Source organism: Phascolarctos cinereus, unplaced genomic scaffold (assembly GCF_003287225.1).
Source record: "Phascolarctos cinereus isolate Bilbo 61053 unplaced genomic scaffold, phaCin_HiC Scaffold_4;HRSCAF=312, whole genome shotgun sequence".
NCBI lineage: Eukaryota > Metazoa > Chordata > Mammalia > Diprotodontia > Phascolarctidae > Phascolarctos > Phascolarctos cinereus.
Window position 1 is genome coordinate 74,102,373 of NW_027555847.1, and position 564,927 is coordinate 74,667,299.

At 38.7% G+C, this 564,927-nt stretch overlaps 3 protein-coding genes across 10 annotated transcripts; all 3 read left to right on the forward strand.

Moving 5' to 3' along the window:
• Positions 1-50,680: 50,680 nt before the first annotated feature.
• GRB10 (growth factor receptor bound protein 10) lies at positions 50,681-334,944 on the forward strand. Of its 6 annotated transcripts, none has more exons than XM_020981302.2 (18): positions 50,681-51,262; positions 110,263-110,408; positions 137,317-137,414; positions 174,435-174,528; positions 223,920-224,139; positions 233,306-233,447; positions 296,669-296,825; positions 306,246-306,361; positions 306,878-306,952; positions 309,852-309,989; positions 310,755-310,865; positions 314,407-314,505; positions 322,101-322,178; positions 324,042-324,158; positions 325,050-325,116; positions 326,687-326,774; positions 328,706-328,799; positions 331,736-334,944. In XM_020981302.2, exons 3-18 carry the CDS (start codon positions 137,364-137,366, stop codon positions 331,880-331,882), a joined length of 1,794 nt encoding a protein of 597 aa, XP_020836961.1. In that variant the 5' UTR covers positions 50,681-51,262; positions 110,263-110,408; positions 137,317-137,363; the 3' UTR covers positions 331,883-334,944. The 6 variants fall into 6 exon arrangements, with proteins under 6 accessions (XP_020836961.1, XP_078008386.1, XP_078008387.1 ...); XM_078152260.1 differs by lacking the exon at positions 137,317-137,414 and adding an exon at positions 157,494-157,647; XM_078152261.1 differs by lacking the exon at positions 137,317-137,414.
• A 21,379-nt stretch (positions 334,945-356,323) lies between these two features.
• DDC (dopa decarboxylase) lies at positions 356,324-469,391 on the forward strand. 2 transcript variants are annotated; one of them, XM_020981309.2, is made up of 15 exons: positions 356,324-356,432; positions 387,498-387,729; positions 395,208-395,321; positions 396,719-396,838; positions 400,501-400,635; positions 407,147-407,290; positions 414,157-414,223; positions 425,287-425,381; positions 429,105-429,172; positions 443,070-443,146; positions 452,456-452,475; positions 454,224-454,322; positions 458,633-458,734; positions 465,424-465,645; positions 468,896-469,391. In XM_020981309.2, exons 2-14 carry the CDS (start codon positions 387,529-387,531, stop codon positions 465,637-465,639), a joined length of 1,458 nt encoding a protein of 485 aa, XP_020836968.1. In that variant the 5' UTR covers positions 356,324-356,432; positions 387,498-387,528; the 3' UTR covers positions 465,640-465,645; positions 468,896-469,391. The 2 variants fall into 2 exon arrangements, with proteins under 2 accessions (XP_020836968.1, XP_020836967.1); XM_020981308.2 differs by lacking the exon at positions 356,324-356,432 and adding an exon at positions 377,596-377,704.
• A 37,342-nt stretch (positions 469,392-506,733) lies between these two features.
• On the forward strand, positions 506,734-514,726 carry FIGNL1 (fidgetin like 1). 2 transcript variants are annotated; one of them, XM_020981311.2, is made up of 2 exons: positions 506,734-506,943; positions 510,388-514,726. In XM_020981311.2, the coding sequence occupies exon 2, from the start codon at positions 510,398-510,400 to the stop codon at positions 512,390-512,392; it is 1,995 nt and encodes a 664-aa protein (XP_020836970.1). In that variant the 5' UTR covers positions 506,734-506,943; positions 510,388-510,397; the 3' UTR covers positions 512,393-514,726. The 2 variants fall into 2 exon arrangements, with proteins under 2 accessions (XP_020836970.1, XP_020836969.1); XM_020981310.2 differs by having other exon boundaries at positions 506,857-506,939.
• The last annotated feature ends 50,201 nt before the right edge of the window (positions 514,727-564,927 follow it).

The window sequence follows — 564,927 nt, forward strand, 5'->3', positions numbered from 1 at the left end:
TCCCAGAAATCTCATCATTGCCCTCTGGTGCAACATAAGGAATTGAAAATGGGTCATTTAGAGGGCAGGCATCAAAGGAAGTAGGTTCTTCCCCAAGTCTGCCTCCCACCTTTCTTCCTCTAATAATATGATCTCTCTTATACGATCATAGGATTTGGAAATAAAAGAGCTTTAATCTATTGCTTTATTTAACCAGGAGGAAACTGAGGCCTCTCTCTCCTGGAGAAAGCCCCAAGCAGATAATCTAGTTTGTGTATTACCCATCCAGACTGTTAATTTTTTTGAGTGCAAATAATTAACTATATTGTTATTCCCATTGATAGGCAGAGAAAGTGCAGCAGAATAGTCAAAATTCCCTAGGCAGGACTACAGAGCATCAAGACTAAAATCAAGGCCTCTTCTGTCTAGGTCATATTGCATTATTCAATGGAACAGCAGATTATCTGTAGTTGTATGAAGTGGCCTAGTAATTGGTGGTTTCTCCTTTATCTTTTTCATTAACATAGTTAAGAGTTTAGCTGCCAGGTTTCCAGAGTGATAGAATTAATGGGAAGAGATAAAGGTTTGTCTTTGAATTAAGGCCTCTCCCAACTCTTAGCATTTTATATGAGTCTATGAAATTTTTCAGTCATGTCCGACTCTTTATGACCCTATCTGGGGTGTTCTTGGCAAAGATACTGGAGTGATTTGCCATTTCCTTCTCCAGCTCATTTTATGGATGAGGAAACTGAGGCAAACAGAGTTAAGTAACTTGCCCAGGGTCACACAGCTTGTAAGTGAGGCCAGATTTGAACTCAGGAAGATGAGTCTTCCAGACTTCAGTCCTGACACTCTATCCACTGTGCCACCTACCTGCCCAAGTCAATGAAATACTTAAATTCAAATTGAATGTAACAGAATTACTATATTCTGTGAGGCAGGGGTACTTACATGAGAGAATGACCACTGTTCTGGGTGCCTAGAATTAATTTACAATGCACAATTTTGGATATAGTTACAGTACAGAAGTTGGACCAAGTATTTGACAATGGCCTTTGTGAATGGTAGCCAGAAGGGAAAATATAGCTTAAAGTGTTGATTAGAGACAACTAGCTTCCACTTTTCAGGTCTGTAGGAAGAATTTTTTAGATAACTGTTTTCCACAGACACTCTCTGTTCCTTGAGGCATTGTGTTCTTTTCTTTTTCCTCATTTAATTTTGGTTTTTGGCTCTTTCCTTTTTCAATGCTAAAATTTCCCTTTGTGTTCAAAAAGTGTGGCAGGCAGAAGCTGAAGAAACTGGGATTTTTATCAAGATGACACCTTAGCCATTTCTCTTATAGAGCAATCTGAGGGCCCTTGCAAAGTACAAAGTTGTTTCCCAAATGCTGGCTTGTTCTCAGTAGATGTAACAGAGTGGAGTACTTTGTCATCACCACCACCATTGGCAACACACCAAAATGGGAAAAACACACACACACACACACACACACACACACACACACACACACACACACACACACGAGTCAGCCTAGCTCACTTCTAGTATTTAACTGCAGCTGCAACCTGGGAATCAGCTGGTTAATGAAAGAACTTCCTTCCTGACTCCCAAACTGAGATAGTTTCTTCCATTAAAAATTCATGCTTCCTTCCTTTACCTTTCCCCTAGGAGGAATATTGCTTCTCTTTCTCCTTCTCCTTCTGTCTATCATTTCTTCTCTTTCTACTTGTTCTTAAATAGATGAAAGGATCTCCTGTTACAAAAACCTTCCTCCATTGATATAGATTGGTAACTTCTCTGTAATTTAGAATCTTGGAGAACAGTCTGGAGCCACTGAGCCCTTAAGTGATTGGCTCATGGTCACCCAGATAGCATAGATAAATCAGGATTTGAACCCAGATCTTCCTGACCTCAAGTCCCACATTATTGTATATATCCAAGACAAAGAGAGCATCCCTCCTGACCAGCAGAGGCTCATCTTGCAGGCAAGAAGCTGGAAAATGGCTGTACTCTGACTATAACATCCAGAAAGAATCTGCCTTCCATCTCTCCCACATCTTCAGGTGGCTGTTAATTGTCGACTCTATCATGAAAGCATAAATTGCCAATGACAGCATCATTTTGCACTTATTAGATCTTTGAAGTCTTAATATTAAGTTTTGAGATTATCAGGTTCAGTAAAAGCTAACCAAATGCTGATAAAGGTTTTTGTTGCATATCGAAATAAATAAATAAGTGAGTTAACACAGGTAAAAAACACTTTGCAAACCATAAAGCACCATATAAATGCTAGTTATTACTACTACTACTACTACTACTACTACTACTACTACTACTACTACTACTAATCATAATAATAAAGATATGAGAACAGATCTCCCTGGTATCAAGACCACTGTCATGATACTATATCTCACGGACTTATGAAAACCTTTAGTGCTTCCTTTACCCTATAAAGTAAGGCCAACCTTTACCCAAGGTTAATTTTAACCAAAGGCCAAAGCTCTAGAAATCCTGCAACATCCCTCACCTTTTCAATCTTCTCCCACCTTCAAGTTGATGTCTTAAATGCCATTAGAACATAATCTAAATGGAGAGAAGACTTAAGAAACTGTTTTGTCATAGAGAAAACTTGAGAATGAATCATTTAAAAATTATGGAAGGGCCTATTACATTTATACATTTGTCCTGATATTTGCAAGAACATATGATAAAAGAGGCCCTTCCTTTACTGTTGGTAGAAACTATTATGTTTTTATTTCATGTGCTATTGCAAAATCGTAAAGAAATTTGTCTGGTCACTTCCCTGTAATGGCGAATAACTCATTAACTTGAAAGAATTATGAAGGATGTGAGGCAGAGAAATCAGAGAGTAGTATAAGAGAAGGCTGGAATGTAGGATGATATCACACTGTGAGGGAGCCTTAAATTCCTGGTTTATAATACACTAAGATATATAATAATAATAATAGCCAACATTCATACAAAGATTTAAGTTTTGCAAAGCACTTTACATACCTTACCTAATCTGAGCTTACTGTCATGCTACCTTTTCTTCTGCCTTGCAACCTCAAACCCTGTTCTTCCTCCTCCCTCTGACCTCCAGTCCCACCATCCAGTGAGGTGTTAGAGCTATGCTGTGCCAGCTATTGTGAGTTGATGGTTAAATGTTCAGGAATGTTGCAAGCTGGTTGTTAAATATAGCCAGTGTGCAGTTCAATCAGCTCCTTCCCCCATAATGTTATTTGTTACTTAAAAGAATTTTTTTCAACTCTAGAAAGTATGTTTTTCAATATATTATTGCCTGCTTTAAAAGACTGTGGCTTTAATAATGAATATTTTAAAATGAACACGATTGCATTTAATTCTGATAGTGGTAATACAATGGTGAGAAGGAAGGCTAGAATAGCTAAGAAGTTAGAAAATTTTCCTAAAATCATTGTCTTGCATTGGCAATCATCAGTTACAATTATCACTTAACAATTTACTACCTGAAATAAAACAATATTTTAAAGTATTTCTAGATAAAATGTATTCTATTTATCACCAACCTAATAAAAATTAAACAAAACTAGAAAATGTAGCTGAAGAATTTGAAACTGAAATTATTAAAATTGGTCAAGTGTTCACACCGAGGTGAAAGGCATGTAATTTATAAGCTGCTAATGCTGCATAGTCCACATATCCTGCACCACATATGCATTTTTCTCCCACTCATTCTGGTTTGGCAAAGAGATTAGCTAACATCAATTTCTTGCTAGATCTTGTTTTAATGATTGACATTCTTAAAAGAATTTTCATTATTTTCAACTGCACTGCAGTCAAGATCAACTACTGGTCAGAAAGCATAAAAATTAAATGTACCATACTTTAAACAGAAATTTTAAACATTGCTACTAAAAATCATGGCTATCAAGATGAAGATTTAAGTCAGATAAGTTTAAAGACATTCCATGTAACAAAGATCAATCAATTTAATCTTCTTTCAAGAAATATATTACAAGAGAATCTAATTCAGCACATGAACTTGTGTCTTTTATCAGACAGAAACAATAAGAACATTTTAAATTATTTTTAATTTATTAAAACAATCTACTGTGCCTTACGAAGAACTAACTTCATGACAGGCATCTTGTATGTGTGTGTGTGTGTGTGTGTGTGTGTGTGTGTGTGTGTAGAGGGGGAATGGTATCATCTGAGTGAAATTTTAAAACATGAAATTGTTTTGAACAACTTTTTGTGATTTTGTAGATTAATAATGTAGAATCACACAATGTCCCAGTCCCTTCAACTATACAAAAAATCAAAAATGTCACTAGCACAATTGTATTCAGTACTGCTGAAGCACAAAGAAAATAGAAATTTAAGAAAGTAAGAAATAGTTTAATAGTAAGTCACAACAGAGATTTAAATGGAAAAAATATAGCAAAAAGAGTTAGTAGATTGGGATGCAACTCCATTTCTCCAATCATGGTTGAATCACAGCCAGAGGATGATTATAGACATGAAAGTTTGATAAAAATCTAGCAAAGCATTCTGTGAGAATCAACTGTCTTTATGGAATTTACAACAAAGAGTATTGAATTTTTTATTACTTGTAAATTATATGCTATAAATCTTTTGTATCGGTAAAATTTATAATAAACCTATGTATGTATATATACTTTTCCCCCTGAAAAGTCCAATTCCTAAACACTTACCAGCACACCCCTACCTCTACCACTCAGTTCTTTTCCAGTCTATCCATCACCTCTGCAGTGACATCTTCCATCCTTCCTCATTTTAACCCTCAGGTGAACAAGTTCAACTCTATACTATCTTCTCTCCAGTCCCTTGCCCCCTTATAATATTGTCAGACTTTCTCTGTTAAGCCTCAGTCTTGGATTATTGCCATCTGCTACTGTGGCTCCTACTCATGTGCTGTTGAGTGAAGCTACAGAAAATCAGGAAACTTTGCTAACTGGATCCATTATAAATGTATGTTACTTATATAATCTCAACTAAGCCATCACTATGGCAAAGCAAGCCTTTTATACCTCCCTAATTGATCTCATTAACCATGGTGGTTTTCCAAACTTTTCATCCCTTCTCAATCCTCCCACAGCTTTTCTTCCCACTGTCTCCACCTCAGCTTAGAACCTTACATTTTACTTAACAGAAAAAGTTGAGGTCATTCTCAGAGAGCTCCTTTTCCTCATCTCACATGACTCAGATGCTTTCTGCCACTTTCTCCTCCACCTTTATATCAGGAGAAGTAGACCTTTTCCTTACCAATCTTCCTCTATCATCCCTACTCTCTCAACTACTTCTCTCCTGCCTACATACATATCTATGACTTTCCCATCCTTAAAAAACCAACCCAAAACTCCTCTCTCCAAAGTTATTAATGATTTCTTAATTGGTAAATCGAATGGCCTTTTCTCAATCCCCATCTTTTTGGCCTCTTTGTTGCAACCCTTAACACTGTGTTGGTGTTGATCACACTCTTACTCTTTTCTCTAGCTTTTTGTGACGCTATTCTCTCCTGGTTCTCTTCCTACCTTTGTAGTTCTCTAGCCCCTCTTTCTCTGTCTCCTTTGCTGGATCTTCATCTAGGTCACCCCACAGCTTGAGGGTATCTTCCAAGTCTCTCTCTCGAGCCTCTTCTCTTTGCCTTCTCCTTTACTTGGTGATCTGCTCAGCTCCTATAGAGATCATTTAATTATCATCTTTAGGCAGATTATTTCCAAATCTACTTTTCTACCATTACCTCTTCTCCTGACCTCCAGCCTCATCTCTCCAACTGCCTATCAGATATTGCAAAATGAACATCTTAAACTCAACATGACCAAAACTGAGTTCATTATCTTTCCCCCTTAGACCTTCCTTGGTTCCTAAGTCCTCTATTACTGTTGAGGGTAGCACCCAGGCTAGCTGCCATCCTCCCTCCCTCATCCTGTCTCAAACCCCACATCCAATCCGTTGTCAAGTATCATTGTTTCTCCTTTCATAATATCTCTCATAGACACCTCCTTCTCTCTTCTAACATTGCAGTCACCCTGGTGCAGGCCCTTGTCCCCTCACCCCTGGATTATTGCTCTAGTCTTCCGGTTGGTCTCTTTGCCTCCAGTCTCTCTCTTCTTCTCCATCTCCATAATGATCTTCACAAAACTCAGGTCTGATGAGATCATCCTTCTATTCAACAGTGGCACAGTGGATGGAATACAAGACCTGGAGTCAAGAAGAGACTCATCTTTCCAAGTTCAAATCTGGCCTCAGACATTTAGTAGCTGTATGACCCTGGGCAAATCCCTCAACCCTGTTTGCCTCAGTTTCCTCATCTGGAAAATGATCTGGAAAAGGAAATGGCAAACCATTCCAATATCTTTGCCAAGAAAATCCCAAAAGGGGTCACATAGAGTCAGACATGACTGAAAAACAACTGAATGACAAAAATTACCTCCAGCATTAAATACAAAATTCTATTTGACTTCACAAGTTGGTTCCTTCCTATCTTCCCATTCTTCTTACACCTAACTCCTCACTCCTCTCCACATATCCTGAAATCCGGTAACATTGGCCTTATTGCTGTTTCTCACACTCAGAACCAATTCCACACCTTTTCACTGGCGGTCCCCCATTCCTGAAATGCTCTCATTTCTCATATCTACCTTTTGCCTTCCTTTGAGTCTCAGCTATAGTTTCCCAGACCCTGCCTTCCCTCAAAGTCTACTCCAAATGTATCCTAAATGTAAATATCTTGTTTGGATGTGGTTGTTTGCCTATTGTCTCCTCTATTAGAAGAGCTCTTTGAGAACCCCTTGGGAGCAAGGACTATTTTTTTGCCTTTCTCTGTATTCCTAGTGCTTAGCACAGTGTCTGGGACAAAGTAGCTGCTTAATAAATGCTGCCTTTTCACAGAAAAGAACTGAGGCTCAGAGAAGTTATGGGATTTGCACAGACACACAGGATTTGAGCTTGTCTTCCTAAATTTAAGCCTACCACTAATCTAAAGCTAGGTGGGAGTGAACAGAATGCTGGACCTGGAGTAAGGAAGACCTCTGACCTCACACATTAGCTGTGTGACCCCAGGCAAGTCACTTAACCTCTATTTGTGTCAGTTTCCTTAACTGGTGATAATAATGGCATCTATCTCCCAATGTTGTTATGGAGATCAAGTAAAACAATATTTGAAAAGCACTTAGCAAAGTATCTGGTGTGTGTAGTAGGTGCTTAATAAATGTTTGTTTTCTTCTTTCCTGCTCTGCTATTTCCTTAGTGTGCATTAAGGATATGGGGGGGAGGGACAGAGAAGGGAAAAGACAAGAAGATGCTGGTCTGTCCCCCTAATGTGGCATCACAGCAGTGGAGAAAGTACATAGCACTCTCTCATTCCGAGTCCAACTTAAACACCACCTTGTCCATGAAGCTACCAACAAGCTTAAGCTTGTGCTTATTTACTTGATTTGTACAAAGCCTAGCATATATTGTCTTAAACAGAAAGATGCTATGCTTTTTGGTGATGCTGATGGTGATGGTGATGGTTATGATACTGGGATGTTTTAGTCATGTCATATATTTACTATTAATCTTGAACTATCTATAACATAAGACAGGCACCAATATAAAAAAACTTAGAATATGATGTTTAAATCACTGAGATCCTTGACCTCATAGGCGCTATGGCATAGGGTAATGACCCAGAAACTGTAGTTGACCAACAAGCTAGCTCCTCTCTTCTGAAGGCATGGTAGTTGAAACCACACAAGGGAGGAATGAGTGTACCAACAATGACACAAACTATGCAAGGACCAGAATAGCAGATAGAGGGGCAGTTACCCCTGGAATCATTCTAGGTACCAGGAGAGATGAAGTCATGGAGGACACAGCACCAAGTGGCCCGATATTTAGCTTTGTATTCCAACAATGGAATTGTGCGGGAAGCATTTCAGTAGGGAGGATGTGCCATCAAAATACCTCATCTACCCTTCAGTCTACAGCCCCAGTCAATGATTCCTGCAACTCTCTGTCTCCCAGTCTGTCTCTCCAGCCCAGGAGAGTTTGTGCCTGTTTCCTGAACCACCATTTAAGAGTTTGTTTGCCTTTCTGTTTAATCTGTCTTTTAAGTATAACAAATGTGGTTAACCATTGCATTGCTAATCTGTGTATATGTTTGCTCAAATGCAGCAGAAAGAGTACCCAAGAGATAGACAGATTTACATGATGGTATTTTGCCAGGGCAAAACTTCTCTGGCTGAGGTCTAGAGCTGTAGAAGTAGAATTATTGATTTATTTTTCAAACTTCTCAGAATAAAGGGAGAAATTTGGCTGAGATCGCTCTAGGCCAATGAGATATTTGCCTAGGGGAGGTAACAGTCAGGATGGCATTTTAAGATGGAGCTTTGGCCACTTCCCTTCCCATTCACTTCCCTTCCCATTATTTCCCATAGCCATTTTGAAAGGAAAACCACTTCTCCAGAGGAAAGGATGTGAGGAAATGGTTAGAAAGAAAGTTACACCTCAGGTGAAGAGATGAGAGAATGGCTGGGATGGAGGAATCTAACCTACGTGAATATGGGGCAAGTAAGAGAGTTTGACTAACCCTGCCACTTCACACTGCCAGAAGAATTCTTCTGGAGATTAAAAAATGTTTTCCCCTCTGTTGTGGGATATCGAATACTATTTTACTTCTTCCTTCTAATTTCTTTTTAAATAATATTTTCAAGAATTACTGTTATAAGCACTTAAGATACTCAAAAAGAACATTTTCTTTTTAAACTTCAATATTTTATGTTAATTCTTTTTTCCTTTGATGCTTTGAGTTTCTAGATAAATGCAATTCTACTTTTCTTGCTACTTGGGGAAAGAACAGTTGATTGGGGATTTCATAGTTTTAATGCAACCTTTTTTTCTAGAAGTATGGCTTTGTTCCTTTTTTCCTCTTCACTGAAATTTTTATCTTCACTCTGTTTTTAAAAAAAAACTTTGCATTTTCATTTTCCTTTTGTTTTTATTTTTTGTTTTTCATTCTTTTAGTCTCCCATGCATATTTCCCTGTTTGACATTCAAGTTGCTGCATTCCTAAGTAAAAAAAATCAATATAAAGGTTTGCTATTCACTGCTGCTCATCATTCCAACATGATTTTTAGTACCTGTGTTTGGTGTACAGGTGAAATATGCTATTACTGTCACATTGGTGCTAATTTGCATATTGACTTTACTGTTATTTGTTATGTTAATTGCTTAGAATGTTGCTTTATTGTATCATTGTGATATGATGTTCATGCCTGAATTACTTCTATATTGAGATTTGTTGGACATTGATTTCATGGATCAATTTATTAACCAGTTTGAGTATGTTACTCAAAAAGTTTTGATTTTTTTTTAACTTAGAAAATCATAAGGGTATTCTGATTTTAGAAAATAAAAATGAAGACTGGAAAAAAAAGGTCAAGGAATTGGTTAAGAAATTGGTAGATTCGAAGGTCAGAGCTGGGGAAACCACTCAGTCAGTACTCTGTGAACCAGACCCTTTGGAGCATTCAAAAATACTGGCTACACTGACAGTAAATACAAGGTAGTTGTGTAATGAGGAACTGGCCAAGAAGTTCAATTCTTTGGAGTCTGCTCAGGGTGCATTAGTATACTTGGCTGATGCAGTTCCCCATGTGTAAGAGGCTGGGGAGTCTGTTTCAAGGAGACTGTTGTTGATGTGTAATGGAGGTGCCTTGGAAAGACTTTGGAGCATGGGTAGACTTTCTGTAACTGGTTTTGGCAGGCTAAACGGGTGGTGAATGGAAGCCTTTTTGATTGGCTGAAATCATGGACCCAGAACTAAAAGCAGCTTCAAATGTCTTTCTTTAGCTTCTCTCCTGGTTGGACCTCTTCTTTTCTTGGTTTGACTCCTTTACTGATGTCTGAGAAGAAACAATGCTATATGAGAAGATATCTTGGGCCCTCTCCCATGAGGCTGATGTGAAGATGGGTGTCATATTTTGTTCTTTCCTTTTAGGTGAAGAGATGGGAGTCTACAACCTTGTGAATTTTGAAAGGTTAGGGGAGTAAGCTGCTAAGATCCAGGAGTCTGAGATATAAGTCTGTGGTGGGTTCTACATACAGCCTAGCACTGATGACTCAGTGATTGAGGAGAAGCCTTCAGGACCTAGTTTAGCAATAGCAGAGGCTAGGACTCATTCTGCTGGTATTCTACATTTAGACTTGAACTTGGCGGAACCAGTACTATGTAAAAACTGTGCTAAGGTTGAGGCTATTCTCCCCAGAGACAGAGATAGGATAGAGGAAAGTATGCCCCATGAGAAGTTTGGAGGAAATATTTGTTCTTTTGTTATTGCTATACGTCTAAAGCAAATATCCTTTTGCAAAAGCCAATTGATGTTAAGGGGTGAAGTGGAAATGGGATCCTATCCAGTGGTGGTTAATAGAGGATCACCCCTAGAATGGAAACTTTAGCTAATGGCATTAGACAAAGATACCTCAATCCCTCAGGTACTCCTAGAATCTCTGAGGTGGAGATATAGCAGCTTGACTCTGGGATAGTAAGCCCAGAGAGTACTTGTTACACCTGGAAATTTATTTATACAACTTTCTGAGGAAGAAGAGTTGGTCAAGACAACAAAGATCTTAATGAGCAGAGGGGCCCAGGAGCAAAGGAACTGAAGGAAGTATTTGGGTCAGAAAGGGACAGCTCACTTGTCAGAAAGTCCAAAGAAAGTCCACTAAAGCAGAAAGACACAGCCTGCTTGTGGGTATTATGGAAGCTAGGTTTACACCAAATAGAAAAAATGACATTTAAGGGCAAGATTAAAGTGACATATCTCATAGCAGAGGAATATTGCTAGTTTCATTTAGGAATTTACATTGGAGAGGAGCCATGTCCTCCAGGAGAACAACCATGGGAGACTTAGATTATTTCTATGTGAGAAACATTATGGAATTAATAGGTATGTGACCTAAAAATGATTAATAGAAAGTCTCAGAGGGTAGACTTTTGGATTTGTCAGAGGCCTGAAAGTCTATAAAACCTGGCATCACATGGCATACTTGTTTACAGCCAGAGAGGTATTTTGGTAGAGGTGAAACATCAGGCCAAGTGTATGCTGCATTCATTAACTATATTTCAGCCTCTAAACTTTGTAATTTGTGTGAACTCCATATTATAGAGAGGATAATGACAGAGAGGGGATGAACTAAATATGAGGAATGGTCACTTTCTTTACCTCAGCACTTTGGCAACTGCTCCCATGTGCTAGAGCAGGGGGTCAGTTAGGTGAGCTGAATGTAGGACTCTAGGAGTATGCTTGCCTTTTCTGCTGTGTTTCCTTCCCTGAACATAGATGACTCCATAGTGCTTGTAAGATGGACATGTCCAACCTTGGAGGCAACCTTGTGCATTTTTGAGGTCAGAGTTACTGGGTCCATCAGTGATTCACATCTACACTACAGGTGGCCTCTGTATTCTTTGCAGAGGTTCTTATTGGAGAAGGTGACCCACAAGAGATTGAGCCCAAGCCCCAGCATGGCTTTCCAGAGGACGTGAACTTAGAAGGAATTGTTTGGACAGTACAGAACCAAGATGAAATGCAAAATGCCTATTCAGAAGTCTCACAAACTGCATCATGTCGTGATGTTTTAAGTATGAACTTCTCAGGTGAGTATAACATTAGTTATGTTACTGCTGCTATTTGTGTCGTCAATTTGGGGGAGGGATTTTTTGGTCAATACAAGCTTTTGGAGTGTGTGTGTGTGTGTGTGTGTGTGTGTAGAGGAAATTTACCTGATTTATATTGCACATTTAGTTCCTTTATAATCTCCCTTTTGAGGACAGAAATCGAAACCTAACCTCAAATAATTTTCCCCTTGACTCCAGGGTAGGAATATGTAGAGCCAAAAAGTGGGAGGGGGAAAAAACATAGCTCCTGGTAAATAGTAAGCACTTAATAGATGCTTGTTGACTTGCCTTGACTTGATTCTTATATTGCCAGGCTCCCCCAGGACTAAACCTGGTCAGTGTGCATAGGTCCAGAGCCGAGAAGAGCCCCTTATTGTTGGGTCAAGGGTGTAGTGCCCCAATACCCCTGAGCCCAGCATCATGTCTTTTTGTTACATAAGAAAGATTTTGGTAAAAAAAAAAATTCAGGAACACACTGACCCTGTATGAAAATCGATGCACAATTCAACACCCATAGTCTACCACTTCTTTCTACTAATTTGCATTACCCTACAAAATGGAGAGAGGGCCATAAGCCTCTAAATTTCCATGGAGTACAAGCTTCAACTTGGTGAGAGGAAAGAAAAGGGCACCAGCTTTTAGAGAAAGGAGAAGAAGCTGGGTTTAGAAGTTGAAGGGATTGTCAGGATCTGGGCCCTCCCTAGAGGAAGATATTGATCATTAAGGTGAGGTCTAGATAACAAATTGAGTAAGAATGAAATGTAAGCCCTCAAAATTTATTGTCTTGGGGCAGCTAGGTGGCACAGTGGATAGAGCACTGGCCCTGAAGTCAGGAGGACCTGAGTTCAAGTCTAGCCTCAGACCAAACACTTGACACTTACTATCTGTGTGACCCTGGGCAAGACACTTAACCCCAATTGCCTTAAAAAAAAATTGTATTATCTTCTACAGCTTGAGTTGAGGATATGTTAAAATAAGATTTCCATGCTCTGTAGATTACCACTTTTACACTCTCTAAATTTCTTTTCTCTTACCTTTTTCCTCTAGTTGATAGGAATTCTTGCTATCAATGTGGGATCCACAGAAATCATGATGGTGTCAATGAGTATCTAGGTCCTATACTCCAAATGCAGTAACTGCAACTCTCCCGGACCCATTAATTATGTAGTAACCACAAACACTTGGGGAAGTGTCTGCCTTGGCATATGCAGAGCATCTTTCAACAGCCATAATCTCAAATGTGTGATGAATATAATTAACACTGTGCCAAGACAGACAGGCCTGTCCTAATAGATTAGACCATCAATCCTTCGTGTCTGAGATCTTGCCTTTGACCACAGACAAGTCTTTTTAGCCTAGGAGGGTTTCTTTCAGTACAAGAAAAGAAAGGAACATTTAGATGATTATAAAAAAAAATGATAAAATAGCACGTTAGTGGAAACATTCTGAATGTCAACAGTGATAAACATGGAATTTGATGACCTTTCTTCCAGGGATCTGGGGCAAGCAGAGTTTGAAGGTTCTTTATTTAGAAATCATTGATTCTATCCATCATCTCTAGTGGAGTGCTGCAGGGATCTTTGCTTGGCCTTGTGGTGTTTAACATTTTTATCAATGACTTGGATGAAGGCATAGATGTCACGCTTGTCAAGTTTTCAGAAGACACAAAGCTAGGAGGGATGGCTGACACACAGGATGATAGTGTCAAGATGAAAAAGGATTTCGACAGGCCGGAATGTTAGGCTGAGTCAAATAAGATGGAATTTAATAAAAATAAATACAAAGTTTTGAGGTTCTAAGAATTGACTTCACAAGTATAGAATGAGGGAAGTGGGACTGGACTGAAATTTATCTGAAAAAAGGTTTGGGGGTTTACTGGAATAAATACTCAGTATGAATTACAGCATGTGATAGCTGCCAAGAGAGCCAAAGCATCTTTATAGGAGGTGATAGTACCTGGGTTGCCTGTATGCTGACCACATCTGGAATACTCTATTCTGCTCTGGGTACTTTGTAAGAAGGACATTGATAAAACAGACAATCTTTGGATAAAATCTAGGAGAAACTAGGATGATAAAGGGCCTTCAGTTTATGCCATATGAAGACTGAATGAAGGAAATGGGGATGTCTAGCCTGGAGAAGAGAAGACCAGAGAAGATATGTCAGCTCTCTTTAAATATGTGAGGACCTGTCGTGTGGAAGAAGGAATAAATCTATTTGGCCCAAGCAGGAAGAGGAAAGCCAACAGATGGAGATTGTAAACAGGAAAGATTAGGTTTAGCATAAAGAAAAATTTCCCTAACAATTAGATCCTTTCCAAAGTGGGCTGTCTCTGGAAGTAGTGGGATCCCCCTCACTTGGAGGTCTTCAAACAAAGATTAAATGACCATTTGTCATATACATTGTAATCACTGACTCCCTCCTAATTTTGAAATTCTATTATTTTGTTGTGATGGGAAGCCCCGGTCTTCTCTCTCAGAGGCAGGCTGCTAAATCTGCCCCTTTGAGTTACAAGACGTAACCCTAAGAAAGTGGAGTATCTCTTTTCTCTATCATCATTGATTTAAGCCCTTTTACCAGCTAGTAACTAGTACTAGCAACTAGTCTTCCCCACTGTCAGGAGCCAGTAACTAATGCCCCAGACCCTTTTAACCACTTAACATCATTAGCTTTTACAAAGGGATATTTACTTCAAAGACATAGCAGGAACAAAGGACAAAGAGTTTTTGCCCCCTAACATCCACTCCTCTGGTGGCATACTGTCCCCTCCAACCCTCCTGGTGTCTAAGAGAGTAGGCTCAAAATTTAGTTCAGTTCCTACTTATCATTTATCCCATTAAGTTCATGTCAAGTTATAGCAAGCTTGCGATGATACCAGGGTCCCAAAGGTCACTCCCAAAGATGCCTTTTGTTTCTTGAGGCATCGATGCTGCCCTGCCTGAGGAACCTGTAGACAAAACATTTTCCTGATAATCTTTTAAACTCATTAAGTTGTGAGGCTTCACCTAGAACTGAAAAGAACAACAAAAAGAAGGTCAAGGGCTAAGGTCAGTTTTGGGGGGGCCACGTGGCTTCAGAGGGGAGAAGGCCCTAAAAGTTTTACAGCATTGTGTTTCACCAGACACAGTGGGCAAAGGAATCAACAAATAAAAAGCCAAGAGACACAGCTAAAGCTGACTTGGGCCTTTTTGAAGACACCAGCAGTTCTGCCCATATAACCAACCAAAAAAGTCTCCTCCTAACCTTGTAGTTAACCAACTGGAACTAGTTACAGAATGCCCATACATGTTCCATAGACTCCAAGGCACCTCCCTTACATGTCATCATGATTCTCCCAGATACAAGCTCCCCAGCATCCTGCACATGGAGAGGTCACCTTAACCAAGCTGATGGATTATACTCATGATCCATACCCCATTACACTGTGGTCTGTCAAAATGAAAAGCATGACCAAGATAGGTGTTCCAACCTATGTCCATATCTAATGCAGTGAATCACTCAAAGCCTAAGGATTCCAAAAAATAATTCTTTTACTAAAAACACCCAGCAATCTTACAGGTAAAAGGCAATATACATGGCAACTAAAAAGTAGACCAGGATAGGAAGAACAAGTAAAAGTTGTCAGCAAGGAAATTAAAAGCCATCAAGAAGGAGGTTCCCTGGGGTCTCAGGAGCCCCTCCACCAAAGTTCTAAATCTGTTTTTACATTCTCTTTGTCCAAAATGTCCAGATCTGGGTCCCAAGTCAGTCTACATGAAGTCAAATTTAACTCAAACTGCCCCAAGTCTTCTCCATAGCTTCTTTACTCACAACAATCCCAGTTGATGTTATGGGAGTGCTAGTGTTTAACTTGAGCCTGCGCAGTTCTGCCAGTGTCCTGGGCCACAAAATAGGTGACTGTTGGTACAGGACATGATACTGCTACCCATATGAGATCAGGTCCAAACTGTAGGAACCATTAAGATACAATACACATTATAGATCTTAACATCTATGAGGCCCTCTGAGTGGACATCAAGATTATCCAAGGTGTCTTCTCTCTTCCCATGCTCTGCTTTAGAGCACTTACTAGGGCCATTTGTCATCTGCCCTGCCCCTGCTTCTCCTGTCCCCACCTGCAGACCAGACCTCCAGAAATCATGACTCTTGTCCCAGGGGTCTATTTCTCCTCCTTCATAAGATGAGCAGGACTGATAGGTCAAAGTGGATGGAAACCAATAGGGTAAAGCACTGAGGCATACAATCCAGAGGCAGCCACACCTCTGTGACAAAATAACTAAGAGACAGTTTTCGTTTTGTCTTTTAGTTCTGTCTGCGTACTCCATTTGAAGGCAACTTTCACTCAGAATGAGAGGACTTAGAATTTTACTACCTCTAGGTTCTAAACCTCCTATTATACCATCACCACCATCTACCCACCCACCCCTCTCCCTTCCCATCAAAGCTCTTTCTAGAAAGCTCCTCTTTGAATAAAGTGATAATCTGGCAGAGATTTCCAGGTGAAAACATCTCCACTTCAAGTTAAAAATCAACATTTGCATGGTGAACTACCCAAAAAAACCAAACCCCACACCTTTTTTTTTTTTAGGAATGAAACTTTTTAAAAATGTTTTATTTTCCCTCAATTATATGTAAAAACAATTTTAACTTTTTTTTTTAAGTTTTAAGTTCCAAATTCTATCCCTCCCCTCCTATTTCCCTGAGATGGCAAACAATCTGATGTAAGTTATATGTGTGCAATCATGTAAAACATTTCCATATTAGTTATTTTTATATAAGAAGGAAAGAGAGAGAGAGAGGGGAGAAAAGAAGAAGGAAGAGGAGGAGGAGGAGAAGAGGAAGGAAGGAAGGAAGGAAGGAAGGAAGGAAGGAAGGAAGGAAGGAAGGAAGGAAGGAAGGAAGGAAGGAAGAAGGAAGGAAGGAAGGAAAGAAGGAAGGAAGGAAGGAAAGAAGGAAGGAAGGAAGGAAGGAAGGAAAGAAGGAAGGAAGGAAGGAAGGAAGGAAGGAAGGAAGGAAGGAAGGAAGGAAGGAAGGAAGGAAGGAAGGAAGGAAGGAAGGAAGGAAGAAACAGTCTATATTCAGACAACATCAGTTCTTTCTCTGGAAGTGGAGAACTTTTTTCAACATCAGTCCTTTGAAATTGTCTTGGATCATTGTATTACTGAAAATAGCTAAGTCATTCACAATTCTTCATTGTACAATGTTGCTGTTACTATGTACAGCATTCTCCTGGTTCTGCTCACTTCACTTTGTAGTAATTCATATATGTCTTTCCAGGTTTTTCTGAAATCGTCCTACTTGTCATTTCTTATAGCACAATAATATTCATTTACGATCATATATCACAACATGTTCAGCCATTACCCAATTGACAAGCATCCCCTTGATTTCCAATTCTTAGCCACCACAAAAAGAGCTTCTGTAAATATTTTTGTACAAATAGGTTCTTTTCCTTTAAAAAAAACAGTTTTGGGATGCAGACCTAGCAATGGTATTGCTGAATCAAGGGGTAGGCATAGTTTTATAGCCTTTCGGGTATAGTTTCAAATTGTTCTCCACAACAACTCCACCAACAGTGCATTAGTGTCCCAGTTTTCCCACAGGAGTGGCACTATTAGAGGCAGTATGGTATGGGGGTTAAAGTGGGAGGGTCAGGAAGACCTGAGTTCAATCCTGCCTCAGACATTTACTAGCCACGTGACCACAGGGAAGTCATTTAACCTCACTGAGTTTCATCTTCCTTTTGGTAATTGGGGATAATAATAGCATCTATGTCACAGGGTTGTTGTGAGAAATCAAATGAGATAATGTATATAAAGCACAATTGCTAGTAAAGCAATAGCTATTGCTAACTAAATATCATTATTCCTAAAGTTAAATAAAGCTATTGCAAAAACTTTTGGGGGAGCTGGAATTGAGCAGGAGGGATCACCTTTTTTAGTCCGTTGGACTAACATGCCTAAGGACTCTTGTTAACTGGGAAGTTGTCAGTAAGGCACTATGAATTAAAGGACCAGTTCTGAAATTCCTATGGAGAACTGAAAAAATCCATTTTTATCTTTCTGCCCCTCTTTCCCCAACCCTCTTTCTTTCTGCCCAAGCTTCCCACCAAAAAAAGAGCCAATAAATTATCCTGACAGCAAGAGAAACAAACTGAGTATGTATTCTGCCTGTCAACTAGGAAAATGCAGTTGTCCTAACGTTTTCACTTAGCCAATATTTGACTGGTTTATTTTCTCCTTGCTTTCCTAAACAGATGTCAAGTTAAACCTGTGAAAAACAGTTTCCCTTCTTTACTATTAAAAAAGTACCAAAAGAGGAGAGAAGAAAGTTTGTGATCCAGACCATAAACTATAAGATGAAAGCTAATCTATATTTTCCATTAGCCATACAGCCACAAATGAAGACCATCTGGGAAATAAAAATAACTGTGCTTAGTGCCGTCCTCCTCTTTCCACCTCTATTCCTCCCTAGCCAAGGCCATGTGGGAATGAGTTCCCCATCACTGTGTCTCTTCAAATATGGGCTGAACAACCATCTGCCAGGAAATTCTGCATCATATTAGAGCTTGGACTAGATAGTCTTGATTATATACATACACATACAAACATATATAGAGAACCATAGAATCTTACAAATGAAGCATTTATGCACACATGCTATACATGCGTGTGTATTATATATCCGTGTGCACATGTGTATACATGCACACATACATATACATGCATAAATATAACCCATGTAGATTCACAGAATCTTAGAAATGAAAAGTATTTGTGTATACACATGTGTGTCATACATATGTATATATGTGTATATGAATGTATGTGTATATAGATACATATACACTCATATATACACATGAATAAATATGATACATACATATATTTTTATATATTATTTTCATATATATGTGTGTGTGTGTATATATATATATGAACAAAACACTTTTCATTTCTAAGATTCTATAATTTGTTATCCTGAGCAACCAGATTTGGGGAATTTTGTGATGGGACGAATAAGGTTTTCAAAGAACAGTTCCTGTAGCCTGTTAGCGCATGTACTATTGCAAAAGCCTCCTAATTGACATCTCTGCATCCAATCGCTCTCCTCCCCACAGCTGTCACAGAAATGACTTTGTCATTCCCCTATTCAATAAACTCCAATGACTCCCTATTTCCTCTAGAGTCAAATACAAACTCCTCTGTTTGGTATTTCAAGCCCTTCACAACCTGGTCCCTCCAAACCTTACAAATTACTCCCTTCACTCACTCTACAATCGAACCAAACTGAACATGATGCTCTTGCTTTACGTCAAATACAACACTCCCAGATTCTCCATCTCATGGCTCCACTGCTCCCTTCTCACCTCCACCTCCATGCCTCATTTACTTCAAGGCTGAGTTCACATGCCTTCTTCTTTATTGCCTCCAGTTGTTAGGACCTCTTTGAGATGATTTTATATTTATTCTGTATGCATTCTGTATTTACTTATTTGTGAGCATGTTGCATTCTCCTAGTAGAATGCAATCTCCTTGAGAGGGGTTTCACTTCCACATGTGTATCCCCAGTGTCTAGGTATATCAAAGGGGTGGAGACAAGAAAATATGGAATATGACTAGGGGCAGTTAATAATCCAGTTTGGCTTGAGCATAGAGTATAAGAAAGGGATTAGTATGAACTAAGACTGGAAAGGTAGATTGGACCAGATAACAGAAGGAGGAGGAAGGGGAGGAGATGGAGGAGGAGGAGGAAGAAGAGGAAGAGAGGAGGAGGAGGAGGAGAAGAAGAAGATGATGATGATGATGATGATGCTAATGAAGAAAGAGGAGAGGGGTAAGTAGAAGGAGAACAAAGAGGAAGAGGAGAAGTATTATATCACTTTGGGAGTTTATTGTTTCTAGAAGGATTTCTCTCTGTGTCCCTCTGTTCCCCTATAACCCAGTTCTGTGTGTGTGTCCCTAGTGTGTCAGACTGCACTGTGAACTGCCAAAATCAGAGGCACTGAGAACACTGAAGGGTTTGAGTGCTGATTATTTAATGCTACAACCTTGTCCCGAATGAGTCATTCCTTATTTTCTCAGGTACAGCTGATTCACAGATCATGGGATGCTTACAGTCAGAAATCATGGAATCATCACAATAGGACTCTTAAAGCACTTAATTTACCATTATAGCAGAAGGGACTTTGGCTGAGAGGAAGTTCAGTTATAGATAACTGGCAATTCCTACATGCTGAGTATAACATAGTTGCAGAAAGTACAGCTGGCCAAGACCCCATAATGATATAATTATGTAAGGAATAGCAGAGGCAGAAAGCCAGTGTGCAGGCATGGTAACAGCTCAGCTAGCTACTAAGAGTAGCTGTTCCCCATCCCTTCCCAAGATCAGTAATGGAAACCAGGCTTTTACAAGACAACTTCAGAGCCTTGTCTGATGTTAGTGATCTATAGACTGCTCATCTGAATCCTGGAGAATAGGATTGTACCATTTAGAGCTGGAAAGTTCTAAATTTAGACCTAGAATTTGACTAGTCCAACTCCTTTTAAGTGTAAGGAAACCAAAGATTAGAGAGGTTCAACGCCTTACTCAAGGTCATACAGGTAGTAAGTGGAAGATTAAAGCTATTAAAAGTTGGAATGGGTTGCCTCAGGGGTAGTGGGCTTCCCACTAATGGATATATTCAAGTCAAACTGGATAATCATTTGTCAGAGTGTGTGTGTGTGTGTGTGTGTGTGTGTGTGTGTGTGTGTGTGTGTGTGTTTGGAGGGAATTCCTGCTCAAGTAATGGTTGGACTAAATGGCTTCTTGAGCTTCTGTCCAATTGTGAAGTTCTGTGATTCATCTTTATATGTGACTTGACATATTTACCTGGGCTTTCCTTCTGAGGACCCAAGTAGAAGGCCCTGTCCTTGGGCCTTATTTGTCTTTTTGGTTCATGGCCAGTGGGAATAGACCAGAGAAATACTTGGGTATGAAGTCATATATGTATGTATGTATATGTATATATATGCGCTTATATATATATATATATATATATATATACACATAGAGAGAGAGATAGTCTATAGATATAAATCTATATATATTTATACAATCATCCCTTTCATGTTGCGGGGGTTAAGGGCATGGTGACCTTGCAATCTGGTAAATCTACATAAATTTTTTTGGCTCTCTCTTTGTATCAGAGAAGAAATTTGAATTTTTTTCTTTTTCTTTTATGGGGTGTTTACAGTACCTTATTGTAAAATTTGGGTGGAGTATTTGGTCATAGGCTCTGTGTCATTTGCTGGCCTTCACACATCATCTGTGTCTTCGACAAAACTCCCAAAAAATTCCCATTTAATTTTTTATGCTGACCTGCAATATATTGAAACCACCATGGGGAAAGTCACAGCATGGAAGGGATAGCTATACGTACATATATCTCACATTTTAGAGAGAATAGCAAAGGAGGCAATCCTTGACAGCTAGGGAATTGGAAAAAGCTTATTTTAAGGGGACAATAATAAGAGGAGAGGTAGAAAGAGAATCAGGAAAATATGTTGTCACAGAAGCTAAGGAAGTAAGTAGTATTAATGAGGAAGATATGGTCAACAGCATTGAATACTTCAGAGAGGTCAAAGAAAATTCGAATTGGATTTGGTAATTCAGTAGTCCTAGTGACCATAAAGGAAATATTTTCAACAGGGCAGTGGGTGAAGAAGCCAGACTGTAAGGAGTTCAAGAGTGAATAAATGGTGAGGAAGTAGAAGCAATAAATTTTGACTACTCATTATAGTTTAGGGATATAGCAGGGTTAAGTGAAGGTTGTTTTAGGGTCAAGAAAGTTGTTTTAAGATTGGATAAACCTGAGTATGTCAATTTTAAGCAGAAGGTAAGGAGCCAGTAGATAAAAAGAGAATGGTTGCTTCATCAACCCTATTGTAGCTCTGTCCTTAAAAAGGTAGCTCTGCAACTTTCTTGATCCACAGACAATTTTAGCAGAACTACAACCCCTATCCCTATTTGCCACCCCTGATTGAAACCCATCCCATATCAGTATTCTCAGGGGAAGAGGCTAGGACTCTTGTAAAGGTACTATTACAGGGTCAATTAGAATTGGGTTTCAGTCCAGAATCCAGAAGCAATCATTCAACCAGCATTTATTAAGTACCTACTATGTGCCAGGTGCTATGCTAAGCTCTTAGAATAGAAAGACAGAAATTAAACAGTACCTTCCCTCCAGAAGCATACATTCTGTTAGAGGAGACATGTCTTTTGTATATAAGTATTCAAATATATGGCAGCTAGATGGTGCAGTGGATAGAGTGCCAGGCCTGGAGTGAGGAAGACTCATCTTCCCGAATTCAAATATGGCCTCAGCTGTGTGACTTTGGGCAAGTCACTTAACCCTGTTTGTCTATCTGTAAAATGAAGTAGAGAGAGAAATGGCAAACCACTCCAGTAATGTTGCCAAGAAAGCCCCAAATGGGTTAACAAAGCACCAACTGAAAAAAATCACTTAACATTGGAATTTAAAGCTCTTCACAACCTGGCTCCAACTTACCTTTCTAATCTTATTGTATATTGCTCCCCTTCACCTATTCTCTGGTCTAGTGCCTTCTCTCTGAGATCACTTTCCTTGTACATGTATAGTTATTTGCATGTGGTCACTTCCATTAGAATATGACCACCTTGAGGGCAGGCACTATGCCTTTGCCTTTCTTTGTATCCCCATTGCTTAGCATAGTGCCTGGCTCAGAGTAAGCACTTAATAATGTTGTTGAATGACTTGTCCTTCACATATAATACGTTATGTCCTATTTCTGCACCTTTGCATAGGTTGCATACATCATGCCTGGACTTACACCTTCCTTATCTCTGTCTCTTAGAATAGTTTTCTCCCACATAAGAACTTTCCTGATCCCTTTCCTCATTGCTACTTCCTTTCTCTTTCCTCCCAAATTACCTTAAAATTATTTTGGATATGTTACATATAATAAGTGCTTATAGGCAGATATATTTGGATTTGTTGTTGTTTAGTCATTTCAGTTGTGTTTGACTCTTCATGACCCCATTTGGGGTTTTCTGGTACAGATACAGGGATGCTTTGCCATTTCCTTCGATAGTTCATTTTACCAAAGCAAGTAGGGATAAGTGACTTGATCAGGGTCACACAGCTTGTAAGTGTCTGAGGCCTGATTTGAACTCAGGAAGATGAGTCTTCCTGACTCCAGGCCCAGTGCTCTACCCACTGGACGACCTAGCTGCCCCGAAAATCCAAACTGAGTGTATATTTGATCTTAGAAGTAAAAAGGAGTCGTTGGAGTTTATTGAACAAGGGAGCGATCAGGTCAGACCCATGCCTTGTGAAGAACATTTTGGCATCTTTGTGGAGGATGGGTTGGAGAGGGGAAAGATTTGAGGCAGGAAGACCAAGCAGAAAGCCATTGCAATAGTCCGTGAGAGAGGTGATGAGCGCCTGAACTAGGTAAATGTCCACATGAGTGGAGAGAAGGGGACAGATTTGAGATATTGTAGAGTTAGAATGGATAAGACATGGCGAATGATTAGATATAGAGGAAGAAGGAAAGTGAGAAGTTATGGATAGCTGTGAGGTTCTGAACCTGGGTAACTGGAAAGATGGGGGTCCTTGACAAAAAGAAAGAAGAAAAACAAATTGCAGAATCTCAGAGTTAGAAGGGACCTTAGAGGCCAAGTCCAATTTATCTATATCTGAACAGAAATCTTTGACAAGTGGACATCTTTTCTCTGCTTAAAGGGCTCTCTCTAGGAAGGGGAAACTCTCATGGTCTCATATCAGGAGGTTAGAATCCAGCTGGGGTTGCCTTATGCCACTGTTGGGGGCCTGGGTTTGAATCCCAGCTGCAAGACTAACCTGTGCAAACCCTGGGCAGGAGAGAACACTGAGTTTGGAATCAAGGGGCCTAGGTTTCAATCCCAACTCTGTTACTATGGGGCTCGGGGCAAGTCACTTAGCTTCGCTGGCCTTAGTACCAACATCTGTAGAATGAGAGGGTCCGACTAGAAAGCCTCAGAGGTCCTGTCCAGCTCTTGAGCTATAATGCTATGAAGTAACCTAATTCGATAGGTAATAGAGAGCCAGTGAATGGTTTTGAGGAGAAGAATGGCATGATCAGCTCTTATACCCTTTGGGCCCCACCTTCCTCACATATGAAATGAGAGAGGTGGATGAAATCATCTCTAGGTTTCCTCTAAGTCTGATTCTCTTGGTCCCTACAGTAGGAAGGCAAATGCATTGCTTGGAATAGAGTCACTGCTGATTGAGTCTTTTTTCTTCTTTCCTGGGATAAAACATAAAACACGTTATTTAATGTTGACTGTACCCTGTATATTTATTGACTGAAACATTTGAGTTGTTGTCTTTCACATTTGTAATTTTAGAGCACAGATGCCTAGCATGTTTAATCACATACCAAAGCTCACATTTAATGAGAAAAGTGTCAAGTATATTGTTATCCACCATAAAAACTGTGAAAAATATCTTTGCCATCTGCAATGTGCCTTCTGCTGAGGCCTCAAAGATTCTTACTAGCAGCAATATGAAATTAACATTGGGGCCAACATTTAAAAATGGAAAGCACTGGTGAAGTTCCTGCTTGCTCCAAGTAGGGGTGGGAGGGTGGTGGGGGGGGCAGAAAGGATGCAGAGTTTGTCTGCGCTAATCAAATCATCTCTACCCAAGGAGTCAGAAGGTCTGAGGATTCTGTCACTGGATCATGATCTTTAGCATTCCCAGGATGAAGCCCACAAGCCAGGTTTCGATTGAAATCCCTTGCCTTTTTCTTACTCAAGGTATCCCCTCCCCCTCAAAAAGAAAAAAAATATATGTATTTACATGCATATATGTACCTATATGCATATGTGTATATATGAAAAACAACTGTTTTAGAAAGCAATTGACAATGATTAAAATTCCCCTTATAGACAATGAGTTCACTTGTTCTTAAGTCATTCCTTACCACAAAATGCAGGTTCCTTATTCCATGAGGAAGATGTGGTATCTCCCCGAGTTTATAATTTAACTCTCCTGATGACTAAGGTCTGGCTCCCTGCTTATTTGAAGTGTGGTTTGGGTTGGAGAAGATGACAAAACATGGTTTCATCTTACCCATGGTAGCTGCCCCAAAGGAATCTTTGAATGATGCCTACTCACCTTCCCCGGGAGGGAGGCTAGTGCCTTTTTAGGCTGTGTCCACTTAGGTGGTGGGGGAGAACAATTCTTTTGAGAACTTCATTTCAAATTCTGAGCAGGTGAAAACTGTACCTAAAATCTTCCTTCTTAATCTCCCTCTCACCACCTGTCCTATACACATTGCGCTCTACTCCTTTCCCCCCTCTTTTATACTCTTCCTTTTTTCCATTCTCCTTCTCCTTTTACAATTATCTCAGAGCTAGGGACCAGGTAAAGTTCTAAGGGCTAATGCTAAGGGTTGATTTCTTTTAATCTATTCATATGGAAACTCCCCCCACTGATGCAAATGGACAACCTGACTGTAATTTTTTAAAAATTTATTTTATTTTCAATTCACAGAGCAAAACGAGCACTTCCATAATACAGTACAATAAAAAAGATGATTGCACATGAAACTGCGAATCCACCATGTACAACTTGCTCTTCCCTCCAAATATACAACAAAGGTATCATGTACATTTCTTCCCCCACTTTTTTTCTTCTCTCCCCACCCCCCCAGATGGCTACAAGTTTTACACACACACACACACACACACACACATATATATATATATATATATATATAACATATATATATAACATATATATACATGTACATATGTATACACGCACATATATGTATATATATATAAAATTATACTACACATACTTCCACTTATCATACTTCTATTTAAACTCTTAGAGAATTGCCCAGGGCACTGAATTATTAAGTGCTTGTCTGGTGGTTACCCTTGCTAGTATGTGTCTGAAGGCAAACTTGAACTCAGGTCTTGCTGACTCTAAGACAAAGAGATAACGACCATTTCCTTTTCTTCTCAACCCCAAGTGCTATCCATCTTTGACACGGAAAGAGCCAATGCAGTTTTCTGATCTTTAATGATCACTGAAGGGGAAGAACTGCCACCAGCTAGACTTTGATCTAGCCCTACCTTTTGACTGATTGAACTAGTTTCTCTCTCCTCTCACACAGGAGAAGTGGTTCAAGGAAACCTTCATCTCTACTGCATGAGAATTTGGCAATACTATGCCTTCTGTTTGTTTACAAGAGACCCTATGTGTGTTAGGAGTGAGGAAGATTGGCTAGAGGAGATCATGTGCTCCTCTTATGTCAGGCTTAGACAGATAAAGGTCTCAGGTTCAAATCTTGAGAGAGCATTTCCCCCTGTCTGATCCCTTTCTCATTTTCTTCCTTGAGTTGTAACGAGTGTGTAACCATTATCATAGGCTTCCTTTTCTGCTAAAGCTATCAACTGAAAAATCCCAACATACAACATCCTACCCTTTTGCCTCCAATGAGCTACCCTGACAGCCACAAATTATCTGAATAGTGGAAGCCAAACAAGAATCTTTCAGGCCAGGATATATGCTTTGCACTCATATATATTTTATTTTGAAATAGAGCAATGGATTTTAAAAATAACATTAGAAGGAATCTCCTATCATAAATTGGGTCCATGATCCATCTTTGATAAAGCAGGGAACCAGAGAGTTCTAAAAAGCTCTCAGGTGACTTTGACTCTATCACTGGGTCCTTGTATCAATCAAACCATCGATCAACAGATATTTATTAAGCACTTACTATGTCCCAGGCAAATAAAAATAGTCCTTGCTATTAGTCAATGAAGTTATATTGCACTGGGGGAAACATTCATGCATGTAAGTAAATATAAAAGATACATAAGAAATTCAGGGAGGTACCATCTGTTGAAAATAAAGGAGGGAGGATGGAGGGAAAGTTGGAAGCTTGAGGAGAAAGTCTTCAATGGCTGTTGGGTGAATGTGATAGGACAGGTTCATCTCGGTATTATAGAATCTCTACTCGAATGTCCCACCCAACCCTCAAAAGCAACATGCTTAAAATTGAAACCATCATCTTTCCCTTAAAACCTGTCCATTTTCTCAATTTTCCTATTTCTCTTGATAGCATGCCCCCAATCACTCAGACTAGAGATTTCAGAACCATCTTTGACTTTTCCCTTCTCTCACTCCCTGACATCCAATCAGTTGCCAAATCCTGTCCATTGGACCTCCACGGCATTTCTTCTATCACTTACTCTCCTTGTCAACAGCTACCACTCTGGGTCAGGCCCTTAGCAACTCTCAGTGCAACTCCTGTAATAGTTTCCCACCGGCTGTCCCTGTATATAATACATAAGATGTGTTTGTACATATATGTACACTTATGTATGTATATATACACTTATGTGTACATACCTAGGTATGCCCATAGATGCACACATATACACATATATGTATATGTATGTGGGGGGGAGAGAGAAAGAGGAGAGATCTATACCTATATATATCTATAGATAAAGATATAGGTAGATATGTGCCAAAATAATCTTATTGTATAGGTCTGATCTGTCATTCCCTGACTCAAAAACTTTCAGTGACTCCTATGTTACCTGTCATATAAAGCCATTTACAACCTGGTTCTAACTTACATTCTCATTCCTCAGACTTGGAAGGTACTCCCTTCTCACCTCTACTAGTTGAAATACTTTACACAGAATCTTAGACATTTTTTCTCTAAGGCTCAGCTTAGGTTCCACCCCCTCCATGAAGCCTTTCCTGATCCCCTTTAGTGTTTGCCCCTTCCTCAAATTTTCCTGAAGCAGTTTGCCTCAATCTGTCCTTTCCTCATCCCAACCTACCTCACATCATACTTCACTTACATACATGACATATACCTCCTGGTGGATTATAGGCTACATGAGTACAGGGATTGTATTTTTCATCCTTATATTTTCATGCCTACCATAGTGTCTTGAACCTTTATAACATCTCTTATATCCTCAACAGTAAGAGGGAAGTTAGGAAGGTGGGAAGGTCTGAAGGAAAAGATAAAAGAGTTCGCTTTTTCACATGCTGATTTTAAGATATCTATAGGATATCTGGTGTGAGATGTGCAAGGAACAGTGATTTGACTATAAGCAAGCTATTCCTCTAAAGGAAATTTAAGCTACTTATGGTAAAATAAGCTGTTATGTCCCATCCAGCAGTGTACCTGAAGCATCTTTCCTTCTACCCTACTGCTGACCCACTTTTGCTCAGCTAGAATAGAACCATCTGGACCAGGTCAGATCTACAGAAAGTATGCCCCTAGTCAGGGGAGGGGAGAGGAATTAATCCACTTATTTTGGGGATTCCCTCCCTGGAGCTGGGCTGTATTGATGAGTAGGCGAATACAAACTCCCTAACCCATTATAACCTGCCTCAGAACTGGGAATGTATGGACCGCTCTTGTTCCTCTCCTCTATCTCTCCACCTCCGCAATCATTACACATTTTGTTTGGGGCATTGTAATCAAATTAATAGTACTCTTGTTTCAGAAAAGGGCATGACAACTGACTGCTCTGTGGTTCAATTCAGTATCCCAATGACAAAACATTACTTCCCAGCTCCCTTCCTTCCCCTTCATATCTTTTATCTTCTCCCATTAGAATGTAAGTTCTTTCAGGGCAAGTAATTAGCAGGTGTCTCTGGGATTTAATTAGTGCCTTTTCACTCATTCATTTTCTTCCCTTGCATCCTTACCTTATACCCAGGATATTATCTGGCTTTTCGAAATGGTTCTTCCCCTCATGTTGAAGAGAAAGCAATCGTAATTTTCATTTAAAAAGTAAACTTGTATTTTTCTAATGTTTATGGGCCACATCTGTCATGTTACTTGTCCCTACCTTCACCTGAGACAAGGGAGAGAGTAAATCAGAAGACACTTTCAAGAATGCGATTTTAAAAAAAAATCTAGAGACACAGACTCATCCCAGCCCATTTCCTTTAGGTGTATCCTGCTCTAAGAGCATTAGCTGCTTGACTATCAGGCATGTGAACACGCAAGACATAAATGGAAAAATGGGTGCACTCATATAAATGTGGTATACTCCTCCAGAAAGCTTTCCCCAAAGAACAATTATCTAGGGATGGCCTAGCACAGACACAAAAGGGAAAGCATCTAAGGAATTCCTGACTGCTGGGGCCCTGCAGTCTTGCTGAGTTGGACTCCCATTTTAGTCCTACGCAATCTCTCTTTCTCCAATAGCAGCAGGATTATGAAGGCTTGTTTCAAGATCAAAAGATCAACCCCAGCAATGTGGATTGTTCCTTGAAGCTTAAATATGCTGAATAACTACAAAGGCAGAAATAAAGCGGTAAAATTGTATCCGTGCCTTTCTACACTAGGATTTTAGCTGCACTGCTCTTCCTGTTGTGCTAACAACATTCAGGTAATGAAAAGGTGATTTAGGATCCTTGAGCTTACAAACATGGCAGCATAGTCCAGTGGAAAGGGGACTAAACTTAGAGTCAGGTGAGATCTCAGTTTGAATCCTATCTTCAACATAAACTATGTGACAAAGAGGAAGCCAGCTAACCTTTCTGTGCCTCAGTTTCCTCATTTGCAAAATGTGTATAATAAAACCTATAATGCCTACCTCACAGAATTATTAGCATCAAATGAAAATTACTTCATGTGCTTTCATTTAAAGTGCTTTATAAACTTGCAAGTGCTATATGAATGTCAGATATTTTTTAATAGCCTGGATGGTAGAACCTTTTTCCAGCCAGCTCAGTTATATCTAAATTCATGAGAATAAGCAGAAGTAGGGCTCCAACCCCAGTTTCAAGGTGGGCTGCATGGTTACCTGGTACACACTGAATATTCATCTTCCTCGGGGTTCTGAGATACAGAAGCAAATCTCTGGAGGACAGGGTCATGTCCTATAATTCTTCAACTTATCTTTCTGTACTGATTTCATATTGCTTCCTATCATGTATTCTGCATAATAATAATGATAACTGACATTTATATAGTGCTTACTATGTGTGCCAGGTACTGTACTAAACATTTTACAATCTTTTTTTTCATTTGATCCTCATACCAACTCTGGGAGGTAGGTGTCCCCATTTTACAGATGAGAAAACTAAAGCAGAGGTGAAGTGACTTGCTCAAGGTAACACAGCTAGGCTGTGGCTAATTTGAACTCAGGTCTTTCTGAGTGCAGGCCTAGCACTCTATCTACTGGGCCACTCAACTGCCAAGCCAGTCGACTTGTTGCTTTCCATATATATGACCTTCCATCTTCTGCCTCTGTACAGGATCTTCATACAGGATGTCTACCACACCCAGGATACCATTCTTCTTTTCCCCTACCTTGTAGAATCCCTAGATGTCTTCAAAGCATAACTAAGGGGCCTGGAGGCCTTTTCTGATCTCCCCAGTTATCACCCCCCCAATTAGTTTGCTCTGTGTATATTTCGTATTTGTGTGTAAGTGTCCGTGTTGTTTTGTTGTTTTCCTCCAACAGAATGTGAGCTCCTTGTGAAACTGAAGCAAACTAGTTTCTTCTGTATCCTTTTTCTATGTGTAGTATCCTCTTGTTTCTTCCTCATCTCCCTCCTTCGAACTCCCTCCCCTCACCCCCCATCCTCAACAGACATTCTAAGTAAGAGTATGGAAGCTTAAGGTAAGTTTGTTTTGGGGCATGCTTAATGGAGGGGACTTCTCCCCAATTTAGGAGTATATACAATATTCTCTGCCTGGTTTTCATCCAACATATGGAGGTTCAATGAGCCTTCTTCTAGCCATGAGTGAATTAGGGGCTGGTACTGAGGAGTGATGATGAATTTTCTGATTGACTGGTCATTTGAGCAGATTAAAAATTCAGGAGATGCTGAGCTAGAATTAAGTGTTCATACCAAAGGTTTGAGCAGATCGTCTCTTGTACTCTTCCCTGGTTGATTTTGAGTGAGGAAAATGGCTCTGAACTGCTGGAAGGGGGGGATAAGGCAAAAAGTTCTATCTCTCACCCAGCCCAATGCAGAGTGAATATATGTGAATATATGGTGCCTCTCTTGTTTTCATTTCTTTTGTGTTTATTTTTTCCTGACCTTAAGTGAATGAGTATCCTGAGTCAGAATTGAACAGATTATGACCTTGTGAGCTTCAAAAAGGCTGAGATTCCATCATCAACCAGATTCAGTAGCAGAGACCACTAGGCAGTAGTGGCAAAAGCCCAGTCTAAAGAGTAGCCAGCACCAGTCAAGTGACCTGTTTGACTCGGCCCAATGATAGACTGACCCATCAATTAAGATATCATGTTCTGGGAAAAGTCAGTCCACCTGAGCAAAGGAGTGACTAGTCCACCATAATACCATACCCAGAAGCAAAATGGATGGGGACCCCACGACAGGAGGAAAGGACTCCCAGGTCCAAAAGTTGTAAGGGCCTTCATGTTTGTGAATAATGTGCCTCATTTAAGTTCACGCCTGTTCTTCCTTACAAAGACTGTGTGTATGTGTATGTGTGCATGTGAGCGTGTGTCTGTGTATAGAGTGACCCACCTAGTTTGGATTGATTGTAACTTCTGTCCTTGCTACTATCACTTTGTGAAAGCTAACTGACATCCACTGGTTGATCAATATTGAGGAACATACCAGATAGGAACTTATGAAAAATAGTATTAGAAGATACAACCTCCGAAGGGTTACTCCTAGAATCTTGAGGGGAGGAATGGTCAACTGCATTTTGAGGCACCAGCTGGCCAGTTGAGGTAAAGAGAGTGAGCACAGAGAGTATGCTACATCTGAATAGCGTTGTATACTTACTGTAACAGGAGCTCAGTGAATGCTTCTTGGTTGATTGGTTAGTTTGTTGGTTGCAATCTCCCGAAAAAGGCCAAGGTCTCCCACTGCATCCTGGCCCATCACCAGTTGTCCTGACCTACATCCTGCCACTGGACTCAGATGACTCTGGAGGAGAGAGTAAGGCCAATGACTCTGCACAGTCTTGCCTCACTTAAATGCAATTCACTTGTAAAGCAAGACATCGCCCTCCTGATGTCATTGGTCCTCTTGAAGAATGAAGGACTAACAACAACGATGTAATCTCCTATAGCTCTTCAGCAAGAGGCAGAGGCCAAGAACAACTGAACTCTGGCCTGGGGAACAAAGTCCATTAGAGCTCAGGCCAAGAATCCAAGTAGACCCTATTTTCTCAACGTGATTGGAAGACATCTCTTCTGTGAAAGGAATCTGTAATTGTTTATAAATCATAGCATTGTCAAGAATATATACTTTTATCTTAGTTGTTGATTATAATGAGATGAGTCAGGCTATTTCTATTACTTATAGTTCCAGAGATCAATAATGCAGCAAATTCATGAAACAATCCCATCACCTGTGTCTCTAATGAGCTAATCAGAGATCATAGACAGATGTAAATTACTGCTACCTAATTAACTCATCAAAAATTGAATGGTAGTTTTTTCCTTCAAAAAACCCTTAAAAAGCATCCTTTCCAAATGTTAATTTTTAAAAAGCTGTTCTCGTGGCTAGGATAGAGAGATTTATAGATATCTCAATAAAACTTTTTGGAATGTATGTAACAAAGTATATATTGACTTTGTGTCACAGAGAATACCAAGATTTATTGTTCCTTAAGATAAGTAATAACCTTGACTTTGACTTGGTCAATATTTATCTCACAAGTCAATAAATCCCTGCAATAAATTTCAGCAAAAGTCAACACCTCCTGATGTTAGGCTCCATTTTGTAGGAGACCCTAAAAAACTCAGTATTAGATCTTTCCTGAGACTCCTAGTTGCTAGCACCCTAATTTCTTCTCCCCTTGTGTATATATTTTGTACTTAACTTATTTATCTATTATTGTTTCCTTCTGTAGAATGTAAAATCCTTGAATGATAAGACCTTTTCATTTTTAAGTGCAGCCCCAGTATCTAGCACAGTTCTTCAAACATGTTAAGTGCTTAATTAAAAAAAAAAATTGAATTGAACTAATTACATTGTTCCATTAACCTGTGGGAATATTCTGAGGGGCACTTTATTTCGGAGTGGATGGTTTGGTCCAGGATGGTAACATTTAACTCAAATAACTCTACGTGGGCAAGAAATTACATACCCCATACATACCTACTTATTTTTCAGTGGTTACAATCCAAGACCCTTCTCTTCCTGTCCAGTTTGTGTGTGTGTGTGTGTGTGTGTGTGTGTGTGTGTGTGTGGATGCAAACTGACTGCCACATGTGTCAAATACCTGCCTGGTACAGGTTTGAGGATAAATCTGTCTGCAAATAAAGAAGATATCTGACACCAGTCATTTGTGCACCAATGACTGATGGCATTTTCTTAGCTGCTTTGTTAAACCCAGTGCATTATGTCATCCTAACCACTCATAAAATCCTTTTTTTGGTTGTTGTTGGGCAAATAGTTTATCACCTTTTGAAAATAGCAATGTGTTGTGTGAACCAAAGGGACACTTTCTAACCAACTGGAAGTGAGGTGCTGTTTTCCTACCATCCAACAGCCCTGAAATACACTGCTTTTAGAACATTGATGGCATATAGGACAAATATTTGACTCGTATCATTTACTCTAAATTTCTCTAGCTAGTGATTACAGACAAAGTCACCTATATATACAATGTTGTTAATTTTTTACACTACCTGTTTACCTTATCTTATCCCTGAGCCCTGCAGCAATGAATAGATGAGTGCTTACAGGTCAACTTTGATGACCAATTAAGTTCTGGGAAAGGAGGAGCTGATGGTACAATCTCCTATTTTAGAGAGAATGGTTGGCCAGCTTGAGCAATACCTAAACTAGATAATCATTTATCACGAAAATGTTTTTCTTGCATAAATATCCATTTGAGGCCAAAGGGAATTACACACTGGGACAAATACCAGGATTACAGCAGAAACTCTACACCTGAATAAGTATTCTTATAAAATAAAATATTGTATTTAGGTTTTATAAGATGCCCAAACATCAGTTCAGTCAACATTTGTGTAGACAAAATTATTTATTTGTGAACTAAATTGTTCACTTTTCTACCTGTGTGGTTTTTTTTAATACTCTTAAAAAGAATTGTGGACATAGTATCTCTGTTATTCATAGGGCTTATTACTTAGCTGTCCTTGCATAGTGAATGGAGTTCTGGGTTTGGAGTTAGGAAAATCTGGGTTCAAATCCCATCTCTCACATTTACTAATCGTGTGACTTAGGCTAGTCACTTAAACTTTGTGAACTTCATTCTTCTCATTTGTAAATCAGGGATAATCATACTTGTAGAACCAACCTTGCATAGTTCTAATGATGCTTAAATGAGATAATACGTGTAAAATGCTTTGTAATCTTTAAAGTGTCATATAAATGTCAGTAGGCGCAGGTCAGTGGCAAAACAGAGAAAGTGCTGGGCCTAGAGTCAAGAAGACTAATATTCCTGAGTTCAAATCCAACTTCACTGACTAACTATATGACTCTGGGCCAGCCATTAACTCTGTTTGCCTCAGTTTCTCATCTGTAAAATGATCTGGAGAAGGAAATGGCAAACCACTCCAGTATTTTTGCCAAGAAAACTCCCAATGGGGTCACAAAGAGTTGGAGAGGACTGAAACAGCTGAACGACAACATAAATGTCAGTTGTTGTACTACAGACCTAGATCTGGAAGGGACCTCAGAGACCATCTGATTCAACTCCCTCATTATACAGATGAGAAAACTGAGGCCCAGGTAGATTAAATGACTTGCTCAGGGTATTTACACAGGTAGTAACTGTCAGAAGTGGAATTTGAACCTAAGTCTTCTGACTCCAGACCCACATACCAGGTTATCTAAAAGAAATCTAGTCATGTCTTCTAGTGCGAATGGTTTTCTGGAGTAACAATTTTTAAAGAATCAATCAATCAATCAAATCAATTTTAAAAATCAAGCTGGTCTGCTTTTGTTACTTTCTTGCTGCAAATAATTCGAATTTCATACAACATATGTATTATTTATAACAACTATGGGCATTTCAGAGTAGACTCTGTTGGACAAGCATCTCCTGAAATTGTTCTTCATCCTTCGTTCTTGAAGAAGACCAATGACAATCAGGAGTGTGATGTCTTGACTTGTAAGTGAATTGGATGTAAGTGAGGCAGAGTTGTGCAAAGTCATTAGCCCCACTCTCTCCTCCAGAGTCATCGGAGTCCAGTGGCAAGACGTAGGTCAGGACAGCTGGCGATGGCCCAGCTTCTGAAGTGAGTTACTTAGACAAAGTCCTAAACATCCAGAAATTCCATTTAGGTTGGCATTCCAAAAGTCATTTCAAATAAAACATTGCTTGGATACCTCTGGATGAAGCTGAAAATGTTAGGTAAATTATCCTTATTTTAATAAGGCTTAAAGTCGGGGGGGGGGGAATATTGTTGTAATATGCAATGATCAACAAAATATCTTAAAGGAGAGTAGTTGTAGTCTAATGATTATTATTCAAGCTTGTTTTCTCCCCTCTTAATTAGCAACAAGTGATTTTGAACCTCTATATTAATTGGGCTATAGGAACACAAAAGATAATATTCTCTTCCTACTCAAGTTCATCCTACAAAGTACTGCTAAAATGATTTTCCTTAGGTCCAGATGTGACCATGTCAGTCCCTCACTCAATCAACCCCAGCCCCTTATTGCTTCCAGGATAAGACAGAAACTCATCTGTTTCATTTTTAAACCCCTTCACAATCTGGTCCCAGCTCAGCTTTCTAGCCTCCCTCTGGTGTACCCTGTAATATGACCAAGCTGGCTTTCTCTCCGTCCCTCACAAGACACTCCATCCCCCAACTCCATGACTTTGTACTGGCTGTTCCTCAAGGCTGGAAGGTCACGCTCCTCTCTCACCTTTGCCACTTGGAATCCCTAGTTTCCTTCAAAGCTTATCTCAAGTCCCACCTTTGACATGAAATCTTTTCTGATGCCCCCAACGGCTAGTGTCTTCCTTTCCAGATTTCCTTTATTGAAATTCTCTCTATTTGCTTTCTTTACATTTATTCTGTAAAGAAAATAAATGCATACATTTGTTCTTTATATTTATTCTGTAGAGTTGTATGGGATGTTCAGGGAAGGCTACTACCTCTAGTGTGGGGGCCTGTCCAGCCCTTTTCAGGGACTGCTCATCCACCTTTGCTGTCCACCCAACTCTCACCTGTGGCTCCTAGAAGCTGTAGCATGCACAGCAGCCATACCCTGGTAAAACCTTCTTGGCAGATGGGCTAAACCAGGTTGAGGATAACCAAGAGGCCGCAAACCTGTTGGGCAAGTTAGGGGGGATGTCTTCCTTCCCAAGCATGTGAATACTACTACTGGTGGAATGAGTGGATGAGAACAATTTGTTCCAACAGCCATGCTGGCTCTGTGGAGCGCTTAGAGCTCGGCCAGACATCAAAGGTGCCAAGGTCATCCACTATATCCTAGCCAACAAAGTCATTCTGACTTTTGTCTTGCCACTGCACTTTGATGACTCTGAAAGACAGTGAGGTTGATGACTTTGCGCAACTCTGCCTCACCTACATCCAATTCTTGCTTAACAAGACATGAAGACATGAAGGAGGAACACCACTTATTCTGTATGTACTCATAGATGTACTTCCAAGCTCTCTGCAAGTAGAGATGAAGCTTCATTCTTTGTATTTGTATCCCACCACCTAACAAAGTGTCTGGCAAATAGTAGGGACTTCATAAGTGCTTGTTGATTGATTAGTTGATAGCCTTCTTCACCATCTGCCCTGGGGAGGTATGTTTATAAATACCCAAAGACTGACTTTACTGGATGATTTCTTTGGCTATCTGAGGACCAGCTACTGCACCCATTCTCAGGTATTCAAACAGACTTATCTGAAGCATAGCACTTCTAAACAGAGCTCTGTGTGCCTGGCAAGGTTTCTATCTGGGGCAAGTGCCACAAATTATGTTCCAGCAAGTAATACAAAATGCTCCCTCAGTTGATGGCACCAGTTGAGAGAGAGAGAGAGTCCTTGGAACTAACAAGAGGTTCCTGAAGGGGTGGAGGGGTATAGGGGTGTAGGGGGCTGCCCTAAATAGGGAAGTAATGGGAAAGGAAATAGGGTAGGATATGGGAGAAGCTCACATCACACTGGTGCCACTGGATGGTTTCTTATTTTAACTAATTATTCTTGCTAAGTGGCTGCTAAGCTCTGCTACTTCTAGCATCTGGAGAACTCCAAGCACTGTCAGGAGCTTCTGAATTTGGTGCCCTGAGGCAAAACTTTGATTGCCCCACCCTAGTTATGGCTCTGATTTCAAGTATCAGAGTACCTCATAAACTTCCCAGCTGTGTTCTTCATTTGACCTTGTTTTGTATTAAATGTAACTCTAGTCCTCATCTTTTCCACATTAACAATTCCTTGCAGCAGCCATGGGGGATAAATCCATAGTCATTTCTGTTATGTGACAATACATTCTGCACTGAACATCTGAAGTCTAGTTTTTGTTGTTGTCTCCAGTATTAGCTGATTTACAAATATTTATTGAGCTCCTACCATGTGCCAGGCACCTATGCTGTTAACAATTATAATATGTAAAATAAAATTTTAGTCGTTTTTTTTTGCAGCTCTCAAGATAGTAAAGTGAAGTATTTCACAATTTTCAAGATTCTTTTGCTTTTTTTTTTCTTTAAATGTTTAGAGTGACCATCTCCCTTTAGGAGTCTTCATGGAGAAGTGCATAGAGAGTTGGCTTAAGAGCTAGGAAGACCTGTGTTCGAGTCTTGCTTTTGATATACACTGACTGTGTGACCCTAGGCAAATCACTTAACCTCTTGTGCTCTAGGTATCTCTCCAAGACTAGAAGTTGCAGAGAAGATACTGACTTGCCATAAACAGAGGGCATTTCCTCATTTGGGCTCTGTATGGCAGTTCTACTTCGTATTCCTTTGAGAATCAGAAAAGCTCAACTGAGGTATCCCCTCCATTAAGTAAAGCCTTTCCTAACCGTGATACCGCCATCAACTCTTGGTTCTTAGCACTCTTTCCCTTCTCCAGTTATCTTCAGTTTATTCACCTGTCTATAAATTCAATGGATCAACAAGCATTTATTAAGTACCTGCTGTATACCAGTTACTTTGCTAAGTGCCAGGAATACAAAAGGGCAGCTAGGTGGCACAGTGGATAGAACACCAGGACTAGAGTCAAGAAGACCTGAGTTCGAATCAAACTTCAGACACTTACTAGCTGTGGGACCCTGGGCAAGTCATTTAATCCTGCTTGCCTCAGTTTCCTCATCTGTAAAATGAGCTGGAGAAGGAAATGGCAAATCACTCCAGTATCTTTGCCAAGAAAATTCCAAACAGGGTCATGTACAGTCAGATACAACTGAAAAATTTAACATGTGCTAGGTACATTTCTAAGTTCTGGGGATACACTTTACTAGAGTAAGAGACAAGATACCTCAGGTCTAGTGCTGGCTTTGCCACTGGCTAGCTGTGTGAGGTTGGGCAAGTCATTAGTTCTATGGACTCATTTCCTTATCTGTAAGATGAAAGAGTTGGATTAGAATTAGGGGAACTTATAGCCCTGAGACCACATGTGGCCCTCTACATGCTCAAGTCACGCCTTTTGACTGAATCCAAACTTCACAGAACAAATTCCCTTAGTAAAAGGATTTGCTCTGTAAAACTTGGACTCAGTCAAAAGATTGTACCCAAGGACCTAGATGGCCACATGTGACCTTGAAGCCACATGTTCTCCATCCCTAGACTGGATGATTTCTAAGGTCCCTTCCAGCTCTAAATCCCAGTTTCCTACGAATTGAATTTACCCTATGATTGTGAATTTGGGTCAAGAAGCAATTGAACTGGAACAACTGATTGGTTTAAGATTGGAAAAGAAGTATGACAAGGCTGTATATTGTCAACCTATTTATTTAACTTATATGCAAAGTACATCATGCAAAATGCCAGGCTGGATGAATCAAAAGTTGGAATTAAGGTGTCAGGAGAAATATCAACAATCTCAGATATGCAGACATACCACTCACATGGCAGAAAGTGTGGAGCAATTAAGAATAAGAAGCCTCTTGATGAGAGTGAAAGAGGAGCGTGTAAAAGCTGGCTTGAAGCTTAACATTAAAAAAAAACCCAAAACCTAAGATCTTGGCAACTGGTCCCACCCCTTCCTGGCAAATAGAAGGAGAAGAAATGGAAGCAGTGTCTGATTTTATATTCTTGGACTCAAATATCACTGCACATAGCAACTGCAGCCATGAAATTAAAAGACACTTGCTCCTTGGAAGGAGAGCTATGGCAAATACAGAAAGCATACTAAAAATCAGAGACATCACCTTGCTAACAAAGGTCTGTACAGTCAAAGTTATGTTTTTTTCAGTAGTAAAGTATGACTGTGAGAGTTGAACTATAAAGGAAAGCTGAGCACCACAGAATTGAGACTATTGAATTGTGGTCCTGAAGACTTTTGAAAGTCCCTTGGGTAGCTAGGAGCTCAAATCAGTCAATACTTAAATTAATTCAGGCTATTCGCTTGAAGGTCAAATACTGAAGCCAAAACTTAAATACTTTTGCCATATAATGAGAAGACAGGATCATTGGAAAAGACCCTGATGTTGGGAAAGACTGAAGGCAAAAGAAGGGGACAACAGAGAATGAGATAGATAGATAGTGTCAAGGAAACAACCAACATAAATTTGAACAGACTTTGGGAGATAACGGAGGACAGAAGGACCTGGCATGAACAACAACACTACATGCTATGTGCTGCTCTAAGTACTTTATAAATATTATTCTATTTGACCTTCACAGCAAACCTGCAAGATAGGTGCTTTTATTATTCTATTTTTTATAGCTAAATAAACCAAGGCAGGGGCAGCTAGGTGGCACAGTGAATAGAGCACTGAGCTCTGAAGTCAGGAGGACCTGAGTTCAAATGTGGCCTCAGACACTTAAAAGTTGTATAACCCTGGGTTAAGTCACTTTACCATGTTTGCCTCAGTTCCTCATCTGTACAATGAGCTGGAGAAAGAAGTGGCAAACCACTCCAGTATCTTTACCAAGAGGACTCCAAATGGAATGAGGGATAGTTGGACACCACTGAAAGGATTCAACAATAACAAACCAGAGCAGGCAGAGGTTAAGTAACTTGCCTAGGGTCACATAGCTAGGAAGGATCTGACTCAGGATTTGAACTCAGGTCTTCCAGAATCCAGACCTAAATGTTCTATCCACTGTGCCACCTAACTACCTCTAGGTGGGTTCTGATTAATCAATCAATCAATCAATCAATCAATCAATCTTCATTAAGTGCTTACAATGTGTCAGGCACTGTACTGAATCCCAAAACTGCAGTCTCAGGAGCTAATTCATCAGCAGGGCACATCAGCCTCTTCCTGTTTCCTACACCTCTTTATCCTGCCAAAAATTAAGCTAGTACCCCTCATTTGGACTAACACTTTCTCACTGACTCTTGAATCCAGAGTCACTTCTGGGCCTGCACATGCAAACCTACCCTTATTTGTTTACACATTAACTTACTAATTTTTTAAAGTAAATGTTTCATAGTTGATTTTTGTTTTTACATAATTATTTCCAAAAATATCCTTCTCATCCCCACCATAAGACTCTCCTTTGTAAGAAATAAAAAGTTAAGTGAAAAATCATCAATATAGTAACTTCCTATGTCAGTGTATACTATATTCTGCCCCTCTGTTCCCTCAGCTCTCTGTTGGAAGGACAGAAGTATATTCTAATACGTGCTCTCCAGGATCAAGATTGACTCAGTCGTTGCTAGATCTAACCTGCTACTCTCCCTCTTCCTCTCATTCACAGGATATTCAGCACCTACTCAATATTCTACTCTACAAATTCTAACACAAACACCCAAGAGCCAGGTCTTCTAGTGATACGCATACCCTCAATCATAGGTATCAAATGATACTGCAGGATGATCTTTGTAATCAGAATTAACTCCATATTTAAACACCACTTAACTGCTTTTGGACAACCTTTAAGAAATGTTTCCCTGGACTTCATCATCTACTCAGAGACCAGAATCAGGGCAGTATAGTTGGCTTTACTCACACAGCCGTTCACTTGGTCTTACCGAGTAACAGGCAGATGAGCCCCATAAGTGTGTGTGAGTCTGTGTGTACGTGTGTGTGTGTGTGTGTACAATTCAGTTTCTGATGATTTGCTTTTATGACGCCCAGCTAATCACACCCATTTATGACTTTTGCAGCACTACGTACGACATGCAATCTCCAGCTGTGCAAACTTACTACTTCAGCCGATCTACTTCCATACAAGTTCTAGATAAGGATTCCCAGGATCTCCCAGTCTCCATATGACCCCACTGTCTCAGTTCCAGGTCAGAATTAGCACGGTTCTATTGTGAGGGTGAGTAGCAGAAGAAGGATATAGAGAAGTGGAGCAAAAGCAGGGAAGGAGAAAGAAAAAGGTGGGAAAGGGAAAGTGTCTTGTGCTTATGAAGTAATGAGACTGATTTTCTTGTGTGGCTTACGAACTAGCTCTAAGGGACATCAGGGCAACATGAATAAAGTGATGAGCTTGGAATGAGACTGGCTTGGGTTTGTGTCCTGTCTCCAACACTTTTTAGCTATATGACTATGGGCTGGTAATTTAAACTCTCTGAGCCTCAGTTTCCTTATCCGTAAAATTAAGGAATTGGACTACATGATCTCTAAGATCCCTTCCTCTTCTAGAATTATCCATCTGGCACAAGGAGATATCTTAAAAGCCATCTAGTCTTACCCCTTCATTTTGCAGAAAAAGAAACTGAGATCTTGGGAGATGAAATCATTTGTCCAATGTCATACTAGTGGTACTCACCAGAGGTGGGATTTGAACCCAGCTCCTGGGCCTCTCTGTACCCAGAGCTCATTTCATCTGCTATGCTGCTTTAAATCCTCTGAGGTTCTAAGTTTGGATATGTTTATAAAAAGAGGAAAAAAAGCCAAATCAATGGCATCATCTTATAATCATTTTTCATATTTGGTCCATAAAAATAAACTCTTTCAAAAGTTCTGATAAGAGGAAAATGCAGGCTCCGGAGCTAGATAACCTATTATCATAAGGCAGCACAACAACTCGTAGGACCTGGGCTGAACGAGTTAGACTTTGGATTTTGTGGCCTTTGACTTTTTTCCACCACTCAGCCCAAGGCTTTGTGACTTTTGGATATTGAAAAGTAAACCATTAGAAATGGTTAAAAATAAAAATAAACTTAAAAAGCTTTGCTACCTAGAGGAACAACCACCAATTAATTGGAAAATTCATTATGTGGAGTTAGAAGTGGAAAGAGGGCTGGAAGTTCACCTTCAGCATGACCTTTGACAAATCACTTAACCCCTCAGAGTATGTTTGCTCATATGTGAAAGGGAGATAACAATAGCTGTGGTGCTTACCTCACCAAAGAAGATAATGTATGTAAAGTGCTTTGCAAGCCTTAAAGTGCTGAATAAATGCCAGTTATTATTATGGAGAACAGCTTGTTCTCTGACACTGGATAAATGAGATGTTACTGCATGCATGTGTCTATTTGTCCACTGAGGACATCTTGCCATCTGTCCTGCCTCTCTCCACCTGGAACTGTAACCTCCCAGGGTCATATCTCCAGAAACTATGCCTGGAAGAGTTAATCCACTTAGCTTTGGAACTTTGCTATGAGGCTGAGCCGTCTGTCCCACTTACTGATAAAGGAGTGAGTACCAACTCACCCAACCCACCCCAGATCATCCATCTCCCTTGGATATCTTGCCAGCATCCATAACATAGTGTGCAAACCTTTCAAATGTGTCGTGCCCTGCTACCTCTTGCTTCCGGATAGGTAATCAAAGTAATATCTCCATTCCTTCCAAAATGGAGGTGAGAATGGACTGCCTCATGGCTTTATTGGTTATTCCTATGTCTCACAGACCAAAATTCTTTTCTCTGGGGACACCACTGATTTCCCCATTAGAATAATAATCTCCTTGAGAGCAGGAATGTTCTCATCTTTGTATTTCTAGTTCTAGAACCTACACAACACTTGGAACATAGTAGGAGCTTAAGAAATGCTCATTCATTCATCTGCATACACACTTGATCCCTGTGTGCACACAACACATACATGTATGTATCTACACATGTATACATATATATGTATGTATGTATGTATATACACACACATCAGGGGAAAAGCAAGTAAAGCATGATAACACAGCAAACACTTCTTTTCAATGTATCTTTACTTATAAAAAGGAACAGGCCATTGTCCTTGCACATTTATGATGAATAAATTCACCACCAAGCAATTAAAAATATCCATACTTGGCCAGCGGAAGCATTGTTTGATATAATGAGCACAAACATTTGCTCAACTGCTCTCCAAACGGACTTTGTTTTTCATTGTCCTGAGTAGTATTTGAGGCATCCATCAGCAGATTTGGCTCTAGGGTGGGTTGTATTTTCTGCAAAATGTCACTCTGAACACAGGCAGAGTCACTCTCCCAGGCTTTGTATGCTGCCCAACTAAAGAATATACCGGTGTAACAACTTAAAAACAAACTTTTAAGCAGATTCTTTGGAGCAACAATTAGCAAAGTGACAATTGGCATGAAGGCTAGCTCAAGCAAGGCTCTCCTTGCAATGATGCTGAAGTAAAATCTTTGCTAGCTCAATAAATGCCTCTAAATAATTGCAACTGTGATATTGAATCACCTTAGCTACTCATTTTGGATTCTTCTACTACTTCTATATCTTTAGTTTTAAAGGCTGTGAAATATGGAAATAAGATAGTTATTGGACATGTGATATCATTGGTCTAAGGGACTCTTGAGTGAAGAAACACCTGCTACTGATCCAGGTCTATGTTTTCTCTAAAATTTTCACTCTTAGAGTTGCCTAGAACTTGAGAGGTTAAAGTGACTTTTGAGGTTCACAAAGCTAGTATGTGTTAGAGGCAGGACTTGACTTGAGGTCTTCCTGGCATACAAGCCATACTCCATCTGTCTCTTTTGTTGGAAATAGACCCACAAATAAAATTTATTAGGTGCTAGTGCCATGCTGTTGTTTGAAAATTTTAGTCTGAGCATGGGATTTTATTGAGATAGAGAATAATCAGTATGGAAACTCTCATCACTGATGCAGATGAATGATAACTGATTTACAATTTGGAGTCTCCCTAATGAATGTAAGCTCCCTGAGGGCAGAGGATAGTTCATTTTTGCTTTTGTATCCTCTGCTCCAGTCCAGTGCTAGCATATAATAGACACTTAATAAATATGTTTATTGAGTGATTATTTAGAGAGTTTCCTTGGCCATGCAGAATCGGATTTGTTCACATAGTTAATATGAGTCAGAAGCAGGTCTCCAAGGAACCCAGGCTTAACTGACCCCAAGGCAGGCCCTCTATCCAAAGCACAAAGCTGCCTCTAAGTTAACAGAATAGAAAGTTAAAAAAAAAAGTTAAAAATGGCTGACAGGTGCTTTGATTATTTTAGAAACAGAACTATCCAATGTCAGGGCCAGACAGAGTGAAAGAGTTAACAGGTCAATTCCAGGATCATAGTTCCAAAGCCATATTCTGTTTGTAAGCTATTTTTTGCAACAAGAGGGTTTTTCTCCCTTCTCACTAACATATAGGCCCAAGAGTTTTTACAGAAAGAAGGCTAGGTTTTCTCTCATTTCTCTTCCATTGTCTCCCATCTGGGAAAAAAAGTAGTGGCTTTGCAGGGTAAGAAGGGCACTCTTTGGGCTACAGTCTTCTGATATGATTCAGTAATAGTTCACAGGAAAGAGTGCTGGACTTAGAGTCAAAGGACCTGGATTCAAATCCTAACTCTCACTATGTGACCTTCAAGTCTCTTCCCTTCTCTGAGCCTCATTTTCTTCATCTGTAAAACGAATGTTGGATTAGATAACCTCAACTGTCCCTTCCAGTTTCAAATCTATTATCCTAGGAGACTGAAGTGTCTTAGAAACCTTGAGATAGGCTCAGAAGTATCTGTAGTTCTTTCCCCTTCCACTAGGTGGCTGTCTGGAGATACACTGGACCCAAAGGTAGGGTGGAGTAGTAGACTGGGGATGGGGAGTAGGGGAGAGGTGTGTAGCTCTCTGCTGTCCCTCCTTAGGAGCTTTTCATAAAGGAAGCCTTTTGGAAGACAGCTAGTAGGGCAAAAATACAGCAGATCTAGTTTTATGCCACAGTGTTAAGACAGTGCAGCTTCTTGAAGTACGGCAGCCTAAGCTGGGAGATACTTGATTTCCACCATCCAGACAGAGAAAGAAAGAGGTTCAGAGCTACTGCCATGTCTTCATGTTAGGATTTATGCAACCAGGCTTGGGCATTAGCAGATCCATGAAATGCCTTGCATTTGGACTGTATATTTTACTTCTAGACACGTATTACTGACTTTGGAGCTTTTCTCTGTCTCCAACTCATTTTCTTTTCTTCAATTAGCAAGCATTTATTTTTCCTTCCTCTAGAAAGAAGAAAAGAAAAACAAAGCCCTGGTAAAAAGCATATACAGTCACGCAAAGAAACTTCCTTCACTGGCCACATCTGAAATGTGGATTTAATTCTACATACTGAGTCCATCACTGTTAGGAGGTGGGTAGCATTCATCACTGGTCCTCTAGGCTCATGCTGACCCTCTCATTTTGTGGATGAGGAAAATGAGCAGCAAGGACGCTAAGTGACTTGTCCAAGGCTACCCAGAAGTAAATAGCACAGTTTGAATTGAAGCTCATACACTCTGACTTCAAATTCAGCATCTCACTGGTGTCTGTCATACACGCTATGTTATAATGCCCATCAGCATCCATCTCCAAAGCCTCATCAAGGCTGGAAAGTGACCAGTGTGATGTAGTAGATCTACTTCTAAGGCTTTCTATATGAATCTAGGCTGGATTCATCTCCTCTCTGAGTCTCAGTTAGATAGGGCTAAGAATTTCTGCAGTTATCAATCTCATGGGGTTGTCTGTTGGAACAACTGAGATTATAGATTTAAAGTACTTTGTGCAACCTGAAAGCACTATATAAATGTGAACCTTTCCTATTAAAGATTGTGCCAGTAGAGGGCAACATGTGAAGCTAGCTAAATTAGGAGGGGTTCACCACTAGGTTGGGTTTAGGGTGAATTTTTTTTTTAAGTCATTCAGTAGGACCATCTCCTAAGGTACATGGAGTGAGGGTGGGGGTGGGAGTGGTGGTGGAGGAGTTGCAATCTGTATTGTGGAAGAACTAAATTACAAGTCCTTTAAGTTCTGATTAATCAATGAACAAATATTTATAAAGAACCAACTATGTGCCAGGTACTTCTAGGAACAAAGAGAAAAGCGAGACAGTCAACAAAATTTATTACGCCCCTAACACATGCCAGGCACTGTGCTAAGTGTTGGAGATAACAACGAGAGGCAAAAAATAGGCCCTGTTCTTCAAGGAGTGCATCTGTCTTCAAGGTCCCTATATTCTACTAACACATAGCTGGGAGAGAACTCTGGTCTGGGCAGGAATCATGAGTAGAAGCTTATGGCAACAAATTGTCAAGTAATTCCCAGTAGCAACAGTAATACTGTTCTCTGCAGCAAGCAAAAGAGGGCTGGCAGCAAGGCAGATGGCAAAATATCCATACTGGCTAGATCCTTGGAGATGGTTGAATCAGGGGACAGTCTTCTCATTTTATACTAACCACAAACTTTAGCAATTGGTAGGGAAATTGTATCCCCATTCTTCAGATAAGGAAACCAAAGTACATTGCCTTTAACTGCCTTGTTCAAGGCTGTATACTTAGCTAACGGAAGAGCGAAGACTAGAACCTGGTTCTTACAATTTTTGAGCAGGAAGGGGCCTTAGGAATCATACCATCTAACCTCTTCATTTTTATAAAAGACATAAATGAGAGTTGTCCAAGTTTCCATAGCTGTTAAGCAGCACAGCAGGGCCTAAAACCCAATTCTTGAGTATACTGTGAAAACACTTGAAAACCACAATTTGAATCCTTTCTTGACCATAAGCAACCTTTCAAACCGAGACTTTTCAGGCCTCTCTATAGTGTGGTTCTTGCTATCCCATAGAACATAGCTTGGACATGTTCGCTTGCTGGTTGGAAACTTTAGCATTGCTCTAGAACTGAAGGATGGAGAGCTAGGGACCTAATATCAAACCTGAAGTGATTGCAAAGCTTCTTGTCCTCCTATAGGCTTTAAATTCATAGTCAACAATGCTGGAAGGGGTCTTAGAAGTCATCTAGTACAGTGGTGTCAAACTCAAATAGAAACAGTGGACTGCATTACTGACTTAGCAAATCACAAATTATGTAACTCATGAGACCTTTGTCAGTATTAAGATAGTTGGAGGGAAAAAATTATATGGATAGATAGATAAACAGATTGTTAGACAAATAGAAGGCACAGGGTTAGTTGAAGATGAAGGGGTGATATCTGGAGAATAAAATTAAGGGGTAAGAGAGGATTATACTGGGAGAAGGAGAAAGAAGTAGAATGTGGTAAGTTATCTCAATGAAACAGACAAGAAAAGGCTTTTACAGTGGAGGGAAAGTGGGGGAAAGTGAGACAAACCAGTGAATCTTATTCTCATAGTATTTGGCTTAAGGAGGGAAAAACATACATACTCAATTGGGTATGGAAATTTATCTTACCCTACAGGAAAATAGATGGGAAGGGGATAAAGGGGGGGATGATAGAAGGGAGGGCAGATTAGGGGAGGGGGTAATCAGAAGCAAACCACTTCTGAGAAGGGACTGGGTTAAAAGAGAGAATAGAATTAAATAGGGGGCAGGATAGGATGAAGGGAAATATAGTCAGTTTTTCACAACATGACTACTATAGAACTGTTTTGCATGACTGCACATGTATAACCTGTATCTAGTTGCTTGCCTTCTCAATGAGAGTGGGTGGGGAGAAAGGAAGGGAGAAAATTTGGAACCCAAAGTTTTAAAAACAAATGTTAAAAATTGTTTGCACATGCAACTGATAAATAAGATATACAGGCAATGGTGTATAGAATCCTGCCCTACAAGAAAATAGGAGAAGGGGATAAGAGAAGAGAGAGGAGATAGAAGGGCAGATTAAGGGAAGGGGTATTCAGAATGCATGCCACCTTGGGGTGGGGGAGGGACAAGATGGGGAGAAAATTTGGAACTCAAAATCTTGTGGAAGTGAATGTTGAAAACTAAAAATAAATTAATAATAAAAAAATAATTAGAAAACCACGAATTAACATTATCTACGTCCTATCATATTTTTATTTATTTTGTTAAATATTTCCCAATTACATTTTAATCTGGTTCTAGCCACACTCCCCTGAGTTTTGCAGCACCTGCCTCTAGGTCTCCAGTGTTACATCTTTAATCTTGTCCATTTGCCCCCTACCTAGTTCTCACCCCCACCCCTCCATTCTACAGATGAGAAAAAGGATGTTCAAAGAAGTAATCTGGCTCTTCTACTCATATCGTTAGTGCCAAAGTTAGCACTTCAACTCAATCTCTGGTTTAGTGTTTCTGCCTAGTTTTATCTTTGTCTTCAAGCTATAGACTTCCGTGTTGCTATGAGGAAAGGGCTTTGTAGACCTGAGAGCCCTCTGTACATCTACATAGCTATTATCCAAAGATCTCTTCCCATCCCTCCCAAGGCTTGCAACAGAGTGCCTTCAGGGATGCACTGCACAGGACATGGAATCCTTAAGTCAGAAGGGTTCAGGGATCTGGTTGCAAGGCTCTAGCTTCCCATCCGAGGGCATTTCTATTCATGTCAGAGCCATGTGTGAGTGTAGAAAGGAAGTTTGTTTTACCATCTGCCAGTGTTAAGGGAGTGTTAGTCTAGCTAACTTCCAACAGCAGTGAGAGGAAACCAAAGGCAGTCTAAGTATATGCAAGCCAACAAATGTACAAGTTAGCTTTACAGCCTGTCCCCAACTTGTGAACACTTAACTTAAAAGGCCGATTCATTTACAGCCAGTACCAGAGTCAAGTCAATAGAGTCCAAGAATCCAAGTGGGTCTCTCCCTTTCTTTCCCCACCAATCTAAAAGCCTTGGTGCATTGTTGACATAGAGAGGTACCTTCTCTTGTAGAGGTATAAACTCATAATATTATTGTAAGGGTGTGGTTGAAATCACTCTATTTTGGCTGTGGTGCTTTGACTAGGTCAGAACACTTTCTGATCGGTAGGAATGGAACTGAGTGTGAACAGAGCCTGTACAATGCCTTTGTGTGAAAGGTTGGGCCACACTCTAGGCACTTTATATAAAAGAAACTGTCTCAACCCTGGGGAAGGGATTCTGAGCATTTGGATTCAAGAGGCTGAATCTCAGTATATCTTTGAATAGGGAAGAGAGGAGTGAGCCGTGGCAGAGAACATGGAGGACAGTCATTAGTGAGAGAAATGCCTAGAAAAGGCAATCTGTCTATTCATAGACACTACGGTATAATCTGCTGTTTCATTGCCCAAATGTCCCCAAACTGAATTTTGACTCCACCACAAAGAAGCCTGAAGTTAACTAGAGATAGATATAAACGTAAGGTCGGGCAGAGATCCCAACTTCCCGACTAGGTGTCGAGGAATTTTCCTAATGGGGGACTCAGAACAACTTTGACTTAACTCAGAACTTTGTTTAAAAAAAAATTAAAACAAACTTTGTAAAGTGGAAGAGAAAGGAACCAATTAGGTTCTTAAATCTAGGACCTTAGGGTCTTAGGTTTAAAAAGAGTTAATTATTGTAATAGAGGTGTTAAAAATATTTTAAAACCGTAATGGTCCAAACGTCCCTTTTTACAAGTTATCATGGGGCAAATGCTCTGGTGATGGGGCTACAAAGAAAAAAAATGAGAAGTCCCTAACCTTAAGTAATTTATGTTCAACTGGAAAGTGAGACCTAGAATGAGTAAGTGGTGGCATAGTGAGCTTAGAGGAGTGGTAGATTTGAAATCAGAAGACCACGATTAATTAGATCTGTAGCAAAGGCCCCTTTTGCCAGGCTGGTGAAATCCCTTCTCCGAATGTTGTTGCTGTTTTTAAATTCATAATTGAAGGAAATACTACATTTCAGGTAGAGATTAAGAAAAATAAAGATGTAATTTTTTTTCCCATTCTGGTTCACAGTCCTCTTGAAATCTATCCCAGGTTAAGAACCCCTGATATCTAGAGTTCTTCCATCTTTAAAAGCTGTGTCTGTATGATCCGAAGGGACTTGCCCAAGGTCAGATGGAACTGTGAACTTTTTCCAGGCTTTTCTCATACCAGACATCGCCTCCACTTTGGGTGCAGCTTAACTAACTAGAGCTATTAGTCCCTCACTGAGGTACAGTCTGAATTAAACAGGCTTTTTATAGATTCACCTGGGATCCTAACCAGTGTGTACAATCTTGCTTTTATGGAAGGACAGTTCCAATTAATCGATTTACAAAGTTTTGGAAAACAAAGTTTGTTAACTGAGGATGCCCCATTTTTTTACCTCTGTGCTCACATGCTCAGGCCCTGCCTCTCTCAGGCTTGCAAGCAAAGGAGCTGCTTCTCTCTCCAAATTTGGGTTCTTGGGAGAAAAGAGTTCGTAGAAAAATCTGGTTATCTTTTAACCTTTCAACCGACGTCTCTTTCTGTGCCTGATCTATGGCTCTTGCACATGCTACAGAGGCTAGCTTCCTAGTCATGAAAAAAGTACCCAAACAAAAAGCCACCGGTGGAGAGGTGAAAAGGACCAGACTTCCCCTCCGTCTTTTGGTCCCTCCTCATCTCCATCCAGACAGATCCCCGGGGCTCCAGACTGCAGCCGAGGCTGCCGGGAGCCCACTACGCTCCCCGGGAGTCTGGTCGCCGTAGCAGCAGCAGCAACAGCGGCGGCGGCGGCAGCAAGCAAGCAAGCAAGCAGCAGCGGGAGGAGGAGGTGGCGAAGGAGTTGGAAGAGGAGGAGGGGAAGGAGGGAAGGGGAGGAGGGGGCGGAGGAGAAGAAGGCGGGGCCGGCCGGGTTTAAAGCCCATTAAAGGGGGTGGGGGAAGTGAGGGAGCCCGGGAAGGGGGTGATAGATCTTGGGCTGGAGAGTCAGCTGAGCTTCTCGCTGCGAGAGCTCCACAGCTCGGTCCTCGGAGGAGAAGGAGAAGGAGGAGGAGAAATCGCAGGAGGCGGCGGCGGCAGCGGCAGCAGCAGCGGCGGCGGTAGCCGCCCTATCCCCAGGAGCTCCAGCGGCGGGAGGAGGAGAAAAGAGAAAGAGGGAGAAGGAGAGAGAGAAGAGACTGGGAGATTACGGGGGCGGCGATTGCGAAGGCGAAGCCACAGAAGTTTTCTTGAAAATCCTTTTGCGGCCGACTACGTGCACGGGCGTGCGAATCTTCTGCGGACCGACTGCGCAACTACGGGAGTACCCAGTCCTGCCTTCCCGCTCCGAAAGTGCCAGCCTCGCCCCCTCCCCCCTTTTTTCCCTTCTTTCTCCTGCCTCGAATCGGTGCAGCTTGCTACCTGACCCTCGAGCAAAGGCGCCGACCGGGACCCCCGGAGACAGTTGTTAGCGGGGAGGGGGCCCAGGGGCGACCCCCGAGGAGGAAGAGGAGGGAGGCAGCAGCAAACAGCACCACCAACAGCAGGTAGGCATGCAAGCATGCATGTATGCATGCACGCCCAGAGAGCGAGCCAGAGTTCCTAGCGGCTCCCGGCCCGTCAGGATAGACCCGCCTTCCTTGACCTCACCCCACTCACCCAGCTTGCAGAAGTTTTTTTGAGGGGGGTAAGGAGGAAGGTGGAGAAACCACGGAAGGCAGACTGCCTGGGGAGGAGATTGCCAAGCGCCCCGGGGGGGGCCCCTGGGACCCGCCGGTTCTTCTTGCAGGGCTGGGGTGCTGGTGGTGTCTCTGTGCGGAGGGGCGAATGCAAGAAAAGTTGTTTTCTGCATCCTTTAACATCCCGGCCTGGCCCGGCCCGGCCCGGAGCTGGCAGAAGTCGCCGGGGGAAGGCAAGCAGCCCTTTGCGCCTCCCGCTTGTACTCGGAGCCGGCGCGGGCGCGGAGGGCGGGGAGAGGAGTGCGGAGCCAGCCCCCCCACCCGACCTCTGCAAAGCAAGGGGCAGAGGGTGCAGCCGGGGTTGGGGACTGCCCCCCCCCAGCCGCGGTAGCCCGTGGGGTGGGGTGCCCGCCGCACCTCTGCTCCCCGGGGCCAAGATCGGGGCTAACCTGGTCCGCCGCCCCGCCTGGCCCGGTTGGGCAGCGAGGCGGCCGAGGCATGGCCCACTCGCCTGCTAGCCTCCTGGCCGACTTTCCTTGCTGCGCGGCTCTCTACTCCTCTCTTGACCCCTTGGGGGAAGTGTTGAGCCTGCTCGCATTCTTCTACGGGCTTGTCACAAGTGAGGCACCCCTCTTTTCACGCAAGAGGAGGGGAGAAAGGAAGAAAAAAGCAGATGCTGGGGGGGATGGGGCGGGAGGTTCGATTTGCTGGGCTGGGAGGCGCTGGGAGCTATTGAGAAAGGAAGAGTGAGGGCGGGTGCCAGTGGGGGGGTGTAATTGTCCTTTTCCCTCCCCTTAGCTTCAGTACCCTGGAACTGGGATTCCGGTCCTTGGTGAACACTCCATTGGAAAGGGGAGGGGCTAAGGGGGGAGATTTTTGTATCTGCATTTATTGTCTTGACTGCTGTCTATTTCGTACCGTGTGCTAATGTGTATTACATATTTGTGTGTCTGTCTGTATGCATAGGGGAGGGGGAAGGGAAGGAGGTGACATTCTTGCATCTGTATTTATTTTCTTGACCGCCGTGTATTCGAAACCGTGTGCGTGTGTTACACGCATATATATGGGGCGGGATGGATTGTGTGTGCTTGTGTGTGTGTGTGTGTGTGTGTGTGTGTATGCGCGCGCGCGTTAGTATTTGAGTTCTTGGAAGGAAGCTCAAAAAGTTGAGAACCCTCACCTCCCCTCTTCCCCTTCCCGTCCCCTTCCCCTCCCCATTCCCTCCCCATCCCCCTACGTCTTCCCAGGACAGCTTTTCAAGAAGTTTAATTGCACTTTAGAGTTGGAGCAGGTAGGACACAAAGATGTAGCTTGGTTACTCTTTTAACTGCCAACAGTGGGGGCAGGATTAGAGTGTGACAGTTTTCGAGAAGGAAATTTCTGATGCAATTCACTGCCTTCGGTAATTGCGTCTCCAAATCCCCTGCTTCTCTCTCTCTGCTAGGTCTGCTGACGGCTGCTGGAGCTCGCCGGCGAGTATGCAAACGGCGACTAGATTTTGAGAGGGAGGAGAGTGGCTGACCAAACTTTTTTTTTTTTAACTTAAACTTTAAGGAGCCACAAGTGACTTTCCACCATCGAGATTTGTTAGAAATCTAAGAATGCTAAAATTTAGCAATAAACAATGAGTACTTCCCCCTACAGTGTATTTTTAAAGTCTTATTTTTATTACAAACCCAGTTCCAAATCTTATGTAAGAGGTACCAAACAATCCACTCCCCCCCGCAAAAAAAAAAAAACTTTGGCAAAAGTATGCTTGCAAATAAACGTGCGTTATAGCCCCCCACCTTCTCTTTATTGCTGTTTTAAAACTGCCTGAAACTTCGGGACTAAAATGCTGATTCAGCAGTTGGGAGCTCCACTTTTATGTCTGCAGTGGTACTGTTTAAAATGTGATTTGTTGTACTAGGAACATATGTTGTTAGTATGGCAACAAAACTCTGAGCCTGACATTGCCATGTAAGGGCTTTTTTTTTTTTCCCATCCTTCATTTGAGTAAAGTCACCCGCACACCTTCCAAATGAGAAAAATGAGGGAGTTTTGCATCTAGTAAGAAGTACTGGAAATTGGGGCCAGTGAAAATGTTTTTTAAAAAATCCCTCTTAAAGGGAAGTGCCTTTTTTTTTTAGTGGTTGTTAAGAGTAAGCCTCTAAAAGCAGATTTAAATCTTTCCAGCAGTGATTCTAGAGGGCTAGGGTTCCCCGTTAAAAAAATAATAAGAAAAAACTGGGGGCTTATTGGACTTGATGTCCCAGTTGTACTTTGAGTACTTGAAAGAGAAGGTAACCGGGCTAATCCCAGGATTAAAGGGGGTGAATTATAAGGACAGGTTGAGAAAGAGGAGAAAAAAGCCCCCAGCAAACTAAACATAGGAAGATGAGTAATACTGAATAGGAAAACAAAATCTCTCTGAAACACTAAATTACAGAGAGTTAGAATGTAGTGTGAGCCATGATGATATAACTAAATCTTTTGGAAGTTGGAAGGGGGGAGACCACACAATTTTTAAAAAATGAAGACCAAGTAGGAGCCTTCATACTGATGCTTAAGCAAGCCCTGAATATTTACAACCTATAGAAACCATATCCTGACTTGAACAAAGAAGTCTATTGTACTTTCTCCTTCATCTTAGACCTGTAAAATTCTTAGTTTGCATAACTGATAAAGTGTATTTGCTGATTTCAAAGTTGGCATAATTAAAGAACAACCCACTTCCTGTATATTCTGTCCAACTTTAGCTGCAGGGGGAAAAAAGAGAGTGCTTGGGAGAATACATTTTAGTTTATTTTGGAGGCTAAGTTGCCAGTTTGCTAGGAACCCTCCATCTGTCTGCAGAAAACTTGGGCTCTGTTTGCCGTGCCCCCTTAGAATGAAGTTTGCATACTTGCACCCTCGTCGGGGTACTCTGCATATTTACTGTATAATCCAGATAGATCTGTTTTGCAGCCTGTTAGAGCAACATGCGATCTCATCTTCTTATGAGAAGTAAATATTTGCATCGTTCCTTCAAGTAATCAGCATTAAGTTCAGATGTTTATTTAAATCAACTTCCCTGACAAGTATACTGAGATTACTTTTTTAAAATTTCTTACAACTCCACTGTTGGCCTTTCCCAGATCACAGAGTGGCATGTAAGAAACTCATATGGTAAACACTGTTTCTTTTTTATAACTGGAGCTAAAAAATTAACCTCTGAGAGGCTTAATGGACAAAGGAACTGTGCAGTGAGACCCTTTTGACAAGATTTTTGCATAATTTATTGACTGGTGGTGCAATATTTAACACTTGGTACTTTGAGCCTAACCCTGCATGTTAATAGGCTTATACCAGAAGGGAGTGAACTACTCTTGATTCGCTGAAGCATTTACTTATTTGTCTTTAAGTTGAAAGCCTTGGTTAGTATCCAGTCTGATTTAAACCTAATAGCTGATTTTACTTGCTCAACATTTCTGAACTAAACACATAAGAGAGCCCAAATCATTGGATTTTCCTCAGCTTTATTTTTTGAGCACATTGCATATTTCAGTCACTGTGACATGCCTGGGTAGAAGGCCCACCATTAAATCTACTGGTGGGGAGGAGGGGAGCCAAACTTCCCCTCCCTTATTATTGGGAGAAGTTATAAGCATAGCTGGTTTGAAAATGGCACTTTTCTCTCTGTCTCTTTGTCTCTCTGTCTCTCCTCCATCTCTTTCTCCCCCCCTTCCCATCCCCCCCTTTCCTCTTTCTCTTCTCTCCCATCTCTGTCCATCTCTGTGTCTCCCTCTTGGTGTTTAGTCACACATTGAAAGAGGGAAGAAGTATGTAGTTCACGAGGACTTTCACTTATATGCACCATATAAGGCTGCTTTCCCCTTTTTTCTGCTTCCCTGGAGTGTATTAAGAGTTTAAACTTCATATGCCCCTATAAATCAGTTCAGTGCTGTTCACGGACGGGAGGAAAATGGAGATGGAAACTCTCTCCTTGTCCCCAAATGGCAATCTTGAGCCCCTCTTGTTTAAGGAAAATTGTATTAGTTTGTTGAAACAGAAGACAGACTGCCACAATTTTAAAACTGTTTACATTTGTATAGGGAGGGGGAAAATGGACCATAATTAAAATCTAGCCATCTTCTTTTTACAGCAGCAACCTTTTGGGGGATGGGATGGGTACTTTGACTTCTTAACCTATGAGATAGAGCTGAAATTAGTTATTTTGTTATTGGGCCACTTTGACACCAAAGGATGTCAAAAGTTGGTAATTGAAAATTTGACAGATGCAGGCCTCTTTATTTTTCTGATGGAAGGTAACTGAGTGACCTGACTTAAGTGCAGTGTGGGAGAAAAAAAAATCCCTTACATGGCTGTGTCAGACCCAGAGTTTTGTTGCTATTCTAACAACATAGTATGCTAAAACACATTTGTAGTAAGGTTTATTTCTTGTACAAAAATGACTTGTCTAATGCACTGAGAGCGAACTGTGCCCTGGAACACAATTGTACACAGTAATAGCCTTTGGGGTGTATCCATTAATCCATTATCATGCCTCCCACCAACATTGTGACATATGAGGGTACTTCCACTGGGCACCTTTCACTATTATTATAGCCCTCAGGGTGGAGGAAAGGGTGTAGACAACTGGCTGGAATGTGAATGTGCAATATTAGAATTAGCCTGTGAACATAAATACAATATACGTTCAGAAAAGGCTGTTGTATCTCATTTGAAGAATTTTCTCTGCCGTTGTTCTTTTGCTGTGGTCCAGGACCCTGTGTAGTTAGTCGAGTCTTCTGCATGCAAGTAGTGTGTTTTTTAAACAAACAAATTTGAGCAAAACCTATTTCTTACACAAGAGTGTGTCCAGTTTAATCTGCTCTGAAAAGTCTATCTTAAACTATGTGCAATTTTTTTAATTCACCAAAAACTATCTCAACCAAAGCTTTGTTACTTTTAAAATTCTCTGCTCTGCTAATGGAATCCTGTTGTTAGTAAGTTTCTGTGTTGGGCTTCAGTTTTGGTGTTACCCTGGAATAACTATTGTCCCATAACGTTGCGAGCCAATGAGATGTAACTGCCCCCCCCACCCCCCCCCACCTGGGCACCACCCGTATGGTCATGATAGATGTGTTTGACTTAGCTCATTATTCGCCATACCTCCTTCTTTTCCTGCAACAGCAAACATTCCTAGCTAAAGCATAGATGGCAACTAGAATCAGAGACCCTAGAACTAGAAGGGCTGGCCGAAGCCATATAGTACAGATCTGTCATTTAGTTGATGAGGAAACCAAGGCCCTTGGGGATTAGGTGACTCGCCCCAGTGAGTAGTAAGCATCAGAGACAGAATTTGAACTCAGATCTTCTGACTCCTGAGCTGGTGTTGGGTCTTCTGTACCAAACTAAACATCCCCCACAACCAACATGCCTAACATTTTACAGAATGCCCCAGGGGCAGGATGCTTTTTGGTTTTAGCTGCCTCACAATATCTTTTTTTTTTCATAATTCGATCGATTAAGTTTGTGGATTTTTAGTGCCCCTTAAGATTTGATCAGACGAAATTACCTGGAAGGCTCTCTGCCATCTTTAAAGTACTATATACAGGCTAACTTATTATTTATCTAATCTGAGTAGTTAAACAAAAATATGAGAATAATCTTTATTTTTGACTGATGATATTACACACTCTAAAGTGTCTTCTTTGAGCCACCTTTTTGGAAAGACTTTAGAGGTTCTGTTCTTTTCTTATCTTCCCCAAGCATAGGTCATAGTCTCCGATTTGTTGATACCACAGAAATACTTTTGATTGGCTTGCATTTTCTCTTGTGACATGTAAACTGGAAATAAACAGCTACATGCACTTTTTCCAGGTGCACCCCCGCCTTTTTTTTACATGCATTTCCAACAACAACACTCCTTTGGATCTATAAAATATAAATTCTGCCGTATATAGCCTCAGATCCAGGAAGACCTTGTTTTATTTTTTTATTTTTTTATTAATTTATTTTGGTTTATCAACAATCACTTCCATATGCTTTTGAGTTTAAAATTTTTCTCCCCCTTCCTCCCCACCACCCTCTTCAAGATGGCACACAATCTGATATAGGCTATACATATACATTCCTAATATTTTCACATTAGTGATGTTGTAAGTAAGAATTAGAACCAATAGGAGGAACCACCAGAAAGAGGAAACAAAACTCAACAGAAGAAAAAAATAACAAATAGGATGCTTCGATCAGCATTCAAACTCCATAGTTCTTTCTTTGGATGTGGATAGCATTTCCATCACGACCTTTGAGAGTATTAGGTCTTGTATTGCTGAAGGGTTAAGTTTGTCAATATTAGTTATCACACAGCGTGGCTGTTATTGTGTACAATGTTCTCTTGGTTCTGCTCCCTTCACTCAGTATCAGATCATACAAGTCTTTCCAGGTTTTTCTGAAGTCAGCCTGTTCATCATTTCTTATGGCATAATAATATTCCATTACATTCATATACCACAGCTTGCTCAGCCATTCCCCAATTGATGGGCATCCTCTCAATTTCCAATTCTTTGCCACCACAAAAAAGAGCTGCTGTAAATATTTTTGTACATGTGGGTCCTTTTCCCATGAAGATCTTGTTTTTAAATGCCACCTCTTTGACACCTCCTATCTGTATGACCTTGGGTATGTCACTTAAAATATCAATGCTGTCAGCCAACTCTCTTATAGTGGGAGAAAAGGTGCCTACCTACATTAGGGAATTTCTTTATCTGGGAGTTGCCTACAACAATAAAATTACAGACACCTGAATTCCTCTCTTGATATTTGTTAAAACATTAGTTGCATTATTTTGTAGGCAGACCTCATGCTGTATTTCAGTGGTTTAGATTTTAAGATGGGGAGACTTGAAATTGTATCCGTATGGACTAATTGTGTTTTTAATCGAAGCACTTGACAGTTTAAAATGTTGCTTCGATTCTCCTAAAAGTTCAAAGGCATCATGTGTTTCCCTCCTTTTTCACTACTCCTTTTTATTTTTAATGTACTAAGCATCATCAGATGGCTCTTCGATCTCCACCACTGTAGATCCCAACTTCTCCATGGCATAAAATGTAAATTAATACTAGCTAGCTTTTTTATGGCACTCTGAGGTTTGCCCAGAACCCTATACATATGTTCTCTCTTTTAATCCTCACAACAAACCTACAGGGTAGGTACTCATATTATCCCCACTTTACAGATGGGGAAGTTGAGACTGAAAGAACTTAAGTAACCCTTGTCCACAATGACACAATTAGTGTCTTGAGGCAGTATTTGAACTCTGGTAATAAAAATAATATTTGGAGGCAGCTGAGTTCAGATTCAGCCTCACACACTTATTAGTTGTATGATCCTGGCCAAGTCACTTAACCTCTGTTTGCCTTAAACTACTGCAGAAGGAAATGACAAACCCCTCCAGTTTCCTTGCCAAGAAAACCCCATGCACGGTTTTGGTGTGCTATGTTGCGTGGGGTCAGGAAGAGTTGGGAATGATAGCAATAATAACAATTAATAATAAATAACTAACGTTTATATAATGCTTAGTTTGTGCCTGACAGTGTGCTAAGCATTTTACAGTTATCTCATTTGATACTTAGAACATCCCTGGGAGGTGCGCTTATTATCCCCATTTTATAGCTGGGGAAATTGAGGCATACAGAACTTAAGTAACTTGCCCAGGGTCGTGCAACTAGTAAGGATCAGAGGCAGAATTTGAACTCGGGTCTTCCTGACTCCAGGCCTGGTACTTTCCTCATTGTGCACCCCCAGGTTCAGTGCTCTCTCTACTTTGCCACCTAGCTGCTTTTGGGACAATGAACCATTCCATGTGGAAAAACATTCCATGTCTGCATTTCTTCTTTTCTCTTTCCACACTTCTTTCTCTGTGTAAGATAAGGGCACTATCTAGATTGCATCCAGAACCTGGTTTCTACCCAGGGATTGGATTTGTTGTGGCTTCCCTGTTGCTATTGCTCTATGCTTCTAATTGATGATTTGACAATTGAGATAGAATTGTGCTAATACTGTGCTCTACATTGATTAACAAATCTCAGCAGACAAAGCTCCCTTTTTCACCAGGTTGGCCTGGGAGGGGATGGAAGAGAAGCTGTGGAGGAGGAAGAAGTAGGTGAGGAGGAGGAAGCAGCTGGAGCAACAGAGGTGTGGTCTTTGGTACCTCTTGCAGGGGGGCCAGGACTTGGCTTAGGCTGATGGACAGGGTCAGATTCTCGCATAAACGGCATATCGGGTCTTTTGTAAATGGCCGGTTCTCACTTCTATAAAATGAGGGGGCTGATTTAGGTAAACCTCATGATACCGTGACCTAGGACTCTTGGTAGCCTTCATTCTATGTCATTTGCTGTACCTTCATTGTATATCATTTTACATGAAATAGCATTTCAGTTCAGCATTGTCCTAAACAAGAAGGGAATCCTTTCAGGAAGGATTGTCCCTGTGTTTGCTCTTTATTGTCCTTTCGGCAAGTGAAGTCACTTACTCTTGTCTTATGTGACAGATTTTTCATATTCTCCCGTGACTGGGAAAATTTTGCTTTAGGTTCGCTTTGGTGAAACTACCTTTTGGGGACTAGGGGTACAGGTGTGATTCTAGATAAATGCCTGGGTTGAAATCAGGAACAAGTGAACTTTGGGAACCTCTGTGCCCTACAGACAAGTGGCTCTGGGGCACCTCTCTGAAAATGGGTCCTAGGCAGCCCATAGGTCTTGAATCCTATAGAAAACTGGTTAGTGTAACAACCTGTTTCAAAAGCCCTTCCCACAGAGGCTATTGTTACTGTTACTCTGTCTTTAAGAGCCGATTGGAATGTTTAGGATTTAGCTATTGGGGCTGTCAATTTTTGAGAAAACCTGAGAAAAGTTAATATGGAGGATTTGGGAGAAACTGAGGAGATGATAGAAAGAGGATGAGGGAAAACAGCTTTCTTGAGAGAGTGGCTTTAACTATTATTTGATGAAGAAACAGATAATTTTATGAGGAGTGAATCTGGAGAGAAAGAATGTTAAGGGTCATGGTTTGAAAAAAGTGAAAAGCTATTCTTGTCACTTACAGAAAAAAGCTAGAGGAGGCAGAGAGAAAGAAGATGCAGATATCTTTGAAATAATTGTAACTTTACCTTTGCAAGAGACTTCATTTGTTGTCCTGACCTGAGTGAAATAAATATAGTTTGAGACTGTTTTCAGAAGTCATCTGATGTTATACAGTTTTGAAATAAATGGCTATAATTGTTTTCACAGCTAAAATCCTATAAATAATTATCTGTGTATTATTATTGCTTTCATTGTTAGTAAGTTATATATCAGTAACTTTAATATTTAATCTGGGAAATTTAGAGATTTAATATATAGAGAGTAACTACTATGATAAAGGCCATTTTCTCCAGTTTATTAACTAAATAATATATGATGAGCTAGAGGTGGGAGCTCTGAGCTTAGCTGATTACATGTGAAAGTTGGAATTTTATTGTTTGAGAAACATCTAACCACATTTCTGGATTGTTCTACATTCCTAGTTTTGACATTTAACTCTATGACCTTAGACAAATCCTTTAACCCAGTGATGGGGAATCTGTGACCCAGAGGCCACACATATGGCCTTTTGACTTGAGTCCAAGTTTTACAGAACAAATCCTTTTATTAAGGGGGTTTGTTAAATGAAATTTGGATTCAGTCAGAGGGCCGAACTTGAGGGCCTAGTCCACAAGTTCTCCACCCCCTGCTCCAGAACTAAGGATGATGAGATTAAATATAGGAATGAGTCAAGTAACAGGTTGAAGGGTGACCCATGATACAGTGACTGGTTGCTTCTGCCTATATAACTTGTTAGATTAGATTCTCTCTTCTTCCCAGTTTTTTTGGTGATCTTGAAGGCTACTGGATTAGAAAAGAAATGTGGGCCTAGCAAAAGCATTCTGATCATCATCTGCTTTTCTGTTCCTTCAGAACCCATCCATTTTCCTTGAGGTCCTTGACCACAGGACAAGTCCAAATCTGAATCCAGGGGGTGTTCACTAGGAACTGGCTGGCTCTCTCAACTACGAGGTGTTGAAAGCCATTCAGATTCTTGATAGATCCAGACAGTAAATGCTTCTTTTTGTTTATGTTAGCTGTAGGACTGTATTGTGTAACCATTTAAAGCTCTTTGTTTGTTTAATATTATGTAATGACTATAACTTTACCCAGATAAACCGGTGACTAGGACTCTGATAAGTATTAGACTTTATCTGATTGGTGGGCATTGTTGGGAGAGAAGGGGGTTGGGGCAGGGAAGTAAAAATCCTGCCCTGGCATGGGTACCAGGGGAGAAAAATCCTGCATGGCAAGATAATCATTAAACTGCTTTGTGCCAAAATGTTATGTGCCATGAAATGTGCTTCAGTTTTGTGAGGGCTTATTTTAATAAAGAAGGCAATGTGATAGTTATGTAGAGCACCAGACCTACAGTCTGAAGTCCTGGATTCAAAAGCTGGCTGTGGCTTTGGTTACGGTGTAAACGTAGGCAAGTTACTTTTCTTCTGAGCTGCAGATTCCTGAATGGCGAAATTTAAAAAAAAAAAAAAGCGTTGTACTTGGATGACTTTTAAGGCCTCTTCCAGCTTAAAATACAGGGCTTTGCAAAAGTCTTAGTAAAGATTTAAACTTTAATAGCTTGACCTGGACTAGAATTTTTGAAACACCCTATAGGTTATTTTGTTTGCTTCCAGTCCTAGGAGAGAAAATATTTAGTAGAAAATATCTTAAATAATTTTAAAGGTTAATGAAAACATTTAAAATATATTAAAAAGTTAAATAATAATTATCCTTGCTTTAATGGACTTAGTTTCTATATCATTTTAGTCGGCACAAAATGAAGACAACAAATCAGACTAATCATTAATTTTGAAGTTGGTTTCAGGAATTTCTAGTTCAATTCCTTTCTGAGACGGCTCAACACCTTTTTTTGTATACAAACACTGAGGACATCTTTGCCTTCACCCTTCAGAAAAACAAATAATCAAATCACCTGTTTTACAAGTTTATTGTTCCTTTGATCAACTGCCATTTGTCTAGTCAATTGCAGGAATTCCTGCCAGCATTTTGATATAGACTTGTCTGAGACAGCCAGACACACAGGTAGCTATTGTCTGGGAAAACAGTCATCTGCATTACCAGGCACCATCTTAGAAGAGCCGGAATGAATTAAAGGCTTTGTGTGCATTTTTTTCCCCCTTAAACTATTGAAATATAGTGAAATGATGAGGACAATTTTGTACATAATGGAGGTAGCAAAACAAAACAAAACAAAACACACACACACACACACACACACACACACATCCACACACACATCAAAAAAAACCCCTGAGGTTAAGCCTGGAGAGTTAGGTAAGAGGATGTACAATGAATGAATCTCCCGTCTTGAGTCTGCAGTCCCAGTAATTTGCAATTTAGGCCCCCAGGAACATCGGTATTACTTCTTAATCCCTTTCTCCCTACGGGCTCTCACATCCCCCTCACCTGCAGTGTCTTATATCGTGTTTGAGCAGATCTTATGGTTCCTGCTGCTGTCTTATAGAATAGTGTGTTTCTTGCAGGATGAGAAGAGAAAAGATGGGTTGTGGAAAGAGCATTGTATTTGGTGTGGAAGATCTGGGTTCAAATCATGACTGTACTATTTAGCACCTCTGTGGCCTTGGGCAAATCAACTTACTTGAACTTTCTAAGCCTTGGTTTTCTCTGTCACAAAATGAAGGAGTTGGCCTGTACAGTTATAATGACCAAGAAGCTTGGCTCTTGAGAAGAGCTGAGAAAATAGACTCTCCTCCTTTGCAGAGGTGGAATATAGCATATATTGTTAAATTTAATATTTGGTTGGTTTTGTTAAGTTGCTCCCTCCCTCCCCACTTTTTCTAATTTTCCTAGTTGTTAACAAAGAATGGCTTATGGGGTAGAAGAAGGGGGGAGGAATATATTTGGAAATATGATGTAAAAACAAAGCAAAAATTTAAATAAAAGAGTTTGATTATATATGATCGTCCCAAGTTCCTTTCCAGATTGATATCCTATGTTTCCTTGAGTTTTTTTTTCTTTCTTTCCCTTTCGTCTTTGACAGCCTTCCATGCAACCCCACCCACTACTGTTCCTTTGCCAGGTTTCTGAAGCTGTACCATTGTTGCAAATATTTGACTATTTTCCTCTTCGTTAGTAAAAGTGGCAAATAGTTAACTATGCATTTGTTATCTTTCTTTTTTTCTTCCTTCCTTCCTCTTTTTTTTTTTTAAACAAAACGTAACCAATAGACTAGTTTTTCAGCTTTGGAGAAATAGCTGAAAAGAAAGAGAAGGTGACATACTATCATTTGGGAGAGCTCCTGGTAATATTTGTTGAACTTTCTGGGAATATCAGATTTGGTTCTTAAAACACAGGGATATTTCTTTGGCCCCAGAGCATCCTATTATGAAGTAAAATTCAGGAGCCAATCTGAAAATTCTGATGAAAACCACTGGTTTAAATAAGATTAAATATATTCAGATGAAGTAAATGAGTTAGCTGCTTTTCAAATGGATTAAATCACTTGGTATTTATTGACAAATGTGGTTAAACAAAGGCAAGTAGAGAAGCCAGTGTGATAGAATGAGAAGACCTTGACGTGGGAAACTTGATTTCTCCTCGTGGCTAGGTACTAGTTAACCCTGTGATCTGGAGGAAGTCACTTAATGTAACCCTTCTGGGCCTTAGCTTCCTCATAAGAAAAATGAGAAGTTGTACAAAATGATCAGTAAGGTTTCTTCCCTTCCAGTATTCTGTAATTCAGATGCATTGTGTCCCAAAAATCTTAGTGCAGTTTTAAGATTCAGTAATTTCAGGAATATAAATGCTACAAACTTGTAAAAAAAACCCATTATTTGGAAGTTTAATTATTTAAATTTCTTTAATGCTTAGTTTTGTGAATTTTGAATACTAAATTTTTAATTTTAACAAGACAAGTAAGTCACCCTGTCGTGCATTTCATGGGCCACCATTCCTGGATGACTCTCTCTGATCACTGGATTAGTAGAGAAGATCCTCTTGCATGTCCACCTTAGTCACCAGATCTGCCTCTGATAGATTTTTTCTTGGGGCATCATGTCACCAGTTATATATGCATTAAATCTACATCAGAAGGATGATGGTTAAGGCCAGGATTACAAATGCAGTCCTTTTAGTCCCTGAACAGCAGCTGATGAAAGTTTTTATAAAGTTAGAAAAGCTAATAAACCTATCAATATTTTAAAAATCAAATAATTAACCTTTCAATTTTTTAATGTTTGTGGCATTTATATTTCTGAAGTTATTAATGCTTAAGCACCAAGACTTTTGGGGTACTATGTATATTTGAGACTAAAGTAGGGTTTTTTGGGGGGGGGGCTGGGCCATGGGGTTAAGTGACTTGCCCAGGGTCACACAGCTAGTAAGTATCAGGATTTGAACTCAGGTCCTCCTGATTCCACAGCCAGTGCTCTATCCACTGTGCCACCTAGCTGCCCCTAAATTAGGTTTTGAATTGGGTTTGTCAACTATCATTCACATATGTAGCAGGCAGGTTGATATAGATATAAGATATAGATATAGATATATAGATATAGATATATAGATATATTTGTGTTAAGCACAGGAGTTGGAGTTGGAAAACCTGAGTCCAGGCTCTGTTTCTTATTATTTCTGTGACTTGTGGGCAAGTTATTTAACCTCTGAACCTCTAATTCCTCATCTGTAAAGTGAGAATAATAATAATTATTATTATTAATAATAATGTGCGTATCATCTATTTTATCTTAGGCTGAGAAGTGCTTTGGAAAGGTGAACTGTTGTTAATTATTATTGCCTAATAATAATGTGTTGAAGAAGTGGCCATCAAGCCAGAAAGTCCTGGGTTCCAGTCCTGCCTCTGACTTAGTGCTTTGTGCCCCTGGACGAGTCATTCAGTCTTGAAGTGAGGGCTCTAGGCAACCTCCCGATCCTAGCCTTAGTCATCATTCTGAAAATTGCAGAATGTTGATAAAGGGAGCATCTTTACCAGGAGTTCTGTCCCCATACCAAAGGAATCACCCACTTGGTTCAAAACAAAACTGAAACATGTGGAGGTGGAGGAGGATGTTGTAGGAAGAAAATAATGAGACATCACCAGGGGTCCTTCCTGTTCGATAAATTCTAGACGTGCTTGAAAGACTTTCTTTGGTTGGCTCTTGCAGCTGCTTTACACTGAGCCTCTTAATGCTTGTGGCCTCTTCTCTTCATGTGGTCCCCTGGTCCCTTTGCTGGAAGAGAGCTCACCATCGTTTATTGCAACTGATTTGTCTCACAAAACTCCTTTTCTTGTCCCCAAGAGCACAGAGCTAGGCCAGAGTATTTTAATTGGGTACCAAATCACTTGACTCCTTTGATTAGATTATTGTGGGAACAAAGCCAAGGTGGGATTCCTGGGTGGGTGAATTAGATTGGCTCAGTGCGTGGTTGTAGACAATACTAATAAATTTTTAGAGGTGAAGAAGACCTTAGAGATTGCCTTAGAACAACCTTTTAATTTTGCAAATGAGGAAACTGAGGCCTTGAGAACATATAGAAGAGTTGAGATTCCCTAGGTCTGATCATGTCTTTCCTCAGAACCCTCCGCTTAGTAAACTCCAGTAGCCTGGCAGTATCATCAAATACAAAGTTCTCTGTGGAGCAGTTAAACCCCCTCCTACCTTTGTACCTTTCAGGTATGTTACTCCCATTGGCTCTTTCTGATCCATCCAGACTAGATTTCTTGTTGCTTCTTGTACATGACCTTGCATTGCAGTGTCTCTGTGCCAGCCTCTGTGTTATTCAGTGCTTGCAATATTTTCCTTCCCCTTTATATCTTAGTAGCCCTGGCATTCTTCAGGAGCCCCCTAAAATACCACCTTCTGCATGAGGCCTTTCCCAGTCTCCCCAGCTGCTATCTACCTTCTATCTACTCTATGTGTATCTCATGTGTAACTGTTTATGTATATGTTGTTTCCTCCGTTAGAATGTATGCTCATCGAGGGTAGGGCCGAGTTTTGCATTTTTTTTTTTGTATCTCCAGGGTTTAGTATGGTGCCTGGGCCATACATAGTTAGCTCTTTGTGCTTCTTGATGGATCGGAACCAGGGTCTCTAACTCCAAAGACATTAATTACCATGCTGCCTCCATCTTACTTATTATTTGGAAGTTTAATTATTTAAATTTCTTTAATGCTTAGTTTTGTGAATTTTGAATAATAAATTTTTAATTTTAACAAGACAAGTAAGTCACCCTGTCATGCATTTCATGGGCCAGCATTCCTGGATGACACAAGCAGTGTGATTCAGGGTTGGATTTGAAATCCAAGGACCTACTTTTTGAATCATTTTGGGCAGGTCTCTAAACTGGATTTCAGATCCTCATCTGTAAAATAAGGAGATTAGACTTATATGATGACCCCTGGGGTCCCTTCTAGCTCTGAATCTGATCTTAAATCTATCACCACTACTAGGAAAAAAATCAAAGCTAGGCTTTACTTACTGATGAAGTAATTCCTTAATAAATCCTTTTAATAAAGGATTTATTCTGTGAAGGGGGCCCAAAGGGCCAAATGTGGCCTCGAGGCCCTAGGTTCACCACCCCTGTGATTTAAGGTATTCTTTGTGTGGGGGAAAAAAAACAGCCTAAGAATTAATGGGTATTCTTTTTTTACAGAAAGAGAATTATGATAAAAGAAGAGCATTGAGGCCAAAGAAAGTACCTATTGTTTCATAATTAGAATTTGAGTGCTATCACACTGTAAATTAGAATTTATTAAGTAGCCTAACTGGTTGATCATTGGATCAGATCTAATTCAGGGAAGTTCTGTAATTGTACAATGAGAAACTTGCTATTTAGTATCTCATAGGAGTTTCAGTTGCAAGTTGCTGCTGTGGAATTGGACCTCTGTGCTCTGTCTTTGAACACTTTCTTAGTGGACCTGGGGAGGAAGATTTTGGATAATGCTTGTGTCTGAGAAGGCCAGTCTGTTTTTCTGCTCCCTCATTGATCCTCACTTAAATAGGTAGTTATACAGAAACAAAGGGCAATGATGGATTGTTACTTTATGAAATGATAGGCTTCTTTAGTTAGAAGAAAATTACCTAGTGTGGTTCCATACTCAATTTGGGAATCACTTGAAGTGTAGAATCTTAGAAGCCACTGAATATCAGAACAGGAAGGGCCCTACAGATAATTATGCCCAATATCCTTTCCCATTCCCATTTTACAAATGGAGAAACTGAGGCCTTGAAATAGTATAGAGAATAAATAAGAAGCTTGGCTAAGGTCACACAACTAAGGAATAGCAGGGCCAGGACAAGAACTTGGGCCTCTTGGCTTCTATAGGTGAAAGAATATTGGACTTTTACTGTTCCTAGTCCTTGACATGTGGTCCCCTGCTTGGATGCTTCTAGGGATGAGATCACACAAGGCAGTGCATTTCATTTTTGAACAACTATAATTTTTATAAAGTTCTTTAATATGGAGCTTATACTATTGTCTTTATCACTTTTACATTTAGGTCAAAGGGCATAACAGCCCTTCACACTATCAGATGTAACTGTCATCTTTTTCTTGGATCTTTTCTCTGGATTTAAAGTGTCTGGTTCTGTGGACTGCCCTTCCTGGAACTCCTCTGGGTTTTAAAGCCTGGCACAACCTGGCCCCCCTTCCTCCCTTTCTAGTCTCTTTCCACTTACTCCCCTCTCAGCTCACTCTCCAGTTCAGTTACATAGGCCTTCTTACCATTCCTCACACCCCAGATCCTCCCATCTTTTCTTTTTCACTGTCTGCCCGCAGTAACTGGAATGTTCTTCTCCTCCTCTCACCCACCTCCTGGCTTCCCTGGCTTCCTCCAATAGTCTGACTCGAGTCTCGCCTTTTGCTGGAGGCATTTCCGGTCCTTCCCACTGACAGGGCCTTTCCTCTGAGGTGACTTCCCATTTACACCATCTGTATCTTGTATGTTAATAGTTGTTTGCATGTTGTTGCTTCCTATTAGAATGGGAACTCTTTCAGGGCTGGGACAGGGTTTTTGCTTTTCTCTGTATCCCCAACACTTAATACAGTGCTTGCCTGTAGTAAATACTTATTTAATAAAGATACTTGGTCGACTGCCTCAGTTCTAGATGACTTGCCACTCTTTTTTTTTTTTATTTTTGGACCAGTTAATTGGGAAGACAGGATCCTGTATACAAAGGGAACCTATCTAGTTAAAAACAAATATGAAGTTATTTCTCTCTTTAATCTACCCATTGACCCAAAACATTTGGGGATGCGGGAAGGGTCACAGTGACACAGAGGATTGATGACTCAGATTTAGTGCTTCTGAGAGAGAGGTCACTTCAGGAGTTATAGGGGGAGGTAGGCCCTGCTAGAGAGAAGCTACAGTGTTGGGACCCTAGGGCAGGTGGCCTCTGGATGCAGTTATACTACATGGTGTCATAAATTAATTTCAAGTGAGATGCAGGTAGGTGAGATTCAGGGATGGCTTGGTGGCCTTGGGGAGGAAGTACTCCCTTCCATCCCTATTCAGTATATGCTAGTTATAGCTCTGCCACATACATTATGATAAATAGAGCAGGAGACATATAAAGATATGTGTAACAGTGGACCTTCACTTAATCTTATTTAGATGAAGAAGAACCTGGTGATATTTCAAATGGGGATCCTGGCATTTGAAATAATAACTTCTTTACTCATCTCCCCTGACCTGAAAGGGTTGGGGGAGGGAGGAGGGTATTAGATCTATCCTCAGAAGGCATAGGTTCAAATCCAGGCCCTGTGTGACCATGAGCAAGTCATTTAACATTTTAGCTTTTTTTTGAATCTAAAATAAGAGGGTTGAACTAGATTATCCCTAATATTGTTTTCAGTTCTAAACCTGTGACCCTGTTATCTTTTTGTCCAGTTTACCTGTTGGGCTGGTTAGCTGTCAGTCGATGGCACCGTACATTTTGAGCCCTGGGGTCACCATTCCCCATCACTTTTCATATCCAGTGATGTTCTGTGCTTCGAGTGGGCGCTGTGGAAGCATGGTACTAACAGTCTTTTTCGAATACAGTCGGCCTACTTTCTGTTCTTGGTGCACACCTGTCCACCTCCTGCCTTTGCCCAGGCTGCCCTCCATACTTAGAATGTACACTTCCTTCACTTCTGACGTCTTAGGATCCCTAGGTCCTTTGAAACTTCCATGGGGAATTTCTTGATGTCTCCTTTGGCACTTGTGTTTCTCCCCTCACCCGCACCAGCCCCTTCTGGAATTCCCAACTGGGAGCCCATGATGTCCTGATTGGTGAGTGCTTGTTTCACTGACTCACTCTAATTAGCCCACTCCACCCATATCCACCTTTCAAATCATCATCAAATCAATACTGTCATTGATACCTAAAAGGATTTTTGCTCTCCTCTGGTGCCACTTACCGTCTCTGTGACACTCTGTGACTTGGCTACTACATTCTCCCTCTTTAGAAAGTAAGCTCCTGCTGGGCAGGCATTATCTTTCAAATGTGTATACGTGTCACTTAGCACTGTGATTGGTCCCCTGGTAAGCACTTAAAATGTTTCTCAAAAATTCATTTATATCTAAATGTTGTGTGACACATCTCCCCTTTCTCCCTCTCCCCGCCAACCAGCTCTTTAAAACAATCCCTGTTTCATTTTTTATGTCTCAGTGCCTAGCACAGTGCCTGGCCCCTAGTAGTTGCTTAATAAATGCTTTTTGATTGTTCTCAAATATTTAGTTGTACATAGAGTGACTTTTAGATTTAGATTAGTTTCTTTCAGGTCCTTTATGACTAGGTAGGTCAGTGTGAATGATCACAGATAAAATGGGAGAGTTTTAGAGCTAGAAAGATTAGTTAGTACAATCTTATTTTACAAGATGAGGAAATCAAGGCTTCCCATGCCAGAACTGTGTGGGCCCTGGCTGCATCTAGGATATGGGTCTTAGGACTCTTTCTAGCATCTCCTCCAGCTTTCCTTGGGTCAGATGCTTTCAGCAAGAACTTGAAGAATAGCAGGCTTACACATGGAGCTGTAAACACAGGAATTCCTTATAAACACAGGAATGCTTATTTATAGATGCTTCGAAGGGCCAGTCTAGGACTGTGATTTACATATCCCTCTCTTTACATCCATTAGCATTATGAAGAACCCTGTGTTTGGGGCTGGAGGGCTGGGCTTAATTTGACCCTCAATGATGTTTTGAACCTGGAGAGAGAGAGTTAGGATTAATTCCAGGCTGGATGGGGCTTCCTCAGGTCTTCTGTAAAGAGGACCAGATTTCTCCTTTATTTTCCAAGATTCTTTTTACCCTAAAAACAGTGCTTTAGGTGAAAGCTAGTTTTGCAGTTGACTTGCTACATTTCACTTTCTGTCAATTAACTGCTGTCTTATTGAGGGGGTGGGATGTGAGGGGGAAGAAGGATATCCAGGACCTGGTAATTTGAGTTCTGGTGTCAAAAATTGTCACCTTTTGCTGGTGGGGTAGGGTTGGGAGGAGAGGGGAGGGATCAGCTGGGCTTGTTAGGAGTGCCTGCTTGAGTCCTCTGGACTTAGTGAGGTCTGTCAGAATGTGTGAAAACAAACCTTTTGTGAGGGTGTTCATTTCTTTTTCTGTCTTTAAACTGACTTGCAAAAAAAAGTTGCCAAAGTTGTTAGAATGTGTCATTTGACTCACCTCCCCCCAAAGAAATTAATAATTATCCCTGGATGTTGGAATGATTTCTGTTTTGACCCATAAAATTGATTGACCAAATATGGCATACTTAACCCTTCCACTCCTTCTCCTTTTCTGTTTCTCTTCGTGACCCTTCCCCATCTGTATTTCAAAATAAAACAAGAAAAAATTTTCCGCATGTAATTCCTCATGTTTCACCTACCCACTCACACATCCCATCCACTTAGGATTCTCTAATCAGAATGTACTTTTCTTTGACAAGGCAGCTCAAGGGTTAAATTAAAGGAGCAAGAAGGTTTAATTTGCCACCAGCCTCATTTATAGTTCTGGGCAAAAGTCAAGGATCGTTTCTTGTTATTGGCCATTAAAGATGATGATGACTTGGCTGTTACTTGATTCATATTCTCTTGAAGCAAGATGGGAAAACAGATTCATTTTGGATGCTTTAGAAAAAATATCAATAAAACTTGGTAAGACCTCTGGTAATCTGGAACGAAGGTCTGGGAGTGTCTGTTCTGTCACATCCTGGTGTGTTGTGAAAAGAGATCAGGGCTATCTTGGACAGTGATGAGTTGGAAAGTGAACATTTTTGAGCTGTGTGACCCTAGGCCAGTCACTTAACCTCTGTGACTGTCAGTGTGAGGATTAAATGAGTTTTGTATATGTGGAGTTAGCTGGGATAGTAAAAAGAGCTCAGTTTTGAGTTGTGATCCCAGCTCAGCTTATTTTTATCTGTGACATCGGAAGGCACTTCTGGCCGCTGTAAATTGGATGGATCTGGACCTCTTTGTTGCAGCTCTAAATGATTATGCTCAGCTAAGTGGCTAGAGTACATACTGGACCTGAGTTCAAATCCAACCTTAGATACTCATTGGCTGTGTGACCCTGGACAAGGCCCTTAACCTTGTTTGCCTCAGTTTCCTCATCCATAAAATGAGCTGGAGAAGGAAATGGCAGAACACTGCAGTACCCCACATGGGGATAGGAAGGATTTGACTCAACTGAAAACCAACAAAAGATTGTATGCCTCGTGGTGAGGGATTGTTTCTTTTCTCTAATACTTAACATACCTGAGAATTATTTTCTCCAATACTTAACATAACCTGAGAATTATTTAATCTCCTTTATGCATAATGCAATTAAGAAGTAAGCAAGAAAAAGGACTTTTGAGCTTTTTTCTCCTAAAGCTCATGCACTTAAGCGTGTTGGAAGAACTCCTCCAATCTACTGCTCCCTCAGAATCTGGTTGCACTTACTTTAGATACAATTAGAACAAAATCAGCTCTCCATTTTTTTTTTGAGTCTACAGCTGAGAAATGCTAGATGGCCCCATTAAGAAAAATGGAGGAATGTGTCTAGGGATAGATATAGTAACCAGGGAGTAGCCAGAGAAGAGCCGAAAAGTAGACCCTAGAATTAAAAATTGCAGATGAGGACCATGTTAGGAATGAAGGAAAAGGCATCTATTCTAAGTGCCAGATACTGTGCTAATCCCTGGGATACAAATAAAAGCAAGCAGGTGACAGTCCCTGCTCTCATATAGTTTTTATTCTAAAAGGGAAAGACAACACTTAACTGGAGTGGTGGCCAGAAGAAAGGGGTCTTTTGGAAAAGGGTATGAGAGAGATGGGAGCCATAGGGCAATTGATCAACATGTCCTTATTAGGAATAAGGATTGTTTGATTACTGTCCTAAGAGCTAGGAGCTGAGGAGCAGAGAACTTTTTAAAACTTAGTGCACCCTGAGGACACTGAAGCAGTACTTTAGAATGAATATTAATGATAATGAACCTGAGTTAATCCAGAAAAGGATAATTTATGTTCAGCATAATCTATTTGAAAAACCAGTTTTATATGTAATATCTTTCAGGAAGATTTTTCATAAAAAGGAATAATTTAAAATTGAAAGATGATTTTAAAATAATTTTAAATATCAACAGTTGAAATTAAAAATAATTCTTATTTTAAAAAAATTTAACTTAAAAATAATTCTTGATACTTTAGCCATATAGAATACTCACTTATGTGGAATCCTTCATTCCTTTATGAAGCTGGATAAGTGGACAAACAATAATTTGGAGTCAGAGGATTCGAGTTTGAGTTCTGGCTTTGATAACTACAATCTATCTATACAAGCTTGGACAAAGCACAACTTCCCTGGGCCTCAGTTTTCTTCATCTTTGTAATGAGGGGATTGGATGGCCCCTATGGTTTCTTCTAACTCTGACTCTAAGAAATTATGGAAAAAGAGGCCTGTCACATTTGGTGAACTGGTAAAATTGATCCTATGGAGCTGTGGGTTTTCTTTTTATATTTTTATATCCATAGATTTGTATTCATAGCTCTGGTTACTTGGCATATTCTAGATAACTCAAATATTATACAATTTCCAAGGTGAACTGTATATATTAGAGCTTGAATATAGTAAAATAAAATCAAATGAAAACTTATACAGTACATAACTATTAAAAAAAGACGTTTGTTTTATGGTACTTTGTGTAGTAAGGTACCTGTAGCTACAATGGAGTAAATGGTGGAGGGATCCCTATATTTTGTTCTCACTTGAAATAGAGAAGCCAAGCCCTCACATGATGGGGGCTGTGGGAGGCTGTGGTTGCTATTATCTGTGTTAAAGAGGAGAATGAGATGTTGGTCCAGATAATGAAGTAAGTAGAAGAGACAAGCAATGTTTTTTGCTCATGAGCCTTTCGAAATCACTATGCTGCTATGAAAGGAGTGGAAACAGATATCAGAAAGGAAGGGTCAAGGATGAAAAGATATGGAATGTTTTGATTATAGAAAAGGGAAAAAAACCTTTCCATGAGTGAACAGTGGTTCCTCTACCCTGTTCTGTTATATCCCTAAAGACTGTACCATCTTCAAAGGAAGATAAAAGCTGGGTCCTTTTAGTCTACCTTTAGGCCTCATATTTCTCTTTCTCTCTTTCTCTCTCAGGCTTTAGTAAGTGACTATAAATTATTCAGTGGCCCTGATGTCTCCCCAGGATGCACTTAGACAATCTGCCAGGAGGGGCACCAGGCCACTTGGCATTTCCCATAGCCTTGGAACACTTCCAGTTAGGTGCCTGCTGGACTGGGGGCCCATCCCTTCACCATACTTGTATACCCAAAATGGTTCCAGATGCCCTGGGACATGGGTTAGAACCCCCTGGATAGGTAATATTGGGTTCTGAGCTATCAGAGATTCCATACAGATTTTTCTCCCCTTCTTTTTGCCCTCTAGACTCAAGGATTCTTAACTTGGAGTCCAGAAACTTGCTTTTAAAATATTTTGATAATTTCATTTCAGTATCATTGGTTTCCTTTATATTCTGTATATTTTCTTTTATTCATTTAAAGACATTATTCTGAGGAGGAGCCCAGAGGGTTTACCAGATTGCCAAAGAAATTCCTGACACACAAAAAAGTTAAAAACCCCTGCCCTAGGGGAATTAGAACTCCCCAGGGTGGGAGAATCTAAATTAATTTACCTTCTAACAAGAGGACAGCCTGGAGCTTGGAGCAGATCCTTTGGTGTTAGGTGCCCTTTTTCTTTTGCTTAAGAAAAAATAGCCACCTGCTTCTTAAGACAAATAATAGCCCTCAGATATTATCCTTCCTTGTCTTTGAATAAGAAGATTCCTCCAGGGGAGAGAACTGACTTCTCTCTTCTAAACTTTCCTGAGGGGAAAAAGTTTCCATCTGAAGACAGATTAGGAACTTCCTCGGCTGATAAATTTTTGTCTGTGACCCTTTCCAAATGGAAAAATCAAGTCCAGAAGCTAATCCCACCATTCTACCCTCTCTCCCCTCCTTTTTTGGTTAGACGTTGCATGCAATCTTAGTAGCTTTAATCTGAGGGGTGAGGGAAGTCAATAAAACATTGAAAGCCAGCATAAAACAGGAGGCACTGACCAGACAGGTTTACTCACCACTCTTCATCCATCACCATAACCGCCCCCTCCCCAGTCCTTGGGATAGCCTCTCCTTTGAGGCCTTTCTGTTTAACTTGCATCCTGTCGCTATTTGCCATATCGCTTTCTATATATAGTGACCTTAAAATAGCTTCTAGCAGGACTAGCTTTTGGAGACCGAGCAGATTCTATTCCTCCTGGACCTGGCTTGTCTTTGAATCAAAGCAGAGGACAGAAGGAATTTGCTTGATACCTAGTAGACTTAGTAGTTGCATGAATGAACTTGGACTTGTAACCACTATATGGTTTTTTACCTCCTTGATTTTGGACCAGCCTCTATTTTCAGCCCAGACCAAGGGAAAAAAACAAACATTCAAAGCTCTGACCATCACTTAGAGATAACACTTTAGAGCAGATTGTCCCATAGGGTCTTGAGTCACCTGACGTTGAGGTGATGACTTTTTGTATGAAAACTGGAAAAACTGGATAAATGACTTTTCCCCTTCTGATGCATGGCCAGATGTGTCCCTTATTCAAGTGGCAGGAATGCAGCATGTTAAACCACTTAGAGCAGTATGAGACGGCCAGAGCAAACATGGAGGTGAGCCTACAGGGAGCACAACTGAGCTACTTTTCAAGGGTAAAGAGCCTCATGGGGCAATGTAGGGTATAAAAACGAAACAAAACCTTACCTTAGAATAGAATGCTGCTGTTGAAGTCCCAAATGCAGATATGCTAAAAATTAGGCCTGGTGAGCCATTGATGATTTAGCGGATCCAACCTCAACAGTGATTGACATAATACTTTGTTACTGGGCGTTTTGAAGTAAGAATCTTTTTCAGAAAGAAGAGTTGCAATATAGTGTAGTGATATAGAAGACAGGTTCAACCCGTAGCAAGAGCAGAAGAATATTTAGTCCGTTAGACATTCTCCTAGAGCATGGTAAAAGGCAAAACTCTTTTTAGTGATATGTAGAAGGCCCTAGGGAAAATCAGTTAGCCTATCTGAAGCACCGGACATCTAATAATAATAGCTAATATGTAAAATGCTTTAAAGTTGGCATTTGATCCTCACAAGGACCCTATTACAGGCTGTTGTTATCCAGTGAGGGTAACTGAGGCAGAGAAAAGTAAGATGACTTGCCTAAGACAGTCAGTAGCTGGGAATTCCCAAGTCAGATCTTTCTGACTCCCAAGTCCAGAGCTCTAGTTAGTATGCCACCTTGTCGTCACAGCACAGAAGGTGGAAACCTTGTATCGGGATATCACTAAATCATAGATTCATAGTTTAAGAGCTTGGAAGGACCAACTTGTCCAGCTCTCTGAATTTACAAAAGAGACCCAGGCATATTACACAGGTAATATTAGTCAATAACATTTATTAACACTTTCTTTGTGCCTGATGCATGGTAAGCTCTGGTTATACAAACCGAAAGAAAGACTTTCCCTGCCCTTAAGGAGATTGTATTTTAATGGGGAAGGTTATACTCCATAGGGAGATGAAGGGGGAGCTTGATGGTGAAGCCCTGAGAGGAATGGAGGATGTCAAGGTTGAGCCACTCCCCAAAATGAAGCCCCCAGGAGGAAGATAGGACTTGACCATCTAACTCTTTCCATTATGCCATTAGAGATTATACATTATGGAGATAGTCAAGATGTCCTATCAATCACATTCATCACAGTAGTTGTTGTGGACTTTCATCCTCAAGCTTCCAACTCTCCTCTGTCCTGTGTTTACTTTCAGCAGATGATGGGCAGGGGCTCTTTTCTTTTTGTCTATGTATCTCCATTGCCTGACACAAATCAGATGTTTAATGTAGTGCTTATTGAATGACTGATCAAGATCATTCTTTATGATCACCCTCGGCTCCATTTTAGCTTTTGTTTGTCCTCACATTCGCCAGTGGAGTCAGTTGATCAATTAGTAAACGTTATTAAGCACCAACTATAAAAGAGACACTGTGCTAAGGCTGTGGATACAAAAAGAAGCAGAAGACAAGGCCCTGCTCTCAAGGAGCTTATAATTTAATGGAGATTCTAAAGATCTGAAAGGGGGATCTCTGAGGTCACCCAGTCCAACCCACAAATAAACAGGAACTCTTCACAACATACCCAGCCAGTGGTCATTCAGCCTGTATTGAAGACCTCCAGTAGCAGTGAACGGATGGGTTCCATAGAGCCCATTTACCTCCCAGGATAGCACATTCCATTTTTAGATAGTGCTGATTGTTAGGAAGTTTTCTTTTATATCAGCCCTTAATTTGTCACTGTGCAGCTTTCATTCGTTACTCATATATTTTCTGGAGCCAAGCATTACAAGTCTGACTTTCATATGCTTAAAAACAGCTACCATGCTACCAGCTACCATACAGACCATGGTCTGTTCTGTCCTGTAAGCATCACCTCTTACTTTGGTGCTAGCTAACTTCTCCATCCTGTTCTCAGATGTTTCCTCAGTGACATTGCAGTCATTCATTACCCTTATCTAATCCTGAATCTCTCTTCTGGCCGTTTGCCCCTGTGTGCCTATGCTTGAGTTTTGTTCTCCCTTGTTCTGACCAGAAAACATCCTTTGACTCAGCTATCCTCTCAAGCTATCACCTTTTCCTCTCCCAATTTCAGTGCCAAACTTCTAGAAAGGGTAGGCTATACTAACTGCTTCTGCTTCCTTACTACTTGCTCATTTTTTAGCCCCTTAAAAATCTGGATTCTGCTTCCTATTATCAACTAAAACTGTTCTCCACGGTCATATCATAAAATCAAAAGCCTCCTCTCCCACCCCAGCCCTATTGTTTTTCAGCTTTATACTCTATCATGGCTAAAGTTGCTTGTTTCCCCATTGATTCTGCCTCACGGCGGAAGACTTGGAGATGTCTACTCACATTTTTGGAATTGATTCCAGTTTGCCCCATGGTGAAGGGCCTCCTTTTTCCCCAAAACATTCATTAACAGTGATTTAGTTTGGGTTTTGTTTCTCCTTCCTGACACACTTTAGTAGATATTATTGTTTTCCAGTAGGACTAGGAAGGAATTGAATTTCTGCCTTTGAACTTGTGTTCCTGAAGAGTTTAAAGAATCTTTTATTAACAGACTCTTTTAGGCTGCAATTTAGAAAGAAAGAAACCCAACAAATATTTTACTTTGAAGACCAAGTGAGGAAATTTATTTTAAAAAATCAGGTTGATTTCTGGCTGATTCCCCCAGGTTTATTTTGGATGTAGGTGAGAATTTTGAATCAGGGCTCAGTTTTCTTCTAAGTGTAAATGAAGTTTTTACATTTTTCACTAGTAACATTTGGGAGTAAATTTGACTAACGCTTCAGTGACAGAGTTTCTTTGAACTTTGAAGCTAAAGGCAACCTTAATCTTAATTTCCTGGGAATGTTTTTGAGGATTTCCTTTGTTGTTTTTTTGTGCTTGGCATGTAGAATTCTAGACTTTTAGACGTTGGGTTTTTATAATAATAACTCACGTTTGTGTTAGACGTTATTACAGCCAGGTGCTCAGCATAGTTCATCTCATTAAACCTCACAACACTGTGGAGCAGCTGGTGCAGTATTAACTGTAACCATTTGTCAGATGAAGAAACTGAGTCTCAGAGAGGTTCATCCCCTCTGACCCTCAAATCAGGGAGGTTTGAAACTTAAACTGGAGTCTTTTGATTTCAAGCTGGGTTACTTTTTCTGTTACTCTGTTCTGTCTGTCCTATTGAAGAATAACCAGTCACTTTTGCAAAGGAAGGATTTGTGTTAATTTCTTCTATTGCGGGTTTTCCTTTTGGTTATCCTGTTCTTTTTGAAACTGGAGCTTCTCTCTATCCTGTGCTTTGTAATCCCTTTGATTCAAGACCTGGCATTACCAGAAATCTTTTCTTCTTTTCTCCTCCCCTACACCTAAATCTGAGTTTTGTTTATATCCCGGTTCTTCCCTCCTGTATCCAATCAGTTGCCAAATTTTGCTATTTCATCCTTGACAATATCTTTTCATGTCTGACCCCCCTCCCCCACATACACACTTACACAGTTCAGGCCTTCTTCACCTCTTAGTTGATGATTGCAACATTGATCTTCCCTGCCTCAGGTCTTTCCTCACCCCAGGCCATGTTCCACAGACCTGACCAGGTGAGTCAACTCCAATGGCTCTTTTTCTCTCACAAAAGCCTCATACAGCTTCTTTCCAACGGATATTTTCAGCTTCACTGGCCGTATTCTCTTTCTGTACTCCCATAGTCAAACACCATGTATTCTATCCCCCAATTTATCTAATACTTTTTAGCATTTAAGAAATTTTATTTCTGACTTTTGTATTTTATTCTAGCCATTAAGAAAAACTTTCTGAAATGTATTTACCACATTTGTCTTACCTGCTTAGAGTGTGTAAGCTGAAAAAAAAAATTAAGCCTTTTTTGGACTGACTTAGGGGCGTCCACATTAACATTTATTATTGTACTGTGCTATACTCTAGCAGTGCCCTCAGGGCCCTCTGAAGTGTGCATGCTTACAGGATCCTAAAATAAATGACCCTGGTTTTTGTTTTTCAGTTGTGATGTCTGCTTTTTCCAATTTTTTCCAGCTTCTGTCTGACTTTCTTCTCTCTTTATTGGTGCTGTGTGAGAGGGATTGAGAGGTTCTCCTGTAAGTCAAGTTTAGGAGCTTTGGTGAATTCACCAAAGATTTAATTTTGGCTGCTCCAAATTATTTTTCAGGATGAGGGGGTTTACTTCTTACCTATATTATGTACAATCGAGATTAACAAATAAGTTATCTACAAGTAAGTGAGTCGTTGGTATCTAAAAGACAGTCTTTCCCCCAAGATGTCTGCAATCTTCCTGGAAATGATAATACTAGTTAACAATGATATTTACAATGCTTTGAATTTTGACAAAGCATTTTAAATAGAACCAGAGTATTTAGAGGTGGAAAAGCCAGATCTAGACAGCCTTTGTAGTGCCATGGATCTCATGAGGAAACTGAGGTCAGAGTAGAGCAGTTTTTGCCCAAGGTCATATAGTTAATAACTAGCCTGGTGTCTAGATTAGCAACCAGAGCCTAATTTTTGTTCTAGGACTCTACTTCATCAAACAATACTTACTGCCTCATCACTATTTTTCCTAGTTACCTTTGCAGTCAAATCAGAAAAATGAATAAGGTTTTTGTTTCAAAGCTACCTGAAGCAGACTCCTTGGCAGTTGTATAGACTGTTTCAGCAACAGGAGCATAAGAAACTCAAAATGTTACTTTGTATAGCTAGGTCAAGTTTTCAGTTTACTTTTTTTTTTAATTCACATGCTAGAAGGAAAAAATCATATATAAGCTTTGTTATTTTTTGAATTCTCAAACAGTGGATTGATTTGGAGTTAATTAGTTCAAAGTTAGAGAAAAGAATTTCTTCCCTTTTGCTAATGAAAGCTGGCTTTATCACTTCAACAATCCCTTATAAATCCAGGTGCTTAAATGATTTCCAGCATTTCTGTGGAGAGACTTTCTTTTAAAAAAACAAAAAAACAAAAAACCTTATCAGCAAACACTGATTCAGCCCTTAAGTCTTAGAATTTGTTTTAGTTGGCTTTATGGAAGAATTATAGGCTCACAGATTTGGGGCTGGAAGGGGCTTCAGATCATCTAGAAGATGAGAAAATTGAGGCCTACACCAATGAAATAGATAGTCGGTAAAGAATGATATTTGAAACCAGGTTCTAAGTCTTTATCTATCTATAAACTCAACAATTAAAATTACCTTGACGTTGAGATTATTGAAAAGAAACAACAAAGGGCCAGAGATATTCACTGCCTTTGCTTAGGTAATTCGCACTTTGATGGTTTTATTCCTCAATTTTGATTGCATTTTTGGACATCTGTTATTCTCAAGTTATGTTTGGGGGAGCTGATGTTAAATAATCTGTGAATACTTTCACTTGATATATGTGAACTTGAACATGTTTTCAAATTTTGTAACTTTAATTAGTTCTCAGTTTACAGTAGCTGTGTCTTACATTGAAAAGTTAATTCTAACTTACATTTCATTAAAAGAAATGTTTTGTTTATGTTATTGATCATCTCATCATCCCTGCAGTTTTCTCTATTAAAAGTGGCCTCAGACTAATATCACATTTTAAGATTTAAAGAAAACACTGCTAATTAACCATTAGGTTTTATATAATAAATGAATGATAGTGACATAGTTCTGCTAACACTTGTTTTCTATTGATGTCAATATACACACCTAAAAAATTGGGTTCAGGGCAGCTAGGTGGCGCAGTGGATAGAGCCGGCCCTGAAGTCAGGAGTACCTGAGTTCAAAACCGGCCTCAGACCAAACACTTGATGCTTACTAGCTGTGTGACCCTGGGCAAGTCACTTAACCCCAACTGCCTAAAAAAAAAATTGGGTTCATCACCAAAAATATACTTACTTAGATATTGAAAAATTATGTAATCCTTGATTTAAACTGGAAGGGACCTTAGAGATAGTCTAATCTAATTCCTTCATCTTCCAGATGAGAACACTAAAGTGTAGAACTCAGTGATTGCACAAGGTCACATGCTGTACATGGCAGAGCTGATAGGTGCCAAAGAAGATAAAGACAGAAGGGCTCTAAGTACTCCAGAATATTCATAATGGCAGTTATTATGTTGGCAGGAAAAACCAAAAAACTAGATGACTCCATGGATTTGGAGTCAAGATGACCTGATTTTGAGTGCTGCCCCAGATGCTAGCTGTGTTGAGTCGTTTTTCAGTCATATCCAATTCTCGACCCTATTTGGGGTTTTCTTGGCAAAGGTTCTGGAGTGGTTTGCTGTTTCCTCCTCCAGCTCATTTTACAGATGAGGAAACTGAGGCAAACAGGGTTAAGTGACTTGCTCAGGGCCATATAGCTAGGAAGTGTCTGAGGCAAGATTTCAATTCAGGTCTTCCTGACCTTAGTTAGTCCTGGCACTCTGTCCCGCCCTGGAGCCAAACTTAGACGATTCAGGTTAGCCAAAGTCAGATCAATTGCAGTCCAGTTTCAGCCCCTGAGAACAAATGATGAAGCATACTTTTGTCTTGGTTGAGGACATGAGCTACTTCATCAACAATCCTTTGGTCTGTCCTGTTTTGCCTTTTTTTTTTTTTTTAAATACAGAAAGATGACTGTACCTGCTGCCTCAGGTTGAGAATGTACTGGACCAAAACTTGAGAAAGGAACAGACAAGCTTTAGCAGCCCGTTTTCCGTAGCACATCTTATCTTTACAGCCGTCCAACTGACTTAGAGGCCTGGAGAACTTAAGATCCTGTTGTGTCTATTTTTCATTAATTATGAACAAAAACACAGGACAAAAGATAGTTTTTAAGGCTCTATACAAACCATGTATCTTACATTATACATTATAAGTAGATGAGTCTATGATAGCTGTGGCCTCAGAGCCAGGAAGACCCTAGTTTAAGTTCCACTTCTGACACATGAGCCTGGACAAATCACCTAATTCTCCTCTCCTTCCCTCCCCTTCAGTCTTTTTTTTTTTTGGTGCCTTGTCTTCCACATTAGATTGTAAGCTTCTTAGAGGCAGCTAGGTGGTGTGGTGGATTGAGCTCCAGCCTTGGAGTGGGGAGGACCTGAGTTCAAATATGGCCTCAGACACTTGACACTTACTTGATACTTACCCCGGGCAAGTCACTTAACCCCAATTGCCTCATCCCCACCTCCCCCCAATATTGTAAGCTTCTTGAGGGCACTTTCTTTTTCATATTTGTATCCCTAGTGCTTAGCATAGTACCTGGCACATAGGAGGTGTTTAATAAATGTTTAGTGACTTAACTTGTCAGTATTCTTCCCTCTAATACTATAAGTAACAGAGTAAGTGGTTTCCCTGCATTGGTAGAAGGTAGTTCCCTAATCCAGATGTTACGATGTTCATTGTCAGTGTCTTCATAGGTTCAGTCCCTATCCCAATGACAGAAAACAATAATAGCTGGCATTTATACAGCACCTACTGTGTGTCAGACCCTGTACTAAGAGCTTGATAAATATTACCTCATTGATCCTCACAACAACCCTATGAGGTAGACGCTTTTATCATCCCTATTTTACAGATGACGAAACTGCCCAGAAATTAAGTGACTTGCCCAAAGTTACAGAACTGGTCAGTGTCTGAGGCTGGATTGATTCCAGACCCAGTGCTCTATCTGCTGTGCCATGATGCTGCCCAGTACAGCTATGCAGAAAACTGAGGAGTAGCATTAAACAAGATGTAAAACAGGCTTTTCTAAGATGTTCCCCAGTGTTACGAGATGTCCAAACAAAAGGATTCTCTCTTTGATTGCCAGGTTCTCCAGTTATTACATACGACGTTGAACTGATTGCATGAAGCTCTCAAAATGTAATAAATCTACCTCAGTGAAGTCCATAATTTGTGAGATTGGCATAACCATTGACACTGCAAAAACAAAGTGGATGAAAAATATTATTCCAGGCTCTGGCACATAGCTGGTTTGGCAGCTTGTTTAATTGGTGCATACATCTCTGTGATATCCTTTCTTCCTCTCCCTACTGAATATGAAAAATAAGCTGAGCCCACAGTTGAGTACTTGAGAGAGCTAGGCTGTATTGCATTTGGGAAACTGAGAAATGCTTCCAGTGATTCCAGTCTTCTGGTTGTGGCAAAAGACATATTACATAATCATTACTACCAGTGTTGCTATCTAACTTAGAATCATGGAGCCATCACTATCTTACATCATAGTAGTATAGATTTAGAGTAGAAAGGAACTTGAAAAGCCATTAAGTCCAACCCCCTCATTTTACAGATGAGGAAACTGAGGCTGTGACATTAAGTAATTTGCCCAGGGATAAGACGATTTATAAATTATCTGAAGCATTAAAGTGGAATAAGATTATCCAGGAGATTGGACTATATTCCTGGCCTAGATTTATAATGCTTTAAGGCACTTGTGACTACAAAATGCAGTCAGTCAGCTAGCATTTATGCAACTCATAGAAAGGATAAAAAGGATCCAGTTCCTAAGGCTAAAAAAGATAGTAATTCCGATAACACTCTTTCACATTGACCAAGGCAGCCAGCCATGCTGGGTTTTGGGAGTGCTTCCACGAGGTACTGGGAATTCTGCTAAAGCCTCTTTTTATGCCTTTGGCAGCAAAGAAACCAGACCTGTGATGTAAGCCCAGCCTCCATACCCCCCTAAAAGGGAAACCAGGCCAGCCTACCTACTTAAAACAGCTGCCCCTCCCACCACTGAGGGGAGGGCATCAAAGGCGAGTGGAGAGGTTAACTTTGGCACGCAGGAAGACTGCCTCATCCTCTGTTGCCAGAGGAAGGAGGAAGGGACCAGAGGGGCAGAGAGGATGAAGAGAGCTCGCGATGAGTGGCTTTTGGGTGAGTTGGGAGCTTGAGACAGTGAAGGGGAAGGTTTTGGACCCCCCGTTTGGGGAATGCCATAAAGAGGCTTTTCAGTGCAGAAAGAAGAGAGGGCACAGCTGAGGTTAGATGGAACCCATGGCTGAGTGAGTAACTGCTTAACTCTAGTAAGTCCTGGCCTTTGATCCCATTTGGTTTATCTCCGTGCCATTGACCTGTGACTTCACACCTGGACACTGCTGTAGACTGAGCTCTTCTCCGAGGTTGTTTTGCTGCCTCCTGATTGGACTGTGTGTTAGCCTAAGGGAAAAGCCCCTCTTGGGCTCTCTGGGTATTAGTTGACCGACCTCTCTTTGTTTTGACCTCTGGCTCTGTATTGACTTGTACTTCTGTCCTGCTTGGCTCGGCTGATGGAGCTTCCAGTCTCTCCCCTCACACAGAGGCTGCCCCTGTCATGGAGAGCATGATATCTGTCATACCAGGTAGGACGGGATGCTGGATAATCTTAACCAATTCTTTTTTTTTTAATTTTCATTTCAATGAACATGAATTTATTTTCTTTCTTCCCTTTCCCCATACATATTTGTTAGAAAAGTTTTGCTTTTCTTTTTTTTTAACTTAAAAAAACAAGCTTTAAACAAGCTATGTCTTATCACTCTTTTTTAAGTTCCACTGGAGGAGCTCTTCCTTTCTTCAAGATGCATTGGCAAAGGGCTTTTACGGGGAGAGTCAGGGTGACCCAAGAGGTGACGCCCTGTGAAAATTTCACAAAATGTGTTTCATTATTGGGAATATGAGCCTTATAAAATAGCAGTGGCAAGATTTTCATTTTGAAGTGGAAATTTAGAAAGCAGAATTGACTTATTTTATTTTAAGTAGTGATTTGTATAAGCTCTTCTAAAACCAGTTATTAACGGGTAAGACCTCTGTGTAATCCCCACAGTACCTCCTTGCTGGAGCCTTGCCAGATGCAGTCAAGCAAAAATCTCAGCTCCTTTCCCTGACCAGGCAACCAACTCACCTCCACCAGAGGGTTTTTTTAAATTGGATTATAGGTCAGGTGATTCATACCTGCGATTAGGAAATCTGCATGGCAATGTCCAGCCAGATAGATAGGTCTCCTGAAAACAATAAAAATTAGACCAGTAAGCCGCAGTCTGCCAAATTTTTATTACACCGTTTGGTAAAACTTATTTTACTTTAGCTTTCCTTTTTAAAACTTTGTCCTGTCAAACATTTGTCGAAATCCTGCTTTGTGAGTAATAATAATTCATACTTAGTTGGGGCAAAGGTATATAGATTCAGGTATAGATTCCTTCCGGCTCTTGAGATTTGTTGTTGATAAGTTGATTCAGTCGTGTTTGACTCTTCATGACCCCATTTGGGGTTTTCTTGGCAGAGACACTGGAGTGGTTTGCCATTTCCTTCTCCAGCTCATTTTACAGATGAGAAAACTGAGGCGAACAGGATTAAATGACTTGCCCTGGGTCACACATGTATTAAGTGTCTGAGGCCTGATTTGAACTCACAAAAATTAGTCTTCCTGACTTGAGGCCCAACATTCTGTCATCCACTGTGTCACCAAGTTGCCTTATACTGAAATGGTTTGTCATTTCCTTTTCCAGCTCATTTTACAGATGAGGAAACTGAGGCAAACAGGATTAGTGACTTGCCCAGGGTCACATAGCTAGTAAAGTGTCTGAAACTGGACTTGGCCTCATGTCTTTCTTTCCGACTCCAGGCCCTGGCCTCTCTCCACTGTGTCACCTAACTGGCCTCTTGAGATTCAGTGATTACAATGTGTTTTATCTATTCCATACCCTTTGTTTTACAGGTGAGGCTACTGAGTACTATAGAGGTTAGATATCTTGCCAAGAGTCCCATGGCTATCTGGCAATATCTTTTTTCATTTATTTTTTCATCATCAGGGTTTGGATAAAGGCTTTATAGCAAATGGTAGTTAAAATCTGACACCTGACTAGGTTAGGTAGTTGGAGCAAGGTTAGTATTTGGTATAGTGTTATTTTTATTTGCTACATTTGAGTATTCCCAGGTTCTGTGGATATACTTCCTGCCCCATTTAAATTTTCGATTGTTCTTCAGATCTTTGCTCAGACAAAGCTGTGCTGTGTCCAGTTTTTATTTTAGTGCTATCTTCCTTGCCCTTCCGCTCTTCTCTACCCCATGCTAGCTGGTGCCCCAAAATTCATGCTGTTATTGAGGGAAAATATTTTAAGCATATTCTTATAATTAGAATGATAGAATTGTAAGATGAGTGTGTAGAAAGGGGCCTGCACTTGTTTGTGGTTCCTTCCTTTCTTCCTCTCTTCTCCGCCCAACAAATTACTTTGTGTATGTTTCATTTACGTATGTATATATTACTGCCCCCTCCCCTCCCTTCCCCTCCCCTCAGTAGAGTATAAGCCTCTTGAGGGCAGGTAATATTGTCATATTTGTATCTCTAGCAGCTAGTACAGTGCCTGGCACATATATCATAGGTACTTCATAATTGTTGAATTCTTTCTAAACCCTTTCATTTTACAGCTGAGGAAACAAAAGGTTGAGAGAAAGATTGAATGACATGCCCATACGTCACAAAACTAGCCAGGGGCCCTGGGCTGAACAGCATAGCTTACCATTAGAAATTCAGCTTAAAATCTGAGGTTCTTAAATGACAGGTAGAGAAGACTTCTAGTCACAACTGTACCGCTTATCTAGCTGGGTGACTTTGGGCCAATCACTTTTTCTCTGGGCCTTAGTTTTCAGGTAGTCAGTGTGGTAGAATGGAAAGGGCACTGGTTGTGGCATCGGAGGGCCTGGATTCAAATCATTACCTCTTGGTGGAGGTGGTAGAGTATTAGAGTATACCTGTCATCTGAGGGATCAGAAAGAAAGAGTCTGGCCTACCTTTTGAGCTCAGGAATTCTAAGCTGGGCATGCTCAATTTGGCATCAGTATGATGAGCCCATGGTGGGGATGGGCACCAGGTTACCTAAGGAGGGATAAACCTGACCAGGATGAAAACGGAGCAGGTGAAATCTCCCATGTAGATCAGTAGTAAATTGGGCTCTCATGAATAGCCCCTGTGTTTCAGTATAGGTTAGGCAGGGAGACCCAGGCCTTTAAAAAACAAATGAAAACCAAAAGGTTTTTATTACCTGTGAGCTTAAAGAAGGCACTTAAATTTTGTCCTTTGTAAAAAGAGGGTGTTGAACTAAAGAAGGGGGCACTTGAATTCTCTAACTATATATAATGAAGAAGTTGGACCAAACAAGCTCTGAGGTGCCTTCTATATTTAACATATACATGCAATCCTGGATTCCTTTTCCTGCAGAAGAAACTAAGAAATGAGATTATTGCAGCCATGGAGATGTGCAACCAATATGAAGTTGTAGGAGAGAAATATATTGGGAGGGGGAAGGAGATTCAGTCATTGAGGCATAATTCCATGTATTTAAATTGGTAGGATGTGTGAATTCTCCATACTTGACACATCTATGTTCAAGTGGAAACACGTACAAAAGCAAAGCATTCCAAAGCCATTATAAATAACTTTTGGGGATCATTTGCTACTTTGGATTCTCCATGGCACCAGCCCTCTCCCTTAGTACAGATAATTAAAAGTTGACTGTATTTAAAATAAAAAGGCTGCCACCTTAGCCCTGGGGGCGTACATATTATATTAAATGCCTGGTATGTCCATTTGTGTTAGTACTGGAATTTTTGGCATGGTTTGGTGACATACCAGCTTTTGCTAAACAGATATTTTTAGTATGAAGTTAAAGTATGTAAACAACGCCTCGGTTTTGTGAGGGAGAGAATGGACTTCGAATGATGCTTCTAATGTATTTCTGGATGAATAACTAATTCCCAGTAAGCAGTGATGCCTTCTCTCTCTTAGTTGTGACTCCAGGCCTTGGAATCTGTGCTTTTGAAACAACAAACCTCTTCTTCCTTTACCCTCCCTCCTTTCACCAAAAAAGGGAAAGGGGGGGGCCCACAAGAGTGAAACCTTTCAACAATTCTTAGAAACAGTTTTTACAGGGAAGTGTCTATGTTGGATTAAAGATTCACATGATTTGTAGTCAGTCGGTCTACAGCATTTAATAGCCTTATTGTTTCTAAGTATAAGGCAGAAATTTCTCTGGAATTCCTAGAAGGGGAGGGAGAGCCTCATACAAACTTCACAGGAGAGTCAATAAGGCTTCATATTCAGTGAGTGGTTCTGAAGGGGACGGGGGCTGGGGAGGGAGAGGGGAAAGGAGAGGTGTGAACCAAAGGAAGCCTGACTTTATTACCTGTCTTATTTAATACTGTCACGCAGACCTGTTTATTTGGCTTGGGGATGTTCCTGCTACTTTAAATACTATATTTATTGAGCTTTAGGTATACTAGGTACTGAGGGATATAGAGACAAATGAGACCAGGTCCTGACATCCAGAGAGTTTTAATCCGGTGTCCACCAAATTCAATAAACACTTTTTAGAAACCCACTATGTGCAAGGAAGAATACAAAGATAAAGATAGGACATAACCCAGGGGTGGGGAACCTGCCTGAGGCCTCTAGGCCACAGGTGGGCCTTCTAGGTCCTTGGGTGTGGCCTTTTGACTCAGTCCAAGTTTTACAGAACAAATCCTTTTATTAAGGGGATTTGTTCTGTGAAGTTTGGATTCAGTCAGAGGGCTTCACTTGAGGACCTAGAGGACCACATATGGCCTCGAGGCCGCAGCTTCCCCACCCCTGACACAAACCCTACTCTCAGGAATGAAAAAATGGCCAGAAAATAACTGATAGAAAGGAAAGCAAATAAGGTAAGTGATCTCCAAGATAAAAAAAAAAATCTGAGAAATTTTAAGGAGGTAATCACTTTGACCTTGAAATATAGGGGAAGGTTTTGTGGGAGCATTTGTTTCTTGGCTGGGCCTTGAAGAAGGGAGGGTCTCCAACTGATTGGAGATTTTTGAGTGGAGAAGAAGTCTTTCCAGGCAAGAAAGGGACAGATCAGTTGGCAAATAGTTCAGTTAGGGATAGAATAGCCTTGAAGAAGAGCTGTCTGGTTTTGTGGGAATTTAGAATACTTGAATAAAAGTAATGAAGTGGGAAAAATAGGTAGGAAGACAATCCTAGGATAAGTAGATTTAGAGCTGAAAGGACCCTTAGATTCCATCTACTCCAACTTCTGTTTTATGGATGAGAACACTGAGACCCAGATAGGGAATGTGACTTAACCGAAGTTATACAGGTAGTAAGTGGCAGAGCTGGTACTAATTGAGGTTCTCTGACTCTAAATCCTGCTCTTTCCACTGTCCCAGCTGCCTGGAAAGACTATGAGTGGTCTCAGAACATAAAAGGATAAGAGAGGTAGTCTTCTCAAGTGCATGGAAATCAAAGCTGGAAGGCATCTTAAATATCAAGTTCAAGTTCTTCATATTACTAATGCACAAGTAGCAGAATCGGTATGTGAAATTAGAACTTCTAACTCTAAATCCTGTGCTTTTTGTCTCTCTGCCAGAATGTCTTTAAGAAACATTTCTCTTTTAAGTCTCTTATAATCTCCTATCACATCTTTATTTTTTTTAAAGTAAGCTGTATTTCTGGATTCAAATATCTCATCATCTCTTCTTGCCATGTATATAAATATAGTAGTGTTTGGTTTTTCATATTTTGCCATTAAGTTTGACCACGGGATTCTAAAACGTGACAGTTAACTTTTTTCTGTCTCCTCAGTTGTGTTATCAATTGCTTTCTTTAAAAAAAAGTTTTATTCAGACATTTTAGATTTAGTTTCACAGATGCTAATGTGTACACACGTATATGTGTGTATTTTATGCACACACATACACATATTACATATACATGTAGTGCATACATATACATACACACACACAGTTCAGTCGAATTTTCAAAATTTGAGCCTTCTACATGACAGGTACTTAATGTAGAAATGAATTAAAGTCTTTTTGATTCAAGAGGCAGGGGTTTAGTCTTCTTAATGTTATTAATCTCAATACTTTCACATAAATAAGTTGTACTAAAGGAGTAAAGAAATTTTTAGAAAGAAATTAAGAAAGAAATTGGTTTATGAAGAATCTCTTACTGGTGTAATATTTTGAAAGAAAGTGTTATTCATGTGTGCTCCAGTTTAAAGACACAAATTTACATCTTGTCTAACCACAATTAATACTGGCCTCGTTGATAAGAACATGTCGCCCAGGAGTCTCTGTTTATATTTTGTAGAAAGTCTGTTCATTGGGTGCATATCAGCCTTTAAAATATGTGGCCAGTTTCAGCTCTGAGGGTTGGGTCAGAAGGCCACCGAGAAAGAGGCCATTGTAAATATCTTGTTTGGAGCAGATTTTCTCACGTCTGCTTTTCTCAGTGGAACAGCTAGGTGGCGCAGTGAATAGAGCACAAGACCAGGAGACAGGAAAAGTCTTCCTGAGTCCAAAGTTGGCTTCAGACACATATTAGCTGTGTGATCCTGGGCAAGTCACTTAACCCTGTTTGCCTCAGTTTCCTCACCTGTAAAGTGAGCAGAGAAAGAAATGGCAAACTGCTCCAGTATTTTTGCCAAGAAAACTGGAAATGGGGACATGAAGAGTTGGGCATGACTGTAATGACTGAAAAACAATTTTTCTCAGTGCTGAGAATATTAATGGTGGGCAGCTTTCCTGCTGCTACTAGAGCAGAATGATGGTTGTAGTAATCAACTGGTGGAGTAGCTGTATATATAGTCCACTGTCTTTTAGCAATAAAATACTACATTTAAAAAAACGTTGCAAGGGCTTATTTTTGGCTTTGAAATGAAGCAGTAACTCCCTTGTCTTGGGAAAATAAGCAGGGTGGCAATTTCTGTAATAGGGTGAGGCCAGCAGGTGGCTTTGGACTGTGCGCCTTCCTGGGTTATTGAACCTTGGTGGAATCATCACCATCTGGTTCTTAGGTTTGCAGATTCTGATGGAATCTTATCAGCTTTCTCAGAGGTGATCAACCTCTTGGAAGTTGCTTCCAGCAACCCAGAAGCGTGTATGAGAGACAGCTTTCCAAACCACAGTGACAAATAAACTACTTAGGAATATGGGATTACAGTGACTGGGATAGTTATCTCCTGTCCAGAGGGTTTCCTTTGTTGTAGGCGTCGCAGTGGATAGAGTGTTGGGCTTAAAGTCAGGAAGACCTGAGTTCAGATTTGGTCTCAAGAAATGTAAACACTGTGTGACCCTCTGTTTGCCTCAATTTCTTCATCTGTAAAATGGGGATGATAATAGCACCTACCTTCCAGGGTTGTTGTAAGGATCAAATGAGAATGATTTGTCAAGTATTTATCATAGTGTTTGGCACATAGTAAGCTCTATATAAATGTTAGCTATTATTATATCATCGTCATTAGAGCAAGGGGGTTGGATATCCTTAAGGGATATTTCTAATAAGCTGCAGTAGCCTTATGAATTACTCCTACTTGAGAGATATTTCTGTCTGAAGAATGGGGATGGTTCCTTTGGTGTTACTGTATGTACTCTCTCCCTGGTACAGTTTGGAGGAGTACTGACATTCAGCTCAACATGCATTTATTAAGCGACTCTGAGTTTGCACTGGAGGAAACGTACAACATTTAGGTAAGATAAGGGTCCTACTTCTTGTGGACTTATGAACGTTTTCCAGTGTGGGTTGTGACACACAAATAACTATATATAAAATACTCTATGATTAAGATAACATTGAGAGAATAAGAGATAATAATCGTAGTCATACTTTTGGAGCTGAAAGAAACGATATAGTCTGAGCCTTCATTTTTCTGTCTCTCTCACAAGACGAATATAAGCTCTTTGAGGGCAAAGTCTATTTCACTTTTGTCTTTGTATCCATAGCTTATAGTGTATATGATAAGCACTTAACGAATGCTTAATAGATCAAGCTTAATTGATCAATAGTTGGCTAACATCTAAGACTAGAACCTAGGTGTTCTTACTCGTAGCCCAGGGCTCTCATCACTACAGTTCTTTCCGCAGAACTTTCTATTGGGATAGCTGTATTTTTTCAGTACAATTGGGGTTTTTTTGTGTTTTATTTTGTGTTTAAAAACATTCTGAGAATGAGCCCATGAGCTTTATCAGATGCCAAAAGAGATTTGTGATACAAAAAGGGTTAAACCTTCTGTATTAGACTAGATTTCTTTGGACTTTGATAATTTCATTTCATTATACTTTTCATAACCCGTTAAATCAGAAATACAGATTTTTCAATGATTATTTAATTTGGGGTTGTAAGCTTCCCAATGTTCTATAGTAGTGGTTCTCTGTTGGTCTCAGGACCCTCTTACAGTCTTAAACATTATTGAGGATACCAAAGAGCTTCTGTTTATGTGAGTTATATAAACGTCTCATTATTACAAAAATAGTTTTGACCTCACAGACCTCCTATGTTGTATACGTGTGTGTTGTCTTCCCCCAGTAGAATGTAAACTCCTTTGAGGGTAGGGGGTTGCTGCATCCCTTTTGTCTTCCATATTCCCAAATTCTGCATCCTCCCCAAAAGGATCTTCACAAATTAGGAACCTTAGTTTTCATTCTGGTTATGTCACAACCAAGTTGTGTTACTGGGCAAATCATTTAAGCCCCCAGGGCCATAACTTCTTCATCTGAAAAATGAGGGTGTTGGATTTAATCAAAGCTTGGTAACCTTTGTGGAAGAAATAACTCTTTGGGGTAACATTCTTAGAAAATAGCTTTGTGGAGAGTTAAGTTTATGTGTGTGTGTGTGTGTGTGTGTGTGTGTGTGCACGCGCACATGTATATATGTATAGACATGTGTATATATGTACATAGATGTATGCATGTATATATACACTGTATATCAGCATATACACACAAATATATGCACACGTACATAAAGACACATGTACATGTAGTCTATATATACACATATATGTATATATTGTATACATAGAGAGACAGTGTAGTTGTATAGGAGAAGCAATATGTTTAGTTAGCTCAAACAACTCCCTAGGATTTATCTGCTGTTACAGAGCAGTTGTATCAGCATTTGGTAGGTTGAGGTAAACTGAGTTTGCCCCCGAAGAGTTATTCAGGCTGTTGAAATCACAGCTCTTTTGCATATATGTATATACTTATGAAAGGAATAGCCATCCATTAAGCAAAGATTTGTTAAGCCTCGATTTGGGACAGACACTGTGCAGATATGTGCCAAGAATACAAAGACAAACACAAGATAAGTAAATATAGAAATGTGTATATATATATATATGTATGTGTATATATATATATATATATATATATATATACATATACATATACACACACAAGGTAATTTACGGGCAAGGGCCCCAGCAAGTGGGGAACTCACGATAGATAGTCCTTCTGTGTAGGTGATGAGTTTAATGTGACCCTTGAAGGAAGCCAGGGGTTTTAAAAGGCAGAGATGAGGAGGGATGACATTCCAGCAGCCGGGGAAGCCCATATAAAGAAAGCCACCCAAGTGGGAGATGGGATATCATGGATGGAGAACTAAATAGAGAACAGTGTGGCTGGAATGGAAGAGACAAATGTGTAGAAAGCCTGGGAAGGGAATGCCAAATGGAAGTTTCTTTTTGCTCTTGAGGTTAGAGAATTCCATTGGATCTTCTCAAGCATGGGAATGACATGGTTAGACCTGTGCTTTAGGCATGGAGGCCGCTCTATCATAGATTGAGTTCTGGACTTGGAGTCAGGAAGATCTGAGTTCGAATCTTGTAAATAACTATGTGACTCTGGGCAAGTCACTTAACCTCTCTGGGTCTCAGTTTGCTTATCTGTAAAATAAAGGAGTTAGACTCTATGGATTTTAAGGTTCCTTCCAGCACTGAATCTATGCTCTTATCTCTCTAGTTTGCCATGTGCAGTATGGGTTAGAGAGGGGAGAAACTGGAGGCAGAGAGGTCATTTAGACATTTGTTTTCTAGGCAAGAGGTGATCAGTGCCTGAACTAGTTGGGTTGTGGCGACTGCTGTGTGAAGTAAGAGAAGGGTACTGATAGAAGTAAGAAATGTAGTGGTGATAGAATGGATAAAGCTTGGGCAACTCACAGGCTATGAGAAGTGAGGGAAAGTGAATAGTCAGATATGACTTCTAGACAGGCAGGAGGGAAAGGGATGGGAGTGTAGAAGACAGTGGTTGAACGGTTAATAGTAGGGGCATTGGGAAGAGAGCAAAGCGGAGTCAGAGCAGGAGTGTTAGATTGAAGGATGGAGGGACTGGAGGTCACAGTGAAAAGGAATAGATTTAGGAGGAATGAGGGAGTGGGAGAGGTGGAAGTATGAGAGATTATGGTCAAAAGAATTTCCAAGTCCTTTCTCATGGAAATAGAACACTTTTGGGTGATGGTGAGATGAGGGGTAGGATGGTGCCTGTATATAGCTGAGGAATATCATATGGGAGCTGAGTGAGTTGGTGAGCTGCTAGGCTTGGGTCTTTGAGGGAACCTCAGAATGTGTATTGAAGATTCCAAGTAAAAGACCAGGGATTGGGGTGGTAAAGAAGTCGGTGAGCCAAGGGGTGGGTTGTGGTAGAAGCAGAGAGAAGGGGATAGATGCAAGAGATGCTGGAGGTGGAGTCAGTTAGACTTGGCAAGTAATTGGATGTTTTGGATAAGTGAGTTGAGGAGTAAAGGAATCTTTTCAGCTTGTAAACCATCGAAGTAGAAGGATGATGGTGTTCACAACATGAATATGAAAGTTAGGAGCAGGAGTGGGTTTTAAGAGGACAGAGTTAGGTGGGACATCCAGGTGGAGATGCCAGACAGGAAACTCTAGATATGAGACTGTAACTCAGGAGAAATATAGAGGCTGCAGGTGGAGGTTTGGGAGAGAACTATGAAGAAATGATAGTTGAATCCATGGAAACTGGTGAGATCACGAGAAGAGGAGAGGGTCCAGGAGAGAGTCCCCGTGGTACATGCCTGTAGAAGGAGCAGGATGTCGACGGTGATACTGCAAAGGTGACCAGGAAAGATTGGTCCTTACAGGTAAGAAGAAAAACAGGATGGAATATTGTCATCAAAATTAAGGGAGCGTCCAGAAGGGCTATGTCACATGCTGCAGAGTTGAAGAAGGATTAGGATGGAGAAAAGGCAATTTAGAGATCCTTGGTGACCTTTGAGAGAGGAGTTCTATTTGAGTGGTAGGGACGGAAGCCAGCTTCCAGGAGCCAGAGCAGAGTAGGAGGTGAGAAATTGGAGTCAGTGATTAGAGACAGCTTTCCCTAGGAGTTTGATTCAGAAAGGCAGCAGAACTTTAGTAGTACTTTAGGAGAGGATAACTTGAGAATATGGCAGGGTCAAATGAAGGTTGCCTTTTTGGTTTTGTTTTCAGGTGGGTAGAGATCTGGATTAAAAACAGTAGGGAAGGGGCTAGTAGATAAAGTGAGGTTCAAAATTAGGGAGGAAGAAAATATAATCAAAAGAGGTTTTCAGGCAACGGTTAAATCAAGGGTGGCGAACCTGTGGCCTTGAGGCCACATGTGGCCCTCTAGGTCCTCAAGTGCAGCCCTTTGACTGAATCCAAACTTCACAGAACAAATCTTTCAATGAATACCTGTTGCAGATTTAGCAAGCCCTGACTGTTTTTTTAGGCATAGAGTGGCCCAGATTGCCTTTGAGGCCCCTTATAATTCTGAATTTCTAGGATTCTTTGGTCATATGTACCTTCTCATCTCTATTAAGTTTTTAACAATGGTTTTTGTAACAGATTGAGATTACCCAGAAGGGAACAGGAGGGCTTTCATGGGTGATTTTTTTAAAGATTGGATTTCTCCATCTTACCCAAACTGGAGTGTTGGGGTTAGTCATGTACCCCAGCAGTACCCTACTATTGATCAGCATAGGAGCTTTAATCTGTTCCATTATCAATTTGGGCTTGTTTTCCCCGCCTTAGGCAACCTGATGGCCCCCCACTCCTGGGTACTCACCGTATTGAGGCTGAACTTATTGTAGACACCCAGTTGGTTTCTGCTCAGAATTTCTCAGCTCCAGAGATCTGCCAGTCTTATGTTATTGAAGTAGCTAGGATTACAGGTGTACTAGTATACCATAACTCAGGAGTGATTTTTCTTCAGCAGAGAGTAAGGCTATTCCTTATTCTCTTGGCTCCAGGTATTTTCTCTGATGGTCCTCTATGCCTAGAATGCTCAGTGTTTGATTTGTAATCTGAAAGGCCTGAATTCAAATCCAACCTCATACCCTTACTAGCTGTGTGACCCTGGGCAAGTCACTTAACCTCTGCCTCAGTTTCCTTTTTTGTAAAATGAGGTTAATAAAAGCACCCCTCTCCCAGGGTTGCTGTGAGGATCAAATGACGTAACAATTGTAAAGTACTTGGCGTTTGCTTACTATGTAGATGTTTACTACTACTACTACTACTACTATTGCTGCTGCTGCTGCTGCTGCTACCACCTTCCCTGTATTCTTTTAAGTCCCAGCTTCTACAGGAAGCTTTCCCAACCTCTCTTAATTCGAATGCCTTCCCTATGTTGATTATTTCCTATATTTATCCTGTATATAGTTTGAACACATTTGTTTGCTTGTTGTCTCCTCCATTAGATTGTGAGGGCAAAGACTGTCTTTTGCCTCTTTTTTTAACCCACTGCTTAACATCGCGTCTGGCATATAGTAAGCACTTAATAAATGCAAGTTGACTGATTTACTAATAAGGGTTCTGCACAGTGATCCAAGAGAAAGTGGTTTAACAATCCACAGTAGGACGACAGAATGGATTTTTTGTGTTGCCAGGATTATGTCAGAGAAGTGAGATGTGTATCCTTTTGAGTTAGCACAATTGTATACATGTCTTAGATTGGTGCTAGAGATGAAGACAGTGACCTGGACTTTTCCGAAACTGGAGGAGGAGGACAAGGAATTTGGATTGAATCATAATTGGGGAGATCTGTTGTCCTCCCAGTGATTCTGTGCAGTTTGCCACCTCCAAAGCCCATCTTTTAAACACTGGCATTCTCCCAGGGATGCTATATGACTGAAGATGATACAACACCACCATCTCAGAAGAATTAGAGGAGTCTGGAAAACCATGGAATGATATGGTGGATGTACCTTGTAAAGAGGCATAAAAGAAAGAATCCTATGATCGTAAAAGGAGGAGAATTTATCACGTATTGACAGTGAGGGGTACTGATGGATACCAGAGTCAAACGGATTTTAGAATTTAGAGCTGAAAGAGACTTCAGAAATCATCTGGTCTGACCCAGTAATGTTACAGATAAGGATGCTGAGGAATACTGTAGAGTTGAAGTGACTTATCTCTGGTCATATTAGTGAGGAAGTAGCAGGGCTAGATTGTAAATCTCTGCCCTTTGATTACAAATTCATGTTCTTTCCACCAAGAATTATGAAAAGAACCAGAGGAAAGCCGCTAAAGTACTGTGCACATTGTACATGGAGGATTTATGGAAATGCGTACTGCTCAGGGTGAGATGTAAATGGACTTCGGGTACACTGTCTGTGAAATAAAGGGTTCAGTAAAGTAGAAGCGTGCATTTGTGTGTATTTGTGTTTATGCATAATATTAAAAATTATTTGAAATAAATTTGCAATTAGTACACATAAATAATTTCAGTTATGGAGTAAACCTCTAAATCAGGGCTAGTAGTTAACCTTTTGTGTCATGAACCCTTTGGAAATCTGGTGACACTTATGTACCCCTTGTCAAAATAATGTTTTTAAATGTATAAAATAAATTACATAGGATTACAGAAGGGACCAATTATATTGAAATAGGTTATCAAAATATATTTTAAAAAAGTTTTTAGGTAAACATTAAAATATTTACATTTTAATTTATATTACTGATGTATGCATGGATGTATGTAAATATACATTCACAAAATATAGAATTTTAAAAATTGATCTGTTCCTCTACTAATGCATCTTAGTAATTTGTTGGTTTTGGGGAGTTTCTGGGATCAATATGAGACGGTAAGTCACTTGCCCAGGATTGCACGGCTAGTGTGTGTTAAAGGAATGACTTGAAGTAGGTCTTCTTTGTCTCCAGGGCCAAGTCTCTGGTATTCTCAGGCATAATTATTTGTTACCTACCTATATCAAAATATCAGTTGACTTTGCCAACTTAATTTTTCCTAGTTATACATTTTTGTTCTTTTTATTATTTTATTTGATGTGCACAAATTAATACAATAGACTACATTATAACCATTGTTAATTTTCAGAAGGCCCTTGTTTTATATGTTTTATATATATATATATATGTATATATATATATATATATACACACACACACACACACACATATATAATACACACACACATATATACATACGTATTTATACACACATACATATGTAATAGTTAATGAGGGAACAGTTTAACTTTAAAATAAGCTATTATTCTTCCTGTAGTCTTCTTTATTATAATGAGTTTATCAGATTAGCTGATTGCTATTTTTGAAATTAGGGGAGAGCCTGATTGGCCCTTTAGAGCTGAGGTATGGAGAATTGGGGTGGGAGGAGCAGGAAACAGGTCTGTAGTGAGCCCTGGGTGGGGGATGGAGAAGGAATTGCTGAAGGGGTAAGTGATTAAAGAGAGGAGACCCAGTGGGGGCTTTGTTCTCTAAGGGGAAAGGAACTTGAGACTTCTACTTTGGAGCTCTATTGGTTTCCAAGGCTAGGGTATCTTCGATTCTGGCATCTAACCCATTGAGATGCTAATGAGAAGAGTCTACACTATATGGATTCATTCCTTTATTTTAGCTAAAGGTAGCATATGTCCTGATGACTGACATTTATGGAGTACTTTAAAGTTTTCAGAGTGCTTAGACGTTAATTATCTCATTTTGAATCTCACAACAACTCTGTGAGTGGGGTGCTATTTCCATTTCACAAATGAGGAAATGTAGGTTTGACAGGTTCTAAGTGCCTGCTAGTAATTGTCAAGGGCAGAATTTGAACTGAAATCCTCTTGACTCTGAGTTGAGCATTCTGTCTACCATGCCAGGCAACATTGCCATTCTAGAATATAAATGTTCTTAATTCTAGCATGGTATATGTGTGCCAACTCCCCCAACTAGGCAGATAAATCTGATTCCTCTCAACTCTGTTACTACTTAAAAGGATTCTGTAAGATGGCCAATCACATAACAGTAACTTATATTGTATAGTCCTTTAATCCATGGTGTCTAAATCCTTTTCAGTTTCTGTCACAATCCTTGACTGACCTTAGGATCATAGGATTTATGGAAGGATCCTGGGATATTGAGTGTACTTCTTACTCTGGACGTGTGTAGTTCCAGTTTGTCTTTTTCTGGTCCATTGTTTACATAGTATTCAGTGTACTATATTGTAATTCATCAGAGGGCCAAGAATGTGAATGAAGGGAAATTTTTTGACAGTCATTCCATCATTTATTACCCTCCCTCATCCATGACATGTGCTCTAAGGCACAAGTTCTTTTGTAATCCTGTTTATATATTTAAGTGTGCTTTTTGAGAGGAAGGATCTATACTGCCCAAAGGGTCTGCTATACAATAAAGGTTAAGAACTCCTTCTGTAAAGGGTTAGGAGAGGGGTAGGTATTCTGAGGTATTAAGGAATGGGAGCAAGGAGAGTTCAGAATGGGGAGTGTATGAAGTGATAAAACTATTCCATACTCATGTTATGGCTGGGAAATGGATGTGGGTCAGATGGTTTTTGTGTTTGTGTAGAGATAAGTATATGAAGAGGGGATTTGTTTGGTGCAGAAGTATATGGAGCAAAGACCTCTCTAGGATCCTTCTCAGTCAGTGAGTCCTAAGTGACTGGCACGTAGTAGGTAGTTAATAAGTGCGTATTGACTGATGGCTGATTGCAATAGCCCTTGGATAATTGGAGTATTCTTTTTTATTTGAGTATAGTGACCAGAAGGGGATGCCTTATCCTAATGTCTCTGTAGGTGTATGGATCGAGGAAGAAATATGCTTTTCCATACCATCTTCCTTCCTTCTCTGATATGCATCAGAATCCGTAATCTATAAGCACAGGAGCCCTGAGAGAGGCAGCACCCTTCCATGCTTAGACTATAGGTCCTGCTTCTGGCCCAGTCCTCACACTCGTCATATGTGGAAGCAAATCCTGTGGGGAAAGGGCCAGCCATGCCCAGTGAGTGCCAACCAGCTGCCAACTAACTGCCACTCACAGGTCAGGAAAGCCAACCCAGCCGAAAAAATAAGTCAAACCTGTGAGCTATATTCTGGTCAAAGGACGTCCGAGAAACACAGATGTCAGTGTTTGAAATCAGTCAGCAAGCACCCTGAAGTATCAGTGCACCCCGAGGGGGAGGATGAGGTAGCATGTGCCAGCTACATCAGACCACCACCACTACCTCAACCACCCTCTTCCCTCAGACCATGACAGAGACAGCCTAGGACCTGTGAGCCCAAGAGCATAAATAATACTAGGGTCCCCCAACCCACCTGACTTTTCTCCAGCCTAGTCTCTTCAGCCATCTTTGAGGGGAAAAATCATTGTGGATAAGGGGCCCATCTTCTTCTTCATCATCATTATCAACAGGACCAGTTTCCACCAATAGGCAGATGAGCACAGGAGCCTTGGGAGTGACAGACATCTGGTCCTACCTCCAGTGTAGCCCTCATGCCCATCCAGTCTTCCCTGCCTACTTCCACTGCCAGCCTAGTGAAGCAGGAGGTGGCTCCCTTAGAAGGCAGAAGGTGGCATGTGCCAAGCAGATAGACCCACCACCTCTTGATCAGAACCATCTCCACTCAGACTTTGATGAAGAAAACCCAAGACCGCGAGCCCCAAATCCTTTCAAAAAGCAATACTTCTAGCCCCTGTTCTTCAGCCATCATCCTGGGCAGCAATTCCAGAGGACACGTAGCCTGGTAACCATTCCTGCAGTCAGTCAATAAACATTTATTAAGCACCTGTTATGTGTCAGGCAGTGTGCTAAGTGCTACAGAACGAGGCAAAATACAATCCCTGCCCTCAAGGAGCTTATACTCTAATGGTGCTACAGCCGTAGCAACTGATGACTCAGAAGTGAAAGTTCTTGTCACCAGAGTCCTTGGCATTTTCAAATGGTGCAACACCAGAAACAGATAGGATTTTTATTGGTAGAAATGGCATTTAAAAAGAGACACTAACATCTGCTTTGCTGCTGTGCCCTAAGGACCATGAGACCTTTCCAGCTGACTTGCAACTGAAACCCACCATATGTTATCTTTCTCCCATTAGAATATGAGTTCCTTGTCTGTCTTACTTTGTTATCTGTATCTCCAGCACTTTGCAGAGTGCTTTGCGTGTAATAAGCACTTAGTAAATGCTTTATTCATTTATAATTAGAAAGTAGATTAGAAAAGAAATCTCAACATTCTGTGTCCTTGGCCACAGAAAATACAGCTTCTAAGGGGAACTGCAGTCACTTCACTTAAAAAGTAAGTCATATCTATTAGATGAATACCAGTCAGTGAAAATTCAGTAATATTGTATTCTTAAGTATCTGGTCATCAGTATTTGAAATCAGTCTGTCAGCAAGCACATATCAGGTACTTACTACGTGCCAGGCACTATGCTAAGTGCCAGGGATACAAAATAGGGTCAAAAATCTCTCCTGTCCTTAAGGAGAGCATAGTCTAATGGGGGGGACAGCATGCAGAACAATTATGTGCAATAAAACTATAAACAGGATACACTGGAGATAATCAACAGAGAGAAGAAGGCAGTAGAATTGAGGAGGATCAGGAAAAGCCCCCTATACAAGGTGAGATTTCAGTTGGGACTTGAAGGAAGCCAGGGAAAACAGTAGGTAGAGATGAGGAGGGAGAGAATTCCAGACATGGAGGACAGCCAGTGGAATGCATGGAGTCTGGGAATGGTGTGTTCTATGGAACAGCCAAGAGTGCCACTAGATTTCAGAGTGTGTGGAGGAACATAAGGTGTAGCAAGACTGGAAAGGTAGGAAGGGACTGTTACTTTAGGGGATTTAAAAGTGAAGTAAAATCTTAAATTTGATCCTGGAAGTAATAGGGCTCAATAAACTGGAGTAATTGAATCAGGGGTAGAATGGGGTGACATGTATGAGGAGTGACAATATGGGAATGAGATCACATGCTCAGACCTGCCCTTTCAGAAGATCAGTTTGACAGCTGAGGGGAAGATGAACTAGAGTTGGGAGAGACTAAAAATCACTAGGTCCCCTGCTGGTTTTCAGACAAGACGATGCAAGACAAAAATTGCAAAGCAGGTGCCTCCATCCCTTTCTGTACCCTTCCCTCACCCTGTTCCTTCATTCTGCCATCTTCCTGTTAAGTGGCTTTAGCACCTCTCCTAAGCGTTTCCCTGTTCCTTATTTTTCTCCTTTAATTGGTTAATCAGTAAGCATTTGGTAACTGTCTACTATGTGCCAGGCACTCTGCTAGTCTTTGGGAATATGAGGTATGAAGGGTGAATCAATCTCTACCCTCAGGGAACTTACCTTCTGATGGAGATGTGGGGACAGGAAGTACGTGTAGAACAAGTTGTGGTATATGATTGTGATGGAATATGACTGTGCTATAAGAAATGATGAGCTGGGTGATCTTAGAAAAACATAGACAGACATGCATGAATTAATGAAGAGCAAAAGCAGCAGAACCAAGAGAACATTGTATATAGTAACAACACTATTGTTTTAAGAACAGCTTTGAGTAAGTCATTTTGACTGTTTTAAATACCAAATTAACTGCAAAGGACACATGAAGGAAGGTACTGCATCCAGAGAAAGAACTGATAAATAGAAGTATGTATAGAATGGTTTTACACACACACACACACACACACACACACACTTGTGTCTAATGGTAGTCACCTCTAGGGTAAGGGGAGGGAAGAAAAAAAAGGGAAAAAATTGTATGATAACTTTATTACATATTTAAAAGGAATAGTAAGTTGTACAAAATAGATTTGCAGTTTCATGTACAATCATCTTTTTCTATTTTACTATATTTTGGAAATGCTTATTTTATTTCTTAAGTTCAGAATAAAATAAAGTACATATAGAAATAAATATAGCTTAAATAAAAAGTTTTATAAATACATATATATAAAATAAAAATATACATATAGAAATAAATATAGCTTACATAAAAAGTTTTATAAACATATATATGCATGTATCAACACACATACAAACGCACAGAAAGCAGTAGTTTGGAGAGAGTCTAGATTGGAGGGAATCAGGATAGGTTTGTGAAAATGATGGTACTGTGCTCTAGCTTAAGGGAAGTGAGGGACCCAGTGAGGCTAAGGTTAGGAGAGAGTGCGTTTGAGGCATGTGGGATAGCCAGTGCAGAGAGGCACATGAGTATTAGAATATCATGTGTGAAGGACAGAGTAGGCCAATTTAACTGGATCCTGGAGTGTGGGAAAGGGTGTGATGTCCCAATGACACTAGAGAGGTCAGAGTCAGGATGTGAAGGGCTTTAAAAACTAAACAAAGGAGTTTATATTTTATCCTAGAGGCAATAGGAAGCCACTGGCATTGATTAAGTAAGAGGGTGGTATTGTCAGATCTATTAAGGAAAATTACTCTACCAGCAATGTGTAGGATGGACTGGAATGGTGAGAGACTTGGTGACCAACAAGACTGTTGTAATAGCCAAGGTGAGAGGCGATGGGGACTGAACTAAGGTGGTAGCTATGTTGGAATGAGGTGAGTTTTGCTGCTCCCTGGGGATAGGGACTGTAGTTCACTAATAAAAAGGAATTCCTAGAGGAGGAAATTCTCTTTACCAATGCAGAGTCAATAGTTTGTATTTTAGAGTCCCAGAGAGTTAATTTAGATGTTAAGCAACTTATACAGAGGTAGAAAGATGTGAGTTCTAATCTTAACTCTGACACATCCTGTAAGATTAGAACTCACATCTTTCTATCTCTGAGACCAGTTCTTGATCCATTATGACAAAGACAAAAGCAACTGGTTAACCCAAAGAAATGAGAAGCATGTGTTTGGAGAGTATGGGCCTGTATTTTCCCAAAGAGAGGATGGAGGAGTCTGAGGGATTTGGGAGGTGACGAGAAGGGGAAGGGTCCAACTTAGGTCACATTTTCTAAAGGTTTGAGCTATTTCCTTTATGATCTTTGAGGAATGGGGCAGGTGGCCCTATGGGTTATTATTCTTCTCCCTCCACCGTCCGCCCCCTGCATTATTCTCTCCAATCCCCAAGAAACCCAGCTGTTTTCTCATGTAAGTTGCATTCCTATGGAGCTACCAGTCTTACATGAATATCCCTTTGGTTAAAAATGTTCAGATATTGCACTTTATTTATCCCTTGTGGATGCAAACCTTTTGTTTGGACAGATTGGACCAGCAGGCATATCAGGTTGTCGTGTGTGTGTGTGTGTGTGTGTGTGTGTGTGTGTGTGTGTGTGTGCGTGCACACGCCTAAGCACAACTGTAAGGAATATACAAATAGTAATTGACATAAGGTAGAAACAGTAGCAAGTGCCTTAGTCACAAACTCTGCAGATTTAAAAGACAGTTTGTGTACTAGTTAACATGATCTTGCTGAAAGCGCATGCCTGCCTTGCATAATGGATTTGCTTGTCGTCTCGGACTCTGCTGAGTTGGTTGAACATGGCGAGATACAGCTCCACAGAGTCATGTTCCCGTGTCTCACCATGGTGTGCAGTTGACCTTGGGTTCTCATAGGCTATCCCAGTAAGTGCAACTTCGACAGGTTCTATCGTGGACTGATATGGTCCCCGCCCAGATTGTGTCTGCTCCTCAAGGATCAACTTTACTGAGGACACAGACTCATCGCCAGTATGCTGGCTAGTTGGTGATTAATTCTTTGACCTTGGCGATCTGTGATATAAATATAAAGTGATAACTTGGCCGTGAGTAGTCACCTTTTGCTAATGCATAAGTGACTACTCGGTGCATTAGCAAAAGGTGACTGCTCATGGCTGAGTGTGGCAAAATGGTGGAAATGGAGGTATTAAGAATCAAACACTTTTTAAACCTTAACTTGACTATTAGAGGCAGCCGGTGGCTCATCAGATAAAGCCCTGGGCTCTGTCAGCAAGACTTGAGTTCAAATCCAGCCTCAGATACTTCCTCACTGTGTGACCCTGGGCAAAACGGATCCACTGGACCCTCTGGTGAAGGAAATGGCAAACCACTCCATTATCTTTGCAAAGCCAAGCCCAAGAGAGATCATGAAGGGCCAGACAGGACTGAAGTGACAAACTTAGCTATCAGTCCTCAACCCAGGAGGGGCCGTCAGTACTTTGGGTGGACCTCCTGTGGCAAAATTATGAAAAGAAAGGGACATGAGATGGCCAGGCAGGGATGGGTGAGTTGTAGTCTGCATCTTTGGAGGTCAGTGCTCACATCCATGCTACCAAATTCTGTTTTAATATCTGAGTAGAAGAAATGAGCAAAAGATTTATTTTGGCCCTGTGTCATTTAGTAATTCAGTGTTGGCTGATACTGGACACTTAACAAATAGCAATGTCAGCACTAATGAGCCAGATGCAGGTGGTAAACAGCGCTATTAGAACTTCAAAGACATTCTTTAAGTGTTGCCAGGGCATTCATACTTGGTATTGAGGTGAAAAGGTTGGCTTTCCTGGTGTGAAAATAAGGCATCTTGAAATTAGATAAATTAGAACAGATCTGCACTGTATCTGCTGGTATAGAAAATAGAGGTGGAAGGAGGGGAGCCGTCTCGGAAGGCTCGTGTTGCTCTAAAATTACAGGAGTCTGTGATGAGCTGAGAAAATGACCCTGGTCTGATGACCAGGGTATATTTACAGTTAATTTCCTGTTTCTGTAAAAAAATGATGTACTTTGGAGCCTAAAAATTTAGATGACAAATCTAAAATTTTAATAATCTTTATTGCTTCTGTGTTTGGAGTGTATTTTTCTCATAAATTTTGTGTCTGTGAGTGAAATGGACTCAGTTTATTTGGTCAAGCGATGTGAATAGATTAGGAGATTGGAAATAACTATATATATACATATAATACATATATGCATGCAAATGCATACATACATACATACATATATAATTCATACACACACACACACACACACACACACACACACAACTGGGAGAAAGAGGCATGCTGGCCATAACTGATAACTCTGGCATCCAGGAGATCTAGGTACAAGTCCTGTGTCTTATACATACTATCTGTGTGATCCGTGGGCAAATCTGCTTATTCTCTTTTTGTTCTGAGAGGAGAGAGGAAACCTGCAGCCTCCAGGCCACATGTGGCCTTCTAGTTCCTTGGGTACAGCCCCTTGAGTCCAAGATTTATAGAACAAATCCTTTTATTAAGGATAAATAGACTAAGATTATACTTAGACTAAGGTTTTACATTAATGGGAATTGCTGACGGTAGAAGTAGTTTCCAGACTAGAAACCTATCTCTACCCACATATCCATGAAATCACAGGTCTGGACCTGTCTGTCTCTCTTTGTCTCTCTCTCTCTTTGTCTCTCTCTCTCTCTCTCTCTGTAAGTCTCACTATATCATTGTCTGTTGTCTGTATCTCTGGGCAGCTGGGTGGCACAGTGAATAGAGTGCCTGGCCTGGGGAGTCTGAAGAATCACCTTCCTGAGTTCATATCTGGTGTCAGACATTTAATAGCTGTGTGATCCTAGGTGAGTCACTTAACCCTGTTTGCCTCAGTTTCCTCCTCATCATCAATGAGCTGGAGAAGGAAAGGGCAAACCACCCCCATCTCCTTGCCAAGAAAACCCCAAATGGGGTCACAGAGAGTCAGACACTATTGAACAGCAGCAAATCTTTGACTCTCTGTCTGTCTCTCCCCTCATATGTACATACAAATATATATACACATATTTGTATGTATATGTATATATGTGTGTGTCTATTATAATAGTCAAAATTTAGGTTTCAAGATTTATAAAGTCCTGTGTATACTTTATATTGCATGAACCTCACAACATCCATGTAAAAGAAGTGCTATTACCTCAGTTTTACTGATGATGAAATTGAAATGCATAGAGTTAAAATAACTTTCCCATACTTGGTCACACAGTGAGTAAGTATGTGAAGTAGGATTTCCTTTCTTATCTTCCTGTCACCAAATTCAGTGAAAATTAGACAAGCAAGCAATAATATCATGTATTTTAAAAACTTATTAGGCAACTACTCTGTCGAGCAAATGGTAGGCACTTATCTTATTTTCAGGGTTAATATATTTGTGGGAAAACCAGTCAGTCAGCACATTTTATTGAGCTATATTCTTGATAGATATATGAAGTCACAGAGAACTACACACAGTCTCCTTTGCAGTGTTTCCACAAATGCCTAACAAGTGAGATGAAAGTAGACACAAATTTATTGGGCTCTTATTGTGTGCACAGACCTGTGCTGGGTATTCAAAGATGAAAAAAATTATAAAATCCTCACCTTTAAAAAGAATAAAGTTTTCAGAGGGGGTAGTGATGGTGGTTTGCACGAATGAATAGCATAGAAGGTGAAATGATTAAAGAAAAAGGAGAGATCAGGCAATTGTAATGAGAAATTTGAGGGAAAAGATTACTTTCAGATGAAGAAGGAGAGGAATTAAAGAAAGCTATGAGTAGGTTACGCATAGGTTCTTGAAGGAAAATAAAGAACTAGCGGAGATGTGCAAGGGAGTCCATTGATGTCTTGGGAAAAATTTGGAAGGATATAGGAGCAGCCTGGGAAGCTGCGTGCATCGAAGTGAAGCCATGGAGGTGGTTGGGGTTGCCAAAGGAAACAGGACAAAGAAAGAAGAGAGATGTGCCAAGGAGAGAGTCTTGAGTTGCACCAACCCTTTGGAGTAGGGAGAGAAGGCTAAACCAATGAAGAAGCAGTCAGTAGGAAGGAGAATCAGGAGACACCAGTGTTAGAGAACCCATTGTAGGTGAGAGTATCAAAAGTTAAAGGCTGTTCAAAGGATAAGGAGGATGAGGCCTGAGAAAAGGTCACTATATTTGGCAATTAAGAGGCCACTGAAAATACAGAGCACTTTCAGTACAGAGTAATGGGGATGGAAGTCATGTTCCAGGGAGCTGAATACTAAGTGGGGAGCCTCAAGCAGCACTGAGCCTTATGTGCTATTTTTTCTTTGTAGACACAGTTAGGGGGCTCACAATCTTTCATCAACAACAAGCATATTATATGTCTTGACATATCTCTACACCTGCCAGGGATTCTTCATCACAGTCCCTAGTTGCCACAGTTGCATCTCTTAGCCCTGGAAGGGAAAGAAGAGGTGAGAATGAATGAAGAAAAAGAGAGCTTTTTAGGTGTAGAGGAAGGGAGATAAGGAAACTCACATTAGAATTTTGTCTGTAAAGTAAAAAAAGGCATCAGCTAAAAGAAAAGGAGGTGAAAATAGAGTTGTTGGCCTGATTGAGGACGTTTGGAGTAGCTACTTGGAGAGAGTCAATAAGAGATGAATAGAAAGGAAGGAAAGAAGTATTTATTAAGTTATTAAGAAGTGTTTATTAAGTTGCTAGTATGTGCCATGTGGTGTAGCAGTGAGGGTCCATTGGAGGTAGGTTAGCATGAAATTTTGTAGTATACCAAATGACTAATTCTAGCAGGACCTAGCAACCCTGGAGGAGGAGGGGAAGGAGCAGATGATGGGATTGATTCTGGGTTGGAGATTAGCAGGGATGGAAACTGTTAGAGAATGAAACAAGAGATTCATAGTATTATTGCACTGTAGGAATGGCTTTCTGGTCTCAAGGGGAGGGGAAATGAAATCAGAAGACAGTTGATGGATTAAGAGAAGAAGGAGGAGTGTTTTCATGAGGGTAGAGAATGAAAAGTACTGGAGTTAGGCCTGAGAGAGGTGGAAGAATAGACAATGGTGACTGTGGAGGAGGGGAAATCTCAAAGTTTAGGATCTTGGAGTGATAGTGAGGTCAAAGATGTGAATCACCTCTGTGGGCGGCTGAAGTAGAACACCGGTGGAGATCATGGGAGTTGAAGAGGCTGATAAAGGAGAGGCCAGTGTGGGACTATACTATGTGCAAAATATGAGTTGGTAGGTTTTCTTATATTTTAAAAAAGCCCTGTGGAAAACAGCATTTGACAGTATGCAGTGACATAATAGAGACCACTAATTGGCACAGTGGATAGAGCACCAAAGTTGTAGTCAAGAAAGACCCAGAGTTCAAAGCTGCCCTCAGAAGCTTATTTGCTCTGGGCAAGTCCCTTAACTAATGTCTGCCTCAGTTTCTTCATCTGTAAAATGAGGATAGCGGTAGCATCTACCCACCAGGGAGGATAAAGTTTATAAAACACTAAACAAGCCTTAAAGTGCTGTATAAATATTAGCTTTTTTGATAAAGATGATGATAGTGTGAGTAAAGCTCAGTGAACATTGAGAAAAGGGGATAGTATGGCCAGGGAAGACTTTGGGAAGAGAGGGCAGTATGGTGCTGGGGTCCTAGAACATGAGTAGGATTTATATTGTCAGAGGACAACCAGAGAGAGGGTCTATAACATAAGTGGAGTTTTGGAAAATGGAAGCGAGCATGATCCTATGTAGGGTCTGGCAGGGAAATGCTACTCATTCTTTAGGCTTTCTAGACATGGCAGAAGTGCTTTCAGTGAATGGGGGAGGGGGCATGTCTCCCCTTTGGTCGCTTTGGAGTTTGTTCCTGTAATCAGTTGACATGGCAACCAGAACCCTGTTTCTAGTTGATTGTTTTCTCTCTCTCTCTCTCTCTCTCTCTCTCTCTCTCTCTCTCTCTCTCTCTGTTGCTCTGCCTGAAATCTTCTTAAATTAGGCCTTTTACAAATGTCTTTCTTTTTAACTTTACTCTCAGTAGCAGAAAATGAGTTCAGTGAAGACTTGTTTAATTTTTCAGCTTCGGAGTTTCCTGAGATGGTATTTGGGAGTGGACTCAGTGCTCAGAACAGATGTCCCAGTGATTGGCAGTTTTGATGCTTCTCCACTTTCACTCAGTCAAGTGAGGATAGACATCATTAGTCAGACTGGACAAAACCGTGACTGGTAAGATATCTTTATTTTTTAGTCACTGTGTCCTTATAAAGGGGATCTTTCTTTAAGAAATGGAAGGACTGATAAGAACATACAACCAAATATGAAGAGATAAATCTTTAATTCCTCTTCTTTCTCTTTCAGTCTCATTTAGGCTAGATGTGTTAGAAAAGAATTATCTCATCCTTTTCTTTTTCTTTCTTTTTCCACCTTTTTGGATTCTTCTCTGGAGGTTGAGAAGGGGGTAGAATGGGGTAAGGAATCCCTGGGTGGAGTTAGTTTTTGCAATATTACGCTCTCTCCCTACTTAGACCAGCATTCAGTCAGCCAACAAGCACTTATTAAACACCTACTTTGTACAAGGAATTTTGTTAAGAAATAGAGATAAAAAAATAAAGGCAAAACCGATCTCCGCCCTCAAGGAGCTCACATTCTAATGGGAGAGACTACATGTAAGTTACTAGGTATATAGAAAAGTAGATAGATGGCAGGTAATCTGAGAAGGAACAGTAGTGGCATCTGGGAGGACCAGGAGAGCCTCCTGCAGAAGGTCAGATTTGAACTGAGTCCTGAAAAAAGGGCAAAGAAACTAAGAGGTGGAGGTAAGGAGGGGGAGCCCATAGATATGGGATGGAGGAAATGGAGTGTCCTGTGCAAGGAACAAATAGGTGAATGGAGCTGCGTGTGTGGAGGGAGTAAAGTGCAGGCTGAGAAAGGTAGGAAGGGTCATGTTGTAAAGCGAGTTAGAAGCAACATATTTAGAGAAGAGCTCCCTCAGTAAGATGAGGGTTCTCTGTCCTACGTGCACTGGGGCATTCTTGTCTTAGTGCTTCCATTTCAAAAATCCCAAGGTTCTCTCTGTGGGAGAAGGAGATATTAGGCAGATCATCTGAGGTGGTTTTCCATAGAATCAAAGATTTAGAGCTGGAAGTGACTTTAGGTGTCATCTAATCCAACCTCCTCAATTTACAGATGAGGAAACTGAGGTCCTGGTAAAACAGGAGCCAGTTTTGAACCCAAGTCTTCTGTTTTCATTTCAGTCAATAGATCAGTCAGCAAATATTAAGCATCTACTATGTGCCAGGCATTGTGCTAAGCCATGGGGATATGAATAGAGTCAAAAGACAGTCCCTGTCTCAAGGAGGTCACAATTTAATTTAATCATTTCAAATCAAGTAACATTTAGTAAGCTCCTTTTGTGTTGACGGTCTGGGTGTTAGTGGTGGCAGAGTGGGGTGTGTTTTCTGGGGGCAGGGAGAAGGGAGCAGGGAATGATGTGCTAATAAAAATATATATACGTGAAGTGATTCTTGCTCTCAAGAAGTTTATAATCCAGTGGGTTTGGGCAGTCGAGAATTATGAAGGATGAACAGCTCCCTATAACAGGCCAACAGGATGGGTTCAAGAGTGGGGTGTTGACCATACTTTTGATGATGATGGGTCTTATAAGTTCTGAGTAGTCAGCTTCTAGACCATAGAAACTAATTGGGGTGGAAATCAGGGCTTTTAAGTCCAACACAGGGCATATCATCTTCAGTAGCAGATACTAATATTGATTGCTCTGCTATAGTGCTAGGCCAGGAATTAGGGCTGGTTTCCAACAAAAGGTGGCTGAGGAATTGGAATTGAGGCATAGGGATTTAGATCTGGAAGGGAGAAGTTGATTTAGGAAGTAGCAGCTGGTTGGTAAACTCTCATTATTTTGGCTTCTCTCTGTTGCTTTCTGTCTCTCTCCTCTTTCTTCCCTTCTCCCATATCTGGTCATGATGTAGACTCAGAGTGTATTATTGATAGGGAAAATTGTTTTTGTTCCTTTTTTATTTAAAAGAAAAGTTACCCCTTGATCCTTTGTTATTTCTGTCTCAAGACCTCATTAAAGTTATGTAAAAGAGAGAGAGAGGGAGAAAGAAAGAATAGTATGTGTGTGTGTGTGTGTGTGTGTGTCTGTCTGTCTGTCTGTCTGTGTGTATATGTATTCCTCAGTACAAAAATATAATTCTTCATGCATGGAATACTGTCAGGCTGCCTGACAGGTTTAGTCTCTGAACACTCTTGACTAGCTTTCACCAGCAGTGGGGTACATTGGAAAGAGCACTGATTCTGGAGTCATAAGTTCAGATACCACCTCTGTGCTTACTGCCTGTTTACTGCCTGTGTGACCTTGGACAAGATAGTTAAGCTCCTTGGGCCTCAGTTTCCTCATCTGTACAGTGAAGGGCTTGGAGGAAGCAGTCTTTGATTTCTTCTGTCCCCTCTATTTCTCAGAAGACTCAGTGATTGCTTAAGGGAAATGCCATGTCACTTTTGTACTCTGTTGTGGCACATTCCTGAGAATAACCAGATTTTTTAGGTGTCAGAGGTTTACAGCTTGCCCACAGATGGACCAGGGCACAACTCAAGCGCTGACTTTGGAGCTGAGTGCCAGACTAACATTTTTAACCCCTTGATTTCAACGTGTCTAAAACTCGGCTCCTTGCTTCCCCCCAGAGCCTCTGGCAGCATTGTGTAGTGAAGAGCTCTGGGCTTGGAGGCTGGATTAGGTGCTTTCCAATCCCATGTCAGAAACTTAGTAGCTGCCTGGCCCTAGGAAAGCCCCTGTTCCTCTCCGAGCCTCAGTTACCTCATTTGTAAAATGGAGACAAAAGTAGTAGACCTTCTCAGAGTTGTTTTGAGGATCCAGTGAAATATTGGAAGCAGTGTGATACAGTGAAAAGAATGCTTCATTTGGACGTGAGTTCAAATCCTATCTCTGCCACTTAATACCTGTATGACCTTGGACAAGTCGCTTTATCCCTTTGAGGCACAGTTTCCTCATTTGTAAATTGAGAGGTTTGGACTTGATGACCTAAGTTCGTCTGAATCTGTGATTTAGATGGCTCTAAATCTGTGGCTAGAGACAGCTAGGTGGCTCAGTGGAGCCTGGAGACAGGAAGACCTGAGTTTCAAATGTGGTCTCAGATACTCACTAGCTGTGTGACCCTGGGCAAGTCACTTAACCTCGATTTGCCTTAATTCACTGGAGAAGGAAATGGCAAATCATTATAGTAATCTTTGCTAAGAAAACCCCTTACGGGATCAGGAAAAGTTGGACATGACTGAACAATAACAACAACAAATGTGTGATCCACTGATCATTTGTGATATAATGTATATAAAGCACTTTGCGATCTTAAAGCACTACATGAATACGAGTTATTATTAGTAATTAATTTATTTGTTAAAGGCATTTATTACTGTCGTTTTCCCAGACACTCAGGTCCATCTCCTTGGAGTTATCATTGACTTGTCCTTTTCCTTCTCACATATCAAACATCAAATCATGTTTCTTCTCCCTGTTTATTGTACCTTAATAACTTTAACGCTTTCCTAATTCAGGCAGCTCATTAACTGGCACCTGGTCTGTTGCAATGGCTACCTAGCAGGCATCTCTATCCAGACTCATTTGTTTTCATTTCATCCCACACACTGTATTCAGCTAAGTCTGACCAGCATGCAGGTTTAATCCTCTGCCCTCTCCTCTCCTCCCCAGACTGCGCACTGTCTACTGAATAAAGATTAGACTCTTTAATTTCACCTCCAAGGCGCCTTACAACCTGATCGCAAGCTCCCCGTACTGGCATACTGTACCTGGTTGCCCATTAGATACTTACTACTTCAGCCAAACTGTATTACTTAATGTCTTCTGGAAGAATGTAACCCATGGTTTTCTGCCTCTACCCTGTTGCTACCCCTCTACCCCAACTCACCCATCTCTGTCAGTTAATATCTGTGAAACCTTTCTTCATTCTCTTCAATTTTGAAGTAGTTTCTCCATTATCTGATATCTCAGAGTATTTTGGGCACTTAGGTGGCAAGGTGGATAGAATGCAAGGCCTGGAATCAAGAAGACTTATCTTCCCAAGTTCAAACCTGGCCTCAGTACTTACTATCTGTGTGTCCTTGGACAAGTCACTTAACTCTGAGCCCAGATTTGAACTCAGGAAGATGAGTCTTCCTGACTCCAGGCTTGGCATTGTGCCTACAGTGCTTTGTATCTAGTGGGTAGTCAATAAACAGTTGATAAGATGCCTCAGTTTCCTCATGTATAAAATGAACTGGAGAAGGAAATGGCAAATCACTTCATTTCACTGGGGTCGTGAAGAGTCAGACATGACCGAAACAACCAAAGAACAAATAGAGCATTTTATTTTCCTTTCCATAACGTTGTAGATTTAGAGCTAAAAGTGACCTTAGAGATAGGTCATTGAGTCTAACCCTCACATTTTAAAAATGAGAAAACTGAGGCTGAAGAAAGTTGAGTGACTTGCCTACCGCACAACTGATAATTGCCTAAGGTAGGATTTGAACTCAGGTCTTCTGATGCCCAAGCACACTTAATATACAGTGCCAGCTAGCTATTTCTTTTCTTTACTCATCATATTCTAATTATGTTATTATTTTTCAGTGAGGGTTAGGGCTCTCTATTTATCTAGGTATCTCTCCTAATCCCTAGTACAGTGCTTTGCAAAAATAGGCACTTAATAAATGTTTGAATTAGTGCAGGCTGTTCACAGTATTCCTTCTGGCTCTAGTGGCTTCCTTCAAAAAAAGTGGGGGAGGGGATGTTTTGACTGAAAAGTAAGGAAGTAGAGTATCCTAAAGGCTGAGATCTTGGCAATTTCTGGGTTATGCGAAGATGTTTTCTTCCTTAGGCCTCTAACCCACTTGGATATATTTGCTCATTTGTGCTGCCAAAGGTCTTTTTAATCTATAATGAAAAATTTATTGTGAGTGAAGATGAGATTGCTTTAGGTTTCCGACTGTTTTAATTTCTGGCAAGTATTCTTAAAGGGCACGTTTTAAAAAGGCAGAAAAAATTCCCCACCTACCCCCCTTCCCCCTTTTTTTCCTTTAAAGACCTACTTGGCTTATCAGACCTGTCAGATATTTTCTTTCTTTTAAGACCATTTGATGGGAGCATTTCTTCAAAGGGACAGACCTCAGTATCAGCCCAATCAGCAACCTTTTGGCAGAGAAACAGTTGAAACTAAATCTACTTTGCAGTTTATTTTCCTACTTTGGAGTAGAAATCTGATGATTATTAGTAGTAGGAATATCACCAATCCCAGAATATCAGAGTTGGTTGATGGAGGGGCTTAGAGGTCATCTAGTCCAGCATTTTTATTTTATAAATGAGGAAACTGAAGCCCAGGGAAGAAACGTAACTTGATCCGAGGTCATGTAGGTAATAAAGAGCAGATCACGATTTGAACAAAGTTGTCCTAATAAGCCATTTAACATTAAGTACAAGGCTATTTCAGCTAGACCGGGTTTCTTGCCTACCAGAATGAAGAACATAGTTGGTGGAAATATATCCCAGGTATCATTCCAGTTGGTAGAAGTTTGGTAGATACTAGAGGAACATCTCTAATACTTGAACAGATTTATTATCTTACTAATTGTGGGTATTTTCCCCAGTATCTCGTCCATGCTTGTGTAACTTATATGGTAGTTCTCATCATGTTCTCCTATAAGATTATCTAGGTGGGGGAGAGGAGTTACCCAATGTGCTGGAGGCTTTCCTAGAGTTCTTCTGACATTTCATGGATGCCAATAGAGTGCATAGGCTATCTGTCGATTTTCTCAGTCTTGTTATTCTGCTGTCTCATCTTTTTTTCCTGGTCATGCATTTCTCACATGATATATTTTACACTTCTTGTACCACCACCAGTAGACTGTTGGTATTAAATCTATGGGAATTTGTTATAGAGAGAAACCTAGGGTCATAAAAGAACTTCCCAAAGGAATCACCCCCCTTTTTAAAGCCTCCTTGTCTATTTGTATGTCTTTACAAGTTAGGTGTACTGATAGATGCACTCTAAAGCTTGTGCATCTGACTGCAATTCATAACCTAGACAACATTATTCATCCACTTGGTTTTTCCTGGGCATCTAGTTGGCCAAATTCGTTAGTCCTTGTATATATCATTTAGGAAGCCCTGCAGAGTTCTGGAGATTAATGCAATCAACATGATGTTATTTGCAAACAGAAACACCTCTAGGACTGTCCATAGAGAATCCAATCCTTCCTTATCTCAGATGCTGTATTGAACATGATCCATGGGAGTGGGAAGCATGTTTTTGTTTGCTTGATATCAATAATGATGGTTGTTGGACAGAGTTACATCTTACTGACATATATTTTAAGGGATCATATATTATTGACATGCACTGAAAATAACCCTAGTTGTATGTCAGAGAGGTGTCAAGAGCCTTTCATGGGGACGTTTTGCTCTTTTGAGTCAAATGCCTTTTTATGGTCGATAAACTAGGATCTTATATTCTCCACATCCATCGGTTTGTGTGATGGTCAAGATGTGATTTGCTATGGAATATCACTTGTTAAGGACTTGCTTGTTTCCTTCTAAAATCTTCATCCATCAGTCTACATGTAGATTATTCTCACGAAAATTTTATATAGAAGGGAAAGTAGGCATATGGGTCAGTAGTTCTTAATGTTCTCTCAGTTTTTCTTTGGTTGTAATAAGATCTGCCCTGCCCCCCACACCCATTGGCATCTTCCCTTCCTTCAGGCACTTTGAGAATTAATCTCTTAAAGCCTATAAAATTGCCTCCAGCACAGACTTTCTCTTTATATATTTAATTGAGTCTGCTTTTCCCATTTTGTCCTTGTCAGTGCTTCTGTAGAGACATCTGGCACTGTGTTGTTAGAGTCAAAATATGGTAGATCTTCTCTCCTTGATGTTGAAAAGAATTTCTCTTTGCTTAAAATGACAGGAAAGGAAAATGTTGGAGGAACTGTGGGAAAACAGGCACATAAGAGCACTCTTGATGGTGCTATGAGTTGGTCCAACCATTTTGAAAGGCAGTTTGAAACTAGGCTCAAAGAATTGCTGAACTGTGGGTATCCAACTATCCACTACTATAGTTGTAGATAACTATAGTTATATACCACTACTAAGTCTATAGCCCAAGGACATCAAAGAGACAGGAAAGGAACCCAGATGTACATATACAAAAATGTTTATAGTGGTCTTTCTTGTTATAGCAAACAACAGAAACTAAAAAGATGGTCATTAATTGGAGAATTGTAGAACAAGTTATGGTTATATCATTGTAATAGAATATTATTGCCTGTTAAGCTAGACAGATAAAGACTTTATTAAGAGCTTCCATGTGTTAGACACCATGATAAGCAAGCAAGATAGTCCCTGACCTCAAGGAGCTTATAAACTAATGGAGCAATGAAACATGAGGACCTTGAAAGGGGGAGGTCCCTGGTGTGGAGATGGCTAGGAAGTGGTATGAAGGCTTAGATTAGAGCTAATAAGGGGAAAACTCACCTTTTCTTGAAATTAATAAAATAAGGAATTTCAGAGAAACCTAGGAAGACTTGTGTGAATGGATTCAAAATAAAGTAAATAGAACCTGGAGAGCACTTTATACAATAACTACACTGTAAAGAAAGACAGTACAATAACAACATTGTAAAGAAAGACATCTTTGAAAGACACAGAAATGGGATCAGCAATGATTCCAGAGAACCAAAGCTACCAGCCTCCTATCAGAGAGATGATGGACTCACGTGCCGAGTGAGGCATACGTTTTTGGACGTGACTAGTGTGGGGATTTGATTTGCTTGACTGTACATACTTGTTATAAGAGTTTGGTTTTCTTTTCTTTTGTTTTTTTTGGAGGGAGAGTTTGGAAAAAGGTTACATAAGGGTTGCTTCCCTCTTCCCTTGCCACACCCATTGAAAAAGAGTTATTGAAGTATTTGAAGAACTGAAAGAAACACAGTGAAAGTGGGACAGTTTTGAAAGTTAAATTTATTATATAGTTAGGAAGAAGAAAGCTACATGTAAATATATCTGTGATTTCATGGGTAATCTTCCTTTTCTGTTCCTTGTACATGGAAATGTTCATTTTATTTGATATTTGTTAAGTTCACAATAAAAACATTTATTCAAAAGTATATATGTAAAAAATAATTGATCTTTGTTTATCTTTGCTATTCTTTCATTTGCTCTCCAGCCCATGTTATCCTTAAATATCCTTGGGATGACTTTGTTTAGTTGAGTCTCTAAGCTCTCTTTAAACTGTTTTTTTCCTTCCACTCTTTTCTCTTACTTATCAGGATGTATTGCAATAATCTTAACTTGCATCCTCAGCAAAACTTAACAAATCATTTTATATTTCACACAGTTAAAAATTCTGTATGCATTTGTCATGGTCACTGTTGTTGTCTTTTCCTTCATCCATTTCCCATTTTCCAGTATCAGTAATTTGTTTAAATAGATCAGATTAGAATTGTTTCAGTTCTACACCGTCTTTTTTGCTTTTATTTTTGTGGTTTTGTGTTAGTTGTGATTTCTACTCTAACATATATTGGTTAAACATAAATAGCCGATTTAGGAATGATTCTTCTATCAGGAACAGTTATTTTCTGTTGTTAAAACATAATCAGTTTCTTACTTTGTGATCTCGTAGTATTTGGTGCTAGCCTGGTCCAGGAACTTCTGATTGTTATCTCAAAGAAATTACTCATGATTTATATTATGAGGTTTCTTTATAGTATTCTTTATTCTTGGTCATATTTCCAAGATATTTTTCACCATCAGGGCCTATACTCACCTTTACCTTGAAGTCACTGAGTACAAAGTAGGTGATACTTGTAAGTTTTAACTTGGAGGTTTTTAATCAAGTTCTTGGTAGTATTTCCCTCCATCTTTATCCTTTGCAGTAGATGCTGGTGGATAAGCTGCAGTTATTTGCATGGCTGTATTTTTGCAGATACTTCTTGTGAGCAGTGACCAAACATCTGATGAAATGGGGTTTCACATTGTCTTTGGGTACTTCATAGAAGCCCCCTTTATTTACTGCATCCAGGAGAACCTGTGAGCCATCTGCTCGATTAGTTGAAACTTCTCCTTTTTGTCTTCTTATTTTATTAATAATACAAAGTCTGGATTGGTATAATTCTGCTCCTCCAAAAAAGATGGGCGTTTGTTTGGGGGAGAAACTTTAGGGTGATTAAGAGATCGGGGATCAGGAAAGGCTTAATTGGAACTGAATTTTGAAGGAAAGTGGGGATTCTTAGAGGTGAAGATGAGGAAAAGAGCATGTTATAGGTTTGGAGGAAATCCTACATAAAGCCATGGAGACAGAAGATGGAATGTTGTGTGTGAGAAGACCAGTTTGACCAGTTTGAGTGAGAAGGGGAATAATGTACAATAAATCTGGAAATGTTGCATGCTGCCAGATTATGAAGTTTTTAAATACCCCAAAGAGTAGTTTATATTTGATCCCAGAGGTAACTTTACACTCAGGTTTATTTAGCATGGGATCAGTGTGGTCAGATCTGTATTTTAGGCAAATCACTTTGACAGATGTATGGAAAGGACCAAGATCATAATGCTTTGGGATAGGAAGGAATGATATTGGTAAATGGAGTCAAGAAGATACAAATTTTGAAGGCTGACATCATGGGTTCACTGAAGTATTCATTATATAGACAAAAGAATGGAACTGAAGAGGTCTTAAGAAGGACAAGGAAGCACGGGTACTAGTCAGTTTGGCTGGACTGGGAGGGCCTGGCAGGTAGGATAAATCAGGTAGATTAGTTTAAATATGGAGAGGTCAGCTAAGGTAAGGGGAGAAGCAGGAGTACTCTGTAGGTACAGGTAGCAAGTTTAAGTGTTTGGGAGGTCAGATTGTAGGGATCAAGAATAACATTGGAAGACGGGCCAAAGGAGGTTATGAGTTGTGTTTAGGATACGGAGAAGGGATCTGGGTCTTAGGCCTAAGGTGCCGGAAAGAAGACTAGAACCTGACAGGGAACCCGGGACTGCTGTGCAAGGCAAGTCTTCCTTATTTTGGGTTAGAACTGTTCCCAGAACACGGTCTGGCTCAAGTTAGAAAGGTTAGGCAAGTAAGAACACTTGAATGGGTTGGGAAATTGCTGTCTACACACACATGCACACACAAACACATACACAAGCAGATGCATATCCATACCAAAACTTGTAGAAGCAATAATTTTTATCAGTATGTATACACCTTCTGCCAATACAGATGTCACTTCCTTAATTTTGTAGATGGTCTTACAATGTTGCTGTGGCAGAAAAAAAAGGAAATTTTATGTTTAACCAGATGTTGAACTTTTTTGAACTTAGCGTGTTGCGTTGTCCTTGAATAACAGACCTAGAGTCTACCACCATGGTCCATACTTGAAACCTTTCTAGCATTTGTAGAACCTGACACATCTTATTCTTTGGTTGTATAGCCTTTAAAAAATTAATCTTAAAGAAATTTTATTGTTGACTTTTTCTTTTAACATTAGCAGCTTCTCCTTAACCACACCCTCATCTTAGTCCACCCTGCCTTGTAATAAAGAAAAGTATTTAAAATTTTTACTCTTATATTTTGCTTTTCTATCATCTGCATTTCCCAGTATCTCTCTTCTCTTCTTCTCAGATAGCCATCCACTATAATGAAGAACAACAACAAAAAAAAGAAACGAAGCAGTTAAAAAAAGAACAAATTAATCCGCTCATCAGTCTGACATCATATGTAATATTTCACACCCGTAGTCCACACCTCTGCAAATCGGGGAAGGAGGTGCCTTCTCATATTTCTTCTATGGGGTCAGGCGAGGTCATTATAATTTCACAGAACTCATTGCTGTGTTACTGTTTTTTTTCATTTACAATTTTGTAGTTATTTCACTTTGCATCAGTTATATGTCTTTTCATATTCATCATTCCTTTATATCCATATACTGAAATTTCTTTAGCATCTTCCGCAGAGAATGGGTACCTGCTGGGTTTCCATTACTTTACTACTACAAAAAATGCTGCTTCGAATATTTTGAACTATATCACTGGATCACTGCATCTCAGTTGGAAAGGACTTTAGAGGCATCTACTCTGCCCTGTGGCTGACCAAGAATCCCCACTACAAAGTCTTACAGGGAAACTAAGAAAAACACTGAAGCAAAACCGACTTCCATAATGACTTTGGCAGGCAGTCTACACTATATTCCATAACTGTTGTATGCCTGCCTCTCATCACTTTTCTCCAGGACAGAGATTGTTCATTATAATGAATCAGAGTTGGGCTATCTTTTAGTATTGTCATCGCTTACTTACAAGACTCTCAGTTGCAGGGCATCTGTTTAGCAGTGATAGAGTTGCCTCCCTGGTAGTTTCCTGCACTAATGAAATCATAGTTCTGGTTTTAAAAAAAAAAACAAACCAATTTACATGATTGTGGTCCTTGTCTATGTGATTCTCCTGGTGTGGCTTTCTTTGCTCTGTATCATGTCACAGAAATCTTACCAAGTTTCTTTGAATTCTTCATTTTCACTTCTGTAGCAAAATCAGTCTGTGACATTTGTGTGCCTTGATTTGTTGATCTGCTCTTAAATTAATAAGGACTCATTTTATTTATGTGCATTATTCTTGCTGTTGTTGGGATGAGACTTTGGGGGATAAACAGCCTTGGAGAAGTGGGTTTTCTGTTGACAGAATGAGACATCAGAATAACATTACTCCGTGTGTGTGTTTCAAATTATATGGGTTTTTTCTGGGTCTCCATGTAACCAGCCCTTAACGAACCCGAACCCAAGTTTGATTTTATACACACACATACATACACATATATGTGTATGTATGTATATATATATAGCTACATATGTAAATACATCTAAACATGTATGTATATACATCTGTGTGTATGTTTGCATATATATAGTATGTGTTTAACCCCCCCCAACCTCTATACATTATCAAACCTGAATTACATGTAAGTCCCTGCCTGAAAAACACTGTGTAAATTGAAACCATCTATTTGAAGGTTCTCTTGGCTTCCATCAAAGTTAGCTCCAGCACCATTCTTGAGAGAGGCCTAAATCTCCCCCCTGCCACTCACACATAACTTTGTATTGGTTTTTTACATACTTATATGTGTATATATTCTTAGAAGACAGGCTCTTTGTATCTCTAGTACCTAGTGGGCACATAATAAATACTTCTTTGATTAATTGTTTAAAGTCTAAGGAAAATTAGGGACAGGGATTGGATCAAGTTTTGAAAGCCTTGATTTTCATCAACAACATTTATGCACAAACTAGCCTAAGGAAGTTAATAGGCTTATTAAATATTGACTCATAAATTAAAGAAGAATCAGTGGAGGAGACATTTAGAGAAATGAAGTAATACTAATGTCAAATTGAGGCTAATTGTGATTTTGCCTGTAGCCAACCCCATTCCACTTCCTTGCAGAGACCAAATAACAGAGCAAAAGTCTTTCTTCCAGAGAATGGGGTCTTTCCATTTCTTAACTGCGAGGTCCTAGTGAGTCAGGGTGAAGGAGCCCAGCATCTTCTTAGACATTCTTTCTATTAACTAGAGATTGATTTTTGTTAATAAAGCATTTATAAAATATAAAATAGGAAACCTTAATACAACCAGATCTGTGAGGATTTTAATGAAAATTACTTGAGGGGCAGGTAGGTGGTGCAGCAGATAGAGCTCTGGTCTTGGAGTTAGGAGGACCTGAGTTCAAATGCGATCTCAGTCACTTGACACTTACTAGTTGTGTGACCCTGGGCAAGTCACTTAACCCCCGATTGCCTCACCACAAAAAAGAAAAGAAAACAAACAAACAAAAGTAATGTATCAAAAAAAAATTACTTGAGTCAATTTCTGAGGGTCACAGATGTTAGGCAATAGCAGTCTGATTCAAGGACAAGGTGATAATAAGGGAGAAAGAGGTGAGGGGTTATTTTGACCCAGTTTTGGAGTCTAAGAGGTATTGAAGGGGAAGGGGCAGACTCCTATGGAGTGCTGTAATGGGGACTTTGGATTGTGGGGTAGTTGGTATTGTTCCATTTTATAAATAAAAAAATTGAGATTCAGAATTGATTGTGATTTGCCCAAGTTCATATAGCTAATTAATGCTTTAGTGAGAATTCTTCATCAAGTGCCAAAAGTTACTGAGGTGTGTCCAGTTCATGAAATGAATAATGCATCTCTATGGAGTGTTTTGCTGTGCTATAGCTTGGTTAGAATACCATGTTGATGAGGCCAGGGTCATCAGTTCACTTCCCCAGGGGGTCTGTTTCATCTGGTTCCTTAGTCACCAGCTAAGTCACCACCCAAAATCTCCATTGCTCGCAAAGGGGAGTGTAAGTGGATCTGTGCAAATAAGTATTACAAAAATGTCTCCAAACATAGAAACCATTTGTGGTTGTTAAGTATGAGAAGAGAGCAGCACATATTGGTAAAAAATCATTAGCAAAAACAGATACTTGAGGTTGTTTTAAGAGAGACAGCAAGCTTATATACTCTGAACATTTTTCTTAAATAACAAATTATAATTTTTAATACACATTTTAAAAGATTCATTACTTCCATTATAAATGTGAGATATTTTCTGTTTATTTAGGCCAACATGAAAGGCTTAAAATTCATCTTCCAATTTGTTTGTAGACTAGAAAAGAAAGAGATGCTTTTCTTTATTGGTCCTAAATGATTTCACAATGAAGAAAGGCATCACAGGCTAGTGGATAGAGTGGTGGACTTGGAGTCAGGAAGATCTTGATTTGAATCCTACCTGAGAAACTTATTAGCTACTAGGCAATCCATTTCAACTCTGGACCTCAGCTTCCTCATCTGTAAAATGAAGGGAATTGTGCTAGATGACCTCTAAGGTTCCTTGTAACTCTAAATCTTAGGTTCTATGAGTTAACTAAAAGTACAGAAGCACACGTGACCCTGGGCAAGTCACTTAGCCCTGTTTGCCTCAGTTTCCTCACCTGTAAAAATCAACTAAAGAAGAAAATGGCAAACCATTCCAGTATCTTTGCTAAGAAAATCCCAAATGGGGTCATGAAGAGTCAGACGTGACTGAAACAACTGAACAATGACAACAAAAATAGAGGCACGTTCTTTCTATACCTGCAGCAGAAGGCAGTTTCGTAAATGCAAGATTAATCCCCATGGTCTTCCCAGATGCCGAAACATTTTGCTTACAGGACAAGTGTTGATTTCTTATTACCACATGCCAAGGTCTCTATTTAAGCTTTTTCTTTACTCATATGAAGGAGTCCTCCTTTTTGATTCTAATTATTGAGTGGGTACTTAGCATCACAATTCCGTAGGGGAATTGAGGTGGCTTATGACTACCCCTTTCAGTGATGGAACATCTTAGTACAGGGTTGTATTCTTCCTTAAAACAGGTGAATGGGAGTTGAAAAATAAGTTGGCATCGTTGTAGATAGTCGGACTTAAATGCGAGTTTAAGAAGGAAGTCTGATTCTTGTTAGTAAGGATACCTTTTATAAAATGAAATATCTCTGTCTCAATGAGTGTTTAATTTTATTCAGTGAGTGTTTATTAAGTATTTACAGTTTGCTAGGCATAGATGTATGCAAAGGTAGCAGAACAGTGCTTGCCCTCATGGAGCTTACGTTCTCCTAGATGGAAACAACATGCACACAAATAGCATGTAAATATATATACACAAAATAAAGGTGGTTTTTTTTTCGGGGGCACTAAAATGTGGAATAAGGAAAAGCATTCGGTGGGAGGTGGTTCTAAAAGGTGGAGATGAGAAAGGAGTACATCTGTATGTGTGAACGATAGCCTGTTCAAAGCCATGGTGATGGGAGGTGGAATATCATTTATTGAGATCAGCAAGTGGGCCAGTTTGACTGGAATGGTCAGTGTATGAGCGGCAGCTTGGTGGCACAGTGAAGAATATCCTGGACTCAAGATGATCCGAGTTCCAGTCCTACCTCAGGTACTTATCCAGGTGTGATCCTGAATAAGTCAATTAACCTTTCTAAGCCTCAGATTCTCATCTATAAAATAGAGGGTAGAGGAGGATAAAATGGCTGCTAAGGACTCTTCTAGCTCTAAATTGGTAAGTCTAGGTTGAGTCCTAAGTCTGTACTGTATTAAACCATGAGTTTGTTGAGATCAAGATTAAGGTCTTCTTCAGCTTTGTATTCTCCCCCACCATCCCTTGAACCCCACGCAAGCTTTGCCACCTAATAAATAGATCCTCAGGGTGTTTATTGGATGAGTGAATATTTGCTAGACTCATCCTCAGCTCCTTCCTCTTCCTTTCATTGCTGCTTACTCCAGAGGATCCTATAGTAACTAAAAGTCAACATTAATAGTAAGCAGGCATGTTCCAACTTCATGATACACCGTTTTAATCAGTGCGAAACTGAAGTATACCAGGGTTTCTTTTCAGGTTTCTTTCATAATTAAAAAGAATTTGTTTAAAGGGTTCTTCCAAGTCAAATGCAAACCAGAGAGTACTGCATCTAAGGGGCCTAAACCGCATGAGGAATTTAAAAGTCATGATGTTTAATTTTAACTTTGTGTACATATACTTTGTGGTGTTTTGAATCCTAGCACATTGATCATTGGTCTAAAAAGGAACCTGTGACTTTAAAAAAAAATCCTAATTTGAAGTTGAGGAAGTAAAGGATGAGCTATGGACATTGTGCTGCTTACCTGAAACTTTATAGTCATGTGGTTTTTTGAGGGGAAAAGGGAGGAGGTAGATTTCAGCTTTTGAAAGTCTCACTTTGAAAGCTTTTATGTGGTGGGTGAGTTATCACAGTATTCCTGGGGACTAGTCAAATAAATCTTATGCTTTAGTGAAAAGCTGGAAAATAATCCCCATGCTTCATATTACAAGCACGTTGTTTGCTGAATAGATTTTCTTTTTAACTTAAAAGCTTAACCAGATGTGGAAAAATAAAGTCAGTAACGTTTAATGGTTGAAAATCTGTCAGTTTGCTCTTCTTATCTGGTGTAAGTCGGCCTTCTCTTGTCATCGTTCTGCAGATGGTAGAATGCTGGGAACCTCTACAGTTAGTGGTTAGAACATTTTTTTTCTGTTATTTTCACACATTAGAATTTTAAGACAATCTGCATATTGAGGGCCGAGTATCTGGCCAAATGCCCTGTTCCTTGGAGTTACCCCTGAGTTTCATGGCTGTTGGTATGTCTGAAGCAAAGATTTCTTTCAGAGACCTAAAATATCCCATCACTGCTCAAAATGTTAATATACAAGCCAAAGGTAACAGGGAAAATTTATTAGGTACTCAAATGGCACTGACGTCTCATTGATGTGGGTATTCCCTCCGGTGATGTAAGTAGCATCTCCCCCACATCTCCCTATCCTATGTAGCTCTTCTCCATGCCCTTCAGAAGTTTGCCATAGGCTATCCAATCTACCCACTAGGACCCTTCTTTGCCTGACACAGAACCTGACCCAACATTGTTTTTTTCTTCTACTTTTTCTGCAGTGAGATCTCCAGTATTGCTTCTCAGTGTGTAATTCCTTGTTTTTTATGTGTTGCAGCCTTAGGTAATGGGTTTAAATTCCTGCTTATTTCTCCATTACACATGAACAAGGTCAAGATTTTGTTACTTTTGACTAGAAGTTGATTTTAAGATTTAGAGCAAAGAGTGGGTACAATGTAATCTTTAATATGGTATGATAGCTCAAAACAGCAGCAAGCCAGAATGAATTTCTTAGAGTAAAAGCTGGTAGCATCGCAGGGTTGGTTTCTCCTAAGCTGCCATCAGAGCAATGTTTGCTGTGTAGCTGTCAGGGCATGGGGTTATTGGCTTGAGGTATATCTTGTGTAGGCAGTAGCTATGCAATAGGGAGGTATAAGTTGGAACAGGTGGCTGTTGTGCAACACATATACAAACACAACAGACATTTGTTAAGCTTCTGTCTTGACTGGAGTAGCGTTAGTCTCAGGTGAAGATACATAGCTGTTGCCCTCAGGGAACTTACAGTCCGTTGAGATGGACACAGACAAGAAAGGAGTAAAGATAACTATAATGCACACTATTACATAGTAAGTACAATAGGGAGTTACAACACAAAATGCTATTCAAGGCCTGAGGGGGAAAGGTCATTACTGACCAAAGGGAGTCAGGGGAAAGGTGCGGGGGAGTTAGTTAAGGTCAGACTGGCATGGATCAGAGCAGGCAGCTGGTGTCAGGGGTGGATAAAGTCAGGAGGACAAGGTCTCTACAAAAGGGACATACAGTTGAGTATGTCGAGCACAGAGAGGTCTCCAGCCCACTGGGTGAGAGTGCTTCGGACATAGATAACCCAGTGTCATGGATAATCCTTTGAGAGTGAAGTTAGCTTTGATAACTTCTGGATAGCTTTATTTTTTAAATCCTCAGAACCTACTCATTTGGATTAGTAAGAGTTCTTTTTTCCTTTCTCCTAGATTTAAATGTAATTTCTCTCTTTTGTATATACTGACTGGGGGATAGGAACCTTATTGGAGGTTCTCTAGGTATGCTCATATCCCCTCAGAAGGTTATGTATGCAAGCTGAGGGGAAAGGGTTTGCACATAGTAAGTCTTTGGTTGTCTTTGGTTGGTTTGTTATCCTCTTGGGAACCTTTCTCCTGGGTCCTAGGTTGTTTGGCTCTCACGGACATTGCTGGCCTTAGAATCAGAATGAGCTGAATTGCAGTCCAACCTCAGACATGGAGTAGCTGTGTGATCCTGGGCAAAACCTTCAGAGCATTGAGTCTGTAAAATGGGGTTAACATTCCAGCCACCTGCTGGTTCACAGCCTTGCAGTTACTTTTCATTCTTCACTTTCCCTCACTCCTTATGTACATTCAGTTGCCCTGGATGGTTGGTTTTATCTCCACAACATCTCCATCCCCTTCTCTTCAAGGGTTCTAGTTCAGGCCCTTATTCCTTTCTAGAGTAGTGTCAAACTCAATTAGAAACAGATCTCAATGGGTTGTAAAAAGTTCGATGACTTCAGGTTAAGAGCTCTTGTCTAGGCAGAAGAACGAAGTGCTTTGCACATGTTAACTCATTTAAGCCTCAGAACAGCTCTAGTGCTAATAATAGGTGCTATTATTTTCTTCATTTTTCAGATAAGGAACTTAAGGCACAGAGAGACTAAAAAAGTGAATTGCCCAGGGTCACACAGCTAGTAAGGATTCAAGGAAGAGTTTGAACTCAGGTCTTTCAGACTCTAGGTCTTACTGAGCCATCTAGTTTCCTCTGTCTAGGAACAAATACATGTCATTCATAATTTGACTCCAGCCTTCAAAGCTTCCCAGTCTTTGGTACATAGTGCTTCGTTTCAGAATCTAAAGGTCCAACCAAATTCATCTTTTTTTCTGTTCTTCCACACTACATTTGACCTCCCATCTCTGAGCTTTTACCCAGGCTGTTTTCCATGCTTGTAAGACACTCTTCTACACATCTAGTCCTCTGAGAATATCTCCTCTCTGTCCAGGTTCAACTCATGCTCAAGGACTGGTTTTTGGAGGAATCCTTTCCTGATTTCCCCACCTCCTACTGCCTCTGTTCTCCATCGACATTATCTTGTCTTTACTTTGTATATATTTTGAATCTACTTACGTCTGTTTGTTGCTTCTCCTGATAGAATGTAAGCTATTATTTTTTCATTTTTGTATACCTGCATCCTAGTAGGGTCTGGTACATAGTAGGCATTTCATAAATGTTTATTTATTGATGGAATAAGAGGTCACATGGGAGTTTTCCTTGGCTACTGGGCTAGGGCGAGGGCTAAGGGAATCTGGTGCTATTTTCCTTTTCATGGTAGTAATAGGCAAAATTGGGCTTTGAACTCACTTCATGCCTTCAAATGACTCCTGATTTCCTTAGTGTGGCTGCTTCCTGCCCTGGACTTGGATCCTAAGCTCTTTCTCTGCATCTTAGTACCTGAACTTTTTTGCACTGAAGTCGTCATCATCACGTGGCAGCCACCTTTCCGGTGTGATGAGGCTTTCAGAACTTGGCTGGCCCAGTCCTTGTACCTATTTCACTTGTTCATCTGTTGTCAGATTGTAACTCGAGCTTGGTAAATAAGGCCTGCCAGAGATTGTAATCCATTAAGAAAGCTCGCACTTTCCTGGAGTCCACAATCTGATATTGCAATACAACTTTAGTGACAACATTAAGAACATTTGAAGGAAAGGACTGACCATTATAACTTGAACTCTTCTAAAATAGTGTACCTTGTAAAACATTGCACCTTTGTAATATATGTTTCGAGAAACAGAGAAATATCTTGATGTGTTTGTTTTATGTATCCGATTCTTTAAATACAAGAAAAAAGATGAAAGGGGAAATTAGTATTTCAACATTTGCCCTTGGCTTCTTTTTGTAGTTGAATCAATTTTTCTTACTTGTTTTGTGTGTGTGTGTGTGTGTGTGTGTGTGTGTGTGTGTGTGTGTGTGTGTGTGTGTGTATCATATATATGTAATGGGAGTTGGCTTTGATGAGGATGATTTATTTTAAAATGGATTTATTGTTGCTCTTTAATTTTTTATAGCATTTAGCACAGTGGTTGGTACAGAGGTGCTAAATATATGCTTCTTGTCTTGACTAACATTCTGTTTTCCCCCCCAACCCCCATAGTGACTCTGCCTTCCAAATAGAATCCTTCCTTGTAACAAACAGTCAAGCAAAACAGATTAACCCATAAGCCAGGTCTGAGAAAGCCTCATTCTGCACCTGTTGTATTCCTCCACCTCATGGGAGGAGTGGTTTCACTGGGAGACCTCTGAAGTTGACATTAGTCATTGCATTGATCAGAGTTCTTAAGTTTTTCATTGTTGTTTTCCTTCAAATTATTATGGGCATTGTCAAAGGTGCACCTAGAATGTGGGCGAACACAACTGGTCTGTGCTCTGTGAATGCCTATATAGGCATACCTTGTTTTATTGCACTTTGCTTTATTGCAGTTAATAAATATTGCATTTTTAAATTTTTACAAATTGAAGGTTTTTGGCAACCGGGTCAGTAACATAAGTCTCTTGGCACCGTTTTCCCAATAACATGTGCTTACATCATGTCTGTCACATTTCGGTAGTTATTGAAATATTTCAAACTTTCTCCATTGTTGTTATATCTGTTATGGTGATCTGTGATCATCGATCTTTGATGTTACTAATTTAATTATTTTGGGGCTCCGTGAACTTTGCCCACATCAGATGGTGAATTTAATTGTAAGGGTTGTGTGTGTTCTGATTGCTCCACCGACCTGCCCTTTCCCCATCTCTCTCCCTCTCCTTGGGCCTCCCTACAATATTGAAGAATATTACATAAACTTATTTGATAAAGCAGTGGCAGAGTTTGAGAAGATTGACCCCAATTTTGAAAGATGTTCTGCTATGGGTAAAATGCCATCAAATAGCATCGCATACCACAGAGAAATCTTTCATGAAAGGGTCAGTTGAAGTGGCAAACTTCATTGTCTTATTTTAAGAAATTGCCACAGCTACCCCAATCTTCAGCAGCAACCACCACCCTGATCAGTCAGCAGCCATCATCAACATCAAGGCGAGACCCTCTACCAGCAAAAAAGATTATGATTTGCTGAAGGCTTAAATGATGGTTACCATTTTTTTTTAGCAATTAAGTATTTTTAATTAAGGTATGTAGGTATTTTAGATATAATATTATTACACACTTAATAGACTACGCTATAGTGTAAATATAGCTTTTGTATGTATGGGAAACCAAAAAATTGATATGACTCACTTTATGGAGATATTCACTTTATTGTGGTGGTCTGGAACTGAATCCACAATATCTCCAAGGTATACCAGTAGGCGTGTCCTCCTGGTTCTGCTTATTACTTCACTCACAAGTGAAGGTTGTTCATTTTCATATTGACAGCCCAGAGTAAAACATGGAGAAGCTTGTTTAAAAAATTAGAAATACACTAGAACTGTCATTAGAATATTGTTAAATACAAAGCAGAATTCAGAAGGCTTTTTTTTTTTTGGTCTTGAGAGGTATCATGGAGACCAAAGACAGTGATACTATAGTGAGTATAAATTGAATTTGTTCATGTGGCTTATGCATGTGCTATTAGGGTAACTGTTCTTTCTGCCTAACAAGTAGGGGTATATGTGTGTGTGTGTGTGTGTGTGTGTGTGTATGTGTGTGTGTGTGTGTGTGTGTGTGTATCAGTATGTATTTGATTGGGGGGGGAGGGTGTGCTGAAGGAGTGGTGCTGTATTGCTATTCATCCTAAATTGGATGAAAGACAGTACAGAAGACTCATTTTTAATTATATTCTTGAGAACTGAATATATGATAGACAATTTATGTCCAAATACAAACTCAAACTGAACTGATAAATTTAAAAGATACTTTCTTAGCATTTGACGTTTTTTTAAAAAATGAACCTGTGAGGTTAAAAGAGGAAAAGGATGGATAGGGTGGAGACAATGTCCTTTCTTTCAAAGGTGACTGTTTCTTGTATTGGTATGGGTTATTTTAATCTTTTACGTCATAGACAAATGATTTTCTGTCTCTGAAAGTTCAATATATGTGTATGATTGATGGGAATGACTTCATTAAATGCTCATTGCTTTCTCAGTTCCTGCAGATTATTCAGTGAACACTGAGGAATGTTGCTTTTGAAATAAGCAGGTCTTGCAAAATTATGGGACCTTGCCTAGAAAAACTCCTGGTGGTAATTGAGGGGAATTCCACTGATGCAGGAGTAGAAAAAAAAATCAGTGATTTTAAAGTATGTAGGCTTTGAAATTTACTTAAATCTTACCTTTTTGGGAGGTTGTTAATTCTTATTAAAGAAAGAAAAAGAAAGAAAACCAAGACCATATATAAAGATAGCTTTGTTTTAAAGTCCTACAAGTCCAAGATCACTGTGATATGAGATTAAAACTTTTAATCATAAAGTATTTATTTTTTTGATAAATTTTTTATTCATTTCAAACTTGATTACAGAATGAGAAAAGAAAAAAAGTACATTCTCTGTACACAGCAGAACATAAGAGGGCATTCAATATAGAACAATAAGTGAACATTTCAAGAAAACCTAGATAATAAATACTATACATTTGTTTTCAGAGCTACTCTCTTTGTTTCTTTCTAGGTTTTCTTTTGTTCTCTGCCGTGTGCTTTTTACTTTATTTTTTTCTCTCCCCCCACCTCCACCCCAGGAAGGCTACAATTAGACACAGATATATACATACACATATACATATACGTATCTATAAACATATACATATATACAACCACACACATGTATATGTAAGACCACACAACACATATTTCCACTTGTCATCTCTTTCTCTGGAGGTGGAGAGCATCTTCCAATCATAAGGTATTATGGGAGTTTTTTAAGAATTTCATTTCCTTGCCCTGTCATCTCATTTGAGTTGCAGTCCCCGTCTGACTCTCTAGTATGTATCTTTTGGGATGTCCTGCCATCACCACAAAGTCAGAGTCTCCAAACCTAAACTTTTTCTTTGGTTCCAAAGCAGCATCCTGTACCAAACGTGTGTCTCTGTCACCATTGTGCTTTCAGTAACTTAGTCTTAAAAGCTTGGGATCATCTCTGTGGCATCCTCCTTTATCTGCCATATCCAGGCTTTCACCAGCTTCTATCAGTTTTTCTTCCCACTTTGAAACGAATTCTGCTTGTGACTTATTATCAGATCATGTCACTGCCTTGTTCAGAAGCCATCAGTGACTCCTTGATGACTCCTGTATCAAAGCTAGATTCCCCATTTTGATTCTCCATGACCCAACTCCAATCTGCATAATCAAATGAAGGTCTGGGGAATAGTGAAGAGCAGCTGGCTTTGGATTTAGAGAATCTGAGTTTGAATTCCTGGCCACTTCGCCTATAATTACCTACTGTGACTTTAAGAAAGTTAGGTCATATCTCTGGACCTTAACTTTCCCTTTCTGTAAAATGATGGGGTTGGTTAAATCAATGGTGCCAAATTCTAATAGGAATGGATCTCTGTAGACTGCATATCGATTTAGAAAACTACAAATTAGCATTATCTCATACTATATTTTTATTTATTTTGTTAACTATTCACCAATTACATTTTAAACTTGTTCGGGCTACACAGAGGAGTTTTGCAGACTACATCATTTGACACTTGGACTAGATGACCTTTTAAGTCCCTTCTAGGTCCAAATCCTTTCCTTTTCTTTTAAAATACTTTGTTTTGTTTGGCTTTTAACTAAATCTGAGCCTCTACTGTTGTCTTGAATCAATAGATGTTAGAGAGTAATTACATTACCTTGAGGATTATTGGTTCTTTCTCACTCTCCCCTATATTCTATTTAAGTTGCTCATTAGACCTAAGAGGTACAAATGGCAATCAATTACAGAATTAAGGTTCACAGGGTATCATTTAGTGTTGGTTGTATTTTCATGTAGACTTATTTTCTCCCCCATTAGAATGTAAACTACTTGCAAATAAAAATTGTTCATTCTTTGTGTATTCTTAAAACCTAGTGCAGTCCTTGTTATGTAATAGGTGCTTAATAACTACTTGATCAGTTGATTAAAGAATAAATCAGGTTTTATTCCAGTACAGGCAGAGCTGTTAATAAAACTTATTAGAATAAGGAAAAATGCCTTCCTAATATACAATAAAAATTTTTAAATAGAAAAATGAATAAAATAGAAAATATGATATATGGAAAAAAAAGAAGAAAGTAAAAATTGCTTTTTACTTTCCCAAGCCATTTTACTCTTAAGCAAAATTTTAATTGTTCTTTTCTAACAAGGTGATTCAAGTGAGTTCTCTTGAGATGTTGTGAAACATTACATCGGATATCAGAAATTTGCCTCAAGCGTTTATTTTGTTCATGGTGGCATTTTGGAGACATCTCAGAAGCAAAATTCATTAGAAGTTAAAAGACAAATTCAATAGCTATGACAGCCAGAAAAAAAAATTACTTAGTTGAATTCATCTTTTAGAGCAAAGGTGAGGATCAGCTTTTTATGTTAATACTGTCAAGTGCATGATGCCTAAAGAGGCATAGAAGAATAAAGACATTAATCTTTATAGATTAAAAACAGTGGCTTATTCCAGCTGCAAGAGAGCGTTCTGCAAGGCTGGTTAAAAGGCTTGTTGAAAGGGATGGAAAGAATAAAGAAACCTGATAGCCCTGTAGAGAATCAATCTCCCCTTCATCACATTTTACATTCCAGTTACAGCTTTTAACCAAGGATCAGTCAAGTGTATTCTAAATGATAGGGCTTTGTTTTTCCTGTATGAATTCTGATTTTCAAAACAGAACCATAAATAGGAATTCTGGTTGGATTAAGCAGACTGATCTTTCTGTGTTTTAAGCATATCTTTATTTTTTTATTAGATGCATTTTTATTGACATTTTTTGCTTTTTATACATTGCCTAGATTTCTCCTGTTCCCCTCTCCTGCCCCTCCCAGAAAGCCATCCTTTTATTACAAAGACTGGTTTTTTTTTTTTAGGAAAAAGAGGAACAATAGGGAAAAAATCAGCAAAACCAATTAATTCACTGGAAAACTGAAAATATATGTTTTGTTCCACATCCATGGACTTTCCGCACTTGTGCATATCTTTATTTTAGGGAAGTACTATTCAGGATAAATGAATCGATTGTTTCAGGGATTTGACAGGCAGAACACTGAGCTGATCTAAATTCCATTGGTTTTTCCCTTGTGAGTTGACATGAACATATCCATCCCAGGGCCTCAGTTTTGTTATTTCTTAGGAATATTGTGAAGATTGCTGAGATAGTGTTGGTAAAGGTATTTTACATGCTACTGGGGCAAGGCCTGTTAGGCTCTCCCTACATAGCATTTATTGTACTTGATGACCTCTTTGGACGTGTCCCAAGAGTTCTGTCAGATAGAAGAGTCCCTGAAGTTGCTCTGTTTTTCTAATTTGTGATTGGAGTCATTTATTTTAGCTGTTAGTATTTATTAGGAATTGCTTTGAAGAAGGGGCCACGTGGTGTAAATGGTTTACTAAAGCAGGACTTTTCTTTTTCTTAACCTTTCCTTTTTATCCAGAGACTATTTTGAAATAGATTCAAATCTGTGGGAGGCAGATTCAGATCTGAATGAATGCTTGAATTTAGTTTATATTCCAAAATATTTTTGGCAAGATTTTCATGCCACCAGCAAGAAAGCAGAGTTCTCTGTGGGTAGGGAATGCCGTTCTTGGTGTTGGTGTGTTCTTGCCAAATTTGCTTCTCAGGCATGAGTTTGTCACCTTTTAAAAAATTTCCCTTTTGTATGTTTTGTTATTTGGTGCTAAATCTAGGAAATACTTAGAGTTCTAAATCTGTGATCCTATGATCACTCAATATCATAAGATAGGAGATTTAGGACTGGAAGGAACCTTAGAAGGATCACTACTACAACCTCCTCATTTTACAGGAAATTGAAACCCGTGGTGGGTAAATGACAAAACAAGGGCATATATCTATTAAGCTGTAGAGCCAGCATTCAGACATTGTTTAGCTCTCCAAGATCAAGGTTCTCCTCTACCACTTTTCCTCCCCACCCCACCACCCTCCCCTCCCTTTTTCCTCTCCCTTTCCCCTTCCCCCTTCCTTTGACTTTCTTCTCTCCATTTCCCCTCCTGGTGACCCTTCCTTCTCCCTTCCATTTCCCCTTTCCTTTCCCTACCCCTCACCCTCACCCTTCCTTTTCCTTTCCTTTTCTCTTTCCTCCCTCCCTTTCCTCTCCCCTTTCCTTTCTTTTTCTCTTTTCCCTTCCTTTTCTCTCTTCTCTTCCCCTCTCCTCCCTTCTCTTTCTCTTTCCTTTCCCCTTGACCCTCCCCTCTCCCTTCCCTTTCCCCCTCTCCCTTCATATTCCCTCTCCCCTTGGCTTTGCCCTCTCCCTTCCTTTTCTCCTCCTCCATTCCCTTTCATCCCTTGCCTTTCTCTTTCCCCTTCCCCCTCCCCTGTAGTCAAGGAAAGCAGATTCTCCCAGTTGTTATTTTCAAAAACATGTGTCTTTATTCCTATCTTTGAGTCCATTGCCAGGGTTCTTTCTGTGCACCAGGCTGATCTATGGAGTAGTTAATATTTAGATTAAAAAACAACAGCCTTGGAATGATACAGTGCTACATCCGCTTGGAAATGCTTCTGAGTATACTTTAGGAAAACCCTGCTTTCAGTGGATTCAGGTAACACTGAACCAGTTTCTGCTCTCACTGGGGATGACTATTCATGAAATAAGAGCACAGTTCTTTTGGGTGAAGAATAAACTTTTCATTTCTGTGAGTTAATGTTTGCTGTAGTTTCTTGGCAAAATAACTACATATTGCTTCTCTAAAACTAGTTAATTGAGCAGGTTATTTTTCATTGGGATTATTTCAGAAGTAGATGGGCATAAACCATTCAGTAATCAACCCCAACTCTTGGTAGTTATGTTTGTGTTATCCATAACCCATTTCTAATGCTACATTTCTGGATGTGATTAACAAATGAAAACAAATCAGTAGCATAAGCTTAAGGGAAGGCTAAGTGAATTTGCCCATGGTGACATAGCTACTAAATTTTGGAAGTCTGTTTCTCTCCATGCTAGAGACAGTGAGTGACCTTCCAATAGCACCACGTAGCCCCTCCAAATTGTATTGCTCTTCCATTACCAACGTGTGGCCAGCCCAAAAGAATCTGCTCATGACCCAGACCATGCCCTAGTTGAGGGGTTCATTTCTGGTGTCATGGACCCCATTGGCAGTCTAGTGAAGCCTGTGGGCCCCTTCTTAGGAATAATGCTTTTAAATGCCCAAGATAAAATAGATAGGATTAAAAAGGAAGCCAATTATATTGAAGGACAGTTGTTAATACCAAAACAAAACAAGTTAGGGTACCCTCAGGTTAAGAGCCCCTGCTCTAGTATATGATCTGACGCATAATGCTAGAATAAAATCTGTAGTTGCTTTTATGTTAATGAAAGACCTATCAGGTCTACAAATTGAGATGGCCTGGGGGTCATAGAGATTTTATTATCTCTATGCAGAAATTTTGTAGTAGTAACAAGTAGGATAAACTTTTCCTTTGCCTTGGCTTCTCACGATTGGTCTTTGTTGCAGGTGCAGTACCACAGTAAATGTAATTTGAAGAAAGCAAGAAAGAACCAATGGCTTTAGCTGGCTGCCCGGATTCCTTTTTGCATCATCCATATTACCAGGTATGGGTGCTTGTGTGGTCCTGGTAAAATCAGTCAGATGTGAGCTAGAGTGAAAAAAGAAAAAGGAAGAAATTAACCAAGAGTAGATTCTAGTTTTGCACAAAGGAAATTCCTGAGATGGAACTACAGAAAAGTTATTGACGGAAGAAAGTAGCAAGATGCTGCCACAATCCAGCCCTTTTCTTGGCTTTGAAAGAACTCCCTGCATGAGCAGTCATCTTCATTTCCAGATATATCCCCTCCTCTCCCCTCCCATTCTCAGAGAGCCATCCCTTATAACAAAAAATAAAAAAAAAGAAGGGGAAAAGCAGTTCAGGAAAACTAATCAACACATCTGAAAAGTCTGACATCACCTATTGTTTATAGACTCAGAGACTCCTATTTTAGCAAAAAAAGAAGGGAGGTGCCTTCTCATATCTATTCTTTGAGGCCAAGCTTGGTCATTCATAATTTCACAGTATTAATTTTCAATTATGATTGTTGTTTCCATTTTCATTGTTGTAGTCATTTATATATTGTTTTTCTGGATCTGCTTATCATTCCTTTTGTATCTGTTCTTATGTAAGTTTTCTTGTGCTTCCTCATATTCATCATTTAGTAATGGTCTGTTACATTTTTGTTCCACAGTCTGCTTAGCCGTTCACCAATCAGTGGCATCTACTTATTCTTTGCTATTACAAAAAGTCCTGCTATAAATGTTTCTGTGTATGTAGGGCCTTTCTTTTATCATTGCCTTCCTGGGAGCCATGCAATCTCTGTGTCAAAGGTATGGGCATTTTAGTTATTTAATTTGCACAATTCCTAATTGCTTTTCTCAATGGTTGGACCACTTAACAGCTCCACCTATAGTGTATTACTGTGGCCCCCCTCTTACCCGTCATCTTTTCATTGGAGATTTTAATTGCAGAGACTGAAATAAATAACATACTATTCTGAATCAAGTAGATGCTAGGTAATCATCACTCAGGTACCATGATAATAGGCAGGAAAAGTTCTCCAGAAGGCTTCAGCTTAAGTTGTAAGAAAGTCCAAGAGGAAAAGTTGAGTAAGAAGCTGATTTTTGCCCAGAGGTAGCAAAGCTTAATGACTTTGTAGTTTTCCAGTTGTAAATGATTAAAACATTTTAGAGAAATAGGCTTGGGGTAACTGAGTATACAGAACATCAAACTGGACCACACCTCATTAGCTGTTTAGACCAGCCTCTTGCCTCAGATAGTGGCATCAAAGGTGTTTGTTTTATAGGGGACCAAAGTTGGACTTCATGGTAACTTTAATGGATTAGAGAGGTATTTCCTAACCTCTAATTTCTCTCCTTTTTCTTAATAACCTATTATCGAACTATCGTGGCAATTACTGTGAAATCTTCTTAAGCCTATTTGCTGATTTCAATTTTTATCACTCAGTTATCTGTTATACAAGGTTCTTTTTCAAGCTTCAGGGGATGCCTCCTACTTCTGGTATTCTGCGGTTTCTTGAATAACTATACAGTTTAAGGATCATATGAACTTGCATCAAATCTCCCCTTGCCCTTCCTTTTTTCAAATGGCCTAGTCTTAATGTTTGCAACCGTCCTTTCCCCCCCCCCCCTTTCCCCTCTCTGTAGAAGGTAAGCTCCCTGAAGTTAGGTCCTGTTTCACTTTTGGGTTTATATCATCTTGCTTAGTCCAGTGCCTGGCATTTAGCCAGTCCTTAATAATAGCTCATAGGTTGACCCCTTGATCATTTTTGTCACCTTCTCTGAATTGTGTCTGTCTTTTGTTGCAGAATGATGACTACATGAAGTGTTTCAGGTGTAGTTTTTTTTTTTTAAGTTTCTTTAAAAGGGATTCACCCACTTCCTTGAAAAGTCATAGCAGTTTTTTCCAATGGAAAAAAAGATGGGGGATACTTTTCTTAACAGGCATATTTCTCAGATCATTAATTCAGTTATGATGTATCAAATACCTACTGTGTTCAAGTCACTGAGTCAGCCTCCTTGAAGTATAAAATGAGATGGAAGTAGATTCCTTGCCCTCAAGGAGTTAATAGTCTCGTAGGAGAAATAAGGCTTTGTACATAGTTATAAGAGATTAGATATTTCATTTATTTAAATCTTTGATGCTATACCAATATTGGTTAAAAGCCAGGAAGAAGGAGTGGATGTTGATAGCTGCTCTGTGTAAAGCGTGGTTGTGGAATAAGTCTTCTTGGTATACTTTCTTGAGGGTATGTGTTTATGTGGGTAGATGTCTGTGGTTTTAAGGTAGACAGTATCTGATGTCTCATGCTTTTATTAAAAAAATTACTTTTTAATTTTTATTTTTACATATGCTTTCTTTTGTGTATTTTAATATATATTGTATATATACTTCATTTTTATTTTATTTAAAAATTATTTCTCTTTTCTTAAAGCACTGAGTCCTCTTAGCTTCATTAGCTTGGCCACAAATCTTATTCTTAACATTTTCTGACCTTCTCTTAAGCCTAGCCTTGGTGCTATTGGTCATGAGGGTTCTATGTAAGAGGGTGTGGATGGGTCATTGCAAGTCCATTATCACTGCTAGGAAAATACGGTTAGCAGAAGCCTTCCTGAAAACCACCTGAGCCGTGCCAGGCAGCCTGTCTCTTTTGCTTTTGAAAGAGTGAAATATTGGCTTATAAACTGGTTTGTTATGATGCTATGACACTTGTTGATTTGACACTTTTTTGTTCTCTGTCTAACCCTCCAGTGACATGTAAAATGTCCTGTTGGTGCCAGAAGTAGCAGCGAAGTAGGTTAAAGGCTACACAAAATTTAATTGCTTTTTGCTACTATATTTACTGCTTAAATCACCAAAGATTGTTTATCTAAGATTCTCTTTCCCCTATACCAGGGAACTGTTTCAAGCCGTCATTCTCTTGGAAACAGTATTCTTTGTAGGGGGAGGACACGTTGGGAGGAATTCAGCAGCACTTCTTAGTGGCTTTTAAGAGCCCTTTCTGAATTTTCTAGCTCTAGTAAAAATCTAGTCATACAAGTTGGCAGCTTTTGTCATCTGTTCCTGGAAAATCAGATCACAGTTCCAGAAATTCTCAGAAAACGAGATGATTTACATTGAGGTTCCCCACTTGTGCAATCTGTCGTTGTTACAACAATTATAGATATTCTGCAGACTTCTTTATTGAAAAATGACTTCCTCACTCTTAAATACAGAGGTGCTTAAACAGTTCAATTGACTCAGTATTAATTGTGGCGCAGATAAGATGTGTAGCCTAGCTCCTAAAATTGAATATTTCACATTGAGGTTAAGGGAGGGAGGGATTAAAATTGTTTCCATTTAATTGCTCTGATTTATGTGTTGAGATTGACTGTGAACAGAGTAGAGTGGGTGGGTGCATCTGATTAACCGTTAAGGCATCATGTGATCCTTTCCGTTTGTCATGTTCAAGGGAGGAGTATTTGAAGTGTTCAGAAAATAAATTTTGTGAATTACCCTATAAAATGTAGATCTGGTAAGAAATATGGAGAAACATTGTGATATTGGGCACAGTGTGTTGATTCTGGAGTTGGAGAATCTGAGGTAGAATGTGGAAAAACTTAGATTTAACTTCTCTCCCTGACACTTTTGTGATGATTGGTTAATTGTTTAACATCTCTGAATCTCAGTTTCCACATTTGTAAAAAGAAGATAATCTCTATTTGCTTCAGAGTGTTTTTGTGAAGTAAGCACTTTAAGAAACTTACGGTAATATAAAAATATTTAATGTAAAATGCACACCAGTTCATTATCAGGCCACTCATAATCTGAGAATGAATGAAGACAGTGGGGAAAACTGAAATTTATAGGTACATTGCAGCATTCATTTTTCTTTCTGCAAGTAAATACCACCACATCACTTTTGCACTGGACTTCAGTAACATTGGCCATCTAGTATAGGGTATCTCTGTTTTCCCTCCATTATTGGAGTAAATAGGTTTTGAAAATCTGTACCTCCGATGATACCCTTTTACCAAAAACTTGTGCAGTTAGAGAATAATTGTGCTTTAAGATAGTCAGTTATCATCCAGATTGAGTGATCAATTGATGCTGTGTACTGTGCTTGAATTATCAAGGCGAAAGTGAAACATACTTTGCCCTCAAAGGGCTTACATTCTATCCAAAGAGATTTGTACATATGTAAGTATATACAGAATAATTAATGATTATTGTTGTTTCAGGATTATCCCAACAATTATTGGGATTTCGAGGGGAGGTACTGGCAATTGCAGGGGTGGTATCAGGAAAGCCCTCTTGTGGAAGGTGGCATTTGTTCTCAAACTAGAGATTCCAAGAGATGGAAGTGAGAAGAGAGTGCATTCCTGGGATGAGGGTTGCTTGTGCAAAGGCATGTAGGTGGTAGGATTATTAATGTGCAATAAAACATAATCCTGAAGAGGTCTTACATATAAATGTGTTAAGCTGATATACATTCTTCCATTAGAATGGAAGTTTGAATCCTGGCTTCCCTATTTACTATTTGTTTGATTCTAGGCAAGCCACTTACCTTGGCCTCAGTTTCTTTCATTTGTGAAAAGAAAAGGTTTGGACCAGATGGTGCCTGAAGTTCTTTCTAGCTCCAGATGTGTTATCCTGATTCCCTTCCCTTAACTTTTCTTTTATCAGCTCACCTGCAAACTTGTCTTAAAGTCAGAAGCCCTTTGGGGGAGGTGGAATGGGGGCGGGAGGGAGGTATTCTAGCTTCCCTCTTTGTGCTCGATTCAAAGCCCATGGGCAGTTTCTTTTCCATTGTCCGGGTCACAGATGGCCTATTCATTTTGCCTCTGCTTGAGCTAATCACAGGGAAAGCTTTAGTTGGCCTTTTTAACCTTCCTGCCCTCCATCACGGACGAAGAGAACTTGGAAGAAAAGGACTTGGAGGCTTTAAACCCTGTGTGGCTAGATGCTTTCTGAGCCCAATTTCATTGAGTTTGCTTTTGCCGTTTTTGATTTAAAACTGGCTAGTAATTAGACTGCCTACTATGGACCAGAGGTGGGGAACTAGAGGCCACATGGGGTCTCGAGGCCACGGGTTCCCCACCCTGGACCAGGCTATGACAACTTTACAAGGTCCTTGCTTTTGGACAAGATCTACCCATCTCTTCTATCTTCTAGTTAGTGTTGGCAGAAGTAGAGAGACTGATTTTTATTTATTTCTTCAAAATTGCCTTTTGCTACCGGCAGTTACTTGATGACTAGGGTGGAGATTTCTTAAAGAGCCACCCTTATTTCTTAAATAGGACAGAGCATTTCAATCAAAATTTACCTAGTTTTTGTAAATTAAGATTTAAATTGGTTTAGGTACAGATACTCTGAACCACAAATGTATCTCAGGGTGTAACTGGATATACTGGAAAGAAAGTACAGTTGGAGAGAAAGAACGCTGGCTCTGGAGGCAGAAAACCTGAGTTCAGTCTTTGAAACCTGTGTGACACCAAGCATGTTGCAAAATATCCCTGGGCCTCAGTTTCCTCACCAGTGAAATGAAGGGGTTAGAGTAGGTCATCTCTGACATTTCTTCCAATTCTAGATCTTGTGAACCTGTGAGTCTACTTGAGCAAACCAGATTGGGTCTAAATCAGTCAAGTCCTTTGGAAATTGTCACAGAAGAAAAATGAACATGTGAAGTGCTGAACACTCAGCCTCACTTCCATCAGTTAAGGTTCCTATTACACGTTTTTAGCTGTATTTACACTTTGGTAAGGCTGGATGGCTCATGTCCCGTTGGACATTACAGAGGAGACAGGCGTGGTTCAGAGGTGCTGGGCTCCAGAGTCTGTAAAGGCTGCTTCATGCCAAAGCTGAGTACAAGCCCCCTGCCATATTTCTCACCTCTCACCATCACTTACAGGACCAAGTTTCAGCTTCATCTTTGGCATTTGTTGGGTGGCATTCCCAGATCCAAGCATTTCTTTGTTTGTTGATTTCTTTGGCATCTCCCCAGGACTCTAGTTATTATAATTACAGCAGTTCTTGGAGATGAAAGACTCCCAACACCTCACAGGGATGTTAATGTCATATACATCTGTTTTCCTAAAGAAATTCTATAATGTGCCAGGAGTGTTCTGACAGGGCTGCCATCTGTCCTTCCAGAAGGAATGAACACAAGTGGATGTTGCCATGAGAACCTAATTTTCTTGCATGATACATGCTGTTCACATAGCCCTTTAACAGTTGGATTTGTAAAGCTGAAATACTCATTGACTTACGGACTGCTAGCTACAATGGAATTGGATGTTTGTACATCTCTAGCACCTTTAGACCCCACACGTGGAGAATACAAATAGCTATCTGTTTTTCAAGGTAGCTTGCCTTTTTCAGAGTGGTATGGAATAGTTTTCATGATGATGATGATGATGATGATGACGATGGACCCAACAGATGACAGATCTACATGTCACAAATATAGACTTCAAAATATCTTGATGCATCTACTCAGTACTGTCTACTGCAACTTGACTGTTAAAACGCACAGACTAAATTGTTACTCACAATCGGCTGGATATAACACTGATCCACAAAAACTTAAGAATAACACTTTAAAAATACTACATACCAAATATTCACTCTCCATGCTGTATGCAGTTGACAATTTTCAAAATCTAGAGAATTAGCAGAGGAACTCAAAATGATGGGAAGAGGATGAAGTGCATGTCATCACTGTTACTCTGTTTGTGATTGGGGGTTCATCAGTCAATCTGCAAACATTTGTTAAGCGCAGTTGTAGCAGAGGATGCCTATGAAGGATGAACTTCTATCTTTGTATTTTTTATTCAGCTACGAATGCAGTTATTTTATGCATCCATGCAATATGCTGTAGCACATCTACTCTACAAAGATTAGAGAAAGATAACTTGTCCTAGAACTGTTTCTATCTAAACTCCATAGAAAAAGATGTAAGCATAATAATAACAATAATACTAATAACAAATCCCAACTGTACAACAGTAGACAGGACTTAAAGTGTGGAAGAATAACGTCTGGAAAACAATCTGTCCCAGACCATTTCTATCTGAACTCCATTAAGCAAGATGAGAAGAATGATTTGATATTATAATTATTATGTTAATATTAATAATAACTGACATACTGTGCTAGAAGTTTTTGCAAAATACTTTACATACATTTTCTTGTTTAGCTTCAAACTAACTGCAGTGGGGTAGGGACTGCAGATGTAGGTACTGGTCTCCCCATTTTACAGATGAGAGGCCACTCAGCTTTGAAGTCTCAGAGGCAGAATTAAAATCTGCTTCTTCCTGACCACCAGTCCATCATTCTGTCCCAAGCCAAGAGTCTGTAGAATGTTTTGAGCTACTGGGGGGAGACAGCTTCATTCTGAATATGCCATGCCCCATGTAGAACTTATGGCAGATAGACAAGATACACACTATTCCAATTATTGGTATCTAGATGGGTAAATTAATTCATACAATTAATTTGTATATTCATTTGTCCCACTTTTATTTATTGGGTGCCCAGAGTCACAAATGAGTAATCAAGAAAATTGGATTCTAGTCATGGCTTTGTTCCTTTATATCTGTGTGACTTTGGGCAAGTTTCACTAGGAGCCTTTTTTTTTTCTTTAGAAAATGGGGAAATAATCCTTCTGCCTACCACCCTGATTGTTGTGAGGATCAAAGGAGTTAATAGATGTAAAAACAAGTTTAGGAAGCTGGAAAGCACTATGCAATAACTTATTGTTTTTGTTGTGCACAGCTGTTAGATATAACCTCGTCAGTCCCCCCTTCCCCCCCCAAAAATCGACTATATCCCTAGCCTCAAGGAGTTTGTCAGTCCACCAAATAATCCCTGCTTGGGGGGATGGAGAGGTTCTAAAGGAACCAGCTCACCTCTAGCAAGATCCATTTATTTTTCAGTTTTAGTAAAAGCAATGGGACTGGGGGCTGTTTTGCCTCTACCTCCCCCTTTCTTGTCCAAGAGCCAGCCATTTAATTTGGAGGATCATGGGAATCAGTGTTTCACTAAAACCATTTATTTTTAAAAAATCTTCTCATTATTTGCAAGTTGCAAATAATATATGCAAATTCATATATGCAAGTACCCCTTGCAAAAATTATCTTAAGACATTTTAACTGCAAAATTTTATTTTTTTACTTATCTAAGATAGTGAAATTAGTTATAGGAACTGGCTTTAAAGTTAAAAAGGAAGATGTATGTTTGCTTTTTCAGTGTTTGAAACATTAGATACTCTTAAATTAGTCTTTGGGGTCTCAGTTTCTTGGTGTTTCCAAGGTACTTAAATACATTTTTAATGTCTATAAGGAGTGAATGTAGGCTTTCTAACTTGTACAGTTTAAAGGGTGGGGAAAGAAGTCTATGAAAACAACTTAATTAATCCCAAAGGAGTTAACCTTTCCCGAAGTTTGAAATAAAATTTAAAATAATCTAACTTGACTTTTTTTTTAAGGTTAAACACCACCCTGCCCTGCCCCAGTTTAGTAGAAGAAACTTTGGATACTTTAAAAAACACAGAATTATGTATATATTACATATATAAAAACTTTAAGGATGTGTGGGAGATTGTTGAACAGGAAATAAAGACTAAGTAACCAAAGTATTTTAAACTCCAGCTTCATTTATTGCTAGTTGAAAGTGACGATGTCTAGAGAGTAATATACAGTATTAGAAATAGTTTTGAATAAAAAACAGGAACTGAAAATAGGGCAGCTAAGAAATCAAATTAGTGTAACATTAAGTTGTAGATTTGGGACTAGCACTAATTTGTTTGATACTCAGCAACATCTTAACTAGCATTTTTGCACTTATTAATGTAGTCAAATTATGAATATAAGTTAACTCCTATGTGTTCAAAGGCAGCATGGTATGGTAAGTAAGAGTACCTGGGTTCTAGGTCTGTGACCACAGTCAAGTCTTGATTTCCGAGAGAAATGTGGAGATAATATTAATGCCAATATGAAGCAGAAAATGAGGAATAGTGAACTGTATTTTGTCCAACATAAGGGTGGTAGGAATGTAACCAAAACTTTTTAATTTAATGTAATTGAAATCATCCATTTTACGTCTCAAAGAAGGCAAAGAGGCAAGACGGATCAGTATGGGTTACAGTAGTTGGAGAATGTATGGATAGGGTTGAGCTAGATGTCCTGAAGGTGCTCCTTCCAAACAAGGAAGACCTCTCAGAGATGCATATGACCATAGTATATTCAAGAAACTCATTGTAGTCAAGGGTTCTTGTTGAGGAGGGTTATAGAAGAGTCATTTGGAGAGGTAGAATTGGGGGCTTAGAAAACTAGGCAGGCGAGTTTCGATTTGTTGTGGTAGGTAGCAGAGAGCCACAATGGATTCTTGATGCTATATGTGATGTTTTAGAAAGATCAGTTAATTGGCATTGTATGTAATGGAGGGGTGTCAGGGGCAATATACCAGCAGTCTTCAAGTATTTGAAGGGTTATCGTGTAGGGGTGTTTAGAGTTGTTCTGCATAGACCCAGAGAGCAAGAACCAGGAGTGGTGGCTGGAAATGAGAAAGCAGCAAATAAATGAAGGTTAGATATTAGGCGTAACAACTGGAGCTGCCCTAAAGAGGTCTGGACTGCCTTGGGAGGTAGCTGAGTTCCCCTCTCCTTAAAGGTCTTCAAGCAGAGGCTTGACCCACTTGTTGGGCATATTATAATTGGGGATTACTTCTTTGACATTCGTGCACTAGATGACTACTGAAGTCCCTCCCAGCTTTCAGAGTTCTGTGATCCTATGAGATCTGCTTAGAGGCAGAGACCAGATAAGAAACTGTTGGGATGGTCTAGCTATAAAGTGATCAGGGTGGTAGATCAGTGGGATGGAAGAGGAACTGTGAATCTAGACATCTAAAAGGACAAAGTGACCACACTTGAGGACAGAACTGATTTCCAGGGGATGAAAAAGAAGGGAAGAGTTAAGAGTTAGAAAGTGCTTTCCATATAATATCTCTTGACCCTTATAACATATCTGTGGGGTTCATAGTTCAGTGTTTTTCATCCTTCTGTTACAGACAAGAAAACCAAGCCTAAAAGAAGTGACTTGATCAAGGACGTATCTAGTGTTTGATCCACCCAAGTATTCTCTCACTAAACCTTGCTGCCCTTAGGGTTTGTTTGGTTTTTTTGAGGCAGTGGGGATCAAGTGACTTGTCCAGGGTCACACAGCTAGCTAGTAAGTGTCTAAGGCTGGATTTGAACTCAGGTACTCCTGACTCCAGGCCCAGTGCTTTATCCACTGTGCCACCTAGCTGCCCCTTGTCCTTTAGGATTGATTATTTTTTTACTCTGGCTCAGACACCATCTTCTTCATGGAACCTTTCCTGATGTCTCTGTTGGTGTCTTCCCTCCAATATTACCTTGGATTTAGTTATTTTCCTTCTGTATGTGCATTTATTAATTTATTTCTATTTGTGTGGTATATACTTTTATGTTATATTTATATTCATGTAGTATATATTTTTCTATCTGCTTGTCTCCTCTATCAGACTGTAAATTGTGAAAAGAGAAGGTTTCAGTGGTTACACGTGGCCTAACACAGTGCCATAATTAATATTTATTGATTGTTTACTACTGGCAATAATGAATATTTGCCATTCTGTAGATCCTGTAGAACATTTTCAGTCATCCAGGAGAGTTTAAACAAATTAGCTGAGAAGGATGAGGCACAAATGATAGTGTATTACCTCATTTATTAATTAGTAGGGTGCTAGATGTTCCAGTGGGTAGAGTTCTGGACCCTGAAAAAAGGAAGAGCTGGGGTCAAATACAGCCTCAGACACGTAGTAGCTATGTGACCCTGGACAAGTCACTTAATTTCCCCCATCTTCAGTTTCTTCATCTGTGAAATGGGGATAAGAGCACCTTCCATGTAGGGCTTTTGTGAGATTAAGAGGAGATAATTTTTGTAAAGCAGTTTGTAGACACTTAAAGTACCATATAACTGCTAACTATTTATATAATTTTAGTTGTATTTTAAATTTTAATTCTTTGAAAATGAGTCCCCTGTATATTATGTACATGCTAATTTTAGTCGCAGGAAGAGTCAGTTAAACAGAATACTCTATTCCTGAGTTGCTGGATAATGGGCTTACTGTCCTTTCTAGGGTTTGGTGCTATAAAAATTTCAGTTAATTACAGAAGTATGAAACAGTGCAGCAACCACTCTATGCATACATCCGGTTTTCAGAGGAAGAAAAATGATCTGTCTTAGGTAGGAAATAAGTTTTGATCAATGAAGATCAAGGCAATTGCTTTTGGCCAAAAAAACAGCAGCAAAAAAAGCAAAACCTTGTCATTACTTAGAAAAGAAAGAATGTCCCAAAGTCATTTTTCTAAGAAGAGAAAGTTATGGACGCATGAAAGTTCTCTTCTTAATTTCCTAAGTTATAATGGTTTGTCTTTAAAGTATTAAAAGTATTTCAATAATTTTTGGACACTTAACATTTGAGTATTAGGCTTGTTTATGGAAAGACTTTAAATGGAATGTACAGTCCTTTTAACTGGGAAACAATTTGAAAACATTTTTTGAAAGAACATTTTAGGCAAATAATGACTTGTGACTTTCATTTGCTGGCTTTCACTTGAGGATTGCACACTTGCCTCTTTGGGAGCAGATTTTTGGCAAATGGGATGGGGAGCTGTGTGTGTGTGGAAATTGGGGCTCTTGTGCTCTGAGGCCACAGCTTTCGGAAAGCTCTTTGGTGATTAACACAAGTAAATAGTTGTCCATTTATGCTTCATTACTGAATATTAGTCATACAGTAAATAACGTCTCGCTGGCAGTTTCCCCAGAGCACAGTAAATACTTACGTACAGTTTAGGGAGATGTTGAAAAAAAAAGGAAAAAAAGCAATATTAGCACTTTTTGTAAAGGAAAAAAAGAGAAATGGAAAGAGAAAAAGAAAAAAGTACTTGAAATTATAGTAGATGAGGTTGACAGGATGCTGTATCAACTTGTGAGTTTCTCCTAAAATTGATCCTTAAGGAAAAAGGAAATATTCTGAGTACTCCATTATTACTGCTGAAATTGAGTTTTTCCCCCTACTTAATTTTTAGTCACGTTGATGATATTTCCAGTAAAGTCCCACGGCATCTGAGTTCAGAGAATGTCTCTCCTAGCACTGATGTTAGCTGTTCTGTCTCTCAGTCTCTGTTTCTGTGTCTCTCTCTTTCTCATGCTAATGGATTTCATAGATCACAGATTAAGAGCCAGAAGGGGCTATAAAGGTCATCAGCTTCCTCATTTTACAGTTGATGAAACTGGGCCAACAGTGGCAGAATGAATGACTTGCCCAAGGCCACCCAGTTAGTTAGTAAGGCGCAGAGATGGGACCTGGGCCCGGGTCATTTTTTGTTTCAAAACCAGTGTTCTTTTCATTGTACCACAAAGGTCTCTCTACGTAGCTAAAGAACCTATATTTGAAAGAAAAGGACAGCATTGTGAATGATGGAAACATAAGAGTCATGTACCCTGGAAATTGCCATGAAATTTTAATTTTGGGCAAGAAAATGAGATAACTTTCATGTTCTTAGAGGGTATATTCTTATGTAAAGCTTCACTGGTTTTTCTCTCCACCTCTCAAATCATTCCTGGTCAGTTAAGAAGTTCAGTGAGATACTTTATCAATAGTAGTAGTAGTTATAATAATAATGCATTTATAGAGTGCTTTGTGATTTACAGAACAGTATACATTATCTCTTCTGATTCTATAATAGCTATTTAAAGCAGTTATCCATATTACCATTTTATGGATGAGGAAACTGAGGCTCAGAAATAAAGTGGCTTGCTCAGGGTTACATAAGTAGTAAGTATTTGTGGGTGGTATTTGATCTTCAGGTCTTCCTGACTCTTAAGTGTCTCTGTCCCTACTTGTTCATTGCTTCCACTTTCGGATGGTGGTTCCCAACTTATGAGCCCGCCATCCCTTATTGTAAGGGGATGAAGACACCAAGGATCACACATACTGACTGTTGTCATTTTGATTTTTATTTAAAATAGACAGCATGACTCAGTATGGTAAATAAGTAAACCTGCTTTCTGTAAAATGACTAGATACTGTATCATATATGTGTATGTGTACACACACACACATACACACACACACACACACGCACAAGTATATGCATTCTCTCCTTATCCCAAAATTATTAGTGCAGTTATACTAAGACTTTTGGGCTGCTATGTATATGTGCATACTTTGCTTTTTGTCATAAATATGGAAATAGAATTGTGGTTAATAAAATTCAAATTCATTTACAAGTATGTAGTTATAGAAGCTTTTTGTCATCTGGTGTTTGAATACTCCTGATAAAGTTACTCTTGTTGAACTATGCTGAGCATACATCTCTATAGCTACTGCACAATTTATCTAAAAATGACTGCTTTTTACACGTTGGCAACTAGTTCCTTGGCTGTTAGGACTGGAATTGAGAGTGACATTTCAACCTGTCATTGATGGCACCCTTTGATAGGTAAAATTGGCAGTAGGGCAAATGAAGAATTTTTTAGATTCTTTGCTTTTGCTCGAATGAGAACTCCAGGTGGTTGGTGATAGGAGATGAAGTATGATGAATGAGGAAGGAGAGAGAAAGCTACTGCACAATTTATCTAAAAATGACTGCTTTTTACACGTTGGCAACTAGTTCCTTGGCTGTTAGGACTGGAATTGAGAGTGACATTTCAACCTGTCATTGATGGCACCCTTTGATAGGTAAAATTGGCAGTAGGGCAAATGAAGAATTTTTTAGATTCTTTGCTTTTGCTCGAATGAGAACTCCAGGTGGTTGGTGATAGGAGATGAAGTATGATGAATGAGGAAGGAGAGAGAAAGCTAGTTTGTCTTTATTGCAGAGTGTGAGACAGGGAGTAATGTCCAGTGAGGCCATCACGATGGTTTGGAGCCAGGCAGTGAAGGACTTTAAAAGCCAATCAGAAAAGTTTCTATTTTATCTTAGAGACAATGGAAAGCCCCTGGGATTGATTGAGTAGGGGAGACACATGGTCAGATCTGTGCTTAAGGACAATCACTGCCATATGTGGACGATGGATTGGAGTTGGTTGAGACGAGGGCAGGGGACTCGTTAAGAAACTGTTAATGGCCACCTAGGTGAGAGATGATGAGGTTCTTAACTGAGGTGGTAGCTGTGAGTGGAAGAAAGTGCAGTGGGGGGGGGCTGGGGTCTAGTACAAGAGGTGTGAAGATTTGGCAACTGATTGGATACGTTAGCTGAGGGAGAGGATAATATCCAGGTTATAAATGTAAGTAAATGCCAAGGTACAGATGTGAGAGATAGAGTGTTGCCTACAATGAATAGTTAGTAAGCCACTTTGAAATAAGACGGGGTAGACAGGTGGGGGCCAGATTGTAGAGGGCTTTAAATGCCAGCTTGAGTTTTTATTTCACTTCAGGAAGAGGTTTTCCTTTTCATGAATTCTTGTATGTAACTAATAGATTACCTGTCCGAGTACGGAACCTGCCTTGCCCTTTGAAGCATCTTTTGTAATTCAGCCCTTCCAAATGTTCTGTTTTCTGGATATGATAGGAAGGGCTCGGTCTCAGGATAAGAGCAAGTAGCCAAAGGTGAGACCATAGCTGGGGATGAACCTATGAGGCCAGTCTTTCCTCTTTCTGTTTATCCTGTTTACCTGGCACTGTGCCTGTGACACTTGGCCACCTTCCTTCTCCATGCTCAGCAGACCCCAGAAATGAGGAAGAACTCAGCCATAAGAAAATTACATCATCCTAAACCCTAGTAGCTTTTCCTAATCAATAAGTTCATTTATTTCAGCTTGCTATGTGTCAGTTGCTGTGCTAGAGACAGAGAGGGATATTCAAAGATGAGTGCCCTCAAGGAGGTTACAGGCCGGTAAAGGACTACAGAAATGGATAAGAATAAATAGAATGCAAAAGAGAATGGAATGAGTGCCTAAAAGAGAGAGAAACCACTAGGAGATTTCAAAGGAGGGAGTGATCACACCCACATAGGAGGGATCCAGAGAAGCCCTTTAGGAAGAGGTGCCATGAGATGGAGGTCTCTCTCACTCTATAAAGTATGGGTGCTAGAAGGCCTGAAATTCTGTGATTCTATTTATAAATCCAGGAAGTTCAAGGAAGAAATTCAGGCTACTTCTAAGACCTTTTGTCTTCATCAATAAATACTACTTTCAGGGAGGTAGAATTGTGTAAGGGAAAGAACACTGAACTTGATGGTGCCTTGAAGATGGACAGCCTTGACTGTGACACTCCCTTAACTGATGTGAGCCATATCATTTGTAATCCTCTAGTGCAGCAAAAGGTCATGTGATATTTCCGTTTGTGTCTCAGCTCTCTGTTAGACTAACTTCTAAGCCCCATGAGGGCAGAAGTTGCCTCTTTTTAAAATAACATCTCTCCCTAGTACCCAAACTAGGGGTTTGAACACAGTAGATGCTTAATAAATGTGTCCCAAACAAATGAAATAATCTCTGTAGTGGTTATTGCGAGCGAAACACTTCTTAAAAACCTGAAGACCACAAATGAGGTATTATTACTATAATCATTATTAATTTGATTATTATTACTGTGATGGGTTTATGATTACATTGATGACTGGTTCAGATAGCAACTTGTCCATTCCTTCACATCTTATGTCACTCTTGCCTATATCTTCCTATAAATCTTTCGAAGGGGGTCCATATGATGTGCTAGAGGCCTTCTTTTAGGTCAGTGGTGTACAATAGAAACAGAAGGCTAAACTAGCAGGCCACATATCGACTTGGAAACCCCCAAAATAACATTACCATTTTCTATTGTGTTTTTATTTATTCTGGTAAAAATTTCCTAATTACATTTTAATCTGCTTGAGCCCTCTGGGAGTCAGGCATCCTTGGTCCTGTGTTTGACACCTGTTTTGGATCACCTGATACTCTGGATCACTGAATATCAGGGGAGCTTGGTGGTTGTCCACTGGTTGTTTTCCCTTGCTCGTAGTATGTGATTGGTCCAGCTGCTTTCTTAGTCATACATCTCTCTGATGATATCCTTTATCTGACTTATAAAAGCTGCCTGATTATTTTGATAGTTGTGTGACAGATTGGAGAGGGGAGAGAGTAGAGGTAGATGTATATATTAGAACACTAACATCTATGTGAGAAGTGAAGAATGCCTGAACTGAAATGGTGGTGGTAAATAGACAGATAAAAGAGATTTCAACAGTAGGATCAATAGGACATTAGATGTGGGAGGTAAGGGAGAAGGGAAGAATCACTGTTGACTATGGAGGAAGAAGGCTGAGAGACTGGGAAGATGTTAGTGCCATCAAATGAAATAGGAAAATTGAAAGGCAGAGGTTTTGGGGGGATGAATTCACTTTTGGACATGTTGAATATCAAGGCATTTTTATTGCTTCAGAACATCTGGTTAGAGAACCCATGCTTCCTTTAGACAAGCTTCTGTAGCATCTGCAAGACATTACTCATGCTCTGATCAACTCCCTTGTATCCTGCATTCTTTGCAAGTATTCAGTATCCACTGTCTTAGAAATTATGGCAAAACTGTCATCAGGAAATCTAAGAGACTGAAATAATTATTTTAGAATGAATACATTTTCAGTGTGAGCTTTCTGAGATTTTTTTACCCAGACTTCTGTTATTTAGTTAACATATACATCTATCTGTCTGTCTGTCTGTCTATCTATCTATCTATGGCAAGGTGAAGTAATGAGATTAATCAAATCCCACGTCTTGTGATGATACTTAATACATTAAACTAGTAGCACCCTTGAAAACTGGTTTCCTTACTTTAGAGTTATAGTGACCAATTCTGTCCTGTTGGTATGAAGGCTGCCCAGTTTGCTTAGTGGTGATGGGAGGGTTTTCTTAGACAGTAGGACATAAGGGACAGTAAAAAGGAACAGGCAGTCACACGGGTCTTGACATTTCCCATCCTTTCTCCATGAGTATGATGATAGTGAATAGTAAGTAATATCCACTCCTGCCACATTGATGGGTAGGAATCAGGGGCCACAGAAGATGATTGGGGATATGTGTGTGTGTGTGTGTGTGTGTGTGTGTGTGTGTGTGTGTGAGAGAGAGAGAGAGAGAGAAAGAGAGAGAGAGGGAGGGAGAGAGAGGGAGAGGGAGAGAGGGGAGGGGGAGGCGGAGGGGGAGGGAGAGAGAGAGGGAGGGAGAGAGAGAGAGAGGGAGAGAGAGAGAGAGAGGGAGAGAGAAAGAGGGAGAGGGAGAGGGAGGGAGGGGGAGGGGGAGGGGAGGGAGAGAGAGAGGGAGAGAGAGAGAGAGGGAGAGAGAGGAGAGAGAGAGAGAGAGAGAGAGAGAGAGAGAGAGAGAGAATAAGATGGTTTCCAAAAACACTACTCCATTTTTCTCTTTTACATTTATTAAGCTCTTCCTGTGTGCTAGTACTGAACTCAGTGCTAGATATAAATACAAAAAACAAGCTACCTCTGATCCTCAAGGAGATCACATTCCAGTAGGGAAAGAGAGCACACAGATGGGAGTCAAGACCTGGGAAAACTGTTTGATTTGGGAAGTCACAGGGGTGGCAAGCAGAGTCACAAGACATTGATGTGTTTCTAGGACCTGTAATGATTTGACTGATATTTCCAGAGCAAGAGGATGATAGGGAGAGGAGTGCCTGGACTGGAGCCAGACTGCTGAGTCCAACGTAGGGTAAATTATATCAGTATAGTGTAAAGATGGCCAGAGGACATGATTATGGGTCCAATTATTGTTTATTTATTTCAGTCATGTCCAACTCTGTGACCCCATTTGTGGTTTTCTTGGCAAAGATACTGGAGTAGGTTGATATTTTTTTCTCCAGCTCATTTTATAGATGAGGAAACTGAGGCAAACAGGGTCACACAGCTGGTAAGTGGATTTGTAAGGCCGGATTTGAACTCAGGTCCTCCTGCCTCAAGTTCTGGCACTCTATCCACTGTACCACCTAGCTGCACTGATGGGTCCAGTGGCACGTAGATATCGGTGAACTTTACATGAATCAGGAGTTTAGGGCCCCAGGGAAGGAGCTGGAGTGCCGAGTTGGAGGCAGAGATGGAGTGAAGTTAGGCCAAGTGCTGCTATCTTGGCTGTGGAAAAGAAGCAGGAGCCTTAGGAAAGATTGAGAAACAAAGGGCAAAACCATGTTAAAAAAATGACAGCTTATTTTTGTTTTTGAAGAATAGCAACTGCTCTGATTAATCTGTGCTGAAAGACACAGAAACTCATATACTTAATGGGTCTGTGGTGTCATCTGTGTCATACCTCTCCATTCCTTCTCATCCTATATGTTTATTGACCGTTTCTTAGCCTAAACTGGAATCTAAGGCCACATTCTGGTTCTTTTATCTCAGGGTTTATTTACTGTCTTTCATTCTTTAAAAAATATATATTTTTAATTGATGCCCTTAAAAAGGCATTTTCCATTGCCTTTTTCCATTGGCATTTTCTGTTGATCTTCGTCCACCCCTATACAACTCTTTTGTCTTCCATTCTTGATACACAACCAGCTTACCTCCTCTTCCAGTGATAGAGGATGCCCTTGTGGTTTTGAATCACTTCTACAGTACAAATTCTCATTGGTCACAGCTTGTACTAGTCATTCTTCTGTTGCTTTCATGGCTACTTCTAATTAAGTTTCTTTGGGGGAATCTTGTTGTTTCAGGATTCCCAACCACATAGCATAAGCAGGAGACAATAATATTCAAGAGATAGACCTTTGTGATGGGTAACAAGCGGTTTGAGATCATAGAAAACCATTTGTGACTTCCCAAATGTGATCCACCTTGATCTAGTACTCTCCATTCTGGTGTCAATCACTGCATTGGCCATCTCAAGTACTTGGACTAAGTTAATAAGTTAGCATCCTGCTGATGTCATTGCCGGTAGCTAAGCCTGTCTTTTTTTCATCCACATTGTTTTTCAAGAATAGAGGTTAGCTCATTCTTCTCTCATGGCTCTAGATTTCATTTAGGAGGATCCATAGTGTTGTGGGGGCTTAATGCAGCTAGTATAGGGGCATCTTGGAGGAGGAGTATTTGGATAATCCCAGCATCAGTAGGGAAAAACACATATTAGCCAGGGGGGAAAAGTCTCTATAAAAAAAAAAAAAGAAAAACGAGTAGTGATAGGCGAAGATAGTAAATCCTTGGTGCAAGACCATCTTGTTACCTAGCAACTTCATCTTGGTGCCTCATATTTTTGGAATAGTCTTACCAGAAACAACAGAAATGCAGGCAGTCCAGTTGGAGTCCTTATTTTGATACCTGAAGTCTACAACATGGAACATTTCACTCAGATTGACCTACCAGTAGTAACTTTCCCAGAGGTCAAAGGGGTGGTTGGGTCTCTATCACTGGCTCCAGTTCAGACTTAGGAATCAATTCTTTTGGGAATTAGAGGAGGGTAACAGGGATAAGGAATTGTTGAACACAATGTGGCCTTGACGCCCCTCTTGTCCATCTTTCCCTAAATATGGCTGAGGGAGTACCCTGGGCCGTACAATGTAAGTGCTGTTATTATTTATCATTATTAATGAATGAATGAGAAATTTAAAAGTACTTTAAGTATTGGGTAATAGAAAAAAAAGAGACAGTCTCTTTGCTCACATGGTTGAGGAAGGCTGCATTTGAAGAAGAGTTCACCTACAAGGCAGGTAGAACAGACCAGAAATTCTGAGGTCACAACAGAGTGGCAGCAAGGCCCAGAGGTCTTTAGGATGCACCAGCAGGTCAGATGTCCAGGGGTCTGGAAGGTGGGGCCACAATATCTTGACCTAACTGTTGCAGCCTGGTGGTCCTCCATCTCAGTGTAAGGCTTGTAGCTGGTGACTTCCCCCTTATCCAAATAATATAAACAGAGCATTTTAGGGTTAGGGGGAAGGCATAGGGGTGAGATTGGGAGGGGGTCTGGGTGGCCTGGAAGTCACTGGGGAGGGGTCTGAGGTTAGGTATCCAGTAATTCAGTTAACCAAACAGTTTGTTTTGAATGTAGAGCTCATGAAGTACAGTGAAATAAACCAGGAAAGTTAGATGGGAGACAGATTGTAGACAGACTGAAATGCCAGGCTAAGGATTTTGTATTTTATCCTATAGGCCCTGGGGAGCCACTGAAGGTTTTTGAGCAAAGAAGTGACTGGTCAGACCTGTGCCTTAGGAAGATTATTTTGGCAGCTCTGTGAAGGATGGATTGGAGAGGGGAGAGACTGGAAGAAGGGAGACCAATTAGGATGCTATTGCAGTAGTCCAGGTGAGAGGTAATGAGGGGCTGGAACTAGGGTGGTGTCCATGTAAATGGAGAAGATGGGACAGATGGAATGGGGACTGGTATTTAATATATACCTATTGATCGAGAGAGTGAGGAGAAAGAAGCCTTTGAAGGGAGGGAAATGAAGATAAAATCAAATAATAAAAATTTGAAGCCATGAGGGTTCAGCTGAAATTAGGTAACATAATGGAGCCAATTAACATAATAGCTGACTTCTGCAACAACCTTCCAGCAGTCCTCATTTGAGCATTGATGGGGTTAGAGAATCAAGAGTTATTTCACCTCACTGACCACTTTTTTCCTCATCTGTAAAATGGGGGCAGTCATTCCTAAGATCAATTTCACAGGGTTGTTGCGAGAGAAAAATGAAGTAGTATGTGAAGTGCTGTAATATGCCATATTTATCATAAGGAGTTGAAATACTTTGATAAAATTCCTGGAGTTAAAAACCTTCATTTTCATGTCTTCCAGTGAGGAGTTTGGAGGTAATTGATAGCTCAGTGGATAAAGTATGTGGCCTGGAGTCACGAAGACCTGCATTCAAATGCCACCTGAAACACAACTTAGCTGTGTGACCCAGGACAAGTCACTTAATCTCTGATTGCCTGACAAAATAGATTCACTGGAGAAGGAAATGGCAAACCACTCCAGTATCTTTGCCAAGAAAACCCCAAATGGGGTCACAAAGGGCTGGACACAACTGAAAAATGACTGAACAACACCAAAATCGAGGAGTTGAGAAAAGTTTACATTTAGAAGTTTCCAAGCAAGACTCTTAGTATCTTGATCTAATTGTTTCACTGTTGGATCTACAGTGAAAGGGTATTCGTTAGGGTTAGATGACTTTTAGTCTCCTTATGTGTTAGGAGTGAGTTTTTCTCATCTGGTTTTTCTTTCCAAAGCAGATAAATGAGTTAGCCCATGCAAAATTATGGCACATATCCGTTTGTACACTGCTGTCTCCAATTCCTTGGAACTCTGAGCCACTTCGTTTTCCTTATTGTTGGAGGTTCCCTCCTTCTGCTCAACTGGTGAGGGGTTTGGAAGCATCTGTTGTTCCTAATTGAATTCTCTTTAGCAATTGGCTATCTTTAGGAAAAGGAAACCCAAAAAGCTACGACTGTTACCATTTGGGCAGTCATTTAACTGTACACAAGCCTTTGCTTTGTTAAATCATCTTTCAGCAGACACTCTCCTTTCTCCTGTTACTTCTCACATTAAGTATCCGTCCCTGTTGAGGAGAAATAATGTAGACTTAGCTGTAATAGAAGTTTTATCTCATATAACACCTAATCTTTGATATAAAAGTACTTCTGATTTTCTGAGGAGGTTTTTCATGTATTTAAAATGTATTTTCTTGTACCTTGGTGAGTCCATTGATTCCCAGTGAAAAGGAGAACTGATCATTTAAGCATTTAAAGATTGCCTTACTTGAAATGTTAGAGTGAATGTTTGTATCCCCAAAACAATTGGATTATCTAGTCAAAAGTTATCATAAAAAAATTTTTTTTTAGTTGAAGCTAGTGTTTGTTGTGATAACATAACATTTTCGGGGCAGTTAAATAGTGCAGTGGATAGAGCACTGGACCTGGATTCAGGAGGACCTGAGTTCAAATGTGACCTCAGACCCGTAACGCTTATTAGCTGTGTGAGCCTAGGCAAGTCACTTAACCCCACTGCCTAGCCCCTCACACCCCCAAAAAAGCATATTTTTGTTATAATTCAGAGGATAACTTTGGATTTTGAGTTCAGAGAAATATCTCTGTTTAGGGAGGTTGCCATGCTTGTTCTTCTTGCTTCTTATAATTGTTTGGAGAAAACTTCAATACTCTTAAGTGACTTAAAGAGTCCACGTTTTCTAATCAGCAGTTCGTAGGCTTCCTTATTGATTATTTAATTCGTAGATATTGGTGTACAAATAAAAGACCAGTTAGAAATAAATTAGTGACCCTGGTCAAATTACTTTTTGTAAAGCATGTTTTTATAGGGTCGAGATGGAGAAATCGACACACCATTTCAGTTCCAATATTGAGCCATGGTAATAGAGTTAGGGAATACTAGACTCTAAGGGACCTTAGAGATTATCTTCTCCATAACACAGGAGAAAAAGCATGAGGCTCAGGTGGTAAAATGAGGCAGATCTGGTACTAGAACCCAGGTCTTCTGACTCCTTAAGTCCAGGGTTCTTTTTACTGAAATTTTAAAGACTTTTTTCAGATCCTTTTATGTTTTCATTTGTCATTGCAAATTTACCATAGATTTTTACTTAGACTTCATGACTTGCTCTAATTTTTAAGTTTTTGAGTTACTTTTCATTAATTATATTTGAGATTTACTATCTCTTATGGCGGGGTAAATGTTTAACAACCAGCTTTAAAAAAATGTATGAGTGGCACATTTTAAAGTTTAATCTGTATTATTAACATTTTCTCCCCTCACTTTTATAAGTCTAGACTAGTGGTGTCAAATCTAGATAGAAAAGGGGGATGTTAATTGCTATATAAAGATCCTTGCAGACCACATATTAGTTTAGAAAATCACGTTATGACCAATATGGAAATAGGTTTTACATGATTGCATATATATAACTTATATCAAATTGCTTGCTATCTTAGGGAGAGGCGCAAAGGAGGAAGAAAAGGAGAAAATTTGGAACTCAGAAATTTATAAAAAATGAATACTAAAAATTATTTTTACATTTAATTGGGAAAATACTATTAAAAAAGAAAATCACATGTTAACATTATGTTCTGTTGTATTTTTATTTTGTTAATTATTTCCCAACTACATTTTAATCTAGTTTCCTGACTCCCCTGCATGTTTGGTACTTACGATCTAGACCATCCATAAAACAATAAATCAAGCTGAGATCCAAGATATAAATGCTCACAATGAAAATTTAACAATTAGCTCTCTTGTTAGAGATAGCCATAGCATGCCCCTGGGTTGAGGTGGCCTCCTATCTATATGTGTCATCTGACAGGGATAGGGACTAGATCTGAGATTTCTTTGCTTTTAGGAACTCCCAGGTGAGAAAATTCCTTCTACTAGTGTGAATCAGCTTCCTTCCCCCTTTCTCCGAAATTTATAGTCTTAGGGAATTTCCAGCAGCCCTACTAGATAAAGTGACTTGCCCATGCTCACACAACTATTCTGTATCAGAGGTGGGACATGAAACAGGTCTTCCTGGCTTTGAGGTCACCTCTCTATCCACTGGTGCATACAGCTTCTCAGTAAAAAATAAAATTACTATTTAAAAATATGTACAACAGAACAATTTGTGGTACACAAGTGTAATGGAATATTACTATGCTGTAAGCAGCAGCGTGGTGTAGTAAAAATAAAGCCCTTGTAATGTGTGTAATAAAACAAAACAAATTCCCACATTGGCTGTGTCTGAAAATATATATCTTATATTGCCTCTTGAGTCTATTCATTCTCTGTCAAGAACTGGATAACATGATTCATCAACATCTAGTACTCTGGAATCATAACTGGTTATGGTATCGATCAGCGTTAAGTCTTTCGAAGGTGCTGTTTTTTCTTGTTATTGTATAAATTGTTCTCCTGGTTCTGTTCACTATACTCTGCATCAGTTCATGTAGGTCTTTCCTGTTTTTCTGAAACCATCCTTTTTGTTATTTGGCTGAGCCAGAAGTCAAGAAGACCTGAATTCAAATGTGGCCTCAGAAACTTACTAGCTGTATGACCCTGGGCAAGCCACTTAACCTCTGCTTGCCTCAGTTTCCTTATCAGTAAAATGAGGCTAATAATAGCATCTGCCACCTAGGGTGGTTGTGAGTATCAGAGGAGATAATAATTATAAAGCACTTGGCATACTACCTGGCACATAGTAAGTGCTGTATAAATGCTAGCTATCATAATAATTTCCTATGAAATAATACTATTCCATTACATTCACCCGCCATAATTTGTTCAGCTATTTGCCAATAGATAAGTACCTTTCACCTTATAATTTCCAGTTCTTTGCTGCTACAAAAAGAGATGCTATAGATATTTTTGTCCTTATGGATCCTTTTCCTTTTTTCTTTGACCTTTTGGGATTTAGGCCTAGCAATAGTGGTATACCTGGGTCAGAAAGTATAGTAACTTTTGGGACATCATTCCAAACTGTGCTTTAGAATACTTATGCAAATTCACAGCTCTACCAGGATCCTATTAGCATGCCTCTTTTCCTGTAGCCCCTACATCAATTGTTCTTTTCTTTTTATATCGTTGTTGCCAGTCTGATGAGTGTGAGTTTCTTTAATTTTATTTTTTCTAATCAATTAGTGATTTGGGGGCATAATTCCATATGTTCGTTGATAGCTTGGATTTCTTTTGAAAACTATCTGCCTCTTGTTCTTATAAATTTGAATCAATTCCTTATTTGTCTTATATATGAAATCTTCATCAAAGATATTTGCTACAAAGATATTCCTTCACCTGACAGTTTCTCATCTAGTCATAACTGTATTTGTTTTGTTTGTGCAAAATCTTTGAGTTTTTCTGTTATAATATAGTTATATAGACTTGATATAACTGTGTTGTGAGATGAGTAAGAACCAGTATTATTTTTCTAGTAGATAGAGAACCAGCTTTGGAACTAGGAAAGGCCTAAGTTCCCCACTACAAAACATTCAGCAATTAGTCATCCAGGTTTCGTTGAGCTTTTCTTTTGATTTTTTGCCATCTTCCTTTTAGTTCTAAATTTAAGCAGCTGGCTAATTCTAGGTCTGATGTCAAATTATATCATTATTAAGCATTAGCATTGGACCAAGAGTCAGGAAAACCTAAATTCAGATCTGGCCTCAGAGACTTCATACCTGTGTGACTCTGAGCAAATCTTTCAATCTCTGTCTGCCTCAGTGTCCTCAACTGTATAGTAAAGATCATAGTAGCACCTATTTCCCAGAATTGTGAGGATAAAAATGAGATAATATTTTTAAAATACCTAGCACAGTGCCTGGCATGTAGTAGCTGCTGAATAAATGCTTTTTCCCTTACTCTTGCCTCTTTCGTTTATTGTTTTTTATCATCTTCACTTTTATCCTCTCTTTTGCATCTTTTAGGAGACCAAGGAGTTCCATTAGTGGAAGTTGAAATAAAGCATTTCTTACACCCTTTATCTATGAATGTCCTTCTTACACCCTTTATCTATGAAATATAAGTTTCATAAGGGCAAAGGTCATTTTTTATCTAAACTGATTAAACCCCCCATTTTGTAAACAGTGCTCTGTACATAGTAGGTTTTTAATAAATACTTTTTGAGTTAATCTCAATTGAACTTCAACTTGTCTCACACTAGCCTAATCTGTTGATGAAGAAGTTTAGTAATTGGCATCTTTGTTTTCCATAAAACAAGTTAGAGCATAGTTGCATGAACCTAGCAGAGTTAAAGAATTTTTTGTTCTACCTAGCTTCTTTTATTCTTGTCAGAGCCTTTTTTCTATATTAACCTCTATGAAAGAAGAATAAAAAGGAAGGGAACAAGCATTTATTAAGCACCTACTGTGTGCTAAGCACTCTACAAAGATCATTTCATTTGATCTCGTAAGCTGCTATTTCAATCTCCCAGTCATTCAGCAAGCATTTAGTGCTTGGATTACAAAGATGAAAGTGTTACTAATAGCCCGTTGTCCTCTAGGAAAATACAAGAGAGGTAATAGTAATTAAAGCAAAGTATAGTAAAAGGGACGTTGGTTATGGACTCAGGACCTGGTTTTGAATCTTGACTATGTGACCTTGGGCAAGTTTTAATGACCCCTCAAGGCCAGCTATGATCTATGATCCTGTGATCGAGACCATACATAGCACACTTAGATGATTGAGTGATTGTTCAAAACAGTCCCCAGTCCTAATGGAATTCTTTGACTTGCAAGACAGCAGTGGACTTAGTGAATGAGCAAAAGAAGGCAGTGGAAAGTTTTCCCATATTCTTTATCCCCTAGAAGTTCATGACAAACCTCATTTCCCTCACTGTCCCCTCCCTTCTCCTATTCCTCTCCTCTTCTCTCCTCTCCTCTGCTCTCCTCCTCCTCTTCCTTTTCTCTCCCAGGACTGCTAGATCAGGAGCATCCTGTAGGTAGTTTGTCAGTACTTTGATGAAATCTGGGTCAATCCTCTCATGTTATTCTTGTAGAGAAGGTGGAGAGCTATAAGCTTGATGATGTGGTAGATTTAGGTAGATTTGGACCTAGGTGAGCAACCTGATCCAACTGGCTCTGAATCAGCTTGAAGGAAGGTTCATTGATTTCAGTGCCATAGGCATCCGCATCCATGTTTGGTCCTGTGTTGTAGTTTAGCATTTTTTATGAATGCCCAACTCTGCCTTGATTATGGCATAGCAGGTTTATTTTCCAATCTGCCGATGACACAAAGCCAGAAGGAATAGATACACGGTCTAACTTAATGATCTCCACAGACTGGAATGTTGGGTCAAATCCAATAAGATAAATTTAATGGGGATAGATGCCAAATTCTTATACTTGCATTCAGGAAATAAGCTTTACCAGTGCAAGATATGAATCAATAAGTATTTATCATGGGGGAAGTGTGAAGTTTGGTTAATGAGGACTTCATCTGGGAAAGATTTCAGTGGACTGCAAACTCCATATGAATGAACAGTGTGATATGGCAAGCCATAAGAGCCATGTTGACTTAGGTTGCATCAAGAGAAGCTATCAGCTAAAGGAGATGCTAGTCCTGTATTCAGCTCTGGTCAGAACATACCCAGTCCGTTGTGTTTAGTTCTGATCATTACATTTTAGGGGAGACATTGATAATTTGAGATTCCATGCTGCTGTCGAATGCTCTTCTATCTTCCTCTTTCCTTTTCTGCCTCTTCTTCCCTCCTCCAAGATTTATAAGTTAGAATTACCTTCTTTTGCCACTAGATGTCATTCGGGCACAAATTTAAGGCTCTCTTTTTTCAAATTAATTAGGTGGAAAAAAATTATCTTCCTGTTGGGTAAATGTGGTGTATATGTTTTTTGAGACAACACGTTCATGGAACTCTTTGGGCGAAGTTTAAAAAATATTGCTTTAACTTTGATGACCTACCACAATTCTTACCAGGATTTTCAGAAGTGGTACCAACCCAGGTCAGGTCATTTCATAACTTTGAAAGAACAGTGTGACATGACCATTCAGCAGTTTTGCCCTCAAAATACCAAGTGCACTGTGTGGTTCAGGGCTAACGAAATACAATTCAAAGGATACATCTTGTCTGTTGACTCTTTAAAGAAAGTGATTCCATTCAACAGTGGGGAGTCATTTTTAAACAACTTCATTAGCAGAAACCATTAAAACAATAATAGAAGCTTCTTATATTTTGTACATTTTCTTCTTTAGTATTTATCAGGAGCCTCCTATGTATCACGTGACACAATCCTAAGTACTAAGAATACAGGAATGACAAATAACACATTTTCTATTTTGATAGTTTTATGGGCAAGGAAGGCAATTTGGGTAAGTGCACAGATAACTAGGATATAGACACACCCAGCATGAGCTTATCCCAGATGAAGTCATTTTGCATTGGCATCAATTGTACATTATAATTAAATCCCATGATAAAGTTTTGAAACCTTGATTTACCGTTATTTGTTCACTTGTAACATTGTACTCATGGAAGTAAGTGCTCCCTGTAACTTTTTTTCGCTTAGCATCAGGTTTTTGTAGAAGCACTTGTGATCTTTGGCAGGGTATACCTGCACAAGTTCAGCTCTGATAAGGGTTTAAGAAAAGGACAGGAGCAAGCCATGAGAAATTCAGAAAAGGAGAGATTATTTTTAGCTTTACTGATAGATTTTAAGGTGGGGGGCGGGAAGCCCAAAACTTTGTGCAATTAAAAAAGCAGACAACTTTAACATTTTTTTCTGGTCTAGGAAAAAAGAAGAAAAAGTGAAAATTAGCTCTTTGCATGAAAATACTTTGTCTTTTATGTTTACCTGACAAGTATATTAAAAATTTATTCCATTTTTTAAAAATATAGAAAATATTTATAATGAGAAGTTAACCCAACATTCAAAGGCTATATTTACTGTGGATTTATTGTTTAATTTTTTAAAATCCACCATGAATAGTTTTGTTTTAATTAATAATTATTGTTTTCTATATGTATATAATACAAAAAGTAATCCAGTAGGGATTACTTTTTGAGTTAGAAATGGTTTATCTCTTTATTTTCACAAATTGAGTTATTTAACTTTGGTAAATACAGTCAATCATCATTTAGTTTTCTAATGTAGGTGTAAAATGTGCTTAGAAAAAATAAAAAATATAATCACTGCTTAAAAATATGGAATAACCAAACCACTGAGTTAAGCATTTGTTCAGTGCCTACTATATGTGGTACAACATATCAGGTTGTGATTACACCTGCCTGTAAGGAGCTTCTTCTATGAGGAATATCATAGGTAACTTTAAGTAAATAAAGCAAAGTGGATGAGGGAGCAAAACCTAACCCCTAGGAGGGATTAGGAAAGGCTTTACTTAGGGGGGTGTGGTGGGGAGTGGTTCATCTGATCTTACTCTTAATAGGCTGAGGAGGGAGAGGTCATTGGAGGTGGGGGGATGGTAGCTTTCTGCAAAGGCACAGGGTGGGAGAAAGGATGCTGAGTTTCAGAAATAGCTAGGAAGCCTGTTTGGCTTGAATATAGAGTGTATGAAAGGGAGTAGTATCAGATGAGTCTGGAGAAGTAAGCTAGAACCAGATTGTGCAGGGCTTTAAATACTGAGAAGAAAAGTTGGTGTTTTTATCCTGGGGGCATTAGGGAGCCACTGAAGATTTCTGAGCAAGGGAGGCACATGAACAGAGTTGGTCTCTAGGAATAATTTCTCCTAAGCACCATAGAAGTCATCATCAGTTCAGCTCCTTCATTTTATATGTTATGGAAACTGAGGCCCAGAGAGGTTAAGGACCTGAGGCCACACAAGAGGGATGGGTACTGGATTTGAAACAGAGGACCTGGGTCTGATCTGAGCTTTGCTATTTACTGTTTGAGTGACTTGAGGCAAGTCAGTTTGCTTCTTCATCTGTAAAGTGAAGAGTGTTTCTAGAAGTTCTCCAAATGCCTTAGAACGTTTAGAGATGGAAGGAACCCTAGAAGTCATTTAGTTCAACCCCTCTCCTTTTACAGATGAATAAACTGAGGCCTAGAGTGGTCAAATGACCTGGCCATGATGACTCGGGAATAACTGGCAGTGGCAAGAATTGAACCTAGGTTCTCCAGTTCTAAAGTTCTTTTTGTTTATTGTGTCATGCCTGGTGTTAGATCATGGCAAAAGAAATGATGAAGTTATTCTGTGAGGATCCTAGGATTATAGATTTGGAACTGGAAGTGGATAGAACACTGGATCTGGCATTAGGAAGATCAGAGTTCAGATGCAGCCTCAGATATTGGCTGCCTTTGGCTGCCTCAGTTTCCTCATCTGTAAATAGGGGATAATAACGGCACTGACTTTCTAAGATTGTTGTGAGGATAAAAAGAGATAACATTGGAACATTTTGCAAACCTTAAAACTATGATGATATGGGGCAGCTAGTTGGCGAAGTAGATAGAGTGCTGGGCCTGGAGTCAGGAAGACCTGAGTTCAAATCCAGCCCTAGACACTTGCTAACTTGCTCCTCGACAAGTCACTTAACCTCTGGCTGCCTCTCATCTTCCTCATCTGTAATTTGGTGATAATAGAGACAACTACTTCCTAGGGTTGTGGTGAGGATCAAAAGGGATAATATTTGTGAAAGGCTTAGCACAGTGCTGGGCACCTAGTAGACGCTTTATAAATGTTAATTGGAATGATGAAGATAGTGATAATGATGATGATATAGTCAGTGATGATGATGTTGTCAACGGCCAGACTCCTTATTTTGTTCAAGAATAAATTTGAGACCCAGAGCGGTTAGAAAGTGAAAGATCCAGGACATCAGACTGGGTCCTTTGAACTCCAAATGGAATGCTTGTCTCGTTCTATCGTACTTCCTCTTGGGAGCTAACTCAGGAGCTGACAAGGTTCTGCTATCTCCTTTCCTCCTGAAGGAATGGAGTGCTTTATTTCATTTTGGATGGAATCTCTGCTACCCAGTATCATATGGAAGGAAGACACTTCAGAAATCCAAAAGGAAGGAGAAGCCCTGGTTTTTTATTTTCTTCCTAAAAATGGATTTGAAACCAAAGATGATTCTGTCCTGCCTTCTTTGAGAGCCAAAGACTGTCCCTTTAAAAGGATCCCAAGTTATAACAATAACACAACTTTTAACCTTGCCCCAGTGTCCAGTTTTTGATTCTTTGGCACCTGGCGAGGGGCCATCATTTGTCTTGGAACCAAGATCTTATATAAATAATTGTATTTAACCTTCCAGGCATTGTGAGGAATCTTTTCACGGGAGCCACATTTTTGTCCTTCTGGCCCCATACTGCTTTGAAAGACATGTCTTTATGTTACATCAGTCGCACTTTCAAAACAAAACAAAACAATATGATTCTCCTTTCCTGATTTTTCAAGATGATACTTCTGGACCACAGCTCATGGCAGTTGATCAGAAGCCTTTTAGAACGGACCTTTTGGACTTAATAGTTGAAAGACAATACAGACTAGTAGGAGGAAATCATTTAGCCATTTTCCTTCAGGGGAAACCTGGGTTCAGGTCCAGCGTCTGTGGGCAAGGCCCTTAATCTCTCAGGGCTCCCAGCATTGCTCTAAGATGTTCTAAAAGTTAATCAGCAACTGAGAACTTGCTGACCTGTGTCTCTGGAGGGTGTCTCCCTTGCTGATGAAATTATAGGTGTGTTCTAGGAAAAAAAAAAGTTGTGTTTATAGACAAATTTGGAATTTGTCATACCTCTTACATAGAATTCCAGGTTAATTTTCCATGTCAACCTCTTGGCCTTTGACAGTCCCTCAGGGAAGATTGGTAGACTCTTTATGAATTCGTGTGGGCTTGAACATCTTGAGGGAAGTAAAAGTTTCTGGAAAAAATATGAATTATAATCTGGGTCAGAGTGGAGCTAATTTGGCCCTAGCTTGATCTAGCTAGGTTAATATTTCATCTATTTTATGACATGTCATTGAAGCTAATGCACCATAGGTGATCTCCTTAATTTGTAGCTTCTTAAGAGGAAGGGTATTGTAGCTTAGTGGAAAAGATACTTGACCTGGGTTTAGGATGGCCTGAGTTTTCAAATCTTGCCTCCATTATTTGCTGTTTATGGGACACTGGACAAGTTATTGACATTTTCTGGTCTTAGTTTCCTCCTCAGTAAATGCGTATGATGATAGCACCTACCTCACTGAATCGTGTGAAATAGAAATGCGTTAAGTGCTTACTGTTTGTTGAACACTGTGCTAAACTCTTGGGAGTACAAGTAGAAAAATGAGCCAGACCCCGTTCTCAGGGTGTTAGTGTTATCATTAGGAGAGATAACATGTAAAGGAGAGTTCAGCTTCATAGGAGGCAAGTAGAAGGAAAGGCTGGGAGGCCGTGAGGGTCTAGAGGGCAAAGCAGCAGGGAAAATGTAAGGCCCCCTACCACCTCACCAGAGTAGGAGTGTCGTGGGTCTCTTGGCACATCTTAAAGTAGCTGTAATTGTGGTATTGTGATATTTGCTTTATTTCTTTAATTGTTGATAAATCAAAATAAATTAATTTTAAAAAAGATTTACTGTAACAAAAAAAGAATTAATGTATAATACCATTATTAAAGAAATAAAGCAAATAACACGATACCGTAATTACAGCTACTTTAAGATGTGCCAAGAGACCCATGACACTCCTTGGCATTTTCAATTTGGGATCTCTTTCAGGAGGTCATCAATGGGATTGTTTCTATGGCTATTTTACCTTCTGGTTCTAGGACCTCAGGGCAGTTTTCCTTGATGATTTCCTGGAAAATACTGTCCAGGCTCTTTTTTTCATCATGATTTTCATGTAGACCAATAATTTTTAAATGGTCTGTCCTGGATCAGTTTTCCAGGTCAGTTGTTTTACTAATGAGGTATTTTACATTTTCATCTGTTTTTTCATTCTTTTATTTTTGTTTGACTGATTCTTGCTCTCTCATAGAGTCATTAGCTTCTATTTGCCCAATTCTAATTTTTAACAAATTACACATTAATTCTTGCTGCTGTAGTATTTTCCTTCTTCTCTAGCATCTCCAGCTACTTCTGAGTCACTGTAAGCTGGGAAATAAGTTAATTAAATTTATTAGGATTTTATGTAAATTAAGAATAAATAGACTCTGAGTAAGTGATGTTATGAGAACTCCCTATGAGATAAACGCATGAACTTTAGTGCTTGGACTTTATGACACTTGCTTTGGTTGTTCAGAGGCCTTTTTTGCTTACCTTCCTAGTTTTCACTGTGTTCTTGATAATTAAATTCTCCAGATAAGTGAACTCTAGATAAGGAACGTCCTTTTGGGTGTGTACAGAAAGATATTAGTTGTCTAGATATATCTATTCTGGGCATGCGACAGGCCTAGAGGTCAGAAGAAACTTTAGGCAAGCCCAGGAGCTCCTTTGTTCCTACTTTCACATGAATTCTTACTTATTCTAAAATGTCTTCTGGATTGGATTGGAACACAGTAACCTCAGAAGGACTTTATAGGTAAGTGGATTATTTCATGTAGCATTGTGGACCAGGATCTTGGAACTCTTGATACCTCTAATTAATACAGACTCCTCTGTGTCAAATTGAAAGTCCTTCAAAGCTGAGATCCAACTTGTTTTTATATTGTTGTGAGTTACTGCCTTTTACATCCTCTTTAATCCAGATCCTCACATGTCACTTTCCATCCCTCATGTCCACACCTTTGCCCAAGCTTTCCTTCTTGACTGGAACGCACTGTCTCCTTATCATGTATCTCTCCCCAACACTCTCCCTCCACACTCCCCCTCCCTGGTCAAACATTTATTTTTCTTTCTTCCCCACCCCAGGAAAAAAAAATGATTGGAACAAATCAGTAAAGTTTTTGCAGGATTGCGTAGCATCTTGCCCGTGTGAACCTCCTAACAACCCAGTGTGGTATGTGTTGCAAGTATTATGTTTCCCATCTGACACGATAGGCTTTCACTGAGAGAAGTCAAGGAATTTACTTAAGGCCACTCAGCTAGTAAGTAGCAGAACCAAGACTAGGCCTCAGTTTTGCGACTTCTGTTCCGGTGATTCTTGCTTCTGCGTGCTATATCTCCATTCCTCGTGTTCTGCTGCTCTGCAGCTAAGTGGTCACAGACACTAGCTGTGTGACCTTGGACAAGTCACTTAATAAGCTCTCTATGCCTCAGTTTCCTCATCTATAAAATACAAATGATAATAACGCCTACTTTTTGCTGAGTTGTTGTGTGGATCAAAGGAGATAACATGTAAAGCACTCTTCAAATCTTAAAGTTCTGGGGGCATCTAGGTGGTGCAGTGGATAGAGCACTGGCCCTGAAGTCAGGAGGACCTGAGTTCAAATGTGGCCTCGGACCAAACACTTGACACTTACTAGCTGTGTGACCCTGGGCAAGTCACTTAACCCCCATTGCCTAAAAGCAAAAAAAAAAAAATCTTAAAGTTCTACATAAATACTAGATATTATTAATTAGTATTATTACTCTTTTAAAATTTTTGATCAGTGCATATCTCAATAATAATTGAAAAAAAATTCTAAAGCCCCTTAAAATAAGGACATTTTGCCTCCAGTTTTGATCCTCATCCAGAGTGAGGCATTGTATTTATTCACATATTGGTGAGCCAGTTCAGCTCTACATTGTCCTCTTTTTCATCATTTCACCAATTGTGTCTGACCAAGCCTCAGCTTTGGATCCCTCCTAGCATTCACATGTGTGCTGCTGAATGAAGATGGAGAAAATCCTGCAACTGTTTTGACTGGTTCCACTACCAACTGATGTCACACAATCTCAAGTGGGCCCTCAACGGCTGCTAAGCAATCTTATTAGACCTCCCTTATCAACTCACTATCCCACTCTCCACAGTAGCTCTTCTGAACATTTTCCTCTCTTCTCGTACCTCTAATGGCTACCCATCCCCCCACTCTGTGAGAAACTCGTCTCATATTTTACAGAAAAAAAAAGCTGAGTCTATCCCATCAGCTCCCTCTTTTCTCCTCTTCCCCGTTTCTTATCACTCATATTCCTTCTGCTGCCATCTCTCCTTCATGAACCCTGTCTCACAGGATGAGATTGCTTTATGCTTTACCAAGACTAACCTATTCACCTACTCAAGCGATCCCATTTCATCCTGTCTCCTTCGAAAGATTGTCCCCTCAATCATTCACACCCTCATCACTTCTTTTCAAGCTTTCACTGGCTACTGGCTCTCATTCTCTTTTGTCTCCCCTGTCTTGAAAAAACCCTTACTTCTATCCCTGTTAACTATTGTCCTAAATCTCTTTTGCCCTTTGTGGCCGAACTCCTAGAAACGAGCATCTCCTGTAGGGGATTCCACTTTCTCTCCTCTCGTTCTCTTCTTAACCCCTTAGAGTCTGGCTTCCAACTCTGCCATTCCGTCAAAACCGCTGTCTCCAGGGTTACCAGTGATCCCTTTATTGCGTGATCCACGATCTTTTCTCAGTCTTCCTTCTCTCTGCAGTCAGTGACACCTGATCATCCTCTCTTCCGTGACCCTCTCTTTCCTTTAGGTTTTTGGGACACCACTCTTGCCTGGTTCTGCTACCTAGCTGACCACCCCTTTTCTCTCTTCTCTGCTGGAATCTCATCCAGATCATTCGCTCCAGCTGTCAGCCTCCCACAGGGCTCTGTCCTGAGCCCTCTTCTTCTCTGCTCCCTTTGTACTATTTCACTTGGTGATTTCATCAGCTAACATGGATTTAATTACCATCTGTGTGCTGATGATTCTCACATCTACTTGTCCTGCCTCAGCCTCTCTGCTAACCTCCAATCTGGCTTTCAGAGAGCTTGAACTGCATGTCTGGTAGACATCTTAAACTCAATATATGCAAAACAGAACTCATTCATTATCTTTCTCTTTAAACCTTCCCCTCCTCCACCCTTCTGTATACCTGCAACACCATCCTCCCTGTCCCTCAGGCTTGAAACCTGGGTATCATCCCCTACTCCTCACTGTTGCTCATATCCAATTTTGTTTCCCATATATCCTATTTCTTGTATCCAATCTGTTGCCAAGGCCTGCCTTTCAACTTTTCAACATCTACCGAATATGCTTCCTTCTTCCTCTGACACTGTCACTACTGTGGTGCAGACTCTCATCACCTCCCACTTGGACTATTATAATAATGTGATGGTGGGTCTGCCTGCCTCAAGTGTCTCCCCACTCCAGGCCATCCTCCATTCAGTCACTAAAGCACAGGTCCAACCATGTCCTTCCCGTATCCAATAAACTCTAGTGACTCCCTATCACATTTGGGATCAAATACAAAATGTTCTGTTTGGCCTTCAAAGCCCTTCATAACTTAGCCCCTTCTTCCCTTCTAGACTTCTACCTTGCTTCCCAAAACATATCCTTTGATCCAGTGACACAGGCCTCTTTAATCTTCCATCTCCTCACTCTGGGCAAGTTTGACTGTCCCCCCATGCCTGGAGCACTCTCCCCTCTCTGCCCAGACTACAGACCTCTCTGGTTTCCTTAAAGTCCCAACTAAAATCCCACTTTCTACACGAAGCCTTCCCCAGCCCCTCTTAATTCTAGTGCCTTCCCCCAGTTAATTATTTCCTATTTATCCTATATGTAGCTTGTTTGCCTATATTTGTTTGCTTGTTTTTTTTCTCCATTAGATTCTAAGCTCCATGAGGGCAAAGACTGTCTTTTACCCCCTTTTGTATCCCTAGCACTTAGCATATTGCCTGGCATATAGTAGACACTTAATAAATATTGATTGATTGAAAGATTTTGTATATTAAATTTCTGGACTGAAGTATTTTGTCAAAGAAACTCTTTAAGACTACTTTCACTAGACATCTGTCCTAGGTGGAATCAGGACTTACTCTAAAATATCTATAGTCATTATAGAAGTCTCTTGTGCTGTATGAAGTGAGAATGTAGAAATTAGAACGCAAGACAATAGGCAGGCAGACCAGAGCAGCTTCTGAATACCTAATGTTTTAGTACATTGTTTACTTCATCGCCATTGTTGATTTTATGCTTTTCTTTATGCTGTTTCCTATGCCCAGCCTTCTTTGCCTGTTGGATTCAAACACTGCTAGTAATTCTTTTTAAATGTCCATTCAAGAAAAAATCATTTGTGCCAGAAAAATCAGTTCATATTTATTCTAGCACTCCTGAGAAATCGAGCACCTCAGTTCTACCAACGGGGTCTTCTTGGAGTCTGAGGACCCGGGTTCAAATCTGCCTTTGACGATTATTACCTATGTGAGTTTGGGCACGTCGCCTAACCTCTCTGGCCCTAAGTTTCTTCATCTATATAATAAGGAGGTTGGATTAAGCTCTCTTCTAGCTCTAAAATAACCATTTTGTGCCTAATGTCATTTTATACTTAGTTTCCCATCAGAGTATTATGAAGATGACTGATGGGTAGCCCACAATCTTTATGTTGTTTGTAAGAAGATTTCAAGAGAATGAGAGCCAGGTCTCCAGCACATTAGGTAAATTCTTTGTGATGGAGTTAGAGGATATAGGGACAATGAGTCCCTATCTAGATATGATTGAAGTTGCAACATTATGAGACCATAGATCCATATGTTGGAGATCTCACACAGTGTGTAAGAACTTATACTTTCTGGAGAATATGAAATTCGTGTTTTAATTAGGCTTTTCTGCTTTTTTAGGACAAGGTAGATCAGACTTCTGCTCAGGGTCAGAGCAAGCTAGTGGAACCTGGATTCCAAGAACAACCTACCCGAGTCGCCTTAAATCACCAAGGTAAGACTTAGTGAAAAGTGGGCCATGGGAAATGCCTGTAACAGTGCTGGCAGTGTTCTGCCCTCACCTGTAACTTCAAACAAGGACAAACAAAAAAACCCCAACAGTTAATAGTGTTTCTTCTCAAAATTAAAATGGCTGTTTTAAGTACTAATAACAAAATTAAAGTATTGCCTTTGGTCTAATAAATACTGTAAAGAGGAGTTGTTCTTATGAGTAAATCTGAATCTTGCCATATATGTTGGTCAACTGTTGGCTTAGAACAGAAGTACGGAAGGTATACCAAGAATCCATTTTAACATTTAAATTGTAAGTTTGTTGTGGGCAGAGAGCCTGTAGAAGCATCTCCAAATTCCAGACTCTTGCCTTATAAATGATATCTCTATGTACAAACCACTGTCATCACTCCTTACCCTCCCACTCACCTCCTACTATCGGAATCCCCACTGATGAAATTTCATAAAATGACACTATTTTATGCTTGGAAGTGACCTTAAAGATCATCAAAGCCGAACCCTTCAGTTTTTTTTTTCTCAGATGAAGAAATTGAGGCTCTCCAGGCTAAGTGCCTAGTGCAAAAACTGACTCCTAACAGGCTTCCTACCTATACTTGATCCCCTCACTAAACTATATTTTAGCGAGCTGTAAGATTACGTAATCTTCCTTTCGTATAGATTTAGCCTTAGCACACCCTTGCTAAAAGCTCTTCAGTGATTCCTCATTGCTTATCCTATAGTTGACATTCACGGTGATCCATAAGCTAGTGCCACCCTCCTTTCCAGATTCAGCTTATATAACTCCTTATTCACATAACTCTGTGCTACAGTCAAACTAGACCACTTCCTGTCCTTGTATGCTATTTCTTTAATTGCTGTTGTTATTTTTATATTTTTGTTTATGCTGTTCCCCTGTGCCTGGCATGTCCACCCTCTGCCTTCTTTGCCTGTTGTGTACAAACTGATGCATCCTTTAAAATCTACCTTGAATGTTACCTCCTTCAAGAAGCTTTCCTTGATATCTTTTGTTGGTAATTGCCTTTCTCACTTGGCATCTACAAAGCCCTTCATACATCTCTTATCATGTCTTGTTTAGCTATTTATGAATGTATTATCCCTCCATTAGACTATAAAATCTGTGAGGGAAGGGACTAGATCTTAATATAACCTTTATATATATCCTCCCATAATGCTCTTCACATGGAAAATAGGTACTTGATAAATACTTGTTGAATATTTGTTAAATATTTGTTAAATATAAATATTTAAAGTCACTTATCTAGTGAGTTGCTGAGCTGGGACTAAGCACTTGTCTCCTGCTCTCAATTTAGTGTTTCCCTATATCATGGATTAAGTAATCTTTTAATGGCTAGCCTGGGAACCTAAACACCATTTAAGACGCTTTTATGGAGAAGAAGACTTAATACCTCTATATGATGAACATTTTCTTAAAAAAAAGAATTGGCATGTACTAGAGAAATGGTTATAATAATGACTAGTTTGATGATAACAGCTATTAGTACCACCACCAATAATTATTATATTATTGTTTTTATTATAGCTGACACATATAATGCTTTCAGATTTGTACTGTACTTTCTACATATTATCTCATTTGATCCAAATAATATGACAGAGAATGAAATTGACTACCTTTTAACAGACACAAAAAACTAGTTATTGATTTGGGAGTTATCTTTGACTTGGCTATCTGTGCACAGTTAGACAGTCAGCTTGTCTTAGATCAGAATTTATGATAAATAAGAAGAAAAGAATAGTAATGAGAAAAGATATGGTACAATTCAAATGACTTTCTCTGAATTATTTAAGTAAACTACTGAAAAATTAAAAGTGGGAAATATACAAAAAAATTGACATTGATTATAATAATTTCATCCAGAAGTAAAGCTAAAGCAAATTAGTTGCTACAACAGGCAAACCAGAAGCACCCGGAAAGTGCCTTAGTCAGTGAACATTTAATGCCTTATTTGCCAAATGGAGAGAGATGTCAGCCAAAGGCAATACTGGGTTAGAACATAAACTTGTCTGTAAACTCTTAAGAAGGTTGATGGACAATTGTTAGAAGTATCATCTCATAAAGCGAAGAAAAGCAGTGGAGGGTAAAACCAGTGTAAAGAAAGTTTGGCAAGATATTTGGCCTTGCAGAATCATTTTTAAAGGCATTCAAATATGAAAATGAGGAGTACTGCAAAGAGAATTAAAATGGAATTTGCAAAAAAAAAAATTTAAACAAACTGTTGTATTCTTCAAGGACAGTGGAACCACCACATTTAGACCCTAGCATCGCAATCCCTGAGGGGTTTATAGAGGAGAGAGAAATGGTACCAAAGAGAAAAAACAAAAACAGAACAAGCAGCCAGACTGGATCAATTTACATAGATTGGAGCTCCATCTTGGAGCAAATACAATTACAAAGGCATTGAAGGACTGATAGATAAGGAAATCTGAGGGAAGAGAAGATACCAAAGGAATGTAAAAAACCTTGAACCTTATTAATATGAAAAAAGTAATAAAAAGAACAAGATTAACTCCCATCCTATATACTCACTCTTCATCTATATGAAATCTTTATGGAGATCATTTATATATAAATTAAATGCACCTTGGATGAGGGTAGTAGTAGGGAATAAGCAGGCTTTCTTTCGCAAATGATGTATAACACTGTAGCACATTTCACAATTTGACTGAAGGTCCCATAAGATTACTTTATATTGATTACAAAAAAAGCATTTGCTTTGGTAGGTAAAACATTGCCTTATAGGCTCTATTACAACAAAGCATCTCCAGTCATATATCACAGTCAGAAGATGTATTGACAAAACTAAACCCCATTCAGTGACTCTCCTAATTTTAGGTGAGGCCTAAAGCAGGGTGCCAAAAGCATTTCTGTTGTGGTAGAGGAGATCTAATACAGAGTCCAGGTCAAGGAGGGAACCTTTGTGGATTGTGAGATTGTCCAGATGCTTCTATTTGCTGATGACACTGTGTTGATTGCATCAAGTCCCAGGACATTACAGAGCTTCCTGGAAGATTTGTAATCCCTCAGAGGAGTTTGGACTATCTATTAATGTAACATGGACTAAATGGAATAAGAATATCTATTGACCAGATTTCTACTTGCACCCAGTAGGACTTGTAGAATAAGTATATGTATCTGGGACGGATAGCCAATGGGCTAGGGGCCCAGAGTTGAAAAGGAGTATCAGAGAAAACTAAAGCGCTTCTACTGATCCTGACCTTCCCATAAAACCAAAGGCCCAGCTTTTCGATAGAAACTTTTCACTAGCATTGTATGATTATGAGAACTGGAACCACCACTGTCTTCTCTAAAGATCTAAAGCCAAATGTCACACTGAGGCAAAGGAGAATTATAAGGTGGGTGTGAACACGCTACAACCAATGAAGACCCTTTAAAGAGAAAGAGGAGTAAAGGCTCTCGTCAAAGAATGGTACAACAGGAAGAGAACATGGGCTGTGGTGAGAGCAATACATAGCAGATAGTGCTACCTTGGTACGAGTGAGGAAGGCCTCCAGAATCTTGGATGGAACCCCTCTGTACTGATTTTTCAGAATGATGCAGATAAGAATGGCATAGAATAGGCAGACATGGACAGATTTTTGGGCTGCATCGTTGGCGGAAACTTCGGAATGGATTTGATCATAGATTCATTTATGTATTTGAGTATTTCTCTAAGGAAATGTGTTCTGAGTTCCAAATAAACCTTTGAGATATCCATTAGATTTCATTATATACCCTATAACACCCAGTAAAATGTACATAAGTATTCCAAAATATTTGTTACTCTGTATGAATTAATTTATAAGTTAACTAAACCTTAGGGAGGAGAAACAACATTGATGATAATTGAAATGTGCTATTTGCAATGGCTGCTTCTAACAGCAGAAATCAATTCATTAGTTCATTCATAGATTCAGCAAACATCATGTGCCTATGGTGTTCAAGATGGCACATTGTGTTAGTTTCTGGAGATGAAAATTTTTTTAAAAATCAAATGTCCTTTTTTCAGAGAGTTTATATTTTAGTAGAGGATACAACAGATAAAAAAAGGTAGCAAGTTCAATTTAAGGAGACAGAACACATTAACAGCTATGGAGGGATCAGGAAAGTGTTATATATATATAGTAGGTGTCAACTGGTCCGAGTCCAGTACATTTTGGACTATGCCATATTCCCAACATGAAAGAAGGTATAGATATTTTAAGAGGTAAAGTGGGAATATATTCCCACAATGTGAATGTGGATTAGGTTTTCATGCTGTCAAGTCTAGCCAATAAAGTATTGTCTAAGGATTTATGTGGAATTTTCACAATGAAAATAATTTCATTCAGTACTTCTAGCATGAAACCATAGGGAAGCTGACCTTCAAAAGAGAGGATGCATATTCATGCAAAATTAGAAATAGTGGTACAAATTTTAGGGACTTGAGCAGTATATTTTATGGTAAAAATTCAGACCGTGTTTTTTTTGTTCAAAGGGCAAGGGTAGTACTCGGTCTATGTAAGTGTATCTTTTTTTTTTTTTAGTGTGGCAGTCAGGGTTAAGTGACTTACCCAAGGTCACACAGCTAGTGCGGGTCAAGTGTTTGGTCTGAGGCCGGATTTGAACTCAGGTCCTCCTGACTTCAGGGCCGGTGCTCTATGCACTGTGCCACCTAGCTGTCCTATTTAAGTGTATCTTAATGGATGTTTTATGACCTTTTTCATGATTATTTATTTTTTCTCTCTCATTCATACTGGCCACGTGGCCCTGGGCAAGTTCCTTCACATCTCTGTGTTCTTGGAAACTCTGTAAGACTATTATGTTTTAGAGCGGATACAGTTCTGCATTGGCAAAAGGCTTTTCCTCATCTAGGGCTTTCCTCTATCCAAGAAGGTCACAGGTCCAATCCCTAGCTACCAAATCAGAATGTAAGACTGAGGGAAAAGTGAAGTAAAACTGGGAGGTAGCTGTTAACTCTCAATTGTTAGCACACAAGAAGAGTAGCAGACATTTACGTGATCCTGAATGGCTGATGACCCAAAAGTCATTTTTATTTGATTTTGACATGTATCCTCATTCTTGCATATGAGTATTGATACCCATATGTGTTACTCTGAGGTTTCACTTCATTCCCAGTGAACTGGAAAAGCAGACAAAAGAAAGGAACAGTCAGTTTTGGAGAGGTTGTGGAAAGCCAGGCACAGTAAAGTATTATTAGTGAAGCTGCAAAATTGTTGCAACTGTCCTCTTCTATTAAAAAGGAAAGCCTGTTACATTTATGGCCAGGACAGGGAAAATGAGGCCGAAAGATTGGTGGAATTCTCCAGCAAGGGACAGTGCCGTGTGCCTGCCCAAGTCATCCTAAACTCTCCCTGCTAATGAAAGAATATCCAGTTTCCTCTAGTCTGCAGATGTCATTAATTCAGCAGGCAGGTTTATTTTGTTTGGTTTTGTTTTTTAACCCTGTCTCTCTAGGGTGGTGGCTGACAGACAGGTGTGTCTTCTAATTCACCTCAGGGAGAGATCATTTGACCAAGATGCAGCAAAGTTAGTGATTTCTCCTAATTTCTGAGTCATGAAAGAGCACGTTATAAAAACCATTGGGTTCATTGACCCATGTGACCAGTGGCTAGCTGGCCATTTCTTTGCAATGCACCTGTTATTTAGAATGAAAGATTAACTGTGACTTTCCTTGACCTGTTACCTCTCTCTGGCAAAGAGGATTTATTGCTTTCACTTGATTAACTTGTTCCTAAAGTAAGCAGCTTATTCTTGTTTGACAGTTCCTAAAAAAAGCTTTATCCTATTTCTGAGCATTATGCTGAATGAAGAGAAGAAGAATTTCTCTTGGAAACAAGGGAGTTTTGGGTGTTGTGGCTCCTCTTTTCACCATCATTGGAGACTCTATAAGTTGACATGTCAGTGAGTATGGACTTCTACATGTTGATACATTGATGTGGGATCTCGCCTCACTCTGAAACAGGCATTTATTTCCTAATTATATATCACTTCTTTATATAAAAATCCAGTTTGGTTCAGCAGTTTTGCCTACCTGGAATTTTGCTTGAGAAGTTAGGATAGCTTAGCATGGTGCAGAAGAAGGATCCATGATTAAGGGACCTGGGTTTTAATCCTGACTTAACAACACTTACTGTTTGTGTGACTTCGGGGCAAATCACTTAACCTGTTTGGCCCTCAGGATACTCACTAGTATAATTGAGAGGGTTAGATGAGATCACCTCTAGGGTCTCTAAATCTGTGATCTTAAGTCCTTGAGGCTCCCAGGCCTTCCTTCCTCAGAGACTGCACACGCTTATTTTCCGCACTGTCCTAACCAGCTCAGTTTATGTGGGGCTTCAGGTCATGTTAGATTTAGAAGCAGTAAATTAGAAACAAGTAGGTGGGTGGTATAGTGGATAGAGTGCCCGCCCTGGAGTCAGGAGGACCTGAGTTGAAAGACAGCCTCGAACACTTACTAGCTGTGTGACCCTGGGCCAGTCACTTAACCCTGTGTGCCTCAGTTCCTCATCTGTAAAATGATCTGGAGAAGGAAATGGCCAACCACTCCAGTATCTTTGCCAAGAAAACCCCAAATAGGTCAGGAAGAGTCGAACAAGACTAGTTGGCTAAACAACAACAAATTAGAAACATGAATGGGCTTGCTACATGTGGATTCAGTGATAACTGTGGTAATCGAGAATTGTCAAAAAAAAGAAGACATGGGACATTTACCAAAAAGCAGACCTAAAAAAACCCCTCAAAAAACTCAATATTCTTAGGTCATTTAGCGTAAAGGAAAATAGCCCTCTATTCCTCAGCAACTCCAGAGGTATCAGGTAGATAGACCATAAAACAGTCCTTGATATGAAAGAATGCTCAACTTAGCGTCAGCAGCCAAAGCTCCAAATCCTAGTTCTTCCATTTACTACTAGTGTGAAAGCTACTTTTCGCATCAGTGACTGTAAGGGATACATTCTTAACCCCGATGGGTAAAAGCTATTATAAAAGATAAAATAGAAAATGTGATTATGTAAAATTGAAAAGCTTTTATATAAACAAAATCAATGTACTTAAAAGCCATTTGCCAGTAGGGAAGTGGTAAAAAGATATGAACAAGCAGTTCTGAAAAGAACTGCAGACTATTAACAAAGAATGTTCCAGGTAACTAATAGAGAAATGGATATCAAAACAACCCTGGGCTTTCAGCTGGCAACCAGCAAATTGGCAATTGTGGGGGGAAAAAACCCCCAGCAACCCAGAGTTGTAAATTTTGGATGAGTTATAGAAAGATGGTCACACTGATGCATCGTTGGTGAAGCTGCAAACTGGTCTGACTATTCTAGCCAACTTTGGAATCATGTGAAGAAAGTGGTTAAAATGTCCCTGTCCTTTGACTCATATATTCTTTTGCTAGGCATATACTTGACGAAGTTCTTAAAAAAGAAAGGCCCCGTATACACCAAAGACAAGAAAGGAAATAGTCCCCTTTGTACTTGGCACATATTGACCATATATGGAGTATTATGCCTATTTCTGAGTACTCCATTTTAAGAGAGTCACTGAGGGAAATCTGAAGTTGGAGGAAGGTCACTTAGTGCTTGGATGCTTTTACAGCAAGTTGGGGGCTATTGGGAAGATTTCTTTTATCACAACCTGCATCCTCTTTAAGTGACAGTTTGTCCCTTTAAAAATTGTTTTTGCTTTCATTTTGAATTTAAGAAAGACTAAAAAAGTGAGCATATCTATAGAGGATTGTACATGGTGCTGTGATTCTCCCCTGTGTAGAACTTGTTTCTCAAATGTATATTAAATTCAACAAAAGTTGTTCTTCCCAAAAAATAATCAGTTTCTTATTTCTCTTTGAATTTCTTAACGTTTTCTAATTACTGCTCTGTAAATTAGAAGCCTCTTTAGTTATACGAATATAAATACCCTTCTATGCCGTGTAGCATTTAGATCGAAAACCGTGTTAGAATGATAATTTGAATTTAATGAATATAAGAGGCCATTGTAAACCATGGAAGAGAGAAACATTCAGCAAAACAACTGTAATTATTAACCAATAACAGGTTAATCACTTAGTAACTGGGTGTCCTGGTTTCCCCCCATTGAAGTGACCGAGCCCTATTAGCACACACATCACATATGACTGTAAAAATGTTTCATCTAGCCTTTTCTGTTACTCAGCAGGTGCTTTATACAGTTTCTACTTTGCCTTTTACACTTTGTACTTTATTACAAAATATTTTACCTCTCCATCTTGAATATGTTGCAGCTGTGTAAATATTGCTGACATGACCCTACTGTTGATTACATCACCTATCTGCCTTGCCTATAAAAACTTTATGAATAGTAGGCTTATATTCTAGTTAGGAAAATTATCTTTAAGATTTTGCCTTCAATTTTAGACTTCTTTGATCATCCTGTTAGTTGATCATTTCTGTTTATTCCCCATGTGTTTTATAGAAACATCATTTTAAAAATAGAATTTAATTTAATGTGTAACAGATTCTTTGTTTCTTACTAGCCTGGAATAGAGGCTAGATTATTGGAGTTCTTTATAGCACAGCTTTACTGTCTCTTTTCCTATATGTAAATATTTCTTATAAACCCCAGTGGATTATTGACTCCAGGAAATTTACTCCATTCACTTACATGTAATGACCCTATCTAAACATTTGGCTTCTTTCACAGAAGCCCTTCTACTCTTTTATGGCTTAGCAGTCCCATGATAGTCATGGCAGTTATTTCTTGGGTTTTGCTTACATCCTTGGCATTATAAGAATTTCAAAAGTTCATCTGAATTGATTTCGTGTGGAATTTCTATATGCAAAAATGTCTCATTGCAATTTCCCCCCTTACAGATTGTCATAATACAGAACAACACTATAAAACTAAATGGGATCATGGCTACCTTTATTAAGAGCAGGAAAGACAGAACTAAAAGTTTGAGAGGTCAGTCACTAAAGTAGGAAAAGAAAGTCATTTACCAAACAGAATAAACTAGATTTGGTAAATGAATATTTTTTCAGTGGCCATCGTGCATACTTCCAGAAATTAGAGCCATATTGGGGTTTTCCTCCTGATACATTTCAGTATCTCTGAACTACTCTGTCATGCACTGGTTTTGGAGGTTCTCAGAAGGGGGGTGTACTGCACTGCTAATGTTTTGCCACTGTATTCCTTTGTGGGATGAGGCCTGGGAGGGAAACCAAAGTGTTAACCTCAAACCTCTCTTTTCTATGGAACTATTGGTCTTGGTGACCCACTTGTGGACACTATTCTTCCTCTTAAAATCGATCAGTCATTCAACATTTATTAAGCCCCTGCTATGTCAGGCACTGTGCTAAGTGTTAGGGATACAAAAAAGAGGCCTGCCCTCACGTAGTATCCAGAATAGAATGTAAGATTCTAGCAGTGGCCAGAGCATACAGAGTAACAATTATCCCTTGATTTGGACAGTATACATTGATTAATGCAGCCTAAAATGAATTACCTTGACTTCTGGGGGACAGCTAAATCACACTGCTTGAAGTTAACCATGAATCCAAATTTTTTTTTCACAAGGATTGCTATTAAGACTTAGTTCACCCATTATATATCCTTGCATTAAAACAAAAACACAGAACTGACATGATAGGGTTTTACATTTATCTTAATTAAATTAATCTTTTAAAATTTGGCCTATGCTTGCAACTGGTCAGGATCTTTTCATATGCTGATTTTGTTATTAGTTACCCTCCCCAGTTTTGTATTACGAAGATTTGTCAGGCTTGCTGTGTTTTCATAAACTTAAGTTTATAAAAATGTGGAACAGACTTTGTCTTAAGACCAAGAACTCTCTTGTATGTCACTAGAGACTACTCTTCATTCTGTTGTTTTCAACAATCTCAAGAGAGTTATTTCATCCAGTTCACCTAACTGTACTGTCATTCCAATACTTTATGGCCAGAAGGTCCCAATTTTCAAGTTAAAAAGGACCTTGAGGCCATCTTCTTCAACCTTCTCATTTTATAGACAAGGAAACAAGAGTCTAGAGAGTTTATGTAATTTAGTGAAGTGAAGAGCCAATGTTCTTTCCATGATGTCATGCTGCCTCTCCATGGGTAAATTTAATTAGGGATACAACAAATTCTCTCTCAATATCTTTGTAGATGGAGGCAGGATAGCGTGGTGGATAGAGGATTGGCTTCAGAATCATGAGGGACTGACTGATTTCAAAGCCTTTCCTCTGACATAGACTGGAAGCATGGCCCTGGGAAAGTCTCTTAACTTCTCTTACCCCCGGGCAACAAATAGGTTCTCTGATTGCTGAGGTGGGACTCTTTCCAAGTACTGTATTGTCTTATTAACTAGCCTGGCTGAAGAATGAAGTGCATTGTTTGAGGTGGGTTTTCTAGATGACTGAGGTTATTAATTGATTCAGGGAAAGCACATCTGTGCCCATCATGCGATACAGAGATTTGCCTCCTGAAGTCCGTGTTACATTGGTTGTCTTCTTAGTTTTAAGACATAGCGGTTTACCAACCACAAATCTTTAACCTGTTTGGTAGCCAGTCATCAACAGCAGCTCCAAGAAGTTTTTTGTCTTTTTTTAAAGTATAAAATTGACTTTGATCTTTTAAGCAGAATAAACTTAATCAAGAAAAGGAAAGCTCTCTCCCAAACTTCATACAGCTTTAGAAACCCAAGAAAAATGTCTGGTTTTCGTTTGGTTGGTTTGGAGCTGTGATTTAACAGGTATAAGTAACTCCAGGTAGGGATGTTCACTCTGGAAATGAGTTCCCCTTATGAAAACTCCCTGAACTGAGATAGACAGGTACTTTATCTATGACTTAGAGTCTTAGGGACGCCTGCCTGCATTGAGAGGTTAATTGACTTAAGCCCAGGTCTTTGCTAACTCCAAGGCCAGCCCTTTGTCCGCTGTACCATACTGCCAAGGTTGTTCAGTCGTGTCTGACTCTTTGTGAGCACATTTGGGGTTTTCTTGGAGAAGATATGGGAGTGGTTTGCCATTTCCTTCTCTAGCTAATTTTACATGGGTGGAACTGAGGCAAACAGGGCTAAGTAACTTGCCCAGGATCAAGATATAGTCTGCACCGTGGTCACACCTTGGCAGACGGGCTGAACCAGGTTGAGGGTAATCGACAGACCTCATCTCCATTGGTGAGTTAGGGAAATGTCTATTCCAAGTATGTGAAGACCTTCTTAGGTAGATGAGAACAATTTATTCCAAAGACCATGAAGGCAGCTGACATTGAAGACACCAGGGTCATCCACTGTATCCCAAGCCATCTCCAGTTGTCTTGATTTTTGTCTTGCCACTGAACTTCAGTGAATCTGGAAGAGGGAGTGAGTGAGGCTGATGACTTTGTGCAACTCTGCCTCACTTAAATCCATTTCACATAAGATATCACCGTGTAACATCATGGATCCTCTTTGAAAATGAAGGATGAATAGCAACTGCCAGTGTTGGTTATTTAAAAATTAGATTAGAAATTAGAAATACTAATGTGAAACTACCAGATTTCATTTCATTAAATATTGAAGTGGGATAAGTTTTAACACAAACAGATATCAACCAGTGCTTAATTAACACAGAAGACTCATATAGCGTTAGAGCTGGAATGTCAATCCAAGCCCCTCATTTTATGGAGAAAGGTATTGAGTTTTAAGGTAGAGAAATAGTTTGTCTATACTTATACATCAAGTGGTGTCAGAACTGGAACTGGAACCCAAAGAACACCGGATTTGGAGTCAGAGGACCTGGGTTTGAATCCTAGATGTTGCTTTTGTACTAGGGCAGGTCATCATCTCTGGGATATAATTTCTTCATTTGCAAAAGGAAGGGGCTAGACTGCATGGTCTAAGTCTCTGAGTGACTTCTGGTCTGCGTATGACATACCCCTATTAGATTCCCTTCTTGCTATAATAATCATTTATTAAATGAGAAACTACCTTTGTAATTCTTAGCAGCAGAATTGACACCAGTTAGAACCTGAATCTATTTTCCCTCTAAGACCTAAGTCATAGCTTTAATAGATTGAAGGCATCAATTTAAAAAGCAGTAATTTTCAGCTCCAGACTGATTAGACACCAGCACATCTGACTTTACTAGATAAGATCAGCACCTGCCCCCACCTCCTCCACCCCCAAGTTTGTAATTATTGGTCAGATGGAGACAGAGCATTCCCAACTGGATGGAATGGAACAGCTTTAATTGAAGAAAACATGGATGGATAGGATGGTTCATCTGTTGAGTAAGGGTTAGGATATTGCCCGTTTGTTGATTACGTTCAAAAGTGTTCAGAGAAATGCGATATTGACATTTCAATCACTCAATATCTTGTTACTGGTATTTTGGATGTAATTGTCCCTCCCTATACTTATGACTTTGTGCAGCTCTTCCTTCCTATTCTAAAGAAGAGCAGCTTTGTAGATCCCATTAAAACAGATGGGGAAATAAGACTTTGTGACAGAGTCTGTAGCCTGGTGTAGCACTTAACTTCATTGTAGTAAAATGAATCAGTCTGCTGCTAAGTCAGGAGGTTCTAGGAGGATATCTCTAGATGCGAACCAGTCTTTCATGAAGTCATCGACAGGAGGACCAGGACCGTATACTCTGTTATGAGAATTCTTTTTAAAAAAACTGATTTCCTGGGTTATTTTAAACATTTTTTTCTTGCTCACGGGAAATATCTATCCAGAGGTATTAAACGGAATTAGTTTATATATAAATTATAATTAAATTGTTACTTTCTTATAGCGCCTACTCCATTTCATTTTGTTAAAAGATGTCCCAGTGGATGAGCTTAAGCAAAGATAGAACACTGGTGCTTTATACAGTTCCTGGAATGCAGTAAGTGCTTAATGAATGCTCTTTTGATGGCCTGAAACCCAAGTTCTTGGACAGTGATAGTAAATGAGTTACACAAGCATTTGTTCCTTCTCTTCCACTGTGTGACTTTTCTGTCTGTTTTCACTGAATGGCTGTATCCGAGGCCCTGTTTTCCTTTCCTTTAGCCTTGTGACACAGAGGCATCTTGAAACCCAGTTATCCCATGGAAATATACATATAGTCCAAAGTTCCACTTGTCATAGATAATTGCATTTACCCTTCATAAGGCTTAATCAAGATTTGTTGAACTGAATTGTACTTGATCAGACTATATCTGGCCAGGCCAGCATACAACCCACCACAGAAAGCTTTATGGACCTTAATGGCTACAATTTAAAAAATCCAATCCAGCAAACCAGACAGCATTTATTAAGTACTTTATTTGTGGAAGGCACTGAGGATGCAAAAGTTAAAGGGGAAAAGCAAATAGATTTCTTTCCTTTCCACTGCAAACTAATAACATAAAATGCTATTTCTGTGGACTCTATATTTAGGTAAGTTATTTAATACTTTTGAAATCTTATTTCCCAAAGTATTTCTGAGCCTGTTATGGGGCATGGCCTTAGTAGTGTGGTAGGTGAAAGGGGTTGAACGGGACAAAGAGTCTTGGTGCTTGTAGTCAATAAAAATATAACTTGAGATAGTTTGAAGTTGGAGTGAAATGAAAGATGAATGGAAAAGGATCATAGAATCCTCTGATATCAGTTATTTTCTTAGAAATCAATTTTCTATCCAGTATGCTGATGATTAATATTATAGCAGACAGGAGATGCTTCCTAACTCTTTAATGACAAGGGGGTCATATGACTTTTTTTTTTTAACTGGTTCTTTAATTCAATTTAACATGCATTTATTAGGGACCTACTATGTACGAACCATTGTGCTAGTTAGCTAGACAAAAATCATATACATTCTGCTGTCTAAGAGTTTACAGTGTACTTGCTCTGTGTGTGTGTGTGTGTGTGTGTGTGTGTGTGTGTGTGTGTGTGTGTGTGAGAAAGAGAGAGAGAGAGAGAGAGAGAGACCGTTTTTAGGTGGGGATAAGGAATTGAAGGCACCAAGGTAAAAAGCAGTAATTTTCAGCTCCAGACTGATCAGACACTAGCGCACCTGACCATACTAGATTTTGTGGTTAGCATTTATTAGAGTTGTGTTTAGCACTAATGCATTCTCTCCTTAATCAACAGATCTGTCAGCCAACATTTATTAAGTACCTACTATGTGCTAGGCATTATGCTAAGTGCTGGGGATACAAAGAAAGGAAACAGTCCCTGGTCTCAAGAAGCTCATGGTCCTAATGGGTGAGAAAACATGCCAGAAACTATGTACGAAGAAACTGTAGACAGGATAAATTGGAGATAATAAGAGGGAAGGCACTAACATTAAGGGTGATTGGGAAAGGCTTCTTGTAACAGATGAGACTTCAGCTGAGACTTGAAGGAAGCCAGGAGGGGAAAATGAGGAGGAAGAGAGTTCTAGGCATGGGAGACAGTTAATACAACATCAAGTAGGAATAGCGCTCGGTGGGGGGGCCACCCCCTATCCCCCACCCCAGTCAAGGAAGTAAAGAGCCAGAGGCTTGGGAGGAAACTCAAGGGAAGGGAACATACCCTATGATCATTTCCAAGGTCTAATAATAAATAGTCTTTACCCAAGTGAATCTTTAACTAAAATAAATATTTTACATGTAATAAAGTTAACATTTTTACCTAATCTGCTTATTCCTGCTCATTCTCCCTCCCTTCTAGCAACTTAACAAAGCTTTTACTGTACTTGTTATGGGACCAGACTGGTGGGCAAACCTGTGGTTTATGGCTCTAGATGACAGCAGTTTAAAGAAAGCATGATATAAATCTAGCCATATTAATGCAATGAATAATAATAGAAAACTATTTTTTTTAGGGTTTCAATTTGCTTTGATATGTCAGTAATCTAATATCCTGGCCCTTCATTACACACACACACACACACACACACACACACACACACACACACACACACACGTATGTGTATGTATATACACAAATATAAAATTATATATAAATAATATATATAATTTATATGTCTGATATAGATATTTGATATATATATTATATGATTTTATATAATTTCTATATTATATCTATATGTTTGGATATGATTAACAAGGTTGGCAGTCTATGACTTGCCAACACTTGACTAATAAATTGACAAATGATATTAAGGAACTTGTAAAATGGGGATGGGGAGATCTGTCTCTGGAGGAGCGCTCCTTGTACCTTGAGTGCCCCCATCACATCCTTTGAGGGGTGTGCTTGACCTCAAGAACTAGGTAAAATCAAGGAATTCTAGGATTGGAAAGGGATTTTAAAATTAAATTACTTTAATTCCTCCATTTTGTAGATGAGGAAATTGAACATCAAAGAAATTAACTGATTTCCTGAAGGCCGCAGGAATAGTTAGTGTCAGAATTCTCCTGACTCTGAGATCTCCCAATTTCCACATCTTTCTCTGGTAAAAACTAAACTGAAATTTCTGTTGAAGTATTCACCTAGACCACCCCTTTTTTCCCCATGTATTTGTGTATTATATAAATCTATTTTCTATTATGTAAATGGAGATAATTAATATGCCTTATATATATCCAATATATTTTGCATTTCAAAAGGACTTATTAGTTGATCTGAGAACCTAGCTACATTATACTGAGTTTACTCCATGGGGAAGCATGTTCAGAGTTCCAAACATTTGACTGCTAGTTGTAATACGATCTATTTATAGGCTGGATCTTAGTTTTATGTCTCTCAAAGAAGAAAATCAGATTTAGGGGAAGGGGAGAGAAATTAATTCAGCAGGCATTTATTAAGTACCTACTATATGTAAACCGTGCTGCTAAAGGCACTAGAAATAAAGAACAGATGGGAAAAAAAATAGTTCTGCCCTCGAGGAGCTCACATTTCTACTGAGACAGAAGTAACATTTACACAGGAAAGAAAATATGTGATTTGAAATGGGAGAAAGTACTAACAATTTAGAGGGATCAGAAAAGGCCTTGGGCATGAGGTTACACCAGAGCTAGCACTTGAAGGAAGTTAAGGCTGAGGATAATGATGATGACGATGATGATGATGATGATGATGATAACATTTATACAGCATTTAAAGTTTGCAAAAGGCATTATATATCATCTCATTCCTGACAACAATCCTATGAGATAGGTGCTAAGAAGCTAAGGAGAAAAGGCATTCCAGGCATGTAGTACCACCTGGGGAAGGTGTCAAGGTAGGAGATGGAAAGTAAAGTAAACAGCAGCAAAGCCAGTTTGACTAAAATACTGAGCATGTGAAAGGGAGAGTGATACAAAATTAGCTCTGGAAAGGGAGGTTGGAGTTTGGCACTTGGCTTTGAGGGCCTATGAGTACCATGCTAAAGAGTTTGTAGTTTATCTTGGAGGTCAAGAAGACATTAAGATTATTGAGCAGATTTGTGCTTTAGAAAAATTACTGAGGCAGTGTGTGGAGAATGGAGTGGAAAGAAGAGAGACTAGAAGTGGGGAGGCTAGTTAGGGAGGTTTACTTGCATAGTCTAGATGAAAGGTTATGGAAGCCTGAATGAGGCTAGTGTTCGTTACATGGACTATAAGAGGAAAGAGATTGGAGGATAACTTAGATATGAATTTAAAACTGATTTATAAGGGTTATTGAGTAATTCTGATCTTTGAAAGTCATAGCTTGCCTCATTGGAGTAATCTCTCTGTCTCTCTGTGTCTTTCTCTCTCTCTCTCTCTGTCTCTTCTTAAGAGAGGGGAGAAAATAATAACGGATAGAGTATTGGATTCCACATCAGGAATACCTTGGATTAAACGGCCGCCTCAGACAGTTAATAGCTATGTGACATGCCCTGGGGCCATGATACCATTTTGTGCCTTGATTTCCTTATCTGTAAAATGAAGAGAGATTGGACTCAGTGGTCTCAAAGGTCCATTTTTCAGTTCTGAATCTATGATCCTATGATTATATCCAAGTTAATTAGACATTAAATTAAGTCCCTCTAAATGGTAAGAGTCAGTGTTTCTCTAATATTGTAAACATGAAGTTCAGGAATTTTCAAATGCTATCCATTTTCTGTACTAGTTTTCAAAGTAATTTTTCTTTGCTGCCATCCAAAACATGTTACCAAATTAGATCTTCTTAGATTTCTAATTTAGAGTCCCCTTTTTTCATTTGTTTGGTCCTCTTGTGAATTTGTTGCGATGCTCTGATTGAAGTCTATGGAAAGTAATCTTAAAAAATGTAAAGTGTTAAAAAAAATCTATCTTCATTAAAAGAAATTACTATAAAGGATAACTCTTATTCCGAGGAATTGAGCAAAACTAAGGAAGAAATAGGAATTGGTCTTTGGGGTTTTATGTTTATAAAAATCAAAGTATTCAGAAAGCTAAATTAAGTTGTTGGAGAAATCAAAATGAATGGCTTTGGACTGTGGTCGGGGGAGGAAGGGGTATGCAGATCATAAAAGAGAGGAGGGTGGGGAAAGGCATGTGTCTAGTCATGGAGACATCCAGAAGTGGAGATTCAGTGGGTCAGGCTTCCCATTGTGTGTCATGCCTACAAAGAGACAGGGTATTTGGGCTGAAAATGGGAGGGATGGGTTCACATGTAGTATGTGAACAGGTGTCCTCACCTCTGGACACTCAGTTCCTCTAACTAAAAGAATTCTCAGCTAGGTTTTGAGCCATCTTCAACTAATGAGCCCTGTCTATCACTCTATTCCCCCAAATACGTTCCTGCTTTCTAAACATTCCTCCGTGCCTGGATGCCTTCCCCTGGCTCTTGGGATTGGACTCTAACACAGCAAACCTGACTGATGACTTGTGTGGTAACTTGTACTTTTAGCATTTTTCCAGGGAAGGAAGGAAAGAGAAAAGCAGTGAGTGACCTAAGTCTTTGGCAGCTCTGCCAGGAAACCTGAAATTCCAGAAAATTCTTCTGATGGAAATTCTTCTTTAATACTTCTGCTGTTGGAAGTGACCTCTTTGTCAGTTGTTCACTCGGAAGGATCCTCTTTCTTGGAAAATCTGCCTGTCAATACTTTGATTCCTAAGAATTGGGCCTCTTGAGGTTCTGAGTCTGAATTTTAGACCTGCGCAGGTTATTAGAGACGATATAGTTCAACTCATTTTGCAGAAGAGAAAACAGTGGCTCTGAGAGAGTCCTCACTTGTCGAATTGGGGCTAGAATCCACCTCTTCCATACCTTCCACATCTTTTCCTTACTGTTTTAATCTCCTGAGGCCTCAGTTAAGAAACCCTACTCTAAGACACCAGACTACCTCCTCTCTTTAAAAATTGACACCTGAGAGGATGTGATGGTGAAATTAGTCAACAAGCAGTTTATTAAGTGCTTACTGTGTATTATGTGCTTTGTGGTAGGATAGAATGAAAGGTAATAATTTAATCTCTGCCCTCAGGGAGTTCATTGAGTTCATTATACTTCTCTCTGTGGACATAGGTTCCCTTTTTCCTTTTTAAATTTGATGGTTAAAAGTTTTTCTCTTAAAATTAGCTAATTATTTGTTTTATTAAATTTTTTTAAAGTTCTGCATTTTATAAACTCAACATTTTGTTATTTAAGAATGCTATTAAATATAATACTTAATAGTAACAAATATGATATCGTTATGCTTTTGTGTTTGGTTTTGTGATTTGATGATTTTCTAGTTTTGTTTTTTTTAAAATTTTATGCTTGATTCATTGACTGTCTTCTTTCTCTCTTGTTGTTGACAAAAGAGTTCAGAGACATAAATTTTCCCCTGAGGACAACTTTGACTATATCCCAAAAGCTTTGGTATTCTGTCTTGTTATTATATTTAATAAAAAAAATTTTTTTTTTGTAATTTGTTCTTGGACCCATTCATCCTTTGGGATTCTGCTATTCTGTCTCTCCTTTAGTTTTAATTCTTTCTTCAAATTATTCTTATTGATTATAATTTTTATTGCATGATGTAGGTTTCACTGAAGAACCATTTTGTTCTGCCACACTCCATGTCTATTCAATGCTATTCTTCATCCGAGGCTACTTCCCTATTTGGAACTCATCTCTTAATTTATTCTTTCTCCTTTCTACCAGAACACAATGTACCTTCTTTCTGAGCTCCTTCTCCCAGTCTCCCTTTGGTCCCCTATTAACTTAAGCTAGATGGAAAACATATTTTTTTTCCAGAGGATGTCCTTCCTCCACCCCCCCCCCAAATTTTACATAAATCTTTACCTGAAACGATGTTTAAGACTGTGAAGCTTAAGTACCTTTTAAAATACTGATACTTAATTGTTAGAAGCATTATTTTTGGAATGTAAAATAAAAGGAAAAATCTCTGCAATGCTTATTGCCTGCTAGAACATGGGCAAGACACAACCTGTGGGACTTGGTCTCCTCATCTGTAAAATTAGGAGTTTGGACTGGATGGCATCTGAGGCCCTGTCCTGTTCTACACCTAGAATCTTATGATCTCCTTATGATTATCCTTAGAATCACCCAAGATAGCTTTTTGAAGACCTGAGACCTCAATCTGCTTTTGATTGCTATAGTTAGAAAAATGTCAATCCACGCAATAAAATAACATGATTTAAAATGAACACTGGGTCACTACCAGAAATATGAGGTATCCACAACAAATACTTCTGTCCCTTTATTTCCTAGTGATTTTGTTTTGGAGGGTGTTTTGTAGGAGTGAAGGTTAGGGAGAACTGAGTGACTGGCATTTGAACAGAAGTTGCAATAGATGCATTTGTACTTTCATGTGAAGGGTGGAGAGTTGAAAAAAAAAAGTTGTTCTTCAGAATAATAAACTCCTAGAAACTAACTTGGCAGGTAGTAACTTTCTTGGGGGTGAAAAATTCTATCCTGTGGATGCTCTGCTGTGCAGAACACAGTGTTATGTGATGTTGAAACTGCTGCTTTTTTAGAGAACAAAGTTGCCATATGCAAGTCAGTGAGTAAGAAATACAGTATTAGGCAATAATGAGATAGTAGTTGAAGTGGCAAAATCTTTTCCAGGTGTCACTGAATATCAAGCATTAAACCAGGAAGAGTGTGTTTTATGATTGCCACACACCCACCTGGGCTAGTGAGTTTATACTTTCCCTTTGGGTTTTTGGAAATGAAGGATCATAAAGATAGAATTGTGAATCAGTCCCCCAAAATCACTGATTTTTTTTTAAGAAAATCTATCACTGAATCCAAAGTACACATGGTAATAGATGATTAATTATTACCTAGCATTGTTTCCATGCTGGAGGTAGCATGATCTAACAGTCATGACTTTTTTTATTTTATTTGATCCCGAGCTTTACCCTGGACTTTGGGAGCCTTACTGTTCCCCTCTATATGCCTCAATATAATACTCTAATATGGTCTCAGAAATCAGGGTGAAAAATTTACCAGACCAGAGGTGGATCCCAGCAGTACTGTACCCAGGAGGTGTTTAAAAAGTAAGATGAATGCAGTGGGCATGATGGGCTTTTTAAACTAGCCAAAATCATTACTTGCCCCCTTAGAGGAACAGGCAAAGAGATGGTGGGATGTCTGTTGGAAGACCTACTTGTCAAACAAGTCATGTTTTTTATATTTTACAAACTTCCTGGTCATAGGGAATTTATATTTGTTAAGCATCCATTCATAGGTGAGTTCTATAAAGAGAGCTGTTAGCTTTCCAGAAGATATAACTAATAGAAAAAACCATCATGTAAATGGGGCCCCTCTCCATGTTAATCTCTAAATTTAGTTGGAAATAGGAACTCACGCCTAGAGTTGCATAGTTAAGGAAGGCTTCAAGAAGGAAGTGTTATTTGAGCTGGCTGTTGGCAAGTCAATAGATGTTGAGCTGTAAGGGCCCTCAGAAGCAATCTAGTCCGGCCTCTTAATTTTACAGATGAGGAAACTGAGTCTTAGGGAGGTTAAATATCTCACCCAAGATCATACATGTTGAGTCAGAGCTATGATTGGACCCCACTTCCCTTTGACTGCAAATTTAGAATGTTTGGAATATTAATGCCTCTTTTCAAATAGGTTTTCCATTTAATGAAAAGTATTATAAAACCCAAAGACCAGGTATATATGAAAATAAAGTCTAATTCCTGAGAAAGCTGAAAATTTGAAGATACATTGTCTTCTCATCCTAGCTGTTGAATAATTATTTGAATTGAAATACAGCATTAATTCAGCTTGTTTGAGTTTTTAGGTCTAGAAAGAAATTGCAACCGGATTGCTGTCAGACAAAAACATGAATAAAATGAAACATATTTTCAGTTTCAATATACTAAAAAGGGGAGAGGGGACTGCATAAGATCATAGATCTGAACATGGAAAGATTTCGGAGTCCATCCTCCTTAATTGAGAAGGTTAATAGATTTGCCCAAGGTCAACACAGGGATGGTAGGCATCTGATATAAAATTTGAATTGTTGATCTTCTAACTCAAAGTCAACGTTAAATCTTAGGTTTTGTTAATGCCAAGTTTAGTAGTTTTTTTTAAAGCCAAAAAATATCTTGAAAGTATATGTTCATAAATGCATGAAGACAATGGGGGCATGTCAACTTGAATCCTCCCAAAGCCCATGTTTTAGATCTATCAGTTGGTAGCCATTGTTAAGAATCTGTCATATATATTTTACCACAAAGCATTCCCAGCTGCTAGCATAGCACCTGGCATGTGCTAGGGGCTTAATAAATGCTTGTTGGGGGAAAAAAATTTAAAAAAAAATAAATGATTGTTGAATTGAACTAAAAACATGACAGTTTAAAGATGTTTCTGATTTAGCAGCTGACCATCTTAGTACTTGTTCTAATATGAGCAATGATGAGAATAATGTCTGACATTGATAAAGTGATTCAAGGTTTGCAAGATGCTATGATGGTAATAATAACAATAGTTATAGTAGTAATAAAAGCTAGCATTTATATAGCATTCTAAGGTTTGCAGAGTGCTCTGCTGTTATCACATTGAGTCCTGACTGCAACTCTGGGAGGTGGAAACTATTATGATCTCCTTTTTATAAATGTTGAAACTGAGACTGAGAAAATGGCCTTTTCAGGATTGCACAGCTAGTAAGTAACTGAGAACACATTTGAATTTAAGTGCTTATCGGAGCCTGTCACTCTGCTCACCTACGTTATTTAAGAAGTGGGTAGTATAGCTATTATTTTTTCCATTTTGTAAATGAGGAAACTGAGTCAGGGAGAAGTTAAGTGGCCTGCTTTTGATTATACAGCTAGCTAAGTAAATGTCTGTCAGGATTGGAATGAATATTAATGAAATGAATGAATGAAGAGCCCTGGGCACTCCAAGCCCTCTTCTGTAGTCACTCCACCAACAAATAAGCTGGCCTTCCTAGGCTAGTGATGAAAACATGTTGAGATGCCTGCTTTCTGTGATCACATACAGTAAAAAGCACCTTGTGTTTGACATGCAGGCAGTCCCCCAGTATTATGCCAAGTGGCCAGCTCACCAGTAACAAGTGATCTAGGGAAAGGGGGATGAGCAGTTTTTCTAGTTGGGTCACGGGCAAAGAGGGTAGAGTTAAGGAAAAAATGCTGTCTTTCTAATGAGTAGGAAATGTTTTGAGAGTAAAGAAACTGGCTTTTCACCTCTTCTCATCTTCAGGGGGCTGGAGCCTTGGCTATTTAAATGACAGGTCTGCTTCACTCCTGGGAGTCTCCATTCTTCCATACACTTAGCACCCCGAACCCTCAGACCCCCTAAATTTGTCCACCAAGACTCCCCGACTAGCTTTCCCCTTTAGTAAGTGCTTTGTCTCAAAATTTACCTCCCTCCCTACATTACAATGTTAATTAATTAAATCTTAATGCTCCAGGAATGATGGCTTGAGAGATCGCTCTCCTCCCTAACCTCCCGGGGTATGTTTGCTTTTAAACCCTGATGGAGCTGTAATTAGCAAGACTTCAGCTAGATATTTCCCTTTAAATCATTCTGGCTAGCCTACTCAGCCTGTAGGGCCAGTTTTAAGTGGCTAGGAAGACAACCTGAGGGAAAAGGGAGGAGGAAACCTGACAGGCCTGACTGCCTGGGCTGAGGCCTATGGAAGAGATGAAAGTATACTGGTGGAACAGCTGAGAGAGCTGGTGGCAGGACTGGCCTCAGGCAAAATTGGGATGTTTGTCCATGACCTCATTCTCACCTCCTGGTTACATCCCTGAGTTGTCCTTGTCCTTTGCCTATGCAATACCTCTTCTCCAGACCTGTATTCCCCTAGTCCCCAAATTATCTTTCTTCTTCCTCTTTCCCTTCTTTCCCCATTCCTCTGAGAATTTTCATTTTCCTCTTTTGGATTAGTTTAATCAGGTCGTTTTCCTCATTAGTAGCACTAAGGTGTGAGTGGCTGATGACTCCTACCCTCCCTCCCATCCTGGGTTATTTGCTTTTTAAGGTAAATAGATCTCTAATTAGCCAAAGGACCTCACAGTGGCTTGATGCACCATCTAGATGTCTGTTTTCTTCCACTCGTGTCCCCTTCCCCCCAACCTAAGCTATCCCCAGAAATGCTTGGTTTGGCTGTGTGTAAGTACTAATTATAGTCATTTTCATGAACTGCTTATTTTTGCCTAATTATAATGCAGCACAATAATAATAATAGCCTGCATTTAAATAGTGCTTTGTGGTTACAAAGTGCTTTACATACATTATCTTATTTGTTTCTCATAACTACCCCTTGAGGGGAGATAGGGCAGGTGAGATTACCCTCATTTTGTGGCTGAGGAATTAAGACTGCAAGAGGATCAATGACTCAAGACGCAGAGAAAGGTAGATTTGAAAAGAGTCTTGAGGATCGTCTAGCCCAGTCTTTCCATTTTACTGAATTTAAGTGAAGCCCAGGTAGTGAGTGGTCTAGCAGAGATGTGAAACTAGGTCGGAGGCTCACAAAAATCCCACAGTTGGGAGGCACCTCAGAAGCCATGTATCCCAACCCTTACTGAACACTGAAGTCAAGACAAAAGACTGGAGGGAAGAAAGTGAGACCATAACAGCGTTATTGGGCTCCAAGGAAAGGGAGAGATGAATGAGGGTGAAAACCATAGGACCAATACTCTTTCCACTAAGCCAGTTTGCCTCTCAACAGTAACAGCTTAATGTCTGACACTGTGTGTCCTATTAACGTCATCAGTGTTACTTGCTTTCAACATTAAGCCCTGTCCATTGTCCGTGTGCTGTTTCCCTCCTTTGCCACATATGCATACATTGTTGTTCATCTAGCTGGTTCCTCTGTCATCTTTTTTGCCTCCTCACCACCCACCCCTTGGATCTCCATTGAAGGCTCAGCTCAAGTGCCCCCAGTTACTATAGACCTTTTCTCATCTGTCCAATTGTTCCTCCCTCTACCAACAGATTACTATGTAATCATCTGTTTAAGCTTTAATAACGTAAAGCTAGACCAGGGATGGGGAGCCTATGGCTGAGCTAGACTAAACCTTTCCGGTCGTCCTATCTGGGGTATTTACTTATCTCCATACGTATTGTTCCCACTCCTCTCCAGTAGAATAAATACCCCATTGAGGGCCTGGCCACTTCAGTTTTGTCTTTGTACTCCCAACAATAGTTCCCTGGCACAGAGTATGTGTTGAATAAATGCTTATTCATGGGATTGTAGGAGCATAGATTTAGAAACAGAAGCAACCATAGAGAAACATGCAGCCTCCTCATTTTAAAGATGTAGAAGCTGTGGTCCAAAAAGTTTCACTAGCTAGGCCATGGTCATAGCTAGGAAATGGCAGAATCTAGATTTGAACCCAGGCCCTTTAACTCCAAATTCAGCTCTGTTTGCAGAATTGAACTGAATTGAATGGAATTGAATTCACAATGTGAAACAACTGGAGTTAACCATGCTGATTATGTGAAATTATTTTCTGGGTTCTGTCATTGATACCCACCATTCCAGAGCACTTAATTAACTTCTAAATCATGCAATCTATAAAGCACAATTATGTGAATTGCTTCTCATTGTAGAACAAAGTAATTAAAAAGGTAAACTGGCTTCCACTACTTAGTCAAATATAAAACTCTTCAGGAAAGTATTTAGCCAGAGAGGAGTGACTTTTAGTCAGCCTGGTCCATTTTATTTAAGTGATTACTAACAAGGATAGACACTTACCCCAGCAGTTTTGTTGGGTTCTGCCTTTTTTGGTGACTTTCCAGGCATCTGGTATTTGCAAGTGAGGGTCTGATGCACTGAGTGGGAAGTTTCTTAACCTTAAGGAGATATCTATCCTTAGCATTGTATTATTCAATTACCATGCTCCAAGTACAGTGATCCTGGGGAAACAGACAAAATGAAAATAGCCCCTGCTCTTGGGTTGCTTATATTCTCCTTGAGCCTTTTTAAAAAAGCACTTTTGGGGAATATTTTCATAGACTGGTATTATCAGCCTCATTTTTACAGAGGAAGTTGTGGGTTAGAGAGATTGACTTGTCTGTAGTTGTCCATAGTAGACAGTATGATAAGCAGGATTTGAATCCAGGTCCTTTTGACCTCAAGACCAGCACTCTTATTGAAGACTCTTACAATGTCCACTCTTGTGCTGATCCTGTTTTCAGGAGATATATTAGATTGGAGATTGATGATGATGCCAACAGATGACACTGTGCCCTGATAACCAGCATGCCACTGCTTGGGTACTTGGAAATGAAAGAGATATTTCGTGTAGTAACAGTTTCCTTGAACTGTCCAGGCTATCACAAATGTATTATTTTCTGAATTACATGATTCCTGGGGTTTGCATGACTTAAACCAGTTCCATGAAGTGAAACTTCAGGAAATCCAGACTCATCCTAGAGCCTCACCGACACTTTTCTTGGCATCTGTGCCCAAGGAGATGCCTGGGGTATCAGAGGGGCAGCTGTTGCCTTTCAGGAAAGATGAGGTGGGGGCTCATACCTCCTTTAGCATAATTAAACATCCAGGTAGCCAAAGCTGCTCCCAGACCTGGCCTCATTCTGCTGATTTCCTTCCTGGTATTCTGAGAGTCTCCCTGGTTTCAGTTCATTTCAAGAACCATCTTATTAAGTACTTTATGATTACAAAGGGTTTTATATATGCTTTCTCATTTGGTTCTTAAAACAACTGTGAGATAAGTAAGAAAGGACAAGGGTGTCGTATTTATTTTGCAACTGAGAAAAGAGGCTGCCCTGGTCAGCCTACCTTTGGATCATTGTGACTTGAACTTAGAATAGTTTTCATGAGAGAGCAGGGAAGGTGTTCCATGTAAATTTGACAGGACTTGGTAACCTGTTGGACAGTCACTGATCAATGATTTCTTCTTCCTCTTCCCTGTTCATGTATTACAGTGACTTTTGCTTTCCTCAAACCCCAAACCCAGTATTGTAAGGACACTAGGGTGGCATTATATGTCTGTAAAAGAGAACTAAATAGGAGGGAAATGTAGCTTTTTCCTGGATTTGAATTCCACCTCCACCACTTCTCATCTACTTGTCTGACCTTTAGGTAGGCCCTTACCATCTCTGGGACTTAGTCTCCCAATTTCAAAAAAGAGGGGGTGTGTGTGTATGTGTATGTGTGTGTACATATGTATCCATGTATGTGTGTATATATCTATACATGCATGTTTGCATGACATATAAAACACATACATATATGTGTTCATTGTGTGTGTGTGTTTACACACATGGAAATTGGAATTGTTTTATACTGAGTCTGTTTTTACAATGAAGAGCATTAAGAGTGGTTCCAATTTATTTAATCTACATGTATAGTTTGATTTTAGGTGGAACAAAAGTCAAGGCTAAAAAAGGCAATCTTGTCTCATCGATGAAGAATTAATACATGCATTTGGATCATAGAGTCTTAGCTAGAGATATTTTAAAATGTTTTATTAATATCTTATTTTTATGTTGTCCAGCTTCCTTCCTCTTGTATCTTTCTCCCTCTCCTCCCATCCCCCACTCTCAGGCAGATGGTAGCCCATTCGTAGTAGCTCATGGTCTTAGAGAGAGTCTGTTCTAACTTGGGCTTTGTTTGTTCTTGTTTTTTGTTTTGGTTTGGTTTGGAATTTTTTGGTGATTTGATCCTTTTGGGAGTCTGGTGAAGCCTATAGATCCCCTCTTGGAGTTGTGTTTTTAAATACATAGAATTATAAAGGAAAGCAATTACATTGAAACACAAATTATCACAATATTATAAAAACCCATGTTCATAGACCCCAGGTTAAGATCTCTTGCCTGACTGTTGCCTGAAGATCAGAGAGATTGTCATATTATATTTGAAAGAGTATTGGTTCTAGAGTTAAGAGGATTTGAGTTCAGATGTCACCACTGATGCTTATTCCCTTGGGCACTTAACCTCCATGGCCTTCAGTTTTTTGACCCCATAAAATGAGGGATGTGGGTAAACTAAATGGCCTCTGAAGTCTCTTGCAGATCTCATTATATTATCCTAAAGGAATCAGAGGTAGAATTCAAATCCAGGTCTTTATGATTGCAAGTCTGGTATGGTATAGTGGATTGAGTGTTATACCTAAATTCAGAAAGACATGGATTCTGATCGTGTCTCTGACACAGACTACCTGTGGGTTCAAAGACAAATTATTTCACCTTTCTAAGCTTAATAAATTCACAGATTTAGAACTAGAAAGGACCTAAGAGCCCTTCTAGTCACACCTCCTAATTTGACAGATGAGGAAACTGAGGACTGGAGAAGTTAAATGACTTGCCAATAGTCATATGTGTTCTAAATGACAAAGGGCAGGATTTGAAAACAGGTCCTTAGATTCCAAGTGAGATAAAGTATGTGGGAGACTCCACCAACTTTAGAGCACTGTTTAAATGTCAGCTATTATGATCCAGCTTGAGTACCTTAATGCAAGTTAATGGAAGGAAAAAATTCACTGGGCTTACAACTTTTTGAAAGTGAATCTTTCCCAGCTCAGAAAGTTGCAATTGAATTTATCAAGCTGTGTACAATAGAGGCTTGCAGTTTCATTTACAGCCATCCTTTTCAGTTCTATGCTGATTATAGAAAAGTTTATTTTATTTGATATTAAGTTTAAAATAAAAACAAATTCTTTTTAAGAGGGAGGGATGATTCAACGAGATCCCCTTCTGCCAGTTTTGTCGTCTTGACCCATGTCTGGCATTATTGTCATTATAATGGAGAAAAATGATGACTCCAGTATGATGGTCATGTTTTATTGTTTGTTTGTAAGCTAGGTGACTTGTAAGCTAGGATTGAAATAATAGAACACTCACTCTATAAGAAACTCTCAACATTCTCTCAGAACCTGCAGATTAACCCTGTTGCCGATAAACCCTGGGGAATTACCAGGCATCCCTGATTGAATCTCTCAGTAGTCTCAGGTTTATTGATTCTGGAGCTTGCAGGGAAAGACTAAAGATAAAGCCACTTAGGTGACTGTGAATTAGGTGAAGTCCATGTTGATGAAACCAGGTATTGCCATGGAGTGAATGCGTATCTGATCTTATTCACAGTGTGGCAGAGTACCCTGTGTGTTTAATAAATGTTTGCTGGACTGAATTTGCAGTTTAATTTCTGATCCAGTTCTACAGTACAACTGTCCTCTTTTCTTGCCTATTTTAAATTTCTTCCAAGTTATGAGAGAAAGGCCAAATGTATCATTAGGTTATCAGCATATAATTTTACAGTTCTTTTTTTTTTCCCCCAAGCTGGGAATTTTAAAATGGAATTAATATAATGTGGTCTATCGAGTGCCATGGTAGTGCAGTACTCTGTTGTCTTGGAGACCTTGGTTCAGAGGCAGAATGTGGGTATTTTAGGCTTTGGTTAGTGCAGCCAGGGAATGTTATGAGGTAATGCATTCAGTTTCTTGGAACTTGGGTAAAAAAAAAAGGGGCATTTTCTTGGCAAGCTGGAGATAGCTAACTCATGGAGCAGCATTTGCTTTGCCCAGCTTAGGATTATTTACTTAACTTCTAGGAGTATATTAAAGTTAATGACCAGAATAAGGAAGAGACTTTTTTTTTAATGAAAGGTGGGAGGGGAAGGGTCAGGGGACAACAGAAGAGAGGGGGATAATTTTTGCCTTTTTCTGCTTTACTGGTGATTTAAGATTTCTAAGAGCAGTTTTGCCCCCAGGCTCTCTTCATCTAGAATGACAGAACTCCCTCTGGAGTATTAGGTTTTTGGAATATGCCATTTGTGGTCTCTTAAAATACCTTCATAGATTTTTACCTCATCAACACAGTTGGTATATTGTGAAATTCAGGAAGCTGGACCGATAACTATTTTTAGATAAATTTCACTTTGCGGGTAGGAACTCTGCTTATTAAAGTCACTCCCTGTGACTTGTGGCGCTGGCGGCTTTTATAATCCATCCTTTGTAAAATCACACTGTTCTGGCTCATGTCATATTCATGGGTCTATCTACAGTTCTGTGGATCTGTTGCTGTTCTCCTTTTCATTCAGCGATGCTTTCTATGTTGTCTGTTTATTAGGTATGCATTCATCATAGCTTCTCATTTCCTTTAGATTATAAATCCCTTGGCGGCAGGTACTGCATTTTCCCATGGTGTGCTGGTCTTTATAGCCTCTAGCAGGAGCTCAGAAAACCAGTTGATGTTAACAGGCTATCTACAAAACTAATTTGATAATCAAGGCAAGGTTTAAACAGTTCTGTGAAACATTTGGAACTGTATGAGCCAGTATAGATTCCATATGGATCTTACATTTCTCTGGGAAAAGGTACTTTAAAAACTATGCCCACGCAATGTTTTTTTTTTTTAAATCTGCTCTTAATCTCCTGAAGTAAAGTTTTAGAACCCAAGACCATTTTAATCATAACACCTAAGACATTGTTTTCCTATTAAAATACTCTTCCCTTTTCCAACTCCATATCTATACCAGGCTAGATTTTCTTTACATACTACAATCTAAAACAACAAATTGAATGTAGAGGCAGATAAGAGAATCCAGCAGTCTTCTATTAAGTTAGACATCAAAGAGGTAAAAAACAATACTATTTTTTTCACTCTTTTTGGGGTTGTTTTGGAAAATATAGTTATTTTCATAAAAATTATTATAATTGGTTTATTAATGACTTTTTAGAAGAAATATTTTTAAATTGGTCCATTTTAATTTTTTTAAATTAATTTATTTTTAGTTTTCAGCAATCACTTCCATAAGCTTTTGGTTTTTAAATTTGTTCCCTTCCCCGCTCCCCCCACCTCCTTCCCCAAGACGGCATACAATCTGATATAGGCTGTACATATACATTCCTGTTAAACATATTTTCACATTAGTCATCTTGTAAAGAAGAATTAAAACCAATAGGAAGAACCACAAGAAAGAAGAAACAAAATAGAAGGAAAAAAGAACAAATAGTATGCTTCTATCTGCATTCAAGCTCCATAGTTCTTTCTGTGGATGTAAGTAGCATTTTCCATCATGTGACTTTTGGAGATGTTTTCCATCATGTGACTTTTGGAGATGTCTTAGATCCTTGCATTGCTGAGAAGACCTAAGTCTATCCAAGTCATTGCACAACGTGGCTGTTAACTGTGTGTGATGTCCTCCTGGTTCTGCTCACTTCACTCAGCATCAGTCCATGCAAGTCTTTTCAGGTTTTTCTGAAGTCTACCTGCTCATCATTTCTTATAGCTCAATAGTATGCCATTACATTACATTCATATACCACATTCATATACCACAACTTGTTCAGCCATTCCTCAGTTTCCAATTCTTTGCCACCACAGAAAGAGCTACTATAAATATTTTTGTACATGTGGGTCCTTTTCCCATTTGTATGATCTCTTTGGGATACAGCCCTAGAAGTGCTATTGTTGAGTCAAAGGGTATGCACATTTTTATAGCCCTTTGGGCATAGTTCCAAATTGCTCTCCAAAATGGTTGGATCAGTTCACAACTCCACCAGTAATGCTTTAGTGTTCCAATTTTCTCACATCTTCTCCAACATTTATCATTTTCCTGTTTTGTCATATCAGCTAATCTGATAGGTGTGATGTGATACCTTAGAGTTGTTTTAATTTGCATTTCTCTAATCAATAGTGATTTAGAGCATTTTTTCATGTGACTATAGATGGTTTTAATTTCTTCTGAAAACTGCCTGTTCATATCCTTTGACCATTTATCAATTGGGGAATGACTTGTATTCTTATAAATTTGACTTAGTTGTCTATATATTTTAGAAGTGAGGCCCTTAGCAGAGACACTGGTTGTAAAAATTCTTTCCTAGTTTTCTGCTTCCCTCCTAATCTTGGTTACATTGGTTTTGTGTGTGTCCATTTTAATATCTAATTCAGTAGATATTGCTAGATAAAACCAGGGGAGTGCTATAACCAGCTTTAATGGACCTTGGAAGCAGATTGTTAAATTTTTAGTGTGAGCAATTATACCTCATTAATTGACAAACACCACAAATCAGGGCTTAGTTTGTTGTATAGAGCTAGACTTAAGAAAATGTTAATAATAATACAGATTAAATTTGGAAGTATGTTGTGTATATATTCCCTTTCTCCCCCAAAGCCAGTTGTTAAACATTTCTCACCACAACTCTCATAACCAAAAGCTCTTTGGAGTCATCACTAATGTATCAGATAGCAAAAAATCTGAGAACTGAGACACAATAGCCAAAGACACTGACATTCACCACTAAAAAGGTGGCAAATAACAGATAAAACTATTTGGGTAGAAAGAGTAGCTGTAGTGATTAAATTACATATCTTTTAATTTATTGCATTCCAAGTGAAGAGTCACCTTTCTATTATGGCAAGAACCCTGGGTCAGAAATTGAGGGTTTGAATCCCAGCTCTGTGGCTTACTTACCTTGTGACTTTGGACAAATCACTTAATTTCTCTGGGCTTCATTTTTCTGATGTGTTAAGTGAAGGAGATAAGAGTCACGGATCTCTAACATCTTTCCTTTTCAGCTCTTGATCCCACATGATCTTGGGATCTGCCTGAGATCTCACAAGACTCAGGCATGTGACAGTTTACCATATGTTGTCGTGATAACAATCCTGTAATGCAGGTAACTGGAATTGCTTTATCTCTTTAAAATTTGCAATGGCCATTTTTCATTTGATCTCCCAAACAGGCCAATTAATTAAGCAAACACTAGAGTTACATGCTAGGATTATTATTATCTCCAATTTACAGAAAAGGAAACAAAAGCCCTGGGAGGCTAAAGGGCGAGAGAGGTCCCAAAGCCAGTGAGTGATACAACCCCTAAATCTATGCTCTTTTCATCACAGTGTGATGCTGAGTATATCCTTAAAACAGCAATATTTGTGTAAACATTCTGGGTTCCATGATTTTACACTGGCTATCTGTATCTGTCCCCCCGAACATAGGAGGTACTCTCATATTGTAGAATCCCTTCCTTCAGGAAAGCTCAGCCATGGACCAACTTCTGCCCAAAGTTTTTCCCAATCCACTCTTCCCTCCTATTTGTTGTTAGCGCCCTCCCTACATAACTATTTTGTATTCATTCTGTTGTTCAGTCATGTGTTTGACTCTTTGTGACCCCGTTTGGGGTTTTCTTGGAGGTGGGGGCACCTTCAACCTTTTTCTGAAACAGCAAGGATAGTCCTATCTATTAGGGCTCCAACAGCAGACCTGTCCAAACAAAAAATATCACGTCCCTTATTTCTGTCCTGAGATTCCTGCAAGCAGTACCTCTGTCCAGTCTTGACGCACCCCATACTCAATTCACTTCCTGCTTAAAATGGAAACTTATATAATCTTTGTCATTTTGTTCTTTCTTGGAGTCTCTGCACATGTGGGTGGGTTTCCTTTCTGGTGAATCAAGCAGACCCTTATTGGTTCCTAAATTTATGGTATTAGGTTTAGGTTATGGTTTTGGTTTGGGGATTTTGGTTCTGGTTCTGGCTCTGATTTGTGGCGGCGCCAACAACTTTACTCACAATTGACGTGCCCTTTCCAAGAATATGATAGCACTGATTTTTGATAGTAGTGTTCCCAGAATTGGAAATGGAAATTAGAGGGAAAGAAGCAGGCTAGTTATAAAGATTCTACACCATTTGGGAACACCGGGTCCCCGGGAGAATCAGAGGGTCATAGATGTGGAGTTGGAAGGGTCCTTAGATGCCATCTAGTCCAACCCACATTTTACAGATGAAGAGAAAAACCTGTGGCTAAAAGAAGAGAAGTGACTTTCCAATATCACATTAAGTAGAAAGTAATAGAGAGAGTCAGGCTTTGAAATCAGATTCTCTTACTCCAAACCTAGTACCCAAGCAGATCTGGGTTCAAATCCCACCTCAGATACTTACTATCAATATAACCATGGAGAGTTCTTTTAAACCTTGAGCCTCAGTTTCCTCTTCTGTAAAACAGGAGATAATGAAACCTGTTCCAAACTGCCTATTCCAAAGGGTTGTTATGAGACTCAAAAGAAATAATCCATATACAGCATTTTGGAAACTTTAAATCACTATGTAAATACCTGCTATTATTATTACACTGACCCAGCCAAGCATGTTGTTTGCTAGAATTCTTGGAAATGGTTTCGAAATATATGCTTTTCATAGCTTAAACCTAAGACTTTGAAAAACACCCTGTGTGTGTGTATTTTTATATGAGTGTATGTATTTATATATATGTGTGTGTGTGTGTGTACACACACACACACACACACACACTCTCTCAGACACTAGCTGTGTGACCCTGGACAAGTCACTTAACTGTATTGGCTTGATTTACTCATCTATAAAATGAACTGGAGAAGGAAATGTCAAACTGCTCCAGTATCTGTGTAAAGAAAACCCCAAATGGAGTTTATGGAGAGTCAGACACGACTGAAATGACTTAACAGCAGCATTATATATACATGCACACGTGTGTTTTCCTTCAGTTGAGCAATCTACTTTCGTTGAACCCTTCACAGTATAAAAATAATCAGTCATTTACATGAGTGTTTGGATAGATATTCCTACTGAGACAGGATAGGTTGAATTTTCCACAAAACTATTAATAATCAAATAATTTTAATTACAATCCCTTGTTAATTATGTGCTTCGCACCTATCTCTGAAGAAAAGCAACTTCTTTGTTACTGTAATGGATCTTCAGTGTCATCACTGTGGTTTCCCTTCAATAATTCAGCTACGATGCCTTCTTGTCCTTCATGGAACTCTAAACAACTTTATTTAGGTCTTTTGACCTTTTGTGGGTACCAGTGAGATACTTGAACTGTATCTATCAGTCACCCGTTGACCTCAGTATGACCGTACCATCCTCTTTCCTAGGAATGCCATTCTTTGATAATATCTTTTATGCCACTTCTACAGTTTTCTGTTGGTAGTATTCTGCAGTCCATTCATGGTCATCATGTATCTTTTCACAATCCTTTGGGTGACCCTGTTATTTTAGAATGTAATATTCCATGCTTTGTAACAATATTGTTTCACCCAAAAAATATTATACTCCATTAAGTTCCAGAATATTTCCTAGCTTCCTAAATGAGATCCATAATGATTGAGTGTGGTCTAATTATCCCCACAGGAAAAACCAAGTGGTTGAGGAATGTCTATTTGTCCAGACCATAAAAAGCAATTGGATAGACAGTCCACATAGCTGCTCCATCAGTAATATTTTGGATAGTCATTACAAATAGACAGTTTGCACAAGAGATTGAAATGGACTGCTTGTTGGAAATTACATCGTATTTTTAATGACACAAAGTTTCTCCCTAAGGCAAAGGCTTATCTTTTTTAAAAATTTTAAATACTAATACTCTTCTTATGAGCTATGTAGTTGCAAGCATGGATTCCTACTAGAAAAGCAAAATATAATTAAAATAGATTTTTTTTCTCCCTTTCCAACTACAGTTAGGTGTGGATTATTGCAAATAATGAATCCCTGAAGTGGTCACATTTTATGAATTTACACTACTGTACTTCCGTTGAACTAGAAACAGTTATCTTACCTTATATAGTTATAACTTTGAATAGTGAGTATGTGTGACCACTTCAGGGGATTAGTTATTCATGATCATTGGGACCTAGCGTCTTAAAACTTGTATATGAGCAAACAAGAAAGGCAGCGACAGGCAAGATGGAAGATTCTTATTTTGGAAACTATATATCTGGAAATTGGTTTGGTTCTTCTGGTTCTATTCAAGTGCTTTATTCCTTAGTGATTTGCTTGTAAAACTGTTCCCCTGTACACGTGAGCTGCAGATCAATATTGCAAAAGTTTTAGAAGCAGTACTATTTCATAAACTCTAGTTGAATAGTAAAATTTAAAATTCATGAATAAGTGAATGAGTACATTGATGTCAAGGTTTTAAATATCCTTTAAAAAAAAGTGTCTTCTTCAACAAGCATTTATTAAGTGCTTACTATGTGTCAGACACTTGCTAAGTTCTGAGAATACAAAGAAAGGCAAAAACATGGTCCTTGCCCTCAAGGAGCTCACATTCTAGTGGGGGGAAAACCACATGCCAACAATTATGTACATATATGATAAGTACAGGCTAAATTTAGAGATAAATCTCAAATGGAGAGGGTGACCAGGAAAGGCCTCCTGTAGAAGGTGGAATCTGAACTGAGTCTTGAAGGAAGCCAGGTGGCGGAGGAGGGAAAGATGGGAGACCATTCCAGGCACAGGGGACAGCCATTGCCAAAGGCAAGAGTTGGGGGTCCAGAGATGGAGTGTCCTATTTGAAGCACAGCAAGAAGGCCAGTGCTGCAGAATTATATGACATGCTGTTGAGAGCAAAGTATAAAAAGACTGGAAAAGTAGGAAGGTACCAGGGTGTGAAAAACTTTAAAAGGCAGATGGAAGATTGTATATTTGATCTTGGAGATAATAGGGAAGATAGTTGATTGTACGTCCTTTTATAGGTGAACTCTGTCGTCCAGCTCTCTTGCTGATCTCATACCTGATATTGAGACATTTATTGTCAAGATTTCCCAGATATTCACTCTGCAGTTGAATGGGAGGCAGAGTTTAACATTATGGGCAGTTTCTTGAGTGATACTAACTTACCCTTAGTGAATTTGCCTCTCTAATCCATGACTCCACTTTCTCAAGGTCAGAACTCATGACAGAACACAGAATGCCGCATAACTCAGGCAGAGATGAATTTCGGCTCTAGAACACAGGGCTTTGGGTTTTGGTTATGAACTGATTTCCAGACCAGGGTTCATGGTACCTCTTTTGAACAAATGTGAAATGATGCTTTCTGTTTTGACTCAGCGGATCTCAGGTGGTGGTTGTTCAGTTTTCAATTGTATCCAACTCTTTGTGACCCCATTAAGAATTTTCTTGGCAAAGATATTGGGGTGGTTTGCCATTTTCTTCTCCAGCTCATTTTACAGATGAGGAAGTGAGGCAAATAGGGTTTAATGACTTTCCCAGGGTCACATAGTGTCTGAGGCCTGATTTGAAGTCAGGAAAATGATTCCAGCCCAGCATTCTATCCACTGTGCCATCTAGCTGCACTTACAGCTCAGCTAGCTAGTTTTAAATCACCAGTGGTAACTTATAAGGCTTTTATTCTATACGCTTTTCAGAATTATAATCACAAACAGATGCTGCATGATGTTGGATATTACTAACAATACTTGCATGAGTATTATACAAAAGTGTGTCTAGTTGGGTGACCCCATCCATTGTAGCGCTTAGCACAATGTGCACGCAGTAGGAACTTTTATAAATATTTCATGAAAGACAAGTCAGTGAGCAACACTGAGTTCTTCATGGGTGCCAATACATGTTAGCTGTGGTGGAAAAGTAAGATATATGCCCCTGCATTCAGCAAGCCTATAAAATGCACTATCGTATACGTGAGCTTCCTGAAGGAAGAAGTTTGGGGGAAAATGGTCATGGTCAGATATTTGGATCAAGCAAGAGGCAAGGGAAGTTTCCAAACACAGAAAATCCATGTGCAAAACAGTAGGTGAGCAGGTATAGGTAAGCTAACTACTGATGACATGGGCTAAAGTAGTTTGAGTAAATCAACAAGTGGTATAATGATTGAGGACCTTGTTTTGAGATGATTAACCTATTCAAGAGCTATGCAGTCTTTTTATTTTTGTATTTGGTATTTTTACATCGCATGCTACCATGTGTTTTGACGTGTTTTCCATGAAAATTTATTTAAAGGTTTTATGTTTTTGGAAAGCAGGGGCTCTGTGAGTGTGTATGTGTATACATATATACATATATATAAAACATACACATACATACACACACATACACATATACACACACACTATTAACTATAAGTGAATATTAGTCAGACACTTGTGAGTGTGTGTTTGTGTGTTGGATGGAAAACCATTCTGGTTCCTTGTTTCAAATTCTCTTATAATTATAGATAATTGACTTGATTTCCATTAATTCATAATAACTGTCTGTAAGTACTGTGTTATAAAAGAGGCATGAGACTTATTATGCATGGCACCAGAGAGCAGAGGTAGACACACATAACAGTGATTGCTTTTTAAAAATGTAATGGGTAAAAAAAAATAAATGCTTTATGATTGAAAATAAGAATTTTAAAAAGTGTTCTAGGCTACTTTGGGAGTGGTATCAGATTCCTTTTCATTAAAAGTCTTCAGGCAAAGCCTGTATGATCATTTGACGGGACAGGTACTGTTGGAGAGAGAATTCTGTTTCAGACACAGATTGAATTAGAAACCACTCAGAGCAATCAATTGGTCAACATTTATTAAGGGCCTACTATGTACCAGGTACTGTGCTAAGATCCCTCAAACCCCAATGCTTTGTGATTTTGGGGATAATGTTTTTAATTGGTACCTCTCCAAAGCAGGTTGAGACCAAATCAACTTTTTTAGGACTGGTTTTTGTTCCTATTTCAATATTTCTTCTTAATTGACTCAATATTTTTTGAAATATTATGAATAAGAATAATTTTCTTTTTTTTTTTTAAGGAAGCTCCGGCCCCGCCATTTTTAGCTCATATCATTTTGTTCTGGATATTTACAGCAGAGATTTTACTTACTGCACATTAAGTATTTCTGCGCTATCTAGAATACAGAAATACGTGGTCCTTTTAAAAAAAAAGTAATAGAATGATAAGCTGTATTTGTCCCAAAGTTTAGCTGCCTGCAGGTCACCTTTCAGTTGCTTCTTCAAGATAGCCTTTAAGAATTTGAGCTCTTGAGCGAGTATTTTTGGTGACTTTTCTTAAGTAGTTTTTTTTTTAAGGACATATTTCCATTGCCTGTGTAGTTCCTCACAATGTAACATAATACAATTAAAACAATCCTTTAAAAAAAAAAAGACCTGTTATTTAATAGAATACTATGTGGATTTTAAAAAAAAGATTTGAAATAGGGATTAAGAGAAGAACAGTAAGTTGTTTGACTTGGATAATTAATTGGGTCTGTAAAGAATGAATTACCACTAAATTAGGTCTTGGGAAGCCTTTTTTTTTTAATCTTTTAAAAAACAGTTTAAAAAGAATTTCCTTAAGACTGTAGTATCATTTCTGTTCCAATGTCCATTTTCAACCATCGTTTAAAATACAAATGACACTAGATGGTGCTGTAAGGTTAGCAAATGAATTCCTTTTAGGGTGACAGGGATTATATATGAATTAAATCAAATCCCGTTTTGTGATAATTACATTCCAAACTATACCATACCTCCTTTTTCCCCACCCAGTACCTCAGGGAGTTTTTTTTTAAGTCAGTGACTTCTTCTTGGTAAGTAGACCTAATAGCTCGTTGAAAGTATTCACTTTAAATAAGAAGGTGATGTAAGTAAATTCTCTTTGTTTAACACACATAATCATATTATTCTTTATTTTGTAAACTATAGTGCAACTCTAAAGGAAAAACTACTCTATATAGAAAGATATTTAAGGTATTCTTTTCAGAAACAAATACATTACATACATATTGATACATATGCAATTTATTTTGACTATATGTTACAGATGAATTGCTGATATTTATATATCTCATGAGAGTTCCTATTCACATAATTATCCATGCTGATGAAATTACAGGTCCAAATGTGTGTGTATGTTTGTATGTATGTATATTTAAGAAATTTAAACAGGGAAAAAGCAGTAGTCTTGGGTTCAGGAAGACATGAAATCACATGCTACTGTGTCAGCCCCGGGCCAAGTCACTTTAACCTCTATAAGTTGTCATTTTCTCATTTAGAAAATGGGAATAATTTGACGTGCTATCTGTCACACAGGGTTGTTGACTGAGGATGAAATGAGCTGTCAAGCCGACAAGCATTTATTAAGCACCAATTATGTGTCAGGCAATGTACTAAGAGCTGATGTTCACTGCACAAAAAAAAAGGGCAACCTCCCCAAAGAACAAACAAACCAAAAAAACCCACCCTGCCATCACTTTGCAAACCTTAAGGTTTGCACTACATAAATGTGACTTAATGCTTTATTATTTTGGACCACAGTCAAAACAGGATGGACAGACATGGGATGAACTACAATCAGCATCATTGGAAAGAATATCGAAGAGGATGAGATTCCTTGTCTATTTGCGTATTTTGGTATTTTTATTGTTCTCGCCTGATTCGTATGTCATTAAAAGTAATCATAAACTATAATGTGTCAAGTAGTTATTTCTTATTTCATTGAGTCTTCTCACTGAGATGTGAATATTTCAGAAACTTCATTAGTGTGGTACTGCTTTAAATTATGAAGTCTTACCTCTTTAAAATCAATCTTCAGACCTCTTTCAGAGGATTCAATTATCAATCCTCATTAGAATTTAACCAAGCTCACATTAGCCAAGTAACCATTAAGGATTGTTTAGATAAATATTTATAAGTCCTAATTGATGCCGAAGGGAATTTCTGAAGTTCCTCACTTAGCTAGGACTTTGTAACTTCCTTGAAATATCATTTTTGTTCCCTCAGCAGTTTGTTAGTATTGTCCATGTAGCTCAGTGGGAAGAACACCTCTGGACTTAGACACATGCAGAATATCTGCATTCCCGTCCCTGCTCAGAGCCCTGTGGGGCTGGTGAGTCATTTCACTTCTGGGCCTCATTTTTCTCATTTCGAGGTGTTATTGTTGTTTTTAATATCTACCAATCAACAAAGATTATTGAGTATCTGTTATGGGCTGGTCATTCTGCTAGTCATTGGAGATTGGAGCTTTAGACATGGAAGGTACTGTAGAACACATTTAGCCCAACTCCTGCTTTGTTTCATAGGAGAAAACTGAGATATTTTTTTAAAAAATGAAGTAGCCTGTGTCCTCAAGGAGCATATACATTCTAACGTTCTTCCCTTCTATATGTGAATTATTTATCTATATTATTTCTTGCCCCTTTAGTCTTCCATTGTAAGAAAGGAAGATTTTACTTTGCTTCTACACTGTATACTATAGATATACATATTTAGATAGGACTTGTCTCACATCTAGAACAATTGTAAGCTCTTGAGGGCAGAAACTGGGTTTTTACCTTTGTATCTTCTGAGTTTATCTCTATGCCCAATGCAAGTTTCCTTGTGTTCAAAGACCAATGATATCACAATATGAGTGATGTCTTGATTGGTGCATGAGTTGGATTTAAGTGAGGCGAGAATTGTACAAAACCATCAGCCTCACCCCTCTTTTCCAGAGTCATGGAAGTCCAGTGGCAAGAAGGTCAGGGTGATTGGCAAGGGCCCAGGATGGCAGTGGATGACCTTGGCATCTTCGGTGTCTTGCCAAACTCTAAACACTCCACTGGCCTACTTAAGGTAGTAGCTACCTTCATGGTCATTGGAACAAATTGTTCTCATGAACCACGTACTATACTTGGGAAAACTTAGATTTAGCTACCCTGTATATTAGGCAGACTCTTTCTTGCAAGATTTATAGCACAACATGGTTCTAATCCACTGATTCTTTCCTGTACTCCCTGTAAAAATACCTAGATCTCTACATTCTTTAACAACAAAAGCCTTCATTTGATCCTGAAATGTCTTCAAGAATTTGTTTTCTCTCCCTACATTCACAGCCAAACTCCTAGAAAAAGTTGTCTGTATTCCTTATTTCGACTTTCTCATATCCCACTCACTTCTCATCCCTTTGCAGTTGTGACTTCTGATTGACTGAGACTGTTCTCTCAGAGGTTACTAAATATTTCTTATTTAGTAAAGCTGAATTAGTAATCTTGAATGCAAGCAGTACTTAATAAATGCTTTTTGGTTGACTAAATAAAAACCTAGCCAATAAAGTAGCTGTATCAGAGAGAGAGACAGAGAATACTTGTGTGTTTATGTATGTGTGTATGTATATATGAATGTGTATATACTTATTCACATTTTCATTTTCATAATGGTTAGCCTCCTCTTCTCTACCTAAAGTAAGAAGTATTTTTCATTTTCTTTTCCTTGTGACCAAGATTGATCATTGTAATTAATCAGAGGTTGATAGCATTTCAGTGTTGTTTTCTTTAGATTAGATAATTTCTTTGTTCTCTTCCACTTTTGACACTGAATAGTGAATTCTAGAGTAATAAGCTAGAAAATGTGTTTGTGAGATGCTCATGCTCATTGATTTAAAGCATTACAATAAAACTATTAAGTGAGATTGGCAAAGTGAGGTTAGACCACACAGTAAAATCCCAGCTGTCCACACTAAAAAATTATGCAGAATCCCCCCCCAAAACAGATAAAATATCATTTACATTAAACTTTATAGTACAATATAAATTTTTTGGCATCAAATTTATTTTAAAATTTTACTGAAGATTAATATTAAAATGAGTTTGCATTCTGTCAATTGACTTCTATCTGTTGTCTGAATTTTTCTTGAAATTCTCTTTATTCTAAGAAATTTGAAGTGTGGGTAGGTATGTTGAGAATGATTAAAGTAAAATAAAAGTAACTAATTGGGGGTACCTATTTAATCTATCCAGCCCTCTTATTTTATAGATGAGAAGATCCAGAAGCAATCTGAGTAGCTGAGATTTTTTTATTTTAAATGCTTACTGATAATTCAGAGTGCGGATAATTCAAGTCTGGGTAATTGAGAATTGATTGTTAAGAAAGCTTTCATGTACAACTCACAAAACTTTATTGTTTTTGGGAAATGAATGAAGTCTTTCTGCCAGAGAGGCACAGAGGGGAACAAACCTCCTTTGTAACTGTCTCAGGCCTCAAATGAGGGCGTGCCTATGCATGAATTAGCTCAGGGGGGAGGCAGCACAGCTGCATTCTGCATTTTCTCCCCCAAATGACAGACAGGCTGTGCTGGGTCAAAGACAAGTGAGTCAAGTGTCCAAGCCCACTGGGACCTATTCAGCCATACCTTAAAACAAATATTTTTGAACTGGTGAAGGCTGATGTAAAATTACAATGTGCTTAATTATTTACTGGTCCAGTCACTGAAAACTAATGAATTTTAATTGGTCCTTTTGGAAATATGGAGGTATTTTTATTGTATTTTAAGTGCAGCACATCTCATGTGTATTTGTGTGTGTGTGTGTGCGCGTGTGTGTGTGTGTGTGTATGTATAAATTGCAACTTAAATACTTCAGTCACTGTTTAATGTGCTTGAGGGGAAAACCTTGGCTTGGGAAAGGCTATATGGTGCAGCAGAAAGACCAGTGGACAAAATGTGAGAAAGCCTGGATTCTAATCCTGTTTCTCCCCCTTACTCACTCTTTAACCTGGGAAAAATCCCTTATCCTCTCTGAGTTTCATTTTTCCTCATCTATCAAATCTAGAGCAAGACCTTTTCTGTTAAAGCAGGAGGCAAGACCAGTTCCTGCTGTCTCTTCCATCTCTAACATTGCTGTGATTAGAGTTTATGTTATTATTTAACTAGTTACTGGAAGAAAAACTGCTCCAAGGGTTTTTTTTTAATAACTTGTGGCCACATATCAAGGGAAAGGGAGAGCCCCCCCCCTTTTTTTTCTACACAAATTTAAGGTATTTGATCCAAATATTGAAATCCATTAATTGGCCTAGTGTTACAAATAATCAGGGGCAGAGAAAGCAGGATATAGGAATCTGAATTTCTATCCCCTAAGACTCATTCCTACTCTAAAATGTCTGTCTTTGTGAAAAATACTTCAGACACCCCCAAACTATTATTCTTGTAAATAATAGAGGTAATTTATAGAGCTCTATAAAGTACTTTACAAAATGCCATCGCATTTGATACTTATAACAACCCAGTGATATAGATACTGTAACAGTCTTATTGTTATCATTTTAAAGATAAAGAAATTGTGACTCAAAGAGGTCAGTCCGCTCACCCGTGGCCCATACTTTAGGGAGTAGCAGGAGTCATGATTTGTATCCAGGATAATCTGAATTCTGAATTCTAGCATTTTTTTCATAGTACCAGACTACTTTTTTGTTTGTTTGTTTTATTCATCCATCAGGTATTCTTCTCCCCCCCTGCCATGAGTAACTTTTATTTATAACCTGTTTTTATATTTATAACATTTATTTATATTTTATTCTTAAGACTTTATTTATAACCTATATAAATATTATACTTGATTCCCAAAATAGCCTCCCTTTAATATTCCTTTTTAACAAAACATATTTTTTTTTGGGGGGGGGAAGCAGTGTAGCTGAATTTGATAGTAAATGGCCTCAAAGCCACATGTAAATCCCTAAGGGGATTTCTTCTGTGAAGTTTGGATTCAGTCAAAGGGCCTCACTTCAGCAACTATAGAGGGCCACATATGGCCTTGAGGCCTCAGGTTCCCCACTCCTGTAATGTTTCTTACTTCTTAATCTGGAACTGGTTGTTTCAGTCAGTCTGTATGTGTTTCTGAGTCTACTTTGTTTGCTTTGCATCAGTTTATAAAAGTGTTCCTATGATTCTCTCAGGTCCTCAATTGTTGCCTCCGTGGTGCAGCTAACTTTAACATTCTATTCCTTTATGGATATTGTAACCTTAAAATACATATTGAAGTATTTTGAAAAAAGGTTTTCATCAGCTACATGCCTTGATAGATACATCTGTGCCTTCATTATTGCAGGCACCTCCTCCAGAAATGAAGATTAATGACTCTTCCTTACCTTTTCTTCTGTGATTCTTATACATATTTTCCCATTAACCTTCTACAGAGTCAGTCAATCAAAAAACACTCATTAAGCATTTACTGTGTTCCAAGCACTATGCTAAGGACTGAGGGATAAAAAAGAAAAGCAAAAATATGGTCTCTGCCCTCAAGGAGCTCACATTCTCCTGGAGGGAGACATTTTGCAAATAACTATGTACTTAGAAGATCTATGCATCGTAAAGGGAAGGAAACTCACAGGAAAGGCACTAGGGGTAGCATGGTGAATGAACTGGGAAAGGTGGGAGAGTATTCCAGGCATGAATTACAGCCCATGAAAAGGCACAGGGTCAGGAATTGGAGTGTCATGTTGGAGAAGAAGCTATTAAGCTGGCGTAGCTAGATTGCAGAGTGCATTAATAGGAGTAAAGGTAGGAAGGAGCCATAGTGGTTGTGGAGGGCCTTAAAATGGTGAACAGAGCTTCTCATGTTGGCTTTGCTTTAAACTGTCACATCAATATTAATCACATAGCAAAAAACTTAAAATTTCTATTTCTTACATTTAAAATAAATAATTCTTAAATTATGCCATCTTTTGCTTTCATAATACCTGGTTTCAGTACTTAAATGATCATGCAATAAAATCTGATGAATTTTACTTTTGCCAAATTAATACCGATAGGAAGTGTGTTTGAACTTTAAGAAAGCAGTTTTTAAAAATCTGGTTTTAGCAATCTACTATTTTACTAGCCCCAGTGTTGAGTTACTAAAAATGGATTAAAACCGTGTGGCTTTTCTTCTGAGCAGAAACAGATTTTGTTTCTGATGTTACAGAAGTTACAAAATCATGTTAAAAATGATTATCCTCCAGAACAGATCACTTTAATTTATTTTCACTAGGGATGGGATATTTATGTGAAAGAGTTTTCTGTGATATACTAAGTCATAATCTCCTTCTTCATTCCAACCACTTTATCAAAGTGTTCATGAGAGTTTAGAGCAAGAGACCACCCTTTTGACTTGGGGGACAAATAAAGGTTTAACATAAGAAGTAGCATTTAAACTATGGCCTTGAACCATGAGGGAGGATGCTAAAAATTGATGAAGTAGGGTATTCACTATGAAGAGAGTAATATAAACACAAATATGAGGGTGGAATAGTGGGGAGTATGTTCTGGGAATGCATGTGAGCCAGTGTAAGCCTGGATCATAAAGGATATCAGAGCTGTTGCTGTAAGACTAGAAAGACTGTTGGGAACAAAATGGCAAGATGGAAGGATTGGGAATGAAGAAGACTTGAATATGAGGCTCAAATATGAAGAACCTTACTGGGTAGGCATTAAAGAAACAATGGTATGGCTTGATCAGAATATCAGTTTATGTAGATTATTCTGGCAACCATTTTTGTTTGGGATTTGAGATGGAAGAGATTCGAGACATAGGGATAAAGAGAGGACAGGTGCAAATGGTGAGGACTTTGTGAGTGACTTGTTGTGAGGGCTGTTGAAGAGGGTGTAGTCAAAAATGACTGAGATTACAAGCATGGGTTGACAAGGAGAATTGTGGAGCTGCCAGCAGATACAGGGAGTAAGTAATAAGAGTAATCCTCTGAAAAGAGGATGAGTTGGGGCAGGTTTTGAATACATGGAGTTAGAGGTGCTGACAGGACATCCAGCAGGTTGTTGGAAACATGACTCTGAACTTCAGAAGAAGGGGTTGGGGTGAAGTTAAAGATTTAAGAGTCATCTGCATTCAAGTCCGAGTCATAAGCCGAGTTGTAGTTTTACAAGTCTTTTTCAGTATATGAATTATCAAGTCAGTACTGAAGACCTTACATTTCAGTAACTTGGGGGAAAAAATTCATCTTGGTGCCAGTCAGTCAGTCAGACTAAATGAATCGTTGGACCTGTTTGTGAGTTCAGGTCTGCCCGCACTAGTTGGGTTACTAGTCAGCCCACAGAAGCCATAAATTGTGGGATTTAGGTTTTAGACCTGGGTAAGAACCTATGAGATCATCTAGTCTTAACCAGCCTACTGCTTCTCAGGTGCAGAATTGTAGAGTAACCTGAAGTGACCTTAGTCATCACCACAAGTAAAGAGAAATAGCAGCTCGGTAGTACAGTGGCCAGAATACTGGGCCCAGGGCTTCCTAACATCGAGGTTGGCTTTTTATCCATCCAACCATGCTACCTTCTCACTTTGTGGAATACCCATGACAGATTTGTAGTTTGGGATGAGTCTTCACTTGCCATCTAGCAACCTTCTGGGCAACTCTTAGTGTGTGTGTAGAACATGCAAACCAATGTTAATATTAGCTTTGAAAGGCATGTAATGAAATAAGCCATTCTGCTGCCTCAAATCAGAGTACCTTTTAGAGCCAATATTGAGTGTAGTCATAAATTAATGAGACCAATGTCTTGACAGACATAAAATTCATCAAGAAATATTTGTTGAATACCTGCTATTAGATTAGACAGTGCTCTAGGCACTATGGGGAGGGGAGAGATGCATAGTTTACCATCTAGAGAAATAGAAATATAATACAAAGTAGAATATGGAGATGGGAAAGGAACACGCATTTGTTAAGTGCCTATGAGATATGCTAAACGCTTTACAGTAATTATCTCATTTGATCCTGACAATACTCTTGGGAGGTAAATGCTATTATCCCCATTTTACAGTTGGAATCTGAGGCAGGCAGAAGTTAAGTGACTTGCCTAGGATCACATAGCTGGTAACTGTCTTGAGCTGGATAGAAGCACTTATGAGGGAATTACCGTAGAGCTAATTTTTGTTGCATGTGAGGGATTATATAGTCTCTGATATCCCTTCCAACTCTTTAGATTTTGCAATTTCAGAGGTGGCAGAGATGCCTTATTTCTGGGTTGCAGGAAATCTGCTGGGGTCAAGGCTCAGGGAGCCTTAATGGAGGAGGTAAGAGGCTTTGAAACGTGGGTAGGAATGTGATGAGTAGAGGGAAGAAAAGAAGAGAAAGCAGCCCATTAAAGGACAAGATTTGGGGCATGTGTTTGGGAATTCTTGAACAATTCAGAATGTGTACTATGACTCCAAATTGCCTATCCCAATAAATGTTGCCCTTCAGAGTAGTCAACTATATGGAGATAATCACTTTACTTTAATGGTGCCATCATTGCTTCAAAGTTTCTTGGCACTCCTGATTAAGACTTGCTCTCAGAGCCAGTTTGTGCCAACCAGGAAAATCACTTATTACATTGTAGCTACATCTTAGGTTTCTTGTCTATTTATGGCTTTTGTTTGTACATCACACTCTTTTCTGAATATACCACTATGGCCTTTCCACTTGGCAAGCCTACTCCTAGAATAAAAATTTAAGGAAAAAAAGAAAACCCAAGAAGGAGCTGTATCTATCCCCTCACCTACCCCATCTGTATTTTTATTTATTTATTCAGTGTTCCACACCCATAGACTCCTTCCTCAGCGTTAAAAGGAGGGAAATGCATTTTTTCAAGTCTTCTCAGAGGCCCAAGCTAGGTCATTTATTATCATATAGCATTTAGCTTCATTTTATTATTGTTTCCATTTACATTTTTGTAGTCATTATGCATACTGTTTTCAACCCATCAATTTATGTCTTTCCATGTTTCTCTGAATTCTTATATTTGTCATTTCTTACAGCACGATAATGTTCCATTACAGTATGTCCCATACTTAGTATAGCCATTCTGCAATTTAACACTTTTCTTTTTGAGTGAAATCAACCCCTGCTTCCATCCTCTACCTTATTCACCAGACTTGACCTCAATTTACTTGAAACTATTTTTTAAAATTAGAAAGGTTCTCAGAAGGATGAAGAGCTACTCTTACCAGTGTTAGTCTAAAGAATGTACCATAATTCCAGAGGCAATTTCCAAATAAATTTCAAAAATAGTTTGGACAATGGCCTTATTTTTGGAATTGTAGGTATATATTATATTAAAGCTATGTGTGTATATATACATCTATATACATACACACAATGTGTGCGTGTGTGTGTGTGTGTGTGTGTGTGTGTGTGTGTGTGTGTGTATAATCAAGATGTAATTTTCCCCATACAAGTTCATGGACCTCAGGATGACAACCATTGAGAAAATAAAAGTATTCCATTCATCGATGCATATCACAACCTTTGCACGTATCCTCTCCATGAAGATTATCCTGTCTTTCAGATTCTCTGAAGAAAATGTTCTTGGAAGCTTTCCCCTTGATTTTTCACCTTTCATGATGAGTACCAGGGGAATGCTCAGAATCCCTGTTAACCCTTTTTTCACTAAGACCAGCTACTTCTCTTTCCAGGCATATATTTCCTAATGTAGTCTTTATGTAAGTAATAATCCTTGAAAGCAGAGGCTTCCAAGATTTTTTAAACATCATTTATCCCTAACAGTAAAAAATTTTGAGGTTTCCAAACTAATGTTCTCATAATAGCCCTGTTGGTCAGTTAACAAGTATTTTATTAAACTCCTCCCAGGCTTCAGGCACTAGAGATGTAAAATAAAAAATGAAGCTGCCGCTCCTGAGGAGTTTACATTTTATAGAGGGGAAGACAGCACAGATCCATAATTCCATAAGGATAAAAATGAGAACTGTACCTGTGGTTTCAGTGGCATAGGAAACTCTCCACAAGTGCATGTCAGCACCTTTTCTGCATTTTCTTGTTGTAGAGATTGCCTAGAGCAGCATAGTTGAAGTTTCTGGGGCCACTAAACCATATGTAAAATCCTCGTGGGCTGCATATTGATTTAGTTTTAAAGAATCTAATGTTACCTATATTTTATTGTATTTTTACTTATTTTGTCAGGTATTTCCCAATTACATTTTAATCTGGTTCAGGGTACTCAGGAATGTTTTGGGTTGCATGTGACCAGCGCATGTTTGACACTTCTGGCCTAGAGCACTAGGAGATTGGCTTGTGCAGGATCACAGAGCCAGTATGTCAGAGGCAGGACTTGAATCCAGATCTTCCTGGCTTCAAGGCATACTCTCTGTCAGCGATGGCACACTACCTCATTTATAAGTATATGTAAAATAAATACAAGGCAACTTTGGTAGGGAAGATAGGACACAGGTGATAATATTGCTTATTTCTTTTAACGAGTGTTCAAGGAATATTTAAACACATTGCTGACATTAATGAGAGCCATCATTTCATCTGTGCAGTGAGAGATAAAGATAAATAAGCTGTAGACCCTGCCCTGGAGCATATAATAATAATAACAATAACTAATGATAATAATGATAGCTAGCACGTATGTAGAGCTTTAAGATTTACAGTACATACTTCACAAATAGCGTCTCATTTTATCTTCACGTCAACCCTAGGAGGTAGGTATTATTTTCTCTGTTTTACTGATAAGGAAACTAAGGCTGATTTCCCACTGCTAATAATTGTCTGAGGTAATGATCTTGGTAAGATGTGTCATTGAACTGTCTTTTGTCACTTTAAACTTGTTTTCTTGTTTTTTTTTTCAGATGACGATGTGGATTTGGAAGCTTTGGTAAATGACATGAACTCCTCATTCGAAAGTTTGTATTCTACATGTAGCATGCAGTCAGAAACTGCCCCCCTCCTTCAAAATGGTCAACATAACCGAGGCCAGTTGCCAACCTCAGGAACAAGTGCCCTCCAGCAGCAATTGTCCCCGAAACAGAAAGTTCAGCGCTCTCAACCCGTGCACATTCTAGCCGTCAGGTAGGATAAGAAAGCTTCTTGGAGAGCTGTTGTGTTTACTAAATGAAAGGATTGTGAGTAACCTGTACTCTGCATGTTAAATTACGCTAAAGCTACTTTTCTTCCATTTTATCCTCTTTGCTTTGGGTAGAAATGATGGCCAGAATGACTTGCAAATAATAGAAACCTGTATTTCCAATTAGTTGCTTTAATTTGACTATGCAAATATATTGTAAATGGGAAGCTGTGCTTTATCATGCATAGGCAAAACCCAAGTAGTTAAAATTTGTTGGTTTGTTTTGATAAAGGTTTTAAAATTGGCAGCAGTTTCACATAACTGATGAGAACTGGACCTAAATTTAAAAACTTGTCTCAAAAACTTATTAGCTACATGGTTTTAGGCCTGCCTCTGTGTCCCTTGATTTCCTCCTCTGTAAAACAAGGGGGTTAGACCGTGGATATCATTGAGGAGGTGCTGTTGCCCTCTGGAGCTAGATAAAGAAAGCACAATGCCTTCTACAAAGAGGAGTATGTAGAAGACCTTCCCATCTATGGCATGGGTATCTTCCTTTTGGACAATGAACAGAATGCTTAGTTGTACTCTTGAAGGTCCCTTCCAACTCTAAATCCATGAGCCTGCAATTTTTAACACTGTACTTTAATTACATGCTTTTTATTTTAGTTTGACTGCACCAAAAAATGGGCCTGTGTTAATATATTGGACTTTGTTATTATAGTTTTCTGGCTATGAACCAGGAAGTAAAAGCAGGCTGCTTTTGTGCCCTCTGTGACCACAACCTACCTCTTCATGCTCTCTGATCTTCTGGCTCAGCCTATTAGGTATCAATTACTTCAGTTATGGCTCCCAAGTCACTTCTCTTTAGGTGTGGACAGTTGTATCTAGCCACCATTTGCTTCAAAAGCCACTAGGTAGGCCCTGTTTCTAGAAGCTAAAATTCTTGATTGCACAGTACTGATAATGAGACATGATATCCATTACAGAGAGGTGGTGGATTTGGGGGTGTGGAATGAGGGATGTGTATATAGCCATTGGGGGAATAATGGTTTTGCTTGATTATGAATATTTTTTACAAAAACAGTTTTTCTAATTGGATGAAGAGTGGGAGAAAATATATTTCTATTAATTTTTTAAAAGGGAGGTAGCAGATGCTATGGATATGAATTGGTGTATGCCCTTTCAGATGAGTCTTCTGTATAATTAGTTTTATTTAATAGTTTTACTTTGTTATAAGAAACTTCTTATGAAGTGGGAGTAATCTATAAATTTATGTAATATAAAAACAAAACATATCAATAAAGTTGCGAAAAAACAAAACCAAACCAAATTTAGTAGAAAGAAAGAAAAGAGAATCCTTCAGTGTCTCAGCTTATCTATTATACATGGTGTATGCCATAGTTCAGTTTTATATTTACTGAAGTGACCAGTGCTTGACTTTTCTCTTCACTTTCCCTCAAGGCGTGTTTTTCCTTAGAAAGAATGTTGTGTTTTTGGTTTTTTTTTTTTGCACTGTGGATATGTCCTATATACCATAATGTTTTTTACCTGCCCCACTTCTGAAGGGGTGCCTCAATTTAAAAAAAAAATTACTTCCCCAAGATGGTGGTAGCTAGCCTCAGGAATTTATTTATTTATTTATTTATTTATTTTTATTTTAGTTTAGTTTAGTTTAGTTTTTTTAATTTTTTTTTCCATATGCTTTTGAGCTGAAAATTTTTTCTCCCTTCCCCCCCACCCTCCCCAAGACGGCACACAATCTGACATAGGCTTTACATTTACATACCCATTAAACATATTTTCACAATAGTGAAGTTGTAAGTAAAAATTAAAACCAATAGGAGGAGCCATCAGAAAGATGAAACAGAATTCAACTTAAGGTAAAAATAAGTGAGAGCGATTCGACTTCCATAGTTCTTTCTTTGGATGTGGACAGCATTTTCCATCCCGAGGCCTCTGGAGATGTCTTAGATCCTCGTAATGCTGAGAAGGGTTCAGTTTAACATTCTTAGTCATTGCTTAAAGTGGCTGCTATTGTATACAAAGTCCTCTGGGTTCTGCTCACTTCACTTGGCATCAGACCATATAAGTCTTCCCAGGTTTTTCTGAAGTCAGCCTGTTCATCATTTCTTATAGAACAATAGTATTCCATTGCACTCATATACCACAACTTGCTCAGCCATTCCCCAATTGATGGGCATCCTCTCAATTTCCAATTCTTTGCCACCACAAAAAGAGCTGCTATAGCCTCAGGAATTTAGGTGCACAACAAGTTGTGAGTTAAGCACTTTGCAAACCTTACAGTGCTCTAGGAATTGAGGTGTCAAACACCTGACTGGCTAGGGCAAGGGCTGCCAGCTTCACTCCCAAGTGCAGCCAAACCAGATAACAATGCATCTGGGAAATGCTTAGCATAATAAATAAAAATGTTAATATGTGGTTAGTATCTGGCCTACAGGGATCTTTATGTATAGTTTAGTGGCCTCTTTCTATTTGGGTTTTGACACCCCTGCTCTAGAGATGTTAGTGATAACTGTTAAGTAGAGTAGTTAAAATCACAAGTCGTTTCACAATGTCATTTCTAAGAATCAAAGAATTTCCGAGTTGGGAGGGATCTCAGAGACCATTATCTGCAGGGAAGAACATCTGTTCAACAAGTGGTCATCCACTAATGAGGAAACATCCATGACCCCCACAAGAACACAATTCCACGTTTAAATAGTTCTAATTTTTAGGAAGATTTTCTTTCTAGTGTCCACCTCAGAGCCCCCTGAAGCTAGCAGAACACGCTGAATCCCTCAGTCAGTCAGCAAGCGTTTATTAAGCCGTTATAATGTTCTGGGCAATATAGTAAACACTGAGGATGCAAAGAAAGGCAAAAATATGGTTACTGTCCTCAAGGGCTTTTATTCCCCTGCTTTTTGACAGCTTTCTACTTGTTTCTTCCTTCCTATATGTTTCAGATCTGAGTTTTTCTACTTTAATTAGAGTATGGCCTCCTTTGGGCAGTCTGGTGAAACCTATGAGACCCAATCTTACAGTAAGGTTTTTAAATATAGAAAAATTTTTGAAATACTTAAAAAAAACTCAGGGACACTGGGTTAAGAACCCCTGATTTAGATACTAACTATCAAACATTTTGAGTGTTAGTAATCCAGATAATCAATTTATATATTTCTGTAATCAGAAAAGAACTTCCATGTAGTTCAGGAGAATAGTGAAATTTCCTTCAGTAAATTTTATTAAAATCATGTCAGTCTTTTTTAAATTAAGAAAAATCATCCCATAACAGATATACAAATAAATGATATTTTCTAAGAGCTAAGTTCAACATTTTGATCAATCTTAGCATTAAAAGATGATAACCCTTGCTTAATGATTCTATAACACAACGAAATTTGTAGTCACGTGAGGTACACTGAGTTTAATGTACCATCCAGAGCAGGGATTTTTAACCTGGGATCTGTGAACTTAAAAAAAAAATGTGATATTTTGATAACTATTTCAATATGATGAGTTTGCTTTGTGGTCCTATGATCTTATTTTATCCATTTAGAAATTTTCCGAGAAGGGATCCATAAGCTTCATTAGATTGACACAAAAGAGGTGTTAAGAGGTGTTTTCTTGAATTAAAAAAGCTTTCTTGTCATCTTTTGACCTAAATAATTTTCCAGATAGTCCACAAGCTGTTACTTAGACCATTTCCCCTTCAACATTGGACAGAGTGCTAGCCCTGTAGAAGGGAAGAAATTCAAGCCCATCCTCCTGACACTCAGTAGCTGTTTGACCCTAGGAAAGTCACTTCACATCTGGCTCTCTCAGCTTCCTCAGCTATAAAAAGGGGGTAATCATAGCACCCACCTCACAAGGGTGGTTGTGAGGATCAAATAAGATAATATTTGTAAAAACATTTAACCCAGTGCCTGAACCATAGTAGGCACTTAATAAATACCCGTTCGCTCCATCCCTCCATTTAATATATTTCTTATTTACCTTGCATTTTATGACTGAGTTTCAAAATCATTTTTGTGCCTAACTTTTCCTCAGCTCTGAAATAGGAGAGTTGTGTAATGATAGCAGCTAGTTGCTACTTCAGAACTGATACAATCATTAATTACTATTTCAGTGGGATCTTCATGATGTCAAGGTGACATGGGACTTTGGTTGTTTGTGGGTTCTTATAAGGTTGGTTGTTATACACATTTGATTGTATAATATTCATACTTTTAAATCTGTTCTTTTTTTCTCGACCTAAGGGCAGTTGTAGGCATTAGTCATATTCTCTGTTATTTAAAAACACAAGGCATATTTATTATTACTTGTGGCAGTTTTATTGACCACTGTTAATGTCCCTGAAATAAAGTTAATTGTTCACCATTCTTTAAATAAGTTAATTTTATCTGCAGGTTTTGCAACCACATTTTAAATTATTACCTTATCCGTTACTCATCAACAGTGTAAAAAGCTACAAAGTAGCTTTTAACCAACTTATTCAAGGTTTCTGAATAGAAACGACCATTTGTTTTTGGAGAAGTTCCACAGCAGTCTTTTTTAATAGTGAGTTTATACTAGCATCCTTTCATAGGTGAGTTGCTGAGCATTTTTCCTTATGTGAATCTTTCAGGAACATCACAGAGAATCTTGTTAAAAAGAAAAGCGCACTAAGCTTCAGCAATTGACCATTTGAAGCAAACACATTCTTTTATTATTTAAGTCATGTTGGTTAAGTTGCTCATCCTCCCTCACTTTCCTCATTTGTAGAATGTTGGAGCTTTACTAGATGTTCTCTATTCATGGTCCTTTCCAGCTCAAAGTCAATGATACTATAATCTTCCTGAGCATGAACTATTTGAATCAAGTACATTTTGTTGAAATTACTTCAAGATTTTCATAATGTAATTATTATACTGCCAACTCAAATATCACCCTACTTAACTACGTGCCTCTTCTCTGTTCCCTTCAAACTTCATCCAACTCCTTAGTTTCTGGCTGTGCCCCTCATTTGGGGCATCCTAAGATCCTCTCCTTAAATACTTCAACGGATCCATATTCTCACCAATGCCATTAGCCCCTTGATTGGAGCCAACAGTAACCCATCCACTACTTGCCACCCTCTTGTCCATGTCCTCCCATAAATCCTTTTTACAGGATATGTACAACATGCTAGAGATCTTCATACAGGTATTTTAGCATTCCATGATCATCTACCTGATCACCACATAAACTATCCTATCCATCCATTACCTCTCACTCTTGCTTCTCAATTGACCCATATTCTCTAATCATACTTTTATCTTCTATACTGCTTCTTTCATGCAAGTCAGCATTAGTAATGTGCAACATCCTGCTTATACATACCGTGCATTTCTCCATTGCTCACTGGGCCACCCACAATTTTGAATCTTCAGAAAGTGTCATCTTCTTTCTGTAGTGTGCCCTTCTTATCTAAAAGGGTATCTGTCTTCCATTTGAACAATGAGCAGAATGCCCCCTGTATGACAATGGCGGGCATCTTTGCTGAGCATATAGCTCCCTGTTTTATGCCTTATTTGAAAATGATAATCACTGTATCATAGGTAATAGCAACCTCAGCTACTATATTAGCTCATCAGTGCCTTTTCATGGTAGCAAGTCACAACCATTTGCAATATTGTCCTCTTTGTGAATAACTGATATATAGCACCTTTGCAGTATGTACTGGTGTGGCTCATGAGGGCAAGAATCTCCAGTAATTTTTAAGCCAAGGCAGGGGGATTCTAAAATTTCTCTCCCTCTCCTTCTCTTTTTCAAAGTGGCGTTCTCTTGAACAAATGGAACATAAAAAAAAAATATCCCAGAGTCTTGGACTCTTTCCTAAAACCCCACCTCATATTTGTCTTATGGGTTTAAATCTGAGGTCTCCTAGCCAGAGTATGAAGAAAAGGATATGGTTTATAAGTCAGTCATCTATTACTTAAACAAGGGTTAGACCCTTGAATTGGATCCTGTACCAAGGTGACAGCTGTTATGGGAAGCATGGGGCTTGTTAAAATTAAAAATAACTTTAATGGCATATAATCAAGCCATTATAAGAATGACCTTCATAATTACACAGCACTGAGTTCATTCATTCACTGTAATCTATTGGACTTTTAAATTAGCATATCTATTTACACAACAAAAGTTTCTGGTTGGCATGGCTAACTCCTTTAAAACTAGAAGAATAAAATATTTTTTTAAAAACAGAATAATCTAAAGTGATGAAATTAAAGTATATTTAGGTCATGAAATGCATCTCTTAAAAAGGGAAGGAAACACATTTTAGTTCACCTAATATGTGTAATAATTTGATAGAAGATACATCAAATGCTGAATATAGTAAGAAGGACTTTTAAAACACTGTTTGTAGCATGAAGAAAAGAAGAGATGGGTTTACTTCTTTGAGAAGATGGTGTAGTGTTAAAAGATTACACAGCATTGGTACAACCATTCTAGAAAGCAGTTTGGAATTATGCAAAGCAAGTGGCTAGAATGGTCGTCCTTTGTGTCTGAGAAATTACACTGCTAGGCATATATATACGCCAGCGAGGTCACTGATAAAAATAGAACCTTCATACACTCCAGAATACTTCTAGTAGCACTTTTTCATAGGTAGCAAAGAATTAAAAACGAAATTGATGCCCATGCATTGGGGAATGGCTAAACAAATTGTGGTACATGAATATGAGATATTACCGTGTTATTAACAATGAGCATGATGTGAATGCATGAGATACATGAACTGACTCTTCAAATCAAAGGTAAGCAGAGTCAAGAAAATAATATACACAATGACTACCCCAATGTAAACGTACAGAACAAAATCACAAAATAATCAAGATTGTTATAACATTATAAGAAACAAGCATGATCCTAAAGAGAAGACATGAGAAGATACCTTCACTCTTGCAGAGGTGAGAGGTCCACAACTGTGGGACGTTGCATATGTTTTTAGACTTTTTCAGCATATTGTTGTTTTTACTGATTCCCCTCCCTTTTTTTTTCTTTTAAAAGTATTCTTTTTTATATGGGATGACTTTTTGGGAGGAGGAGAGATACTGGGGAAAATTTAGACAATAAAAGAAAACAATGAGAATTTTTTAAAAAAAAAAGCAATGAGCATGATGAATATATGAGGAGCATGGAAAGATACATGAAAAGCACAGGATCCTAATGAAGAGATGTGAGAAGACATCCCTCCTTGCCCCTTTACAGAAGTGGGGGTCCACAGATGTGTAATGTTGCCTATAACACGATATTTTGTTCATGTGTTTAGTTTTACTGAATTTTTTTCCTCTTTCTTTTAAAAAATGCTTTTTTTTTTTACAGGGATGACTGAGAAGGAGGGGAAGAGAAGGAATGGGGGGGAATCTAGCTGATATAAAAGCAAAAGTAGTCAAGATCTATTTTTTTTTAAAGAAATGACAGAGAAATTGCAGATCTACTGAACTCCTGTAATTTCTTCCATTGACTCTAATAAGGAAAATAGCTCCAGTTTGAAAAATGTTAAAATAGCATCAAGAAGGTTGGTAGTCAAGATACATGAAGAGATAGTGACAGGGTTCTCAGCTACCTTACATGAGTCCAAGTCTCTGGGCCTGGCTAAATAACACCCTAGGTTACTGATTTAACTTGCTGGTATGATTCCAGAATCATTTTCAATGATCTGTAAGACGTCATGAAAGATGGTAGAGGGAGCCATGGGAATGAAAATAGATAACAGGGAAAAGGAGGGGGAAAGGGGAATTTGGGAAATTATAAATAATAATAGTTACTGAAAGTTTGTTAACTGCTTTACAAATATTATTTTATCTTCACAACAACCTTGGGTGGTAGGTGCAATTCTTATTCCCTTTCTATAGTTGAAGAACCTTGAGGCAAACAGAAGTTAAGTGACTTGCCCAGGGTAACACAGCTAGGAAGTGCCTAAGGACAGATTTGAACTCTAGTCTTCCTGACTCCAGGGGAGAAAGGCTCCTTGTAGGAAGTGATGTTTGAACTGAGCCCTGAAGCTTTAGAATGCAAATTTTGTTTCATTATTAGGAAGGATTTTCTTACTAGAGTTGTCTAGGTGGTTGTTTGTCAAGTATGCTGTGGAGAATACTGTCTTGCTTACCAGTTGTTGTTGAGTCTTTTTCAGTTGTGTCTGACTCTTCATGACCCCATTTGGCAAAGACATTGGAGTGGTTGACCATTTCCTTTGTCAGCTTATTTTACAGATGAGGAAACTGAAGCAAACAAGGTTGAGTGACTTGCCCAGGGTCACACAGCTAATAAGTGGCTGAGGCCACATTTAAACTCAGGTCTTTCTGACTCCAGTCCAACTCTGCAACACCACCTAGCTGTCTTAGGTTGAGTTAGATGCCTGCTAATGCCTCTTCCAACTTTTGAGGATGACAGTATCATAGATGTATAGCCAGAAGGGACCTCAGGAAGCACTGAGCTCCCTTTCCCCATTTTATAGAGGAGATAACAGACGTGGAGCAGTGAAATGACTTACACAGACTTACACAGCTAACAGGTGTCTGTGGCAGGATTTGCACATAGTTCTTTCTGACTCTTAAGTGCATTGTCCTCTCAGGATACCTCACAATCTTAAGATCATCTAAAGTCATAAATTCAAAAGAAAATTCCCTTTACTGAATGAGTGCCAATCAGCAAGCTTGCTGGACATGCCTTCTAACACACTTTGTGACTTCTTAATTGTCCCACAGATACAGACAGCATCCTTTTGCTTCTTTCATAACTCCACCACTTCAAGGAGGGTCCAAGATGAACCTCTTTACCTTGACTCTCAGATACAGTCAACATCCTTTTGCTTCTTTCATAACTCCACCATTCCAAGGAGGGTACAAGATGAACCCCTTTACCTTGACTCCAAAATTTTTATGAAAAGGATTGTTATTTAAGTTGAGATTACTTCTTATGTATGAGGCAAATTTCTCAACAGAGACCGAAGGAGAAGGAATGTTATAAGGGGATTGAGGAGAGATCAGAAGGTTTAGATCAGGAGGAGAATGGGATGGGGTAGAATGGACAATGAATAATAAGCATGTATGACTGTGCTATCTCAGTATTCCCAGAGGGGGTGATCCTTACTTCTCAAGGACTTCTCAATTCAGTTGTTAATGTACAGTTTTGCTTTCACTCCAGACGCCTTCAGGAAGAAGACCAGCAATTTAGAACCTCTTCTCTGCCCGCTATACCAAATCCATTTCCTGAGCTTTGCAGCCTCACTAATTCTCCTGTTCTTACCACAAGCTCTTTACCTCAGAATCAACCAGCCAGCAAGCAGGTGAGTGATTTTTTGTCTGGTGCCAATGATTATTTCTTGTGATTTTTAAAAATATTGATTGGTTTGTTATTTTTGGGAAAAGGAAAGGGAAGGAAAGTGAGCATTTCTTTCTATACACATGCATATAGACGTATAGTTTTTACAGTGAGAAGGGGTGTATGATTATAGATAGAGAGCAACATTCAGAGTAAGGATGACCTGGCTCTAAGTCCTGCCCATCCCCCAAACTGGATATGTGACCAAGGTCAAGTCACCTAACGAAGAGGCAGCTCTCCAAAATTATGTGTTTCAGAGCAAGTATCTTGGTAGAGAAAGTTTCTCACCAGGAGATCCCTACAGTAATGAAATCATAGGTCCAGTTTTTATAGATTATAAAATAGATTTAGAAAATTTTTAAATTTATACATGTTTAAAAAAAAAAAGACTTATTCAGTCACCTGAAACTTCCTATGCCCTAGGCAGCTTTCTAAGACTAATCTCCACTGGTAGTGGAAATGTCTTCATCGTCTCACGGTTCCCTAGACCCAGTGAAATCACAAGTCCATTTCTGAGAGAGAGAGAGAGAGAGAGAGAGAGAGAGAGAGAGAGAGAGAGAGAGAGAAGAGGGAGAGGGAGAGGGAGGGGAGGGAGGATGTTTTAAGCTTAAAACTGCACTAAGACTTTTGGGACAATTTGTGTTGATCCAGGTGTATGTAGGTATATAGATATGTATGAATGTGTATCTGTGTGTCTGTGTATGTACAAGTACACAGATACACATATATGCTTATATACATATATTGTATGAAATATAGTTACTTCTGTGGGATTTAGATTTGATATATGATAAAAACATAAATTAATTTACTTCATTAACTTCTGATATTTACCCTGTTGACTTCTGATAACATTGATTATAATGAGTTGCTTTTTTTTAGAGGTATGTCTTAACAAAAGGACCATAGTCTAGCAATACTTTCAATGAGGATACACATATGTATATATGTATTTATGTGTGTATATCCCTTTGTAATTGCAAAACACTACATGAATGAAAGCAAAGATATGTTGAGAGAGGGAAAACTGTATGAATGTACGTGTACAGTGTATACACACTCTGACATGGGAATTCTTTTGTTTACTTCTGCCTTCAAGAAAAGGCAGTATTATACAGTGGTGAAGGAAGAGATCTCAACTAGCCTGGGGCTCATGAGATGTGAGATTCTGAATTTTCTAATTCTCAGTGTTTTCATCTTCAAAATTGGAATTATAATATTTGTAATACCTATATCCATCCCCCCGCTTCCCTTTCTGAGGCTGCTTTGAGGCTTTAATGAGATCAATGTGTACAAAGTGCTTTGCCAGTCTTAAAGCACCATGTAAATATCAACTGTTTTATTATTATTGTTATTGTCCACCATGTTTTCTGTGTCACTTTGGACCTGCCATTTGATCTCTCGGAGTCTTAGTTTCCTTTCCTGTCAAGTTGAGACAGTCGTCCCTACTCTGTCTACCTCTCAAGCCTGTTTTGAGGCTTTAGTGAATAAATCAATATGCAGACACTTTTTAGAAATCTAATGTAGGCCACAATAAAAGAGATGATTATTAACTTGAAAGAAAGTTAGATTATATTTTTACAGAACCATATGGAGCAATTAGAGTTTAGAATGGTTATTCTCACTAGATCTTGTTACTGTCTCTGCAGGCAAAATGTTTAATTTCAAAGGTCGTTCTCTGGCAACCTCAACTATCTAAAACATGGCCAAAAACTAGAAACTAAGCATAAAATGTTTCTGATTAACTTAAGCTGAGGGCACAAAGTCCACTCTAGTGCACCTTATTCTTATAATTGCCATTGAGACCTTTATTCAAAGGTGGTTTACAACTCTTGTCAGTCTCTGTAAGTGGATTCCCAGACCACAGGAGATGTGGAAAGGGCCGCCTCCCAGTATGTAAAAGTCTTCAGGATGAGACTGGATAACCTTTTATTGGGAAGGAATGAAGGAGTTTTGGGGGCTCTTTTTTTGATTCATGAGTTAGATTAGATGGCAACTTAAGTCCTATTCAGCACTAAAACTCTTATGTTTTTGTGATTGACTGACTACATTTCACTCATCTTAAAAATGTACTTGTACAGAATTCCCCAGCCCCTAAAATAAGTGTTGTGCTGCTGTGATTTCTTTACATCTCAGTTTGGAAATTCATGTTTCTTAGCAAGGAATCCACACAAGCAATGTGACAGAAGAGGTTGATATCAGGCAGTTATAGAAAAACAAAAAATGAAGAAGATTTTAGCTACTCTAGAAGTGAAAAAAGAGGGCAAAAGCCCTCTCATAATAAAATTATCATAATAAGCAATAATAATAAGGCATTATATTAAGTTGATAAACCTTATTATTTAAAGTAAAGGAAATAAGTTGGGGGATGGGAGTAGTATTTTGTTCTTTACAAGACCAAGAACTTTGGTTCTACTAAAGTCATTCTCTTTGATGGCTACCTCACTATGGCATGGAGGTGACCCTAAATTGTCAAAGTCTTTGTCAGCTTAAGCATAAGCCAGGCCACGTCTTACCAAACTGTAAATGTTTGTAACATAAAAGCAAAATACATCAATAAAACTGAAAACAGAAAACCATTCGGAAAGGCTTTGAACGTGAACCTGGCAGAGGACTGACTACGCATGAGCGTATGGCATAGTGGAAAGAGTAGGGGACTTGGAGTCAGGGAATTTGGATTACTTGAGTTCAGCTCCCAGCTCTGCTACCTCTCTATGTGACCTTGTGCGCTTTACTAAATTAAGGTCCTATCCAGCTTAAAATCTAGGCTGCTCCTTTGCTTTGGGGGACCATTTCAGGAAAATGGGGAGAGATCTGTCACCAGGTGATGAGTTTTTTTCCCCCAGTGCAAAAATTTTTGAGTTTGAAATTCCACTTAAAGTTGCCCAATTTAGGTATCTGAGAGAAGTCAAAATTTGTTTTAGTTCAGGTCCACTAAGTATGGATGTCCTCCAAGGCTTTGTCCTGGTCCTTCTTTTTTCTTTCTACATTCTCACCTGGTGATCTTACCAGCTGATCAGTTGAATCTATGGGATTCAATTACCTCAATGCAGAGTATTCCCATAACTCTTCATATATAGGCTTATAACCTCAGCGTCATCCTTAATTCCTCACTCTCATTCCACATTTCCAGTCTTTTACCAAATCTTAACATTTCCACCCTTCATTTAGACTGTGAATTCCTTGAGAGCAGGTCTTCTTGACCTTTCTTTGTATCTGCAGCACTTCACACACAGGCACTTACTAAATGCTGGTTGACTTTGACTTCCTATCTCTTATTTGAAATGTCCCCTTCCCTTCACTCATGGAGCCATCACCCCAAGTCAGACCTTCGTCACCTCTTACTTACATCATGGTAAAAGCCTACAAATCAGTCTCGCTACCTTAAGTCTCTTCCCACTTCAATCCACCATCTATCCGATCAGCAGCCAATGTCATATTCTAAAGCTCAGGTCTGACCGGGTTACTACTCTGCATAAACTCCAGTGGCTCCCTGTTATCCTAGGATCAAAGCTCCATGTTTAGCATTTAAATTTCTTCATAACCTTGCACCTTTCTACATGTCCAGTCTTCTTAGTTTCTGCTCCTATCCATATACTCTGTGATCTATCCATGTTAGCTCTTTGCTGTTCTCATATAAGACACTCCATCTCTCCTCTCCACAAATTTACACTGGCTGTTCTTCATGTCTAGAATGTTCTCCTTCCAATCTCTAACTATAAGGCCCCTCTGGCTTCCTTTAAGGCTCAGTTCACTGGCCTCGGACACATAATACTTCCTAGCTGTGTGACTCTGGGCAAGTCACTTAACCCCAATTGCCTCACAAAAAAAAAAAAGGACTCAGTTCAAGTGCCATCTTCTCTAGGATTCTTTCTTGAACTTCCCAGCTGCTATAGAATTTGAGCTCCTTGCTATGAACTGGTGAAGCCATTTGGGAAAGGCAATATGTATCTGTGCCCCTCAAAGTTACTGAACTGTGATTATCCTTTGACCCAGTGATATCATTTCCCAAAAAGATCACAGGAAGAGAAAAATAGACCCATAGGTACAATGATATAGCAGCTCTTTTTAATAGTGGCAAAGAATTTGAAACTGAAAGGATGCCCATCAGTTGGGGAATGGCTGAGCAAATTATGGTATATAAATGTAATAAAATACTGTTGTGTTGTAAGAAATGATAAAGAAGAGTTTGAGAAAAATGGAAAGACTTGAATAAGCTGATGCAGAGTGACGTGATCAGAACTAGAACAATTTATACAGTATTAACAATATAGTAAAGACAAACAACTTTGGAAGGCTTAAAAACTCATATCCGCTGTTACCAACCATACTTCCAGAGAGCTCATGAAGAAACATGATACCCATTTTCTAACAGAGACAGATAGACTCAGGATATAGTTTGAGACATAAAATTTATATGGATATGGCCAATATGGGAATTTATTTTGCTTGACTGTGCATATTTGTTACCAGGGTTTTATTCAGTATGCTTCTGTTCTAATAGAGCAACTGTATGCAAATAAGTAAGTACATGTGGAACACACAGACCAGATGGAAAGTCGTCTTAGAGGAAAAACTGATAGCAACTTAGGGGGAAAGGGAATGGCCTTGTATGGAAGGAAGAGTTTGACCTGAAGTTGAGAACCATGTTTTAAAATTTGAAGTAGCTGCTGAGCTTAAAGCATATTTGGATCACAAGCAGAATACTCTCTTGGTTTGGCTGGTAAATCCCTAAAGGAATATCAGAGCAGCCTATAGGAACCTGCCCCTGTCCAAGCTGACTACTGAATGGTTTTACACAAAATCTATTTTTGGTGAAGAGCTGAGATAATGTTATCAAGGCAGCCTGGATTCTAGCCCTAGCTCTTCTAATAAGAATTGAGCTATGTGACCTTGGGAAAATGATTGACAACGCCCCCTCCCCGGGGAAAAAGAAAAGAAAAAATGTACCTCAGTTTCCTTATCTGTAAAATGAGGTGACTAGATGGTCTTCAGGGGTCCATTTAGCTCTCACACAGTGACAAATTACTTTGAGATGGTAAATGTTCATTTATTTACTGATGTTAGATGGTATCATGTCTATTTCCCTCTCCTGTTATTCAGCATTCCAGCCCTAGCATACTTTCTCATTGTTGTGTTCTTTAAGTGACAGACTTCCTGTTGATCTGTTCTCTCAGTAGGAAAATGAAATGCTGTTTGTCCAGAACTGTATTTGAGACATTTTTTAACGAATTAACTTCCCATGAAAGGAGAAACAATACTTAGTGACATTTCTATTTATTCTTTTTTTTTCCTCCAAAATTTTAAAGTCTTAACCTCTGCTACTAATATGTATTTTGCTTTTCTTAATCTAATATTAAGGGGTTTTTTTTTCTAGAAGAAGGACAACATAAAAATTGCTTAACTTCAACTACTGAGAAATCAGTCTTTCATCCCTACTGCCTACTGTTCCCTTGATTTTTTCGTTTTCCATTATGACATTCTTTACTACCTAAAGTCAGTATTTTCAGGGTTCCCCGTGTGCCATAGGGCAAGAGCAGTGCTCTCTGTCTTTCCTAAGCTAATTTTGGCTCCAGGTTCCCAAGCTCTTTAGGAGAAGGGAGTTTCCTGTCATTATTCACCTGTCTACAAATATTTCTCCCAATCTCAGTCTTCCCACAGAGAAGGTAACATCACCATTTGAAGACATTATCAAAGCTTAGAGGCCAAAGTAAGTGTTTCTTGTCAGGGAGCTAGAGTTGGCTTCCCTTCCTGACTTTGTCACATGCCTCAGCTACATCTGGGATTTCTACCTCCCTAGTGACCTTCTGTTTTCAATAAGTATACAGACTAGCTGTCTATGGTTGTGTCACTTAAGTTGTTTACAAAGTTCCTCATCCCAAAATAAGGCCATTAAAATATTATCTAGACCTCCAGGCTATTGGGGAAAAAAAACATGCTCTCTTGTTTTGGAAGCAGGTTGGTGAGAACCAGGAATTTTGTCTCCTAAAGCTGCACATGAGATCATTACTTGGGGGGAGTCCGGGAACCCACTCTGTTTCCAAGAGAAGGATGGGTTCTGTAAACTAAAAGCTAATTGTGAGGGGCAACATTTTTTTATTTTGATTGGGTTTTGGGAAGAGCCGAAGATCCTACTCTGAGTTTTGTTGTTCTCTATAAAGTGTGAGTCTCATTTAATGGAAGGTTAACTTTGTGTCCCTGATACCAAGGGTCATGATTACATTTCCTCCTCTCTAAGCAATTCAAAATACAGAGCTAAGGCCTTTAAATTTACAATAGTGATGTAAGGTTTTAACATGTAAAAGACTTTGGGCCCCATTGTTTTCTCCCTGCTCTAGGGAAAAAGTAATCTGATGCTCCATTTAGTCAGGGTCAGAAGATACACAACTTTCTGGAGCCAGACAGAATCCAGGGTAGAATTCAAGAATAGTGCAAAGACATAGGTGGATTATAGCTGGTGTATTGTGTCTACATAAAGACATCTTGTCAACCGGGAAGAAGTTAATGGACCAAAGAAAGGAGTAATAATACCTGTTTGGGAAGGAAATTGTGGAAGATGAGGAAACCAGAGGCCTCTCAATTTGTCTAGGAGTCTGTTTTCCATACTTCATTATTATGCACTCAGAAAGTTCAAGACAGCAACTTTTGAGAGGAGTGTAAGGATAAAACGAATGACGGTTTAATTTAGTCAGACTGTGCTGAAGGGAGAGAAAGTTGTCGTCTGAGTTATGTGTAGCACCAAGAAAATGTGTGAAAGGCATTCTGAAAGTGACCTGGGCTTTCTGGCTCTTCTCTGAGCTTTTCAAAATTTGCTTCCTTAATTCTTACAAGGAACTGTAGTAGTGTTCTAAACATAAGACAGTTTCAAAGGACAACAGGCTGGCTGAATGTAGTCTTCACGTATGACAGTGTCTTCACAAGTTAGAAAATGTTTGAAGACGTAACACTGGTGCTCGTTGGCTTACTCCACTAGAATTGGGATTGTTTCATTTTTTTTATATTTATACCCCCACTGTTTTAGCACATAGAAGGCACTTAATAAATGTTTGCTAATTGATTGGTAATAGATCATTTTGAGATTTCACTAAGGAAAGCACATTTAGATAAGCAATGAGAAATCGATGCAGCAAAAATGAATTACTCTAATTTTTTAATCACGAAATTGAATCTCAAGAGAGGATAAAGCAGGGAATGATAACTGATTTTATTTAATACAAAAAAGAATCCTGGTCTTTCATCACCAGAGTCATAGTTTCAGACTGGAAGATATCTCAGAGACCTACCTGGTCCAAACTGTTCCTTACAAAAGAGGAGAAAAGTGACATTTGGTAGGCCTGACTCCCAGTTCCTAGACTTCTCGGTGTTCAGAATGACATCGTAAATCCACACTGTGGGCAAAGATCCTTCCCTTTTGTAGAGTTAATCATCATTAGAAGATGCTAGACAACTTTTTCCTGCCCATCAGTATCCTTACTACTTAAGTTGTGTTTTTTCTTAAATTTATGAGCCCAGAAAGTATTCATCTGTCTAAATCTATTTCTGAAGTCCTCAATCAACAAATTAGGAATGATCAATTTGATATGTTTGGAATGTTATCATTCAGTCATTTCAGATTCTTCATGACTCTGGGGTTTTTTTGGCAAAGATGCTGGTCAGTCATTTAGTTCTCTAGCTTATTTTACAGATGAGGAAATTTAGGCAAACAGTAAAGTGAATTGCCCAGGGTAACACAGCTAGTAAATGCCTGAGGCCTGAACTCAGGAAGATGAGTCTTCCTGGCTTTAGGCCCTGCACTCTGTGCACTGTGGTGCCACCTAGATGCCCTTTAGGAATGTTAGGGCTATGGCTTTGAGCTCTTGGTTGAGAACACATGCCACAGTTGGCTGAATCGGATGATGTAGTCCCGGTTCTCATCAGTCATTTATTCTTTTTTTTTTTTTTTAGTTTTGATTTATCAACAATCACTTCCATATGCTTTTGAGTTTAAAATTTTTCTCCCCCTTCCCCCCACCCAAGATGGCGCACAATCTGATTTAAGTTATACATTTACATTCCTATTAAACCTATTTTCACATTAGTGAAGTTGTAAGTAAAAATTAAAACCAATAGGAGGAACCATCAGAAAGAGGAAACAAAACTCAACAGAAGGGGGAAAAAAAAGAAAGCAATTCAACTTCCATAGTTCTTTCTTTGGATGTGGACTGCATTTTCCATCATGAGGCCTCTGGAGATGTCTTAGATCCTTGTATTGCTGAGAAGGGTTAAGTTTATCAATATTAGTCATCGCACAATGTGGCTGTTATTGTGTACAATGTTCTCTTGGTTCTGCTCACTTCACTGAGCAGCAGACCATACAAGTCTTTGCAGGTTTTTCTGAAGTCAGCCTGTTCATCATTTCTTATGGCACAATAGTATTCCATTACATTCATATACCGCAACTTGCTCAGCCATTCTCCAATTGATGGGCATCCTCTCAATTTCCAATTCTTTGCCACCACAAAAAGAGCTGCTATGAATATTTTTGCACATGTGGGTCCTTTTCCCTTTTGTATGCTCTCTTTGGGATATAGCCCTAGAAGTGCTGGATCAAAGGGTATGCACATTTTTATAGCCCTTTAGGCAGAGTTCCAAATTGTTCTCCAAAATGGTTGGATCATTTCACAACTCCACCAACAATGCATTAGTGTTCCAGTTTTCCCACATCTTCTCCAACATTTATCATATTCCTGTTTTGTCATGTTGGCCAGCCTGATAGGTGTGATGTGATACCTTTGATTTGTATTTCTCTAATCAATAATGATTTAGAGCATTTTTTCATATGACTATAGATGGCTTTAATTTCTTCATCTGAGAACTGTCTGTTCATATCCTTTGATCAGTCACTTATTCTAAGAGTGACACCTGTGAATATTTGTTTTTAGCCGGGGTAGGTATGGCATACAACCATCTTTTTCAAAAGCCATTTCGACCTTCCTGCTGCATTCTGCATTAGGATTCTCTTCATCATTAGACAGCATTTGTTTTGCAAGACATTCTTCTGACACCAAGGAAAGTTGAGGGAAGCTGAGCTTGAAGGTCTTAGAATTTAAAAATCATCTGTCCACAATGCTAGAGATATTAACAAGGTTCTCATTCTATATGCCTAAAGTCTTTCTGGCCCCTTTAATATAAAAATGTTTGCCTTGAAAATTTTACTTTGACCAGGTTCGATTCATAGGAATACATACACAACAGCATTTGCTGTGAGACTGAGCAGATCACCCGCTGCTGCTTCCAATCAGAACATTGCCAAATGGTGAACCTCCTTCTATATGTTGCCTATTCACTAAGATGTGTCTTTCATCTTCCTATCCCTGAGAAGTTTGCCTTTTTGCCTCGAAAAGGGTCTCTTGATTTTAATACTCATTATTGGAAGAGTAGGAATACAGTGCCCATCTTGCATTTTGAGTAGGGCAACAACTCATTTTACCATTCTTTCATAGTTTTAGATTGGGTTCACTTATAAAATGGCTGAGGTGTAGTGGATAAAGCACTAGGTTTGGAATGAGAGGATTTTTGATTTAAGTCTTATTCTTCAGAGTTAGGATGAATTTCCCTTGTTTTGTGGGTATTGAAGTCGAGTTCCAGAAAGGGACTTAAATCAAGTGACTTGTTCAAGGTCACAGAGATTAGCAAATGAGCCTGAATTCAAATCCAGTTACTTTGGCTCTTAATGTAGCACTTGTCTGTGCCTCAGTTTCCTGAGTCCAAAAATATGGAGATAATTCTTCATCCTTTGCATGTAAATTGTGTTGTAGTTCATAAAATGGTATAGAATTGTCAGCAAAGACACTGCCTGTCCTCAAGATGCTTACTATTGTCAAACTCTGGGGAAACCCTGGGGCCCCTACCGTGCTCTGACCAGTAGTTTCTAACTGCCCCCAAGAAAACCCACACATACCCCAGCAGTTTCCAGCTGCCCCTGTTTCTGGAACACTTGGCAAAACTAAGCCAGGGACATTTCTGTGACTTTGTTTCTGTCACTCCTCAACACTCCCCTCCTGCAATGCAGCTGTTCTGTGTACCCAGACTATGCTCCCTCCATGCTATTTCATACCATGACCATGCCTTACAAGAACCCTCTCCCATCTTTCCTTCTTGGGCATCCCTGTCTGAATAGGGCAATGCGTAGTCCTGAATTGCAGTTCCTTGACCTTGAATAAATGCCTTACTTTATTTACTGATCACCAAATTGATCTGAGTTTTTCCAGGTTGACACTATCTGATAGAGGAAGGAAATTTTTCTATTTAATTTACCAAATACTTAAGTCCCTACTTAATTGTTTGGCAACTCGAGGCCCTTGGGCTCCAAAGGCAAAAATGAGAAACAGTTCTTGCCCTCAAGAAGACTTCATCCTTGGGGCAGCTAGGTGGCGCAGTGGAGAGAGCATCAGCCCTGGAGTCAGGAAACTGAGTTCAAATCTGGCCTCAGACACATAACACACTCACTAGCTGTGTGACTCTGGGCAAGTCACTTAACCCCAGTTGCCTCACCAAAAAAAAAAAAGTTATTAAAAAAGAAAAGAAGACTTCATTCTTTTTGAGGTTGGGGTAATTTGAGGTGAGAGAGAGCTGGGATGTACTAGGAGGATCCCAAGAGACTTCAAGCAAGCTTTGATAGATGAGCTAAGTTTAAGAAACAGAGGTGAAGAGTAGCTGGTCAGTTTGGCAGCAGCATAGACCATGTGAAGGTGAAGGCTCTCCAAAGCTTCTATCTGGATTGTTGGCTATTCTCTTACATCCAATATTTACTAAATTCCCCCCTCCTCCAAAATGAAAAAAAAAAAAACTTGAACAATGGTTCCCCCTAGTTGCATTTATGGTTTTGTACTTTGAGATCAGTAATGAGGCATTTTGGAGCCATGGAATCCTGTGCTTTATAGGTAGACTTAATTTTTTTTAATCTTATTTTTATTGATGTCACTATTCCTTAACTCCAGTGCCCCACCTCTGCTTAGAGGTCAGGGAGGGAAGTTTTGTAACTCTTCTCAGGGACCAAGCTTGTTCAATATAATTAGTGTTCAGATTTGTTTTCTTTGCTCTTTTCTTTTACATTGCTGTAGTCATCATATATATTGTTTTTCTGTTTCTGCTTACTTCACACTGCATCAGCTCCTATGTTTTCTCTCGTTCACTGTATTTTACCATATTCATAGTCTGTCAGAGTAGTACATTCTGTTATATTTATGCACCACGGTTTACTTAACCATTCCAGTAGATTCACTATTCCTCTTGTGTATTAGCACAACTGGCCCTCTCCTCCAACACTGAGTTATTTGGAAGATTTTTGATAGCTGTTTGGAGGATGGTTGGGGAGAGCAGGGACTGGAAGCATAGAGACCAGTTGGATAATGTAGCACAGTAGTTCCATCAAGAAATGTTGAGAGGCCTGAACTAGTTTGATGCCCATGTGAGTGGAAGGAAGGGGGTAGATACGAGAAATATTTTAGAGGTAGAATCAAGGTAATTTGGCAGTGGATTGGATTTGCGGGGTAATGAAGATTAAAGAGGAAAGGATTGACTCCATAATTGTCAGTTTGGGTGACTGGATGAACTGACTGGTACCTGGAATGGTAGTAGTTTCCAGCAGAAATAAGAAAGTTCATAGGGATGGGTTTTGGAAGAAATGGAGTAAGTTCCATTTGGTACATTTTGAGTTCGACTTGGGACATTTAGGTGGAGATATCCAGCAAGCAGTTGGTGACATCAGATTGGTTTGGAGAGAGATTAATATTAGATTTATAGGCTTGAGAGTCATTAGTGTAGAGATCTTCGAACCAGGAATAGTAGTAGATCACCATCCAGCATGGTATAATATAGGGGTTATTGGATTCGAAGGAAGATCTGTGCTCCTTACTGGTTCTATCAAATGCAATTATATTTGTAAGTGCTTAGCATAGTGGTTGCCACATCTTAGGCGCTATATAAATCCTTATTCCTTTCCCTTTCCTTCAGAATAGGGATTGTTTCATTCATTGTATATATGTCCAGCACCTAACACAATACCTACCATGTAATAGGCTTTTAACAAATGCTTGTTGATTGGTTTATTACTTTGGGCAAATCAAGATTTATTAAATGCCACCATGTATCTGAGGATACAAGGAAGGCAAAAAAAAAAAGTTCTTGCCCTCAAGGGGAAAACATGTAAACAACTTTGTACACCTAAGATATAGATAGATAGATAGATAGATAGATAGATAGATAGATAGATAGATAGATAGATAGAAAGAATGTTGGAAACACTCTTAGAGGTAAGAGAGGTGAGAGGTAAGGGATAAGAGGTAAGGGGACCAGTCTCCTGCAGAAGGTAGAATTTCCTGACCTGTTGTATCACTAGCGTCTTCCTAAGTGACTTTGGCTCTGTGGGCCTCACTTTCCCCATTTGTAAAATGAAGGGATTGGACTGCAGAACCTCTGAAGTCCCTTTCCTCTCTCAATCCACGATCCTATGATCTAGCTTGAAGCAGCCTGTGTTTTAGGAACTTTGTGAACTTCATGGAGTCATATTCAAAGACTCTGCAGTTGCGTGTTGTATAATAAATTTGCAGCCACTCAAGCGCAGCATTTTCAGCCTTTGGGTCTGAGGCAATTATTGAACAGGCCACTTGCAGTAAGTATCTCAGAAAGCTTGGAAACAGTCTTTAATAACTTTGTTTATTCATTGAAAAGCCCCAGTTGGGAGAGCAAATGCAATATTAGAAAGCTAATATTGCAGATGTTAAAGGAAAGAGGTTTTGGATGGCTGGAGGAAATGTTTTAACTAAAGTGATAACAGCTGGTTGGGATAAAAGACAATATTTATATACTGATAATAATGAAGGGAAATGTTACTGTCTTATTTTGTTTGGATTGCAAAGGGGAAAAAAACCACCTTTGGTTCTATCAACACATGATATTGTATTACGAAACTGATCTGTAGCAGAAAGAAGTCTGAGGAAGATGGCACTGGTCTTCAACAACCTTCATTTTGAATTCAGAAGTAAAAGAGATGCATAGTAACTCTGAGTTTTGTTTTGATGTCTGGCCTTCTCTAGGTTGGAAATGTCTGTGTAAGTCACTTAAATCTAATTTTGAGGTAGAATGGAGAAAGGATTTTGTTGCTTCATTTGATCCACATGACAGCCCTGTAAGAGAGGTGCCATTATTTATTCCCATTTTAGAGATGAATAAACTTAGGCTGAGAGAGATTAAGTGATTTACCCTGGGTCATACACCTAGTAAGTGCCTTGGCCTTGAATGCTTTGTTTCTTTACTTTCATTCAGCCTGCAGCAATGTTAATACATACATACATACACACACACGTATATACCCACATGCATATATCACATATGTATAATATACACATATAAAACGTGTGTTATATGTATATATACATACACACAAACATATATATATATATGTACTGATTTCTTTCATTAATATATTACCCTCATTTTCACTTTCGTCTTCCTTTCATCTCTCTTCCCTTTCGTCTCCTACCTAGAGAGTTACCTTTTGTAACAAAGAAGAAAAAAAGAGAAGGAAAAAGGTACTTCAGCAAAATTACCCACCACTGCTTGACAGTGAGTGGAGTATTCCCTCTCTTCTTCTAGGTCAGAGTTGTTCATTTTAATTATATGGCATTCATCCTACTGGGGGGGCAGAAAAGGACTTTATTTGGCCAAGTTGGTAAGGGTGTTCTTGTAGTTGAATTCTACAAGGACTAAAAAACCAGTTTTTCTTGCAATATAACAGGAAATAGATGAGGTTTTGCTTGGTCTTAGTATTTGTCTGAGAGCAGCAGACCATGGCTTGTCAGGGTCACCGGCAACAATTCTATTACAGGTTCCCTGCCCTTAATCCTGAGCCTGTGAAGTGAAATTATACAGCAGTAAACCCCTATGAAAAACAAATTTAATTTGGAAAAAAAAAAGCAGAGGTCTGAGCATTGTGCTACTAATTAACTCTGTGACCTTGGACAATTCACTTAAACTTTCTGACTTCAATTTCAAATGAGAAGGTTGTACTAGCCCATCTCTGAGGTCCCTTTATAGCTCAGAAATTCTATTTTTCATTTCTGGGCCTCCACTGAGACCCTACTGCATCTTGGCATAGAAGTAATCCTGGGTTCTTGAAAACAATTTCAGAGGAGTTGGAGGTTTGGCCAGTCCTAAAGGCTTGAAGTATCTAACTTGTGCTAGATAGACTGTTGGTTATCTGAGCACCAGACTGGCCAAGTTAGAAAAGTCTTATTATGTAGGTTACCAGGTGACGATTTATTTAGTCCAAACAACTCATGAAAACATCTGAATTGTAGAACGGTAATGATTAACTTTGGAAAAAGGAGTGTCCACAGTGAGGAAATCCTGAACCCTTGATGTATGTTTTGGGTAAGGTCATAAGGTCATCTCCATTCTAGCCTATAGTAAAACCTCCCCTATATACCAGCAAACATAGCACTGCTTCCTCTGTCAGACTCTAAGATTCATAAAGATGATTAAATAGAGCCAGTATTCCCTGAGTGGTCCAGGTTTTCTAAAGACCAGGACAAATTGCTATCCTCTGTCTCTTCTCGTCAGTACCTGCCAGACTTGTTCTAACATATCTGCAACCTCATCTAGCCTAGCTTTCACCTAGCAAGGAAGATTCCAAAGATGACAGATTCTTGACAAATCCTGCCCATTGTTGATTTCTTCAGGCTGGTACTCCAGAAACATTTAGTGAGCTTGTAAGCTTTAATAGGCTGATGTGGCATAGATGGAGCCCATTTTTGATATATACTAGCTCTGGGACCATGGGCGAATTACTGTGCTTCTCAGTTTCCTAGGCAACTTCCTAAGACTATAAATTACAGAGGAGTTTATGATCTGTCTACTGGCTCATTTCCTATTGTCTACAAACATGCCCATGTCTCCCCCATCCTGAAAAAGCCCTCACTTGATCCTTCTATCTCTGATAACTGTTGGCCTATATCTCATTTGCCCTTTGAGACTAAACTGTCTATCAGGGAAGGAAATTTCTACACTAGGAGTTCCTCATACTGAAATCACAGGTTTGAATTTGAAAAGATAATACCATCAAAGGCAAGTGTACTCCCTTCACTGCTACAGATTGAAATCTCTCCATATTTCCTCATCTTGTGTCTTTCTCTTTTGTAAATTCTCCCTGGAGGATCCACTCAATATTCTAGAATTCTTCTTTTTTAATTCTTTCCATATTTTGGAGCTATGAGGACAGTAATCAGGCTGTTATTTTTAACTTTTACTATGTAAAGTCGAGGAATGATGATCATGAAGTACAGTTAAAAATATGGAACTTCATGAATATAAAGTTTCTATTCAAAATTCTTATGGTAATTAATTAACTTAATAGGCTGTCCATCCAACTGTATGTCATGATGCACAATGTGTTTTTTTCAGCATGGATAATTGGGCCAATATTGATTTATGATTAATTGAATTGAGAAGGCTTTATAGTATTCTGGGAACAAATAGCAATTATTTTGGTAATATGTGCAAATAGTATTTGTTAAATAGTAATGCTAGTATTTGCTAGACTTTGACATAGGAATATTAGGATGAAATCAGACCCTCAGTTATTGACCATTGATGGTGTCGCTAGTCCTTTAATGATTCAGAGACAAAGAGATAGACGGACAGACAGAGAGAGAGGGAAAGACAGAAAGTGTATGTACACACATATATAAATGAGTACTGTTGTTGTTATTATTGTTAGACTATAAGCTCCTTGAGTTTAGGGGCTTTTTTTCCCCTTGTTATCTCTAGCAACTAGCACATTGCTTGATATATAATAATAGATGCTTACTATGTTTTTGTAGATTGATTTGCAAAAGTTTTGCTCTTATTGCCCATAGGTGAAAAGTACTTGGTACTTTGAAGACAATGATTTTGCCTCTTCAGTTATTTTGTTTCCTTTAATGAGACAAAATACAAGTTCGTTGGTTAATAAAAATTTATTAAGGGCCTGCTATATGCCAGGAGCTGTGTTAAGTCCTAGGGATACCAAAAGAGGCAGAAAATAGTCTGTACCCTCAAGGAGCTCCCAATCTACTGGAGGAAACAATAAGCAAATATGCACAAACTATATACAGAATAAGTAGGAAATAATTAACAGAGGGAATGCACTAGAATTAAGAAAAGTTAGGAAAGATTTCCTGTAGAAGATGGAGATTTAGTTGGGACTTAAAGAAAGTCAGGAAAGGCAACAAGCAGAGATGTGGAGGAAGAGCATTCTATGCATGGAGGACAGCCAGAGGAAATACCTGAAACCAAGAAATGGCATATTTTGTTTCAGGATCAACAAGGAGGCCAATATCACTGGATTGAAGAGTACATAGTGGGGAGAGTAAGGAAGAAGAAGAGTGGAAAGGGAGGCGGGGCTAGGTTATGAAGGACCAGCTAGGTGGCATTATGGATAGAGTGCCAGGACTGGAAGACTTCTCTTTCTGAGTTCAAATCTAGCCTCAGATACTTAATAGCTGTGTAACCCTTCATAAGTCATTTAACCCTGTTTGCCTCAGTTTCCTCATCTATAAAATGATCTGGAGATGGAAATGGCAAACCACCGAAGTATCTTTGCCAAGAAAATTCCAAATGGGGTCACGAAGAGTCAGATACAGCTGAAATGACTGAACAACCACAAAAGTTAGGAAGGGTTTTGAATGCCAAACAGGGCATTTTGTATTTGATCCTGGAGGTGTAAAGGAGCCTGTGGAGTTTACTGAATAGGGGAAATAACGTAGTGGGACCCTGGCTTTATGAAAATCACTTTGGCAGCTGAATGGAGGATGGATTGGAGTGGGGAGAAATTTGAGGCAGGCTGACCCACCAGCAGGTTATTGCAGTAGTCCAGGCAGGAGGTGATAAGATCCAGAAAAGAGGAGAGAAGGGGGCACATTTGAGAGATGTTGCAAAGATGGAATTGGTGGGCATTGACAACAAATTGGCTATGGGGGAGGGGGGTGAGAGATAGTCAGTAGTCCTGGATGACTCCTGTATTATGAGCCTGTAGGATTAGGGGGATAGTGTTGCCTTTTACAGTAATAGGGAAGGTAGGAGGTGGGGAGAATTTAGGGGGAAAGATAATGAGTTCTGTTTTGGATATATTGACTTTAAGACATCCACTAGACATTCAGTTCAAGAGATGTCTGAAATGCAGTTGGAGATGAGAGATTGGAGACCAGCAGAGAGGCTGGGGTAGGGTAAGTAGATCTGAGAATCATCAGCATAGAGACAGTAATTAAATCCATGGGAGCTGATGAGATCACCAAGTGAAGTAGTGTGGAGAGAGGAGAAGAGAGGAACAAAGACAAAATTCTGAGGGACAACTATAGTCAGAGGACATGATCTGGATAAGAATCCAGCAAAGGAGACAAAAAAGAAGTGGTCAGGTAGGAGGAGAGAGTGGTGCCTTGAAAATCTAGAGAGAACAGAGCATGAAGGAGAAGAGGGTATTAACAGTGTGGAAGGCTACAGAGGGGTGAAGGGGAATGAGGATTGAGAAATGGCCTCTGGATATGGCAACTAAGAGACATTGATAACTTTGGAGAAAACCGTTTTGGTGGAATAAGGTCAGAAACTGAAATATAAGGAAGTTAAGAAGAGGAGAGAAGGTAGACACATCTATTGTAGATGGCCTTTTGGGGGATATTTGGGGGGGCATATTAAAACAGGTTCTAAAGTATTTACTGCTTTTATATTTAAAAGGGTCTTTATCTACTGTAACCCACATTTATATATGTAATTCAGATCTCAGTGCTAGTTTTCACCAATTTGAATGCTGACCCACCTATTCCACTTGCCCCATTAATGCTCCTAACTCCATTCTTCAACTTCCCCTCCAAAAAAAACCAAAAACAAACAACCTTTGTTCAACACCTGACTGTTGTTTTTATGGCTTCCTAGTTCTGACAGACGTAATAGCTAAAACTGTTTCAAGTGGAGACAAGATAGGAGTAAGCATTTATATAATGCCTACTATATGAACAAGCATTCTTTTAAGTGCTTTACAAATATCTCATTTAATTCTCACAACAACTCTGCAAGGTAGGTGCTATTATCCTCATTTCACAATTGAGGAAATTGAGGCAGACATGTTTAAGTGACTTGTCTAGGGTCACCCAACTAGTATCTGAAGCCGGATTTGAACTCTGGTGTTTCTGACTACATTTTATCCCCTTTCCCACCTAGCTGCCTCTACCATTGGCCAGATAATATAAGAATTCTGAATAAATCAAAGTAGGTCAGATCGAAGGGAGAAGTGGCAGTTCAACCCCACTTTCTGGTGGAAGAATCTTGCATTAGCATCAGTGCTAATAAGAACATCTACCTTAAAGTCAATGGAATGATTTTGCAAAGCTTTACTTCGAATTATTGATTTAAAGGATTTAGAGCTAGAAGAGGCTTGCTACAAGGACATTGATAAGGAGCCCAAAGTTCTTACCCTCTTTCCCTTTTAAAAATACTCTAGAGTTTTATTTGTGACTTTTTATTTTTTAAGTCACATTCATTTCTGAATATGCTCCTGTTGGAGAATTTCTTAGCCTGCTTTTCTCCAGAGTCCAGGGAGAATATCACCTACCACTTGGGTCCTCAGACTGGAATTCAGATAAAGTGAGTAGCCAATCTGAAAGGAAAAGAAATTTCTTAGTGCACTAAGGTAGGAGAGCAGCTTCAGCCCCCTACCCACAGCCTTGGTTTATGCAGCTTCTCAGGTCCCCCCCTAGAGCACATAGCCAATCAGCTGCTTTCTGCCACATTTAACTGGACCAATGGGATTTGTTCTTCCTTACAAGGAAGGCTGATTACTTGCCCTCCACTGGTTCCCCGCCTGGCAAGCTTTCAGTAGTTTGTTACAGACTTGTCTCAACTGAGCTGTTAGTGCACCAGTGCTGCTTTGTGATTCTTGCAGATGTTACACTGGATAGCCACTCCCAGAGAAGAGAACAAGGTTACCAGTTTAGTCACACAATATGTTTCTAAAGTGACATGGCTTTTCTCCCTAGGCGCTCCGGAGCCCTCTCTTACCGTGAGTGATTTCCCTTGCAGCAAAGATGAAGGAAAAAAACTTACCAAACCAACCCAATATTGAATGTGTTGGGACACCATCAGAATGTTCCAAGCCCGTATTCCCCAACATCTTTAACAAAATGACATGGTTATTTCTTTGCTTCTGCTGTGCTCAATGCCCTTTAAAAAAATAAAAAAGAGCCTCTAAATTAACTCTAAAGTCACCCCAAAGGCTATGAAGGTAAATAAAGTTATTGTTAATAAAATGTTAAAAAGATGTTAAAATTTTATACACATATATAAATACATATCATACATAAATGATAGCTAGCGTCTTACCTTTGGGGCATTATCACATAATAGAATTCTACATCCCAGCTCCCACGTCTTCTCCATGTTAAATTTCCCCCGTGCTGATCTATCAGCAGATCTTTTTGTCATGGTAACTTGACACACTCTGGTTTGTTCATGGCTATCTTAAAATGTTGCACCCAGAACTGAACACCATTGCTCAGATGTTGCCTGAACAGTGAAGAGCACAATGGATCTGTACTTTTCTCTCCAACATAGCTGAGCAGTCAGAGTTAAAATTCTTGAAGTTCGGTAGGAATAGAATAATATGAATATGAACAGGAAGGGAAAGCAATGCTGCTTTTGTTTTTCATTTGCTTTCAGCGTTTAAAAAAAATTTAGCAAAAAAACTACGATAGCTTCAATGTGGGTACTCCTCCCATTGATCCGTAAGCTCTAGTTTTAAAAATTGGTTCAGGCAAAACCATTCATCGTATGGTGGCCAATTTGATGATCCTCCCTGAAATGAGCTAGATTGACCTTCAGACTACAGTGCATGACCAAGCCTATATTTATAGCCGTTCCATTTGGTAGGACCTCTTAGTTTGTGCTCTGTGGAAATAGTCATTGTTTTACAGGTCCCTTTGGTGTTTGTGTTTTTATTTGTTAATTTTCTGAGAGTTGATGGGTATTCAATAAATGCCAGTGGCTTTTTATAACCTGTTGGATCAAATAAAAAATCTTCTGTTTGGCTTTTAAAGCCCTTCTTAACCTGGCGCCTTTCTACCTTTCCAGTCTTCATACACCTTACTCTTGCCCTTCACATAACTCTGTAACCCAGTGACATTGCCCTCTGTGCTGTTTCTGGCACACAGGACTAATTCTGAATCTTTTCATTGGCTGTTCACCACTCCTAAAACACTATCCTTTCTCATTTCCACCTCTTCCACACAACTTGGAGCCTTTGTCCCCTATGCCTAGATCTCTCTCCTTCCTTATCTCTTCTTTTTAGCTTCCTGGGTCTCCTTCAGGTCTCAACTGAAGTCCCACCTTTTCCTTGCAGAAGCCAGAAAACTTTCCCCTTCCTTCTTAATCTTAATGCCTTCCCTTTGAGACTATCCCTAATTTATCTTGTCACTACAGAGTTGTTTGCATATTATCTCCGTGCCCCCCCCTTCACTAGAAAATCCTTGAGTGCAGACTTAGAGGGTTTTTTTTTCTCTTTCTTAAGATCTCCAGTACTTATCACAGTACTTGAAACATAGTAGGCACTTAAATCCTACTTGATTGACAGACCTGTTCAAAATTATCTTGAATACTCATGAATCTGTGATCTCACTGATATGTATTCCCTCAAATGATGCAGCTTGCAATCTGTCAACTTGTACATCCTGTATGATTCTTGTTCATGAAATTCCTCCTTCTCCCTTCCCCTAGATTTATCACAGAGGGACCTACCAGTGTTCTGAGGGATTTTTTCCAATTCCTGCTGACAGGATAAGCACCCTTAAGCAGCTAGGCGGTTGTAGTGTATAGAGAGCTAGACTTCAGAATCAGGAAGACCTGACTTCCAAACCTGCCTCAAACACTGGCTACATAACCCTGTTTAAAATCATTTAGCTGCACTCAGACTCAATTTACTTTAAGATTTGCAAAGTGTAGGGGGCAGTTAGGTTGGGCAGTAGATAGAGCTCTGGCCTTGGAGTCAAGAGGACCTGAGTTAAAATCTGGCCTCAGACACTTGACATTTACTAGCTGTGTGACTCTGGTCAAGTCACTTAACCCCCATTGCCTCACCAAAAAGCAAAAAAAAAAAAAGATTTGCCAAGTGCTTCATAAAGATTGTCTCCTTTTATACTCGTAACAACCTTTGGAGGTGGGTGTTACTATGATCTTCATTTTACAGATGAGGAAACTGAAACAGCCAGAGGGTAAGTGATTTGCCCAGGATCACACAACTAGTAAGTGTCTGAGACTGGATTTGAACTCAGGTTTTCCTGAGTCCCGTGGATCCCAGTACTACATCACCCAGCTGTCACTAAGTACACACTATGGGCCAGGCACTGTACTAGGCACTGAGAATACAAAGAAAGGAAATGATCCCTAAAGCAAAGATAAAAATGAAACTGACCTTGCCCCCTAGGAGCCATCATCCTATTGGGGGAAGACATTTGTAAATATCTAAGTATATACAAAATGTATACAAGGTAATTTGTTAGGGTAGTTTATTGAGGAGGGTGGAAACATGGCCACATGTGCACTTTAGGAAAATCACTTTAGCATCTGTGTAAAGAATAAATTGGAAAGAAATGGGATTTGAGGGAGGGAGACCAGTGAGAAATTGCCGTAATTCAGGGGAAAGGTGAGTGAGGGTCAGATGACTGGTGATATGTACCAATGGTTATGTCTGTTTATTTGGAGAAAAGATGATGGATGGGAGACATATTGTAGAGACAGAATTGAGAAAACTTGGCATATATGTGGGGTGAGGGAGAGTGCAAAAATCAAAGATGATTCCAAGATTGAAAACCTGGGTGACCAAAAGAATGGCAAGGCCTTTGACCTGAAATAAAGGAGTTTGAAAGATGGCTGGGTCTGAGGGGCAAGTTCTTTTTTGGACGTGTTGAGTTTGAGAGGTTGCCATTGCAAGATACCCAGGCAGTTTTAGCCCTACTCCAGCTCAGAACTCCTGAGTTCAAGTGATCCATAAGCAGCCTCAACCTGCCGCAGTTAGAGGAATTATGCACACGATCTGTTTCCTGTTTTAAAAATTAGTTATTTCTTCCATTAAATAGATTCTCAGTATTTATTGTTTACCTTTTAAACACTACGTTGGAAAAAATTTGTTATCCAAAATAATTGAAGTAAGATGCCTGGAGTTTTTAACTGCTTTTTAGAAATACGATTACAGTGGACTTAATAAGCCTTTCACCTTCTGAACTCCACCTGGTGTTCACACTCCCCCCCCCCAATCAATAGTTAAGTCTCTCTCCAAATCTAAAACCAGCTGTTTATTACTTCTGTTTTCTGTCCCGCGTCTTCTTTGCTAACTCACCACCATTCCTTTCTCATTTCTGGATTCAGGATCAAATGAAGACCATCATTGCCCTGGGAAAAGATGTACCTATCTGTTCCCCTGCTTTCCTAACCAAAATAACCATCTTCCTGGGTACTTCATCTACTGTAATATAAGTTCTTTGCAGGTGGGAACTGACTTTGCTTTAGTATTTGTGTCTCCTGGGGGCTTATCACTGGGCTTGGCCCATAGGGAGCACTTGGCAAATGCTTTACTATTTGCAATAAATTGTTGTTCCCAATTAATTGACAGTTTGTCTTTTACTGCCCCTGGTCTGGCTTAAAACATTTAATTCCTTGGAAAGTAAGAGAATCTGTGTTTTAATTTTAGCTGGGCTTCTTACTGTCACCTTGGTCAAGAGGATTCATTTCTCTGAGTCTCAAGTTTCTATAAAATGGGTGCTCTGAACGTGATTGGTCTTTGCAGTTCCTTCTGGCTCTAAATCATTGTTTCTGAGTCTTAGAGGCAGAATTAAAACCTAGGTCTTCTGTCTCCTAGTCCAATGCTCAACCCTAGATACTCTTTCCACAAATCAGGTATCCAGCCAATCAGAAAACAGTTGTTGTCCAGACCTGGGGCAGTGCCAGCAAATCACAGAAGGCCCCACCTGAAGTCAGTGCCTATCTGTGGAGCCCACCCTTTTCCCTTTGTAATTTGTATCCCACTACACCCCACAGTCCCACAAGGTCTGAGTAGGGGGGGAGAGCTTTGCGACCATTCTACCTGCTGACTTTTGGAGATGACTGTGGAGAAGACTTGGAAGTGGTGAGGATGTGATAGGCCTTCTGTAGACCTGTCACTGCACCTGGCCACTCTGAGATCCACCTCCAGTTTGAGTTCATCTATGGGGACTGTTCTTTCTACTCACAAAGGGAAAACCACCCCCACCTCCTTGGATGGGGTAAGGGATAGGTTGCTACAAGGTGTTTATTTGGGTGGGTGGAGGGAGTAGGGGGAGTGGTGGTGATTGAAGGAGTTAAGATTACTAACATAGAAAGATTGTTATATAGACTTTGGGAAGTATATGTTGGAAACTTTGGTCATCCAAATTCTAGTTGACCACTAATGTAACTCACATTTTTTAGTTATTCTGCTAACGTTTGCCCTAGCAATCACGTATAAACTTTTGGCCTTACATGTGATTTGGTTGAGGGGAACCATATCTGAAATAATTTATGGTTAAATTGCATAATACAACCCCACCGCCTTCTCTTGATATTTTTGTTCTCAAAGAGAAGTCTTGCTCCAGAGTATGGAAGTATCCCTATGTGAATAGAACATTAGCCCTGGCAAATCCCTGCCTATGAAGTTGAAAAGGCTTTGCATGTGGGAGCTGTGTTTCAGTTATCCAAGAACCAATTTAGTGAAGTATAAGAAGACATATATTGTGTAGGGGTTTTTTGGCCATAGCAGGTCATAACACCGTAGTATAATAATAATAATATCTAGCATTTGTATAGTGATTTAAAGTTTGCACAATGTTTGGGATACATTATTTCATGATCTTCACAAAGACTCTGTGAAGTATGTGCTATTTTTATTTCTCAGTTTACAGATAAGCAAACTGAGGCTCAGAGGTTTAATAACATGGTCAGGGGTCACTACAGCTGGGTAAGTCTGAGGCAAGATTTGAACTAAGGTCTTCAAGCCCAACAATCGATTGGTTGATTGCTATTCAATCTAATACTCTATCCACTCTGTCCATATTGAGGGATTTGTGGTCTGAGTTGGTAGGAGACCCAAGCTAGCAAAATCTAGGATTCTTGTTTGAATTATCAAAACTGGGATTATTGAGAGCCCTTATCTGGAGTCCTTAAAAGTGATGCATAGACGGAGCAAAGTGAATCCTAGATTTAGGAAAGAGAAAGATGAGGGACAAAGGAGTATTGTCTTCAGGGGTCACTTCCCTGTTTCCCCCCTTCTCTCTTCTTCCTTACCGTTAGCAGCCCACCCTTTGTCTCCACTGGGAAAAAAACAAAATTTGTGCTTTTTGTGGTAACGAAGGAATTATTTTACTTTCTTTTCTGCTGGAAATGTTTATCGCAGAGAAATATTTAAGGGAAGAAAATAAATGCAAACCTACTGTGTTTATAGTTGGTGATAGAACATGGCTGGAGGGTTTGAGGAAAAGAGGTCTCTAGAATGACAAGATTAGCTTAAAACCTTTTCTCTGTTGCTTTTTAGATAACAAATCATAAAAGGCTGGGATACTATAAGCTCATTTTCTTCTCTGGGTGGGGTACAAAACACCCCAAGGGTTCTTTTTCAAATTGAGTCATCTTGTGAGACTGAGAATTTAGGGCCACGCTGCCCCAGGGTGAATTGTTTACAATTTAGTGAATTTGGAGAGAGGTGGGAAAAGGAACCTTTTCACCCCTACAGGAAAGATTGGAACCTCCTGGAATCCCCAGATATAGCCATGCAGACCCAGTGAAACTGGGACCTAGCCGGGTACTTTAAGGTGGTAGATATTTGTTCAAGGCACCCCACAATAACAGGCCATTGCTTCGCTAGTTTACTTGTAAGATGTTTCGGAACTCTTTAGAGAATGCTGGAATCTGGTAAAAGTGAAGAGAGCCATTTAATAGCATTCTCAGGATCCCATAATGTTACAGCTAGAATACCCCTTAGAGACCATCCAGTCCAACATAGCATCCACACCCCACACCCCCCATTTTACAGATATGGACTTTGAGCCCCTTGAAAGCTAAGCGGTTTGTCCTAGGGCACAGAGAAAGTAATTAGCAGAGGTGGAACTTAAACCTGGATCTTCCATCCAGTGCTTTTCCTTAGATGTTTTTTCCAAAAAGATTGTTTATTCAGAATATACTTCCTTCTCCACTCTCTCTTATTCCTGCTTAACCCACCATCAACATACTTTTATTTGCCAAAGTAAAAAAATTAGTTTTATTTTAGGTTAATGGTCAACATCTTACCTGGATGGGGCATCCTATTATTCTATATCTTATCTGCCAACTCATGGGCTGCATAGAACACGGGCCAAAGAAATCCATAAAAATACTCCTTATAGCATATTTTAACTTTTTGTGGGATCTTAACTCAAACTCCATTTCATTTTGCAAAGAGGGAACAACGTCTTAGTGGCCCTAATCCCTTTAGAAGTTTTTCCATATAGAAATTTATGTATTAAAGTCTAGCTTAACTAGCTTATTCAGGAAACAGGGTGTTCTGTTAACTCAGGGTATCAAAAAAAATACAGCCCTTGTTAAAAATCTTTCTAAATTATATTAGACTATTGTACTGTTTCTGTATGGGAAACATAATTGAATCTTCCATTGATCACCCTCAGGAGCAGATTTGATGACCCCTTCCTAAGTCCCAGAGACAGAGCAGCAGCCTATAAACTACTCCTGTCTACTTCACAAGGGCCATGTTGGGTGGGGAGAAAAGTCTATCCTTGCAACCCCAAACCGGATGTAATACCTTTTTGTTCCCCCTAATAACTGGCGTTTTCTCTTACGTGGTTCAGTTGTTGTTATTTTTTTTTTCTTTCATGATCTCTGGCCAGAATTTTGAGATTTTTCCACTCCATTTCCTAGACATAAAGTTAAAGTAAATATAAAGAAATAAAAATGAATCCCACCTCTTTTCATAAATATCTGTGCATTGGGTATGTGTGTATGTTTCATGCACATACATGTTTATAAATGTTTATTAATTAAAAGTAATGACTTTCTTATTAATGCAGGGTTCTGGTTAATGCAAGTTTTGCAATATTATTTTGCCTAAGTATTCCTCATCACAGTAACTGGAATTCTTTACTGCCTTCTGTTTTGGAAAAGTAATCACAGTTGTCAATTAATTCTCTTCTTTCTCCATTCAACTTAAGAGGCAAAGAAGAGAGAGGTTAAATATCTTGGTTTGCCAAATATAAGCGGTCATCAGATTTGGATCCACCTGCTACTTTTAAAGTAGTTGTTTTAAAATAAGCTTTAAGCCCCCACTTAACTGTGGAACTCAGCCTGGCAGCCAGCTAGCCGGCTGCCCGTTCAGGGCCCCTGACGAGACCGGTGCTCCATTCAGCTCTCCCCTCCTCCACTCTCCCACTCACACTCTTCCTTGACACCATCGAGTTCACATCCAAATTCATATCTTGGTTTTGATTATGAAAATGTAGAGGAAATAGTCAAGTTTAAATTCGAGGGATGAATGGATACATAGAAAAATGTGAATAAGATTTTATGTATATATATACATATATACATATATATCCATACACACACACACACACACACAGAGCTAACATGTCTAATTCTCATACAATAGAAATTATTTTAAGGAGCTTGTTATTTATACACTGCTGATTCTAATGCTACAAAATTTGTAATTACATGGAAGCAATCCTCTGCCTTTCTATACTTCTCCAAAAAGGGAACCCATTTGAAGAAGAAACTGTTTAAATTTTCTCCTTTTGCACTTAAACTTATTCTGTTTCTTGTATGAGCACCCTTTATTCTCTTTCTAAAACCTTCTAAGATCTAGAAATTTTCTGAACAATTTAAAAATTTGGAGGAGTAGGTTTTTGGGGTTGTTTTTCTTGTTCTTCCCTCTCCCTTTGGAAGTTACAGGAAAATTGAAAAAAAATTTTTAAGCTTCTTTTACACATCTCAGATTAGCGTTGTTAGTTTGGGAACACAAGAAAGGTGTTCTTTATATTGTGTATGTTTTTATAATAATATAGTCATAATTCATTCAGATTGTTATTCCATATCTACTAACTGAATATATAAGTAGTCCTTGATTTTATGGACGTCTTATGCTATAAGAGATTAAGTTAGAAATGTTAGGTATATCACAGTTTGTGATGCTAGGAACACATTTTCTTCTGCTGCAACCCTTGTCCCTGGAACAAATATACAGCCTGCTCATGACGAATAGGGCCAGAAGTAAGAATTTCAAATTGAAGAGGAAATGGATATATGGTGGGAGCATCAGCAGGGAGCTTGTTGGAGCAGTAGCTGGCAGGTAGGGGGATTCTCATAAGGGGAAAGGGAAATACAAAGATGAAAGCTCTCCAAGGGGATTAAGAGGGATAGGCAATAGAAGCTGATAATTTCTGGGAGGTACTGATGTCAAGGAGGGGTTAGAATTGGGAGCAGCAATGAATGCCGAGGTGGCTCTGGCTATTATTGTCATTGTCTTGTGGGATAGATGGAGAGAAATTAAGAGGTTGGCATCTCCCCAGTGGCTGTACTGTGTCCCAGGCAGCAGTGTGTCAGGTAGAGTTGGGTGGGAGGAGGATTTCTAACTGTGGTAGAGAGTAGTGTCCTTAGATTTAGTGGTGGCAAGGAGAAAAAGAAAGATTACACTAGCCCAGGTAGGGAGTAATTAGGGGGGGTGATGTCGTCAGTAAAGGCCTTCTTCATGTGGACCTTTTCTGTTTGGTGACTGCCTATATTTCTAAATAGGCAGTTAGGTGGCAGGGTGGATAGAGAGCCAGGCCTGAAGTCAGGAAAACTTCTCTTCCTGAGTCCAGATCTGGCTGAAACACTTAGTAGCTTGTGTGACCATGGGTAACCTTGTTTGCCTCAGTTTCCTCATATGTAAAACAAGGTAGAGAAGGAAACGGAAAAACACTGCAGCATTTCTGCCAAGAAAATCCCAAATGGGGTCACAGAGTGGGACACAACTGAAGAATGATAACTTGTAAACTTTTTCCATTTTTATTTTTCCATTTCCATTTTTATTCCAAATGAAAAAAAAATAACTTTCTGAGTTTTAAAGGATCATTTTCTTATTGTTGTTTTGGTGGTAGGCGGTAGGCTAGGGTTTTTATTTTCACATTTTTGGGGAGAGTATGGGGGGTGGGCAATTTGTAGAACTTTATTGACTGCTTGACAAACTTGAGAACTAAAGAAATTAAACATTAGGATAAAAGTTGTGGTGTTTTCTGGACTTAATGTCTTCTACTGTGTAGTGGTGGAGGTGGTGGTGGTGGTGGTAGTAGTAGTAGTAGTAGTAGCAGTAGTAGTAGTAGTAGTAGTAGTAGTAGTAGTAGTAGTAACAGTAGTAGTAGTGGTGGTGGTAGTAGTAGTAATAGTAGTAACATATATGTATATTATAAGTATGAGAGAGAGAGTGTGTGTGTGTGTGTGTTGCTAACATGGGCGAGGCACCATGCTAAGGGCCTTACGTATATTATCTTATTTGATTCTCACAACAACCCTGAGAGATAGGCAAGCTAATTATCCTCATGTTGCAGAAGAGGAAAATTAAACAAGCCAGTTAAATGACTTGCCAAGGATCACACAGAGCTAGTAAATGTAACCAGCATTAAATAGGACTAAGGAGAGAACTATATGGTGGGGTTCATTTTCTATCCCATGAACTTTTGTCTTCGTCTTGTTTTCTGAGTTACCACTATTAGTAGTTTCTGCTACTGCTGCTTCTTTTGTTGTCTCACTTTTAATCTTCTTTTGAAAATTAAACCTTTACCCAAATAAGACAAGACTGTCTCCCCTCTTTTTTTCACTTAGTAATTTTCTTCATGCTTTAGATGGGAGTACTTCCAAATAAAGAGATAAGTTTCTTTCTCATGTTAAAGGAGAGACCAGCAGGAAGGGGAATTAGAAGCCCCGTTTGTCATGCCAAGGTCTTGGCCACTGCATTGCAGAAGGGATACACTTGGCAGAATCCCAGACCTCATTCCTGCACTGAGCACGAGCAGATGTTCTGTATTTATTCTGCAGCTTTTGAAAGTAGCCGTGTAATATCAAGTTCTACTTATTTTGTAATCCAGCAAAATGCAGTAGCCATATTCTCTCTCATCACTTACCTTTCTGCCTTTGAATCTGGTCTCCTGAGATAGTTTCTGTAGCCTCAGTTGGATGAAAGAATTCTTCCTATTGCTTAGCAAATTTTATTACTAGAGAAACACTTTATTGTTTTTTTTTAAGTTGATATATCTGAGCTATTGGCCAAGGAACATCTAACCAAAGTTAATTAATTCAGATATAGTATTGCTAATGATGTTAGAATCATGAGAAAGTGCTGCATTTGAAATCAGGAGAATCCCTAAAAGTTTTTGGAAAAAATTGGCATTTCCTTGTTCCTCCCACCCTAAACTTTTCGTATCTTTCATGCAGCCACTCATATTTCCATATCTTCCCTACTTAAAACTATTTTCATGCTTTCTCTCCTTCCATTGCAGATATCGCCCAGGAAGAAGGCTTGATTAAAAACTGGATAGACATCCCTACACCAACAAGAAAGAATAGATAGATAGATACATATGTAGATAAGATAGACAGACAAATGAATGCCATTGTCCTGGGGAGGGACTGAGGAAAAATACTTCCCCCTCCCCTTTTTCTTCCTACCTTATCACACACACTGATGCCAACTTTCCCCAAGCAAATATACCCAAGAATAGAGTTCTGTCAATGTCTTTTTAGACAGAGTTCCACTTTTTTCCATATTAGCTCAGGGTCATAGTTCAGAGGAACAGCCAAACTGTGTGGATCTCCATCTCCCGGCTTGGTTTACACAGTGACAAGTCCTCTTCTCTGTGATCAACATTTAGAAAACTAAAACGTGTTTTCATATATACAGATTTTTCAACTTATGTTTCTGCAGAAATGGAAGCGCTTCCAAAGAAACTTCACACATGAGAAAATGATTAAATCACAGACAGCATTCTTCTCAATAGAAAACCTAGAGATCTTAAGCAAAGATCAAGATTTTCTATCATGACCTTCTCATAGGCCATCAACTGCGTTGATGATATCCCTGCTAACTTTTGTTCAATCTGAAGGGAATATTTCAAATACCTATTTCATATGGCTTTCAAGCAGCTATGGTATTTAGGAAAATGCATATTTGAGATTACCTTCTATCCATAAGTTTATGCAGTTTTAATAAGATGCAGCGCAGGAAGGGATCTAGTCCAAATCCCTTATTTCTGAAAGCAGAAAACTGAGTCACTGAGAGACTTGACCAGGGTCATTATGCCTGTAAACTGGTATATGAATCCATCTCTCCCCACTGCAAACTCTACATTTGCTTTTTAAAAATTTCTTTTTAAAATTCTGAACTTAGACACTCAGAGGAAGAATGTCCATATTACAGGATAACCCCTCCCCCCCCCAAATTGAATAGAAAACCATGTCTCCACTTCATGCTGCTTGTTTTTTTAAACAGTATATAATAAATTCCACATATTACTTTCAAAACTGTCCTGCTTGTCTTTGCTTCCTTATGAACTTCCTTCTGTTTTCCTGTGTTTTTAAAATGTTAAAATTGGTCCTCTTTTTTTTTTTTTAGGTAGCACTATTGCTAACCTTTTCCTTTTGAGTATCCCCCCACACACATACACATACTCTACCCTCTTCCCTAAATTAAAAACAGAAGGGGGGGAAAAAAAAGAAACTGTTACGACTACTAAGGATAGTCAAGTAAAATAAATCCACTAAGTGGTCAAAATGAGCAGTCTGATTTTTAATAGCAATGCATTGTGTATCCTCTATTTAAAAGGTGGATAGAACATATCGGTGTAAACTTGAGCTGTCAACAGAAGGAAAAATACACACCACAACAACCACTTTGAAACTTGGCAGTTCCTAAGTGAGCTAAGCATATACTATTTCCATAATTTCAGTAGGCAAAGGGTAGGAAAAATGCTTGCAGAACATGTAGCATTGTTGGCACATTTGTTAAGTGAATTCATCTCTTCAGTGTGTAGGTCCAGTGTTGGTAATTTTGATTGATCAAGGGGAACAAATCCCAGGGCTTTACTCTTTTAGCCTCTAAAAAAATCCATGAAAGGTCTCTGAGTAGATCAAATATGAAGAAATTGAGTTTTCTCCCATGTAATACCAGGCTCTTAATCTTGATTTTGACCAGATTTAGAATTTAATTTATATCCACTTGTACTTCAGGAATCCAGGCAAAAAAAAAAAGTCTTATTGTCATTAAATATTCCCTAAACTAAGCCTGAAGTGTTGAGTGCCCTTGTGGTTTGTTTAGTTTGATGGGGCAGTCACCCTTGGAGTTTTGATAAATTGGCTTAATAGACAATAGGAGGGTTTGTATTACTAAAGCTTTGCCTATTCAAGATATATCACTGAAAAATCCTGGTTAAATCAGCTCTGTGTGTGGTCTTCAACTCTCTTTGTCCTTGGGTGGAAATATAATATGACTTAGGAGAAAAGTAGATTTCTTTTTTCTTGTAGGGAATTATGCGATTGAAATATAGTCTTGGTTTTGTAAAGTTTTATCTTTCCCCCCTTTCTGTGAAATGAAGCTATCAAGTACAAAATCTCTTCCTAAACCTCCCAAATGCTTTCTAAGCAATAATGATGGATGTCTGCCGTAATTAAGAGGTTAGCACAGGGCAACTGTAAAAGGATTGGTTCTACTCAGAGTTTTAATTTCAGTCCTGTTGGAGTATGGTGTAAAAATTCAGTTAGCTTCCTTCTAGCCACTTCACTCAACAAAGAGATTTCTGAAATCACTTTAGATCTCCTTTTAAAAGTAGAAAAAGCACCATCTTGAAGGTCTATGAGACCTATTTCCCCATTAAGAAAAGGATGTGTACAGTTGCCATCAATGACATTTTTTATGGTCTGGTGGCAAAACTTAGCTAATACAATAATTGATAGTTCTAAGTCCCAACTGTGGTTGGAGAACGTGGGAGCGACAGGGTCAGCCATTTTTCTCTGACTTTCAGGTCAGAAGTCACGCTGTGTGATCTTTCATCCCAACCAGAGAGCATCACTTTCCAGCAGCTTGAAACATTGTGCTATTTATCTCTTATCAGAATGCAGCAGTGGTAAATGCTTAGCAAGTTACTTTACCTCTGCTTGCCTTAGCTTTTTTATCTGTAAAATGGGGATTATAATAGCAGATACTTCCCTGGGTTGTTGCAAGGATCAAATGAGTTAGTAGATATAAAGCTCCTTGCAGATCTTAAAGCACTATATAAATGCTAACTAACAATAATCATTATCATTAAAGTCAGCAGTATAAAAGTGTATTTTTACTTTGTTTGGCGGAACTTTCCAAGTTTCGCAACTTTTTTTCTGCCTCTGTGACAGATGGTGCTACTTTCATAGTGGTTTTCTTCATGGAGGTATTTTTGCATATGCTTATCATGAGCACTGAAAGTTGGGATGACAAGTACCCTTTTTATATCATCTTTCTTATTTTTATTACACCTATAGATCCTGGGCAGATATTACTGCATGTCGACGTTATCCCATGTGTCTTTTATGTTATTTCTTTGCCATAAATCTTTCAGGCTCTTATCTTTCTCTCTTTCATATCATCTTCCATTTTATTGTAACTGATAATTCACAGTACAAAATGCTCGTCTTATACATTTAATCTTTCACTGTTTCAAAGAACTAGTGATTTTATTGGTATGGGCACTCTCTCCTGCAGTGTGTAGGTCACATCTGTTCTGTGCCTTAGAGAGTCTATGCAAATTTCTATGATTGAAAAATTTATCCTACAACTTAGGCTTTGGTAGTGAGGTTTACTGAACCTCACGAGGCTTGTGCTTGTCTGGGGCTCATATTTTGAAGCCTTTTCAGCTTGGTAACAAAAACAACAAGCGTGTGTGCCTGGAGGAACCGTGCTGAGTACTAGAGATATAAAGAAATGCAAAAACATGCTCTCTACCTTCAAGGAGTTGAACTTTTAATGGGAGAGACAATAAGAAAACACCTGTAAGGTAATGTATAATGTACACACACACCCCTCAGAAGAAAAGCACTACCATTGAGAAGTACTGAACTTGTAGAAAAGCCTGGAAAGGCCTCCTGAAGAAGGTGGTGTTTGAGCCAACTCTTCAGGGAAACCAGACAAGCCAAGAGGTAGAGATGAGGAAGAAGAATATTTTGGGAATGAGAAACAACAAATACAAAGGCACAAAGTTGAGGATGGATTGTCTGATGGAAGGAAAAGCAAAAATGCCCCATATCACTAGAATTTACTTGACAGTCAAACTTGACTTTTCATGCTGTAGTGAATGAATCTTAGTGCAGGTACCATAGACTAGTTCTTATTATAGTTACTTATATCTCTGACAACTCCTGAACTAGATTGTGAGCCCTTTGACAGCAGGGACTGTATCACTTGTTTTTATATCTGTTCACTGCTGTGAACCTAGCACAATGGAATATATATTAGGCACTTGAATATTATCAAATGAATAGCCAGTGGTATATATATTTTTTTGTAGTCCAGGCCCGTGAACCTGTGATGTCTTTGATATAGGGAATACTAATACAGATCAGTAACTGTGGTATAGTTTGTCATCTTGACGTTGTCTGAGGCAATCTGAGGTTAAGTGACTTGAATTAGGTCATTTTGGGAGTGTTTCAGAGTCAGGACTTGAACCAACATTTTCCTAAATCTGAGGCTAGCCATATGGCTTTTATAGGAAACATAGGCAGTAAAGTTTTCCATGTTGTCAGGAAACCTTGTCACCCTTTCAGCTAAGGCTATTGCTTTTCAGAGACCCTGCCACTTCAGTTTGGTGTCATTCACCTTCTCTTTCTCATTTTGTAAGAAGAGGGAAACCCTTCATTATTCTGGTCATCTAAAGTTTTGTCAGCTTAGTTCCACAGAAGAAGATTCAGACTCAGAATGCTTGGCTAGTGAAGGCCATTCACAAGGAGATGCCAGTTAGATAAGCCAGAACATCAGCAAAGTCAAAAGCCAGTAGATGCTTTATCGTCATCACGGGGGAAGTTGGAATGGACGTGCCAAAGCTGGGTCAGCAAACTACGGAGTCAGCGGTTCTGGGAATCCAGGGTAGATCAGGGTGAGTCATAGTGTGTGGGCATTGCGGGCTTGCTAAAATGTGCTCATGCACAGCCCTCAGATATTACACTGACCTTTATCTGCATGTATTTTTATGTGTGCAACAAGGCATCACAAAAGTTTTCTTCCTGTGTATCAATTTTGCAGAAAGTCCAGACCAATTGACCATGAACAAATATTGCTTCTTCTTGGCTTCCAGAGGTACTGGTATAATGGCAGGAGAGAGGGGAAGGGGGTAATGGAAGTCAGATGGCTGAATCCTGGGCAGCCTCTTGACTGAATCTGTGCCCTTGTCTCCATCTCTCTCGCACCCGCCCACGAGCACCACAGTGATCAGTGTCAGTAAAGTCAGGATTTATTTCAGGCTACATTCTCACATCTGGATCATTCTATGCAGTGACACATAGGTCGGGGCCACAAGCATTCCATTGGCCTTGGGCTATCCTTTCCAGTAATTCCCAAGCAAATACCCCTTTTTTGGGGGGAGGGGGCACGGTACGGGGAAGAGCATGGTGGTGAAGACTGGGTCTCCCTGTTTCATGAAGTGCACTGGCTACTCACATGCTCATCCCACTGCTGACCCAGCTTGGAAGCTTTGACCTATTCCCTTTCCAACCTGGGCTGGATCTTTAGGCATCTTGGGGGATCACCATCTTGGGGCTAGACACCCAATCAGCTCAGCACATTTGCAGCTCAGAACTCCTGAGCCCAAGAGATCCCACCAACTTCAGTCTCCTATGGCAGCAGTGATTCCAGGAGTAATTCCCAAGAAGTAGCATTTAGATTAAAGGGGGAAAGTTTCCACCATCCCTGTGTTGAACAGGAATGGCCAGGGCCTATTGAAATGCTTATATACCTGTCAAAGCCCTGTGGATTTCTCCTCTTAATGCTAGGCTCTGATTCTGAGCAGACTCTAGAAGGTAGCCTTTTTCCCTGACCTTCACATCAAGAGCCAATGTGCTCTCATAATATGCTGTCCTGTCTTTCAGCATGACCAGAGAAAGCATCAATTTCCAGCACCTTGAACCACTGTACTGTTTATCTCTTATCGGAATGTAGCAGTGGTAACTGCTCAGCCTCTTTTAAACATAAGCTCTCTTGCCCTGAAATTCATTTCAACTCTGCAGTCATTGATTAAGCCTTGCCTGGTATGGCTAAAGCCAAAGTACTAGGAAATACAAAGGCATACTTAAGTACAAATCCTTCCTCCTTAAAGAACTGATATTCTACTGGGGCAAAGGAGAAGGGGAGGGAGAAGGAACAGCGTTTAGAGAGTAAAATACAGTATGATTTGAGGAAAATAAAAGTGAGGGGGGGATTTGAAAAGGCTTCGGGTCAGATAGGGGTTCTTAACTTTTTTTGTCAGGGATCCCTTCCCAGAATGTTTTTAAACACATAAAATACATAAGAAAACCAATTATGTGGAAATAATTTTGTAATTTTCCCCATAGAATTCACAGATACCCCCCTGAACTCTATCCGTGGACCTCACCCTCAGCCCCAGGGAGGGGGAGAATGTCTGTAAATCCCAAGTTAAGAGTTTCGCTGTAGATTTCCTTGGAGGAAATGAAGGATTCTAAGAGACAGAGGAGTGCATTCCAGGCATGGGGGAACAGCTCTAAGAAAGGCACAGAGGAAAGAGATGGCATTCTGAGTTAAAGGAATAGTGGTTAAGTAGACCAGTTTGGCTAGAAGTGTTGTGTCCCAACAGAAAGAGCCTTAGATTCAGAGGAAGCCAACCTTGATTCCAATACCAGCCCTGCGATTTGTAGTCCACTGTCTGCTATCTGCTACTTGTGTGGCCTCAAGCAAGCCCCTCTAGGCTTTAGTTTCCTAGTTTGTCAAAAGGAGGTCGATTAGCTGGTCCCCCTCCAATTCTAAATCTGATCCTTGTGAAGGGGAGTGATGTGAAAGAAGTTTGTGAAGTCGGCTGACAGCCAGAAAGCAAAAGTCTTTAAATACTAAATTGATAAAAGTTTGTATTTTTTTCCTGGAGGCAGTAGGGAGCTACTGATGATTCAAAAACTTAAAAGGGGGTGAAGTAAATGTCACCTGCTGTTGTCATTAGTCATCTTTTGGTAATTGCTGTTCACTTAGAGAAGCTCTTTTTAAAAAAGTTAACCGTTTCATTGTTTTTTCTGCCATGAAAATCCCTCAGGTAATTCATTTGCCGCTATTTTTACTGAACTTTCCAGTTTTAAACTTTTGTGAATAAAGATCTCGTCACTTTACTGTTTGTACTCTTACCAAAACTTTTTACTTTAATTTAAACTGTCAAAGTTTTTGATTTTTTTTTAAGGGAGAGGGTGGCTCTTTTCCAGTAATACTTAATATCTCAATAGCATGTGCCATTCATTCTGCAAGTTTTCTTTTAGTGGCATTTCATGGAATCCAAATTGGATATGCCAGATTCAGCCAGTTTACCAGCAAAACAATGAGTGAGCAGAGAGAAGTGGCTTTGTAGCCTTCTGTTCTTGAGAAGTGTTATTTCTAGCTCTCTAAGTCAGGGTGGAATAGTAACCATGGCAGCAGGGAGATTTTTGAGCCACTGTACCTTGGGAGTGTTGATCTTTATATTAGTTTCGCCCCAAGCTACTCCCTCCCCCTGAAAGGACTCCAATAAATTGAATGAGTTAACTGGTTTGGTTTTGTTTTTGTTTTTGCCTTGAAGTTCACTTTAACTTTCTTCCCTCCCACCCATTCCCAATGCCTTTAGAAAGATCCTTGGTTCAATCCAAGCATGACAATCGGGGTACTGTTAACTGTGAAAGTAGGGTAATGAGTCAGGAGCAAGTTTTACATTTGTATTGAAGTTTGCCATGATTTATTAGCATTATGTATGTGCATAAGCCGGTGGATTTCTTTTTAATGGATCTAGATAGATCAGTTGTCAAGACCTGAAGCTTTATCTTCCACTTTGAAATTATTTTTTCTGCATCCCTCTTTAAAAGCTGATTGTTTTAGCAGAAGTGATTATAGATAATTCTGCTCTTGGGTTCATTTCTATAGTGCTTTAAGCTTTACAAAGCACTTTGCATGCATTCTTGAATCTTCACAAGCAACCCTGTAAGATAGATCCTACAGTTATTATCCTCTTCATTTTCCAGATGAGGAAATAAAAGCCAAGAAAGGGTTCGCAGGGTCCAGAAGCTAGTTAAGTGTCAAAGGCACGGTTCGAACCCTGGCCTTCCTGAGTCCAAGTCCACATCACCATTCCCTGGCATGTAGTGGGAAAATCCCCAAACTTGAAGGTCTAAATGCCTGACTTGTTTCATTTTATCTGGGGGTTCTATTTCTCTAATCTCTCGAATTCCTCTGTAAAATGAAGTAGAGGGTAACAATATTTTTATTACCAGATCATCCGGTTGTTTTAAAGAAAAGGCTGAATTTTTAAGGCACTATAGAAATGTACTTTCCCTGTGAAGAATTGGGACCAAGTGATCTCAAAGACCTTTAAAGTAAGTGCCATGTCTGCCTGCTTCAGGGCAGTCACTATCTCAGTAGTGGTGATGATGGCAACCTCCCAGGGATTGCATCATTTTTGATTCAAGAAACTTTAGAGTATATTTACAGAGGCTGTCTGGTAGCAACCAGGCACAGACTAAAGGAGAGTTTGATACAGTCACCTTCTGCTTTCAAACCAGCTCCGGAGATCTTGTGACTCTCAGGACTCCTGGGCAACAGGAGGATGTGGGTAAGAACTGAGCAGTCGATCTCAGGTACTTATTCTTTTCCGAGTCGGGCTGGTCTAAGCTTGCATTTAATAGAACTTCATGTTTTTGCCTGGTCTTCAAGGAGTTAATGCCAAGAGGTGGTATATCCTTACTTATGCTACTGCATGGGCAAAAGAGCTTTCTGCTGTGAGGCTTGTGCCGCTGAACTCTGATAGAATGTGACAGGCAGAGCTAGAAAAATCAGGCTGGAAGGAGCAGTCCCAGCCATGAGCCAATCATTTTTGCTTGGAATGACTTGTTTCCACAGGCATGAATTCCAGGAAACAAGGAGATAAGTAACACCACTGGGTACTGGACTCAGAATTGGTGTTAGTAGGTCTTAACTCTTCGAGAGTTGTGTCTTGTCAGCATTTTTTTTTTGCAATTAATCCTTTTAGCTATAGGTTGAAAAATCTTACAAAATTAATCGTCTTGGGAAAGAATTTACCTCTCCTTCCACTTCCCCAGCCCTTTCTAGGAAACCTGTGAATTTAATGGCATTTGGTAGAAAAGTTTATTACTCACCAGAGTCCAGTGGGTAACTTTCAGATGATAGAACAAAGGAGTAGATTCTGTAGGCTTTTTTATTTAAGGGTAAGAAATTTAATTTAAAAGTCTGTCCACTTAAATACTGAATAAAACTGAACAAAAATATAACAAAAAATTATTGAACACTGTCTGCAGTGATATAATAACAGCTTTCCATGTACTCCCTCTCTCCCTCACCAATTCTTTGAGAAGGCTTCCTCTTACTTCATACTAGTGTGGAAAGAATACTGAATGTGGCCTCGGAGGATGGGGTTTGAAACCTGGGCCTTGCTGTTATTTACCAGCTTTTTGACCTCAGATAAAATCACTGTACCTCACCAGGAGAGGTGAGCTCTATGCCTTAAAAATATCTTTTATCCCCTCTTTTTCCTCTAAAATGTAAAGAATGCTATTTCCCTTCAACAGATTCTTTTTCCTTTTCCCAAGCCTTTCTCTCCTCCCCCACCCTACCCCATTTTGCTTCCTGGTGGCTTTCTTTGTCTCACTCTCCTGCCTGCTGAAAGCCTTCTTCACTGCCTCTGCCACCCAAAGTAATATTCAGTCTAAAACCTGAGACCTTCCTTCCTTACAGAACCTGTACTTGTAACCTTTATTCATAAGAAATCCCAGGGGGAGGTACATACACATCATGGCTGTCCTGCCTGCTAGTGGAGTGGTTCCTGAGATATTTTCTGTGATCCTGCGGAAGATGAAGCTACATCCTGATGCTTTCCTTCAGTTACAAAAACAGTTATTTTACCTACCTGTGCTTTAGGCTCCAGAATGTTAACTATAAAAGAACCATAGCAGGATAGAGAGACTTGTCAGTCAATCGGTTGTCACTTTTTAACTGTCTACTATGTGCCACACACTGATATTAGGTACTAGGGATGCAGATAGAAAGAAATGAAACAGCTCCTGCTTTCAAGAGGCCTATATTCTGTTTGGGGAAATAGCTTGTATATGAATATGTACGACATGAATATACAGTAAATGTGGGAGAGAGGAGGGCACGCAGCAGCTGGGAGTGAGGAGGAGTCAGGAAAGGCTCCAGGATCTGTAGTTGGTGATGCAAGCTTGAAGAAAATAAGGATTCCCAATAGGGATTCCTAGGTGAAGTGGAGAGGACAGCTTGTTCTGTTTGTCTGTGGAGCATTTTGATCTGAACTTTTTTAAAAAAGAAGGGAAAGAGAGGAATAATGATAAGTCTTAATTGATGTAATTAGTTATTTGTAGCTAGTGTTGCTTCTTCTAAGCTGGATCTTAGAGGATAGGGGGAGGTGCCAGGCAGTATGATTTCTGTTCTCCCCCCACCCCGCCCAGGTCTTTTTCCTCTCTTATTTGAGACAAAGCTTTTCCTACCATATTTATACACTGTATTTAAAATGCAAATACTGGGGCAGCTAGGTGGCACAGTGGATAGAGCACCAGCCCTGGAGTCAGGAGGACCTGAGTTCAAATCTGCTCTCAGACCAGACATTGACAATTACTAGCTGTGTGACCCTGCGCAAGTCATTTAACCCCAATTGCCTCGCCAAAAAAATAAAAATAAACTGCAAATACCGAGGGGTCCCTGTATTTCCTAGACCATATTTCAATTCTGGCTTTTAAGGCTTCCTTGCTGCATGGCCTTGGACAAGTCACTTAACCCTGTTTGCCTCAGTTTCCTCATTTGTAAAATGAGCTGGAGAAGGAAATGGCAAACCACTCCAGTATCTTTGCCAAGAAAACACCAAATGGGGTTGAGAAGATTTGGATGTGACTGAAAACAACAAAGCATAAAAAAGGCTTATGCAATCATGAGTTTCCTGGTCTAATCCAGGTCACTCTGCCTCTCATTTTCAGTTTTCTGTGAAATAAATGGATTTGACCAGATCAGGAGTTCTTAAGTTTTTTGTGGGTCAAGGATCCCTTTGGCAGGCTGAGGAAGCCAGTGGCCTCCTCAGAATAGTGTTCTAAAGTAATTGAAGGAAATGTTAAATTTCACTTAGAGGAAAGTAAAAATAAAGATATAAGTTTTATTCTCATCAAAGTTTGTGGACCCCAGATTAAGAACATTAAGACCTTTTGAGTTTAAAATCTCTATTCTGTGTTTCATATTACATGTTATTGTTCATATCTAGAAATCCATTTACAAATAGCCCAGATTCCATATATGGAGTTGGTGTGTACACATTTTGTCCAGTAAAATGCAGCCTTTGAGATTAGGTTATTGTTTCAACCTAAATTAATTCATCCATCTCATATTTTTTCAGTGGAAAATATTATTGTACATTATCTTTGATAACATGAAGCTCTGTATCTATGACAACTTATTTATTTGCAGCTCATGTTTAGGGCCAGCTAGATGGCATTATGGGTAGAGTGCTACGACTGGAGTCAGGAAGGCTCATCTTCCTGAGTTCATATCTGGCCTCAGATACTTAGAGCTTCTATATGACCCTGGGCAAGTCACTGTACTCTGTACTCAGTTTCCTCATCTGTAAAAATGAACTGCAAAAGAAAATGGCAAACTACTCCAGTATCTTTGCTAAGAAAATCCAAATGGAGTCATGAAGAGTGAGAAATGACTAAACAACAAGGAGAGGTGAAAAAAGGGACATTAGAAGCTATCTCATCCAATCCCCTCATTCTCCAGACAAAGAAACAGAGCCCCAGGGAGATTGTGGCTTATCCAAGATCCCATAGCTAGTTAACTAGGGAGCTCAGATTCTAAACCAGGAACTCTGTCTCCAGATCCAGCATGCTTTCTCCACGGTGCCACACCCTCTTTCTTTTTGCTTTTTAGTTCATTTTCAACCCAACATAACTAGCGTCGACTTTCATTCTCCAAATTCACTCGAATGCTGATCATCTGACAGACCAGCATTAGAAATTTTGGCAGCCAACTCTTGGAGTGAAGACTGAGCCCTAGCCCTAATTCTGAGTTCCTGGCCCAGCTCAGACACTTACTAGCTGTGTGATTCACATCAAGTCTCTGAGCCTCAAATTTCCTCATATAATTAAAGATACTTAAACTGCTTACCTTATGGCATTGTTATGGGGAATTTGTTTTGTAAAGCCCCACACAAATGCAGATTATTATTATATAGTTCTTTATGTCTGACGGTGTTTTCTTGCAATAGCTTGCTGCTCAGGCTTGTATAGAAAGTACTTTATAAACTTATAGTTATTATGACCATATCCATCCTGCCCTTCCTGATGCCAAGTTAGTTCTTGACTCCTATATTAATAAGCTCCATGATTTCTTTCTTAGTGTCTTGAGACATTGCTATTGCCTTTACATGGGTTTGGTTTTCTGCAAGTTCAGCACTTAAAAAGCTGTTTATTTCTTGATAAGACTCTTAGCTTGTAAGTAGGGCCTGCTGCCACCATGTGGACAGTGGGCCTTCATCCCTAGCCCATCATCCCTAATGATAGGAGAACTTGCCGAGACGGCTTGTTGTCCTTGAAATACAATTGTCCTGAGATTCAGAAGTCAGGATTTGTAGTCCTAGCTCTGCCCTGACTACCTTTGGACCCATTATAAACAAATTACTTTACCTCTCTGAGTCACCTGTAAAATGGAGATGTTTGACTATATGGTCCCTATGCATTTTCCAATTCAAAAATACTGAGACCGATTCGGAGAATCCATTTTCTGTTCAGATGTTCTTATTTAAAATTTTTTTTAAATGTATGAACTCTATATTGAAGTAGCTAAGCATAGTATTCAACAATATTGTCTGTAGAACAGTGATTCAAAGACAAAAGTGTTTTAAGGAAGAAATGTTAAAAGACTTTGATCCAGTTAAAGGGACTCCAGTGCCTTAACAGATCAGTCAGCCCTCGATCTAACCCTGGTTTTATCCAGGCCCTCTTAGAATGCTACTTTCTTTTCACCCAGAATATTTTAACTTAGAGTTAAAAGTTCTTTCCAGGGTGTGTCCAGAGTTCCTTTGCTCTTAGGTTTCAGGGCTGCAAAATGACAAAGCCCTTCCAGACAGCTTATCTTTATCTGCCAACAGCTTCCCTCCATCAGGTCCACAAGTGACCTATTTATCTTCTTTGCTTATTGAGACTAATTAAAGAGACAGCTTTTCAGTCTCCTCTATTTCAACTTTTCTGTTCACTGAATGAAATCATCACTGCTCATTTAGGTAGCTTGTTTTTGTTTTTTTAATTTTACTTACACTATTCCATTTGTCCCACATTACAGCCCTATGACATACAGAGTGATAGGGATTTCATTGGTACAGGTAGGCTCACTCTACCAATGGTCACTTCTTGGTTATGTATAGTCACATGACTGAGAGGTCATAGATCATTGAATCATAGATTTTAAACTAGAAAGGGTCACAGGCTTTCGAAGCCAACTCCTTCATTTTACAGGTGAAAACACTGAAGGAGTTTAAGTGACTTATCCAGGGTCACACAGTCAGTATGCATCAGAAGAGGTGAGACTAGAACCCTATCATCCTGACTCCATGTCTAACCTCTATCTAATATGCCAGGGATAGGGAACCTGTGGCCCCCTAGGTCCTCAAGTGTGGCTAAGTTTGGATTCCATCAGAAGGCCACACTTGAAGACCTAGAGGGCCACTTGTGGTCTTGAAGCCGCAGGTTCCCTACCATAGTAATGTCATGCTGTGCATAATATGAGGTTTGGTAATTAAACTGTGACCTAGAGAGTTGAAGCTGTCTGCTACCACATCTTTCTGGTAGAAAACAACAGAATCAATGTAACACTCTCCACTCTTCCACAAGACTGCCTCTGAAACAAAGACATTTCTGAAACTTAGAATAGTTCTATATTTGCCCAAATGGAATCTCTTTCCTTTTTCAGTCGATACGCTTTTGCTCATCAGATGCCTCAAAAGAAAAGAGTTCCATCCCGTCCAACAGTCGTCCGACACACATCCCTGATGGTGAAAAGGAAAGATTTAGAGTTAGAAGGCCTTGGTTGGAAGCCTACCTCTGTGCCTCGGTTTCCTCATGTGTAAGACAAGAGCCTTAGACTAGTTGACCTGAGGCCCATCCAGCTCCTGTTGGTGTGTTTCCCTAGTAACCTGAGACTCTGATCTCCTGAGTCACCAGCATGGTTTGTAACCTATTCCTGGACACAGATTGTTCTCTGAAAGAGCTTGCCATTATTTCACATCCACGTTTATACCAGAACGTAACAACATTTAAACAGAACTTAACAAAGTTTTAAAAGAGAAATTTAAAGTTCCTCCACTGCTTATTTGTGTCCCATTTCAAGGAGTAACTGAGGCTGTTCTGGAAACTGGAGTGGGTTTCAGGAGCCACAGGCTTATTTCTTAGATGAATTGTTAGGGTCAGTGGTCACAAGTAGAGCAGAAGGGGCAAGCAAGTATCCTATCCCCAGGAAAGGCCCGAGAAACAAGTGGTTGTGGTGGTTGTTGTGTGTCATTGTCATTTTTGTCTTTGCTTAAAACTAATTTCCTCCTTTAGGAGCTCTCTCTCACTAGTACTGCCCGACACCAATCCTGTCGCAGGTTCCAACCTTCCTAAAGGAATCTTTTCATAGAATTGTGAGAAGCAAGCAAAAAACTCCATCCATATGGACCCATTATTGCTCTGATCTCAATTTAACTGGCTCTGAAAAAAGTTCTGTGAATTAAGATGGGCATTATCCCAGTGAGAAATATCGGGCATCAATGTTCAAAGGCTCTGTACACTTGTTAACTTCTGCCTGTGCTAACTGAAGGACTCCAGGTCCGCAAATAGCGGCATTTTCAGTCCTTATTAATGGAGCTTGTGCAGCAGGTTTTGACTAAAGGACATTCCCAGACAGTCACACTTGGATGGAGATACATGGTCTAGTGGCAAGTTTCCTGGTCTGAGATTCTGGAGAGCTAGTGTCTAGTATCTAATCTGCTACTCGCTATGCAGGGCGTTCCAAAGGCCTTAGTGTCAAGTTCCAAAAGTCTTAACTGTTAAACCCTAGATAGCTTAAAACTGGGCTAAGACTTTTAGAATACTCTGCTTATGTGACCTTGGGCAAGTCACCTCTCTGGGCCTGTTTTCTTTTAAATGACAGGGTGTGGTGGTGCACACCTATAATCTCTGCTACCTTGGGAGGCTGTGACTGGTGATCTCTTGGCTACAGTGAGCTATGCTTGTTGGTTTTCTGAACTAAGTTCAGTATTGTGATGGTAAGCCAGGAGGAGCAGGAGGCCAGCAGGTTACCACAGGAGGAGTGAACCAGCCCAGGGTGGAAATGGAGCAGGTCAGAGTTGCCATGCCAATGAGTAGTGAGATCGGGCTGGTGAGTAATCATTGCACTTCCAGCCTGGGGGAGATAGAGAGAACCGGTCTTTGAAAGAATATAATGAAATTAAATGATAGAGCTGAGCCAGATGTTCACATCAGAAATATATTTTTTTTAATGGAATGGACCTTTGCATTTTCTAAGGTCCATTCGAGCTCTAAAACTCAGTGGTGCTAAGTTTGCCGATCCCACAGGGTGAAATCTCAGGCCGAGTTCACTAGAACGGGAGCCTTTTTTGGCTACATTATAAGGGGTTGTTATTGGCCTTGGATTGTTACACCAAAGTTGTAATAAGAGTTTATAACATGAAAGGGTCATAGATTTAACTAGAAGGGGAATAGTACAGAGGATAGAATTCTGGGCCTAGAGTCAGGAAGACATGAGTTCAAATGTGGCCTCAGACACTTGCTAACTATTTGACTTTGGGCAAGTCACTTAACCCTTTTTGCCTCAGTTTCTTTATCTGTAAAATGAGCTGAAGAAGGAAATGGCAAACTGTTCCAGTATTTTTGCCAAGAAAACCCCAAAAGGGGCATGAAGAGTAGGAAATGATTGAACAACAATCCTAATTTTTGCAAATTAGAAAACCTAATTCCAGAAAAGGGCATTAATTTGTCCAGGACCACACAAGATAGTAAAAAAAATAGCAGAAAAGGGCCTCAAACCCAGGTGCTCTGACTTCTATATCCCACATGATTTCCTTTGTACCAAATAAACTTTAATTTTTTTTCAGTTTACTATATTTTCATCTCTAGACATTTTGAAGCAGCCTAGATGCAATTTTATCTAACCTTTTTAACCTCATTTCCCCTGTGTTCTAAATGAGGTTCTTGCTCAAGAACCCTTATCAAAGCAAAAATGACCAACATCTCTCCAGAGAATGCAGAATATTAATTACCTCTTCACAGAGAAGTGTTGGGCTCATGTTGCAGCAGAAGACAAACATTTTTGGACATAGCCACATGTGAATTTGTTTTGCATGACTCTGCTCATTTTTAACAATTTGTTGTGTTATTTGTTGATCCTGTTTTTAATTGGGGGAGGGGAGTTTCAGAGCAGTAGCAAGAGGCCTAGCAGTAAAGATTGACTCTCTTCTTCCCCCCCCCAAAAAAAGGAGGGCCACTGAAGTATTTTTAAAAGTGCATAGAGGACTCCAGAAGGAAATTCAGAAGGAACAGAGGACTATTTTGAAGGTAATGGGTTGAATTTATTAGGCATTTTTCAGAAGCAAAGAGGATGGAATGGAGATTTTGTGGTATACTTAGTGTATGGAAATGCTTGGAATTTTTTTTTATGTTAAGAATAAAAAAATAATAATAAAGTGAGATGCTTGGTCTGTCTGTTTCCAAAGCCTCTTCCAGCTCTATGTTTTAGGGACAGCATAGTTTTCTGACAAAACACAATGTCATGAGGTCCAGGTTCTGGTGTTCATTGGCTGGTAAGAAAATCGCTCAACTTCTTTGACCTTCTGTGTCCTCATCCATAAAATGAGTGAGTTAACCTTGAAGATTTCTGAAGTCTTAGCTTTATGATTCTTTGATCCTCAGACAGTCTGTGTGCTGGTAGAAAGAAGCTCTCACTAAATGACTTCCTAATAATTGACTGTTTTCACTTTCTCCATTGGTATCTTTTGTGGCATAATACTTCTAGTGTTTGTTTGGGACTGCCATTCTGAGTGGGTCGTAATCCTAGAGGGTTAGAAAGTCCCGTTTTCAGCTACCTCAGGGTATTTACCCAAAACTTCTGAAGGGGTGAGTAACCCTCTGGCATTTTACCCAAAACTGAGGGGGTGAACAGAACTGTTCCATTCTGTTTACTCATTTACCTTTGGGCAGCTACCCTAAACTATTCTGAGGAGGTGAGTAACCCCCATTAGTTAACAGGCTGCCCTTAGAAACTTGACTCGGTGGTCTGGCATCTTGAGGGAATCACACAGCCTGAACACAATACAAAAAAAAAAAGTCTGTCACAGGCCAAGAGAGTTAGAGTGGGGAGGTCATAGTCATAAGCAAGTAGACTGTAAGTTCCTAGATTGTAACTCTTGCACTGGGGATGATGTCTTATTTAATTTAGTGTTTCCCTCCAGGTCCCACACAATGCACATAGTAGGCATTCAGTAAAAAAGTTTGTGGAATTGAGTCAAAGAACTAGAGAAAGAACACAGATGAGTTATAAAGTTTGTGCTTGCAATGTGCCAGTGTGTATTTAAGAGTAATTACAATTGCATTTGCTCATGGTACAGCATTGTGACTTTTTGTACCCTGGGTTTAAAATGGCTCTTCTCCAGAACACATACCCTGCCTGCCTTGCTGAGATTTAGCATGACACTTTGAGGCACCCTCTTCTGGTGGGTGAAAGAGCGCAGTGTTTAGAGCCAGAGACACTTAGATTAAAATTCTGCCTTTGACTCTTAACCCTAGGTAAACCTCTTAAATATTTGGCCTCTCTTAGCTTCAGTTTTCTCATCGTAAAAATGGGAGGGTGATGATAATATCTGCCATGCCCAGCTTGCTTTAGAAGGCTGATAGGAGGAATACTCTACACATGTGAGCGTTTCTTATATACTTATATATGTATCCTAAAAACTTCCCCTTTATAAATTTCAAAATGATAGCGATGACTTTCTATAATGGAACTGTCTTTCAGAGCATCCATTTTAAACAAATACATGAAGCAGTGCAGTAGAAAGAGTACTACGTTTAGAGTCAGGATTTAAGTTCAAATCTTGATACTGTGTGACCCTGGGCAAATCACTAAACCTCTCTGGGCCTCGGTTTCCTCAATTGTAAAATGAAAAGTTTGCATTCATCGTCTTTCCAGGTCCATTCTGTTTCAAAGTTTATGGCCCAATAATCCAGAGTCACCCACTTTGCCACATGGACACACATCCTTAATAAAATACATCCTAAATAATATGTAGCAATTCAGTTTATAAACTTAATTTCTGAACAAGTCTCCTCCATCAATGTGTCATCATCAATGTAGGTCACATTTCTGTAGTTCTCTGATGTTTACAAAATGCTTTCCTGAAAAATTCTGAAAGGCAGGAATTACAAGTATTATCATACCCATTTTGTAGATATGGAAACCTAGAGAGTTTGAATGATTTGCTCAGGGATGCACCTCCCACCCCACCCCCACCCCCACTTGAGTGACTTTTTTTTTTTTGGTTAATTTTGCTGAAATTTTCCCCCTCTTTTTTAGTCTTTGTTATGAGGGATGGCTCTCCGGAATGATAATAAGATCATAAATTTAGAGCCAGAAGGGAAAGAAAGGCAAAATGTAATCTCTGCAGTCTGAAAGTTCACATTGTAATGAGGGGACACAACACAGAAACAGCTACGTACAAATGAGCTTTACAGATGAGAAACTGAGCCACAGAAGTTAAATGTCTTATGATATGATTATGATTATGATTACGGTTATGATATTTTGCATCTTAATGAACTTTAGTGGAAGGAGGGGAAATGTCTCTGGATTTTTTTCATAGTACCAGAATTTTATTATACTATGTACAGCTTTTCTTAATCCCCCTCTTTAGAGGCAGCTGGATGGTGCAGTGCACCAGCCCTGGAGTCAGGAGGACCTGAGTTCAAATCTGGCCTCAGACACTTAACTAGCTGAATGACTCTGGGCAAGTCACTTAACCCTCTTTTGCCTTAGTTTCCTCATCCATAAAATGAGCTGCAGAGGAAATGGCAAACTGCTCTAGTATCTTTGCCAAGAAAATCCCAGATGAGGACATGAAGAGTTGGATGTGATTTAATAATAATAATGTCTTTAGATAGTCTCCCAAGGTTTGTAAACATGGATGAGGTTTTAGTGGTGATGGGATTTGATATTTATTGGTTGTCATTATTTTTGCATGAAAGGAGAAACCAGATAATTTGTGGGTACTCATGGAAACCTACCGAGGCATCAGGAGCCAGCACCTCGCTCAGTGCCAGACACATAGTAGGCTTACCCTCAATTAATGCTTATTGAAATCAAAATTTAGTCCAGGATCTGACTTTGTAAGTGTTGCCAGGGCAATAGAAAGTTCCATTCCTGCCTCCCAGCTTCCCTGAACAGACCCATCCACACCTTTCATTCTGTCCAACTCTCCCTTCTCCCCTCCCCACCCCCAGTCTGAAGGGGATGGTGGCTTAGATTAAAAGAGGCTTTGGAAGTTTCCCCAGTAAAGAATTGGGAGTAGGAGGAAGAAATGAAGAAAATAGAGTGTGTGTGCTTGAGACTAGGTGGGTACAAGATTGCCATCAATACCAAATTATTTTGTGACAGTGATGTGAGTCTGGTGGCCAGAGCAGGCCCCTGATAATTTCTGAACCTGAGTGTATTCTGATCTCCTTGTCTCAGATGAGCAACCAGAGGTTCAGATATCCTTTTAGAAATGTTAATACATTCCAGCCCCAAGGGCTCACCCACCACCTCCTTCTTCTTAATTTGTGGCCATGCTCACACCCTTGGCATGGTCCCGTGGCTCTTGGCTACTGGATTATTATCATCCGAGACAGCTAGAGTAAGTGTGCAGACAGTGACGAATGCTTGATATTTCTGAAGGACAGTCGCCCGCCCGTCTCTTCTCTTGAGGATACCAGCTGACTTACGTAGGAGGGCATGAGCCGGATCAGGGAGAATTCTTTCCTAGCATTCAAGCTGGCTGTTTATATATTTATTTGTAAAGGCACCCACTGGACATTTGGAGCACGCGATTGTTAACCCTCGGCCAAGTTTGCATAGTGGCAGTGGCGGAGATAGTGACCGGAATTACACAGCCATGGTAGAAATAGCAGTGAATCCCAGAATGACCATGCGCTGTGTTAAATGCTATTCCTTTTACATTCTAAATTTAGCGTCCTTCATCTTTCATGAATGTACCTTTGTTATGCCATGCGACAGGGTGAGAAAGAGCATCTGACTGGTGTTTCAGAATAGCCTTCAGAAATGACTTGAGTTCCATCTTACTTTTCTTTCCTTGGGTACTGAACAGCCTCCCAGTCTGCACCACCCTTGTCAGCTGCCTTCTCTGTCCCAGAATCTAAAATGAGGCCACTCAGGAGGATGACATCTTGAGCAGCCTAAGTGTTTGCAAATGTGCAAATGATCATGATAGGGAGAAGAACCGGGGCAGTGTGTGTCTGCACTTAACTTTAAACAAATGTCACAGTCGATGGAAACTGAACCAAACAGTACTGTAATTTCCAACCACATGCCTGAACTTGAATGCTTGGCCATCCTTAACTCGGAGAAACCCAGGGCATGGATCCAGCCATGATGAGTGAGAAAGAAGAATGTAGAGGGAGGGAAAAAGAGGAAAGAATATTCCCAACTTGGGTCACCTCTGAGGACACTGATGATAGAATGTGTCTGTTTTGCAGACTACCTAGATCAGTTGCTAGGATGGGTCAGGAAACTAAGGACATGTTTTTGGATTTTAAAGCAAAACTTTTATGCTGGGAAGTGGTTGGAAAGTAGCAACCTGCCTTCCAGGCCACAAATTGAGTTCTTCTGTTGGGAGCAAGGACAACATGCGTGCTGAATGGTGGCAGGACCCGACAGCAGCTGAGGTGGGCCAAAAGTTGTTTCCTAGGGTTACTACAGGAAGACTCCCAACTCAAGAACTTGATATGGTAATGATAGCTTTCTTACTTAGTTTGAGAACAATGATGGTACAAGATTCCCCTTTGCCATAGTATCTGCAGCAGTGGCCAATATTGCAAATTCCTTTGTGGAGTGAATTGCCTCACAGAGCTGCTTCATCCTCCTAAAGGCCAGCAGATTACTGCCATCACCCAAGAACTGCCAATTTCTGTCATGCTGTAAAACTCTCGAAATTAGTCTTGTGGTAAAGAGCATGGCAGCAACATTACTGTTTTTCCATGGCATTCCTGTAGCATTCACATATTTTTTTGCTCAGTACTTTCAACATTTTATGTAGGCTAATATGTCATCACCTCCCAAGATAATTCTGAGTTTTGGCCCAAAAGGAATATTTTTAAACTAAAAGGAGCCCTGTTTCACATACCCTACATATGGTCCTAATCTTGTGAAGGGTAATCTCTTCCCTCTTCTTCTCCTACCTCCTTATGCCCAACAAATAACATGGTGAAATATTTTTTAATAGGTCCTGTGGTTATCATTGGTGTTCGAAACTGGGGGGTGGGGGGTTTCATGAATCCTGAAACAAAATAGGTGAAAAGATTTTCTGCAAGGGGGCTCCAGCCATCTCAAAACAGCATTTTCTAAGATGGCCCCATTCTTGAATAAACTTTGTTGAACCCTAGCTTACTATTCAGGTGTTTTTTTCCTTTTTTTATAAATTTTTTATTTTTACATAAAATCATAGAATCTCAGAGTCATAGGAACCTTAGGCTTTTTTCCTCTGTTCGCTTCCTCATCTCTCCCACCCTCTGCCTAGTTTATTTGTAATAGATTATGTCTGTGTGATAGAAAATGGAATTTTTTTTTTGTCTGTTGGAAAATTACTGTGCTTTGCTCTGTGCATATGCCCTGCCTCACTAAGATTGGGCTTTAAAAGACAGTCAGTGACAATTAGTCTTGTTGAATGCTTTAGTTCTAATTATTTTCTGTGTGGAAACAAGTATTGACTTACAGAACCATTCTTTTACTGCTATTTCTGGAACTTCATCTCTTTTTTTAACCCAAGAACTTTTTTTTTCTAATCATGCTTATATAGTTATTATTTTTTAAATAAAGCCAGTAGATTTTAAAGTAACTCATACATTACTGTTAAAATAACCGCTAAAGATTTCATGATTTTTTAGTTGTTGATTTAAGCTAAGCATTCTACACCTTTAAATTTCAATACCATACCAGGAATACCTAGAAAATTAATAAGAGGTAAGATGCTTGTTGCAGATAGTATCAGACAATAGGTGTATATGAAACATATTTTATATCATAGAAATCATTCAAATCTATGTCATTTACTATACTCTGCAGATAGTTAACAAAGCTCTTTGGGGACAGAAACAATTTGGTTTTTTGTTATTGTATCCTTAATACCAAGCTCGTAGTAAGCGTTTGGTGTAATTTGATTTGTTGTTCAGTAGGAAGAACGTTAGAATTGAGAGTCGAAAGATGTGAATTCCATTCCTGGCTCTCCTATTATCCCACTTCATTTCTCTGGGCCTCAATTTTCCCACCTCTAAACTAAGAGGTTGGATTAGCATAGAGGAGTCTCATTGTCACTGTGAATTTCAGGGCATAGCACCATGTATAAAGAACCCCTTCCACTTAACATTCTCTGAACCACTTCAGTGATATAGCTACCAGAAGGAATATGGCGGCTACACTCTTGGCGGTAACACTCTTGCTATGGCGAGTAGGCGATCATTTCATTCTTTGTACTTGTATCCCTAGTGCTTGGTACACACAGTATGCCTTTAATAAGTTTTTGTTGATTGATTGATTAATTGCCTTTAGTGAGAATATGTTAGCTTGCAGTTTATTTCATGGACAGCCATAATAAAGGCCTCTCAATGAAGAAGAACAGATATATAGAAAGGATAAAAGAAGTTGCAAAGTTCAAGAATATTTTCCTTTTCGAAGCGCCTCCTCCTTTCTATTCCTCTTCACTCCCTTGGGCCCTCTTTTTCTTTCTTCTGGATACATCCCTAACAAGTGGTTACATAGCTTGTTTCCTCCCTCCCTCTTTCCCCTACCTTTCAGTTGGAAGGGAGCTCACTACCTGCTAAGGCAGCCCATTCCAGTCCTGACATCTCCAGCTGTTAGGAGTTTCTTCTTATCTTGAACCAAATCCTCTTTCACTGCAGCTTCTTTTTATACATTGCTACTAGTTCTGCCCTTTCTGGTTAAGCAAGATTAGTTTAAAAACCTCTTCTTGATAATGGCCTTTTAGATACATCAAGATAGTCACTGCATACATCTTCTCCCACTTGTCTTCCTGGTTCATTCAACAGATTCACTTGTGGCATGTTCTCCAGTTTCCTCATTAATCTGATTGCCATTCTGGACATGCTTGAGTTTTTCCTTTCCAAAATACGGTTCCCAGAACTAAATACAGTACTCCAGATGTGGTATGACAAGGGCAGAGTCCAACAAGGCTATCATTTCCCTTATACTGCATAATTTGTGCTTCCTTTATGTTCATATTAGTTCTCCCCACCACCACCACCCTCCCCCTCCTCCCCCATCTCTCTCTTTCTCCACGGTCACCTTTTTGGTCAGAGATTGGAGAGATCGGATATTTTGTGTCATGTCATATTTTGAAAATGGATACATTCACATTCATATTTTCCCTTCCCCATTATGTCCCATTGTTGACTCTCTGAGCTTTCAATCCACAAAAATCCCCAGATCTTCTCAGAACTATTGTCTTCTTTCTCCCATTCTGCGCTTGTGTAATTAAATTCTATAAGGGGCTGTACTTTGTATTTACTATTCTCTATTAAATTTCAACTTCCTAAAGGCAGACCCTTATTCTAGGCTGCTTTAGTCTTTTTACATCCTAACTCTCATCCCCCCAAGCCTGTTAAGTCGCCTTTGTGATTTTCTGCAGGTCATCCTAGTGACCTTTGATGAATGTGGCCAAGAGGAACATTCAGCTTGTCTCATGTGATCTCTTCTGTGGCTGCCATGTACTCTTCCCCATCCAATGTAGAACCTTCTCTGTAGCAATTTGAGTTTTTCCAGAGCAGACTGTCCCTCCTCCCACTACCATTCTTTCATTTTTGCCTATCCCAACCCACTCCATGGGGTTGATGTGGTCCGAAGTATCAATACTGACTCTATTGCAAGGGAGGGAAAAGGGAGCAATGTTGCTACATCAAATCTTGTACAATACCTTAATAATGTCATTTTTAAAGCAGTCTTCTCACCAAGATACTCTGTGCTAATTCACTTCTCACAGCTTGCATGTTTTCCAGTGATGTTTACTGGCCTCTTACAGTACCTAATCATGGGGGAGGGGAAGGGAGAGGGTCAAAAATCCCATTCCCAGAAGTAGGTGGCATTTACTTAGTAAATACCACATGCTTATTTACATGAAGGGGAAAGTAGATAGACATGGAGAGGCACGGTTCTTTGTGTCATATTCTACTTTGAAAAAAACACATTATGTCATGAAATTTATTCAGTTTAAATGCTTGATATTTATATCAGTCAGCAGGAATCTTTTATGCACTCCCTTTGTCCCAGGTGCTGTGCCTGCTGTCAAGGAGAGGAGGGATTGAGAAGACACGTCCAAATACAAGTGCAGAATATAAAAAATAAACACAACGTAATTTCTAGTGGACAGCTAGGTGATATAGTGATAGAGCACTGGGCTTAGAATTAGGCAGACTCATCTTGAGGAGCTCAAATCTGACCTCAGACACTTACTAGCTGGGTGACCCTGACCAAGTCATTTCTCTCTGTTTACCACAGTTTCCTCATCTGGAAATTGAGCTGGAGAAGAAACTGACAAATCAGTATCTTTGCCCAAAACAAAACCAAAAAATTCAAAGGAGGTCACGAACAGTCAGACACAACTGAAATGAGTGAACAGAATTTCAGGTGAGAGGCACTAGAAGCTGGAGAGATCGGGGGAAAAAACTCCTATAGGAGGTGATATCTGAGCACACCTTTGGAAGAAAGTAAGGAATCTTGGAAGTGCTTTCCAGGCATGAGGGAGAAGTAAAGTCAAATTAAACAGTTTCCTTATAACATCTTGCCCAAGGCATAAAACATATATTTAAATGCTTTTGGGCTAGTATTTATGATTATCAAGCGACTTCATTTTGGGTTGAATTAATTGTAGTTGAAGTACAAACGATTTATAGAAGCAAGGACCCTTTCCTTTCTTGGAGGAAATAAGAGTTTGAAATTTGTTGAGATCATCTCCTCCAACTCTTTTGTTTTACAAAGGAGGGGAAGTTCCTTGCTCAGGTTCACAAAGCTAATAAAGGGGGTTCAGTGTTTAGTCACTTTTCAGTCATGTCCAACTCTTTGTGACCCCATTTGGGGTTTTCTTGGCAAAGATAGTAGAGTGGTTTTCCACGTCCTTCTTCAGATCATTTTGCAGATGAGGAAACAGAGGTAAATGACTTGCCCAGGGTCACACAGCTAGTAAAGGTCTAAGGCTGTATTTGAACTCAGGTCTTCCTGTTTCCAAGTGCTCTATTTACGGAGCCACGTAGGGTGACAGTGTATAATTGCATGTAGATCTTCCTATTGCATATAGCAGTCTATCAACTACCTTACCGTATCCTAGGTGACAAAATTATTATTATTATTGTTATTATTATTATTATTATTGTTATTATTATTATTGGGCAGTTGGGGTTAAGTGATTTGTCCAGCATCACACAGCTAGTTAAGTGTCAAGTGTTTGGTCTGAGGCCGGATTTGAACTCAGGTCCTCCTGACTTTAGGGCTGGCGCTCTATCCACTGTGCCACCTAGCTGCCCCCAAAATTTTTGTTCTTGTCTTTTCTGTCCTGCATTATCTAGCAAATAGTCATCCTTCACATTGTTCTTTTTGAATATCAGAGCAGGGAGGGTATTAGAGATCACTTTGTGTGGTTTGCTCTCCATTCCCCATAATTTGAAATGAATCTAGTTTAATCCCCTCAATTTGTAGGTGAAGAAATTAGAAAGTATTAACTGAGTTTTCCAAGGTTGCACAGCTGGTTCAGCCTAGAAGAACTAAGACTCAGATTCTGGTCTCTGATTCAAGCATGGTTATTTTTTCTACCATACCAGATTTCTTTCAGTAAACTAATGAGGAGAATCCTGTCATTGGCTCATAACTTCATTAAATGATTGCATAAGCACACACAGGGAATAGCCCTTGCAACAAAAGACAGTAAGTACTTGTTAATTTTAGAAGCGTGTCTCTTCATACACGCTTCTAAAACAGACCCTGAAGAAGAACTGACCTATGCTGTTTCTTTTCAGTCACAGATTTGAGAAATTCCAGAGCCAGGGGTACAGGAGACCAGTCTGGGGTTAGACATAGCTCCACTCTGCGCAAAGGCCTGGAAATACCCTATTTTCTATTTTTGAAATGTGATTACCGCTGAGCCCTTGGCAGAGCTCCCCAGTTAAAGTCAAATAGTTCTTTCGAATTCAGGGATGAACTTGTCTAAAGCTGGTAACCCTAGCAGAGAAGTATGCAGTATATAGAAATGTCAGCCGCAGGTTTCTTGAATATTGCATAAAACACTGGTTAACTTCATTTAGACAGCTGCACTTAGGTCTGGTAACTTCGTAGGAAAATGCAGCCCAATCAGAAGTACCGATGCTTGGAGATGCTTTGCCATTGGTGCATACGGCTTTTGAGTGAGGGGTAAAGGGGAGCGTCATAGGGCTGTAAAAAGGGCAGAAAAAAAGAAACCCTCTCTGGGATAGTGACGTTTCTTCCTTCAGCTGTCATTGTTCATGAATTCTCTCTACTAGATCAGAAAATATGTGCTGACATAAAGGAAGAACTAATAACAGGAAACCACAGAACAATAGCACATTCATTCCCTTATCACTTGAGTGCTTTTATGGCAAACCACAATACTCAGGCATTCTGAGGTAGTGAAGCATTCTTACCCCCAGCCACGCTGAATAGAATGACCTTCCATGTACTTGGCATTATTAGTTGGGTTTTTTTGGTTTTGTTATTATTGTGGGGTTTTTTGTTTGGTGGGGTTGTGGTTTTTGTTGGTTGTAGCTATTTTTCTTAATAGTTCATTTTATTCTAACTAGTGAAAAAGAAATCGGCTACTCTGAGGTTTTGGGAGGTTTGCTACCCCCCAACCCCCGCCTTGACTCAGATGAATTGGACTTTCTCAGAATTGATATTTTCACAGCAAAGTACCTATCAGAATACTGAAAGTCAGCCTCTATTTTCCCCAAAGTTTAATCACTTAATATTAATTCAATAAACCAGTTGGTAAGTCCTCTTAATTCTGTCTCCATAACATTGGTCATAGGGCAACTAGGAGGCGCAGTGGATAGAGTGCAGGGCCTGGAGTCAGGAAGACGGGAGTTCAAATGCCGCCTGGACGCTTACTAGATTTGTGATTCTCGACAAGTCATATAACCCTGTTTGCCTCAGTTTCCTCATCTATAAAATGAGCTGGAGAAAGAAATGGCAAACCACTCTATTATCTTTGCTACTGAGATCCCAGATGGGATCACAGAGTGAGACACAATTGAAACTACTGAACAACAAGAAATATCAGTCCTCTTCATCCCCTCACCTACTTTTACCCACCACTATTATAGTTCCAGACAGCACTTTTCACTTTTACTATTGTAATACCTTCCTAACTGGTCTCCATGCTTTTCTAGCCTTTTTCCCTCTCCAATATGTCTTTCTCTCTCTTTCTTTCTTTCTTTCTTTCTTTCTTTCTTTCTTTCTTTCTTTCTTTCTTTCTTTCTTTCTTTCTTTCTTTCTTTCTTTCTTTCTTTCTTTCTTTCTTTCTTCCTTTCTTCCTTCCTTTCTTCCTTTCTTCCTTCCTTTCTTCCTTCCTTCCTTTCTTGGGAGGGGGGCTAGGCAGTGGGGTCAGGTGACACCCAGAGTCACACACCTAGTAAGTGTTGTGTGCCTGAGGCCGGATTTGAACTCAGATCCACCTGAATCCAGGGCTGATGCTGTGTCTACCGAGCCACCTAGCTGCCTGCAATATGTCTTTCCAATGTGAACTTTGTCTTGTTTCCCATTACTCACCATCACACACTTTATGCTCTAGCCAGACTGGACAACTCACTGTTTCTTAGTCTTATTCTACTCCCTTCACTTAAATGTATTCCCCTATGTATTCAAAATATCCCCCCTTCTCTTCTTTCTATCTCTCACACACACACACACACACACACACACACACACACACATCATTCTGTTGAAATACAACATGTTCTTCTAGTCTCTGCTCACCTCACCACTGCCCCCCACCTACTAGACATGATTCACCTTGATCTTCAGTTCTGTTCTGCCACTGTCCCGGGAATTTTCTTTCATTTGTGAACATACTCTGTTGTGGGCAGGGACTGTCATTGGTTTTTCATCTTTTATTTCTCTAGAAGCCATGAGTACTTTACACACAGTAGTTGCTTAATAAATCCTTGTTGAATTAAGGAAACATTTACTTGAATAGCTATTAACTGTAGGTGTAACAATACTGCAAGGGGGCTAGGGATACAAAGAAGTCTAAGACAGCTTTTACTCTTGATGTTTTTGGGAGTAAGCTGTGATCTTTACATTAAATGGCAAATAAAAATATAAGTAGTCTAAGTAGATGTCTTTGTGTTTGTTTCTCTCTCTCTCCTCCCCTCCCCCCCACTCCCTCTCTCCCTTCCCTTCTCCTTTCTGTCTCTGTCTTTCTCTGCTTCTCTGTCTCCGTGTCTCTCTCTCTCTCTCTCTCACACACACACACACACACACACACACACACACACACACACACACGTATAAAGCACATATACACATACATACAGAGCTAATATAGTTTTCTTTTCACCTTGAACAAACCAAAAATTACTTAATTTCTCAAAGTTGAAGACCCATTCACAGTGATCAGTACACTCCTCAGAGCTAAGCTGTACTATTGAAACAAGTTTCTTTTCACAGTATGAGAGAAACATGAAGGATCTACCTGGAGGCTTTTGTGTTCTCAACACTATTTCTCTCTCAGTATATGATTCAGGTCAAGATGCTGGCCCTTATTTCTTAGTGAACTGAAATCAGGACACCAGCTAAATTAAGAGGTCATATATGTATTCTGTCTGGCATTTAGCATCTGGTTAACTCCTGATTAAAACTGGTATAAACCAGCCCCTCTTCACCCTCCAGTTCCAGTTGTCTTTTCAGTCCTTGGATTTAAAATGTGCAATTCCTCTTCTCTCACAAAAGTCAATAATAATGTTGGTTTTCTGCCACCAGTTTCATTTCTCTTTGTGTGCCTTCCAAACAAGTGGCACTGATGATTTTTTTTCCTATCATAGTCATTCCTGTGTATGACCTGACCTCCCTTCCTCACCCTATTGCCCACATACGTACAAAATAGTCAAGCGAAAACATCTACTACTATGACCAAGTCAGACATTATAGTTAATGGCACTTTTTGCCAAGAGGAGTGATATATTTGGGTTATTATAATTGATTGATCATTATAGTTAATCATAGTTCTGCTTTCTTTTAGCATTTTAAAAAATTTATATTATTGTACCTTTTTTTATATTTTTCTTTTGGTTCTACTCACTTTACTCTGTCAGCCTTCCCATGCTTCTCTGAATTTCTCGTGGTCATTTCTTAATTGCATAATAATAATCCATTCATCCCTTCCCCTATGGGCAGGGGTACCCACTTTGTTTCCATTTCTTGCTACCATGAATATTTTGATAAATACAGTCTACCTTTCAGCATGTTCATTGAAGTGTATGCTTTCTAGAATAGGAACAGTTTAGTCATGTTTCCTGGATAATTCCCAATTGTTTTCCAGAACAGTCAAATTCATAGTTCTACCAATAGGGTATTAGTGCACCTACTTTGTCATAACCCCTCCAAAATTATTTCCATAATATATTACCTTTGCTAATTTTCTGGGTGTGAGGTGAAACCTCTTAGTTGTTTTTATTTGCATTTCAGTTATTTTTAGTGATTTGGAGCATTTTTTTCAAGGCTATTAGCATTTTGTAATTCTTTTGAAAACTATGTGCTCATGTCCTTTGACCACTTAGCTGTTGGGAAAAGGTTTTTCCCATCTTAATTTGTAACATTTGTCAATGCATTTATTCATGTGTGTCACAAATTGCTCTCTATGTCCTATGAAATAACTAGATTGGAAGCTTCTGAGGGGCCATGGTTGGTCTCAGTAAATCTGTGTTGTTGTTGAGGATGATGGTGATATCTAAACTGATGGTTATAGCATTATTAGGGTAGGTAATTTGTTAAATTCATGAGCTTGCTGCAAGGAATTCGGTTCTATTGTATTTTCTTTTTGTAACTCAAGGATTAAAGAGCTACAGAAATTTAAGTTTGCACTTGGAAATGAAAAAAACATTTGATGTTCATAGGATTTACTTTTGGAAGAGGTAACTTAGGAGTCCAGTCCCCTCATTTTACAGATAATGAATCTGAGGTCCAGAAAAGTTACATGACTTAAACCCTGCATTTCAGAGGAAGTAAGTAGCAGAATGGGTGGGGTTTTGAACCCATGTCCTCTGTTGCCGGATATTAGGCTCTCTTCAGTTTACCAGGGCTGTCTCTCTTTACTTCAATAAGTGTGTGTATGTAAAATCAAAAACTAGTGTTCTAAGGCTCATGGTATTGTCCTCAAATCTGTTTATAGTTAGTTGTATATTACTTCCAAATCCTAAAAAGTGGGAAAGAGGGGGTGAGCAAAACTGTAGAACTGGGTTTGAGCTTCCAGCCTTACAGTGGGTTTTGGGTCCTTTAGTTTTTCCCAGTCTTGCCACAGCTTTTTTCTTACCTATTCTTGAACAGCACAGTGTCCAACAAAGGAGTTGAACAAGTATTTAATCGAAAATTGAATAAGACATATGGCTGTTGAAGTCTTTGTTTTAATATTCTGTCTATTGACATCTAGAGGGGGGATGGATAAGTGAGGAGTAATATAAAAGTGAGGGGGAAATTTAATGGCTAATAGAGTAAAAGGAAAATAATCCTATTTATACTGTGGTGTACTTAGTTTTTGAGGGGAAAATGAGAACTGAATTTGAGAGCAGATATTCAGGTAGCAGAGCATAGCTGTCAGTAGAATCAGCCTGTTAAAATTTGACAAAAGAAATGGCTAGGGAAAAAAATACTTTATTAATAAAGGAAAGCATCCAGAGTACATCCAAGTGGGAAATCGACCTTGGATTCTTACCAAATATAATAAAGGGTAGCAACTTTAATGAAAAATTTAAATTTATTCTTATTCTTAATTTCTTCTGATTTTTGAGACCTCTGTTCCTATACTGCAACAGTGCCTGCCATTCTGTTTGTTGTCTGAGTGCCAACTTTTTCCGGGGTTCAAAGTCCTTTTCATTATTATAAAATTCTACAATAAGACCAGTTGTATTTAAATATTCAGCTTAGTGTGTAGATTTATGCCTTCGGAGAAGGAACCATGCTAAGTACAGCAAATAGATTTGTGGAGAGGTTTTGTGTGTTGGGTTGTGTTATTTTTTTTAAAAGTGGGTAAAGGGAAAACCCAACAGTCCAAATTCCACCCTGCTGAGATCTCTGTGAGTTGATTAAATGGGAACAGGAGGCTGGGTGTGCAGCTGTAACATTGTACAGAATGCATACCTTTCACAAAGCTCCAGCAACCACAGTTCCTCCTCCCCGTCACAGCCACTTCTGAAAGAGTTGGCTCATCCCTTCTGTCAGCTGAAGCAGTTTCCTGAATACATAGGTTTGAGTCATTTTCACTGGATTAAGAGTTAACTCCTTCTTAGCTGGGCCTGAATTTGCTCATAGATGTGAAAAGGATTAAAGACTGGGCAGGTCCCATTGTTTGGTAATAGGCTGCTCCTAGAATCACTGGACCAAATCTATAGCATGAATCTAATCTAATCTTTTCTTTTCTTTTCTTTTCCTTTCTTTCTTTCTTTCTTTCTTTCTTTCTTTCTTTCTTTCTTTCTTTCTTTCTTTTTTCTTCCTTTCTTTCTTTTTTTTCCTTCCTTTCCTTTCCTTTCCTTTCCTTTCCTTTCCTTTCCTTTCCTTTCCTTTCCTTTCCTTTCCTTTCCTTTCCTTTCCTTTCCTTTCCTTTCCTTTCCTTTCCTTCTCTTTTTCTTTCTTGATTTCTTTTCTTCCTTCCTTCCTCCTCTCCTTTCTCCTCTCCTTTCCTCCCTCCCTTCCTGCCTTCCTCTTTTTGCTGTGACTTGGTAGGGAGGTCATGATATTGTCTCTTGCTCCCTTTGCCCGATCGATTTCACTTGAAATAAAAGTTAAGAGAAAGTGTATGCTCTTGGCCAAAGCAGTAGAAAAAAGACTGAAGGGAGAGTAAGGGGGAGGTGATGGTGGTGGCAGCTTCTTGGGAAAAGGTCACAGAAACAGGTTTGATTAAAAGTTCAAGTGCTTCAGTTGCATGCCTGTGGATGACATGGACTTCAGAGCTGAAGGATTATGAAGAGATTTGGCAAACAAATCCAATTTCAGAGGACACACATGCTTTTGGCTCAGAAATTTATGATTTCTTTTCTTTGAACTTTCTAATGTTACAGTACACTTATCATGCTGTGGGTGGTCATAAAACAAACATTTCCTTGTTTGTTGGTTTAAAAAAAATAATTATTATTACTGGGAGTGGGGGGAGTAAATTGGAGGTCTGATAGTGTGTGGGGAAATGATTACATCAGTTCCAGGGAAGAATGTGATTGGTCTGTAGAGTGTGGTTTGATTCACTACCTAAAAGAGTGTATGTATGTGTGTAACCCTTTGAGTGGAGCTGCTGGGAGGGTTTCCCTGTAAGCCCAGAAAGAGTACCCTCAGGAGGGACTAGGAGGGGCTACAGGACAGGTAGAGTACAGTAATCTGTTCAACCAGCAAAACCCCCCGGGGGCGGGAGGGGCCTGCAGTTTAGCCCACCAGGAGTTGGAAGAGACAGAGAACAAAGTCTCTTTCAAGAGGCAATCTATGTCTTAAAATGCCATCTTGTTCTTCTGACTGCTGTCTTTTGCATGCTGTTGAGGTAAGATTTTTTTTTTCCATCTCAGATTACCCTGAAGGTTGCATCTACAAAAGCATTTCTCGCTAGCACATGGTGTGTTTAAAATCAATGGAAACACATTTTGACCCTTTAAAATTTACTTTGCCAGTGTTTCAGGTATTTAGTACATTTTAACAGTTCAAGGGAAAAGAAGCTCCTTTGTAATTTTATAAAGGGAGGGGGGTGGGATGGAAGCCTGTGTGTGGCTCATGTGTTCCCCTCTTTTTTTCTCCATTAAAAAACTATGCAGTAATAGATAGTGCTTTATCACACCCTCTGCCCAAGACCACGAGAATGTGAGAAATGAGCAGAAATGTAATGGACTGACAAAGGAACATACAGGCCAGGTGTATCAGTGAAAAGTTTCTGTTGAGAGAAGGAAGCTATTATGTTTAGTTTTGCCATTAGCTTTAGCAATCAAAATACCAGTACCCAAGGCCAGATACTATGTTTCCAGCTTAATTTTGTCCCTTTCTAGATATTTCAGAAGCCACATAATAGGGGCTGTTCCAGTCGTGCTTCATGCCATGTGGAACATCCTGGGTGTTTTGATGATAAGTCACATTGTCATCCTACATGTTTTTGTCCTCTCCATGGTGGGTGAAATGGGGGGAAGAGGCTGGGGGAGGGTAAGTTGGGGAGAGAAAGTCTTAAAGCAAATTATACTTGTTCACTTGTGCTGGGTGCCGGGATGCCAAAAATAATAAGAATTTTTCTGTGTCCAAGAGTTGTATGATTTTCCTGTTTTTAATACATGGAGCTGTTTATCTGTAAGTGTATCCTTTATATGTTGCAGGATGTTAAAGTCTTTAGTGAAGATGGGACAAGCAAAGTGGTGGAGATTCTAGCAGACATGACAGCCAGGGACCTCTGCCAGCTGCTCGTTTACAAAAGTCATTGTGTGGATGACAACAGCTGGACCCTAGTGGAGCATCACCTTCACCTAGGATTAGGTAGGGAACAGTCCAGGCTCTCAATGTTTCTCTGAATGGCACCTGTGAATATTCAGTGTGTGATGAAATGAATATTGCTTTACCAAATCAGAAATAGGAATCCTATATAAATATTTCTTTCAGTTACAGAAGTACCATGAATCCTATGTATTGCCTTAAACACCTTGCTGTTCATGATTTATTATTTGATTCATTGATTTTTCATGCTTCCACCTTTCTTATGGTTCTTCACTGCTTTACTGCTTTCCTGCTCTTTGTGATCTTGCTGTGGGTTAGTTGAGGCAATGGCATATAAAGGACTTAGGCAAATTAAGCTTGATCCCCAAAGAGTTCTTGCCAGTGATTCTACTCATCTTATTTTCTTACCAGCTGGGAATAGAAAAAAAAGAAACAGCCTTGCCTATCTCTGGGATGGGATTCTACTTTGCAGGGTCGGGTAGGGGAACAGATTGAATTGTGACTTGGGAAAGTCCTACCACTCGCACCAGCTCAGAGACCGGCGATGGTAACTATTCTCAAGGCATCAGTTCAGTCATCTAATTGAAATTAGAGTGCCATGGTTACAACTGGCAAGAAGGCAAGTGGAGAACCACTAGGAATTGAAGAACATCATAAACCAGTTGAATATAGGCCTAGTTCTTAAGCAATAGCTCACAGCTAGTTAATAATCCATACATATTCATATACATACATACACATATAGCTCTGTGTGTGTGTGTGTGTGTGTGTGTGTGTGTACAGGTTGTGGGGTGGATATCCATACACATATGCTTATACATACATGTGAATTGTTTAAATATGTTTTATGTAGGCCATTATTTTAAGAAGTGTGATATTCAGAGTATTTTGTAATATTTTAAAATGTTTTAATATTTTATGATATTTAAAGTGCACTTTTTGATGAGATGATTGTAAGCCCAAAAGTGATAGTAATTGCTTAGTTATTATTATATAATCTAGAAGGGTGATTTTTTTTCAAACACTTAATTTTTAAAATCCATAATTGATTATTTTTATTCTAAATTCTTATTGGATAAGATAATATGTAAAGGGCATAAAAGTTAGAAATAATTATTTTAACCATTATTTCATCCTCTGTAAGTTTGTTTTCTAACTTTTTGTAAATTAAATGACAAAATTCAAAAGTTTTTCTTGTGAATCAGTTTAATGCTCTGAATTTATGTCTTTAAATCCATGATGTACAATTAACTAAAATACTATTTTTCAGGTTACATGGTATAGTAAGATTTGCTCCCTAGAAATCAGTATTAATTTTTTTTAAAGAACTGTGTTTTAATTCAGATGAAATTTCCCAAATGAGTAATGCTTTTAAACTGGTTAAATTATGGCATCAGGAATTCTTTCCGTATTTTTTCCCATCACCACTGATTACCAAGGTATTTGTATGTAAACAGAAGCTTTCTCCTTTGTGACTAACATCCTTCTCCTGCCAGATTCATTCAGTGATGCCACAATTCAATGATCGTGACATCACAATAGCTTCCAAGGAGACTAATTGTGCTGTCAAACTCCAGTTGGTGACATCCCTGAATGAATAGAGCCAGGGGGCTGACTAGGCGATCAAAAGCTTCTCTTGGTACCCAGATACCTTGGAAATTGACAGTGGTGGGAAAAGAGCAAAATAAACATATACATATACACACATACATAGACACACATATATATTCACATATATACATACATATACACATACACACACATATATACAGTATCAACCTTAAATAAATCCTGTGTAGTAGAACCAGACTATATTGAACAATGCTCTTAAAATTCTGTTTAAAATCTTAAATCTACATCCATATTTTAGAGTAAGTAATAATGTTCTGTGAAATTGGTTTTCCTGAAGATTTTCTTGAGTTTGCACATATATATGAATATGTTTGTATGTTCAACATATATATGCTGTGTATGTATGTGTGTAAAGTAAGTAAATATAATGGTGGTAAAATTGTTGAGCAAAAGGAAATTAGGGCTGACCTAAGGAGGTTGTTTATAATTTTTTCCTCTCAGAAAATATCTTAGCATGATCTAAATTAGAATGCAGTAAATTTTCTAGATGTACCATTAGTATAACTTTGGAAATAATTCAGTTAGCATAAGTATTCGTGTATCTTGGAGGAAGAGAAAAGAATTCTTATTACATTCAGTTTACTCTGAAGGTATTCACGTTAAGGAGTTAAACATGCCTATACACACACACACACACACACACACACACACACACACACACACGTATATGTATATACACACATGTATGCATACCAACATACTCCTACTGCCATATCTAAATTATATTGCTGCAAACAGAATGAGTTAAGGCTGTTCCATTTTTTGACTTGCTCACGGTAAGATACAAAAGATCAGAGTGAGCTCATGTACTCTATAGGGTGTAATGATCAGTTTATAAAGAAAACCCAAAGGAAAAAGATGGAAGAGGAGAGCTTTGGAGACAACTTTGAGATTCTTTAGTAGGCTTGCTCACAACCAAATGACATTTAGGGCTCTCATATAATGGGTTTACAAAAGAAATCTCTGGAACATTCTTTATTATGTTGTCTCCTCCAGCTCCCATTTCCACAGCTTTATTCACAAAGAGCAACCACTGGTGCATTTTCCCAGTGGTTTTTTTTTTAAGCCCATTTTGCACATTGTTGATGTCCCCTTGAAGAAGCTACCAATTTCAACATGAAACAGAGTTACTAGCGTTCTGAGGAAAGCACAGCAGCATCAGTAAATGTCTTCTTTCAATCAAATCGACGTAGTTCTTCTGTTTGTCTGAGTTCTGACCAGTCTTTTGTTTATCTGTTTATTTGTTTGAAATGGCTAGTATACAAAATGACATTTAGTAAGAAATGTTATTCTGCCTGAAGTTCACAATTCTAAGTAAGAGTTCACCAATTTAAAACATTCTTTCATTGAACTCTTGCTCTAACGTTCCCTTAGGATTTAGTGACTTAGAACAAAGTCCTTTCAGTGTTCCAGCACTAAGTCCTTTTGAATGGGACCTAAGAGAGACCTGTCATGCTGAACTCAACTTTGTAATGAATAGTGTTCTAGGAAAGACCTAGTGGACTTATATTTATTTTAATTTTTCAATCTTCATATTAATGAAGATAAAGCTATACTGGAGATGCCTTTAAATAATTTGTTTTGAATTAGGGTGTATATTATTGATTCATTAAAAATAGTTTCATAAAATAAAACCCACTGAATATTAATCACACATACAATGAAAACTATACTTTGGCGTACATGCAGCAATTTATGAATAGCTTCCTCTAAATCTTTTTTGATCGCATAACTCACTTATATTCTTCTTCAAAGTGCTTTCTTAGTAAGTAGTATAAGCATGATCTCCATTTTATAGATGATGGAATTGAGGTTCTCATTAAGTGATTTTTCCATAATCAGTCAATAAGCATTTATTAAATCTCTGCTGTGTGCCAGGCACTAGAGATACAAATGCAAAAAAAGAAAAAAATCCTCATTCTTAAGGAGCTTCTCTTCTGACGGGGGAGACGAAAATACATACACACACGATACAAAAATATACACACACGCATATTTGAAAAGAAGTATTAGTGGAATAAATACAAATAAATGAATAGACAGTGAACTAAACCCAGAACTGAATGTTAGGAAGAAAGGTTAGTTGCATTGAGGCTCATGCTTGTAATGACTAAGCTCATATGGCCATCATATCATAGATTTAAGGCTAGGAAGGACCATGGAGACTGTATGGTCTAACCTGTTCATTTTACAATTGAAGGATGAAGTCAAGGGTAAAGTGATTTGGGTCACATAATTAGCAAGTATCTACAGCAGGTTTTAGTCTTCTGAGTCCCAGGACTAGCATTCTGTTCACAATGCCAGGTTGCCCCTATTATGAAAATGATTTTATGTTGTCATATGAGTAGCAGTATATTTTTAGAAAATTGTAGTCAGTACACACACAGATAGATAGATACATGCATACATACATACATACATACATACACTGACATGCTCCATTATTTTTTAAATTTTTTTCTTCCTATTTGGTATTCTTAATGGTGGTATAGTACTCCGTTCTTTAATGTCACAACTGTTCAGTGATTCTTCAACCCTTGGCCGTTTCTGTTGTTTTCAGTATTTTATTATTACAAATAAGCAGCTATAAACATCTTTGTACAGAGATTTTTTTTCTTCTTAATTTCTTGAAATTTGTTCCCAATAAATTTTACCTTTTCAATTATATTTTGTTTAGCTTAGTATTAAAAATTAGACTTCTTGCACATGTATTCATGCAGTGTGTTACCATTTAGCCATAGGTAGTCCAGAAAACTCCAGCTGATCTGCACAAGATCGTGAAGTTGCAGGGATATAATTTTGAAAGCAATTATTTGTCTATGTAGACTCAGAAAGCTAGCATCCTGAAGCGTTGCTCTCTGAGTAATTTTTTTCCAGCTTAAATATGTATTCTTTTAAAATATTAGACACTTTTCACATTAAAAAAAAATGAATGATGGATTTAGAAAAGGCGGGGGTAGTTCCCAAGATAGCAGTTGCTTGATGTGAATGACTTTCTTTTAGCTCTGAGAACATGGCATATGTGTGAGTGACTGAAGCATCTCACAGTCCTCAGCTATGAATGCTGGTAATGGATTATTGGCAGCAGTCAGTATCCCACTGACTGCTGGGGAGGTGAAAGGGATGATAACCCTGCTGTCATTCAAGATGGTGGAATCTCTTGCCTGGGGACCTTTTCTCTACCATGTTTCCCCAGTGCCTTACTGAGAATTCAGAGAGGGGTAATATTTTGCAGTCAGTTCAAAATGTCAGTACTAATCCCCTCCTTTGGTTTGACTGGAGCTATTTATTTAATACATTTTGAAAAATCCATACCAAATACTTGTTATGGTACCAGTCTATCTAACTTATTTTTGGGACACATGCAAACCCCATAGCCTCTTGCAAATTAATTCATAATATCCATACCTTTGAACCTTGAGGTGCATATGTGTAAATAGCATATATAGTATTCTTTTCAGTGACCTTGTGTCTGCCATAAATAAGCTGTGGCCATTTCTCTTTAATTATCTCAATATAATTTAAGAACCTTTTATTTGTAGCCAACAGTGGAGACTATGTTTAGTTAGAAAGAATGCTTGCTTGTCCTGGAGTCAGGAGAGATCCAAATTCTAATCCTGCCTCTGGCACTTACTGGTTGTATAACCATAAGCAAGTCACTTAATTTCTCTAAAATTCCGTGTTCTCATGAAGGCATCACATCAAAGCGGGTAGTGCACCAGACTTGGAAGCAGGAAGATAGGTGTTCAGATTCTACCTCAAGTCATTCAGTAGCTGTGACCCTGCGCAAGTCATTTTTCTTCATTAAGCCTTTGTTTCCCCATCTCTAAAATGGGAATAATAGCCTCTTCTTCCTAAGTTGTGAAAATTAAATGAGATAATATATGGAAAGTGCTTTGCAAACTTTCAGGTTTGTAGAGGGTATTTGTTGATTGTGACACCAATCTCCCTGGTCTGGCAAGAGGATCAGAGATAATATAGGGAAAGTGGCTATAGATAGATAGATAATATAGGGAAAGTGGAAACATGCACACACACACACACACACACACGAAATATACTTTAGCCAGTACTAATACCAGTCACTTAGCATTTATGAATCTCCTGCTTTGTGTCAGGTGCTGAGTTCAATACTGAGCTGCAAGGGCAAATTCTAGTAGTCAGTAGCCAAGTTCTTCTGACATTCACCCTCTTGATATATTGAGACAAATTATAACTGAATATAACAAGGAAAAGGAAAAGTACAGGCTAGATGAATGCCCACATTTTAAGGAAGTGGTGTTGGGAAGACATTGCCGTCTGCTCTGCTACTGCTCAGCATGTGAGTGGAAAGTATGTCCAAGATTGATTTAATTATGGCACATTCTGGTGTAAATTACATTATATTGAATAGTCAGCTATGAAAGTTGTTAGGTAAGCATATCTCTTAAATATCTACTGAAATGATGCACTGAATTCATGAAGATGTGTGTGCCACTCTCCCTATATAAAGTGTTTCATGGACAATTGGAAGCATAATTTCTGTCCAAGATGTGGTTATGGATAAGAGGATCAGAAACCAGATAGCTGAGGACAGGTGTGAGAATAAGAAGGCACTTATTTGCCATTTGCCCCCCTGGCTTCCTTCAGTCATTTTCTATAGGAAGCCTTTCCCAATCCCCCTTAATTCTAGTGCCTCTGCACTGTTGATTGTCATCAGTTAATCCTTTATATATTGTGTTTGTATGTAATTCTCACATTATCTCCCCCATTATACTGTGAGCACCATAAGAATTTTAAAAAAAGAGAGAGGCACATAGTAGGTACTTCATAAATGTTTATTGACTGATTGAATTTGATTTACAAATTTCAAAACAAAAATACAAACACAAAATACCAGTGGCTGACTCCTCAGGCCTGTTGAATTAAGCTGAAACAAAAAATGTTAAGATGGCATTCTTCCTTGGGATATTTCCATTCCTTTTTATTTTTGTCAAACAGGAAATGGAGTGAAAATAACTTTGTGGAATAGCTCTCTGTTTTGGATCCTAAATAGATGAAGAGAATACCAACATGTGCAAAAGTTTTAAAGTAACTTGTAAATCCAGAAAGTTACCCAAATCTAGAAAGTATCCCTTCCCCCAAAGCGTTTAAAAAAAGAAGGCAGCTTAGCCAAATATCAGCATTATCTTCGGTGAGCATGTTCTCTTGCTGATTGCTTTATTCAAAATTTATTACAATCTTGGAAAATTCTGAACAGCTGTTAAATGCATGTTGACATGCTATTTGTTCTGTGATGGGCTTGGTATGTTGACTGAATTTTAGTTTAGGGATGGAGGGTGTTTTGTTCTCACACATGACCGAGTGTTGCAGCTAAGTGTCATTTTGTCATTAATTTTGTCATTGGGACTTAGCCTGGCTGCCATTCTGTTAATGAATACTCTGTCACCCTACTGCTGACTTTTGCATCTAGAGATGACAGTTCCTTTGTGGTAAGAGTTCTGTACCTATAGAATTTATCTCTATGTGGTGCATGAGGCAACTTCCTTTTTTTTTTTTTAAAGCCCGCACCACTTGCTATCCTGTTTAAAAAATCCTGGTTTGACATCATGCCACTGAACATCTTTGAAAATGGTGGTAAAAGATGATTTGAATATTATGTATGATTTTTTAAAAAATTACCTCAGCATTCTATTTTGTAGACATATTAATCATTTTAGGCCAGATATGTGATTTTAATAGTGCAGAGGGTTCACACGGCAGACATTCTCTCTACCTATGTAGCTCCTTTACAGTTTACAGACTTACACAGAGTTGTCTGGGGGTGACTAAGAGGTCAAGTGACTTTCCCAAGGTCACAAAGTAGTACATGTGAGAAACAGGCCTTGAATCTAAGTCTTCCTAACTTAAAGGCCATTGCCTTGAAACTGCTTACATTCACTATCTCTAAATTCATTAGTAAAGTGGAAAAAGAAAAACACAATTATATTTTTATCCTTCTTCATTATGGAAATAGATACATTGCAGGGGGTGTATGTCTGTGTCTCTGTTTTTCTGGAAAATTCACCCTTTCTGGATTGACATTGATCTTAATCTTTTTCATAGCAATATGATTTTATTATGCATAAAATTTTACTAATTGTTTAGTTTCTTCCATTTCTTTTTTTTTTTTTGGAGGGCAAGGTTAAGGGAAGAAGTTATTGCTAGAGGGCAAGAAAATAAGGGGAAAGAATAAATGTGCCACACGTTGGTTGATCTGGTAGAATTCTCACATCAGTCCTAGCATTCTCTTCATCACCATCATCATCAACAGCAGCAGCATAACAATAATAATGATTAAAAACAACAATAATAACTAGCATTTATATAATGCTTTAAGATTTGCAAAGCACTATACATATATTATATCTCATTTTTATCCTAGACTTCTCAGTAGCTTTGCTCAGTAGTGTTGGGAGAAATTCCACTCCGTAGCAAAGAGCCAGCATGTATTAAGGGACTTACTATTTGCAAAGTGCTGAAATGGTAACACAAAGGAGTAGCTTTCCTATAATATCAAGACCAAGCCCCAGGACAAATCAGCTAACTGGGGTTGGTAGGGGAGAACAGATGCCAGTTTTGGTCTATTCTGATTTGCATGGGGCAGGCAGATTGCATTTCATGGAGAGAAATTCTTTTCTCAGCTAAAAATCCCCTTTAAATCATTAGAGGGAGAACCAGGCATCAGAAATAGGAAAAAGATCTTTTGGCCCTTGGGAAATAACTCTTAGACACTCCACTTAGATGTTCTTGGGGGCTGCTGTGAACGAGGTCTTTAAAGTGGAACAGCTGTTACTATTGACTTGATATTGCTTTAGTTCAGAATGGCTTTGAATCTTTTCTCTCTCACCTCAGTCATGAGATCTTATCTTAAACAAAAGGTTGTTCCTACCTATGGATAATAGGCCACAAATTATGTTCTTTTAGTATCTTTAATACCTTGCCTCACATAAGAAACTTGACATTTCAGTAATCAGGTTCTTAGCACTTATACCCATCATGCCACCTGTATCTCCAACAACCAAAGCCTGGCTATGTTCTGCCTTCATTCCTTCCTAGTGGCTCATAATGTTGTGTTGTGCCTATTTATTTCCAGGTATCCATTTAAGTCAGTCATTCACACGGTTTAGTTTGGGAATACAGTATTAACTAGGCAATGCCTCATTCTTCCCATAAATAATTTTCCACTTAAATCTGAAACAAGCAACTACCTGTAATGATTAATTTAAAACCTGATTTTGTTTTCATCACATTACATATTTTTAAGGGCTTATATGGCCATACCAACAGCCTCCAGGGCAAAGCTTGTATTTGAAATGGCATTTCCAAACAAGTTCCACATTAGTATATGCTGAGTTAGATATGCACTGTCAGAGAAGTCAGATGCTCTAACGTGGAAGAGAAATGACTCTTCCAAGGGGTAATGAGTGATCTGGTCTTCATTTTACCATTGTTTCTCCCACCCTTAGTGCGTTCCTCATCAGACTTCATGCTCTTCATATGCCTTCTTTAGCCAAAAGCATTAAAATCTCTTTCATCTTTCAGTCTTTATTCTTCCTTTCATCCTCTTCTCCTGACTTATTTCCTTTTTCTTCTTCCTCCAGATTAGTCTTTAATTTTGTTTTGCACATATTTCTTCCAAATATCAAAGTCCGTTATTTTGTTATTGGATTAACAGGAGTGCGAATGGGGATGCGCCATTTTACTAGACATATCCTTATTCAGCCATTAAAACATTTTCTCACATTATATTTCAAACAAGTAAATAAGATTTTAGAAAAGTTTAAAACAGATCCTACCTTTTCTCTGCAGAAAGGTGCTTAGAAGACCATGAGCTGGTGGTCCAAGTGGAAAGCACAATGGGAGGTGAAAGTAAATTTTTATTCAGGAAGAATTATGCGAAATATGAGTTTTTCAAAAATCCTGTGGTAAGTCCTTGCAGTGATTATAGAACCTGGAATAATAAGACTTTGTTTCTGGGACCCATAATGATTTTTGTGACCTAAAGTATAAGAGTTTTGAGTACCATATGACACAGGGATTTTCCAAATGAGTGCAAATTTTTATTGTAGTTTAATTTATAATGTATAAAGGTTTGATTATCCTTATAGCCACGTAATTCGATGGTCTGTAATGCAGATCTTCCATACATATGTTTATACCAGATGCAAAATGAGAGATTCTTAACAGAATGAATGTCAAACCATCTTAGAAATTCCAAATCTAGATTCAGCATTTTTTAAAATTTGAATTTCATAGTACTTGAGTCTGCTTATAAAATATACATTGAAAAAGTCAGGAGTTTGGGTGTAGGAGGAGTACAGAGGGTCTGTTGAGGTACTTGGAGTCAAAATGTTTATAATCAGCACACGTGATTGACATGGCCTTAAAGTGGAAGAAAAGACTAACTTTTCCCATGTTTGGTTTTGTTCCTGTTTTCCTAGAATTTCTTCCCAGAACAGATGGTGACTTGGTGTCAGCAGTCAAATGGCAGTATTCCCCCAACTCAGCTTTTGCAGGTACTGCAGAGATATACTTCTGCTGAAGTGCTGTTTATTAAAAGGGGAGGGGGGAGGTTAAAAGCCCAGAGGAGCTGTAATTGTGTAATTATGAATAACTCCGAAGTGGCTGCTTCCTTATCCATGTCACTGCCTCATCCCCAGGTTTGGTTTATGGTAACCAAAAATAAATGCTCACTTGGGAAATCTTCATGTGCCCAGAATTTTTCTAACTTAAATGATCAGTTAGAAAATAGTATAAACGTACTTTGACTCTGAAAAGAACTGCGAGTCATTTGATCTCAAGAGTGGGCCAGAACGGGAAGGCAATCAAAAACAGATGGGCATTTGTTTTTCATACTGTTTACATTGACCCCAGGCTCCCACCAAGCAAGTGGTCAGTGGTCAGATGAAGAATAGGAAGCTAGTTTCTTGTCAGATCCTTTTTAAATCTATGTGAAAAAGGTTTAGTACTTAACCCTAAGATAAGCTAGATTTTTAGCTAGCAAAAATAAAGCTCTGTTTTTGGTAGTTTATCAGACGTGACTGAAATGCCTCAACAACAGCGAGTCCTAATAAAGAAAGGCAAATGTTCTTTAGGAACCTTAATGCTGCATCAGTGTTCCCCGAAAATTTTATGTTCATTTTCTCAGGTACCCTTTTACGTGAGGTTTCATTATAGGTAGTCTGGTGAAAAAAGCTCTGGACAAAGAGTCATCTTGGGAAAGTCACCCCTCTATGAACTTGTATTTAAAAACATGTATTTCACTATAATAAGTTTCCTCTGTAATCCTGTGTACTTTGGTTTTTGTATTTAAAAGTCTTATTCTGAGAATTGGTCTGGAGGCTTCACCAGATGCAAAATAAAAAAAAAATTAAAAAGTTAAGAATTCCCATCTATAAAATGGAGTTTAACATTTGCGAAGCCTCCCTTTTGGGCTTAGTGAAAGGAAAACTTTTTTAAAGGCATAACGTAGTCTAGAAATGGTTGTATCATTAAAGAGAGGCAACCTGACGTGTAGGGTTCAGGGAGCCCTCAGGGAAGAGCTGGGTATTCTCTGGCTCTGGCTATGTGACCATGGGCAAGTCAGATCATTTCATCAGTGTTCCCTGCAGCGTTTGAGGTCTTAAGTTGCAGAGGTGGTGGTGATCTGCATTGGCACACGGTGTCCCCTCAGTAGGGAATTCCTTAAACCAGTGAAACCACGAATCTTGTCCCTCTTCCTTTAAATAAAACATATTCTCACTTTTCTAGATAGTTAAATTTGGAGAAGCGAGGAGAAGGAGAAGGAGTTTATGAAAAGTCTTTCAGATATAACTCTTCCAGATTTGCTAATGTGATGATGTAAACAGTTCACAAAAATGACAGGCAGCATAAGGGACAATAGTCAGAAGTTTGTCCCTTTCAGATTTTCATTTTGGACAGAGGTACTTTTCTGCTGTATTCAGTTCCACAGTCTGCAAAACTTCAGCATCAGGACTTTCGTTGGTTCATCTGACAGCCAAAAATTCTACACCATTTGTTGGTTTCTTAAAGTGTGGCCAGCCTTCAGTTCTCATGGCTAGTAGAATGGAGTAGTGGCATTAAGTTTAACTTTGTTCTTTTATTTGTACAGGGTGTGCCTGATTTCTTAAGAACTCAAACTCTTAAACTAAATAATTATGGCCCATTGTGAAGACCAAACACAGGAGAAACTAAAATCCATCTGGCTTCCCCAGTCAGACCCCTCCCTGATTCCCACTTCATGTTTGTCGATGAACAGCAGCATTTCTCAGATTGGAATAAAACTCTACTCTCTATAGGCTTTTTCTTTTCTGCCTCACATCTTCCCTGTGGTGAAGGAGATAATTAAGTGGTTTGAGTGAAAACATCCTTCCCATCTTGTTGAGTTACAAGCTGCTTGTAGGGAATGAATAAACAGAAATGGTGACGTTGTCAGCAAGACATTTGAAACGAGCAAAATCCATCACAGAAAGTCAAAGAGACAAGTCATACCAACATAATATTTTTCAGATTTCAATTAAATTTGGAACATAGAGGCTGTAGAAACATGGTTTCATTGAGTGTTAGCCACAGTTCTGAGAATCCATAATGACTACTGGTTAATTGAACAGTCATCAGGTTTTCTGGGTCCTCTAAACTCTACGTTTCTGATGATTATGTATTAGTGTTATTAAAACCTAAGTAAGGAATGTGAGGACAGCATCCTGAATGATTTTGCTGAGTACCTCAAGAATCTATAATGTGGTCAGTTTGTGTACTTTCATCATCAACACTGATCCCAGTCAATCAGTTAGTTAACAAGTGTTTATTAATATGTTGGGCACTGGGGGTACAGAGGCAAAAATGAAGCCATCTTGTGGCTTCAAACCCTCTATTACTTAGTTTGTCTTTGAAATTTGCCAAGGTTGAAAATTCTCACCAACCATGCACCTAACTTGTTAATGAGCCTCTCCAAACTTAGGTCGATTCTTGGACAAAACAGCCTGCAGCCATCACAGGGCCTATATTCAAAGCCGTTCTATTTTGGTAGGCTTTGTCATAGCTTATGCATAATTAATGGTCTTCTAGAACTGGGAGTCACCTCCATGACATAACAAAGACACAGAACAGGACTTTGGTGGAAACTCTACCATTGTTTTATGGGTGAATTTATGATTTCATAGATTTTCCATTATGATTTGCTAAAAATGTATTTATGTATAACATATAACATCCAGAGTGAATTTAGGCTTTTTTGTCCTTCAAGTAGAAAAAATTTAATAAGATCATTTGAAAAATAAAGCCAAATTAAGCTATTTGAAGTATATATTGTTAGCAACAGGGAGAATGTTGAATTTCCTAGATTGTACCTGTCTGTTCACTATTCACTTCACATGAATGTCTGCTAATCTTCTTACTTAATTTTGCCTACAACAGAATTTTTTAAACTCCAGCAGTTGTCCTGAAATTCAAGGTTTTTTACATGTGAAAGAGCTAGGCAGGAAGTCCTGGAAAAAATTATATGTCTGTTTGCGAAGATCAGGACTTTATTGCTCCACAAAAGGAACTTCAAAGGTAAATTACGTTCTAAAACATTTAGTCAGATACTAACGCATTCCAGATTATGACTGTCCAATTTGAACTTTCGGATTTGTTTAAACCATTTTTTTGTCTTTGGTTTCTTTGAAGTGAAATGTCCAGAAAACAGAGTATCTTAGAGCACTGCACTGAGAGGAGATCTGGTGGGAGCAAGCCTGGCACAGTGACCTTACTAGTTCTGTGGTCTTGGGCCAGCCACTTAAACCTCTCAGAAATGAGGAGGTTACCGTTAATGACCTGATTTCCCTTCTAGCTCGAAATCTATGGTTCTATGAGAGTTCCTTATCAATCTGAAAGTGCCAGATAAATGTAAGGTATTATTATTTAGTTAATAACAATAATGACAAAAACTTTAAATAAAATTCACTCCTGACCCACATATTTGATAGCTTCTGCCCTGTTTCAGTAGGAGAAGCTTGCCTCAATGGAATCTTTCTTCCATTTTCATTCTGTGTGTTCTAAAAGTTTTGCTCAGAGTTGAGGAGACTTTCTTTGGCAAGGCTATCGAATGTGGACTAAAATAAACCTTACACTGGGGGAATTTAAAATTTCTTTAGCGCATATTAAAAAGTGTCTCCTAAAGATGTGATATTTTTCCTGCCTTCTCCACAAGTTGGAAGGAATCAAAGATGTCATTTAAATGTGCATATACTGCCCTCTGTTGGAGTGGAAATGCAAAGTGTTTGCTGTCAGAAATGCTCTTGTCAGTTAGAATTCTAACAATACAATAATTTTTTGCAGGAGCCAAGGCACCTGCAGTTACTGGCTGATCTGGAAGACAGCAATATCTTTTCCCTGATAGCAGGCAAGAAGCAGTATAATGCCCCTACAGACTATGGGTTTTGTATAAAGGTAATGTTTTTCAACAGTTAATACATCTAGAAACTACCTGGCCTTTTAGGCACTGAATTGGAACATTTGATGTTATCATATGGATAGATTTCAGCAGGTTGCATTTTACAATGACTATCTAGTAGAAGGAGACAATATGTAGGTTTTCATATTTAAATTTCTTTAGAAATTTGACATAATTTAACACTAATTTAACTCCTTACTACTTAAGCAAACATGAACCAATTTATTATAAATTCAGTTGTTTTGTTTTGTATTGTTTTTAGTGAAATTTCTTTTGTTCCTACACTTACATATTCAGACAAGCCCCTTGTTAGCAAAGTTCTTGCTAGTTACCTAATGGGACTGCTTCTTAGAAAAAAAGCCCTCAGTCATGAATGTGCCTGACCTTGCATATGTAGTTCTTAAATGAAAAAGCAAATTCCTTCCTTAGGAAAAACCAGGTTCTTTCCGTTTATTGGCCTCTATGTTGAAGGATTCTTGGGTAAGCAAGTTCCTTCCACCAATGTAGATTGGCCAGTATTATGCAACTTAGAGGGAGCCCCTATCTACTTAAATGGAGCCATTTTCTTGATGTTTTGATCTTTCAATTACATGTAGTATTCAACTTCAAATAAAGGGTACCTTCATATCACATAAGTTTGGTTAGTAACACGCATCAACATCCAGCAACCTTTAAATCCTTATGAGCATCTTGAGCAGAGCTTCTTAATCTTCATTCTGTGAACATTTTTTTTTAGTATTTTGATGACCATATTTCAGTATAAATTTGTTTCTTTTGTTATCTTGTTTATTTTCTTTTGCACATTTAAAAACATTCTTCTGAGAAGGGGTCTATACAAAAAAAGGCAAGAACCCTGATCTAGAAAGTACATAGTTATGGACAATTAAACCTCGCATGCCTGATATTGACAGTAGGCACTGAGGGTCCGAGGAAAACAGAGCTCTCTAGCAGTTTTGAATGTTGATATCACAGCGTATTCAAACATTCTAAACAAAAATACATTTACGTTAGAATTGGAAATTACGTAATAAGCGTAATCCAGATATCATAACAGAATGGTGGCAAATCTTGATTTGTGGCCTCCTCTAACTAGTAGGTCTTGACATGACTCCAAAAATATGGCTTGTCTTATCCAAAGCATGATAAGCAGTCAAAACACAGTTACTGTGCGTCCCTCCCTTTGGAAGATCCAACTGTGAGAAGTGGAAGTTGGTGCTAATGTTCTTTGGGAGCTAGCTCAAGTACTATAGCCTCTGACATTAATTTAGTCTTTACTGAATCTTTTATGAAAGATTTTATGTCATTTTAGTCTCTGCTCATAAGTTTTCTCTTAAGTAAACAGATTGAAAAGGAGCAGTGTGCTCTGTCTGTAACATGTATTTTTAAATCTGAAATGTATACCAAGTCTAACAGGGGGGGTAGGTAAGTGGTGCAATGGTTAGAGTGTTGGTCCTGGAGTCAAGAAGACTCATCTTCCTGAATTCAAATCTGGCCTCAGACACTTATTAGCTGTGTGACCTTGGGCAAGTCACTGCAGCCTGTTTGCCTCAGCATCCTCATCTGTAAAATGAGCTGCTGAAGGAAATGGCAAACCATTCTGGTATCTGCCAAGAAAACCCCAGACAGGGTCACAAAGAGTCAGACATGACTGAAACAACTCAACGACAATTAAGTATAATAAGGAAGTAGAGTACTAGACTCTAAGTCTGTGGAAACTCATCTCTCTCAATTGTATGTGTTCAAGTAGCCCCACCAGGAATAGAGTTCTTGTTGCATAGATGTTATCCTTCAGTGCACACGAGGCCAGCATGTTATTCTTCCATGGGCAGCAGTTTCATTCATTTCTGTTACTTTAGAGCTACTTTAGAGCGTCCTGCTAGCCCATTTTGACTTCTTTCTTTTTTTCTGTCTCTGCTACCTGATCACACACAAGGATTTCCCAGATTTCCCTACATAACTTTATGGAGATTCCTTGACTAACAGGTCTTCTGGGAACAAAGCTGCTTTTGATAAGATCAGGGGAGACAGTAGCCCTATATGAGGTATAGGCCTCTCAAGCCTGAGCCTCGGTGTCACACTGCAGAAGAATCTTTTTTTTTTTTTGTTAAAGAAATTGGGGCTGTTTCACTTATAGCAGAGAAGATTCAGAGGGTACTTTTCAGACACTTGATGGGCTTTTCTGTGGAAGAGGCATTTGAGCACGTTAGTAGGAACTAAGGCAAATTTAAGTTGGATATTAGGAAACAATTCCAAATTATGAGAGCTACACCAAAGTGGAATAGAGTGCCACAGGAGGTCATGGGATCCCTTTTATTAGAGGTCTTGAAGCAGAGATTAGCTAATTACTTGGCATAATTGGAAGTGGAAATGTTCTCAGGAGTGGGTTGTACCAGAAGTCCCTTGGTTCTGTGAATTGGCTCTAGCTGAGAGGGAAGACCACCCTCCTGAGAAGTAACTTACATCGATCATTGTTCACTTGTGAAATGCAAGAACTTGACCTCATGTGGTTTTTGTTGGTTGAGGAACCATCTTCAAATAATTACAATTGTGTGTGTCCAGTAGGCAAGAGGTCATAGTTGGTCTTACACGAACAGGGTTGGCAGGGGCAGTATAGAGGACTGTATCTTGGTGCTCAATCCTGTGCCTCCTATATCATTTCTACCCTTTGCCAGTGAAATTCAGAAAACGAAGTATGACGTTGGAATATTCCCTAACAGTTAGAGGTGTCTGGGATGAATGAGCTACCTTGGGGAGGTGGTGGATTCCCCACTATTTGAGGAATTCAAGGAAAGGCCAAATAACATCTTAGTCACATATTGTGAAAAGGGATATTTTTTTAGGTATTATTTGGACTAGATGGCTCTCGGGACCCTTCCAACACTGACATTCTGTGATCTTGTGATTCTGTCTCTTCATTCGTAGGATATTCATGAATTAATACCTATACAACATTCACTACAGCAATCACCATTTAGTATTAGTAAAAGTCATTCCACTTGGGTATTAAGTGCTTACCATAGCAACCTCTCCATGGTTACAAATACCATTCTGAGATATTTACTCTTACCTTGTAGTTACACACTTAACTTCCCCCTCCCAAAACTGTTAAAATGATGTTGGCCAATGATACCTGACTATAATTTTGGCTTAATGATAGGCCTTATTTATCATTATTTCCCACCCATGCTTTCCAGAGTTCAACCATAAGTGGTTCTCCCATACCTGATCTCACCCTTAGCATCAGTCCTTTCCTCCAATTTTTCCTTGACCATATTCTAGAGCATAACTTTAACTTGTCACTCGTAACTCATCTTTTTCCATTTTGACCCTGGTTACCAGCAGTGATAATCTGCCAATTCCCTTGAAGAGGATGTATAGCCATGGTGCTTTAAATGCTGGTGCTACATTTTCATTTCTATATATCTGTCACTAATTAGTTATTCTTAGTTTATGTAACTATTGTTTCTATTTTTTTTAATATGTTCCACTGCTCTTTTTCATAGTGACACTGACTGAAGTTCATTTGTCCTCTTGTAGCTGAACAAAGTAAGGAATGAGACAAAAGACCTGAGGTTACTGTGTGCTGAAGATGAACAGAACAGAACGTGTTGGATGACGGCATTTAGGCTCCTCAAGGTATTTTATTTCTCATTTAACAGCCAGCCACATGCAGTGCTTAGCATAGTGCCTGGAGCATGGTAGGCACTTAATAAATGTTTATTGATTCAATAGAAAATAGAAGTTTGTTAATATGTTTTTCCTTGTAAATACTGAGCCATTGTTTTGATGTCTACCATATTTGAGAACAAAAAATCAACTTAAATTTAGTGGACCCGAGCCTTTTAGTGCTGTGGAAATACAATTAGATATTCTCCCTGGAGACTAGGACGTCTCTTGGTACCACTGTTGGAGAACATCAGACCATTGGTCTGACCCAGTCTGGTATGACTCAAATCTCATAGTTTTCATGTCTCTTTGGAAGCCTGACAACCAAGAATACATCACCTAAATTAGCTCAGACATGTGTGCATCCATTTTGGCAGCTGTGTGGAGGAGGGATTAAAGTGGACTTGAGAGCAGGAACACCACTTAGGAGGTTACTGTAATCCAGGCAAGAGATGATGTGGACCTGAGCTACTAAGATGGTAGCTGTGTAAGTAGAGGAAAGGGGACCATAGGCAAGAGATGTATAGCGTTAAAAATAACAAGATTTGGCGACTGTTTGCCAGGTGGCATGAGGGAGAATGAAGATTCAAAGATGGTGGTGTCCTTGAAAGCAACTAGGGAGTGCCGGAGGAGGGAGAAGGTGTTGTGGGGAGGACAATGAGCTCTCTTTGGGACATGTTGAAGTTGAGGTAGTTACAGGACAACAGGATCAAAATTTCCAATAGATACTTGGTGATTTGATAAAGAAAAACAAGATGGGAAGATGTTGAGACCGATGGACCAAAAATATGAGGATTGATTTGGGATTAAATAGGTATCCTGGACTGTTTGATAACTTGTGTTTAAGGAAGAATAGAACTAGAAAAAGTTCCTTATCCTTTAGTAATACAGTGTTATCAGGCCTTCCTAGAACTAAGGGTGTTCGTTAGTAATAATAATGGCTGGCATCGATAGAGGACTTCAGTGTTCCTAAAGCTCTTCACAATGCATTGTTTCATCTGAGCTTCACAAAAATGCTGTGAAGCAAGTACTGTGAGTATTGTCTTCATTCTACATCTCAGACATGTTAGATGGCTTGGCCTTGGTCACACAGTGAATAAGTTTTGAAGACACTTTCCAAACTTGGGTCCCCGTGCCAGGTCCAGCACTCTACCCACTCTCCCACATTGTCTTTTGTGTAAATCATAAAAGCTATTCATATTTATAAGGGGCTTTTTTGTTTGTTTTTTGTTTCCTTTGCATTTTATCTCCTTTGATCTTGACTTAGATAGTGCCTCTCTACCTCTCTCCATTTTACAGATGAGAAAATTGACACTCATTGACTTGCCCAAGGTCACACAACTTGTAAATGGCAGAACTGGAATCTTGACTTGGGTCTTCTCACTCCAGATATGGTCTTCTTTACATTACAGTACAGCTCTTAGGAAAACTGTAGAGGAAATCATAATGTTAATTAAGTAATACACTTTTAAACCGTATTAAACTAAGGTAAAATTAAAGATTTGCCGAGGAAAATACATCAGAAGGAAAGTTTGCTACTAACAGAAGTTTTATAGGGACACTGTAATTTTCTCCCCTAATTACCCTATTCTAACAACTTCCCCCATCTTTAGGTAAGTAGCTATAAAATCATTTTTATATGTGGTCCAATTGAAAGAACTCTTAACTACTAACCTAATGCCTTCTGAGCCATTCCAGCTCAGAAGCTGTGATCCTGTCAAGTGTGACACTTAGCTGTGACTCTTCCCCTTTCAGTACTCTTGTTTCCCCCTATGTGAAATAAGGATGTTGGATCATCAGGGATGAGGAACCTGTGGCTTTGAGGCTACATGTGGCCTCTTGGCCTTCAAGTGCAGCCCTTTGACTGAATCCAAACTTTACGGTTTGGAATTTGGCCTCAAGGCTGCAGGTTCCCAACCCCTGGACCAGATGATGGCTTGGGTAGCCTTTGCCCCTTAATATTTTTTCCACTCTAAATCAGGGAAGAAATTATAGTATATTTTGGGTCCTCCTAAGTGGGCTGATGTATCAGAAATCTTTATTAATCATTTAATTTTTAATTTAATTTAATTTTATTAATCTTTAATAAAGAACAACAGCAAACAGTGGTGAAGAAAACCAGAACCTGTATCTCCTAGTAGGTCTCTCATTATTCAGTAACTCCCTGATGTCCAGGGTGAAAGATTCCTGTATTTCTGAAGGAAGCAAACTGAAAGAGAGAGAAATGTGACTGGCAAGTGAATGACATTTAGAAATGCCTTCCCTTTCAAAATTCAGGTTTGGACTTTGACAACCTTTGGACTAGGGCAGGGATCTGGCACAAAACCAGTCACTCACTAACATTTCCCTTCAGGGTTGGAGGTACATCAAGGAACTGATAGCCCCACACCCCCAGCTTAGGGCAGCCAGGAGAAATGAGAGGAAAAGGCAGATGAACCCAGTGGGGGGAGGGAGGCCATATAAATGCTGACCAGCTCTCCTCTTACTTCTATCCCAAGCAGTACTGATGAGCTTACAACTTCTTCAGGTTGTTTAACCCAGGCTGAAACATGCTTCTTTAATTTAACCCGTTGTCAGGCTGAGCAAGGATGATAAAAATTTAGCTTGAAAAAGCCTCTGCTATTTTAGCGGATAAAACAACGAAGTGGCAGGAAGTAGAGGTGCAGAAGAGAAAATCTTTATATAGAGAAAATCTTTCTTCTCTGAGTGAGAGACAGACAGACACAGACAGATTAGAAAGTCGGAGTAAAATTTTATTTTTATAAGTAAACTTTATTTTTAAATGATTTTTGTTACTTAAGCATTTATTTTCTATCTCTCTTGCTAAAAAAGAAAGAAAAGAAAATCAGAGCTCTTTTAACAAATATACATTGTCAAGCAAAACAAGTTCCCACATTTTCTGTGTCCAGAAACGTCTCATTCTGCATCTGTAGACCACCACTGCCTGTCAGAAAGTAGGTAATCTTCATTGCTCCTCAAGCATGTTGATCAGAGTTCTTATGTCATAAGTTCATTTTAAATCCCCTTTTGTATGTGGCTCTGATTTTCCAATTTCCTTTCCTGAAAGGACTAGCAAAGAAAGAAATCTAAGCCTTAATGTTAATCCTGTGTAACTCTCCTAGCTTCACATCAGTACCCTATTTTAAAGGTGCCTCCGGATCAGTCAGTTTCTTGATCTTTAGAGCAGTCATTAGCAACTCCTAGGACACATATATCAAGTGGACTTTAAATGACCTGTGCCATGGTGATTTATTGACCGTCTTCAGGCAGCACGTATTTATCATGCATTTACTATGTGCCAGGCCCTGGGCTGAACACTGGAGGGAAGAAAGGACAGAAAGTCCATATTGGTCATCTTACAATGTATATCTGATCAAGAAAATCCACTTAAACTCAACCTATGTTTATCATTAAGTATCCATTGTGTGCCAAGCGTTGTGCTGTACATTGCAGGGCATACAACATTTATTTTTAGTTTGTCTTTTTGTTTGTTTGTTCGTTCGTTGGTTTTCATGGTTTTCAGACTGGGTCTCCCTATCTTGCCCAGGCTAGAGGTGCAGTGACCACTCATAGGCTCAGTCCCAGTGCTGAGCCACATGGAAGCCACATGATTTGCTCTATTTCCAACCTCTCCTTCGGCAGCCTGGTGGGCCCCCATTCCTGGGGGCTCACTGTATTTGGTGCCACACTTATACAGACCCGAACCGGCTTTAGTCCTACTGCTGCTCAGAATTCCCAAGCTCAAGTGACCTACCAGATCTAGTCTCCCACTAACAGAGACTACAAACATATAGCACCATGCCCAGTGGGATTCAACATTTAATAAGGTGTAGTCCTGGCCTTCTGGGAGCTTATAGTCAAATGAGGACACAGAATTTTTTTTTAATACTTAAGAAAGTTCATTTAATGATTGTAGGTATTCCTTCAAACATAGATTGTAACCCCATCCTTCATGCCAAACGAGATAAAAGCTCTGAGCATAGTACCTTGTACATGACCAGGCACGATATAAATGCTTACTCTACTCTTTCCATTCACTCATAAATAATCTTTAACCGATGAATTGCCTTGGCAAAAAAATAAAAGAAAACCTCTTCCTTGTTGGTCAAGTTTGTACACAAAATTAGCTTACCTGGTCCTGAGACAATAAACACATCATCTTTTGGGAAGTCTACTCAAAGCCTTTTTAGCTTGGTCATACTTGCCAGCACAGCCAATATCTCAGGGCTAATGCCCTGTTATGCTGAGGCTTTGGGAGAGAACTCTGGACCAGATCTGTCCCAAATAACCAGGACACTGTAATGAGAGGTACAAGAGAAAGGCATAGGTATATTTGTCATCTGTCAGGGATGAAGTTCTGGCTGCATTTTAATTTACTTCTCATCATCAGAGTTTACAGATGCGAAACTGTGATTCAGAGTTACAGTTGACCAATAGTGGATAGAAAATTTAGCCTTCCCTTGGTGAAGTTGTGTGTTCTCCTGATGATAAATGGTGAAATCTGACTGTCATAGTGATGGGGAACAAGGAACTATATTCTAATTGTGACTATCTCAGCATTTTTCATAGAGGAATCTGAAGAAAATATTTTGCATTTGCTCTAACATTTAGCTGTTGATTTGTTAATCTAAGAGAGAGGATTTCTGAAGCTTTTGGAAGGTAGGAGTCAATTGAAGTATCTATTAGCCTAATTTGGTCTTTGAAGATAAGAATGTGTCTTTCATCTCTTGGCCTTTATAAAAGTGAAAAAGAATCCATCAGTCTGCAGTTGCCTACCCTACAAATGTAAGGAAGTTTATTTAGAGTGTCATTTTTTTTCCCATCTGAGTTTGAGACAGCCTGAACTTAATGAAATGAAATAGTCATCTTTTAATACAACTTAATTATGATCTTCAAACTAGGGACCCTGATGTCTAAAAGTGAGAATCACAGTTAATCTAATTTGTCAAAGCTCTGCTTGACATTACCTAACTCAGTTCTTGGATTTCTACACCTGAACAATTCTTATATCTTCTAGACCCATTAACAGTAAATCATAGCTTTTCTGGCTTATGCAAGTTAACTTATTCAAGGAAGATTGAAAAGTTATTTGCTAGTTATGTGTTAATTTTGAAAGTATGAGGAAATTAAGAATTTTTTAAAACAAATTTGTCCCAAGTGTATGCTTTGAATTGACAAAGAATAATATTTCCTTTTTTTTTTTTAATAAAGTACTAGACCCAAGTTAAAACTCTTGGACCCTATACAATGGTTGTAGCCCCAAGCAATGTAGGGGACAATGTACCTACAGTCAAAAGAAATGATTTTGAGTACAGGCTCCTTCATTTTCTAGTTGCGTGACTTTGGGTAAACCACTTAATCTTTCTAAATCTCAATTTTTCCTTATCTGTTAAATGAAGATAGTAATGCCTTCTCTGACCAATTAATGGATTGTTTTAAGCATTAAATGAGAGAAATGCATATGGAAGCTTTTTCAAACTGTAAAATGCTGCAAAAAATAGATCATAGCACTATAATTAGGTAGGCCTGTGGGATCTATAAGCTAATCGATGTGGATACTCTCTGACAGGTGGTAAGCTAGCCACAACTCCTCATTCTGTGCAACCGTTGGCCATATTCTTCCATAACTCCTTCAGGAGCGGTCTACCCAGTACATTAGAGGCTTTCATGGGTGCCATTACAGCCCTCATACTGCCCTCCTCATAACACTTAACCTTACTTAACACTGATGCCAGAGTCAGAATTCTGGCCAGAAGTAATTGGTTAGATACTGTTAAAACAGCATGGAATAACAATCTTCTGTTGGGATCAAAACATCAGCTTCACAAGTACAAGATGGTAGAGGCATAGCTAAATAGTTACGAAAAAAATCTGGAGGTGCTCAATATGAGTTAGTAGTAGTGGTGAGGAATATGTTACATGCAGTGTGGCGAGGGAGAAATCTTTGGCACCCTCCAGGGCAAGAGAAGAATATTTGTTTTCCTAATAAGAGGCTCTGGGCATTTTTCCAGGTCTCTGCTTTGCCCAGGAGACAGTAGGAGTGAGGGGACCCGTGTGTCAGAGTCAGGGTGCCTGTCTTGTTAATTTTTTTCTCTGGGATGGTTGTAGGGAAAGAAACAGCAGGGGCCAGGGTGTCCAGACGTGTCCCATGACCCAGCTGATGGATGAATAGGGCAGCATAGCTCTCTGATCCCCCTCCTAGGGAATTCTGTCACTTTCAAGTTTGTGCCTTAGAGAAAGACCAGTTGAGCCTCAGAGTTTGGTCTTGTAGGGTCTCCTCAGTTCCTTCTAGGTGTTGGATGTCAAAGTGAGCGTGGCAGCCTCTAGCCATGGGCAGTGGTGGGTATATGGCCTTTAGTCATTCCCACCTGACCGCTCTGCCCCGTGTTGATATGGGACATTTGCCCTGAGGTTGATGACAAGATCCAGAAGCAAGGATGATGATGGGGGTTGAGGCTTCAGGCCCAGTGAGCATCACGGGCAGTGGCAGAAAGGATATCCGAGGCCCCAGCTATGAGTGATGAGCTGGCTGTCCTGGGCCTGGATATAGTGTGCTCGCCCCGAGAGACAGTGGGAGCGAGGGGACCTGTGATATGGTGACCACCAAAGTTAATGAAATCTGAAATGCTTGGAGAGCCATTATGGTGTTTGCATCTAGGGAGATGTAGTAGTCTCTTCTTTGGTCCAACAATATCCAGACTATTGTAGTAAATTCTAGATGCAGCATTTTAAGAAAGACGTCGATAATCTTGTGAACATCTAGAAAGAGGACAACCAGAATGGTGAAGAAACTCATTTCATTTGAATTTGGAGGCTCCATGTTGGCTGTCTTCAAGAATTAAAGGAATGTTTTGTGAAAGAGAGATTAGAGTTGTCCTGTTTCACTCAAGAAGACAGAACTAGGAGTGATGGGTCATTATGAGGAAAAATCTCCCACTCAGAACCGCCCTAAAGTAGAATAAGCGACCTCAGGGAATGGAGAGGCTTTCCCCTCACCAGAAGTCTTTGACCAAATTTGGAGGACCACTGGTGGGTTCCATTGTAGAGGATATGCAGGTTGTACTCTGACCTCTGACCTTACCAATCCTGAGAGTCACAGAATCACAGACTTCATGGCCATGGCCCCGAAAGAATACCCTCTGCCACAGCATGCCAAACAAGTGATCATCTTGCCTTTCCTTCAAGACCCGTAATGAGGGGGAACCTTCTGTTACCTCCCAAGGCAGCCCAGCCTCCATTTTGGATAGCTCTCATTCTTAGAAAATTTTTCTTGACATCAAGCCTTTTGTCAACAACTTAATATCATTGAAAGAAACTGAGGCAGAGGTTAAGTGACTTGCCTGTGGTTACACAGGTGGCGCGTATAAGAAGTTAAATTTGAGTCTAGACCCGCTGGCCCCGAAGCCAGTGACGTTTGCGCTGGAGCCGCCCTCTATGCCGTGAAGCATGTTAGCCAGTTAGAACTGTCCTCAATACTACTCGTTCATCATAATGAAATTCGACTGTGTGATGACTTTTGGGTTGAAAAAATATCTCTGTCACTGACCTTGTTCTGTTCTTTCTAGTACGGCATGCTCCTTTATCAGAATTACAGAATTCCACAGCAGAGGAAAGCCTGGCTTTCCCACTTCTCAGCTCCGGTGGTAAGTACTGGTGTGACCTCTTTACTTTGTGTGGGGAGGTGGTGGGGTGGAGAATTCTGGTTTATTCCACGTTCGTCAAAGCAGATCGCACATAACAGAAAAGTCTAGCTGTGGCGTTTCCATTTTATCCGAATTTATTTTCTCTTTCAACATTCCTTTTCTATCTTGACTTCTTGATTATTGTGTGCTTTTAGGACTCCTCCTTCCCTGTGCCCTATTCTTCCATCTGTATTAACTTATGAAATATGAATATGAGTGGTCAACTCTCCTGAATAGTTTTAGTAATGATAATACTAGCTGATCTTTAGGTTCAAAGAGTGCTTGAGGTACATTGTGGCATGCCAGAACAGCATCATGAGGTCAGTACTGTGTATATCATGCCCATTTTACTGATGAGAAAATTGAAATTGAGAAGGGCAAGTGATTTAACAATGGTCAGACTACTAGATGGTAGCAGGGCAGTATTTGAGTCTCCATCTCCCCTGACTTTTAAGTCTACTGATTTTTTTTTCTGCTATTGAGCCCTGCTTTTTTTTTTCTTTTTTTAAAATCTTACTCCACAGGCTATGTACTTTCCTGTACTCTGCTTTTTCTCCAGCGGTAAGCGAGGCATAGAAGTGGTTACAGTAATTCTCATAGATTGTTATGATACAGTATCTCTCCTGTACGAACAGTTAAATTTTTTTTTTTACTGGATCTGTGATTTTGCTGGTATAGGAAGTTTCCTGGTGAGTGATTCTCACTCTACCATTGCAGATAGTCACTTAATTTGTAATCTTAGATGTTGCTTTGGACACTGAAGGATATTAAAATTTTTGCCCAAGGCAAGCAAGGTGGCAAAATGGATAGCGTGCTAGGCCTGGAGGCAGAAAGACTTGAGTTCAAATCTAGCCTCCTACACTTACTAGCTGTGTGATCCTGGGCAAGTCACTTAACCTTTGTCTGACTCAGGTCCCTCAACTGTAAAATGGGCTAATAGCACACACCTCACAAAGTCATTGTCAGGATCAAATGAGGTAATATTGGTAAAGTACTTAGCACATAGCACACAGCACACTTAATAAATGCTCCTTTCCATCCCATTCATACATGTCCAAGGCAGGACTTGAATCCAGATCTTCCTAATTAAGATTTTGCCTATCAAGAGATGGCCTTCCCCACTCTACCCTATCTCCAGTTAACCCCTTGAAGGAGTTAATGTACCTCCCTTAGTTCCTTCCTATTGTGACTGGAAACTGGATTTATTTTTTCTTGATTATCTTCTCCTTTCAAGCATTTAATACATGTTGTTGGAAGGTGGGGGTTGAGTTCTTGTCACATTACAATGATGCTTTCTGAGGAGAAAAAGAGCAGGGAAGCCCAGGAGACCAAGACAGGGAGAGAGGCCTGCCTCCTGGGGCAGATTGTCCTTCTATATTGATTGATCTCAGCTTCCATGAGCACTTTTCCCCAGAAGAGCTACTAATCCTGGTTCATTTCTCTGATAATAGAAAGAACACTCATCTAAAGGGAAAAAACCCTAAACTTGACCAAGAGCCCTCTTCCCTAAGTTGGAAAACCAAAGACCGTAGGGTGACAGACCTTGAGGGCCTTTATTTTACACATGAGAACATTGAGGTCTAAGGTGGCAAAATGACTGGTCCCTATGTCAAACTGTAGAACAATGGTAGACAGGAAATCTCTTGAAACAAAGATGGGAAACTTTCTCCTTTCAGGAAATAAAGACTTTTCAACTGCCACAATCTAAACATTTGTGGGGGGGGGGGGCAGAAGCAGAATTTTTTTTTCTATTTTTACGATGCTTATTTAGTACCTATGTGTGCCGCTGCAAGTTTTAAAACAGCCTGACCCATTCCTTTCCAGCGCAGTGTGTCCGAGAATTCCCTCGTAGCAATGGACTTTTCTGGCCAGACAGGAAGAGTGATTGAGAACCCTGCTGAAGCTCAGAGCGCAGCCTTGGAAGAGGGTCATGCTTGGAGGGTAACATAATCTGTCCCCTCTCCTCTTTACTAAGCCTCTTTGGTGAGTTTCAGCCTGACGTACCACTATGTGGATGTGCCAACAGCCAGTGTAGATTACTTCTTCTATGGATTATTCATACCTATGTATTAGAGTTCAGGTCTGTAAGAAAAAAATTTCCACACTGGAGCATTTCTCTCTCATTCACAGCAACTAGCTCATCTCTGCCTTGGGGTATCTAGAAGAAGGTTGAAGGGGAAAACAGACACAACAGATTCTTCTTGACGATTTGCAAATCAGTTTTTGCAGACAAACCTGTCAAATTAACCACATTATTTAACAGAAGGGAAAAAAGCCAGTGCTATCACTCATGGCTTTCTCCCACTCTATTTGACACTAGATTGTACAAGAGGAAGTACACCTGGAATAAGTTGGACAATTTTTACTTTTATGCTCTACACAATGGGTAGAGTACCTTATCCTCATACTCTTCTGCTGGTGGTCATTGGTCATCCCAGACATTACCAGCAAGGGCATTCTCTGAAAGACAAGGAGAGCCTCTTTATCCACATTGACAGAATTGGAAATAGACTTAAACACACACACACACACACACACACACACACACACACACACACACACACACACACACACGTCACCACCGATCTCTTGTGAAATGAAGTGTCCAGCTCAGTCCACACAGGACCCTTGTTTCCTTTCAGTTACAGAAGGTTAAGGGCCATTGGTAGGTTGTGTACTCATCTCATCACCTCTTCAAAATCTGCATATTCTGAGGCATTTCCTTTTTTCCAGATTTTCCAGCCCCTCTTGTTGGATTGTATCAGGGTTGCATGTCATGAGTCACCTATTTGGTCTTAAGTATTAATTGAGGGAATTTGGTTTCTTTTGCAGAAACGAAGCACAAGGATGAATGTCTTAGGTAGCCAAAGTCCCCTCCACCCTTCTACGCTAAGCACAGGTAAATGTGGGATGTCAAATGGGTGACTGACTTATTTGCTTATTTGGAAAAGTGCTATTCACAAAGGCTATTTGATTTACTAGAAGAATGCTAGATTTGGCTTCATAGAAGTTTAGGGCTCTGCTACTCACTGCTGGGTGACCATGGGCAAATCAGTCATGATACTTCTTGGGGCCTCAGTTTTCCTTATGTCTAACATGAGGGCGATCTCTAAGGTCCTTTCCAGGACTAAAATCCTGTAATGCTTCCACGCTTGCCCATCTTACACTCCAGGAGTTGGACTATAGGAATTAATTTCACCCAATTCAAGTAACATATTAAGTTCTGCTAACCACCTACTTCTTCCCTTTTGGGTCACAAGTTCTGAGATGGAACGGTTACTTCAAGAACAATTGCTTTCTGATACCTGCTATTTCCATGCCATCTCCACTTACCAAAAAAATTTCCTTGAAAATTTTCTGTCTGTGCTCATGTATGTACAAGTCGTCCCTAAGCCCTCTCAGGGGAGAGGATATTTCTGTGTCTGTGTCCTTAGTGCCTGGAACAAAGGTGCTTGGTAAGATGCTTGGCCATCAGTATGTGCTGGACATTGAACTAGGTGATGGAGGAGTATAAAGACAAATATGAAACAGTCCCTTTCCTCCAAGGGTGTGCACTGACTATTTCAGACTGCTGCTTTTTCTGTAATTTATAATATGAAGGTGGAAATTACAGGTGCAAAAAGTAAACAAATGCAGAGTGTATATAAAGTGAAATATATGGTCTTCTTATGGTAGAATGAGGGTACCAGCAACTGAAGGGATCAGATTAAACCTTGGATAAGGGTTCTTCTTTGAGCTGAACAATTAAAGTAGCCAAGGATTCTGCAAGATACTAGTGCATTCCGAGCATGGGTTACAGCCCCTGCAAAGCCATGGAGATGGGTAATGAAATGTCAGCTAGGGGCCTATTAAGGAGACTGTTTCATCAAATGTCTCCTGAGGAGCGGAGTAGTGTACAATGAGCTTAGCAGAAGGTAGGCTGGACCCCGACTGTGAAGGGCTTTGAATGCCAAGTGGGAGCCATCAGAATTTCTTGAGCTGGGAGGTGACAAGGTCAGACTCTCACTTTTGGAACATCCTTTTGGCGGATGTGTGGAGCACTAATAGGGGAGGGGAGAGATTGAAGGCAGGGACACCCAGAGAGATGATGAGGGCTTAAAGCAGGGCAGTGGTTATATGGGGGCATATATATATATATCTCTACATTGACTTAGAAAACCACAAATTAGCATCATCTGTGTTGTATTGTATTTTTATTTATTTTGTTAAGCCTTTCGCAATTACATTTTAATCTGGTTCAGTTGTATTCCATCTCTGGTCTCAATGACCTTTAAAGACCCTTCCAGCTCTTAATCTGTGATCCTGTGATCATACAAAGTTGGGAAGTGGGATAGTTTATGGGAATGGTGGTAAAATGGCAAATGCCATTTCAGACATATTAAGTTGTACTGTAGTTTCATCAAGTACGTTAATAGTCTGGACAATAAAAACAGAAACCTTAACTCATACTTTCTCGTTCTCTCAAACAGTGATCCATAGGACACAAAACTGGTTTCATGGAAGGATTTCTCGGGAAGAATCCCATAGGATTATTAAACAACAGGGGCTTGTGGATGGGTAAGAAAACAATTCAATTGAATGCCAATAGAAATTCTGAAACAAATGATTGTGACTAGCAAATGGAATGGTAGTGATAATAATAGCTATCATTTATATAGCACCTACTGTGTGCTAGGCACTATACTAAATAGTTTACAATTATTATCTCATTTGATCCTTACAATGACTGTGGGAGGTAGGTACTATTATTATGCCCCATTCTACAAATGAGAAACTGAGGCAAACAGAGAATAAGTGACTTGCCCAAAGTCACATAGTATAAATATGTGTCTGAGGCCAGATTTGAATCCAGGTCTTCTTGACTCCAAGCCCAGTGCTCTCTTATCTACTGTGCCACCTGGCTGGTAGGCAGAAAAAGACTAGATCATTGGACTGGATAGTTTGGTTTAGACAGGATACTGACTGCTTATCTTCAAGCATTCTGCGGTATCTAGTCCCTAGAAAAGGAATTCCCTGTCATTCTGATTTTATTTTACTGTGATGAGTTGTTTTGGACCATCCATCCACCCTGATGATTTGACTGCATCTACTCTACTCAGTCAACTGTTTGGTAGAAAGCTTAATTTAATGGTAATTTTTTTTTCTGTGTAAATTTTAGTGTAATGTTTGGTTTTTGTACTGCAGTCTCTAAAGAGGCAACATAGCATAATGGATAGAGTGCTGGGCTTTGAAATGAGGAGAACCAGGGTTTAACTCCTTTCTCCAAGTGTTTGGGTAAAGTTCTTGAAATATCTTAATTGATTGATTGGAGGAGAAGCAAACTTCATATAATTCTTGCTCCCATTAGATGTTTTCATCCAAGTGTGAGAGCTTTACACTAGCCCTGTTTCATATATTTAATGAATTGACCTGTCTTAGAATTGTCATTGAAATTGAACCTCAGAATCACCAGTCCTAATGTAAGTTGTGACATCGACTATAAGAAAAACTGAATGATAAATAGTAGGTGACAGCATAGTACCGTTGAGGCAGATAAAACTCATGTTAGCTTTACTGTGTCCCACAGCCCTGATGGCCTAGACAGGGTGGGGAACCTGCAGCCTTGAGGCCACATGTGGCCTTCTAGGTCCTTTTAACTGAGTGTAGCCTTTTGACTGAGTCCAGGTTTTACAGAACAAATCCTTTTGTTAAGGTCTAAGTCTAGACCATTTCTCAGAGTTAGTATCTTATGGGGGACAGAGTGTTGATGGATCATCACAAGAATATAAGTTAGGGTTTGTTTGTTTTTGTTTTGTTTTGTTTTGTTTTGTTTTTTCCTACCTTCTGGCTTTGGGTTATAAGTACAAGGGCACAGGGAGTAGAGACAAAACTGCTGATCTGATCTCTAGGTCCCAGATTTCAACTTCATAGTTAGGAAAGAGTCTTCCCTTTAGTTGTATAAGAACCGGCTAAGAACCGGCTCTCAACAAGGGATAAGAATTTACTTTTAACTCATCATAAGAGAGGCAATTATGTGGTGTAGTGGACCAGAGTGCTAGAGTGGTATAGAGGGTCACAGCTGGAGTCAGGAAGACCTGAATTCAAATTTGACCTCAGATATTTTCTAGCTGTATGTACCTCGACAAGCCATTTAACTTCTGCCTCAGTTTTCTCTCCTGTAAAATGGGGATAATAATTGCATCTACTTCCCAGGGTTCTTATAAAGATAAAATGAGATAATATTAGTATAAAGCACTTTGCAAATCTTAAAACCACTATATAAACGCTAGTTATCATCATCATCATCATCATCATTATTATTGTTATTATGATGTTATTATTATTATTATTATTATTGTTACTCAGAGTCACACAACTAATAAGGGTGAGAGACAGAATTTGAACCTAGGGTTTTCTGACTCCCAAGGGTAGCATTTTATTATGATTTAGAACTAAGGATTTTTACTGTTTTTATATCTACTATGAACTCATTCTTGTACTTTCCTCAGGCTCTTCCTCCTTCGTGACAGCCAGAGTAATCCAAAGGCATTTGTACTCACACTGTGCCATCACCAGAAAATCAAAAATTTCCAGATATTACCTGTAAGTATAGATTTTGCCTGATGATTTTTATAATCTTTTGCTTTCTATATACCTTAATTTCACCAGGTTTTTTATCTTTAATTTTCAACATAATTTTAAAATTGCAAACTAGAAAAGTGAAGTACCATGACGTGTGTTGATGTTTCACCTCTGCCTCTTCACTCAGAAGATGAGCTTTACTGAGAAGTGGAGGCCTCCTAATAGGACTCCTTCAGTTCCCTTCCTCACGCACCCCTTCCTCTTACTGACCAGTCATAATAGACAAAGTTGTCATCTGCCTTGACAGCACACACAGCCAGAATATTAGAATGTTAGAGCTGGAATGAACCTTAGGCCTTGAATCTTTGAGCTCCAAAAGGGCTTGGGGCTGTGAATTTTGGGAATAGAATGAAGGCAGTCTCTGTGCTGGGGAAGGTCCAGGCAGTGGAGAGTGGTATCTGCAGTTGGGGCAGGAGGGATTGGGTGGAGACAGTAGTTTTTTGGTGAGGAATGTACTGTTTGTCACTAGGGGTGGTCCACTTGTTATTTCTAGTAGCCTTTTGCAGATACCAAATACATCTGAGTGTTTATTACAGTTGCAATACTCTCTGGTACCAACTTGTGTCACTGGTACAGTGCCTGAGGGACTACGGTGATATACAGTTGAACCACAGGGAGTTCAGTGGCTGATTTTTGTAATGAGGTTAAATCCCAAATTAATTACTGCGTTTCTCAATGCATTGAGGGTAAAAAAGCAAATGCAGGGTAACTTGGTATGTTTCGGAAAAGACCAGACAGCATATCTACTTCATTTTCCCCTGTCTTGTCAATAATTATGTAAATACAGTTCTACAGGTGGTACACGGGGCTCTCCTACCCCAAAAGGCACTTGTTGAAATCTGGGTGGAAAGGCTGTCTTGTTAGCTTCGGCCCAACCTTACTAGAAGGGGGATGCTAGTTGGTCAGGCCAGGTCCTGCCCCTTTGATCAAGTTTTATTGAGTAAGCCTTATGCTTAGGCCTGAAAGTCAAGCTGGTTCCAGAGGAAGTTAATAGCATAGTAACTAGAGCCTCTTTTTTGGGAAAGCGTAGAGACCTCATACAGCTTTTTCTAGAAAAATCTGGAAGAGATTAACAAAATAGAAGGCAAAAAAAAAGAATTAAAGAAAAATAAGCTTTTTTTAAAAAATAAAATAGATAAATTAACTAATTTGCTTTTTTTTAAATGAAAGAAAAAATAAACTACAGGTAATAAAAATGAAAGAGGAGAATTCACCACAAATGAGGAAGAAGTGGTGCAGCTAGGTAGCGCAGTGGACAGAGCACTGGCCCTGAAGTCAGGAGGACCTGAGTTCAAATCCGGCCTCAGACCAAACACTTGACACTTATTAGCTGTGTGACCCTGGGCAAGTCACTTAACACCAGTTGCCCTCCCCCCCCCAAAAAAAAACAAATGAGGAAGAAGTAAAGGAATTATTAGATACTTATTTTGACCAATTATGTGTCAGTTTCTGTAAGCTTGACTTTCATAGGACTTAACTTCCCTGTACTTGTCTCCACATCAAGTCAAAAAATAAAACAAAGCAATTCTTATGCCACTTAATAAAATAATTTTCCATTCTGTATACCCAGAGGATTTGTGTCTGATTATGTGATAGTGCCGGATCCAGAAAGAGTAATTAGCAAACTAATGAATTATTGCTATGTGGACTTGGCCAAGTCACTTCATATCAGTTTTCTCAAATGCAAAATGGGTATCATAATGATATTAGTACTACCTGTCGCACCTAGTAAAAGCACTTAGTAAACCTTAAAGCCACTATAGGAGTGTGACATTGTATGATATCATTAAATTGGCAAAGTCAAGAGTAGACATGCTTTATTTCTGACATGTATACAATAATGGGTACAGTCAGTGACGCTGGTAGTCCACACATCATGTCTACTTAGGATCTCTGAGTTTATGCACATAGGTCCCTCAGCTTTGGAAAGCAAACAGAGTCCTGCCAAGTTTTCTTTATTAGCCCATGGGTGTGCTTTGTAATGTCAACTTTGGAAATTACAGAGGTGTGAGTCATTACAGGGGTCACTGGGGGTGGGGAAAAAAGATTGTAGCCTGTGCTTAGAGTCTGCAAAAGGTGCTTCTGGCCGCAGCTGTGCGCTTAGAATTAAGGAGCGGTTCTGTGTTTAAATACACAAGCCTTGAACATTTTTGTAACAGTGGCAGCTGGCCCACATTCTGTGCAATTTTCTGTTTTTCATCTGGATCCTAGAAGCTTTATGGCTCTCTAGTCTACTTTTTTCATTTTACAAATCAGGAAACTGAGGTCAAAGAAAGTTAAAGTGACTTGTCGCAAGTCATACAGGGAGAAAGTAGTCGAGCTAGGATTCAGATTCCAAATTCAAGACTTCTTTGCACTATATGCTGTGCTGTGTTTCCTTGAATAAAGGGGGAGATGGAGGGAACCACCCCACTCCCAGGAACTAAGAAAAGGCAAGCTATAAAACTAAGAGCTTTAAGTCAAGGGGGAAATCACTATGCTGCTGAGAAGAGGAAGCTTTTGTGGGCACTTGGCTAAACAATCGAAAGTAGGATCTTAGCCTTAGAAACTGCATATGTTCTCCCAAGACCCCAGTTCTATTCCATCACTGGCTTAGTAGGTGTCCTCAAAGAGTTGGTAGAATCTGTCTCTTTGTCCTTCCTTGGATTTCTCATCCTCAGTTCCTTGGAATCCTCAACATGGCTGCTTGGTAGACCAAGCCATGACTATATATACTCTTTGAGCTTTAGTTTAATTTTCTACCTTACTGTGATGCCCCCTACTATTTTGCCATGCAATTCATTTGTACTATTTTCTGAAATAAAGACTAATTTACCATAGAATTCTGGGCTTTTTTAAATTGCAGTAGATTTTTTGGGTTGTGCTATCTAATGTTGAAGGTGTTTTTGTTCCTATAGTGTGAGGACGAGGGACAGATGTTCTTCAGCCTTGATGATGGAAATACCAAATTCACCGATCTGATCCAACTTGTTGAGTTCTACCAGCTAAACAAAGGAGTTTTGCCTTGCAAACTCAAACATCACTGTATCAGAGTGGCCTTATGACCTTGAATTTGGCTCTTGGTTGAAGACTGGATTTGCTAGAGGAATAACTAAGAGAAAGTTAACACTGGAATGAATGAGCAGGTCTGTAAATTGGTTTAAAAATTCTGTTCTGCACCTCAAGACTCTCAAAGGGATGGATTCAGTGGGTGCCAACAGACCAAGATCCTCCTGGTTTGTCCAACACCTAAGAATGATCTGCTGATGAGTATCCCAGCACACCTTCCTCCCCTTGCCAAATACAGGAAGGCATGTAGAATTGTGTGCAAATTTGAGACTAAACTGGAATGATCATCTTGACTGGGCCACTTAACAGGAACAGGTTCTGAAGAGAAATCATTGGAAAAGGACTCTTGCCCTGGAATAATCTTGACAATTAAAACTGGTGTGTTTACTTTTTTTGTATTGATCACTTTTTTTTTTTGCACTCCTACTTTGTTTTGGATATTGTATACAGCCTATATTAGGACATGATGTGGCTTTTCAATTCATGCAGGAGCTAAAAAGTCTCCACCTGTCAGAATTAGAAGACCTAAAGTGTTGGGTCTCAGCATTTCTGCAAGGGCAATTTCTGCTCTCAGTTGATTGAAGCAGTGTGAATTCAGTTCTAAAACTATAACTCCACCAACCCAGTGGACTTTGAAAATCATTTATGAGGTTTTCATCCTTAGGGAAATGACTGGTATACGTGTAGCATAATTAATTGACTCAGTCATGAGACCCCAGTCTAGTCATCCAATTTCTATGCACAAATGTTTGAACCTTTTGTTGTTAACATGTGTGTTATATTTTCCCCCCAATCAAATAGTTTTTATTCTCTAGGAAATTCACCATTACACAATCACAACTGAATGACCATGCTGGCTGGTTTCTATGAAAAATCACCAGTGCTGATCGTGTGCTTATTAGGACAAATGATCAGCCTTTTTTCCTTTAGCTTTATGTCCTCCGTGGTCTTTAGTTTCTTTCAGAAACACCACCCTATTACCACCATCAGCCTGTTGAAAGGCTAAATGATGCTACAGAATGCAGCCCAAGCCCCTGCCATGGGTAGAGTTGCAGGAGTTTAAAAGAAAAATGGCTCCTATTTTGTTTACTGCAGTGAGTGTCCTGAATGTCTCCATGGTGAGAAACATACACAAACAACAGAATGGACACAGACTCAACCTGACATTTAAGAGGTTTTTGACCTTGTGACCTCCATCCTGCTGAAAGGAACACACACACACACACACACACACACACACACGTAAGCCAGCTGACTGCAAGCCGATTCAGAGTCTACTTTACTACTGGCTTATGATCAGAATTGCTTCGTCGTAAATGTTTAAATTGACTCTTCAGTCATAACACAATATTGGTTTTCCTTTTTTCTGATGAGCCTGAAAGACAGTGGCTACGGTCTTTCCCGATTTTCCATCCCACATCTCTCAGTCCTTGCCTCTTACCCCGAACATAGAAACCAGGCATGAAAATAGCCATTTCCCCTTTTCTCTGCAGATTGGAAAGTGCTTACTTGAAAGGGTGTTCAGACTACTGTGGTGAACAAAATAGTTTTCTTTTAACACAGCAGTGAGAATGCGGACCGGCTCCCTGATTGATGTTAGCCACTGGATTGCTTTAAAAATCCTCTCTGCTGAAGGAAAAAACCATTTCATTCTGCTCTTTGGTCGTCATATATAGCTTTGACAGTAGTTTAAGACAAAAATGTAACAAGCTTAAGTAATACATATCAGCTATAACTATGTCGATGGTATAGAAACACTGTATTTTAGTTTACAGATCACATTCTAGTATTTTCCATGAAATGTCTATTTAGAAAATGGAGATTTTTTTTTAGCAAAATGTGTTTTTCAACTGCAATATGGAACTGCATTTTCCTGCCTTTTTTTTTTCTTTTTAGCCACTCTTTTCAAACAATCAGAAATTTGGCTAATAACTGTTCATATTTCCAACTTCACTTTGCATGCCTGATTCAGCCTCACTTTGGGGGGAAGACACAGCTATTATAAACTTTTCTATTTGGTGGATTGAAATAAACCTTTTTTCGGTTTTTTGGCTATAAGATTTCTTTTCTGTTTACATAGATTGGTTCCAATAATGCATTTCCCCCCTCCACCCCACCCACCACCAGGAGACAGCTAGTATTTGCAGTGTTTTGTATTTATAAACTTGCATTTTATTTAAACAGAGATAAATAAAAGTTGGACTATGAATCACAATTTTGTACATATGTAGCTGGTTGACTTAGTCTTTTGTACTTTTCCAGCCTAAGTGAACTGTTTGAGAAAGTAACCAGTCTCAGAGTGGTCACAAGCTTACTGTACCAGCTCACAGCTCACTTTCCACTTCCCATTGTGCTGGGTCACTGAGAGAGTACCACCCTATAACAAACAAACAAACCAACAAATCCAGTAGAATCAGCTGGGTTCCAGCTTAGCAAACCAAGGACTGAAGGACATTTGACTTTTATTTTTGTATTTAAATGACATGAATGTAAAGGGGACGCTCAGGGTTGTTTTGGAACCTGTTGAATTTTTTTTTTTGTCTTTGCCTGTGATTTTTATTTCTAAATGAAAACTTCATGTAGCAATCTTGAATATGTCGAGAAGTAAAATGCCAAACGGTTTTGGTAATAAAGTTAGTAGTTATGTTACACCAGGTGTTAAAGTACAGAAAGCTTTTATTTGTTAAACCTTGAAGAAACACGTGCCTCAGTTTAGATGTTTTGTCTTATCTTTTCTGCACTAAATAAATACCTGACAGTTTGACCAATCAATGCACCTTTCCAGTGGCAAGACTTGCTTATCGTAAATTATATTTGTCACAATGCAAGATGTAGTAACTGTAAAATGGAATAAAGTTGAAAAGTTTTCAGGGAATGCAAAAGGTATTAACTTAAAGACAAAACCTTTATTCAGTATGCTTTGCTTCATACTGTAAATAGCTTTTGGGCTTGTGAACCTAATTGTAATCTATCTTTCAGGTATTTTTGTACAAATAAGGGACTGATATTCTGTTTCTTGTAATTAGAAATAAACATTAATACAATGCTATTCATTTTATACTGCTGTTAATATCTGGTTTCTATGTTTAAAACTTTTTTTTTTGCTGATTATCAGGCAAAATACTGAAAGGTTCTTAAGATATTAAACTTGCTCCAATACAGGAATGGACCTGTGATCTCGTCGTTTATATAGGTGTTCCTTCCAACGACACAGATCGCAGCCCATCCATGCCTGACCATTTTGTGTAAGTCTAGTAGATGGCCTCCCATAAATTTACTGTGGGATCCACCCAGTGTGCTGAGGCCTTTCCTATATTTGTATGGATACCAAAAGAGCCCCAGAGCTGATGATCCCTCCCTTTCTCTTTGAGACCAGCTCTTTTGAATTTTTCTGGCTATACCTTTACCTGATAACATAATTTATACTCCAGCTTCTGGGTAATTTCTTGTTTTGTAATGTGGTACCACCTATTCACTTGAAATATTTTTTAAAAGATACTTATTTCCAGCTTTTAATGGAATACCAAGTAACAGAAGTAGATTTAATTGAAAATTTCCAAAGTTATTAGCTATAGATCTGTAGTTTAATGGGGCTATTTTATTACAAGAAATTTGGAACTTCTTGTATGTGGAAACTGACATTACCTTCTCTTCTCAGCATACTGTCCCCCTATTTCATGCTGTCTCTTCAAGCCTAAAGCTTAGTGAAAATGTTAATAAGAATTTTGGGATAATAAAAAAAAACAAAACAGTTAAGGGACCTGGTAATCAACTGATACATGTGTTTCTTTTTCTTTTTTTGAGCTTGTTTTAAAAGTTCTATTCCATTCTTCTCACTATTAAAAGATAGATTTTGCCATTGCCGAAATGCCAAGTTCTGGATCAGGTTTCAGTGTCTTTTATCAGAGGGATATTTCGTATCTACAAACTCATTTCCTACTGTCTGCAAATATGCCCACATCTCCCCCATCTTCATCATTGCCTTGATCCCTGCGTTGATCCTTGTATCCCCTCTACTGTCCTAATCTCTCCTACCCTGGACTGGTCTACAACAGGGGCCTCCACTTTTCCTCTTACTTTCTTCCTAACCGTTTACAATTCGGCTTCCGTCCTGATTCCAGTGAAGCTTCTCTCTCCAGAGTTACAGGTGATTTCTTAGTTGCCAAATCCAGTGGGCTTTTCTCAGTCCTCATTCTCCTTGACTTTTCTGCCGCCAGTGACACTGTTACTCTCTTCTCCTGGATACTCTCTTTTTTCTAGGTTTTCAGGACACCACTCTCTCCTGGATCTCCTAACTGTCTGACTGCTTCTTCTCGGTCTCCTTTGCTTGATTCTCATCCTGATCATGCCCTCTAATCATCGATGGCCTACAGGGTTTTGTCCTAAGCTCACTTCTCTTCTCCCTCTGTACTGCTTTGCTTGGTGCACTCATCATCATCCATAGATTTAATTACCATCTCTGTGATGATGATTCTCAAATCCACCTATCCTGTCCCAAACTCTCTACTAACTTCAAATGTCTCATCTCCAGCTGCCTTGCAGACATCTTAATCTCAATGTCCAGTAGTCACCTTAAACTAAACATCCAAAACAGAGCTCATTGTCTTTCCCCCTAAATCCTTCCCCGCTCCTACTCTCTTTATTCCTATAGAGGGCAACACCAGCTTCCCAGTCCCTGGGGCTCACAACCTAGGAGTCATTCTGATTCCTCTCTTTCTCACCCCACATATCCAGTCTGTTGCCAAGATCTGTCGATATCAGTTTTGCCACATCTCTCTGATACGCCCCATTCTCTCTTCTGACATTCCCACCCCACTCTGGTTTATCATCTCATACCTTGATTATTGCAGGGGCCTGTCAGTGAGTCTGCCTGCCTCAACTCTCCATTCTAATCCATCCGCCACTTAACCACCAAAGTGATTTTCATAAAGCGCTCATGTCCAATCGTGTCATTCTTCTACTCAGTTAATTCCAGTGGCTCCCTCTTTGATCCGAGGATTAAATAGAAAATGCTGTGTTTGGCATCCACCACCCCTCATAATCTAGCCCTTTCCTACCTTTCCGGTCTTCTTTACACTGTATTCCTCGCCAAGTACTCCTTGAACCAGTAACACTGGCTTCCTGGCTACTCTAAGAAGAAGACACCTCTCACCACTCCGGGCATTTTCTCTGGCTGTCCCCTATGCTGGGAATGTTCTCCCTTCTCTGCTCTGACTCCTGACCTTCCTAGCTTCTTTTAAGTCCCAATTAAAATCGCACCTTTTACAGGAAGTCTTTCCCAACCCCTCTTAATTCTAGTGCCTTCTCTCTGTTCATTATTTCCTATTTATCCTGTAATATAACTTGCTCTGTAAATATTTTTTGTCTCCCCCCTTAGATTGTGAGTTTCTTGTGGGCAAAAACTGTCTTTTGCCTCTTTTTGTATCCCCAGTGCTTAACAGTACCTGACACATAGTAGGCGCTTAATAAATATTGATTACATCAAGTTTAATAATACTTCTTAAAATGCCATGAAAGTTGCTAATTAATCAACCATAGAATTATAGCTTTAAAGCTAAAAGGGGTGTTAGAGGTCATTGAGTCCAACTCCATTTTACAGATGAGGAAGTTGAGGCACAGAGAAGTTAAATGACCACAACTAGTTAGAGTGAACCCAGGACTAACTTTTCTCCCCACTTGAACAGATAGAAAAGGATACTTGATTTTACAGTGATTCCATCTGACAAAATGCATGTTTGCTTTCCTTTTTTGGGGGCATAGACACTAGCCAATAAAAGGGGGCTTAGAAAGATGGAGAAGGGATATTGAACAGAAAAGAAAGCAAATGTTAGTTGAATGCATAAATCACCAGCCCTCTTTTACCTTTTCAGGATCTCTTAGGCCAAAACCAAAGGGCCTACTGGTACATCTTTATCTGTAGGACTGGACTCATTGCCTTAACTATTCCAGGTCTTGGTTTAGAGTGTGTGTGTGTGTGTGTGTGTGTGTGTGTGTGTGTGTGTGTGTAAGATGGAAATAAGTCACCTTCTGATCTCTATTTGAAGTTTGACTTTTTTAACCTCTTAACATTGATTTATGAAATTTCAGTCCTGAAAAAGCAACCTATTGAGTAGAAATGTGATATTGGAATTGTTTCTAAACCTTCTTTCTTCATCATTACTAGATATGTTACAGAGATAGAATTCCTGAGTGTCAATTACCAACAGATGGACAGTTCAGTCTTTAATTGGTTTGCTTGCAGTCTGTGAATAACATTACTCAACTCATACCCAAGTCTTCTTAATTGATAAAATGATTCAGTGATGTCAGTTTGCTTGGAGCCCTATTTTACTTTTCAAATCTCTGTACAATTTCAGTTATTTCTCCAAATCCTTACCCTTTTAACCTCCCCCCTTTTTTGTGATACAGATAGTGGCTATGATGGGAAATGATTAAGCATCAAGTTTAACAACTCCTCTATTACCTTGCAGTGAAGGAGGCTGTCCTAAAGGCAGATAAAATTCAAGTTAGTGGGACCTGGAAAGAATAGCCACAGAATCTTATAGCTGTGTGGGGAAAAGGTCATTGGTCTAACAAGCTAAACTCTCCCCTATTTTACAAGTAAGAAAAGTGAGGTTCATATATGTTATGTGATCTACTCATGATTAGTTAAAGGACTAAAAGTGAAGACTTGCTGACTTCTGAGGTAGAGCTCTGCCACCCCCCACCCCCCACATCTCATACTGCTTAAGTACTTCTGTTGATTGATGCCTAGCAATGGTAGGTAGCTCAGTGGATGGAGCTCTGGGTTTGGAGTCAGAAAGGCTCGTCCTCCTGAGTTCAAATTCAGCGTCAGACACTTAATAGCTCTTGGCAAGTCACTTAACCCTGTTTGCCTCAGTTTCTCATCTGTAAAATGAGCTGGAGAAAGAAATGGCAAACCACTCCAGGATCTTTGCCAAAAAAATCCTAAATGGGGTCATGGAGGGTTGGACACTACTGAAAGGACTGAACAATGATAACACATTAGTAGTTGCACTCAAAAGTGTGCAATATTGGGGGCAGCTAGGTGGCGCGATGGATAGAGCACTGGCCCTGAAGTCAGGAGGACCTGAGTTCAAATCCCGACTCAGACCAAACACTTGACACTAGCTGTGTGACTCTGGGCAGGTCACTTAACCCCAATTGCCCAAAAACTAAAAAAAAAAAAAGTGCGATATTTCTTGCTGTCTTTCCAAAGATTTTCTACAGCTTAGTAGCATTGTAGAAAAGAGACCCATTGCTTGACTTTTTATTTTAAGCTGACTTTTTTTAAAAAAATCTCTTTTGCTAATTAATCTAGCCCTTATTCCCAGGGGAGGCAGTGTGGTATAGTAAGTGCACTGAATTTGGAGTCAGGATCTGGATTTGAATCCTGACTCTGCTATTTACTAACAGGTGTGCAACCTTGGGTAAATGACTAAATCTTTATGGGCTTCATTTTCCTCACCCGTAAAAGGAGAGCTTTGAACTTGAGGATCTCCAAAACCCCATTTTTGGATGCTTTCCATGTTTCAGGAAGCCTGAAGCTAGAACCCATTCACTCATAAGGTTAGAGAATGAATGGGAGATGGAAGCAGCCAGAAGGGAGTGCCTGTATTCACAATCACTGGCCCACATTTCTGGGCTACAGTTTGACTGGACATATTTACTCCCTCTTCACTTTATAAACATGATTATAGGTAGCTTCCCATTGTCAAAGTTGTTTGGGAACAGACAGCAGTGGGATGATGACCTTAAGTTATGATTAGTCATGATTACATCTTCCATTTTAAAATTTTCCAAACACTTGACCCACTTTGGTTTTCATAGAAGACAAAGGTTCCTCATTGATGTGAATTCATCAACAATTTACTGTGGTTTTTCCAAGAAAATCCATTATACCTAACATCTCTGTTATGTGGGGCTCAGTTATAGCATGTTTTGAATTATGCATTTCCACTAAAGGATGGCCTCTTCCCCAGTTTTATAAAATATCAGTAAATGAATGCATATTTGCTTATGAGAGAAGCTGGTTACCACTTCAGTCCATCTCCGTGTCTTCTCTTTAGGAAATTGATCCCCACTTCTTCCATCATTCAGTTAACAGGTATTAATAAGCATTATTAGGCACTATATTAAGCATTGGGTATATATAGGCAAAAGGGAAGCATTTCATACTCTTCCTTAAGAAACTTGTCCTCCAATCAAAGGAGATATCACACACACACATGCACACACAGATATATAAAAAATAAAAAGTGATGGCGGTGGAGGAGGAACATTAAAAGCTTCACATAGAAGGTAGCGCTTGAACTGACTTTTGAAGGAAACTAGAGATTCTGAGAAACAAGTGGGGAGAGAACGCATTCAGGGTATAGGGGAGAGTGCCAAGGTACAGGGGTTAGTAGATAAGAGTGTTGGGCGTTGGGTATAATTCTCGTGAAGAAGTCCAGTTTGCCTGGACCATAGCGTGGATTATTAGGCTTGAAAGGTGGGTTGAGGCCAGATTCTGAAGAGCTTGAAATGCCAAATTAGAGAAACCAACCAAGAATATGTTTTAAACATGCCTTGGACTCCTCTGCTGAGGCTGCTAATGTATATAGAGAGCTACATGTCTTCATTTTTTCATATTTCTACTTTCCCCCGGATTGTAAGATGCTTAAGAGAAACAAGCAGTTGCCAGTATATCACTGCTACACAGTCAAGCAATTCTAGGGTAAATGATGATTGAATCCCACAAGCAGTTATAAAGTACCGACTGGGTACAAGGCATAGTGCTAGTTGCAAAGACAAAAAAGCAAGCAGTGCCTTCCCTCAAGGAGCTTACATTGAGACTGCAGGGATTAGGAGCAACATATAATAATAACACTAATAGTAATAATTGCCTTTACACAGTCCTTAAAAATGGGCAAAGCACATTACGTACAGTGTCCAATTCAAGCCTCATAGCAACCTTGTGCAAGAAATACTACGGATATTATTCCCATTTTACAGTTATGGCAACTGAGGAGGCTCAGAAGAGGTTAGGCCTGTCACACATGGTCACACATATAATACAAGAAAAAATGAGGAAGGAGAGAACACAAATAATGACATTGGCAAATGTATGATGAAGTTATTTTTTAAAAATTTACTGAGAACAAACAGCTAAAAATATAATCCAAGAACCAGCCATAAGAATGTGGTATGATGTTAAGGCTGCTGCAAAGGCTCCTGTGCTCCCCAAATGCTCTTCTTCCCAGGTGCCAAGGGGTCTGACACCTTCAGAGCGTCATTACCTTATCCAGCCTTATTTTTAAAATGTGAGTGCTTGGGCAAAGGGCCTACTAAGACACCAATCCTAGGAGACATACTAGTCTCACGAACTCCCTGGGAATGGGGAGGTGCAGCACTGAGGAATCATAGACTATTAGAGCTAGAAGGTGAACCTTAAAGGATTACTCTAACCCCCTCATTTTACAGATGGAGAAATTGAGATCCAGAGAACTTGTTAAGTGATTTGCCCAGAGTCATGTATTTAGAAGGATTAGGATTAGACCAAGGGTGGAGAGGCTGTGGCCTCAAGGCCACATGGGGCCTTCTAGGTCCTTGGGTGCAGCCCTTTGGCTGAGTCCAGGTTTTACAGAACAAATCCTCTAATTAAGGGGAATTTATTGGGTGAAGTTTGGATTCAGTCAAAAGGCTGTACTTGAGGACCTAGAGAGCCATACGGGGCCTCGAGTCTGCAGGTTTCCCACCCGTGGACTAGACTCAGTTTCTAGTACTCCCATGCTCCCATTAAATTAGATAAATGGATATGAAGTACTGTGCAAATCCTAAAAATACATATAAATGATAGCTGTTACTATGATTGTTTCATTCTTTATAGTTTTGCCTAAGGCTAACCCTGATCCACCTGGTCTGGCCTAATGAATGAGACAAAGCAGGACCCACTAAGGATCCAGACATGTCAAGGAGGGGCCGTTGATTTCTGGGGCTCCTATCTTCCTTCATACTTCTTGTCTAGATGCTCCTTCATGACCATTTACCAAACAGCCACTCAGAGTGAGGGGTACAGTCTGTATGAAGCTAACTGACTCCTGTTGGGACTCAAGACCTAGGACCTCAGCGTAGTATAGGGGAATGCACAGTGGCTCTGGCCTCAGAGGACCTCTGTTGTTTACTAATCAATATAACCTTGGGCAAATCACTCTTACCGGGCCTTGGTTTCCTCATTTGTAAAATGAAGGTTTTGGCCTCTGCAATTTCTTCTAGCTCTCAGTCTATTATCCTGGGATCCCCCTTCTTATCCCCTCCAACTCCTACCCATACCAACTATATCCTGAGCAAGTCATTGAATCTCAGCCTCCATTTCTTCTTCTGTAAAATGGGAATAATAATAGCATGTACCTCCCAGGGCTGTTATGAGGGTCAAATGAGATAATATTTGTAAAGTGATTTGCAAACCTTCAAAGATAATATAGATACTTATTATCATTATTGTTATTATCAAATAACTAAGCAGCCATATAAATTATTAGCAGAATAAAAATGAAACCTGCATGTCCTTTCTGGTGGGCAAAACTTTTGCACTTACATCCCGTAAAATGTGGTGTCCATTCTAAAGCCTCCACTTCCCCTTTTCCCTCTTGATGTTCTACGACTGGTTTTGACACTAACGTTGGTGTTTTATGATTTCGTCATTATTGGTTTTGCTCTTCAGCTGACGCAGTGTATATTTTGGTCAACAGAGGGCGCTCCAGGTGTTTAAAAAAAAAAAAAACAACACCCTAAGGCAAAGAGTAGAAAGTTGGAGAAAGTGAAAAGTGAATCTCTTGGCTTTGGTAGAGAGTTAGACCTGAAGGGTAGGGAATGGAACTGTCCCTTATTTGGGGGATGTTAAACTACCTTCTTATTCTGGGAGAGAGAGAAGAGAAACAGGCATTTATTTATTTATTAAGGACTTAGTATGTACTGGGCAGTGTGCTAGGCCCTGGGGAAACACAAGCCAACGAGATAGTCTGCATCATCACGGAGTTTACTTTCTCACAAGGAAAGACCATACATAGAGAACAGCTGAAAAGGAGAGGGGCAGAGGAGGGTACCCATTCTGAGTCAAGGCTCCAGCTCACCAAGAGGTGCAGAAGTCCAGAGAAAGAGTTGAGCAAGAGTGAGGTGAACATGGCTTGGGCCTTTCATGAAATTGTGGTCTGGGCAAGGAACTCATCAATAAAAAGACAGGTCCCGAAGTACAGGCATCTCAAGAGGTTCAGGGCTACTGGTAAAGGGATAAAGAAATCCAGAGAGTGAGTTGATCTGGGAGTGAAGTGAAAAATTAAAAGTATTCTTCAAACAACTTTAGCGTAACTTAATAAAACCCAATACAAGGAATCTTGCTTGAAGACATAGGTTCAAAGTTTGATTGTAGTACTTAACCTGTGTGACTTTGGGTAAGTAATTTGACTTCTCTGGACCTCAATATTTCCATCTCTAAATTGAGAGGATTAGACTAGTTGATGTCTAAGATATTTTCCAAATCTAAAATCCTATGATCTTCCCTTACTCAAAGCTTCACATAAAGGAAAAAAATTAGAAAGCTACGAACTCTACAAGTTCAGAATTTCTGTGTCTCTCATGTTCCTGGAACAGTGATCTGTACGCTATAATACATATTTGTTGAATTGTACAAATTATTGATTAAAAATACTTGAATTCAGAGAAACACAAATCAAAACAACCTTGATATACCACCTTGCCACCATTAGAATGGCAAATATATATGCATACATTATATATATAATAGATATGTTATATATGTGCTACATGCGCATGCAAACATATATATGTGATGATATATTTTTCATACACATATGGAAAAGTCCAATTTTGGCAGATGGGGAGACAGGTGCTTGAATATATTGTTGGCGAAATGTTAGATGGCTGCAAACACTTTGGAGAACAACTTGACAATGTGCAAATCAAAACCAAAATCAGCCATCCACTAAACTTCTTATTTCTAGAGATGGCAGTCACCCAAGTTCACAACCTTGAGGGCATCTTTAACTCTTCCCTTTTCCTCAATACGTGCAGTCAGTCAGTTGCCAAGGCTTGCTAATGCTACCACTGGAACCTCTCATATCTACCCTCTTCTCCCCATTCACACAGTTTCTACTCTAGATCAGGCTGTCATCACTTCTCACTTGACTAATTATAATAGTCTCCTAATTTTCTCCCTGCTTTCAGTCTCTCCCTTCTCAAATCCATAAGCTGCCAAATTGACATTCCTAAAATCAAGATCTATGTTGCCATCTTCTCAAAAAAAAATTCAATGGCTTCCTATTTTTCTCAGGGGTGGGTGGGAATGAATCCCTTAAGCTGGAATTTGAAGCCTTTCATAATCTGATTCCTACCCACCTTTCCAGTTCTTATTGTATATCAATCTTCATGCATTCACCTGTCCAGTAAATGGCATGCTAGATGTTCCCCATCAAACATCATTCTACCTTTTACCTCCTTACCTTGGCACAAAAGGTCTTACCTGTCTAGAATGAATTCCCTCCTCCCTGCTGTCCTACAGATTCTGTAGTTTACTTTGAAGCACAGTGTAGATGCCATCTCCTGCCCAGGGGCTTTACTAAGTCTTCCCAGTCATTAGTTCTCTCTCCCTCTTGAAATTAGTGCGTATCCATTTGAAATCATTTTCTTACGTATGTGCTCCAGTAGAATGTTATTATGCAACTGTTTTTTTTAAAAAAAAAAAAAAAGAGAAGAATGGAAAAAAGATAAGGACAAAAGTTGCAGAATTTTGGAGAGGTCTCAAAAGGGTCACCTTATTGGTTTGTTCACTCTTCTGGTTCTTCCTTGATAAAAACTAGGGGTTCTGGGTAAGGTTTTGCAAGCACCCTGGTTCAGGCCCTCATTACCTCATATCTCAACAATTGCAATAGCCTACTGGTGGTGTCCCTGAAATAGCTGTATCCCTATTCTAGCCTATCTTCCACTCAACTGCCAACAAAGTGATCTTCCTAAAGCTTGGGTCTTATCATCTCAACCCCCTATTCAGGAAACTCCAATGGCTCCCTGTCATCTCCAAGATCAAATACAAAATCCTCTATCTGGCTTTTAAAGCCCTGCGTAACCTGGCCCCTTGCTACCTTTCCACTCTTCCTCACCATTTACTCTTTGTTCCTGTGACACTGGCCTCCTTGTTTTCCTTGCACAAGACACCCCATTTCCCAAATCAATGCATTTTCACTGGTTATCTCCTATACCTGAAATTCTCTCCCTCCTCATCTCTGCTTCCTGGCTTCCTTCAAGTCTGAACTGAAGTCTCACCTTCTGCAAGAAACCTTTCTTGATCCTCCTTAACACTACTGCCTTCCCTCTGTGATTCTATCCAATTTACCCTTTATATATTTTGTTTGGACACAATTGTCTGATGTTGTCATTGTCATTAGACTGTGAGCTCCTTGAGGGCAGGAATTACATTGTATCCCCACCACTCAACATCTGGTACATAGAATGTCACTTAATAAATGCTTGTTGACAATTTATTTTGTAGGCTTATTTGTTTATTTTGGTTGATGTGTTATTATTAGGTTTATACATATATTCAAATTTATACTATGGGAAGTTATAATTATATAACATGTGGTAATTAGTTCCAGTCCAATGGGAATATTCAATGGGAATTCAAATAATGAGACTACTTCATGGGATTCATTAGTCACAGTAATCAGGAGCCAGCCAGTAATAAAACATTTTCAAATAGTATTTGTTGAATTAATTTGAATTGAATTGAATTATGGGTTTAACATCCCTGGATATTTAACATGAACATATTCTTATTCTCAGCCTGAACTGCATCACAGAGAAATACTTTCCATAAGTTTACTTTCTACCAACTGTGAAAAGTAGTCCTTCCTCGGGGTTGTCCTGAAACTGTCTTTGCTCCAGGAGTGCTTGAAGTTGAAATGTTCTAGGACTTGAAGAAACTGAGATTTACCCTATCCAGGCCTTCTCAGTTGTTTTTCCAGATTGAAGAGTCCTATTTTAAAAGTTTATAAATCCCTTCTCCATTTGTCTTAGCCATTTTTAGTGGCCCTTCTCTGAACTTTTACAAGCGAATCATACCTCTTCACCCTCACCGGAATTGCATGCAGTCTTGTTATATAGACCCTAAAAGAATTCTAGTAGATTAACCAGGCATAATTTTTCCTCCCAGAAACCATGAGTCCTTTCCCTAACCTACCCTTTATTGTAGGTTCCTTTAATTTGCTATAGAGAAGGGAGATTCACTGGACTTTGATTTCTAGAGTCCCAGTGGAACTCTTGTTTAATGAGTGGGAATTACAATGCCAATTACGCAGGCCTCCTATGCTATGGCTCTTTATGACATCAGTTTCCCAGTTCTGCCCTGGAGTTAAATATCTTGACAACCTGTATGCCTACGCTCATTTGTCCTGGTAATTTATTTAAATCTAGTTTGTCAATTTGCATTTACCTACATTTAACATTTTGCTAATATAGTCAGGACAGATAGGGCTAGAGGCCCACATTGTATCCCCTTAATACGGGGAAGGAGAAGACCTGTACTAGTGATTTCATTGGTCTGAGAAGCTCTCAGATCAGTAAATTCCCTCTACAAATGCAGTTTGGCACCTTCTTCATAATTTATAATCTCAGAGAGTTGTCTTAAGCCCCGAGAGTTTAAATAACTTGTTTAAGGTCACTCAGCAAGTGTATATCAGTGGCAAGACTTGAACCCAAGTCTTCCTGGCCCTGAGACCAGCTCTCTATTCACTATGTCAGGCTGCCTCTAAAACGGGAGAAAGAAAGCAACTGGCTGCCTAAAGACGGATGAACTGGCCCAGGTAGGGGCCAGAGCAGGGCCCAAATAAAGCAAACAAAGCTTCTGGGCCATTCCGCAGTGGGATCATATCTGAGAGTATTCGCTACACTTCCAACCTGGGTGAAATAGGAAGACTGAGTCTCAAAAAACAAAACAAAATAAAACTGTAAATGCATGAGATTGGCCAACTGAGGAAATGGATGTATGTGTTGCTTCCTAACTCTCAGTATGGGACATACAGTGAACCCCCTAAGGAGGCAAGGGACCTAAGGACACTTCCAGTTCTTGGTTTCCTCATATTCCAAATGAGGCTGTTCTTTTCATGACATTTACCTTGAAATTCCTAGAATTAGCAAGGGAAAGAAAAAAAATCTCACAAACTTAAAATTAAAAGCCCTTTGGGAACTTAAAAAAATCCTTGGTTTTCAAAAGTATAGTTTAATTCCCCAGTAGAATGCTTTTCAAATTTCTTAGAATATTTATTAGACTAAATGTATTCCAATGTCCTAAACTAAAGTCAAATCTAAATTAAAATCATTTTTTTTTTTGGCTAGGCAATGGGGTTAAGTGACTTGCCCGGGGATCACACAGCTAGTACATGTTATGTGTCTGAGGCTGGATTTGAACTCGGGTCCTCCTGAATCCAGGGCCGGTGCTCTATCCACTGCACCACTTATCTGCCCCCTCTAAATTAAATTCTTAACAGCTCTTTTCTGCCTAATTCAAATTTGCCTTTGGTGGAACAGTAATACAAGTGACCTTCTGTGATGCTTTATTCACCTAATCATTTTCAAATAAATGGACTATACTTCTGCTATAGCTAGATAGTGCATCTAGGTGGCACTGTGATAGAAAAATGGGCCTGGAGTCAAGATGACCTGAGTTCAAATCCAGCTTCAGGTGCTGCCTAGTTTTATAACCCTTGGCAAGTCAGGTAACCTGTCTGCCTCAGTTTCCTCAACTGTAAAATGAGGATAATAAAAGCATCTAACTCACAGCATTGTTGTGAGGATTAAAGGAGATAATAGCTGTCAGAGAGTTTGACACCAGTTTCCCATTTCTGCCTTGACAGTGTCTGTCACATAGCAGGTACTTCATAAACGCTTTTTTCCTTCCATCCTTCCTCATTAGAGTTAGGATGGCTATACAAAGGAAAACAAAAGTGTTGATATCTATGACAGCAACAACATCAGAGAGAGAAATCTGAACAAGATTGTCCCAGATTACCTAGCTTGCTACCTACCTCACTGAGGAGCTTGAAGCCAATTGGTAAGAATTTCTTCCAATTTGCTTCCTTGAAATTTCTCCATGTCATCACACACTCTCCTTCCTTACTTCTTTCTCAGATGACAAATACCTCCACTAATGCACTGATGCTGCCTACTCTCTCCTGCCTTCTCCAGGAACATGCTGTAGCTGTAATATCCTTCTTCTCAGGCATCTTCATCAGATCTTTGTTCACTGGTTCCTTCCCATATGCCTACAAATATCTTCAATTCTCCCTAATGCTAACAAGAACAACAACAAAAAACCCTTTTACTTTTCTACCATACCCGGTTACCTCTCTTTTCCTTAATAACTTTTCCAGTCATCTCTCTTTTCCTTAATAACTTCTTGTTCTGTTGTGTCCAACTCTTCATGACCCCATTCCAGGTTTTCTTGGCAAAGATACCGGAGTGGTTTGGCATTTCCTCCTCCAACTCATTTTGCAGATGAGGAAATTGAGACAAACAGGGTTAAATGACTTGCTCAAGGTCTCACACAGCTAGTAAGTATCTGAGGTCACATTCGAACTCAGGTTTTCTTGATTCCAAGCCTGGCATTCTATCCACTGTGCCACCTAGCTGCCCCTGCTTTGACAGCTACACTTCTTTAAAAAGTAATCTATAGGGGCAGCTAGGTGGCACAGTGAATAGAGCACCAGCCCTGGAGTCAGGAGGACCTGAGTTCAAATCCAGCCTCAGACACATAACACTCACTAGCTGAGTGACCTTTGGCAAGTTACTTAACCCCATTGCCTAGCTAAAAAAAAAAAAAAAGAAAAAGGAATCTATAGCAGGGGCCAAGATAATGGTATAACAGGAAGAAAGCAAGCTCTCCCCTACAACTTCACTATAAAGATGTGGAAATACACCAGATTGAGTTCCGATCTGGAAATTCAAATGTATTCCTGCTCCCATTCCTTTCCATTCTAAGATCATCAAAACATAAAGGAATCACTCCCAGACCTTCTGCCTGATACCAGTGAGAAGGGCAGAGCTAAGATGGCAGGGCAGCAGGAATGAATAGTGTGGTCTCCTTCTCTCATCCACTCGGGGAGGGAGGACTCTCCTCAAAACAGATCAATAAAATACACCCAGACTGAATCCTGAATAAGAAATCAAAGAAAAGGTCACAATGAAGTTATTTTTCCAATCTTGGTCAGCATAAGGCAACAGACAGAGTGGTTACAGGCCCTAGAATATATACTAAACAGGGAACGGGTTCAGAAGCAAGGGAAGCTTACATGGCTCAGATCTCAGGAACAAAGCAGGATCTCAGTTTCAATGTTTATTCCAGGTTAAAACCTGTAGCAGAATAACCAGGGCAGGAATCATGGTACAAAAGCAGGCCTACAGTTCTGTCACTCTGCACTAGCAGAACATTCCAGCTGGCTGGGCCCAGCAACAATTGACTGCAACTCTAAGGAGGCAAGCCCACACATCTATTGCTCAGAGCCAAGTCCAGGTCAGGGACTTGCAGAGCTCAGACTTGCCTTGGATCAGGAACTTTTGGGAGCACTGAAAGCTTATAGGATCCCAGCTTGAGCTGTCCCTGAGATACTATAATCTAGGAAAGCAGAAGTAGGACAGGCCTAGACATTCTGTCCAGGAGTATGCAGAACCTGACCCTAATAGAAAGTCCAAAGTCAGGAAATAGGCTGGAAGAATGAGTGAACAACAACAATAAAAAGAATTCCATTATATAAAGCTATTATGAACACAGGGACAATCAAAATACAATCCCAGAAGAAGAGAATGACTCCAAAACATCTACAAGTAAAGCTTCAAAGAAAAATACTGCTTGGGCATAAGTTCAACCAGAACTCCTAGAAGAGAAGAAGCAAGATTACAAACACAAAATTTTTTTAAATGAAATTAGAACACAAAAGGAAAAAAAATTGGAAAAAATGGGAGTTATAGAAGAAAGAACTGAAAGGAAATTAAGGTACAAAAGATATAAAACTTTGCCCAAGCTACAAACTCCCTGAAAGTTAGAATGGACCAGATAGAAGACAATGATTCTATAAGGACAACATGAAATATTAAAAAGAAAGTCAAACTACTGAAAAAAAAATAAAAGAAAATTTAGGAAATTTAATAGTAAAAATGACCTGGAAAACAAATCAAGGAAGGAAAAATTAAGGATGACTGAACTACCTGAAAGCCATGATAAAAAAAATAATAAAATAAATAAAGCTTTGATATCATATTTGGGAAAACTGCTTAGAATTCTTGGAATCAAAGGGCAAAATAGAAATAGAGAGTACTTAAGTCACACCCTGAAAGAAGCTCCAAAATGAAAACTCAAAGGAATATGACAGCCCAAATCTAGAGTTTCATGGTCAAAGGTAAAAAAAAAAAAACAACAACTTCAACCAGCCAGAAAGAAATAATTCAAGTTCTGAGGAGCCACAGTCAGGATCACACAAGACTTAGCAGACTCCACTATAAAGAACCAGAAAAATTAAAATACAATATTCCAGAAGGTAAAGGAAATGAGCTTACAAACAAGAACAACTTATCCAACAATACTAAGTATAATTCTGTGGGGCGGGGATAGGGAAATGGACCTTCAATAAAATAGAGAACTTTTAAGCAATCCTGATGAAAAAACTAGAGCTACATAGATACTATGAAGTGCAAACACAGGAGTCAAGAAAAAACCCAAAAAGGTAAACGCAAATAAATAATCTTAAAGGACTAAACAAGGACAAATTACATTCTAATATGGGGAGATGATACATGTTTCCTTTCTGAATCCTATTATCAGTAGGGGATCAGAAGGAATTTAATTAGACAGAAGGTCTGGGAGTGATTCTTTTATATTTTGATGATCTTAGAATGGAAAGGAAGGAGAACAGGAATACATTGGAAAGGAGGAAGAAAAAGGTTAAAGGAAATTGTCTTATATATGCAAGAAGAAGTCTGTACAAAGAGGAAGGGGAGGGGAAGTTGCTGAACTGGACCTCACTCTTATCTGAATTACTCAAAGGAGGGATCATTGCAAATAGACACACAATAAGGTATAGAAATACATTTCATTCTACAGGAAAATAAGAGGGAAAGAAGATAAAGGAGAATTAGAGGGAGGGTATGTAAGAGAGGCATTAATAAATCCCTAGACCTAAGAAAAATAAACTCTAAAGATATACAAAAATATTTATAGCTCTTTTTGCAATGGCAAAAAATTAGAAACTGAGGAGGTGCCTATCAAATGAGGAATAGCTATACAAGTTAAGATAAATAAATGGAATGGATTTACATAGCACTTATATTTATATAACATTTACATAGTAATTTAAGGTTTATAAAACATTTTACAAATGTCATCTGATTTTTATTCTCACAACAACACTGGGAGGTTGGTGCTATTATTAACTCCATTTTATGAGGATAAGATGGGGGTATTGAGGCAGCCAAAGGCTAAGTGACTTGCCCAGGATGACACAGAGAGTAAATGCCTGAGGGCAGGTTTGAACTCAGGTCTTCCTAATTCCAAGTCCAGGGTTCTATCACTGTGTCACCTAGAAACCAGATCAAAAATATGTAATTTAACAATCACTGGATTATATGAAAGTTATGGCTAAAAATTAAAAAAAAAAAGCCTAGATACAATATTTCAAGAAAGCCGCTCAGATCTTTCAGAACCAGAGGGCAAAGTAGAAATAGAATCCATTGCTCAATTCCTGAAAGAAATCCCCAAATGAAGACTCTCAGGAACATTAAAGCCAAAACTGAGAACTTCTGGGTCAAAGAAAAATACTAACAGCCAAAAACAAAGAATTCTAGTATGGAAGAGCCAAAGTCAAGGTTGCACAAAATTTATCAGCCACTACTATAAAGGAGGGCAGAGCTTGGAATACAATATTCCAAAAGGTTAATGGTATAAGTTTACAACCAAAAACAATTTGCTTAGCAAAATTAGTAATAAAATGGATCTTTAATAAAAACAGAGGACTTCTGAGTTTTCCTGGAAAAAAGACCAGAGCTGTTTAGAAAATCTGAAATACAAACACAAGAATCAAGAGAAACATTAAAAAAGTAAACATGAGCAAGCAATCTTAAAGGACTAAATATTCTAGTATGGAGTGATGACAAATATGTTACCTTTGATCGCTGTTATCATCAGCAATTACAGGGATAATCTAATAAGACAAAGAGCCTGGGAGTAGTTTTATTATGTTCTGAGGATCTCAAAAGGAGCATGGAAAAGGAAAAGAGGAATACACTAGGGAGGAACATGGAAAGGAAAAACCGAGAAAATTGTCACTAATAATCAGAGAAATGCAAATTAAAACACATGAGGCTCTGCCTTATATCCATCAGATTGGCAGAGTTGACAAAAAAAAGGAAAATGATAAATGCTATAACTGTGGAAAAGCAGATACATGTATAAACTCTTAGTTGAGCTGGGAACTGACCTAGCCATTCTGCAAAACAATTTGGAGCAATTTTTTAAAAGGGGTGGGGGTAATTGCGAAAGATGTGGACTGTTGCATGCTCTTTCCAATGAGGTCACTATATTGTTAGTTTTCTTTAATAACTTTCTTTTGTTATAAGAGATTTCTCATAGAGTGAGGGTAATTTATAAATGTTTGTAACATAAAAACAAAAAACATCAATAAAACTTAAAAATAAAAACAGAAATCATGAAGGAGATGGTTTCAGAGAAACTTGTAAAGACTTACAGGTCTTTATGAACTGATGCAAAGTGAAATGAACAGAACCAGAAGAACAATTTATGCAATAACAAAAATATTCTACAGACAACTTTGAAAAACTTAAGAACTCTGATCAATACAATGACTGTGTATGTGTGATTCCTGAGCACTCATCATGAAGCATGTTCCTGGTAGAGAGATGATATACTCAGAGTATAGACTGAGACAAAAAAAATCATGGCCAATGAGGCAATTTATTTTGGCTGACTGTACATGTTTGTAACTGGGTTTTTGTTTTTCTTTGTTTTTCAGTGGGATTGGGGTGGAAAGGAGAGAAGGAAGATTTTCATTGAAAAAATTTAATTAAAAATTTTTAATGGTCTTAAGCTGCTTTAAGCAAGCTACTTTAGGTTGCTCACCCACCCATGTACCCTTTTCTCTCTCTAACCCTTTCTTATCCCACAACCAATGCCTAATTGGTCACTCCTTATTCAGTTACTTTCTCCTCTCTTGACTTCAGAGATATTTATTAACTGTATGAATCTGGGTAAGGTATTTAACTTCTTTAGGCCTCAGTTTCCCCATTTGTAAAGTGAAGAAGTTGCGCTCAATAACTTCTCCCTTGCAACTCTAAAATCTAGGATCCTGAAACCTCTTGGCTTTCATGGTTCTCAAACTAGTCCTTTTGTTTCCTTTGCAGGCTCTTCATACTCTTTAGGGTGAATGTTCCCTAAGGGTGTGTCCCTAGCCATTTTGCTTCTCTCCTTTCATTCTTTCCCTTGGAAATCTTCAATGATAACATATGTAAAGCATGCTTTAAAGCTTAAAGTACTACATAAATAATAAATATTATTATTGTTAAGTAGAGGTCTGCTGAAAGTACCTAACAAATATATGAGAGGTACCAAACGCTATAGGAAGCCTAGGGAGGAAAAGGTCATTTATCTCTGAAGATACCAGGAAAGCCTTCATGGAAGAAATGACATTACAATTGTATTTTAAAGGATGGGTAGAATTTCAACAGATAAGGGCAGGTATGGCAAGGAGGTGATAGGAATGAGTGATGAGAGAAGAGCATTTCAGATATAGAGGACAATCTGAGCAATCTCATTCATTCCCACAGCTTAGCAAGGGTTGGTTGGAAACTGGTCTGAGCAGGATAGAAGTGGAAGCATAACACATGGGTAACATTCGCAAAAGCGAGTTGTGGTAAAAGTGTGTATTGCTATGAGAGCAGATAATGAATATGGGTGAGTATGGTAGTGGGGAGCCCATAGGTATGCATTTGGGGAGTGATGTGATCATCATGGTGTAAGGTATATGTCTATAGGAGTAGGACTCATGACCTGCTGACTTGGATTTCCTTTCCATGTATACCAGTACTGGAGTAAACAACAATGGGGAAGATACCTCCCTACCTCACCATGAAGACATCCCCCAGAGGAAAGGGCAGATGAGAACAATGTGTTCCAAAGGCCATGGAGGTGGCTGAAGCAGGCACTGTGAAAAGCCTAGAATTTGGTCAGCTATTGAAGACACTAAGGTCATCCACTGCATTCCTGGGCCATTGCCAGACATCCTGACTTTTGTCTTGCCACTGGACTTTGATGACTCTGGAAGAATGAATAAGGCTGATTACTTTGTGCAACTCTGCCTCACTTAAATCCAACTTACACATGAGTCAAGACATCACCTTTGATGTCATTAGTCCTCTTTGAAAATGAAGAACAAAACGACAGAACAACTCTACAATGAGAGCTGTAAAACCAGAGATTCCATATTGTACAGTCTATTTGAATTATGGGAAGTTGAGCTTGCCTCTGGATTTCTGTATCCACAGAAAATTTCCTGGTGAGAGGGCGCTGAGAAAGCTGACTTAAACCTTTCATTTACATAGATCCTGATGATCTCAGTTCTCTGCTCCAAAGCCTTCAACAGTTTCTTCTTTCTCCTCCTCCTCTTCCTTCTTCTCTTTCTTCTTTTTCTCCTCCTTCTTTCTCCTCCTCATCCTTCTTCTTTCTCTTCTTCTTTCTCTTCTTCTTCCTCTTCTTCATCACCTTCTTCATCCTACCAGGTAAAGTTAGTACTCCTTAGCCTCCTGATTGAGTACGCAGTTTGGCTCCATTAATCATTTCTGGATATAATTCATACTACTCTACTCTCCAAACATTGGACTTCTCACTATCCCACATATATAGTGTGGCTTTCCCCCTTCCGTGTCTTTGCCCATGCTCTGCCTTATAACTATCCATTTTCCTGATCTCCATTCTTTAAAGCATAACTAAAATGCTATTTTTTCCAGAGAGCTTTTCTTGACTCTAGTCAGAGGCAATCTTTCCCTCCCTAGCATTTGTGTGGTACTTCATACCTACATTAGGCACATATTATGCATTATTTTTATGTAGGGCATGTGCTTTTCGTCCAGTGGCAAGTGTAAATCCACGTGGTTTGTCTAAATGCAGCTCACAGTGTGGCATGAATAGATATCTTTGAAATTTTGCCCAGTCTTCCCCAAGTGAGACTTTGATTCCTGTCTTGAGGAAAGCAAGAGAAGGGGCTGTAAATGAATAACAAGTAAAACCATTTATCCAAGTAAGCACAAACAGAAAACAGAAGTTATACAAATTAGAATATACACAAAAGTTGTTGTTGTTCAGTCATTTCAGACTTTTCCTGACCCCTACTAGAGTGGTTTGCCATTTCCTTCTCCAAATCATTTTACAGATGAGGAAAACTGAGGCAAACTGGGTTAAATGACTTGCCCAGGGTAGTTACTATGTGAGGCCAGATTTGAACTCAGAAGATGAGTCTTCCTGACTTCAGGCCCAGCATTCTATCCACTGTGTCACCTAGCTTGCCCACAAAAGTACAAAAGAGTCAATGAGTTCTCCCAGTTGGGAGTGAGGTATCTCAGCCCAACCAAGAGAGATCCCCTTATCTCACACACAAAAAAAAAATGCTCCAAAGTCTTTGGAGAGTTAAGTTGGAAATCAAGGACAGATTGAGGAGCTAGATTTCCCCTGCATGCCTGCCTTCCAAAGTCTTTTCTCTTTCCATAGGTCATTCCCCAAAGAGATTCTGGAACCTCTGGTGTGTGTCTCTGAAAGCAGGAAAGAAGCTTTTCATCTCTAAAGCAACCCTACCCTTCATGCAGGCAAGTAGGGAGTACTTATTTTCTCCACTAATGAGGAGAGTCCTATTCAAACACTCCACGTTTGAAGCCTGGGTTACATATATTATATTTGTCTGTGTATGTGGCATCCTCTCCGTATGTTCCATGAGGGTAGTGACCATGTCTTATCTATACTCTCTATCTCTACCTGTATCTAGCCTAATGTTCTACACACTATAAGTGCTTAATAACGTTTATTGAATTTAGTGAATTGGGTTGAGTGGAATTGAACTGAGTTGAATTGAATTGAATTAAATTAAATTATTCATCCAACTAATCCTATTCTAGATTATTTTTTTATAGAAAGTAGACTAAGTCCATTGAGAAGAGGGATGTTAGAACCAATATTTTTTTTACTGATTTACTTTTCTCTCTCAAAAAAATATTCACTAGAGGAGAAGTTTCTCAAGATGTTATGACCTTTCTCACTATGCAAAGTTAATGATTAAATGTGATGTGAGAGTGAAGAGGTGAGGGCCTGAGATGTATGTTTTTAGCCTGCAAAAGTGGGTGCTAGTCCAAGTTCCATAATTACTGATCTCCATTTTCCTCATTTCCAGAGGTCTGACAAGCTCTGTGAAGGTTCTGCGTACCTTAAGAAAGAGCTGAAATCCAAGACAAGTAAGTCAAAAGATCCATTTTCAAAATAGAACGAGCCATTCTTAATTGAAGTATTATCGCTGGAAAGGGGAGTATTTTATACCTGGAAACTTGACTTCGCTGAACGATACTATTTCTAAAGATTCTGTTAATTATTAACTGTGGTTTAGACTTGGAGATAGTCTCAGTGCAATTTTCTGGGAATTTCTGTTGACTATATTTATCTTCTGTAAGTAAATGCTAGAGGGACTTGCAATTCTGTGGTATAGTTTCCCTGTCTTATGTAACCTGTATTTGTTTGTTTTTATTTTAAATGGGTGGTAAATGATTTGTCTTATTTTAAATTACTATTTTTATTTTAAATTGAAAACAAATGATGAAATAAACAAAAACAAATAATGAAATAAATATGCAAACTAAGGAGACATATCTTTACACATATGATACTGTGAATTTTAAGAAAATATTACAATAAACAGCAATAAATTTATTTGTTTTGTATCTCTTTCCAAGTTTGTCCCTAATCCTATTACCTTTGACTTTGTTACACATGTGCATATAATTTTTATGTTATGGTAACATTTATATAACATAATTTATTTGGCAATTTTCCAATTATTGGACATCTAGGTTACGTCTAATTTTCTACTGTCTTTATAATAAAGTTCTTGAACTTCAGACCCCCACATTGTAAATGTTGGAGGGGATGTGGAAAAATTGGGACCTCAATTCATTGTTGGTGGATCTGTGAGCTGATCTGACCATTTTGGAGAGTAATTTGAAATTATGCCCAAAGAGTTATTAAACTGCCTATACCTTTTGACCTGGTAATACCACTACTAGGTCTATTTCCAAAGATGATTAGGGAAAAATACCCTATATGTTCTAAAATGTTTATAGCAGCTCTCTTTTTTTTTCTTTTTGTTTGAGTTGATCAACTGTTTTATTTTTATTTCAGAACTTTCCTTTAACATGGTTAAGGCAACAATTGAAGCATTAGTTATACATTATTAAAGATAAGATCATCACAATTTTGTGCAGTTCTACATTTTGCCATTTGCAATGCTCATGTGGAATGAAACCAAGGTTGCTTAATTTCATTTTTATAAACAAAATTGGAACAGAAAACAGTTATTCCGAAAGTACAATGGCAAAGCATTAAAACTACTACACCAGAAGAAAATTAAAAGGAACAATATCATTTTCTACAATATCTAAAATACAGGTACCTGATTATAATATTTTTTAAAGTCTGTATTAATTATCTTAACCATAATTGCTTATAGGAAGAGTAGTTTAACTATGGGAAACTTGAGGCCATGAAAGTCAAAACTCTTGAAAGGTTCACATCTGTAAAATCAGTATAAGGCTATAAATACAATTTACAGTTTGAATACAAAATTGTGTCAAACAGTAATATTCCCAGCTATAATACAATACAAAGGCTCTTGTGCAGCATATGCTTTTGGGCTTTCAGTAAGGTTTGTGTGTCTAATACAGAAAATGTTGAGTAAACTACCCAAGCTCAGCAAAGTTTCCATTATATGAAAGATACAATTGGTTGAATTTCAAACTTCTGGGGTAGCATGATCCATTTAGATTTTTATAACGCTTGATGCCATCCTTTTCATTACGTGTTCAAAGATGAAAGCAGACATGATTGTAATGGTAACAAGTCCCAGATATTGAAAGTATGTTTGCAACTTGAGAGTCCTTCAGGCCAATTACATTCTGATCATAGATTTCACAAATGTTGTGCTCAGTGATAAGACCACTACTTGCTACGGAATTGTCTTTCACTATAGATGTTATTCTTCTATTTTTAAAAATGAATCCAGCATGTCCTGTACTATCATTATACAAAGCACTGGAAATTGCAGGGATTCCTGTCAACTGGGGAATAGCTAAACAAGTTGTGGTGTATATTCATGATGAAATATAATTCTGCTATAAGAAATGATGAGCTCAATGATTTCAGAAAAACATAGAAAGACTTCCATGAAATAATGATGAGCAAAATGAGCAGAACCAAGAGAAGATTATATACAGTAACAACAATGTTATTTTAAGAATAACTTTGAGTGACCAAGTCATTCTGACTATTATAAATACCCAAATTAACTACAAAAGTCCTATGAAGGAAGATTCTATCTGCATCCAGAGAAAGAACTGACACACACACACACACACACACACACACACACACACACATGTATATGTGTGTGTGTATGTGTGTGTCTGTTTCTAATAGTAGCCATCTCTGGGGGGAAAAGGGAAAAAGAAAGTTACATGATAACTTTGATGTATATTTAAAAGGAATAGCAAGTCATATATAATAGATCTGTAGTTTCAGGTGCAATCCTCTTTTATTCTATTCAATTTTGTTATGGAAATGCTTGATAACAAATAAATATATATTTATATAGAGTATAATATATTAAAAATATAATGAAGTTCTTGTAATGGAATTAATTGGCCAAATAATATGGTTAATTTTCTGTCTCATTATCATTATCACATGAAAAGTTTACATTAGTCTGCAATACTAATGTGAGTGCCTGTTTTCCTGTAGAACTGCTAACATTGCATTCTAGCATTTTCTGCTGTTTTTGACAATTTAGTCAGTGTTATAGTAAGATTATCTTGATTTACATTTTACTATTAGAGTATTTGAGCCTCTTTTCATGTAGTTATTAACATTTTATATTTTCATGTTACAAAATTATCCATTCATGTCCTCTAATTTCTCCATTTGTGTCATGCATTCAACATATATACCAATATAGATTCTGGATGTGCATAGAGTAAAATGCATAGAGTAAAAATTTATTGAATAATATATTTTCTCCAGTCTTTTATTTTATTTTTTTTTAACATTAAGAATACCTATTGATTTTTCTTCAACATATTATTTATTAGACTTCTGTTCTTAGAATTTAGTGTATGGTATGATATATGGATCCAAATTAATTTTTTCTTTCATTTTTGCCATGCAATTATCCAATTTTCTCATCAGTTGAAAAGAAAAAAATTAATATTCTCCCTGGAATTTTTAGATATAGATTTGTCAAACACTAACCTGTTATATACATTGATTTCTATTCCTGAGTTCTTGATTTTGTTCTTGATGCTTCTCTCCAAATCTAAACCTTCTATATGTGTTCTTGATCCCATCCCCAACTATCTTTTCCAACAGATTTCCTTTTAATCATTTCATGTCTTTCTGTCTCTGTCTCTTTGTTGCTTTCTTTTTTCTGTCTGTCTCTGTCTCTGTCTCTCTCTCTTTCTCTCTCTCATCTCTCTCTCTCTCTCTCTCTCTCTCTCTCTCTCTCTCTCTCTCTCACACACACACACACACACACACACACACACACACACACACCTTCTTATTTCCTGGCTCTTTCCCTGATTCCTTCAAAGATGCCCAAAACTTCCCGCTTCTAAAAATGAAGCAAAACAAAAAACAACCAGCCTTTACTAACTATCCTTCTCAAGCTATCATCTTAAAGCTTTCGTCTTTTTCACAGTCTCCCAGAAAAAGCTATCTATGCTTGTTGCCTCCACTTCTTCTCCCCTTTTTCCACACTAACCATGGATGCCCTACAGGGCTTGGTCCTCTCTTCTCTCTATATACCATTTCATTTAGTAATCTTCTCAGCTTCTATGGATTCAATTATTATCTCTATGCTGATGATTCTCAAATCTGCTTGTCTAGCCCTAACTTCTCTGATGCCTATTAGACATCTCAAATTAGATGTCTAGTACATATCTTAAACTTAACATGTCCAACAATGTACTCATGTTTTTTTTTCCCAAACCATCCTATTGCTGTGCATACCCTCCTATTACCCTACCCTCCTGTCTAAAACTCTCCTATTACCACCATCCTCCCAGTCATCCAGGTTCCCAATCTAGGTACCTTCTTCAGCTCTTCATTCTGTCTCATCTTCCTCTTTCCATATCCAATCTGCTGCCAAGGCTTGTTGATTTTACCTGCATCATATCTCTCATATATTCACTCTTCTCTCCTCTGCCACTGCCACTACACTGATATAGATCTTCACCATCTCACATCTGGACTATTGTGATAAGTTGTAGGTTGGTCTCCCTGCCAAAAAGTCTTTCTTCACTCCAAACCGTCCTCTACTCTGCTGTCTCCCTACCCCACCCCATCTCAATAACTCCAGTGGCTCCCTGTCTCCTTTAGGGTCAAATTTTAAATCCTTAAGTACTTAAAATCCTTAATAATCAGCTCTCCTCCCTTTCCAGCCTTGTTACATCTTAAGTCACCTTTACAAACTCTATGATCCAGTGACACTGGTCTTCTTGCTGTTCTTCCCACAAGATACTCCATCTCATGATTTTAGGCATTTTTGCTTGCTGTGACCCATGCCTGGAATTCTCTCCCTCCTCATCCCCACCTCCTGGCTTTTCAGTTTCCTTCAAGTCCCAGATAAAATCTCACCTTCTACAGAAAGACTTTACTGATCCCTCAGTTCTGGAGCCTTCTCTCTGTTGATTATATTCAATTTCTCTTATATATATATAGCTTATTTGTACATATTTCTTTGCATGTTGTCTCTCCCATTAGACTGTGAACACCTTGAGATCAGGAACTGATTTGCCTTTCTTTTTATCCTCAGCACTTAGCACATGGCACCCTGCCTGTCATATAGTAAGCCCTTAATAAACGTTTATTGAATGACTAATTTCACAACCCTTTGTATTCTGTCTTCTGATCTCTTCAAGTTTACCAACAGTCTCATAACTGGAAAACATGACAGTATTTCCTTAGTCTTCATCCTTATTTACCTCTCTGAAGAATTTGACTCTGTTGACCACCCTTTTTTCCTGGATGCTCTCTCTTCTCTAGGTGTTTGTGACTCTGCTTTGTTCTGATTCCTTTACCTCTCTGATGCTCTCTCCTCCCTGTTAGTCCTTTGTTGACTCATCATCTATATCATTCCCATAATTATGGGTTACCCATACTTTAAGGATAATAGGATAATAGATTTAGAGCATGAAGAGATCTTAAAGGTCTTTGAGTCCAGTACATTCATTTCATAGATGAGGAAACAGGTCCAGAACAGTTAAGTAACTTGCCACGGTCACACATCTAGTCACATGACTATAAATAGCTTTGATTTCTTCTTCTGAAAACTGCCTGTTCATGTCTTTTGATCATTTATTAACTGGGGAATGATTTAAATTCTCATAATTTTTTTTTTGGCTAGGCAATGGGGTTAAGTGACTTGCCCAGGGTCACACAGCTAGTAAGTGTCAAGCATCTGAGGTCAGATTTGAACTCAGGTCCTCCTGAATCCAGGGCTGGTGATCTATCCACTGTGCCACCTAGCTGCTCCCAAATTCTCATAAACTTGATCCAGTTCTCTATGTTTGAGAAATGAGACTTTTATCAGAGAATCTTGCTATAATTTTTTCCCCTCAGTCTCTTGCTTTCCTTCTAATTTTGGCCACATTGGCTTTCTTTGTGCAAACTTTTAAAAATATAATGTAATCAAATTTATGCATTTTACATGACCTAATGCTCCCTATCTCTAGTTTAGTCATAAATTCTTCCCTTATCCATAGATCTGACAGGTAAACTATTCCATACTCCCTAAATTTGCTTATACTATTACCCTTTATGTCTAAATCATGGATCCATCTTGACCTTATATTGGTATATGGTATGGTCTATATCCAGCTTCTGCAAAACTGCTTTCCAATTTTCCTGGAAATGTTTTGTCAAATACTGAATTCTTGTCCCAAAAGTTTGGATCCTTGGGTTTATCAAACACTAAATTATTGTGGTCATTTTCTACCGTGTACTGTGTGCCTAATTGATTCCACTGATCTATCACTCTTAGCCAGTACCAGATTGTTTAGATGATTATTGCTTTGTAATACAGTTTGAGATCTGGTACTGCTAGGCCACCTTCATTCACATTTTTAAAATTGATTCCCTTGATATTCTTGACCTTTTGTTCTTTCAGATGAATTTTGTTATTTTTTCTAGCTCTATAAAATAATTAGCTTGATTGGTATGGCATTGACTTAGTAAACTAATTTAGGGAGAATTTCCATTTTTATCATATTGGCTCATCCTACCCATGAACAATTACTATTTCTTCAATTGTTTAGATCTGTCTTTGTGTGAAAATTGTTTTATAATGGTGTTCATATAGTTCCTGGGTTTGTCTTGGCAGGTAGCCTCTCAAGTATTTTATATTGTCTGCAATTATTTTAAATGGAATTTTTCTCTCTATCTCTTTCTATTGGACATTGTTGTTAACATATTGAAATTCTGATTATTTATGTGGTTTTTTTAATATCTGCAACTTTGCTGAAGTTGTTGATTGTTTCAACTAGTTTTTTTTTTAGTGGATTCTCTAAGTATACCATCATATCATCTACAAAGAGTGATGGTTTTGTTTCCTCATAGTCTATTCTAATTCCTTCAATTCCTTTTTCTTCTCTTATTGTTACAGCTAGCATTTCTAGTACAATATTAAATAATAGTAGTGATAATGAACATCCTTGCTTCATTCCTGATCTGATTGGGAAGGCACCTAGCTTTGTTAAACCCATTACAATGGGGATTTGTAATCCCCATTATAAAAAATGCTTGCTGAGTTATAGATACTACATATCATTTTAAGGAAAGTTCTATCAATTCCTATGCTTTCTAGTGTTTTTTTTAAATAATAATGATTGTTGCATTTTGTCAAAAGTTTTTTTCTGCATCTATTGAGATAATCACATAATATTATTATTGGTATGGTCAGTTATGCTAATAGTTTTCCTAATATTAAACCAGCCCTTCATTCCTGGTATAAATCCCATCTGATCCCAGTGTACGATCTTTGTGATACATTGTTGTAATCTCCTTGTTATTATTTTATTTAAAATTTTGTATCAATAAGCATTAGGGAAATTAGTTTATAGTCTTCTTTCTCTCTTTCTGCTCTTCCTGGTTTAGGTATCAATACCATATTTGTGTCATAAAAGGAATTTGGTAGGACTTCATCTTTGCCTATTTTCCCAAATATTTTATATAGTATTGGAATTCATTGTTCTTTAAATGTTTGGTAGAATTCACTTTTGAATCCATCTAGTCTCGGGGATTTTTTCTTAGGGAACTCATTTATGGCTTGTTTAATTTATTTTTTCTGAGATAGTGTCACTTAAGTATTCTATTTCCTTTTATGTTAATCTAGAAAATTTATATTTTTGTAAACATTCATTTCACTTAGATTGTCAGATTTATATGGCATGTAATTGTGCAAAATAGGTCCTAATAATTGTTTTAATTTCATCTTCATTGGTGAATTCACTCTTTTCATTTTTGATACTGCTAATTTGATTTTCTTCTTACTTTTTTCAAAAATCAAATTAACCAACAGTTTATCTATTTTATTGATTCCCCTCATAAAACCAGCTCCTAATTTTATTTATTAATTCAATGGTTTTCTTACTTTCAATTTTATTAATTTTTTCTTTGATTTTCAGGACTTCCAATTTGGTGTTTAATTGGGGGTTTTTAATTTATTCTTTTTCTAGTTTTCTTAACCGCATGTTCAATTCATTGATCTGCTCTTTCTCTATTTTATTGATATTAGCACTTAGAGATATAAATTTTCCCCTAAATACTGCTTTGGCTGCATCTTGTAAGTTTTGGTATGTTGTCACATTGTTGTCATTCTCTTTAACAAAAGCATTTATTGTTTCTATGATTTGTTTTTTGACCCACTCGTTCGTTAGGATTAGATTATTTAGTTTCCAATTAATTTTAATCTATGTTTCCATGGCCCTTTATTGAATATAATTTTTATTGCATTAATATTTCTGCTTTTCTGCATTTGTTTGTGAGGTTTTTATGCCCCAATACATGGTCAATTTATGTGACATCTACAACTGAGTTGGGGGAGGGGGATTTCTAATTGAAATAGCAAGTAGGAATAACTGTCTCTCTTTTGTTTACATTTTCACTTTTAATGTCTTCCTCCTCTCTTATTGCTATTTCTAGACCCATGTCAAATAACCATGTTGGGAAAGGGAACATACTTTCTTTAGTATTGTGTTTATTTTGAAAGTTTCTAGAGTGTTTCCATATTCTTTGGATATGGATTGCATTGCATCCATTGCAAATAGTGCTAGCTTTTGGTTTTAGATATATACTTTTCATCACATTAAACAATAGCCCTTTGATGCCTAGAGCTACTCTAACCTTTACTTAAACATGAATACATCTGACCACATCCCTGAAGAATGGTCTTTTGGTGTCCAATTGAAACTTTTAATGGTGGGAAATTCACTGACACTCAAGCAAACTCATTCCATTTTGGGCCAGTTATACTTTCCAGGAAGTCCTTCAAAAATCTGAAGACAACTATTCCATGCCCGAACCTCATCTTTTCTTCACCATTTTCTTCAACTAGTCCTCGTATGTTGTCATTTCAAATCCCTTCATAATCCTGGTAGACCTTTCCTTGTTATGTTTCCATTTGTCAAAATACTTCCTAAAACTTGACAGTAAGAACTGAACAGAATGTTCTGGATGTAGTTTGACCAGGACAAAGTACATATGTGTCATCCTGGACACTCTGCCTCTTCCTAAACCATTTTTAAGTTTGAGCCAGCTTTTTTTTTTGTCTGCTGTGTGATTCTTCTGACTCATGTAAGCTTGCAATTCACCAAAACCTTTTTAAACCTTTCACTCCCCCCCACCCCAGAAGAACTTTTGCTATGCTTTGCCTCCTCTATCATGTACTTGTACAATTGACTTTTTGAACCTAAGTGTAGCATCATGTGTTTATTCTTACTGTATTTCATCTTATTAGATGTGGCCCATTATCCTAGCTTGTTGAGATCTTATCAGATCCTGACTCAGTTATTACCCAACATATGAGTTATTTCTCTCAGCTTTGTGTCATCTACACCCACCTTAATTCATATCATTCAGTAAAATGGTGAATAACTTCAACTGAGCTCTCCCTCAAAGTTAACATACTGATTCCTTTTGGGGTTGGGTCTAGTGGTGTCCTAGTAGATGTTTCACAACTGGTTCTCTGGGGGAGGGGGATGTATATAAACTCATTTTAAGTTTAATCTGAGTTATTAACATATTCTCCACTATTTTTAAAAGTCTAGATAATCAACAAAACAATAAATCCAACCTTGGTTTGTAGTGTTTGCTGATTTCTGAGATGTAAATGTTCACATTGAAAATTTAACAACTGGCTTTCCTAAGTTGGTTTGAGCTGACTCTGGAACAATCCTGGTTTGGCCATACAACCAGATTCAAATCTATCACTGTTACCTAATTCAGCAATTCTTAAAGTTTTTGGTCTAAGGACCCCTTTGCACTCTTAAAAATTATTGAGGATCTTTCATCAAAGAGTTTTATTGATGTTTACTATACTAGAATTGATATCTACTATCTACTATTGATGGCTACTATGTTAGACATTGAAATTAGTATTATATAGCACTATATCTATATATTATTATAGTTATGCAACTATATAATATATAATATAATATATCTTTCACTATGTGGCCCCCTTGGAAGGGCCTTAGAGACTCAGGAGTTTTTCCATGCCACACTTTGAGAACGACTGTTCTAACCCATATCTTTCTATCTTTTCGTAAGAGAAGTATGAGAGACTTCATATTTTTCTAAAATCTAGCTGATCTATATCTACAATATTACTGTAAGCTACCAGCCTAGCAACCCTATCAGAAAAGGATATGAAGTTAGTCTGACATGATTTGTTCTTGATGAAGCCAAAATAGCTCTTAGTGATGATCATCTCCTTTTCTAAATGCTCAAAAGCCTTATCCCTTTAATAATGTATTCTAGAGAATTTTTCCAGGTGTCAGAGCCAATATAACAGGGCTTTATACTGAAGACTTGGCCATCTACAGTTCTGTGGCTTCTCCAGTTTTCCATAGCTTTTCAGGGAGCACTGTCAGAAACTCAACAGTCTCGTGTCAGTTCATTTAGAACCTCTAGAGAGCTAGGTTGTCAAGGACTGGTAACTAGTACTCACTGAGTGCAGCTACATGCCTTCTTATCATTGCCTCACTTGTCTTGTACTTTTGTTGTTGTTCAGTCATTTTTCAGTTGTGCCAGACTCTTTGTGAACCCATTTGGGGTTTTCTTGGCAGAGATACTGAAGTGGCTTGCCATTTCTTTCTCCATGATAAGGAAACTGAGGCAAACAGAATTAAGTGACCTGTCCAGGGTCACACAGCTTGTGTCTGAGGCCAGATTTGAACTCAGAAAGATGAGTCTTCCTGACTCCAGCGCCTGGCACTCTCTACTGTGCCACTTGGTTACCCATCTTGTACTTTACCTCCTTGTTAATTATTTTTGTTCTATCCCTGCCACAGTGAACATTTAGTTACCCATCTTGTACTTTACCTCCTTGTTAATTATTTTTGTTCTATCCCTGCCACAGTGAACATTCTCCTCAATAGAGGAATTAGGACTGAGACTAGGATTGTACCAGTGAGTTATTGATGGAAAGATCTCCTGAAGAGAAAATTCCTCTATCACTGCTGATTACTTCTATCCCTTCTCTACAATGTTTCATCTTAGAGTTACCAGCATTAATAAGAGGTTAACAGTGTCTCATCCAAGTTTACCCTGGCAGTCACTGTGTATCAGAAACAGGACCTGAATTCTGGACTTTCATTAATAGAAAAAAATAGAAGTAACATTTTCTGAAAAAAAAAATGGATTCATTTGGCCTCCTCTCTAACACCAGAAGCATTTTCTCAGATCTTCCTCTTTCTCCCAATAATAGCTTTAAAGCCTATTCTGTCCTCCTTAGCACTGCTTCTCAGACCAGGAATTCTGAGTTTCAATGCTGACGCCATTTCTATGCTACTCTGACGCCAGAACTATGCTACTCGTCATATTCATCTTTAATTACCTGTCCTTCCTCATATCTTCCTTATCTTTTAAAATGCATGCTGGCCAATGAGTTCTTTGGCATTCAGGACCCTACTCAGTCTTCTGCCATCCTACCTTTCTTGTCTTATCTCAAGGTATTAATGCATGTACTATGTTTTAGCCAAAATGGTGTATCTCCTGTCCTCTAAATGTGCTATCCATTTTCCTACCTCCAAATTAGACTGTTCCCATGTCTAATAGTCCATCCCTCTCCCTCTTGGACTGAATTCCTATCTCCTTTAAAGCCCAACTGAAATGCCTTCATGTAACCTTCCCCTTGTTGATAGGAACTCTCCCTCTCCCCCTCCCCCACCTCCCCAGTCCTTACACAGCCCACAGCACAGGTGTTTTCCATCTCTCTAATGTACTTATGATACAATATATTGGGTGGCATGTCTGTGTTTGGGATATGTACCTCTTCTAGACTATCAGTTCCATGAGGATAAAGACCTCACCATCTCACTTTGGTATCTCCTTTAGCACCCAGCGTAGTAGTGTTCTGGATGAGGCACCATGGTGGTGGAATGGAAAGAGATGACTCTGGAATCAGAAGGGCTGGGTTCAAATCCCACCTCTGATATTTACTACCTTGGCAACCATGGCAAAGTCACTTAACCTCTTTGGGACTCAGTTTCCCTACCTGTAAAATGAGAAGATTGTTATACTGGCTAGCTTTTGAGGTCCCTTCCAGTCCTAGATCTGTGATCCCATAAGTCTTTCCTGATCCTGTTAGTGCCATTCCTCTCAAACTCTTTGTATTTATTCTTTGTATAATTATATACGCACTTTTGTTAGTGAGAATGTAGGCTCCTTGAGAGGGATTAGGGATCATTTCTTTATTCGTATTTGTATTTCCAGGGCTTGGCAGAGTGCCTGTCACATAGCTGGTGCTTTATAAATGCCTATTATGAATAAATGACATATTTCTTTACATTTGGCTTATACATTGTTCTAAATATACTTTTTCTATAGCATCTCTCAGGGCCTAACTAAGGCATCATGATAAAGTAAATGAAGGTTTTTCTCATCACTATCTCCCTATTAAGGTCAGCTAGGTGGCACCTAGCTGGGTGGATAGAGCACTGGGCCTGGAGTGAGGAAGACTCATCTTCCTGAGTTTAAATCCGGCTTCAGACACTTACTAGCTGTGGGACCCTGGGCATGTCACTTAATCCTAGTTGCCTCAGTTTTCTCATCTGTAAAATGAGCTGGAGAAGGAAATGGCAAACTGCTCTAGTATCTTTGCCAAGAAAACTTCAAATGGAGTCATGAAGAGTCAGACATGACTGAAAAACAACTGAACATCTCCCTATTAACTTTTCCTGTTTTGAATTTTTCCTTGCTTTACATGCACGTCTTCATTCATTCCACAAACATTTTAAAGTGATTACAGGCTGCTTGGTACTCTGCTAGCACCTGGGGTTACAAAGGTTAAAAACACTTTGTGTCTACCCTCAAGGAGCTTACTTTATATTCAGAAATATATAACATATACAGAGAAGTATAATGCAAAGGTAAGGAATGATGAGTTCAAAGGAAGGAGCCAGACCAGGAAAACTTGAGGAGGGAGAGGCTTTCAAATGGGGAGTTTGGGGAAGGCATCATGGAAGGGGTGGCACCAAACTTGAGCCTGGAAGAAAGGGATCTGAGAGGTGGGCATGAGGAGCAAGTGTGTTCTTGGTATAGGAGACATCCTTCACCATTGTGCTGAGGTAAGAGATAGAATGTAGAGTTTGGGGAACAGCTATTCCTAGCTCATTTAGGCTGGAGCATAGAGTCACTAAAGGCGTACAATAAAATAAGGTATAAAAGACAAGTGAACATAAAGTACAGTATATTCCTTACCTTCCTTACCTTTAGCTAGAGAGCTAAACCCAAGACACATGAAACAATCAGTGGAAATAGAAGACAACATATCATTTTATGAAATGAGTGGGTTGGATTTAACAAGTTTTCAGGCTCCATCAAGCTGTGTTGTGGTGACCTATAATTAAGTGTTAAATTGTTGGTTATAGATGGCAGTCCCCCGGCCCTGAAAGGCAAAAGGGGAGGGGACTGTTCCAAAAGAGGAGCACTGCCACACAGAGATGGCCACTATGGGAGGAGGGCAGAAGCCCACGAGAAACCACATAGAGGGTCCATTTCTCTCTCCCCTTCTCATCCATTAATCATCTCCAGCTCTTTGGGGAAGCTAGTAATTGAGACATAAAACAAGCTTCACACTCTGATCCAAGGCTCCCCAGACCCTCAGGCCTCAAATTTATAAAGAATTTTAGACAAAGAGCTGACTGATGCAACAGGAATAGGAGACTGCCCCCTCATCCATAGTGTGAGGCAGTTTCATTGTTCAGAGATTCTAGACCACTGAAATGAAGGTGTTTTCTGACTTGCCTAATAAGGAATAGGGGGGAGGGACCCAGGAAATGTAACTCTAACTGTGCCACAGCAAACAAGTGGCTGGGGAGGGTGGTAATACCCTATCTCCAGGTCAGTTAAGCCTTAGCCTTTGTTCTTTGGGGTTGGGGCTGTATCAGTCAAACTGGTTTTTATCTGTTCCCATCCCCTTTCTACATCATCATCCCACTCCTGTCATGATGGGCCAAGGCTGAAACTTTTGGTACTGTCTTCTGTGACCTCTCACGAATATATCTGGTCACCTGCTTTTCCTCTTCCCTATCCTCTTTTCTGATCCAGAAACACTTCCAAGATGTCACAGGCTTAGAGGCAGCAAAAAGTCTGGACTGGGCAAAGACTATAATGCTAGGAGCTATAGCATAAGATTAAAAGAAACAATTAGAATCAAAGAACTGTAGGACTCCAGTGCGGGAAGGTGTCCTAAGGATCATCAAGTCCAATGCTTGCTTCAATACCATTCTGTAAAGTGGGAATGGGTGGTTAAATAGCAAAATGGGAGAGGTCATAGTGAAAATAAACTACTAGAAATTTTGGGGTGGAGAGAGGGCAGGAGTTAGGATAGGCATTGGGGGAGGCAACCTGTATAGACAGGGAAGGGAAGAGAGGAGAGCTAAGAGTTCTATTCAATTGAATTCAATAATCATTTATTAAGCGCAGGCTACTTACTTGGCACTGTGCTGTGAGCTGGGAACAAAAAAGCAAATAATGTAGTAGTCTGAACACTTGAGTCTACATTTCACTGGAAGGAAAGAAGATGTACAAAGACAAGTAAATCAAAATGGAACCCTGGCCTCAAGCCTATAGCATTAGCATGATTTCTGCAATGTGTTTGCCTTCCAAAATGTGTTCTCTGTCTCTGGGTCTCTCTATGAAGAGAGACTGGAATGGTGTGTATCCTTTCTTGAAACAGAAATGAAGAAGAGTGCTTTGCCTATCCTTCACATCAACTCTACCTCTCCCACAGATAGGCAATGTGACATTTTCTCTACCAACGAAAAGAGTCTTATGTAAATATTCTAGGCTTAAAGCCAAGGTTATATGAAATATATACAAAATAAGCACATAGTAATTTCAGACTAAGAACTGGGGAAATTAAGAAAGGCCTTGGGTAAGACGTTACGCCTGAGATTGGCCTTCAAAGAAGCTAGAGATTAGGCAGAGGAAAAGCATTCCAGGAATTGGGGAATGGGCAGTTTCCATTCTATCCCTTTGTCAATCCGTCCTTCCCAACACTGCCTGAGGAAAGTTCCTAATGTACTGCAATAATGTCATTTCTTTTAAAAGTACAGTAGCTCTTTTGCCTACTAAATACCCTTCTACAATCTGGTTCTAATCACCTTTCCAAATGGCCTGACTTAACTCTGTATCAGGGGTTCTTAATCTGGGAGCCATGAATTTGGGTTTGTTTGTTTTAAATTCTCCCATGCCAAGAATGGATTCTTCTTCCATTTCCACTTGTTGCAGTTACTTATGTGATTGCCCTTCCTGTGCAATCTTCCTTGAACCTCCAAAGGTCCCACCCCTAGATGAAGGTGACTTCCCTCTTCTCAAATTTTTCATAGCACTCTGTCTAAATTTATGCTTTAACTTATTTTCCTTTTATTATTATTTTTATAGTTCTTTGTCTATATACCTTTTCCCCTATTAAACTGTGTCCAGTCCAGTCCAGATCTGGCAAAAATAGATCATGCAGAACTTAAGGGTTCAAATAAATAATCCATTTAAGAAAAATATATTTAGGGCAGCTAGGTAACACAGTGGATAGAGCACTAGCCCTGGAGTCAGGAGGACCTGTGTTCAAATCCAGTCTCAGACACTTAACACCTACTAGTTATGTAACCCTGAGCACTTAACCCCAATTGCCTCACCAAAAAAAGAGAAAGACAAAGAAAAAAATATATTCAAATATCCCAAATAAAAACATCTCCTGAGGCGGTTCCAGTGAAATTCAGGAAGGTAAAATCCATTAGATTATAAATTCCTTAAGGGCACAGGACTATATCCCCAGCACTTAACACAGTACCTGGCACTTAATAAAGTTGAATGACTAAAAGCAGATTAAATGCTGTGGGCAAGGAGGTTAGAAGCAGTCTGTGTGAAGGTTCCCTAAGGCATCTGGAATTCACACGACAAAAAAAAAGTCTTAAAAACCAATTTTTGTTTCTACTTCTAAGCCCAAAGACCCCCTGCTATGTCCCAGCTCAAACCACCCAGGGCAAAGTTGGCCCGAACTATCCAAGTCTACATCGCGGCTTTCTTGACGACACTAGTCCTGGCTGGAGTTGTAAGAAAGTAAAGGGTTAATTCACACTTCAGTTCCACTAGTTCCCCCCCCCCATAATAGTTGGTGAGTTGCTTGAAGGCAGACTGGACCAAGTCTATCTTTGTACCCCCCGGGCAGAGTAGGGGCTTATTAAATGTCGGATTGAACTGCATTAAGAAGGAAGAGATCATTTAAGAGATTAATTTTTCTGTGTGAATCAGATAAAGTCTTGAGGTCATATACAATCTCAGTTAAATCGATTCTATCTATACTGTTCTCTGTCTCCTTTGTACAAGTGTTGGGCTCCTCCATGCTTTGTGGGTTTTTGGAATCTTTCAGATCCCATCACCTCTGATGCAGACACAGTGGAAAGAAGGGTTCAGAAGGTATCGGCTTAATTCTCTTTCACTGGACAGTTAAAGAGTTAGCTCAATAGAGTAATGCATTCTAATAGGGGACTCGTGAATGCATTTCTAATAATGGGGATTTCACGAACCTTAGGATAAGTAGGAAGAGAGATATTTTGGGGCCAGGGAATATGCTCAGTAGTTGCCTAATATTGTAGGTGGTAAGCCTGGCATCCTAGCATGTACAAAGGCATTCCATGTATATTTTTTCCTAAGACTGCCATGCACCAAACTATGGAGTGGAGGCCAGGTTAATTTGGCATTTTGTAACCCAGTAGACAGTTCCTGATGCAGAATGATTGGAGAGGCTCTAAATCATATGCATTAGATACCAATGTCATTCTTATAAGTCTACTTGCCTCCTTTGCTTGTATATCCCAAATCTCTGTGCTGACCCAAGGATCTTGCTTTGGTTGTGGTGACCCTTGTGAGTAAGTCATATTCTAAAGCCCTCCTCCTTAGCCTTACTTATTATAAGTAAAAATTTGTCTCACCAGCCACTCACTGCCCGACACTCAAACTTAATCTCCTTACTTGAGCATTAACATGATGAATTGTGATTGCTTGTTTATTCCGTAAGGCCCTGTAGGCAGGCACCTGTGATCAGCACACTGCTCTGCTGGTGGCGATACTCTAAACGCAGGCCCCTCCAGCCCTTGTGCCCAGCCTTCCTTTGCAGTGTCCGTTTCCCCTCACTCTGTCCTCTTCCCCACTCTCCCAGATACCCATCTTAGACCCCCCATTTTGGGGAGGACCTAAGTGATCTTCTTATCCCTCACAGGATTGTCTTCATTGTAAAACGGTACATTTGAAGACCGAAAAACCAAAAAACTAAAGGAAATGAATTTCTAATGTTGAAATTTCAGGCATTCTGACAAACAGCAAGGGAGATATTTGGGGGGTCAGAAGGCCTACTTGATGCTCTCTTATATCTTAATATGTCATTGACTCCCTAATTTACTCAACTATAAGGCTTTCCCTGCTGCCAGCCTCACTCTCACCCAGAAGCAACCTGACTTTCAGCAGGATTTTATCAACGCAAATCTCTTTACGGTATATATACATGTCCCAAAAGTCCTGCTGCAGTGTTAAACTTTAGTAACTTAAAATTGCAGTAAGATTTTGGATCATCCTGTGGGTGTAGATACATGTATATATATATGTATGTGTGTATATCTATGCCGATGTACACACATATACATCATTTATTTATTTTTATTGACATTCATTATTTCTTCCTCCCTCTGCCCCTCCAACAATAAAAAAAAAAGGGAAAAGAAAACACTCCCTCTTTCACGATGGCTGCATTTCACCTATTTGGACTGTTCAGGAATGGGTCTTTTGTTTGTCCTTTATTCTCAGAGAGGACCAGTGACATCACTACTCAATTCCAAAAGCCTTTATTTAGTGCCTTATGTGAGGAAGGCATTTTTGAGAGGTATCTGCCTCCTAATCAAGAGAAACCGAACAAATACATGCTTCTCATCACTAGTCTCACCACTATCTCCAGAGAGAACACCACCCCTTCAGGTTAGTTGGAGCTATCAGGATAATAGGGCAAGGAATAATGGGATGCCACAGATCCACTAAATCCCATGACCTCCTCTTTTTTACCAAGAGTTTTAAGGAATTGACTCATTGGTGCACTCATTCTTTGGTTTCTCTCTCCTACCACTTCTTTCTAAACTCAGAGATTCCACTATTCCACCACCTTAGCTTTGCCCATTGGAAAGGATGTGCTCTTTTTTCATATCCCTTTTCTTCTTCTGCACCCTCTTTTTTTTTTTTTTTTTGGTGTAAACCTATGACTTTATGGATATAAGGAATTCCCTGGTGAGGATTCCCTTTACCAATGCAGATCACAATTGTTCTGCAATATATAATCTTAGTTTTCTGGAGTGCTGGGAAATTAAGTGACTTTCCCAGCATCACACAGCCAATATATGGCAAAGTCATAATTTGAACCCAGGTCTTTCTGACTGCCTAGCCAGCTCTTTCCACTACATCAACCTGCCTCTTATCTCTTGGCTTGTTATCTGAAAATAGCACCTAATGTTTATTTTAGGGGTTTGAAGGCTTCTACTATTTAGCAAAATGTGTAGAGATATACAATGGGTTAAATTACATTGAAATGATATGAATTTTAGAAGCTTTAATAATTAACGTTGATCATGTAAGCATGTTTACTCAGGATTTAGGCTTTGTGCTAGATCTGCCTTTTTTGTTCAAATGACTCCTCACCTGGGGAGTCAATCAACTTATCCTATATAGTCCAGATATTAGCTCAGGTTGTCTATTTCTAGCCCATAAACTTAGCTTGGTAAACCTTATTAGAGAGTTGTAGAATATTTTATGTGATTTTAAAAAAATCTGAACTTAACAAATTCCAAATAAAATGAGTGTTCCCTTGGGAAAAAAGAGAGGGCTGTATAGGGAACTGTGAGTCCATTATGTATCACTTGTGTTCTTAAAAAATATATAATAAATTCAACATAAAACTTTCAAAGTTGTCTTTGCTTCCTGCAATTCTTTATGGCCTTCTTTCTGTTCTCTTCTGCAAATTAGTAAAATATTCTAGTAACTCTTCTTTCTTTTTGGCTACCCTATCCCTATTACCCTTTTCCTTGAATCACACTTGGTAGTGTGCTGGTAAATGTTTAACAACTAGCTCTCCTGAAAAAAAAAATCACACACCACATACTTTTAAGTTCAATTTGCATTATTGTTTTCTCTGTCACTTTCTTATGTCAATCAACAAAATAATAAACCAAGTCTTAACCTGAAGTTTGCCTATCTCTGGGGTATAAATGCTCATATTTAAAATTTAACAATCAGCTCCCACAAGCCAATTTGAGCTGGCTCTACTATACCCTTAAGACCACAATCTAATCCCCATGAAAAAGAAAAAGAAAAAAAACAACCACAGAGGATTATATTTAAAGAAGGTACTACATAGATTATCTAGTCTAATTTCATTTTACAGATAAGGAAACTGAGGTACAGGGAAATGAAATAATTTGCCCAGACAAGTAAATAGCAGAGCTGGAGTTTTAACCCAGGTGCAAATTCATTGCCCTTTTCATTATGCTACACTGATTTCTCAAATATTTATACTAAAATCAGCTTCTCTAATAATTCAATCAATCTATAATCATTTAATAAATATCTACTATGTGTCAGGCATTGCACTAGGAAGTGGAGATACAAAGATAATGAAATAACTGTCCTCAAAAAGTTTACATTCTATAGAGAAAGACAATGTGTCACATAAAAGTATATATAAATTATGTAAAAAAAATTATAAGGTAATGAGGAGAGGTACTCATGGTAGGGAACGGAGTCAGAAAACTTTGAAGAAAATTGAGGATTTTTAAATAGAGGTGAGGAAGGAAAGTATTTCAGGCTTGGGGAACAGCCTGTAAAAGGCGCAGAAAATGGAGATCAAGTGTCATGTGTAAGGGAGAATGTGCAGTATAGGGAGAGAAGTAATATATAATAAGGGTGGAAAGGCAGGCTGGAGCCAGGCTGCAAAAGGCTTTAAATGTCAAAGAGAGTGGTCTGCATTTAATCCTAGAGGTAGAAGGAAATAACTGGACCTCATAGTGCAGAAGAGTGGGAGACATGGTTAGACCCATGCTTTGGAAATGCTTACTTTGGCAGCTGTGCAGAGGATGGGTCAGAGGAGGTCTTTCACCCTTAATTCTAGTGTGGGAGCCTCACTTTGGGGGCAGACCCCTATTTCCCTCTCATTGGATTCCATTCTCTGCAGAGAATAAGTCTTTGGACTTATAAAAATGTACACTTGCCTACTTCACCCTAGACTTTTTGGCTCTGGCCCTCTAGTCTTGTCTTCCTGCTGCTGCTGCTGCTGCTGCTACTACTACTACTACTACTACTACTTATACTACTACTACTACTACTACTACTACTACTACTACTACTACTACTACTACTACTACTACTATCTCCTAGATAGCATTTATATAGTGCATTAAGGTATTCAAAGTACTTTACAAGTTATCTCTCATAACAACCCTGTGAGGCAAATGTTATTATCCCCATTTAACAAATGAGAAAACTGAGGCAGAGAGAGGTTAAGTGTGTCTGAGGCAGAATTCTAATTCTGGTCTTCTTGATTTTAAGTTCAGTACTTTAGGAAAGTCCTTTAAATGCTCTTTATCTCTTTCAAAACTCAAAAAAAATTTTTTTCCTCCTGGGTTTCAGACCTCCTGTTCCAACTTGGTATCCATCCACCTACCTCTCTTCTCTTCGCCTTTGACCCATCCTCCTCTCTGTTGGTTATCCTGAAGTCAACTTCTCAGCCCAATTGTAGCCATTTGGCCTTAGCCATTGTTATAGACTCTCTTTCTGCATCTTTGGTCCCGGACTAACCTGAGACTCCCATCTCTCTTCACAAAGGCTACATAGTCTAAGGCACAAAGCTAGATCTCCATGGTCCCTTTCCCCGGTCCCCTGGCACACCTCTTTGGCTCCAATCTCACTGGCAGCACTGACAACAGACAAACCTTGGAACCAGTGAACATTAGGACACCTGTTCCTGTGGATAGACAGTTCTGGTTGCAACTGCCTTCCTACTTTAAGACCCCAGAGTCCCAGCAAGTGCTTCATTAGAGTCCAGGCTGACAATCAGAGCAGTTTGTTAAATATCTAGTAAATAATAGTCCCTCATTCCCTCTTCCCCAATTAAAGGTAGGGAATAGCATCACAATCTAAAATAAGGTTAAAAGTAATCATTGGAGTGAGCCTAAGGTAGTTAGAACACCAACACTTTCCCTCAGGTCTGGAAAGGTTGAAAATAATATGAGCTTCCTGGACTTTAAGCGTATGCCCTAAGCAGTGAACTAGTTACGAAAAGCTAAGACCCTAGTTGATAAAGAGAATCTTATCTCAGTATACATCCCCTTTCCCTCATTCTCTACATCAGAATGATGTCCAAAGGTTCCTAATCAGCAAACATGCCATTTGGTTTTATTCTCCCTGTGCTTCAGGTTGGTTTTCTACATGCCCTGGGGGACTAGGTGAAAGGGAGGTGAAGAGATTGAGGCGAAACAGGGAGGGTTAAAGAGCAGCTGCTTAATAAACCAGGAGCAAGTGTTTCTGATTGGCTTTGAGGAGATGGATACTTTGTCTACATAAACTGGCAACTGCATCCTCTGTGTTTCTTAACTGTCATCGAGGAGCAAAGAGAGAGGGGCAGAGGAAAGGAGAATTTGCCTGCCTGACTGTAAGTACCATTCTTTATCCATTAGTTTGGGTGGATAAAGTCAAGAGATGCATGCCTGGATTAATGCCTCAGTTTGATTCTTAGATAGCCTTGCTAATTGATTCTTAACTGTCAAATCTATTGCTCATTATGTCTTACAAGAGGAGGAAAGGAAAACATTGATTACTATAGTTTTGCATCCTTTATAAATTTCAGTTTCAGTCATTTACCTCTGTATATTATAGAAATCGTCCAAGTAGTTTTGAGAAGGCATATTTGTATTCTGAGAATTTAGCATCTCTGTACACACTGAGTTCTGATTCCTAAGAAATGGAAGTTTGACAACTAAATGTGCTTAATAATAAAAAAAAAACCTTTCGAATGTATTTTTTAAAAATAAGAACTTAAAGGAAAAAAAAAACTTATGTCTTCCAGAACAAACCAAGTATGTGGAAATATTTTGCTACCAAAAGATTATTTATTGGCAGGTCTGTGCCAAATAATTAAGTATTACATAGGCTAAAAGATAAGAAAACAAAGCAATGAAAATTCTATGTAGAGAACGCATGATCACATAGTTTACAGTTATCAGAGAGACTGGTCTTCAGTGCTTTCCAAGTGAAATTCAAATTGGTTAATCTGGGTCATTCCCTTAATCAGATTTCTTTTTAGCTCCATTGAGAAAGCATGGGGTCCTATGATCTCCCTCATACCTTGCTGCTCTAAGTAAGTAGTAATTCATCACAAAAATAGAAACTGCAAAGAAAATGGACACGTGTTCTCCTTTAATGCTTTGGATGCCTCCCATAGAAATACCTGCTTTTCTCCATCAGTTTTAGATTTTGTTACCTCTTGGGGGAGTGTGCAGTGATTGTTGGGGAGTTGTTTCATGTGGTTTGGGTTCACTGGAAAACATGCTCAGCCATGCTCAGCCCTGTTGGGCTTCCCTTTAAAGCGATGGGGATTCCTGTTGGCTATGTTTCCATTTGTATTTTTTGCAAACAAAGTCTTTGATCTAGACCTTATCATCTTACTAACTGCATTATCTATTTCTTTTTCCATCTGGGCCAACAGTCATCATTTCTTTTTGCATAACCAATTTAGCTAAATTCAGTAAAAAAACAAAAACAAAAATCTATAGAACTCTATAAAATAACTGGGGTGTACAGTTGCTGTTGTTGAGTTTTTTCTATCCCTTACATGACGCCTAAATAATTGGTCTGACTAAATTGCTTGACACCCTTTATATTCAGTGAGGCAGCACTGGGAAAATGAGATGTCATTAGATATTTGCCAATCAAGAGCTTGAGGTTTTCCTCAGATAGCTCACACTTATGTAGGATTTTGAGTTTTATAAAATACACTTTTACATTAAATTAAAAATCACTGGATTTAGAATCAATGGATCTGGGCTCAAATCCTGCCTTTGTCACTTCTGAGGTTACCTTAAGTGAGTCAATTAACCTTGCTTGGCTTCAGTTTCCTCATCTGTAAAAAATGAGGTTAAATTTTGTGGCTTTGAAGATCTCTTCTAATTTTGCATTGATGATCCTAACTCCATGAGTTAAAAATTTTTCTTCTTTAGCAAATAGAGCAAAGCCAGAGTTTCTCTTGTGTGAAATCAGAACATCAAACAGAAGCATGTTACTCTTTTTTTCTCAGTAAACATCAATTCACCATCAAAATATAAACCACAAATAGAATAGGTACTTGATAAACATACAAGTTCTTTACAATGTCCCTAGGTGATCACAACTTTCTCTTAGAGATCTCAACTGAGGAGAAATCCACTGTCACCAAGGCCGCCCATTTAGCTTTTGAATACCTTTCATTGTTAGGAAGTTCTTCCTTACATCTAGCCAAAATCTGCCTCTCTGAAACTTGTACCCTTTGCTCAAAATGATTCCTGGTGAGACGAAGTAGAAAACTTAGGGCTAATCCTTCTTTCACATGATGATCTTTTCGATATTCTCTTCATGAATTCTCCCCTACTCCCAAATTCATTTTAGGTTACTGTTCAAGAAACTTACAGAGATAGGGGAAGCCATACTCTAAGTTGTAGGCATATACTGAAAAATTATACCCCAGAGACACATATAGCATGCATAGGCAAGCAAAACAGAACAAAAATAAATAAACAAAAAGATTCAGAGTTAAAGGGAAAGTAACAAGAACATCCCTTGGGAAGCTATAATCGTTTGTTCTTGCCCTGCATCAGGTCAGAGGGTTTGGAGCTGGAAGAAACATCAGATATTTACTCTAACCTCCTAATTTTATACTTGAGGGAACCGAGATACATAGAGAGGTTGATTCATTCAATATTATGCAGGTAGTAATGAAGCAGAGCCACAATTCCAATCCAGATCTTCTGGCTTCAAACCCAATGCTCTTCTTATTACATTACTTCGAGGCTCCCCATGGTTGGCTTGGTTGTAGGAACAAGCCTCAGGGGACAGAGCAGAGTCCCTGGCTAAATGAGGGCAGACCAGAGAGAGGGTCAAGGGAACCAGAGGTAAAATTTTTCCTGACTTTTCCTTCCACTAGGTAGTGCACAATACTAGCTGACCCTGGTGGCCAAACGACAGTAGCTAATATTTGCCTTTAGGCAGGGTCCTCACTGATCTGAACTTGTAGAGATGTGGGAAAATTCTACAAGCCAGATGGGATGAGGGCTCAGGAGAGAGTCAAACAGAGGAAGGAGATGCTCCCATCTACCTCAGGGCTCACTCACCTGGACTGGGACAAATCTTGGAGTAAGGCTATTAGATTTATCCAGCACCTAACCTAATGTTTAAATAAGCACCCAATAAACCTCACTAATTGATTTCCTGGTTGAATTATGCTGTAGCATATTAGGGTGCTGTGATACCCAACTCAGACCTGGGCAAAACACTTCACCTTCCTTTGCCTCAGTTTCCTCATTTGTAATATGGGGATAATGATACCTACCTCACAGGGTTGTTATGAAGTTCAAATGAGATAATGGAAGGAAAGCCCTTTGCAATCTCCTTAAGGAACCATTTAAATGCCAGCAATACCTCCTTCCTGATACCTAAGAACAGGGTTGCATGAGAGTGAAGAGTCAGGATTGTGATTTGACATTCCTCTTTTCCTGTCCCTTTCGGGAAGCCATGGATGGCCATCTTTATCACAGCCTGTTCTTCCCAGTGCCGGCAGTGAATCCAGGTAACTGTGTTGGCTTGTATTAATTGAATTTGTTGGAGAATACCATATGGCAACCAAGTGAAACATTTGCATACAAGTCTTGTAGAGAGCCTGAAGAGTTCCTTATTTTTGAAATGTGGAAATTTAAAATATAAGTTACCTAGCAACCCTCTGGTTACTAGGCAGCTGGGCAGGGCTGGTCAATGGAAGTGATAGCAATGTCCTATAGAATAATGAAAAGTTCACGATTGGCTTAGGAGTCAATATTTACTATTAAACCCATTCATGAAAAAAAAATGAGACTCACAGAAGTGTGTGGCAAAATCTATAAATTAAATGAACAACAGCAGGTGCCATGGATTAGTAAATAATAAAGGACACATCTTTTTTGTTGTTGGACCAGACCTACAATTTAATTACTATGGGGAACTCCAGATGAGAAAAGTCCCTCTACCAATACAAATTGACAGCTGCTCTGAAATCTATAGTATAACTGAGTTGCCTGGGACCCTGAAATGTTCAGTGACTTATCTAGGGTCACCTAGTCAGTATGCATTAGTTATAGATCTTCAACATATGTCTTCTTGACTTTGAAGCATCTTTCTATGCACTACCCCATGCTGTCCCTCTGATGTATTCAGAATACCTCAACTCTTCAAAGGGAGCAGACAACTAGAATTGACTCTAGATGTCTTGAATCTATAAAAGAAGGAGATGGGGGTATACTATGCCAAACTCTACAAGTATTTTAATTCAAGAGTTTTGGGGAAAGGGGGAACCAAAGGGAAATTACTCTTGAAACAAGAGAAATATTATAAAACAAAAGTGAAATCCTTTAACTATAGAATGATAGCATTCAAAGAAACCTCAGATATTAGCTAGCCTCCATTTTCCAGGTAAGTGAGGTTTGGAGAGGTTAAAGTGACTTGGCCGAGGTCAGAGAATGAGGTATGAGCAGAGTCAAGAGGAGAACCCAGGTGTCCTGATCTTCCCCCAGTCACCAGCCCAGTGCTTCTTCATGGATATAGTATGAATGATGAAGGTGAAATGATAATAGAATTTGCTGATATATGATTAAAAATTCCTTGATTGGCACAGAGGAAAAAAATTATCATTAAAAGCAAACTTGAACGGATACATTCTCTATTTGCTTTGCTTTTACTTTATTATTGATTTAATATTTTAAATCATCTTGATTTCTAAATATATCCCTTCTCCTTCTTTACCCAGCAAGGCATTCTTTGTAAGAAAGAATAAAAAAGGTCCGGTCTGCTGAGACTTCAACAAGAGAAGTGTTCTAGCTAGATATGGTACCCTTGAGAGATAGTCTGATGGAGAGGGAAATGAATACTAGATTTGGAGTCAGAAGACTTGAATCCAAGTCCCAACTTGAATCCAAAAATCACTTCTGCTGTTCACCAGCCACGTGACTTTGAAAGAGTCACAATTATTCTGTACCTCAGTTATGCAGCCTTGTACTTCAAACAATGCACTTCCCAGGGTTATTATAAGGGAAGTACCGAGAATTGTTATTTTCGTATCAAAACATGGCTCAGCAGTGAGGGTGTTCTGTGTTGTATGATCGCTTGACTAACTTAGGGGGTTGTTGCTGTTGTGGCCACATTGGGTAGCAGTGTGCTATATTTCTACGTTTCAGATGAGATTCCCAATGTTGAAACATTTACAGTCTTGTAAAAGGTAATGTAAAAGGTCCTGATTTAGAGCTGGAAGGATCTTAGAGACCATCTGGTCCAAATTCCTTCATTTTACAGAGAGGGAAACTGAGGCTCTGAGAATTAAGATACTTGCTCAGAGTCAAACATATAGGAAGGATCACAGACAGAATTTGAAACTATGTCTTTCTGGCTCAAAACCCAGAACTCTATCCATTAAGCCACATTCTGTTCTGATTTTCTGAGCAATAGACCAGTTAGTTTATTGAATCCCTACCTCATCTTCCATGATGATATTTCAAAACTTTCCCCTTTCCTCAAGGCCCAAAATGTACCCTAGGCCTATACCTGAAGGAAATAATCTAGTCTCTTCCTTCACTAATATATTGGGACCTTCTCCTTTGAGTTCTCTTAGCTCCTATTCTCCCATCCCTAACAACTCAGCAGCGTCATCCATTTTCTTCTTTTCCCTGGTCACACACGAAGAGCGTTCCCTACTTCTTGCTAAAACTGATCCTTTCGCCTATGCCCTTGACCCAGCAATGTGTTGGTAAAACATTAAACAACTGACTCTCTCGGGGGTGGGGGAAATGTATGCATGACACACTTTTAAGTTTAATCTGCATAATCGACATTTTTTGCATCTCTTCCTAGACAATCAACAAAACAATAAATCAAACTCCTTTGTAGTTTGCTGATTTCCAAGGTAAAAATACTCACACTAAAAAACTGACAGTCAGCTCTTATGAGTCAGCTGCAGCACCTCGCTGCCTTGATCCTATCCATATTCATCCTCTCCTCCCCCAGGACCTTGCCCAATCAACCATGGCTCATAGGGATCTGGAGTTGGGAGTGACATTTCAGAGGTGTTCTTAACTATTTGTGTGTGTGTCATAGACCCCTTAGGCCATCTAGTGAAACTTATGGCTCCTTGTCACAATAAATGTTCTTAAGTACATAAAACAAAATACATAGGACTACAAAGGAAGCCAATTAAAATACTTATCAAAATATTTTTTAAAATTCACAGACCTCAGAACCCCCATTATAGAGCTAAACCCATCATTTTACAAACATCCTCAGTAAACTGTAAACTCTAAAATGTGGGCAGTCAACTGAGTCCCACAAAGATGCAAAGATTTGTCAGTGGTCACTCAGGTCAAAAACAATGGGGCTAGGATTTGTATCTAGGTCCCTGATGCCAAATACTGTGCTTCTTTTATACCTTGGTGCTTCCTCTCATGTATCTGTCCCCTCTCTCTAACCACTGGCTCCTTTCCATTTGCTTATAAGCATGGCTGGATTTCTCTCTCCTCCTGTTCACTGTCAAACTTCTAGAAAACATTGTCTACTTATCTATAAGCAATCCACCCTCTTCTTTACTGTCCAGTCTTTCTGCACCCTGTTGCAATATGGCTTTTGCTCCTCTCATTCTCAAAGGTCACAGCTTGGCATTAGAGAAGGATCTCACACTGGTTCTGGAAGCCAAGGACTTGGGCTCAGATCCCACCTCTGACACTTTTGTAACCCTGGGCTAGGTGGGGCAGGGAGGAAGAGAATAAGCTGAGCAGAATTTAGAAGAATAATTTATATAATAATTACAATATTATGGAGGAAAACAACTTTGAAAAACTTTAGAACTCTTTTTGCTCAATTCAGTGATAAACCATGAGTCCAAAAGAATAAAGATGAAATGTGAAGTGGCACCTTAGCATTACTTGAAAATTACTTTGTAAATCATGAAAATGCTACATGTGTCCATTATCAATACAATGATATGCTTCATGATATAATTATGAATATAATAGTAGCTGGCATATATATAGCACTTTAAGAAATGTTGAAAAATTAAAATGAAAAGACAGTGGCTTAAATGGGGTTGTCCTTAAACCTGGGTTCCATTTGTAGTCTCCTTCTATCAAATCCATTCAAAGGTCACAGCGCAGACTTCAAAAATTATTTCACACGGCCCTGTTCCATCATAAGAACAGGGAGTACTAAATGTTCAGGAGGCAACTAACCTCAGAAGCCACGTTAGGATGCTTCCACACTCATCTCCCTTCATGATGCTCTTCCCTTATCTACCACTTTTCCTGCTCCTTAATGTCCACGTATCTATAGATGTTCCACAACATGCATTTTTTGGCCATTCCATCATACTAACTCTTTAAATGTGTAACATATCATAATATGTCAGATGAGGATGATCACTAGAGTTTATAGACTGTATCTCTGCAATGTATTTACGTAGACCCTTGGCAGTATTCTGTTGGGAGCTCTTCAAATTTCTATTATCATTCAGAGCTCTACTCAAATGCTACTTCCCACATGAGGCCTTTCCACATGGTCCCATCTACTTGTGTCCCCATTCTCTTTACTTTATATTTATTTTTATAGATTTTCATATGCACATATTTTCCCCAAAAGAATGTAAACTCTTTGAAGGCAGGGACTCTTTCAGTTTAATCTTTTGGGTGCCCATTGTCTAGTATAGTATCTGGTTCATTTCATTATTGGTTAAGATTTGCAGAGTGTGTTACATTTATGATCTCATTTGTTCCTGGCAGGTAGACATGGAAAGTATTATTATTCCCATTTTATAGAGGAGGAAACTGAGGCTCAAAAAAGCTAAGTGACTTTGCCAGAGTCATTCAACTAGTAGGTGTCAGAGGCAGGTGACTCTGTTCCAAGTCTAGAAGCTTCCATTATGGAATAAGAAGTGTTGAAAAGATCTTTTGAAATTTTCAAGTAAAAGAGAAAGAGCCACTTGAGGTTGGCTGAAATTTTAGGCCTGGTTGTCACACATAGTTTAAATTAGGGCTTCTTAACTTGGTGTTCACAAATCTTCAAGGTATCTATGGATAGATTTCAGGGGATCTATGAACTTGGATGGGAACTGTTATTTCCATACAGTTTCCTATGAAATCTTATATATTTTATTTTGTGCATTTAAAATGCATTATTCAGAGATGGGGTCTATGGATTTCAGCAGACATTGCCCAAGGGGTCCATAACATGAAAAAAAAATTGAGGAATCCCCAGTCTAACTGGTAATCCTAGATAGACACAGCTGGAAAGACAGTGCATTAGAACACTCATTCCAATAACCTACATAGCATTTATTTAAACAGCAGAATTGCACTTCCATTTCTAACAACCCTGATCAAATTATGTAAAGCAATCACTCCTTAAAGGGCTTGGACAGTGTAACCAATAGTACTTATCTTAGTTTACATCTGTTAGCCAATATTTGCCCAGCTTGGGGGCTTAAAGCATCAAACAACTACATAATGAATATAAGGCCTGCTGTGTGTTTGCACTTCAAGCCTTATAAAGGTTTAGTGGGGTGTGATCTGCAGAAAAGAGGATAATTTGAAAGGAAAAATAAGCCCTCTTCTTATACCTTGATTGGTAGTGTTTCTTCTCTGGAGCAAATTGGTAGGGACAGCTGGCTTGTTTCAGTAGTATTTTATATTAGCAGGGCATTGTTAGTGCTTTCTCCCTCTAGAAATGACTTCTTATTGCCTTTTATTCATTTTGGTTTTGCTTATTTGTGTACATATTATGGCCTTCAGTAGAATATAAGCTCCTTGAAGTCTGAGACTACCTTATTTTTTGTCTTTATCTGCAGCACCTAGGACAGTGCCTGACACAGGGGAAAGGGAATATGCATTTATATAACCCCTGCCACGGTAACAGGCGCTGTCTTAAGCACTTTACAGATATTACCTTATTTTATAAAATATGCATACTTTTAATCCAGATATGCTACTACCAGGCCTATACCCCCAAATAAATAAAAAGGGGAATATTATGTATACAAAAATATTTCTATCAATTATTTTCAAGGTAGCCCCAACCTAAAACTAAAAGGATATCCTCCCATTGGGGAATGGCTAAACTTTTTTTTACTATATTAATATAATGGAATATTATTATTTCATAAGAAATTTTCAATGTACAGTTTCAGAGGAAACTGGAAAGACCCCTGTGAAATGATGCAGATCTAGGTAAGCAGAACTAGGAGAACATTTAATACAATAACAACACATTATAAAGGAAAACAACTTTGAAAAACTTTAGAACTCTCTCTGATCAATGCAACGATAAGCCATATTAAGTAGATAATAAATAAGTAGATCATTATGGATAAATGATAATTGAATTATTAAAGTTAGTCATGTTATCACGTATCATAGAAATAGACTGAAGAAATATTCTCTTGTGTCCATTTAAACGATGGAAGCAGCCGAATACCCCCAAAACTAAGTAACTTGTTCCATTTTGCACAGCAAGTTAATAAGAGAATTTAGGTTTGCTCCAAGGAGTCTGCTTGATCCTTAGTTTCACCTCTGAAAAGACCAAAAAAAAAGTATGGGGGAGGGAAAGGAGTTAAAATGTACCAACATATATACTTGGTGTGGCTGTTTTAATCTCTTTTTAAACTCCAGAAACCCTGCTCCAGAAATTATTCTGATCAGGAGAATTCCAGATGAGGAAACAACACACACATGTAGCATGATTATCTTTGTGTGAGATGGACATTATCTTCAGTTCAGTCTTGCTCTTCATGGTCAGAAACAAGAGAAGTGTGCTAAGCTCAGAGTCCTATGTGGCCCCAGCGGGACTGATTATCCCGCCCAAGTTTGCACCTATTATCAGCTTGTTTTGAGATTGTTCCATTTTCAAAACTGTAATGCTATTTTTAAAATTTGTAAAGAAGGCCAGCATGGTTCAGAAGGAAGAGTAATGGGGCTTGAGCTCAGATTTGGGTTAGAATTCTGGCTTGGGCAGTTCTGAGTTGTGTGTACCTCTCTGAGCTCCAGTCTCTTTATCTGTAAAATTAGTATAATAATATTTGTACTGCTCACCTCACAGGATTGCAAATAAAATGCTTTGTCAGACCTTGAAGTGCTGTACAAATGTGCTACACACTTAAATATATTTTTCCCCTGTCTCTCTCTTTCTCTGTTTAGGGTTGACACTGACATTGGAACTATATTCACCATGAATGCTGCTGAATTCCGAAAGAGAGGGAAAGAAATGGTGGATTATGTGGCAGACTATATGGAGGGAGTTCATAAACGTCAGGTCTATCCAGGTGTGGAGCCAGGCTATCTGAGACCCCTGATTCCTGACTCTGCTCCCCAGGAACCAGAAACATTTGAAGATATCATTAAGGATGTTGAGAAGATAATCATGCCAGGGGTAATGACTACATTCTGGAAATTTTTTAAAAAACAAAATCAACAAAACGTGTGTCCTAAAGCATATTAGTACTGTGATTTTTTTCAATTCAATTAACATTTTTTTGGTACTTACTAGGTGCTAGGTGAGAGGTAGTTTGGGCACAATGGATAGAGGGAAGGTAAACTAATCAGTTTGGGTTCAAGCCCTCTCTCTCACATGTACTGGCTATGTGTGAGCAAGTCCTTTAATGGCTCAGTGCCCCAGGCAACTTCTAAAGATTAATTTTCAGAACAGTTGTCTTACTACATTGATAGAGAACATTTCCTGACCAGCCATTCCCTATGCCAATGAAATCATAGATCTGTCCCCGAAATGAGGAAAAAAAATTGTGTAAGGCATTGCAATTACCTTCATTCAGTGAATTACCCTAATGGAGGTCCTTGGGATGCTTGAGACTTGGGGTCAAGGAATATTGAATGTCTCACACTATACATACATACATACATACACACATACATACATACATAATACATACACACATATATGGTAAGTGGTGATGAGGACTTGAAATAGGATGGTTGTCCTGTGTGCAGAGACAGGGGAACAGATAAGAAAGATATTGTGAAGGTTAAATCTCTTACCTTTTGTGTCTTTGTACGTGTTCTCTACTATACTGGAATGTTCTCCCTCTATTTCTTAGAATCTAAAGCTTCCTTTGAGGTTCACCTCAAGTGATACCTTCTATAAGAGGCCTTGCCTGATCCCCAATGTTTTTTGCGATCTTCCCCCTGCACACACACACACACATACACATACCCCAAATTATTTTTTCTATATTTTGTATTAGCTTGTCTTAATAAATTGTTTTTCTCACTGTAGAATATAAATTCCCTGAAGTCAGGGATTTTTGTCTCTTATCTATAGCTGCTAGCTTAGTGTTAGGTACATGTTAGTTGCTTAACCAATGTTTACAAAATAGAATTGAATCAGCAATTATTTTATAATTTATAATCTTAGAATTACCTGGGAACAGTGAGAGGTAATATGATTTGCTTATGGTGAGACAGCCAATGTGTAGCAGAGACAAGACCTTAACCAAGTCTTCCTAATTCCAAAGTTAGTCCTCTGTTCAATATACCATGCAACATTGCTGCCTCATAGTATGTGTCAGTCAACAAGCATTTATATGTGTAGTTGTGTATATTTATATGTGGCAAGTGTGCCAATTTATTTTACAGATAAAAAATAGAGGAAAGAAGAGAAAATACTTGTCAGTAAAATATGTGACCTTGGACCCTTAAATCTCTGGGTTCAGCTTTTTCATTTGTAAAATTAGGGTTTGAATAATAATAAATTGAATAAATATATAAATAATAACCTTCATGGTTCCTTCCAGCTTGATAGTCTATGATCTTGGGAATGACTGATTCTAGGGAAAATTAATTGGCTAAAGATAATGAGAGCTGTTTTCACCTTTGTGGTTAAGAGGAATCAGTATTAACATAAAAGGAATCAATCCCATATCTGATATCACTTGGGATTAAGAAGTGAGGGATCCATTTCTCCCTATATTTCTTCAGGATAGATGAATTTTTTTTAATCAGTCATTGATGCATTACAGAAATTGTTTGTTCATGGAGGAGATGCAAGAAGAAAAGGAGGGGAAAATTTGCAGTATGAGAACATGGGATCTGAAAAGAAACAGACTTCCATTTTCTGGAGACAACTTTTAGTAACTTCACTTCCATCCCAATATATTAACATTTAAATCTAGAATTGTACATAAAGTAATTTTGCCTGTCAAATAATTTGAAGAATATAAGTTAATTAACTTAGTTTGTGGCTCTCTATACAGATTAATTTGATGGTTATATAATTCCCTGAAATTCTGTGATTTCTTTATAGTAGGCATTCATGTTAGTCATAGATTGAACTGGATGGCTACTCAGATACCTTCCAACTCTGAAATTTTGTGATTCTGTGATTTTTGTAATGAAAGGTTTAGTGGACTAAGAGCTAGAAAACCTGGGTCCTAGTCTTGTCTCTATTACAAACTAGCTGTGTGACTTGGAGCAAGTCACTTTACCAGTCTGGGGCTCCGTTGTCTTATTTATGAAATGAGGAGGTTGCAATAGATGACTTTATAGGTCCCTTCCAGAATGAGTGAATCTGTTGTGATTGTGACTTTATCAGTCAAATCACACCAAACAGTCCAATCTGTTTGTGGGCATTGATAGTCATGCCGGCCAACTAACAAGGAATACATTCATTCTTGTTTCTGGCTATTTCTGAAAGACAGCAAAACTGGCTGAGAAATCCATTAGTTATTTGGTCAACTAGCAGGCACTATGCTAGGCACTGGGGATGTAAAATAGGAAGGATGCCAACCCTGCCCTGAAGGAACTTTCATTCCACTCGATATTTATGACTTTAAATAACTGGTTTTATTGATTTATTTTTCACTAAATTTAACATAATATCTGGCTATTTGGGAACCATGAGTAGATAAGAGATGTTGGAAAGTTTATTCTATATATATTAGATTCAACTCAGATAAGTCTTCCCCCTAAATGCCATTTAAGAACAAGTCATATGTATAGAGCACTTTACAAAATACTTTTTTTCCCATTTTAATTCTGAACTTAACAAACATCAAGTAAATGAGCACTTTACACAAATTGGTTTTCTCACAACAACTCTGTAAGATGATTAGTAAAATTATCATTCTTTCCATTTTACAGATAAAAAAATAAATTTCAGAGAAATTAGGCAGCTTGCCTAGCATTTTATATTCAATAAATATCAAGATTCAAACCAATTCCTTGTTTTACAGATGAAGAAATTAAAGCCCTGAGATTTTGAAAGATTTAATTAGTGACTATTACTGATATAACTCTGAGCCATTATAGAATTTGGGCAATACATCATCACATAGGTCTTCAGTGAAAAGGCTGATACTAGAGCCCAAATATTCAAATTCTCAGGCTGGTGCTTTTTTTCATTTCAGCAAAGATCAAATCATATCAGTCTGCTTTGGGGTTAGAGGCAGGAAGGGAGAACTCTTGTAGTTTCTTTTTTAAAAAACAGATTTCCATTTGACATTTTTGCTTTTGGATGAGCATGTTGAGTGTTTTCTCTAAGAGCTTATGTACATAGACTAAGCTTCTTAGCAACAAAATCTATTTGAGGGAAAGTATATGGTTAAATATCAGATAGGAAGGGGAATGAGCAAGACAAAGCCTTTTCCTTTTTATACAGTTGGATGTAAAGTCTTGTCTTGTTTGGCTAGCTGAAACAGACTGAACTTTCAGCAAATCCAATATTTTTGGTGTATTTGGCTCTTCTTTTTATACTACCATGCTTAAGTCACTGTGGATGATTCATTGAAAGCTAGTACAATGGCTAGTTCCTTAGCTTCCAGGTTTATGCCCCACTGCTCTGTCCAAGTGCTGATTCCCTTTCTCATTACTGAGGCAAGCCTCAAGTCACTCCCCCTGTAACTGATCCTCCACTCAGCTGCCAAAGTGCAGATGTAACCATATCACACACATCCCCCCCCATCAAATAAATTCTAGTGGCTCCCTATTACTTACATGAAATCTGGTTTGAAATTTAAAGTCTTTCCTAACTTTGTCCCTTCTAGTCTTCTAATACTTTACTCCCATCTACACAATGACCAATGATCCAGTTAAACTAGGCTATTAATGATTCCTCATATGTGACACTGTTTGTCACCTTTATACTTTGCCTTGGTTTGTCCTCCATGCCTGGATGATCTCCTTCCTAACTCCCAACCTTTAGTTTCCCTGGCTTCCTTCAAGAGTCAGCTCAAATATCACTTTTTTTTTTTGAGAGGCAATTGAGGTTAAATGACTTGCTTAGTGTCACACAGCTACTAAGTGTTATGTGTCTGAGGCTGGATTTGAACTCAGGTCCTCCTGAATCCAGGGCTGGTACCCTATCCACTGCACCACCTAGCTGCCTCCAAATATCACTTTCTGCAGGAAGTCTTTTAGTGTCGCTGCTAGAGTCTCCCTTTCTGATATTACATTCCAACTACTTTGCATATACTATCTTAAATGTATTTAGTTATCTACATTATGTCTCTCCTTTTAGAAAATAAGTTCCTTGGAAGTAGGGAGCATTTTCCTCTTCTTTGTATCCCCAGCATCATTAAAATTCCTGACCCATAGTAAATGCTTAATAAATGCTTGTTGACTGACAACTTTAAAATCTTTAACCATTTCCCTGATAGGCCAACTCAGTTTTAATTCTCAACAGTTAATTTTATCAAATGAGTTTGCATCCCCAGCAGTATTAAACTACATGGTATAAATACATTTTGGAGGTTGAATACTGGGTTTGAATTCCAACTTTTCCATTTCTTATCTGTGTGACCTCTGGCAATTTACTTAAATCTGTAGTTCTCAATTTTTGCAATTCTCCTTGAAGAGGATGGACTGCATAAGCTCTAATGTCTTTTCCAGCTCTGTATACGATGTTCCTAATATTTATTGCTTTGTGCTGCTTTTCTTTTGAGTTTATCTCTTGTGTCTTCACTTAAATTTAAGATACTTGAGTGCAGGGACTATGTCTTATTTATCTTTTTATTCCCCACAGTGCCTTGTAAATAGCAAACAAGCAATAAATACAAACTGATAGATTAGACAAGAACATAACCTGTTTCTACTAGTATAAAAACAACCCAAAGTTCATACCTACTGAGGCTATGTTATTAGTATTTTCTTGGCTTTACAGTCTCGTGGGTTTGTGTGTGTGTGTGTGTGTGTGTGTGTGTGTGTGTGTGTGTATGTGCGAACATGTGAGGGATCTGTGATTTTGTCAGCATGGTGACCTCATGGTGGCAGAATTCAACCTGTATATGATAAAACCTAGGTACTTACTTGAGGCCTAAAGAGGTTAGGTGACTTGCCCAGGGTCACAGAGCTGTAAGAGGTGGGATCTGAACCAATGTCTTCCTGATTCCAATCCCTATGCACCAACACCTCCCTTCTCCTTTGCTCTCTCTGTCCTTGGCAAATTAACAAAATGAACATTTTCATATACATTGCAGATAACAGAAGAAGATTGCACATGAAACTGCAAATCTTCATTACATACAGCTTGTTTTTCTTTTTGAGAATATTAAAAATTCAACATGTAATTTTCAAAATTGCAACTTACTCTTCGAAATTCCTTCTAGTCTTACTTCTGTTCTCATCTCTTTGGGAGGAGGGAGGGGTAAAACCCTCCCCCTTCCTCCAATCTATTTTGCACATCACTGTCCAATTAGTCTTGCTCATGTACAACTCTTATCAAAACAGTCTCATACTCAAAACTTTCCAATGCTTCACCATAACCTAATGAAAAAAGTCTAAATCCTTTCCTAAGCCTAATATTCAAGGTCCTTCATGATCTGGCACACTCTACTTTTCCAGGCTTGTCATACCTAATTCCCCACCATGTCTTCTTTACTTTAGCCATCCTCTATTACTGACTATCTCTCAAATGAAACAATATAAAGTATTGGATTTGGATAAGAGGACTTGAGTTCAAATTTGGCCTACTAAGTTCACTACGTGTGTCACCTTGGGCAAGTCATTTAAACTCTTTGGGCCTCAGTTTTCTCAACTATAACATAAGGGAGTTGGACTTGATGCCCTTCAAAGAATTCAAACCCAGGTCTTATGTCTCTAGACCTTTGTATAATGTCATGTCTTCTGGGTGCCTAAAAGAAGCATCACCCACACCTGGGTGTTCAACCTGCCATAGTCACTTTCAACTGTTTCATGCAATATTTGACTCTCTCTACCACCCCTCCCCCACTTCAGTCCATTCTATTCATTACAACCTGATTGATCATGACACTCCATTATTTACAAAACTTTCAGTGGTTGATGTTAGCTAACAAAGTCTGAACCTTATAGGAATATAGATTTAGAGTTGGAAGCCACCTTAGAAGGCAGTTAGTCCAACTTTCTCATTTTGCAGATTAGAAACAGAGGGCAAAAAAAAAATTAACTCATCCAAGGTCTCATAGCTTGTAAATGTCTGAGGCAAGATTTGAATCCAGGTCTTCTTGACTGCAAGTCCACTATGCCAGGCTGTCTCCATAGTATTCAAACTTCCCTAACTCCAGATGATTTGTGCTAAAGACGATAAGGGCTAAGTTGAAGAGAAAGATTCCTTCCAGTAAGCATGCCCAGGGAAGACATCACAGAGGGAATGAGCAAAGGCGGCCAAAGGATATCAAGGGAGAATGAGTAGATCCACTTAATTAGAATACATGGAATGTATTTTGAGATTGGGCTCTAAAGCAGGGTCTTTCTGTGGTCTCAGCTCTGAGTGCCAGGCTAAAGAGTGTGGACTTTATTAGGTAGGTAATAAGGAGTCATTGAAGGGCTTTGAGCACAGCAATGAGACATTCAAGCTGTTGCTTGGGAAGATTAATCTTCTGGCACTGTGCAAGACTAGTTGGAGTCACGTAATACTTAGAAGTTTTGCTTATAAAATGCAAGTAAAATTCATAAGTAAATTATCTTGTAAAGCATACATTTTCCTTATGTAGTAGAACTCCTTAACAATGCAGGTTTTAAGGGACAGGACTAGGACCCAACTCAAATGCTATCTCTTTCCTTATTCATGTAGTTGTTAATTCCCCATTGCCCATGAGATCACTTTCTGTTTATCTCAGATGTAACTTATATTGTTTATCTCTGAAAATGAAAATTTATCTCTAAAAATTATTTATTTCTGAAAAATACACAGACTATCTCACTTTGTATTTGTACCCCCAATGTTTAGCAGTATCTGGCACATTGTAGAATCCTAATAAAGACTCATTTTGATTGATTTAATTGATTTGTTGGAGAGAATAAACAATAGGTAAAGAAACAAGGTAGGAGGCTTTTTCAATGGTCTAGGAGAGAAGTGCTAAGATCCCAAACCAGCGTACTTGTAAGTGGTAATGCAAAAGACATAACAACAATAATTTGTTCAGTCATTTTTCAGTCATGTGTGATCTTTGTGACCCCATCTTGGATTTTCTTGGCAGAGATACTGAAGTGATTTACCATTTCTTTCTCCAGCTCATTTTCCAGATGACGAACTGAGGCAAACAGGGTTAAGTGACTTGCTCAGGGTCACACAGCTAGTACATATCTGAAGGCAGATTTGAACTTAGGAAGATGAGTCTTCCTGAGTACATGCCCAGCACGATATCCACTGTGCCTCCTAATGTTACATATATAATACACACACACACACACACACACACACACACACACACACGCTCACTTTATCTTCACGACAACTCTATGAGGAAAGTGTGACCCACTATCCCCATTTTATACATGAGATAACTAAGGCTGAAAGAAGTTGAAGTGATCTTCCCAGAGTTACACAACTAGGTTGACCCAAATAAACAGAAAATCTGGTTTTAAGTTGCTCTTGCTTGAACTGATCACAATTTAATTGGTCCTTTTCCTCCCCTGCAGGTAACTCATTGGCACAGTCCCTACTTCTTTGCTTATTTCCCCACAGCCAGCTCATATCCAGCAATGCTGGCCGACATACTATCAGGTGCGATAGGCTGCATTGGCTTTTCCTGGGTAAGTACATTTCTGACTAATTAGTGTCTATGCTATGTTGGATATAGCTCTCAGTCCAAATGAGAGGGCGCTAGCTGCTTTCCTTTAACAGTGCATTTAAAAAAATGATAAATTCTATTTTTACTTTACTTAAGTAGACCTTGGAACGTCACCAAGTCACTGTGCTCACGCTCTGTGTCATGGGGCTGTAAAATCATATGGAAGAGGGATTCTTAAGTTGGAGTACATTGAGCCCTTCTCTATGGATAGATTTGAGAGGTCCTGTGAATTTTGGATAAGAAAAACATTACATTTTTATCTCAATATAGTTGGTTTCCTTTATGGAATTATATATTTTACTTTAAGTACTTAAAAACATTATTCTGAGAAAGAATCCATAGGTTTCACCAGATTGCTAAAGGGCAACATGAGTCAAAAAGGGTTAAGAATCTGTGCCTTAGAGCCAAGTCCTTTTCCTACTTCTGTAAACCTCCTTCAATGCAGTTCAAAGGCCTAGCCAACTAAGAGTGAATTGGATTCTACAACACACAGCTATATGGGTTTTTTTTTTCCCCAGAGAACACTTTACTACCAATTTTACTGCTATTTTTGTAATGCAAAATATTGCTTGATACGTGCATTAGATAGGTACAGAAAAAAAGCATTATGTACAGTACATCGTGGGTGATTGATACTAATAGGAGACACCAGGAAGACTTGAAGAAGTGACATTTCATATGGGCTTTACAGACTGGGTGGTAGTTCAACAGGGCCAAGGGATAAAAGGAGGATATTTTAGTCAAAGGGTGAAGAAAGGTATGGAAGAAGGAAAATACAGAGTACATTTAGGGAACAGAGTGTAGCTAAATTTGGCTGAGCATAGAGTATGTGAGGAAAGCAATTTGTTGTAAGACTGGAAAGGGAGAGGGATGCTAACCCTTGAAAAGCCCTGAATGCTGGGCAAAGGATTCCATTCTTGCTCTCTGGCTGTCAGTAGGAAGAAAGATTTTATAGGAAATGCAAGTTTATTTAGATGTGGTTCTTTTCCTTAAGCAGAGAAAATCCCTTTGTTAACTTGGAAACCAAGCAAAGTGACTGATCAGACCAGCTTCTTTCTCATCCCTCTTGCGTGTATATATTCTTTCTTTCCCCTTCTATGTAAAGTCTTTGGAACTGAAGGGTAGGACATCAGATTATTTCCCAGTTAAAAAGTCTCATCTGTAAGACTGGGGTGTGGATTGATAATATTAGAATAATGGGAAAAGCAAGATAGAAAATGGGTTTTTTATCTTTTTTAAAAATTTAAACAATACTTCAATGAGAAAAATAGGGATATAAATTATTGAACAGTGTTCTTCACAAATTTACAAATGACTTACTAGATTTCTGGTTAATGCTTTCCTCTCTTATCATAATAGATTGCAAGTCCCGCTTGCACAGAGCTGGAGACGGTGATGTTGGATTGGCTGGGGAAGATGATTAATCTGCCAGAAGCGTTTCTAGCTGGAAAAGATGGAGAAGGTGGAGGAGTGATTCAGGTACGGTGAAGGTGGGATGTTATAACTGTCTGGGTTGCATGATTCTATTCTAGACTTGTGGTTTTTCAAGGTGGAAAAAGAGGCATTAATTTTCTGGAACACTGCCCCTTTTTTGTGCTAGAAAATCAACAAAAATCAATAAGGCATATAATGATAACACCTAAATATGCTGTCATTCATATACAGAGTTGACACAACTGGATCACCATAAGATTAGACATCTTCGTGTTGTTTCTACAATAGTGAGAAATATTGCATTGGTATCACTGGACTCAACTGAATGATCTCTTTTTGCAATCAATCAATATTAAAATAATATATAGCTATAAAAACTTTGTGGGCAGCTATGGGGCACAGTGGATAGCATGCCAGGCCTGGAGTCAGGAAGACCTGAGTTCAAATCTAGCCTCAGACAGTTACTAGTTGTGTGACCCTGGCAAGACACTTAACCTCTGTTTGCCTCAGGTCTTCACCTGTAAAATGAAGACAATAATAGCACCCACCTAGGGGTATTGTGATGATTAGATGCTATAATAATCATAAAGCTCCCAGCACAGCGCCTCCCAAGACCTTCCTTTATAGTGAACTTGGATTTTTTTTAAATTTCTTTTTCTTTCTTTCTTTTTTTTTTTTAGCTAACTTCATTTACCATCAGATGCTCTGCTTGGCTTCAATTCCACAAATATCATGCCCCCTCACTGAGTGCTTTCTGGTAGAACCCTTTACCCCATTTTGTGAATTATATTCCCCCATTAGATCATAAGCTCCTTGAGGGCAGGGACTTTCTTTTTCTTACTCGTATCCCCATAGTACTTAGTAATGTGCCTGTCAAACAGTAGACACTTAATAAATACTTATTGACCATTGACTGCACCTTAGTTTCCTCATGTAAAATAAGGGGGTTAGATGAGACCATTTTTAGAATTCTTTCCAGCTGCAATTCTATGATCCTTGGTGGTTCTATGGCCTTATTATCAGGCATGAAGATGGTCTCAAGAAAAGATCCTTTCCTTTGACATAGCCAGGAAAGAGATCAACTCATTACTTTGAGAAACACACTCTTAATGCAGGAAGATATTTTTTACCTGATAATTCAGGAAGAATCAATCGGTCAAGCCATCTATCTAGTTAATAGGATATGTATATCCAAGGAACCAGAAAACAAAATATAATTCAAACTTGACCAATGAACAAGACATTGATCATATAGGAGTATTAATTTTTCTGAATACCACCAGAGAAACTCATGGTTGCTTTTTATCATTTCCTGGGATTAGAACTCTTAGAGGAATAAATACTATTCAAGGTTGCATGTTTCAAAAATCACTTACATCTGAATGAAAGATAGCATGGTACCTTGGAAAGACTAATGGATTTAGTTTGAGGACTTAGGTTCAAATCTCCCATCTCTGGCTTTCTACTTGTGTGACCCTGGCCAAATCACTTAACCTTACTGGTCCTGTTTCCTCATCTGTAAAATCAGGAAGTTAAAATAAATTACCTGTAAGATTCCTTAAAGCTTAAAAGCTAGATCCTCTGAATATTTCACTTCCTTGGGCTAAGAAGACAGCATGCATAGAATAGTGGAGAGAGTGCTAAACCAAGCTGTTATTATTAGGTCCTTGTTGGGAACAATGTTGGGTACGTGTCAGTCTGTTGATTTTAAGCCTAAGCTTAAAAATGGTCTTCACCATGGGCCTGAGCCGCTCTATTTTTGTCCAATGAAATCAAGCAATTAGCCTATTTGTCAGCAGGAAATCTCACCCTTCCAAGCTGACAGGGCTAATTGTCTGCAATTTGCAAGACCTAAAAGAAGGCCCAAGTTTGGGGACAGATAGTGGGATACTGTGCTCCTGCATCTGATGTGACAGTTTGAGATGTCGATTCCCATCAAAATGGCAATAACAGCTAGCACACAGCAGAGTAAAGACATAGGAATGGGGGTTGGGGGGAAGACAGACAGTCATCCCTGAGTCAAATACCAAACAATAATTGTGGTTTTGGACAAATGAGGTCTGGGAAAATTGGCTCTTAATTGTGTTTGAAAGCCTGCATTCAGATGTGAAGCCAATTTTCTGCTATGTGTGAGATGACACTTGAAAAACCAGAAGATGAAAGAAAATTTGAGTTCAGAGAATCAGCAGATGTGAGCATCAGATCTCACCAATATTTCCTTATGCCTCTTGAGTCCTGCTCACCATGGCAACCCTTGTTTGGCAGTAATAAAGGCAAACGTATCATTACTGATCTCTTAGCATACAGAATCGCTTCCCCCCTTAACTCTCAAAGACTGGTTTTCAATAATGGAACTCCTCTTCACACACACACACACACACACACACACACACACACACACACACACACACACACTATTCGAGTTTGTTCAAACTGGATGTATTATATGCCTTTGATATTTTCTTCTTGTGCTGTTGGAAACTTGCTCAGCTGTGTGTGCATCTGCGTGTTTTAAGTAATCTTTCTTTCTTAAAGAAGGAGGATTTTCCTTCATGAAGTTGACAGAATCCAAAGGGAAAATCCATAGTGAATTGGCATAATGATCCAAAGCCCTCCATCAGAATTTGCTTAAGAGTTCACTGGGGAATTAGAGAAGGGAAAAGCATTTACTTACTGGAAGGTTTAAAACAAAGATTTTCAGTGAACAAAGGGTCACCGTCATGTGGGAGACGAGAATGATTCTATGATAATCTGAACACTGAGGGACATTAATTTGGTTTTCTTTCCCCCCATTATTCCTTCACCTTTTCTCCACCCTTTTTTGTCCTACTTACCATTTATTTGTTTTTCAATGTTCTTTCAGCAACTCATCTCTCATTCATCTTTTCATAGTCTTCTTCCTTCTGCCTGCCCTTTGTTTCTTGAAATTTGATTTTAAGATAAAGCTTTATTGATTCCATTCCCTGCCCCCAACTATACCCAACATATGGCCCTTGGAGTCATCCTTCTTTTGAGAGCACAAGTGTGTTTCGGTCCCTCTCTCCCCAACCAAGATTGGTATCACAATTAAACTTTCCGTGGGTTTTTTGTGTCTTCATTTACTTCACTGTAACAATTGTTCTATATTGTTCGCCTTCCTCCTTTCCTGTCTCTCCTTTACCCCACTAACTCTCTGTCCAGTTGGAGTTTGAGGCCAATGGTTGAGAGTAATCTATACCTGCTTTACTACTTGGCTCCAGGGCTGTCCTGTTAATTGTGTCCTACTCAGAAATATGGGGACAAGAGGGTCATATAGAACACAAGAGACCCATCTTGTTTATTTATCAGATATTCTAGTAATTTTTTTTCCTTCTCTATGTTCTCAAGATGACTTGTAGAAGCAGAGAGGACACAGTAATTCTCTTACTCCTTCCCTCATACACACATTAGATTTTGTTTAAAAGTAGATGTGGTCCTCTGGACTTGAGGCAGGAAGGTCTGTGTTCAAATACTACCTCAGACACTTACTAGCTGTATGACCATAGGCAAGTCACTAAACCTCTCTATACCTGAGTTTCCTCTTCTTTAGAATGAGAGAGTTGGATTTGATGGCTGCTAAGGCCTCTTCCAGCTCTAAATCTGTGCTTTTGATGAAATTCTAGCTTTATCTTCTTCCATTTCTGGTCTCTTCACTTAATCTCTCTCTCTCTCTCTTTTTTTAACTACAGGGAAGTGCCAGTGAAGCTACTTTGGTTACCCTACTTGCCGCTAGAACCAAAGTGATTCGGGAGCTACAGGCCAAGTGTCCAGGACTGACAAAGGCAGCCATCATGGACAAGCTGGTGGCCTATGCATCTGATCAAGTGAGTCCACTGTGTAGGCTGCAGCCCCTGCCAATAAACACTGAATAAAACAAGGCAAAACACAGCAAAAAAAAAAAAATCACCTGAGGTGACAACCTTATATATTGAAAAGATCATAACTCCAGAGTTGAAAAGACCTTCAGAGCCATCTGGTCCAGCTCCTTTATTTTGTGGATGAGAAAACTGAGGTCCAGATGAAGTGACTTGCTCAAATCTGCCCAGCTGATGAGTGGCAGAGCTGTAATTTAACTCAGGCTCTTGGAAGCTAGGTTCAGCCCTCTTTCAGGTAGAATGGAACTCCATGAAATCCCATGATAGAATTTAAGCTACTTGAGGGAAAAGGCATTTTTCATTTTTGTCTTTGTGTCCTCAGTGCCTAGCACAATGCTTGGCACATTGCAAACACTTACTGTTTGTTGATTGATTTAAAAGAACATCTGATTTGGATTTAGAGGGGTCTGGAGGGGCTGGCTTCCAGTTTCAGCTCTGCTACTTAGTACCGATGTTACCTTTGGTGAATTATTTCTCTTATCTGGTCCCTCCCTCAGGAGATAGCCTATATCAGTGGTGTCAAAATCAAATAGAAATGGATCCCAGAAGCATATTGACTTGGAAAATTACAAGTTAACATTATCTATGTTGTATTATATCCTAATTTATTTTGTTAAACATTTTTCCCAATTATATTTAAATCTAGTTTGGGCCCATGAAGGATTTCCTCTGAGTTTAAGGTTTCTTCCAACTCTAGATCCTTTGATCTATGACGTATGTACCCCTAAGAAGGAAGGAACTCTTACTTGGTACCTCAAAAGGTCAAATTAAAAAATGAAACAGAAACCCTTGAAGATCTTTAATATTCTATTCATAAGTACTTAGTCTGGAATTGTTAGGCTATTGAATATTTTGGTGATGAGATGTTTGCTTCAAATTCTTCATATTAGGAAACATGCTTCTATGTGGTGATCTATTTTGTATGTTAGTTAATAATAATAATAGCTAACATTTATATAGAGCTTATTATAGTGCCAGGCACTATGCCATTTACAATTATTATCTTATTTGATCCTTACCATGACCCTGGGAGGTACTGTGCTAAGCATTGGGGATACAAAGGAAAACAATAGTACCTACCTTCAAGGAGCTTACATTCTAATGGGGGAAATAGCATACACACAAAGAAATTTAGTGAACCAAGTGACCAGCTGATACTCAATAAATATTAGTTGTCATTAAAGAAAAGATGGATTGATTCCTCCAATTCCTCATTACTGGTACTCATTTCTTAAAATGTTAAAATGTAAATTTTTTTAAGTGTTAAAAACAAAAACTTAAAATGTTCATTAAATCCAAGTTTGAAGAGTAACACTTGCAAGCTAATTTTTGGCAGGCAAGTGTGACAACTCACATCCATATAATGCTGACCTTGTTTCTAGAAAGCTGAGAAAATGCAGCTTATAGCCCAGTTGGGAATTCTCCCGAATTCACAAGTTTATGAAATGCAGTCACTTAATATGAAAGCAAATAACATAGACTTTTACCCTTAGTTTCTAATAATTCTAATTCCACTAAAGGGAAAGTAATGACTTCATTTTCCCCCATAAATATAATTTAATTTTTCAAACATCATTTGATTGATGTTTTCTTTAATTTAGTACATTCATCTGTGCAGTGCCAATCAATCAAAAATCGTTTAACGAGAGACTATTATGTGCTGGGCACTGAGAAAGATAAAAATGCAATGGGCCCTGCTCTCATGCTTCCTACATTCTATCAATAGTATCAGAGTAGAATGCTTGAAATTTTTAAACAAAATAAAAAGAAATAAACTAGATACCTTCTATCTAAGTTATAATTCTTGGGAATATCTTGGGAATGTCTTCCTCCCTTTTCCCCTCCTTCCCTCTCTTCTTCCTTTCCTTCCTTCCTTCCTTCCTTCCTTCCTTCCTTCCTTCCTTCCTTCCTTCCTTCCTCCTTCCTTCCTTTTCCTCCCTCCTCCCTCCTCCTTCCTTGCTTCCTTCCTTCCTTCTTTCCTTCCTTCCTTCCTTCCTTCCTTCCTTCCTTCCTTCCTTCCTCCCTCCCTCCCTCCTTCCTTGCTTCCTTCCTTCCTTCCTTCCTTCCTTCCTTCCTTCCTTCCTTCCCTCCTTCTTCCTTCCTCCCTCCCTTTCCTCCTTCCTTCCTTCTTTCCTCCCTCCCTTCCTTCCCTTCCCTTTTCTTTCCTTCCCTTGCTTTCTCTTTCCTCCCTTCTCCTTTCTTCTCCCCTGATCAGAGTCTCATCCCAAGACCAAAAGTTAAAAGACTGAGCCCTTAGCTAGGCATCTAACACAGATGACACAGACAAGTGGCAATTCCAAGGGACAATTTAATATTTTCCCTCAGAAAGAAACTAATAGTTGCCAGATAGATTATACAATTCTCTGGTTAGTTAGGCAGAAAACAAGAAGGTAGAAAAATTCTATTCTTGAAGAAGGAGTAATGTGTTCAGGTTCACGCCATGTGGAACCTTGGGTGAGAGTCTCTGGTTCATGTATTAAGGTCCTCCCTGTTCTTTGCTGACTGATTGGAAATGGAGAATGACAGCACATGATGTTTAATGAAGGTCAGAGGATTTTCCCTCTGCTAGAAAGCTTTGCCTTAAGCTGTTATTGACCTTTCAAAGTCTATCCATATAGCTCTTGCCTTTCTCTCTGCTTTATACCCAACACCTCCCAGTTTAGTAATCCTGAGATAAATTAAAGAGCTTATGTGGAAGTGAAAGGACAGCAGCTTAGTGGGAACCACAGGACTGGCATGAGTGTTGCTGTGGGAGAGAAGACCTATTGAATTCATTTCATCTTATTTATAAATAGAAGATGTGGGAGAAATTCTGGACTGGAGTAGACTTTTGTCACTGCATGTTTTTTCTTGGTATCAGATCACATAAAATATTGATGTTTTCCAAGAGCTAGAAAAAGAAAATAGGAGATTCTTTTATCTGTGCTCATGGAGAGAAATGATGTGTTCAGGCATCATTAAAAATTATGCATATTCCAAGAAATATTTGCATGATATATGTCATGTGGATGATTATAAAATAATAAGATTTATTCTTTTTAAAAAACAAACAGCATAAAACTAACTCACATTTATGTAGCACTTCCTATATATTGAGTATGATTATGCATAAGGTATGGTGAGTTTTTAACATTTCATTGGATATAACCAAATTACACCCCTCAAAACAAAACATGCAATGGAGCATAGAGCATAGAAAATTGGCTTTGAAATCAAAACAACCTAGGTTCAAATCCCTCCTTTGAGGCATAATGCCTGTGTGACCCTAGGAAAGTCATTTACCCTTTCAATGTCCCAAATCTCTAAGTCTCTAAGTTGCATACGAGGGGCAATTTGATGATGCAGTGGAACTGACTGGAGTCAGTTAGACCAGTACATATCCAGCCTCAGACACTTTCTAACTGTATGACTCTGGGTAAGTCACTTAACCTCTGTCTGCCTCAATTTCCTCATGTGTAAAATGAGGGTAATAATAGCAACTACCTCCCAGGGTTATGGTGAGGATAAAATAAGAATATTTAAAAATTTCTTTGTAGTATTCAAGCATTATATAAATGCTAGCTATTCTTCTTCATCACCATCATCTTCTTCTTCTTCTTTCTTCTTTCATATCTGCCAGGGATTTGCTTACTGGGATTTCCCTACGACAATGAAACTTCAGGCTATATCAAAACAAACCTGCAAACAAAAATCTCTCCAAAAAAATATCACCATATTACCACTCTACCCACAGGCTACACCTTATCAATTCAGTAACCATTCATGCCACTTAAAGCACTGTGGTAACCCCTTTGGTTTGAGCCCCCTATCTCAAACTGTACTGCCTACCTGGAGTATAGCCCCCAGTCCCCTATACTGCAAGGAGGGATTAAAAGTATCAGAGTTTCTATTTATAAAGTGAGGAAACTGAGGCTTAGTGGAATCAAGTGACTTTCTTAGGATCACACAGGTAATAAGTGGCATAGCTCAAGCTTGAACCTAAGAATTCTGGTTTTCAGTCCTGAGTGCATTCCAATCTGTCATGCCTTCTTATAAATAAATACTGTCAGTCAAAAGCCAAATGCTTTGGAAGATGATTCCAATAATGCTGCTGGTGCTCAAAACATCTTAAGATCCTTGGTCTAGAGCTAAGCTGGAAGGGACTTAGAGTCCATCAGTCCCAGGGGTATTTATTAACCTAAAACCTGTGATCTCTTTTTTTAAAAAAATATTTTGATAACTGTATTTCAATATAGTTGTTTTCCTTCATGATCCCACATATTTTATTTTATGCATTTAAAAACATTATCCTGAGAAAAGGTACATAGGCTTTGCCAGATTGCCAAAGGGGTAAATGACACATAAAAGATTGAAGTCCAACCTTCTCATTGTATAGATCAGGAAACTTATCCATGGAGGATAAGTGATTTCTCCAAGGTCACATAGGTGGTAAGGGTCAGAGGCAAGGTTTGAACTCAGCTCCTGGGAATCTAGCACCAGAGTTCTTTCCACTCAGGCGCCACTTTTTTGAAATTACCATCGAGACCAGTTTATAGGGGAATGGACTAAGTATCTCTATGATTTTGTCAGTGTGGATCTCCCTCCACCAAACAAATCACACGGTCCCCATGATGTCTTAGGAAAATACCTTCAGTACATGGAGATCCTATGACTTGTTCAGGGTTATACAACTATTAAGTTGTGGAGGCCAGATCTGAACCCAGGGCCTGCCTCCTGACTCCAAGTGCAACAACCTACCGATGATAACATATTGACTTTAGAACTTGTTTATAAGCCACAATAAAAGAGTCTTATTAGATTATAGTCACTTTTTGTTTCTGACACCAGAACAGTTCAGGCATGTCTTGTGACCCCATTTGGAGTTTTCTTGACAAAGATGCCGTTTCCTTCTCCAGCTCATTTTACAGATGTTGAAACTGAGGCAAACAGGGTTAAGTGACTTGCCCAAGGTCACATAGCTAGTAAGTGTCTGAGATCAGATTTGAACTCAGGTTTTCCTGACTCCAGGCCTGCTCTACCCAGTGCACCATTGAGCTGCTCCACCAGAACAGGGTTATCTGCATTTATCATCTACTTTGTTCAACAAACTTGAATCCAAGTGACTTCTGACTACTTTCAAAAATCAAATCTATATTCTGAAGAGGAACACAATAGAGTGGAAAGATCTTTAAATTTGGAGTCAAAAGATCTGGGTTCCAATCATGATTCAGCCACTTAAATCTGGGCAAGTCACTGAACTTTCTGGGGGCTCAGTTCCTACATCTGTAAAATTAGGTATTTGGAATAGATAACCCCCAAGGCTTCTTCCAGGCATGCAAATCCTATAAATCTCAACCCTACAAAATTTGTCATTTTGGAAGATATTAAAAAAATATTTACTGTAGATTCTGAAGTCAATTTCAAAAGAGGCCTAGAGTTGTACAGTATAAAGATTCCTGAATGTGAAATTGGACAACCTGGGTTCAAATCTTAGCTTTGCCACTTAAGAGTTGTATCACTCTTGGCAAGTCATTGAACTCTCTGGGCCTCAGTTTCCTTATCTGTAAAATGAAAGGGTTGGATTAGATATGGACTCTTCTGTCCCTTCTGGCTTTAAATTTTTGATTCTATAAATTGTCACATTTTTCTCCTTTCTCTGGCTCTTTGCACAGGTCACTCTCATTCAATTCAATTCAATTCAATTCAATGAACAATTATTAAGCACTTACTTACTATGTGCCAGGCACTGTGCTGAGGGCTAGGGAATACAAAAAGAGGCAAAAGATAGCCCCTGCCCTCATGGAACTTGTTGGAATATACCCTTTCCACACCTCTGCCTCTTAGAATTTCTAGTTTCCTTCAATTCTCAGTTTAAGTGCAGCCTTTCATGGTTTACATTCCCCACTCCCATTATTAACTTTTTATTTACTTTACATGCATTTTGTATTCATCTGTTTTTCCTCTGACTAGAATGTAAGCTCCTTGAAGGCAGGGACAATTTTTGTTTGTGTCTTTGTGTCCTCTGTGCCGAGCGTCATGTCTGATTCTTCATGACCTCCTTTAGGGTTTTCTTGGCAAAGATACTGGAGTGGTTTGCTATTTCCTTCTCCAGCTCATTTTACAGAAGAGGAAACTGAGGCAAACAGGATCAAGTGACTTGTCCAGAATCTCACAGCTAGCAAGTGTCCGAGGCCTGATAAATATTAGGCACTTAATAAATACTTGAATGAATAAGGAATTGAAAGCAAGATATAACATGGAAAAGCTCAGTACAATTGAAACATCATTGAAGACAGAGATGTTACCAGGGTATAGGAAGGAACAGCCCTTTTAATATTCAAAATGAATGGTATGCTTTGCAACTGGGAACTTGGTAGGATCATGCATTTAGAATGGACACATTCTGTTGTCAGATGCAGCCTAATCATATTTGAAAAGAGATCTTGGTTATCCTAAGTTAAGTTTAATGTTTTCATTCCAGTCGCACTCATCAGTGGAAAGGGCTGGATTAATTGGCGGCGTGAAGTTAAAAATGCTCCCTACAGATGACAAATTTTCTCTACGAGGTTCAGCCCTACAGAAGGTGCTGGATGAAGACAAAGCTGCTGGCCTCATCCCATTCTTTGTAAGTTATAATATAGATGAGTCATGTGCTTTGAATTGTCAGTTGTGGCCTTGAATCTTATGGCCTTTGTGAGTTATAATGACAGAAGGGCTTTAGTCATGGGCCCATTTATATACTGTATATCTGGTATCTGAGGACCAACTGAACTAAGTTCAGAGAAGCTCAGAACCAGGTTAGCCAAAGGGTGGTTTATCTTTCTTTTCTTTTCTTTTCTTTTCTTTTCTTTTCTTTTCTTTTCTTTTCTTTTCTTTTCTTTTCTTTTCTCTTCTCTTCTCTTCTCTTCTCTTCTCTTCTCTTCTCTTCTCTTCTCTTCTCTTCTCTTCTTTTCGCATGTCTCAAAAGACAATTGCTAGGGATTGTGATCTGTATTGGTGGAGGGAGGGTCTGCATTGATCATGGGATTCTTAAAATATTAAATTGTAAATTGTGGCATTGTAAATTGTGCACTTTGAATTAATTTGAGGGGGAAGTATTACTAGACAGCAGCTCTTATGAAACCATATTTGGGAGTTTTCGTGAGTTCAATGAGAGGCCACAGTGAGACAAAACCAAACAGGTTCTTATGATCATAGAGTGGAAAGAGACCCCAAAGGCACATTTGGTCCAACCTTTTTAGTTTATAGATGAGGAAACTGAGGCCCAGGGAAGGTATGTGATTTGGCCAAGGTTATGTAGGTAGTAAGTATTAAAAGGAGAATTCAAACTCAGCTCCTGTGAGTATCTTTTTGTTTTGTGAATGTCTTGATTTGTTATAGAGTATGAAGTCAAAACTGTAAAGCAAAATTTTATAAATTTTAAGGCACTGTGTATATAAAGTCTGTTATTATACTTTCTTGGTCTGGGCTATAATTTCATCTGTGTAGGGAACTCCCAGAGTGAAAGTTTTTTTCAATCAAGGCACAACACCAACTCATATTTAATATTACAGTTTTAAGAGAGTTGTCTGAGGTGCTCAGAGACTAAGTGATTTGTCCATGGTTACACTGCTAGTATGTATCATGTGGACTTGAACCCAGATCTTTCTGACCCCAAAGAGCAACCACTATCCCTCATTATTGTTGTTATGAATGAAAACAGGCAGTCAGTGCTACAAGAGGGGGCAGGGAAAGGGAGTGAGAGAGGAGACAGAGAGACACACACAGAGAAGGCCTAGAGAGACAGAGAGAGAAAAGAAGAAGGAGGAGGAGGAGAAAAAAAGAAGAAAAAGAAGAAGAAAAAGAAGTGGAGGAGGAAGAGAGAGGGAAGGGGAGAGAAAAAGAAAGGAGAAGGAAGAAGAGATAGGGAAGCAGAAAGACGATGAGGAGAGAGACAGAGACAGAGAGACAGAGAGAGCACAGCAATGAGGTCTAGGGTATTCAGAGAAAGTGGCAGAGACAGAACCTGAATTAATGTTGAAGGGTAGCATCTAGATAACCAGGGTAAGGGATGATGATTCCACGAATGCATATAAGCAAAAACTGACAAGTGGGAATAAGCAAGGTGTGTTCAGAAAACAAGAGCAGACTAATTGGGTAGCAGCAGAAGGCTGATGTTTGGTAGTGGGAGAATAGGTTAGAAAGATAGTTTGATGCCCTATAAAGGAGGACCCTGATTGACAGTGTACGAAATTTGGATTTCATTCTGTAAGTACTAGTGAGCCATTGAAAATTTTAAGTTAGTGACATGACCAAAGTCGCACTGAGGAAGACTAATCTGGGTGCAGCGTTCTGGATGAAGCAGAGGAGAGACACTTCAAGGCACTAGACACAAAGATTTTGGAAGTAAGGAGATGAATCAGGAGACTATTGTGTAGCTTTTCTTACAGCAGTATTTGAAAGTGGAGTTGATTCTGTGCTACTCAAGTATGATCTATACAAAGTTTTATTTTTTTAATTAAAATTTTTTAAATAAAATTTTAAAATTTCTCTCTCTCTGTCTCTCTCCTCAACGTCTGTTTCTCCTTCCCTATCTCTTCTTCCTTCTCCTTTTTTTCGCTCCCCTTCCTTCTCTCTTCCTCCTCTACTTCTTCTTCTTCTTCTTCTTCTTCTTCTTCTTCTTCTTCTTCTTCTTCTTCTTCTTCTTCTTCTTCTTCTTCTTCTTCTTCTTCTCCTTCTTCTTCTTCTTCTCTTTCTCCTCCTCCTTCTTTTAAATTGAAATTACTTATGTAATTTCACTGGTGTGGGGAACTTCCCAGTGTGGAAACTCCTTTTCTTGGTGTAGATCAGCAACGTTTCTGCATCTCGTAGCTGCAGAGTTGGCAGGGGCCATCTAGAGGTTGAGTGATATGCCCATGGTCACACGGTATGGGTGAGAGATACAGCCTGAAGTCAGGCTCTCCTAACTCACAGCTGGTCTTGTATCCACATTATTGGACCCTTTCATGTACAAATTTTAATAATACCCTTCTAATTCTGGATGTGCAAAGGAAAGATCAAACTTTATGCTTTAGATTCAATGACAGGGTTACAAAGAGGGCCTTCATTTTATTTTCATCCTTTTTGTTTCTGTAGCTTTGAAATGAAGCATCTGTTCAGTTTGATCTAATTCAGGTTAAGGCCTTTTGTTTGTACACATTAAATATATAGGCTAAAGGGAAGCTTTAGATCTAATGACTTATCATTTATCTCTAAAATAAAAGGGTAGACCACAGCTTGGATATAGGGACTGAAAGGACCCACAATTCTACTGCTATGCTTCAGATTTCAGTGTCCTTCACAAAGACACTCATAAATAACCCCTCTTCCAATAGAATGTAAGTTTTTTGAGGACAAGGATTGTTTTAATTTAATTTTTTTTGTTTTTGTTTTTGCTTCCCTAATGCCTAGCACAACACTAGGCACATAGTAAGCCTTAACAAGGCCATCCAGGTGGCTCCATAGTGCAAAGAGTGCTGGACCCGAAGTCAGGAAGATTCATCTTCCTGAGTTCAAATCTGGCTTCAGATACTTAGTAGTTGTGGGACCCTGGGCAAGTCATTTAACCCTGTTTGCCTTAGTTTCCTCACCTGTAAAATGAGCTGGACAAGGAAAGGGCAAACCACTCCAGTATCTTTGCCAAGAAAACCCCAAATGGGTCACGAAGAGGTGGACACAACTGAAAACAACAAATACCTTAATAAGTGCTTGTTGGTTAACTGATTGAAAGTAGGGTTAGTCCTCCAGGCCACAGGTTCCCCACCTCTGTTACTCTCATCATTGATGAATAAAGATAGACCTTGGAGGAAGTCAAAGAAACCATTTTTTTAAAAAAAATCTCTTCACTGGAGGACAAACTAGAAAGCTTTTACTAGCGTAAGGTAGCACCAAGAGGACAGACGTCACAGCCGGGTGACAGGCCTGCGTTTCATGAAAGGGTAGTTTCTAAGCTCGTTAACCAAGATTTGCTGAGTCACCAGAACTCTCTAAAGCATAGCCTCACTTCCCAAGCATAGGAGTTGACAGAAAGTAACCCAGAACTCCAGATCTGGCTCTAGGGTCTCCACTCCCAAGATATTTCCCCCATTTTCCTTTTGTTACCTCTCAGGCTTATCTACTATAGAGTTTGAGCTTTCTAATACTTAAGTGGAAGGAAAAAAACCCAACCCTGCAAGGCATTTACTTATGAAAACTGCTTTCTTTCCTTGGACTGCGAGGCAGGAGATGGAGAGCTGACAGGGAGGAGACACTGAGGCCAGGCCAGGGACAAGCCTGGGGGTGAAGTTGGCTTGAAATCCATTCTCTCAGAAGAAAGCCTTTAGGCTGTTTTTAGCTGTCAGATCCATTTCCAATATGCAACTTCTCTCTCCTCCCCACCCCAGCCCAAATGTGATTATACTTCTGTAATATGGGTTGTAAATTAGGTTAAATTCATTGTGTGGTGCTGAGGCAGGGTAATTAGAGCCCCAGGAGAGCAGGTGTCGTGGCTTTAAAGTGGTTTCTGGGAATTAGGACAAGCAGCTTTGTGGCTCAGACTCTCCTAGAAAATATATTTTAAAATGTGTTGAGACAAAGTAAATCCATTTTGTTACATAGGCAGCTTCTTAGATGAAATTTGGATCTGGGTTAATTGAGCTGTCCCCTTGCCTCAGGTTGCAAAAACCGAAATTGGGGTTGTTGATAAATGACCACTAGGGGGTACTGTGGTGCAACGTTGAGTTTTAAACCTAGGCTTGCTAAAGTCAATCCTTTTGAGAAAGGCTATAGGGTAAGGATTCTTAACATGTTTTAGTGTCGTGGACTCTTCTAGCTGTCTGTTGAAACTTGGGGACTCCTCAGTATAATGTTTCAAATTTATAAAATGCATAGGATTACAAAGGAGACTAATTAGGTTGAAATATAGTTATTCAAACATATAGAGATCAAGAATGAGGATTGAGAAAAGGCTATTGGATTTGGCAACTAAGAGATCATCAGTAACTTTGGAGACAGCATCTTAGTGGAGTAATAAGGTCTGAAGCCATATTGTAAGGAGTTAAGAATAGAGTGAGAGGAGAGAAAGTGGAGGCACCTATTATAGATGGCCTTTCAAGAAGTTTAGCCACAAAAGGGCAAAAGAGATACCGGACAATAATTAGCAAGGATTTGAAGAGACATGGACATGTTTGCAGGCAGTAGAGAATGAACCACTAGACAGAGAGACTGAAAATAAGTGATGGAACAGGGATGTTAAAAGAGGCAATCTATTAGAAGAGATAGAATGGAATGTGATCACTTGAGCTTGTAGAGGGGGTTAGTTAGCCTTGGTAAGGAGTAAAAGGCCACCTCATCATATGAGACAGAGGTGAAGGAGGAGATAGTGGCAGAAGGAATATGAGTGATATGAGGAGAAGAAGGGAGAAGTTCATAGTAAATGACATCAATTTTTTTCTATAAAATGTGAAGCAAGGTTTTTAGCTGAGAGGGTAGGGGAAAAGAGAAGCATGAGAGGTTTGAAAGGGGATGAAAAGATTTGGAAGAGCCTTTGTAGAGAATGAGTAGATAGGGAAGTTTTATAAAATTGCCTAGCAGCAATGAAGGCCCTGTTGAAGCTGCAAAACATAAATTTGTACTAAATAAAATAGATTTAGAATGACTGCATGATTTTCTCCACCCTCACTCAGCAGTACATGTGTAGGGATGAAGGTGATGTGTGATAGTGGGAGTGATCCAAAGCTGAGGCTTAACAGAGTGCAATCATCGAAACGACAGAGGGTCTAGGGATTCAAGAAAGGAGGACAATGTAGAGTAGAATTGGTTCTCCAAGGGATCAAGATGGAGAAAAGAGGAGAGAATGGTTAGGAGGAGAGATGACCTGGGAGAGAATTAAGGGGTCATAGGATTGGAGGTCATGGTGCAAATGAATACTAGGGTTTTGGAAGGGAAGGGAGAGGGAGAAGTGAAAAACCAATAGATTATGGCTGGATAAGTGGATTTTGGAATTCTTGAACACAGAAGTGGTACATTTGTGGGTGATGGCAAAATCAAGGAAATGACCATCTTTGTGTGTGACTGAGATGGGTAGAGGCATAGGTCATGGGAAGTGAATGGGTTCAAGAACAGAGTGGTTAGGGTGTTTGAGGGAGAGTTAATACATATGTTGAAGTCCCCTAGTATGAAGGTAAAAGTTGATTAGGAGAGAAAAATTGTGAGCCATATATAAATGCATTGAGGAAGGAAGGGGAGTGACCTCAAGGTCTATAGACATCAGCTACCAAGATTTTGATTGGGTGGTAAATATAAATAGCAGAAACTTTAAAGAGGGAGAGGTTCCTGAATAACAGAGGGAGGGAGAGAACCTTGAATTGGTAATGGGGAGCAAGTAGTTTTCTAACTCCCCTGCCTCAACTAGTGAGCCAAAGGGAATAAAAAACGTAACCAGTACTGGAAAGGATGGTCAGGGAGGCTGTGACATCAGGGAAGTTTCAGTAATAGATAATAGATTGAAGGAATAGGAGGGGAAAGATTTAGGATGAAGGGAAGTTTGTTGCCTATGGAACAGGCATTCCAGAGGGCACAGTGGAAGGGGTAGATGGTTGGACCTCTAGGGTAGGAGAGTTGAGGCAGATGGAAATAAGGAATCAGGTGATGGGGATAGAGAATGGGATTTTCAGAATCACTGTGATATATAGGGTATATAAAAATGTTCATCAGTGAGTAAAAGGCGCTACTCCTCTTTCCAAAGGAGGTTGGAAATAACAAGTGTAGTATGAGATGGGAGGCACACAGTCAGATGGTCAGGTAGGTTGTTTCACCAGTTTCTCAAAAGACTCCAAAGGGTATCCTAGGACTCAAGAATAGCATCTACCCTCTCAAATCCCACCATGTATTTGGAGTGCGAGTTAAGGGAACAACCAAAGAGGTGTACCGTACTTCAGGGTGATTAGTATGATTCAAGAAACATTCCCAATAGCATTGCTAGTAGTAAACTAGTCATCCTTTTTAAGGAGTAGGCTTTGTAACGCTATAGAAGAAGCACTGTAAGAAGCCATTTGAAGGCTAGGTGATGTCCTTAGGAGACTCCTTTATCCTTTTAGGTCTTGTGGTACATGCAAGCTACAATGAGTGAAATGAAGTTTCTTGTGGGCTAAAAAGAATTAGTGAAGTTTCTATGCAATTAAACTACATTCAAGAAGTAACTACAATAATCTGCCAGGCCTTCTCTGTTATGGTTCCTTCCCCCTGCTTCTATGCTTATCTATTTGTGGTCTTATCTGTTTCTCTTCCCCACCCCTCACCCCATTTAAATTCCTTCAGTCCAGAGTCTGATCTTGTTTTTTGACCTGTCTTTAGTTCCAGGCACACAGTAGATGCTTAATAAATGCTTTTTGAGTTGGATTAGATTGGAAATAATAATGATCTTTTTAAAAACTTCCTTAAGGAAGGGGGGAAAAGCAATTTCTAAGTTTTATGCTTTTTGTTTTTACTTCTTAGATGGTTGCTACACTTGGGACCACTTCTTGCTGTTCATTTGACAATCTGTTAGAGCTGGGTCCTATTTGTAAGTATTCACCTAATTCTTCCTCATGCTTTGGGAAATGTTTATTTGCTGGGTAAAATAGCATTACTATTTTTAGCTCCAGGTTTTTTACTTCCTTCCAAGGGCTTAAGGAGCTTCACAACTAAATTCACCATTGTTCTAGAATTTAAAAGTTAAAAAGATATATATATGTTTGTATACACACACACACACACACACACACACTGTCCACTGTGCCCAAAGCCTTGTGCTAGGCACTGAAAAAAGAGCATTCTTACCCTCAGAAAACTTACATTCTATTAGAAATAGTGTAGCCTCTATTGTGCTTTTTTTCTAATGTGATCTTTGTGTAGCTTTCCTGAATTTGCAGTATAAACAGTTCAGAAACAACGAACAGTTCAGGAGGTCAGGAGTTCAGAATTGGAGATAATTGGCTGGGCTAGCATTAACCTTTGTATTATTTATGAAGAAAGAATTTAATGCTTTATTAGTGTGCCAAGATTACTAGAAAATGCTTACTCTACTGAAGAGGAAAAAACTATTTCTTAGGGCTTCAAAAGTAAGTGACATTTTCATAAATTAATATTCTTTAGTGCACCAGGCCAGTAGTGGAAGCCACACCCAGTACCTCTATACCTCTTGGGACCTCTTTCCTTCTTTAGCCCAGGCCTAGAAGCTGGCTCACTGGTACCTTCTAATGGATACTTCTGCCACCTCTTCCCCTTATTTTCCTGGTTCTCTTCATTCCTTTCAGGGTAAGACTGCAAGTTCCTCTTGTCTCCATAACCATAGATTTTCTACTTCCTACAAAAAGAAGTTTTTAGGTGTTTAAAAGCTACAAAGCTTTAGGAAACATGCAAGGTGTGTGTGTGTGTGTGTGTGTGTGTGTGTGTGTGTGTGTGTGTGTGTGTAAAATGACAGATTTAAAAGGGTAAATTTTACAAATTACAGATCTTTTTACCACTTCATACTAGTCCCAAGCAGCTAGGTATGATGGACTACATGGTAGCTTTGAAGTCAAAGGACCTAGGTTCAAAAACCAGCTCTGCTACTTGCTGCCTGTATGATCTTAACCTCACTGTAATCTGAGGGAGTTGGACTAAGTGACCTATAAAATCCTTTCCAGATCCATGTCTTTGATCCCACAATCCAAGACTAAGACTGGATCTTATTACTTCTTGGTTCATTAGCTTATTGGAGGGACCCAATCCCTCAGAAAACTGAGGACTACCCAGAGAGATTCAACTTGCTCAAAGTCACACAAATAGGAAGTGGCATCATTTGGATTAGAATTCAGGTCTTCTTATTCTGAATGTAATGCTCTCTCTGCTGCAGTGTACTGCCTCCCTCTTCCTACCTTTCTGACTTCCTTCGAGTTCTTGTTCTTGTTAGGAATTTCAACTACAGGTTGTGAGTTGCCTTATCTGGTAGAAATGGGTTCCTTGTCCCTCAGGTATGTGCATGGGTACCTAGGACGTGGGGTAGGTAACTTTCTTCTGTGGTTCTCCTGGTTCAATTGCTGCATAGGATATCTCACCCTGGACCTGCTGGCCATAAAACTGGAAAGGTTCTCCCACAGCGCTTGGCTACCTAACAAGAATGGAACTTCTCTATTGGGCCTTCAAGTTTTCTCTTCCTTGGGCTTCAAGCCTTATGCTTCCTTTATCATTGCTTTGGAAATAGTTCTAGCAGCCTGAGAATTTATTTTTATTACCTTATCTCTGTCTTCTCCATTCCTTGTAACAATGCTACTAATTGGCTCTTGAGATCTTCATTTCCCCCAGTGCCTAAAACAGGTGTTAGACCCTGTGGCCCAGAGCTGTGAGGATAGGCCTCTGTCATCCTCTGGACTTTTCTCTTGGACTTACCTTCTCTTTTCACTCTTGCCTAGTGGCCTACTCCTAGCTCTTTCCTTTCTCATTGGTCAACCTTTCAAGTATACCCTGGGGCCAATGGAGAATTTATTTTATTTGCTTTCAGCCACTATTTTCAATCACTTTCTAATCTCTAGGTACTGAATAGTTGCTTCTACTACACTACTTGCCCTTGAAAATTAGATTCATAGACTACATATCTTTTTAACTAGAATTATAATTTTCTTCTTACAGTATATATATTAGCTCAACATACTATTGCCTTCTCCCATGTCTACAATAATCAATTTCCTATATGTATATATGTGTGTGTGTATACATATACATACATACATACATATATATATATATATATCTATATATATATCTATATCTCCTAATTATGGAGTGGTCTATTCATGAATAAAGATTTCCTTCTTAGGATCTGTACTTTGTTAGCCTGGTTGGAGTTTACAGTATATATCTCAAGGTAGTAATACTTAATTTCTTTAAAGACAGTTTGTGATTCCAACTTCTTGCTCATTCAGACTGACCTTCCCTCTTAATTACTCCTAATCTTGTAGATTTTTCAGTCTGTGGACAAAGTATCTTTCCTTTCCCTTAGTACATCCAACTGAAGAATCAGGTGGCCCTATACTTCTAAAATTTCATTTCGGGCCTGAGCTGTTGGAACCCCAGACACCATGGAAATAGTTTTATGGATAGAGAACATTCCTCTAGAGTGGGCCAAGTCTGGCCTCAAATGAAGGCCAAGAAACTGTGTTTCCCAGTATGGACGAAGCCCAATTTGGCACCAACTTTTAGGAGCTCTTGCTAGAGAAGGCATAAGGCATGAAACTTTTCCTAGACAACTTGTGTCTGGCCAGTCTATTAGGGAAGAATGTTAAATGAGTGACAGTTGGCTACTGGTTAAGGTGAGACCACCCAAATGGGCATTCTCAGTGCTCCCAACCATGTACCTCTTCCTACAATATCTAACTAGGGGGGTGGGTTCTCTCATATCCAGGGTTTGATTCTATGTGTTTACACAGTTTTTAAGACGAGGAGCTGGGGAGTCAACAGCTGCTACCACTTATGGGACTTCCCATCCAGAGACGACGTTAATCAGCCGCCTCTTCCCCAGCCTGACTTCTGTACATCTTTGATCGTTGTTCTTCTTGTTTTTCCCGAAGCAAGGATAGGGTTGAGTTGACCCATTTCCATCCACATTCACTCCACCCCCCATGTGACTGGCAACATTCACTTGTGAGAACAGCTGGCCTGGCCGAAGGGTCCCTGGTCACAGAATGGAGTGAGGCTAACTGGCCCAGAGGGGGAGAGAAGCCACGACTTTGGCCTCATTAGTGCAGAGCTCTAATCAAATGCAGTAAACAACCCACGTTCTTCATTTCAGTCAAATGCTGGGCTGGTCTCCCAAAGGAACTGAATGTCCTGGCCCTCAGCCTGCTTATATAACTCCCTACAGCTATCATATTCAGAGAATGACTGAGGGCTCCAGTGGGGCTAAGTCCACTGGGCCCCTCTTGGGACCTCTGCACAGGTGTTCCGGTCTTGCTTCACAGGACATGTGCCAGCCTGAAAGCACCAGGGGGGTCAGACTGAGTCCAGGTCATCACTTTGATGTAGCATTTAATTACTTTTAAATGTTTTCTTGAAGGCAGCTAGAAACTGATGTGTAATTTGTGTGGCACCGTAAAGGGACATCCATAGTGGAGATACAGCATTGCACACTGGGGAGAAAAAACCCTTCATTTACTTATTTTTGAGCTGGAAAAGCTGGGTTTGAATCCCTGCTCTGTCACTTGTCTGTGCACAGTCGCAATTTTGGACGAGTAACTTTACCTCTCTTTCTTGGCCGCAGTCTCTTTCTCTGAAAAATGAGAGGATATGATCAGATCGTTTCCAAAGTCACTCCCAGCTCTAAATCCACGATCTGAGAATATTTCATCAGTCTGGGCCTCAGTTTTCTCTTCTTTAAGATGTGGAAGTGGAACTAGAATGCTTTCCTTCCCTTCAGTGCTAACTTCCTACACTCACTGGGCCTCAGTTTCCTCCACTATAAAATGAGGGCAGGGGACTCAGTGACCTCTGAGGTCTCTTCCAGCTCCAAATCTTTGACCCTATGATTTGACATCGGATAAACTCTAAACTCTGTTTATCTGTTGCAGAAATTTTTAAAGTGAGTATTGTTTTGGCTAAAAATAATGAATAAGCACTCATCGCTGAGCGTTTTCCAAGTTCAAACTGCATCTTTTTTTTTAGTGTCCAAGGCTAATGTCCCACAGCATCAGTAGGCTAAAAACAACTTACATTTATGTGGCCCTATGCCTGACAAAGGACTTTAACATGCATACACTTATTTAGTCTCTGAAGAGGTCCTGTTGAGGTAGGTGTGAAATATTAGCATCCCCATTTTTTTTTTGTTGCTTTTTGGTAAGGCGAATGGGATTGAGTGAATTGCCCAGGGTCACACAGATAGTATGTGTTAAGTGTCTGAGGCTGGATTTGAACTCAGGTTCTCCTGACTCCAAGGCCAGAGCTCTATTCACTGCTCCACCTAGCTGTAGCATCCCCATTTTACAGATATTCAAAGTGAGGTTCCTCATCAATGTGACTTGTTGAAGGTTTCACAGGAAATAAGTGATAGAGCTAGTTCTCAAATCCGGGTCTTCTGACTTCAAGTCCTATGGTTTTTCTCCACTACCCTGTTCTTCCTCTTGGTGAAAAACTGTTGTGATGAAAAGTGATGATTCACTAGCCAGACAGAGAACAAATCTGAACATAGTTTTCTGAAAACTGCTGTTTTAGAAATTGTTTCATTTAAAATTCCATGTTATTATTGTTCTTCAGAGACCTTTTCAGTTGGTCTGCTTACACAAGTTAATTTCCTGGCAGTTCCAATTCAGAAAAAAGATCACAAGTAGGAAAAATGGATGACTACAATCAAACTTGAGGCATGTTTTGAGAATAGCCCAGATGAAGGCAGATCAATGCTAAGACTGGAGGGACAGCAGCTTGCAGAAACATCAGGTGTGGAAGAGGGCAAAACCGAGGCCAGAACAAGGGCAAAGAACTGGTCAGTTCTGGGGAAGGATAAGGAAGCTGGTGGCTGAGGCTATTCCAAAGGTCAGAACTATTTGATCAGTCCAATGTGGGGATGAATGTAGGTCCTGAAAGTCAGAGGCAGGCAGTGGATGAAAACCAGGTAAGAAAGCTGGAGTTAGGGCATAAGTGAATAGTGAGGGTCAGGGTTAGCAGTAGAGGCAGATCCTGATAATCAAACACAATGGATTAAGTGGATTTTAAAGGTCAAAGAAAGTAATGGGTCTGAAATTCAAGCAGGCAATCTGAACAGGAGGACAAGGATATTGAGAAATGGGGTTCAGAACCCAAACAAGAATCTAGATTGGCCTCACATCCATGAAGTTGGATACTACTGATAAATCACTTTTTTTTTTTAGGCAATTGGGGTTAAGTGACTTGCCTAGGGTCACACAGCTAGTAAGTGTCAAGTGTTTGGTCTGGGCCCGGATTTGAACTCGGGTCCTTCTGACTTCAGGGCTGGTGCTCTATCCACTGTGCCACCAAGCTGCCCCCTAAGTCACTTCTGAGACTTTACCAAGGTTCTCTCTCTCTCAAACAGAGATTCTTAATCTTTTTTAATTCTAGTAAAGCCTATGGACCACTTACTTCTCTGAATAATATTTTTAAGGGAATAAAATAAAATCCTGAAAATTATAAAGGAAACCAATTCAATTGAAATAATTATCAAAATTTTAAATAACAAGTTCACAGACCCCAGATTAAGACCCCCTGTGGTAGAAGGATGAAGGACCTTCAGTGGAAGTAGAAAATAGACCTGAAAATGGGCCATCCCAGTTAAACTGCTCCCAGCACACGTGTGTCAAAGTATCTACCAGCTTTGTGAATATTTATTGTTATTGTTGTTCTTGAGTTGTTTCAGGCAAGTCTGACTCTTTGTGAGCCCATTTGGGGTTTTGTTGGCAAAGATACCGGATTGGTTTGCATCTCCTTCTCCAGCTCATTTTACAGATAAGGAAACTGAGGCAAACTAGGTTCAGGGACTTGTCCAGGGTCACATAGCTAGTAAATGTCTTACACCATATTTGAACTCAGGAAGATAATTCTTGCTGACTCCAGGACTGAGGCTCTATCCACTGTACCACCTTGATACCCTCTGAATATAGCAGAGGCCAGATAGCTTCAGGTTGCCCTTGCCATCAATTTAGTATTCTTTTAATATTAAAATTTAATTTTCTCTCTCACCCCTATTCCTTATTACATAGATAGATAGATGGATAGATAGATAGATAGACAGAGCATTTATAAGCATTTACTATGTGCTAGGGGAAGAGAAGATAAATAAAACTCTTGCACAATCAAGCAAAATGAATTCCAACATTGTCCTGCTCCAAAAATGTATATCATTATGCATCTTGAGTCTATCACTTGTCTGTCAGGAGGTCATACTCATTACTGGTTTTCTGAAATGGAGGTTGGTCACTGAATTAGTCCGACTTCTTATGTCTTTCAAAGTTGTTTGTCTTTATAATGTTGTTGTTATTGTATAAATTGGTTTCCCGTTGGTCACTTCACTCTGTCAGTTCATACAAGTCTTCCCAGGTTTCTCTGGAACCATGCCCTTCATCATTTCTTGCAGCACAATAGTATTCCACTAAATTTACATAAAATAGATTGTTCCGCCATTTTCCAATTGTTGAGTATCCCCTCATAGTTTCCAGATTTTTTACCATTCAAAAAGACTTTCTGTAAAATTTTTGTACAATAGTACTTTTCCTCTTAATTTAATCTCTTTGGGTTAGTGACTTTCCAGAATGGCTGGACCAGTTCTTCACAGCTCCACCAACAGTGTGTTAATTTGCCTGTTTTCTTCCAGCCACTCCAAATTTGGTCATGTTCTTTTTTGGGTTATCTTTTCTAATCAGTTAATTTGCTCTTCTCTAATTACTAGTGATCTGAAGCATTTTTTAAATATGGCTGTTTATACCTTGGATTTCTTCCTTTGAGAACTGTCTGTTCGTGTCCTTTGACCATATTATTTGGAGAGTACCTACCCATCAGTTTTCATTACTTGTATAAAAGTCCTTTCAATGCAGGAAACTGAAGCTGGGGGCACAGAGAGTGAAACAAAGTGTTTCCTTTCATGGGCCAGAGCTAAGTAGCCAGGCAAAAGAAGTGGTATAGACATGAAGCCTGATCCAAGGCTTTAGTTCCACATAGCAGTTAGGGCCCAGAAGCTGAAGCCCCTTGGGAGCAAGAATATAGCAGGCATCGAGTGGGATTCCAGATGGAGCAGGTGGGAGCTGGGAAGAATCTATAGCATAAAAGCTGCCCAAGAGGGTATTGTTACCCAGAAAATGTGATGGCTTTGTTTTTTTCACCATCAGAGTTAGTAAAGTTCTGAATCTCAAGAAACAAGCTTAGTCCCCTCTATATTTCTCTGCCTGTTTTTAAACTTCTGTTCTTAAAACAAACAAACCAACCAACCTTAAGTGACCCATCGTGGGCCCATTCCTACAAGAGGTTCTTAACCCTGTACTCACATGAAGTCTGAAATCAACCCTGGGATGGACTTACCCCAAATTAAACTCTCTCCAGATCATTACATATTACCCCCAAATAGAACTCTGGGGAAAATCTCTCATGCAAAGCTTTAGGATTTCAGTGTAGAATTTCCCTAGGAAGGATTAACATGGGTCCCTGCTTTAAAAAAAGTACTCAATGGTAATAATAATAATTAATAATAATAACTAACATTTATATAGAGCTTACAATGTACCAGGCGCTATGCTAACTGCTTTATCTGATCCTCATAACAACCTTGGGAGATAGGTGCTACTATGATCTCCATTTTACAGAGAAGGAAACTGAAGCAAACAGAGATTAAGTGGCTTACCTAGGGTCACACAGCTAGTTAAGTATTTGAGGCCAGATATGAACTCAGGTCTTCCTGACTCCAGGCCCAGTGTCCACCGTGTCACCTAGCTGATATGTACAAAATAAATATCAAGTGTATAATAGCTATTTCCTCCATCACAAAAAACTTAATACACACAGATCTCATGAACACATGTCAATATATACTTAAAACATAAATCAATAGCCCCTCATAATTATTGTATCTCTAAAAGGTAAAAGTACTTTGTGGGACTGATGAACAGATTATTTCCTTCTCACTTCAGACATTTGTTGTTTGAAAAGCTCACAAGTTCCAGACAGATCTTGTCAGCCAGACTATGGCTTGGACTCGCTTAATCCTTTCAATAGTGGCATCCACTTGATAGGGGTGCTCTTCTCCTCAGAAAGCCATGCTGTTATGGGAATCCCCTCCCACTGACAGCCATCACTGAATCAGAAGTCCAGAAACTCAAATTTACCACTTTGTCACCAAGGCTGGGAATATACATCTCTCAGAATCATTGGTTGCTGCTCAGAAGCCTACGCTCACGGGGAAAAAACACACACACAAAGGAAAAAGGCAGCCAGGAACTCAGGCTCCCTGGAGGCAAGCACATGGTCTTACTGCTCTGTGGACCAACATTGCCACTGGGGTGAAGGGGAGAAAAAAATTGCTCCCACCCTTACTGGAAGTCTAAGGAACAGAAGGTAGAGTTTCAAAGTTAGCCTCTCAAAAGAAGGGTAGAGCTTTGCTCTTCATGCTTTTACTGACAGAATGTTCTTCCTGACTCAGGAGCAGTTAGCTTTTGTCATAGATGCCAAGAGACCAGTTGAGAGGTGTTAACACGATTTCTGTCCTTTAGTAAACGATCAGAGTACATGCCCAGCTCTATGGTAGTGCTGCAGTCTACCTTTCCTACATTTATTTTATCTTATTTTTGTTGATGTCTTTTGTTTTTATGAAAGACGTTTCTGAACATATCTTTGTTCTATCCCCTTCACGGTGAGCCATCCCTTGAAACAAAGATTAATAAAAAGAAAAAAAGAAAAAAAAGTAAAACTCACAAAGACATTGATTGTATCTGAAGTATATTCAATAGTGCACATACAATATCACAATGAAAGAAGACATATCCATTTTCTCAACTCTTTTCTAGGTCCAAGCTTGGTCATTATTATCACACAGAATTCAGCTCCATTTGTTTGACTGTTCTTTCTATTTACATTGTGTAGTCATTGTGTCTATTGCTTCCCTGGTTCTGCTTACTTCCCTTAGTACTAATCCATAGAAGTCTTCCCATATTTCTCTGAATTCTTAGCCTCTTGGCTTTCCTGGTTTCCTTCAAGACTTAGCTCAAATGCCATCTTCTGCAAGAGGACCTTTCCAATCTGTTTACCCTCTATCCCTATAGCTAGTGCCTTTCCTCTCCCTCTGAGATTAGCTTTGTATATCTCGTATACATAGTTATTTATATGTTGTCTCCTCCATTAGAATGAGTTCCTGGAGGCCAGTGACAACATTGTTTGCCTTTCTTTGTATACCCAGCTACTGAAACATAATGCTAAATAAGTGTTTGTTGCTTTCTTATGGTGCAGCAATATACTATTACATCCGGGGCTACATCTTGTTTAGCCCTGCCCTAATCAATGACTGGGTGATCAATTCTACCTCTATTCTACCTATCTCTAATCTAACTACAGGGTTTATTATTAGCATACAAACCACAAGCTGAAAACTCACACAAAAAGGAAACAAGGAGACATGTGTTCCTACCTCACCACCACCCTTGGTTCTCAATCTGGGTCTATTTCTGAGAAATGAAGTTGTGCACATAACCACAACCCAGAAATTGACTCTATCCAGACTAGAGACTGATTCAGAATAGCCTGAGAGGTCTGCGGTTTTATACTGAAGTAACAGAGAGAGCTGGGTTTATTTGCAAAGGTATCATTCTCAGGGAAACAGACCCCAGGAGCCTTGAAATGTACCAGTCATGAGTAGGTAAGATTGTTTTTCCATCTGCATGTTCCTCTTCCTCCCTGTTGGGGGAAGACCCTGACCTATTGGCACAATAGAGTTCAAGATGGTTTGCAGCTTATTGGTGTATAATTACGCACTGACTTGTGTGGTAGAGGCAATAATTGCAATTGGGCTACAGGGAATAGAAATCCACATAGACTGGAACCATAACAGAGAAGGTAGGACTTGAGTTAAACTTTGAAAATTAGATAGGATTTCAATGGGGGCATTTGTAAGGGTATTTTGGGGAGGGAAGGGTGCTCCAAGTGGATTAAAGAGAATTCTACAACATCTTCAACACCAACAAGCATTTATTAAGTGCTTACTTATTATGTGCCAAGCACAGAGCTAGGTACTTGGGATATAGAGACAAAAACAAAATAATCCTTGACATCCAGGAACTTCCATCTTATTTTGGGAAATAGCAGACTGAGGCAAGAATGAATATGATGTGTAGGGAGAGAAACTGGCATGACCAGAATAGAGATCATACTGGTGAAACAAGCTTGGGCAGCTAAAATGAAGCTAGATTATCATGAGCCTTGAAAGTGATTCCTATTGAAGAACTTGGGCTTGATATCATAAGTAATAGAAGGCCATTAAAGGCTTTTGAGTAGAGGACTGACATGATGAAAGAGGTGTTTTAGGAATTCAGTTATTCTCATCAACAAATATTTATTGCACGCCTACTTTACGGAGCAGCAGGGGACATTAGACTTGGAGTCAGAATGGTTATAATAGGTAGCATTTACAAAGTGCTTTATGTGTGCTACATTTGATTCTCACTACAATCCTGTAAGGTAGATGCCCAATTTACAGATGAGGAAACTGAGGTTGAGATAGGTTAAGTGACTCGCACAGCTAGTGTCTGAAGCAAGATTTGAATTCAGGGCTTCCTAAATCCAAATCCGGCAATCTCATCTACTACACTATCTATCTAGCTACTTAGAAGACCTGGGTTCTACTCCTGGCTTCAGCCTCTTACTATGTAGTGTGTACTTTGGCAAGCACTTTACAAAGCATATTTCCTCCTTTGTTAATAATGGTAATAATATAACCTTGTAGGGTTAGTATGAAGGTCAAATGAGGTAATGTGCATGAACATGCTTTGTAAATGTCAGCATATTAGGTAAGGAACCACTTATATACAGGACCTTGTGGGAACTCAGAAATTAAGGAATATAACATTCGAAGTCATAAGGCCATCAGGCTTTATAGGTTTGTACCTCTCAAACACTTCTGTATTTTAGGTAATAAGGAGAATATTTGGATGCATATTGATGCAGCATATGCAGGAAGTTCCTTCATCTGCCCTGAATTTCGGCATCTTCTGAATGGGGTTGAGGTGAGCATGTGTATCCCTTTGCCTTTCGTTAGGATTTATTTTTGTGGCAAGCTTGATTGAGATAGGGATAGGGACTGGACCTGAAGTTGCATCAATATAGGTGTCAAGTGAGCAAATTCCCTCTACCAATATAAATTGGTACTTTCTCTATGACTTATAATCTAGATTTTTCAGAGGTTAAGTGACTCACTTAAGTTTACACTGTCAGTAAGGGTTAAAGGGCAAGACTTGAACTAAGGTCTTTCTAGCTCTGAGGCTCACTGTCTATTCACTATGATAGTTGCTTCTTAAAGCTTGATCAACCAAATTCAATTCAATAGCAAACCATTACTAAGCACCTACTATGTAGTGGGCACTGTGTGGGTTTATAGATACAAAAATAAAGCCATAATAGTCCCTGTCATCAAGGGGCTCATATTCTGCCGAAGGTATATGTGCAAATCCATGAGAATTACATGGATGTTAGCTCTTTGAGGGCAGGGACAGTCTTTGCAGACTAAATATTTCTTTGTGTCCACAGTACCTTAAACCTCTTTTTATAGATCTGTGATTGTATAATTATAGAGAACAACAATAATGAGTAAATTTCCCCTATTAATGCATATCAGCAATTATTTTTCAACTTATAGAAAGGTTAAGAGATTTGCTCAGCGTCACAGAGATAATATGAGACTCCAGGGTCAACCTTTTATACACTGCTTTGTCCACACTGCCAAGCTGTGTCTCTCCTCGAGCATGGTTAAATCTTTTGACTTATTTTGTTCTCCTGAATGTTCTAGCTTTTGCCTTAAAGGCAAGCTTTTAGACTAAATGGTGTCTCTCCAGTGCCTTTCTAGCTCCAACATCCTTAGGATCTCTACTTGTTTTTTTTTTGAAGGGTCCTCAACAAGTTGGGGGTTTACCTTTCAGAGAGCAAGGTGCACAGGCATCATGGCAGTCCCTCTGATGGACATGAGAGCAAGATCCTATCTATGGCAGACGGAGTTTAATCCTTGGCAATGAGTCATGTGGAATTTACCTTCAATATTGTGTACTGCTCTTTACCCTGTCTGAATAAGGAACTGGCTGCTCTGAGGGTCAGATAAGGGGGCTGCAATTTCCTGCTGTAGCCCTAGGCTCCAAGATAAGACCTTTCTCTCCTGTCAGCCAGAGGAAAATATCACTGTTCCGTAATGAAAGAAGTTTAAACAAAACAGCCACATAGGAGAGAACTAATAAAATTCCTAACAAACAAAGCCCTTTTTTAACCTTTTGTTTCCTTCTTATCAACAAATTAAGCTTACTGTAATTTCCTGTCTTTAAAAAAAATTACTTTTATTGGAATCTGGTAGGAAATTAAGTAAGGGGTCAGGCTTTATCAGCACAGGAGTTAGGCACCAACTGTCTTGGAGATTTCTCACCTCTGATATTTACACTTTTCCTTCTTCCTTTGGTGCTCCCTCTGCTCTTTATACCCTTTTGCAAATAAAAGAGAGGTTCATAAAGATAGAGAATATTAACAAAGACGGAAGAGTAGAAGATCATCCATGAGATTGGGCTCGGAGATGAGGGGTCTGAGTTTTCAGTTCTTTGTGTCTCCCCTGCTCCCAGTACCCAGAAGCACCCACAGAATGGATTCAATGTGTGTCTCTGTGTGTGGGGAGGGGACAGGATACCTAGTCCTCCAACACAACACAGATCGTGTGCATTGGCCAGGGAACGAAAAACCTTATACCTTTTGTATGTGCCAGAAATTGTAGTATTTATCTGAAGCCATGTTTGAAGTGTTACAATCAGAGCACACAAGTCCTGGCTGTGCATGCTGCTTTGGGGTTATTATTTTAGAACTTAAGAGTTCTTGTTCTTTCCTTGAAGAGAGGCAGGCTGTAACCCTGAGGAAGCAGATCATCCTAAAAGCTCACATTTCTGTAGCCTTGTTAGCTTACAAAGCACTTTCCTTGCAACAACCCTGTCAGGCCGGTAGGGCAAATATTATTAATATGTTTACAAATGAAGAAACTCTAGTCTTAGAGAACGACTTGCCTCTAAGCACACAGACAGTAAGTGGTAGAACTGGGACTTGGACCTAGGTTTCTCCTGACTCCAAATTCTGTGCTCTGTGTATCTGAATACTACTCCATCATTTGTTCATTTGACAAGTATTTTACTTAACACCTGCTGGGTGCTGAGGATACAAAGACAAAAAAAAATAGTCCTTGTCATCAGAGAGAAAAAAATTTATTTGGAGAGATTAAATTTCTCAATGTCTTAGGCAAAACTCTAAATCTTTAAATATCAGGAAACTGGCTGATCAGCATTGATAGAGCTTCCTCACTAGGTGTTCCATAAACTAATGAAATCATAGATGTAGTAAAAAAACAAAAAAAAATACCCAAATCTAAGCTAAATTAATTTCAGGCTATAATACATCCTGGCTACATTTCTAATTTTTCAAACTCAATAATTCTGAAATAAGAATCATCTATATACCCTCAATATTTGAATACTTCAAGGAACTGCAATTTCTTCAAAGTGGATGCTCCCCCTGCAGATACTGAGAGTGATTCCTCCATAATTTTGTAGATAACTTTGAGAATTGCTCTGTCCAAAAAATTCAGCCTCTTGAAGCAGTCTGGTGTTGAGAACACCCTGTAATAGTGCACTACATTCCTTCAAAATCTGTAAATTCCTTTGAAAGTCATTGAGTAGCAGACAGAAGAATCCATAAAATAAGACTATTGTGGTAAAAAATAAAGATACTTTCTTTTGAAAAGATAAAAGCTGGGAAAGGAATACGATCTGACAATAATCACAGAGGACATGGACAGGTTGAACATATAGTGGTTTACCAAAGTCAGCATGCTTTAAAGGTAGAAGGAGAGTTATTTGAAACAATAGGTCAAAAATTAGATCTTAGAGGCGATTGAGTCCATTTTACAGATGAAGAAACTGAGGCACAGCAAGATTAATTGATTTGCCCAGAGTTATACAGCTAGTAAAGTCTCTAAAGCATGATTTCAACTCAGGTTTTCTCTACTCCAAGGCCAACCCTCTATCTACTGTGCCACCTGATAATTTCTATGATATATTGTATGATATATTCTGATATAGTCTATGAACCTGTGGGGTATAAAGAGTATAACACATTCATGTTGAAGCTAGTAGCTCAATTAAAGTGAGCAGAGGTGTCCAGACTTTTCTTACAAAAAGTAAGAAAATAGTTTGCTTTCCCTCTTTCAAGTTATTATGTTCTTAACTTGGAATACTGATCTAGTTATATGTTCAGCATTTTAATGGATCCATGAGTTCATTAATGTGTTTCAATGGATCTATGAGTTCATTCTCCTCCATTGGTAGAGATCATAACCCATCTGTACCTTCTCATCTTGTGTGATTCTTGTCCATAGATGCCATAAACCATCCCAGGAGGATCTACCATTCTTACCACAGGCCCTCTGAAAATTGGCTATTATTGATAATTTTTTTGCCCACAGCAAGCTAAGAAACAAAGAAAAACACAAAATCACCTTCAGTCCTGGGTGCCAATGACTGTGGCAGAATGACCAAAATGGGCAAGGAATAGAGGGGTTGAAGAGGTCATATCATTTTTAGACTGTCTATTAACATTAATATAATTATTGCTAGATAGAGTGTCAGAGCTTTGTTCAATGACGAATGAGTGGCTTGACTACTGGAGAAGAAACTTAATTTTCTAATCATTTTTAAATTGCTTTTCTCTATTAGTTCGCAGATTCATATAACTTCAATCCTCACAAATGGCTTTTGGTGAATTTTGACTGCTCTACCATGTGGTAAGCTTTACAATGTCTATTCAAACTTTGTAATATTGATTGCTTTCTAATACAACTTTTTTTAAAATCAATAAATCATTATGTCTTTATTGGGTGTGTACTAAAGGCCTGGACTGTGCAGTTCTTGTGGTGGATGCTAGAGAAGCATATGACATAGCCGCATGGGTGAATTAGCCATATCTTCATGGGATGGAATCTCTAAGACTTAACTTTTAAAAAACTCACCATCACTAAGCAATGAAAACAGAAATGAAGTAATAATAATTAAGCCTCATGGTAGATTCAACCTGAATCCCAGTTTTTACCTCAATTTGCACCACACAGGTCTAAATTCAAATAATCAATTCAGTTCACTTCAGCATCTTTCCATCTGTTCTGGAGTTGAATTCTCCTACTGTATATGACCTCAGAGTACAAAAATAAAGGAAACTTTCACTTCTACTAAGGAAGTAACATCAATACATGGTAACATCATATACGTGGTAAAATGGGCTGCATCTAGAAAAAAAGCAAACATTATCTTGATGTTTGAAAAAGGGAAATTCTAAACCATAAGTGGCAAACAAGTGGCCCACTTGCTTCTTGCAACACTCCTGTGTGTGGAGGAAATCAGATGAAAATATAATTGGGAAAAACTTAACAAAATAAATAAAAATATGACAGAATATAAGTAATGTTAATATGTAGTCTTCTAAGTCTGACCATCCAGGCAATGGCAATTTAAATCAGTAAATATTTACCAAATACCTAAACCTTATGCTTCTGTCCTCCTTCCTCCCCCATCTACACTTTGTTCACTAATCAAATCTAGTCAGATAAATTAAAGTCCCTATGAAATCTTCCTTGAGTCCATCACTGCATTTGTAATAGTGCACAAAATTTTGCCATCAATTATTTAACAATGGATAGCAAATATCCATTATGTGCCTATTGTGTGCAGAACACTGTAATAGGCACTAAGGGGAGAGAAAAATTTTAGCTGCTTTCTTTTTTTAATGCAGTTCTTTCCTTCATGGAGTTTACAATATGGTGGGAGCCATGAAATCGAAAAAGATAATAATAAGTAACTATAATAAGTGCCACTAGAATAAGTTCAACACTTATAAAAGTGGCTTTTAAGGAATCAAGAGGCAGCTCTTACTAGCCAGAGTGACAAAATAAGGTTTCTTAGACGAGGTAGCATTCGTTTGTTCCTTTGTTTAAATCAGCTTTGTTTGGCCTCATTTTTAATATGTTTTCTCAATTATGTGTACAAATTTTTTTTAACATTTGTTTTTAAAAATTTTGAGTTTCAAGTTCTTTCCCTTCCTTCCTCTCCTTCCTCCTTGAGAGGGCAGCAATATGATACAGATTATACATATGAAGTCATGCAAAACATATTTTCATATTAACCATGCTGCAAAAGAAAACACAGACCAAAAAAAAAAAAAAGAAAGTAAAAAAAAGTATACTTCGATCTGCATTCAGACTTCAACAGTTTTCTCTCTGGAGGTGAATAGATTTTTTGTCATAAGTCCTTTGGAACTGTCTTGGGTCATTGTATTGATCAGAATAGCTAAGTCATTCATAATTGATTATCATTCCCAAACACTGATGTTATTATGTACGATTGTTCTAGTTCTACTCACTTCACTTTGCATCATCTTATATAAATCTTTTGAGGCTTTTCTGAAACCATTCTGCTCATTATTTCATGTAACACAATAGTATTCCATCACATTCATTTATCACAACTTGTTCAGCTATTTCCCAATTGATGGGCATACCCTCAATGTCCAATTCTTTGCCACAAAAAGAGTTGCTACACACTTTTTTTTCATTTATGTCCTTTTCTTTTTGCTTTGATCTCTTTGGGATACAGACAAATCAGTGGTATTGCTGGGTCCAAGGGCAGACACAATTTTGCAGCCCTTTGGGTATAGCTCCAGATTGCTCTCCAAGTTGCTCTGCAACTCCACCAGTGTCCCAATTTTTTCCACATCCCCTCCAACATTTGTCATTTTCCTTTTCTGTCATATTAACCAATCTGATAGGTGTATGGTGATACCTAAGACTTGTTTTAATGTGCATTTTTCTAATCAGTCATTTAGAACATTTTTTCATATGACTATAGATAGCTTTGATTACTTTGTCTGAAAATTGTCTGTTCATATCCTTTGACCATTTATCAATTGGGGAATGATTCATATTCTTATACATTTGACTCTTTTCTATATGTTTGAGAAATGAGGCTTACCCACGAGCAATGAATATTTCTCTTATTGTTTAGATCTGACTTTATTTGTGTGAAAAGTGGTTTGTAATTTTGTTCATATAGTTCCTGGGTTTGTCTTGGCAGGTAGACTCCTGAGTATTTTATATTGTCTGCAGTTATTTTAAATGAAATTTTAAATGAAATTAAATGAAATTTAAATGAAAGCTTTCTATTGCTTCCTGCTGGACTTTGCTGCTAATATATAAAAATGCTGATGATTTATGTATATTTATTTTATATCAGGCAACTTTGCTGAATTCATGTTTCAATCAATTTTTCAGTTGATTCTCTAGGATTCTCTAAGTATACCATCATATCATCTGCAAAGAGCGATAGTTTTGTTTCCTCATTGCCTATTCTAATTCCTTCCATTTCTTTTTTTCTCTTATTGATATAGCTAGAGGAGAAAGAATTTGAGTTGAGCTTTAAAAGATGAGTAAGAATTCAGTAAGCAAAGGAAGAATAGGAAGACATTTCAGACAGTGTGAAAGTTGCAGCTAGATGGTACAGTATTTGGGAAGAAAATAAGCATTTATTAAGTGCCTGCTATGTGCCAGGAACTGTGTTAAGTACTTCACAAATATTATCTCATTTGATCCTAAAAGCAACCCTGGGAGATAGATACAATTGTTGTCTCTATTTTATGGAGAAGGCAACTGCATTAGAGAGAAGTTAAGTGACTTGCATGGGGGTCACACAGGTAGTAAATGTCTGAAGCTGAAACTGAACTCAGGCCTTCCTGACTCCTGGCCCATCATTTTACCTAGATTCCTCTATAGAGTGCTGGACTTGGAGTCAGAAAGATCTGAATTCCACTCTTTTCTGAAATAGTTTTTTTTGAAATACTTCTAATTATATGATGTTGGGCAAGTTGCCTCTTTTAGCCTCAGTTTTCTTGTTTATAAAATGGGGACAAATAATAGCATCTACATTACAGGGTTATTGTGAGTATGAAATGAGACAATATGTAAAATGCCTTTGCAAGTGTAAAATGCCTACACAAATGCTAGCTGTGAGTTATTGTTGTTAATGGTGTGAATAAAGGCAGGAAGGAGCAGGAGATTTTGGGGGGCACTTGGTTTGACTGGATCATAGTGGGGAACAACATGAGATTAATGGAGAGTAGATTGCAGAAGGGACTTAAATGCCACACAAAGATGTCTGAACTTTTTGTGACAGCAAAGTACTGAAGACTGGATAGTAGCTGTCTTGCATCATTCATTATTGTTACTCATTTAACACTAAGTCTCCAAGTATCTTCTAACACTAACTCTTCATTTTACAGATTAGGAAACAGAGAGGCATATTGATTTACCCAAGGTCACACAGCTAGGTAGTGGTACAGTCAGCATTAACACCCAGGTCTGTAGACTCCAGATCTTATATTCTTTTCCCCTGAATCTTTTCAGCTAGCAAGTAGTATGGGTATAAAGAGTAGAGAACTGGCCTCAGAGCCAAGATCTGTGTTTAAGAGCTGCCTCTGATACCTTCTGGCTGTGTGACCCGGGCAAGGCTCACCCCTCCCGAGCTGTAGGCAACTTTCTAGGACTATAAGCTGCCCAAGAGGGGCGGACCTGTATGTGTAGAGGGATTTTGTTTGTTTGGTTGGTTTTTGCTAGGCAATGGGTTTAAGTGACTTGACCAGGGTCACACAGCAATAAGCTGAATTCTAATGTCATATGGATAGATATGTGGCAGCTCTGAATTATTCAGAGGTAGTTTTCTGCATGTAAGTTGTGCTCAGACACACCTTGGTGTCATTTCATAGACTTTAAACAGATAAAGTGTGAGGGAATTTTTTTAAAGAGAATAAATGACTCCAGATTTTGGGGTTGGAAAGGATATTTAGAGCTCGTTTAGTCCAGTCTCCCACACCACACAAGAGTCTTCTTGACAGCACAAATACAGTAGTAGTTTCTTAGCCAATTTCTTAAAACTGGAAAAAGTTTTGGAGGTGTATTTCTTTCAACACACCTATCTTTGCTCACATTGGGGAAACTATTTTTCTAAATCAATGAAAGAACCAAAGACCACAGAAACCTGTGACAAACAATACACCTCCCATTTTCCTTCTCACAGCCCACCAAATGTAATTTTTAAGTGGATCTCGGTTCCTAGGATAACACAGTGATGCTCAGGAGTGAGCTTTGAAGCAGCTGACCCCAGAATGTGTTCTTCTGTAGTTGGCTGCTGGCAGGAGGGATTTGTTCTCAGTCATTCAAATATTTTCTCTCCTGAAATGTGAATGATTTCCTCAGTTATCTCTCCAATATTACCGTAGTTCATGCATATTCATGGTGTCACTCCTAGTGTATTATCCCAGTAGGAAGGTATTGGAGGGAGGGCTGGGAGTTCAGAAGACCTGAGATTTAGTCACAGTTTCACAATTTGCTAGCTGAGAGACTTTGGGCAAGTCAGTGAATGTCTTTGGACCCCAGTTTCATCATCAGTAAAAGAAGTTAAACTACATCTTTAAAGTCTCTTTCAGCTCTAACAAAAATGACCAATTTTTAAAAAATCAATTATAAGGATAAACAACTTTGTATTTTTAATAAAAACTATTTTAATGCTAGTTTCCAATCCTTTAGATTTCTTGGGGGCATGCAGTATGTTAAAAAGGGTGTTTATATGTTTGGATTTCAATTTAAAGTGGGTGTTTTTTAATTTTTTTTGAGGAGGGGTAGTAAAGGGGAGGAAATAGATTTAATAATTTGAAAAACCCACACAATTTCTCTAAGCATGATGATTATGATGCCACCATCACTGCCAACAACAACAATAATAGTCTAAAACTGTGATTTCATCAGTGTATTGGCAACTAAGCTGTAATTTAATGTCTTAGAGTTGCCTGGAATATTGAGAAGCATATAAGGAAATAAGATATTAAGTAATAAGTCAAATGACTTGGCCAGAGTCAGCAAAACTTGAACCCAAGCCATTTTGATTCATATCCAGTTCTCCAGGATACTTCTTTAATAATAATACTACTAATAATTGGTACATATATAGCACTTTGAGATTTGAAAAACACTTTATATGTTATCGAATTGGGTCTCACCATAGTCCTTTGAATTGAGGGCTACAGGGTATAGTCCCTATTTTAGAAATGAAGAAACTGAGACTGTAAGAGATTAAGACCTGCCTGTGGTCACACAGTGTTGGAGGGAGAATCTGAATCTGGGTCTTCCTGATTCCAAGTCAGTGCCTTCTATACAGACATACCTTGGAGATATTATGAGTTCTGTTCCAGACCCTTAAAATAAAGTGAACATCACAGTAAAGTGAGTCACATGAATTTTTTGGTTCCCCAGTGTATATAAAAGTTGTGTTTAAACTATGTTGTAGTCTATTAAGTATGAAATAGTATTGTGTCTAAAAAAACAATGTACATACCTTAATTTAAAAGTACTTCATTGCTAAAAAAAAAATGCTAACTATCATCTGAGCCTTCAGCAAATTGTAATCTTTTTGCTGGAGGAGGGTCTTCCCTCCATGTTGGTGGCTGCTGACTGATCAGGGTAGTGGTTGCTGAGAGCTGGGTGGCTGTGGCAATTTCTTAAAATAAGACAACAATGAAGTTTGCCACATCGATTTATTTTCCTTGCACTAAAGATTTCTCTGTAGCATGTGATGCAGTTTGATAACATTTTACCCACAATAGAACTTCTTTCAAACTTGAAGTCAATGTTCTCAAACTCTGCCACTGTTTTATCAACAAAGTTTATGTAATATTCTTCAATATCATTGTGTCTCAGGGAATAGGGAGGCCCAAGGAGAGGGAGAGAGACCAGCAACAGTGAGTCTGTGGAGCAGTCAGAATACACATATATCCTTTATGAATTAAATTCCCCGTCTTATATGGGCAAGATTTCTGCTGCCCTAAGATAGTTACAATAGTAATATTAAAGATCACTGATCAAAGATGTGATAACGGAAAAGTTTGAAATATTTCAAGAATTACCAAATGTGACACAGAGATACCATGTGAGTACATGATTTTGGAAAAATGGCACTAATAAATAGACTTGCTTGACATAGGGTCACCACAAACCTTCAATTTGTAAAAAAACACAACATCTGTGAAGTGCAATAAAATGAAGCACAATATAACGAGCTAAGCCTGAACCTAGTCACTGATGTAACCAGTTTATTGCAACACAGTTTTGTTGGGCTGAGAGCATATGACAGCTGGACAGCAGCAATATTCTCACAGAGCTACAATGTGGTGAAAGAATATGGGGCAAGGTAAATAAGATGGGATTCCTCAAAGAAATCAACAGATGGTGTAAAATTACAGCATTATGTGATTAACAATAACACTGATGTCAGCCTCAATGGAAACTCATACAGGGGAAATGAATGTGCTTATACTTAATGAATACATGTCATTTTCTTTTCTATTAAACAGAGGCTCACTGCTGCTACTCAATATATATATATATATATATATATGTATATATATGTGTGTATATATATGTGTATATATGTATGTATATATATATATATATATATATATGTGTGACTTTAAAGGCCACATGAATTCAGTAGTGTGTTCCTGTAAACTCTGCCCTTTGGATGCTTTTGCCAAGACTTGAGCATTACATCTATCCCTGACTCCTACATATTAGTTTAGTTTACTGCGGCTCCTGCTGTTTGTCAGTAGATCTTATCCATATGTCTTGTTACTGGGAAGCCTCATTCCAACCATATTCTGATGATTTCTCTATTTGAAATCCCTTCAATATTTGTATGTACAGGGGAGAGGCTGGTGAAGTGAAAAGAATATGAGATTTGGAGCAAGAGGACTTGGATCTAAATCCCAGGTCTCCCACTTAACTATCAATAGGTCCCCGGGGCAAGTCACTTCAAGTCTCTAGCCCTCAGTTTCCTGATCTGGAAAGAAGTTGGGCTAGATGTCTGATGCCTGCCTAGTTGGTAAACTTCCTGAGACTTTGTTTACTATTGTTCTCTTGCTATCATCTTTTTCTGTGTGATGCAGAACAAAGAACATCAAAATTGGAGCGAGAGGACCTGGGTTTGAATCCCAGCTCTGATATTTATTCACTTGGGGCAGTCCCTTAACGTCTCTTGGGTCACAGTAAGATCTCTGCAAGATGAGGGGGTTGGACTGGCTGACCTCTGAAGTCCCTTCTGACTCAAAATTCCTACTGCCCAGCACTACTAGTAGTAGGAGGCAGCATTTTTCCTTTTACACTTTCACTATCACAAGGTACCTTCCCATACAGTCTCTCCTTTGACTCCCACTTTAACCTATTGTGGAAGGTAGTAGGAGTGGCTGTTACTCCCATTTTAGAGATAAATAATCTGAAGCTCAGTGGGGTTAAAAACTTGCCCAAAGTCACCCCAATCAGCAAATAGTGGTATCCCCACAGTTGTAGATTCAACAAATGCTTGTTGAAGCAATGATTGTCAGACTAATTGGTTCAATCTGTCTTAATGCCTTGCCCCTTTTTCACTCACTACATAGCAACTTTGTGAAGATCTTGCTGCTGTCCATTTCTGGTATGCTCTCAGCCCAACAAAATTGTGTTGTGATAGCCTGGTTACATCTGGGGTTTCCAGTGCTGATTGATTCTAATTTGTCTCACAAATTTATATGGCTTGTGGCTTTTTTTTTTGAACCTATATTCTTCAAGGTGTCCAGGGAAACAGATAGAACTAGATGTTATGCTCTTAGTTTGGAAAATGGATGATCATCATAATGTTAATTTTAATATAATATTATTTGCTAGAATTTATGTAGCACTTTAAAATTTGCAAAATGTTTTACATAACATCTCATTTTATCCTCTCAACAACCATGTGAGGTAGGTGCTAGTATTATAATACCCATTTTACAGATGAAGAAACTGAGGCTAATTCAAGAGGTTAATTAGCTTGCCTAGCTAGGGTCACATAACTAGTAAATGTCTGAGGCAGCATTTGAACTTAGTTCTGAGGAAGCATTTCAAATCCAGGTCTTTTTGCCCACAAGTCAGGCGTCTCTGACCACTGGGCTACCTGCTGTCTCTATTTATATTCAAATAAGGGAAGGATAGAATCATTTAGAAAACTCCTAGTACAGGCAGATGGCCTTCCGCCGTCAACATATATCACAAATCCCTATGTTAAGACAGTGGATAAATCCTATGGAGTTGCCTGAGGTTAAATTCCTCTTTGAGGATCACTAGAACCAAATGTCAGGCAGGATTTGAATACAAGTCTTCCTGACTACAACATTATACTCTAAACTTAGGATTTTGACATAATCATCATAATTAAAAGAAATATAAAAGTAACATGTGCTGTGTTCCTTGAACATAAGTATAGTTGCCAACTTCTATAAGGAAGGAAGAAAATAAGCATTTATTGAGTGCCTGTAATATTCCAGGCACTGTGTTAAGCCCTTTACAAACATTATCTCATTTGATCCTCCCAACAACCTTGTGAGGTTGATGCTATTAATAGACTCAGTTTACATGGGAAACTGAAGCAGATGGAGGTTAAGTTGTTTGCCCAGGGTCACATAGCTAGTAAGTATTTGAAGTCAAATTTGAACTCCTGTCTCAGTGCTTTATCTTCTATGCCACCTAGTGCCTCCTATATTTAAAAAGATACCTCCTCTCCCCACCCCCACCCTTATACACTCAAGAGTGAATTGTTGTTGGTTTTTAATTTCAGACTTGGCTATTATTACAAATGGGAAATTAAAGGAAAGAAAATTGTTTACTGAACTCACTGGCGTTTCGTGTGTGCATTCTTTGAAATGAAAACTGTATCTGTATTTCATAATGAAATTTCACCAGTGGTTAGTCCATAATATAAAGTAAAAATTTTGGTTATTTCCATTAAATATAGAAATAGACAAGATAATTGGAATTTCTAAAAAACCGACTTTGAACAACCACAGTCAATCCTTTCCCTAATGATTTCATTATTCTGCTCATAAACCTTTTGCTGTGCATTTGTTGCTAAGAATCCTTTGTATGCAAATTTAAACCCTTCTTGCTAGGTCTTAATGGTCCATTACTATGGGATTAGTTTTTCAAAAAGTTCCACACTCCTCAACATATCTGATATGCTGATAACTACACTCAAAAATCCCAATCGCTCTTCCCCTTCCCAATTAGTTCATTGATACAGAGTAGGATTACTACCTAAGGAACCACAAGGATTTCAGCCACTTACAAGAGGTCACAGCAGTTCTAACGTTCTTAAAACCTGAAAGTGGTTCTAGAAACTGATTTAGAAATAAAAGGTAGTTCAGCCTGTTCTGCTGGAACTTACCTTTGGGATATCTTGGTTCTTCTGTTCATTAATATCCTACTTTTTTTTGTAGTTTGGTGTTAAACATTTTTAGGAGGCTTGTGCAAATGTGATCTCCTATGATCCTATAATGAAGGGAGTTTAGGGGAATTGGGTCCCATCTTTCCTGTTACAAGAAGAAATGAGACCCTCAGAGGTTAAGTAACTTGCCCAAGGTCACACATTTCCAGCATCATAATTTTCATTTTCTTCATCATCATCATCATCATCATCATCATCACCATCAATAGGTCACATTTATTTAGTTGTTTAAAGTTTGCAAAGCCATTCAGGTAGCTCACCTCATGTGAAACTTGCTACAAACCTGTAAGATATTGTAGAATCTATAAATATTATCATTCTCATGTTTGCAAATGAGGAACTGAAGTTCAGAACGTGATTTTTCCATGGTCTTTCAACTAGCAAGAGCTGGAGATGAGATTGGAACCCTTCTGATTCCAAATATGGCACTCTACCCACTATGCAACACGTTCTCTCTGGTTTTCTGTTTTCTGAGCTAAGTATGCTTATGTTCATTGGTTATAGGATATAAAACTTGGAGGGGTCAAAGGAATTTAGTTCATACTCTTCATTGTATTAGTGACAAAAATGATGCTTAGAGTGGGCAAATCAACTGCCCAAGGTCATACAAGTAGTAAGTGGTAGGGCTGGGGTTTGAACCCAAGACCTTTGATTCCACATTCAGTTCCTTTAATGATTCTTTATGTGAATTGGTTTATAGGTCCCTCCCTCTTCTAACCACCTTTTTGGGGACACATATTGCTTTGTCAATGCTTCTCTTAAAATGAGTTACTGCATTTCCTGAAGAAATTTTATCTCAATAGTACAGAATGGCAAAATGCGCAAAACAGCAATGACATTACACGGAGTTACTGAGTTAATTTAATGAAATTAATCCTAAAAGGGAGGGATAATAACAGTTCCTATTTCTATGGTACTTTAAGGTTTGCAAATCACTTTATACACATCATCTCCTTTGGTCTTTAGGGCAGCCCTAGGAGGTAGATGCTATTATTTTTTCCCATCTTACAGAGGAGGGAACTGAGGCTGAGATAGGTTAAGGAATTTGCCCAGGATCATAGAGCTAGTAAGTAGAGTCTCTGAGGTAGCATTTGGAACCAAACTGAGGCTCAGAGAATTTAAGTGACTTATCCAAGGACCTTATCCTGCTGACTCCAAAGACTGCACTGATTCTTTTTGGTCATGGATCACCTCACACATCAGAGGGTCTAAATCATCCTACAGCATATCCTCTTTTATCCTCTTCCTTTACTCTTTATTTCAACCTTCCTCTCTTCCCCCTCTACATACCCGGTATAGTTCTAATGAATTAATTTGATTAAAAAAACTTACAATATAGTGTAGCTAAAAGAGTATGGGATTTAGAGGCAGCTTGTAGATAGAATGTTGGACCCAAAATAACGAAAACCTGAGTTTAAATCCAGCCTTAGACACTTACTAGCTGTGAAACCCTGGGTAAGTCACTTAACCTCTGCTTGCCTCAGTTACCACAACTGAAAAATGGGGATAATAGTCGCACCTGCCTCTCAAGGGTTGTTGTGAGGTTCGAATGAGATCCTTGTAAAGGACTCAGAGAACATGCTACCATCTATCTACTGTATGATAAGTTTCTTTATCCACTGGACAAGTTTCTTGTACTAGTAATAGACAATACTTTATGGTTTGTAGTACATTTTGTATATGTCATGTCACCAAAGTAGGAGGCTAGGTGGCATGTGGGTCAGAGCTTTGGATTTGGAGTCAGGAAGATACAAGCTCAAATTCTATCTCAGACACTTATTAGCTGAATAACCCTAGGCAAATCACTCTGCCTTTCTCAGCCTCAGTTTCTTCATCTGTAAAATAAGGATAATGAAATTTATGAAGTGCTTTGCAAACCTTAAAATATTATGTAAATTATACTGGTGGGTCTGAAGTCAGGAAGACCTGAGTTCAAATCTGACCTCAGACACTTAAGTAGTTGTATGAATCTAGGCAAGTCATTTAACCCTGTTTACCTTAGTCTCCTCATCTGTCAAATGAGCTGGAGAAAGAAATGGCAAACTATTTCAGTATCTTTGCCAAGAAAATCCCAAATGGGGTCATGAAGAGTCGGATATGACTAAAATGTCTCAACAATAAAAATTTGAGCCTTACAAGAACCATTTGAGGTAGGGAGTACACATGTTATTATCCCTATTTTATAAATAAGTGAACTGAGACTTAGAGAGTTTACATGACTTATCCAAGGTCACAGAGTAAGTAGGTATCAGACTCTTCTAGGTCTCCTTGACCCAAAGTCCAGCACTCTAATTATGTCATCATGATTCCTTCCACTTCAACTCCCTCTGGACCTCAGTTTTCTAATCCGTAAAATGAGGGAATTAGACTAGATGAACTCTGAGCTCCTTTCTTGGAACTGCTACTGTATAATCCTGATTCCATAATGAAACCAAGTCATTCTTGGATTCTTAGTCACCTGTGTAGTTCCTAAAACCAGCTGCAATCATATGTAGTTGGCCCCCTATTAAATGTTTATTGAAATGAATCTCTGTGTCTCGGGTAGCTTTGTTTATTTATATCATCACAGAAAGCACTCCTAACTGGGTCAGCTATTAGAATGTGTGCCCTTGTTCACATATGAGACTGAGATAGCATTGGTCTATCACGTGAAATCAGTCACCACAACTGGGGAAAAAAAACTCCAAATGCCTTCCCTACAAACAGTGGGGCAGTCAGGAGTATCATTTTCATATGTGAAGGGCAGTATTGTGTGGGTGTATCTTCCATTAGTTTTAATGGAATTTTCTCATACAATTCAAGCAGAGAAAATAATCCAGAAAGTTTATTATTGTTGATTGACACAGTCTCTTTTTTTTCCTTTGAGAGGAGGAAAAAAAACACACAGATATTGGCTTTTTGAAAATAAATCCAGTTACCTTTCTCTCTCATTTCCTCATTGGTAGTCAGTATTCTCGAAGCTTTATTTCATGCTTGCTGGACTTTATCTTTCAGTGACTATTACATTACATTTGTTTTCCAAGCCAAGGCCACTGTCAGATTGAAATTTAGTCTCCTGTCTGTCCCTAGGAAACTTTCACCACAACGTTGCGTTAGGCCATGGCTACGCACCAAAGTAGAGACAATTTTCAAATTTCTCGTGTGATTTTTTTAAACTTTCGCTTTGCAGTGATCATATTCTAATATGTGTAAGGATGTTGAATAGAGAGACCCTGACTCAGGTCCCCCCTTTGATATACACGTGCTGGGTCATCTTGGGCAAATCACCTGATCTGTTAGTGAGTGCTCCAGGCACCTCGCTAAGCTTTGTAGGAAAGGTGCCAACCTGCATTGGTAAAGAGAGTTTTCTCACCTGGGGACTTCCCTATACAAATGAAATCATAAGCCCATGTGCCATGTAATTTGTGGTATAGATTTGTGCATACTGGCATCCTTTTCCTATTTGACTGTAAAACGTTGGAAGGCAAGGTCATTGTTTTTCATTTCTCTCTATCCCCAACTGTCCAGCCCAGTCTCTTGAACTTAATGTTGTTGAATTAAATTGAATTGAATTACATAATTCAAGTCCCTTTATACTTTCCACTCAGAATAAAAAAAATGATGGGAGGTTTTTGCCTTGAATTATCGATAACACAAGCTCCCTCGTATACCTAGACCCTTGGCCTCTAGTAGTGTTCCACATTTGTTTGTGTAATGGGACCTGGCGCATGTCCAGAGTACCTCTGATGGCCTTGCATTTGGGAGTTTGTTCTTTTTTCCTTCAGGGGAAAGGGACAACTCTGTAATAGAGAGGAGGTGCCTATGGATTAAATTATAGGGGAGGACATACTGGGGCTCAGGACTGTGTTACTCTCAAAAGGTACCTGTAGATCTACTTAGGAAGTCCTTATTCAATTAGCTTATGTTATTTATTATCTCTATTGGTTGAGTTTCCATTTGGAAGACATTTTTTTTAGAATAAGTTTTTATTGAAATCTTTTGCTTTTACATGAACTAAATTTCCTCCATAGCCCCATCTTTCCAATCTGAGAGACCTATCTATCCCTTATAACAGAATTTTTGGAAAGCTTTCTATGTGTCTTCTCCTTGTCCTTTAAATACATACACTTATTTTTTAAAATGAAAATGAGTGAAATTAACGTAAGACAAATGAATGTACAAGGATTTTCTGAAGCCTATAAGTATATAGCATGATTGTAGAATCAAACCATTTTCTGACATTTCTGATTCTTTGACATGACAACAGTATGATTATAACATGATTTATATGTATTATATGGATTTGACCAAAAACAGGGTGAAAAAGAGAGCAGACTTGATAGGTGCCTTTAAACTGGATCCTCTTTACCTACAGCACCAAAACCAAGACTCTGGTAAGCAGACTTTCTTCATTTTATTGTCACTGTTGCTTTTTAAGGTGATCTTGACTCAATGTTAAATCCAAAGTCACCTCCCAAACTTATGTTATTGCAGCAGGTGTTCATACTGGGCAAAGAAAGTCCAAACCCAGGTCAGCTCGGTGTTTCCAGAACTCTAACTAGGGTGAGGTTAACAGGGTTACACCTACTTAGCAGGAGCACATCATTAAAGTTGGAAGCTACCATATGGCTCTCTTCTTCCAGACGAGCTCCTCCTTAGCCAGACCTTGCCCTGCTCCATTTCCCTAGTGATTTCTTCAGCAACAGATTTATAGTTTTCTGGGATCTTTGCCCACAGAGGTTTCAGTGCCTGTAACTAAATTTGTCTGAAAAACAAAAACAAAGTTGACTTGAAAGTTGTTTTTTTTTTTCAGGCTGCTTATCTTAGGTATATTTTGTGAAGTGTGGCCTAGGTGTGAAAGTGCTAGTTAGAGCTCTGGGTACCTATATGTTAGCTGAAGTGATTGGGTATTCATCAGTTAGGACCGCTACATAGGTTACACCTAAGACTTGGACTGTACAGGTAAGCCATGCAAACCATCACCTAGATGTATGAGTTTATTACATATTCCCTGTATTGAGAGGGACTTATTTTGATCTGTCCAGCTAGAATAAATAAGGCTATGACTTGAGGTGCTGACAGTTCCTTCTGACTAATGAGGAATTTTTGATTTGAATATTATCATGAAAAATATCATACTTGATGGATTTTTAAAGTACACATGGGAAAATTCTCTGGATATAAAATAAATTGTCAAAAACAAAGGCATTCTCCATACATGGAGTACCTTAACTTTCCCAGGACTAGAGAAGTTGGTGACCTCCTACACTGAACACAAGAGAAGGGAATAATGTGTGATTTTGCTTAAAAAATGACCTGAATGACAGGCTCATTTGAGGTGTCCCTTCCTGTTCTCTTTCTCATCTCTTGTTGGACCATTACTAATGTGTAGGCGCCACAAACTGGGATTTCCCAGACTCCATAACTAGAGAAGCTTATGACTCATAGTAAAGTTGTTGGGAATTTTTAACTTCTGGCACTTTAGGATGACTTAGATAATGTACCATGAAAATATTATCAAAATTCAGGCCACAAAAAAAAAAGCCCAAGAAGAGTTTGCATGTTTTTCTTGTTTCTCTCTCTCTCTCTCTCTCTCTCTCTCTCTCTCTCTCTCTCTCTCTCTCTCTCTCTCTCTCTCTCTTCCCCCCTTCTCTCCCCTCCCCCTTCTTTCTTTTCTCCCTCTCATCCCTTCTTTCTCCCTCTCTCTTTTGCTCTTTGGACAAACTATTTGGCAGTATACTTTTATTTAATGATTTTTGTAGAATGATGTTATAACATTGCTAGTAGGAAACAAAGAGACCACCTACAGCAACCACAGTGAGATTCACCAGACAGCAGAAGGTTTGCAGTGTGTAAAGGACCTACATTATCCCTGAATCCACTGTGTAGCAAGCAATTTTTGTGATGGAGTTTTATGGCACTATATTTAATCTCCAAATAGACAATCTACAGGCATTTCAAACTCAACATGGCCAAGACATAATTCATTATCATCCCTCCCTCCCACACCCCAACCTATCTCTCCTCTGAACTTGGCTATTTCTGTCGAGGACTCCATCATCCCTCCACCCACCAAGGTTTACAACCTGAGTCTTTGACACTTTTCTCTCCTGCATCTCTTATATTCAGTGGCCAAGTCTTTTCAAATGTACCTCCACAACATCTCTTATAGACATCCTCTTCTTCCCCTTTGTATGTCCAGGCCCTTATCACATGTCTCTTGGACTATAATAACAAGTTCCCATTGGGAATCCTGGCTTCTATTCTCTTCCCTATCTCATCCACCCTCCACACAGCTGTCCAGACAATTTTCATAACTGTCATGCTATCATGCCACTCCCTTACTCAAATCTTTAGTAGCTCTAGCATAAAATATAAAATTCTCAATCTGGTGTTGAAGGAAGAAAGGAAAGCAAGCATTTAAGTGCCTACCATGTGTCAAGCATTGTGATCAGCACTTTATAAATATTATCTTATTTGATCCTTACAACAACCCTGGGAAGTAGGTGTTATGATTATTTATAGTTGGGGAAACTGAGGTAGACAGAGGTTAAGTAACTTGCCCAATGTCACATAGCTAGTAAATGTCTGAGGATGGATTTGAACTCAGGTCTTCCTGACTCCAGGCCCATGCTCTATCCACTGTACCACCTAGTTGCCTTTGGGCCTTTATAATCTGTCTTCAGTCTCCTTTGATAGGCTTATTGAACTCTCCTTCATATTCCAGTCAAATTGGCCCACCTTCTGTTTCCCAAACTCAGTACATTGCTTCCTCCCTCTATGCCTTTGCCGAGGCTGTCCACCATGCCTAGAATGCATTCCATCCTCAGTGTCACCTCTTAGAACCCTTAGCTTTCTTTAAGGATCAGTTCATGTGTCATTTCCTATAGGAAGCCTTTTTTGATCCCTTTAGTTGTTAATACTCTTCCCCTCTTCCACAGATTATCATGTTTCTACTTTTTTGTTGATGAAAATTACATGGAGTAATGGATAATGGAAAGAGTGGTGGCCACAGAGTCAGGGATACCTAGGTTCAAGTCCTTCCTCTGACACACACTGGCCCTGTGACATTGGGCAAGAAGGCCAGGCACCTATCTGCTTTGATAGAGGGAATTCCTCCCAATAAGGTTTCTATAACAATATAATCACAGGTTAGCCAAAAAATCCTACACAAACAAAGCTTAGCTGTTTAACACACACACATATACATACATACCTACACAGGTAGGTAGGTAACACACACACACATATATGTATATATATATATATATATATATATATATATATATATATATATATATATATATATATAATAAGCTCCTTAAGGATTGGTTTTCATTTTGTCTCTGTATACTCAGCAAATATAGCACCTAATACCAAGTGCTGATATGCCCAAGCAGCCTCAACTCTGCAGCCCCAGCTTCCACTGCCAAGTGTCTTCTCCTACATGGTGACCAGGGTGAGATGCTGGGAAAAGACTGTGGCTGAATGCTACAGGAGCACCCGTACCCAAGGCAAAATAGCAATGGATTTCTGTTTATTGATAACAACAATGATGGCTGGGAGATCCTACTTCCCTATTCCTTTTCTGGCTCTCATATGCTGAGCATATATCTCATTCCTCATTTCTTCAAAAAGTCTCTGCCTTCTCTATTGCCCATATGTTCTAAGAAGAAACTGGTTTCTTGAAAATATTTTCATTTCATACATGTGTATCTTGGTTTCAGGGGCTTGGGGGGAGGGAAGAGTAACAGGAGCATAAGTAAAGTTAAATTTTGCTGAAGGACACAGAAAGAGGGATTCTTTTTCTAATTTACTGGAATGACCAGCTGGAACTTAAAACAAACCACAGAGATTTTATTAATACACAATATTATAGCTCCCTCAAAGCTGGGAAAGGATGAAATGAATCCTCACTGTCCAGAATTCTTCTTGACATAAAAAGATTTAGCTGTGTTCTGGTGGGAGGAGACTTGCTAATTAGAAGTAGGAGAAAACCCTTAGCTGAGACAGTGGCTTTGAGCAACTACCATTTTCCATTAACTTCTCCCATAGCATGTCAAAGGAAACCATCCTTCCCACCTTCCCCTCTCCAAGGGATTAGTGAACACAGAAGGTCAAGCTTCAAGGAAGGAATTGGGAAAAAGTAGCTGTACCCTAGGAATGTGTTGGTAAATGTTTAACAAGCAGCTCTCCTCCCCACAGACCCATTTTAAGTTTAAGCTGCACTATTAACATTTTCTTCATCACTTTTTAAAGTCTAGACAATCCACAAAACAATAAATCAAGCCCTGATTTATAGCTTTCCAAGGAGTAAATGATCATCCTGAAAATTTAACAATCAGTTTTTGTGAGCTGGTATGAGCTGGGCTCTGACACACCCCTGCTCCAACCATAACAGGGTGAAGAACAAATAACTGCCACCATCAACCATTGTTAGATTTACAAACGAAGTCTGCCAGGCTGACAATATTGGGACAAACAGCTCCTTTAGCTTTCAAGCAGCAGTGTTATTAAAAGTCAGAGCCCACATATTTTTATCAACAAAACTCTTTGGGAGATGAAAGAATTGCTTTCCTATGTAAGAGGGCAACTAGTGCTGTATTTTAGCTTAGTTTTTAGACTGGAAGCATCTCATAATTGAAAGATAAAAGTTATTCCCATGCTAATTGACACTTAAGGATTACCAGAAATCCATTTTTACTCCAACTACCATCATTATATTAATTACTAATTAATAACAATTATAGTATACATTTATCAAGTGTGTTAAGTGTTATATAGGCACTTTGTACACTGAATTAATTAAGTAGACAACAATTTTCATCTCAAGCTCCTTTTCTTTCTCGTTAGTTGTGTTTCCTTCCTAGCTTAAGTCTCATTATTCAGTAATTTAAAAGGCTTCACTGATCAGATAAAATGATTTCTGCTCATTTACTTTTAACAACTAAAAGGCCTTCTTTCTTCAAAAGAAAAAATAGTGATTATTTGTTATGGGCCTCCTTAATACCTTTACAATTGAGCAACTCTATGGACTTGCCAGCAGCCAAGAATATCAGTCAGACCCTTTCAGCAGACATATAAAGCCCTAGCTCATCCTTGTAAATAGGATATTCATGCCCTGTTTAATGTCTGGTTGAATATAGACACGGGCATGTAACTAGTAATCACCTAGATAAGAAATAATGTGGATCCCATTATGCTTCACCAGTTGTCTGTTATCTTTCAGTCATTAAAATACATTAGCCTGTTACAGGAACATGAAATTATATGCCCATCACCAATTGCCTCATGGTTTACTGTTTGTGTTCAGCAGGGACTAAGGCAAGAAATTCTATGACATTATAAAACATTTCTCAACTGGCATCAATCAGAAGTTCAAAACCTATGGCTCCTTTTGCCACTAACCTGGAGAGCAGGAACCATACAGGATGGGCGGGTAGTAAACTCCCAGTCTAGCGTAGTTTAGAAGCAATGAAGTGTAGTGGATAGAGGTCTGGACTTGGGAGTGAGCATTGAATTCAATTAACATTTCCTAAGCCCCTGATTTTTGTATACAGAGGGAAATGTAAGACTTAGATAAAACATGAGGTCTCTGCCCTCTTGGACTTTGTAACTGATAGGGAAGGTAGTGGGGAGAAGGGCGCAGTGGGGGAAACAGAGGGTAGAGTCTGAAGATGTGGGTTCAAGACCTCTCTCTTCCACTTATTAGCTAGTTAACTTAGCGCAAGTCAATTTAATGAGTTAGCCTCAGCATCTATAAAATTGGAATAATAATACTCGCCCTTCCTATTGCATAGGGCTGTTTTGAGGAAAAATAGGCACCTATGGGGTATAGTGGATAAAGAGTACCTGGCTTAGAGTCAAGAAGGCCTGCGTTTGAATCTTGCCTGAGATACCAGCTATGTGACCATAAGCAAGTCATTTAACTTCCTGGAGCCTCAGTTTCCTTGTCTGCAAAATGAGGATAACAATAGCGTCTACCTTGCAGAATTTTTGTGAGGATTAAATGTGCACTTTGCAAACTTTAATGCACCACATAAATGCCAGCTATTTTTAAGTTCTGTAATTTGCTTTCTAGGCTGTTAGAGAAATCTCAATTGGTAAATGAATAATTCACATCACATTGCTAAGAACTGAGACAAAAGCATTAATGATGATAACAACAAACAGCTGTCTTTTAGTGGTATTGCTCTGGGAATTCTCTGAGTTGGGGGTGGGAGGTAAAAATGGAATGTAAACTCATTACCAGAAGTATTCTTAGGCCTATCCAGCAAATGTGAATCCAGTAAAAATCTTTTAAAAATATATTTATGGGGGCAGCTAGGTGGCATAGTTGATAGAGTACTGACCCTGGATTCAGGAGGACCTGAGTTCAAATTCGGCCTCAGACAGACTTACTAGCTGTGTGACCCTGGGCAAGTCACTTAACCCCATTGCCTAGACAAATCTATCTATCTATCTATCTATATGTATGTATATGTATGTGTGTATATATTATATATATAATTTCCTTAGCTATAGACTTAGAAAGCCTGTTTAACAAAAGAAGATAAATTTGAGTCTATATTTAAGTTCCTCAGATCAGCTACATGAGTACAAGATTGAGAAAACATAGACAGTAGCTCATGTGAAAAAAATCAGATTTTAATTTATTGAAAGGCTCACATGAGTCAGCAGTTAGACATGGAAGCCAAAAAAAACTAACAAGAATTTGGCTGCCTTTAATAGAGCTACAGTATAAGAAGAGAGAGTCAGCTTGTACTCTATACCCTGTTCAGATCCCAAGCTGGGGTATTGTGTTCATTTAGAGGTATTGCATTTAGGAAAGAAGAACACTGACAAGTTGGAGTACTTCCAGAAGAACACGACCAGGATGGTGAGAGGAGCTGAAGTGATGCTATGATGCTATATGAGATGGATTGCTGTATGAAGACTTAGACTCTTTAACCTGGAGAAGATAAGATTTAGCAGGAACATGATGTCTTTCTGCAAATATTTGAATGACTGTCAAGAGAAAGAGAAATGTCTTTGTTTTCCTTGGTCTAAGAGGGTAGAACTAGGATTAATGAGACAAAAGTGAAAGGAGATAAATTTTGACTCAACATGAGGAAAAACCTCTTAGCGATGAGAGATTTCCCAAAGTGGAATTGGCTTCTTTGGGAGGAAGTGAGATCCCTAACATTAGAGTTCATCTATCTGAGGCTGGATGTACCACTAACCCAAGATATATTGTAGAGGGAAGTAATGCTTCAGTATGAATTGGAACAGATGACCTCTGCAATTGGTTCCAGCTCTAAGATTTGAAGATTATGTGATTCTAAAAATTGATCACTATAGCTAATCCAGACAATTCTGGCAAGAGTAGATGGAGGATCAAATAGGATTTTACATATACACATATGTGTGTATTATATATGTATACATGCATACATATATGTATACACATATACATACATAGTGTGGGTACAAAGTGCCTGGCAAACCTTTAAGTACTGTATAAATGTTAGCAATTATTATTATCATTAACCAGCTATATAATTGTGAGATAATGCAGGGAAGGAGAGAATAAGCATTTATATGGTACTATGTGCCAGGCACTATGCTAAGTGCTTTGCAAATATTTTCTCATTTGATCCTCACCACAACTCCTTGAGGTAGGTGCTATCATTATTTTCATTTTACAGTTGAGGAAACTGAGGCAAAGAGGTTAAGTGACTTGCCACACAGCTAGTAAGTATCTGAGGCTAGATTTGAACTCAGGTCTTCCTGACTCCAGATCCAGTGCTTTAGCCAGTAGTGCAGCATAGTGAATACAGCAAGATAGCCATCTAAAACTAGGCCTTTTCTGAACTTTATCTAGGTCTCCTGTACCTTTTTTATAATTAAAACTGCATAGTACTCTCTTGGCAAAGAGCATACCATTGTTAAAAATATATATAAGGTTAGGACTTGGCTTTCTTTTTTTAAATAGTAATATTTTATTTTCCCCCAATTATATGTAAAAACAATTTTTAACATTTTAAAAAAAGTTTTGAGTTCCAAATTCTATCCCTTCTGCCCCTGCCCCTTCTCTGAGATGGTAAGTAATTTGAGATTATACATGTGCAATCTCAATATTGGTCATTTTGTGAAAGAAAGAAAGAAAAAGAAAGAAAGAAAGAAAGAAAGAAAGAAAGAAAGAAAGAAAGAAAGAAAAAGAAAGAAAGAAATAAAGAAGAAAGAAAGAAAGAAAGAAAGAAAGAAAGAAAGAAAGAAAGAAAGAGAAAGAAAGAAAGAAAGAGAAAGAAAGAAAGAAAGAAAGAAAGAAAGAAAGAAAGAAAGAAAGAAAGGAGGGAAGGAAAGAGGGAGGGAGGAAGGAAAGAAGAAAGGAAGATTGTAATGAAATATTATTATGCTATAAGAAATGACAAGCAGGACAATTTCAGAAAAACCTGGAAAAACTTACATGAATTGACGCAGAGTGAAGTGAGCAGAACCAGGAGAATATTCTACCCAGTAACAGCAGTATTATATGATGAACAACTATGAATGACTTAGCTATTCTCAGCAATACTATTTTTCTCTTTCTTCCTTCCTTCCTCTCTCCCTCTTTCCTTCTTTCCTTTTCTCTTTCTTTCTTTCTTTCTTTCTTTCTTTCTTTCTTTCTTTCTTTCTTTCTTTCTTTCTTTCTTTCTTTCTTTCTTCCTTCCTTCCTTCCTTCCTTTCTTTCTTTCTTTCTCCAGTTTATTGAGACAAGATGGACAAAAATAAGATATTTAGTTTGGTTAAGGATTCAGTTCACAGAGCCATGGAATTTAAGAGCTTGAAGTATATATATAGTCTGACAATCTTTAAGTAACTACTATATGGCAAGCTAGGTGGAACTGTGGATAGTGGATAGAGTGCTGGGAAATCTCATCTGGAGTCAGGAAGATTCATCTTCCTGAGTTCAGTCAAGCCTCAGACACATACTAGCCATGCGATCCTGAGCAAGTCACTTAACCCTATTTGCCTCAGTTTCCTCATCTGTAAAAGGAAACCCCCAAAGGGGTCAAAAAGAGTTGGCCACTACAGAAGACGACTAAATAACAACAACAAAATATGCGATGCACAGTCTTAGTTACTGATGGAGGTAACTGTATTAGTTCTGGTCCTTGAGGAGCACCGTAAAGAGGATAAGACATGTACCAAACAACGACGACGACGACAAAACCCTAGAGTATAAAAAAAGAATGTGACAAGTACCCCCAAAGGGATAGGAATAAAAATCTGAGAGGATTTAAAGAGGAAAGAGAGAATTTCTTGCAGGGCATTTAGGAAAGCCTTTATGAATGGTGTAGCCTTTGAACTAGACCTTGAAGGTTGTTTCCTCATGTGTAAATTGAGGAATGTTTGCCTGAGGTCCTCTCCAGTTCTAACATTTTATGACTCCATGATTTTATGACAGCAAGGATACTACATGTGGAAATAGGAGGAGAGGAAATGGGGAATGGCATGAACAAAAGCTCCAAAATGAGATTATGCCAAACATGCTCAGGGAAGATGAAGAATCCAATTTGGCTTGAGAGTGTGTGGAGGGGAGTAGTGTGAGATAAAGCCGTAAAGCTATGTTGTAGCTGGAGAGAATGAGGGGGGTAAAGGGAGGCCTAAGTATTTTAGATTTTTAAACTTCATTAACATATTCAATGACCACTATGCCTTTTTTAAAAAAATTGTTTCAGGTCTTGTCACTGACTATCGGGTAAGTAAACTATTTGCCTGTTTTTTTCTCCATCTTAAATCATGTATCTCCTCTAGAAAGGAGCATCTATTGTTCTACATGTTTTTGTGTATTGTTTTCCATTACCTACTGTCATTCTCAAGATCGATAAACCTACAAAATTAGAACCTCTAAGTTACTCCTTTAAAAAAGTTAGGTAATGTTCTATCAGTTACTGCACAGCTTTTTCTGTCTCAACTAACCAGTTCCGTAGGTAAGGCCACTATATGACAGTTTTTGTTTTTTCATGGAGGCATTAAAAAACATTTCCAAATGAGTAACTGAGGTTTCAAAATGTCCAGCTATCCACTCTATTCACATATACATCAATACTCTCTCTCTTCCCCTGTCCCACTCTCCAAGTATAGTGAATGCACATGGTCCCAAAGCTCCTCAAAGCAGTTATGACCCAAGAATGCTGAAATACCAGAAAAGTCAAGCCAACGAATCCAAAGACAATTTCCTGGGGAGAAGATACTATTTCCATTATACTCCCAAGTAAAGGAAGAAAGTATAAAACTACATGATGCATACAATTGGATCCTCTCTAGATGTATGTGTACAGTGGCGGCTGGGGGTGAGGGCTGAGATGGAGCCCGTTGAATTATCTATTAAAAATTTTTGTGATAAGCCAGACATAGAGGGACATACCTATAATCACAACTACTAGGGAGGCTGAGACTGGCAGACCTCTTGAGCTTGAGTGTTCTGAGCAATAATGGACTAAGCCAACTGCATATCTGCTAAGTCAAGCAGCATTTGCCCCCCTGTCCACCATGGGGGGCCTCTGGAAATGGGCAAAGCAGACCAGATTGGAAATTAATATTAATAGAATATTAAAACTTCCGTGCCAATCAGTAGTCACAGCGGTGAGAGGGGAAGACTTAGTTTTTTTCCTTAAAAATAGAATTGTGACAAATATGAATTGCCATTTATATTTAATAAAGGACATTATGTACTATTCTCAGCTCAGACATTAAATAAAAAGCTGTGACCCATAGGAAGAATTATTTTCAAATAACTCTGTTCTCCTTTCCCATAATCCATTCAATGCACCCCATTACCAAATTTAAACCCTCTTTGATAGAAGTATTTGTAGCAACTTTTACTTCTCTGGGATGTGCTCTGAACTCAGCTCTGCTTTGCAGACCTTCATTAGGATCCTTAGGATGTTAAGTCTACTCCATACATATATGCAGGGACAATGTGCCTGAGCAGAGTGGAAGGAAAAATTTGTCTCCTATTTCTCAAATGCACACCCAGTATTTCTCCTCTGTTATCTCTATCCACTGCATATTACTCCAAAAGGGCTACTTGCTTTTCCCATTTGGCCTTTAGAGAGTCAGAAGAGGAAGAAAAGAGAAGTAGATTTAATGATCCATCTATAAGCACAAGTCATTCATTTAACAAGAAAAAAGAAGCCTTTCTGTCTATCCTTATTTAAAGCATAGGACAACAGACAAGACATTTCTAGGCTTTCCAAGGCTATACTAGTCCCTGATGTGTTCGCTACCCTTCTTATGGCTTGGCTTAGCACTTCACAGGAACAAGCCCCTTATATCTGATTTATTCTGTTCTTAGAATAATTTAGTTTGTCCTATAAGATTCACTGTACTTGGCAGGAAAGTGTACAATGCTGACAAATTGCTTTGCTGAACTGGTAAGCTATACAGGGAGAAATCATTCTTGCCAGGCTTCCCTTTGATGAAATGCTTTGTCACCATTTTCAGCACTGGCAGATACCACTAGGCCGGAGATTTCGCTCTCTGAAAATGTGGTTTGTGTTTAGGATGTATGGCGTGAAGGGACTACAAGCATATATCCGCAAGGTAATTTTATTTTTACTAATTTCTCTGTTATTTGGAAAGAGGTGGTACAGGCAGATTTGGGGAACTAAGGAAGTAACTCTTCTCTGTGTCTTCAAATACCCAAATAAACACCACAAACTCCCAGTCCAGTCTCTGTTGCTGTCTGACTCAATCAGATTTCTGTGGATGATTGCTCCAGTCTGGGTACTGTGAGGAGAAGCAGGGAGTTAGGAAATTAGGCTTGAGTCAAAAGCCTGAGGCTCTGAAATACCCTTCCTCTTCATATATATATTACTGACATCCTAAGGACACACCTGGTCCATACTCTTTTACCTATTACTTTACACAATGTATACAGCACCTCTTTGATGGATTTGCATAGTAGACAGATTATAAAGTGTGACTAAAAACCTCATTTTAATTGTTTGAACAATTAGCCTGAGTTATATGGTCTCTAATTCAGAAGCTGAGAGCTGCTAATTAAGAAATTGTTAAAAATGTGATTGTTGCATTGTCAAATGTCCCTTCAAATATACTCCCAGTGAAGGAATAAATGATTAGCTCTAGAAGGATATATGGATTAAAAAGGACACTTTAGGATTCTTATTCCTTCATAGTCTGGTCTTTGAGGAGATCCATATGTCAATAAGGGTAGTCCAGAAAGAGTAATTAGTCATGTTTTAGCCAGAGCCTGTCTCACCTAATAGATTTCTGAGACATTAACAGAAAACAGGGTAGGTGGTAGGACACTTATAAAGGCCAAAATGGCAATTGATGCCTTTTCAATTTGAAGCCATAATCTACTCTTCCACTCACCAATACTCTCTCCATATACAAAATACATAGCTTTTGAAGACCACCAAGGTTTACTTTTATAGGATAACAATATGCAAATAGCAAAAAATGTATTAGAATAGATTTCACTTAATTATGTTAAGCTAATCCCAGGAGAAATTATGAATTTCATTTTGACATTTTAATATTTTAAAAATAATATAACTAAAACTCACAGTATTAGTAGTAGTATCTCACCATACCTGACACATTCAAAAACTATTTATATTTTTGATTACTTAATTTTCTTGGGCCAACCTGATATGTCATTGATATAAGGAACTACTGGTGAGAAAACTCCCTCTACCAATAGGATGATAGGATCATCAGATGGATTTAGAGTTGGGAGGAAGCTTCAAGGCTAGGGGATACAAGCTCCACATTTTACAGATGAGAAAGCCAAGAGAAGTGAGGTGATTTTGCCCAGTCATGTGGCTAGTAAATACCTAAGGCAATATCCAAATCAAGGTCTTCCTGACTCTGAGTCCAATGCTCTATCCACTACCCCATGCTGCCTCTGATCAGTAATTCTTCTGCAATTTATAGACTTAGAGTTGCCTGGGAAACTAGGAGGGTAAGTGATTTGTCCAAGGTTGCGCAACCAGGACACGTCAAAGCCACATCCTCCTGACTTTGAGGTCTGCTGCCCCTCAGTACAAGTATTATTATATCTATATTCCCATTAAATTGTGAGCTCCCTGAGGGCAGACACAGTCTTTTGCCTCTTTTTGTATCCCTAGACTTAGCACAGTTTCTGAAACATAGCAGGTACTTCGTAAATATTTATTCACTGACTATGTAACTCTAAATTTATAGTCGTAATAAAAATCTATACAATACAATGTTATAGCTACATAATAAGTACAAGTATTATTATAATCTGACAAATGAAGTAATCACGGTTCATATTAAGTGATTTACCCAAGGTCACAAAACTAGCAAATGGTAGAGCTGGGGCCCGAACTCAGTCTTTCTGATTCCCAGGAACAGTGTTTTTTTCCACTTTTATAAAAGTTTCTCAGATACTAAAATTCTTCACCAACACAGTGGCAGAGTACTTGGAGAATGAATGGTAAACCTAGGGTCTATTCATTCAAGGATACTGAAGGTGGATATGGGTTTTCCAACTCCCAATCCCCAATCCCTATGTATGTTATTCTGTGTCCTCAAGGGATTATACTCAGAATTTACAAGAAAGAAGGATCTAGTACCACTAATACATGAATCGTATCCTTAATGTGCTAATTCATACACATGTGTGTGACATGAACATATATAACATGTGTATATAAACACATATGTGTATAAATCACATATATGCACACATAAAATGCATATAATATGTATCACACATATATAAAATAAAGCCCTATATGCTAAAGAAAAACCCTTTGATAGAGAAGACACATGCTATTCTTAGTTTTTTTTCCCTTTAATATGCTACTCTATCAAAATACAGGTAAGAGGTAACATAACATGATGCAGTAGAAGGAAAGCTCAATTTAGAGGACAGGCATTTGAATACTAGCTCTGTACCTACTTCCTTTATGACCTTGAGTAAATCACTTAACTTGTTGGGTTTCAGTTTCTTCACCTGTAAAAACTAGTGGTGGGATTAGATGTTCTCTTAGGTTTCTTCTGACTCTAAAAGTATGATTTTAATAAAAAAAATTTCTAATACATTTTATGATGTGGGTCTCTGACCTTGTAAATGTTGATACTTGATATGGGCCAGCAAATTCGAAAAGGAGCATGTGCATCAGATTTAGAGTAGAATAACCTGTGTTACATCCATAATTCCTATTATTAAAATACATAATTCTTAGATTATCCATATTTACCACTTTTTGAATGAACACCGCATATAAACTTTCTCAGTTCATTAAGATGGCTGGTCTATATTGAGTCACTCTAATCACTGAAAAAATTGGCCTTACTTTGCTCATCTTCCAATTCCATTTTTGTTTCAGGTCCTCTAATAGAGCCCCACTTTTTTTCTCTTCTCAGGGTATTTTCTTAGAATGTTCCTATTAAGTGGAAGAGTAAAAATGATTATCTGAATTTTAAAAAATTAGATTGATCAAACTCTAGAACATATGATTTGTTGTCCAGACTTTGCTGACCTATTATTGTGTTTGTTTGTTTTTTGTCATCAGTTGTCTTTTAACAGCTCTTTCTTTCCAAAACATTCTTTAGGTCACAGCCTCATTTTAAATTTGTGTGTGCTGCCCTTTAAATGCAATGCAAATAGTCCAATTAGATACTCTTTAGGGGAAGGGCAAAAGGAGTAGAGTGAGAAAGGGTTTGGGAGAATGGGAGAGATGGAAAAAGAATTTGAAGAGCACATGGAGAGATAATAGAGGGAAGGGAAGTAGTTCAAGAGAGGGGAAGTAGACCTCAAGCTCAACCAAATCCTTCAGCATTGTTCTTACAGAACCTGCTACCTTCTTTCACCTTGAATCAGTGTGTGTGTGTGTGTGTGTGTGTGTGTGTGTGTGTGTGTGTGTGTGTGTATATGTATGTGTGTATTTACACACAATATGACATTATATATATAGTTGAATCATTATACATATGTATGTATAGACACATTTATATATGTAAACACAGTATATGTACATATAATATGTAAGATATTATATATATGTAAACACATGGAAAATGTTAGCTGCAAAGATACCAAAATGAAATAATACTATGCATGGCAACTATGCCATGATGAAATCTATCAGTTGCAAATCATTTGGTGCCCTCTAGTGTACATGACTGGAAATTACTTGATGTTAAATAAAGAACTTTTTTTGAAGAGTCACAGTATCACAGAATCAGAACTAGAAGGGATCTTAGAGGTCTAGAGGTCATCAGGTCCCATTTTATAAATGAGGGAACTGACAGGGCAAAGAAATTATCTTCCTGCCAACCAAACTGCATATTTAGATCACAGAATCAAATTTAGAAGTCAAAGGGACACGAGAGGCCATCTAATCCAACCCCTCCATTTTATAGATAAGGAAAGTAAGGCCCAAAGTTGTTAACTGAATTGTACAAGTTGTTCTTAGATAGTTATATCATTGGGTGATACACAATCCCCAGAATTATTTTGGGGGAGTTACTTTTTAAGTTTGTGTCTCATTGTTTTACATGTTTCATTGCTATGCATAATCTGAAATTATTAGACACTTTAAAAATGGAAAAAACAGTCACATTAACAAAAGGGTAATGGTTTAGAATTGTTTCTGAAGACTACTTATTTGGAATGATATAGTGGGGTTCCTTTAGTGCATATGTTGGGCTATACGGCGCCAAGGTGCCTTCCACCTGTCATATTCTGTAATTCTGATAGCTAATAATAAAATCTATCCATATATGTAAGAATGCCTGGTATTTGGAGTAAAGAAAATTGCTAAATCACAGCAGTGTGTTAGAGCATAGGAAGTAATAAATATAGGTTACATTGGGATTCAAAATTCAATCTAGTTTTCCTTTTCTCTTTCAAGCATGTGAAATTATCACATGAATTTGAATCTTTGGTGCACAAGGACCCCCGATTTGAGATCTGTGCTGAAGTCGTATTGGGGCTGGTATGTTTCCGAATGAAGGTAAATTTAAACCATTTAAAAAATCTTCCTTGTCTGCTTTGGGCATGATAGAGGGAATAAGGCCCAAGAACAAGTAAAGCAAAAAATCTTTTAAGATACTTTTTAGATGAATTTAATTTTAGTTAGTTGGGCCCTAAAGGGCAAGTGAAATTAATGTATTGCTTTTTGGGGATTATTCTACTAATCAGGTTGAGGTAAATAATCTGTTCAATAACATTTGGGGTTTGACTAAATCTCTGGTGCAAAGGTATGTTGATAGATGTTTAATACCTAGCTCTCCACAAAAAAGTACATACAGTACTTTTAAGTTTAATCTGTATTATTAATAATTTCTCCATCATTTTCTCATCTAGACAATTTGAAAAAATAAATCAAACCTTGATTTATAGCATTTGATGATTTTCAGGGTGTAAATGCTCATACTGAAAATTTAACAATTGGCTCTTGCCAGCCAGTTTGAGCTGGCTTCACCACATTCTTGCTACAGTGTTTCCTAGACACTACGTGATAACTGTAGAGCCCAAAGCAATGAACCTCTAACTCTTCTTTTCATTAAATAGTATTTTCATTAAATATTACATCTAAGAGCAGCTGAGAGTCACAATGGATAGAGCACCAGGCTTAGAAAGATATTCTGAGTATTTATATTAAGTAATGTATAAAACAATGAGATACATGCTTGCTAAAGGCAAATTGGAAAGAGGTATGACCATCAGAGAGTCCAAATGGAAGAGGGATTCCCTATAAATGGTGAGGTCCTCTAGATACTCCTATTTGCAAATGACCTACATGATGATTGCATTAAACCCTATAACATGACCAGCATCTATAACTATTCAAAATATTTCAGGCTATTCATATTTACACTATTCCTACAGGAAAAATAATTAAAATACATTATTGTCCAGTTTATCATATATACTTGGATATCCCATTTCTTGGGGATATGTCTTAGACAGGCACCAAAGATGAACTGTGAATTGGGTCAAGAATTGAACTGAAGAATCAGGGCTGGATTATTTTAAAGTCATTGCACTGTGCATTTAATGAACTCTAAGCTTCTCTCTGAATCACAGGCCCATCAGTACTCCCCCAGTGATACTTGATGGCTATGAATCATAGACTACCACAGTTTCTGATGAATAAAAGTTGTGGCCAATTCAAAGGGTAATGGAAAGATGCATCATGGACATAAATTGGCTGTAGCATATTACCAACAACAAAAAAATTATAAACCAGAATTGGAGAAGATGGCATCAGACTGAAATATGACTGGAAAAGGAAGGAGCCAGTTAAGTAACCAGAGTGAGAGATAACTAACTGGTGGAGAGCCTCTGTGAACCCTTGATATGCTCCACATGATGTGAAGCAATCCAGAGGAAGACTTTCCTCCTTACCCTCTTCCCTCCGTCAGGACATTGGGTAGGCCCCCTGGAGGACAGACATTTTGGGGAACACTTATAAGAGACACAGAAGCTGAGAAAACATGGCTGGTTACAATCTCCATCATTGGAGTTCACAGATCTATTGACCTATCAAAGACAATGTACCACATTAAGTTACAAGATGTTGATTTGGAAGGAAATTTATAGATTATCTAATTTTATGGATAAGGAACTGAGGCTTAGAATGATGAAGTGACTTTACCAAGGTCACATAGATTGCAAAAAACAGAGGCAGAATTTGAACCCAGTTCCCTTAACTTTTTCTACACTACTCCTATGGCCCATTGCTCATGCTCCAATAGATGATTTATTAAATTCCATTCAATTCTATTAACCAGATGTCCATTAATCTGCAGACTGATGTCTAGTACATGTGCACTTGGAGGGGGGAAATTACTTTAAATGGATTCAGGACATTGTGCAGACTATGTTCATCTGATACCGTTCCTAAAAGGGCTCATAGAAATGAGCTTTTATAGTAAAGCTTTTCTAAAGCCTTTTAAAACAGTTCCCAGTTGTTTCAGTAACATAGTGAATGTTAACAGACTTTTCTTCCTGAGCTCTTCAGTTGCCTAAGTGACTTGGTTACTTATTTATTTATCTTTTGACTGTTTATTGAGGAGTCAAACTGCATGTCTGATAATGAGAGCTACAGTAGAGCCTCCTCAAAGCCCAAGAAGGAAGGGAGTTTCTTTTGTGTGAGTTCTTTCATTAGAGAGAGGATCTCCTGCTGTGGGAACAGATGCAGCATATATTGAAGGGTATGGAGCGCTTGGAAAAGGTCTTTTGAACAGAGCTGCGTTTGTTTAAACATGCAGCCCCTGACAATGGGAACTTTGACAAGTCTGCTGAAAGATTGGGAGGTCCAGGGCCAAAGCACCCCCAAATAATACTACTTTCAAAGCATATCCTCTTCTATAGAACAGGTGGGCATTCATTCATAGTTTGGTCTAGTGGAGTCTACCAGCTGTGGGGAATGCAGTTATGGTTGAACATTCATGATAGAGAAGTGAAGGACTTATTTACTCTCTTAACTAATTTATGAACAATTTAAGCAATTTAAGTCTTATCTCACTTCAGTCAGGGGTTTATTTTTTCTAACTTTAAAGATTTTCTTTTTTATTATGAATTTGACCATCATCATCAACAACAAAAGCATTTCAATACACAATTAACAGAACAAAGGATTATATATGAACCTGGCAACTTCTATTACATACATTTTTTAAATGTATATTAAATATTATCAGATAGTAACAATATTATCCAGTTTGTGTAGCCATCTGAATTTCTTTTTGTTTTGTGTATTTACAAATGTTTTATTCTCTCTCTCTCTCTATTTTATTACTTTTTTTTTACCCACCAGCTCAACTCTCCCTAGAACCAGCTTACCTTGTAACACATAAGCAAAGTTAGTGGCAATGCTTGAAAATATATGTCTCATTTTGTATCTCTAGGCTAGCAATTCTCAGACAAGAGGCAGAAAGCATACTTCATTATCAGTCTTCTAAAATCAGGATTAACTACTATGTTAGTGATAGTTCTAAAGTCTTTCAAAGTGGTTTTTTGGAAGTATCATTATCAAAAGCCTCAATTCCAATCCGCCTATGATCTGGTGGTTGAGAATAAAATCATCTTTCAATGTAGCTAAACACTTTTCTCTGGGATCTGACATAAGGCAAACTTGCACAACTATACAGTATTATTTAATCCAAAATGTTCTCCCCGTACTCAGCCCATACCCCTTTACTATTTATCTACCTGGCATAGATAAAACAGGAAGTGAAACTGAGGCATTAATAACCAATCAGGAGGTTTGTATTTTGCAGAAAGAATTGTCTCTCTGAAGGAAACAATTTTTTTTTGGGGGGGAAGGGGGTAAACAAAGTTAGCAACAGTTGAAAAAAAAATGTTGGAGTTGATTATTCTTTTAATATTTGATCAGTCAGAATGTTGACCTATTGTTTTAAAGAGAATAAATACAGATATATTGCTTTTTACTCCCCCTTTTACAGCACAAAGTATCACCACTCTCTAATTCATCCTTTCTTCTCTTCTGCCTGAATCTTGAACTACTTTTTGTCCTTTATGTTTTTCTAGGGATTAATTTAATCCAACAAAATGCCTTAAAGTCCTGCTCTGTGAAATGTACTGCACTAAATGACTGTGAATACAGAGATGAAACTAGACATATTATGTGTCCTTAAGGAGTTTACAATCTGGTAGAATCAGAGTATGCTGGTGAATGATTAACAACCAGCTGTCTAGGGGGGAAGGGGAAGGAAGATATTCAGCACACACTTTTAAGTTTAATCTGAATTATAATATTTTCTCTATCATGTTCTTAAGTCTAGACAATCAAGAAAATAACGCATCTAGCCCTGATATGTAACTTTTGCTGATTTCCAACTTGCAAATGCTCACACTAAAAATTTAACAATAGCTCCCATGAGCTGGTACAAGCTGGCTCCAGCACACCCTTAGAATGTGTAGGGTAGAATGGATAAGACAGACACATGTAGTTATAATATGAATTAGAATATGAGTATATCGGAAAAGTCCATAGTAACAAAAGAGATTTGAAGAGGGAGGGACTGCATTTAATTGGGGATACTTCATGAAGGAGGTTGCACCTGGACTGAACAGGGGAGGAGGAAGGCTTTCAACAAATGATTTGGGGGCGGGGGATGAAATCCATTCAAGATGTGGGAAACAGTGGATGTTGAAGAACTAGGGGCACTGGGTATAGACTACTCTTCCTCATCATTCTTCCCCTTCTCCTTGCCCTGCATTTAATCGGACATCTTTTAGCTCTAGAGGTCACCTCTCGAGCCAGAATTCACACCATTCCTCTTCATGTACTTCATATTCCAGCAAAACTGATCTACTAGAGTCATTCCTTAACCTGTACTCTCTGTCCTCCTTGCATTTTTGTAGGTCTTCTTGTATGGATGGAATGGAGTTTCTCTTTATATCTACTGTCAAAATCCTTCTCTTCATTCAAGACTTAGCTCAGTTCTCTCTTCCACAAGGCCTTTCCTTATCCTCCTAGCTGAAACTGATTTCCCTCTACTCAAATTCTCTTAGAATACTTTGTCTGGATCTCACTTGTGCCCTCATCACAAAACTGAGCTGAACAATTTAACCAAAAGCTATTATTGGAATTGTTCTTAGAATCACCTACTAACAAGGGTGCAGAGGTAAACCAAAACAGACTAGTTCACAAGACTAGTAACAACAACAATAACATCTTAGATTTATATAGTGCTTTAAGGTTGGCAAAATACATTAAATGTATTTTTCATATGAACCTATATTTTTTCCTTAATAATCCTACAGCTTCAAATACTTTAACTTGGGTCACCAAGAGAATATTTCCCATATATAAGAAAAATAGTTAAGAAATCAGTGGTTTTGAAAGGGTACACTATCAGTTTCCCCAAAGTGTAATGGCTAATATTTACACTAAAGGAAAAAAAAAACAAACTATGTGCTCTAGATTGTCACAACTGAAGCTGCTCATTCTGAACAGCTAGTAGTAATAACTAAAAAAAAAATTCAGTAACATAAAATAGCAGCATAGTAGACTGAAAAGATTTAATTTAATTTAATAAATTCTCTTCTTTTTTGCTTTTAAAAAGTCTTATACTTTATGTTCCTTAATTCCCAGCTCTTACAAAAATGAGATTTTATTTTTTATTTTATTAATTTATTAAATTAATTATTATTAATAATAATATATAATTTATTTTTACTGATCATGGGTGGTCAAAAGGCTAAGATGTATGGCCCTTACTTGAGCCATTCAAGGGTTATCTTTTGGGACTCTAACAAAATCCCAAGATGCCCAAATGTTAATAACAAGATGCAATGTCCTAGGGTCATGTTATGAAAGGATAGTCAGATTACCCAATAGTGCTCAATTTATAGAAAATCTGTCTTTGTAACCTCTATCTATCCTTGTAACCTCATCAGTTCCCATATCATCTCTATACTGATCACATACACATACACATTACCTCAGGTATAAATATATGTGTAAGAACACATAATATATATACACACAGATTAGACAGAGGAATAGTTAGAGGGACCGACAGATAATCTCTAGCCTCAATTTCTACCCAGAACTTTAGTCCTACATCATCAATTACATATTGGACGTTTCAAATTAGCTGTCCTATAAATAGCTCACATCCAACATGTCTAAAAATTGACTTATTATCTTTACCCCCAAACTCTCCTCTCTCCCAGACTTCCCTATTTCTGTCAAAAGAACAACCATCCTTTCAGTGTCCCAGGTTCACAATCTCAATATTATCCTTAATTTTTCATTCTCCCTCACCCCACATATCTAATCAGTTGTCAAATCTTGCCATTTCAATCTCCACATCTTTCGCATCTGACTCCTCTTAACTAACACATTTACCACCACAGTTCAGGCCCCTATTTCCTTTCCCCTAGATTATTGCAACAGCCTCTTAATTGGTGTCTCTGCCTAAAGTCTCTCCCCACTCCAGCCTATCCTCCACATTGCTGCCAAAGTAATTTTTCTTAAGCACGGAGTGAACCATGTCACTCCCCAATTCAATCAACTCCAGTGGCTTCCTATTGCCTCTAGGATAAAATATGAACTCTTCCATTTACTTTTGAAAACGCTTCACAACTGGCTTTAAGCTGTCTTTCTAACCTCATTGTATCTTACCATCGCTACTATACGCTATGATTTAGCCAACCTGGCCTCTCTCTTCCTCAGGCACAACATTCCATCTCCAGTCTACATGCCTTTGTATTGTCTGTCCCACATACCAGGAATGCATGCCCTACTCACTTGTGCCTCAGAAAGTCCCACTTTTCTTTTAAGATGCCCCTCAAGCAACATCTTCTGCATGAAGTCTTTCCTGATCATCCAACTGCTAGTGTCCTCTCTCCCAAACTGCCTTGTATTTAGCTACTTTGACTTTAAGAATTTTATATTGCATTTCCTCCTATATGCACTTGTCTCCCCTATTAAATATAAGCTCCTTGCATGTAGGGATGATTTCATTTTTTTTGTACTTGTATATGTTATACTTGTATATGTTAGGCAATGTCTGCCTAACACATTAGCAAGTACTTGATAAATGCTTATTGATTGATAGATAAGTAATAGTTAGTCAAGCCCCTGCCCAAAAAAGTCTTATGTTGACAAATTTTTAAGTACTAAAGTAACAACAAATGACTCATCCTTTAAAATTCTTTCAGGGTTCCAATGAACTGAATGAAGCACTTCTTGAAAAAATTAACAAATCCAAAAAAATCCACTTGGTCCCATGTCACCTCAGAGACAAGTTTGTGCTGCGTTTCGCTATCTGCTCTCGCACAGTAGAGTCTGTCCACATCCAGCATGCCTGGCAGCACATTACAGAGCTGGCGACTGAGCTGCTGAAAAAGGAAAACGAGCAGAAAATGAATCAGTAATTGCGGGTAAAAATTTCATGAATGTGTTTCATACTATGGGCTCATGTTGTGGCAAGAAGTCCATCTGGGTGGCAGGGTTCTAGCCACAGCTGTGGTGCAAGGTATGAGGTCTCAAAAGTGCCTTCTGATTCCCAAATTCTGGTCATAAAGTAGAAACAGTACTGAGTGCAGAGTCAGAGAATATGGGCTCACTTATTATCTTTGTGACCTTGGACAAGTCATTTAAACTCTCTGAACATGAATTTCCTCAAATGTAAAAGGGTTTGACTAGATGACCTTCAAGGTCCTTTCATTCTTGATCTTATGACTATTTGTTTGAGTCAGAAAAAGAGAAAGGCAATGGTGGCAAATCAAAACATTACTATTTTCATATTTTCATAGAGGCAGCTAGGTGGTGCAGTGATTAGAACCTTGGACTTGGACTTGGGTAGACCTGAGTTCAGAAACTTATAGCTTAGCTGTGTGACCCTGGGCAACTCACTTAAACCTCCATCTGCCTCAATTTCCTCATCTGTAAAATGGGGATAATAACAGCACCCACCTCCTAGGCTTGTTTTGAGGATAAAATTTCATACTGTTGGTAAAACACTTTGCAAAATTTAAAGCATTACATAAATACTATCAGTGTTATTATCTCATTAAAATTATATGCTATTTCCCCATAAGACAAACTATCATATATGCCTAATAACTTCCTGGCTAGATTATCTCTAGGTCTATTTATTATCATTTTTATTTAAAAATACAATAAAACAGTTAAATAAACCATTAAAACGGCGAGGTCTGGATAAATGCAAGTCAATGCAAATGGGGAGTGGATGGTTCGAAGTGCTTAAAAGATTTACCCTCAAGGAAGATGAAATTATTGAAAATTTAGGGGAAGATGATGTTTGTAATGTTTAGACTTTAAGTGCTTGAGAAAGATCAACCCTTTTGCCACTATAGAAAAGCCAAAAACAAAATAAAATACTCAAATCACATATGCAGGAAATATTAAAAATAAAGTCTCGTTAAGTGGATCTTGACTGTCTCTAGGATAAAACCCCCAACATTCAGCCCTCCACAATCTGGCTCTTATTTGCCTTTCCAAATTTATATCAGATTACTCTCTTTGTGCCACTCAAACTGACTGGGCTAGCTATTTCCCATGAGGGCATACCACCTCCTACTTCTCTTTCTTTGCCCAAGTGTCCATTACTTGCCCCAATCTCTCCACCTTCCCAATTGCTGTCTGGAATGCACTCCCTCCTCACTTAGAATCCCTAGCACCCTTCAAAGCATAGTTCTAGTGCCTCCTCCTACAGGAAAACTTTTCTAACCTCTCCTCCTCACCCCCCCTCTCCCCAGCTGTCAGTGCCCTCTTCCTTTGAAATGACTTTGGATAAGTTTGGCCAGGCACTGTGCCAAGCGCTTTACAAATATTATTTCATTTGATGTTCACCACAACTCTGAGAGGTTATCCTATTGTTATCCCAACTTTACAGATGAGGAAACTGAGACAAATAGTGGTTAGGTGACTTGCCCAGAGTCACACAGCTAGAAAGTATCTGAAGCCAAATTTAAACTCTGGTCTTCTTGACTCTCTGCCGGTACTCTATTCACTAAGCCTCCTACTTGTCTCCTATTTGCTGTGAAATGGTTAGTTTTTTATATCTACGGTCTTTTTGTAAAGATTATAAAGATATTAAAAATTAAAGTAAAAAAAGAGGAAAACATGTACAAGAAAGTCTTGAGTTTATCTGTATTTCCCCTTTGAAATTCTCCCACTGCTCTATTTGCAGTACATCCTTTTATACTAGAGGATTTTAATCCGGGGTCCATGGAGGGATCTCTGAACTTGGATAGGAAAATAATTACATTTTATTTTTTACCAGCCTCTAACTGAAATTTAGCATTTGCTTCAATTATTTAAAAAGATCAGTCAGTCAATCTACATTTATCTACAATATGCTTGGCACTATGCTAAGTACTGTGGATATAGAAAGAATCAAAAGACAGTCCCTGCCCTTAAGGAACTCACAACCTAACAGAGGTGACAACATGTAAACAACTATATCCAAATAAGCCATATATTGGATAGATAGGAACTAATCAATAGAGGTCAGACACTAGCGTTAAGAGAGATTAGGAAAAGCTTCCTGTAGAAGGTGAGATTTTAGCTGGGACTTGGAGGAAGGTGGGGAAGCCAGGAGGTAGAGATGAAGAGGGAGAGCATTCTGGGAATGGAGAACAACCAGTGAAAATTCCTGGAGGGAGGTGAAGTGTCTTGTTCAAGGAACTGAAAAGAGACCACTGTCACCAGATAGTTGGGGTGAGGTCAAGGTAAGGTGTAAGAAGACTGGAAATGGATGTGGGGGAGCAAGAGGGTGTCTAGATTTTGAAGAGCTTCTAACACTAAACAGAGAATTTTATATTTGATCCTGGAGGTTATAAACCAGTGGAGTTTATTGAGTGGGGTCCAGGGTGGGAGTGGGGGGCAGGGGAGAGGACCTGTGATTTAGAAGAAATCACTTCGGTGGCTGAATTTAGGATAGACTGGAATGGGGAGAGACTTGTGACAGGCAGACCACTCAGTTGGCTATTGCAATAGTCCGGGTGTGAGGAGGTGAGGGCCTGCAACAGGTTGGTGATTGTATCAGAGAAAAGAAGGGGGTATATTTGAAAGAGACTATACAAAGGTGAAATCAACAGGCCTTGGCAACAGATTGGATATGGAATGTGAGAAATAGTGAGGAGTCAAAGGTGATGCCTGGGTTGTAAGCCTGGGGGAGTGAGAGGATTGTGGTACCCTTGACAATGATAGGGAAGTTGGGAAGAAGAGAACATTTGTTTCAATTATTTAAAAACATTATTCTGAGAAGGGGTCTCTAGGTTTCACCAGACTGCCAAACATTTTTATGACACACAAAAAGGCTTAACACACCTGCTTTATGCCAACTATAGTCCTGATAAGTCCATCATGGGTAAGAGCTATCCTCATTTTCCAGATACAGGAAAAAATAGCATTGGCTATCCAAGGTATCATTAGAAAAGTCAGAACTAAAGTTAGGTTATAACCCAAATGTCCTTATTTTCAGTTTGAAGCCTTTTACATTGTATTTATTTGATTAAAAAAAAGTTCTCTGTCTCCCATCTGCTTTCAAAATGAAAAGCCTTAAATATATGCAAAATGCTTATTCTATGTCATAGTTAATATATCTACATTTAGAAGGGTGATATCCAATTAGATTGTACTGATTATTTTATTTTTTCACAGAGACAAAGAGATGGAATGGAATATATATATAATTAAAAAGTAAAAATCATCATGACTGCATAGTAACTTAAGGAAACCCAAGATTTCTCTGAAGTTGCCCAGAAATATCAACTTGGAAGCATTATTCATTTAGGAAAGACTGGTCAAAATGGATGCTGGGTTCTTTTTTTCTTTAGTCACATCAGATTTTTAAATTTGATTCTGATGTTTTGTCAAAAGTTAGATTATTACAAAGCATGTGAACTATTAATATTTTCTCAATGTTTGAACCATAATCATAAATTACATACAAAACTAAGCTACTATTTGTGAGATGAAATGATATTGTTTTTAATTGTTTTGAAGTTATTTGTGATGGTGCATTAAATAAAGACTTATTGAAAGGGCATCATGGGCAAATTGAGTTTATGTGGCTTGATGCTATACCTGTAGTCTTTCAGAGTATTTTTTTGATGTGGCTATGTGTTTAATAAACCACTTTGATGTGCTGCCATAATTTTGTCTATTGGCTATTAATTCTGGTTTCTACATTAGACCAAAAAGTTCATTGTTGACATAGGATCTAAATCCTTTCCAAAGTAATCTAACATCTGATGAGCTAAAATAATCACAACAACAAAAGCAAAACAGGGCTGAGACTGCTAGCAAAAGTAGATTGCTACCAAAGGTCTGTCTACCACACACAAACTAATACATGCACACATAGGCAAACCAGGGGAACAAGAAGGCTTTCTCTATGTTGTTGTAAAGAGAGAAACCACTTCAACTTCTTCTGAGCCCTGGTGCCTTATTCGAGAAACTTCCATTGATAGCAATCCATCCTGTGGTGTTAGGAAGAAAGAACAAAGGAAAATCACTCTAAATGTAAATACAATCGAACAATTTGTACTATTTTCTTTCCAGATCTCTTATTGCTCAAAATATTTATGGGGGAGGAGGATGAATTATATTATTTCCCTGGGGCTATTTTTTTCCTCTTTCCCTGTGTAATTATGATCTGTAACTTCTAAATGGGTTTGTGGCAATTCAGGTGACTAAGCACAATGTGAAAGAGCTTGATAATCACATAAATGCAAAAGGATTTATGCTTTCTGTTTTAGGGAACTGAAGTATTTTCACTTACAATTTGTTGTGTTTGTGGTGTTCAAGCCATTTAACTACAAAGGACTTGGCTCAGGCAGGGAGCAAAGCAACTTCATGATAAAATACTAGGATTTGCCCCTCATATTCAATGAGTTGCCACCTGTTGTCAGGTCTACCTCCACAATATGTCTTTAACCTTTTATTTCCTTTACACATATTCTAATTTATCTCATTCTTTTTCTTTTTTAAAAATTTATTTTGATTTATCAACAATCACTTCCATAAGCTTTTGAATTTTAAATTTTTCTCCTCCCTCACCAAGAAGGTGTGCAATCTGATATACGCTCTACATATACATTCCTATTAAATATATTTTCACATTAGTAATGTTGTAAGGAAGTATTAGAACCAACAGGAGGAACCACCAGAAAGAGGAAACAAAACAGAAGAAAAAAATAGCAAATAGGGGGCAGCTAGGTGGCACAGTTGATAGAGTACTGACCCTGGAGTCAGGAGGACACAAGTTCAAATGTGGCCTCAAACACATAACACTTACTAGCTGTGTGACTCTGGGCAAGTCACTTAACTCCAATTGCCTCACCAAAAAAAAAAAAAAAAAAGCAAATAATATGCTTCCATCTGCATTCAAACTCCATAGTTCTTTCTTTGGATGTGGATTTCATCATTTTTTTCTTGCCTTGACTCCTAAATGATTTTTCCACCTTATGTCTGTGCTATTCCTCGAATTCATCCTTGACATCATTGTACAAATAATCCTCCCAATTACTGTTCTGATCGAATCACATATTCATAAAATTTTAGAGTTGGCCCTCATTGGCCATTTAGGCCCATCCACACCTGGACAAAAATTCCTTCTACAGTAAACCTAACAAATCCACACTTTGCTAAAAGAACTTTACTGAGGGGGAATCTACTATTCCCTTTGGATAGTCCTAGTTATTAAGCAGTTTCTACTTACATCAAAACTAGCTTGCCTCTTTTAATCTTCCCCTGATATTGCTCCTCATTCTGAACTCTGGGGCCAAACAGAACAAGTTTAGTCCCTCTTCCATGTAACAATCCTTCAAATACTTGAAGACAGTTATCATTCCTCCCCTGCCCCACCCCAAGTAGTCTCATCTCCTTGCTAAATATCATAAGTTCCTTCAGTCAGTATTCATATGGCATGAATTTGAGGCCCTTTACTAAGAGAAGTGCTTGCCCTCACTTGGGCACCCTCCTCCCATTTGTCGGTGTCATTCCCAAAATTTGAAGAACTTAAAGTGACTCCCTATGGTACACAGAATTAAAAGGGATATTTCAGATAAAGCCTGACTAGAGCAGAGTAGAGCAGGATGATCATCGACTTGTTCTGAGAATTGATGCCTCTCAGAAGGCAGCCGAAGATCCTATTCACTTTTCTGGCTGCCATGTCATACCGCTGCCTTTGAGCTCACAGGCCCTAAATCCCAGTTCTTTTTCATATTAACTCCTATCTAACCATATCTCTATCATCTGGTACTCATGAAATTGCTTTTTTTTAAATGTAACTTCACAAGTACAAGATAGGGGAGACATGACTAGACAGGTTTCATCTGAAAAAGATGATTGTTGTAGTTCTTTAGTTTTTAATAAATAAAAGATTATTCTCTGCCTCTTTACAACATTAAACCGTTGTTACACAAGTGAGGCATCATTCCATATTGTTCAAAAGAAAATCTGAGCTTTTATGTTAATAAAAATATTTTTTGTACCAAAATGTTCTAATCTCATATGAGCTATTTTTTCATACACATACATTAGTTGAATATATTAAATCAAAGTCATTTTGGGTATCAAACAGCAGCAATATCTTACATAATTTGTTAATATAAATCTTTTTCTTTACAACCCCACCCCCCACTTTTCTGACCTTTTTAATCACTAAATTGCTCCAAATGAAAATGCGTTTAAAGGAACATGTACCTCTCATCTTTATTGGGTGAGATATATTTCATTTAGGGGAGATGATAATTCCATTGTATTCTGCCTTGACCAGACCAGGAATATTGTGATCTTATCACATCTCTTTTCAAAAACCTGGCTTCTGGAAGCCAACCAAAATTCTGATCCTGATAACTCTCCAGTCTGGTTCCAATATATCTTCCAACCTAATTTCATACAATTTACCTCCGTATACTCTCCACATTGGACTACCCTTTATCCCTCATTCTCACACTGGACTCACTCAACTCTTTATCTCTGGCAAGAGATGGCTCTCTTCCATCCACTCCTCTATCTCTGCCTGTCGAAGTCTCTCTCTTCTGTCAAGGATCAACTTCAGTGGCTCCTTTTTTCATGGATCTTTCTCTGATCTGACTCCCCACAACTGAAAGCAACCTTCCCCTCCTTAAATTATCATAGTGCATTGCATGGGTCTTTTCTTCACACTTGTTACACTTTCAGTTGTGTCATAACTATTTGTACATGTCTTTCTCCTTCAATTAGATTCTAAATCCATTCAAAGCGAAACCTGTGCTCTGTCTGTCTTTATATACTCAATCTGGCATAGTGCCTTTGTATAAGTCTAAATGATGTAGATAGAAACAATATTAAACTTTTGGGTTATGTTCCTGACAACAGTTTGATGCTCATCTTTTCATAGAAATTACCCCAAATATCTTTACTGAATTTAAGTGATAGAATTGTACTCTGACCAGTATAAACTTTGGAAAGTTTCAGTCAATTAAATGGTAACTAATTGTATACATTTTATTACTAACACTGTATCATAGTACATTTTAAAACATTTTTCTTACTTCTTTGTAATTTCTGCTGAATGCTTATTGCATCAAATAATGTCTACTTTAACTAAGGTCACAGAATTTTAAAAGATAGGCTTTGGGATATTTTGACAACTCCAAGGAAAATTTAAGAAATGCTAGGTCTCCTGTATTAGATGGATTCAGAAGGCTTAAAGAAAGGAGAAATGATCAAGTCTTCTGGGGGGGGTCAGGGAGCTGGGAGGAGGAAAATAACATTTTCCAAATTCCAATAACAATAAGTGTCTGGCACTTGTGCTTTACAAACATTATATATCATTTGATACTCACAACAACCCTGCAAAGTAGGTGCTATTATCCTTATTTTGCAGTCAAGGAAACTGAGAAAAACAGAGGTTAAATGACTTGCCCAGAGTCACATAGCTAACAAGTATCTGAGGGTGGATTTGATCTCAGATCTTACTGACTCCATGCCCAGCACTCTATCTACTCTGCCACTCATCATTATCCATTTTTACTACTATTTAGAAGCAAATACTTTCAAAATGGGTAATTTTATGGCAAATCAGTGGCCACACTAGTGAAAATGAAAGGCAGATCCCATGCAGAACTTAATTATCTTAAGCCTAATTTATCTGGTGGATATTTTAGGGCAGTGGCATCAAACTCAAATAGAAATGGGGGCCACTAAATGGTTACATAAGGATCTTGATGGATTGCATATTGACTTGGAAAACCACATATTAATATTATCTATATTTCATTACATTTTTATTTATTTTGCTATATATTTCCCAATTACATTTTAATCTGGTTGGCTGCACTCAGGAGTGTTGTAGGCAGCCCACCGCTAAGTGTTTGCCTCCCCTGTTTTAGGACATACTATGCCTGTCCTTGGTCTAACATGTGGTGCAGAGTACATAGCTGTTGAGTTGGCTCTCTGGTACTTGCAAGGTGGGGTATGCTCCTTTAGTCCTGTAGGGTCTTTGGCCTAATGGTATCAGCCCCAAAGAACTGGGATGCAGGCCTATAAAAAAAAGCAGCAGCCCAAAGATGTAAGTTCCTGAAACTCCCTTACATACAGAAGAAATCTTTTATCTGTATTGAGCTATAACATTCCCTTCACTTTCCTACATATCTTGATTTCATTTTTGACTTCTTTTTAGCATTTTGATTGGTGGAGAGACAAACTATTATCTGTTGCCTCCACTTCTAAGTTTGTGCTTTTAGGACCTTTGAATATTACAACTGATTAAAGAGTTTAAAAAGAAAAAAATAAAAGGGGGAAATGTAGTTAAACTTATGACTGACCTTGCAATGGCATCATATTAGGCATAGAGATAGGGAGAGTGGTCATTGCCTTGAATTGAGAAGAATAATCATTTACTTACATTCTTTCAACTTTCATAAAATGAGAAACTTGGATAGGAAGTTTTCTCAGTTAAGGAATTTAAGGAGCAAGCAGATAGCAACAAAGGTGCCATTAAGTCTGCCATTGGTCTACATGAATTCCTTAATTCTTAACTCTTTTTAGACAACCTTCAAACTATAAAACATGCTCTACAGATGCAAAAACAATATTAACCTGTTCAGTACTTCATGTATTCAGCCTGATTAGGGGTTTAGGTGGTTTATTGGTTTTCCCCCACCATTTAGCATTAAATGCTCTCTGAATGGCTCTCTGAATACCATTCACTACAGCAAGTTAGTGTTCACACACAAACACATACACAGCAAAAGACAAGTCACATACAAAACTTGATGCCAAAAACCTAATTAATTGATATCAAATTTTTGGGCATAGTTGTCTGGTAGCAATTCGATATGAACACAATCAGTGATTCCAGCAGTATTCTGTTCTGCCAAGTCTGTAGGGCACTCTAGCTATAAGCCTGATGCTAATCCTACTAGTGTAAGTGGTAAAAGCTGGGAGGCAGCAGCCTGGCGCTGTGGCTACTGGCCTTTACTTATAAATACGAAGGGATTTCACTCCCTTTTTGTAGGCTGTAATGTTTTTTCCCCATTTTTCCTACTTCTAAGATCTATACCACACGAGGTTTGGGGGATTAGAGGCCAAACGTAAAATTTTACATTAGTAATTCTTTTATAATACTGGCTACTCTTACCCCTATTATGAGAAAGCTGGGTATGTTACATTTCACTCCTTCTCCACAGTTCTTTTGTACCCCTAAAGACATTGGGGGTGTCTAGGCTCTCTGCAAATGGCCCCAGCCTCTACCAATGGTGATCTCAAGAGTAGGGAATAGGGTCTCCATCACTTCAGTTCCATTAGCTACTAACGGCCATATTAGCTTTTAGGCAAAAATATTTATAGAGGGTATAATCACAAATATACAAAATTACTCCCTTCATATGGAAGAGGAATAAACCTTTCCTCCTTTGTACCACCTCAGTCTCTGGGGAGGAGAAATGGATTAGGTTCATAGCTTAGCTCAATTCCTATACAGCACTGTCACAGTTCCAAGTCCAAAACCCAACTTGGGCTTGTGTCCCAGGCACCCTGGCTTCTCAGAGCTTCCATGCCCAGTTGGCTGCCTGCAATCCTGACTACAAGGTCATCATGGCTGGAACTCCTGGGTCCACAGGGATTACCAATGATGCATAGAAACTAAGAGTAAACAAGTCAGAAAAGAAACAAATACCCCAGGACCCATTTCTCAGGGTCAGGGTAACAGAGGGAGAGCAGGAGAAGGAAGTCCTTTGCTCTCATTAGCTCACATCCTAGCATCCATACAGTGGGTAAACTGTGATCTTCACCTTCTGGACAAAGACCGGAAAAAGAACAAAAGAGTAGTAGAAAATGAGCCACAGCCTTAGTCTTGCTAGTTTTAAAGACACAGGCAGCTAATCAAAAGAGGCTATTCCCACTTATATTGTAGGGATGCAGAGGCCTCCATGTTAGGCATTCTGGATGTGCTCCAAAGGCCCTTCAAAGCCATCTCCATGTTAAGTGAACTGGGCATGGCCAGACAAACCCAGGTTGCATTTAATTTTCATAGTCCTTGGTCTTTAAATAGAAATTCTTATATCTCCATAGAAGTAGGAGGCAGAAAAGATTCTTTTTTAATTAATTAATTAATTTTTAGTTTTCAACAATCACTTCCATAAGCTTTTGAGTTTTAAATTTTCTCCCCTTCCTTTCCCACCTCCCACCCCAAGATGGCATGCAAAGATATAGGTTCTACATATACATTCTTATTAAATGTATTTTCACGTTAGTCATGTTGTAAAGTAGAATTAGAACCAATAGGAGGAATCACAAGAAAGAGGAAACAAAATAAGAGAAGAAAAAGAGCAAATAGTGTGCTTCGATCTGCATTCAAACTCCATAGTTCTTTGTCTGGATGTGGATAGCATTTTCCATCATAAAACTTTTGGAGATGTCTTAGATCCTTGCATTGCTGAGGAGAGCCAAGTCTATCAAAGTTGGCCATCACACAATGTTGCTGTTACTGTATATAATATTATCCTGGTTCTGCTCACTTTACTCAGCATCAGTCCATACAAGTCTTTCCAGGTTTTTCTGAAGTCTGCTTGCTCATCATTTCTTATAGCACAACGGTATTCCATTATATTCATATACCACAACTTGTTCAGCCATTCCCCAATTGATGGGCATCCCCTCAATTTCCAATTCTTTGCCACCACAGAAAGAGCTGCTATAAATATTTTTGTACATGTGGGCCCTTTCCCCATTTTTATGATCTATTTGGGATACAGCCTTAGAAGCGGTATTGCTGGGTCAAAGGGTAGGCACATTTTTATAGCCCTTTGGGCATAGTTCCAAATTGCTCTCCAGAATGGTTGAATCAGTTCACAACTCCACCAACAATGCATTAGTGTTCCAATTTTCCCACATCTTCTCCAACATTTATCATTTTCCTATTTTGTCATGTTGGCCAGTCTGATAGGTGTGATGTGGCACCTCAGAGTTGTTTTGATTTGCATTTCTCTAAGCAATAGTGATTTAGAGCATTTTTTGTATGACTATAGATAGCTTTAATTTCTTCCTCTGAAAACTGCTTCTTCATATCCTTTGATCATTTATCAAACTGGGGAACAACTTGTATTCTTACAAATTTTACTTAGTTCTCTATATATTGTAGAAATGAGGCCTTTATCAGAGACACTGGTTATAAAAATTTTTTCCCAATTTTCTGCTTCCCTCCTAATCTTGGTTGCATTGGCTTTATGCAAAAACTTTTCAATTTAGTGTAATCAAAATTATCTATTTTGCATTTCATATTGTTCTCTATCTCTTGTTTGGTCATAAATTCTTCTGTTCTCCATACATTTGACAGGTAAACTATTCCTTACTCTCCCAGTTTGCTTATATTATCACCATTTATATGTAAGTCGTGAACCCATTTTGACTTTATTTTGGTATATGGTAGAAGCTTTTGGTCTATGCCTAGTTTCTGCCATACTCTTTTCCAGTTTTCCCAGCAGTTTTTGTCAAATAGTGAGTTCTTATCCCAGAAGCTGGGGTCTTTGGATTTATCAAACAATAGATTACTATAGTCATTGACTACTGTGTCTTGCTTACCTAACCTATTTCACTGATCCACCACTCTATTTCTTAGTCAGTACCAAGTAGTTTTGATGATTGGTGCTTTATAATACAATGTAAGATCTGGAATGGCTAGTCTACCTTCCCTGGCATTTCTTTTCATTAGTTCCCTTGATATTCTGGAACTTTTATTATTCCAAATGAATCTTGTTATTTTTTTTCCTAGCTCTACAAAACAGAAAAGATCCTTTAGGTGAGCCCCATCTATGATCCCACAGTTTTCGAGGATTATCAGGGCAAATCTAAATACTGTACAACCTTAGGAATATAAGGTTAACAATGATCAACCAGAAACTATTAAAGAATTTTAACAAAACCATAGTACAAAGAACTACATGTATGCTGTTGGATACAAATGATTTCTGAGTAAAATTATACAAGTAATAATTCATGTGTGTGTATGTATATATATATATATGTATATATATATATGTATATATATATATGTATATATATACATATATATATACATATATATATATATATATATATATATAGGCAATGTACAAGAAATTCATTGATAGATGACTTAGAAGGTTATCTAATTATTTATTTTTAGTAATTGCTAGTAAAACGTCTCTAAGTAAGGGGATCTTACAGATTGGCCCCTCTCCAACTCTAAATTAGATTTACTCAGCTATAAAGATCTCCTTAACAAAAAACAAAGCAAGTGTAGGGATTCTTAGGCTTTTTCTGTAGTGGTGAAGATGGTGTGTTTACCAAGATGGAATATTGGGTAGCATCATTAGTCATCTATAGAAGTTAGGATAATGCAGGTATACATACTTAATTGACAGCAAAATCTTTGTTTTTTAACAAAAGAAAAAAAATCTTTGGACCTCCAAATTATGTAGTCTTCTCTTATCTAGGATTTGAGTAGATTTCCCCTCTAGTGATAATCTTAAGAGTAGAGAACAACAGGAAAAAAGGATTTCTCCTCTAAAAAAGGAGAAAGGCAACTGAAAGCCATTCCCCCAAATGATTGTCTTAGAAGTAAAATGCTACATATTTGTATGTAGAATAGAAAAAGGTTTGGAACTATATGCTAAGATTTCCAACAGAGGAGCCCATGGCTCAAGAGATGTGTCATCAGATATCCAGAAGACTAGAAAAACAGCCCCATTATTTGGTGTCATATTTTTTGAGATGGCCTTAAGTAGCCATGTGACATGAGTTAGAGAGGGCACCTATTATCACCATGTAATGGCTTTTAAAAAAACTGATCCAGGAATATTTATTTTATGCTTTCTTTTCCTCATAATAAATTTCTATATAACAAGCATAGGCATTGAGTTGCTGACCTTTATGCTGTATTTGAGGTTCAAATTAATTTCTTCAAAACTGACTGGTCAGCATATGTTCATTTGTGTGTGACTGGCCAAAAGCATTGTAAGTAGTAACCTAAGTATAATTAGAAAAGCACTTAGAATTAACAATTACAAGTGTGATTTCCTATAATTTAAATTGCTGTAGAACAAAAACTACATCTAACATTGTTATGAATTAATATTGTATTAGGAAAGCCAACAGAAAACGTTCCATTATATCAACTATTACAAAATCTCATAGCCACTGCTTGCAAAACAAAATAAAAACTCTTTCTACTAAGTAAATATGCATATATACAAAATGCAAATAAGTAAATATTTCCAGAATTTGTACACAAAACGCTAAAAACCAGTTTACTCTTAGGTTTCACTTCATATCCTGCAAATTGGTAAAGTTGACAAAAGATGGCCATAGTCAATGTTGGGAAGGTTGTAGAAAGATAGATTCACTGGTCCCCTGGATGGTGGTCCATTATAGAAAGCAATTTATAATTATGCAAATAAAAGGACTAAGATGTCCATACACTTTAACCCAGAGATTCCACTAGTACGCTTATATCACAAGAAGGTAACTAATAAGAAGAAAGTCCCTATATATACCAAAATACTTACAGCAACACTTTTTTTGTAATAGCAAAAAAATTGAAAACAAAGTAGATACCTACTAATTGGGAAGTGGTTAAACATAATGAAATATTACTATATTGTAAAAAATTAAGAACATGATGAATAATTGTTATTATTCATCCTTCATTTTTGGGGAGGACCAATGACATCATGGGGTAATGTCTTGACTTGTACATGAACTAGATTTAAGTAAGACAGAGTTACAAAAAGGCACCAGCCTCATTCTTTCTTCCAAAGTCACTAAAGTCCAGTGGCAAGACAAAAGTCAGTCAGCACAACTGGTGATGGCCTGGACTGCAGTGGATAGCGTTGGTGTCTTTGATGTCTGACCAAGCTGTAAGTGCTCCACAGCACCTGCTTCAGCTACCTTTGTGGTGTTGGAACAACTTGCTCTCACTTACCCACCCATTCCACTGGGGGAAGTCTTCACATGCTTGGGACAGATATCCCCCTAACTTACTGATGGTTTGAGACCTCTTGGTTACCCTCAACCTGGTGTAGCCTGTCTGTTTAATGGTTTACCAGGGTGTGGCTTCTTCACATGCTACAGCTTCTTGAAGCCACAAGTGAGAGCTGGGTGAAGGTGGACACCAAAGGTGGATAAGCAGCCCTGAAAAAGGCTCAGCAAGCCCTTACACCACAGGTGCTAGTCCTCCCTGAACACCCCATACACCCTGTCATGACTATAGAGAAATATGGAAAGACTTAACATGAACAGATGTAGAGTAAAGTAAGCACAACCAAGAAAACAACATACACAATGACTACAACAATGTAAACAAAAAGAACAACCACATGCACACATAAAAATCAAAAGTAGATGTTATAAAATTATAAAGTACAAATATGGCTCAAAAGAAGTGATAGGATACAAAGCAGCAAGTGAGAGAATATTCCCAACTTCATGGAGAAGGGAGGTCCACACGTGCTGTACACTGCCCATGTGTTTGGACTTTTTCAATGTATTGATCATTTGTGCTGATTTTCCCCTGCCCCTTCTTTTCCTTTTTGTCTTTTAAAAATACTATTTGTTTGGTTCTCTAGGAGGGGAAGAAAAATGGATTCTAGGAAAAACTATTCTGATGTAAAAAACAAAAAGCATTAATAAAAGCTTATATAAAAAAATTCCACATATTAAGATTGAAACTATTTATTTTACCAAACCTTCAGAGATCCAGGATTGTTCCAACAAGGTATGAATTACACATGGGAAAAAATTGATTCCTCCTTAAAATTGGAAGACAGTTTGACAGAATACACAGTATGGGAAGAACATGTGAGAAAATACATAAATACCCAGATAAAACAACTACAGTGAATATTTTTATTTGCCTGCTCCATTTGTTGTTATTTCTATAAAGCCACATTTATTTATGGTATGGTTTATTCTGCTTCAGTAATATGATCAAAAAACTAACTACAGGGAATTCAGGAGTCAAATTTGTTACAACACTCACTTCTCATTCTCAGAGCTATTTTCATTTTTCATCCAGATGTTCTTAGAAATGTACTAACATTGGTTCTAATCATCCAGGTTTTAAGCAGAATAATATATTTATCTTTGAGTCTGGCTTCTTGGTCTCTGGTGTTTCAGTTGAGAAGCAAAAGATGACTACTTTGGGCCAGCTAATTTAAAATAATATCCATGCTTCAAATCCCTTATGAAATTTTCCTTCTTCCAAGAGGCCTTTTCCAACTCTTCTGGCCCAAATTGAGCTCTGCTACGCTTATCTTTTATGGCATCCATTTTGACTGTTAAGACTAGTTTGCATTATTATTTAGCTATTAATATATGTCTTTCTTCTAGGATTGGATTGTAAAACCCTCAAGTACAGAGGCCACGGTTTCTTTATTTTTTCCATTTTTATTTTTGTTCTCCAGTCCCACACTCTTGTTTTCTTTTCTCAACTGTTTAATTTTTTAATTTTCATATTTTTAATGAAGAACAAAGGCAGAATGAGAACCTATGATCAAAATGGAAACTATAGGATGTTTAGCTGAGGTTATGGGCAGAATTGGGAATTAGATGAACAGTCAGAGAGGAGAAACAAAGAGAAGGAAAGCAGAGATAAGTTAGAGGACTGAATTAAAGGGCAGGTTAGCAATTTGGGGTTTGCATAGCTGACAACTCCAGGCAGAAGCACCATTAAGACCTAAGGCATAGGGCTGCTTACACACTACAGTCACATCCATCAAAAACAAAACAAAACAACTATCAGTGTTGCTAGAAACTTTTTTGTCTAATGGATCCTTTTGGCTGTATGGTAAAGTCTATGGGCCCTTTTTGAGAATAACATTTTTCAAACATTGTTACCATCTCTTCCCCCCCCCCTTTTCTCCTGCAATGTAAAAGCTCTTCCCAGTATGCCTCTTTTGTGAGAGATAACTTCCCCTCTTCTTTCTATCCTGTCCCTCTTCTCTCAGCATGGCCCTTTCTTACCCCTTAATTTAAAAAAAATCATCCCATCATTAGTCAACTCATACCTGTGCCCTCTTATGTATACATACTCCGTTTAACTGTCCTAATAATAAAGTTCTTAGAAATTAAAAGTATCAGCTTCCTATATAGGAACGTAAACAGTTTAACCTTATTGAGTCTCTTATGATTTCCTTTTCAGGTTTACCTTTTTTGCTTCTCTTGAGTACTGTGTTTGAAAGTCAAACTTTCTATTCAGCTTTGGTCTTTTCATCAGAAATGCTTAAAAGTCCTCTATTTTATTAAATATTCATATTTTTTTCCCTCTGAAGGATTATAGTGTTTTGTAGGGTAGATTATTCTTGGTTGTTATCCTATCTCCTTTGACTTCCAGAATATCATATTCCTAGCCCTCTGCTCCTTTAACGTAGAAGCTGCTAAATCTGTGATCTCCACTATGGCTCCGTAATATTTGAATTGTTTCTTTCTAGCTGCTTGCAATATTTTCTCCCTGACCTGAGAGTATGTTTGGCTATAATATTCCTTGGGATTTTCACTTTAGGATCTCTTTTAGGAGGTGATTGGTTGACTCTTCCAATTTCTATTTACCCCCTGGTTCTAGGATATCAGGGCACTTTTCCTTGATTATTTTTTTAAAATAAGATGTCTAGGTTTGTTGTTTTTTTTTTTATCATGACTTTCAGGTATTTCAGTAATTTTTAGATTATCTCTTTTTTTAAAATAACATTTTTCCCAATTGCATGTAAAGACAATTTTCTTTATTTTTCCTTTTTTCAGTGAAGTTGGTTTTGGGTTTTTTTTGGCTAGGCAATGGGGTTAAGTGACTTGCCCAGGGTCACACAGCTAGCAAGTGCCAAGTGTCTGAGGTCAGATTTTGAACTCAGGTCCTCCTAACTCCAGGGTCAGTGCTCTATCCACTGCACCACCTAGCTGCCCCTATTTTTCCTTTTTTAAAAAAAATAATTAATTTATTTTAGTTTTCAACATTCACTTCCATAAGCTTTTGAGTTTTAAATTTTCTCTCCCTTCCTTCCTGCCTCCCTCCCCAAGATGGCATGCAATCTGATATAGGCTGTACATATATGTTCCTATTAAATGTATTTTCATGTTAGTCATGTTGTAAAGAAGAATTAGAACCAATAGGAGGAATCACAAGAAAGAGGAAACAAAACAAAACAGAAGAAAAAAAGAGCAAATAGCATGCTTTGATCTGCATTCAGACTCCATAGTTCTTTCTCTGGATGTGGATAGCATTTTCCATCATGAGATTTTTGGAGATGTCTTAGATCCTCGCATTGCTGAGGAGAGCCAAGTCTATCAAAGTTGGCCATCACACAATGTTGCTGTTACTGTATATAGTATTATCCTGGTTCTGCTCACTTTACTTAGCATCAGTCTATACAAGTCTTTCCAGGTTTTTCTGAAGTCTGCTTGCTCATCATTTCTTATAGCACAACGGTATTCCATTATATTCATATACCACAACTTGTTCAGCCATTCCCCAATTGATGGGCATCCCCTCAATTTCCAATTCTTTGCCACCACAGAAAGAGCTGCTATAAATGTTTTTGTACATGTGGGCCCTTTCCCCATTTTTATGATCTATTTGGGATACAGCCTTAGAAGTGGTATTGCTAGGTCAAAGGGTAGGCACATTTTTATAGCCCTTTGGGCATAGTTCCAAATTGCTCTCCAGAATGGTTGAATCAGTTCACCAAGAATGCACTAGTGTCCCAATTTTCCCACATCATTTCCAACATTTATCATTTTCCTGTTTTGTCATGTTGGCCAATCTGATAGGTATGGTGTGGTACCTCAAAGTCATTTCAATTTCCATTTCTCTAATCAATAGTGATTTAGAGCATTTTTTTCATGACTATAGGTAGTTTTAATTTCTTCATCTGAAAACTGCTTCTTCATATCCTTTGATCATTTATCAAATGATCAAACTTTCATTTTTTGAAAGATTTTGAGTTCCAAATTTTTTTTCTCTCCCTCCCTTTCCCCCCACTCCCAAAGATGGCAAGCAATCCTATACATACATACATATATATACACACACACACACATATATACACACACACACACACACACACACACACACACACACAGAGCCATCATGTTAAACATATTTCCACATTAATCATGTTGTGAAAGAAGAAAGAGAACAAAGGGAAAAACCACCAAAAAAAGTGAAAATAATATGCTTCAATGTGCATTCAGACTCCCTAGTTCTTTCTCTGGATGTGGATCAACATTCTCCAAAGTGATTTTTTTTGGAATTGTCCTGGATGATTGTATTACTGAGAAGAGCTAAGTCAATCATTGTTGATCATTGCAAAGGGTTACTGTTACTATGTATGATATTCTCCTGGTTCTGCTCACTTCACTCAGCATCAGTTCATGTAAGTTTTTCCAGATTTTTCTGAAATCTGCTTGCTCATCATTTCTTAAAGCACAATAGTATTCCATTACATTCATTTAGCACAACTTGTTCAGCTATTCCTCAATTGATGGGCATCCCCTCAATTTCCAATTCTTTGCCACCACAAAAAGAACTGCCATAAATTTTTGTATATTGGTGCTTTTTCCTTTTTTTATGATCTCTTTGGGATATAGACCTAGTAGCAATATCTTTGGATCAAGGGATATGTACAATTTGGTTGCCTTTTGGGCATAGTTCCAAATTTCTCTCCAGAATGGATCAGTTCACAACTCCACCAATGGTGCTATAGCATCCCAATTTTCCCACATATTTTCCTATATTTATTATTTTCCTTTTCTGTCATATTAGCCAATCTGATAGGTGTGAGGTGGTATATCAGAGTTATTTTAATTTGCATTTCTCTAATCAATAGTGAATTAGAGCATTTTTTCATGTGACCATAGCTATCTTTGATTTCTTCATCTAAAAACCTGCACATATCCTTTGACTATTTATCAGTTGGGGAATGACCTGTATTCTTATAAATTTGACTTAGTTCTCTATGTATTTGAGAAATGAAGCCTTTATCAAAGACACTTGCTGTAAAGATTGTTTCACAGCTTTCTGCTTTCCTTCTAATCTTGATTGCATTGGTTTTATTTGTGCAGGAGCTTTTTAGCTTAATATAATCAAAATGATCCATTTTGCATTTTGTAATGCTCTCTATCTCTTGTTTGGTAATAAATTCTTCCCTTCTGCGTAGATCTGGCAGGTAAACTCTTCCTTGCTCTTCTGATTTGCTTCTGGTATCATCTTTTATGTTTAAGTCATTTTGACCTTATCTTTGCATATGCTGTGAGATGTTGGTTTATACCTAGTTTCTGCCATACTATTTTCTGATTTTCCCAGCAGTTTTTGGCAAATTGTGAGTTCTTATCCCAGAAGCTGGAGTCCTTAGGTTTATCAAACAGTAGATTACTATAGTCATTGACTACTGTGTCTTGTGTAACTAATATATTCCACTGATCCACCAATATATTGCTTAGCCAATACCAAATAGCTTTGATGACTGCTACTTTATAATATAGTTTTAGATATGGTACTGTCAAACCACCTTCTTTTGCTTTTTTTTTTCTCCATTAATTCCCTTGATAGTGTTGACCTTTTGTTCTTCCAGATGATTTTTTTTTTACCCCATAAAATATTTTTTGGCAGTTTGATTGGTATGGCACTGAATAAGTACATTAATTTAGGTAGAATTGTCATTTTTATTATCTCAGCCTACCCATGAGCAAGTGATAGTTTTCCAACTGTTTAGATCTGACTGTATTTGTGTGAAAAATGTTTTGTAATTGTGTTCCTGTAGTTCCTGGGTTTGTCTTGGCAGGTAGACTCCCAAGTATTTTATATTGTTTACAGTGATTTTAAACGGAATTTCTCTTTCTATCTCTTGGTGCTTTTTTTTTTTCAGTAATATACAGAAATACTGATGATTTATGAGGTTTTTTTAATATCCTGAAACTTTGCTGAATTCATTGTTTCAACTAGTGTTTTAGTTAATATTCTAAGATTCTCTAAGTATAATCATTCTCAAAGAGTGCTAGTTCTGTTTCTTCACTGCCTCTCCTAATTCTTTCAATTTCTTTTTCTTCACTTACTGCTAAAGCTAACAGTTCTAGTACAATATTGAATGCTAGAGGTAATAATGGGCACAATTCACCCCAGATATTTTTGGGAAGGCTTCTAGCTTCTCCCCATTGCAGATAATGCTTGCTGATGGTTTTAGGTAGATACTATTTATCATTTTAAGGAAAGCTTCATTTATTCCTTTTTGTCTTCTAGTGTTTTTAATAGGAAAGGGTGCTGTATTTCGTCAAAAGTTTTTTTCTGCATTTATTGAGATAATTCCATTATTTTTGTTGGTTTTGTCATTGATGTGGTCAATTATGCTGATAGTTTTCCTAATGTTGAACCAGCCCTGGAATCCTGGTATATATCCCACCTGGCCATAATGTATTATCCTGGTGATAAATTCTAATATCCTTGCTAATATTTCATTTAAAGTTTTTGCATCAATATTCACTAGGGAAATTGGTCTGTAATTTTCTTTCTCTGTTTTGGCTCTTCCTGGTTTAGGTATCAACACCATATTTGTGTCATAAAATTAATTAGGTAGGACTCCTTACAGTATTGGAATCAATTGTTCTTTAAATGTTTGGTAGAATTCACTTGTAAATCTATCTGGCCCTGGGGATTTTTCTTAGGGAGTTTATTGATGACTTGTTCAATTTCTTTTTCTAAAATGGGGTTAAGTATTCTATTTCTTCTCCTGCTAATCTGGGTGATTTATATTTTAGTAAATATTTATTTATTTCATTTAGATTATCAGATTTATTGGCTTACAGTTGGGCAAAATAGCTCTAAAGTATTGCTTTAATTTCTTTTTCATTGGTGGTGAATTCACCCTTTTAATTTTCGTACTGGTAATTTGGTTTTCTTTTTTTTTTTAAGTCAAATTAACCAAAGGTTTGTATACTTTATTGGTTTTTCATAAAACCAGCTTTTAGTTTTATTTATTAGTTCAATGGTTTTCTTACTTCAATTTTATTACACCTTCCTTTGATTTTCAGGATTTCTAATTTGGTATTTAATTGGTGATTAAATTTTTTTTTCCTAGCTTTTTTCACTGCGTGCCCCATTAATTGATCTGTTCTTTTTCCATGTTATTGATGTAAGCATTTAGAGATACAAAAAATTTCCTTTAAGTACTGTTTTGGCTGGATCCCATAAATTTTGGTATGTTGTTTTCCTATTGTCATTCTCTGACAAAATTATTGTTTCTATGATTTGTTGCTTGACCTACCCATTCTTTAGGATTAGATTATTTCATTTTCAATTAATTTTTAATCTCTTTCCATAGTCCTTTATTAAATGTAAGTTTCAATGCATCACGATCTGAAAAGGATGAATTTAATTTTTTTGCTTTTCTGCATTTGAAAGTGAGGTTTTTATGCCCTAATACATGGTCACTGTTTATGTAGGTACCATGTACCTCTGAGACAAAGGCATATTCCCCATTCAGTTTTATACAGAGATCTATCATATCTAACTTTTCTAAAATTAGATTTTAGGTTGCCTTAACTTCTTTCTTGTTAATTTTGTGGCTTGATTTATCTAGTTCTAAGAGGGGAAGGTTGAGGTCCCCACTAGTATAGTTTTATTGTCTATTTCCTTCTGTAACTTATTTAATGTCTCCTATAGAAATTTGGATGCTATGCCATTTGGTGCATATATTTAGTATTGACATTACTTCATTGTCTATGGTACCTGCTACCCCTGTTTTTTTTTTTTACTTTAGCTGAAGCATAATATATTCTGCTCCATCCTTTTACCTTTACTCTGTGTGTTTCTTTGCTTCAAATATGTTTCTTGTAAACAACATACTGTAGGATTGTGGTTTTTTTTTAAGGCAATTGGGGTTAAGTGACTTGCCCAGGGTCACACAGCTAGTAAGTATCAAGTAGTCTGAGGCCCAATTTGAACTCAGGTCCTCCTAACTTCAGGGCCGGTGCTTTGTCTACTGTGCCACCTAGCTGGCCCAAGGATTCTGGCTTTTAATCCAGTCTGCTATCCACTTCCATTTTATGGGACAGTTCATCCCATTCACATTCTCAGTTATAATTACTGTGTATTTCCCTCCATCCTATTTTCTCTATTTACACTTTTCTCTCTCTCTCTTTTCACCCTTTCCCTCTTCACCAGTGTTTTGCTTCTGATCACCATATTCTTCAATCTGCCCTCTCTTCTATCAGCCTATCCCCCTTTTTCCCCCTTTTCTTCATCCTAGTTCTCTATAGGCTAAGATAGGTATCTATACCCAGTTGAGTGTGTATGTTATTCTCTGAGCCAAATCTGATGAGAGTAAGGTTCAAGCAATGCTCATCCCCCTCCCTTCTTTCCCTATACTGTAATAGGTCTTTTGCACTTCTTCATGTGATACAATTTACCCCACTCTGCCTCCCTCTTCCTTCTTCTCCAAGTATAATCTTTTTTTCCCCACCCCTTAATTATTTTTATATCATCACATCAAAGCCAATTTAAATCTGCACCCTCTGTCTATGTATATATTCTTTCTAACTGCCCTAACAGAGATATATTTCCTAAGAGTTACAAGTATCATCTCCCCATATAAGGATGTAAATAGTTCATTGAATAACATTTTTTTCTTTCCTTTTTACTTTTCTATGCTTCTCTTGAGCTCTAGTCTTTTCATAATGAAGGTTTAAACATCCCTTATTTCACTGAATGTTCATTTCTCCCCCCCAAAAAAGATTATACTCAATTTTGCTGGGTAGTTGATTCTTGGTTGTAATCCAAGCTCTTTAACCTTCTGGAACATCATATTCCAAGTACTCCAGTCCTTTAATGTAGAAGCTGCTAAGTCCTGTGTAATCCTGACTGTGGCTTCCTGATACTGGAATTGTTTCTTTCTGTCTACTAGCATTATTTTCTCCTTGACCTGAAAGTACCAGGCACTTAAAAATGCTTACTGACTAACAGTAAATTTAAGCTGGATGAAAGCCAAAAATAAAGAACCCTAGAAAAAAAAGGAATAAAATGTAAAGTATTCAAACAATTTGTGGAAGGGAGATAAATTATTTTTGATTCAATAAGTGGAAGGAATTATTGGTAATAAGAGACATGATTGGGTACATTATAGTTTTAAAACCTTTCTATAAAACAAAACAATATAATTAAAAGAAAGAAAAATAATGTAGTAGTTAAATATTTATGACAGATGTGATAGATAAGAAATGATAAAAAACTCATAATGGTAGCAGTGCGTCCACAAATGATAAATGGTCAAAGCATTTAAATGGACAATTTTCTTTCTTTTTTAAAAATTATGTACAACTTGCTATTCTTTTTAAATACATAATAAGGTTATCATGTAAATTTCTTGTTTCCTTTTTTTCCTTCCCTCCTACCCCACCATAGAGATACATACACACATATGTATGTATGTATGTATGTATGTATATGTATGTGTAAAATCATTTTATATATACTTCTAGTTATCAGTTCTTTCTCTAGATGCAGAGAGTGGCTTCCTTTATATGTCCTTTGTAGTTAATTTGAGTATTTATAATAGACAAAATGACTTAGTCGCTCAAAGTTCTTAAAACAATATTTTTGTTAATATATACAACATTCTCTTGGTTTAGCTAATTTTGTTCTTCAATATTTCATACAAGTCTATCCATGTTTCTCTAAGATTATCAAGCTCATCATTTCTTGTAGCACAGTAGTATTCTATCACAATTCTATATCACAATTTGTTCAGCCATTCCCCAATTGATGGGTATCCCTGCAATTTCCAGTTCTTTGCCACCACAAAGAGAGCTGCTATAAGTATTTTATAACATATAGGTTACATAATAACTCTTTGGGTATAATTCCAGCTTGCTCTCCAAAATGGTTGGATCAATTCACAATTCTACCAACAATGAATTAGTGTCCCAATTTTTCCACATCCCCTTCAACATCTGCCATTTCCACCTTCAATGATTTTAGTCAATCTGATAGGTGTAAAATGGTATCTCAAGGTTGTTTTAATTTACATTTCTCTAATAAATAATGATTTAAAGCATTTTTATATCACTATACATAGCTTTGATTTCCTGTTCATTTGATTGCCTGTCCATATTTTTTGACCACTTAGCAATTGGGGAATGACTCATATTCTTATAGCTTTTATAGAGTTCTTTACATATCTAAGATATGAGACCTTTATCTGAGAAACTGTCTATAAAATTTTCCCCAATTTTCTGCTTTCCTTCTGATCTGTTACATTTGTTTTATTTGCACAAAACCTTTTTAAGGTGATATAACCAAAATTATCCTTTTTTTTTTTGTTTTTTGGTGAAGTAATTAGGGTTAAGTGACTTGCCCAGGGTCACACAGCTAGTAGGTGTCAGAGGCCAGATTTGAACTCAGGTCCTCCTGACTCCAAGGTCAAAGCTCCAAGGCCACCTAGCTGCCCCTGCTATTTAAAGTCTTAACAGAATTGCTTGGGCACTGAGGGGTGAGGTGACTTTTTTGAGGCCACACAGCCAGTATGATTACAGGCAGAACTAGAACCTAGATCTTCCTTTCTCCAAGGCCAGCTCTCTATCGATTATACCACAATGTCTCTCTATATTATTGTGAATATACTTTGAAAACGTTTTAAGAACTAAACAAAAAAAGACTTATGTTTTCAAAGATTTTAGTTGTAGCATTTTAAGTGCATTGTTGATTGTACAGAGCATGTACAGATATTTTCTGCTTGCTTCTAGTTCACCCTGTGGCAGCTTTGGGGCCCACTCCCAGTTACCTGAATCACTCCAGAGTTTGTACAATGTGATGAGGTATTGCATAATTGACTACTGAGCTGGAAAAGCCAGTGAATTGATAGATGTACCTTCTTTTTAGTCAAAAAGAGCATAGGATTAGTATTCTAGAAGTTGGGGTTCAAAAAGTACCTCAAGTAGTTATGCTATGGAAGCTTGGTCAAGTCACTGAGTATTTCTTATTTATAGAATGCAGATCATGATGCTTTGATGTCCTACCCTTCACTCACCAGCCAATGATCTCCAGCAATGAGAAGAGAGTCCCATACTGATGCCCTTTGGGCTTTAGGTTACTTTGATATTTGCATGCAGGATCGTTGTGAGAAAAGTGCTCCATAAACCTGAAAATTCTCTCTACATACATAAATTTGGCATTACTATAAATGAAGCTTTATGAATAAAATCAAAGGAAATCTTCCAAATGATAAAGCTTTTTAAAAAACCATTTTAAAAGAGTATATTTCTCCCATTGTATATTATAAATCTGTTTTCCTTGTTCAATAGGCTCTTACCTCCTGAATCTTCTTCCTAACTTTGTCCTTACCATCTCCTGCATTTAGATGCTATTTTTCATTTGAAAAGTATGCAAGTAAATCAGAATAGGCAGAAACTGTATGATCACCAGAGCCACTGAATAAAACTTGGCTGTTTTTTTTGCCTACTCTTTCCCTTCTAATTTTACATTTTTCCCTTTAAGACTTATTATATAGGTGAACTGTCCTGGCAGGCAAGGGTGTATACTGTCTGGGGCCATTTAATCCTTTGGCTCAAAAACAAATGAGATCACTCAAGTGTACATTGAAATTTACTTGATTCAGTGCTTATAAAATTCATGAATATGGAAATGAGGAAAGAATTACAGCTGCCTAGAAGCAGAATTCTTCACCAGGCTGACCGGTCTTCTTTGCTAGCAATATACTCCTAAAATAAAACAAGTTATGTGACCTAGAGGAAGGAATGGCTGGTGGTTGGTTGTATACATAATTTAAGCACCATACTAGCCTATTTGTAACACAAAATAATCTCTTAAAATTATCTTTGTATAAAAGACAAAACACAGATGGTGTTCTTTTAGCATTTTGTTTGGCTCACATAGTAGCATCATATAAGGTAGAATTAGAAGGGATCCTGGACATCATCTTGTCCCATTATCTCTTCTACAAGTATGCAAACCGAGACCCAGAGAGACAAAATGACTTGTTGATTATAAACGGCAGATCTAGGATTCAAATTAACATCTTCTAACTTCAGACCTATTTCTACTACATAATACTTGAGTGCATACATTTTTCTCTAGTCTATTGATTTATATCTTTTCATTGGGATATTATGGAAAGACCATTGGACTTAAGGACAAAAAACCTGGGTTTGAGTCCTGGCCTTGCCATTTAATAGTTGCATTATTTGGGACAATTCAATTAAGATCCTTAAGCTTTAGTTTCTTCATCTCTAAAATAGAAATATTAACATTACCTACTTTATAGAATTGCTGTAAGAATTAAGTGATGTAAGACAGAATTTGGGCAAAAAGAAGTTAGCTTCACAGGATAAGTCAGGGAGGCATGGTTAGAGAGCAGTTTTTCCGAAAAAAAAATCTGTTGCTTTTTTTTTTTTAGTGGATCGTAAGCTCAACACGAATGTGATGTAGCAGCCAGAAAAGCTAATGCAATCTTGGACTTCATTAAGAAGGATATAGTTTTCAGGAATATTGAAGTGATAGTCCCACTGTACTCTGTTCTTATCAGGCATCATTTTGAGTATTATATTAAATTCTGGGCACAGAAAGACATTGTTTAACTAGAGACGATAACTAGGAAGGTGAAGATGAAATTATATTAAGTTCTGTTGAAAGAACTGTGAATATTTAGCTTGGAGAAAACTCAGGGTAGGACATGAAGTCTTTTCTTTCAATATTTGAAGGACTATCCTTGGAAGAGGGATTAAATTTGTTATTTGGCCTTCTGAGGCAGAATCTGGTACATAAAAGTTGCAGAGGCAAATTTAGTCCTGATGTCAGGAAGAAACATTCTAACAGAGTTGTCCAAAAGTGGAATGGGTTGCCTCAAGAGGTGGTAGGTTCCCCTCTTTGGAGGTCTTCAAGCAGAGCATGGGAGATCATTTGTTGGGTGTGTTATAATGAAGATTCCTTTCATGACCACTGAAATCCTCTCCAACTCTCAAATTCTGTGATTCTGTGACTTCTTCCATAAGTTTGCCACAAGGGCAATTTGTCCCCAATGCTGTGGGACCCTTCTTGATTTTTTCTTGATAACATGAGGATATCAGTTTATTAATTAGTTACTGTGTGCCAGGCACTGTGCTAGGCACTGGTTATACAAAGAAAGCAAAAATGCAAAAACAGTTCTCCCTTTCAAGGAGCTTATATACTAATGGACGAGCCATGCATACAAATAGATATGTATGGGCTGCTCATTAGATTATCCCTAGCTCTCACCATGTGACCATCCTATCTTCTTTTTCAGTCATACATTTCTTTGATGATGTTATTTTCTGGTTCTTCTGTAGTTTTTTATGTTAACAATTATTCTTCTATTTAATGAAGCTTCAAGGATGACCACTGTCTAGCAGAAAAGATACACCTTGTAAACTGAGGCTCCTTCTTTGTTCATACCCACACATATCACTCCAAAGCCCTCTAGATATTATAGAGACTATGCATGAGATTAGCTTTCTAGGACCTGGAGCCATACCACACAACCAGTAAAATATTGGTATTAAAAAGATAGGCTTTTGTTTCAGAGACAAATCTGGAGTAATTTAAGGAGCTCTGCAATTTCCCAAAGGCATGGCATTGCAACCCCATGACACTGCAGATTATATCAGCTGTAAAATATGTGAGATCTTTCTTTTCCCAATGAGAACGCCTCTATTTTTAATAGTATTTTATTTTTCCCCAATTACATATCAAGACAATTTTTAGCATTCATTTTTACAAGATTTTGAGTTCCAAATTTTTCTCCCTCCCTCCCTTCACTCCCCTCTTCCTAAAATGGTAGCCAATTTGATATAGGTTATACATGTGTTATCATATAAAACATAAAATATGTGAGATCTTACAAAAGATAAGAGATAGTGGGATTTACATTGCTGGCTAATAATTTAACAGGAAGACAACAGAGGAGTTAATAATGGATTATATATATATCGATGCACACACATACACATATGTTTATATATGTACACATGATTGCACACACATATGTATGTATGTAGGTTTGCATGTACACATACATACATACACAATTAGTTTCATTCTACTTAGCCCTGAAAAGTAGGGCTAGGACAAATGGGTTGGAATTGCAGAAAGGTATACATATACTCCAAAAATCAAACCAAAACAAAACTTCCCAAGAAATAGATCTAAAAAAGGGGGCAGCTAGGTGGTACACTGGATAGAGCACCAGCCCTGAAGTCAGGAGGACCTGAGTTCAAACACGGCCTCAGACCAAACACTTGATACTTACTAGCTGTGTGACCTTGGGCAAGTCACCTAACCCCAATTGCCTAAAAAGAAAAAAGAAATACACCTAAAAAAACAAATGTAATGATTACCTTGGGAGTGATGATTTACCACTCACTGGAGATTTTCAAGTTCATTGCAATGATCACTCGTAGAGGGCACTTATGTTCAGGCACAGGTTGTACAAGATGTACTCTGGAGTCCCTTTCAACTCAGATTCTGTGATCATAGATCTACATATTATTGCAATAGAATCTTCATGCCCTGAAGTAAATTTTTTTCTTATCAATGATAACATAATTGATTAATCAAAATATGTGAAGAGAAATCTAACCCTTAGATGGAGATGATATTTGACTAGTGTAGAAGTCTAGTACTTCTTCTTGGCTGGCCCAAATCCTAGTGGGTGGCATCACTCTTTCCTAGATGTGACCTAAATAAAATATTATTTGTATTGAACCCAGGTCTTCCTGACTTCACTTTAATCTAAATTTTTATTGAGAATTTTTGTTCCAGGCAATTCATCCTATTATAAATCTCCACAAACACCTCCTTGTTTCCCCTGGCTAAAGATGTTTTTTTTTTTCCTTTCCTTAAGTTTTCCAGTAAAAAATTTGTCTAGATTTCTTCTCAGCAAGATTCATGACTACTCAGAAATAAGCCAACCAACCCTATTCTAACAATTAAAAAAATCACTAAAAAAATCAGCAAAAGGATGAAAAAAACCCCCCAAAAAACCCAAAACATGACATGCAGGGGTCTGGTCAGTTTTTTAGTACATTAGTACATATTTGACAGAGATACTACATATAATCAATTAATTGGGCCCAGAATCGAACAAGAGGAATAGACTAGATTGTATTCAGTATTCTGTACAATGTCTTCAACAATAACAAGTTCCTAACAGATAAGAACATCTTTTAAAAACAAAAATGCTCCTACTGGAACCTTTAGGTTATGAATCTTGGGATACCACAATTTCAGAAGAATCAAAGTTTTGGGTTTCTTTTTCTATCTCCAGGTTTAGTACAGTGTCTGCATTTAATAAATGCTTGCTGATTAGTTTCCTAACTGGGTGACCCAGAGTATTATGTTGAGACATAAAGTGGGCATAATTAAGTGGCAGCACATTTCCAATAATGACCTACAAGTGAGAAGCATTATATGAGTTATCACTCAGGAAATGTATGACCAGAAAAGAAGGTGGGTTAGCCATATGGCAAAAGCAAGGGACAGGAGACCTATAGATCATGTGTTGCACTGGTATCCGTGAAATGCAAAAATATCTTAAGGACCTCTAGAATGTTGAATAGATCCCACTATGGAAGACTTATGGGAGAAAATCAACAAGAATTATATGGGATGAGAAAGTATAGATGGATTACAATCTATACCAAAGGTGGTAATAGTCACATTAATACATCAGAGCTATTAAAATAAACCTTGAACATCCTTATGTCCCCAATGATTAATTGTGGCTTGATTTTCTATTAATTCATTTATTAAATTTATTTAGCAAGTGTTTATTAAGTGCCCCCTATGAGCCAAGCACTGTTGAATTTATATTTTTATTTAATGTAGTTTTTTGGGATGAGTTTGTTTGAGTCACTTTACTACTTTACCCACCTTCACATCTTTCAAGTATCAAGAGATGAACAATAGTTCTAGTATGTCAGGATTTGTTGTAACAAAATGTTTACAAAGAATATTTTAATGTTTTCTATATTTTTAAAAAATATGAAGCACATTCATTCTAGCCATACCACCCTTATTTTTTAGTTTTTATGCTTATTTAAGGCCTTTTGTTCTATCCTGAAGAATCCTTATTTTTTTAGAATATCCTCAAAGCTACATCTTACCTTACCTTTACAAATTTGGTCATTTTGGGTTCCCTTCTCTGGACCTTCTCCAGTTCTATAATTTTGCTCAGAATAGCAATAACAAAGGCAAGACACACTTCAGCATTACCTGTATAAAGGTAAAACAATGGCTTAAGATTTGTTTCCAAGATTCTTTCAATGATTCCTGTGTAGCTTTCACAGAGCCCAGTTCCCAATCCTGTATATTCTATAGGGTATAGTGTGGCTTTTAGATATGCATGAGGAAAAATGATAGATTAACATTAAGTTAGCCATGAAAAGACCTTTATTCTTCAAATTTTCCTTTTTTATTATATATAATTACTTACATAACTCATAATTGAATGACATTTTCACTAGTTATGTATAATTAGAAGCAAAAGCTTTACTTCATTATTATCTAATATGAGAAATGAAGCAAATGAGCTGCTTTTCATGGTGTTCCTTTTGTATTTTTTCATTTTTGTCAGAATCTTTTTGTCTGCTGAGGCCAATTAAGACATTTTATGAAATTTCCCTTTTGAGTAGTTTTAGACTTAAGATATCTGTATTTTTTTTTTAGAACTTCATTACAAATACTGTATAGTAGTATAAATACTGTCTTTTGGGCCATTTTGCTACCCCTTACAACCAAATTGAAAGGTTAAGACAGAAGGAAACAAACCAAAGCACGAAAAATGACAACTTAAACCTGAAACCTAAATCCATATTACATGTTTTTTTATTTAACTGTTTTTGTCTTAGTACATTCATAATAAATTTTCCCTTTTTTGAATTGTGAAGAACACAAAATAATGAAATAAATACAATAACACTGTCTTACTGTTTTTAAAGCCATGCTTCCTCCATTTTATTGTTAGCTATGTTAATTCTTTTTTAAAAAAATGAACTTTCATTTATTTCACAGTTTAAAAGAGTTCTGAAAACATACTAAAGACAAAATAATAGCAAGTAGAACATATGATTGTACCTCAGGGGTCCTGTTCTTTGATATTCCATTAAAGAATTTTGGGTGATAATAAAAACTTTTAAATTTTCATAATGTTTTTCTTCACAACAATCTAGTGTAGTAGGTATTCTATTCATTTTAAAGATGTGAAGGCTGAGGCACTGAGAAAGTAATTTATCTTGAACTATTTATTATATAATATATTAAAAAGAAAGTAACTTATCTTGAATCATATACAATGCATTAAAATACCTATATGTGAAATGAGATTATACAGATAACAATAGAACATTTAAGTACTTAGTGTGAACACAGATAAAAATGAACTAACAAGACCTAGGTAAAATGGATTACTGGAGATACAATACTAAATAAAGTTGCCAGATTTTAGACAAGAGGCTACTTTATCCCTATGAACTGACAACCAAATGCCAACCAAATACCACTCACAAGTCTGACAAGTTAGCCTAGCTTAAACAGCTAGGCACCCTGAAGGAGAGATTGGAGGTAGCATGCTGTGTTAACTATTATTTTCTCCAGACTGATGGAGATACTCCAGGACCCTGAACTCCAGAGACTCAGAATTAGCAATGATTCTAGTTTACTGCCTTCAGTCATTACCCTGGGAAAAAACTCCAGTGGAGATGCAGCCTAGCAACTCGTAGTTGCTACTGCCTTATTTACTGAAGAACTAGAAAAGAAAGTTCTTGTCATCAAAGTTTTGTCACCATCAAATGGTTCAACATCAGAAACAGATATGATTTTACTAGGGGAAATAACATTATGGAAGAGGCATTACCATTTGCTTTGATGTCACATCTTAAGGATCACAGAACTTTTCATTGGCCTTGTAGCTGTATTAGATTGTAAGCTCCTTAAGGGCAAGGATTGTCTTTTAGTGCTATTTGTATCACTAGCACTCAGTGCAATGCCTACAAAAATGCTTGTTGACTGACAGGCTGAATTCTTTCCTATGTGAACTCCTTGACAGCAAGGACTATTTCATTTTCCTATTTGGATCTCTATCACTTAATACAGCCCTTAAAATGTTTTTGAATGACTTGTTGAATACCCAACACTTAGCACATAATAAGTACTTAATAAACGCTTTTCTTATTCATTCATGATGTTAGAGTAGATAAATAGATGGTATGTTAACAGTGTACTAATATAAGCTAGAGCCATGTCAAATACATCAAAGCCCTCTACAATTTGGTGCTAGCCTATCTTTGCAGCCTCATCTCATACTATGAACATATGGAAGCAGGAAATAGAATGGAGCTGGAATGTAGCTATAGAGTGCTGAAAGTGAGGTATGCAGAATATTGTGCAAACCTTACAATACTAAATAAATGCTGGCTGTTGTTAGTATTATTATTACGGGAATTCTGTGAATAAGGATGAAAAGATGCTCTGAAAGCTAGATGACTTCAAATGCCAGCCAAATTGTTAGGCCTTGTGTCTTAACATTATTTTGGCAGCTGTAGAGACAATAAAGAGGTCAAAGAAAGGGAATTGATAAGGAGGCTATTAAAATAATTCAGAGTAGAGATAAGAAAGGTGTGAACTAAGGTGGCAGGTTTGAATGTGATATAGTTGAAAAAAGGTGAAATTGAAGTTATATGAGGCAGTGAGGTGTCACAGTAGACAGAAAGTCAGAATTGGAGTCAGAAAGATCTAAGTTTGAATTCCTGCTTGAATAGCACCCACCTCACAAGGATCAAATTGATGGGGTGCTTGGGTGCTTATGTTTGGGTGCTTGTACTTGGACCCCAATTTCTCCCTAGCCTCAGAAACACTATCCCTGATAGTTTCTCCCCAGCCCAAGGACATTGTGCTAGCAATTACTCATGAGTGGGCCCCAGCAAGACCCCTATCTCTTTCCCTGGTGCAGTTACAAACAGCACCTGAAGGAATTATTAGTTTGAACTGGCTTTGCATTGGGTCATAAAGACATTCTTACCCACTACTATACTATACTACTGCTCTACCTCATTATCTACATCCTGCGCTCCTCATTAACTGTATCCTAGGCTTAAGACATATGTGTACTCCCTACATCTATCTTGTCAAACAAGACATCGGTGGCAGACTGAACAACTGTCAGTTACCCTGAACTCTAGTTAACTTAGTGACATAGCAGGCCTAAAACCACATCCAGTGAACTCTGAGTAAAACGCCTACACAGTAGGTATGAGAAGTTCATGTTCTTTTAAGTACTGACCACTCCTTAACCACTCCTCAATCCCACCCTGAATCACCTAGTTAGCATATTTGGCACATGTTTTATTGTATTTTATCCTATATAAACTTTAACTGTACCCGTCTAAGATTGCAGGATCCTTAAGAATCCTTGCCCGCTGAAAAACACAACAATAAACTTTGCCACCTTGACTTAAAGAATGCTTGAGTCTGTGAATTCATTCCAGATGACCCATTGTGTACTTCAGTCTCTGAGGGGTCACAACCTCTCAACCTCTCATACTGCAACAAAATAAGATACTGAATGTAAATCAATTTTCAGTCTTAAAACACTACCTGTTATATTATTGTTAGATAATCCCACTATAAGTATAAACTAGAAGCAAATATCATGGAAGCTTTTTAAAATTTGGCACCTCAGGGACAAAATGAACTCTGCTAGCATATATAGATGGTGACCATATTTTTCCCTAACAAAAATAATGATTGGACAGTAGATATTTTTTTTTTCACAGAGACTTTTTTAAAGTACTTTCTTTTCTTGAAATTAGGGCCCTTCTGGAAAAGGGAGGCCCAGTATAGACAAAGACTGTACATAATGACATTAAGAGTCTTTATAAAGGTAATCCAAAAATTGAGGTTTGAATCCTGCCTCCAAAACCTTCTACGCTGTAAGAAGGCACATTTCCTCTGGGTCTGTTTCTTCATCTTTAATAAGGACATAATTACAATTCTATTATTGCTTGGAAAGTCTGTTGCAAGAAGGTACTTTGTAAGCTCAAAAGTGTTACATCAATGTATCTCACGATCAGCCATTTTTATTTTTTGGTCTAGATCAGTGTCTTCAACCACGTATAGAAATTCCTGTACAGAAACTCGTTCCATTGAGAAATTTGTATGGCGTTGATAGCCTGAAGAGTTACTTGAGTCATTGAAAGGTTAGGTAATTTGCCCACAGTTACAGGGCTCTTATGAGTTACAGGAAAAATGTCCATCTGGGTCTTAATGACTCTGAGCCTAGCCTTCTAGCCATTTTGCTACTCAGTGGCATCATAAGATATTCATGTGTAGCTCTTACATTTAAGAACTGATATTTATACATAATTTTATTTTTTATTTGCAAGTTTTTATATCTTTAATTAAACTTTATTTTTTAATGTTCAATCCATTTCAAATTCAATCAATTATTTTCTCTCCCTCCCAACCTCTTCTCTTTTGGCCCCCCCCACTGAGAAAAAAAAAAGGAAAACCCAAACTCTTGTAACAAATGTTCAAAGTTGAGCAAAGTAAATTCTCACACTAGCCATGTCTAAAAATGTATGTCTTGTTCTGTATAGAGTCCATTGCCTCTCCATCAGGAGGTCAGTAATCAGTACTCTGTAATCATAGTCAATGCAGAGTTCTTAATGTTCTTTAAACATTGTGTAAGAAAGATTTCAGGGGGTTCGGCTTCCACAGCAGGATAAGAAATTCCACGATCTTGTGGACAGTCCCTCAACCAATCAGAAAGTACTCCAAAAACAACTAGTTCTTAAGAAAGAGCCCTAGAGGCTAAACAGGTTGCAACCAGCCAGGTTCAAGGATGGGGCTTCCACCAGACAAAGGCTTTTCTCTACTGCGCTTGCTTAATAAGCTCGTTGAATATTAACTGACACACCCTAAGGACGGAGATAGCTGATATTTTTGAACATTGGACCTCTGAAGTAGGTGGAGTTAATAGAACATGGATGAACATGCACTTGGGCTGTCCAGGAAGGGTATAACTCTGATGAACTAGACCAATAGGAGCCCTGATGGGTGGGGTATGGATCTTACGAATGGTTTAAAAGTTGATTCTACCACTGAACCAGTGCTCACGTGCTACTAAAGTGTGTGGTGCCTGCTTCTCTCTTGAGAAGTATAATGAATGATTTTTCACTCACTCTCAGGTTAGTTTTGTTTTTAACTAGAAGGCTACATTTCTATAAGGCCGTATTTCTAACAATTATGCATTTTTACTGTTATTATTATTTTACTTGCTCTCTTGGTTTTGCATACTTCAGTGCACACAAACCTCTGAAATCATCCTTGTTGATAAATTTTTAAATAAAATTTTACTTTTTTAAATAAATATCTATTTCCTCACCCTCTACTTCCAACCTCACTCTCAACATTGAACAGAAAAAGAAAAACAAAATTCTTCTAACAAATATAGTCAAGTAAAATAAGTTCTCATGTTGGTTATGTCCAAAAAAATTAAGTCTCATTCTGTACCTTAATCTATCATTTCCCCGTAAGGAGTATGCTTCACCAAAGGTCCTCTGGAATCACGGATGGTCACTGCACTGACTACCACAAAAAGAGCTGCTATAAATACATTTGTATATATGGGTCCTTTTCCTCTTCATTGGATCTCTTTGGGGGTATAAGTACAGCAGTAAGCGTGTTGTTGAGTCAAAGGGTACATACAAGTTAGTAACTTTGGGGGCACAATTTCAAATTGCTTCTAGAATAGCTGTACCAATTCATAGCCCCACTAAGTGCTTGGTTTACCACAGTTCTTCCAACATTTGTCGTTTTCCTCTTTTGTTGTCTTTGCCAATCTGATGGGTGTGAGATCGGACCTCAGAGTTGCTTTAATATGCACTTCTGTAATAGGGATTTGAAGCATTTTCTTTTCATATGGCAGTTGATAGTTTGGTTCTTCCTTTGAAAACTGCCTGTTCATATCCTTTGACAATTTATCTACTGGGAAATGGTCCTTCTTATAAATTTGAATCAGCTTCTTACACATATTAGAAATGAGATCTTTATGATAGAAACTTGCTGCATGGTTTCTCTCTTAGTAACCTATTTGCATTATATCTTAGCTACATTAGTTTTGTTTGCGAAAACCCTTTTTAATTTATGTAGTCACGATAGTTTATTTTTTCTTTCATGAACCTCTTCACATCTTGTTTTGGTCATGAACTCTTCCCCTGACCATAGATCTGAAAGATAATTTCTTCCTTGCTTCTTTCCATAATTTGCTTATGATGTTGATGGGGTGCTTGGGTGCTTGTGCTTGTACTTGTACCCCAATTTCTCCCTAGTCTCAGAAACACTGTCTCTGACAACCACTCCCCAGCCCAAGGACACTATGCCTAGCATGGGCCTCAGCACCACCCTTATCTCTCTCCCTGGTGCAGCTATGCAAAGCTGGGTGAAAGAGTGCTGGGTGGTTCAGGCCCCAGCCCTCAGATCATGTCTCTGGAAGCCTCCCAATTCCTTAGTAAGTTCCTGTCTTGTGAGAAAGCTTTCCTTTGTTGCAGAACATTCTCTCATCAACACAGAGGGAGAAGGGTGCCTTGTCCAGCCCAAGGACTTTTCCTCCTGCCAGACTCCAAAGATCTATACCTCTGTCATCTCCCTCCCTGTATGGTATACTCCCTGTACTTTCTCATCCATAGCCCCCAAAGACACCTGCACCTTTGCAGGTGTCTTTCCCATATAAAACCTAGCTGCATTCTCAGTCTCTTGCAGGATCCTTTAAGAATTCTTGCCCACTGAAAAGCATAACAATAAACTTTGCCACCTTGGCTTAAAGAATGCTTGAGTCTGTGAATTCATTCCAGACGACCCATTGTGTACTTCAGTCTTTGAGGGGGCACAACCTCTCAACGTCTTAGACCGCAACAATGTGACCTTTTATATCTAATTCATATAACCATTTGTTGCCCATCTTGTTTTATGGTGAGAGGCGCTAATCTAACTCCAAGATTATTAACCTGGGGTCCATGAACTTGCTTTAAATTTTTTTTAAAAAACTACATTTCAATGTAATTATTTTTCTTTGTAATCCTAAGTATTAGCATTTAAAAATATTATTCTGAGAGCAGTGTGTAGGCAACAGCAGACTGCTGAAGAAGTCCGTGACACTGAAAAGGTTAAGAACTCCTAGTGTAAATATAAATTTTACCAGACTATTTCCAATTTTTTCCATCAGCTTTTTCATCAAACAGTGATGAATCTTTACCTTAGTAGACAGGATTCAAAGAACACTGACCTACTCTGCTAGTTTCCATTTGTATAATGTGTACCTAATCTATCTTTCTTATTGACCACTCTATTTCTTAACCAGTACCAAATAATTTTGATGGTTATAGCTTCATGGCAGAATTTGATATTTAGTACTGCTAGGTTCCCCTCCTTTCCACTTTTTTTTTCCATTATTTCACATGAGATTCATCTCAATGCTGATGATTTTGAGATTGATGTATCCAGTTCTAATTTCTCTGATGAGCATTAGTCCTGTATCACCAACTTTTTTTAAACATCTTCAACTGGAGTAAATAAGAATCTCAAACTCTGCATGTCCAAAACAGAATTCATCTTCCCTCATCGCCCGAACACTTGTCTTCTGAACTTCCCTATTACTGTAGAGGCAGCTACCACCTTCCCATTCACTCATGTAACTTTGGTGTCATCCCAGACTTCTCAACTCTCATTCACCCCAGTAACTAATCCATTGTCAAATCTTACAATTTTTACTTTCACAATATCTGTTTTATGGTCTCTTTATCTTCACTCACAGACACAATTCAAGTCCAGGCCCTCATTACTTCTTTTTCAACTATTGAAATAATCTTCTAATTGGTCTCCCTAACTAAAGCTTCTTGCACACTTTAACATGAACTCTAATACTCTCTACTCAGAAAATGATTTTTCTAAAGCATAGGTCTATGTCATCTCCCACCTCCGAACACACAGACACAGACCCCTCAGCTACTCTAGGATCAAATTAAAAAATCTTTCTGTTTGGCATTTCAAGCCCTTTATAACCTGGCTCCTTTCTACCCATCCTGTTTTCTAACACTGCTCCACTCTAGGCACACTATGATAAAGCAAGACTGGCCTGCTTGATGTCCCTTTAACAAGACACTCCATCTCCTGACTTGATGCTTTTGCATTAATTGTTTCCTATGACTGGAACACGCCCCCTCCTCACCTCTGCCTCCTGGAAGTCTCTGCTAAATTCCCACTTCTACGGGAAGCCTTTCCTGGTTCGCTTTAATTCTAGTGCCTTTCTCTGTAGACTATCTACGATTTAACCAGTATATATTTTGTTTGTACAGAGTTGTTTGCAACATTGTCTCCCAAATTAGATTGTGAGCTCCTGGAAAGCAGGGTCTGGTTTTTTTTTTTAACCTTTCTTTGTATCATCAGCAAACAGCACAACGCACCTTAATAAGCACATTTACTATGTACTATGTAGGGGGAGGGGGGTGGAGTGAAGGGTGAGGGAGTAGGGTACAAAGAAAGGGGGAAACAATCCCTGCCCTTAATGAGTTCACATTCTAATGGAGGGAGGCAACTTGCAAAAAAGGAGGCATGGAAAGGAGCCAAGGTAATCTTAGAGGGCACTGAAAGTTACGCTGACTCAGTGATCTATTGTTTCCAGGCCAGTTGGTCAAAAGCATTGGGGGAGGCTTCACCCAGTCTGCAGCTTTGTATTACCTGCTATTCATCATGTACCAAGTCACCCCTACCTGTTTGTGTACGCCTGACAATCATCACGTACTTGCTACCTTGAGATGCAATGACTCATCCCCCCCTTTTTTGTAAGTTTTAAAATTTATTTTAAACTTAAATACAAAACGAGAAAAGGAAAAAAAAACCACTGCTATGTACACAGCAGAACATGAGGATTCAATATTGTGAGAGTCAGGTAAAGGTTAAATTTCCACAGAGAAAGAAAATAATGCAGATATTTAAAGAACAAAAGTTCCAGGAAGTAGTACACTGTAGGTGTAGGTGTAGCCAGTAAAAAGTAAGTGGATGGTTCCAAAAAGACCCCAACATCAAGATAAGGCTCGAGCCAGCTCAGACCAGTTGGGGTCAGCCTGAAGACACCTGAAAAATGTTAGTGCGCCTGCGTAATGAACTTCATTACTATTATCTGACACACCCCGCATACAATTAGAGCCTCATTAACGAGTCATGGGATGTATGACCAAGGGAGGGGAAACATACTTGAGCATATAAAGGGGAAACATGTAAGGAAAGGTGTTTCGCGCTGAATTTAACTGTATAAAAGTATCTGCACCTTGACACTCAAGGCTCTTTCCTTCTGAAGAGGAGTGGAGCCCACTTCTGGCCAGAAACGTCTAAATCCTCTGGACTTTCTCTGTAATATTGATACTAAATTTTTGGCATCAAGTGCCTTTCTAACAATATAAAACAATAAATTTTCATTTCCAGAAAACCTATATAATAAATACTCCGCATTGTTTTCAAAGGTGTCAGCTTTTCATTGCTTTCTTGTAGGTTTTCTTTTGTTCTCAGCTGTGAACTTTTAACTTTATTTTTCCCCTCTCCCCAAGAAGGCTACAATGAATCGAGGATATATATATATATATATATATATATATATATATATATATATATATATATATATATATATATATGTATATATATATATATATATACATACATACATAGATATCCATAAATATAAACACATATACAAATATACACTCATATACTATGCTTATTTCCACTCGTCATCTGTTTCTCTGAAGGTGGACAGCACCTTCCTTCATATATGCCCAAGTCTTTCTATATTTTTCTAAATCAACCAGCTCATCATTTCCTATAACACAGCAATATTCTAATACAATCACATTCGATTTGAGAGATTATCTATGAAAGTTTCCCCCCAATTTTCTGCATTCCGTCTACTCTTGACTGCATAGGTTTTATTCACACAAGAAAATTTTAATTTAAAATAATCATAATTATCCATTTTACACTTCAGCAATGCTCACTTTATAATATAGTTTACTGTCTGATACTATTGAATTTGCTTCCTTCACATCTTTTTCCCTCTGGTGTTTTTGAACTCCTGACCTTTTGTTCTTCCAAATGAACTTTGTTGCTATTTTTCCTAACTCAGTAACCTATTTTTTAGTACTTTAATTGGGATGGCATTACATAAATAGGAGAAATCGTCATTTTAAAAATTATTATATTGTCTTTACCTACCTGAACAATAAATATTTCTTCAATTATTTAGATCTGACTTTATTCGTATAAAGTGTTTTATGTGCCCGTCCCTTTTTGCTGACATGGACTTATCAAGATGGCTCCATCTTGAATCTGTTGATCTCCAGTGGTCAGCCCGCCCAAGCTGTACTTTTAATAAACTTCTTAATTCTCTTTGTCCTAATTTTTATCTGCTTAATCAAGGGAAAGCCCGAACAAAAAATTTTCCTTTTAACAAAAGAAGGGAGTGGCTTCAGGAATAAGCAGAAGATTTTGGAGTCCTAGCACCTGGGTTCAAATCCCACTCCTGCTATTGACTGATTTCTTTCTTTCTTTTTATTTTCTTCTATCTTCAGCCCTTAGCAGTGTCTGGAACACAGTAAGTGCTCAATAAATGCTGAGTGATTTCTTGGCATCCTCAGCGCTTAACCCAGGGCCGGACACACAGTCAGGGATTAATAAACGCCTTCTGACTGACTGATGGACTGCATGGGTTTGAACCCCGCTTCCGTTACTAACTACCTGTGTGAGCCGGGGAAAGTCCTACACCCCAGTTCCTCAGGGACGACCACCCTCCCGGTCGGCTCGGCTCCCACGCCCAGAATCAGCGCCTGAGCGGGAATCTGACAGGAGCCGGGAAGCACGCTGCGTGCGTCGGGACGCCGGACGTAGGCGTCGCCTCGTGCGCGCGTGCGTGCCTTCTGTGGCGCGTGGCTGCCCCGCCCATCCCTGCTCGGGGGGCGCGTCCCAGACCGGACTCCCGCGCTGCAGGAGGGGCGAGCGTTTGTAGCTGTGGCCATGGGGGACTCCCCGCTCCGGACTCCAAGTTGAAGCGCGCTGGACTCGGGAAGCCCCTGACCCTTTCCCTCCCCACGGCTTTTTCACGGGGTCCCCCTCAAGCGGGAGGTAGGTAGGTCTGAGAAGGATCTGCAGGGCAAGATGGGAAATTTAATTCCGCCATCACCGTCCTTTTCCCGGGGAAACTGAGGCACGGATCCGGGGCCGGCTCCCCAGTCGGCGCCCTAACGGGGGGCGACGCTCGCTGCCCCGCGGGTTTTCCCCGGGCTCGGGCTTCCATTGGAAGTGCTGGCCTGCGGGGCTGGCTATGCGGTTGGCTCCGGGCGCGCAGCGTTGGGGGGGTGCCCCAAGTCCCCCGCCTTCGCCGTCCCGGGGCCGGCTCGCGTGGGGGAAGGCAGCAGGGAACAGTCCCTCATTCAGCCCAGTAACTTTTATTAAGCTCCAACTGTGGTCCCTGCACTGTGCTATGAGCTGGGGATGGATGCCAAGGCATCAGTTATTCAGCATTTATTAAACTCTGACTGTGTGCCATGTACTGTGCAGTGTTCTGGGCATACAAAGCAACAGTTCCTGCCCTTAATGGGCTTACATTTTAGTGGAGGCACAGGAGGGAAGGTCATCTTAAAGGAAAAGGCAGGAGCAAAGGAATTGGAGTCAGGACTTGGCTCCAAATCCCTACCCCTGCTTACCCACAGACATATTAGCCGTGTGATCTTTGGTAAGTTACTTAACAGCTTCGTGCCTTGGTTTCCTCATATGTAAAATTATATTAGATGGCTTCTAAGGTACATTTTAGTTCCAGTTCTGTGCTCTGCCATGATTCAATTAAATTGAATAAACATTAACCGCCTACTGTGTGCCAGGCACTGTGTTAGTCCTTGAAATACAAAAAGAAGCAAAAGGCAGTGGCTCCCCCCACGGAGCTTACCATCTACTGGGTTACTAGTTTCCTTGGGCTTCTTGTGACCCTGGGCAAGTAACTAAACCGCTCTGGATTTTAGATTTGACTTCTATAAAATAGGTTGAATCATTATTTATTGGTGAGGCCTCTTCCAACTTTTAATTTCCTAGGAGACCTACCCAGGGAGGTTACCTTATGTAAGGTGCTTGGTTTTGTGGAACTTGGAATAACAACTGCCTTGAGTTATCCTGTATTAAATTCACCTTTTTTATGAAAAAGTTGAGAGGAAAGGGACTTTGTTGACAACATGTTGAGTGATGTAATGGAAAGAACAGTGGATTTCAAGTTTGGATGGTAAGAAGACTGGCTCAAGTTTTGGCTCATTGTGACTTTGGGCATCATTGGAGCTTTTTGATTAAGGCATCGTTCCCAACATTTTTTGTTCTGTGTGAATTCCTTTCAACACCAAAAAAAAAAGAAGTATCATAAACTTGTAGGATGATTTAATGTACGACTCACTGTCTTAGATTTATGCATGAAGTGCTTACAGTAACTACAGTGATAACTTTTGCCCCTCAAAACTCCAAATCACTTCGGAAACTCAGTATATTTAAAGCATGCATATACTTGTCACAAGGGAAAATATATTTGTAACATAGTTTGGCATTTATTTACTGCTTAAAACACTGTGAAAGAATTTTTATCATGAACCATTTGGACCATCTTTCCTAACCCTTAAATGGGAAACACTGTATTAGGGAAATGACATGGTCAGATCTGAGATTTTGGAAAATCATTTTAGCCAATGTTTCAAGTATGCTTTGGTCTCTGGCAGGGAGACCAATTGGCAGGCTGTTGAAACACATCTATCTGGGGAGGATTTGAACCAAGGGAGGTGATCTTTGAGAAAATAGAGAATGATATAGATGTAAGAAATGTAGGAATTGAGCAAAGTCCATTGAATTTTGAAATCAAGAGACAGTTAAATTAGTAACTTGGAGAAAGCAGTTTGAAAGAAATGACTGAAGTTGCAGTCTAAGGATTTAGTAGAGGAAATGAAATCAGTTTAAGGTAATTTTTTCTTGGAATTTGGCTTTGTTTGGGAGGTAGGTAAAGATTGCTAATGGATTAGCTTGAGGGGATGAGGCTTTTTTAAAATGCATAAAGTTATTCTGGTTTTAAGTATCTTACTAACGAAAAGCTTTAGGACTTGATTTTTAATAATAATAGCTGATAAGGAATACTTTAAGGTTTGTATATATGTTACCTTGTTTGATCCTTCCTACACTTGGGAGGTCCTTGCTATTCCCATTTTACTGATGAGGAAACTAAGGCTGTGCCCAGGGTCACCCAACTAGTAAAGGGACTAAAGCAGGATTTGAGCAAGTTTTTCCAGACAGCAAGTCTAATACTCTATATACTGGGCCACCTAGCTGTAAGTTTTAACTAAGTATAAATGGAGGATCTGTGCTCTCATCAGTATGAATGTTCCTGCCATTACATTCATACCTGCCTATTCTCTTATTATTCTCTTCCATATCCCATAACTGTGACACAGTAGGTCTATTCAACAGGCTACAGGCCTGAGCAGTTTATCCTTGCCACATGACCAACACCTCTTGTGTTCTTGTCATAAGATTCAGTTATTTCCAAACTAGTTACTTGTAATTTAATTTGCAAGATGGAGAGTTACTCCTATTTACAGAACTTAGTTGCCTGGGGCACTGAGAGGTTAAATAGCTTGCCCTGAGTCAGATAACTACTATGTGTCTGAAATAGGCTTTGAACCCAAGTTGTCCTAATTCACCTCTCTATCATAATTTATTAATTCAGCATCATAATTTCATGCATTAATCATAGTTATTGCCAGTTTCTTTTTTTTAATAGTCATCATCCCATTTGAAATAACCAGTCAGTGATTGCAGAGAGTAAATCAAATGTATTAGGTAATTTACTGACTTCCTACCATGCCTTAGTTATAGTTTAGTACCAGGAGTGGAGAACCTGCAGCCTTGAGGCTGAGTGTGGCCATCTGTTCTTAGTTCAAGGAAGAGCTAGAATGTAGCCAATTAACATTTATTTGTGTTTGTGTTTAAACTGAGGTCTTATGTTAGGAATTTCTCCAAGTAAGAGTTTCAATTATTTTAGAATTTTAAGTTCACTTCACTATGTGAAGAGTGCTATTTGTCTGCTGGGTTTTTGTGATTGTTTGGTTAGTTTTTTTTTTTGTTTCGGGCCTGTGATTTTATTAGTGTAGAAACTCTCCCAATTATAGACTGGCCAACTTCTTTGTTATAATTTTAGAAAGGTGCCTGATGCATTAAGTAGTTAAATGATTTATTAGCTTTTGTGATCACAGGCTTATGTCAGAGGCAAATCTTGAATCCAGGCTCCAAAGCTGGCCTTCTATCTACTACACCACCTTGCCTCTCAAGATGCAGATTAGTTAGAAAAAGATTTTATTTTTTAAAATGTGTTTTAAGATTCTTGGTAAAAAATCTTAACACAGTGACTTCTTTGCTTTTTTTTTTTTACCTGTAGTACCTACCTCAGAGGGCTAATATGAGAATCAAATGAGATAATGTGTATAATGCACTTGGTAATTCTTAAAGTACTATATACTGATCCTTTTTCTTTTTTCTTATTTTTTAATAGAACCTCCAAAATGCAGACCCCAAGCACTAGATCTCTGCATTTGAGTGAATGGCAGAAGAATTACTTTGATATCACCTCTGGCACCTGTACTCCAAGCCAGAAGGCAGATGCCTTCCGTGCACAGATTTTACGGATTCAGTATGCACTGGCAAATTCTGAGATCTCCCAGGCTTGTGCTACGAGACTCTTCAGAAAATATGCAGACAAATACTCTGCAATTATTGACTCTGACAATGTAGAGACTGGCTTGAATAACTATGCAGAAAACATTTTGACTATGGCAAGGTGCCAGCAAACTGACAGTGGCAAGTGGCAATCTGGATTAACAATAAATAATGTTTTCAAATTAAATGGTGTGCAAGAGATGATGCAGGCTGGCAGAAAGTTCAAAGATTCTCTGTTGGCACCAGCAGATGCATCAGTAGTAATCCATAAGGAGGTCAGTGCCTTTGGTTTTTCTAAACCCAAACCTAATTGTACAGAACAGACATTAGGCATTCCAAAGAAACCAGCATCCTTGATCCACCCTCAGAATAGTCAACTGCCCATTATTACCAAAACTACAGATGATTTTCCTGCATCCTCAGTGCCTTTAGATGAACTGCCCAGTGCAAAGTTCCATGTTACTCCATTATTTGGAAATGTCAAAGTGGCAAGTGATACTACAAAAGCCAATACGGCGGCATTAAGCATGTCATTGAATCAAACCTTTTTTCATTCTGGGTATGTAAATCCTGGGAAAAAGAAGACATTTTATGATTCTGGCAATGATGGCATTGAAGCCATTTCTAATCCCACACTGAATAATACTCTTAGTAACACAGAAGCCAGTGGCCACAGGGTTGAGAACAGCCTGTCTAATTTTAAAACTGCAAAAGAACAGCTATGGATAGATCAGCAAAAGAAAAGCCACCAACCCCAACGTACACCAGGCGTTTCATATGGTGGAGTAAAAAAATCTCTGGGAGCTGGCAGATCTCGGGGAATATTTGGGAAGTTTGTTTCTCCCCTAGCCAGACAAGATGGTAGAGATGAGAAAGGAGGAATGCAGTGTAAACCTCATGGGACTGTGCCTACAGAACCAGCTCATCCAGTTGATGAACGTTTGAAGAATCTAGAGCCAAAGATGATCGAACTTATTATGAATGAGATCATGGATCATGGCCCACCAGTAAACTGGGAAGACATAGCAGGAGTTGAATTTGCTAAAACCACAATAAAGGAGATAGTTGTTTGGCCTATGTTGAGGCCAGACATCTTTACTGGCTTACGAGGGCCTCCCAAAGGGATCCTGCTCTTTGGTCCTCCTGGAACAGGTAAAACCCTAATTGGAAAGTGCATTGCAAGTCAGTCTGGGGCAACATTCTTTAGTATCAGTGCTTCTTCCTTGACTTCTAAATGGGTGGGTGAAGGAGAGAAAATGGTTCGTGCCCTGTTTGCCGTTGCAAGATGTCAGCAGCCAGCTGTGATATTTATTGATGAAATTGACTCCTTGTTGTCACAGCGTGGAGATGGTGAGCATGAGTCTTCCAGAAGGATAAAAACTGAGTTTTTAGTTCAGTTAGATGGAGCAACCACATCTTCTGAAGAACGTATTTTAGTGGTGGGAGCAACCAATAGGCCACAAGAAATTGATGAAGCTGCTCGGAGAAGATTGGTAAAGAGACTATATATTCCACTCCCAGAAGCTTCAGCAAGAAAGCAGATAGTAAAAAATCTGATGGCCAAGGAGCACTTTTGCCTTAGTGAAGAGGAAATATGCCTGATTGTTAAGCAGTCTGATGGATTCTCTGGAGCAGATATGACACAGCTTTGCCGAGAAGCTTCTTTAGGTCCTATCCGAAGTTTACAGACAATTGACATTGCCACAGTCACGCCGGACCAAGTTCGACCAATAGCTTTTGTTGATTTTGAAAATGCTTTCCGAACTGTGCGCCCGAGTGTGTCTCTAAAAGATTTGGAACTGTATGAAAACTGGAATAAAACTTTTGGTTGTGGAAAGTAAATGAATGAAATGAAACTTGAGGCAGCTATTTAATATATATTTTTAAAACTTGGGAGCCAGAAATAGTTTATTTTTAGCAAATTTGGAGTTCTTGGTATTGCCTGCTCCTAATCTCCCACATTTTTCATGATGAAATATCCTTTGATTTTTTTGATGTAAGTACATACTTTAATTCTCTCTAATCGTTAAATGATAGTTGAGGCCTACATGCCCAAAATGAGAATTAGATTTATCTGTTTTTGAGATTTTATTTGTTTTGAAGGGACAACTCTAAAAGGAATAGGACGTTTAAAATGATTTTTGAAAATCTGAAGATTGTATTTGTGTATGAAGCTTTCCTTCAGTCACATCTATCTTGTGTTTAGGAATGGAATGCCTTTTTAGGAGGTCTTATTCTTTAATGTTTTCTTAATAGAGTGGTAAAATCTAGATTAAAAAAAAAGTTAAGAAACTTAAATCACAGCAAAAAAAGCTACTCACCAGAATCAGTACCAGCTATATGTTTTGGCCCTTACAGTTTATAACCCAGCCTCTATTTCTGTTTTCTTCCCTCAGCATGATGGGCTTTAAAAGATAAAAATATTTAATATTATAATTTCAGGGGCATGTGGAATTTTGTTTTTGCTGCAGCTGCTAGATGTTTGAAAAGAAATAAAGTTTCTATAGTAAAAATATGTAATGATAGCAAGGAATGATTTGGAATTAGAACTATTTCTGTAGTGTGACATGATAAAAATAACATTGAAGGTGGTCAGTACTTAGAAAAATATTTTGTCAGATAGGAAATTGATCTTTGACACTTTACACCTGTCGCAATGTTTTCTTTCAGAAGTAAATATTTTGTGTATCTTTTGTAATGATGGATTTAAAAATGTGAATTTTGGGATAAGGTAGAAGAGCAAAAAGATTTGTTTCTTCTTGCCTATGGGAAAAGTACCTTTTTGGCTTAAAAAAAAAGAATGCCTTTGTTTTATTGGAAAGTTATTTAGTATTTTGTATTAGCAAGTATTTTAGGTAATATCAAAACCAGAGTATAGTTCTTGATGATTACCCAAGTCTTCGAAACTAGGTATTTTCTGTGTAGGAAAAAAAAGAAATAAATTATGGACCAAACCAGCATAGAATACTTGACATTCTGAGTTCCTTTTCCTAGGAGGGGTAAAAATTTTTTATTGCTATTTCTATCCTTATGTGGAGTCATTTCCTACCTCACCCTCTCTAGCCCTGATTGAACCCTGTCTTGTGAAGAAAAAAGAAAAAACCAGTGAACGAAAACATTTGATGCTAAAACTATTTGACAATGTATTGGATGTCATGTTATAGGCTACTTATGCCACAAGGTGGGGGTGTGTTTTAGTGTCTCTTTAGTGTTTTTCCATTACTCCCAAGTATAACTTCCTTTCTGTAGTCTTTTTATTGCACCATTTTAGTCATTGTGTGTATTGTTCTAAGTTCTGCTTATTTTGCTTTGCATCAATTTCATTTTCCCATTTTTCTCTTAATTCCTTATATTTGTCATTTCTTACTGTGGTTTTTTCAGCCATTCTTCAGGTGATGGAACACAATTTCCAGTTTGTCACAACCACAAGAAATGCTGCATTGACCATTTTGGTGTGTGTGGGACCTTATCTTTGACTTTTTTGTGGTAATACTTGTTTTGCATAATTCTGAATTAAACCAGGGCAGTTGTACGACTCTTTCAACAGTGCCTATGGCTTCCCCCAGCCACTCCAAAATTGATTATTCCTTTCCTTTCCTTTTTGCATGTTTGCCAGTTTACATGGAATGAAACTTAAGAGTTTTAATTTCCATTTCTCCTGGTTTTAGGATTTTAGAGTCTACTTACATGTAGTCATTTATAGTCTACAAGTTTTCATTTGAAAACTTTAGTGTCCTTTGGGTAATGGCTTTTGGTAATGTTTGTCACTTCCCTTTATATTTTGAATATCAGATTTTTAATTTTATGTAATCAAAATTGTCTGAATTCTTTTATGATCTCCTGTCCTTTGCTTAGGAATTCTCTAATCATAGTTTTGTAAAGTACTTGATGTTTTCTGTTTATTTTTTATCTTGTGACCCTTTATATTCAAGTCATCTGTTCATTTTAGATGTACTATTGATTGTGTTGTAAGATGATAGTTTAATTCTCATTTCTGCCACGATGCTTTCCAGCTTTCCTGGTAGTTCATGTAAAAAAAGTTTTTCCCCAGTAATTTATCTTTTTGGGTTTGTCAGACATTGAGCTATTGTTTTCCAGAACTCCTTTCTCAATAGCAAAAATACAGCTTCTCAACTTCAAATCACAGTGTTGATAATAAAGCTCTGTAATTTTTATATGCTCTGTGGAAGATTACCTCTTACCTGGCCATCTCTGTGGCATCCTGCTGATCTCCAGCTTACTTCTTCTGGACCTCAGGCTCCCATCCCATAGGTCTATGGGGTCTGACTAATGATCTTTCACCTTATCTTTCTTAAATCTAGGTATAGTAAAACTAATGAGCTTTATGAATTGAGTTTGACAAAAGTATGTAGTGTTCCATACTTTTAGACCCCTACTTGCAATGAAGGTAGCTAAATGCATTCTTTTTCTTTTGCAGGTCAGCTTAGTGATAATTATTCAGCACTGAGTTTTGTGTTTTTGCTCTTTCCATTTCCATTGTTTTAATTGTATGTACTTCGCTGCATTGATTCATATAAGTCACATGCTTCTCTGAATTTTTGATATTCATTGTTATGAAACAGTGATAATCTTTTACATTTGTGTTCTGAGTTTTAGCCTTTTGATGGGCATATACTATGTTTGGGGCAGCTAGTTGGGGCAATGGATAGGATGCTGGGTCTGGAGTCTGGAACACTTGAATTCAAATCTAGTTTCAGACACTAGCTGTATGACCTGGGCAAAGTACTTAACTTCTGTTTACCTCAGTTTCCTCATTTGTTAAATGAGGATAATAATAGCATTAACCTTCCAAGGGTGTTGTGAGGGTCAGATGAGATAATTTAAGTGTTTAATACAGTGCCTGGCATATAGTACCATACAAATGTTAGCTATCATTATTATCCTGTTTCCAAATTGAACAATTCCTACAAGCCATGTCATCCAACTTCTTTTAGTGTCTTTTCCACTGATAAAGCTATATCTGTTTCTCATGTTATTCCATTTGATGGTGCCAAAAACTGGTGGTGAGAATTTTCTGGGTCTTGATTAGGAGTTGTGGCTCCTGATGAGGAAGGGGTAGGGTCTGCAATACCTGTAGAGGTAGTTGCCAGATTTTATTTACGAGATTTTTCTGAATGATGGGTGAGTGAGGGGTGGGGAAGGAGAAGGTGAAATGAGAAGGGTAGATCACAGCTCTTCCCAGGTCTCTTTGGCTTGCCTTACAGGTGACGTAAGTGAAGAAAACAAGTGGATGAAGAATGCCTACTGGCTAGTCTGATCTGTTGTATCAACATTTATCAATAAAGTGCATAATGCTGTTCTGATAAATAGGTAGATTGGGAAAGGGATTGGACTTGTAATTTCATTGATATGGGAAACTACTGGGTGAGGAATGACTAATGCAGGTTGGCACCTTCTCTCAAGGGCAGGTAGGTAATGTGGTGGATAGAGCAAAGGTTGGAGTTAATCAGGAAAACCTGATTTCGGATTTGGCCTTAGAGGCCTTAAACACGTACTAGCTGTGTGACCATGGGTAGGTCACTTAAATCTGTTTGTCTCAGTTTCCTCATATGTAAAATGAGCTGTAGAAGGAAAGGATAAACACAAGAAAACCCCAAATGAAGAGTTGGACATGACTGAACACAAACCTCAAACTTATAGTCTTAGGCTGCTTAGCGCAGAACGGTTAAGTGATTCGCATGGGGTCATACAGCCAGTATGTGTTGGAGACAGGATCTCTCTTCTCTACTCTCTCCCTTCCTCTCCCTCTCGTAGCAGGATTGCTTTGGGGAATTTGTATAGTGTATTTAAAAATCCCAAATTTATCTCTGAAACAAAGCCTCATCTTTCTAATACTACTATTCTGGCAATTCCAGCTGATGTGGGGGCATTAGCATATCTGCATTGGTAGAGAAAATTTCCTCACTGAGAGCTCCTGACACTGATGAAATTATAGTTATGATTTTAAAAAAATCTGGTGCTGTATTACTAAATTATGTAATATTACAGTCTCCAAAGAAGTTAAATTTTGAGATGCCAAAAACGGAGAGGCTTTTGTCTACAACACATTACAAAGTAAGAATTAAATAGAAGTGACATAAAGGATATGGACAGATGCACAATCAAAAATATTGGTCATATAGTAGGAGCAAGACATAACCAATGAATAAAGTGCTCTGTTGTTAACTTGTGGAGGATTTACAAGAATTGTACAGAATTGGCAGATGTAGATAGGTTGTGATGTACATCACTGAATGGAGGATCCTCATCTGTGTGATCACAGATTCATTTAAAAAAGTTACATATAAGATATATGCATATTATATATAGACAAGTTATTAATTTACATTAGAAATTGAGTAATTTCTCATATTTTTACTTCAGCCTTTTCTTTAGTCTTGTGATTTACCTTAGAATACTGATTTTTGCTTAATTTATTTGAATGTTTTTTATCATCACTTTTTCACATGAGGACGTCTCTTGGTAAAGCACATACCTTCCCTTTCCTCCTACATTTACTTTATTTCTCATAACTGATTTGGTTGTTGTACAGCATTTTAAAATTGTATCAGTACTTTTCTCACTTTAAAATTTTTCATTGCTTTTGTTTGTATTATTTAGAACAATTTTTCTCTTTCATTTTTCTGTTTGCCTTTTTTATTTATGTAGTGAGGAACTTGTATCCTTTTCTTTCTTTTTTTTTTTTTTGGTGAGGCAACTGGGGTTAAATGACTTGCCCAGAGTCTCACAGCTAGTGAGTATTGTATGTCTGAGGCCAAATTTGAACTCAGATCCTCCTGAATCCAGGGCCTGTGCTCCATCCACTGCACCACCTACCTGCCCCTGTGCTTGTATCCTTTTCATCCTCACACTTTGATATCTTGGATCAGTCTTCCTGACTTTTCCTAGAAGGATTAAACCAAGGAAAATTATTATTGCTATTATTTTATCCCTGGCTTTGAAATCTCACCACTTTTCTTGTTTTCTTAAGAAAGAGACATGAGGCAAAGGGGCAGTTAGGTGGCGCAGTGGATAGAGCACTGGCCCTGAAGTCAGGAGGACCTGAGTTCAAATCTGGCTTCAGACTAAACACTTGGTGCTTACTAGCTGTGTGACCCTGGGCAAGTCACTTAACTCCAATTGCCTAAAATTTTTTAAAAAAAATTTAAAAATTAGAGACATGGGGAATAGTGGGACTATCAGGATAAAAGGTCAATAACATTATTAGAAGTGAAATTAAACATTTATTGGTTATCTACAATGTGTGAGACATTCTTCCAGGTCCTTAAGAATGAAAATCTGAAGATGTGTAAGACAGCCCTTGCCCTCAAGGAACCTTTCTTTTGAAGTGGGCCAGTTACATCATGGGTGATATCTTGTGCATGAACTGGATTTAAGTGAGGCAGAATTGTGTGAAGTCTTCAAACTCTCTGTTCCAAGGTCATCAAGGTTCATGGCAAGATAAAAGAATGATTGGCAATGGCATGGGATGCAGTGGATGACCTTGGCATCTTGGATGTCTGACCAATGTCTAAGCAGTCCCCAGCACCTGATTCAGCCGCCTTCATGGGTGTTGGAACAAATTGTTCTTGTCTGCCCATTCCACCAGGAGAAGTCTTCACATGCTTGGAGAAGATGTCCCCCAACTCGGTAATAGTTTTGGGATCTGTCGGTTACTCTCAACCTGGTTTAGCCTGTCTGCTGAAATGGTTTTACTGGGGTGGGGCTGCTGCACATGCTACAGCTTCTTGGAGCCACAGGTGAGAATTGGGTGATAGGTGGAGACCAAAGGTGGATGATCAGCCCTGAAAAGGGCTCAGCCAGCCCTCACACCAGAGGTGCTAGTTTTCCCTGAATACCCTGTGCAAGGAATCTACAACTTAGTAAAATTAAAAAAAAATTATTAGGAAAAAATTCCATAGGATAAAATTTGCCCTCCAAAAATATATATAATTTCCTCTTTTTTTTTAGATAAGAAAGTCACAGAATGAAAGAATTTACCTTGCCTGTTCCCTCTTGGGAACTGAACACCTTACTTTCCAAATCTGGAATGATAGAAATATTTATTGATTATCTTTTCCTATCTCTATGACTAACGTAACAAGATATTTATTCTGTGCCTTTTGATTTAAAATAATGTTGAGTGTATTTTACCTGAACAGTTGAACAATTCTTTTTTTGATAGTAGTGGATGGGTTGAGTTTGTTGGAGAGAGCAGAGCAGAAAGAGAAAGGAGGTAGTTGTGAATTGCAATCTCTTATCTATTAGCTACAGTATGTGATGTGAATCAACAGTGCAGCAATAAGCCTCTTGGAAGAAAAGTAGGCATCTATATGCATATGAGAAATGGTCTTTGAATTTCACTGACAAAAAAGTGGTCAATATAGTGAAAAAAGTCCCGTGTTTTGTTGCATTTATAAAGGATTTAGGCTTCATTTAAAAGCAGCAATCATAGAAATCACTATCCAGGATAAATAGTTATTCATCAAATTACAACATGAGCTTGAGCATCTTAATTACCTTAAAATAACTAATAGGTGAATTTAGGATATGCTTTATAAGAACCAGAATTTTCTGAAATTCATTTTACAAAGGAATCTGCTGGCATTCCAGTAGTTACTGAAGAATTGGATAAATTCTATTATTCAGGATTTGGTTGGATTGAACATAATGCTGAGCTTTCTTTCATATATGAAAAAAAAATGCAGTGCCAATATGTTTCATGAATTAATATGATGATGCAACTCCAAAATGGAAGACAAGCTTCTGGAAATATAATTTCACAAAATACAGAAAATTGCTACAAACGAGGGTATGATTGCAATTTAAGAGAAATGGAGCAGATAAATGTCTTTTAATGGTTTGGCTTAGTAGATGCAAGAAAATAAAATACTCCATTATTTATTCCTTTTGGCTGGCTGAACTTATCAGGGGGAAAACCCACAGGATGTCTAGTCTCTGGTCATGCACATAAAATTGAAGAATCCCTTTTTTCCCCCTCTGAAACAATTTTGGTAGCTTTCAAAGATATAATACTACTTAATAATTAAAATAATTTAGGAGGGTGTTTCTCTTTTTCTTTTTGTTCAATTATTTCCTACATTCTAGTCAAATGAGTTCCCTCCAAGACGTTATTGATAGTGATTTCACTCAACAGTAATTAGGGTAACTAGAAGGGGCAGAAAGGAGATCATAGATAAACTAGAATGGATCTTAGGGATTAACTAATCAAATCTGATTTTACAGCTAAGGAAACAAAGAGATGGAAAGGGGAAAATGCCTTGCCTAAGATCAGCTTGATGTGACTCCCTTAGGGACTGTCAGAAAAGAAAATGGAATCTGACTAACCCCAATACTTTTGAAAAGGGTACAAGTGGTCTAGAGTCAGTTAAAGTGATTTTTCTTTACTTGGACACCTCTGAAATCCCGTCATCTGTATTATGAACTATCTGTAGGCTTTGAGGAACTTAATTTAGTAGAAAATAATACTTCCTGCTCTGGGCCATAGGCAGTGAAAATGACTAAGGTAATCAAAAGTTAGAAATGAAATTCCATTTGAGAGACTTTTCAAATTTTAAACTACTTTTTTAAAAAAAAATCTGGAGCAGGGAATCTTAACTTTTGTCTGTGTTATGGACCCCTTTGAAATATCTAGAATGTTCTGAAGTGGATAAAATAAAGAATATTGAAATGTTACCAGAATATTAAAAGTTTCAGTTTCATGGACACCAGGTTAAAAACTCTTAGGGTATGGTGAATAAGATTTAGTTCATAGTGTTATATTTTGGCAGGATCATAGAACTCAGCACTGGAAGGCATTTTAGAAATAATCTGTTCTAATCCCCACTCATTTGATGGATGAGTAAACAAAGATGGATGTTCAAGATCCACAAGTCAGAAAGGCAAGATTTGAACCAGTCTTCTGAGGCTAAGTCAGCACTCTTTCCTCCAGTTATACAATGATTGCTTAGTTTAGAGAAAATACGTACACGTGTGTTTTTTTGTTGTTCTCCTTCCAGTTTTAACCTTGGGATAGCTTTGAATTAGATAAGTCTCTTCCTAAACTTCCTTTAAACTAGTTTTACCCTCCTCTGCTTTTCTATGTTCTCTGAGGTATTAATGCTTATAATTTATCATTCTTTGTAGAATTTTTCAAAGTATAAATATTCCAAACTTATGTTTTCCTTGACTGCCATATCCTTCCAGTTGGCATGTAAGTCAAGTGCTTGCTGATCAAATGATTTTTAGGCTCTTTGTTCTCCTTGCTAAACCATTTGATTTACATTTGTTAAACTTCTGTACAAAATTATTAGGATGGGTATCTATGCCCATTCTTTCATCCATTCCTGTGCCATATTTAAATAGGTGAGATTGGAGTTGCCTTAATTGTTCATCATTTTATTATTTTAATTTTAACTATGTGTACTCATTTTGATCTTTAACAAGTTGGAATTTGACTTAGCACGGACAGTTGATTTAGGAATGTCACAACCGTAATGAACTATTTCCTGTTTGTTAAAATATATTGAATTTCATTTTGTGTGATGTCATTTTATAATTCTGTGCTTGACATGTCTAGTGTTTCTGATTATTTTCTGGAAGAAAATATTCATGATGTATAGGTGTGAGGCTTCTTTGTGTGTCTAAGTCTTTGACCACTCTCTTTTCTGTATTTCTAATCCATATTTTCCACAAATTTTTTTGCTCCTTTCCCATTTGTGTTGAAGTAACTGATTGTCAAAGTATACATTCATTCAGATCATCTTATCAAATCCATAGAATTTCTCTTTCCCTTCGTTGTTTGCAGCTGATATTGGGAAAAAAAGATTCACTTATTTTCAGGGTGGTCTTTTTGCTAATATTTATGAATACTGTAATTATGAGATGATCATATATCCCATGAAATATTTCTTGTTGCCTTTGGGGCATTTGATACAACCAAATCTACTAAAGCCTTTATTTGTATCTCTAATTAGAACCTGTGAGCTATCTTTCCATTTCGATGCAAATTCCTTGTCTCTTCTGGTTTTGTTTATAGCAAAAATGTCAAGTTTGATAATATTCAGTTTTTCCAGTAGAACGTTTACTTTTAGATCATCAGACAAGGTTCTCACATTTAGAGTACCATCAACTAAGTTAAAGTCTATAGACTACATAAAAAACTAGGTGCTTCTTTGCACTCTCTACCCCCTTTACTTTCACCCTACCACCATTGCAAAAGTAAAAAGGTACCAAACAGGAGCATTTTGTATTTTTGTATTTTTATTTTTGTTTCATTGACAGCAATGGCCAAAGAGGTCTTCATCAAGTGGCCAGGCTACTAGTGATGAACCTCTGTATTTTAGCTAGGCTAGTCCTAAGATGAGAGACACATTCTGTTCTTAGGACCATACTCTACTTCCATCGTGGTAGACCTGGAAGAACTAGAATTCCACTGGCAAAGCTTTGAAAATCCAGTGTTGCTTCCACAAAAACATGAGGCGTCAGAGTAGAACTTTTGTGGAGGAAGTGATACAGATGATTTTCATTTTTACAGATGAGAAAAAGGTTATGTGACTTGCTCAGGGTCACATAGCTAATATATGTCAGAAGTAGTACTTGAACAAAGTCTCTTGACCCCACACTTATCATTTTTCTGTTGCATTATTCTTTTCAGTGCTGAACCCATTAATCATCAAATGTCAATTACAGGATGTCAGAGTTTAAAGAGACATTATATATCATTTATTCAAATTTATTCTGTTTAGGTTAAGTGTCCTGTCTAAAGTGACATAGCCTCATAATAGTACTGAAATTTGAGCTAGAGTCTCCTGAACTTTCAGGTCTCACTGATTTACAATCCGATGTTCTTTGCAGTATTCCCCTCAAATGCCCTATTATTCTATTCCTCCCCAGCTCTCACCCATATACAGATAAAAGTGATCTTCTCTTCTGAGCTCTATTAGCATTTTGTACATCTGTCCTCATGATTCTAACTGATTACTACCAATGACATCTTGGGATTATTTCTTAGACACTTCTTAGGCTTTACTTGTGCTGTTTTCTGCCTCTGTGCAGGGATGTAGCTGACCAAATAAGGGCTGGTGATTTAAGCCAAAAAGGAAGGGAAAGGGAAAAAACAGCCTATGTTTCTGCCAAGCTAGACAGAATAAAGACTATGTAGAATCCGTTTTTTAAAATGGCAGAGATCCCAGCAATTCATGAGATACAAAAATCAAGGAATGACAGAGCCATTAAAAAAGCTATCTCAGGTATTTATATATGAATCCCAAAGTATAGATAACCAAATGACTTAAATATTTTAAAGCACAAAGCAAATTATACCTCCTACTTGTCACAAAGGCTTGGCAGGATGGAACTCATGATTGGACTGTGTCTTTGGAAGGCTATCCTTTATTCAAAAGGAACAGAATTGATTAAAAAAGGCTGTGTGGCAGCATTTTATATTATTTAGTGTGGGAAACCAAGAAATGGGGGAAGTAGTAGTTTTCCAATTTGCTGAGTATAAAGTAAAATCCCAGCATTGTTTTGATTTGCATTTCTCCTATTTTTATTCTTTTATCTGTAGCATTTTTTTTTTATAGAATTGCCAATAGTTTGTAATTCTTCCTTTCAGAATTGTTCAAATCCTTTGGACATTTAACTATTAGGAGATGGATTTTAGTCTTATATATTTGTCAATTGTCTGTATATCTTAGTCCTTATCAGATATATTTTATGTAAAGATATTTTTCCAAGTCTACCTCTTCCCTCTTTAATATAGTTGTGTTGTTTATGCACAAGTTTTTCAATTTAACTTAATCAAAATTATCGTTTTTATCTTTTGTAATTGTCTCTATTCCTCTTTTGGTTAAAAACTCACCCCCTAGACATAGTTGTGAAAGGCATTCCATCTGTTTTTCTCCTATTTATTCTTCCTTCCTTCCCTCCCTTCCTCCTTTCCTGCCTTCCTTCCTTCCTTCCTTTCCTCCGTCCCTCCATCCCTCTCTCTCTCCGTGTGGGAAATTATGTAGATATGTGAGTTAAATCTGTGCTGCCAAATTCAAATAGAAAGGGGGCCACTAGACATAAATAAGGATCCGTGTAGTCCACCTATTAATTTAGAAAATGACATATTAATGTTATTTATATTTTATTTATTAAATATTTGCCAATGACATTTAAATTTGGTTTGGGCACACTTGGGAGCACAGCCTGCAGGCCGATTCTTTAACATCTTGGGGCTGGATGATAATACAGTTAGATTTGGAACTGGTTGAATGGCCAAACTCAAAAGGTGATGATTAATGGTTCAGTGTCAAATTGCAAGAAAATAATCTACTGGATATCTGGACACTGGAGTGTCCCAGGGACCTGTACTTGTTTTTGTGCTTGCTAATATTTCTGCTAGTGATTTGGAAAAAGGTATAGATGGCATCTTGCTCATATTAGCAGATAACACAAAGTGGGTGTGGCTAACTAACACAAGATGATAGAGTCAAGAACCCAAACTATTTGGACATTTAGAACTTTAAACAAATCTAAAATGATGAAATACAATAGTAATATATGTAAAGTCTTATATCTGGATTTAAAAGAACCCCCTACAATATCATAACTAAAAGATGGAGGCAGCCTTGCTAGAAAGCAGTTCATGTGAAAAAAATTACTGTATTAAAATCTCATTATGAGTCAAAAGTATGATAAAGTAAATAAATATATAGTGCAATTTGGAGCTTCAATAAGGGAGACATACTGGGCAGCTAGGTGCCACCATGGAAAGAATGCTCAGCCTAGAGTCAGGAAGATTCATCTCCCTGAGTTCAAATTTGGCCTCAGACGCTAGCTGTGTGATCCTGGGCAAGTCATTTAACCTGTTTGCCTTAGTTTCTTTATTTATAAAATGAGCTAGAGAAGGAAATGGCAAACTACTCCAATATTTTGCCAAGAAAGCCCCAAATGGGATCATTAAGCGTTGGGCACAACTGTAAATAACTGAGTAACAGCAAGGGGGGCATGGTTTCCAGGCCAGAGTGATGGCCACTTCATATTTTGCCCTGGTCAAATGATATTGGGAATATTGTGTTTTTATCTTTGTCTCAGCAGCATGTGGTAAGTACTTAATAAATTCTAGTGATCAGTGAATGAAGTATTGGGGAAAACAAAGTGATTTTGAAGAAAATACTTAAAATCAGCATTTTATATCATATCACAAAAAAGTAAAAGATACACGAGTTAAATATATAAGATTACATCATTAAAAATGGAGAATGGAAGTGCCTTTTCTGACTAGTTAGAAGGAGAATACATAACCATATAAAGAATGTGGGAATTAAATAAGACAAAACGAAGTTGATTGTATAAAAGGAAGCTTTTGTAGGAACGAAATGCAACTAAAATAAGAAGTGAAGCTCTTGAATAGGGAAAAATGTCTTTGTATCAAACATTCCTGATAAAAGTCACATATCTAAGATATATAGGTTAGCTGGTGCAAATATGTGACTGAATTATTCCCCAATAGGAAAGAGGCCAAATAGTATTAACAAAGTTTTCAAAAGAAGAATTGCAAACTAGAACATCCATATTAAAAAATAAAATGCTCCAAATCTCTAATAATAAGAGAAATGCAAATTAAGACAATTCTTTGGTTTCATATTATGCTCATCAAATTGGCAGTAAATAGTTCCATAGGAACTATAGGAAGATAAACATAGGGCCAATTGGTTCGACCGTTCTCAAAAACAATTTGGAATTATTCAGTACAATAATTAAGCTGATGATACCCTTGACCCAACAAATTCACTACTAGACATGTCCCCAAAGAGACAAGAGAAAGAAAAGTTTCAGACATATAAATATTCAAACCGGCACATTTTGAGTTAGCAAAGTAAATAAATAAATGGGTTTTCACTAACGGGAGAATGGCTATATAAATTGCTGTATATGAATGTAAGAGAATACTATTACATTTTAAGAAATGATGGATATTAGGAATTTACAGAAACATGAGATTTGTATGAATTGATGCCGAGTGAAGGAAGCAGAAGCAAGATACTAATATACACCATGACTACAATAATGTGAACTAAAATAAACCTATAAAGGGAATGATTAATATTGATTCTGGAGTACAGTTGGTGACATATACCTTCATCATGGCCAAAAAAGCTAATTCTACCACAGGTTTCAATGAAAGGCATGGTTTCTAGGCAATTGATAGAGCCTCAAATTCATGCCAAATGTATGTCATTTGAAAGAACTGGGAATAAGAAAAGAAGACTTGAGGGAGAAAGCATGATAGTATTTTAAAAGCTGCCAAGTGGAAGAGGAATTAGACTTGTTATCTTTGGCCTGAGAGTAGATTAGCTAGAAAAGATGGAAGCTGTATAGAGTCAAATTTTGACAAGATATTAGGAAAAACTTCCTAATAATTAGAGCTATCCCAAAATGGAATGAGCTATCTTTGGAGTTAGTGAGTCCTCTTTTTCTAGAATTAGTCTTCAAGTGAAGGCTGGATGACTCCTTGTTGGAGATGTATAATAGTTTCTTTGTTAGGTATAGTATCAGCTCAGTTGACTAGATAATCTGTGAGACCCATTCCAAATGTGATCCTGTGAGCCTATGTGTTAACCAGCCAGCCCAGTTACTTGAGGTGTGCAAAAGGCACTCTGTAAGGTACAGTGACTAGCAGATGAACCTAGCCTCTGACAGTGAAGATAAAAACTATCAGATGCAGTGTATAGACTTGTTATTCCTTTACATTAATCCATGTTAAATTACCTAAAAAGAATTTTAAGAAGCATTTAAACTTACTTGGTATTTCTTTTTTAAAAGTGCTACATATAGAACTTCTGGAGGCAGAACCAAGATGGAGAATGGAGAATAGAGAAAGCACTCAGGTAATCTCCCTGAACAATTTTAAAATAACCCCTCAAATTGAATTCTGAAGTGGCAGAGCCAACAAAAGTTCAGAGTGAGACTTTCTTCCAGCTCAAGACAACACAGGAAGTCAGAGACATTTGTAACATGGGCGTGAAACTGGCCTGGAGCCTACATGCATGAAACATCAGTGATAGCACTAGGTGATGGTGACAGAAGCAGCAGCAGCTTCAGGAGCTCTCAGGCCAGAGGGGACCTGGCAAGTGGTCAGAAACAAGTTACAGTGTACCCCTGTGTTAGCACTGGATGCAGGACTAAACCCTGTTTGGCAGCTCCATTGCCAATTCTGGGTCATAGTTCAAGGGCAAAGAAAAGCACATTGGAAACACTGAAAATTCCTAAATCCACAGAACAGAAAAACAGCAGTGGGGAAAAAATGCTTGAGACTGTGCCCCTTCCTCCCAACATAGGGACCAGAACTCAACATTAATATAGAGTTCCAAATCAATAAATAAGGTGGAAAATCAGCAAACAAGAACAACTAAAAAGAACCTGACTATAAAAAACTACTATAGTGACAAGGAAGATCAAGACACAAACTAGGAAGACAATGAAAGCAAAATAATTATAAGCAAAGCCTCAAAGAAAGATGGATATTGGACACAAGCCCAACTAGAATTCTTGGAAGAGCTTAAAAAGTGATTTTCAAATTAAATAAGACAGAGGAAAAATTAGGTAAAGAAATTGAAACAAAAGAAGATTAGGAAAAAATTAACAGCCTAGAAAAACAGGCACAGAAATTTACTTATGAAAATAACACCTTAAAAACCAGAATTGGCCAAATGCAAAAAGAGGTAAAAAAATGAAAATTACTCCTTAAAAATTAGAATTAGGCAAATGTAAAAAGGAGTACAAAAGTTCACTGAAGAAAACAATTCCTTCAAAATTAGAATTGGACAAGTGGAAGCTGAGGACCCCATGAGAAACCAAGAAACAGTAAAACAAAGTCAACAGATTGAAAAAATTGAAGAAAAGGTGAAACTTCACTGGAAAAACAACTGACCAGGAAAATAGATTGAGGAGAGAAAATTTAAGAATTATTGGATCCAAAAAAAAAAGCCATTGATCAAAGCCATGATCAAAGAGAGCCTAGACATGTTTCAAAAAATTATCAAGGAAAACTGCCTTGATATTCTAGAACCAGAAGATAAAATAGAAAGTGAAAGAATCTACCTGTGACCTCCTGAAAGAAATCCCAAAATAAAAACTCTCAGGAATATTGTGGCTAAATTCTAGAGCTCCCAGGTCAAACAGAAAGTACTTCAAGAAATGAGAAACCATTTAGATACTGTGGAGCCACAGTCAGGATCACAAAAGATTTAGCAGCTACCATGTTAAAGGAACAGAGGGCTTGAAATATAGTATTTCAGAAGGCAAAAGAGCCGGGATTACAACCAAGAATGGCTTACTCAGAAAAACTGAGTATAGCCTTTCTAGGAAAAAAATGTACATCAAGCATTCTTGATGAAAATACTAGAGCTGAATAGAAAATTGGACTTTGAAAAACAAGACAAGCATAAAAAAGTAAACATGAAAGAAAAATCATAAAGGACTTATAAGCTTAAGTTGTTTACCTTTCTGTTTGTGAAGATGATACATGTATCTTCTAAGAACTTTACCATTAATAGGGCAGTTAAAAGGATTCTACATAGAAAGAGGGTGCAGGAACAAGTCATCATGTTGGGATATCATGATGTTAAAAAAATGGGTAGGTGAGAAAAGGGGATGCCCTGGGAGAAGGGGGAAGAGAGAGGAAGAATGGGGAAAATTATCACAAATAAAAGAGCCACACAAGGAAGAGCTTTTATATTGGAGGGGAAAATGTTGGGAAGCAGAGCCAGCAATTCTTAAACCTAACTCACATCTGAATTGGTTCAAAAATGAAAAACGTATATGTAATTAATTGGTCATAGAAATCTATCTTACCCCACAGAAAGTGAGAGAGGAAGGAAATGAGAAAAAGTGGTGTTGATTAAAGGGAAGGCAGATAAAAGAAGGCTGTGGTCAGAAGCAAAACAAACTTTAGAAGAGGGACAGGATAAAAAGAGAGAGAGAAGAATAAACAGAAAAAATAGGATTTCGGGAAATGCACAGTTAGTAATCATAACAATGAATGTGAATGGGATGAACTCACCCATAAAATGGAAGCAGAGAGCAGAATGGATTAGAAACCAGAATTCAACAATGTGTTGCTAACAAGAGACACACTTAAAACAGAGAAACACATAGAGTTAAAGGGGTTGGAACAGAATTTATTATGTGTTAGGTGAAGTAAAAAAGGCAGGGGTAGCAATCATGACCTCAGAAAAAGCAAGGGGAAAAATAGATCTAATTAAAAGGGATGAGCAGGGAAACTGTATCTTGTTAAAAGGAACCATAAACAATGAAGTAATAATAATAAACATATATACAGTAAATGGCGTAACATCCAAATTCTTAAAGGAAAAGTTAAATTAATCATAGGGGGAAATAGTAAAACTATACTAGTAGGGGACCTCAACTTTCCCTTCTCAGAACTAGATAAATCTATTGAAAAAAACAAACAAACAAGAAAGAAGTCAGGGAGATTAGTATTATCTTTGAAAAGTTGGGTATGATAGCCCTGTGGAAAAAACTGAAAGAGCATAGAAAGGAGCATACTTTTTCTCAGCTATACATGGCAACTTCACAAAAATTGACTATTAGGGCATAAAAGCAGAAATATTAAATGCACCCTTTTCAGACCATAATGCAATAAAAATTACATTTAATAAAGCACCATGGAAGCATAGATTAAAAGTTTACTGGAAACTAAATAAATCTTAAAGACTGAGTGAGTCAAAGAATAAATCATAGATTTGTTCAATCAGTTTCATTAAAGAGAATGATAGTAATGAGACAACATACCAAATTTTGTGGCTTGCAACTGAAGCAGTACTTAGGGGAAATTTTATATCTCTAAATGTGTACATCAATAAAAGAGAGAAAGAGCAAATCAATGAATTGGATGTGCAACTAAAAAACACTGGAAAAAGAACAAAGGAAAAATTCTCAATTAGACATCAAAATGAAAATCCTGAAAATCAAAGGAGAGATTAATAAAATTGAAAGTTTTAAAAAAAAGCATTTAACTGATAAAACTAGGAGTTGGATTTATAAAAAAAACAATAAAAAGACAAAGCATTGATTAATTTGATTTAAAAAAGAAAGAAAGAAGAAAAACAAATTACCAATGTTAAAAATGTAAGGGGTGAATGTACCACCAATGCAGGTAAAAATTAAAGTAAGTATTAAAATTATTTTGCCCAGTTATATACCAGTAAAACTTACTGCTGCTGTACATATTTTTGTATATATAGGTCCTTTTTCTTTTCTTTTTTTAAATCTCTTTTAGAATAAAGACCTAATAGTGCTATTGTTGGGAAAAAGGTTATGCAGTTTTATAGCCCTTTGAGCATAGTTCCAAATTGCTTCCAGAATGGTTGGACCAGTTCCATCAATTGTATTAGTGTCCCAATTTTTCCACATCCCCTTCAACATTTGTCATTTTCCTTTTCTGTCATATTAGCCAATCTGATAGGTATGAGGTGGTACATCAGAGTTGTTTTAATTTGCATTTCTCTAGTTAGTAGTGATTTAGAGCATTTTTTCATTTGATCATAGATAGCTCTGATTACCTTGTCTGAAAACTGCTTGTTCAAATCCTTTGACCATTTGTCAATTAGGGAATGACTTGTATTCTTATAAATTTGATTCAGCTCTCTACATATTTGAGAAATGAGACCTTTATCAGAAACACTTCCTGTAAAAAAATTTCTCCCAGTTTTCTGTTTTTCTTCTAATCTTGGCTACATAGGTTTTGTTTTTGCAAAACTTTTTTAATTCCATATACTTAAAATTATTCATTTTATGTCCCATAATTCTCTCTATCTCTTGTTTGGTCATAAATACTACCTTTATCCATACCTCTTACAGATATATTTTTTCATGTTTCCCTAATTTCCTTTTGATATTACTCTTTATGTCTAAGTCATGTACCCATTTTGACCTTATCTTGGTACAGAGTGTGAGATATTGGTCTATGTCTAATTTCTGCCAAACTGCTTTCTAGTTTTCCCAGAAATTTTTTTTAGTGAGTTCCTACCCCTAAAACTTTATATTTACCAAACTTTGATTACTGTGGTCATTTACTACTGTGTATTGTGTACCTACCTAATCTATTCTACTGATCCACCACTCTTTCTCTGGCAGTACCAGATTGTTTGGATGATTAGTGCTTGAGATCTGGAACTGATAGGCCACCGTCCTTCACATTTTTTTCATTGATTCTGTTGTTATTCTTGACCTTTTGTTCTTCCAGATGAATTTCGTTATTATTTTTTCTAGCCCTGTAAAACATTTTTGGTAATTTAATTGGTATGGCACTAAGTAAATTAATTTTGGTAGAATTTTCATTTTTATTAAGTTGGCTTGCCTACCCATGAGCAATTAATATGTCTTCAGTTGTTTAGGTCTGACTTTATTTGTGTGAAAAGTGTTTTGTAATAGTGTTCATACAGTTCCTGTGTTTGCCTTGGCAGGTAGATTCCTAAGCATTTTACATTATCTGCAATTATTTTTATTGAAATTTCTTTTTCTATTTCTTCCTGCAAGGTTTCGTTGGTAGTATATAGAAATGCTGATGATTTATGTGGTTTTATTTTATATCCTGCAGCATTGCAGGAAGTCATTAATTGTTTCAACTAGTTTTTTTAGTTGACTCTAAGGTTCTCTAAATATACCATCATATCATCTGCAAAGAGTGATAGTTTTGTTTCTTCATTGCCTATTCTAATTCCTTCTGTTTCTTTTTCTTCTCTTATCACTATAGCTAGCATTTCTAATACATTATAGCATATTAATGGTGATAATGGACATCCTTGCTTCACCCCTGATCTTATTGGGAAGACTCCAAGTTTATTCCTGTCACAGATAATGTTTGTTCTTAGTTTTAGAGAGATACTACTTATCATTTTATAGCAAAGCTCCATTGATTCCTATACTTTCTAGTGTTTTTTAATAGGAATGGAGGTTTTAGCGTGTCAAAAGCTTTTTCTGCATCTCTTGATATATAATTTTTTTTTTGTTATTAAATATGGACAGTTATGCTGATGGTTTTCATAATAGTGAACCAGTCCTGCATTTCTGGTATAAATCCCACCTGGTCATAATGTATGATCTTTGTGATATAATACTGTAATCTCCTTTCTAGTATTTTATTTCAAGTTTTTGCTCCATATTTATTAAGGAAATTGCTCTAAAGCTTCTTTCACTGTTTTTCTCTCTCTGGTTTAGGTGTGTCATAAAAGGAATTTAGTAGAACTCCTTTGCCTATTTTTCCAAATAGTTTATATAGGATTGGAATTAATTGTTCTCTCAGTGTTTGGTAGAATTCACTTGTGAATCTATCTGTTCCTGGAGATTGTTTCTTAGGAAGCTCATTGATAGTTTGTTCAATTTCCATTTGAAGACAGGGTTATTAAAGTATTCTCTTTCCCTTCTGTTACTTTAGGCAACTTAAATTTTTGTAAATACTCATCCATTTCACTTAGCAGGTAGATTTATTGGCATATAAATGGACAAAGTAGCTTCCAATCATTGTTTTAATTTCATCTTCATTGGTGGTGTATTCACTCTTTTCATTTTTGATTCTGGTAATTTGTTTTTTTTTTCTCTTAAAAAAAATCAAAGTAATCAATGCCTTGTCTATTTTATTGTTTTTTTTTCCCCCCATAAAACCAGCACCTAGTTTTATTCATTAGTTTGATGGTTTTCTTACTTTCAATTTTATTAACCTCTCCTTTGATTTTTCAGGATTTCCAATTTTGTTGAAAAGGGGAATTTTAATCTGTTGTTTTTCTAGTTCTTTTAGTTGCATGCCCAATTCATTGATCTGCTCTTTATTTTATTAATGTAAGTGTATATAGATGTAAATTTTCCCCTAAATACTGCTTTGGCTGTATCCCACAAATTCTGGTATGTTGTCTCATTGTCATTCTCTTTATTAATTTTTAATCTATATTTCCATGGCCCTTCATTAAAAGTAATTTCATTGTATTATGATATGAAAAGGATACATTTAATATTTCTGCTTTTTTGCACTTGGTTGTGAGGATTTTTTGCCATAATTAAATGGCCAATTTTTGTATAAGTGTTATATACCACTGATACAAAATGTACTCCTTTTTTGTTCCTATTCAGTTCTCTCCAGAGGTCTATCATATCTAGCTTCTTCTAAAATTCTGTTCCTCTCTTTAACATCTTTCTTGGGTTTTTTTTTTGGGGGGGGTTAGATTTAATTAGTTCTAAGAAGCAAAAGTTGATGTTCCTCACTAGTATATTTTTATTGTCCATCTCCTCCTGTAACTTATTTACCTTTTCCTTTAAGAATTAGGGTGCTATACCATTTGGCACATATATGTTTAGTATTAATATTCCTTCATTGTCTATGGCACCTTTGAGCAAAATGTCGTTTCCCTGCTTATCTCTTTTAATTAGATCTCTTTTTGCTTTTGCTTTGTCTGAGATCACGAATGCTACCCCCCCCTTTTTGCTTCAGCTGAAGTATAATAGATTTTCCTTCAGCGCCTTACCTTTATTCTGCATGTGTCTCTGCTTCAAGGACGTTTCTTGTAAACAACATATTGTAGCATTCTGTTTTTTTAATCCATTTTGCTATCTGCTTCTAGTTTATGGGTGAGTCCATCCCATTAACATTCACATTTATGCGTATTTCCCTCTGTACTGTCTTTCCCCCCGTTTATCCTTCTCTCTCTCTCTTCCTTTCTCTCTCTCTCTCTCTCTCTCTCTCTCTCTCTCTCTCTCTCTCTTCTTCCTTTCTCTCTCTCTCTCTCTCTCTTCCTTTCTCTCTCTCTCTCTCTCTCTCTCTCTCTCTCTCTCTCTCTCTCTCTTCCTCTCTCTCTCTCTCTCTCTCTCTCTCTCTCTCTCTCTCTCTCTCTCTCTCTCTCTCTCTCTCTCTCTCTCTCTCTCTCTCCACCTTGTCCCTCTTCAAAAGTATTTTGCTTCTGACCACTGCCTCCCCCAATCTGCCCTCCCTTTTTTTAGCCTCCCACTTCTCTCATTCCCTTTTTTTCTACTTCCCTGTGAGGCAAAATAGATTTCTATACCCAACTAAGTGTGCATGTTATTCCCTCTTTGAGCCAATTCTGATGAAAGTAAGGTTCAAGCGTTGCCCAGCCCCTCCCCATCTTCATCCATTGTAAAAGCTCTTTCTTGCCTCCTTTATGTGAGATAATTTACCTCATTCTACCTCTCCCTTCCCCTTTCTCCCTGTGAATCCCTATTTCTCCCCCATTAACCTTATTTTTTTGAAATCATCCCATCACAGTCAACTCACACCCATGTCCTCTGTCTTTGTATACTCCTTCTAATGCCCTAATAAAGGTAAAGTTCTTCCCATGTATGTAAACAGTTTAACCTCATTGAATCCCTTATGATTTCTCTTTCCTGTTTACCTTTTTTTTTTAATAGTTTTTTGAATCTTGTATTCAAAAGTCCAATTTTCTATTCAGCTCTGATTTTTTCATCAGGAATGCTTGAAAGTTCTCTATTTCATTAAATATCCATTTTTTCCTCCTAAAGGATTGTATTCAGTTTTGCAAGATAAGTGATTCTTGGTTGTAATCCTAGCTCCTTTGTCCTCTGGCATATCATATTCCAAGCCTCTGATCCTTTAATGTAGAAGCTGCTAAATCTTTTGTTATCCTGACTGTGGCTCCACGATATTTAAATGGTTTCTTTCTGGCTACTTGCAATATTTTCTCCTTGACCCGGGAGCTCTGAAATTTGGCTATAATGTTCCTGGGGAGTTTTCATTTTGGGATGTCTTAAAGGAGGTGATAGGTGGATTCTTTCCATTTCTATTTTACCCTCTGGTTCTAGAATGTCAGGGAAATTTTCCTTGATAGTTTCTTGAATTATGATGTTTAGACTTTTTGTTTTATCATGGCTTTCAGATAGTCTAATTTTTTATTTTTTTTTTAGGCAATTAGGGTTAAGTGACTTGCCCAGGGTCACACAGCTAGTGAGTGTCAAGTGTTTGGTCTGAGGCTGCATTTGAACTCAGGTCCTCCTGACTTCAAGGCCAGTGCTGTATCCACTGTGCCACCTAGCTGCCCCTAGATAGTCTAATTCTTAAATTATCTCTCCTCTATCTATTTTATCAAATAAGTTGTTTTTCCAATGAGATATTTCACATGTTCTTCTATTTTTTTCCTTCTTTTGGTTTTGTTTTGTTTCCTGCTGTCTCATGGAGTTATTAGTTTCTACTTGCCCAATTCTGATTATTAAGGAATTATTGTCTTCAGTGAGCTTTTGTACCTACTTTTCCATTTGTCCAATTCTACTTTTCAAGGAGTTCTTTGCTTTAGTGAATTTTTGTACCTCTTTTTCCATTTGGCCAATTCTGCTTTGTAAGGAGTTCTTTGGTGAATTTTTTGTGCTTGTTTTACCATTTGGCCTATTCTGTTTTTCAAAGTGTTATTTTTTTCAGTATTTTTTTTTTGAGGGGTCTCCTTGGTTTACCAAGCTGTTGACTCCCTTTCACAGTTTTCTTGCATCACTCTAATTTCTTTTTCCAATTTTTCCTCAACCTATCTTTTTTAATTTTAAAAATCCTTTTTTGAGATCTTTTTTTTTGGGGGGGGGTGTCTGAGAACAATTCACATTTTTCTTTGAGGTTTGAATGTAGCTGTTTTGACATTGTTTTCTTCTGTCTGTCTTTTGATCTTCCCTGTCACTATAGTAACTTTATTATGGTCAGGCTCTTGTATTGTTGTTTGCTTATTTTTTCCAGCTTATTTATTGACTTTTAATTTTATATTTAAGTTAGGCTCTGCTTCCAGGGTGGAGGGAACACTGTCCCAAGCTTCAGGGTATTTGTGCAGCTGTTTTCAAAGCTAGTTCCGGGGATCTATAAGTTTTCAGTTCTTCATAGGTGATATGATCTAAGGAGAGATGTCGTCCCTGCTTTCTTGGCTTGTGCTCTGCTCTGACAGCAACCACAAGCACTCTTTTCCACTATGGAACTATGAAGTGTTCCCATTCCTGCTAGTGCTCCTCCTTTCCCTGGGATTGTGATCAGGAATAGTGTATGGGTAATTTAAGAGAGTCCTGCTCCCAATGCTAGCAAAAGGTCTCTTATAATCTCTTTCTGAGGGGTGGAGCCAAGATGGCAGAGTGAAAGCAGTGACTTGCTTGAGCTCTCCCCCAAACCCCTCCAAATACTCATAAAAAATGGCTCTAAACAAATTCTGAAGCAGCAGAACCCACAAAAAGACAGAGTGAAACAAATTTCGAGCCCAGGACAACCTGGATGATTGATCAGAAAGGTGTATCGCGCCACTGGGAGCGCAGCGCAGGGCAGCGTGGGCGCACAGGCCGCAGCAAACCCGGAGCAGGCCACAGAGGACTGAATCGTGGGCAGCTGTGGAGGTTTCCAGACTCCTCAATCCACGAATGCCAAAGACAACTTAGAAGGTCAGTGGGAAAAGTCTGTTTCTGTGTGCTCAGAGAGGAAGGCGGGTCTCAGCTCCATTCCCCAAGAGCTGGCCCTGGGGGGGGGCAGCTGCTTCCCGAGCTTCCGGCCCACAGACATGAGGGGGAATCCAGTGGCTGATCAGAGAGGGACTGCAGGGATCTCTTTGCCAGTGCTCAGGCAGGAATCTCTTGCTTTGCCTGTGTGTGGATCTGGGTCACAGTTCTGGGCAGCAGTGCTGGGGTGAGGAGGAGCACTGGCATGGTGGAGCTTGGAGTGGCTGTGGAGAGGAACCCCTCCTCACAGTTACAGGACAGAAAGGAATACTTGTGGTCACAGGCCAGGAAAGGAGTAAACACCTCGCCCCTTATCATACCACCTTGGAAGAACTGAAAATTTACAGGTCCCTACAAGTATCTCTGAAAACAGCTACACAAACCCCTGAAGCTTGGGACAGTACACTCTCCACATTGGAAGCAGACTCTTACCTTAACAAGGAGTTTAAAACTCAAGTAATTGGCTGGGATCATGAGCAAGCAGCGTAAAAAGAGTCAGACTATATTATCTTACTTTGGTGAAAAAGAAGATCAAAATATACAACCAGAAGAAGACAACAAATCAAAGCTCCTACATCCAAAGCCTCCAAGAAAAATAGGAATCAGTCCCAGGCCTTGGAAGAGCTCAAAAGGGATTTTGAGAAGCAAGTAAGGGAAGTAGAGGAAAAACTGGGAAGAGAAATGAGAGTGATAAGAAAATCATGAAAAACAAGTCAACAGCTTGCTAAAGGAGACCCAAAAAAATACTGAAGAAAATAACACCTTAAAAAACAGCCTAACCCAAATGGCAAAAGAGGTCCAAAAAGCCAATGAGGAGAAAAATGCCCTAAAAAGAAAAATTGGCCAAATGGAAAAGGAAGTCCAAAAGATTACTGAAGAAAATACTTCCTTAAAAATTAGAATAGAGCAATTGGAAGACAGTGACTTTATGAGAAATCAGACACAGTAAACAAATCCAAAAGAATGAAAAATTAGAAAACAATGTGAAATATCTCATTGGAAAAACAACTGACCTAGATCCAGGAGAGAGAATTTAAAAATTATTGGACTATCTGAAAGCCATGATCAAAAAAAGAGCCTAGACATCATCTTTCAAGAAATTATCAAGGAAAACTGCCCTGATATTTAGAACCAGAGGGCAAAATAGAAATTGAAAGAATCCACAGATCTCCTCCTGAAAGAGATCCCCAAAGGAAAACTCCTAGGAATATTGTAGCCAAATTCCAGAGTTCCCAGGTCAAGGAGAAAATATTACAAGCTGCCAGAAGGAAACAATTCAAGTACTGTGGAAACACAATCAGGATAACACAAGATTTAGCAGCTTCTACATTAAAGGACCGCAGGGCATGGAATATAATATTCCGGAGGGCAAAGGAGATAGGATTACAACCAAGAATCACCTACCCAGCAAAACTGAGTATAATCCTTCAGGGGAAAAAATGGTCATTCAGTGAAATAGAGGACTTTCAAGCATTCCTGATGAAAAGACCAGAGCTAAACAGAAAATTTGACTTTCAAATACAGGACTCCAGTGGAACATGAAGAGGTAAACAGGAAAGAGAAATCATAAGAGACTTATTAAGATTGAACTGTTTACATTCCTGCATGGAAAGATGATATTTGTAACTCATGAGACTTTGTCAGTATTAGGGTAGTTGAAAAAAAATTGTATGTATGTATATATAGATAGATAGATAGAGGGCACAGGGTGAGTTGAAGATTAAGGGGTCATATCTGGAGAAAAATTAAGGGATGAAGAGGATGATACTCGGAGAAGAAAGGGAGAGGTAGAATGGGGTAAATTATCTCACAAAAAAAAAAGAAAAGTCTCTCACAGTGGAGGGGAAACAGGGGAAGGTGAGAGGGAATGAGGGAATCTTATTCTCATAGGATTTGGCTTAAGAGAATAACATACACATTCAATTGGGTATGGAAATCTGTCTTACCCTACAGGAAAATAGGGGAGAAGGGGACAAGAGAGCAGGGGGTGATAGAGAGGAGGGCAGATTGGGAAAGAGGGTAATCAGAAGCAAATACTTCTGAGGAGGGACAGGGTCAAAAGAAAGAATAGAATAAATGGGAGGGCAGGATAGGATCAAGGGAAATAGAGTTAGTTTTTCACATGTCTACTATGGAAGTGTTTTACTTAACTGCACATGTATAACATATTGAGTTGCTTGCCTTTTCAATGAGGGTGGGTGGGGAGGGAGGAAGGGAGAAAAATTGGAACTCAAAGTTTTAAAAACACATGTTAAAAAAAAGTTTTCACATGCAACTGGGAAATAAGAAATACAGGAAATGGGGTACAGAAGTCTATCCTGTTCTACAGGAAAATAGAAGGGGAAGTGGATAAGAGAAGGGAGGGGGGAGAGATAGAAGAGAAGGCAGACCAGGGGAAGGGGTATTCAGAATGCATTCCATCTTGGGGTGGGGGGAGGGTGAGAAATTTGGAACTCAAAAACTTGTGGAAGTGAATATTGAAAACGAAAAATAAATAAATTTATATTAAAAAAAAATCTCCTTCTGACCAGTTGTCTGACCCCCTTATCATCTATGAGCTGAGAGCTCTAGAAGCCGCTGGAAGCCACTTATGCTGATTAAGTCACCACTAAGACCTGCTGGTAGCAGGGCCCAGCATGGGCTGGATTGTGCTCGACTCTCACCCCAGTGAGACAGACATTTCTTGTGAATCTTCTAAGTTGTCTTTGACTAGAAAATTGTTTCACCTTATTCTTTTGTTGGCTCTGCTGCTCGAGAATTCATTTTGAGGCATTATTTTAAAGTTCTTTGGAGACGAATTTGGGAGAGCCCAAATGAGTCCCTGCTTTTACTCTGCCCAGACATCCATTATTTCTTATAACACAGAAGTATTCCATTACATTTATGTCACAATTTGTTTAATACTTGGAATGGGCTTTCTCTTTCTCTTAAAAAAAAGTGCTACATATAGACTAACACAATTAGATAACTCTTGGAATGTTTGGCTTCCTTCATGGCTCAGCTCATGTACTGTTTGCTAAAGGAAGATTTCCTGATCCCTCTGGTTAGTAATGCTCATAATCTTTTCAAAGTAGCATTATTTAATTCATGACAAAGCACTTCTTAGGTGATTATTATCTGCCAAACATCCCTAAGTACTAGAAATAGAAATTTTTTAAAAAAGTCCTTGCCCTCAAGTAATTTACATTCTCGTTTGGAAACAAGAACTATAAGAGGATTCAACCCCAGGTAGATGGTAAAGCTTAGTGGTCTATTTATGTGCTATATCTTCTCCAATATAATGCAAGCTCCTTGAGGGAAGAGACTATTTTTTGTTTTGTGTTTTTATTACAATCCCCTACCTACTATTGATCCTTGTAGTAATCAATGCTTATAGGATTGAATTTACTAAATCAGGAAAAGAAACATCACTTTAAATGTCTTGCACTGAATGAACTTTGAAGACTTTAGGGAAATTCATTATCCCTCTTTTCCTCTACAACTGATTTCTTATATTGTTTAGAAAATTATTGCTCCACATGTTTCACTGTTTTTACTGTTACTTGTGAAATAGATGAAATTCTATATTTTATGTGTAAGCCTGCTTAGCCTCAGAAGGAATGTTTTCACATCATTTTACACTTAGCAAATCTAGATGATCTATGGTGCCTTTCCAAAGAAATGTATAGAATAAGAGATTCTGTAATTCAGCTGAGTGAGTAACTCTAATTCTTGTTTGAAAGTCAGTCACTTGAAATAGTGAAAGGGACTTATTACGGAAAAGTGACATTTTGTATTGTTTAGATTCAGATAAACAGTGCACTAATCATCTCCTTTCCTCTCCTCCCTTCCCTTTCCCTCCACCCCTCTTTCCTCCCTCTCCTCCCCTCCCCTCCTTTCCTCTCCTCTCCTCTCTTTTCCTCTACTCTGTGGCAAACTGTGTCATGTCACTGAAAGCTTCAAAACATCAGTCAATTTAATGCTATTTTCCCATAGAGAAGGATTATTTCTCATTATCAACTGCTCTGTGCCTGTGTTCTGAGGCTGCCTGCGTTTTAAAAGGAAATTGATGTACAGTAACATTATTAGAAATGTCCTCAGTAAAGAAAGACCTGGGGACTACAATGCAGTTTTTATAGGGGAAGCAGATGAGTTGTTTTATTTTATAGTTTTCCACTTGAATGAATAAATAAATGAATGAATGCCCTTGATCTCCGAATAAAGTTTTGTTTGAGTAGTAACTGATGATATAATGATCTGTATACACAGTGTTAGTCTGAAAATAGAAATCCATAGGTTACATTTGAGGAGCTAGAAAGAACCTCAGAAGTCCAGTTCCTTCTTTTTATAGATGAAGGAATTGAGACCCAGAGAAATTAAATAATTTGCCCAAAGCCACACAAGTAAGTAAGTGGCAGACCTGGAACTTGAACCCATGTTTCCTGACTTGAAATCCTGTAACTCTCTACTAAACCATGCTCTAAAATTGGGGAGGTGAAAAAAAGGGATAAGAAAAAAAGATGTTGTATCATCTAGGGTCTCCGATTTAATGCCATTCTTTAGGATGGGCTGATAGAAAATAGCAAGAAATTTAAAAAAATGATAGAACATCTAGCATGGAACTGCCCTTGGTTTTGTCATATCATTTTGTTTGAACCAGTTTTGACTGGCCTGAAACTTACTGAAGTTAATATGACTTCACCTCTTCCTTGGTCCTATGCTATTGCTTTCTTTAAAATAATTTTTTTTAAACGTATGAACTTATATTCCAGCAAAGATCTGGAAGATTTTACACCAAACTGGAAAACTTCTAGAATGCTTTTGATGCTATCATTCACAGAGTAATGAGACTGAAGCTTCTCATGAAGACCACCCTCTGAGGTGTGTAAAAGGGTTGTGATCTGCATTGGTAGACAGGTTACCCACACTGACAAATTCATAGATTCTTGACAGAGAATTGGCATGTGCATATTTAATATAAATGTGGGTGTATGACATACTGACAAAAAAACCCCATGACTTCCTATCTTGGATCCAAGTCAGTTGGTTAATATCTATTTACCTAGATAATCCAGAGTGGTAACCAAAGAAACATAATAGATTAATGTTTGATAAATGAAAGCTCACAAAACAATGGGGAAGGAATTAATTAGTCAATGAATAATGGCAGCTAGGTAGCACATACATAATAAAGCACTGGGCCTGCAGTCAGGAAGCTCTGAATTAAAATTTGACCTTACACATTTAATAGCTATGTGACCCTGGACAAGTCACTTAACCTCTACCTCAGTTTCCTCAACTGTAAAATTAGCATCATAGCACCTAACAAAGGATTGTTGTGAAAGTCAAATGAAATATTGTTTGTAAAGTGCCTTGCCCAGTGCCAGGCACAGATACTTAATAAATGCTTGTTCCCTTCCCCCTCTTCCCTCCAATAACATTTGTAAGGGGAAATATATAGCAGTATGGCAAAAAGGGATTGAATCCACATCTTACAAAATGTTTACTTCAATGCTTACTCTTCAGTGGATCTGTGATCTTATTGACATATATATACACATATATATGTCATACATATACACACACATCTATATTATATATATATATTCCCTCCATTATTGCAGACCACAATTCATCTACCCTTTCTAATCTTGTGTAATTATGGTCCTTATTTTCCCACAACTCTTACTCAGAGGATTTACTCAGTGTGCCAGGAATTTTCCCCCCAGGGCTTTTTTCTTTTTTTTAACATCCCAGAGGTACTAGTGCAACATTTGGGTTATTTTGTTGACTTATTAGCACTGCTCTGGTCCACCTCCTTTTCTGGTTCAGGTATAGTGCGTATCCCAGATATATGAAGTCACATATTAACCCAATATCCTAGCTTTCCAACTTTATGACAATAGGCTGGACAATTAACATGTTTTATGAAGTTAGTTTTTCCTGTATGGATCATTAGTCTAGTCAGATTTGAGTTTGTGGATCTCAAGACTTTCAATTTGATGGGGCTTGGTACATTCATCCACCAACATAAGCATTTGAAGGACTTCACTTCACCCGAGGACTTCTATCAGAAATTTAATTGGGGGAGTGACTTACCCTCTGTAGGACTGAGTTTCTTCATCTGCATAACAAAGGGGCTGGATGAGGTGACCTCCAAGGTGTCTTTCCACCCTTAATCTATGAGCCTATGCTGCTTTTCCATTGAACTCTGCACAGGACATCCTCCATGTCATTGGAACCTATACATGTCACTGTTTAATGCTTGGGCAGGAATCTGAGGGTCATTGAACTGAGTTATTTCTGTGATTGCTTTTATTAAATCTTGTGTAATTGTAACATGTATGAGAGACACTTTGTTTGAGGTGACTTTAATGTTGCATTTTCTACCAAGTAAAAAAAAAATTTGTAATCAATAAGCAATAAATAGCAGGATCTGTTTCATAGTTTTAAAAATTATGAACAATCAACAGAAAATAAAACATTTCCATATATAAAGGATGGAAAAAGAGGATTGCATGTGACACTTTGAATCTATCACTCGTTTGTTTTCTCGAAGCCTATGTCAAATTTAACATGGCAGTATCTACATTGTCTTTCTTGTCTGTGTTCCCTTCTGAAAATCTTCCCATTTAATTCTTCTGTGTATTCTTTAACTGTTTCATTGATGTTCTTTTCTCTGACGTCCAGAGAGATTGTCTTTCCTAAGGTCATATAGGTAGTAAGCATCAGAGTCAGAATTTGAACCCACAATCTCTGACTTGAAATCAAGTACTCTTTTTCCTGTACTACACTGCCTCCCAGTGAAGACACGAGGGACTACCAATTCTGCAAGAAAAACAGCATCAAGGGAGAAGATCAAAGGCATTAGGAATCACAGCTAGGGGTTAGGAAAGGAGAGAGTAGACAATGAAGGTGTGTTAAGAATGAGTGGAGTATGATAGAAGCCCATCAATGAGTGCTTGTGGACTTCCAGGTTCTAAAGATTTTCATAAGTGGTCATCAACATAAGTGATGTTATCTAAAAATATGTCTTTGTGTATATTTCTGAAAAAAAGAAACAGGTCACAGTTTCAGCAAAAATATATACTATTCATAAAAAAACCCCAAAACAAACCTAAAGATTTCATAAAGAGAGGAGGCACCTTTCTGGCCCGAATGGTTTCAACATCCCCCTGTTTGGAGGAGGTACCGTGGGATCACAGATTTAGAACTAGAAGGGTCTATAGAAGTCATCCACTCCAACTCTCTTATTTTACAAATGAGGAAACAAAGGCACAGAGAGGTTAAGTGACTTGCTCAGGATCACACGGCAAGCAAGTTGGCTGAGGTGAGTTTTAAAGTTGGTCTCTCCTGCCTACAAGTTCAGTGCCGTGGATGCCATGTTGTTGTCTCAGGCAATTGGTCCAAGGGGGATCTTAAATCCCTTTTCACTCAAAGATTCTGTAATTCTAAGATAGAATCAAATTCTATGGTATCTATTTATATTCTATCATTAAATTAAATTCAATTAAAAGAATTAAACTCTATCATATCTATCTATCATTCTATGCTTTTTTAGATACTTTCTCCCCTCCTAGAAAGGGAGGAGGTTCTTGGGAAACAGGGTAATGACTAGATTGTTGGACCTTACCTGATTTTCACAGCTGCTAGTATGCCTCCCCACCCACCATACCTCTCTTCAACTTACCTCGATATAACCATCTAGTTGCCTCTTTTATAGTTACTATTTATACATTTTTATGAAATAATTTATAAATATAAAAATATATTTTATAAATATAACATGTTATACAATTAAAATTTATAAATCAAATTTATATTTATATGCTTATATAGAAATAATATACATTCCTATTATAGCAATGTAATAGTAAACATGTTTATATATAAACATAAAATACAAAATTGACTTATATTTCTATAAATTTATGAATATAAAGTTATAAATATAAATAATTTATAAACTTTTCTAAAATAAAGATATAATTTATATGCTTATTATTTATTTTATATTTTCCTGTTTGTGTATATACTTTCCTTGAGATCTTTGAGGGCTGCACTGTTTGTTTTATTTTTGCTTGCTTGTACATTCCATGGTGCCATCATGATGCTTGGCACGTAGTAGGCGTTTGATAAATGCTTCTTTATTGACTACTGGAATTTCTGGTCTCACATCTACTGAAAGTCAGAAAAATTGTAATAAACTTTTGAAAAGAGAATAAAAACAATCTTGACACCTATCAAAATCCATCAGATGCTGCCAAAGCTTACAGCCAAATTTATATCCTAAGTAATATATAGTGAGTACACATTAATAAGAGAGAAAAGAAGAAAATTGGGGGAGTATAAAGGCACTCCAGGAAAAGACCCAAAGTAGTTGTCTAAAGAAAAGTATTTAAAAAGGAAGAGCCTATAAAGTTAAGAGCTGAAATAAATATAACAAAAAAATGAAAGAACAATTTAAATATTAAAAATCAGGAGCTGGTTCTGGGAAAAGATCAATAAAATGGACAAAATATTAACAAATTTATTTTTCAAAGGAGAAACAAAATGAAAATCAGTAAAACTATTAAGAAAAAGGAGAGATTTCAACAGAAAAACAAACAAACCTCAAAACCTAAGAATATTATTAGGGAATACTTTGCACAACTATATTATCATAGACAGCAGGTGGTGCTAGTGAGCAAGGCAAGTTTTGCTGCCAGAGGGTTGGAGTGGATGGGAGGGAAGAGTTTGAGCTCCTTTTTGCCTCAAGGGACTACCTTTCCTTTCTAACCCATTCTACCAAGAATAGCTACCGTTGGTTCAAAAACGAAAGTACACTTGTAAATGCTTTGATGAATACAGCCTGCTCTTTCAATAGCTTGTGATTTGTTTCTAGGAGTAGCTAAATTCCAGATTCATATAGCAGATGTGTGCAGTCTGTGTGTGGTCCGATACCATTGCCCCACTTTATCCTAACAACTCCCACCCCCAAATCAGATACCATTGACCAAATCTTTGTTTTCATCTCTGTACAATAAGGAATGCTATAATGCTCATGCTATCTCCCTTAAGCTCTTTCTGTAACCTTAAATAACACATGGCACAGCTTAGCATTTCTGCTGGCCAACAGGGTTTTATAGTAGGTAAGTGAAAACAAGAGATAAAGATTAGACACACTAGCACACTGGAAAAGGGAAAAGTGGTTTTGCTAGGAAGTAAAAGACATTCCCAATCTGTCCCACCCCCTTGGGATATCTATTACTGCCACAGAGTAGGTTTTCCTGCTGTGTTGTAGCACTGCATCAGTCAATATCTCCTGATAAGCTATCACAGTTTATCTCTTGGCATGCTGACCACTTCCATCTCTCCATTTTCTTTTTCTTGCTTCCACAACTCCTTCTGAAAAGAAAAGACTGAAAAAATTGGGGAGTCAAAGTCAGTTCCTTCCCCAAGTTTTTCTGCCTCAAAGGCAGGTTATATTAAAAAACTGGAGTACTTAAAATAGAAGATTATCTACAAAACTCTATTGCCAGAATTTGCACAACAGGAAATTAATTATTCAAATAGACGAGGAAGAAACAAGAAAAGTCATCAAAGAATTACCCTGCCAAAAAAAAAAAGAAAAAGGACAAAACCAAAAACACCTAGATCAAAACTGAATTCTTTCAAAACTTCCAAGACTAGTAATCCCTATATTTCATAGATTATTGTTAAATGTAGGGAAATACAGAATTTTATTTAAAATCTTTTTTGTTGTTTAGTAGTTTTTCAGTCATGTCTGACTCTTCATGATCGCTTTTGGGGTTTTCTTGGGATGGTTTGCCATTTCCTTCTCCAGCTCATTTTAGGGATGAGGAAATTAGGCTAAGAGGGTTAAGTGACTTAGCCCAAGTCACACAGGGTCACACAGCTAGTAAGTGTCTGAGGCCAGATTTGAACTCAGGAAGAGGAATCTTTCTAACTCATGGCCTGGTACTTTGACCACTGGGTCACCTAGCTGCCCCCAATATCTTTTAGGGATAGTTGTAGGGTGCACTTGGGCCTATGCTGGTCCTAGTATAGAGGACTCCCTGAAGGAGAATTTCCTTTTATCTGTTCAGGTTAGCACCTTCTCTACAACTTAATACTTTTAGAGCATGGGTTCTTAAACTTTTTTAAAGTCATGGACACCTTTGGCAGTCTGATGAAGTCTAATATATTTATATCCATAATGAAAGGGAACACTCAATTTCAGATAGAGGTTAATGAATATAAAGATGCAATTTTTTTCCCCATCCACATTCACAGGTCTTCTGTAATTTTTTTGTGGATTGGTCCGTGGACCCCAGATTAAGAATTCTTATTTTAAAGAGTTGCCTAAATCACTGAGAGGTTAAGTGGCTTGCTGGGGTTATGTATCAGGCAAATCTTAAACCCAGGTCTTTGTGGTTTCTAGGCCAAGCCTTTATGCATTACTCTATAATGCCTTTTTGTTATGGAAAAAAGCTGTGAACCTAACCATTACCAGAAAAAAAAAGTGAATGAAGGAATATGAATACTTCTCTTTCTCAACAAAATTTTTATGAGAATGAACTACACATACCCATACGCACCCATACACAGATACACACAGACACATGCCCCCCTACTCCCCCCCCCCCATAATCACAAGGAGACTGGGAAGGAGAGATTGAAGATAAGAGAGTGAGGATGATAGTGGGAAAAGGTGGCTGGAGATGATGCAAGGGTGCATATAGAGGAGGTGATTTTGGCCATGTTTTCTTCTAGGACTGGAATAGAGGAGGAGATACTAGGGGAAGATGGCAGAGTGATGTGAGATCAGGAGGAGGGGAGAAGAGGGAGCTCTCAGTGAAAAGCCTCAATGTTTTCAGTATGAGACAAAGACTGATTGCTGCTGCCCTGCCCTGCCCTGGTCTGAACTCTGCAAGCTCCTGACCTGTGTTTGGGTCTGTGCAAGAGGAGGCTGCTGCTAGACTCTGCTCCTATCAGTCAGCTGGAAAGCTTTGTTCGTTCAAAGTGGCATAATTGTAAGCTCACTTTGGTCTGGGATTCTGGTCTTGGTTTTTCCTCTGCAATTTGGAATGTAAACTATTCAGGGTCTGCAGGCTGGAATGGGAGCCGGTTCTCACTTGTATGCTGGAAGTCAGACCCTACTCTCCCCCTGAGGTCTGAGCCACATCACTGCTGCTGCTGGCTTCTGAACTTTCTCCTTTCTCCATACACCACCCAGAGCCTCCCTACCTAGGAACTCTACTCCTCTGCTCACCTGTCTGCATCACAGTGCCCTGTGGGGAGCTAGGGGCACCTCCTATGGGTCTGAGACCTCCTTTTGCCTTAGTGCACAGCTCTGGAGTACCTGACCCGATCAGGTCCCCAGTGTCTGCAGATCTCCCTGTCTGTCTCCCTATGTGAAGCTGGGCTGGTCATTTTTTTCCCCTCGGATTTCTCCATCAGGATTCAGTGTAGTGAATTTTCTAGATCTGTTTGGAGGAGTTTGTGGAGGAGAACCCACCCTGTTGCTTCCTATAACTCCACCATCTTCACCCTGAGAGCACTGTTAAATTTTCAGTGGGAGCTTCAGCATGCTGCTACAAATAGGGTTTGATTTATTGTTTTGTTGCTTGTCTAGGCTTTAAGAAAGTGATGGAGAAAATGTTAATGCAGATTAAACTTAATGGTGTGTCCTTATTTTTCCCCTGGACAGCCAGTTGTTAAATCTTTACCAGCACAGCACTGCCTATGGGGAACAGCTAGCAGACCAGTTAGCCAGGAACCAAGAGTTGTAAAGGAGAATAATATGAAATAAGCCCAGAAAAGCAGCTGGGAACCAGATTATGGGAGGGCTTCCCCTACCAGGTTGAGGATTTTGTATTTTATTACATCTAGTACCTGTAAATAATACAGAGATCTTTTTTTTTTGGGGGGGGAAGGGAGGCGTGGTAATTTAAAGATCACAAACAACATATTACAATGAAAGCAATAAGATAAACTAATCTCTGGAAGAGAGAGTGCTAACTCTTATGGGTAATTATTCTTGTTCTGTACTGCCCTTCACCACTAGATGGAGATCTTTTCTCAAAGAAATTCCAAGAACTCTCAAAGTAAATATGACTAAAATAATTCCTTCTCACCTTTTCTATCTATCCCCAAAGTAGAAAGATATGTTGAATATTAATGCCACGATGAAGAACATCTATGTGAGAGATGCATTTGCAGTTTGAATGTTGGAAAAATATTGGCTGAATTAATGTGGCTCAGAACCTCAAAGTTGGGATTTCCTCCTCTTTGTCCATTTCAATGTACTTATATTACACCATTCAAACTTTAATATTCAATTCACTCCACTTGTAATTTTAAAATACTTTTAGCCTAAATTCATTACACAGAGAATTTCAATGGTATTGTGCAGCTTTTACTTCCCTCTTCATGGTCCAGAAAGATCTTAAATTGCTTCTAAGCTAAAAGTACTTTCTTCTGTTAACAAGATACAATCAAATAATGGTGTCACAATTAATGACTATCAACAGCCCTAAGACTGATAGCATGGTGCCTGCTGCTTGTTTTGATATAACACAAAGGTGAAGGGTCAAAGTCACCCAATGTTGTAGTTTCTTATCATTGACTCTTAATGTTCTCCCCATCTTAGATCTGAATTTGTTTGTTAGAACTGATTGTTTATTTAACTGTCACCAGGTGTTTCATAATCCCTTCCTCTATAGAAAGTAAGCCCCTTGAAGGCCAGAAGTGCATCTCAGCCAATTTTTACATCTCTAACACTTAGCACGGTGCCTTGAACATAGTGTCTTTCCTGATCTTTCCAGCTATTAGTCCCCTCCCTCTCAAATCTACCTTATACTTATTTATTTATTTTGTGTGCATTCAGTATATACATATATATGCATATTAGCTTTCTCATAGAATGTAAGCTTCTAGAGCTGCAGGGGCTTTTTCATTTTGGTCTTTAAGTCATTATCACTCAACACAACGTCTGGCACATAGGAAGCATTTAATAAATGGTTTTGATTTGTTGACTGAGATAAAAGGCACTTGAACAATGCTTGCTGAATCAATGAATGAATGAATACTGGTCTTGAAAGGCAGCTAGCTGGTGAGAGCAATGACTAGTTTTAGAGCAAGGAACACATATCTGAGTCTTAGCTCTGACATTTACTAGCTATGTGATCCTAAGCCTCAGTTTCCTCATCTATAAAATAGAAATAATACTTATGCTACCTATAAGACAGGATTGTAAGAAAAATGCTTTGAAAGCCTTATAGTTCTATACATACAAATATGTTTGCTATTAATAATAGTAACTAACAGTTATATAACACCTACTATATTCCAGGTGCTGTGTTAAGTGCTTTACAATTATTACCTTATTTGACCCTCACAATAACCGTGGGAGGAAGCTGCTTTTATTATCATCCCCATTTTATAGATGAGGAAACTGAGATAAACAGAGGTTAAGTGGCTTGCCCAGGGTCACACAGCTGGTAAGTGTCTGAGGCTGGATTTGAACTCTGGTCTTCCTGACTCCAAGCCCAGCACCCTATCTTCTGTGCCACCTAACTTACTGACGTATTAGAAATGTTAGAGTTGGGAGGGATCTGAGATATCTAATCCAACCATTTCATTACTTTTCAAAGAATTTTTACAGAGGTTATCATCATCATCAGAATATTATTATCTTATTAAGATAACCTCATGAAGTAGGTTATGTAGGCATTATTAAAACTGTGGTACATATTAGGAAACTGAAGTGTAGAGAATTTAAGTGACCTGTTTATGTTTCCTCCATTAGCTTATGCCAGAAATGGGACTAGAATGCTGTTCTTCTGGTCCAATACTATTATATTAAATTGCCTTTCTGTGTATGTGTATGTGCATGTATATGTATAAATATATACACAAATGTGTGGATATGTGTATGATATACACACACGAACAAAACAAACATACACACGTGTGTATGTGGTATTTTCTGGCAATTATCACATTCAAGTAACAGTTTGTTTGTTTTATGGGAACACATAAATACCATTAACTTTAATCAGGGTGGAAAAACTGTTCAAAGGCACCAGAATTTAGAGAAACCCATAGCATTTGTGTTCTAGCAGCTTAGAAATAATTGATTTTAGCACCTAGCTAGTTAAAATAAGAGTAAATAGGAGTAGTTAAATAGTTAAAATAGTAAAAATAAATAGTTAGAATAGGAATAAATAAGTAAAATGGGAAGCTATCAGGGTTGTTTTTTTTTTTAATAAAAAGGAACTTCAGGGGAACTCATCCCTGGCCTTCCCTACTCTGTTCCAGATCCTTAGCTTGTGGTGGCTTTATCTAACCATGTGGGTCAGTGTCCTCTGGTTTTTGTATTTGTGGCCCTATATTATGGATACTTTCTACTTCCCAATGAATTTGTCTTTTTACAATATTGTTTTGAATCTAAGTTTTTAACTCCTTGCCTTGGGCAAAAATAATTGCTAGTTGCTGGCTAAAAACAAGTCAACACAGATATGTTAGCATATTGACAATATATGTTAATGTCTCTTATTAAGTCAATGGACATGGGGGGTGCAGCATAGTGGAATTTGCATTGGACTCATTGCATTATAGTGTGGGTTTTAGAGCCTTGGAGTGTCATGGAATCCTCTGAATCCATCTGCTATGTTAGCTTATTGGAACAGTGGAAGAATTTACTGTACTATATTTGTCCTGTACTATACTTGCTATGCATTGAGTGGTGTTGCCTCCCCATAAGGCTAAGGCAGAAAAGTGTCATCATGAACTTTTCAACCCAATTTGTCTCAAGGAGTTGTGTGCAGGAGAATGGAACATTCTTCATTCACCCCAGTTGACATTTCTTTAGTATCTCTGTTCTCCACTAAGACAATGTACTCTGACTGAGGAGGGGTAATGAAGGCTCTGTTGCTTTGAGTAAGATTAAGATGGGAACTAGCAATGCATTCTGTGATATTCTGGGAGAGTTATCATGTTCAGCTGATCTGATGAATCTGTTATTTCTTTTTTTGACTTTGTTGTTTGACTTTTTTGCTTTATACAACTGTTGTGGACTGTTGTCACTTTGGGGACCTCCTTAACCTAACATTTCAGCTCCTTGACTTTTTTTTTTCAGTTAGGCAAAACTTTTTTTTTTGTCACATCACACAAACCCCAACAAAATCACAATTGAACTCTTTGCAAATCCCTGCCAATACTTAAGCAAAACAGCACTGATATTATTATGACTGATAGTGTAGTTAACCTTCTCCTTTAGTTTCCCCATAAGCTCTGTGAGGATAAACCTGTTTTATTTTTGTCTCTGTGTCCCAAGTACAGTGCCGGCACACAGTTATTACTATTCAGTCATTTCAGCTGTGTCTCATTCTTTATGACCCTGTTTGGGGTTTTCTTGGCAAAGATACTGGAGTTATTTGCCATCTCCCTCTCCAGGTCATTTTATAGGTGAAGAAACTGAGGCAAACAGGGTTAAGTGACTTGCCCAGAGTCACACAGCTATTAAGTGTCTGAGACCGTATCTGAACTCCTGACTTCAGGCCTGGCACTGTATCCATTGTACCACCCAGCTGCCCCTGCTGGCACATAGTAGGTACTTGATAAATGCTTGTTGGCATAATGGGAGCCTGGCTAATGGAGCTTGGTGTATATGCAATGTGTGCTGCCTGTTGCTAGCCCAGGGAGCCTGCTTCCAGAAAAGTATAATGATGAATAAAGGGTCCTGATCACCGATTCAGAGCATATGTAGACATTCTGTTGCTGGCTGTAGTCTGCTAAAACAGGGTATGGTGACGGACTTTTGACTGGCTACTGAGCTAGAACTGGGGTTCATTCAAAAGGCACAACAAAAGTGTCTCTTGTTCTTTCCCACTTGGTTAAGTTTGAGTTAAGACTGCATAAACCCTATATGGGATGAGAGGCCTTAGGCCATCAGGGCTGCTGCCATGTAACTCATAATTACATGTCTGAAGCTGTTGTATCTGTTCTCCTTGTTTTTATGTGAAGTAGTGTCAGAGCTGGTAAGAACCTTGTGAGATTTGAAAGGTCAGAGTAACGAGCACCTGCAGGCTGGATGCTGTGGCCTGTGTCAGGATTTGTAGGAGGCTAAACATGGTAAGGTGACAGCCAAGATCCTAAAGGGCCACCTTTGACCCAGATCTTTGACCCAGCCCAGCACGGTAGAGACATGGACTCATCCATCTATAAGGTTATCCTATATTTGGAAGTGAACTTAGTGGGGCAAATGCTTTAAGTGTGAGCTCACTCTTCCCCGTGACTGAAGTGATAGATGGGAGAGTGAGTGCTAGTAACTGGTGGTTAACACTGGGCAGAACACACGAAAACAAGGGTTAGAGCCGATAGCATCAGAGAGAAATGCCCTTAAACATTCAGGGTTGCCCCTAAGCTCCTAAGGGGAAGGTATAGCCAGACGAGTTCTGGCAACCCAAACCAGAGTATTGGTACACTGAATTTTTGAAAAGGAAAAAAAGGGTATGTACTTTAGTGTTAATAATAATTGATATTGATAAGTTAGGATTTTTTTTAATATTTCATTGCATTTTAAAGTTGACTTCTTTTGTATAGTTTATATAGTCATTGAGCATATTTTTTTTGTGGTCCTACTCACTCCACTCTGTATCAGTTTATAAGTCTTTCCATGGTTCTCTGAATTTTTACTATTTTTTTTCTTGTGGTATATCAACATTCCATGACATTCACATGTAGTCATTGTTTAGACATTATTCCAGTCATTCTAATGAATAATTTGTTATGAAACTATGAAGTAATTCTGAATTTTAAGTAAGGCTGAAAAAGAGATTGGAGTGGAGCAAATTAAGAATAATGATGCAGACTTGATGTATATCAATATGTATATAAAAATAATGATGTATAAATAATGATGTAGACTTGAGCCTTTGGTTTGATTTGACTCTCAAACACAAATAACAAGAAGCAGACAATATCACATTCAGAAATGAAGAGCAAGGAGGAAGAACCAAACTATTAGGTGTTAATGTTCCTTTTCCATAAGCAGTTGAAATGCCTCACCAACTAAGACTCATTATGCAATGCTAAATGAACCAGTTGGAAGTTTTGAAATATGCCACTTAAGTTACTTGGCATGTTATTTCACTATTTCAGAGTTTAGGGATTTTGCCAATATGGGTTGGGCCTTCCACCCAAAGTAGATCAAAACCCTTCTAGACTTGTTACAATGGTCTTAGAGTTGCTATAGTCAAATGACAACAACAACAGAACTCATCCCCCACAGCCACGTGGGTATTAAATCTCTTCGAATTTAGCTTAGTTGTTCTTTGGATGATAGATATACAGTCTGTCATTGAACCTGTAGTTAGAATATTTCCAGCTTGGCAAAAACTCACCAAAACTTATGTTTTATTCGAACAGCCCATTAGAACTCAGGGTCCCCTCTAAACCATGATTAGGCAACATAGGCAGATGTTATATAGACTTCACCTAAAAAAAGTTATCGCATTATTAAATTCCCATTCTTTTTTTTAAGATAAATTTTATTGACATTTTTTGTTTTTACATCATATTTATTTCCTCCTTTATCCTCCCCTCTCCCCTTCCTATAGAGCTGGGTGCTATCTCCAGTCATCCTGATATAGACCCAGTTAGCTGGAGTAGAGAGTGAGGCTGGTGACTTTGCACAGCCTTTCCTCACTTAAATCCAGTTCACTTGCAAGTCATGGCATCGCCTTCCTAATGACATGGTCCTCTTCAAGAATGAAGGACAACCAACAACATTCCAGTCATTAGCCTCTTGTCTTGAGGGATATTTCACCTACCCTCACCTCTGTGAATGAGCTCCATGTCTCATCTCCTTGTTTACCCCAAAGTGATAGCGCTGATATTACTTATGCCTTCCTTGACTTCTGAGGGATCCTCATTTGACACAGAAAAGCCCTGAGCTTTTAGAGTGACTTCTTCCTTCTAGAGGTTATTCTGGTATGAACAAGCACTCAGGATTAGAAAACTATACCAAATTGGACAAGATGCTGTCAGAGCCCTCAACTTTGAAACTCTACCTTTCCCGTAAAGCCATAGCCAACCATGATCATCTTTGATAGACTTAACTCTTCTCAATAATGCAATGATCTAAGACAATTCCAAAAGATTCATAATGGAAAATGCTAACCACACACAGAGAAAGAACTGTGGAGTTTGTATGCAGATCAAAGCATACTACTTTCTCTCTCTCATTTTTTCTTTCTCATGGTTTTCCCCTTTTGTTCTGATTCTTCTTTCACAACATGGCTAATGTGGAAATATGTTTAATATGATTGTACATGTATAGCCTATATCAGACTGCTTGCCATCTTGGGGAGGAGCAAGGGAGGGAGAAAAAAATTTGGAACTCAAAATCTAATAAAAGTGAATGTTAAAAACTATCTTTACATGTAATTGGAAAAAAGTATTATTAAGTGGGAAAAAGAAAAAAAAATAAAAATCTTGAAGGGTTTCATAAATGCTAAAAAGAAAAAAAAGCTATAACCAAAGCCAAAATTATTTGAATTGTTAGCATACTCCACCAGCCTACAATTCTGGTTGTTTGATATATTAACACCTGGGGAGACAAAAAATTAACATTTAGGAAAGTATTTAGAGTTCTTCAGAAGCTGTAAATATTATTATTGTTATTGCTGGTCGGATTTATTCCCAAGATTTTTTAAAAAATGGGAAAACAAATAAAGATTGAGCAGCACTGAGAAGCTCTATTGTCTAAAAAGTAACTCTCTGCTATTCCACCATGAGGGATTCATTTTAAGATTTATACTGGAGAATTCTTTACAAGGAATTCCTTCACATTAAAAACTGTTTAAAATAATAAATAGAAATAATTCTTTGATGCATAACATGGTAAATCACAAACATTTTTTTAGAATGAGTTTATCCAATCACTTTCTTCCCTGGTAGGAGGAAATGGGGTAAAATGTGACACCTGGGCAAATGAATCAGGGAATGCAAGGAAGGGAAAAGAATTCAAAAAGGAAGGTGGAGGATTCTGAACACAAACTTCATACTCAGTAGATGTAAATGATTACCTCATTAGGGTTCCTGGTGTCATTGTATGGTACGATCACATAATTCCACTTTGGGAGAGGTATGAAAGGTCCTGAGGATAGGAGACAGTGTCTAGTCCTCCACATCATCTGGAAGTGAATGTAAAATCTTTGAGGTCAAGGACTGTATAATTTTTGTCATATCTCCAATGCCTGGAACGTAGTAGATCTTGATACATTTAAAAAATGTAATTGAATTCACAATTTTGCCAAGCTTGGCCCTTCCCAGGGTCTTGCTAAAGCAGCATAAGAGTTGATCAGGGTATACTGTGTGGACAGTATCAGGAGCCCTAACTCTCTCTATCTCTGCTTCCATAAAGAGAGTGGAACATAAATGCCATGACAAAGCTCATAGGACCATAGATTTAGAGATGGGAGGGATTTTAGGGATTATCTGGTCTGATATCTTAATTCTCCAGCTGAACAAACAGAGGCCCAGAAAAAACTTGTTGAAAATCAAGATGAACAGATATGAAGAAAGCAAAGATGGCAAATGGCAAATTTTGGCACTTACTGGATTCTTTCCCACCATCTCTGGTGGGCTTTAAGAAGACAAAACTCATTAAAGAGATTACAGCCTTGGCTTTGCTGCTAAATAAAGCAGCATATGTCACCTTAGGTAGGTCACTTTTCTCTTACTGGCTCATGTCTTCTTTTGTAAAATGAAGTTACAGTACATGATCTCCAACATGCCTTCCACCCCCATGATCCTAAATACATTGAATATTGCTGCTCCAAAAATGTCTCCCAAAGCCAGCTTAAGAGCGCTAAGCCTTGTGCAACACGTGGAAATCATGGTTTTCACAAGGAACATTGCTCTAACTGCAAAGGAAATTAGGCAAGCAGTTTATTTAGGAGAAGCAGAAACAAAAGGAAAGTGATTTGCCTTTTTTTCCTCTTTTTCTCCCAAGACCAGAGTGATCCTGCAAGAATTGAAGAACAGGGCGTAACAAGTCCTTCCCTATTTGTTGGAAAGCCCGCCCTCCTGCAACTTATCTAAGTTTCCATTTTGGATGTTGCACTTTGACCTGGCTAGATGCCTTGAGGTTAGAGAGGAGCCAGCTTAGTTTCTGTGCTTACAAAAAGGGAAAGATGGTGGACTCTGGAAACTATAGATCTTTAACCATGTGCCTCACTAGGTGCTGTAAAAACAACCACAGAATCTATTGGTCAACTGGGGAACACTTTGAACTCACCAGGGTACTGAATGACTGCTTTATGTTGTTGTTAGTTGCTTTCAGTCCTGTCTGACTCTTTGTGTGCCCTTTTGGGGTATTCTTGGCAGAGATACTGGAGTGTTTGCCATTCTCTTCTCTAGCTCATTTTACAGATGAGGACACTGAGGCAAACAGGGCTAAGTGACTTGACCAGGGTCACACAGCTAATAAGTATCTGAAGTCAGATTTGAACTCAGGTTTTCCTGACTTCAGGCCCAGTATTCTACCTACTGCACCACTTACTTGCCTTGACTGCTTTCTAGGGAACATATAGTTCCCATATAGTCAGCCTAATTTAGTTTTTTTGTGACAATTATCTGGCAAATGAAAGAAAATTAAAATTTACAATGTAGCTTGATTTTTTGACAGTTTTTCCTCTAGATTCAGATGAAAGACTTGCCAAGGAAATATACTTGAGTGTGTGATGTACATAATAAAACAATTATGAAATTGTGTAGTTCATATGATTTTTAATTTTAATTTAATTAATTTTTAATTTCATTTTAATTAAATTAAATTAAATTTAACATGTTTAATAAATAAAGCAGCCAAAGCCCAGAGAGGTTAGGTGATTTGTCCCTAGGTCACACAGGTAGCAGATGGTGGGCAGTCAAGGACATAGACTCAGGCCCTGTGATTCTCAATCTAGTTCTATTTCTACTGTACTTAGTATATTACTTTTTTCTTTTCTTTTTTTTTGGTCAGGCAATGGGATCAAGTGACTTGCCCAGGGTCACACAGCTAGTAAGTATTATGTGTCTGAGGCTGGATTTGAACTCAGATCCTCCTGAATCCAGGGTCGGTGCTCTATCCATTGCACCACCTAGCTGCCCTATTGTAGTTAGTATAAGAATAATTCAGCCATTATTTGTCAGAGTTTTAAGGACAATCTACGTAGAGGCATTCTTTTGGTTTGAATCTTTTAAAAAAAAATTCATATCAATATCAATATAACAAAATCAGCGATTCGCTGGTGTGGGAATTCCCAGGGATCTACAAATCTGCAGACAGAGATAAGGCCAAGAGAGTTGATAAGGCTCAGAGAATCTAAATGACTTATCTATGATCACACGGCTAATAAACATGAGAGGCTGGATTTGAAACCCAGGCTTCCTCTGCCTGACCCTAGCACACTATCCACTGTGTATGCTACCCCTCAACATAAACACCAGATGTGATTTTTAAGTATGAGGATGATTTTCATTATTGAGTTATCTTTATGCCAATGACCATACTATGTACTCTTTTCAAAGGCATCCTATCAGTCTGTATCACAATATATTTTTGTCACAAATTTATAAACTTGTTTACAAATAGCCCAGAATTTCTGGGTTAAGCTTCTGTGATTTTGGTCGGGGAGGGGGGCGTGTAGAGAGAAGTTAGTGAGAGGAGATTTAGAGGGAAGCAAAGTAAGGTCATTGGGAATTAGCTGTTAGATAGAGGATACTTTAACCTTTATTGCATGAATATGGTCCAGGGCAAACCCTCCTTTATGATTAGAAATAGAGGTTTCAAAGCCAGAGTTGAGGCCTTTAATGATGCTGTGAAAGGCCTTTTAAGTAGGCCTCAGTTTTTCTCATCTGTAGGGTGGACGCAGATAAGTGATTATTGAGTTGGAGATAATGAGAATTACAGAATCATAGAGCTGGAAGGAACTTTAGAAATCATATAGTCCAACTCCTTTATTTTACAGGACAGGACATTGAGGCCCAGAGAGAGTCGATGAATTACCTAACATCACATAACTAGTTAGTGGCAGAACCTACACTAGAACTCAAGGACAGTGTCCTTTCCTCTTTAGTCCTAAGGCAGTGGTCAGTTATGAGAAGCACTACTTTTATTCACCCACTGAATGGATGGTTTCTTCATTCCACAGATGCCCGAGAAAGAGCCCTGAACTAGGAACCGTAAGTCCTGGTTCTGGCTCAAACCTGTGGTAAATGAAACTTCTGTGTAACACTTAGGCAAGTTACTCATTCTCCATCTCAGTTTCCTCATTTTTAAAATAAAGGGTTGAGCTAAGGGATTTTTAAGATCCCTTCCAGTTCTAAAATTCTATAATTCTAAAAAGACTCCACAATTATGAATTTCAGGACTGTTTTTTTTCTCCTTTTAAGCTAACATTTTCATCACAGACTTCAAGAGAAGCCTAATTGATGAGCTTATCAAGTTTGCCAATGACACAAAGCTGGGAAAGGTACCTAACACACTGTAAGAAAGAGTTAAAACATGGGGGGGAGGTGCTGCTTAGATAGAAGTTTGTTTGAAAAAGAGCTGAGGGTTTTAGTGGACTGCAAGCTTGAAATGAGTCAGCAGTTTGAGGAAGCACCTTGAAAAAAGCAAATGGGATTTTAGGATTCATTAAGAGGGGAACAGCTTCCAGGAACAAGCAGATGGTCTTCTAATGTTCTTCCGCCTTGCTCAGACCTCATCTGGAGGATTGTGTTCAGTACTACAGAGTAAGAAGGACATTGAGAAGTGACCAGAGGGAGCCTGGAGAAGAAAAGTCTCAGAAGCAATTGGGGTTAAGTGACTTGCCCAGGGTCACACAGCTAGTAAGTGTCAAGTGTCTGAGACTGGATTTCAACTCAGGTCCTCCTGACTCCAAGGCCAAAGCTCTATTTACTGCGCCACCTAGCTGCCCCTCTTTTTACATTTTAACAAAGAGAAATAGTTAAGCAAAACCAATTGGTAAAGAAAATGAGTTTGACAAGGCATACGAGATTCTGCATCAATGGCCCCATACTCTTCTTTCAAGAGGAGGGAAATGAGTTTCATCACCATCTGTTCTCTGAGATGAAGATTTGTTACAATTAGTCTGAATTTGGCTGCATTTTACTGTGGTTTTATCGTCATTATTTGAATAGTTGTGCACGAAGTTCTACCAGTTCTACTTTTGTATTTTTCATCAAGCATCAGTTCATACAAATCTTTCCATGTTTCTTTGAATTCCTTATATCAATTGTTCTTATGCTGCAATAATATTCCATTACCTGCAGATACCACAGGTTGTTCAACCATTCATCAATCAATGGAAACCTACTTTGTTTCTTTTAAGCCACTTCTTTTGTTGATGCCAGTCTTGATAATGTATGAGCATATGCTTAATAGTGGAATTGCTAGGTCAAAGGATGAGAGTGACTTTCAGTGACTTTTCTAGCATGTTTGGACCAATTCATTGCTGCACCAACAATAGACTAATGTGCCTGCATTCACACAACCTACCTCACATTACATATTTCTACCTTAACCTTTGCCAATTTGATCTTAGAGATGTTTTAATCTTTCTTATTATCGGTAATTTGTAGCCTTTTTATGTAGTTACTTACAGTTCGCCTTTCTCTTTCTGAAAACTATTCCTATCCTTTGACCACTTATCTATTGGGGAATGTATCTTGGTCTTATTTGTCTGTATAAATTTCACACACATCTATGTATGTGGATACATATGGAAATATCTACATAAACATATATGGAAATTTTTGCATCAAATATTTCTGATATTCTTATCTGATGCAAAGTTTTCTTCCTGTTCAATAGTATCTTTCCTTATTCTGGTTTCATTCATTTTGTACTTGTGCAAATGTTTTTAATTTTATATGATCAAAATTGTCTGTTTTGACTTTTGATCACTTTCTCTTGCTTGTTTAAGAATTTTCCCCAGCTATTGCTATGAACCATACATCTTTCTATTTTCTATTTTTTCTAGGGATATGATTGTTTACCTTTAAGGTGGTTATCTATTTGGAATTTATTGTGGTGTACTATATAAAATGCTGCCCTACAATGATTTTTTGTTAAACCTCTTAATAGCCTTCCCAGAAGTACTACTTGAATGAGGATTCCTTCCCCCATGAATTTATATTCTGAATTTTGTGAAACACCAGAGTAGATCAATATTATTAGTTTTAGCCAAATACCATATAGAGTACTTGGCTGAACATCCTGGATACCTTCACTCATGAATGTTTAAATGCTTAATAATCTTCATGAACAAGTAGAAATGTGATGTTTTAATCTAAGTGATGTATTTTAAGAAGTTGTGGAATGTAATAAATTATTCTATAATTCTTTTAGGCCAATAATTATGGCAACATTTCAACAACTTCGACATTTTTTGACCTGTCTACTTTTGGGTAATACTTCCTTCACGGTCAAATGCAATGTTTGGTGTTGTTGAGTACAATGTATCCATTCTTTTTTCACTCAGTTTTCTACTACTTTTGATTTTTCTTCTGACCTACCTATTATTTCCAACATAATTCATCTTCCTTTAATATCTGGATTAGTGATTAACCATCAAGCCCCAAGATATATAACACACTGAAACATTTTCATACTTTCTGTAATGTAGTTTGTGATTGCCGTAAGTCTTCTTTACTTAAACAATTTCCCCAACATTTCATATGGATTTTGAAGGATAAATACAAGTTTTAGGATTCATTCCTCATTGTTTCAAAAGTTTGTGTCTTCATACTAAACACTGTTAAGTATGAATATAAATAGATTCAGAGCACTGTGTGAGAAAATACATTTTATGTGCTATATCACAGGTCATAGATGGGAGAGAGTAGAGGGGGAATTGTGGGTATGTGTTGGAGATTTCCCCAGGAAGCTTCCACTGGGGTCAGGGTTACTGAAAGTAGTTAGGGTGAGATCATCTGATTGCATCAATACTTCCTCCTGGGGTTGCTATAACCAAGGAATTCAAGGGAAACAGAATGAATACCCCTGGTGTGTATGGGGCAAAACTCACTGTTAATATTATATGGATTTGCAGAAAGATTGTATACAAAGAAAAGGCAAGAGAGGAGCCTCGTAAGCCTTTTAGATATAGTAGTTAGGTTCCCTCAGTGTGCACCTTCTGTATGCACATGTACTTATGTGCTCCACTCGTGATCTTCCCTTTGAGAATGGCATTAATGGAGTAGTGGTGTGGAGCTGGGAGAAGAGTGACTAAACTGGTAAGGGGGCTGAGGACCATGCCACAGAAAGATGGATCCACAGAGAAGGAAGGAAACAGACATTCATTATGTGCCAGGCATTGTGCTAAGCACTTTACAAATAGGCTCTCATTTGATAGTTACAACAATCCTGGGAGGATAGGTACTATTATTATCCCATTTTACAGTTGAGGAAACAGACAAAACAGAGGTTAAGTGACTTGCTCAGGGTTACACAGTAAGTGTTGGAGGATTTGAACTCAGGTCTTCCTGACTCCAGTCCCAGCCCTCTATCCATTGTGCCTACTTGTCTCTAGCAGAGTCACAGATTTGCAGTTGGAAAGGACCTTGGAGAATATCTAGTTAAGGATTAGATAGGCAATCTAGACCAAACCCCCTCCTTTTACAGATGAGGAAAATGAGGCCCAGAAAGATTAAGGGATGTGCCCAAAGGCCATGCAGGTGTATTAAGCAGTTGAGTCAGGACTTGAACCTAAGTCCTATGACTTCAAATCCAACTGTCTTTCCACTCTACCATGATGCCCTCTAGAAGTAACTGAAAAGAAAAGACTTGGGTGGAGGTGGGAAGGTGGGCATAATAGCAGTTTTCAAGTATACCTTTTCAGGGCTGGAATGTAGGAGAGAAATTGGATTGTTCTGCTTGGCCCCACTAGGCTGAAACTAGAAGTGGATGGAGGTTACAGAGAGGCAGATTTTTGGCTGACTTTAAGGAAAAACTTCCTAGTGATTACAGCCGTCCCAAAGTAGATGGCCTCCTGCCACCTAAGGCCAATCTGGGATCCTGTAATTCTTTGGTTTTTGTTTGTGTTTATGCCTGTGTTATCTGGGACCAAGGAAACAGGCTATGTTTGCACCTAGGGGAAAATGATATGAGTGATATGATTAAAAAAGGTATTCAGTCAGTGGAAACCACATCCCTACAAACACTAAATCTCTCCTCTGTTAGAAAGACTGTCAAGAAAGATGTCAAGAAAGTGACATTTGGAGGAGCACAGCATGGAGTCAGTTTCCCCCATCCCTATCATTATGGTCACTTTGACAGATAGTACAAAGGCTTGCAGCCTGATGCCAGTGTGGTGCTTAGGGTGGGTGATAGCAGGGAACAATTACATGAAGTAAGAGTCTGCCTACCAGGATGATAGCTCAGCAGGAAATGCTTGCATTTGTTTATTACTTCCACAAATCCTAGGTTCTGAGGCCTCTTTGCTTGATGACCTTAATCCAAGTAACAACTTCTCTGCGTCTGAATTTTCTCAGTTTCAAAATGGGCATAATAATACTTGCGACACCTACCTGGCAGGGTTCTTGTAAGAAAAATGATTTAATCTGTAAAGGGTTCCCTAATAAAGTCAGCTATTTTCATGAGAGAAGTGGCCCCTTGCCTTCCAGGAGCAAGCAAGCAAGCAAATAATAATCAACAAACATTGATTAAGCACTTGTTATAACCAATAAACATCTTGTTAAGTGCCAGTTTCCTCATCTGTAAGATGAGCTGGAGAAGGAAAGGGGACACGACTCCAGTGTCCTTGCCAAGAAAACCCCAAATGGGGTCACAAAGAGTTGGACACAACTGAACAATAACAAAGTGCTTATTGTATGCCAGACACTGTGCTAAGCCTGGGGATAGAAAAAAAAAGGCAAAAGATAGTCCCTGCCCTCAACACCCTTACGATCTAAGCAGGGAGACAAACATGCAAACAAATACATGCAAAGCAATCTACGTACATGATAAATAGGAAATAAAACTGACAGAAGGCACAAGAATTAGAAGGGTTAGAGAAGGCTTCCTGTAGAACGTAGGGTTTTAGTTGGGACTTTAAGGAAGGTAGGGGCAGAGATGTGTTCAGGTCTACTCCTCCCAGCCAGAAGTGCAAACCATGGTGCAATCAGTAGCCTTCTTTCCAAACCTTTATCTTTCAGAGGTGGGCATGCAGATGCTACCCTAGTCTTGGAAAACACAGCCCTACCCACACAGGGCATCCTCTCTTTGTAGGCATCTTGGGGAAGTCCTGGGAAAACCCCCCTTCTGTTGCCCTTCATTAACTATCCCTGCCTGAAATTCCCAAATTACTCATCTGCTTAGGGTAAGGCGCTGAGTGAGTACCCCTGCCTGGAAGGGGGTAACACATTAAGTCATAGAGTCCAAGACCTTGTGATCTACTAGTCATTATCTGCTCTCTGCTGGTGATCCCCTCCCTTCCAATTACTTGTACCTCTGAACCTATTTGGTTCATGCTTTTTATCACAGACACTTATATGTAAGCTCCTTGAGGTCAGGGACAATTTCATTTTTTGTCTTCGTAGTCCCACTTCCTAGCACAGTGCTAGGCACTTAGTAAATGCTTATTGATTGATTCCTCTGTTCAGATGAAGAAACTGAAGCCTCACTTAAAGGTGAGCTCTTTTCAGGGCATCCCCTTGCTTCTCAGCTATTAATGCCTTAACACAAATTAGCTCATCAAACAGCTGGGCTCTGAAAAAATGTAACTCTGGATTAAAAAGCTCTGATACTGGAGGTGGAGCCTAGAAAGGTCTCAGGCATCGCCTGCTTCTGTGGATGTACTACAGTGGAAGAACTCCAGGCACCTGGGAGATCTGGGCGGGGTCTAAGGCATGAAAAAAAAGAAGAGAATACCAAAAGGACCTGGGAACACATAACAAGGCTACTAGGGCCTGAGGTGATGTGACCCTCTGTACCTTCACAAAGCAAGGAGGAGAGTGACAGTGAGGAAGCCCAAATAGGAGTTGATGAAGGAGACACACCAGAAGATTGTTTTGGAGAAATCCAAGCCAAAGAGATATCTGAAGACAAATCAACTATCTCCCTCCTCATTGAGAAGTGAAGAAAAGGTTGGAGTTTTCAGGGGCCTCAGGACAGCAATGAGACTTTCTGTAGTTGGCTTTATGTAGATGTACAAAGGGAGCCTTAATGAAAAGGAAGGAGCAGCTGCCCCTGTGAATGTGGAGAAGTACCAGAGGCACCTTATGTGGTTGGCAATCTTCTGAACTCTGGACAAGGACAAGGAGGAGTGACAGGAGGCCAGAGACCCAGCAAAGAAGGGGAGGAAGCCCTGGATAATTCACATTCTCAGAATCAAACTTGGTGGGCCTCACAGAACATGGGAAACAAGAAGTGAAATTTCTCTAACTCTACTGAGATCCATGCAGTTCACTTGTAGGGGGCAGTTTTGATACCAAATTATCCTTATTATGCAAATTTCCTTACCAAGTGGCTGGTTCCCAGTTATGCATGGGGAGCAGTGGTGGGTACATCTGCTTCCCGTTCTGCCGATTCACAGAGAAACCATCTGCTTGGCCTCATCCCGAACAGCCTGTGCAGAGCTGATTAACTTCCTCCCAGCACCAGCATAGGGTCAGCTGGCTGCTGGCTGCTGCAAGGTGTATGTTTGACTTTTTTTTTTTTCAACTGTTTATGAACCAGGATCCTGGCTTCTCCTGGTAGACAGGAAGACACTAGACCTTGTGATTTGTAGCTAGAAGGCAGTAATTCTCACCCTTGCTTGCTTAGAGGTTTTGATGGATAAAGCTAGGAGCTGATGCATATTCCATGTCCTGACTTTAAGCCTTTCTATGAAAACAAAACAAAACAAAACAAAAATCTGGAGAGGCAGCA

Excerpts from the sequence above, each read along its gene's own strand:
- GRB10 (XM_020981302.2), top strand. The coding sequence starts at position 137,364 with ATGGCTTTAGCTGGCTGCCCGGATTCCTTTTTGCATCATCCATATTAC. Across the intron at positions 224,140-233,305 it reads GTGCACATTCTAGCCGTCAG|ACGCCTTCAGGAAGAAGACC; the intron begins GTAGGATAAGAA and ends CTTTCACTCCAG. Across the intron at positions 233,448-296,668 it reads ATCAACCAGCCAGCAAGCAG|GATGTTAAAGTCTTTAGTGA; the intron begins GTGAGTGATTTT and ends TATATGTTGCAG.
- DDC (XM_020981309.2), top strand. The coding sequence starts at position 387,529 with ATGAATGCTGCTGAATTCCGAAAGAGAGGGAAAGAAATGGTGGATTAT. Across the intron at positions 387,730-395,207 it reads AGAAGATAATCATGCCAGGG|GTAACTCATTGGCACAGTCC; the intron begins GTAATGACTACA and ends CCTCCCCTGCAG. Across the intron at positions 396,839-400,500 it reads AAGGTGGAGGAGTGATTCAG|GGAAGTGCCAGTGAAGCTAC; the intron begins GTACGGTGAAGG and ends TTTTAACTACAG.
- FIGNL1 (XM_020981311.2), top strand. The coding sequence starts at position 510,398 with ATGCAGACCCCAAGCACTAGATCTCTGCATTTGAGTGAATGGCAGAAG.